The following is a 535006-nucleotide window of genomic DNA, read 5'->3' as shown; positions in this document are numbered from 1 at the left end:
TCCAAATCTTATATTAAATAAACTTTCTCAAGATTTCCGCTTATAGGAGAAGAGAGTTTCCATTTATACATTATAAAATAGTACCTTTTTTCTGATTGTTCCTTTTCTCCAGCCTCCAGAGTAAAGTGGGAGGTTTTCTTTGTTGTTCACTGTTTATTCATATGGTATATAAAATGGGCTTAGGAGTCTGGATATGCTTAAACGAGTGTAATATTGAGTTATTTTCCACCATCCATCTGATTATAAACCATTCAGGAAAAACAGGTCTTTATCCACAGTTTAAAATGTAATCAGTCATGGGTTGTACTAATTCAGTATTATTGCAGTGTCTGCAGAATCAGCATTGATTTTAACATTTCTGAAACAGTGGCCAATGGCTAGATGACCATTTCCTCAGTATCCACTGTGAGAATATTGCTGTAATATGTTGCAAATTTTACATATTTATTTTCTTTTTTAACATTACCTAAAACAAAGTCTTTGTTGTTTTTATTTTAATCAGTAAATTTACCAAAGAACTGTTTGCACTGTATAATGAATGCTTTTCAGTTAAAATAAAATGGGTCACATTTCCAAGTAAATTCCAAGTGATTTCTTCTCGATACATGTATTGTTTAGATCATTTGCTGAAGATTTCAGTGTGTAGGCTTTTATCAAAGATTCATATTACTTATGCAGCATTGTCATGATCAAGACTCCATTTCTGAGAACTAAACAATGAGCTAATGTATCATGTAGATTCAGTAGGTTCTTTAATATTATGACACATAAAATTTAAGTATCTATTCACTGTTTTCGTCTAGGTGATGGGAAAAAAATACACATAGACTCAGAAAGGATATTTAAAAATACATTTATTTTTTGGCACAAGTATGTATTTGAAAACTCTTAGTGCTGAACATTTTTTCCCGTTTTTATGGGAATGTCATAATACTTACATACAGCCTGTTCTTACACAGTTTCTTCACTTCCTCACATCTTCAAATAGATCCAGTCATGACTTGCCTTCCAATGCACTTGATTCTACATTCACTCTTTATTCACATCATTTCACAAATGGATATCCAGGTTCATGCAATCTTAGCTCAGAATGAGTCTCCTCTGCAATGAGATCCTCTCATTTACCTCATCTTGTTTCTCCATCATAGGATATGAATTGCTGCTGAGTTACTCTCGTCCTTTGGTGAGGTGTTAGGATCCCTAGGGCACTGGGTCTGTTCCTTTGTTAGATCCACCTGAGATTCATCTGTTTCTTCACGACTTCATACAGTAAAGCATTTGGTGATACAGTATCATTGCAGTTAACATCATTCTAAGTTGCCTTACAGTGAAATGAGAGAAGTTGAAGATGGACTCCAAGACGCAGAGTTAAGAATCATTTTCAGGGTGCAGTTGACTGTGCTTCACTATAGTTTGATTTCGAGTATTGCAAAAGGCAAATCCAAAAAAGCAGAACTGCAGTATGTTCATTTATGTATTTTCCAGCAGGCTGCTGAAATATCCTGTTGCTCTTGAGTAGTATTCAGTCACTATCCTATAAAAATTTTAGGGCAATCACATTTTTTTTTTCTCCAAATTCAGATAAAATTAGTTTGGCAAAGTACCAGTATACATTTTTCTAGTAACTTAAATGAGTAATGCATTCTCTTTTAGCAGATGTTGTTAGTTCCTAAGCCTAATCTAATAATACTCAAATATTTAGATTTCAACAACTTTTTTTTTTTTAACCATGAGACTAAAACAGGCAGAGACTTGAAGAGAAGGTTTTGTTTCAGTAAATAACTTTGTGTTAGTCCAAACAAGACAACAGCCAGGGTTCAACACAGTTAATTGCCAAGAAGTTTGCTAACAGTTATTAAAAAAAAAAACAACAAACCACAAAGTTTAGACATTTAGAATAAAACTCTTGGGCTGTTACTGATGCACTTTGAGAAACTTTCAGTTATATTTGAAATAAACTGAGTAAATTGACTTTTTTTTTTTTTTTTGGTTGATTACAGCTAAGCATCATTTGGCCACAATGTGATTAAAGTTGTCTTTATAGGGAATGACCTCCCATGCTCAGTAACTTTGTTTTGTAAAGTAATATTTTGCTGCCATAAGGTATGTCATTATGTGATCTAAAATATTTTTCCTTATGTTTTCTTTTTAATCGCCTACTGGTTTCATGCTTTTTTCCTATAGTGTTTACCGAATCAGTAATCTTACAGTGAGATTTTTAGACATGTTGGGACTGTTCCATGGCTTTAGTTCAGAAACTGGAGTAAGGTATCAAAAGCTGGTATATTTGACTAATTTTCTCAAAACTTATGCATTATTCTGTTGTCATATTGTTAAAATAGCTTAAATGTTTGGCATATACAGGATAACACAATTATAAAATTACCAGTAGAAAGAAAGACTGTTTTCTGTCCCCTCATGGTCTCTCTCATTTACAGTGTGGGGTTCAGTGAAGTGTATTTCAGAATTCACTACACTAATTTTTGTTATGTACAAGTAAAAATGAGATCTGGTATGTGACAAAAAGCTTGTTAGATAGAGTATTTCAACAAAAAATACCAGTATGACCATATGTACATCTCATTCATGCTGAAAGTTTGTCAGACTCTCAGTGGAAGGAAACAGCGTTATCCTCATTAAAACTAATGGGGACCAAGAAATTACTAAACATGTAATAAATTACCACATACTAATACTGTCCTAATCAGCTTTGCATTATGATGTACCTAATCAGGAGATTGTACTGAGTCATGAAAAGGCAGTGTTGTCTGCTAATACCGTATTTTAAAGCAGACATCCTAGCAATATCAGACTGTTATTTTGCAATTATGCTGGCTGCTTAGTTTCATGCAATAGTTCCTTTTCTTTCCTTTTTTCACACTTAGCCTGCTGTGACATGACAAGGGAACCTCTGTACCTCCAGCATACTTTTCCTTTTGTTTTCTGCCCAACATCTTTGCTGTCCACCGGCAGTGTTATGAATGGTCCTTTCACTGTGCCTTAGCACTCCAGCCTGGTAAGAGATGGATCAGTTATGTCTGTTACAAGAAGATCTGGCCAGCTGTGTTTAGCTGAAAAGCTATGAATTGAGTATCTCTGTTTGGATTCAGAAATGGAACAGAACAGCAATTCCTGCGATAAAGGAATAAACCTAATTGTTGCATTCAGTAAACACGTCAGTGTCTGATGCCTCCCTCAGTGATACAACTTTACATTCTCACAAGTCACATGCTTTGAAAATGTTGCTGTGTTGCCAAAATAAATCCCATTACCTACTTAGATCTTTATGAGATGTTGTCTGTTGTTAACCTGGCTCGCAGCCATTCCAAGGATCAGGGCAGTAAAGTCCTTCATATCTCTTTTCTTAGAGATTAGCATGAAAAATGTACCCAGAGGGAAAAAAGGAAGAAAAAGTAATCAGGAATTGTCCTGAGAAAGGAAAAGAAACTATTGCTTTGTTTGGGGGGGAGGGGTCGGGGGGAGAAAGATTTCATCAAGTACTCTGAATTTTTTCAGGCAAAATCCAACAGTTCATCAGGAATATAGGAACTGATTAAATATACCAATGCAATACATATACTAGACTGCAATAGAGAGTCCCCAGGCACTGGGAATCAATTTGACCATTTATTTGATCAGCTACTAGAGTGGTAGTAAGGCAGGCTCCACTCTGAGGTATTGTCTCTCTTTCAATGAAGATCACTTTTTTTCTCCTCCATGCTATCCCAGCTAAAGGACTTAAATATGAACTCAAGACTACAAGCCAAAAAGTTTATTGGGGCAAATCATCAGCCTGACCCCTCAGAACAGCAGGTCCTAACCAGTGAACGAGGACTTACTTAGAGGCCTGAGTGGGATGCTTTGGGGGAGGGTTCAGAGTCAGTCACTTAGAAGTGTTAGCCAAAGGGGCATACTGGGGTTCCTGTGCTTTTCCTGTGCTTAGGTGCCAGATTCAGCACCGTCTCTTACAAATTTCCATAGTATGGGTTTCACGGTTCCAAGGAGCTCTGCAAGAAGACAAGACACCAAGCTGAGGGCTCACTCTTTCCTAAGTCACCCTTACAGTAGAAAGCCATCTTCTTGCTACACGTGAGAGGCAAATGTGACAGCTTTCATATGTAGAGAACGACCCCAGTTGCTGAAGGAATACTCAAGCTGTTTTAATCAAGGGTTGTCTCTCCCTCTGGGTGAAATTGAGTTATTTTGCAACCTATGCTTTAAAACCTCAAATGCTCTCACAGAAAAGGAAGGCTTTTTTTTTTTTTTAATTAAGCTTTGTAGAAGAGGCCTTCTTGAATGCAATGCAGCAGACTGGAGACATTGTAGGAGCAGAATAAATGTTTTCTTTCAGCTGAACTGGCTTGGCATGGTTGCATACAGCCTTACTTGTTGCCAGGCTATTCTCTTATATTGAGAGCATTTAAAGATTGCCATGGGATTATTTGGATTTTTTTATATCAACAATCAGTTCAGGCAATAACAGATGATAGCTGCCTTGAGGTCAGAAAATGACAGCTAGTTTCTGATGCAGGCAAACGTTAATGTGGATTTTAAACCCTTCCTTTTATGTTCTTTTTTTTCTGTGGTGGAATGCTGCTGTTACCCCCCATCTCACCTCACAAGCAGCTAATATTTTTCATTTGAACTTCAGATGTATTCAGGAAACACGTCACCTTAACTTTTTTGAGATCAAGGATTTTGCACGTTGGGAATGATAAAAAAGGGGCATAGCTCCTACCTGTTGCTTTAGGTTGCCCAGGGAAGTCACTGCAGTCTTGTATAGCATCTGCACAGCATGTTAAACTGAATTCATGTGGTGTTTCTTACATACAAACACACTTGTGTTTGAATAGTGTCTTAAAAAGACATGCAGTCTTGATGGAAAATTTTAAAACATTACATCTGCGTCACCATAATGTAAATTATAATAGTGGGTTACTTACTCTCACAAAGAATTTCAGTCTACAACAGTTTATGTGTGTATGCACAAGTATTGAGCTACTGTACTGCTCATCCTGATCATTAGTTTCACTTTTATTTGCAAAATAGATCATTGTTTCTTTTTTTAAAAACTACAAGGTTTTATGGGTGTACATGCACAGTTTAAGATGACTTTTACTTGCTAAATCACACCAAAAATTCATATTCAGCCAAATCCTAAAGCTGCTTTTAGCTATTTTATAGCACCCAATTTTATGAGTAGGAGTCACATTTTTTGTTCCCCCATGCATGATTTTGCATTTAACTGTGTTACACTGATTGGATAAAGTCAGTCTAGAAAGCAATCCAGATTTATCTGCAATTATTTTAATTTTCATTAGTCATTTAGTTAAGATTTCAATTTATTTACTCTGGTATAGAATTTCTGATGCAGCTACAGGTGAATCCCTCTCTTACGTTCCTTGTAGCAAAAATCAGCCAAGTATGACTGATCACACTTGAGAGAGCAAGAAAGTAAAGGAAAAATAAAGGCTGAGCTGCTGCTTCTTGACTGTGGTGAGAAGTTGTTCACAAAAAGAAAAAGGCTGGTGGCAGTCACTGTTGTTTTTTCCCCATCTGCTGCTGCTTGCTTCACTCTTGTTACACTATTTAAAAGTACGACAGCTTTGAGAGAGAGGAAAGTCAGGATTTACACTGTAGTAACATGTTTTGTAGGTTGCGTGTTCCTAGTGGTAATCTTGTCTCTCCTTTCCCTTTCAGGCCACAAGCTTGTCTGCATTGCAGCCTGTAGTTCTGTCTTTAATTTAAATTAAATTAAAATAAGAATAGCCCACACTTAAGAAAGAGCAGAAAAATATGGTTGGGGAAAATGTTTATATTAGAAGTTTAAAGAGCTTGGGCTACATTAAGCTATAGCTGTGGTCAGGAATTTTGCATATTTTAGTGTTGGATTTGCACCACTGGAAAATAAAATGCCTTGTTGGCCTACTGAACAGCCATGGTTTGCAGATGTGAGAACTTTCCAGTGCCAGTGAACTCCACCACAGCTCTGGAAAATTATTCAGACGCAGATGAAGACCTGAGTTCATTCAAGCCTTGGTGTCTCTGTTGAGACTAACGCTGCAAGTAAGTACAGGTCTTGGTGAGTTTTCTGATAATTACTTGTTTGCAAGGGGGCAGAAAGGAGTAACTCTGTTCTGTGCAGAATTACTCGTAATGGTTTTGCTTCTCCATTAGAAACACTGCAAGCCATCTTACCTGTCTTCTAGCAGCAGTCAGATTAGCAGTAGTATATGACTGTGGGCACCTTAAAACCCATAATATTTATTATCTGGAATACTGGAATATTTATACACAGAAAAGTTGCTTGCATGGGGGTTTTTTTATTAATTACTATTTTAAATTGTCAAAATAAAAGGGATATTTTGGAACAGAAAAAGAAAATGCAAATACCACAACAATCACACATTTATTCTGTAAACCAAACATTGAGTGGTTGACTGCTTATTACTCCAGTACAAACTAGAGTGTTTGTCCCAGACTTTACAGAAAATGGTATGGTGTCACTTTCACAGACTCTTGGAAAGCAAACAAGACAGTAGTACTAAGTCTGGTCTAAAGAAAGCTGACAGCAATGACTGTGGCAGCTCATTTCAGCTGTTTTAAAATCATGTTCTTTAATTTTCTTGTGGGATTATGGAAAATTTAAGCACGATTTAAGATTTTAATAAGGCATGTTCTTGCAAAATTGCTGGAGAAACTGCTTCCCTAAATGGACCATTATTTTTCTGTTTTGCCTTCCTAAGCAAAACCTACCTAAAGCCAGGTAGCTTTTTTTCATTCTGAAATCCCATGAAAACCTATTAACAGGAGATAAAAGACAGGACTGGAATCTTCTCTCCGCTAAGCAGATGTGGTAATGTCATTGACAGTGAGTGGTCAGTCCTGGGAAGGACCCTCTTTGGGCCGGAATTTCACCCCAAATAATATAATATTCCTGTAGTTCTGAATTTTGTGTGTGTCCTGGTTTCAGCTGGGGCAGAGTTAAATTTTCTTCGTAGTAGCTGGCATAGTGCTGTGTTTTGGATTTAGTAGGAGAATAATGTTGATAACACACTGATGGTTTAGTTGCTGCCGAGTAGTGTTTATACTGGTCAAGGACTTTTCAGCTTCCCATGCTCTGCCAGGTGCACAAGAAACTGGGAGGGGGCACAGCCAGGCCAGCTGACCCAAACTGCCCAAAGGGCCATTCCATACCATATGACGTCATGCTCAGTATATATACTGGGGGGGGTTGGCCAGGGGGCAGCGATCGCTGCTCGGGAACTGGCTGGGCATCGGTCAGCGGGTGGTGAGCAATTGCATTGTGCATCACTTGCTTTGTATATTATTATTACTATTATTATTATATTATTAGTAGTATTACTACTATTTTACTTTATTTCAATTATTAAACTGTTCTTTTCTCAACCCAGGAGTTTTCTCACTCTTCCAATTCTCTCCCCCATCCCACCGGGGCAGGGGGAGTGAGCGAGCGGCTGCGTGGTGCTTAGTTGCTGGCTGGGGTTAAACCACGACAGTGTGTTAAGAGGGAGAAGGAATTTGGTGTCTAAGATACAAGATCAGGAGATCAGTTTCAATAATGTCAGTCTACTACAGGTCAGTACGACAGCACTGAACAATTTATTCTTGCTTGTTTACACATGTGCCCAGTACAACAGAACTGAATAAACAGAAAAGTTACAGTTGCAGTTCCTGAAGACAGAAGTGTCCCAAGGAACATTTATAACCAATTTACTTACAAGCCTTTCCTAGTTAGATTGCTAGGGATATTATGGGACTACAGTTTAAGGACAGGATTTCACTAAAGGAATTTCTTTTACAGGAGACCATCAGGTTTGTCATTTTATAATAAAAGCCTTGGTGACATTATTCTAGAATTTTTTTTTTTTTCCTAGGCCATTTTTATTATACAAGGTCCATCGCTGTGAGTGCCTAGCTACAAATGAAATTGAAGTCCGTATAAAAACCAACTTGTGTTTTTGGCCAGATTTCAGGAAATCATTCACTCTTTAGAGAATATCTGTAACTCTCCCAGCAGATATAGTGAATTCTCCTAGGCAGGTTGCCAGGCTGTCAGGATGATGGCTGCTATCTCAGATCTCAGTTAGCACATTTTGGTCTTCAGTGAAGATTCCCAAAGCTTGTTACATCAGTCTTGGCACAGCACACCAAAGAAGCATGAACACGATCATGACTTACATGAAGACATTTCTTTCTCAGGCCCTGAATAAAATCTCTGGCAATCCGGCAGAAAAACTATACTTCCCTTTTGTCTTGTAAACTTGAGAGCCAATTAGTTAAAATATCTCTATGGAATATATGAACTTCCAGCTGTAGGCAGGAAGGAAACTTCCACTGAATATGGTATTACTTTATTACACATATTTTCTTTTGATTATGAAATATTTTATATTATTATGAGTTAAAGTCTTCTGTGACAGTAGTGATTACATGTACTTACTTGTACAAGGCGTATGATATTTCTTATGCCTATCTAGTGACATCTATAAGTCCACATGCCTCTCTCTTACATGACAGTGGTGACCCTGCACCTAAAAAACAGATCCAAAGTCCTGTCCAAAGTATTCAGTCAAAGGGAGTGGAAAAACAACATTTATGGTACCACGGGGACTGGTTTCATAAGAGAGGTTAAAAGAGCTTTTGCCAAATGACCATCATGAAGTGACCAAATAAGACAACAATGCACAGTTATGTTGGAGGAAATATTTGGAAAAATGGAAGGAAGGGGTTATCTGAGGTGGTTTAAATAGAATGCAGTTTTGGAGGAGAAAATGGCTTACTGAGCATTGAACAACTCTATTCAATTCCTCAAAGTGTGGAATAACACCTGAAGTAAACTGAAGAGATTCATCTGTTCAGTTCATGGTAAATTTTCCACAAAATTAAGTGCTGGGAGCACAAAAATTATAATAAATTGCTTATTTGCAAGAATTGCAGCATATCTAAACACATCATACCTGGTTTTATTTTTATGCTGATGTATTTATCAGTATCTAGAAAGTTCCATTCTTTGTGAAAGGAATACCATGGTGTAAGAACTACCTGCAGTATTGGAAATGAGGTTTTTTTAGGTGATAAGTTGCTATTACTGTGTTACTAAATTGTATACTCCTTTGCCAATGATATTAACATGACAGTATTATCCCGATTAGGAGTTTATTCCCAGTATCTGATATTAACTTAAGTATTTTTTACATATTGATCCATGTTTTAGTTGCTTTTCAGTAACTGGCTTTTTTATTTTCTATTACAATTCTGTTTCTCTGACCTGAAAGCAGCACGGACCTGTGTACTGAGAAGTGGAAATGTGCTGTTTGGGAGTACTCTACAGTCTGTGTATGATATCCTGTATTTTATGTGTTTTGTATAAATGATGTAACTAAAATCAAACTTTTTGGAAGTAAATGTTGGAGGTAGAATTAATTGTCCAAACTAGAACAAGAAAGAGAGAAAATGATTTTCAACTCTTCCAATCAAGCTGTGAGTTAGCCCAAGCTGTTAAATGGAATTTAGGGGGAGGTTTTGCTGTTAAACACATCAAAATGGGTTGTGTTTTGAATGAGTAAATTAAAAGGGTTTGGCTGCAACATGTTTGTAGAGATTGTTTATCAGAAGTGCTCTAAAGAAACCATCTGGACTGCTGGATGGTTAGAAAGGATGCATGGCTAACGGAGCTGCTGGCCCTCCTGTCTCTAGAGTTGCTGGATTCTACATTGATACTATTTGTCATCTCAATCCTAAAAAAATATTCTGGATCAAGCAAGAAAGAGGGAAAAAACATCTCTTAACCATTGTCTGGCTGAATCTCGAACAGTTAATTGAAAGCAGGATGGCCTTGAAGATAAGGAACAGGATGGTTTTCTTCTTGGATTAGCTTTCAGCGTGCTTGGGCAATTAATTTAATCTCTCAATATTTATGTCTCCCATCTGTAAAAAAACATAATAATGCAGGCCGCTGTAAAGTCTTTTAAAATCTACTGAAGTTCACTGGTAGTCTTTTGTGTCTCAGAGAAAGCTTACTGTTGTTCCTTCTTCTGTGCTATTTCCCTTTCCTATTCATTTTTCATTTTTACTGTCTTTGCCTTTATTTCGAATAGGAATTTGGTTGACCAAATGAAGACAAATCTACCATTTACAACACCTCCATGAACTTTTAACCAGAAGGGGAAGCTGAGTCTTAGATGATCTGATTATTATAGAAGTTTTCCAGGTCTGAGAGTGGCTGATAATCCCATTGTGATGCCTGTCATTTCCCACCAGCTGCTCTGCAGGGGAGATTAAGGGTTGGAAGTGACGTTCTCTGTCCTTTCTCCCTTCCTTTCATGTACACGGAATTAGGCATATGGAGAATTAGTAACAGCGAGACCATGCTTATGCATATCTAATTTCTGTCAGATAGCCTATACCCTTAAAAATAAATCCTCAAATCACTTGAACCTCAGATTACTCACCCAAAATTAAAATGAAGAAAAAATGTCAATTACAGTTTGAAAATATCATAGCACATCCCAGAATTTCACTGAACTGCAGTGAACTTAAAATCCTCATTGTCAGACAAGACATACACAAGCATATTGGCACTGCTAGCAGATAGAATTAAGTTTTCATCACTTTAACTTTCTGAGATGTTGGATGAGTCTTTAAGCCCATATTTCATCAGAATTTCTATTCTTTCAGACAACCTTAGGCCTGAATTTGTCTGGAAAACATTGAATTCACAGCCTGCTGTAATCCTTCCCTTCCTTAGGTTTTCCCAGGCAGACATGGGATCAGATGAGGTATGCTTCCACTTTCTCAACACACTAGAGCTTCCGCAGCCATGCAATGTCCAGTCTTCCTCAGTGGGGAGTTTATTTCTTCCAAGTTCCGCATCAGAGGCATTTTGATAAGGTTGTAGAGATGCTCCCTTTCGTAAATGTACCTGATGAAGAGCAGGATTCTGCTGCTGAATTCAGATTCTTCTGACTGAAGATACCTATATCTTTATAGGCATGAATTACAGTTTCATTCCCATCCCCCAAAAGAGGTTAAGAGCTTTAATTCCATTTAAGAGGTTCCATTAGAGATTTCCCTATGAACAGTTGAGCAGAGATAAAACTAAGCAGGGCATTTCCTAGATACGCTCTTACTCTCTGTCAGTCTTCAAATTCCTTACCTCATTTGCCTGGGTGGTTTTACTAACATTCATATGATAATCATGAGTGATCTTGTTACACTATGGCAAACTTTCTCAATGACCATTAACTGCTTGATGTTGTAACATCAAAAGTAAATTTATATTAATATATAACCCTAACAGGAAGAACAACTGTCTAGTCATCAAGATGCTGTTAACAGAAAATACTGTGTACAATACTAGACACAGAATAAATACAGTATTTTTCAAATAAGTGGAAATCTGTCTAAAAATGTCTGCTTTATAAGAAATACCACTAAAATTATGGTCAGAGAAAGATGTGAGATAAAATCCTCCTAGCATGAAAAGTGAAATACCACACAGGTTGTCCTTTATTTACAGCTCTGGACCTTCAGTCTGCTTTTTCCACGTTTCTATGAAATAATCCAAGTTTTCTACTTTTCAGGGATGTTTACAGGGTCCACAAGAAAGAGTTGCCTTAGTGCTGGGCAAGACCAATTCTGTGCGAAGGACAAGCATAGATATTTTATTACAGTTCAGTAAAAACATTAATACTATTTTTACTATGATATAAGAATAGCAACATCAAGAATCTTACAATGACATCACTTTGGGCATCTCAGGAATTTGTTTTTACATAGAGGTTTAGCACTACCCTCTTGTTCTTCTAGCATTTTCTTCACATTTGAATTTTGATCATAAAGATCACGTTTCTCATAGCCTCATGCTTTTCTAATGGTGAAACACATTGCATGACTGGGTTTCCACAGTTCACATTTCCGTGTTACAGAACAGCATTTTATAAGACATCCCCAAATGAAAACCAGCATTAGTGTCCTAATTTGCATTAGCTGTGTCATAGTTCCCACTGTCCTTCCCTAACTGCAGCATTGGCAATTCTTTTTACAATACTGCTGTCATTTTGCAAAAATATAACCCCCTCATAGAAATACAGGTTTACTCTATTAACACAGGGTAATAATTTCTGTAGATAAGTATTGAAACCAGCAGTAGGACCTTGCAAAAGCAATGTGTGTCCCTTTCACTGAGGAACATGACGTCTTTGACAATTACCAGACCTTTGCATGTAGACAGCAGGTCTAAATCTGCTGTTTAAAAAGAGGGAAGAGGAAGAGGAGCACGAGGAAGAGGGTTATCAGGTTAAGGGATGTATTCTTTCAAGCAACTAATTTGTATATTGGAATACAAATTACACTGATATCACAAGATTTTCCTGCCTTTTCCAATGTAGCAACTTTTCTGGTTTTCATCACTCCATTAGCTGCTAAATGTAAAAATCGTGCTATTATTTGATTTTATATGGTAGTATGAATATCCAGTATCCACGCTTTGAGGAACTCTATAACATCACTCAACACTGAACTAAGTAGTGCTTAAAAACACTAGATGCTATAATACAAACAGTATCTTTACAGATTAAAGGTAATAGTGAAATTTCCTTTCCTGTGAGTTGATCAGGCAAATCTGACTAAACAAATGACAAACTGATTTACTCGTATCTGTAGAAATCTTGAACCTAGGTTGGCTTTGCATTCTGTAAAAGTAAAAGAAAAGCTAAAAATACGCTATTGATGATATATAGTATATAAACCATACTCATCGTATCAGGTGTTTGATAACAGTATTCACAGAATCATAGAATTGTTTAGGTCAGAAAAGACCTTTAAGATCATCCAGTCCAACCATTGACCTAACACTACCCAGTCCACCACTAAACCAATTAAGGGTAGAGTAGTAATTTCATGTTTACTGGCTTGGTGACTGGATTATTTTATAAAGTAAAAATGAGGAATCATTAAGGTTGGAAAAGATCTCTAAGATCATCAGTCCAACCATCAAGCCAACACCCCCATGCCCACTAAACCATGTCCCAAAGTGCCATGTCTACCTGTTTTTTGAACACTTTCCAGGGATGGTGACTCCACCACCTCTCTGGGCAGCCTGTTCTAATGCTTGACTACTCTTTCCATGAAGAAATTTTTCCTAATATCCAACCTAAACCTCCCCTGGTGCAGCTTGAGCCCATTTCCTCTCATCCTATCATTTGTTACTTGGGAGAAGAGACCAACACCCACCTCACTACAGTCTCCGTTCAGGTAATTGTAGAGAGTGATAAGGTCTCCCCTCAGCCTCCTCCAGGCTAAACAATCCCAGTTCCCTCAGCCGTTCCTCATAAGACCTGTGCTCCAGACCCTTCACCACCTTTGAATGGTTGAGACTGGAAAGGACCTCTTCTCTAACCCTGCCCAAGCAGGGCTGCCTAGAGCCAGTTGCTCAGGACCGTGTTCAGGAGGCTTTTGAACGTCTCAAAGGAGGGAGACTACACAACTTATCTGGGAAACCTCTCCCAGTGCTCAGTCACCTTCACAGTAAAACAGTGTCTCCTGATGTTGAGAGGGAACCTCCTGTGTTTCAGTTTGTGCCCATTGGCTCTGGTCCTGTCCCTGGGCACCGCTGAAAAGAGCCTGGCTCTGTCCTCTTTGCAACCTCCCTTCAGGTGTTTATATATGTTGATGAGATCCCCCCTGAGCTTTCTCTTCTCTAGGCTGAACAGTCCTGGTTCTCTCAGCCTTTCCTTATAGGAGAGATGCTCCAGTCCCTTAATGCTGGCTTATGGTCAACTTGGTGTCTACCAGGACCCTCAAGTCCTCTTCTGTCTTGCTGCTTTCCGGCTGGGTGGCCCCCAGCATGTACTGGAGCCTGGGATTATTCCTTCCAGGTGTGGGACTTTGCATTTCTCCTTGTTGAATATGAGGTTCCTGTTGGCCCATTTCTCCAGCCTGTCGAGGTTGCTCTGGATGACAGTGTAACTTCCTGGTGTATCAGCCATTCCTTCCATTTTTGTGTCACCTGCAAACTTGCTGAGGGTACACTCTGCCCCATCATCCAGATCATTAATGACATTAAACATTAGACCCATCTATGGTCTATCTATGTTTATTTATGCCCAAAGTGATTGGTCACAGGGTACTGTGACCTTTTGGCCTGCGGGTAAATAAGAGGTCCAAATTGCAAGTGTGAAAGTTCTAGGAATCTGCAGAAGTCAGCACACCAGCTAGCTAATAATATGAAACTACTCAAAGGTAACTGTCTTAAAATGGAAGAACTTCCTTAAATAAATATTTATCTTTAGGATAATCAGGTCCTGCAAAAACATCTGAAATCTAAGTGTTGGATATTAAACTTAATATAATGTATAATGAGAGTTAAGAAAATGAAAATGGTATGTATGAAAACGAATATGCTGAACAGTGAGCAACCTACACTAACCCAAAGGGACACCCTGAGAATAAGGTTATGTATTAAATATCACCCCTGTCTGGACTTTATATTCCATTTGCCATGGAGTCCAAAGCACCATTCCTTGTTCCAAGGAACAGCACTGAGTATACACTTTATCCATCCTTTTAAAACAATCACTTATGTGAATTCACATTTTGTTCCTATATAACTGAGAAAAGGCACGTTACTGCTAATTTTCAGCTACTTGCTAACACCTAATTTAAAACTCTACTGAGAGTTTATTTTTTTAGTGCTTTTACAGCAATCTGATGACTTGTAAAGTGGCAGAGGAGTACTTGAGAGGCTGAGAACTAGGTGTTGTCTAATATTAAATGTTTGTGGAATGAAGGCAGAGAAAATTCACAGCAGTAGTGGTATTGTCACTGTAGTGACTTGAGAACAAGATTATCCCAAAGCCAGCCTGCTCTAAATGCAAGAACAGCTGATTGTAAGCCAGGGGAGTGATGCTGACATGCAGCTGACTCCAAGGGATCAGGATAATGAAGCTCTGTATGACAGTAAATAAAACAATGTCAGGCTCCATACCTGCAAACTTGAGTGTTTTGTTAGAAAGAACTTGCACACTTTCAGCCCATTCCAACTAACACTCAAAAAAATTAGCAGAATCTGAAAGTTAGACATCTGAAAACCAATGGACTAGATGATGCCTGGGATAACTGGCAATTATGTGAGCTGCTTAAAGAACTGTAGTTCTATGTAATTCCTACATTAGCTGGCAACCCCTCTTTGGATCTAGTGCTGCTGTCAATTCTCTGATGTACCCTTCAGTTTGCCTTCTCTACTGTGCTGCCACCTTGGTTGCTTGTTCTTTTTCCCCTTCTTGCATCCTTAACTCCTCACCTTAATCCTTCTACTCCCATTAGTCTTTTATCCAAGTCTGCTCATCTCACTCCCACTTTGGCTGCACTAAGTTGGGCTTAGTTGGAAGAATCAAGCATGTCAACAAGCCCCCACAGAGCAATTTTGAGTCTAACATAAGCAGACATTTCCTGTAAACTTGATACCTGGATTATTTCCATGATACAAGGATGACAAATGGCTCACTAAATAATAGACTTCATAAATACATTATCATTTCAATGAAACGTTTCATAGCATTTCTGAAAACGCAATAAGAAGTGAACCGTAGTGCAATTCTCTGTTGAGCTTCACAGCCAGACCTAGTCCTAGGTCCATGTAAGATGCTGAAAAACAAATTGGGACATGATATCATCACCAGATGTTGGATACATAACTTGATGTATTTCTTGTGGTTAGTGGGCGGAAGAGCTGATTGAACCATTATTCCCCTTTGTGTAAAAGCAGTGATACATCTGTTAGAAATAGCACTAGGACCTTGGGATTTTCAAATGCAGCAATGCAGTTTTGCAGATGTAGCTAATTATACATTGTTAGATAATGAAGATTTAGATTTTGCGGTGTGAGGGGAGAGGAATGTATTCCATATTTTATTGGAAGTGTTATATTTAGTGTTATTTAGTGTTATAACTAAATGTCTTTATATTCTAGTTCACTTTTCAGAGGGCAGGCTTGAAAAAGAAACATTTTATTCAGTTAATTTTTTTAAGAAGGGCCAACTACTTCTCTCACATTAATCCCTTTACACAGCACTTGCCACGTAAATGTCACGATACTTCAAAGTTGAGATGAACTCACTGTGGTAAAGGGTTGGTCTTACACAATGGCCAACGCACAAAAACAATGCAAGAATTTTGTTAGTGATGCATAAAAATTTGTTGCAAAATCATATTTTAATCATTGCCATTCAATCTCTAAGATGCAGAGACAAAAGAAAACTTCAGCTAAACTTGATATTCTTTTGATGATTGATGTAGATTGTTTTCTTTGAAATTTCATAGTTCCAAAGAAATACAAAAAATAACTTCAGTGGAAGATATAGGGCTAAAATCTAGTTCTTTGGAAATCCCAGTGTATATGTCTTGGAGCTGAGCTGTAGCATGTAAAGGAGAGGTAGATTCAGGGTTGTAAAGCCTGCAAACAAAGTTGGTCACAGAGTTGTCTCTTTTCGAACTTTATCCACCCAAACATATAATTTTTAGGCCAGCAGCGTAGGATGTTTGGTGACGCAACTGGTTCTTACATTTGCTGCTGAAATTTGTTTATCTTGGACAAACTCTTGTCTCTGACAAGTGTTTTTTGCTGTATATATTGTCTCCTCCCTACTGCCAGCAGTAGTTAAGAAACACCTTACCTCATTTACCTAACAGTGATGATGTTTCAGGTCAAGTTGTGAAAACAATTCAGGCAATACCTTGTATATCTTAATGTGGGAAAGCTCTGGTCAGCCTGTGAAGACATTTTAAAACACTTTTTTAAAGTAAAAAGTTTCTCCTTGACCGCCTGAGAAATCCTAAAGTCAACTAGACAAAAATATTTGTTTTTTCAATTTTCATCAACAAAAGACAAGGCAAAGATCAGTCATTCACTCAAACAGCTCTTCTCACCTGATTGCTAATCTGATATTCTGTGGATATAATGCAGAAACTTGGTTGTTCATAGCTTATCAATGCAAAAGGCAAAGGTAAGTCAGCCAGCAGGCTCATCCCTGGCAGTCCTCAATTCCATAGATTGGGATAGTTTGCTTGGATGATAAAGAACATTATGGCTGTGCATGTCCAGCCTCAGTCCTCCTGGGTAGTGTCCATGGGAGGCCTTGTGGCTGAAAGCTCTTTTTTTTTAACCATAAACATGAAAATTTACTCCAAAACAGAGGAATAAGAGGAATCTGAGACAAGAAATGAGGCAGGTGTTTGATATGTGCTATAGCATGGGCAAAGCTGAGGGACACTATAGAGGTGCTTTGAAGGCTTGAACTAAATATCCACGTTCTGTACATTGGTCTGCAACAACCCATGGCCTCTGCATATAGGAAAATGCATTATACACAGTCATTAAGAAATGACAGCTATATAAGAGAAGCTCCATCTTGAGCCAACTTTGGCATTTCTTGTTATGGATGCCACCACCCTCTGAGGCCTTGTGACCATATGTGAGCAGAGCAGCAAATCAAGCCCTGTGAGCCTTCTGCAGCTTAGCAGGATTTCCTCAGGTGTTCCTGATCCCTGTCTGAGGCTCCACTCCAACTACAAAGTCACTGTCGGTAGATGAAGTCCACTCAGTCCGCTCACAGGCTCAGGGTTGCAGGACACAGGGTTACTTTTTCAACTTAAAAACAGACAGATGTCTGTCTTTCAAAGGAAGGAATGGGGCTTGCGAAGTATTTTGCCACATTTCATTATATTGAGGGGAAGCAAAGGAGGACTTCAGCAAATGATATGGCTAGTGATATTTGTGTATGAGAAGTAGCTTGCCTGTTAATTTCAAGGACATTTGCGACAACCTGAACATCCATCTGTCTGTATAAAAAAACCCTTCCCAGGGTTGCCCTTTGAACTTGTCCACTTTTTTTGCAGAAGTCTTTTGCTCTCAACCTCAAGTGTGTCTTTTCCCCAGTAAAATAATTTAAGAACTTAAAACAACCTCCTGAATTTCCTCTAACTCCTGCTAGAGCTGTCTAGTTTACACTGAATTGCACACAGGTTTGAGGTTTTGCTGTCTTCAATTTCAGGTTTGCAGGACAGGTCTGAAAAATACATACTCAAATCCTTCATGTTCCCCCGAAACAGGACACTGGGCAAGCTACTGTGTGTTAGTTTTAAGCCTTGCAAGTCCCCTGATATTTCTCTTTCCTTGAAAGAAAGCAGCAATTATATGTTTAGTCATTTGTTTTGCAGTTGAAAAAAAATCAGAAATATTTTCTCTCTTATTAACCAGACCAGTTTGTGGACACCAGGGAGTCCTTATAAACCAGCTTTTCTCAATATTTTACTTTCTTCCAGGTGGCTGAGGAAAATAATGCATCTGTTCCAAATCTCAGCAGACCCACACATTACAGACGTCAATGGAACCCTAAAACAAACATGTTGTGTAAAGCTGGAAATGTTTCAAGAGTTCCCACAATTAGGAATTCATCTGATATTCACTTGAGAAACATAACAGCTTGGAACAAATTATCTTTTCTAAACTAGCTAGCTGTACCTAGATTTTCCTCTGTGTGTATGTGTGTGCAAAGGGGTAAGAAGGCAGCTCGGTAGACAGATGGGTTGAAGTGTGTCCTGTGCTGAGCCAAAAAGGGACAGAGATGGTTCCTGGCAGTCCAAGATCTGTGACTGGGAATGAGGTAATAAGTTACCAGTCCCAGGTTTAACTCTTCTCCGGTGGTTTGAGTTGTAGTATCCATTGATTTAAATTGTCAGTAAAAGATACATGACGAGAGATCATGTTCTCAATAACTCAAAGCAGATCCCTTCTGCCAGAATTAACTCCCTTGCTTACTTTATTGAAGCTATTTATACATTATTTCATCAGGAAAATCCCCCTTGTGACACACTTCACATTTTCAAGGAGGTCCTGGGAAATTGTTATGACCTCATGGTGGATATTTTAGCTTGTTTCTACCTGGGACATAGCCAATACCATTCATATTTTCTGTGACAGGGCATTTTATAAAAGTTTTTTTTGAAGAATTTTCAGCAACATTTTATTCCCATTTAAACAGCTGTTTCATTATGGTAACCTCATTTTCATATGTTAGTTTTTCTTATTTGTACATCTCTATAGATGGCAATGTTTCAGCATTTTTATCTCTGCAGAAGTGTCTGTACTTTTAATTGCTTTGGTATTATTTTGAGCCACAATACAGTAAAAATGATCGTGTTAAATAATTGTGCTGTATTAACTTAGTATTTAAAAATTTCACCCCTTGTCAAAGATCCAAAACAATACCATTGCTTATCAGTATAATTACAAAAGCCGGTTTTAAGTAGTTTAAATAATACCTTTCTGAACATGAGGAAAACGGTCTGTGAGGGATAGGACCTGAGGGAAATGACAAGATGCATGAGAAAACAGAGAAAATGGGAAAGAAAGAAAGAGAAACAGAGGTTTTACTGTGTAGTAGGGCTTACATTGTTGATACAGCTAAGGCATTTTATGACTTCTTTTTAAAGGTGACTGTCTAAATTATTTTAAGTCCCATAGCTTGAACCGGTGCCAGCCTGTCTTTTATTAGACTGTTTCTTGTTTTTAACTTATCCCTATTTCAAATTTCTGGTTTTTTGTAACCTATTTTCAGTCTTTTTGTATTTCTTTTCCCTTATTTATATTCTGCATTAGTTCCCCTCCTATTTTTGGCAAGGAAGTGTCTGGCAGGGGAGAGCAAGATCTTCAACCTGCCTTTGTACAAATTCCTTAAGGCTCTCCCTCAGCACATGCAGGAGTGAAAAACAGCCCTTCACTTGGATACCTGAGTTGGGTGCCCAGCCCAGGATGTTATCAATATTTGCAGTCCTCATATTGATTAGCAGTGAGCTGTCATAATCCGAAGACTTTGATCTTTCTCTTCTTTTGTTGTGCTCTCCCAACAGTTTGTTGGAAGTGATAAAGTCCAGCATAACTGGAGAAAGAGTACAACTTTGTGAGCCCAGCACTTTTTTACTGTCTGGTTAATTATGTGTTCATGTGATTGATGTGATACTATTCCTTCCCCCATGACCCCGTAGACCTAGGGACTTTCACTGATTTTATAAGGTACACTAACAAACAACATGCTATTTGGGATGCCCTCAAGAACCTGCTAAGAGTAGCAAGAGATCAGTTTTGATAAAGGGAAAAGGAGATAGAAGAGTGACAAGAGTGCATATGTCCTTGCTTTGAAGCTTTGTCAAAACTGGATCTTCCATCCGTCTTCTTCCCGATGCTAATAACAGTGTTCTTTCATGGCCATGACCTTTCTGAGGCTTGTGTTCTCCAATGAGAGAGAAGGAGTGTTGGCAAGTAAATAAATGTAGTAAAATTAAACGTGGGGGATTTGGGTTCTCTGCTTCAGGATAGGAGTGACAATAACAAAAATGACTAAAAATTGCTGCCTCATGTGATATTAGAGGTGAAAAATACATTTTCTGGATTTGGAGAGCAAATTGGTCCATGCTGTTAATATTCCCTACAAGTAGAGTTCTTTACCAGATAGACATGAGCATGTCCTGGATATGTCCTCTTTTTTGCCTGAAAGTTTTATCTGAATGGAATTTGAGGATTATGGGGATCTGTGAAGGTGATTTGTCTTATGTTAGCCACTAACTATAGCTACTACAATGGAGGCTAGTAGTGCATTATGTGTATTGGGACTGCTGTATTAACTGTATTGTGCATATGGTTCACTGATAGCTCATCTTTTGGATGGACCAGACTTATTGCAAATGTACACTTCTGCTCAGAGAGGTCAATCTGTGCATCACATATAGAGTGGGCTCCATGTGTCCTGGATCTGTGTCCAGCTCATTCTGTTTGTGTTGTGGAGCACATGTGCATGTATTTCTGCCTAGGAGATACCGGTCAAAAACGGGCTAGACAACAGTTTACCTTACCTAGGGCAGGAGGAAGGGAATTTGCAACCTGTCTGGTCTCAGAAGCTTTGGTAGTTCAGTTACATCTGTTGCTGAAATTCTGGAACAGGTATACAGGTAGAAAGAATATATTTTCTCTATTTAACAAACTAAATGTGTTGGAATCTTTGGTCCTCCTTTTCAAGTAATGGGAGAGACATATTTCAAGGGGCAACGGCTGCTGAGAATGATGAGGTGAAGAATTTCTAAATTTGTATTTAGAGTAAGTGTTTCCTAGATCAGAGGCATAACATGAAGGGTCCCTTTCAGTGGCAGTCATAGCTCTGGTGAGCTGCAGGAGAGAGCTCTTTGACCTTTAGAGTGAGATGCAAGAAAATACTTTTAAGCAATCATGTATTTGGGAGAAAAGACTATTTTGCTAGTTTGAGCATTATGGGATGCTCAATTAGTTATTTAGACAGTGATTAAAATCAAGTATAGTATTTATCTGTCTATGAACTGTTCATTATTACAGTTGTTAATATATTGTTGCATGCTAGTGATATTTTTATATGTTTTGGTGTATAGATATATGTTTTTAGAAACTGTATTTAGCATACATGATTTTGAATGTTTGGTACAGATATGATGTTCAATTGTACAATCATGTTATGAACTTCAATTACTATGGCAGGTGTTCATCTTCCCCAGCTAGTTCCTCCAATTCTCTGCTGAAAATTCATGCTCCAGATCCTCTTCCTTTCCCCTGTGTTCCTTGGGAACATTTCCTTCCTGCTCTCCGAGACCTCTACAGCAGAAACACCATGATTCTCTGTCTTCAGTATACCAGGCTGATCTTTTATACATTCAATTATGAGCAATTCATATTTTTCACTTGTGAAGATTCACATAAGATATTTCTGTGACAAGAAATTCAGCTTAGTGAGCTCTCATGGGAATGCTGCAGATATATTATGGTAACGGTAAATAGGTATTTCTGCCCTGGAGTAAGGAAATCCCATTCATGCCTGGCAGAGGCTTGGATGCACCTCTGAAAATGATTGATGTTGGTCACTGAGCAAAATGATGAGATGGTCATGGGAGAAAGTGAGAATTTCAGAAACGAAGGAACAGCAGCAGAGCCACCTACAGAGCTTAGGAAGTATTTGGAGAACTGCTACTATGTGGTAATTTTATTGTGATCATTGTATTACTTAGAGCCATGGGACTTTGTTCAGAGGATATCCAATTAAGAACCCTGAAGGAGGAGAGATTAGTCTGTGGAAGCCTTGGCAGGAGCAGGGAAATATTAATTACAGGCTGAAAATTACCTCTGTACCTCAAGCCCCATCATAAAACCAAAGAGCCTTGGGCCAGTTCTTTATTTTTCATCCCCTTTGTGACACTAGGATCTCTGTTTGCATACTTAAGGTTATAATCACAGTGTACGTTATTGCTAAGAGGCTGCAAAGATCATGCCTTTTCTTTGCTGTAGTCAGGAAGAGTCTGTTTTTCTCATAGCATTTTTTTCCACTTGTCCTCAGAACAACTTAGTGCTCCAGTGGTTACCATAGGGACTAGAAAGACATTCAGCATATTCTTCCACAATGTTTTTGCAGGCTGCTCTATGAGCCTGCACAATTCCAGTAGCGTGACACCATGTTATCTTTATTTATTTAAGACTTTATCTCCTCTCTTAAGGAAAAATGTATTCTGAATTCTAGACAAGTTCACAAGAAGTGACAAGTCGCACTGGCCATCTCATTAGCTCATTTTTTTTTCCATTTCTTCATTCTCTCTTTTTAAAGAAACTTAAATAAAAAAAAAAAAAAAGAAAAGGAAAAAAAAAAGAAAAGAAGTCACTTCAGCCCTTTTTAAAATCTCTGGATGCAAAAGCAGAGACTGCCCTTAAGCTAACAGAATTATAATTACTTTTGTCTTGCCCTCTTAGACCTACAAGACATATAGATGTAATCAAGATTAGAGAAAGTTAACACAAAGGCCATTTCATTTGTGTTCTGGGAGTAATAAAACAAGAATCCTTCCTTGTTATTAGTCATTAGATCAAAGCGGCATTATGGAGGAATGTTGTGTTTATGTTCTAAACTTGGATTTCACTCAGCAAATGGCTTTAGGCCCAAGCTTTGGTGATTAAATTAGGTACTTAAAGTCTGATTAAGCACTTTAATGAAAAAAAATTAAAAAAATACTTGACCCATGGTTCACATTTATTTCTGCCCTATTTTACTGCAAAAAAATTAGTTTCTTCAAAAGTACCCTGGTGGAATATGGTCCTGTTTATTTTTCAGTGCACCTAATCATTTACATGTCAAGTGATTTTTGATGTTTCAGTGCTAGGGCAAAGATGCAAGGCTCTTTAAGCTGTCCTCTGCTTGGCCTACAAAATTTCAGGCATCTAAAACCACTCAGCAGTTTAGAGACTCTTACCCTAGCTTTAAAACAGTGCCCTCTTTAAGTGGAAGCTTCTTGTAAAATTGTTCTGTGCCTCAACCAGTAAAACCTCTATCCCTAGCACTGGTATATGTTCTTAAATGTTTTCCTTACATTTGCTAGGCTTTGGTATTGTAATAAATGGTATTCTTATCCTGTTGGAATTAAAGGGAAATTGAAAAAGCTCCAGAAAGAGTCTAGTCCAAACTTTCCCCTTTCTCTGAAGTTCACCTTCTTATGTGAATAACTGTATGTCTCAAACTAGAGATTCTCTGACGCTGACCTTCCCTGGGTGTTCTTTGTAAAGCTGACCCTGTTTTCTTCTGCTGTGAAGGCACTTAAAGGATGTTTGTCAGATGGTCAGGCCAAGAGAGAAGAAATAAGGCTTCATTTTTGGGCATGGGTCAGGACACTACAGTAGACGCAGCAGAAATCTACTACAAAAAATTTCCCCTAAGAAAGAAACAATTCAGGTATGCTTACAAAAGACATGTGGTTGTCTACTGTGCCCTGAATGTCCAGCTTTCCCTGTGAAGTCTCCAAGCTAATGAATGCTAGCTCTGCGCTGCATACCCAAGCTACCATAGCCTTTCCTGCTTCTCTTCTCCATTTGAGTCTTACAACATATTTTGCCCCTGGATTGGAATATGCAGCTTGTGTTTTTGTGGAAAACTTCACATCTTCAATATTTGCTGGACACTCAGCAGGAACTAAGTTGTGTGCTTAATCTGATAAGCCTTCACATCCCTGACTCTGTGAGCTGTTCGCACTATGAGGTTACGTGAGTATTCATGCATACTTGGATGTGATGGGCTTCTAAAAATATCGCACTCCAGTGTACATGCACACTGACAGCAGAAATGCCAGACATTCCTCACTGCTCAAGGCTTTTCTATTGAATATGTGTGCATACGAAAAAGAAACCAGTTCGAGGAATGACACCGCCTCCCAGTAAGGCAGTACTCTAAGAATTCTTTTAGCAGAGTTTCTTTGCTAATTGTTCATAGATTCGTTGTTTCAAATAACCAGCAGCTGTAGCCCAGAGTACTGTAGATCTTCTCCTGCCCTTGGCTATTCAGTCAGCTTGACTAACTGTGAAAAAAATCAAAGGAGTGACTGAGGGAGGGCTGCAGTCAAAGGAAATTTGCTATTGAAACAAAAGTGAATCTGCTTCCCTGCCAGACTTTCCATGGACAAAAGGGTATTTGTTTTCCCTTTGGTACCCACAGTGGCATGGCTTTCATTAGAAAGTTAGCAGGCCAAGGTTACAGCTGTACAGGATTGCCAGCCAGCTTTTGCAGCCAAATGGTCTAAAGCAATCCATGAGAGCACAGCTGTCTCATAGTACAATGAGGTGAGGAACACATGATGAATAGCTAAGTCTGTGTCTGTGGGTGAAGTGGGGAAGGAGAAGAGATCACCGAGGCTATTGCAGAATGCAAGTAATACAAATTATTCTCAGAATTTGCTGTCAGTTAAATGAGCTACGCATCTGATAGTGCCTGAAAGAACAGATGGATTGAAACTAGGATGTCACATCCAACTCATCTTATCTGTGGCCAAGAAGGGCAGGGAAACATTTGAATTCCCAGCTTCAACATCACTCCTATGCTTATGGTTTCCAGTAAGATCCCAAAGCTGGAAGAGCCTGTTTCCCATTTCAGATGCAGCCAGATTCTCAAAAAACAACAATTCTCAGGAGATTTCATGAGATTTTTGCCAAAACCACATAACTGTTAAAAAAGATTTTGGCACAGTTGGTTCTGCCACGAACCCAAACTGTAATTCTGGTAAGCTTAAACCTTCAAGCTTAAGCCAAGACAAAAAATCTTTCCTTCAGCCCATATTTACTAGCAAATATATCTGATGTTTTGTTATTGGTAGAATTGTCTATATTTGGATTCAATAGTAGTAAACAAATCATTGCATTTATGGAATTTTATCTGTCATCCTTAGGACTTGAAAGTGCTATGTGGAATCAATTATTTTTAAATACAGATATCCTTAAAATGAGTCAGGTGTGTGTTAAATCAATAGTATGTTATTTCTTCTTCCTTTGAAACTTTCCAGGGCCCTGAGAGCACCAACAGACCTTACTGGCCCTGCCCAGCCTCCACTGGGCCTCCCCCATCCCTGTTTGTATGCCCAGGACCCCATTTCAGCTCAGCCTGGGGCTCTCTGTCCCTGTTCAAACTATTTTGCAACCGTGTCTGTTTGCAGCCATTTCCCTGTCCCCATCTCTTTTTGCTCCTGATGGGATGCCTGTCATCGGCTGTGGACCTGGATCTGGGGCTGTTGATGGACCCTGCTATTGGCTCGCAGGTCTGCGTGCTGTGCTCAGCCCCTGTGGGATGGTGTGCTCTTGGCGAGGGCACGGCTTGTGCGGCATCCCCTTCCACTCCTATGCCCTTAGGCAGCAGCTGGCCCTTGCTGCTCCCTGACATCAGGTTTTGATCAATGGATTATTCTTTTTATTTTTTTAAATAGAAGTACCTTTTGTGTACAACTCTGCAGCACTATTTAAACCTCAGCTGGTAGTTACAGTCTGATTCTGCCTTTAAAGAACCAGAGGGATGGTCAAGCTTCCTCATTAAATGGTTTGTGTAGCTTGCCTCTGTTTCTGACTCAGGCAGCTCTTCATGTGGTATAAACTCTCTTCATACAAATGGAAGCTGATACCCAGTATAGGGGAAAAAAGGTTACAAGATTGGACAGTCCTCAGTGTTTGGCAGTAGCTCCACATTTCCAGAGACCCTTCTCCTGCCAAAAGTCTAGCTCATGAGGGTGAGCTAAGCAGTAGTGATGGATGAACTGGCTGCATGGAACCTGCTCCTGATGCACATGCATGGGAGAAATAAATCATAGTGGCCAAAAGTCTTTAGTAGGGATCAGCACCAGAAAGTCTTTGTGTCTTTCTCTCCTCCTCATTTTCTTCATTACTTTTAAAGACAGAAAAGATTAAGTCATGCCAAGTTTTGTCCCCTCAGCCCTATGTAGATTACCCAATCTTAATTCCTTCAACCTTTCTTTATGGGCCATATTTTTGTCATTCTTGTTGCTTGTCTGGACTGGCTCACATTCTTCTTGATCTGCACTGCCCAAAAATGGACACAGTAATCCCCCTGAGTCATACCACTGACAAGTAGAACGAAAGACTTACTTCACATGTTTTGCAGACAAAACTATTGTTTATCTATCCCAGCATGGTATGTTCTGGGTTTTTTTGTAGCAGCCTAACGTTGAATCATTTTCAACTTCTGACTCACTGTAGTTCAGTGACCCTTTTCTGTAGCACCAGAGATCATAATTATTCATCCTGTCATTATACAGCTGATTGCTCTTACTTATGTGCAGAACTTGACATTCATTCTTGCTGAACTGCATTGTATTCTTCCCCAGATGATTTCTCTAAAATTGCTCAATGATTCTGCTGTAAGCCTATTTTTAGAACCACTCTTGTTAGTGGAAGGTGGCTAAAGCCACTGTCACTGATGCCTCATTACCACAGGTAATGTTTGCAGTGCCACTTCTGTCTCTTTGTGTTAGGGTAGCCCAGATGCTGATGGCACTAAAGACACCTCCATTTAGGTGCTTGGGGGTAGATATCTACAGGCATTTTAAGGGCTTAAACTTCCCCTGCAGGCAATGAAAATATGGCTCAGTGTAATTTCTGAGTATTTGAGGATTAGTTACTTAACCAGCCCATCAGCACAGTGGTTCCTGAGTAGCATCTGAGATGCCCTTAGGCTGACCCACACATTCACAGCAGAATGACAAAGGGTGTACAGGAACTTGGGGATATCTGTGCCCTACCAGATAGCAGCACAGTGTCAGACAGGAGATTCTAGGACCTTTCAAAAGGCACTGGATCCCTCTGATAAACTGAATCAACCCCTATGCATTTAATGGAGGTGGAACCAAAGTGCTCTTCAGGCTCCATTGGTGGCACACATTAAAATTCCATACACTGTAATTGGAACTTAGTCTGTAATGCTGATAGATACTTATGTGTCCTCATTGCAAATTTAAGACCTTAATATATCCTCAGGAGGAGGAACTGCATTGCTGAATGAGGAATGCTGTTTTCATCCTCACATAAGTGCAATGTAAAGGATTTTCACACGATTCCTCCCTTCTCTGAAAAGACAAAATGGGATACCAAGATTACAGAGGAAAAGGTTGGGATTTCACCAAAATCCTAGGACATGCTGTCTTAAGTGATGGACTTTCTCCTTGTTATGGAGAAAAATAAAAATCCATAATGAATGGTAACTTGAATTTTCTTGTGAGCAGCATTTAAAGGTGCAAGATGATTGCACATATTTGGTGAAGGATATACAATCTCAGCTTTGCCAAGTGAGTTACTTGCCAAAGACTAAATAATGACTGGGAATTTTTCTTCAGGTGGAATCATCTTTTATAATCTAAGATTAATGAGGTCTTCACTTGGTAGAGTACTCCAAGAATGTCCAGTGTTCCCTAATATTAAACATTTTAACACATTCTGAACTGAATTTGTTGAACTCTGTCAACATCTCTTTCATGCTTTTTCCCCCCCCCCCAATAAATGTTTTATGATATGAAAAGGAAGCAAAAAAAATCGTATTTTCTTTCAACATATGGGAATAGGACTATTGTACTCTTAGATTTTAGTCCTTGGGATTATTTTTCATTCTAAATGAGAAAAACATTTGTAATCCATTTCTGGATCATTAATATCTCAAAAAAACCTTACAATATTTCAGTTTCAGGGACGATGACTATAAGCTCCATATTTTTCTGGGTATTTCTTTCAGGACATCTCTTTCATGTAATTATTTGCTCATCCAGTTCTTCAGACTCATTATCAAGTATCTTAATCCTCATCACTAACTTCAGAATGTCCCCAGAATGGACAGCAGTGTCTAGGTGTCTGGCATGTGCAAAGTTCATATAAAGAGATTAACTTTAAGCTTAGCTGATCACTCTGTATTTGCTTTTGTATCAGTCTGTCCAAAAATAAATTAATTTCACCTGTCCTCAAACCTTTTTGTCACACTCCTTAAAACTGAAGGAAAAATCATTTTTCCAAGGCAAAGCATGGAGTTCACAGAGTTTTGTTCCGGGTCAGTAAGAGTTCATCTTCCATAAGAAATCTTGGAGGCTATTTGGGGGGAGGTGAAGTGGCTGGCCATGCCTGGTCCAAGGGTAGAACCTGTGTTGCAAAGAGGAAGCGATGGGTGACAGTGGTCAGAGACTGCCTTCTGTGGGGAAAGGCAGCACCTATCTGCTGACCAGACCCGCTGTCTTGGGAGTTTCACTGCTTGCCAGGGGCCTGGATCCAGAATGTTGTAGAAAAATGCTGAGGTTTATCTGGCACTAAAATGACTTTTCACTACAGTGGCTGTTGTTTCATTTGATTTTTAGCAAGGCCTTAATGCAATCTCACCTATCATTCCTATAAATTTGTTGTTGTATGGACTGAATGGATGGACCTTTTTGGTCTCAAAGGACAGCGGTTTGCAATCTAATTCGTGGCTGATTACCAGTTGTGTTCCTGTGGGGCTGATTGTGGGGTCAGTGCTGTTTACAATCTTCATCAACAATGTGGGCAGTAGGACAGAGATACCCTCATAAAATTGAGGCAAGCAGTCAATATGCGATATATTAACCCTGCCATCAACAGTGACCTTAACAAACTGAAGCCATGGGCCAACAGATACGTCATGAAGTTCAGTAAAGACAAATGCGAAGTCCTGCTCCTGGGACAGAACAGCCCCGAGCAATGGTATAGACTGGGGAGTGACTAGGAAGAGAGCAACTCTGCTAGAAAGGACTTGGGTGTCCTGCGGTATAGCAAGTTACACAAGTCATCTGTGCATGCTTGCAATGCAGGGCCACCACATGCTGGGCTGCATTATCTAGAGTGTAGTTAGCAAGTCAAAGGAAGTGAATATCCCCTCTACCTTGCATTCTTTAAAATTATATGTGGAGTATTGGGTCAAGTTTGGGGCCTTTCTGTGCAGAAGAAATATTAACAAACTGGACCAAGTCCAGCAGACATCAACTGAGATAGGTAGTGGTCTGGCACATAAAGTATAAGAAAAGTCTAAGAAGAAAGATGGGCTTCTTCATCCCAGTGAAGAGAAGGGGAGACATCTAACTGTTATCTTCAGCCACCTAAGGAGAAGAAGACAGATTTTAAATCTTCTTAGATATGGTCAGTGAAAGGGAAATTCTAGCTGGATATAAGATTCTCATTGTGACAATGGTTAAGCACTGGAGGAGGTTGCCCAGAAAGGCTGCAGGATCTTCATCCTTGAGACAGTCAACACTCAGCTTGGCAAGGTCCTAAGCAACCAGACCTGGTTTGGCAGCTGGCCCTGGTTTGAGGAGGGGGTTGGACTAGACAGCCTCCAGAGATACCTACAAACCAAAATGATTTGATTCTAAACAACTTGCAAACCAAAGCAATGCTAGATTTTCATTTCTTTAATATTGCTTTCACATCACTTTTAATTAGGGGATGGAGGGACAGAAGAAAAAACAGAAGGGTAGGAAGCACCAGTAACTGAAGATATTTGCTTTTTTTAATTGAGAAAAAAACCCCCAAAGTCCATGGCAACAACTGGCATTCACTTAATTCAAACACCCTTAATTAAAATTAATAGCATTTTTTTATCAAGCCTCTTTATCAAGTTTATAGTGTATTATTTCTTATATGACACTTCATTACTGTCAACCATGACCCGAGAAACTTGACAGATGAAGAAAGAACAGCAGTTCACTGGCAGAACTGGGAACTAAATGCGTTCCTCCCAGTACAATGTTCAAAGCTTTGGACAATTTTGCCTGTTTCCTGTTGGGAGAGCTCTTTTTTTAACTGCTGTCAGTTTTAATGGATATTCAAAACTAGGTAAACTCTGTGCATGTTCACACTTGGACAAAACATGGTCAGCTTGCTGGGTCATGTTAGAAAGCACTTCACTGTCAAGCATCTCTGCTGATGTAACTTCTAATTTATTTGTCTTAAATGACATTCACGTCATCTGAGTCCCCATGTTCCAGTGAATTTTTGAACAAAGAAAAAGGAAGGCATACTCAGAGTCTGTTTTTTCTCCCAAGATCCCAGCATAAAATCAAAATGTGAAGAAATAGCCACAATGGGAAAAGGTTCTTCTGTTCCAGCTGCTCTATTATGACAGCTTGAGCCCTTGAACGTTCTGTCTCTTGTTGAGCTACTCCTTTTCCTGTCTTGTTTTCTCCAGCCTGACAGCAAATTTGCTGGATCCCTATTCACTTCTGCCTTCTTTCAGACTTTTTTCACAGATTGTTTTGTAGCTTTGCTATCCTTTCTGCTCTCATTTTTGGATCATGGTGGTGTGGATACTTCTGGCAGGTCATCGTAATTAGTCATGTGCATGCATCCAATCTGCTTTGCTGTAAGACCTGTCTGAGAAAAACATACAGTAAGATTCCATTTTTCCTGGGAATTTTTACTGTTTGAGCTTCAGTGGATTCTCAGTAAGTTTTGACAGGACTAGATACCTTACTGTTTGACTATCTGCTTTTTCATTTGGCAGTCAAACAGAGAAACCCAAAAGTCAGCCACTGTTGCTTGACTTGCAAAGTGTGCATGATTTATCTGGATTTATTTTTTTCCCATGTTGGCTGAATGCATTTCTTATAATTGACTTTCTGACTTGGATGTATACATCAACTTGTTTCCCACCTTTTTTCATATCCATTCATTTGTATGAACACACATGATGAAAGATGGTAATATACAATGGGTATGAAACTGGCAAATTCACTATGTTAAAACTGTGAATAATTGTGGGAAATGTTTGTAAAGAATGCTAATAATGGTGAAAGCAACAGAAGATGTTAATTATTGTCAGAAAACTATGTGAGTGTTTCAGTCCAGCAGTGGCTGGAAGCAGATGTTTCAGCCTGGTGTAACAGGCTGCTGTGGCAGCTACTACCTATGGGGAAGTTCCTCTCCTTCAGCAGTTGGAAGCTGGTTCATACCTTAAAACCTGAGGACTTATATATCAAAGAAAAGTTCACTGAAACTTTTCTATCCTCTGCATGATTTTACTATTCATTCAAAAGTCCAATACTTTTTGGAAAACAGCTAAGCTATTTGGCTTCAGTAATGTCATGTCTGAATCTTGTCAAAAGGTATTCACTCTTCACAGGCCATAAAACATATGGGAATATCTCATGACACAGAGTAAATTCAAGTTAACAAAATTCAGGCACTGGAAACAAAATGCAGTGTTTAGGGAAGAGAGAAATTCTGCTAAAGTTGTGAGCTGGAATGAAAGGAAGATCTGGATTTCTCTGTTTAGTACACAGTAAGTGAACAGCATTGGAGCAAATGTGATGACTCAGTGTTGTTAAACAGAAGTATTAACATCAGCCCCTAAAGGAAATAGCTTGTTTTTAATCCCCAAATCCAACTCCCACTTATAGCAATAACAGCTGCAAATGAAGATCCAGGGTAATAGAAGATTGTAGGTGTGCTAAGATGACTGCGTCTTGGAAAATTGGAAAAGATAAGCAATGTGGGTAGTGTAAATTTTCTTCATTCTAACAATATCAATCATATAACCATAGAACCAGTTAAGGAGCATGGGCTCCACTAATGAAACATAGCAGAAATGTATGCATTTGTGAAGGAAAACAGCTGGTAAAATACCATACTTTGCTGAAGATTGTTTCAGATATGGAACTATGATAATTTTGGATGAGATTCATTCCACCTAAAACATCTATAGCAATAAATTAAACAGGGATGTAATCATTCCAGAAAAGCAGTTTGGATGAAGCCACCATACTTTGGAGGGGTAAAAACATTTATTATTAATGGCATGGGCTGTTTTATGCCAGGTTGCCTCAATGCTGAAGGCAGCTCCTAGACATTTTTAACTTAGTAGCATAGATGTAGTCCTAAGTTCCCTCTTCCTTCCAAGTTAGAATTTGAATTCCTAAAACTCATCTAGGTTTCAGACAGGGATCTCATCAGCCTTAACTTCAAGATATTCTAAAATTCTGTGCATCAATATTAATTAGGCACATTCTAACTTAGCTTGGAAGCTCCCAAGACACTTTTCAGGCATTTTACATTCATCTGCAAAGGGGCTGTTCTGCGGAGAGGTTTGCTTTTGTCCATGTTTCAGCTGACATCCATAGCACTTATTTCTTGTAAGACACCCAGGTGGTTAAAGCACTAATTCAGAAAGTAGGAGGCACAGGTTTCAATGCAAAGATATTGGATTCCCCTTACTAGATGGTTACTTAATTCATAAGTCGTAAGTGTGAAGGAAAATATTATTCACTTCGACTCAAGCCCACTGTGCAGTTCAGTCTACAAGCAGCTGTGTGTGAAAGAAAGACTAGGGAAGAGGTGCTTCGATGTTGTTGAGTGGCTAGTGCTAGGACAGTTTAGATTTTCAGATCTTGTTTCTTGGAAGGTGCATATGTTTTATTTTAGACTATTAACAAAACAAAACTTCCCTGCAAGCAGGCACCAGATCTCTGTCTGTTGTCACCTGGATTGCTTGAACAACAGCATAGGAAAGTGGTGCCTTCTTGATTAATCTCCCACCACAATCTCTGGCTTACGTCAGTGCTCAGGATTTTGCCTTCAAAAGAGAATGGAAGGCAAGGAACTTCCATCCAGCTACTCTATGTTTGTGAGCTTAAAGGTTTCTCTTTTGAACAAAATTGAGCCAAGAACTCAAATTTCTTCTTTTCTGCTTGAGGTCTCTGATCATTAAACTGTTAGACCAAAGATAAACATGTCCACTGTATACAGTTACATGGCATTATCAAGAAAAAGCCAAGGTTAGGCCACATCCTTGCTGTGTACTTTTAGAGACAGACATAGACTTCTAAGTTACCCAAAGTCTTAGGAGACTGATGGGCTTGGTGTATGCCACTGGAGCTGCAGAAGGTGCTTCTGCTGGGCAGAAAGACTGTCCCTTTTCTGGTTTACGGATGTTTCTCCATCCACTAAATGGGGAACTTAAGCACTGATTTTAGAGAGGCAGACTTCAGGTTCTCTAATATTTTACTTTAAATGTTATTCAGGTAGACTGTGCCATGAGTTCACAAAATGCTCATTTCATACCTATACTACTGTCATTAGATGGGAACTATCATCAGGAAAAAAGTCAGCAGCTCCCTGTCTAGACCATTCTAAGCTTGAAAGACAAAACAGAAAGCTACAGATTTCAAGGTTTTTGCATACTGTCCTTTAGAAAGCTACTAGATTTGTTTTGCAGTGCTGGGAACTAACAAAGCCGGGGGAAAGAAAAAGGAAGATTAAAATGGCTGAGAAACATTCAAGGCCCACTCTGAACTAAACCTAGTTTTTGCAAAGGAAAGGGGCATGCTATGGCTAATAAAACTGTCTAAAGGAAACTTATGTTATTAGGATCTCAAGATGAGAAGTGGACAGAAAACTGGGCCTTATAATACCAGGATGATTAAACTCAAAGCGCAGTTTGAGTATAGTCAAATAAAGTGACTTTGCTCTGGGAACAGTTAAAACTCATGGCCAAAAATGTGAGAGGACATTGGCTCAGGATCTGAGACGTTAATTCTGAAGGTGTCTTATTTGATCTGACACAGAAAGATATATATTTATTAGGAAACTATGTGCCTGGGACTATCCTCTGGCACTGAGGCCAAGTGGCATGGAAGAGAATCCATTACTGTCTTAGCCACCAAAGCAGGGTGGCCATCCCTCGAGATCAGTCCCTGGCCTTCACTAACACTTAGGCCATGCCTGGAAATTGTTTGATAGAGCAATTGTTGTCCCAGGAAAAGCAGTGCCAGGGAATGTTCTAAGAATTTAACATGTTCAAGTTCCAGTGCCCAGGAATGTTCCCTGGCACTGCTTGATTTCTTAACACAGAAGTAGCCAAAAGCCTTTTGCTTTAGACACTTAGGATGACACGTGAGACACAACAAGCAAAGGACAAGCTCTGTAGGAAATTAAAGTATTCATGGGAGAAAAATAACACAATGGGATGGAGAAGGTGATGAATGAGAGGAAATGTGAAAGTTGCAGTTAAAAATGTATTTTTTGTTGGACAAATCAGTGAAAAACCAGATACTGATTAATCTCATTTAACTTCAAAACTCTGAGACAAAGAATGGGACTATGTTTTTAGAACTATCATTCTGATGGCATTATGCCTGTCCATTCTGAAGCATTACTGTGCTTCCTTCCACATTCAAACAATGCTCACCATCTTTTTCTTCATTTTCTGTATCATTTTATGGATGTACCTTTTCTATAGGATAATAAACCTATTCAACTGTTGTGGTTTAGCCCCAGCCAGCAACTCAGCACCACACAGCTGCTCGCTCACTCCCCCTACCCCGATGGGATGGAGGAGAGAATTGGAGGAGTAAGAGTGAGAAACACTCCTGGGTTGAGATAAGAACAGTTTAATAATTGAAATAAAGTAAAATAGCAATGCTAATAGTAACAGTATAATAATGATAATAATAATAATGACATACAAAGCAAGTGATGCACAATGCGATTGCTCACCACCCGCCGATCGATACCCAGACAGTTCCCGAGCAGAGATCGCTGCCCCCTGGCCAACCCCCCCCAGTATATATACTGAGCATGACGTCATATGGTATGGAATAGCCCTTTGGTCAGTTTGGATCAACTATTCTGGCTGTGCCCCCTCCCAGTTTCTTGTGCGCCTGGCAGAGCATGGGAAGCTGAAAAGTCCTTGACTAGCATAAGCAGTACTCAGCAACAACTAAACCATCAGTGTGTTATCAACATTCTTCTCCTACTAAATCCAAAACACAGCACTGTGCCTGCTACTAGGAAGAAAATTAACTCTATCCCAGCCGAAACCAGGACAGCAACCTTAATTCTTATGTACTGAAGTGTTCTTTCTCATTGTCCTTATTCTTGTTGGGGATTAATTTTTTGTATTCTTTTCCTCCTTCCCATTTTCCAACTTCTAATTTATATTTTTAGTATCAGTTTTCCCAATTTTCTAGACATTGCTCTTGTTTTATAGCTGTCTTCTCATTTAGTTTGTTGGGGTTTTTTTAGCCAGATTTCTTTCTGGATTATAGGATTATGACTTTCTGGGCATGGAGAAAAATGTCCATAATTGATTCCCAATGGCCATATGATTTTTCAGCTTAAATTCTTTCTGCTGGCTGACTTGACTCATAATTCTTTTCAGCTTTGGGAAATGTCTCCTTTCAAAACATCAACTGCATATATTACTATGTACTTTATTGTACTTGATGTAGCAAGCATAATCAAACTTATTTTTTGTACTTACACTACCATTAATTTTTACTTATACAACTAATTGCTCTTTAACTCTCACAATGCAATTTCACTTTCTTGGATATACACTCCCACTGAATGAGAGAACTACTGTGTAACACATGCTGAAATTTCAAGGATATTTAAGCACTGTTAGCATCACATTTTTGCATTTCATTTGTATTGATTTCTCTGTATAATAGATTTCTTTTCCTGATTCATTGGGCCAAAGTTCACAGAGCTGCTCATCCTATTCTATAGAGTAAGTTGGAGATTTTCAAAACACAGCAAGTAATATTCCATCTTGTACTCTATCTTCTAAAGCATTGATCCTTAAATCTTTAAGATTATTTTTGGTGAAAAGGGTTACTTTGCCAAACAATGACTCCCATATAGATCATATACTACTGATTTAATTTAAGATTCTCATCATTGATTAGATTCATTTCATTGAATGAATGATTTAATTTCATACCCAAGACATCTCTTCCAGCTCCAGATAGGGAAGAAAACAGAACCTAGATCACAGTTGGTGTTCCACTGATATTTACCATGACAACGAGTTTAGAAAGAGAATTTCTCCTGTTTCCAGTTTGCATATTTAGGGAAGCTGAGTAAGTCTGTTTAATTATCTGGGCTTCCTTATTGTGTGGTTTAGAGCTCAGCTGTGTTCTCATTAGGTCAACCCTCTGTTGACTTCATGGCAGTTGTATTGCACCTATAATTTTTCATTTGGCTTTTCAATTTTATTTTTCCTACTCCCCTATATTTTTATTTATGAGCACTGTTGTTAAGTGCTATTGATGTGAAAATATTCACATCTATTTTTTTCTCTGTTTTGTCATCTATATTCTAAAAGATGTGTGAAAACAGAGATGAAGGGAGCTATTTTTGTACCCATAAGTGATGTTTGACAACACAGAGAGGAATCTGAATGGAACTCATGCACAATTTGACATTTACTTTTTTTTGGCAGCCTGTTGCAATAAGTAATAGGAAGATGAGTGTGACTACATGCACTGTCCATTACCATAGTTATCACCTAAGTTCAGATAACATAGATGTTCCATAGTTTAGGGTAGTGATCACAGGCTATATGAAATTTGAAACTGTTTCTAGGGAAGAAAGTAAAGCCTTATCTGGGAAATTTCTCTGCCAAATGAGGGGAAGTAGAAAAGCAAGAGCTTTTTTGAAAGCTCCATCACTTGAGCTGGAAGAGAATAGGAAACTCCATCTCATTCCTTGGGTGGGGAAACAAGGGTTGTGTAGAAAAAATCAATAGGTTCTATTGTTTCTTTTAGCTCTGTGGAGCAATCCTCAAAACTTTGTCCATTTTAATTGCATTCTTATCTTGATTAAAAATGGTATTGCCCACAGTTTTAGTTACATTTTTTATTCTTTTCCTAGAGGACTAAAAGGATTATTGCTTTTACAGAGTAAATATCAGATCCTGCCCTGTAAATAGCAAGATGCTGAAAGAATGCAAAAATCACAGGTGTTTCTGACTCATTTTAGCTTGCAGTAAGAAAATATCATAAGCAAACAATTTGGAAGTGCTCCACATTCAAGAACAGGAGTGGTGTTGGCCAGAAAATTATTTAGATACTTAGAAAAATCAGAACAAGCACCCAAAAGGAACTATAAACTAATTGTGAGCTGTATTCATAGCCAGACCAGGAGAAAGAAAGCTAATAGATTCATTCTCTTAATATATAAAACTGGCTGTGCCCTGGAAAGTCTCAGACTGCAATCTGTAATTTGCTCCATAATGGCTGCTGAATTGCTAGCTCCTGTTCACATGTTAATTCTTTGCAAATGTTTTTTGGTGCAAAGACCCAAGATGTTCGGTCTCAAAAAAGGCTCAGGCTTCAAAGCACAGTTCGTCTTTCCCTCTCACACATATTCCAATAAGATTTTTTTTTTTTTTAACTAAACAATGGGAAATACCTTTCTCACTGTGAGATTTACTGCTCCTTACAAATATCTGACAGTTAACCTTGGCAGCCATTTTATTGCAGAAGGATGCAAGAAAAATTTGCGAAAGTTCTGGGACTCTGCTCATCTGGCAGCTAAAGGATTCCAGCAAAGCCATGCTTGGCCTCAGGCTGAGAGTATGGAAGTTTTAATTGTCCATGTGAATACCCTAAACCAAACAGGAGCCTGAATATTGAGGGGCATTTGCCAGTATATCTGCCTGAGAGAATATATATGAAAGCTTAGCTGTTCTTGTGAATGTTTTGCACTATTTTAGTTGTCAAGAATGTATTGTTGTCATTTGGATTCATTGAATAATTACACTGTATGGTTATTAAGACAAACCAGACAGCCTTCCCCATTCATTATTTTTCCCAAAATTCTAAGTAATTGTTGTGATTTAGTCTCATGAGCATGACATCATATGGTATGGAACATCCCTTTGGTCAGTTTGGGTCAGCTGTCCTGGCTGTGCCCCCTCCCAGCTTCTTGTGCACCTGGCAGAGCATGGGAAGCTGAAAAGTCCTTGACTAGCATAAGCAGTACTTAGCAACAACTAAACCATCAGTGTGTTATCAGCACTCTTCTCCTACTAAATCCAAAACACAGCACTATGACTGCTACTAGGAAGAAAATTAACTCCATCCCAGCAAAAACCAGGACAGTCATATAATGTAACAGTATGATTTCTTGTTGATTCCTGACATAATTTCTAATGATTTGCAACAAATTTACAAACTGATTCACACTGATGTTACTGGGAGTATTTGCATTCACCACAATAGGCTGTGAATCAGGCATGCACTGGTAAATATAAAATTCTCAAGAGATCTTTTTGGAAATTTTTAAAAACATACAAAACAATTTCAAAGCTGGGAAATCATAATGTGTGGCAATAAACTTTTTAATAACATAAAGATGCAATAGGAGTCACCCAGTGATAATTCCACAGAATTCAAAGGGCAATGACTTTTAAAATTCTCTTTTAATAGGATTTTTAATGTCCTAAGTTTTTTTTTTCTTTTCATTTCATAAAGCACTTGTTTTCCATCTTTTGTTCAGGACCTATATTTTAGACAAACTTACTATGGTGCTATCATAATGCTGTCCAGCCATCAATGCCTGTATATCCACAAACATTTGTGGCCTAGAAAACATTCCTCCAGAAGATAGTCTCTCTCCAGTCAAGAAGAGGTCTCTGCACCTTGCATGGGTAAAATGCTGTTCTGTGAAGAATAGCAGCTGTGTGCATAGTAGCAACATAAGTAGGAATATAAACTTGGAGAATCACCAGGTAAAGCTTCATAATTCCATCTAATGTGAACCTTAGCATAACCCCCACTGGGCACCAGATGGTTTTGCTTGTGCAAACAGCACTCAGGAATGTCCCACTTGTGTGAAGTGATGGCTTTCCCATCTCTGTGATGCATCTGATCCAGTGAAAGGAGAATACACTGAAAAATCCAGTTCTGTGTTCTGGGGCACTAGAACTGTAGAACCAAAGAACATTGCAAATGGGTTCTTATGTCAATATTTGCAGTGAGGTAAAGTTTGTACCTGCTGGAGATCTGGACCATATATTTTCAATATTGTACTTCTGCTACTTTTTGTGACTTTGGGCTTTAAAATGCATTCTCTATATCTAGGTCTAGCAGAGCATGACTTTAAGGAAAGTTGAAGGATAAGGGGATACATTAATTGTAAGAATTACTTCCCAGGGCAGACTTTTAATCTTGGCAGAGAATCACAGGTTTGATTTAGGAGTAAAGCTGAAATGAGCCTGACGGTGGGCCAATACTAACCAGCCAATTTTGACTACTCCTACCCTCAGGATTTTTGCATAGTTGCATTTCTGTTACATTGCTATAAATCAACATGTGAACACAGTAAATAGTTAATTAGAAAAAAAACCCTGTGATCTGTGAAAAGGATTGGCTCTTTTTTTTTTTTTCCCCCACATATCGAAGAAACAGCATTTAAGAACAATTGTCCCATAAAAACAGGTAGGAAAACCTATATAAAAATCATTTATGGGGGTATTGTATGAAGTCAAATTAAAAATTGGTGAAACTGAACAACTAGCAGCAGAGATTTACTGATAATGCAACAGCTTAAAGAACTGTGGAACAAAGATACCTGCATATTTCCAGATGCATGACCATCTGCTATTTTTCTTCTTACCAGTTTGATTTCAGATTTGAAACTTCTAGCTGAATTGCTGCAACTGAGATTTTAAATTTAGCACATTTTAGAGCCACAGGAGACATGTTATTATTTACTTTAGCAAAATTACACTAGTGTTATTTACAATAACAGACATTTCTGCTTAAATGGGAAGATGGCCAGTATCTTAGAGATATCAGAAGAGTAACTCTGTGTGAAGCAAGCACTTCCTCTGGCATTATACAATATTTGTATGATGGATGAACAGCTAAAATATTCTGGGATCAACTTTAGATATGTTCTATTCACATTCACATCAGAAATAATCTCACAGAAATTATACATAGATGGAGTCAGTATCAATGCCTTGAATGTAATGCTAGCCCAGAAGTTCTTTTCTTTTTATGTCCAATTGCTAAAACAGAGTTTAAACCTAATGAAAAGGGCTTACATTTCTGCTGGTACACAGAGTAAAATTTTTGTGCACACTTTTTGGCAAGAAATGTCTTTTTTTTTCAATAAAGATTGCCATGGATAATACCTTTCAAATGTATTCCAAATATTTGCTGCCAGAATGGCTTGACTCCAAAAGTTTTGCAAGTAGATGTTTTTGAATGTTGCCCAGAATTAATTCTGAAGTCTTCTGTTAGTAATAAGATTCAGTGCAGAGAAAGCCATCAAAAGTTTTAGCACGTTGCCTCCTGTATGCCTTGCTTTATTAGAGGATGATGTATTTCTAGATCTTCAGTCAGCAAGAATCAATCTAGTACAACCATGAGGATTTTTGCCAGCTCTGATCTAGTGTCTAGTCAATCCTTGGCCTGTCCACTAAAACAACAGATAAGTTTCCAAGTTGGACCAACTAGCTTTATTTGTATGCCTCCGCTTTGATATGAGAAATGCAGATCCAAAATGTATTGTTTGGTGTGCCAGGTAAAGAATCTTCCCTACCATTAAATTAATTTCATTGTCCCCTTCTCTTACACTTATACTTGTTTTTTTTCACCCAATTGATACAACTCAAAATAGCAATCGCTGCCACTGTTTGTTCTGGATCTTGACCCAGCTTCTGTAGAAGTCAAGGGCAAATTCCTACTGGCTGCTGAGACAAAAGATCCATCATCAAAAGCAAAGGAAAACTTGGAGTACTAGTTCTTCACAGGGACATGCAGGAGAAGATGATCACACAGCAACAGTAGTCATTATGCAGAAGGGAATTTTTCTGGGGATGAAGCAGTCAGAATGTTTATCAGAGCTTTTGTCATGTTATGTTCTGGAGTTAGCATGTTTTTCCATTGCAAAAGAACTTTTATTAACTGGCTTCTTGCCAGGTAGGATTTTTGTTTCCATACTGCCTTGCAAATTTCTCCAAAAAACATTTGTTACTCCAAACTGTGCCTGAATATTTATCTCTTTTTCCAGTACATCTTAAAAAATTCTTTGCATTTACTAACATGTACAAAACCCAACTAACAAAAATAAAACAGAAAAGGAATTTGGGTCTGATCTTTCAAAGCTTTTTCCCACCAACTTTGATGGTATTCCCAGGAGAATTAAGTATGCCTAATTAAATGCATTTCAGCATTGGCCTCCTCAGTTGAGGCTAAGTTTGGGTACTGATGGAGAGACTTTTTGGGTAAGGCCCTTAATTTAGATCTCAAGAGCTGGGTGGCACACAGCTCGTGTGTCTTAAAGTATAAAACTATTCTGCCATTATCAGAAAATTTTGCCTGTTGGAGAGAGACTTGGCCAACAAATGAAGGAAATACCCAGAAGAGTGACCCCAACACCTGTGGTGGTTTAACCCCAGCTGGCAACTAAGCACCACACAGACACTCGCTCACTCCCCCTCCCCCATGGGATGGGGGAGAGAATCAGAAGGTAAAAGTGAGAAAACTCATGGGTTGAGATAAAGACAGTTTAATAGGTAAAGCAAAAGCCATGCATGCAAGCAAAACAAAAGAAGGAACCCATTCACCACTTCCCATTGGCAGGCAGGTGTTCAGCCATCTCCAGGAAAGCAGGGCTCCATCACACATAACAGTTACTTGGGAAGACAAACACCATCACTCTGAATGTTGTCATCCCCCACTTCTTTCTTCTTCCCCCAGCTTTATATGCTGAGCGCGACGTCATATGGTGTGGAATATCCCTTTGGTCAGTTGGGGTCAGCTGTCCTGGCTGTGTCCCCTCCCAGCTCCTTGTGCACCCCCAGCCTACTCGCTGGTGGGGTGGGGTGAGAAGCAGAAAAGGCCTTGACTCTACACTAACTAAAACATCCCAGTGTTATCAGCACTGTTTTTATCACAAATCCAAAGCATAGCCTCATACTAGTTACTATAAAGAACATTAACTCCAGCCCAGCCAAAACCAGCATATTCTCCACCCCTTATTCCATACCATTTACATCATGCTCACATCTCACACTAATACATCCCAATTACACACCACCCCCCTTCCCATCCTTTGATACAATACATGAGATATCATTCCCCTAGTCTATGGGCCACCTGTGTAAAGTGTCTTTAAAATGTCCATAAATGTCCATGAAATGTCCACTGAGTTCATTTAGTCCATGACTTTGGGCTCTATTTGTTATGGTGGTCACTCAAAACAGGAGAGGTGGTGTGTTGTGTGGAGTTACTGGGCATCAAAGCCAGATCAGGTCAGGTCACTGCTGCACTTGCACTGCTGCTTGTAAGGCTTGTCCTCCACTGGTTCAGGTGGTTCCTGCTATAGTAATTCCTATAACGTGTAACTCAAATCATGGGTTACAACATTTTAAAGGTATTTCCATTACAATCTCCACCCTGCTCCCTTTGGGCCATGTTATAGGGTTTAACATGGCAACGAACTCTTCCCCTTGCTCCTAGCCTGACTAGCAACAAGGGTTCCTGCTATAGTAATTCCCATAACGTACAACTCAAATCCCAGATTACAACAATTTAAAGGTCTTTCCATTACAATCTCCACCCCTGGTCTTTATTTCAGAAGTAAACCTGCTCCAACATGGCCTTATCCATGGCTGCAGTCCCTCCAGGGGAGTACCTGCTCTGTCATGGGCTTATCTGTGGCCACACTCTTTGAGGTGCTCCAGCATGACCTCATGCACAGCCACTGATGCTTCAGGGTGTACCTGCTGCAGCATGGACTTATCTACAGCCACAGATGCTTCGAGGCGTACCTTCTCCAGCATACACTTATGATTTGGCCACAATCCCTTCAGAGGTATGCCTGCTGTGCCACAGACATAACCATGGCTGCAGACACCTCGAGGTGTACCTGCTCTGGCAAGGGTTTAGCCATGGCCACAGACGCTTCAGGGTGTCCTGCTCCCACGTGGACTCATCCATGGAGTTCCAGCCTGTCCAATACAGCAGCACAGAAACAGCAGCAATGCCCTGCCCATCTGTGAGCCTAGGTGCATCCCCATTGCTATTATCAAGATCTTCCCAGGCACAGCAGAGTAAGATGATAAGCAGTACAGCAAGCAGCAAAAGCAAAAGGCAGCCACTAATGAGTACTAGACTCTCATATACAGTAAGGCAAGCAAGCCCCATGGCAAGCACAGAAGCCTGTCCATTAATAGCTAAACAGCAATAACAGCTATAAATTTGATGTAGCACATTCCAATCAAATCTGTCATTATCTTGAACCCTTCAAGCCCCATGCTGGGTGTGGAAAATGTGCTGGTTTTGGCTGGGCTAGAGTTCATGTTCTTTATAGTAACTAGTATGAGGCTATGCTTTGGATTTGTGATAAAAACAGTGCTGATAACACTGGGATGTTTTAGTTAGTGCTGAGCAGTGCTTACACAGAGTCAAGGCCTTTTCTGCTTCTCACCCCACCCCACCAGCGAGTAGGCTGGGGGTGCACAAGGAGCTGGGAGGGGACACAGCCAGGACAGCTGACCCCAACTGACCAAAGGGATATTCCACACCATATGACGTCGCGCTCAGCATATAAAGCTGGGGGAAGAAGAAAGAAGTGGGGGATGACAACATTCAGAGTGATGGTGTTTGTCTTCCCAAGTAACTGTTATGTGTGATGGAGCCCTGCTTTCCTGGAGATGGCTGAACACCTGCCTGCCAATGGGAAGTGGTGAATGGGTTCCTTCTTTTGTTTTGCTTGCATGCATGGCTTTTGCTTTACCTATTAAACTGTCTTTATCTCAACCCATGAGTTTTCTCACTTTTACCTTCTGATTCTCTCCCCCATCCCATGGGGGAGGGGGAGTGAGCGAGTGTCTGTGTGGTGCTCAGTTGCTGGCTGGGGTTAAACGATGACAATGCCTTTTCAAAGGCTGAAGATGGGGAGAGGGAAAGTTTAAGGGGAAAAGTTTGCATGTTTCCATACTTGCTGTTTAAACAGAAGTACTCAGTTCCTTATTCACCTTTTCCAGCCTGTCTTCCATGATCTCATATTTGTGCTTCTTCACCTACCACATATTTTACTTCTTCTCTGAGGCTGCTGTGGACAGCATCACAGTTCTTGACAGTCTGCTGGTATAGGATAATATTTGTATTATCAGTGTTGCTAAAGGATTTGGAAAGATTTGTCCTACGATACCAGTGCTGGCTACTCGGTCATACAGACAGTATAAACTGGTGGTCAGTCCCACCAGTGTAAAGACTCTAGCACTTAGTACATCGTAACTGGTGAGTGGGTGTTGGCTGCCTTTGCTGTAGTTGGAAGCTGTGGCATGTAAGGTGCTATGCTATTCTAGGGTACACAAGACATTAAAATATGACTAAGACTCTATGAAACAGAAAGATATCAGATTCCCTATGGTTAAGAATACACACAGGATGGTTATTTTTGAATGGTTATTATCTTAGCTGGCAACATTTGGATTTCTGTTTTTCTCTATGTTCTTTGGCTTTGTGGAATGCATGTTTGTTCTCCACATATTCTTACAGCCACGCATTTCTAGTCAGTCGTGGGCCTCGCAGGTTTATCACATAATGATTATTCCCTGTTCTTTGTGGACAGATGTTTGTTTCTGGTATAGAATTTTGCCACCTTCTCTAGTAATTTATTTTCTTCTTTTGCTCTGGTTATCAAATAAAGGTAATTCTTGCATTTCGTGCTGTGGAACTGCTCCTTATTACAGAGCTCTTCTCTAAAAAATGTTTTTTCCTCATTCTCTTGCAACCTTTCTCTCAATAATTGATGTGCCTCCATTTACTTCAACAGATTCAGCTGGCTAAAAGGTGTTGTAGTAAGATTTTTCTTGAAGCTATATGTAGTCTTTCCACAGCCACTCAGAAACTAGTAACAGATATACCACAAATTCTCATTTGGACTTTGCTGGTTTAGGATTACACAATTCTTTAAGATGCGTTTTGCTCTTGTTTCAGCTTAATCTCAGTAGTTATTATTTTTTTCAGTTTATCTCCCTTTTGCTTTTGGCCTCCATAAAGACACGCATGTATATAACAGACATGAACATATCCCTGTTTCTTTAGCATAGTCCATCATACCAAACGCAGAATTTTGCTATCTTCTTTTTTCTCAGAGGAGGATAAATTTTTATGAATTCATAGAATTTGGAGCAGAAAAGAGCCTGGTAGGCAATGCTTATGGGAAGCGCGTTTGGACTGATTTGGAAGAATGAGCTTAAGGTGATTTTGTAGCAGTTCTTTACTGCTCAATGGCATAACATGCATCTCCTCTAATTCTATCTATAAATGAAGTGACTCTTAAATTAAGATTTTTGATGTCGTATTAACATTTCTTCGTATGGTGGGAGATGCTGTAACGTTTTCATTAACAGAAAAGAATGCTATTATTTAGTCCTGATTTTGCTGTTTTCATTTATCCATTTATCCTTACAGTAATTTTGTTTGAGTCAAAAAAGTTTCAGTTTTTTCAAAATTTATCCTGGGAAGATGATATGACATAGCATCCTGTAGGAAAAAGTTGATAACTGTCTGACACATAAAGGATTTGCTTATAATCACTTTGTAATCATTCTGGACCATATGCTTAAAAAGGTAACCAATCTGTTATTTCTATTAGGAATAACGCAGACAAAAGAGGATGTGAAGCTATTTGGGTGTTTTTTTTCTGAAACCACTAGTTCTCATGAATGTGGGAGACATTCTGTGGGTTGATTTGCGTATAATTTGTCAGAAACAGTCTCATGGTTTGAGGGATAATCTCATTTCACATGGTGCAGGGGGCAGGGCAATTTTTAAGTGCAGTCAGTAAAATGACATTAACTACAGTGAATACACATACGCAAACAAACACAAAGTCCTGTGTGAACTGATCCTCAGCTTCCTGTGGGAATAACATCTTCAATGGATTATATTTGAGCCCACTGAGAATCAGTTAGGATGACAGCTGAGCTGGAAGCTATGCAAGAATACTGGCTGCTGTCTGGTTTCATATATGTTAGTGATACCAATACTTAGCCTGTTGTCTCGGGTTAAAGACAGTAAAATTGATATGAAGGATGGCTGTAAAAGGAGCCTGATGTGTAATTCTTCCAAGTGGTTGTAACAATGTTGTCAAGATGCTTCCTGAAAGGTGTTTTCTATTTATAGCTCAAGGTGGTTTTTATTCAGTTGTTAGTATTGGTTATTTTCATGCCTTATGCTTGGTGCATTTCTTGATAACAAGGTAACTTCTTAAAAGTAAAAATTCTTAAAATGTAGGAATTACATGCACAGAGCGGAATTAGCAAGTCATAGAATCATAGAATCATTTAGGTTGGAAAAGACATTTAAGATCATCTAGTCCAACCGTTAACCTAACATTACTAAGTCCACACTAAGTCAATTAAGGGTAGACTAGACTAAACCATGTCCCAAAGTGCCACGTCTGCCCACACTTCTAGAGATGGTGACTCCACCACCTCTCTGGGCAGCCTGTTCCAATGCTTGACTACTCTTTCCATGAAGAAATTTTTCCTAATAGCCAACCTAAACCTCCCCTGGTGCAGCTTGAGCCCATTTCCTCTCATCCTATCACTAACTACATGGGAGAAGAGACCAACACCCACCTCACTACAACCTCCTTTCATGTAGTTGTAGAGAGGGATAAGGTCTCCCTTCAGCCTCCGCTTCTCTAGACTAAACAATCCCGGTTCCCTCAGCTGCTCCTCATAACCTGTGATCCAATGCTTTTAAGATCACTTAGAAGTGATTTATTGATGTGAAAATTATAGCGGTGATATAACTTACATTTCAAGAAGCAAGAAAAAGTTTCAGGTAGGAATAAGAAGGCTTTTGTACACATTGATAAGGTTTCCCTAAGTCTTCTCTTCTCTAGGCTGAACAGTCCCAGCTCCCTCAGCCTTTCCTCATATGTCAGGTGCTTATCATCTTCATGGTCCTTTGCTGGATTTGCTCCAGTATGTCCGCGTCTCTCTTGTCCTGGGGGGCTCAGAGCTGTACCCATCACTGCAGATGGGTCTCACCAGTGCTGAACAGAGGGGAAGAATCACCTTCCTCAACCTGCTGGGAACGCTCTGCTTAAAGCAGCCCAGGAGGCTGTTGGCCTTTGTGTGATGGCCCTTTGCTAGCTCATGGTCAACTTCATATCACCAGGACCCCCAGGGCCTTCTCTGCTTTCCAGCTGGTTGCCCCCAGTTTGTGCTGTTCCAGCCAGAGAGCACATGAAGTAGTCTTGGTCTCAATGTCCCTCAGAGCAGCTGGTTTCACACATAGCTCAAGGCATAATGGCTTTTCTACTTAGTCAGCCAAGCTGGGTGTATAAAACTGACTGTTGTGAATATCATTCTCTTCAGTCCATGGAGTATTTTTAACTATCTTGTCATACCCTTATAAAATGAGTAAGAAGTTATGAGTAGCAGCTTCTGTCTGAATAGTTAGAAATTAACCTGGAAAGGAATCTAAAGAGCAGAAACATGACAGAGGTGCTAAAGTGGAGCAGCTCTATAGGAGCTCTAATGTGCATCCTCACTCCCTTTCTTTCACTGAAATTACACAAGTTTTTGGATTATTATTACTGTTTTTAACTTGCCAAAGTGTCATTTAATATTTAATTAAAAATAAATAAATTAATAAATGCTTGTTTTCAAAGCTAATTCCTAGGAATTATCTTCTTTCAACTTAATTCTAGCTGAGGCTTAATGGTGGGACAAAGCTTTGCAGACTAAAGGTATCACCTATCCTTGTCTGAATGTGGATTCCTCTTTCCAGACCGCCAGTCTGCCAATGCTAAACAAGTCCTCCAGTGCTGATCTGGAATGAGTATTTTTCTTGTATTTGTACAACTGCCACAGCACCTTATTTCATATTATCTGAAGAAATTCCAGGGTTTCTCTGCAATCCTAAGGTTGTTTGACCCTGGCATGTGATTTATACATGTAGTGAAGAATATGTTCAGTGTCTCCTGCCTTTATAAGGAATCATCAGAAGTCACTGCTAATGGATAGCTTGCTAATTGGGGAATGATTTCATATAATTCAATCTCAAATGAAGTTCATTAGAGTGGACTGAACAGTATGAATGTTAACAGCTCTCAATTGTAAAACAATAATTTATGCTAAAATCTCCAGGATGTGAAAGAAAACAGAGTAGCTTGGCAGTATAAAATGTTGTGTGTGAAGTAGGAGGATTTCCTGCTGACGTTATTTTTGGCTTTTTATGTTTTGTACATTGAATCAGTGGCACTTCATTCAATGTGTATTTTCCTTGAATAACCTGAGAAAGAGAGGGCCAAATGGAAAACTTTTTAATGGTCTTGTTGATTTAGTTTAGGAATAAGTTCTGTGATATACTTCATATGCTACTCAAAATCATGTTGTTTGTCATAATTTAGCAATATTTTACAATGTGCTTTTCATTCAATGCCCTTCTCATCTTGACTGAGCCTGCTTTTTATATATAGGACATACACAGTATACAGACTCTGTACATATTATACAATCTAAAGTTACCTCAAATGTAACAAAAAAAAACCACCCAAAACCCCAAAACAACCAAAAACCCAAAACAACCCTAAGCCCTTCTTTTAATTAAATACATGCTATTGGTCTGTCTGAATTCATGAAGAGATGAGACCAGACCTGTATCTGCCTTTAAAATACAAAAAATATAAAAACTATGCTATAAACAGAGCGCTGCTCAATGCAGCAACATAATCTGACTTTAGTTGGAACAATAACTTGGATTAAACTCAAGAGCAGCCCCTTTTCTTACCGTGAAAGGAAGAAGCTTCGAGACAAGCAGCACTGTAAAACTTCTGTGTGACACATTTGAAAAAAATGATTAAGGATCTTATGTAAACACTGTGTCTCAGTGTTCTGCAGAGGAAGGAGCTCTCTGCTCCCATCTTTTGGTGATCAGCAGGAAATCTGCTGGTTATATCTATGCAGTACATCTATCCAGGGCTACATCTGGACAGATGCTCCAGGTCTCCTGAGTGGATAGATCATGCACATGAAGCGATCCCTGTAACCATGAGCTCTTCTCTTCATGGGTAGATGAAGACTTGGATGCTGCCTCCAAAATCTTTGCAGTGTGTAGTTTTAAAAGTCACTGGTAAGTGGCACTGCAAGAATGTAAAGGGAAATAGGGGTTCCTTCTTCAGGTACAGTTCCTTCTCAATGGAAAGAAATGCTACAGCCTCCACTGTAGAAACATGGCTGCATTAGCAGAGGTGGCCTTTTGCCAGGATGCCCTGAGGGCTGCATGATCCCAGTGGCTACCCACTCCCATGGGAATCATGGTATAGGAACAACAGGTGCTCCCTTAGACGCTGACAGCTGGCCAACATGGCCTGTGCACTTGGAGATAGGGTTTTGTATTGACATCAAAATGTTAGCAAGGCTTGCCAGGTAAAGAAAAGTGAAGTAATGTAACAAAGCGGCACTTACCTCTTGGGTTATCACACCAAACAGAGAACTGATTTGGAAAATATCTATTAAAATCACTAAGTGTATCATGGTTATGTTTTCTCAAGTAGATCCTGCACATGCTTCTTTCCTCGGTCAGATGTTCCTTGATTTGTGTTCATATTCAGTGGTTGTGAGAGAGCGACAACTATCTATTCAGGATGTAATGGTAAGTTATCAAACCAGTAAACAATGGTTTTCAGTGCAGGCGTAAGATGATGATAGTTGTCTATTTTAAGGGGATTGCAAATTGTTTGAGTCCAGACCTTGCTGTCAATGATCTCTGGCAGGAAGGTCACACTTACGAAATGAAAGTGCTTTCAGATCTCAGCTAGTTACTGGTTTAGTAGAAGAAAAAGCAACATACAGCAGCCTGAGAATATGACGTATGACACCTATGTGATACGTAAAATGAGACAACTCAAGATTTGAGGATGTCACAGATATAGTTTCTCTGCCAGCTTCCTACCTTACCCCCCAATGCTGCCCAACAGCTTCCCCACAAATTATTCACTCTCTGTGCAGGGACGGAGGGCTGTGGAGCAGCGGGTGCTGATCCTCCACAGCTCTTGCTGATTTCCTGTCACCTTGCCTGCCCATTGGCACAAAAGGAACTGAGAGAAACAAAAATCTAGTTCAACTTCATCTGGGTTCTGCATTTCTTTATGGATTACAGACAAAATTCTAAAAAACTGGCAATCTTAGCTTCTTTTTGCAGTCAACTGAACAATGAGATTTTAGAGAATTTTTGATCATTTTATCCGCAAGATACCATAAATTCTCAATCTACCTTAAGGAACAAGCTGAAATTTTCTCATTATATTTGTTCTCACTTAGATAACCTAGGTGAAATTATTGAAGATGTCTATCTGTTTCTTACACTCCCTTTAATATGAAACAAGTACAATGGTTCTGGACTGCTTACCAGTCCCTTCACCCAAATAAGGCAGAAACTGGTAGGTAGGGTCATAAAGAGGAAACAGAAACTTACATCACAAGAATACTTGCAACACATACAGTAACAGTCAATAGTTAGTACTGCCACATTTTTAAAGTTCATCTCATCTTCTTCACAGCAGGTAACTCAGGTTATTTGGGCCAGATCTGCTATACATGAAGTGCATTAGTTTTGTTTACATTACATGTGTGCAGGTTGTGATTCGTTATTTACCAGAAATGCTGGAGCTGTAGACCTAAGTGTTGAATGCCACAGATCTAAGTGTCTTCCAAACACTAATCCATTCTGTTTCTTAAAGATGATGTAGGACATTATTCACTCAAAATGGAAAGGAAATTTCTTACAAATGCTACAGGGTACCATAGACATAACATTTATTTTGGGGTTGAAATTGTTGTAACTCACTTTACGCTTTCCTGCAACACACACCAATGTAATATCTGAGTAGTATATGTGGAGAAAAAATCCCCCAAATCAGTAAACACTACTTTCTACTTGATGTCTCATCCATAGCCACTGCACAACTGGAAAAAATTTCTGTAGGCAGATACTTTGGTCTTCAGACAAGGAACTGGACAAAATATTTCTCCACAGTTTATCGACTTGGCTTGTGTGAAGAAATAGTCTTCGTTCTACTTTTTCTCTCAGAGCATCATTCCTAAACTCTATGTCACTCTCTCAGATTCTATCTTCCTGTCCCTGGATATAACATTACTACTACCTGAAGGAAAGAAACAAAACAAGCTCTAACCCCAACGGACTGCAGTGAAACTGGGGCAAGGGAAAGCGGAATCAGGCCCGGAGTATTTAAAGTGCAGCTGTGACGGAAATGAGGAAGGAAAGAGAAATGTGGGAGGGTAAGTAACAAAACCAGAGAAGTGTATGGAAACTCCTGAATTTTCTCAGGGGCATTCTCCACCCCACAACACAGCATGTTGGTTAACTTTTTAAATCTCCAACAGAATTATACAAAATCTTTCTCTGTCTCTCCCATTGTACCCAGTATAGGTTTCACCTATGTGCCACTGACCTCTTTGCAAGGGTCTCAGTGCATCATTGGAGCTAGTAAATGTAGATATCTGCAATTTACGGTAAAACAGCTTTAACCCATAGCTAAGATATCTGGCAGGAGATTTGATTCTTCTAGTTAGTTAAGCCTGAGGCAAACTGCTGTTTTCCTGGGCTAAACTTTCTTTCAGAAAAAGAGACTTTGCAATTGGCCTAATATTCTGAACTCTCAGGCAGGGAACTTGCTGTTGGTTTAGGTTCTCACAGGATGTTTCTCAGCAAGCAAGTGTATTTATAGTAAATACAGGAAGATGCAAAATTAGATTTAATTTGCCTTGTTGGTAAGTGGGACAAAATATATAAGCATTACAATTAAAGTCTTCAAAAGCTGCCCAACTGTAATAAGCTTCATTTTTAAAGCAGACAGCTTCCACCTTCTGAAAAGCAGACTCTTTAAATTTTTCAAGTCAAGTCCCAAATACTAAGGAAAAAAAAAATAATCAGTATTCAGAGCTGAGATATGGGTGTAAGAATTTAAAAGGAGCTAGCTATAGCCTCCAACAAAGTCACAAACAAAAGTCCTCAATTTTACCCATATTCAAGTTGCTTACATATTTGTAGTCACATCTCAAAGGAATTTTAATGGCAATTCTGGTTTAAAACATGTGGTGACTGGTAAATAAAAAAAGACAGTGTAAGTGAAATAAACAAACCCAGAAGTTTCCTTGGAGACCAATCAGTTCTGTAAAGAAATGAATTTCAGTTTATATTTAGTCACAAAACTCTTTTTCACAGGCTAGCAGCCTGAGAGCAAGTGTAGGCTGTGGGTCTAGAAACTTTGTTTGGACAATATTGTGTCCAGATGTGCTTTCTGCAAATAAATGGAGTCCAGAAACTTAGATTTTGAATTATGAACCCATTTAAGATTAGATATAAAGGCTCAAGGCCTAGTGCCTGAACCTCAGTTCCTCAGGAGGCACAACGCTAGATGAAGATTTGCTGAGGGCTGATATTCATGTTTCAGACCTTCCCAACGCTGTTCTGTGAAATAATGTGTAGAAGTACCATGTGAACATGAATGAGCAGCACAGGGAGAGAAAAGCAATACAGAGATGTTAACAGGAGTGTTGCTGTGTAGTAAGCAAACTCCTGCCTGCAAGGACAAAGATGAAGAGAAGAGCCTGCAGCAACATGCAGTAGATGCTAACAGGGTGCAGTGGGACCCTGGAGCCCACACAGGAGGTGACCTTAGTCACATGCCACTGGTAAGACCTTCTTTTCTATATTGGTTTAACCGGGCATAAAACCTCATAGTCCACTGGTAATCTACAGCTACACAGACGTTTATTTTGTAAATAGGTGTGAACTGTGTTTGAAGACATAACAATTAGCACAGCCAGTTCTTACATTTTCCCCTTACCTATTTGAAAGTAAACACTCATGAACTTCTCTTTTATCCCATCAAACAGGAATTAAAAAATAAAGTATGTTTATGTTTATAAAAATAATCATAGTGCTTAGACTTTCAAAATGAGGAAATGAGCATGTCAGGCAGAAATATATTCTCCAGGGACACTCAATACCAGCAAAAGTTGTATTCTGATTTTTCACTGAAAATTATATCCCTTTCAAAGAAAGGGCTAGCTTATTTAGTTACCTGTGCTGGCTTTCCTTGAAGATCCCCATTTGAAGTCAGGAGATCCTTAGAAAGGCTGCAATAACCTTAGCGTGAGTAGAGTGATAATGCAGGCAAAGGGAAGCTTTCAATTATTTATCAAATACAGGAAGCAACAGCTGCTCTCCCACGTCGTCTCCTTACACTGCTGCTGGAGAAACAGGGAGCAATAACTAATCACCCCTGCATGGAAGTTACTGCATTGCAGTCCTTCAGCCCCATGCAATCCTTGAGGAGTGAGCTCTGAATTACTGGAAGGTCCTCCTGTACAGGCTGTTATAACACAATCGTCAGCTTCTGTGTCTCAGCATGACTTGAGTTTTTCAGCATAAAAAAATCACTAAGATGTGGAATAACTTAACTGGTGAGTTCATTACCTGGTGAACGGTGCATTTCTCTTGCACTGCATTTTTTAAAATCGGGCTGGTTATAACAGATAGAGCATCTTTGCAAATGTGGCACTGACACAGCCTTTATTAAGGTAAGTATGTAAAGGATATATCTGAATTTACGCAGACATTGTATCTTGGTTTTGTGACAGAAATCTGTGATTCAGACTGTGTGATTGTGCCAGCACAGGAATACATGTCAAGCTTTAATCAATGTGAATGTTTAACTTCAATTCACTTCATGTGATATACATGGAAAATATGAAGTACTCTTGATATTGTTACATATAAGTGCTATTTTGGAAAGCTGCCATACCTAAAAAGAATTCATACACAGAAAAAAAGAGGGTTCAAATTTCAGTTACAACAGAAAGAAAAGTCCACAAAGCAGAGGCCCTGCACTAGGTGCAGTTACATGATGAAATAGTGTAGATTACCTTACACTGGATGCTAGTTCATCAGTGCTCAGAAAGGCCCCTGGAAAGTTTTGCCTTTACTAATAGGACAGACTCTAAGGAACAGAATAATGATTAGCGGTTAGCAAACTAGACATTGCTAGGACACTGCTGAGGCACCTCTTAGGCTGATTTGCTGTGGGAACAGAGATCATTCCACAGAACAGTGCATGCACACTGCTGCCTATGGGAAGAAGAGGAACTTTGTTAAATTTCTTTGAAGGAATGTTCTTGAGCAGAGTCCTTATGAGAAATATACTGATTTATTTCCCTGGACAATGCAAAGTGTCAAAAGAAATGAAAAAGTCCAGAATATCTGGAAAAGGAAGGGAAAGAATATCGTCGGTCTTTGATAGTGTGAATAAGAAAATTGAAGAAAACTGAATTTTAAGAAAAAAAAAAGGAATCATGACTTTCACATACATTTTGAAGCATGAAATCTTTATTGTTCCTGAATGGAAATAAACATTGAAATTTCAGTACTGAACGTTTCTGGTATATGTAGTAACTACTGTTGAAAAGGAAATGTTGAAATTTTTTATTTAGCACAAATTTTTTGTATATCTAATTTGAAAAATCCATGAGACGGAGAAGGAAATCTAAGAAAAACTAGCCTGTAAGATAGATACCTCTGCCCAAGACAGGCAGCCACAGGAAAATGTAAGCTCCTAAAGAGTATCTGAGCAACAATAGCATGACAAATTGCGTAACATTTTGCCAAGCAGAGCTTTGCACCTGTCCCTGCAGAGCGCTCACTGCCAGCAGTCAAGAGGCAAAAGTGAGAGAGTGTTCTGCTCTGCTGTAGTAACAGAGAGGATGGCGGATGCAGGACAGAGCAGTGTGGCAAAAGCACCAGGATGTTATTGGTGTATATGTTATTAGAGTGTCAGCCAGAGATGCAGTATGTAACCTAGTCTGTAATCTACATAATTTGTAACTTCTCCCTCTCTCATCGCTCCTTTTCCTTCCTGTTGCCCATTAGTTAGCGATAGGATGAGAGGAAATGGGCTTAAGCTGCGCCAGGGGAGGTTTAGGTTGGAAATTAGGAAAAATTTCTTTACGGAAAGGGTGGTCAAGAATTGGAACAGGCTGCCCAGAGAGGTGGTGGAGTCACCATCCCTGGAAGTATTTAAAAAACGGGTAGACGTGGCACTTTGGGACATGGTTTAGTCTAGTCTACCCTTGATTGGCTTAGAGTAGATTTGGTAGTGTGGGTTAATGGTTGGACTGGATGATCTTAAAGGTCTTTTCCAACCTAAATGATTCTATGATTCTATGATTGAAGATATTCCATCTTTTTGTATATTTTCCGTGAGTCTGCTGACTTTCTGAAAAGCTATGCCATGGTCTGAACTTAAACACTAAAATCATTGCAAAACAAAATGGCAGGTGATAGGCATTTCAGATTTTCAAAGAACAGCCAGGACCTGCCTGGATTCCTTCTACTTCACCTTAGACATCTATAACGTGAGCATCTGTGCTCAGACTAGTCAGGCTTATTTCACTTCACCATCAATGAAGAAAAATCAACACTTTTACAGTTTGATAGGATTAACCTTGTGAATGTCTATGCTGAGGTGAATCCTGTCCTAGACATGACTCATTCTCTTCATTGCCTGCAGAAGGAACAAAGGATGACGAGCTTGGATGTAAATGTATACCTTGCAGGTACCCGAAGTTAAATGAAATGACTCTCACTGAGGTTTTCCTTTGTGAGCAGACAACTAATACATATTTTGTGCCATTTTGTTTTGCAGTGTCCCAGTGAAGGGTTAGCAGTTAAGAGGTGTTAAAAAATGTCTGCTTCAAAATACTTTCCATAGTAGCAAAGAAGGAGGATGTGTGAGAGCAGCCATAGTGCCTACAGTGAGTGCCAACTCCTTTCCCCTGAATGGTTAGCTAAGTCAGCACAAGATTTCTTCAAACTAACAAGAGCCTTATGAATACCCCTACAAATAACACAAGCTAACATTTTAGCAGGAATGACAGTGTTATATGAGTGCACATGGTTTAGGTCTCTGGTCAGCTAAATAATCCAGTAAGTAAGAGTGACCTGATGCAAAGGAAATTACAAAATCAGAATACAGAAAATTGTTGTTGTTCCTATGTAAATTAATTGACTGTAATTCAGTCTGCTAGGTATGTGTGTTTAGTCACAGCTGGGTAAAGGATATAGTCATTCAAGACCATTCAGCTCAGGTACTATTTCTAACTGCTGTTCATCTGGCAGTGCTAGACCTGGAAAACATTCACAGTTTCTCTTCTGCAGAAGTTTCTTTCTTTCACTGCATGGAATGTCATCTGCAAGCTACTTTATCTACTATTTCACTAATTTATTGAATACACCTCTAATATGTAGTTTGAAGATTCATGATTTATATAGTTTATAATAAATACTAAAAAGTAAACAGCACGGTCCCTCAGTTGCAAGGCAAAGAAAGTTAGAGGAAAAATTTAGTAGTACACTGGCAGTAGTACATTGTCAGTATGTCCCACAAGAATAATGAAAATATTTCACTCGTGCCCAGGTCTGTAAGCCCAACAGCTAAACTGAATTATTTTATTATAGATAAAATATAAAAGGCTCAAAAGAATAAAACCCAAATGTGATTTTAATGATTCCAACTTAATTTTCTCTGATGTTGCTGGTCTGAATGAACCGAGGTGTCCTGGAATCATCCTAGTGATTACAAGACAAAAGCCAAGCTTAGAGGCAGGTTGGCCAACCTTCCAGGATTCCTCCTAGCTCACATGTCAGCTAGCAGACTCTTCCACTAAAAAGGGATTAATTTTCTCCAATCTGGGATAATGCCTGGGGACTTTTTTTTAGGGCCCCCAGCTAGCCTTCTGTATGAGTATGACAAAAACTGAGAATAAATAATTTCTCATCTCACTTTACCCATTAGTATTCTTTGGACTTTTGCTCACTGTACCACATCAAGCAAAAAGACTGATCAGGCTTATTCCTTGACAGCTAGTTGCATACATAGCCTATATGGGCAAATGTCTGCTGCTTAGGCTATCTGATTCTGTGAAGATGGACCTAAGCTGATCAATGAACCCCAGATTCCCTTCTCTCAGTTCCACTTTGCTTCTGAGAAAATCTACCTCCTTGAGTTGGATTCACTGGCCATAATGAGGATGTCTGCAAGGTAAATGTTCATACTGGTCATTGAGGTGCCCTTCATCCTTGTGTGTAATTCATCTCATCCTGGAAGAGAATCCATAATGTCAGGAATGTGCTCTTATATGCTTATTTCTCTCCATTGACGATCTGTTCAGCCCTGAGGGAGAGGCTGGAGAGGGTATCTGTCTATATTTAAAGACTGATGACATGAGCATGTCATTTTAACACACTTCATATCTTCCCTGACCAGAATCAAGCAGAATGTCTGTCCAAAGCTCCTGTATATGCCCAATATTGCACCATGAAAGTTTTTAAAGTAGCATTTCTACTACTAGATGATAGAACTTTGATGGTTGCCAAAAAAACTTTAATTGTTTTAAAATGACCTCTCCTGTAACAAGGGACAACATATTCTAAAGAGATTACTTGTCAGGAATGACGGACATAAGGTAAAAAAAAAAGAATTTAATAGAAAAAAGAGTGTTATGCGCTGCCTAATAACATAATGCATGGGTTGTTATGTTGTTATTTATTTCCCTGTTTCATACACAGCAATATTTCCATGTCTTCCTAGTACACGAATGGCATGTTCCAAGATTTTTATCTAATTTTTATCTTGAAGGCAGTTGAAATTGCGTCTCCAGATGTTATTAAATAACCAAAGCATGCTGTAATCAAGCAGCCTAATTCCCTGGAAAGGAAAATAATTCTCTGTACCTTATTTACATATCTCTAATTTCTTATAAAGCTTGCAGAAGAGACTTATGACAATGATAGTTGATGCGGTTTCCCCACTTAACAACAAATAGTTCAAATTCTCTGCTGGAATTAACCCCATTCACTCCCATCAACTAGTCTCCAGGGAATCTTACAAGAACAAATTTGAGTACAAGCGAGTTTGTCACTTTGTAGCGTAAGGATTTAGCTATCCCACAGGAAGAGTATAAGAAGCTGGGTGGAAAATTGACATAACCCTTGCTTCTGTAAGCCTGAGAACACGGGGGGAAATAAATGCATCTCTTCTAAGAGAACTAGTTGTGAGTTTGCTCTCTTAAATGCTAGCAGGATACACAGGCATTTAATTGGATAATATAACCCTTGAACATTCCACATTACCGTTTTAAGGGCAGCTTCTATTATATATTCTGAAGCTGTAACTTGTAGCAATAAAAAGCAATTTAACACTTGAAACTAGTGGTCTCAAAACATTTGCAGACTTAGACACTTCCAAGTTGTGTAGCTCAAAATTAAATTCAGTTTCAAAGACCTAAAATTTAAAAGAGATATTTGGTTTCTCTAGTCCTCCTCCACCCTATTTACAGTTTTTGTCCCCATCACAGAACAGTGCAAAGCTAAGTAGAATATAAACCAGACCGTAAAATAAAAGCACATGTGAATCATTATCTAGCTGACATAGCAGCTTAGCCTGAAACCTATCATTTGTAGCTGGATACTAACAGGCAAAATGCTGTTTAGAGCACAGTAGGGGCAGTGACATTAGAAAATTTTTATGCCTTAGAGCTCTGAATGTACACATCCAGCTTAAAGATTTCTTTCACTGTTCTGTGTGGACATGTATTCTCAAATCTTGACCTCTACAATAACACAGAAGAAAGGAGAGGAAAACAAAGGAAAAAAAGTCCTGCAAAAAATCCTTGTTCTTTATTTCTCAAGGGGGCACAGGGCAGTTTCTCTAGCCTAACACTGGATATGAAATGTGAGAAGTTCCTCTCCTCTTTTTTCCTATGCATCATTAAAGGCCAAATCTAGTTAGCCTTTTGTCAAAATTTGTTCCCTTGAGCCCCTCACAAGTTAGTTGTGTGATATCCTATTTCAAGAATTTCCCATTTGTTCAAATGAGGCCTCATTAATGCTAGATGAAGTCCTGCAATAACTTCAAAACTCCATAGACATGTTCTGGGACTTAGTTTACCCCGTTTTGTTGCTGCAAAATAACATGCAGATGGTTTATTAGGCACAATCACTCCCAGTTCACTTCCCTGACCTATGTCCTATGACATTAGCATTAGACATTATAAACCTCAAGTGCATTAACATTTGAGAGTTTTCAATGTAGCAGTCATATCGTCTTAGTGAAAGACATTCATTAAAATCAGCTCACACTCACAACAAGTAAACTTTCTCATTAATGTTCCTTAAAGGTCAGGGAGATGATGAAGGAAAAATTCTGTAGTAATAATTAATAGTAATGGTGTACATTTATAAAGCACTTTTATTCTCTATTCCAAAGTATATTAAAAACATGTTGAATAAAAGTGTACTTGGTATGGCTTGTGGCAGAAAAACATAAATATCACAGAAACTGAATTTTGAGTAATTTGCCAGACTATGAAATGTATCAACATTTTAACTAATATTTTTAAAGTCCCCACTAAAATATTATTATGACTGCTTCTCCTAAACATGCCAAAAAAGCCCAAGCATCAAGTCAGGCTTAAGTTAATATGACACTAATCAAAATGGTGACTCAGAAATGTTGTAAAAAATAGTGATTTTTTGACATAAGCATGGTGCAAGTTATTAAGAAGCCATTTTCTTTTTCTTTTTCTTGCAAGTGTTTCCAGAATTCTGTCACTGGAAATATTCTGTTTGGCCCCAGAGAATAAATGAGTCTTCTCATTCACCTCTTAACCTTGACAGCTAATAAACAGGGTTTCTCAATGAAAAGCTGCCTTATACAATTTGCCATGCTCTTAGGAGGAAACTGGATCTTTATAAAGGCACACTTCCACAAGAGACAGAGCATACACTTTTCATTCCTCTGCAAGGGCCAGTACTGTAAATGCCACACCAAGTGAAACCAACAATCTTTGACAAGTAACATCCAGCATCATGGTATGCAAGCAGCCAGATAGTGTGAAACCAGCTTAAGAACTAAAGTCTACACAAACAAATCAGCGCAGGTCTACCCAGAAGAGAGATTATCCTGGGAATCCCTTTCTTGCTGAATGGATCCACTCTTTAGTCCTACCCCACAACTGGAAAATTGCCATTGACTTCAGCACACTTTGAATAGGGTGTAATTAATATTTAGGCCTATATGCTCATGCGAGTGACAACATTGAATTCTTGGTGTACATTGTTCCTTTTAGCGCTGCAGAGCCAACAAAGGGGTCTGTGAGAGGGAGTTAGATACAAGGCAGGCTTGTGCTTTATCAGCAGATCTGTCTCCTCCACTCTGATTACAGTTTCCTTATGGCTGCTGATGATTACGGGCCAGGAAAAAAATCACAGCTGTTGTTCCAAAAAGCCCTTTTAAAACAGGGTAAATCCAGTCCTGTATCACTGGCAAGTCAATTAACACAAAATGATCTGATGCTGATTTTGCAGCCTTACTTTTTAGTGTCTATCAAACATAAAGTTCAAGAATAAGGGTCTACATTATAGGCATCCCATTTACATCCTCTGCTTCAGGAGCAGAAATAAAAGACTCCAGCTGTTTTTATACTTGTTCAAATTTGTTCAGGAACACACATTTTAGAAATGTTGATAAGGGTCCAGAACACTCCCTGACTGAGAGCATAGAAACTGATCGTTTGGTTTTGATATACACAGTCTCCATTCACAAAAGAGACCCCAAATTTGCAAATTTCTTTTTGTCGTGATTTGACTTCATGTAAAATTATTTATACTGAATATAGTATATCATTAGGCAATGTAAAGTTGAATCTTAGGGGCGTAGAAATTGCAGAAGGAGATTTGTGTGCTTGAGCAGAAAAGCAGGACTGCCTTGAAAGACAACAAAGAAGATAAGGAAGCAAAGGCTATTGCAATGCTGCCACTTACTGCCTGAACAGAAAAGAATTGCTCTGAGTAATTACCATGCGCTTTCCACTTTCCAGCGTCTGATAATTGCTTAGAGCAGAAGCATCAAGTTGTATTACATCTGGGAGATCTGTAATGTCAGGAAACCAGTATTTTCTTGCCTCTTGTACTTACCGAAAGCCTATAAGGTCTTCAGAGCAGAGATTGACTACTGCTGTGAGGTTTTATATAACATGACTGAGACTTCTGAATATCCTCCTAATCCTAATATTCTAATCCTAATAATAAAGTAGTTAAAGACTATGAAAAAGCAGAGGGTCGCAGTCACAGGGTTACTCTTGGACATGCAGCCTGGAGTCATTTACGGTAATTGGTGTTTTAGCAATGCAGGTAGACCTGGGCAGTAAAAAAGAGAAGTGGTATATAGAGGAGTTAAATGATACTTCTGAGGGAGGCTGACACGTCCTGTAGAATGACAGTAAGCTCCAAATGTCAGCGTTCTCTGCTTCTTTAAGGTCCTGAGATAACCATAGAGCTGTTCTGCAAATAAAATGACGACAACTTGGAATAACTGCAGAACATAAACTACTTACGCCTATGTCTGCCTGTGCTCTGCAGTCTTCTGGTTTTGTTTGCCCTTTCTGATGTGAAAATTTATTATTCAAAATGACATTTGAACAGCTGGTGATGTTTGGAAATTTCTGTTTTACAGATCAGAAACTGAAAAACAAGGAGACCAAGTCCTATATCAACAAAGAACCTAGCCTTCATTGAAATTCATTTAACTGATTTCAGTGTCTAAGTACTTTTGAAAATATGTGATTTAAAGACATCTGACCAAATCTCAAGGGAACTGTATTATAAGAGAATAATCTGAACATTAGCTTATGGAGTTCAAGGCTGTCATCCAAATTGCCTGATGGCTGAATCAAGAATATTTCTTTAAATGTTGGCAGTCACTTTGTATTACTTGTTAATTGAATTCAGCTATTTATTCTTGAACACGGCCCATTAAATTCTAATATTTGGGGACTTTTTAAACAATTTAGTTTAATTAAATAAATACATCTATCACTTAAGCCATGAAGACCAGACTTTATTAACAGTTAAAGTCTTCAAAAAGTAAATAGACCTAATGATGTAACAGACCTTAGGGTCTGTTTTGCCATCAGCATGTATGTGGAAGCTTAACTGGCATTTATGGTAGCTGTGCAGGCACAGAAAAGCAGGGAAAAAAACCTTTCACTTTAACAGTATCAGTAACAAAATCTATAAAGCTCTTTCACAAGGAGTATTTCAGCTTCAGAAAAATCTTCTCATACAAGCAGCCTGTTAAAAAGGCTAAAATAACAATACATACCTGACTTCTGGCAGATATATGAAAAATCTACATTTGTACTTAATTTATTCTGGAACCAAAGACCTAAATGCATATGTTTTCAGTTGTCATTTATTTTATGACTGGTTCTTTGTATTTATTGCTTTCAAATCATAATCAGGTGAGGAACATCTTGTCTGACAGAACAGTTTCCTGCATTATATATTAGTGTAAACAATGCATTTTTTTTCTGAACATGTGGGTTTAACAATGTTTTTGAAAGATTTCTCCAGCTTCCCTCCAGCTTCTCCATGCTGTGGCTCCAAAGATATAGGGAGAAGTGAGAAAATGAGAAAGATGGAGCACCTTCAGATAGCTCTGCTTGATACCCGTTACAACTTGTCTCGCTCGCTGCTCAGAGTTTTGCTTGTTTTGACAGGATCCAGTCGCTGGGTTTCATGCCCTTTTAAGCCCCATTAGTCTCTGGATGATGACTGATTGCTATTCCGAGCTTCAGGAATGCCCAGATATTAATCCCACGTCTGACAGCCTTTGCACTAGTGGGACTCCCACAGTCAGTATGACAACCTTCCCAGGCCTCTGACGTGTCACTTGGGCATGTCCCCAGTCAGGTATGACCTGGGTCTGGAGCTTAGGTTTCTAATTGCACTCCGAGGACTGAACAGCACAGTATTTGCTGTGTTTTGAGAGAAAACGATGATCTAGTAATCTAGACCCAAATTGAATGATGCCAGCATAAGAAGTAGCTAGAAGCGGTGGCTATGCCTACGTTAGCAATGTGACATATTAAGAACAGCTTCGTAGGGACGGAGTTGGTGCTAGGCACTTGGTGTCCATACTGCACATATTTGGGGCAGATTTTAGACCCTCCATCTGGTCCCATAGGTTGAATGTCTCCTAGTGGTTGGAGCATACTTTCTTGTTTGGTTTCATTCAAAACCAGCCCAGTTTGGGTGGGCTAAGACCAAAGCATGATAAAAGCGGATGACTGGGAGATCCCCTTCAAAAATGTAGTTTTGATTTGAAGTGAAATGCTAATATGATTCTTAACTATAATCCTTACCTGTGATTCTGACGTGCATCAAGGAGCTTAAATGTAATCCCAAGTTAGGTTCCAAGTAAATGCTTTTCTGTAAAAACACTCCCATGAGATCTTGCCTGGGTAGCCCAGGTCTAGTGCTGGCTGCTGGGAATTTCATGTGTAGGTCTCTCACTCTTCCTGTATTCATGGTATAAGGATGGGAGTACCTGAGCCTGCACTGTGAACTCAATGCTTCCAACCAGCAACCAAACTTCAGGTGTTGCAGCCCTGGGCAGCACAGTGTATACGCCCTTTTGTGGCTCAGGAACAACACCCACAATTTAAACAAATGTGTTTCTGTCTAAGCAGACTGCCATTAGTTTTTATTCAGAAAATCTCTTGAGATCCTAGATTTGCAATGCTCCTTTGTTTAGCATGTTTTCAACATCCTCTCCAGTACTTCTTCTTACCTTTTGTGCTCTTTTACTGAGTTCACTCATTCTTAGTGTCTAATATGCATGCTGAGATATCAATTTGTACAAATCCAGAAGTGAAATAATTAAATGCACTTAAGACTGTGCCACTGACTATTGTTAGTGAGGCCATTTTCCTCAGACTGCTCATTTTACTGTATCTCCTGGAGTCAAAAGCAACAAGAACCTTGCTTGAAAGGTGGTTTAAACCCTGGTAGGCAGCTCAGCCCCACACAGACACTCGCTCACTCCCCACCAGCAGGATGGGAGAAAGAATCAGAAGAGTAAAAGTGAAAAAAAAGTGAGTTGAGATAAGGGCAGTTTAATAGGTAAAGCAAAAACTGTGCGTAAGCAAAGCAAAATAAGGAATTCATTGACTGCTTCCCATTGGCAAGCAGGTGTTCACCCATCTCCAGGAAAGCAGGACTTCACCACACATAACAGTCCTTGGGAAGACAAATGACATAACACTGAACGTCCCTGCTTCTTCCTTCTTCTCCCCCAGCTTTTATTGCTGAACATGATGTCACATGGTATGGGATACCCCTTCGGTCAGTTGGGGTCAGCTCTCCCGGCTGTGTCCTCTCCCATTTCCTTGCGCACCCCCAGCCTACTCACTGGTGGGCCAGCATGAGGAGCATAAAAGGCCTTGACACTGTGTAAGCACTGATCAGCAACAGCTAAAACATCCCTCAACACTGTTTTCAGCACAAATCCAAAACATGGTACTGTACAAGTTACTAGGAAGAAAATTAACTCTATCCCAACCAAAACCAGCACAAAAGGTTTTCACCCATTTTTTTCTCATTTTAACATTGCCCAAAACCTTCTTTCATGTGTGTTTTCAGACTATCAATTCATGCTGCTTCTATGCATGTGATTGAAGCCTCCAGAATCACTATTTGAATATAACCTGAATAGATTCAACCGCACCCCAGGAAGAACATATTTTGAAATCTTGGAAAGCTGCATTGAAATTCTTCTTGTTTAGCTACTGCACAAGTCTGACATGGCAACAAAGCCCCAGAGCCTGCTCTGCCAACAGCCTAATTCCTTTTACTTCAAAGCCCCAACTTCCATGTGGGGTTTGAGCTTTGGTTTTTGCAGCTGTACCTCATGTTCCCCCTCTCACACCCCTCTGACAGCGTGCTGGCTGCCAGGGCCAGCAGAAGGGGGGAGCAGCACCAGAAGCTCTCCCAGGGTGAGGATGGTGAGCTGAAAGGCAGTGAAGTTTTCATTAATGCATTGACAACACCTGGCCTCTGAAGTTCTTAGCCATTCTTATACACAGTCTTCTACCTTCCTTTTTCCACTTGACTTCTTCCAGTAACCTCATTACCCTCACTGTTTTCCTCACCTCTCCACATCTGGTCAGCAACCACTCTTGTTATTGCTTTTAAAGGCTCTAAGTGATAGATTTGTGACTCCCTATATATCCTTTTCTCTGGCTAGAGTTAAAAAAATAGGCGATTGTTACCTTACTGGTGAAAAATGTCATATGGAGATCTATGTTTTATGAACAACAAGAGAAGGCATGGTGGAGGTCACGAGCAATTGGAAGAAATTGTTGTAGTTTGGATTAAGGTATTACCCCAAAGGCAGAGATAGACTGAGCCATGAGCAGTAACCTGGATGGTGATTACCTCCTGCGGCTTGCACTTTGCAATTTGGACTCCCCCAAAAAAGAGTGCACTTATGGAAAAAGATGAAGGGCTGAGACCTTTATGTGAAAGAGTATGTGTGTATAAATACATATTTAAACATGTAAAGAGATTGTTTGTAGAGGTAACTAAGGTGAGGCAGTGGATGAAGACGGCTAGGAAGCAACTTTATTCATTAGACTCATTAAGAGTGAGCTTTGAAGATTTAGAGGAAGTGGCGCCAGACTGGGATCTATAGTTTTGAAGTATGAAGGAAAATATTTCTAAAACATGTGCGCCTCTGTGGGCAATATTCAATTCCATTAGTGCATAGGGGTCCAATTGCACATATCACGCAGGTATCATGGAAGATGATATATGATGAAGGGAATGGGGGGAGTGAATAGAGAAATACACACTGAAACATATGGAAAATGTGACTGAGTAAATGCATAATTCTTTTTTGTGGCTCTTTTGTAGAGAAAATGTTATGTGAACTCCGGAGTACAACTACAGGGGGTATATTATAGACCTGAGTTTGCACTGAAATCCCAGCCTGTTTTGCAGATCATCTGGTTTCCAACTACAGACACCAGATTGCATTAGTATGTTTCTGTAATCTGTTCCATTGAAAACAGCAAAGAAACATCTCTCAGACCTCGTGCAAATAGGGACCAAATATGCAGTTTAGAAATTATCAGCAGTTCCAATATGAAATGCAACATGGATTAATTGAATAATTTTCAGAAGATACTGGTATGATTGGGATGAACTACAGGTAGAATCTTCTCTTTCTAATAAAATAGAAAATTAATTTCTTGAAATAAAACTATTGCAGTGGATTTAGCTAAGTACAAGCAAAAGAGCAAACCTGTAAAATACTTAGTGCAAGTAGAAATGGCACAGTAAATCACAGTAGCACCTGAATTGAGTGAAACTTTATGGCCTGTTCTGAAGGAAATTGAAAACAATATAACTAGGGACACCACAAGATCCAGAGTTTGAGTGTTAGATCTCATGTTGTTTTAAAAATTCAGTGACTAAAGAAAATTCCTGGTTTTGCAAGATATCAATCAGAGAGACTGAAATTGTTTCTCCTGAATTTTTTTAACATGTTTTTAGTTTCTCTGTTTAGTATTTTTTAAATTTTTTAAAATTTTTTTTTCATGGTAATGAAACTGATTTATGCTTATGTCTGCTAAAACTTTTTCTGAGATGTTACTACAACAGTTTTTTTCAATTTTTTACTGAAACAGGTTTTCAGGAAATAAATATCCCTAGAGGTAAGTGAAAGATAATAAAGGAAAATTTTACTCCTTTCAGGTACAGACTGTGGCATACATTCTCATACATTTTCTCTTCTTTCACATTATTTGCAATCATGTAACCTTACATGATCAGTAATTGCATTTGTGCAATATACCATGAATGAACAGTTGTACTTAGTAAACACAAATAGTGTTTGTGATTGATGTTTGTGATTTGGATTAGATAGACTAGGAGACTGTATATGATAAAAGATTGGTAAAAATTAAAGGGGTAACTAGAAAACACTATCAGTAAAGCAAATGTATTTTTTATGAGATACATGTCAAAGTTAAGATATGTTTTATACTACAGATCAACTTTTAAATAAGTTGTGCTCTTTAGAGATGTTAATTACAATTTCCTCCCACTTGTCTAGGTTTGACAAGCTTCAAAATACCCATTTATCATACAACAAAGCTCCTGCTCTGTTATTAACAGCATGGGAAATGTGCTTATAGGCACTTTGTCAGGCCCTGTAGTTAGAAGAGTCAGCAAAACCTACTCATTCATGTTTCTCATGAGCCTTTCCCCTCTCTTTCCCCCTCCTCTCCAACTGTCTCAAACAAAAAGCTGGCTCTGTGTTTGCAGTGTACTGTGAACAGTTTCATTGCTGGTGATTAAAAACAAAGCAAGTCAAACCTTTGTGGGAATTTATAGAGTGGCAATAAATCCAGTACATGCCATCCACATGCTTTTCAAACCTCTTCATATAACCTCTGTTTTTTTGTTCTGGCATAAAGAGCATGGACTGTGATAAGTGCAACTACTTGAAAGAAGGAAAATCCCTATGTCATATACTGTGCATCCCCATCTCCCCCCACCCCCCACCAATGCTAACTTTATAACAGGAGATTAGGGGGTGGGAGCTCACCAAAGCAACCTAAGCTCTATAAAAGCTGGAGACTATAGAAGACACAAAGCTATCTTTGCTATTGTCAGACATACCAATAAGCTAAGGAAAGGCCCAATTAAAAGAAACCAAAGCAGAAGGTAGTTACGCAGGATGGTACAGAAGAAGTAGGAATTTAATCTGTTATAAACACAGAGCCATCGTACTTACACTATTGTACCTTTGAAATAAAATAAAATTGCATGATGTCTACATCATTGCAACTGACAGCAATGTTTAGCCCGAAGTCTGGCTTAATCAGAGCAGAAGGCAAAGGAATGATGTTTGCAGTCAGTGTTGCGCTAGTGCATATCTGGGAGAAAACGTGAAAATCCATTCATGCTTCAGGACTCTCTTTCGGCATTGTAGAGGGAACTAAAATTGACTCTGTCTCATGAGTTGAGGGCTTCCTCGTTTAGAGAGACTTATAACACACACGCTTGGAGAACGACTTGGACTTGGCAGGGAGGAGAGGGAGGGAGAGGGCCTGGTCTGCGCTACGCTCTAGCAGCCATCAGCTGGCACTTCCTCAGGGACCTCCTGCCAGCTCAGACAGGCCAGGGTGAGGGGGCTGAGGGACTGTATGTGCTCTGGAGGCTAAAAAAGGTAAAAGAAACTCTGGCTTACTAGCTATTGATTATGTGTAACACTTGGTAAAGCATTTAGCAAACTATCTTCTGAGTATTTGTCATATATATTGTATGCTCAATTCTGTAACAGAACTAGTGTAACTATAAGGAGCAGAGAGAGGGTAGCTAAAGGCATCAGCCCTTCCAATTTGAGAATTTTTATAGAAGGCTTAAGTACTGAAGCTGAACACTTTTCATCAGAGAGCATAGCTGAAGTGAGAAGGCAAGCAGCAAATAGTCTTTGTTTCAGCCCTCCAAACCAGGCACCAGGGAATGGAAAATACGGACTTCGTGCCCTGGCTGACAGGCTTGATTGCCTAGCATGGCAAAAGGACTAGGTGACAGCCCATAGGATAGAACTGCATTTTTCCAGGAATTGTCCTTTCCCTTCCTCCCTGTCTTATTCATTGTGTGTCTTCTCTGTTCTGAAAGACATCAGGCAGAAGTCCTACTGATAGCAAAACTGTGAAATTTTCTTCATGAAATTTTTTTAAGTCTTGAAGTGGTTCTGGTTTGTTGTTTCTTTTTTTTTTACTTTGGAGTAAAGAAAAAATTTTAAATCTTTCCAAAGAGCCCTTCTGGCCTGTGCACATTCATTCATCAGTTCCACAACATGGCTTTCACTCTGTTCTCATTTCCTCTTCAAGCCCCACTTGGACTCAGTGATTAATTGATAGCAGTAATAAGTTGCTCTCATCGCCGCAATAGCTGTGAGAGGGAGTTAAGACTGCTTGCCAATAGGCTTCAGCAGTGCTATTTTGGAAGGAGTGAAGTAAAGTGCCAGAACACTAATACTGAACAGCACAGATAGCCGATGGGCAGAACCATTCCAATACATGCTATTTTTGATCATTCCAGCAGAAAATTAACTCTGGCTTTCACAGTTATGGGCTACTGCTGGAAATGTTGATGCTCAGAAATGAGGATCTGTGGTTCAGTTTTAAGGGAGACTGTGCTTTACATGATACCAACATGTCAGGCCTTCTCTTTTCCCAAGGAAAGCCTTTTTGCTGGTGTCCCCACCACCATGCTTGTGTCAAGCCTCTCTGCTCTCCCAGCTCCTTGGTCAGGTGTTCCCCTCACACATTCTGTTTCCGGATTTTTACTCAGTCAATCCATGTTTTTCTCTCTGAGCGTTTTACCCAGTCTAATTTCTTCCCATTCCAGCTCTCAGCTCCAATCTCCCCAGCCCCAGTTTCTCTTGTTGACTCCCACCACACTCTCCTGGTCCAGTGTGTTGGGTTTGCATGGCAAGGTTTTGGTAGTGGGCGGGCTACAGGGGTGGCTTCTGTGAGAAGCTGCTAGAAGCTTCCCCTGTGTCTGATAGAGCCAATGCCAACCGGCTCCAAGATGGACCTGCCGCTGGCCAAGGCTGAGCCCATCAGCGACAGTGGTAGCGCCTCTGGGATAGCATATTTAAGAAGGGGGGGTGGAAAAACACTGGGACACAAACTGCAGCTGGAGTGAGGAGTGAGAATATGTGAGAGGAACATCTATGCAGACACCAAGGCCACCGAAGAAGGAGGGGGAGGATGTGCTCCTGGTGCCAGAGCAGAGTTTCCCCTGCGGCCCGTGGTGAAGACCATGGTGAGGCAGCTGTGCCCCTGCAGCCCATGGGGGTCCACGGTGGAGCAGATATCCACCTGCAGCCTGGGGAGGACCCCACGCCTGAGCAGGTGGATGCCTGAAGAAGGCTGTGACCCCATGGGAAGCCTGTGCTGGAGCAGGCTCCTGGCAGGACCTGTGGACCCATGGAGAGAGGAGCCCACGCTGGAGCAGGTTTGCTGGCAGGACTTGTGACCCCGTGGGGAAGCCACGCTGGAGCAGTCTGCTCCCGAAGGACTGCTCCCCATGGAAGGGACCCATGCTGGAGCAGTCTGTGAAGAACTGCAGCCCGTGGGGAGGACCCACGTTGGAGAAGTTTGCAGAGGACTGTCTCCCATGGGAGGGACCTCACACTGGAGCAGGGGAAGAGTGTGAGGAGTCCTCCCCTGAGGACGAAGGAGCAGCAGACACAACGTGTGATGAGCTGACCGCAACCCCCATTCCCCGTCCTCCTGTGCTGCTCAGGGGGAGGAAGTAAAGAGCATGGGGAATGAAGTTGAGCCCAGGAAGAAGAGAGGGGTGAGGGGAAGGTGTTTTAAGATTTTGTTTTATTTCTCATTACCCTGCTCTGATTTGATTGGTAGTAAATTACACTGATTTACCCCAAGTGGAGTCTGTTTTGCCCATGACGGTAATTGCTAGGTGACCTCTCCCTGTCCTTATCTCGACCCACGAGCTTTTTCATTATATTTTCTCTCCCCTGTCCAGTTGAGAAGGGGAGTGATAGAGCAGCTTTGTTGGGCACTTGGCATCCAGCCAGAGTCAACCCACCACACCTAGTCAAGCTTCCTTGACTGTCCAAAAAAAGCTCTTCAATTCTCTACCACACTGCCCCACTCAGTTTCTTTTCCAGGCACAGAACTGCCTTGCAAACATCTGCTCACTCATGAGCCTTATCCCATACCCTTCCTTTTGGCCTTTCCTTTCCTGTTCTTCTCTTCAGTCTTTTCCAAAAGTCTTTATGCTTTCTGAGCTGCCTCTTCCCCCTTCCTTTGAAACCAGCTCAGAAGATCTCTAACTTTCCCATATTCCTTTTTTTCCCTTGTTTCTCCAGCACCACCTTCTCCTCCTACCTCATTTCCTCTACTTGGCTCCTCATCATTAGCCCCTACAACACTGTTGCTCCAGGAACTAGTGTTACCCATGACTAAGCCCCATTTCTGCAGCTCACACAAAGTACTGTTTAGAAAACTTCCTTTTGTATGTTCCCCTTTTTGTTGCCAGTGAGAGCAGTGTCTGGAAGCCGCAGCTGGAGTAGAAACAGAGGGGTGGTGCTGGGGAGCTTAGGAGATTTGGACTGGCTTCAAACTTCGTTCAATGAAGCATAGGGAGGCAATTAATAGGGAAGCCTGGCACAGTGCCCATCTGCCGAGTTTGCCTGTGCTATACAGCTGGCCTTACTCATTTGAACATTTTCTTTGGTTCAATTCACCACATGGCTTTACTTCACTAGGATTAGCTCTTCAGTCATTGTAGACTTATGCAGCCTTATTGAAAGTAATGTGGAGATGCTGGTTTACAGCAAATAAGGATATGATCCCTTTTTTTGAGGGGCCTCTGAATGGAACTAAAAATTGAAACAAAATTTCACTTGGTGTCATATCAAAACCCCAAGTTAGACATAATTTCAGCATAAAACCTCAAAGTGGTCTGTGTGAATATGACAAGGCTCATGAAGTTTAGGGAATCTAAATGGGCTTGATTTCAGCTCTGTACATGCAATTATCTCATGTGGTTCCCAGTGTCAGGTTTTACTGCAACAATTTTGCATTGATTTAATTGATCTCCAGCTGGAAGAAAAGGCATAAAAATGTGCACAGTGTATTCAGACTTAAGTATTTGCTCAACCTTATTCTGAGACCTGCATTTTTAGCAAACAATCTGAAATTCTCAGCTTCATAGACTTCCTGGATGTTAAAAGATAGATCTTTAGTGGGAAGTTAGGTTAAAGCCAAAAGAGGATTTAGGGATCTTGAAGTTAGGCAGTGTAGCAACTATATTTTAAGCACTTTTCCCTGGAATGCAATCCAGAATCAAGAGTTACAGTCCTCAGGGCATGGGAAGGGTTGTATAATTCAAAATGGTAGTCCCAAACCCCTGTGCACTGAGAGGAGAAGGCTAGCCAACAGAAATCGCCAAAGATGTATTATGGCAGAAATATTTCTGCTCCCTTGAGTTCAAGTGCAGACTCAAGACTCCAGGCAGGCATATTGACTAATTAAAATATGGTTTAGAGTTACCTTAATTATCTAAGAATAATTAAGAACTCTTTCTAGGTCATGTTATGAACTGGATTCCCATGATGCTCAAGCACTGATGTCAAGAATTGTAGCCAGTTCTGTGCAACCTCCAGGCATTAGTATGTTTAGGAATTTTTGCCAGACCGCAGTGATTACATGTTCTGTGCCTATGCTCGATTGGCAACAAAACTATAATGCTTTTAAAGGAAGGCTATGGAAATGGATTTTATAGGTAGAATAAAATGCCTGTCTTCTGTATAACTGCCTTATTCATTAAAACACTTACCTGGGGAAGGGGGTCACTTAGGTTTATTTACTGCCTCAGCTAAAGGAGGAATATTAGCATCAAATTCTTTCCTTGTCAAAGAGCAGCTCAGATGTGAGACTGAAGCGGGGTGGGAAGTATTGCCATTGCTCCAGTTGAGGTTTGCCAAATGGAGGAAACAATAAAAGAAGTAGCCAGAGCAGGGCAGCCTGGCTCAGTAGCTTAGTCGTTAGAAATCCTAGTGGAAGGGGAAGAGTCCTGAGCTCCTGCAGGTGAATTACTGCACCATGAAATTCAGCATTGCATGTATGGAATAAAAGATAAGTAATAGTGAGTAGTTCTTGGTGTGCAACTCCTCACACTACTTACGGCCAAAAAGGTATCAAAGAAAATCCTCAGGCAGCTAATATAAAACGTGAAGCTGAGATTTGCATATTGTCATCGTCTTAATGTGAAAGTGCACTTGGCCTGAGTACACAGCAGGCAACGTGAGTAACCCACTTTCACATATTATTAAAAAAAAGAGAAAGAAGAATCATAAGATTTGCAGATTCAGAGGCTAAAGTAAGCAGTACAGCCAGCAATCTATGATATCCCCAACACAGAAGCAAAGACCATTATAAAAGTTGGTTTAGCTATCATTTAGACAAATTACTTTCCCCATTTGCTTTTTCCCCCTTGTAAATATGATCACACATTGATTGTAGTAGAATGGAGTAATGTTCAATGGTTTCTTTTTAATTCATTTCTTTTTCCAGTAAGAAATTTCTTGTTCCTTCACTAAAACACTCTTTTCCTCCCAATTTACAAAATAAAATCTCTTAACTAGATTGTTTATTCAAAAAATGAAAAAAAAAAAATCTGCAGAGAAAATGCTTTAAAAAGTAATTATGTAGTGATTGCAAAGAGCTTTGAAAGAACATGCTATGAGCATGTTAATTATTTTCTCATCTAACCTCTCCTTAATGTGGTTCAAGGGAAAAGCAAAATCAAATCGGTTACTAAGGATTTTAACATAAAGCATCCTATTTACAAAGAATGTCTCCACTTGTGTCTTCTTAGATTAAGGCAGAATCCCCAATTTTGATGGGAGTCTCCTCTTAGTTGCCTGCAGTCAAATTATTGCTGCATTTTTTGGTTGGTTTTCTATATTTGTAAGCTGTTAGCTGAAGCAAAGCTATTCAGAGCAGGTCACTCCTCAAACTAGATAATTTCATCCTAGAAATGACTGATACGATCAGTCCATTTCATAGCTTGGAGTAAACATACTTCCTCTGAGCTGAGTTTAAATATTTTTCTCTCACATGACTGCAGATGCATCAGTAGTGTTCCCAGACCACCAGGCTTCCTGAAGAAAGCACTCAGTGCCAAAGTCTGCTTCCATTTATGTGAATGTTAAATTCTGCTATTATATGTGCCAGTGGCCAAAGAACCAGGTTGTAAAAGAGTAATTAAGAACATAATTTCCCCAGTATGAATTACATGTGTGCTTTTGAAGGCAGATTTTGGCTGTTTCACCATTGGCTTTCAAAAGTTTGATTCCCATGAAGTTGCACTCATTTTCTGTATATTAGGACTGTTTTGGGCTACGTCGAAGATTTTTGAAAGAATTTTACTATACGTAGTCTGATACTGTTCGTTCCCTTATTTTCACCAAAGTGAAAAATCTTAAAACCTAATATATTCTCTCACTTTAGATATTGCTCTGATTAAAGGAGGAATGTGATTCTTCAGAACAATAAAATATTTCAATGAATTTTTAGCAGGTTTAATGTTCTTATATAGCAAGAAAAAGAGGAGTGATCTAAAGCTGTCAATCTTTGCATCTATAAGCCACCTTTCCCTTAGTAATGACTTGCTTTTATTAGTAACAGTGCTTTGAGTGCTGGAACAACCTCCCCAGGGTTGTGGCAGAGTCCCCATCACTGGAGGTTTTCAAGATGGGATTGGACAGGGTGCTGGATAATTTCATCAAGGCTCTCTTTCCCATGAAAGATTGGACCAGATGATCTTCCAAGATCCCTTCCAAGCTGGGCTGTTCTATGATTCTATGAGATTTGTGTCTTCAGACACCACTTCTGACCTAATGTGTTCTCTTGCATAACACTGGTATACTGATCTACCTATAAAAAGCCAATTGCAACATTGTCCAATAAGCAATAAGCAACTACAGTCAAAGACAACCCTTTACTTCTCAAGTGTAAAAATGTTTCCAATTAACAATGTCTCAGCTGCTTCAATGAAGACAATTTTTGGTGGATAAGGAATACCAGCCATGCTGCGATGCTCATAGTTATTCCTTCTCTCTCTTTCCAAAATAAATTTAATATGGGACAGAGTTACTGTCTTAATGACCACAGTGATATATGGAATTCTCTGTTCCATTTCTTGGTGTGGCTGGGAGAAGCAGTTTCAGCTTGCTGGCTTCCGTCCTTGCACTTCAAGAGCACTACAACACTTAGCATTTCTTCAGTAAGGACTCGTAGCTAGGAGATACCACTCTGAAACTTACTTCATTGTTAATTTATCCAGGTATTTAGCAATTTTGAATCTTTAGTAATGAACATGGGTTTTTAATCAATTACATAAAAGAGTTTTGGCATTCCACAGACCAGCTTAACCAGCCCTCTCTGCCACATATCTAGGCATGCTGGTCATCAGCTCCCCAAAGCCCCAGTGTGAGCTGCTGAGTACACTCAGAAACTTGTTAGTTGTCTATCTAACACCTACACCTACCTATCCTACACCTCTAACCACACAGAGAAGCTGATTCCTCTGCATCTCAGTTCTTGGGTTCTTAAGACAAAATTACTCTCTAGACAGTTCTAGGTAAAGATGTCTACAAAAAGACGTTTTAATCCTAAAAGGTGAAGAGGATGGAGTCATTTAACCTTTTAACGAGATAAATGTGAGCTTAAATTGTACTGCTCATTGCATAAAATAGCATGACATTTTCTTCCTTTTGGAAATAAAACTGCTTCAGTTCTTTCTGAAGCAAAAATACTATATGGCAGAGTAATATCACCATCTTGTGGGGAAGAAATGTGTCCCAGAGTGTACAAGCATTGTCATGTCTGTGAATTTTGCTGGAGCACCTACGTTCTCAATAGGCAGAACCAAAATCAATACATAGTCAATGTTGCTGAAATTAGAAATGAATCAATTATTCTAATAGAAGGTAATTTGTATTAAAAATAACAAGGTATTGCAATGGATGGATTCATCTTCTGATGTGTGTTTAACATGTCAACTCTGTAAACTTTGCACAACCTGTGCGGCTAATTACAAGCATGATTTAAGCCCCTGATTTATAAAGATACTTAAAATTTAGAAATTTTTAATCTGTTTATGTGTGTTATAAAATAATGTTTTAATATATATATAATTAATGGATAAATATATTTAAGTGCCACTTTGCAAAGCATTTCCAGCAATTCTGCTTTCTCCAACTCTCACTTTCATAGAAAACATTGAAATTAGGCTCTTCTGAGAAGCTGGACGTCTGGCAGAGGCTGAGATATACCCAGCCTGTACTCCACCAACTGACGAACAAGACCATGATTTCTCCTCCTTAAGTACCCCTTTTTTTTTTTTTTTTTTTTTGTTTTCTATATAACTTCCAAACTCTATCAAACATAAGGCAGGGTTTGTACAGACAACGGTTTCATTCACTACAGGCCTAGCAGTCTATCCTGTACACTGAATGACGTAGCATCCTGTGGAAAAAATAGTATATGCTTATGTTATTAAAGGCTGCAGTATAAAAATTATACTTACACGAGAATTGGAAACTTAACTCTAGAATTTCCTAATACTTTTGGATAATTTTCAATGTTAGTAACAACCAATACAAAGGTTTTCATGTTTATTTCCGCAGATACTATTTTACAGAGAAAAGTGAAAACATATTCTCTTATCTGCTACTATAACATCACTGAAGTACTCTAGGTCTTCACAAAACAAAAGTTTTCTCTATTGGAAAGTATGAAACATCTTCTAAAATATAGACCAGTGAAGGGTTTTTGTACTGTTAAACAAGGAAATCCTGTTTTACTGTTAGAAGTGATTTTCCCCACCCTGTCCTGGCATCCATGTAGGAATAAAGGAGTCCATGTAGAGCAGAATACTATCAGGATGAAATACATTCAAAACATACTCTAACAGAACTCAATCTGAGCTTTAAAGAAGACATTATGGCTTTAACTTTACGTAGGTGAAATAAATTATCTTTCTTGTCCTGCACCGGAACAAAACATTGCAGAAGACCTACAGTCCTCGAAAGATAAGAGAAAGCTGACGTTTACACTGCCCACTTGACACATTTAACTTGGATGCTTCAGTGCTTAAAAAACAGATTAAAAATCAGTTAAAAACTGGTTCAGACAACCTAACCTGGTCCTAGGCTTCCTACCTGGCCATGGAGGTCTCCAGACTGTGGTTTCAGAGATCCTTGGTTGGGAATGAACCTTTCTATTACTTGAAAGTCCCTGATGGGTGAATGATTAGGTGAATGACCAATTCAGGATTCATAGCAGGCACTTCTGTCAGTTTAGTATCCAGAAACTGGTTACTTTTTTGGGAGCAGGCACTTATTTTAGAAGGAGATACGGAGAGGCGGCTTATTTCACACAGTAGTAGAGCAGTTGCCAAGAAATCAGGAAAAGGCTCTAGGTTTACACTAGCTTGAGGATGTTTTGACTACAATTTCTGCTACTCTGTAGCCAAAAAAACTGGCAGAAAAGTCAGGGCTAATTCTCTTTTGAGCTTTTTCCGTTGAACCTGGACCTTTTACAGCACAAACTGCAAACAAAGCAAGAAAACAAGCTAAAGGAATCATAACTCCTGTGAGAACGGGATTTTCCTGAGAGAGGTTCCTACTTTTCCTGCTCCTGGTGTTAGTTGTTGCCAATGACTCTTAAATGCATAAGCATCCTCTGGTTCATACAGACACATTTTCTAAAGGCGGTTTCCTGCTTAGGCAACAGATCCCTTATTTTTTCTTCTTTTCTTTTTTTTTTTTTTCCCCTGACTATGTAGACCCTCGGAGAGCCTGAACATGATCACCATATTTTCAGGTTTTTTTCCATCTAATTTGTTTCTTGTCTAACTTTCAAACATGAAGCTCTTTCAAAAAATCCAATCAGCTTCATGGCTCTGACATTCATGGCTTCCTAACAATTTTCAACAAACAGAGCTGAAGATGCACTTATTCTACCAACCACTGCCTAAGGCATTCATAGATAAAGCGGAGAATGTAGGTTTGAATGCCCATAGAGGAGAGAGGCACATGCCTGTGCTAGTTAGCAAGGACACAGGAACTTGATGGGCTCTGTGGTTAATTTTTTTTCCTGTGCATGCCTATGGCCCAGGCTGTCTTGGACTTTTCCAAATAATCCTGGGTTCAAATCAGCTGTTTGCCCTGATCAGCTGATGCATCTCCTGTTACACCCTTTGTTGCCCACATTCTCCATCAATTGTTACATCCAAATTTCAGCAACTGATTCTCAAGGGTGGGGTACCAGGCTGCACCCTGTGTGAATAAAGTGGGCTAAAGAAACACACCTTCTGTATGGAGCCAATACTTTGTTATTAGTCTAAAGTTGGCAATATTATTATTAGGCCAGTTACACTGATATTAACATTTACATTCAGGTTATCAGATTATTACAGCTCTTTCCCAATCGTGTCGCAGTTAGTACAGATATACACACATTTTCTAGTGTCTCACCCTCTCTTGTGTTAAGGTCACCTTTCTATATTTCCAGGGTCCTAAAATCAATGGCACCCATCTGTCTTGGTGTTTAAGAGAATTTAAGAGAACAGATTTGTCCAGCCCATGCCAATTTAGTGCTTGTGCACAAAGTAGTTTACTACTTTACATGCAGTGTTCCTCATGAGTGCTTTAATTGCCGGACTAGACTGCAGACTTACTCCCAGTAATCACGCATTTGTCCTTAGGAGCACACTAAGTATCTGAAAGGTAGAAGTGCTGAATCACAGAATTATTTAGGTTGGAAGAGATTACCAAAGGTCATATAATGCAACCTCCTTCTCCAAGCAACATTGCTTTCCAAGTTAGTTCTGGTTACTCGTAGCCTTGTCCAGTCAATTTCTGAAAATCTCCAGTGATGGAGGTACCACAGCCCTCTGGCAATCTGTGCTTAACCACTTTCATGGGGAGTTTCTATATGTAAATAAAAACTTGATGTTTCCCTTGCTGCAACTTATAACTGTTGCTTCTTGACCCTTTGTTGAGTACCTCTGAGAAGAGTCTGTCTCTGTTTTGCCTATAACTTTGCATTAGGCAGCAATCAGATATCCCTTTATCTCTCTTCCCTTCTGGGATTTCTTTGAAAACAGGTTTTCTTAAGGTATCTCATTTCAGGAATATAAAAATTAAGAACCTAGTTTCAAATCCCTTTTCAAACTTTTGATTGCCACTTGCAACCAATCCATTAAATCTCTTAAAAGCTCCAAACAGATGAAATAATTTATTGCAGTTGGGAAATGATTAAAAAAAAACCCCAAGCATCCAAAAGCCAACAAGCCCAAGTGCTTGAAAACTGGATGTGTGAATGGACTACACCAAACTGCCTGTGAGGGTGTTTGCCTGCAGACTGGTACTGCTGCAGAAGAAGATGACCACCAACCAGGTTAAGCAGTAATGAGGCATTTACCTGGGGAATTTTCAATCATAAAAATGGTCAGCTTGAATACAAGTGTAAAAATATTTTTCTACCTGGGAGACAGAGGTGCCAGAAAAACACATGAAGCAAAGCCTGGTGAGGCACTGCCAGGCGCTGCCCTACAGTGTCAGAGCCTTCCCACAGGTCACCGTGAGCCACCTGTGCCCAGCCTGGAGAGAGAGGGACACACATGGGGACCCGTGCCTCTGTGTGCCTACGGGACTCTGGTGGGGACTTTTGTACCACCCCACCCAACCCCCAGCAGACTGTGGGGAGCTGCAGGGGCACACACAGAGCTGGAGCACCCAGATCTCAGTGGGAGATGAAAATGTATAGTGTGCGAAGGGGGGAACCCCCAGTCTCAGGATAGGACATGCATGTGTTACCCGCATGGCTACAGAGAGGACATGCATGAGCATGTCGCTCTGTGTGTGTGTTTGTGTGTGTGTTGGGGTAGAATTAGAACTTTTGGGCATTTTTTATAAGAGAGTGTTCAGAAATTCATAGGTGTCTATTGACACTTTGTATGTGTCTAGTATTGTGGTTTATCTGTTGTATTGGTGATAATGATTCTGAATTGCTGATTGCCAGTAATTTCTGTGTCATTAACAAATCAATAAACCACTTTGATCCTGTTTGGATTCAAACCATGGGAATTGAACAGTTTTCCTTGCACTACTCTATTAATGCATGCCTTTCACCTCCTGTGGCCGGAGACCCAGAGAGTGTCCCAGCTGCAATGTTTCAGGATCAAGCTTCCTAGCACAGAGATGCTGTTCTGGGCATCAGATTCTCCAGCAGGAGAATATCTCGCTATAGCTGGACATTCCTTTACAGAGTTTCAGTTTGAGTGAATCACCATTTTCTAATGAAAAAGTCCAGCTAAAGGACTCATAATCTGCTTCATGTTTTGTTTAGTTCTGTCAGACATCAACCATAATGTCACTGCTTTTAAAAAGTAACTGGCTATGTTTTTTAGCAAACCAGTATTATATGAAATATTTTAGGCTGTAGGTCTTTTGTGTGTAAGTGGAATAAGCCAGGCAATGACTTAGACTGGTAATAAGCTGGCTGTATTGAAGTATTTTTTTCAAGACTATGCTTTTATGTATGCTCTGTACAGCATTGCTGAAGGCTCCCTAGGGATTTCTTCTTGTTGCAGATCTCATGCTTATGTCACAAGCTCGTTTTCCTCACTCTTTGTTACAGAAACAGTATCAGAATTGCAAAGTATGGAAATTAAGTGATCTGAAAGATGTAGAGCAGAAAAGAGTGGCTGTGACCTGAGGGTTTTATCAACTCTTTGTACTTACCAGGAATTACAGTGCATTTACACCTGTGCTGTGCTGAGAGTGAGCACAAAGCCTTGCACTCTGACAGCAAGCAATAAAATGTCACGTCCTTGAAACATCATGTTATTAAATGGTAATTAAATGCTAAATTTGCTTGAGTTTTCATATGCATTCTTTATAGAACTTCTTTATATAACTCAGTTTCAGGACTAATCCCCAGAGGATTTTGCTAACAGCAGTATAAATTAATTGAAAGATATCTCACTTTCTCAATAAAGTCATCCAGCTTTCTAATAGACGTTGAATAAAATTAATGGAATAACTTTGACAGTTTGTCTGACAGATGCCTTTCAAACACTGCAGCACTGCCTTGCTCTGTTATGTGGACTTCAATGATTTTATCTTCTGAGGAGATGAATATCTTATACAGTGTGGGCCATTGTCAGCATTGATCTGTTTCTTACTCAATATGAATAATTGAAAATCTTTTGTTTCTCACCCACAAACACCTTCTTTTTTTCCCATCCTGGCACAACAGACCTCTGTCAGTGTGGCAGAACAGCAACAAAAATCCAAGTCTTTTCCCTGCAGGTGAGAGTTGGACTCCCTCTTGTCAGCTCTCCATGTCTCACCACTTTTCACTCCTGCACTTCTGGCTCCATGACTATAAAAGGAGTGGAAACAACCCCAAAAGCTAACAGTTAGGTCATTTTCTTGGAAGAGTGGACTGAAACTCTGAAAGAGAAGAGTTTCATACCCAGCTGTCCTGTGATGACCACTTTTCTGTATCCTTTAAACGAGGCCATCAGTTTGGGTTGCCAGTCAATGTAGGCATTTTAAGTGAAGTCAATAAGAGAGGTAAGTACCTTAGTGTAATCTTAATTTTACTTTATAGCTCCCCAGAAGCCTTCAAAGCTATAGCTCTTTCTGTGCTGACTGCATAAAGAATTTAAGTATGTCCCTTCAGAAGAGTAGATTGTGTTTCCCCACTGGTGCTCTGTACCCAATATTCAGATCCATTTTCACCAAAATTAGGTGCCCCAGTTAGTCACATTGGCTCTGGGTTATGCTTTCTAATTTTGTATCATGAGTACATTTCATTAGCATCTCTCTTATGTGACAATGAAAGTGTGACCTTTCTGTCTGCTGAGGATGGGGAGTCTGCTAATTTGCTGATCCAAATTAAATCTTCAGGGCTTCTCTCTTGAATTGACAGGTCACAGTTTCCGAGATCTCTTCTTTTGTCCAGAATCATTGGAGTGTATCATATTGCAACTGCCTCCTGGGAATTTGCAAGCAAAATCTTTTGGTAATGTTTTTATAAAATACCTTCCCACAAAGGAATATTAAGACCACATGGCTGACAGCAAGAAGTCCAAAGTTCTGCTTAAATTTCCTGCCCAGAAGTATGTGTGAGTGTGCTATGTATAGCACATCAGAGAGTCAAACAAGTCCAGGAAGCATGAGACATACTCTACATGTACTGTACCATTTTTTCAATCTGCAGTAACTCCAACATGTCCAGGCATTTTGATGTGATACATGTTCAGTAGATCAGGATCAGATCTGTTAACACCGGACATTTTGATCATGTGATGATGGTCTGAGGTTTCACAGGGGGCATATCTGATCTACAGACATTATGGCCACAGTTCCTGCTGTGATGAGAGACGTCTAGAAATCATAGACAAACACTGAACGAATATTTTGCTCTGACAAGATTTCCAGGAATGAAAAAGGACTATCCTTGCAAAAACTCAAATTCATATTGACTCGGCCAGACTGGATAACCCCCGCTCTACACTTCCAGTCATCTGCACTTCCTCTAAACCATATTCCTCAGAATTGTACCTTCCTGGCTACATTGTCTTTTAGTGAAATTAGGCACATAGAAAAATATTGATTAAAACAGTTGACATATCTTGATACGACCTCTATTTCCTATATTTTCTATCTATATTTATGCAGTTCTCATGAAATTGTTGATGCATGATGTTTCAAAAAGGATTAAAGGATTGTAGACTAATTAATACCACTCAACATTTTTGTATAGCTATTAAATCATCCCAGCTAAACAAAATTTTCATTGTGTGATTACAGATTTGACTTATGAAGGATTTGATGGAATATGTTTAGACTAGAAGTCAGTTGATGTAGGATTTGGATAAAAATCTTAACACTATAATGTCAAGTCTACACTAAAATAATTATCTTACAGATCCTTAAAAGATACTTGTTAATGGTTAATCATTATCCAGTAGGTACATTCCAAGTGGAATTCTTCAAGAATATGTTATTGGCCTCTTACTATCCAGAAGAAAACTATTGGCAATATAAAACCTTGCTGGCATAGTTGTATATAATACAAAAAATTTCCAGAGTTAAAAATAATAGTAAAGGAAATAAGTTTTCCAGAAAAAACTTGGTTGGGCAGCCAGCTGAGCTCATTTGAATAGTATGTATTTTAATGCAGCAAATTTGAGGCTAAATTCTAGAGACTAAGGATGTTATTTACACATTGGGGAATATGTTCTGGACATCACTGACTCAGAAAGGGAATTGGCCTGATCATGGTGGATAACAAACTGGACATGAACTTACAATGTACTGCAATGCTAAACCAGCTGATATCAATCTCTAAGTCTAGGAAGTAACCAAATAAAAGACTGTAAGTACCTACACAGGAAAGTGATTTCTGAGAGTACATGGATGACTAATCTTGCAAAGGCATAAAAATGTCCAGTGACCGTCAGCTAAAACTAAACAATTTCAGAATAAAATAAGGTATAAACACTGTACTGGCAATGCAATCTATTTACACATCTTGCAAGGTAAAGTGAGCCCTCCTGTATTTGACCTCAAGTCTGGAAGTCACACCAAGCTTGGCGGTCTATCCAATGCTGTTCCTCAGCATACGTTAGGGCCCATGCAGCAAACACTGAGGGTTTTTTGTGACAATCCAGATTAATAAGAGAAAATATTATGGCAGAAATACCGTGATATACCTTCAGATACACCAAAGTAACACTTTATTATAAAGATGAGTTATTACAAGTTAGGATGAGGCAGTTATTAATCATATCTGTCTTGAAAGACAATGATGATTTACTCTTTGTTCAATTATCTAGATATTATGAAGGTGTATATAGCTATACCTGAAACTGCTGGAAGGGCATACCTTAATTTCATCATGGACCAATCTGACTAACAGCTTGTGCCCCCATCTGACTGCTGTGTTGGAGCTGCACCGTTGATCAGAGCCCAACACGAGAGTCATCTTACCCCAGCATGGACTGTGAGAACTCACTGGCATGGTGACTTCATGTGTGTCTGTTTGTGTCATAGAATCATAGAATCATAGAATGCTTTGGGTTGGAAGGGACCTTTAGAGGTCATCTAGCCCAACCCCCCTGCAGTGAGCAGGGACAGCTTTAACCAGATCAGGTTGCTCAGAGCCCCATCCAACCTGACCTTGAATGTTGCCAGGGATGGGGCCTCTACCACCTCTCTGGGCAACCTGTTCCAGTGCTTGACCACCCTCATTGTAAAAAACTTCTTTCTAATGTCTAGTCTAAATCTATTCTTCTTTAGCTTAAATCCATTATTCCTTGTCCTGTCCAAGCAAAGCTTTTTCTGACACAGCTCATCCCTTGCTTGGACCACTTAATAAATTGGGATTAGCCTGGTGTTAGCCTGGTGTTCATAGAATAGAATCATAGAATCGTTTAGGTTGGAAAAGACCTTTAAGATCATCCAGTCCAACCAGTGTTGCCTGGTGTTTCCTCCTGTGTCAATAATAGGTGAGAAATCTCAATTTTTAGCAGAAAAATTAATTTATAAGGAAATGTACGCATTGCATCAGATCATATATAACGAAGTAACATCACAATATTCATCAGGTGGGGCCACAAAACACTTTGCACCTCTCCAAGTTCCTTCTTCCACATGGTGTGAAACCCAAGGCACTGGCCATGGGATGGAGCACCAGCAACCAGCAGGTCACATAGCAAAGCAGGGGCAGGTCATGGGCTCCCAACACAGCTAAGCCTGTCATGTGTCATCAAGGAACAGCAGAAGCCCATGGCACCACCCTGAAAGTAAGATAATACACCCCTAGCTTCAGGGCACTTTGAGGTTGGAGCCATCTGCACAAGCCATGCCTGAGTATAATATTTGCAGCAGTCCTTGAAAAACTGAGCTGCTGCCACCACATTGCTGTTATTTTCAGTCATTCTCTGGCCTGTGCTAGAGAAAGCACAGTGCCATCCGTCATCCCTGATTTCCTAGCTCGTCACAACATTCAGCAAAATTTAGCAGGCTGCCCTTCGCTTGTTTTTCTACCTTAGCTGTACCCCAAGCTGTAGGACAACTGAGGCTGGTCTCTGCAGTTGTGGTGTCAGTGCTCTTTCCACGGTGCTCATAGACCCCTTCCATTTTCCCTGCCTCAGTCTCTTATCAGCAGTACCCCTGCTTATTTTTCTTTGAAACCTCTTCTCTCCATCATATCAATCTGTCTGGTTTGCCAGTAGTGGAGAAGCCACCGAGGAAAAGTAGAACTTTAGGACACATGCATGGAGAATCAACATGATCACATAAATATCTGAGAGAAAACAAACTGAATATGGTTTTCTCCCCTGAAATAAGAATCAATACATTTATTCACCACTGATTTCAAGTTCTCACAACTGATTATTTAGCATCTGAAATAAAACTGCTGAAAAACTCAAAAGGAATGTTTTGCATTATTTTTGTCTCTAAGTGCATGGCTATGACTGTAACTTTAGCAATACCTTTGTACAACCCCTGAACACACACACACACATACACACTTAGCCCCCTGCCCCAACCCCAAAACTTACTTGGTTAGGGAAGTCTGAATCCTTCTCTTGGAAGAACATCTTTGCATATTTATTTTTGCATGTTGGTCAGTAAAATGAACTTTTGGTGATAAAAATAATCATTCATCTTTGAACTAAAGTATGAAACCATTAGGAGAAAAAAATAAGGCAAAAGAGAATCACGTGGGATGTTGCCAGGGTTTCTTACCCCACATCATCTTTTTGTTTTGAGATGTGAACTATGCTGTCTGTATATTTTTCATCACCAAGGCCACTGGCAGCATTCCGAAAAGCTGATACCCTCCTCAGCAATGGCTGTTTGTTTTTCGTGTTGACAACTTTGGCTTAAATCATAGAAAATTTTATTTTTGTGGATGTCTTAATGTTTACGTCATTTCCAAAGGCCTGTTGAATCATGAATTGGCTATCTATGTCCGAAACTGTCATGCTGGTCTAATCTATGATATGGTTGCTAGTGAACATATTCTGCTGGGAAAGGCTGGAGGGAGTGATGAAATCAATAACTTCCTCAACAAAATACAATACAACACAACTGTGAGAAGCATTATGAATAATGCTATAACAGAGAAGGTGGAAGAATATTGAAACAACGAAGTGTGTACATGGACTGTGTGCATTTACTAAATCAAACCAAGAATACAGCTTTGCTATATGTTGGAGGGTTGTGTTCAAAGTCTGGAAACAATTGCCTTTGGAATTACAAGAACATGTTAAAGGGCTGCTCATATTTATGGCTGGTAATGTTTAGTCATTACAACAATGAATAGTGATGAAAAGGAGTTGCAAGCACTTGCATGATATGGGAAATTCAATTTATTTTGTTGCAAATTACACGTCATAATTCAGAACTCTCAGAAGTCAATGAACAGAATCCAGCTCATCACTCATCAAAAGGAACTGGCCTGATTTTGTAGTATGAATAGGTAGTATGTGTAGCATGAGGACCACAAGCCTATAGAGCCAATACAAAAATTGGCATGCAGGTAGATTTTTCAATGGCATGAAAGCATTTGGGCAGGGCCAGGATCCAGACAGTATTGAGAGAGATCCCATGGCTATGACTTCCAGCAACCAGTTTCCTCTGAGTTCCACATTCAATAAGAGCCACAAGTCTCATGCCTTTCTGGAGGTATTATGAGCCTAGACTTCTTATAGCTGGTGAAACAGAAAGAAAGGTATATCACAATTAAACTCTGTATGATGATTTCTTCATTAAAAATTATGACATGATTTTAAAGGTAAAAAAAACCCAATATGCAATCTGTTCCCAATGAAGAAAGGATTCTGTTCTGGAAAACAGCATCTCAGAAGGGTCTTGAGGAGAAGTAATTCAACAGAAGCTTTCAAGACACTACTGTTTCAAAAATAGCTGATGTGATCATGGGTTAAAATTTAATAGGAGAACAGTGAGTAGCAGAAGTGAAATTACTTTCTATCTATACTCAGCACATCCAGTATTTAAAAAAACATTGAAAAATTTGGAGAGGAACAAAAAGAGTCACAAAAATCAGTTGGGGACTAAAGAAAATACTTTGTGAGTATTAAAAACTCGATTTTATTTAATTTAGGAAAAAAAAGTCTGAAACATGACTTTTTTACAGAATGTTAATATCCCCATGAGGAGAAAATATGCTGCAGAGAAGGGCAACAAGAAGCAGCAAGCGAAACCTGAAGCCAGGGAACTTACATTAAAAACAAGAGACACTACCATTAACAGCTGGAGCTGACTACCCATGAAGTGATGGATACTTCCTTTCCCACTGTCTCCAAAGCATGTCTCATTCCCAGCCAGGGAGGCACAATCACATTACAAATGAAGTATTAAATGGAATTAAAGCTAAAATGACATCTCACCTCCAGTTAGAGACAGGGGAAGAACTAGGGGCAACAAACGTAGGAATACGGCAGCAACCATAGAGTGTAGAAACAGAAAGGGCAGCACCATCCCGAGATTAGGATGGACAAGTGGCTTAATCCGGTCACACACAGAGTCCTTGCTGTTCTGCTGTTTTCTTATTTGATGGTCAGCTATGAAAAGACCAGAAAACCTTGCTTGAACTTTGTTTAAGCATAAATTATGAGATTTATTATAAATCATAGGATCTAATGCAAGGGTAACTGCACAAAAATGAATGGTGTGTCAGACATGGGAAATAAGACCAGACAGCCTAATGCTTTTTAATTGTCTCAAAACTGATGTCTTTAAGTGAGTAGGCTGTGTATAATAAACTCCTCTCACTCTTAGTGTACAAAAAGCCACCATTTCTTTAGAACTGGAAGAGATATAAAGACAAAGTAGTACTCTCAGGAAGACTTTATGAGCGAGAAAAGTATTGAAACTGACTCAGCATTTGTTAAAAAACAGAAAAAGTGAAATAAATGCCACATCTAGTCACTTGAAATTATAAATTATAGACAATTTGGGAATTTTTAGATGTCTCTGTTGCCCTGCCTAGTTTACAGGAAGCGTTAGCTGGTTTCTCAGTTCATGAACCCTTGGGCTTTCTGCTAAGGTTATTGCAAAAAAGGAGCAAACTGTAGAGCAGCTGCTTTATCGTTTCAGATGCGTGTTACATTACACATACCTTCAGGAATTATTCCACTTATGAATCTGCACTAGGCCACCGGTACAGCTCTTACAGCTTCTCGTCAGCTCTGCCAATACTTTTCTGACACTCAGGAGGTAAAGTTATTAACTGTGAAGTCTGCTTGTGAGGAGCCACCATTCCAACTTATAACAGAGAATTTCCATACATAGAGCTCCTCTCTTAAGTGAAATAAGATTGTAATTTTAATTCCACCTGTTTCTTAGGTCAAACTCCTGTGCTGTCACAGCAGAAAGTACGAGGTGAATTACCTAAGACTATGCTAAATTGTCAGAAGAAAAATAATTTGCTGAAACTGCTCAGAAGAATTGGGTGCAGGTGTTTTACTGTGGGACACAAGGGAGATATTTATAAACTCCTGCCCTGGGATTTCCCATACCTCCTGTCCCCACCCCCCGCCCCCCTGTCCCACCTTTTTTTTCACCTGCAACAGTTTTTTCTTTCCAGAGTGGAATTAAAGGGCTAATAATAGTACAGAAAAAAACCCCACTTTATCTTATGCACTCCAGTGTCTTGTCTGAGCTGCACAAATGTTATCTTTTCTACCACTTAGATAGTAAGCAATAAAGAATTGCAGTTTTAGAATAAGTTTATTTTGGTCACCTAATATAATTTTAAAGTTTGGAGCATTTGGGAGGGAAAAGTAGATTCCCTGGATTCCACAGTGTAAATTGGTATAAATCAGTAACAACAACAACAACAAAATATTCTAACATTTAGGGAAATTATTTGTTATACCTTAGGTAAGATTTATAGAAAAAGAAAAATAAAGAAAAAGTTTATAAGCAATGGGCAATTTAAAAATGCCCTACTAAAATACAGACATTTTCAGCAGTGTTTGCACATTTAGCAGAAATTCTAAATTAAAATGTATACAATGAGGTATATAGTGCTGTTATATAATTACAAGGATTTTAGGGCGGGGGGGATAAATATGGTCACCCAGGCTGAAAGATATTTTGTACAATAGTGCCCTCTAGAGATAAGATATTTCCAGAAACTGGGATGGTATGGAAGAAAACCATTATTTTTCCTGTTCTCCTTCTCCTCAGAACAATGAACAAGAAAAAGCACCTGGGGATTGCGCTCATATGAAGCCGATCAGTGCCTTTAAGTAAGAACTTGGAAGTGAACTACCATGTACGTGGATGACCAGTGGACCAGGATCCAGGCACACAGTGAGGCAGCTAATTTGTCTGGCAGCAAATACCTACCTATTGTGACAAAGGGAGGAAACAGGGAGACCTGGGCTTGAACCATAATGTGTGACATAACTCGGGATTTAAATTGCAGAGCTCTGTTTCTTTACAATTAGAAAGAGTTACCACAGACTACAATATTACCAAATTAAAAATTAGGAAAGTTAGCATGTAAAATATAAACAATTGAAGCAGAATTAGAACAAGGACAAGCTCACAAAGGTTATCATCCATTAATCAGAAGATAAGCAGTTTCATTATTGCAAATAAGGTTATTGGGAAAAACATAACAAATCCACAGCCAAATGTAAATTCAAGCCTATTGTGAGATTTAACATCTGATAAAATACAAATGTTACAAGATATCTCAGTCCTTACTGTAGATGGTGCTGTAGCATAAAACATGCATTGCACCCTGACTGCTGATTTTAAACCATCTGGCTGTGACTGACATACAAGTTACTGTGCACAGGATTAATCCACATATTGTTGTGAGGTGTTATGTAAACATGTTGCGATTTATGTGTGGTTTATATATGAGCATAGATAGTAAAAAAAAAAAAAAAAAAGGTTGAATTATTTGCCGTAATACTAATATGCTGCTCTATTGTAGCATATGCTAGGCCATAGCAAGGTTTAGAAAAGGCTCTGAAATATACTTGCTGAGAAGGATAAATCCCTCTTTTTTTTTTTTTTTTTTGTTTGTTTTGGTTGCTCTGCCTGGGACATAGCAAGCTGAGATGATTTCAGCCTTGGCTTTTCTTCTGAGAGAAAATCCCTGGTATTTCCAGCCACCTTTGTTTCATACTGACTTCTTACTTCATTGGGAATCGATGTGAATTAATTGTCTCTACGCAGGGCAAATACAGAGCATTGGTAAAAATCAAGTTCAATGCAGATGGTACAAGCAATTCTTATTCCAGAGAAGTCTCAAATGACATCCAGTTGTGATGCCCTGCTTCAAGCCGAAAGATAAATGGCATTTGCAGAGGAGAAACGAGTGTCTTGCTGAGATAGCTACATGCTGCAAGCTAGAGCCGACCTCAGGGATGGGAGTGATCCCCGGCAAACAGCTGGCATGGAGGAGGACAGAGTGCTGTCCTGTCCCTGCCCATTCCCCTGCCACACCATTCCCTCTTCTCACACTCTCTTGGGGAGTTCATGTTTTTATTGCTTATTGTCTGTGTTACCTGTTTTCCATTTAAAACGCTTTGCTTGTCTCTCTTCAGCTGACAAATGCTGATGCTCATAGTGCGCCATAGGAAAAAAAAAAAAACCCGCGCCTCCATCTTCCTCCTCCTCTCCTTTGTCTCAGTAGTAACTCAAATGGTCAGATAAGCACCATCCTGGAAAGCTGCTTGTTAGCTAACTTCTGCTCCCTCTCCCATCCCTGAGGTCGGCTCTAGCTTGCAGCGTGTAGCTATCTCAGTGAGACACTCGTTTCTCCTCTGCCATAAAATGTGAGGGAAGCTCCCTGCAACGCCAGTAAGAGCAGTCTGAATGACTCCCACAAGTGGCCTGGGCCACGAGCCCCTGTACAAACCCCGAAGCTGGTTCTCCAGCTGCCATGGGTCATCCAGTCTCCCTGTGGAAGCTGCTTGCCCTCGGCAGCAAGCTCCTCCGGTTCCCAGAGGTGATGCATCACCTTGCACAAATGCAGAATGAGCAGAATGAGATTTCTGTGCCAATCCACTGCTTAGCATTTCTGCTGAGAGTGCTAAGAAAGCCCCATATTTCTGCCTTGTACACAAATATTTATCACATGGACATGAAACACTACTTTTTTTGAAAATAGCTGGAGCTGCGTCAACATACACCAATGTAGGATTAAGTCCACTGAACACAGTAATTGTAGGGTAAATGCAGCAATGAAAATTAAGCAAATCAATAAATTAATTTGCCTTGGCAAAAGCAGGTGATATTGCTTAGCTCTGCAGAAGTGAAATCAAAATGACTGAACATGAAATAGCCAAAGAGCACTCACTGGATTTTTATTCTGGATTTTGTTCAGCAGCAGAACATACTAATATAAGCAGATGATAACATGAGCTTTATGTGAGCCTTGTGTGCTCCTTTGACATAAAATATAATGTATTTACTTCAGTGGAATACTAGGACTGAGAAAAATTCAGAAAGTTCTGCTCTCATCCAGATACATGTGCCTGAATCCAGACATCCTTTCCGCATGTCACTGTGTAAGAGAAGAGCTTTGCTTTCCTACAAGCTAACTGCTATTACAGCAGTGAAGGAAGATTCAGCTCCCTGTTGCACAATGAAGCTTTGGGTGCCCTGCTGTCGAATGGAGCCTGTGGCTCTGCCTTCTGGACCTGTGTTTGGCAGTCATTTGCCTGATGAAAGACAAGTGCCTAAGAAGGTATCTGCAGAGGGCAGAGAGCAGGGAGCTAGTCTGGCCAGGAACAAGTGCGCGAGGGGTGGGTCTTCAACCACACCACAAAACCCATTCTGGCTTTTCATTTCATGCTCAGTTTCAAATGCAAATTCTCTCCAGTGTAGCAAGATTTCTGAAGTTATCAGATGGATAATGTCACTAGGTAATTTTCTTGCACTCCTTTGACTGACCCTTTTGTTTTCAGAAAGGACTCCCAGTCTTGCTTATCTTCTCCTCTTTGTGTCAGGCATCTCAGAAAAAAAAGCTCTTGCTGCACTGGAGTGCTTATAGTGCAATATCTGCTAATCGTTTTGTTGGAAGCAGCGGCTGCCTCTCCAGCCTCCTAGACTAGCCTGTAGCCCATTTTAGCAAGCTCTTCCAAATTATTGTATACTCTAGTCCACCCCTTCCAGCCACGGAGGCACCACTAGTCCTGCTGTGTGACACAGGCTGCTGCTGAAGCCAAGGAAGCAATATGCCAAAAGGGGAGATATTCAAAAAGTGTTCAAAAAACGGGTAGATGTGGCACTTGGGGACATGGTTTAGTCTAGTCTACCCTTGATTGGTTTAGAGTGGACTTGGTAGTGTAGGTTAATGGTTGGACTGGATGATCTTAAAGGTCTTTTCCAACCTAAACGATTCTATGATTCTATGAGGGAAGAGATGCAAAGAGAAATCACTAACTGTATAAGCAGCTTTTGAATGAATTTGAATGAATAGAATCCTCTGGTAAAATACCATTTGAGTCACTTATCACCAGCTTATACCTGTTGTCTAGGTTTTTTTCCCCCTACTTTTCTGTGAATTGTCAGTTACAGCTCTTAAATTATTTACTCAGGGAAAAATCCTGCCCTTAATCTTCTGGGTGATGCTGGGAGAAGCAGAGCAGGGGTAGTTGCAGGGCAGAGTGTGTGTGTCTCTGATTCTGACGCATTTTGCCTTCGTGGACACAGGGAATCAGAAGCAAAGTCTAACTGTACCTCTGTGCACTGCTTTGAGAAGGATGCTCATGCATGTGTCTCCTCTGGCTCTAATCTTTCACACGTGGACAGAAGAGGTTAAAAGCAGAGATATGATAGCCTAAAACCAGATAGTGTGAATAGGAGTGCAGTAGTATGACTGATAAGCAGTGAGAGGCCAACACTGCTGCAATGATGCCCTGAGTAAAAGTGCCAAATGACAGCAGTAATGTCAAGCTGAGCCGTGTGACTGGGCAATGCAAGGGAGTCTGGTCTGCAAAAGATGTGGGATTGAAAGAAGAGATTGGAGTAGTGAGCTGTGGTCAGCCTGTGAGCACTTTCACTGAAGAGGGCAGGTTTCGGTCTTGTCTTTGGTGCCTGGGCAGCCAGCTGTCCCCAGAGCGCCCTGCCTGCCAGTGGTGTCCCAAACAGGGCTCGTTTACCTGGTGCTCAATAAGCCAATCTTCACACGCTGAGAAGAGATGTTGTTTTATTCTCAAAGTTGCGCTAGTTTGGGTGCTAGGTGGTAATTCCACAAAGCTACCACACTTACCAAAGTTTTCTCTAACTTTTATACATTACAATTAACACACCACACCTATCTACTACATAATCATTAAATTAGCTAAACATACTTGTCTCTTACTAGTTCATATCTTCTTCCCTTAAAAGTACAATATGATTTTAACTTACTACACATGCTCAAGGAGAGTAGCTGGGTAGTCTCTAGTTTTTAATTGAGTCTGTGGTCGCAATCTCCCCCTGCCAAAATTACCTTTCCCCTACTTTCCTTCTTGGCAGATCCTTAGTAACTCTTCATGGTTTAGTAGTCAAGACAATGGTACATCACCTTGTGTCCTGTTCCTGGACAATTTGTCATTAGCAATCTATTAACCAAACAAAAGCATAGATAGGGTAGGGCTTTACAACGGACATTCTATAGCAGCATCAGCTTTGGATAACATCGGGGGACAGGCAGACTGGGTGCCAAAAGGAAGGACAAACCTTGGAGACACCTGCCAAGCACTTTTATCAAGCCTCTAATTTAAAAGCTGAGAGGTCAGCTGTGTTTTCTGCCCTCAGCTTTTTGTTTTCTGAGCCTAGTTGCTGCCTCTCACAGACCTCTCCTTCTGTGCAGTGTTTTACAGGACAGAGCTGAACAATGAACATTAAATATGCCACTTCCAGTAAGGCACTAGAATAGCAGCGACTCTGGATCATCAGAAAGTTCATTAAGATGAAAATCTGGTAGCTGAAATTGTCAGTTCTGATATCTTCTTGAAGTTATTTGACAAAACTGTTTATCATTGATGAAGTGTTTGTGTCAATAAAAAAAAAATGTCATGGTAAACATGAGCTAGTCATAAGCTATGTCTAAGGAATAATTGATTTGTCTTTTCTGCTCCTGAATTTACAGTCAGATTTCTGCTAATTTTCTTAGATCTACGTACAATAGATAACACAGGTCAAGAATAATAACATATTTAAAAGAACAACCCAACAACAAAAAGGCATTACTTTGAATGCCTACTGAAAAGGAAAGAAAACTCCCATTGGTTTCTAAGGGAATTCTTTTCCAGTTGTGTCACTGATGTGGTACCGTTATTTTTACAGTGTGTATGTCTGCTTTAGCTTTACTATAATATTTTTCCCTGACACATGTTTACCGTAGCTTGACCACTTAAATACCTTCTCAAGGTTCAATATATTGATGTAAGAAACTGATTCAATTATATATGGTTTATCTCGATGGCCAAATTTAAATAAGGAAATAGCTCAAGATATGGATAGGTGCTTAGACGATAGTTTTGAACACTGAATTCTTGGTTCTTGATGCTTTTAGCATCCCATTGAGTATGTCTGCATTATTAAGTGCAAATGCTTGTACACATCTGGCTCGTTTAAATTTCCCCTCCTCCTTTCTACTCAGCCATTCCTCTTCTAAATGATTTTGTCTTTTAGAGGTGAATTTGAGTTCCACTCATAACCTTGAATAAATGGAGGTCCCTGGTGTATTCTGTCTTCTGAACCATGGGCCAGATCCATAGCTAATGTAGGTCAAGCTAGCTGCACTGTCCTCAATGCCAGAGTAGTGCATTCGGGGATCTGACCTTTTAATGGCCACCTATTTAATGCAACTAATAAATCAAGTATAATGTAATTTCCAGCACACCAAATATAGTCCTGAGAAATGTAGCTATGTCATTTCTCCCATATGTTCAGATAAAGTCACAGTGTTTTCATTTGTATGCTTTCCTACAACTGCTGGAAAAAGCAAAGAATATCTTCTACTAGAGAAGGACACTTGAATACAAATTAGCATCATTACCATAAAAGAACTATGTAGTATTTTTAGCAGATTATTAATTAAGACAAAAATTAATAGCACACATAAAGGCTAGTTAATTTAAATAGTTCCTACCTCTGATAAGATACATTATCTACTTCATAATATAACATTGATCTTTTCTCTATATTTTTAGCCATAACAGAAATATGAGTGTTGTAATTAAACTGGATGATATGCAGTTAGCCTAAATATATCTGTCCAGAATAGTGCTACATTAGAATTTTGATGCAAAAGTTAAATTCTATTCGTTTTGCCCAGTTTGAATTTCCATTCATTAATTTCACTGTTATTTATATCTTATTGTGGGTTTTCTCTTCTTAATGTGTATTTATAAGATGTGTATTTTTATCTGAATTATATTTAAAACAGTAGTACTTGGTTTAATATGGCTCCTGGCCTCATAACTTACAATATGAAACAAAATACAAGTCTTACCAAAAAGATAACTAATGAGGTTGTATACAAGCGAAATTCAACACTAAATGTGAAAATCCCATCTTCTCAAGGACAAAGATTCACCTACTCATGCATCATTTTTATTTTTAATGGATTAGAAGGAGTAGGTACAAGTCCTCAACAATTATTTCTGCAACTTTGAAGAGCTGAGAAAGACTGAATGAATCAGCCAGCACTGCAGAGGTATTCAAATTAAGTGCAAATACAGAGTATTCAGAGGCTTGTATTTTTAGAATAAAAATTATCTGAAGCAATTCTTATTTATGTCCCTTAATTCACTAACACAATTTAAAGTCTGATTTATAAAACATATTTTTTCCACAGAGAGTTTAGATTTTTACAATTTTTTTACCAAAATGCACCATTGCACTTCCTGCATGCCAGAGTCCTTAGGATGGAGCTGTGCTGTAATAATTTTCTTTCAAATATATGTTTACAGTTTATATAGAACACCACATAGCTAAGCTGTGATCCTAAAAATTGATCAGGAAAACACTAAGTACACTAACTCAAAGTGATATTATGAATTCCTATAACTTGACAAGGCTCTGAGATACTCTACTTGCTTTCTGAAGTCCTTTATATCTTTGGACTGTCTTAGTGACTTGTATACTGGGTGACTCAGTTTTGGTGAATATTAACTTCATATGCAGCAGAAAGAGGAAAACCAAACAAGTTTTCCTCATTTGGTATTTTCAAAGATTGAGGTTAAAAGAAAAAACAATGGCAACATTTTGCTATATTTCATGCTTTTCCACTTAGACAAGCGCATCTAAATGATAAAAAAAGGAGGAATGCAAAATATTACAGGTACAAAACTCCTAGCCAGCCTAAAATGGCTGGTGTACCTATAGTAATATCAGCAGAGGTAAATGTCTGAGATAGATTTAAGCCTTTTCTGTCTTTAGGAGGTTTCTGCTCCCATAAACTTTACAGATAAGCAGTGTAATACAGGCTTTGATTCAGATACCTGAAACGTCTTTCTAATATCAAGTGCAGCCAATTATGAAGTAGGGGTCTAAGACTGAGTATAGAAGATCAGAGACTTTTTTTCCCCACTCTTTCATTTAGAGCGATGTAGTGAAATTTCAGCTGTAATGGGAAAGGTTTGAAGGAAGAAAATGTCTGTGCTGGCTTCGGGGACTTTCTCTTAGCTCCACTTGACAGATGCAGTCGTATTTTCAGGTGGAGCACAGCAACAGAGCATCTTGATTGCGTGCAGTAACAGTTCCCCTACCAGCCTGTTCAGTTAGAGTGGGTCCCATGATGTATAATGCCATCCGTGGTATATTCACTTGGTTTTCAAATGTAACAGTACTTGCAATAACATTTGCATTCATTTGCATTTCAATGTTGACGTGAAAAACACTGGAACTAGTTATAAAAGAACAAATATCTTTGGCCATTTACCATTTTATGACTAAGCAGCCTCACGAAGGGACTGCAGTGATCGACAGCTTCTGATAGTTACTTAAAAAGGTGCTTTGGTTTGGGGCAATTTATGGCCTTCTGCAGGCTATCAGAACTCCCACGAAATCACTAGGACCAGCGAAGAGGCTTGCTTTACTCACATTTGCCTCAAAACCTACAGCTCCCAGTTGTGTCTTTACGCTCACCGCAAACTGTTCTCAGCAAGAGGAGCACTGCTCCTTGCTCATCAGATGGTCTCTGACAGGTGCATTAAACATTGATTCTTATGTCTGCAACTCAACCACTAAAACACATATCACCATCTAGATTGGGAGACTACCAGCTGGGTGAGAAACTGGCTGAGTCGTCGAGCCCGTGCAGTAGTGGTCAATGTGTTATGCTCTACCTGAACACCTGAAGCAGGTGAAGCACCTCAGGATGCTATCCTGGGACCTACTCTGTATAATATCTGTATTAGTGAACAGGAGGAGGAGGCAGAATAAACCCTGATGAAGTTCATGGACAGTGAGCTGAGCCTGAGTCAGCAGTGAGCCCTGGCACCAGCGACAGCCAATAACATCCTGAGCTGTGCTAATAGGGAAGGGATTATTCTCCTTTACTCAGCACTTGTTAGACAGCTTCTGGTATACTCTGTCCAGGAGAGACTCCAGGATAAACTGGAGTGAGTTCGGCGGAGGGCACCAACATGCTCAGGGGGCTGGAGCTCTTGTCCTGAGAGGAGAGGCTGAGGGAGCTGGGCTTGTGTAGCCCGGAGCAGAGATGGTGTTGGGGGAACCTGACAGCAGCCTTGTCACACCTGCATGGAAGTTACTGAGAAGTTGGAGCCAGAGTCTCTACCAAGGTGCATGGTGGGAGGAAAAAAAAGTCAGTATGAAAAATTGGAACAGGTTGCCCAGAGAGATTTTGTAACCCCTGTCCTCACAGGTTTTACAGATCTTCCTGGCCAAAGCCTTCAGAAACCTGGTCTGAACTTTGGTGTAGACCCTGTTTTGAGCCGGAGGTTGCAGTAGAGACATTGTGAGTTCCCTTCCAGCCTGAATGATTGTTTGACCCTGTGATACTACAGAGCTGGAATTATTACAGTGGTAGGTAGGTTTTGCTTTGAAAATTAAGCAGAAATGCTCTATAGATTAACATGCCTGCCTCAACTTATTTCCAACAATGCTGACAATTTTTCTTGCATGAATTACTTTGCTTCCTTTCCCACTTGATGTGCCTTTCTTTTAGGGTCAAAGAATCTGCTTCTGTTTTTTATTCCAATATTGCTACAACTTGTGACAATATAAATCTCTATTATAACATCCTCCCTCCCCTCAGCCTCTCCCAGGTAATCTTCCTTCTTCTCCTCTCTCTTTTTTATCTTGAGCATTTTCAACTGCTGTAACATGATCAAGCTCATTCATAAAGACATCTGGCCTCTAAATCACTGTCTATCTATCATTGTTCAGTGCAATCTTTACGTGGCATGTGTTAGAAATCACTGGGGGTAGTTTGAAAGCCTCCTCATTCTTTCTGTTTTTTAGCATATCTCTAAAACTTTCACGGTTCCTTACAGACCCTTTCAGAACAGCACTCCTAATCATCAGTTTTGTTTCTGTCTAAAGTACCTGTATCTCCTTCTTAGCTCAGTATTTCTCCTTTGACGAAGGAACAGTTGTCTTTGTGCCATGCTAAGGAGAGTGGTATAAAATGATGGTGGCAATTACTTTTTCTGACTACTGTTCATTAAGCAAATATAATAATTTACGCAAATGTTTACAAATGTCTTCCATACAGCCACCCCAGGATGTTGTCCAAATCAATGGCAATTGCATACAATAAAGTATTAATAAGGTAATCATACGAAGACGTTTCTTCTACATATTACAAAACATCACACTGTTACTGAAGATTTACTACACAATGAAAACAACTCGCGTAACTCAGACAAGCAGCTGAAATACTCATATGTACTGCTGCCTGGAAATTTTGATAGAGCTGGCTGATCACAGATGCATCATCCCTAGAGCCCCTCTTTATTCTTGCTCCCCAATACCGTTGCCTGAAACTATGCAGAACAACCATCACTGCAAAAGCTCTGCAGCAAATAGCAAGCACACCTACACAGCTAAATAGAGAGCCATACAAGGATTCCGAAGATATTATATTAGAAATTCACACAGCATAGACAGGATCAATACAGACAAATTATTATGTGGCTCCATACACACCAATTAGTCTGCCAGGCATCACAAACTAATGATTTCTCACTCAAGCTGACTTCAGTGAGAAAGTTTGGTTTCCAACACTGGGCCCTGCTCCAATGTTATGTGGCTATAAGCCACGCCAGCCTAAATCTGTGTGCCTCTGCTGATTAAATATGTGCAGAAAGGGCCAAGGATGGTTCATGACAGAAAACTGGTTTATGTGTCTCATGGCAATTTAGACTTAATTTCTGCCAAGAAAATGCTTTGTAAATATCAATGACAAACTATGTTGGCTTAATAAATGAGTATTAAAAATTCCTTTACACAGTCAGTGTAAGACTTTCTGTTTGCAGTGCCTATGTGATGCAGCGAACTGGAAATTCTGCAACCACTTAAACTATCTTTCAGAAAACTATAATGGATTAATTATGAAAAGGATTATTAGAATCAACAGGTCAGCCTGTCTTACTTATTCAGGAGGACATCTCAGTCTCACTGAGACCAAGTGCAGAATTTCCAGTGGCTGCAAAGGTTTTTAAACATTAAACCTACACTTTTCAGTATACCAGGGATCTATGTACTGCAGTGTTGATATTGTCAAAGTTAGAGGGGTGGTAAGGAGGTAGGGGCAGAAAGTGAACTTGAGATGGATTTCAGCTTCAATAATATATGACATCCTGATTCATATACGAATGCAGGAGGAAGGGAAGGCACTACTCATGCAGGAAATAGAAAAAATAAGTGGAACTAACTCAGTGCAGGACAGGACTGCAATCTGAAAATGTGCTCTGACTCCTCTCCTTGTTTCAGTCTTTAAGAAAAGTTCATAGTGCTGGATAGAGTCTACCTCTTGGAAGCTAAATTTCCTGCTTCTAGGGGCTTTTCTTTTGTGAATTTTATATCCCCTCATCCCAAATCTCTGCAGCGGGGAGGTAGAAGGAAACCAGGCCAGAATAAGAAAAAGGAATTGGTTTGCTACAGAAAAAAAATTAAGACAGCGAATTCAAATAGGGATGCCAGTTTGAAGTTTGTGATACTTTGGTTGCTTGTGTTTATGCTTCACTTCCTTATTTATATGCTTGTATATTATCTTCTTTTCCACATGAACCAGCACAGCTCATTTGTGAACAGCATAGCTATGCTCTTCAACATTTTCTTGTCTTGTTCAGTTTGTGGCCCCATGCCATACTTACTGCACACCATTTAAATTCAGCTCTCAATCAGAATGATTCATTTCTTTGCAGATGTCATGCTAAGATCTTCATTTCAGGAGTCAGGTTTGGAGCAATCTATCTTGCTCTGAGTGCTGGCAATGGCGCTCAGAGCCTCAGTATTACATAGAAGAATGTTAACTGATATGGATCAAAACACCACATGGATGACTGTGAGAGAAGGATCAACCGTAAGCCTGGGCCTTATTTGTTAATATAGACATAGCCTGTATACAAAGCTAAAATGGCTCTTTATCCTGACCAGTCTTGTCCACAGTGGTCCTGGAGCTGCAACTCCTTGTTAGCTTTCATAGAATCATAGAATCGTTTAGGTTGGAAAAGACCTTTAAGATCATCCAGTCCAACCATTAACCCACACTACCAAGTCCACACTAAACCAATCAAGGGTAGACTAGACTAAACCATGTCCCCAAGTGCCACGTCTACCCGTTTTTTGAACACATCCAGAGATGGTGACTCCACCACCTATCTGGGAAGCCTCTTCCAATGCTTGACTACCCTTTCTCTGAAGAAATTTCTCCTAATATCCAGCCTAAACCTCCCCTGGCACAGCTTGAGCCCATTTCCTCTCATCCTATCGCTAACTACATGGGAGAAGAGACCAACACCCACCTCACTACAACCTCCTTTCAGGTAGTTGTAGAGAGCCAGAAGGTCTCCCCTCAGCCTCCTCTTCTCCAGACTAAACAACCCCAGTTCCCTCACCTGCTCCTCATAAGGCCTGTGCTCCAGACCCTTCACCAGCCTTGTTGCCCTTCTCTGGACACGCTCCAGCACCTCAATGTCTTTCTTGTATTGAGGGGCCCAAAACTGGACACAGTATTCCAGGTGCGACCTCACCAGTACCAAGTACAAGGGCACAATCACCTCCCTGCTCCTGCTGGCCACACTATTCCTGATACAAGCCAGGATGCTGTTGGCTTTCTTGGCCACCTGGGTACACTGCTGGCTCATGTTCAGCCGGCTGTCAACCAGCACCCCCAGGTCCTTTTCGGCCAGGCAGCTTTCCAGCCACTCTTCCCCAAGCCTGTAGCGCTGCATGGGGTTGTTGTGCCTGAAGTGCAGGACCCAGCACTTGGCCTTGTTAAACCTCATCCAGTTGGCCTCAGCCCATCAATCCAGCCTGTCCAGGTCCCTCTGCAGGGCCATCCTACCGTCCAGCAGATCGACACTCCCACCCAGTTTGGTGTCATCTGCAAACTTACTGAGGGTGCACTCAATCCCCTCATCCAGATCATCGATAAAGATATTGAACAAGACTGGCCCCAAAACAGAGCCCTGGGGAACACCGCTCATGACTGGCCGCCAACTGGACTTAACTCCATTTACCACTACTCTCTGGGCTCGGCCACCCAACCAGTTTTTTACCCAGCAAAGACTACGCCCGTCCAAGCCATGAGCTGCCAGCTTCCCAAGGAGAATATTATGGTACTTTTTCTGTTGCAGATAATACCACCTGAATTTTTAGTTTATGAAGTCTCTTTTGTGGCTGGCTTGTGTCTTTGGGAAAAGTTAACAATCTGGCTAAATTTGGGTATATTTAAAAACAAATCCTCTTAAAATATGCATCCTGCTATCATTTTCATATATGTGCTCCAAAACATGGGTACATTCAAAAAACTTTTGTCAGCATTTCTTAATTTACTTGGGAGAAGGCATGACTTTCACCTTAGTTTCCTTTTTGAAAAATACAACTCTTTTAGGTGAAAAATTGGAACAAAAATTTCAGACCCAAAACAAAGCCTACAGTGGCAACGCTTAGTTCATAACGGGGCAAAATAGTTTTGAAGCATGAACCATGCATGGCAACATGGGGGAGTCTAAGTAATGGGTGGTGGTACCAGACCAGCTTAGAATTTAAACTAGATATCTCCATAATCACGTTAACACAGGACTATAAAGTCATAGGTTGGAAGAGAGGTCTGCTGGCCATCTGCGCAACCTTCCTGCTCAAAGCAAAATTATTGCTGACAGAAGAATAGGTCTGCCAGAGCTTTGGTAGATGAGTCTTGAGGACCTCCAAGGATGGAGATCCATCACCTGTCTGGGTCACCTGTTCAAATGGTGAACTATTCCCCTAGGAAAAAAGAGTTTCCCTAAATCCAGTAAAACCTTCCAAGCTGCAGCTTGGACCCATCACTCCTTGTTGTCTGGCAAGAGAGTTTGGCTTTCTTCTCTTTGTAACTCCCCTTCAAAAAGTTGTGGCTTTGTTAGGAGATCACCTCTTTACTCTGTCTTGGTCAAACTAAACAGTTCAAACTAAACAGTTCTCCCAAAGTCTCCCTGTAGGTCAAGGGCCCTCATCTTCTTGGGAGACTTTGGCTGGATCTTCTCTAGCTTCTCCACACCCCGCTTGACATGGGGGCCCAAAACAAGACATAGCACTCCAGGTGCAGCTTCACCAGTATCAAGTAAAGAGGGATAGTAACTTTTCTCAGTTTTTCCAATGTAGCCCACTATGTGGCTTGCAATAATTGTGGTGAGGGTGCAGTGTTTGTTCATCTCTCACTAGGCGCTGACTGTACTCCCCAAGCTTATGGTCTCTCAGCAGTGCTGCTGCTCAGCCCGCTGCCCCGCAGCCTGTGCCCACGCAAGGGTGTTATTGCACCCTTGGGCATAAGACTTCACACTCCTTGATCAATGTCAGGAACTTTCTATCGGTTTAGTCCTCAAATTTATCAAGGTCCTTCTGGATTAAGCTCTGCCTTTTCTTGTGTCATCCCTAATTTGATATCATCTGCACATTTGCTGAAGGTGTACTTTGTGTGATCCTTGTCGACGATAATGAACAATGTCAGCCCTGGTATTGACACTTGGCTTGTGGGGATAATGTGAAGTAGCTGTCGATTAGTCAGTCTTTTAGCAAACTCACCAAACATATAGAAGCTTACAGGTATATCTGTAACATACCATGCAGCCTTTGGCAGAAAAAAACCCCAAAGCTGGTTCCTATGTGGCATATTCTGGAGTGCTAGCCACTGTCTCTACTTTGTGCTGTGTAGAAATACCAACTCATTTGGAGTTAAACTGAATATTTCTTTGTGGTTCTGCATTTAAACTGTAGAGTCTATAGAACATGTAATTGATTCTTCTTACTGTTAGAGACAAGAGTTCAAGACCAATTGAGTTTTTCTCCTTTCTTTTTTTTTAAAAAAAAAAATATTATAGCAAAAGTTTAATATTTTCTCTCTCTGTGCTGTAGGTGAATTTTTCACTTCAAAGTGATAAATGGAGCTTATTAGAAATTCCCCGTTATCTTATAATGCCTTACAGTAAATCTGTATTGTACCACAGTATATTGCTGTTCTGCCTTACAGTGCAGAAACAGGGCATTGTTCAACCATCCCTTTGAAAATGCAGTGTGAATTTGAAGATAGAAAGCAAGGAAAAACTCTGAAGGCACAGTTGGGGAAATCTCAGTGTTACTACTTTAAACAGGTTTTTGATTTCTATTGGCAGTGACAACAACTCAAATAGTTTGCCAATCTTTGTGACTAAATCTTTATTCAATCTGTGGTCTAGGTAGCATTACAGGCTTTTTTTTTCTGCTTTGTGCATGCTTTCATGCTTGCAACCATTCATAAGCCTTAGGAAAAATATTTTTTCATTCATTCTGTTATTTTTTCTTCTAATTGCTGCATTCACAAGAGAAAGATATATGTTTGTATACCTGTATTTACAGATTTTTTACTGTCTTCTACAGATATTAAATACAAAAACATTTAAAATACCTTTTTATTTTTTTCTCATGTCCTCTTTCAAATGAGAAATTAATGTCAAAATAATACATATTCTATTGATGCCTGAAAATCCAAAAAGAAACTCAGAAAGGAGAAGTAGCAAAAGAAATAAAGTTTTACTGGAAGGCAGTGGGACCATGTTTAAAATTAGCTCACCCAACAGCAATAAAAATGAGCTCTCATTTCTGAAAATGCAGTCAAATTTATCATAAATGTAAAAAAAATAATAGACATTTTTATAGGTAGCTCTGCGCATGGGAAAGCTAAAAAGTCACCTTCAAACCTGCATAAAAAGATAGCTGGCATCAAGACACATTGTGTTAACTATGAGTCATGTGCAGAGATCATTGTGGATATAAATATCAGCAAAAATGACAATCTGAAATATTGCTATACACTGGTGTAAATGCAATTGTCTTGTTTTAATCTGCATTTCTTAGCATATGCATCTATCTTGCTTATATGTTCTTAATTTGTTTTTTTGGACAAAGGCTGCCAAAACCAAGAATCTCTAAAGCTTCTAAATGGCTAGCATGTAAACGTGGTAATTTGGATTAATAGGGAGGAAGGAAGCTATATTTCAGGTGGATGTGCTAATGGCTGAGAATGAAGCATTTATGTGAAAAAAATGCAAATAAATGAAATTGAGGGAGTATGTCAGTTTGTGGGGTTTCCAGTTTGTTTTGTTTTGTTTTTTTAAATTTCTTTTTACTGAAGATTACTCTAGAGCTAGATAAAGAATAGAGCTGTTTACCCTTGTTTACAAAGAAATGAAGAGGACATCTTGGACCTTTCCAGAGTAAATATTATACTTCTCTTTAATTACTTCAAAACACTGGAAAAGCACATAGATTAAAATGTAACATACTTGGAATGATGATATTAATGGTCATACAGGATACTAAAAGTCTAAGGTAAGATAATATTAACTATGGAAGCTCTTTCCTAAAAGAAGTTAAAAAGTGTCTGGATACTGAATGCTCTCAAAATAATGAATTTTTTTCTGAATTTTTCCATTGTCTTCCAAGATGTTCAAAGACATTTGCAAGCTGGGAAAATTATGGTGGTCCTAAAGACAAGGAAAAGAATAAATAAATTTTGCATCTAAAGCTTTGCCTGAATTCCATACACATGTAGAAAATGTTCTGCTGATTTGGATCCCAAGTATCTAATTTTAGAGAGCGGAGGCTGATGAATGGCTGCACCAACAAAATTGTTTTATGACTCACAGCTCAGAAAAGGATATTCATACTTTAGAGTCTCATCAGACAATGGTGATGTTCGGTGCTAATCTGCTGCATGCATGCTGTTGCAGAGTGCTTTGGATGCCTTCGCCTTTGTGCTGCTCTTTGCAGGTGTGCAGCCTGCCTTCCCCCAGCAGTGAGGGGGTGCCTGTTGCCCCACCACTTGGGAAGAATCTCCCAGGGCCCTGGGGCAGGGTTTTCCCCTTCTTGAACTCACGGTTTTGCTCTCAGGCTGTTGTTCTCGTAGCCTTGCCCCGGTGAAGGCGGTAATGTGGCTGTGGCACGTTCTTATAGGAAGCAACAGTGGCAGGCAGGAGAAACACTCCATCTTTGCCACCTTTCCCCTTGACTGGGGGCTTGGGGGGACATTAGAGATCCAATAAAACACTTTCACTGAGTGTAGCAGTCAGTGAGGATGCAGCACCCTGCAGATACCAGTCAGAGGTAAGAGCATCATAAGCAGGAACCACCAGCAAAAGTTTGAGCAGCTACTAATGAAACTTGTGTTTTTTCGGCAGGAGACTGTTACGGGGCAGCCCTGGTGCACTGGAGGGGAGCCCTGGGGTGGCTGCTTGCCTGGGGACTCCCCATCACTTCTATTCCTGCTGTCCACTGAGGAGAGTTTTCCCTTTCCTTTTCTCTTTGTCTCTGTCTGTCTCTCTCCTTTTGATTTTTTTTTTTTTCCCCAAAGTAACTTTCACTGTTAGCACTGATATATGCCATGAACTATGAGCTCTGCTTGTAAATTTTTGTGCACCTCTCTCAGCACCCACTACGATGGCTTTTTCTGTAACTTGCTAATATATCCCTATATCCCTATATCACTCATCTTTTCTTGCCTTGACTTTTAAAAATTTATTTTCTGTGTCTCCTAAAGTCCATGTTCCTTAATTTATGCAGCGTATAGTTGCCATCTGCTCTTTTGTAAATGTGCTAAAAACAACAATGTCATCACCTACATCCTATCTAATACAGTTTCACTAGCTCCCTGCCTATTTTGGGGTTCTATTCAGAGAGCAGTCCGCAAGCAGACTTTTACCCCAGTCTGCATGTAGTGTTCTGCTGACTTCCCTAGTCTCCAGGGTTTATCTGTAATCTTCCTTTCTGTGGTACCTCATGTGGAAGGAAAGAATTCACTTGATGTCAAGTTCCTGGGCAAGAGCAAATTTTATTTTATTGGTATGTGTCAGGTTGTCTCTGACACTCCATCAAGTATTTTACATATTTTCAAAGCTATGTTAAAACCAAAAAAACAATAATTTGCTCAAAACTACAGAACAAAATATTAGTAAAACATGTAAGAAAGTCACAGTGCATCTGCAGGGCTTTATATAACCAATTACAAATTTTCTGCAGCATCCATTTTCTACCCCCTTACCCTGGATTTGGAAACTGGATCATTCTATGTATGCATACCAGTCTGTAAAACTGCCCACACTTTTGTTAAAGTATTGCTGGAGTTTCACTAAAAATCTTCCCTGTAAGGAAAACTTGGACCAGATGTAGGATTTCACTTCAGAAATATTTTCTATGATGTTTTGATTTTAGGGTGTGGTGGTGCAGCACCACACAGATTGTGGCCAGAATGTAAAATACTGACCAAAGCCAATCATCTCGATCCTATAAATAGCGTTCCAAAAGGGAGACCTTTTGGAGCTCTCCGGGACTGCGGCGAGCTGTGTGACCCAGTATCTCTCCCTGAGGTGCGAGGCCTCTCAGGGTAGATCTTGCAAGGATTGAAGGATTGTCCACAGACGATTTTGTGAGGACTCAAAGGCCTGATTTTGCGAGGTTCACTGACCGTCCGTTGATGAATGCCAGCACACAAAAGTGAGTAATTCATGCAACTCAGGAAAAGGGAAATTTTAATCACAGGTTAACCTTGGGGGGGGTGTGTGCAATTTGACTCACAACTGCTTGTCTGTGTATGCGAGGTTTGATTTAGAACTGTTTGTCGGTCTGTCTGTATGTGATTTGATTTAAACCCCACTTGTGTGTGCAACCCTGCTGTAAGTTTTGGGTGACCCTTGCCATTCTCAAGTCTTTAACTATGTCACTATTTTGATTGTAACAAATTTCATCAAATTGCTCTTTTAAATTGGCTGATATTTAAGTGTTGCTAAGAATTATGCAACTTAATTTTGTGATCTATCTATCCTTATTCACATAAACATTTGACCAAGTCTGAGACTAAGATTGGACCCAGCTGCACCTTGACTCCTCTCTGGAAAGGAGTTTAGAAAGCAAGGGGATCTGTTCTGAACCTCGTGACTCAACGGGAGGGTCCCCCTTATCCCCTGCATCCACGATCTTTCTGTGAATCATTCCAACTCGAGTGTAACAATTTTCCTTTGTGCACTTTTTCCATGTTGTAATAGAGTGAACCTTGCCATCTTCGAATCTTTAAGTCGCTGTTTTGATTAATTTTGTCTAATCACTTTGTTGAGTGCTATTAAAATATCACAATCAAATCCTGTCATTTGCCACAAGTAAATTCTAAACTGCTACTAAATCAAACTGTGCCACTCATTCGTGACAAATGAACATAGTCAGCAGGATCCACAAATCTGTATTCATGATGAATTGGCGTGGTTGGCAGGATGGCAAGTAGTGTCACCGATTACTTAAGGAGGCACGGTATTAAACCAAACCCTGGCTTCTCAAAAGAACGGACCCATGATAATTGGTACGATTGGGAAGCAGTAGAGAAGCAGCTAAATGCTGTGAGGCGTTCAACTAAAGATGGGGAAGATAAAGGTATAATCTGCAAAATGTTAGGAACATGCTTAGAAGCTGCATGTAGAGAAAGAGGGGAAACAACCCATAAAATGCAACATCCGCAGGATGAGCTAGAGTGACATAAAACTACCGAACTGCTGCTATCCGTAAAAATAGAACAACTGCAAAAACAACTTATGGAAGCTCAATTGAAAGAACAAAAATTAGGAGAATGTGTTGAAATGATGTTAATGCAAGCTCCGAAACCTCCCGACATAGTTCAACTGAGAGTACCCCCTGAGGACTGGGACCGTAATATTTGGAATAATTCTCTTAATAACAGCTCAGACAAGGAAGACCCTCTGTATCCTCCTGAACCTCCTCAGTTTACGGCCACACCCTTTATAAAAACTGAACTGCAAACAGGCCCCAGGGAGGGCAAGGTCCAAGTACTCACAAAACAATCCCATTTGACTGGATTCAGATGGCTGGTTTGCAAGAATGTTACAGCCCTAAGCCAGGAGAAACTGAGACTGAATACCTATGGAGAGCGTGTCTTACCGGGGGAGATAGAATTGTACTGAACACTGACCAGGCTGATGAATACTGGGGCCCTGGTGTCTTTTTGAATGCTGGTCCCGACCCCCCGAATGATCCCCATTCAATAACTAGTAGGGTGGCATACAGGGCTGGTGGAATAGATATGCTGGAGAGAGGAGAGCCTTTGTTAATACCCATTAGATCTTTGGATGAGGTATCCACAGCTATTACAAAAGCTGCCTGTATTCAGGCCATGCATGAGCGTAGTTCCCTTGATGTTCCCATCTCAGCTACTGTAGACCATGCTATGCTAAACCTGTTAATAAAGGGAGCCCCTGCCATGCTCAAAACTTATCTTATTGCAAAACAAGACAAGATCAAGGGGGACAGAGATTTTTATGTTCTGTTAGCCATAAGAGATGTTGTCAGTGATGAAGATGAACAGGAAGCAACCTATTGTCAAAGAAACCTCCCCACCTGGGCAAGATTAATGCATGACATCATAAATCAAGGATGAGAAATGGGATGGGATGATGCGTCCAGTGGAACAAAAAATGTAGGTCAAAATGTTAGACAAGTTAAGCAAACACCTCAGAGTGACTCTCGAGAACTGGGACCCATTAATCAACAATCAAGGGCCTGGGAAAAGAGAAATGAATTATGGAAACAAGCCCCGTCAATGGGTATTCCTAAAGCTGGTATTCATAGACAACCGTCTAAAGTTATTCTAAGCTTGATAGAAGCTTTTCAAAAGCGAGACCTAGCACTGTTACCTGCGACCGCCCTCCCACAACCAGCTTCTGCGGGACCTCTTAATCCTTTTTCCCCTCTGGGAAGGGAGTTAAAGAAATCCCAGAAACAGGAACCAAGAAAACAGGCAAACCCTGGATGGCTATTGGGCCTGCCTGTCCAGAAACTCGATATTAATCAATGGATAAGCGATGATGGCCCTTATACTATAATTCCTGTAGGTCCTCACCAAAAAACAACTAAATTCCTAATAGATACAGGAGCACAAATATCTGTACTTACCCCAACCAATGCAGTCACCTTAGGATTATGACCAGGCCAACCTATTAAGTTAAATTAACTGATTTATCCTGTATCATAAAAGGGGTAACCCATCCGGCCTTCCCCACCGAGACTCTTCCTTTATTTCTTTTACAGGAAACATTGAACCACACTAATGACACCATGGGAGCAACTATTATAATAGACACAGGCATCTTCACATCATTGTGTATACTCCTTTGCCCCCTCTTCGTATTAATCTGCTGGGATCCATATCAATGGCAATGACAGCAATGGTTATATGCCCCTACCCCAACTTCTCTTTTCCTATTAATCGGAGTAAGGTATAATCACCACCGCTCAAACGCAAAACCCATGGGATCATGCATTAGTAAGATATACTGGAAATATGGGAACATTGAGGGAAAGGGCAGGCTTAAACCTTTCTACTTTTGTAATGCACGGAAATGAGATACACTTAAAATTTTGTTAAGTAATACTCTTAAAGCTCAAGATATCTGTTTGGACACAGAAAAAAATATTTGCCACTTTGAAATATGTCCCAACAAGGTTCCTAAAACTGTAGTTGTATGTATTGGAAAAGGATGTATATGTATGAGAATGTTGTGTAAATCCTTGTTAATAGATTTTGTTCACAACGTAACCAACCACTCTAATCTATTGCATGTGTAACTTTTCTGTAATCATTGGTGGTGATTTCAATTTTTCTGTACCCATAACTACTCATGATGATTTGTCTCTTGGTTGCACGCTATATCGCGAGCTGCAACCAACACCTATTGGAATGAATCTGACTTTAGTCAAGCGACTCCTCCACCATCCTGATTTAATAAACCTCCTGCAACCTCCTTCTGTGCAACAAGCACAGAAAATGGGACAAAAAAATCTTCTTACAGCCCATCATGATCGGGAAGAAATACATCGAGTAATGGAAAGAGTTAAAAGAGATGGAGAACATCAATGGTGGGAAGTCCTGTTTGGATGGTCTCCAATGGCAACTGAACCTCTGAACCTGGTACTGTACCCCATCGTGATTTTATTGACTCTTGCTATAATATGCTTATTGTTAAACATTGTTTTATACATCAGAATTTGGATAATAGCTAAACAAGTTATACTATCACAAGCCCCGCCCCCATTTAATGAAGCTTTAATAGTTTTGGAGGTTGACGTGAAAAAATGTCCCTGAAATTACAATTGGAATGCGGCATTGTCTGTTTATAGGCACAGAGGCAAGAGGTGACCACACCACCACTTTGTGGCGAGATAGATCGACTTTGGTCGTGGGGTGGAATGTGGTGGTGCAGCCCGCCCCCCAGGCCACTCTGAGACCTCAGGACAAGCCTGTTGTGCTGTTGTGATTTTGTAATCTATCTCAAAAATATTAATAAATCTTAAATTGCTGCTAAACCAAAGCCGTGTAAAAAAAATTGTATTTGCGACAATGAGAAGTTACACCTTACTGGCTGGATAGCCAATACGGTGGATTGAGATGTCTTCATCTCATAGCATTTTTATGCAGCTTCCTTTTTCTGGGTAGATGAACATATTAAAAGATGGATTTAAACTGACCTGATGTGCAAACTGAATATGCCCTGTTTAAAACAAGCAAGGAAACATGCTGAACCTCTCAGATGGCCAATAAGGTGAGCAATTCAGCATGAATCAAAACACATCTTCTGGGTCATATAACTATAAAGTAAAACCTAAAGAAATTATTGAGCAAAATTTGGAAATAAAGGAAATATGTTACTTAGATAAGCTTTCAAACACTAAAAGAAATGGAAAAAATTACACAGTAACTGGAATATTCCTGTGTTAAGACCCAAAAATATAAATGCATGCTGAATGCCTATGCCATCTAGTAGTATGCTTCTCTGAATCAGTGCCTAGATATCCAGCTTCTGCCCTCATCACCTTATAATGAGCATTGAAGTTTTACATTTCTCAGCTATGGATTGCAACCCACAGGTGGATAATAAAAGACAACCCAGAAGGTTAGAAGGTTCTTTGAATTTTCATCCTTTCTAGTCTAACACACAGTTACCAGTGTAACTTTTTGGGACAGCCATAAAATTCCAAGGTTGCAGGGTCAAATAGAACAGTTAAAGTGGTAGCTATACTATATGTCTTTTTAATTTTCATTAAATTTAAAGGTGCTATGAAATGTTTAATTTGAAATAAAATGTTACCAGCCAGACGGAACACCCAATTTAAGCCTTTTTTAAAAAAGCAGAATTTTGTCAAAAACTGGGTGTAAATATATATACATACACACAGGCACTTACAGACACCTACAGCAGGTCTCTATAAATTCTTCCTCAGATGCAATCTGCTGTAACTTAGTCACAGAAAATACAATAGAAATTGTATTGGAAGCTGCAGACTTTACAGTGCGATTCAGAGGCTTAATTTGCCTTCATTTTATACATAATTATCTGTGGTTTTCCAAACCAGCAAGTTGAATGTGCACAAAGTGTTCTCTGCACTTTGGTGAAACTTCTGTGAGAGCTGAATGTCAGTGCTGGTGGCTGTCTGTATAGTTCAACTTTCAGCCTTAGCTCTTTAAAACCACTTCTGACTATTTCTTATCAGTTAAGTAGGGCAGCAGAGATGCTTTTAAAATACTCTTCTTAAAGTTCTAATCCTGAGGGGTTTTTTTTGTTTTTCATCTCCCTCCAGCTAATTGACAATTATTTTGCCAAAGAGCATGTGTACACATAGGCAAACACACACATGTGCACAGACAAGGACACACAGATCAGCTGTAACACTTTGCAGTCATTCTTCTTTTCAAAGTAATTTTATGTAAAACAAACAAACCATAGAACTACTAAACATAGCTTTCCTTATTACTGATATTCAAGTAGTTCAGATAGGGTCCTTAAATCAAAATGTCTCTCTTCTCAGTAGCTATTTGCAAAAAAAAAAAAAAAAAAAAAAAGGACAGTTTATATCCTGTTCACATATCTGTACCTACAATGGCAGAATAATTATTAAATATAAAAAAGATGGTGGCAGTGGTATTTATCTCCATGCAGTGTGAATTTAGGGCAGGGATTTAACACAATATTATTAGAGAATGCTGACAGGGCATTGTTAATTCATTATCTGTACAATTCTCCTGCAGCAGTCTGGCTATTAAACACACTGTTCAGAAGTGGGTCAAACATGCAAATTAGCTCAGTAGAGGTGTTACATTGTTCCTTTCCTCTGACTCACCTAATGGAGATATACACTGTACTCAATACTGGGCCGTCTAAAGATTTAATTCCATAAAGAGTCCACTTATTACCATCACTTTTTTTTTTTTTTGAAAGGGAGGGTAATGCAACAAGCCCTATCAGGTATCACATGCTTATGGAAAAATGATAAAAAGATACTTTTAAAATAGGTGCCACGTAAGCAATTAATTTCATATATTAATCAGAACTGAATTAAAATCATATACATGATCAAGGCTAAGAGAGCTCCTTATACTGCTAACGCAGCTTCACTGGATATGAGTGCACCATGACACAACTGCAACAGCATCAAGCCTGGTTTCCTGGTTAGTGCAATCTCCTGGGATGCGCTAGATGTATCTGTGAGTCCTTTTAAAGTCTTCTTTTCTCCAACCTGTAAGCTATTATGGGGTAAGGATCTATTTGCAAAGGGAAAGGCAGGTCCCAGCCATTTGTTCAAGAAAACCGCATCAGGGGCAGAATCTAGGTTTTGGATCTTGGGTGCAAAAATGCATTTGCCTTCAGCCAGGAACTGAGATTTCAGGGTTGCCTAGACATGCTTCATGCTTGGTATTTCTAAACTATCTAATTTTAGACAGTTGTCTCTGTGTGTGTATTCAGTGAGGGGAGCTGAATGTCATTCTGATGCGACTCATTTACTGTAGAGGAAGCCTAGCTGCTCACTTGTTGTACTGGATCTAGCCCTTGGGCTCCTATGTACTTTTATAAACATTGTATGAAGAAAATAAACCAAGTCTTTCTGTAAAAATGATCAATAGTAACTATAGCTTCACTGTGGGAATAAGCACAGGAAGTTCTGAAAGGTTGCATAAATTTCTGTTTTGTGTGAAAGGCAAATTAGGAGAACAAACTTTATTCAACAAATGACTTAACCATGAATGTCCTAGAGCTTTGCAAGAAATCAATTTTAAAACAAGGGGTTTTTTTTCTCTTTTGGACAGTACTTGAAAGAATACTGCAGATAACATACTCAGGAGAATGAGGGCAGAGGGGTGAAACAAACACATTTGATTCAGGACAGGAGAGGAAAGGTAAATCCAGGCTGTAGCTAGCATTAAGTTACTGTTCCAGCACTCTTCCTATTGTGCTTTATTAATACTACTAGTGGTTTAGGTATTGTTTCAAAAACTGGAGTTGCTGCAGAGACCAGAAAGCTGTTGAGAATGTATATATATGTCTAAATTTTTTTGTTATTTTCCTCATGGATATCAGAATAGTATCCTCATGAATATTAGGTGATTTTGTAAAGAAGTGGGACGTGTGCAAGAACGTAAGAATACAGTTCAGTGTGTGATGTATGTGAGGAATAAAGAGTAGATCTGATATTGCTGGAGGCAGGAAAGCAGTTTTGGTATCAAAAGCAGGGAAACAGCCAGACTTCCACATATTCAACAGTCTCATGTACATAGGTGAACTGGATGGTGTTGAAGGATTATATTTCACATATCCAATAAACTTTCAGCTTCCTCATCACAAATTCTGATTAACAATTTAAGTATGCCTCAGTAATACTTTTCAAAGTATTAAGCCCTTTGGTACTCCTAAATTCCCAGTTTACTGAAAATCTAATTCCTCCCTGCTGTTAAAACTGAAGAAGTTGTATTTTTTTCCTTTTCTAAAAAACAAAAAAATCTTATTTGTAGCTTTGCTACTGAAAAAGACTGCTGTAATTAGTTAAACATAGTGATGTAAATGAGTCCTGCTGCTAGTTCAGACTGGGCTAGCAGTCTCCAAAGTGTTTCCAGAGCCTGCGGGAGAAGTACTTTGTAGACATATAATTAATCATTATTCATTTTGTTAAATAAATTTCAGTCTTGCCTATTAGGTTTTTGTAGTGACAGGCTAATTAAATCACAAATTCTCTTAAACAAAAATTTCTACCTATTTAAGATGCATAAGAAATTAACTTCAGCTGCAAACTGTTTTCACAGGAGGTGTCTCAGCTTTTAAATGTCATGCAGTCTTTTATTTTAACAGGGAGAAACCTCAGGTTGAAAAGATAAAGAAGATTCCATAAAGTAACCACAAAACCCACATTTGTTCCAGAAAAATAAAATATTAATAGGGCTCTAGCACTTGCATGCATTTTGAAACTGCTTTTGCTTGGGATCCATTTTTAAGCTGGGGCTCCCCTGTTTGTCCCTCTCCTGAGCTCTGCTGCAGATGCTGCACAGCAATGCCCACGCCAGACCTTGTCCTGTGTTGATGTGGAACATCAACCCCACCCACAGGCCCATGTCCTAGCCCAACCTTGTCCCATCCCTGGTCCCCAGGGATGTGCCTGATGCTTGGGGCTGGAGTTACCCCAGTGCCTCCTGGCTGCCCTGCTCCTGGCTGGGGTGTTGGGATGGGCCCTGGCCCCCAGGCCCTGCCCTGCTGCCCCGGGGAGCCTCCACCACCCCCTGCAACCAACCTCAAGGAGCCTCCAGCCCCCACTGTGTCCTGGCATAGTTCATTAAGCTGAGTATAGATATCTGTCTTTTATATGTCTACATTTTTATATGTCTACATTCTGGGTGATGCCAAGCAGAGGGGCAGCAAAATTGTTACGATGGACTTCTAGAGGGCAGACTTTGGTCTCTTCAGGACCCTGGTTGGGAAAGTCCCTTGGGAGGCAGTCTTGAAAGGCAAAGGGGTCCAGGAAGGCTGGGCCTTCTTCAAGAAGGAAGTCTTAAGGGCGCAGGAGCGGGCCGTCCCCGTGCGCCGTAAGACCAACCTGTGGGGAAAACGACCGGCCTGGCTAAATAGGGAGCTTTTGCGGGGACTCAGGGAAAAAAGGAGAGTCTACCGCCTTTGGAAGAAGGGGCGGGCAACTCAGGAGGAGTACAGGGATCTTGTCAGGTCCTGCAGGAGAAAATTAGAAAGGCAAAAGCCCAGCTAGAACTCAATCTGGCCAATGCTGTAAAAGATAATAAAAAATGCTTTTACAAGTACATTAGCAATAAAAGGAGAGCCAAGGAGGATCTCCATCCTTTGCTAGATGCGGGGGGGAACATTGTCACCGAGGACAAGGAAAAGGCTGAGGTACTTAACGCCGCCTTTGCCTCTGTGTTCAACAGCCAGACCGGTCATCCCCAGTGTACTCAGGCCCCTGAGTTAGAGGATAGGGATGGGGAGCAGAATGGAGCCCTCATAGTCCAGGAGGAAGCAGTTAATGACCTGCTACGCCACCTGGACGTTCACAAGTCTATGGGGCCAGATGGGATCCACCCGAGAGTACTGAGGGAGCTGGCGGAGGAGCTCGCCAAGCCACTTTCCATCATCTATCAGCAGTCCTGGTTAACAGGGGAGATCCCTGATGACTGGAGGCTTGCCAACGTGACGCCCATCTACAAGAAGGGCTGGAAGGAGGACCCAGGGAACTACAGGCCTGTCAGCCTGACCTCGGTGCCGGGGAAGATTATGGAGCAGTTCATATTGAGTGAACTCAACAGGCAAGTGCAGGTCAACCAGGGGATCAGGCCCAGCCAGCATGGGTTCATGAAAGGCAGGTCCTGCTTGACCAACCTGATCTCCTTTTATGACCTGGTGACCCACCTGGTAGATGATGGAAAGGCTGTGGATGTCATTTACCTGGACTTCAGCAAAGCTTTTGACACCATCTCCCACAATATTCTCCTTGGGAAGCTGGCAGCTCATGGCTTGGACGGGCGTAGTCTTCACTGGGTAAAAAACTGGTTGGGTGGCCGAGCCCAGAGAGTAGTGGTAAATGGAGTTAAGTCCAGTTGGTGGCCGGTCACGAGCGGTGTTCCCCAGGGCTCTGTTTTGGGGCCAGTCTTGTTCAATATCTTTATCGATGATCTGGATGAGGGGATTGAGTGCACCCTCAGTAAGTTTGCAGATGACACCAAACTGGGTGGGAGTGTCGATCTGCTGGACGGTAGGATGGCCCTGCAGAGGGACCTGGACAGGCTGGATTGATGGGCTGAGGCCAACTGGATGAGGTTTAACAAGGCCAAGTGCTGGGTCCTGCACTTCAGGCACAACAACCCCATGCAGCGCTACAGGCTTGGGGAAGAGTGGCTGAAAAGCTGCCTGGCCGAAAAGGACCTGGGGGTGTTGGTAGACAGCCGGCTGAACATGAGCCAGCAGTGTGCCCAGGTGGCCAAGAAGGCCAACAACATCCTGGCTTGTATCAGGAATAGTGTGGCCAGCAGGAGCAGGGAGGTGATTGTTGCCCTGTACTTGGTACTGGTGAGGCCGCACCTGGAATACTGTGTCCAGTTTTGGGCCCCTCACTACAAGAAAGACATTGAGGTGCTGGAGCGTGTCCAGAGAAGGGCAACAAGGCTGGTGAAGGGTCTGGAGCACAGGCCTTATGAGGAGCAGGTGAGGGAACTGGGGTTGTTTATCCTGCAGAAAATGAGGCTGAGGGGAGACCTTCTGGCTCTCTACAACTACCTGAAAGGAGGTAGTAGTGAGGTGGGTGTTGGTCTCTTCTCCCATGTAGTTAGCGATAGGACGAGAGGAAATGGGCTTAAGCTGCGCCAGGGGAGGTTTAGGTTGGATATTAGGAAAAATTTCTTTACAGAAAGGGTGGTCAAGCATTGGAACAGGCTGCCCAGAGAGGTGGTGGAGTCCCCATCCCTGGAAGTGTTCAAAAAGCTGGTAGATGTGGCACTTGGGGACATGGTTTATTCTAGTCTACCCTTGATTGGCTTAGAGTAGACTTGGTAGTGTGGGTTAATGGTTGGACTGGATGATCTTAAAGGTCTTTTCTAACCTAAATGATTCTATGATTCTATGATTCTATGATTTGTGATGCTGTGAGCTTATGCAGTATTAACTTCATCCTCATGTAGACATCTAAAGTAAGTCAGAAGAAGTGTATTAGAACAGCTGTACCCAAAAAGAGCCCATTTTCCTCAGAACCCCATAAAGGGAGACTACCTTCAGCTACAGGCAGAAACCAAAAATCAAGTGGCATACATCCCATTCACCACAGTTATCTGGTATGTGGAAAAGCGACATGTAGTAAAGTATATCCTAGCTTGCAGATACATATAGACGTTTTGGTTCTAGTATGATAATAAAAATTTGGAAGAAGAGTAGATGTCACACCATTTGTGAAAAACATCATAACATCTTTTATAAGCATGGGTGATGAAACCCTTAACTTCATGTGTCATAATTTTTCTCATTTATCTTAAATGAAATTACTTGTGATTTTGATATTATGCGGTGTGCCTTCAACTGCAAGAAATCAAGGGCCATGTCTGCTGCAGAAAGATTTCTAAAGTTGCTGTGGAGAGAGGGACACACCTTATATGAGTTGCTTAAATTTTTTTTTCCTACTGTTGCCAGGCTTCTTTCACTGAAGGTATATATAATCATTTGGGTTTATGTTTAACATAAAGAGAATTGACACCAGAGTTTGCAATAATCCAAGAACAAGTGTAAAAATACCACAAGAGAAAAACACAAGAAGATCACTCTGTATAATATGCTCACTTGAATACTCCCATGGTGCTTACATCAACTAAACAGACGGGTTACCTTTATTTTAAAAGTATAATACATATCAGATTGAAACCAGATATCACAAGCTCAGAAACAGGTCAAAAAGAGCAGCACTGCTTTACATGGCAACAGTCCAAAGGCAGAATTTCTGTCCCATGAGAGAAAATGACAGAATTTTACAGTGTGAGGACTTGTTCTCATTCCATGAGGAATATCTTCATTTAATGAATTTATTTGAATAATGTCAGAGGGATATAATGGGAAAATTCATTCAGAAACAGTAAAAAATAGGTTAGAGCTGATTATGAATAGCATAATTTTAAAACATAACAATTATTTAAATTCCTTCTGGTAAAATCTTATGTAACTGACATTGTCACTTTGTCATATTTCTCAGATTTTAGTTGAAATGAAGATTCACATTTGAATTTATAGGATAGAAGTAAGCATCAGCAATTATTCACAGATACAGTCAGCAGGCTGTTTGTAGATAGCAACAGCTTGGCTATCTTACCACCAGCTCTGCCTCAAAACATCACAAATTTTTTGGGGTGGTCAACAGTCTACCCACTTGGTATTCAGACCATTTGTGGCAAATCAGAATCCCCGATATACGTTTCGACATGGCAGAGTCAAAAAGCTAAGGATATCACTAGAGCTGTTCTAGTGATAAAGCAGCTGAGAGCATTGTCTTTTTCCTAAAATTAATAATGGAAGGCAGAAAAATACTGCAAATTTGCTCACGGAATGGAAAATGGTAAAAGAAAAAAAGTTACGAATACAGATATTTTGTTTTTGTCAAAGAAGTTAGTGTTCTTTAAATACTTCCCAGCTGACATCTTGGTTACTTGTCATCTTAGTGAAAAATGTCAGAAATGCCCTGAAGCATTGTTGAATACATAAACTTTGAACCATAGCTCTAAATCTGTCCTTTCACATAAAGGATCATGGGATTTTAATGACCCAAATGGGTCAGTACCTTTGATTAATAGCTCACCTAGTGGGGCACTAACCTCAGCCCATGCTTGTTTACCTTTACTGTTATTTGGCTGTACAGAGAGTGGTAGTACCCATTATTCTTCATTTTAGGAGCTCAAAAAGGAAAGGAAAAACAAGACTCTTATTTCAGTCACGTCAACAATTATTGAAAATGTGAAACCCAGCACTTGTAATGTATACTGCTCAACCAAGCTGAACGACAGATAAATGCTGGCAAAAAATAACTGGGAAAATTGCAGTTCATTTTGAGCATTGCTGAAATCTCTCTTGCCACCTTCATGGGACTGATCCAATATTAACATTTCTTGTGTTCTTCAAAAGATAATATTCATCCTTTCCCTTGTGGCCAAATCTCATTCAGCAATAAAAGCAGCGAAGTGATAATTAATTACAATTAATATAGTAACCTCAAGAAACCATGGGTGGTAATAAAGGATAAGCACTCTACGGTTTTATGATAAAAAGGCAGAGAAAGAGCATACAGGCCATGTATATGATAAGAAAGCAAGTGCATGAAACACCCAAAAGGAGAATGGGAAGAGCATGATAATCCTGACGGAGCACTGGCTGCCTACCCCTTTTCAAGCACTGCACAGGCAGCTTGACAACATTGCTCTGCAAAGATACGGTGTCTAAAATCATAATTCTTACTCTGCACCGTGTAATAGAGCGCAAACACCACCCTGGGGGAATGGTCAGCGCACACACCTTTGGCTTTTCACTGGCCTTTCAGCATGAGTTCAGCCCTGTGATTTGGATTTGTTTCCCTTGAAGTGCTTGCCTCCGAGTTAACCCTGGGTTAACAAGGTCTGCTTGGAGGTTGGCTGTCCATGCTGTATGCAGAGACTTGGGATTCACATTTACATAGGCTTCAGCACGTGGGCTGACATGTATTCCAGAAGACCATCACAACAAATTTATTTTGCTGTGTCAAGTGCCAGAGCATCTTTTGCCTTTTTCACTCTACCACATCGTCTTTCTGATGCAAACAGAAGTATGATCAAGTACAAACAGGCACATGGTGATAAAGTGACAAAGCTTTCCTGGAGGGTGGAATTTGTGCCCCTGCAGTGATGGGTATGCAATGCATCTTCAGTTGCCATCTGTATCCTAGCAAAATTGGTTTGCTATCTTGGGAGTGGGCAGACATCCATCAGCTCGGCAGATGTGTATACTTCCAGTGCCATGTAGCACACCATGTAAAATAAAGGTGACCTTCCAACCTGGGAAGTCTGATTAACAGTTCATCTTGAATTTCAGTATTCAAGGGGTGTAATCATGTGACTGACAGACTTCTGAAGAGAGGTACAACAAGTTCGTTTGCAGCTTGTGAGCCAGGATGGGAAGAATAATAGTGAGAATGTTAATTCCTCATCAGCTTTCCACCAAAAGCCCTACCGAAGATTTAAAAAATTGATGATACTGGTAACTTAGTGTTGTCATTGTCAATGTTCTTAACTTACTGTAAATGTACAAAACTTTTCTTATGTATGCTGAAGTGCCAAAAGCAATTGCCATGAATACTGATAGAAATCATAATACAGTTTTAATATTTTTCAGTGAGATAATCTAATAGAAGGGGACATGTCAGAAAAGAATGTATTAACTGCTAAACATTGTAAAAACCATCTCCTATTCTGCTTTAATTCAAGCACTTCATTTTGCTTTTACACATCTCAGTCATTAGTGGAACAAAATTGTGGTTTGAGTTTAATACACAGTTAATTTGAGGTGCTGCACTCTTTTGCTTCAATCTACTCTCTTTACCTTCCCTTGCATACAGCTCAGTATTTATCTTAGGTTCTCAGTTACTTATTTACAAGGACTTGAGTCCATCCACAGGAAAATAAAAAATTCAGAACGTCAAAAGATTATTTTTTTAAAATACCTGAATAGCACAGAATCTAGGGCTCCCACAGCAAAATTTTCTCAAATAAAGGCAACATTTTTCTTATAGTTTTGACAAAAGTTTTTTGTTACCTCAAAGCAGCTCATTTTCTCACCCCTGCAGGGTGCGGTGCTGAAAGTACTGAGTGACTTTGCAGACTAAAGCACCTGCTGTGATGGGTCACTACTTAGGGCATTCTGTATTTTGCAGCACAGCAAAGGAAGTTTGTCCAATATTATAATTCCAGCAAGGTTTAAAGAAGCATCATTTTCAGGATTTATGTTCCTTTGACATAGCACTAAAAGCATGCAAAAAGATAAGAACATTTATCCAAAGGTTACAATCTGTCACTGTCATAAAATTCAGAACAAAAATTAAAGCCAATTAAAATTAGGAGGCCAATGAAAATGTTTCAGGTTGAATGACTGTGAAGAATCCTGAGACTAAATACTTTTGTGCTGGGGTAAAAGGCACTTTAAAAATAGGTCTTTCTAATAATACTTAGAGAGAACTACATACTGAAAAAAAGAATTAATGTAGGCTAAGATGTATACTCAGTTGAACTGTATTAAATACTAACATTTTCACGAAAATTAAATTCTGGCATACTTTTATTTTCCCTAACTATGGAGGCTGGATTTGAAAATCAGAGCTCACAGTTTCCAAGTTCCCACTGGGAAAATGCACAATAAATTAAAAAAAAAAAACTTAGAAAGACTAGTTAGATAGTGTTGTCCAGAGAGGTACAGATAACTGCTACTTCATCAGAGATGATTTAGTGTCACAAATGTTATTGCCATGGTTATTCCTCCTGATCTGTGACTGGTACCACCTGTTCCTGACCCCTGGTAATATGGTTAACACAGGTAATGCCATTTTATAAGGCAAATGGCCATTCTTTGTGACTATGCTGGTCATGTATCAGTCCCCTTTCCCCTCCTCATCAGCCCCTGAAGGTCCTGTGCACCAGGCAGATTTCTTCTCCCCCTCCCTATCAACCTCAAGGCTCCTGGGTGTCAGGCTGATTTCTTCCCTCCTTACCAGCCTTGAAGGTCCCAGGCACCTGGCCAACTGGGTTGTGATGACCCTGTCACAGAGCAGGGAAGCGCAACAGCACACAGAGCACTGTCTTTAAAATTTAGCAATTACAACTCCTAAGTGGGACTTGGACTAGAACTGCTGATGGACAGCAAAACCTGTGATCCCTGGATGGTCAGGGTTGCCTCCATCATTGTCTGTTTCCTCTGGGGACTGAGTGACTTGTATTCTTTTACCTGTTTTCGAGTCTAGATTCTGATTGTTATATTGATACAGCAAGCAAAATATTAAGATTTGACCTGGTCTGCAGAGGGTCCAGGTGATGAGGAACCATGAACTAAGCTATGCTATAAACTAAGCTATGCTATAAAATTCTGTGCTGCACTACTTATAAAATTGTGATACACTGATTCTGCTTATAAAAATCCTGTGCTACCCTGATCATAAAATTCTATGCTATGATAATCATAACATTCTGTTAAAAAAATGAAGCTTTCATTGTAACTACAACTTAGTGCCATCATCATTCTGCCAAGAATCCCCAAAAGAATCTGTCTGTCCCCGTAGTGTCAAGTTACATGATCTTATCTACAGACTTCAATAACTTAATTCTTTTAGATTACAATGGGTCAGAAGGTAACTGGGAAAACATGGTCTGAGAGGCATACCCAAGGTCTAATCCGTTAAATCCCAAATTTATATTCTGTCAGCATTACTCAGGTAGAAGTGTAAAAACAGCAACAAGTAGACAGAATCTAATTTAAAAATACATATCAAAAGAAACTGTTTCCCTTCCTTGAACTCAAAAACTTCACTGCATGTTTTCAATGCCATTTCAGTCTAATTCAGTACATTCAATGAAAATTGAAAATACGTTGAATGTTCTCTGTTGCATTCTGCAGTAAGCAAATGTAAAGCTATGCAAAATCTAATCATCATGCTCTGAAAAGAAGAAATACCTCAAAAGGTCAAAATTTGGGAACTTTATGTCTGCTACGGGTTGATTATGCAGAGAAAAAAAAACAAGAGCAGAAATGCTACACAGAAGAAAATAAATGTTTGCATATTTAGATAAATAAGATAAAAGTTTGGTTAAACTTACAAATGGTGTAGTAGTTTCCAACTCAATATTGTAAAAAAAATTATCATGATGACCCCCCAAAATGATGGAAACTAAAGAGTCTTTAGGAAGTGCTCCAGCATCTCCAACAACAAAAAGTATGCTATATATACAGCAATACACAGTAACTATACTGCCTGTATGATAATTTCAAATTTGAAAATAAAGGTGCATTGTGTTTCCTTAGAAAGATCAAAAAGCCTGAGCACTACAGGCTCACCATTATTTTGTAATTTTTCCCCATCATATTTGTTATATCCACATCTTTTATCTTCTGCCTAAACTGTAAGGTCTCTAAAGAATTAATTGAATGAGCAACTGGTGCAGATCCTGTTCTAATTGGACAGGGGCCTCTTGTCACTATCCCAATGCAGATCAGTATTAGATACAGAAATTACCTTCTCTGGATTAATCATATTTGTATAGCAGTTCGGATAACAGGTTCTGCCTTGGACTCACACAGTTAGAATGATGAGAAAAAACTCAAAGCCCAAATAGACACTGATGTTTAGTAGTGCTCTCATATTGGGCTAGTGACAAAATTTGCTGCCTTTCTAGATCACTTTTTGGCAAGAGCAGCTACTGAGCTTGCATGACCCATGTCAGAGAGCATTCTTGCTGAGGGATCATGAGGTGTGGCCAGGTCTCTGCTGCCTTTGCCCATTTCACCCATCTTTGTGGTAACACCAAAAACCAAGGAAGGAAAAGACACATTCCAGATTCAAGGGAAAGCTTGCAGCAAGGTGGTTAAAGTTTATAGGAAGTCTGAACTCAACTTGGTGTGGAATATGTAGTAAAAGCACAGATTCCTGGTAGCATGATTTGAGAGTGTAACTTCAGCTGGGTTACAGTGCAGCCATAGCCTGTCAGCTTAGGAGGAACCTTCCACCGTGCCTGGTGCACCTGGGGAAACAAAAATCACAATGGACCCTGGCCTACTACTGTGGCAAGGAAGGGGGAGAGGTGTCTCAAATACTTGAATCCTTATTCAGGTTACACTCAGTGCAGAAAGCAAACTTCTTACGGTTTCAGACTTCATTTCTTACCATGGGGCTATATAGTAATGAAATGCAATTTTAAAGCTGTTTGGCAGCTGCGTTTCTTATATACTACTTTTCTAAGACACATATTTAGAGTGAGGGAAATGAAAGGCGGGAGGATGCACGCCATCATACTGCCACTTTTGTTGACAATATTATCAGAGATTTCAAATAGTCTAGGTAATAAACATCAGTTGATTGAAAGTATTTGTGAGCACCTTTTCCCAAAACAGAGCATTTACAACACATATTCACAAGAAACCATGAAGTCCGTACCCAGAACAACAGACTACAGGGTCTCACCATCACTCTTTCTTTTTTTTTTTTTTTAACAAAATGAATCAAAATGTCTCATTTTCATTTGGATTTACACTGAAAATATTTTATGTGAAACAACATCCTTATTTCTTGGCAGCTAGATTTTATTTCAGTAGTAGAGAGGGAAGTACCTCTTAATTTTCAGTTTGTTTCCTGTTTCAGAGACCTATTATTGGAGTATTACAGTTAAACATGAAATGTCACTGCTGGCTCTCATCTTCTCTCAAGTTTTTTTGGTCTTTGGGATTAACAGTTAAGGATAATTCCTCAGTGGGAGTTGTCCTCTGATCAAGCCAACGGGAGTGAAATTGTTTGCATTTTTTTCATATATACCATACAAACTGGTCAAACTGGCTATCGAAAAGATTTATGCTCAGTTCTCAAGTTTTAACATTAAAAAGCCATCAATCAAATTTAAACATCATCTGAAGAGAAAAGCAGATGTAGTATAATCTCAAAGCTAAAAGTTGTCATGAAGGCACAAGAGGAAAGCTACTAAAGTAACAACAGTAAATGCAGTGTCACCAGCTGACCAGTTATTGGCAACAGCTGAATTAAACTGAGTGGGAGGAAAACCAAGTTTTTCTAGAGCAAGGTTTCCGGAATTTTGAGACTAACAGGCTTCAGAAAAAATGGAGAATTTACAAGTAAAATAACTTCATTTCCTAGTGAGTTGGACTTCATATCCTTAAAAAGTGAGAGAGAGACTGAAAATATATATGAATACTTATGTTGAAACAGACAGGTAATTTTTAGCACTGAGGGAAACAGTGTGGTAAAATGAATGAGTTTCTTCCCAGTTTGAAATTACATTTGCTGCAGCATGCAGTGTTGGAGGTAATATTAACCTGCTCACCACGACTACAGAAATGAAGATGAGACTCCTTCATGCTTACTTATACTGATCTTTAATTTTAAACCTATTCACTTATTCATGTTAATTCCTTTGGAGTACATTGTGACACCTTTAATGACAGAATTAAATCTCTACTCCATTTAGCAGGTAAGAGCACAATATTTTTCATTTTTTGCCCACAACATGGACAGGAGGAAGACTGATGGGACTCACACAATAGGCTCTTATCCCTTTAATGCATAGTGTATTCTTAATATAGTGTCACTCAAAGGCCCCATTAAAGTTTCAGAAATTTAACGCACTGGATAGGTGTTTCATGGATTTATCATGTAGGATTTATCATTTACTTCAAAAAGTAAAGTCCAAACTGTATTACTTCTTGAATTAGACAGAAGTTTCCCATTAGCACTTTAGATAATCCTCATGCACCAATCCTGTAGACACATGCTCGTTTGCTGGTTGAAATTATTTTACTACAGCTTTTCCAAGTTTTTAATGTATTTTATATTTGTTGTATTTTTTAAAAAAATGTGGCTAAATACATATAGATTCCTTTTTAATTTGAGATCACTTCAAAGTAAATAGGATTTATAAAAGCAAGCTTATTTCCATTGTCCTGAGGGTAGGAACACATAATTATTTAATCATGTGACACACCTCAACCTAAAAAGTTTCTGCCCACTGGCTAAGCCTTCATAAATGATTAGTTTTAGCCTACTTATCTGGGAGGCAAAGCATACACATTTTAAATATCTTCACTGTGGATTGACATGACAGTCTTTTTCTCATGGTTAGAGTATGCACAGATGGAAAGTTGGAACTTTTCTGTTCATACTTTTTTTTTTTTTAATTTCTAACACTTATACAAACCATGGACCAAAGCTGTAAGGGCTGAGCAACTTTGATTTGAGGCAACTCAATGAATTAAATTCCTGAATACAGTTACCCTATACAAGTTTCCATCTGAGTCAAAAACATTATCCAACCTTCGAAAAGAAAGCCTTGAGCCTAGTGATGAATTCCATCAATAAAAACAGGACTGAAGGTTATATAGATTTGCAGTATTGAATAGTTAGCATTACTAGAGCTCTTCAAAATTTTAAGAGCACTTTAGTTTTGAAGATTGAAATGCTCATAATAATGTGAAGTGCTCTCATAATTTTAAATCACTCTATACTGCAGATCCCCAAATTCTTATTACTGCTAAATTTCAGCTGCTCATTTATTATAATCAACATGTTGGTTTAGAAAAGTGTTGCACTGCCTTTTTTACCAAAGCTCAAAACCTCATTCTAAATATACAGTGAAATTAGCTGGGCCTTATGAATGATGTCCTTAAAAATGCAAAACCAACAGAGCAACAACCCAAGCCACCCAATGACCTTGATAAAAGCTTATTATATCAGCTGAAGTAAAAACACAGAAAAGTTCTTTTATATAAATTTGTCATACATTTTTTTAACATGGAAGTTAAACAAACTAGAACACAGTTGACTGTTGGTAGCATTCTCCTTTCACTTGTTAATACAAATATTTTTGGGAGCAATCTACTGTCAAGTAGCTAATTAACTGCTCCTTTCTCAATGGAAACCGTATGAGAAATGACAGTGAGAAATGCATACGAGCATGTCAAGAACCACAGTTTACAGAGAAACCATGTAAAACATTGCTAGAAACCTGTTCTTTTTCTCCATACCCAATCACAGAATCAAAGAATCACTGAGGTTAGAAGGGACCTTTTGAGATCAACTAGTCAAACCAGCCATGCAATGCACCCTTGTTGCAAAGAAGGCTAATGGTATCCTAGGCTGCATTAGGCAAAGTGTTGCCAGCAGGTCAAGGGAGGTGACCCTTCCTCTCTACTCAGCACTGGTGAAGCATCATCCGGAATGCTGTGTCCAGTTATGGGTTCCCCAGTACAAGAAAGATATGGAATTACTAATTTGAGTCCAGTGAAAGGCAATGAAGACAATGAAAGGACTAGAGCTTCTTTTATATGAGGAGTCCTTCAGAGACCTGGGACTGTTCCACCTGGAGAAGAGAAGGCTCAGGGAGCTCTTATCAATATGTATAAATGCCTGTTGAACTGGAATTAAGATGAGAGAGACAGACTTTTCTCAGTAGTGCCCACTGACAGGAAAAGAGGCAATGGACACAAATAAAAAACATGACACACAAAAAATACTTTTTTACTGTGAAGGTGGTCAAACATTGGAACAGTTTTCTCAGAGAGGTTTTGGAGTCTCCATTCTTGGAGATATTCAAAACCTGACTGGATACGGTCCTGGGCAACCTGCTGTAGCTGATCCTCCTTAAACAGGGAGGTTTGACTAGTTGATCTCAAAAGGTCCCTTCCATCACCTGGAGTCCTGTGTCCAGTTCTGGGCTCCTCACTGCAAGAGAGACATGGACATACGGGAGAGAGTCCAGTGAAGGGCCATGAGGATAATAAGAGTCTAGAGCATCTCTCCTATGAGGAAAGACTGAGGGAGCTGGAACTGTTTAGCCCTGAGAAGAGAAGGTTCAGGGGGGAACTTATCAATGTGTATAAATATCTGAAGGGAGGGTGCAAAAAAGACAGAGCCAGGCACTTTTCAGTGGTGTCCAGTGACCGGACAAGAGGCAATGGGCACAAACTGATACACAGGAGGTGCCATCTGAAAATCAGGAAACACTTTGTTACTGGGAGGGTGACTGAGTACTGATACAGTTTGCCCACAGAGGTTATGAAGTCTCCGTCCTTGAAGATGTTCAAAAGCCATCTGAACATGGTCCTGGGCAACTGGCTTTGTGTGGCCTTGCCTGAACAGAGGAATTGAGCAAGATGAACTCCAGAGGTCCCTTCCAACCTCAGCCATTCTGTGAACCCATTTGTAAGCACCAGGTCTCACAGAGCACCTTCTGTTGTTGTCTTCTTGATCATCTGTGTCAAGAAGCCGTCAGTGCTCTCCAGAAATCTCCTAGACTGCTTGTGCTTTAGTGTGTTGTCCTTCCACTTTATAGTGTGTTTAAAGTTCCCCATGAGATCCAGGGCTTGTGAACTTGAGGCTTCTTCCAGTTGTTTGAAGAAGGCATCACCCACTTCTTCTTCCTGATCAGGAAGTTCATAGCACACAGCCACTACAACACCAGCCATATTGCTGTACCCACTGATCTTGACTCTTAAATTCTCCACTGACTCCTGATCCATCCCAGGGCAGAGATCCATGCTATGGACCTGCTATGCCACCTGGATGCTCACAAGTCTACGGGGCCAGAGGGGTCCACCCGAGAGTACTGAGGGAGCTGGCAGAGGAGCTTGCACTAAAAAGTGCAACATGCCCCCTTGTCACTTTCCCAGCCTGTCATTTCTAAAGAGCCTGTATCCATCCATCACAACACTCCAGCCATGTGAGCTATCCCACCATGTTTTTGTGATCCCAGTGAGGTCATAGACTTGCGACTGCCCACAGACTTCTCATTCCTGCTGGTTGTTCCCCTGGAACGCATATCTGGGTTACAGTTCACATAATGATAACACTGAAACTTGGGCTTAGCTTTAATTCTTCAGTATGTATGTATGCCTCATACACCACTTTTTTAGAAGGTTTCACCTTCAAACATTGCCCCTTGCCCATGGTACTTAGCTTAGGGCCTCCCAGTGGACCAATACTAAGGTAGAGAATAGCTGTAATTACATCTTTGAATCTAAGAGGGATGATGTCTTTTAAAAGTTTTTCAGTATAAATTATAACTAATATGTAATGGCTGACAATCTGCAGTGGCTTAAAGAGTTGTTGACTGATTGTCTGACTGTTGACTGTTGATTGACCAGTCAGTTTAAAATACAGTTGTGGCAGAGATACTGTGAATCAAGTCTCATTATTTCTATAAAAGAATGCAAGGGAGACCCAGGTAATCACTTGCCAAATCTTGCCAGTCATTTGTCAATGGATGTTTTCTTCCATAGCTTTAAGCTGTAACAGGAAGCAATGTGTGTCACATAGCAGAAACTGTTAATGACTGACTCCAGAGATCCAGCAAACCAAACCTTAGCATAACACACAAGGATGGGTCCATGGAGATGAAAAACTTCTCTAACCACTGAGGTCTAAAGGAAGGTGCTAACCTTATATGCTAGATATTCAGCAGTGGCTTGGGTGGCTGTACCTGCACCTGTTTTCTTGAGTTGTCAGAAAGTCAATGAAGCTCTGAAAAGCACATTTGACTTCGTCTGGGGTAACAATTACTTGGCACAGTAGCACTGACTGTAAACACTTTCTGTTTCCTACCTTGAAATATAAAATTTACCTTACATTTGGAGCTGCTTTATGTTCATGCCAGTGCAGTGTCCACATATAATCTGTCTTTGTTGTGCTCAACACCAGTGAACTAAACTCTTCAAGCTAATCTTGAAGATTTTTGTCTCTGTATTTAGAGTGGTAAATAAATGTGACCACGTGACCACGGTTGAATGGGTAAAGGAATAAACTGTAAATAAAGATAAGAAACACCTACAAATAATTTTTTTCTATTTTTCTGATATTTTAAAAGATGAAACTCTGAGTGACTAGCACCATTCCATTTTAGTTTTATCCCAGAAAGAGTTGACCCTGAGGATTTGCATTTGCGTTTGCTATAGTGAGAGAAAGCTAGGTCCTTCTGGGAACATTTGCTGTTGAGAAGGTACTTCTGTTGGTGTGCCTGTCCAGAGGGGTGCAAAGTGTTGCTGTGTTAGTGCAGTCTCCCACTGTCCTTCATTCCCGGGCCTTTGGTGATTTCACATGGCCTCACTTAAGGTTTTGTTTGAGGGATGAGGTCTCACTTGAAGAATACACTCATGTGGTCCTGAACCACAGCTGGAAAACTGACTGGATGTGCATCATATCATTGAAGATACCTGTTTGTTTGCAAGAAAGGTTGGGGTTTTTTTCCCCCCTAGGGAATTATAATCCTGTGTTTTCATTGTGCAATTAATAATAAGGGACAGTGTAATCCCACATGTCATAACCAAGGTATTTGCTGACACAAGAAACAAGAAATGTGCCATCAGTGAGATTCAGTCTACTTATGATTGCATGGCATACAGCACTGAATAAGCAAGATCTGAGCACTCTAAAGTTTCTGTGCTTCCTTTGGGCACTTCAGTAAAGTAGATATCCATCCACCTGAGTTTGGATTGCAGGTTTTCATGAAGGTTTTGACAGATCTAGGCACTCTTTCCCCAGAACAGGTATTGCTCAACATCAGTAGGCAACTATATTCATACTCCCCACCTAAACCTTAAGACCCAATACAGCTTCCATGCATGCCAAAAAGCTGAAAAACAAGAAAATGCATAATTTATGCTTGTCCTAAAAGGGTTAACAGTTTTGGAATGTAATAGGTGGAACTTAGTTAAGATTCAGATACTGAATTTAAATACTAACTAGAAGAAACTGAGGCAGATCTGATCCCCCCTTCATATGCACTGTCAGGAAATACTTAGTGGTGTATACATGGCAGGAATGGCAAATGAAAAGCTTACATCTGTGTCTGTATTATTTATTCAATACTTTCATTTACTTTTACAGAATGTGACTGATCTTTATGCCCATAACTCTGTAGAGGATTTTTTGTATGTTAACAGCTCTTCAATAAATCTCAATTTTATGATATTTACAGCATTGTAAAACAGAACAGAGAAAATTTTAATGGACAGTAGGTTCACAAGCATTACCAATGCATGTTCTTCCATCTTCTGCCAGCTTGTAAGGATCAGTACAGAGACATTTGTAGCTGCCTTTAGTGTTAATGCATTTAGCAGAAGGAGAGCATGGTGGATTAATTTCATTTTCACATTCATTGATGTCTGCAAAATGAATACACACTGATCAATATTCATTACAAATTACAAAGAGGGATTACTACCTTCTCATACACACCTTCTACAAGTATTCATAAATGAAAGGTATTGTACAATTTCAATGACACATAGATACTGCCAAGGATCCTCTTTGTTACTGTTTAAAGCATGAAGTTGGGTTTGTTTTGTTTTTATTTGATTTTTGGGGGGTGTTTTGTTGTTGTTTTTAAGCTGGAAATGATGAAAAAAGAAAATGTTGTTTCGGTAATCCACCAAAAGCTACAAAAGGCAACTGAATTTTAAAAAATGCAGACTGTAAACTTGAGAGCTCTTCTTGCATGGGCTTATGTCCTAACACTGAGTTGCTCTATAAACTTTTTCCATAATATGCTCTATAGAGGCAGTGAAAATAAAACACTGACACAGTTCTATACACTTCTAGGCATGATTTTGAGGAGCCAGGAATTCAGGTTAGCTTTGGATACAAAATTTATAACAGTAATCTGCGATATCACTGCAAAGATGGTTGTTTCTAGATGCTATATAAATTCTGTGAAATGACAATGTCCTGACAGAATGATGAGCAGATGAACAATTATCCATCAGAAAATGTACATAAACATATTGTTCCTCAGGCTATTCAAGACCTTTCACTCTTACATTCTGGTTATGTGATGAAATGGGGGTCAGCGTGGCGTGCAGGAAAGAAAGTACTCAATGAGGGAAAGAATGGAGTCTTTTCCATATTTCTGCATCTTTCTTCTTCCTGTGTAATATTTACTTGCAGGACTTGATTCAGTTGCCTAAAGATAGGTGTCCAGCACTATTTTAGATAGCTTCCCATTAGTCCTGTATAATATTTGCCAGATTGTGCAATGTCTCTGACCCATGGTCCTGGGAAGCACTGCAAGCCCACAGGTGGGCAACTAGCTGAACCTTCAGTGTCTTCTCTTTTTGGTTATAATCCTTTCCTTTCCTTCCCTACACAATGTTTGAACTACTTCAGGCTAAGTAGCTCTTTTGATCAGTATTAGAAACTGACCCTTGTAGGAATGATTTACTGACTTAGCTTAGCATTGTCACTCAGATCACTTAGGGAATGCTGTCATTGGAAATAGGATCAAGCCTGATCCTCTCTTAAATTTTAATACAAAGCAGTAACTTTGTCAAAAGCTAGCCATCAACTGAAACAGTCAAAAGACTAATCATGCAAGGAATAACCTTACACTTCAGAACCCTTAAGAAACACTAACTCTTGTAATACATCTCTGAAGCAGGAAAATAATCTGTTGTTCAGGATGAAGATTCCTGAATAAGTATTATTCCCTTCAGGACTACATTTTGGCTTAACTCCCACTGACTTCATCGTCGTCTGGGAAGGAAAACCTGCACAGGTTTTGCCTGCACTGTAATTCAAATGTGCTATTTCAGCTTTTGTAAATCCATACTTATGCTATCTGTTAACTAGCTAACTCTTTTTTCCATCACTAAATAGTGCATGTCAGATCTTACCAGCCTACCCTACTACTCAAAGAGAGCAGTATTTTATTAAAGCAAAGTAAACAGAGTTATCTATCAAGAGTAAGATAACACTTAGTATAAAGGAAGGTATCATAGTCTAGCACTAAATGACTTCCTGAATCAATAGAAATGATTTCTGTCAAAGCCAAAGTTAGCAAGCAGGAATTAACAGCTTCTCAGATCCCTATGCTTTTGCCAGCAGGCCACTCTGTCTTTTCCAGAGCAGCATATAATTTTGAAACCATCTGCAGAAATGCTACGCTCTATCCTCCTCATCATACTGCTTGACTTATTCCTAATTTGCTGAACATTTAAAAGAATGAGAACACATTGCACAGACATACATGGAACAAAGTGCTTTCTACTGTAAAACTCAAGTAGCATCTGCGTAAGTGGGTTTTGATGGTTTTCTTTTAATAAAGGCATTGCTTATTTAATGTATGCAGCAGCTTGTTTTCCTATAGCAGATATACAGTCTTTTGTTTACATTACTGAACATATTAAAAGAAACTAGGACAAGGAATGATTCATGCATATAACTTATTTATTCATTTTGCTGCCAGAACATTAATCTATTGAAAAGATTTTATTATAATTCATTTAACAGCTTTATGTCTTTATATGGTATTTATGTGGGTGGAATTCAGTGGATAAATAGGATTTGAATAAAGGAGAGAGCTGCAAATTTCATTTGACTTTTTCCACACCAGGTATACAATTAGAATGAATAGCTTTCTGTTCTGCTGTCACAGAAATACTGATAAGCAGACTTCATTGCAGATCAGCTGCAGCACTTGCATTTGAATTAATTTACCACCATCCATAATATATTTCTAATATGGCCTTTTCAGGTTTCATTTTATCTCATGTGCTTATAAAGCTGAGCAGTTTGAGTGTGTGTGTATATATATATTTATCTAGACAAATATATACAAATAAATAAACAAAAAAATATACACACACACTACTATAAGCACACACATTTGAAATATGAACAGAGACAATTCATCCTTCATAGTTGCAAAAAGTGAAGGTCTTGTAATTAAATATTTGCCACATTCTCTTTCTTCCTATCCTATTCTATTCAACAGTAAAAATAAGGCAAAAGGAAGAAAGAAGATAAAAGAATAATTAAAATAACAGAAAAACATACCCCTGAACATGTGTGTGTAATGTCAAAAGACAATATCTTTTTACTGATTTTTCACCTGTTCTACTTTTGTACCTGCAGAAGTAATTCACTTCTGGCAAATCTTTTCACAGCTATTTTGGGGAGGGAGGTTGGAACTGAAGTGATAATTAATTTGCTTAATTTCACTTGTTCACTTCACAGTTTTTTTTTCTTTTCTGCGTGGGAAAGGACTGTTGTGGTTTAACCCGGCAGGCAGCTAAACACCACACAGCTGTTTGCTCATTCTCCCTCTCCCCAGTGGGATGGGGGAGAGAATTGGAAAAAAAAAGTAAAATTCTGTGTTGAAATAAAGACAGTTTAATAGGACAGAAAAGGAAGGGAAAATAGTAGTAGTAGTAGTAATAATAATAATAATAATAATAAAAATAATAAAAAAAAAAGTGATGCACACTGCAATTGCTCACCACCCACTGACTGATACCCAGACAGTTCCTGAGCAGCGATCGCTGCCCGCTGGCCAACTCTCCCCAGTTTATATACGGAGTACGACATCATATGGTATGGAATAACACTTTGGCCAGTTTGGATCAGCTGTCCTGGCTGTGCCCCCTCCCAGCTTCTTGTGCACCTGGCAGAGCATGGGAAGATGAAAAGTCCTTGACTAGCATACGCAGTACTTAGCAACAACTAAACCATCAGTGTGTTATCAACATTCTTCTCCTACTAAATCCAAACCACAGCACTATACCAGCTACTAGGAAGAAAATTAACTCTAGCCCAGCTGCAACCAGGACACACTTTTGCTTAACTGATTAGGATGATACATGAACTATTGGTGCTGAGCTCATTTTGTATGTAGGGCATCCATTGAAGCAATGCTAGGAAAATGACAACTGTTTGTCTTGCTGTTATGTTGAATGTTGGAAGAAGTAATGTATAATTCTGATTTGCTGCTTTTTTTCCTGCTGGTTGTTAATTGACTCATTTTTGCTTAATTAGGTAATTTTTAGTGGCATTTTCCTATCATCAACCTGATTGCTGAATCAGGATGGGTAGAGATTGAGATAGTTATTATTTCACATTATCATGTTATTGTACCTACAAACCCAGAAGTTTGACTACAAGACAGCATAGGAGGGAGTTCACTTCTATCAGCTGTGCTGGACTTCAGCTTTTAGAAAATTCAGAAACAACAACAAAAAAAATAGATACCTATACAAACGGGAGCCTCAAAGTTCCATCCTTTACTTGTGCAGGTTAATTGCTCTTCTCCTTGTAATTGAAATCCATATTGACATGAATAAGTCACTGTAGATTTTCCTAATTCTGAACAGTATACAAAATCACCATTTGCCACACTCTTTGGTGTTCCACATATTTCTTCTACAAATAAAAAGACCGTATTACAAGGTGTTAAAAAATTACCACCTTACCCTTGAAAATGGACATTATTCTTCATTACTGCTATAAATTAACTTTGGTGAAATTACTCATGTTTTAAGGTGTTCAAGAATTTAATTGTTAATTTCTGGACAAGAATTTATATGGAATACCTCAGGTTTGACTTATAATCCTTGTAAAATTAGCATTATCTTCTAACAGTATGTTCTGCAGAGTTCTTAGTTAATATTTGCTACCTGTCTGAGAACTCCTACTCCAACCGCCATAATGTCGGAATATATCACAAGCCATTCATGTTATCAGAGTGAAGCTGATAACTTCAAACACTATCATTTTTACAGAGGAAGTTGAGAAAGAAGGAGAGAAAGACTTAGATCCCATTTTGAAGTGGTAGAAATATTAAAGATCTGCAACAGACCAGTAACTCAAGACCCACCACAACTAAGGTCGGTGCTCTAACTGCTGATTACTCTCCCCTCCCATCAGAAAAGACTGGTAAAAAAAAGATTACCTTCCTGATAGAATTCTTGCCAAGCTTCTAAATTAATCCCAGGTATATTGTTACAATGCTTAAAATCCTGTGGAAATTTTCCAAGTTGAAAGGCATCTGCTGGAACTTCAGAAATCCCTGTATTGTCACAAATCACGCGGGACAACGAGTGTTTTTTGAGTTCATGCTTTTGAGCTTCTGTGAAAACATTATCATTTTCCCACCAAAATCTGGAAAGATTGATAGGAACATTTTGAAAAGATCAAATTCAAAGAGCTGATTATTTTTACTTTCACAGTACCCTGTGTAAAAGACCAAAAATAAGAGTTACAGCAAAGTGTAGGTGGATACGACAGTAATAAAAGTAAACACCATGACCTGCAGACTTACATGCCCAGCTTGAAAGTCACAAAAAGGCTAGTGTGAGTCTGACGCACTGGTCAACTCAGATCATGTGTTAAAGTCAGCTGGTTAAAACTATTAATTATTCACATTTACAGAGTTGCTTTTCATTGATGATACACAACCACAAAAAAAGTTACAATCTTGAGAGAAAAACTTGGAACTAATTTTTTTGAATTGGATGCTTAATCTTATGCACACCAGCATTCACTGAGCACTCATAACTTGTTTTAAGCATAAATTACAGGAGAATGACAGAGGCAGCCATAATAGACTTCCCCATACCATAGCTTTTGAATTCTGCTTGCCATTACTGAATGGTTGCTATGAAAACAGGTATTGCTGAATGCTCTTCTGTTTAATATGGAGTTCTTTATTTGCTAAGAAAGCTGTAGATATGCAGATTAATTATAGTAGGAAATTGTAAGACACCAATTGTGCTTTTGACCATACAAAAAGGTAAGCTAAGAGGACTGGCTGGAACAGAGAGAAGCTGCTTTTTCTATTTTGTCGGATCAGGAGTGTGGTGGCAGAACAGAAGAACCAGTTGGTGCTACAATATTTATATAATTTATGTGTGTGCATACACACATACATATGTGTTTAAAGATAAAAAGAAAGGGAAAGAAAACACTGAGGAAAAAAGATAAACATTTTGCGCATAAAAACATATCATGAATGGCAAAAAAAAAAATTTCTGGAGAGTTTAAATAGCACATCTGCATTAGTACATTAAACAGTGTTAAGCACTGCTAAGCTACTAAGATAGTTCCCTGTGGTACTCAGGCCAATTAGGATTTTCCCAAATTTCCCAAATAGGCAGGATTTGTGCTAACATGTCCTAGGATGATTAGCAGTTGAGTATGGATGTGATCACACTGTACAAATTAACCTCAAGTTTGTCAAAGGACTTGGGCATCCATAATACTGGGGGAACAAGGCTGGGGTTTCTAGAAAAGTCTGTGGGTTTTGTGTTTACATTTTTCTGATCGGAAGGGAACAGCAATGTTGACTGTGGACCCTGTGGAAACCTGGCATGTGGGCAGCATGTTAGGTTTTTTATGAGCCCCCTGAAATGGTACCATGCAGATGAGAAGTCTGATAGTCCTGTTTGTGTTCTGGGCAACATTGAGGGCTGCTAGTGTGCCCTGGGGGGGCTTTTCAGGGCAAATTGGACCCTGCTGCCAATAGGACTGTACTGGTTAAGCAAGGAAAGTGCATGTGAAATTTTGCAAAACTGACTTTATGAGCAAATAGTTACCTACAGCAGGACAATCTGGGGAGAAACCTGTCCCACTTTTTGCCTGTATTGGAGCAGGAGGCAATCTGCAGGAGCAGGGATGGAGTGAATGTCCCACACCTCAGCAGCACTGTGACAAGTGCAGGAGAGATGGAGGGGCTGGAGAGAGAAAAAAAGAAAACTGCCTTCCTCCTAACCCTTCACCTTCAAACCGTCACCAAACTTCTCAGAGCATACTGAAACCTCACTGATGGTTCCCAGGCCCCTTCCCATAACTGAAGCCATCAGAAACTTTGCTCCACTCAGTTCTTCTACACCTGTCATTTCCCCTTTCATATACATTAAAACCTATTCTACTTTTGTCACAAAATTCAGTTTTATCTACACTGCTGAGAAGGCTTGAGCACAAAATCATTTTTTAATATACCCAGCAGGTACTTGTTAATTCTAATGAAGGTTGCTCCAACAGATCTGTATCAGGTGACCAAATTTTTACCAGTGAATTTTACAGGGTTAGAGTAAAAAAAAAAAAAAAAAAAAAAAAAAAAAAAAAGAGTCACAAGTCCTCCTACGCAAAGAATGACAAAGTCAGATTCAGAATTTTTGCCCAACTACTGCAAATCCTGAGATCACAAAAACATTCAGAGACAAAAAAGAAAGTCAAGGCTGATGGAATAGAAACAATTTGTTCCAGGCGATTTGGCTGAGGTTAAGACAGTGCCTGAGTTTAGGACATTGGAAAAAGAAATCCCTTCATGTTTTGTCAGATTACCGACAAAAGATTTTAAGGCTATCAGGATGGAGTTCAATCAGTCAAAAATTCCACGTAGTCCTGATTTCTGAACTTAAATGAGTACGTTAGAAGAGATGTTTTGAAGTCCCTACTTACAGTATCTTACAATTAGGGCATCTAGTAAGCATGTAATGTTACTAGTGCAGATATAGATAATATCCAATAGTCTATCTGACAAGGCACTGCAATGAATGTTAGACTTTTCCATTCTTATATTTACTGTGTGACAATTATAACATTTTTAAGCACTTCTAACTTCTCTTAGATAGTTCTTTATCATGCTATTAATGACAATACCTTTTCACATTTAAGTTAGCTGACACAAACTTTGTGGCAGAAACTAGGGGAATTCCTTTATTATTAGAACTCTCTTTTTCTCAATTTGAAGGTAACGTTAAATCATGCTTAAGTTTAATTAATGCTAGTAGTATCATAAGGCACTGAATAATGGAAACAAGGCTGGAAGGGCCTCGATTACCCTTCCCCAGATAGGGTCAAGTATGCATGTAAGATTCAGATGACTTTCAATGACATTTTTAACATAGTTGAGTGGAATGTTTGTTGTTTATATGGTTTGTCCTAATACGATACCACCTTTATTACTAACATCACTTTTTCCTGTGAACTAATTAATTAACATTTTTTAAAGTTCAGATTTAAATTCTGCCTCTGATGCTTATTTACATAATGGTTTCTTTCCACAACAGTAACTTATGAGAGGAGCTTAAAGGTGAGTGTAAGGACCAGATGTACTTAAAACACCACTGCTAGCACGGTGTGAGCAGTTTAAAATTATTCTTCTCATGAGATTCAAAATTACTGCCACAAGTACATGACGGAAATGGAAAAAAGGTTGGTTTTATAATTGCTTCAGGAGCAGAAACAAGATATAAACTGCATCTTGAACCCCTTTGTGACCTGAAGCTACATTTCTCCTGCCTTCCTGGTGTGGAGGGTTGAACAGGCACAAGATCCTGGTGGAGGTTGTGCAGGGTTGGGTGAAGGGACGTGCTATGCTGTGTCCGATGAGGCAATTCTGGGAGCACTCTGAAGTCCCAGTTCACATAGGACTAGGTACATGGTGTTTTTACTATCCCCTCTAGGAAGCCTGAATTACAGCTCTCTGCCTGTCCCTTCTGACTTTGCTGTGGTTGCCATGGAAAATGTTGAGTTTCTTCCAGTTAAGGACCCAGTGCAGCCCTCAGGGACCAGATAGCTAAAGACTGCACAGTACTACATCTGTCCACACAGAAGTTAGCTGCCCCTGGCACAATTAAGTGCTGGTGACACCTTGTACTTCCACCAGGAGTGCAAAGTTGGGCATCTCAATACCACAGAAATAATCTTCATGTCATCTGGAATTGAAATTATATCCAGACCAAAGAAGCATAAGCAAAAGCTCACCCAACAAAACTGAAGAAGCAAAATTGAAAACTTGGGAGAGGCAGGGAACAATTTGTTTAAAGCCTGTTTAAGTATCATGTTGTCTTATGTTCTGGGAAGTATCCTCACATATCTGTAAAATCTCCATTGCTTCTGCATATTACACAAGTGATTCAACAGCATGAATAAACTCACCGATCACCATCCCTTAGTGCTTTCATTTGCTTTCCAATTATACACGCAAACAGGGGACCGGTTCTAGCCCCTGGAAGAAAGTCTTCTACGAGACCACCAAGCCAAACATCAATATTGCTAGGATTATGGTACAATTCCATGATTTTTTCAGTGACATTGTGATTGGTTATTACTGTATTCAGGTCAGTTTGAGTTTCCAGTTTTGGTAAGCCACAGAATTCTCGCCAGTCATTATAACCTGTAAATATTATGTTAAAAGGAAGATTAGACTTGACTGTTAAGCATGATACATGAAATTAATAAATTTGTAACCACTGGATTCTGACAACCTTAATCATAGTCATAGACAGTTATGCCTAAAAATAGGCCTATTATTATTGGTTAAATTGATTGGGGGAATAATGGCAGGATCTGAAACTACAGGATATGCAATTGTTACATCATTTTCATGAAGGAAAACAAAGGTTTGAAACAATTCTCCCTCCCATATTTAAGCAATGGAAACATGATAATAGATAATAGGAACATGCACTGTGTCTTGAGATTTCCAGACTAAGAATACAGGAGTTAGGTGAAGAATGGCCAAGAAGTAACCTGAATGAAGTTGGCAACTACAACACTTTACAAAGGAGAGTGTCCCAGGGCATATATCAAGCTATCTGGAAAATATATATCTTTTACATTCTTTTACATCATTGGAATTAACACCCCCATCTCCCAACAAAACTTTAATTTCTGGTCTGGGAGATCAAACCTCCATTTCTACCCTTCTGTAGCTGACAGCTTGAAATTCCAGGCTGGAGTCAGACTTCATTTCTACCGCCCAGGGCCAACAACTTGTGTATTCCTAGCTGTGGAGTTGCACAGGGGAAATGGGGAGGGTTTGTCACCCACAGACATAATGCCCTTTGACAATCAGTCAGTCCTACCTCCATGGGTGGGAAATCAGGCTCAAAACATAGAAGGGCAGCAAGGTTTGTTCCTTATTCATGCAGACAAGTGGTCTGATCAGGCAGGGGGTCAGGACAGAGTTTTAGAAATTAAAAAGAAAGAGGCCATGTCTACCACGTTGAGGGTTGCTGCCTCGGCTCTCAGAAGCTGTGACATGCTTGCAAGAGATTTTTATACAGGACTGGGAACCGACTGTATCCAGCAGTCTTCCTCTAAGCTGGTACACCCATGGCCTGATGGGCTAATGCTCATTGACTGTTAGTTTAATTTTACCCTGGACTGACTGGAGTAAGAAATCCAGTGCAAAAAACAGGCACAAATGTGTAATATATCTGAAAATGGGGTGTACACATAAATAAGCCATCTACGTCACTTCTGGAGATGTCTCAACACCTTTTCTGGTTGGTAGAACCAATGAGGTTGTGTCTAAATTGACCTCTCCCACAGGCTGGGGGCAGCCTGCCAACCCCAATCCTCTAGAGCTGGTTCCAGCAAGAACAAGCCTCACATACCTACACCAAGCACACCCAGATACACTCACTAGTACTGTCCTTCTGGGTTCCAGACTTAACATGTTATTTTAATATCTTTAATATCTTTATCAATGATCTGGATGAAGGGATTGAGTGCACCCTCAGTAAGTTTGCAGATGACACCAAACTGGGTGGGAGTGTCGATCTGCTGGAGGGTAGGATGGCCCTGCAGAGGGACCTGGACAGGCTGGATTGATGGGCCGAGGCCAACTGGATGAGGTTCAACAAGGCCAAGTGCTGGGTTCTGCACTTCGGTCACAACAATCCCATGCAATGCTACAGGCTTGGGGAAGAGTGGCTGGAAAGCTGCCTGGCCGAAAAGGACCTGGGGGTGTTGGTAGACAGCCGGCTGAACATGAGCCAGCAGTGTGCCCAGGTGGCCAAGAAGGCCAACAACATCCTGGCTTGTATCAGGAATAGTGTGGCCAGCAGGAGCAGGGAGGTGATTGTGCCCTTGTACTCAGCACTGGTGAGGTCGCACCTGGAATACTGTGTCCAGTTTTGGGCCTCTCAATACAAGAAAGACATTGAGGTGCTGGAGCGTGTCCAGAGAAGGGCAACAAGGCTGGTGAAGGATCTGGAGCACAGGCCTTATGAGGAGTGGCTGAGGGAACTGGGGTTGTTTAGCCTGGAGAAGAGGAGGCTGAGGGGAGACCTTCTGGCTCTCTACAACTACCTGAAAGGAGGTAGTAGTGAGGTGGGTGTTGATCTCTTCTCCCAAGTAGTTAGCGATAGGACAAGAGGAAATGGGCTCAAGCTGCGCCAGGGGAGATTTAGATTGGATATTAGGAAAAATTTCTTTACTGAAAGAGTGGTCAAGCATTGGAACAGGCTTCCCAGAGAGGTGGTGGAGTCACCATCCCTGGAGGTATTCAAAAAATGGGTAGATGTGACACTTTGGGACATGGTTTAGTGGGCATGGGGGTGTTGGGTTGATGGTTGGACTGATGATCTTAGAGATCTTTTCCAACCTTAATGATTCCTAGTTTTTACTTTCATTATAAAATAATCCAACCACCAAGCCAGGAAAAATGAAATTATTACTCTACCCTTAACTAGTTTAGTGGTGGACTTGGTAGTGTTAGGTTAATGGTTGGACTGGATGATCTTAAAGGTCTTTTCCAACCTAAATGATTCTATGATACTATGATTCTATGATTTTAATTTCAAATGCTGAGGAATATTTTGTTTCCATCAAAGTTAAAAATATTAGCCACTTAGTTACATTTTAAAAGATACTTAAGTTACTTTTCTGATTACTAAAGCTATTATTTAAAAGCTTACAATTACATCCCAAATACAAGCAGTTATAGTTCAGTTACTAGTTGGGAGAAAATTCAAGAAAAATCAATAGACCTGGGAGTCCGTGATCACGGCCACGCTGTAAATTTAACGACGCTAAATCAAGTGAACCATTATTGGACAACACAAACAGTTTTTCTGTTAATTCCTCATTCAGTAGTTGATCTTGCACCTGCAGTTTTGCTGAATGTGCTAGAAGACCCCTTAGTAAAGGATCCAAGCCTCCTTTAAACACAAAAATAATACAAAGTTACAGTGTATCTATAAGCTATTGTAACTTTCTTAACAAATGTGAATGCATGTATGCTTCTACATTTTCTGAACATTGACCACAGGCTTTTACATTCAAACCTATGCAAAAATGTCCTGCAGGTTGAAATAGAAGTAATAGTGCTATAAAAAAGCTCCATCTGCTTCTTCAGGTGTAAGAAAATTTGCAACCTGATAATATATTCATCCACAAAAAGAAAAGATAAAGAATATCTTCATCATCAATCATCAATCTATTGTCAATCTACCAGACTGGTTTAATCTGGAGAAAAACTTTTGACTGATTCAGAGGACTATTTATCTCAGAATAATTGTTCCAGTTCATGTTCATGTTCTGGAACCAGTTTAACAACTTAAGTCAGTGATGCAATTAAATAAATGTTCCTATTCCTAATTCAAGATAAGTAACTTTGAAAAAAATTACAATATTCTGGAAAAAAACAGTTTCAATAAAATCATACCTTCTTTAATGAGCCTCCAGGGACTAAAGAAAACTTCATGCAAATGAAGATTTGGGAGTTCTGGATCATCTAAATACTGTGCATTCAATCGCCTTACTATTGGTTGGATTGTTGCATGACCAAAACGAAAAGCAGCTGTTGAAAATACGTTAGAAACCGTAGGATTCATTGTGGGATCATAACCTGTATAAAGGCCAATATACAGATTAAAAGCATCTGTACCAATGATTTTGGGAATGTAATCTCTTAAAGTAATAATCTGAAAGAAAAGAAAAAGAAACATTTATCATTCAATGTTTTTATAGATGAATAGTAATGGTTCCCACATGCTAAATGCCTTTTTCTTCACTCATCTATCCCCAAGCATTTGGTATGGCTAAGGCCAGTATTAGCTGGTAAACAATATTGTACCTATTTTTGCAATAGAGACAAATGACTGGAGAGAATTAGTGGCACGGCTCAGTGCAGTACGACAGCCAGGCCCCTGTTAGCTCCTACCATAAATGCCAGACCAAAGCCTCCTCAGTAGAGATTACCACTGTTGCTCATTTCTAATCCATGGGCGTAATTCAGCTCACAGGATTTAAAGGTCTGATTATGATGGTGTAAATTATAATGCCCTTAAAAATGGCAATGAAAGTGTGAATTAGTATAAAACTTTCAAGAATGGTTGTTGGTATGAACAGATTTTATTTTCAGACATATATTTGTGACACAAATCCTCTTTACTGAATACTTGAAATGACCAGTTTTTAAAATACTGGTGCCCAGACTCCCTTGGTAGACATTTTATGCTAAACTCAAGACAATTTATAGACTCCTAGAAAACACATTTCAAAAAATGAAAATGCTGATAAACATCTTCTGTCAAAGGCTTTTATAATGTAATAGCATTACAGTCACATGAAAAAAGCATATGAGTAATCATGACCAAAAAGAAGGGGAAAACGATCTAATATACCAAATAAAATGAAAGTGCATTATAGGTTAAAGATTACATTGAACTCAATAAAGCATAATGGGATGGATATGAAGCATAATGAACTAAATAAAATACCTTCTAGATTCAATATAGTGTGCAATAAAATACACAGACAAATGCACTTTGTGCTTGATATAGTGCATATTGAAAAGCTAGTTGGCATAAAATGACCTTATGAAAAACTTGTATCATTATTTTAGGCAAGGCACAGAGCCAAGCAAACCCCTCCAGAATTCGTTCACTTTTCCCAGGAGGCAGAGGTAACAACCTCTTTACATTTTCAGGTTAGGTCATGCAGTGAACAAAATACTTGAAAGACAATAGGTTAGAATTCCTTTTACAGCTCCTTTAATACAACATATGAAGAAAATAAAATAATTGCTAGAAATTAATACTGACAGTGTCATTTGAGAAGTTAAATTTTTGGTACATTCACAAAGGGTTTGCAAGACAAAAGTTCTTTCTAATTTTAGATTTGGAGTTAGTTTTTACAAGCAAAGACTTTAAATAGGGCTAGGCTAGCCATGGACACAAACATCCTGATACGACTGTCATTTTTTGGCTCATTGTAAATGAAATCCCAAGCTAAGCTGTTCATAAAGGCCAGATTCCCTGAAGGAAAGGACAATTCAGATTTTTCGTTTGCTCCAGAGGCAAGATCTTAATTTCTTGTTTCCTTCATGGGAGAAGAGGGGTTGCTGTTTCAAGACATGAAAATTAAAAGGCTAAGGTAAAAAGGGGTCTTATGCCTGTCTTGAGCTAGGAGAGGCACCTGTTTGATGGAAACTTTCAATGGCTAAATAAGGCTTCATCAAGTAGAGGTGATTTTTAGACAATACAGACTAAGAAGATGTTACTAATACAGCAGAAGATGATACTGCCAGAAAGAATTTGCAGTCTGACAGAGAACCATATCTAAAGTATATCAGCATGTAGCATCTGGTCTTTGTGTAGTGTCTGAACATACCTTGCCTGAATTTGTCTGCATGGTCAAGGAGAGGCTTGCTACAAATTCTCGTAGCTGACACATATATAAGTTTTAAAGAAGGTGTAAACAGCTGACAAACATCAAAATTATTTTTGTTAAAATTCTTTTGCATGCACTCCCTGCTCTGAGAGAAAGATTTATTTCCTTTCATATTTGGCATAAATAAGCATAATACTTTCTTTCAATACAGAGTTCCTTCATCAACTGAGATTCTCCTGTGGAAAAAAAGGAATATTCTTGTCTAAAAATACATCAGTAAAATCAGAGCCAGAAAGGGTCTATATGGAAAAGAAAATGCAAACAAGTACAATGAACTGCTTTACCATTTATTACTTATTTTGCGTCTATATATGAGTAATAAGTTAACTTACAGGTGTTTGCAGCAGCATAAGGGATTTATGTGAATATAATGAGTCTGAACCTGCAAGGTACTGGCTGGTCTCAGCTCCTTGTGACATTTATGAGATTAGTGGTAATCCAAGCTCCTCTAAGGAGACATTCAGCACCTCATAGCATCAACTCCAGGCTCCATAGAAGTCTCATGAAGAAATTAATTTTAATCAATAGTGTAAATATTTCTACTGTCTCATGACAGTCATTGTTTCAATGGTATAATTCAGTGAGAAATGGTGAAAAATGGGCACTGTCTTTTACACAGAAGCCCATATGCTCGATATTTAAATGACTTCAGTAGTCTGTATGACCTGAGAGTAACAGAGGGATTGAGAGTACTTAAATGCTATTCATCATATCAAAGAAAATAAAATTCTGATTTCCTAGCAATTCAACCAATCATTTGGTAAGTATTCAGTCAAAAACAGAATCTGAGTGATTATAAGACTGTCAGAAAATGCTTTGTACAGATTTTACATCATATCATGACTCATGTGCACTGTTTATATAAAAGTAACCGAATTCTGACCTGCAAACACAATAATACTCAGTTAAACAGGCTGTTATTGTGAAAGGCAACATCCCTCTCATCCAGAAGGCAGAATTACAACAGGGTTTCCCAAGTGTCCTTTTGAACTCAGCAAGATTCCTGGCTGGGTTTGCCTCCAGCCTGGGCCACCTCCAGCAGAAGTCAGCCATACATTAGATATTTGGAAATAGGTTACATAATTTCAGATTATTCTTGAGAATTTTTTGTTCATATTAAAAGTTATTTCAAATTAGGTGCAAAAGATACAGACATTCATATTACTGCTCATAAAGTTCAGCAGAGTTTCTTTGCCAAAACCCCTCCAGCATTTTCCAAAGTAGGTGTGAACGGGGCACAATGGATGGAAAAGGAAATGAAAAAAAGGCTGGAAGAGATAATATAAAAATATGTGAACTATCATAAGAACAAGTAAGGCCAAAAATACAGCTTGTCTTTGCCATTGGCCAGAGGTAACTGCAAAGGAATAGTATTTCACTGAGATAGTGAAGAGCCAATTAAATGAAGCTCTTTCACTTGGGAAAGTGCAGAAATCATAGAGATCAACAAAACACAGCAATGATGCTTAATTCATTAAAGTGCTAAGCACATTTGGTTTGAAGTTCTCACTGTAGATATTAAAAGATTTACAGGTGATGTTGAAGTCCTAAACTTTTCTGTAAAGTGTGATAGCATGATAATACAATTTTTAATAAATAAGGAACACATTATTATAGTTCCGTTAATAGTCTGAACTATACTCTTTATAAACATGAGTTATGACAGTATGCAACACATACTCTATAATATCAATTATTTATCTGTTTAGCTTTTATAATTTAATAGAGTTTAAGCTCTGACAGGAGTTATCTAATGTCACGAAAAAAGTTTCATCCAAGTTAGCCATGTTGAACCCAATAACTGTAGTTAAGTTAAAATATGTCAGCTTCAGAAGATGCCCGCTTTCAACCTGCGCCTCGGATCATGGCAGAGAAGTAGGGATGCAAGATGTTCAGAGAACACAAGCAGATGTAGAAGGAAGTGAAAAAAACACCTACGTACAGGCTGAAAACTAAAGGTGGTTGTCAACTACAGTTGGGATCAACTGGCAGTAACACTATTAATTCAGAGATGGTTCTCTGATACTGTAATATATCAAAGAGAATTTGATTCAGATTGATCTGCAAAACTCCTGCTTCACTCTGACTAGTGCTACATCATCTGGCTTTCACAATCCAAATGGAACATCAGGGGAAACAGTCTCTGGGAGGAACAGCACATGTGCATGCAATTGCACGCTGCAAACCATGTATGTATGAAATAACGATGTTAAGACTGTAGTAGTTGCATAATTGAGTGTTTTTTCCTGGGTTTGTCTACACTTTTTGTTTAAAGGAAAACAAATTTAAACTATTTTCTTACAAATAGCTTAAAAGGAGGAATCCTAATTCTCCTTATTCTGTTTTCTCAGTTCAAAACAGGAATAAGCAAAACAAGTTGTTGGTCTCTTCTCCCATGTAGTTAGCGATAGGACGAGAGGAAATGGGCTCAAGCTGTGCCAGGGGAGGTTTAGGTTGGATATTAGGAAAAATTTCTTCACAGAAAGGGTAGTCAAGCATTGGAACAGGCTGCCCAGAGAGGTGGGGGAGTCACCATCCCTGGAAGTGTTCAAAAAGCTGGTAGATGTGGAACTCTGGGACATGGTTTAGTCTAGTCTACCCTTGATTGGTTTAGTGTGGACTTGGTAGTGTAGGTTAATGGTTGGACTGGATGATCTTAAAGGTCTTTTCCAACCTAAACAATTCTATGATTCTATGATTCTAAGTAGATAGTTTCATTTCAGTTAGTAAATGACAATGAAAAAATGTCTTTTTGCACAAAACACTAGGAAAATCAGGTTATGTATTTTTACCACTGTATACTGCAGTGTTAATACTTCAGAGTTAAGCATGTGTCATTCCCATAAAATACAAGGGGAGAGTTAACCACTGTCGTGTCTTATATAAACTGCTACTTATCAGTGAAACATGCCTACAATGCAACCAAAAAAATTTTGTCCAGGATATCAACAGGCAATTGTTATGTTGGGTAACTTTGTCAAGTTTCTATTATTAAACACTTGTCACTACAGATATTTATGCTGCCAAAAAAGCATCTAGGAGGGAAAGCATGGTCTAGAGAGAGATTTTTTTCATTCTCCCTATTCTAGAAAGAAAGGAAGGCTTTTTCTTCAATTCTCTATAATTACACACCCACAGGCAAAAATTACACTTGAAAGTATTAATTCCAAAAAGGAAGAATTTTAGAAATCTGTAGCAACTGAAACTAAATTTTAGAGTGGAAATCTCAAGGTAACTTCAGCTAGAGCTGTCATTAGTGTGCTGGTTAGCATACCACATTAATAGAGATACTCCAATTATCTGTCTTGAATGAGTGTCTCTGAACCAGCTAGATATAACTCAAACACATTTCTAATGAGCCATAGGCAAATCTCATTAGTCTGTGATACTGGTAGAGATAATGAGTAGCTCAGATTCATGCAGCATATTGCCTTGCACAAATTATTTTCTTTGAGGCCATAACATTACACATCAGAAGTATATGAACACACAGAGGCCTACTTTTGGATTTGCACTTTTCTTCTAACAAGTATTAACAACTCTTCTGACTTGTTTGTGCCATGGTTTTAATGCAAACATCACATTTACAGCAGAGGAGCTGACATGCTTAATGTAACCAAAATAAACATTAAAAAAAAAAAAAAAAAAGCCAAGATTTTCAAAAGGACTGGCTAAATACAATTAAATAAAGTATGTTACTTTTCTGAAGTTATCTGGCTTTAAGTGCAAATTGCTACATGCCAGAGAACGTGGGTAGTTTCTTAAGGGAAACATTCTGCATACTCCGCTGACCAGAAATTGTGGCAGAATAAAGGAAAAATGTTTTATCCGAATAGTGAAATTTTCCTCCCTCCTTATCCAATTCATCTTCAAAAAGTCCCTTTTTGGTACTAAAAATCTGTGTAAGAATCAGAAAGTGTATGAAAGTCTCCTAGGCTTCAGATTATTCTGGTCCTGATACTGCTTATCCAGTATTACGGATTATAACAGACAGGTTGAATCATGGTGTCGGATTAAAGGTCAATCTCTACAAATGCAAAGGACCTGATGAGGCTTGGAGGAGCAACATCAGGCGGAGTAACCTGATTAACCAAACCATTGAAAATGGACTCACAGGATCGTCCATTCCCCAAGGCCACCAGAGAGAGTGGGCAGACCCCGAGCCCAGGTGTGAAACCCACCAAGATGAGTCAACAAAAGAAACTGTCCCCCGGACATCACGTAAGCTAAAGGGGAGGTTGCTTGCATGGGTAGGAGTCATTGTGAGGTGCAGGGAGGAGAGGACTTGGGGGGACTGCATAAGAACTTTATTTGCAATGTTCTAAGGGGATTGTGGGAACATGTGAAACACTATGGGTACTCAGGGGAAAGGACTAAAGGCGGGGAAAGGGAGGGGTCAAGGTGAACTTGGTCAAGGTGCACTGGAAAAAGCATGGGGAAATAGGAGGAAACGGGTTTAAAAGAGGCTGTCCGAGTGTGAAGAGTTAGCTGATCAGTGTGCTCGTCTGAATGAGCCCTGCACTTGATCTCTTACTTTAAGCTATATTCTTCTGAAATCCTATTTCTCACTACCCCCTTTGTGGGTGTACTCTCTACTCTGAGGGTGTGTGTGATCACTAGTGCGTTTCCAGCCAGACCAGAGATGATGAGCAGCACAAGAAACTTGAGGACCTGCAAAGAGAGTGAGTAGGACCTTGAGCCTCAGGGGCTGGTGGGTCCAGGCATCATGAGCTGGACCAGCTCTGGGGCCAGCCGCTGTGCAGGCTGTCCAGGAGAACCCCACGTTGCCTGTGTGTGTACTTCACTAATGGACTTTGATCCCGAGCAGCCGCACAGAACAGGGGTCAGGCCATTCATGCTGTTCACATTCATGTGAGTGCCAGCAAAGGTGCTGCTTTTGATGTGTGCTGGTTGGTGTGGCCTGCCGTGTGTGTGTGTGTGTGTGTGTGTGTGTGTGTGTGCACCCATGTGCATGCCTGCTGGGCATAAATGTTTGGCCTTGTACTGCCTTGACCTGAGGACAGGGAGCCACAAAATCCTCCCATCTGTCAAGCTAGCACTGAAGGAATCCATCTGGGTCCTGATGCTATCCAGATTTGAATGCCTCTAACACTAGAGGCAAACAGATTATATTTTGTGCAAGGCAAATCCTGTTGAATGTTTTTGTTTTGTTTCATTTATGATAGGGTCACATGAAGGTTTGTAGGACCAGAAGCTGTCCACACAGAATACCAAAACCATGAGGAAAAAAAGAAGTTGAAGCCTGCATAGCTACTTTGGGGGCAGGGGGAGAAAAAGGTAAAACGCTGGGTAGAAATAGATTTTCCTATTCTTACGTCTAATATAAACATTCTTACAGACTTTTTTTTTTGTTTTCCCATATTTATTTTTCCTGCTATCTCCTATCAAGAGTAGCCCTTGAAGTTTATGCATTAGTGCATCATTGAGAACTTCACAGGCATTTTTACACAGGGAAGTTATTAATTTATATAATTCCTCTGAGAAAGTAAGCATTTTTAACACTATGTAAATACAGAAACATTATTTTTTAATTGTTTCCTTTACCAAAAAAACCCTGCAAAGAAATGCATCTGAAAAGGCTTCTTCAATAGACAAAGTAGATACTGGAGAAGTTTGCAGAAAGATGAAGCAGAGTAGAAACTGCCAAGAAAATTGGAGCACTGAGGGGTCTGGACAAACTAAGGACATTGCATTCAGAAAAGTGGAAAACAGAACAAACTTTGAACATGCCAAATTTGAAGCACAGAAATAGGTGGCAAAGAACAGGTAACATCATCTCCCATGCCACTCACAGAAATACATTTGAAGTTTTGTGATCGATTCTAAGACATTCACTGCAATGTGTAGATAAGCAAATAAGCAGCCAACCTGATGCAGAGCACCGACAATTTTTCGTGCTTCTTGGTAGACTGTCTCAGCGGTCCAGTGGCTGTTGATGTTTTTGAGGGCTCTGGCCAGGCGGTTGTGCTCTCTCAGCCACAGCGTGTGCATAGCTGCCAGAGAGGTGACCTCACTGGATCGGCTGTCCCCAGCCATAAAGCATTCAATCCTCTCACCTTCACTTGCATTCGGGTCCTGTGCACAAGGTGATGGGATCTGGTCTGTAAAAGGCAGGTATTCCCGATGGTTATCATAATATTTAACATTTACTCTAAGAAGGCCTTCTTTGCTTGTGAAATTCCTCAGTTTGTTTTCAACAGCAGGGGTACTGCCATAGATGGTAGAAGCATCAAGAAAAGAAGTTAATCCATTGATCTGTTGTCTTGGATTTAGTGCTGATAGATTTCCAAAGAGAGTGCCATGATCACCAGTGCCACACGCAGGAGATGAGCGGTAGAAGGGCAGGCAATCCATCCCTGCAGTTAATGTATCATTGGTGGTCACCTGCATAAAAAAACCCCGTGTATTTTCTGAGGTGAAGGTAACAGTTGTGGATGTTGAACTAAGGCTTGTGTAAATATTTCCATCTTCTGTCTCAGTTTTCAGTTGTTCAGCTCTCATCTACTAGAATGGCATTCTAAACCTGTAGAGACTTTTTTTTTTTGATTGATTTAAGCAAAAAGATGATTTAACCCTTTTCAAGCAAAGACAGAAATAAAACCCAAAACCTTTACACTGTCATAAGAGTAAGCTACTGATGTAACCCCTTTTGAGTAGATCCACACCTAAATTAGCCTGGCTTCACAATCAAAATTCATCATGAAATGTATCACAGTGAAGACATGAACATCTGGTCAAAATATGTTCTACTGAACACCAAGTGAAACAGCAGGTTTACCTGTATACATAAAAACATAATGAAGAGTTTCAATGCCTGCAGCAGCACACTGTAAAAGCTTTGTTTCAATACCTAATTTTAACCGAGTTTCCTAACTAAAAAAGGCATATGTAATTATTCACTCTGCTTTCTGCCAGTCCCCCATAATCTTTTCCCCACATTATTTTACAGCGATGGCTGTCTTACAAGTATTAAATTCTGGCCGTCTTTATAAAAAGCAAAGGCTGAACATAGCCTTTGCCAAATGAAAGACTTCCCAGTCCTTTAACAGTTTGACCCCCACACAGCCAAGAGACTGAGGTCAAATGGTGATCCAGCATTTGTATGGATGCTGGATAGTCAGCATTCATACAGTTTGAACCAACCCATCGCACAGTCAGCTATTCCAAATATAGGTAAAGGGCATGGGAGAAATATGTGGGAATTATCAAATTGGATCTTGGGGTATAGGTAAGGGTCTTAGGGGAAAATACAGCCCAAACCAGACAGCTAGAAGTTTGGCCACAGGAGAGCACCGAAAAACATGCATGAATAACTTAACAGATGTGGGGAGGGCAGCAGAGACCTTCAAGGAGGATAGAAAGGAAGAGGGAGAAAGGTTTTATTCGCATTGTAGGATATCCAAAAGGAAAGCTCAGAACATCAGTTCTATATCAAAGAGTAGAGTTCATCAGTAAACAAAAAACTACCAGGTTTCAAAAAACCTAAAACCTATCTTTGTTGTCTAATGCACATTTGGCTTTATGAACTCTGTTTTTCTAAAAGGCATTATTTCCAAATTCTAACAGCACTGTATTATGTACCATCAGCTAGCCATACCAGAGTGTCAGCTCCAAGAGTTTAAAAAAAATTAACCTCAATTAAAAATGTTATAAAAATCATGGAGTCTGAGTTTCAGGAAATATACTGCTGGGGTTTTCTTATCAATTGATTAACATAGAATAGGAACAGATAACACTTAATAAAGCTGCTGAAATATCCCAGAAAAAAATAATCTTCAAACATTTGACTAAGAGAAAATAAATGTTTTGTACAGACACCTGAGCTAACAATTTTTATTTGTATTCCATCTCCTTGCTTTTCATTTTTTTCATTCTTGGCCAGAAGACAGTGAATACTGCAGGTGTTATATAAAATTTTGTAATTTCTTCTTCATACTTCTAATAATGCAGAGACCAGTCTGTGAAGATAAAATAATTATTAAATTGGGGGTAAAAGTAACAAGGCAGCTTTGGAAAGGCATTCAAGAGCTTCATATAATAACGCCATTACCTCATTTATTATATCAAGTAAAATTTTCTTACTACTGACAACTCACGGCAGTAGGAATTTATACCAATAAAGCATTTAAGTTAAGAAAGGGTTTCATTTGGTTTTCAAGTTTTGTTTGGTAAAGAAATTCTACCAATATTTCTTTACCAGTTAGGTTTTAGCAAATCAAAGTAGGCTATTTTTGAAGGAAGTATGTAATTTCATTTCCTTCTTCTTTCTTTCACTGATTGCTGAAATCAGTAATTTCTCTGCCTTGGGTTTTCTATTTAGTATTTGTCTCTATTATTAAGTCTCTTGTTCTCATTATTAAGAGATTATAATATCTTTATAATATCATTATATTAAGTTTCTTGTCTGTTCTCATACTACAAATACCTGCCATAGCATTGTGTGTGTTTGAGTACCTCCTGCTTCTATTTATCAGGAAAGCCTAGAAGAGTTCAGGTATCCCTGGGAAAAAATGTATGAACCACCTTTAAGTTGTTAAAGAGTGAGGCTCACAAAAAACCATATCAACAGTGAGTGAAGTTCATACTGAATAATCTTTAGTTAACTGCCTCTGCAATTTCAGTTCAAACCGTTCTGTGCCCCAGTGGGGAAAAACAGCAGTAATGAACATTAAGGGACTGGCAGAACTGCATAATGCAGTCCTTTCCCTTTTCATGGGATAAGCTGTGTGCAGCCAGCAGCTGAATATGCAAATGAGAGGTTCCTTACATTATTATTCAAATGACATCAAAAATAATATGAGAAAAAAAAGAGACCCTTTTCTACTGAAATGGGTACAGAATCATGTTTTTCTCCAAAACTAATGAAGAATATCTGTATCAATTTTTTCTTTGCCTTGCATAATTATAAAGGAAAAAAACTCACAACATAACCCTCTCTGGACACACTAGTTTTCCTAGTATAGCTGCATGTTGATTTAAACTGTTATTATATATGCATGGTTGAACCTGTTTATGGTGAAATTCTTCTATGTGTAGGAAAATGAAAGGCACTAATTGTTTCAGTGTACTACAATGTCTAAACTGTCATTTCAGTTAAAGAAAAGTCTTTCTTATTGTGGATTTGTTCTGTGGGAAATGACCTTGTAAAAGGATTTTCACTGTAGACTTTAAACCTAGCTTATGGTCTATGAAAGTTGCCAATAAGGAAAACATGAATGTTTATTTGTGGACACAAGACTCAGAGGACAGGCAATGACCCCATGTGACAGTGAGCTGCTGCCTCTGAAACACAGAAGAAAAAGGCAAGGGCTCACTTCTCGGGTTGTTGAGTGCACACAGACAGATCCATTTGTAGCCGAGACAGTAACCTGTCATGTTACACGTCACCTTTTGCAAATCACCACACTTTTCTGGGGCTCTGTTTCTTTTCCACCCTTTTGTACCTGAACTAACTGTCTGAAAGCATTTCAGGATTGTATCTTACTATGTGTATGCACCATGTCTAACTTATTGTCAGCAATGTAATTAATACTGAATAAAGTCAGTAGCTGTCCTATGAAAGTCTTTCTAATGTCTCATTATGTCTCAGCCCTAACCTGTAATAATCATCTGAGGAATGACAGGTTATCTCCACAACTCTGTTCCATGTGTCAGGCTGCTGTAAAAGAAGTATAGACTAAAAAAGTATAGACTAAAACTAGTGATTTTTTCTTTCATTCTTTTATTCTTTTTTTTTTTTTTTTTTTTCCCTCACATTATGGAATTCTGAAAAGACAGAGCAAAATGTTCGGGCTCTACCAGAAGCTACAGGCTCAATGTGAGAATCGCTGGGTGAAATTTTATAGCCTTTAATATGAAAATGTCCAGAATAGAAAATCATAATGGTTCCTGCTAACCTATGAATCATTTACCTACACTTGTTATTAATATTAATGCACTACCGCAGCATTCAGTTCTTCATTGAATTGCACTGACTCAGAACATTTTCCAGACAGCTTCCCTAACCTGTGCAGTCAGGATCTCCCTTTCCCCAGTGAAACCCCCAGAGAGGGTGCGTAGCTCCAAGCACTGTTGTCCTTTTCCATGTATGGATTCTCCCTTGGGTGCAGCTGTTCTGGGAACACAGCAAGAGTGCACACTGCAGCCTCTATGTTTACACTGTTGGATAATATGCTATTGATTTCACTGTCTTTGGAAACCAGCCACAGTTTCTTCATACACAAAATGAACGTATAAAACTAAGTGTGGCTCTTTTCCAAATATTTAGTAGGTAGAGATTAGCTTTACTTAAGATTTCAGGAAGAAAATCAGTTCTAGGAGGAAATGCCATTTTGTTTCAGTGTTCAAAAAATAGTTCCTCTGCTCACACTAATAACAACAAGCCCCCTCCTTTATGTTGGTTTTTTTTTTTTAATACAGTGTCTATTCTTTGCCTTTGACAAAGCCAGTCACAGAATATTAGATATAATATAGCAAAAGAACAACAATCTTCATATCTGTCCCTCTTTAAGCTGTGAATAACAGAAGAAATAACAAAATGGAGCTGAAAGATTCATGGGACTGTGATCAAGTAATGAATCCACAAGTTGGGAAACTTCTCTAATATTTACAGGGTTGTGTCTGATTTTCTTTATATGTTCCCCCCATGGCCATTCTGAGTGTCAGACACTGAGTCCCAAAGGTAGCCATGGGTATGCCTTGACCCTGTTCCCCTGCTGGGCTCTACTGCTGAGCAGGAGCAGCTCCTAGGCTACATTCAGTGCTAGATTTAGTGCAAGTAACTTGCTTTCAAGAGCATCCTTGAAACATGCTCTGTGATGAATCTCTTGACAGCTCTGAGACAAGAAATCCAAAATATGTCCTTTGTTTAGAGCACTGAAGGATGCACTTGTGGGTATATGCTGTGGTGATGTGTGCAGCTTCTTTCTCTCTGCACTGTAATGCCCCTGCCGCAAGAATAATGTTAGCCTTGGTGTCCTTTTTAGTAAATTGCCTCCTTTTTAAGCAGATGGGATTTCTAGGCTTGAACTAGTCAGGGTTCAGTGATTAGACTTCAATGGTCCCTGTGATCCACATTTCATTCAAGTTATGGGCAACAGTATGAGTCTGTTCTCAATTTAAAAATCTATTTAGTAATAAAAAATGTGGTGGTTTTGCACTTAAAGATCAATAGTAATTGCACTGCTTCGAAGAACATGTCATAAACAGAAAGCATAAGCTTTAGAAGATTCTTGCGGTTTTATATCTACAGCAAACTGACTTTTGAAAAATGGGAGTCAATACATAGCCACCTTGTGTCATATGGTGGAGACACACTTCACCTCCGTCACACATAATGTGAAGCACTGCTGGTCAGGGACTGGACTTCTGCCCCAGCCTCTCTTGATAAGACTTTGGGAATGGGAATGTTTCTAAGGCTATTACTTAATAGCATAAACAGAGTAAATAATTTCTTGCACCAGACGGAAATTTGAGATTTTTGTCAGAACTATGAAAGAATCACTGTAATTAGGGCTGTTGTGGCCAAACCAGGTTACCCAGACACCCAAACATGCGATACTTCAAATGCTTCCTGAGAATGTGATTCTTTAAGAAGTCTGTCCTCTTACTGAATGCTCTCAAGCTATGCTTGCAAACTTTTGAAAGTCCATACCTGCTGGGTGAGGAGAAATTTACCTGCCTGTGGTAAAATTACAGGTAGTCATTAATTTCACTTAGCCTTCCCTGTGTTTCAGATTATCTCACCAAATGGAAGATGACCCATCTTTCAACACAAGACCTGATTCAGTTCCCACTACAGTTAGCAGAATATTTTCCTTTAAGTTTAATGGAAGTGGAATGAGACATTTAAGGCAAGAGGAGACTGTGGCATACTTATCAGTTACAGTTTGCTAGGGAAAAGAGTTTTCTATTCTGATCAAACTTATTCCCTACACTGGCTTCAGTGTATAGAGAAGCTGGTCAATAATCAAGCTCCAACCCGAAGGAAAGTAATTTAGGTTGCTCTGGATAGAGATGGGGGCATCAGTCCAAGGGCTATAATGGGCATCGGTCTCTCCTGTAGCATGAGATGGACAGGCTGTACTTTGAGAAACAAAAAGTGGTTTGACTTTGCTACTTAATTTTTTGAGTGAAAGAATGACTATACTTTTAAAATAATCAGACAAGAACATAAGATGCTGTATTTATACCAATTTATGTGTCTTCTAAGCCTCTAACAAGCTTTGAATTCATGTTTTCCGTCTACTCAAAGCAAAGAGGTGATGTATGTAAGTTTCAGCAACTCCCTGAAGATCATTTTATACATATGTTGAAAAGATAGCTCTCTTCAAAAGTTTGCATTAGCTGCTGGAAATATCTTTGCTTTCACTGAGTAAAGTTAAGAACCTTTCACTTTATCTGGCTGGCAATTTAAAAACAGAATTATTTATGACCACTTCCCTATTTTCCAATGGAACTCAAAACCTTGAAGCATGAGAACAATAACGTTGTGGGGGGACTAGTAAGGTTTCTCTGCAACATAAACCTGAGAGGTAGAAAAATTTGATATTTGTGCTATGTGCTTTAGCTATAGTTTGTTATTGCTACAAAACAATTTAAATATCCACCTGTTTCATTTAATAGTTGCTTTGGGTTTCAATTTTTCTATCACTGTCTGCTTTAATATTTCTGGATGATCTATCAATTTGTTTTAAAATTATTTCAATGTATGTGCATCACTAATGTGCTTTACTTTATTCACCTGTTTAGAGCCTGGCATTTCTCTTGAAGAAATTAATTTAAAATCTTACCTTTATTGGAAAACATGGATTTTGTTTTTCACATGTCATCTGGCACTCCATTCCAGTTAGGAAGGTGGTTCTGCTTGTGCTCTGGGGTGTGAATGCAATGTCATGGTCTATGTATTGTCCCCACACCATAATAATATCAGAATATAGGTTGTCTTCAGTAACAGCCTCATTAGATGCATGAATAATTTTTTTTGTCACTTCACGAACCTGGGAAGAGAACTAATTTACCTTGAGTGCCAAGTAGTATTTATTTCTCATATATGATAAAACACTAAAAAGCAGGGGGAACAGTGATAAAAGCTATCTTTTTCCCCCTTAGAATACTTTCTGTTGTAGAGTACTTTTAATGGTTTGCTTAAAAACAAAACCAAAAAAGCCCCCAAAACAACAAAAAAATCCAGCCTCTGACAGATTCTTGTTTCTGTTCAGGAGCTGAGACACCAGTGCCACAAGCAGATTCAAAGATGTTTCAGCTGAGTTTTTATATATATTTGCCAAATGAGCAGCGTATCTTTGATCTGCTCCTTTCCAAAGAATTTTGAAAACCATACATTCCTTTTAGACTGTCTAAAAGTTTTCTTTCTATTTATTCTGTTTTCTGCTCCTTTAACAAATGGATTCTGTTTGCTGGGCAACCTCAAATCACTGTGGATACACAGAGGCTCTGGGCTGCTCTGTACATAAATGGAGCAGCTTATGCAACCCAGGAGACAAGCTAGTTGCAAATACATGGTAGCTGAAAGCTCTGCTTCATTTTCACAGACAGGGAGAAGCCAAAACATATTTCTGAGGCACTTCTGTGAAAGCTGCATAGATATATAGCTGCTCTGAGGGGGAACACATGGACACATCTATGCTACCTGTCCAGCCTATAGTAATAACCAAACAAAACCATCAGAGCAAAATCAGCAGTGAGTTTGTGATGATTAGGGTATTGTTATTATCCACAGATTCCGCCTTCATTTTGCAAAACATTCCCTCACATACAGTAGCTGCCTTAGAATTCAAGCAATTGAGAGGGCAGCAAATAAAATAGAGTCACAGGGTCTGTAATAAATATAAGGGCTATATAATGAATGGATAAAGCAAGTGCAGTTAAATAGAATTGGTAAGGACAAGAGGCAACATGGGACTTGTTAGGAACATCAGGCCTTATATTGAACTAGTCAAGAGCAGAGATACATAGAGCTCATCAGGAATACAAGTTCTTATATCAGTATTTTAATAGCTTTGGTGGCCACAAAGCACAACTTTTTTTCTTGCAGTTAGTAAGATTTTCTTATCACTGTTAATTTGCACAGCTACGCCGTGTTCTAATATTGGTTTATGGTAATCGTCACACTTAATTTCTCACCTTCACATTATTTGCGTGTTGCTTTTTAAGGGATATAGTTGGATAGCTAAAAGTACAAAAAAAGACTTAAGTATGTAAATAAGGAAAAACATCTATGACACTAGTTTTATCCTATCTTACTTCAAAATAGAGCAGAGAACCTTGCTGATGGTCAGATATGATAAAATTCTGTGCAGTCACGTAGCTTTGTCTTAGTGTGTTTTACTTCACAAGCATGTACCCTAATGAATCTAGAAAAAGACAGTTTTCTACGATCTACTGGAAATTTACCTGTGTAAATGTCAGGTTTTCATCTTTAAGAGCTAAATTGTGCAGCTTAGAGACAATGCTATTTAATTAATAACATGAGTTGCAGGTGACATTAACACTAAATTCTCTTGCTTATCCTGATTAAACATACGGTGGTTAAAATAACAAGACTTTGAGTCCATTAAAAGTCATGTTTCAAAGCAAAGATGACAAACCAGAAATAGTAAATCCATTGCACACTGCACTGGGGAATTTTTCACCCAGTCCTCTGAGCAAATATTTTTTGTTCATACTTCCCTCTATAGCAACTCTGCTATTTTTTAAGTATATGAGCTGCTAAAATCTATAAATATTGCAATGCCTTCTTAGCTCAGTAACTTGGTCTATCTAAAAAATGAAGTTATGATTTGACAGCGGTACTTGTTCAGTTAAGGTATGCTAACCTAGGAGAAACAGTATACGTGTGTACACACATACACATGCTAGCACATCTATGTGCTTTATATTTATTTAGTTAACACCCACCCCTGTTTTCCCCCTTCTCCTTCCCTGAATAAAGGCACAATTTTTGAAACAAAGAATCATAAAATCACTGGAAAGTCTAGGCTGGAAGGAAACTCTAGAGACCACATGGTGCAGCTTTCTGTTGAAAGCAGGGATTAGGTTATTCAGAGCCCCATCAAGCCAGGTCTTGGGTATTTCCTATGAGGGATATTCCAGCAGTTGTCTAGGCAGCCTATTCTGACATTTAATTGTTCTTCCAACATGTTTTTTTTTTCTTGTATCAAGAAAAAATTTCCCCTGGAGCAACTGGTGATCATTGCCTTTTGCCATGTCAGTGTGCATCCTTGTGAAGACCTCCCTCTTCTCTACAACGGTCTTTTCAGCAGGGGAGGGCTGTGATTCTATCCACCCTGCACTGCCTTTTCTCTAGGCTGAGCAGTCATCGCCCCGGCCTGCTGGCTGCCCCGTGCCTGGTGCAAGCCAGGCCAGGCACGCGGCTGACTCACGCCCTGCCTGCTCTCCACCACCGTGCTTTTTGGCAGAGCTGCCCCCCCGGCAGTCAGTGCCCCCCTGCACTGCTCCTTGGGCTTACCCCAGCCCAGGTGCAGGGGACCTCTCACTATTTGGCTGACTGAACTTATGTTTTAGCAAAGCTAGCAGCTCCTTAACTGAGCTCAACAGCTTCTTTTGCTATTTGATTTACAGATACAAATGAAGGTCTGTGGTGGCGGGTATGGTTCTAGCCCAGTGTAGGTGTTTCAAGGGATCTCGTGGTGTACTTTCTAACCAAGGGTAGCTGGACTCCGTTGTATTGGACACTGGGATCCCATCCTCGAGGTTGGCTGAGTCCATCTTCATAGGCTGGTGGAAGCCACCTAGCCAAGGCTGTGTTGGATGCTCCCCATCTGGGATGTTCCCTGGGAAAAGATAAAACCAAAACCCCAAAAAACTAACAGCAGCAACAAACCCCCAAAAATCCAAAAATCCTAGGCCTCTGAATGTATTCTGAATATAAAATATTTATATATTTTAAAATACATTTATAATACATCTATATTCTGAATATAAAATAATCTGAATATAAAATAATCTGAATATAAAATAATATAAAATAATCAGCAGCCACAGAGCAACAGTACATTGCAATAAGATGTTCATGTAATGATCTTTGAAAAGGCATCAAATACTGGCCTTCATGGATGCCTACATCAGTTTGACTTGCAAGGAAAATAAAGAATTAAATTACTAATGAAAAATTACTCCCTTACTTATGTTTATAATGTAAGTTGGTTACCTCTGACATCTTTGAAATACTTGCCCTGATGGTGATTTCCTGAGAGTGTCCTCATTCCCCGTAAAGTTAGATGGCATCTTTTAAAAGATGTTTGTTTAGAGCAATAGCTAGGAAATCAAGATTTAGGAAAATATAAAGAAGCCCTAGAATAAAGGTGAAGAAAGCTTCAAAGAAAAATGGATACTAGTCATACAGAAGTAATCATTTAGCAAGACATAAGCAGAAAGGACTGAGGAAAGCGGAACGATGGCTGAAGTTGCTGAATTCAGTGGCAATGCTCCCTCTGGTTGCATCTATACTAATTACCTGGGTAGAGCTTTGGGAGGGCCTATGCACAAGCCCAAGCACCGGTATGCATTTAACTATGCTTTTAAGTTGCTAACGCTAACTGCAGTGTGTTTTTGGCTCGCACCAACTAGCATTTCTCTGAACGGCACCTGGCTGGGCACACCTTGTGATCAGTGCATGCCGGTTTGCCATCCTGCAGCCAGCCGTTTAGACAAAAGGGTAAAAGGGTGGCAAGAGTCAGGTTGTATGTAATGTGAGGGCCAGGAACTGATTCCTGGTGATTTTTATTTATTAGTATAGTCAGTGAGTCTTGGGCTTGACTCAATTAATTTTCCTTCTATCATGAACATTTCTAATACATTTTTCCTAAGAGAATATTTTAGGGTTTTTCATTTGTTTGTTCGTTTGTTTGTTTAAAGTGGCTGGTTCAATATATTTCATAATTGTTAAGTATATATACACATTAAAAAGAAGAAATAAAATTTTTGCGATGTAGTCAGTTGAGCAAAATTTTAAAGTAAGCCACAAAGAAACAGAAATATTCCCAGACAGTTAGTAGGACTACATGATATTAAAACATACATTTATATGTCTATTGGGATGCTAAAGGGAACAATTATTTTATTAATACTTCATTGATCTCTGGCACACTGAAGTGGCTCAATTTGCCAAGCTATATGGTACTGTAATACACTTAATTATCCACAATAATTCACACTTGAAGGTTGAAGTATGCTTTAATAAAGCATTCAAATTAGTTACAGTTGATTTGCCTTTATTGAAATTGCATAAAATACTGCACATAGTGTAGTGCTATTTCACTCAATTAAAAATAATGAAATGTTAATTTAACTGCTTAACCAGTGATTTTTCTCCTGATTGCTTTTATATTTTATCAGATCACTGGAATGCTGCTTCAGTAAAACCCTTCTCACATGCCTTTTTATTATTACATTAAACATGTTAATGTCTTGGAATCTTGCTTGAGTCAAAAAGGTTTTTATCCAGGGCAGCTGAAATAATGAGATTTTGGTACAATACAGCTTTAAAGAGTAGTCAAATTTGACTACTATACATTCTGTTTATGGGAAGTGGGACTTCCAATTCACTTGTGAAATACCAGAATTGCACAGTTTGGATTTTGTTTTGGATCCCTTAGAAGGAACCTGGAGTTTTAAGATGCAGTTCACTATCCAGATTTATGTCTTTTGAATGTTATTTTAATGTCGTGCCTAGTTTCAGGTAGGAAGAATGAATGCCATGTGGCAATTAAATAATTGGATTTTGTCATGTTTTACATCACTCTGAGCTACCATGGACATAACTTCTGGCAAACGTGGAAAACTTCTGAAAAATAATCCTGCCACTGAACTGAACACTTAGCTTGTATTGAAGTGAAGCAGTTATTCTACAGGAAAAATCTCAATTCCTTCTTGTAGTCAATGCATTCAGTTGGCAGTGCTCATTCTTTCCACTAGCTGAGCCATATTCATACTTCTAACTCTGACAGTAGTAGAGCTTCCGACTAAGCATCAGGTCCTTACCTGATGAAATGGTTAATGAGACAGCAATGAAATAGAAATGCTGCAGATAAAATTCCTCCTAGCTGCCGAAATACTAGGCATACAAAATGTAATCTAGTCATCTAAGCACCTGTCCATCAAGCCAGAAAGACAGACAGCTCCTGGGTGCCGTCCTGTCATCCCATTGTACCTCTCACTATTAGGAACAGCCAAAGCTGCAGCCTTGCAGTAGACATATAACTACCTCGGAAAGCTAAGATTAGGTGAGGTTAATTGCACTGTGAGATTCCATTCTTTTAGTACCTATAATTCCTTCACCTTTGAATCCCTCTTATTGCACTAAACACTAAAAACTACACAGATCAATGCTTGTTAGTTGGGATAAAAAATGGGGGAAAAACCAGCTATTTGGACGCACCTTATCTCCCTTATTGTTTATTAAAAAATAATGTAAATTTATTTTGCTTATTATCCACACGTATGCCCCCAGGCAGAAAGAAAAGTAAAATCTGTTGTTATCTGTTACTAGTAAATGTGGATAATGACATTGCTGGTAATCAGACATATGTTACGTCTAATAAGGAAGAAGGATTTTTCACGGCACAATTCTTACCATACATACCTGTTATTGCAGGCACCAGTGATGAGTCGATATTTATTAGCTAAGCAATTGTTTGGACATTTTGGTGGCCACATATAAGGCAGACATCCAGAAATGTTAGCAATCATAGTGAGCAGATCAGCTGATAAAAGATCTGGAAGGAAGAACCCAAACAAGCAATTTGCTCTGTGGCGCTATAGGTGCTACAGGAGAAAGGCATTGTTGTCAGCTACAATTACAGCACACCTCTCTTCCTAGGAAAGAGCACTTAGTGAGAATTGCTGCAGGAGGCAGTCTTGTGGACTTAGAGGAGATAAAGGGTGAAAGCGAAGAGCTGGTTTTATTGTCTGATGCATAGAGAATGAGAAGGGAGTAGTCCAGCCATAGCTGAGAACTGAGGTTGACCTGCTCCTTTTTCTCCTTTAATCTGCTCTCTGCTTCCTCCTTTCCCTGTATTGTAGTCACATTGCTTGTGACAAGGGACAAAGTCACGTTGTTGTGTAAGCTCCAGAGAGCTGGCACCCTCTGTCCCTCAGGCATGACCAGCCGGGTTAGCTCAGTTTGTTAGAGCATGGTGCTAATAACGCCAAGTTCACAGGTTCAATCGCTGCTCACTGCAGGGGGGTTGGGCTCGATGATCTCTCAAGGTCCCTCCCAACCCAAAAGCATTCTATGATTCTATGATTCTATGGTATGTAAACACATCTATGGCTGGTTGGAAGTGGAAGACACATGAAAGACGAGCACTATCCTTCCTGAACACAGCCATTCAAAATGACTGTAACCATCACATGCTGAAAGAAAATGGTAGAGGCAGCAGCTAACTCTTGCCCTTGTCTCGCCACCGGCTACCGCAGGTCACCCAGTCCCACCAGCTATCTGTTGTGCCCATCCAGCTCTGAAATAAGCTGCTTTAGTCCATTAATCAAGCCAAAAAAGTATGCTAGAAAAACAAACAAAAAAAGGTTCAAGAGCCAAATAAGGTCAAAAAATGTTTTGCTGAGCAGCTAGAACCTGTGCAAGGTAGGGGTGAGGACAGAGAGAGAATGGGCTGTTAGAAACTGGCTATGCAACCTTGTAATTATGTACTCATGCCAATTTGTGGATACAGCTGTATTTCCACATTAGTTCATGTTCAAAGTTATGCTCAGAGCCCAGTTCTCCAGTTAGCTATGCTGCCCAGGTATTGACTCACATGTTTTCTTTAAAGTCAATTTAGTTCTTTAATTCATGTAAGTCTACTCTTTGTTATGGTACATAGACTGTATAGCATCTATTCATCTTCCTTTAAAGTTTTTTCAGTTTTGAAAGTGAACAAGAATTTTGTGCACTTGTTCTACTGTTTAGAAATTCAATTTCTTTTGAAACCGCACCAGCAGAAAAATAATTGTATCTCTGTGTGTGTCTGTGTATACATAAATATATGCACACTTACACACATACACACATATAGATATATTTTTAGTTCTACAAATGTCCCATTAGCTTAGTAAGCCACATGTTTCCAAAAGTTAAAAAAAAAAAAAGAAAATAACTGTGGACCTTTATGTTTCTCTACAGCACTCTAATGCTTCCGTATCTTGAAGAATAAACTCATGTTATAATACTAAGACAGAGAATACAAATTATAATTCTCCAGTTCATGCTGCTCTAAGTGATAGAATTAAATTACAGAAAAAAAGTCAATGTTTCTGAATTTTTGAGCCTTCCAGACACCAGGCAGACATCTTGAAATTAATCTCTAATTAACAGCAACAAGCATTTTATTTTACTGAGACAATTATACACCTTTGAATTTTCTGTACTATCTCTCTTTCTTTCTTTCTCCATCTAACATAAAAAAACCCAGTTAAAACAGAAACAAAGTGGAAATAAACATGTAACAGCAATGCATTATAAAAGCAGTTTTAGAAATAAGAACGTATAAGAAAGTGTCCAGAGCAAGTGTATTTGAAAATGCCAGTGCCATAGAGTGACAGAAATTGTATTTTTTTATCTATAGACTCTAGGCCCCAGAAGCACTAAACCCAAAGTGCTGGGGAAGATAGATATTTCACTGCAAACAAGTTTGCAAACCGTGGATACGCAAGCTGATTTATAGGCAGTACAAATATACAGGCATGAGTTCACAGGATGCCAATAGCAAAGTGCTGTTCTCCTCAACTATAGGAACACAGCCCACACTCCAGCAAAGAAAAATGTAAACCAGTAACTATGTGAGCTGCTTTTAAGAACAAGAAAGAGGGCATCCTGGCCCCAGGGTGCAGACAAGATATGTACTCCTGCTGAAGGTAAAACAAAAGTGAAGCTAACCCAACTTTAATCTAAAAAACAACAGCCAAGAAATCAACAGGGTGTTTTGCCAATGTCAATACACTATATTTACCAGTTGGATGCAATGAACGTTTGTGCTTCTGGCAGACTTTTTGTTTCAGCACTTGAATTGACATTTCCATTCTTTCAGCTGCTTGGGAAATATCTTGACTCTCTTGTTCAGGAAATTTTGAGAAAGCCAGCAACAAGGTAGGAGTTGCTATTCTCCTTCCTTGGATATTTCTATAAATGAGATAAAATACAGAAGGTTTTTTAACATATAACCTTTTAGAACTTATTCATAGCTGTATTTGTCTATGTTGGATATGTTCTGAGTTTAAGGTATATTTTGATTGAAGGGTATGGTGGGCAAGCAGAGAGGAAGACCACTTTGTGACCTTGTTCTGCAGGAAAATTCTGGAAAGAAAGGGAAAGTGCCCCTCCATGGGACACACACAACAAGGTTAAGCTTGTGAGGAGCCTTCAGGATGAGACAGAAGCTGTTGGGATGGACAAAGCCTGCAGCACAAAGTGGCTGGGAAGACCTTCTGCAGGATAGTCACAATATAGGACTCCCACTGTAGACACATTTACATGAGTAGGCTTTGCTTTCATGTAACTTTTAATATCAAAGACCATCTCAATCATTGCAGGTGAATTCATGAATGCCTGACCACCTATGAGTCAAGCAACTGGCCCACAGTCATCTAGATGCCATCTGCAGTTGACGATAGAGATCATGCCTACTCTCGGAGACTGTCCAAGCACCTGCCTTGCACTGCCTAGTTATATATGGAGTTTCAGCCATTAGTTTAGTATGGCTTCATTAGACAGTTTTATGGCTATATAACTTTGAACTATATAGCTATATAACTATGGCTATAGTTTACAGCCTGGCTTTACCTCTAACTTTAAGGAGCTCAGGTTTGGTAAGATAACTTCTGTAACATAAAGTTAAACATCTAAACATAAGAAAAATCCTTTTTATTGTGAGGGTGGTCAGACACTGCAACAGGCTGCCCAGAAAGGTTGTGGAGTCTCCATCTTTGGAGATATTCAAAGCCTAAATGGACAGTGCGCTGAGCAACCTGCTCTAGCTGACCCTGCTCTGAGCACAGTGCAGGCATAGATGGTCTGCAGATCTCTCTCAACTGTTCTCTGATCCACTGCAAGATTTATTTTGTACTCAGAGTGGGCTGTCTTACCATTGTCCCTTTTTTGGCAGACGAGCCCTGAGAAAAATGCATCAGGGAGAACTTCCTTTTTAGCTGGAAGTCCCAAGTCCTAAACAGACTCCTACAGCTTAGAAAAAACCCACTGCAGTCTATTCCATTTCCAGACATGGTCATAGGTTGCAGACTTTCCTGAGGGCTTCTCTGCAGCACAGATTTATTTGGATATGAAATTTTTAAGGAAATGTTGTGCTGTCATATTCACTTAGGTTTTTTTAAAGCACAAGAAAAGTTTAAAAAGGAAAAAACTGTTTTGGTTTGGTGAAAGCAAACAGTTAAATTTTGTTTGCAAAATTAGAAACATGCTTACATAAAAAGCATTAATTAAGAAAATACAACTCCAAGGGTTTTTCTAGATGCTAAATTTGTCCTTAATTGATCCAAAAGAGCCTTAGCCTCCTCATATATTCTTTATACAGAAACCATTCCTTTCCTTTCAAGAGCAGAGCTCAAGGACTCTTGCAACTATGACAAAGAGCTATCATGCTCCTCAGCACGATGTGTTTCAGGTTTTCCATAGACAATTAGGAATTTGGCAGGGAATCTGGAGTATTAAAAGTCCTGAACTGTGTCCCAGTTAAAAAGAAAGATGATATAACTAAATGCAAGAACTCAGGTTTAATATTTTAATATCTGCATGATGGTAATATTGGTCATGCACCATTTAAAAAGAACTTATATGAACAGGCAAAAATGTCTGTACAAATGAGTTAAATAAGAACATTTGTACAAATTAGCTAGGAGTTAAGAATCAAAAAATACCCCCCCCCAAAAAAAAAACCAAAACAAAACTGAACCACTATCACCCCTAAGGGCAAGATATGTTCAATTTTGAGATATTTTCTTTTATCTAATTTCACAGATACTATAAGATTATCACAGAAGTTATTAGCTTGCCAAATCTCCTGTCCGTTCCACCCTCTGCCCTTATTCAATGTACATGTGTTAGTCCCTTCTAGTTCTTATCTACACTCCTGAAGCCGAACACTGTGTAAGTTACAAACTGTTTCAATATTTTGTATTGCAGAAATAGCACCAAAAAGCTAATGGAATGACCCATGATAGTATCATTATCAGGAACATGAAATCAGACATGAGGTGTCTTTCATACACGTTTAAAAGTCCTAGTGTGGACCACGGTGTTTGGACAGAAGGCTCTTTATGCTTGCCAGACTCTCAGTTACTGAGTCTCATTACAGATCATAATTAAAAATATAGGTATGTAAAAAACCCCACCAAACCCTAAAATAAATTCTCCAGAGTATGAGCCACACTTTCTCTTTCAGCTTCAGATATTTTCAGTCTGAGACTTCTTTCTGTCTTAGATTAATATAATTATAGAATACCTTGTTTAAAGATTTCTAGCCTGAATTAATGTCTTAGGTATTTGTCACCATTCAGGACATCTCTCAAAACAGTGACATTGTGCAGAATATAAAGTGATAAAGTTATAAAATTATAAAGAATATAATTTCTTCTTTCCTGTAATGGGTATGTATGTGGCCAGTCTGCTTTAAGACCAGACTGGCACTGACTAAACTGATCATGTTTAGTGATCATGTTTAGTGAGTTTCTGCAACTATAACTTCTTCTCTGGAACACTGAAAATTATTTTCCACTTCCCTGTGCATACGGATGATCCCATGATGGTCCCTTCTGTAGATGGTTTTTTTGAGTTAGCATAGATAGGGGCCAATAGAAAAAGCATCTTAAATTGTGGGTTTTACAATTTAGATTCTTTAAAAACATGACACAAACTAGTTCGAATGTAGTATACACTAAATAAAAATAATTTTACCAGAATGAAGATGGTGAGAAATATCTTTAATCTGCTGCTAAGGCTTGATTTTTTTAGGGTTGTCATCTATACTTTTTAATCTGTTAAGAACACTGTACCTTCAGCTAAAATATATGTTAAAATATGCTCAGAAATTTCCATCATTTCTTTCTTTAAGTAGGCTGAGAAAACCTCTTGTGTTTGTATTAGAATTGTATTTACCTTCAATCTGTTAGGGTAAATTCAAACAGGAGTCTAAAAATATGTCTTATCTAAAACTCGCTCAAACCAATTATCTAGCACCACCTGACCTACCAACATCATTCACATCTCTCTCATACATAACTAGTTCATCAGTCTTTTTGAGTTAATTACCAAGTTCTAACAAGAGAAATATATGATCATGTGCAGCTATATGCAACACGGGCCTAAGAGACTATTACTTTGCACAGCTTGCCCATTCTGGAGTTATCTTTAGTCTCTTCTACACCTTAAAACCTAGAAAAAGCAGAGACTCAACAGAATATAAAAAGAATGTACAGTCGGAATCAAGACCCCTCCCAGCAGTGCTGAGATTCACTAGTTAAAGCTAGTACAAGTTTCATAATTTGTACTGGTTGTTATAACAAGATTTACTGTAACTATAGTTTGCTCTTGCAAGCCGACCAGTACTTTCAAAGTGTATTTTATAATGCACATGGCGGTAAATTAGCAATGTATTTGCACACACCATTGGGTAAGTGTCATAACGTCACAGGTGGCGTATGGCTCCGAGAGCCCTATCCAGCCTGCCTAGATTCCCATTGGCATTGCCACTGTAATACAAACAATACATTTTAATGATGTTACCACTGTGTTCCATCTATACTATGTTAATAATAACATGAATGTTTATATTGCAATGCCAAACACGAACACCTACTCTTGAAGACTGACAAACCCAGAAGCTAATTGGAATAGCAGGCAGGTACTAGCAAACAGTCACGAGAAGCATTTGGCAAGGGGAAACAATCATGTACAGCACAGCGGACTATGAGGACCATACTGGGACCTATGTGACCTTAAAACCTGGGAAGTAATTTCTAACACAACTAAATTTCTACAACACAAACAGCAATTCAAGAATTTAAGCGATGATATTAAACAGCTGAAATGAGGAAATGTACTTGTCCGTTTTAATCACAATTCAAGGTCAAACTGAGGTCTCAGGAGAAATCCAGTTATTTTAACTCTGTTTGCAGTTCAGACACCTAGACCATGAATTCAGCAAATATGAGGTTGGACTATTGTGCATGGAACAACTAAGAGTTTTCTTATTCTAACCTGAAAAAGGAGCTGCCTTTTCAACTCAGGACTGGCTTTTCAGTCTCAAAGAGCTGTCTCTCACTGAGGTCATCTATACTGCACTGTAGTTTCCTTCAATTACTTGTAAGCCAAAGTAAAATGAGTTTTCACAGTACTGTGACCTCCATAATTCCAGAAGCTCAAATATGTAGTCGCATGCATTCCTTTCTTGTTTTTAGCCTATGCTGACCAAAGCTTTAATTCAAGTATACAGTATTCTTAAGCTTACAAAGGAAAGAAGCCTTAGTAGCTTTAAACTGACATGAAAATGCAAAAGTATTTAACTAAACACATTCACTCCTCAATATAATGATCAGATTAGACAATAGTTCAGTCCTCTGTACCTTGCAAATGGCCAGGACATATGCCTAAGAGGCAGCTGTAGAGCACATTTACAAGCCTATATTAAAACAGGAAGAAGTCTCTTAATGATATTTATAATTCTCACTGCCTCACTTAACTGGGCCACAATGAATCAGATTATATAAAAGCACACAATAGAAATACAATTTTCACTTCTGGTAATGATCATTTGTTAATTGAAAGACCAAGTATTTTATACCAGTTAACATTAGAACAAGTGATAGTCTTGAGACTTAAACTCCTAACGCAGGTGTTGGACACAGGTGTCTCTGATTCCACAAAACAGGAAAGCATGAGCCTCAGTGGCGATACGACTGCACATCTTTTGATGCTCTGCTGAAAGTGCAAGCCTTTGGCTGTTTACAGGATTAACCCCAAACTTATGCAAAAGACATAACCAGTTCTCAGTGCACTGCTACTAGCAATGCTCTGTCTACGAAAAATTCAAAGGTTAACAATAATGTCTATCAGATCAAATACTTAACAGCTTTAAATCACTGATCTAATTTTCAACTGCTACTGTTAAACAAGGAAAGAAAAAGCAAAAGAGAAGGAAGGAAAGTGAAGAGCAGGGAGGGGATGGCAGGGGAAGGGATCAGAGGGGAGTAGAAGAGAAAATGTCCTATTGTTTGCCTTTTCTGTAATATTTATATATCAATATACCTATAATTATTGCTAGAGCACCTCACATACAAGGAAAGACTGAGAGCTGTTCAGCCTAGAGAAGAAAAGGCTCAGGAGGGATCTAATCAATGTATATAAACACCTGAAGGGAGGGTGCAAAGAGGATGAAGCCAGGCTCTTTTCCGCAGTGCCTAGAGACAGGACCAGAGGCAATGGGCACTAACTGAAACACAGGAGGTTCTTTCTGAACATCAGTAAACATTTTTTTACTGGGAGGGTGATGGAGCACTGGCACAGGTTGCCCAGAGAGGTTGTGGAGTCTCCCTCTTTGGAGATACTCAAAAGCTGTGTGGACGTGTTCATGGGCAACCAGCTCTGGGTGGCCCTTGCAGGGGGGTTGGACCAGATCCCCCCCAGAGATCCCTTCCAACCTCAGCCATGCTGTGAATCTGCAATTCTTGTAAAGGCTTTTAAAGGAACCTAGTAATAGGACTTTTGAATAACAACACTCTATTTAGAGTGTATATATCCACATATACAGTATTTTGAAGGAAGCTTAACAGTCTGGAGAATCATCTGGGGTAAGCAAGTGGTCTTAGTTTTATTCCTAATAGAATTGAAATAATCATCTTTAACCGTTTATCTTTTAGCATCTTTTAACATTTATCATCTTTAAGATATTGAGCAAATATTGACCAAATAATTGCCACAGTGTCCTGTGAGAGAGTTGAACATCAGTATCTTCATTTGGTACGTGAGGCAGCTGAGCCACTGGAAGGTTGAGACCCATGTTTTTAAATTTGAATGCCTCAGGATTGTCACCAAAAGTACTAACACTATGAAATGAAACTGACATCAGTCTCTACATACTGAGCAGCCACAGTTCTTGACAGGTTCTGTCCATATAAACAGTTGTCTCTCCTAGATCTCTGCCAATTGTCTCATTTTCAAAACACAGAGAGAAGTCCTTTAGGACAGTCTAAGCAAAAGGGTGCTGATTGCACCCTGTAAAACTTAGCTGATGTGTTCCAAGTATTGGAGAGAAATTAATTCTGTCGAACATAGAAATCTAGTCAGAGCTACACAGAAAATGGTTGAATTTTTTAGGCTCATGGTTAGTCATCCTGAGGCACTTTCATCATTCCTAGAAAGAGATCATTCTCATAGCATAACTCAAGCACAAAGGAGCTTTCCCTAAGTTGTTCACTACCCACAGTTCAAGATAAACATTTTATTTCCTTTCCCTTATCCTTCCATCACATCTGTTTTAGATGGAAAAAGAAATGTGAAATTCACTTCAACAGTCCCAATTAAGGCAATAGGGTTTTGACACTGGTGCCATAGTCGTTGTTCCCATCTCACTCTGCACTGGAAAAAAACATAATTAATGTTCAAAAATACATAACATCCATAAAATTACAATTTTTTGAGCCACATGTTAATGGAATGTAGTGTGCTACTTAGATCAGAAAAACATTCCTATTTATTTTCGTATTTCTTATTTTTCTCACATTTTAAGAGAGGAACTTATGCGGTGATAATACACATGGTTATATTGGTTCTGATGATCATAAACATAATGTATCATTCTATGTTTTCTCAAAGAAACAGATTGATCTCAAACTTCTCTGTTATGAAAGCTTTTTGCTGAATAGATACTATTTTTTTTTTACCTTTTCAGTGTATAATGTGCAGCATAATCCACCAGGCTAGAGCCCTTCTGGATAGCCTCAGTAATGCAGTTATCTTCAGTTTCTTCTCAACAGGGAAAAAAATAAAAAGAAAGATGAATACATTATTCAATAACATATTTATTAAAATATTTAAATTTACAAAATATACAGGTCTGTCATACTAAGGTATGTGTAATTTTTCCTCATTAAAATGATCTCCATATTTTAGTATAGCAGCAGTTTTCTTTTTCACCTCTGCATGACAAAATATTCAGATGATTCATTTAATGTTGTCATTCAGATTTCTGTTAGGTCTGAAAATGGTTTTGAGTCTATGTTAAAAAACAAGGCTGATCTTTATAGGCCGTACAACAGTTAATTCTTTTAGAATTTAATATTGCTTGGTTTTTAATTACTTTTAGGGCCTTTACCTCTGAGAAATCTATTATGCTCAAGGTATTGTTTATCATGTGGTATTGATTCAGACTCTGATCTAAAAAAGATCCACCTGCTATACTTGAATTCCATTGTCTCTCTTCCTTTTCTACTGAGAAGTATGATTTTGGTACCAATGCAGTGTTTTCAAAAATGTGGTTCTTGCAGTTATAAACGTTATTTTGTATTGTTCCCATTAGAGCAAAGGACAGTTACTATAAAAACGAATCATATGCCGTCCATCTATTCCATTTATTTACAGTCTAGATATACTCATTTTGTATTAACTAACATACAATATAACCTCTTCATAGAATCATAGAATCATAGAACCATAGAATCATTTAGGTTGGAAAAGACCTTTAAGATCATCCAGTCCATCCATTAACCTACACTACCAAGTCTACTCTAAGCCAATCAAGGGTAGACTGGACTAAACCATGTCCCAAAGTGCCACATCTACCCGTTTTTTGAACACTTCCAGGGATGGGGACTCCACCACCTCTCTGGGCAGCCTGTTCCAATTCTTGACCACCCTTTCTGTAAAGAATATCTTCTTAGACCATGTCTTTCCAAACAATTAGTATGGAAGCTCCAAGTACAGAATGCAATATGGAAAATGAATCTGATCCCGTGTTTCACAGTGATGGTCCAAAAAATATTTCTGGTTGGAAGTAATGGCTTGGGTATTGTTTTTTTGTTTAATTTATTTTGGATGTAATTTGATTTTATTTGTGATTCTGCACTAACTTCAGGTGAAAACTTTCCTCAGGAATTATATCACCATCCCTTATGAATCATATCTACAGCTATATAATTTAAGAGAATGCAAAGATTGAAATCCTGTTTCTTCATCATCTCTGCCCTACTTTAATGTAAAATTGGTCTCTGCAGAATTCTCTTAAAATTCAATCTAGTGTCTGCTATATTACTAGTCTACAAGATCTAACTGATTTAGATTGAACAGATGGAAATAAAATAGCTCTGACGTTAAAATGGCAAAATTATATTGTTTGAACACCACTGCAGTCTGAGATGCTCTGAAATCTCCCCAGCATCCGCAGGGTGCTGGCAGAGAACGGACCCACAGGAGGCATGCACCCTCGTGGGCCAGCAGCAGGGTGCCAAGTGGGACATCCTATGGTAACTGACTAACCCAGGGTGACTAACCGTGGTGATTGGCAGTCTGAGAAAGAAATCCAGCAAGCATGCTTGTAAACATGTCATCTGACATATGAATGTCGCTAAGAAAGTAAAATCACTCCTAGTCAAAGAATGCATAATTGGTTTACATTATACATGCAAAGTATTCCATTGTGAATTTATGAAGCTGCATTTTAAAAGAAAACACCCATGGAATAATTCTCAGAGAAGTCAGATAGTGTATTTTGCACATAAAAAGATTAAGCTAAACTGCCATTGCTAAACTGTCTGCAGTGCCAGTGTATTTTCAGCTTAACAGTAATTGCCAGCAAAAGAAAATAACATGTATTTTTTCTGTTACTTACCAAAAAGGATATCTTTGCCTATCTGAAGGAAAGAAAAGAAAACAGCTGTGAAGGCTATAGCTGCTGAAATTCCCAAAATAATGAACAATTTCATCTACAAGAAAGAAGAGATAATGGTTGACAAAATACATACCTTCATCTTCTAATTATAAGCCATACTATAAATAATTTCCCGCATATGGTAAATTTTACTTTTAAATTAGATTTGTAGCCACATGTTTGACTATGTTTTTGAAATTCAAAATACTCATTTTTAGAAATAACTGTAATTCACCGTCTCTTCTTTCCTTCCTTCCCTATTACTTTTTTACCATTTTGAGAAACTTCTAGCACAAGGAGATACATCACTTTATTTTATAACATAATATGTTCTGACAATATTAGCAACACTTAGTTTGCATATTGGAAATTCAGCAATATTTTACCATTAATTTTGAACTTCTCTGTGCACTAACATGATTTGACTGTAAATTAGTCATTGCACATAAGATAGTGAAACTGGCCAAACTAATAATAACATTGATCAGACCCCTCTATACTCCTATCCATATATAATCATGGTATTAAAGCAGCACAATGAATATGTTCACATGGCAAACGTGAGCAACATTGTGCATTTCAGTGCACTGGTTTTCTGGTAGTTATTACAGAAGTACAGCTATATAAACTATCCAAGAGCTAACATTTTTCAACATGCGCTATGTTGATTGGAGATTGAAAGATTTATTTTTTTTTAATTCTGTATTCTATCAATGTAAAAAAATCAATAATTAATAAATGAACTCTAAAAATTCGGGGAAGAAATATTGCCCACAGAAACTCAATGTGAAAACACCCCTTCTTTTTACATTTCATGAGTTAATATGATGAATTTCTTCTGGAAAATGGCAAGCAAAAGTTTTATAGTCTGACCTTTTGTCTGCTGAGGAGATTATCTTCCACAGTTCTGTACTTTATCGATGGCAGTAACTGTTCTGAAATATGGAAGCGAAATACTTTCCAGGGGCCCAGCTTACGCTGTCAGCTTTATGCACTGGTACCCACTCAAGCTTTAAAAGTGCAAATGATTTCAAAATCTTTTTGGCCACAGTATGCTCCCACAAAGCAGAAACTGACGTTAACGCTTGACTTGTTTATTTTTGTCCTGCCAGGAGCTAAGAGGTACCTGTGTAGGCAGTTCTGCTTTCAGAGTTGTTTTCATGGAAATGCGAAGGACAAATGTTCAGACTAAAAAAAAAAATATTGCCACGTTATGCAGTAAAGTAAATCCTGGGTACACTTTTCACTAGTTCTCTTTCTCAATGTATTTGACAAAGAAGGCAACTTTGTGTCCTATTTTATGTGTTCTAGCATTGGTGCTTTACCAAAATGACCTTTTTAAACTCAGATGATAGCCCCCAGATTGCCCACCAACGTTCTTGCAGCACTTTCTATTTTGTCTTGTTCTCTTGGATAATTCATTTCACACTTCTGAGCCTACCTATTTTTATTTAGTTACACTTTTTCAACCTTATTGCTTCTTCTAAAGTCAGTATTTTGACCTAGAGAATGTAACTGGCTGGGTTTTTTTTCCATTTCCCATATAGGCAGAGAGATCAAAATGAGAGCTGAAATCAGGATTGAGGCGTCCCTCATTTCATCTTTGCTAGTCTTGACATGGAGATCACAAGGTGGAGCCAAAGATCAGTATTTTGATCTCTGCCATGGGTGATAAGTAAAGTAGGGGCTGGGTAGCAGGGAGCATCCTGGAGCTGGTGGCTGTGGTGTATGGTGGGGAAAGAAAACCTACAAGCATGTGAACTGACTGGAGGAAAAACTCAAGGTTATTATTATGGCAAACATCAGCTCAGGAATGTTGTCCATAATCCTGTTACCTGCAAAGATGAGTGGACATCGGTGAAAAGTAAGCAGAGAGTAAAGGGAAACAGACCTCTATTGGAAAAGTAGGTTTATGCTCATTGGTTGGGGGCTTTAAGATTGCAGACAAGAAGCCAAACTTGCATTACCTCTTCAAGTCCATTCTAAATTTCAAATCTTTTAAGGTTGTTTCCTTACTTAATTAAAGATAAAGACGACTGACTTCTTCCATGGCACAGCAAAGCACTGAGAAAAGCAGATCCATTCCAAACACCTAATAGAGTAAGGAGCTTTCACCTATGTCCTTTCATACACTTCACAAGTACCACAGGTTTCATTTCTGAGAGTGAGGGACTTTCTTTAAGTGAAAAACAGGTCTAATTTTCTTTGCAGTTTCACAGTCAAAAATCAAAGCTTCCTCATTTAGTTCAAAAAGAGCTTACCTACATCAAGGTTTGTTTAAATGAGGATCTCAACCTTTGCTCATTGGTTGCAGTTGAAGTATTTGTCAACAGTGGGCTTCAAATGGCTACATGCAGTAAATTGATGAAAAATTTGAATTGGCAGTATCTATTTTGTGTTTGCCTGATTTCAATTTAAGAGTACAAATGTTTAAATCCCCACTGACCCTCAACCACGGTTTTAGTTAGAAGGTGTGGGAAGTCTTAATTACTCTGGACTGATACAGACATGCCATCGTATTCTCATTCTTACTGGAGCTCGTTCAGAATCCTGTTGTTGAAATCTGCTGAAAGAGAATTAAGAGGGCAAAGTTTAGTGGCTCAAGAACAATCTTAAATTTTTGAATCCAAGATTCATATATTGCCTATGTGCCAGTGCAGATAATTTGGATGAATATCTTGCTAAATGTATCATCTCCTTTGTTCTGGATTTTCTGTTAGCTGCCTGTCTTCAGCCATTCTTTCTGCAGAAAGGGTGTCAGACCTTTCTGCCCAGCAGTGAAACTGCATGGATCAGTGACTGTCTAAACATGGAGTACAAGACAAGTATAAAACAGTCCTTATGCTAAACACCACTCTTAAGAAAAGCAGAAGTGAACCTTAACAGTTAACCATATTAATATTATTAAGTTTTAAATTGACTCATTCAATTTGTTATATTCCCAAGATTTGAATCTGCACATGAAGAACAGTAATGTATCTGTGTTCTTAAAAGTTAAAGACCTATAAAGTAAATCTTTGAGTTGTTGATAAAAAGATAAATTCTGTTCAAGGAAATACCCCAAAGCAATAGAATTTCAGATTATTCACACATATGAATTCCTGCAGACCTACTATCATATTCAGAAAAATTAGCCCATACTTAAAATATTATGCAATTTCAACTGATGTTTGATACAGGGAACAGACATATTTCTATAACCTCAGAACAACTCTTACATTTGCAGTGTAACAGCCTGCAGCCCTACTAGGCTCTCTGAGGCATCAGCAGTTCTTACAAGCATTGGATTAGAATGAGAGACCTCCAAGATAAATCTGTGCAGCTGCAGGAGCTATTTTTGAATAGCAGATTACACTGTTTTTTAGTATTTAGTGGAAATCCTGGACTCTAGCATGGCATGAAGGGCACTCTGTTAATATGGGTGTCTAATCAATAATAGAAAAGTTAGTCTTTGATCTCTTCTGGTGAATAGAATTCCAAGAACACTCTTTTGCAAGAGGAGAGGCAAAAAGTGTATATAACTGTACAATACTCTAACAGAAGCAATTTTGCTGAAGTTCCATCTTAACATCATAAAAACAACAGCAATTAGTCTCATTCTAGTTAGTTCAGCAAAATGTCACAAAGTCAAAAAATGCAAGAAAAGGTGAAAGAAAAGTAGTTTACAAAGAAAGATCAGTTTAGCTGGGTTTCATCAATACCATGACTTCTAGTCACTTTAAGCACTTAGTTATTTTCTAGAATTAATTCCATTTTGTTAGAACCATTTTTTGCTATTATTCTCTTTAGTTAGAGAAGACCTTGCAGAGCTCTCTGAAGCCAGAAATGCGATGGAGAGGGTGAATAGGTAATGATCATTCACTGTCTGTTCCAGTACAGAACTAAGCATCAAGTAGGTGACAGGTTGAAAACAAACAAAAGGCGGCAATTATTTAGACAACACATAGTTACACCGTGGAACAGCTTGTGTCAGGAAGCTGTCTTAAAAAAAAGTTTGTATGAGTTCATAGAAATGTTTTGACAATTTTGTGGAATAAAAATCTATCAAGGCCTATGAGATTCAAGATTTGCATCTGGAGCCCCCTGAATCATAAGTTGACTGTGGCTGGAATTTTTTGTGTTCTTTTACAGGTTTCTCTCAGCACTAAGTGTTCCTTTTTGTCAAATGGAAAATACAAAGCTAAATGGCTCTTAGGACTTATTTCTATGGTTTATGTTTAGACTTGAAGCTGGGCTTAAGTGGTATACGTAGCTGTCTTAAATTAAAGGATAAATAATAAGTGAAAAAATACATTTACATATAGTGGCCAAATAGTTCTATAGTAACTAAATAGTTCAGATATTATTTCAGTCTTTTTACAAGACAGTGAATAATAGATTGGGGGGTGGAGAGGGAGAAGTTATTTAATTTTCCTCAGGCTCTGTAATTAAATTATTGTCATATACAAAAAGCTAAAAAGATCCAGAAATAAACTGAAGTTGGCCAGTAAATAACTAAATGGCCATCTACAGTAATTGATAGCATCCAGATTAGCAGTAAGAACTATAGGCAAAGAAGGAAGAGAAGAGCTTTGAACCTTTAGTACTGCAATACGTAAGCTTGAAGAAGGAACAAACAGCTTGCTGACCTGGAAGAGTGTGATGGTCTGTGGCTGAATAAACTATATATCCTTCAGGATGACTCAGTGCCTGGTTTTCTAAATGCCATGCTTGTTCTCTAAAATAACCTCTCTGCCTTTGCACATTAGTTATGGTCTCATCCCAAAGAAGAAAAGTTGTCCCAGGCTGGTGGAATGTATCTTATATTCTTATTTTTTCTTAGGTTAATGTTTGCCTTGAGTAAGATCAATAGGATTTTGTCATTACATACTAATTTTAGTGTATGATGTTGACATCATGTTCTCAGGTAAATTATTTTTCTCAGAAACAGGTGGAATACAACATGTAAATAACTGGGATTACTGAAATTCAATGAACATTAACTGAATAAATCTATAGATTGTGACATTGTCTTGTTAAAATGTTGATTTAAACACAAATTGACATTATTTCTCATGCCAACAAGTAATATTTAAAACTCATGTTACAGGAGGTATCCCTATTTTTTTAAATGCACTGTGGTTTATTGTACTTTGTAATAAATGCAGAACAAGAAACTGTAAAGGTAACTTTAGCTGCAGAGGAGAGTCCACTCAATGTCTTGTGTCTGAATTCATGCCAACCCTGCATATCATTGTTTGAAAACTCTGCCTTAACTAAAGAGTGAATTATGATTTATGTGGAAGAATGTGGAACAGATGAACAATTTTTAAGGTCTTTCGAAGGTCTGAAATTCAGTGGGTTGAATCACAAAAACTTTTCTTTTTAAAATGAGACAGAAAATTAAACTTTCATCTTGATAAAGCACTGATTTCAGACCACACTCAAACTCTTTCAGAGAGATCATTTTAATGATAATTTTAATGGTGAGATTTCTGCCTTCTTACAATGCATGGCCTTCTTGCAGAGATCATGGAAGTATCATATAATGAAGTCTATGTCTTGGATTTAAGGATGGTGGGTAGATATATCATATGTCATGTAGCCATAAAGCTGACTAAAGTTGACTTACATGTTAACAAGCATGATCTTTTGTAACTTCACAGTAAACAGAAATTGTTTTAGGAAAATAAAACCAATGACCACCTAATGCAATTATGACAGACCAATTTTAGTATTCTGCCTGTTGTGAATGAGGGTTTCAGCATGGTTAGTGACAAATCCACAAGAGGATTTAAGATCCCAGAAGGAAAAATGGGGAGGGGCTGGTACTGAGAATGATTCATTGTCATATTCAAAGTATCCACAGATGGAGGATGTTCCTGTCCTCCTTTTGTAGTGCTTTGCAATGAATGAAATATACCATGGTGGGAACCATGATGCATGGATCTCACATCAGAAGCTCCGTAGGAACTGCACCAATGTCTTTCACTTCCTGCCTCCCAACACCAAGTTACTGTGAAAATCCAGGCAGTGGCAACATGTTTTGATTTTGTACCCATCACCTGAAAGAAAGAAAAGAGGTGATGTAGTCAAAGTGCTTAAGAAAAGGACATGGACCTATAAAAGGAGGGAAGAGAGAGTCCCTGCCTTGCAGTGAGCAGTGCAAATGCTGTACCATAAAGCACATTTTATGGTAGTTGTGTGTTCTCAGCTGTTCTTACTAACCGAGTCAGGTGTCTCAGTATGGCAGCATTGGTACTTCCCATTCTGAAGACCCTTATTGTCTGCACACTGTCCAAAACTCCTGGGTTTTTCTAGGCTGGATACCATTCCCCAAATTAGGCATTACAGCTATCAAGGTTGTGATGTGGAAGCCCCTCTGTGGGCACAAATGTTCCAATAGCTTGGAGTAGCAGCACTTGAATTCCTCCTCAAATGCAAATGTTTTCTGCTGGTTTGCTTTAGTGAATTGCCTGGTAGTTTGCATTTTTGCAAGCATGGCATTGCCTTTCCAAATGTATTATTTCATGTTTAATTAATTTTTTATTAATTCAAAGATAAATGCAATGGTAGATATCAACACAGTAAGAAATTGCTTCAGAGGTGGAAATGTCAAACAGTTTGGAGAAAGAGGTAATAAAGGGAGACAAATAAGCAGTGAAAAATTAGGCTTCTATTTAGTAAATCAAGTAATAAAAGAATCTCAAGATGGCCACCAGCTCATTAGATGGATTGTTCACTAGACACATCCTACATTATAAACACATTTTGTTAATTGAAAAACACATTTTAAATCTAATGAGATACTCTTGAACTGTTTTCATCCAAGTTCATATTCACTCAAGCAAATGCTTCTGAATTAATCTCCAAATTTCCATTAGTCTGTCACAAATCAGGAAAGTAAATGATCTGAAGAAGTTAAATGAAACATTCTTCATGAGCACCAATATTAAGAGGTCACACAGCACTACTCTCTGGGACATTTAGTGTTCAAGTGAGCCTTATGACTGAGTAATAAAAACATCTTGGCTTCTTGACGTCATATCAAGGTTCCACAAAACTTGAGCTGTTATTTTTAATGCCCTGCTGAGTTTGAAGCATTCTGTAGCTAAAGTATGTTTATCTCAGACTGAACAAACAAGAGATGTTACAGATTTCTCATTTTTGTGTTGAAACATCCAGCTGAAAAAGGCACATGAGAATTATCAAGCATGCAGCATTAAATAGTAACTAATAACAAGAACAAACCCCATCATATTTAAATGAATATTAATGAGAATCAACACTTTGTAAACAATTACGCAGAGGTTACCAAATAGCTGAAGGAACAGGGAAGAGTATGTGTGTGAATGTGTGTGTTTTTCTATGTAGAGATATATACATGAAATTAGATAGAGGTAGACACAACAAAAGAACTAATTTTTTCACTGAAGTCTTCATATCTGAATTGAGGCAAAATTAATAATAGATACTGTGGTAGACTGACAAATCCAACAAAATTATTTTAATGCAACCAAATATAAGGCAATGTCTTTGGAAATAAATGGTGCAGATAATATACATATGATGAGAGAATCTTGCAAAGCTGTGACTCAGGAAAAAAAAACTGAAAACATATAAAGGAGTCATTACTGGTAAGTTTCTCAACAAACCTTCAGGTTAATGCTCTGGCAAGAGAAACTAATGTGTGCCCTTGAGATACAAAAGGAGAATTAAAAAAGAAATAATTGAGCTGGTATCAATGTATGGAATTGATAACACTATTACAAGTTCATCATGTCCAATTCTGAGGTCTGGAGGCTGTGAGTAAGCTTTAATAATGTGAGGCTTGAAACAGTGAAGGTGCTTGATTTGGTGAGAAAATGATGAGGAGTGACATCCGATGCGGTTGAGCATTTACACTTGGGAAAAAAACCCTATAGGGATCAAGTTTTTAATTCTACAGAAAAAGGTATAACAAGATACAATACCTGTGAGCTGTACTGGAGTTAGACAATCTTGACCATGAAATAAAACATAACTTGCAAGTAGCAAAAAACCAATAAAAATTGAAAGAGGATACAATGGTATGCAGCCAGGAAGGAAGAAAAGGAAAACTCTGCACAGGGTCCTGGTCCTCTGGGCATGCCTTGGTTCAGGACTCTCACAATTTCCCTGAGTACCAGTGACTGGTACTGTGGTACCAGCTCTGTGCAAGAAGGAACGCAAATGCAAGAATTGACAGAAAGAACACCGAATTTGTGCCTCCCCCTGTGTTCTCATCACTCCTCCAGCAGACTGGTAGCTAACACCTACCCACTGCCCTTCCTGTCCTCCCCAGTCCACGCTCCTGCATGACTTCCTGGCCCTGCTGCACTGCGGGCAGCAAGGAGCTCTGGCTGGGCAGCCTCCCATCGATGGCCACCCAGCTGGCTCATTTTTTAACCACCAACTTAGTGCAGGGTATATAATTGTATGTAGGCAGTTAATTAGGGGCGGTCTGGGATGAGGTCTTGCCTGGCAGATCAGCTGGTATCTGCTCGTGTGTATATTGCTGTAAACTACCTGGACCATACATAATTTTTGCATATTGCTATGGGTACCACAGTTAGAAAATATCTGTCTTTCCTAACAATGTACCCCTTATTTCTTCAGTTATGCAGTTGATCCCTGATGGACAAGGTAGCCCTTTCTTGGCTGACAGAAAAACAAATCTGTGTGCTAGTAAGATCAATGGTATCTGACAGCAGAATTTTTTGCCTTCTGAGACCACCACAGTTCCCATCAGAAATAATGAAAAAAACACTTGGGGGAAATGTCCTTTGGCGGGAAGCAACTTTGGTAGATGCTTTTTGGTAACACGCTGGCAACATGTGTCCCCCAAAAGAGCCCTAACATTATGGTTTCATTGCACTACTGAATGCACTCAAAATACATATCTATGTTACTGTAATATAAGTGCTATAAGTCCATGCCATGTTTTATGCTATGTAATTTTGCAGCATTCTGATATCCAGCTTTCTTTCTAGTTTTCAGTAATATTATTAAGGATCAAATAACTTCTTCTCATCCAAAAGGCACACACAGAGACATGGGTGCCTTTCTCTGGTACAAAGTACCAATGCCGTATGGTAGAGCTTGTATACAAACACTGAAGTCCCTGGAACGGAAAGCTGCTTCTGAAGAGTAAATTAAATGCACGTGATTCTCTATAGCTTTCATCCATACTATTGGAAATCTATTCAAATCAAGATGAGTGTAGCTAAACTGCCTGAAACAAACACTGCCTGGCCCATGCTAATTCCTCAGCCATGTCTAGGGGCTGTTCAGCAGACTGTTGGCTGGCCCAGGGCAAAAATCATATCAGAGACAATTTTCACAATTTTACCATAGGGATAATAATAACTCAGATCCTGAACATTTCCCGATATAGTTTAATTTACGAGTATTGAAGTAACAAAAGGGTCTTCACTAGAGAAACAGCTGCGGAAAAAAAAGGGTGCTCTGTAATCAATTTTTCAAGGTGATTGAATGTGGCCAACATGGAATACAGAAGTATCTCAGACTCTTCACTGTGTGATGGAGTATACCCAATAACATGCCCAGGCTCTCCTGGTGGCCACTCTGTAAGACAAAATGAACCTCCTAGAGCTCTAACAGGAGGACACGATTAATCAATTTGGTGTGGGTATTCATCCATAAATAAGGACACATTATACAAGAGGACCAGTAGAAGCTTTGGGATGTGACAAATATGATGTAATACCTTTGAAGAACCATGAATAAGAAATCACTCCTCTACCCGAAGAAATTATTAAGCAGAGTCTGAAGTCGTGTGTATAACTCATACAGATGTGTTTATAATCTTCATATATCATTTAAAACCAAATGATATTATGACAGCAGGTAGCTTTTCTTAATATACATAAATCTGGGAATGATGTCCATATTCTCTTCCCCCTGAGGCACAGAGAAGTTTAGATCCTCAACTTCTTTTCAGTTGTTGCCTAACTGCGATAGCACCTAAGTACCTGAATTTGCATTAATAAAAAGTCATCACATTTGTGTGGCTGTGCAACAGCGTAACTATCCAGCAGTGTAACGCAGTGCCCAAACAGCCTGTGATCTGGGGGAGGCAATGCTCATTCTTACAGGTTGTTTCTTCTTGAGTCTGTCTGTCCCCTGTTGTCAACTATTTGGGCACAGGGGAGAGCTATTCACGCACAGGGAAAAGCAGTGGGGAGGAAAGGAAGATGCTGATGAATGCAGATTTGTATTTCCTAGAGATTTGGCCACCAGAGCAGTGTGCCTTCACTGCTCAGAATTAACTGTCACCTCCTGAGATCTCATCTGAGACAAAGAAAAACAGCTTCATTTGCCAAGGCAGTGAATATATCTGCCTTATCAGAAAGGTGACTTTTTTCATAGAATCATAGAATCGTTTAGGTTGGAAAAGACCTTTAAGATCATCCAGTCCAACCATTAACCTAACACTACCAAGTCCACACTAAACCAATTAAGGGTAGAGTAGCAATTTCATGTTTCCTGGCTTGGTGGCTGTATTATTTTATAATGAAAGTAAAAACTAGGAATCATTAAGGTTTGAAAGGACCTCTAAGATCATCAGTCCAACCATCAACCCAACACCACCATGCCCACTAAACCATGTCCCAAAGTGCCACGTCTACCCATTTTTTGAACACTTCCAGGGATGGTGACTCCACCACCTCTCTGGGAAGCCTGTTCCAATGCTTGACTACCCTTTCCATGAAGAAATTTTTCCTAATAGCCAACCTAAACCTCCCCTGGTGCAGCTTGAGCCCATTTCCTCTCATCCTATCACTAACTACATGGAAGAAGAGACCAACACCCACCTCACTACAACCTCCTTTCAGGTAGTTGTAGAGAGCGATAAGGTCTCCCCTCAGCCTCCTCTTCTCCAGACTAAACAACCCCAGTTCCCTCAGCCGTTCCTCATAAAGCCTGTGCTCCAGACCCTTCACCAGCCTTGTTGCCCTTCTCTGAACACGCTCCAGCACCTCAATGTCTTTCTTGTATTGAGGGGCCCAAAACTGGACACAGTATTCAGTGTGTGGCCTCATCATGCAGTGTGCAGCCTCACCGTTCAAGGTTCCATAAAAGATGTTAAATACTCCACTGCTGTATCAACATTAGCTTAATATGAGCAAAGTTCTTGTGGCACAGGAAGCACATCTTGGGTAATGTGATGTACTTTCACTGTCAAAGAGATTAGCACAGGCCAGGAAAGGCATATGCAAGCAGGTTAGATTGAGGTAGAAGGTGGCAGAAAGAGCAGGTGTATCTTTTAGAGGGACAACATGCAAAATGTGGGAACAATAATGGGCAGGAAAAGGCATAACTTTCCCAGAATTCTGCCTGCGCCGGTCGCAGTAATTATATGGCAGGACAAAGCTGCCAGCAGCAATGTTTGTTTTCTGTGCAACAGCCAGGCGGTAGTATACATAATTAGCAAGCAGATGGCTAGAGCCCCACGGGGACCATAGTTTGTGATGACTTTTGCACTCCACTGCTTGTGCCATAACATTCTTTTTAAAACAGTGCATGTGCCAGGTCTGGGTAATGGTTTAACAGATGCTTCATCTTGGTTTCAGGACAGCAGATGCAGGAAAGTTTCTCTGAGAGCCAGGAAAGAGACATTCATGAAGCTACGGATGTTCCAGTATGTACAATTTTGTACAGGTGTACATATGCTCCTTTAGCCCTGAGAATGCCAGGAACATATAGATTCAATCTGGGAGTTCAAGGGGGAAGAAGGTGTGGAAGACAGAGGGCTCATCTCCTCCCTTGAGAGCCCAGTACTTTATGGCTCATCTTATACTGACAGGTATGCTCATTTTTTTGAGAATTTGGATCCAAGATCTGGAAGCCAGATGATGTTTTAGAAGATGCTGGAAGGTTGAACAGGCATGGGCACAAAGTGCCTTAGTTACATGGGCCGTCTTACAGAAATGTAAATGGTCCTCCATTAAAAGTATTATTAGTAACATCCTATGTGTAATAGCATTTTTTTCATATTTCAGAGTATCTTGTATTGATCAACTACAATAGCTCTCAAGAATAAAAAGCTTGCTCAGAGAATGAAATGGGTAAGAATGAATTGGCAAAGGACAGTTAGTCAAGAGGCTTTTTGCATGCTGAGATGCAATACTTGTGTAAAAATAAAGTTGTGGCCTCTCATTTAAATATGCTTCATGTGTCAGCATTAACCTGACCTGCATGTGTAAGCCATTGCATTCAGGCAGCTCAGCTGTCTCTGCACCCTTTACAGACTGCTCTGACTCTGCTTTTCCTTACTAGTTTCTGTTCAAACCCCCAATTACTTTCTCCTCTTTTCTTTTCAGCTGTATTTTACCTTGAGCTCATTTATCACCTGAAGTTTCACTTTTTCTCCATGATCCCCACAATGGCCAAAGCTTTGAGGTATAACTGTCTCACCCTTTCCTTAAAGTGAGTATACCTAAGCTCTGAAAATAGATAAGATTTAAATATTCTGGGCAAGACATGACAATACTAAGGACCTCCGCCTTTGAGGTCCTTCCTTCCAGCCTTGATCATTTTTCTAGCAATTTTCAATAATTTTATGGCTGTAACAAACTATCAACTCATCTGCATCACTAGGAAATGTCTTGTCTTACAACCCCACTTGACCCAGCTCTATTCAGTGTTTTTTCATCCTGCTTCCTGCCCCCTGCCTCACTGCACACTTCTGTATGCTCGGTGTTAACATCTGAAAGGGAACGTCACTCTGATTCTCGGTCAAAGGCACAGGCATTTGCCACTTTTCCAGACCAAGACACCCTCCCTCCATCCCTTCTCTCACTTACCTTTACCTCTCTCACTGTCTTCATGCAGGTCCCTCTTGCTGATCCCACATTTCTATTTCCAGTCTTCCAACCCTTTCCCATGCCCCTACCCTCCATTTGCTGCTCCTTTCTCCATCCCCCTCTCTCTATTTTCCTTCATATTCTTTGTTCCTCACCCTACTTCTTCTGTCCTGGATCTCTTTTAACTGTCACTTAACCATTCTCCTGATTTCCATCATAATCTTCTATGTAACAGGGACGGTCTTACATGCTTTAACAACCATGAACAAGTAATACTTCATGCTAGTTAGACAAAGATCCTTTAAGTAAAATCCTTTGCTTTTGTAGTGCTCCCTACCAAACTGTCAGGCTGGTGTAGGTCTGCAGAAGGGACCTGGGGCTGCTGCTGAGTTGGGAACTACCCACTCTGAGAGCACAAGAAAAGACTGTTCTGCAAATGTGAGCTTGTTGCAGCTTCTTAGGTAAGAAAGAGTGGGCTCTTACACTGGCTAACTCTGTGCTGGGTAGACAAATAAGTATTTCACGCAATGGGAGTTTCACAGATGGCACAGATACTGAACAAGTAGTCTTAAGCTCTTCTTGCTCTACTTTTGACACCATTAAGTTCCCCTTCGGATGCACAAAAGCTGCACCTGAATCATTAAACAAGGCTGCATATACACAATAAAGCCCAGCTCTCAGAAGAAAGAAAAGGCAGACAGCCTCATCTCTTTGAGTACTTAAAAATTAACCTACCCATTTCTCTGCCAGGTGCAACGCTACCAGTCCTGAGTTCATGGGCTGCTGTGAAGACTGAGTATGACCTAGTTTAATAAAAGTAAACTGTGAAGAACAAGTCCCTTTTTTAGAAAATGTCAGGAAATTTACAGCTAATAGCAACCAGCATTAAAAATCATAGAACAAAAGAAATGTTGTTACTTTAAAATTAGCCACTGTCTAAACATTTTTTCTGCAATTGAAAAAACTCCATTTTTTCCCAATCAGCAGGAATTTTCTTCTCTTTTGAGCTAGGTACTGCAGAAAATAATTCAGCTCTGTCATTCCAAGCATGAAGTAGAACAAACCATCTGAAATAGTTAACATAATTTAGTGCAAAGCAATTACATCTATTGCCATAAGAAGCACAATTTACTACCACAGGGAAGTGAAAAAGTCCAATATGTCACAGTAAAATGCAATTTAAGCTGCACATAAATGAGACCTTCCTCACATCTCTGCTTTTTTGTCTTTGGAAAGGGGACCAGAGCTCAGGATTACACCCCCCCAGACAAGTGCCCTGCCTGCTGGGTTACAGAGGTTTGCGCCTTAATCTGTGCTTACTTTCTCTCCTCAGCAAACCTGCTTCCTCCTCCCCTCAGTAGTAGCACAACCTCAGCAGGAGGTGAAAAAGTGCTGCCATGCACAGCAGCCTCTTGAGATGAAGAAGGCAGCTTCAACACTGCACCCAAGGGCTCCGGCACTTGCCAAGGCAAAGAGGAGTAGTTGCTTAAAGAGCACGCAGACCCCCTGGTTATCTGTCCTGCCCCTCCTGTCCTCCCTGCACTGCTGCTGCTCGAGGGCTGGCGTACTAAACCAGCCCCCTTCAGGGACTGCTGGAGTTAAAATGCCACACCGTGACCTAGGATGCAGGCACATACTCTTCTCTGCTGCTTCTTCTCAGGGGGTAGCCCTGAGCAGAGAAGGGGGACAGGCAGGAACGATACCACCTAGAAACCTAGCTGCTCTAGGAGCTCGCTTGTTAAAAGAGCATTTCCCCCCCTGGGTCTAGTGCTATAGCCAACAGGCAGTTAAACAGTGGGGTCACTCTGCTTCTCCGCACCTGGAAGTATGTATTTTAATAGAAATCGCAGATGCTGTGCCTTTTTGTGAAGAGATTGGTCTGACTGCACTCTAAAAATGCACGATGCCACCAAGCCTTTCCCTGGACCCAGCAGCTTTCCTCCTGATTGTTTGCCCTCTGCCTACATGAAAAGCATATCAGCATACATCGAAATTTGGGCTATTAAGGACATTTAAAGATTTACGGTGCTCAGATATGGTGACAGACAGAGGACTTTTTCTGCTGCTGCTTTTTCAAGCTCTGCTTTCAGTTTAGTTGCCTAAGTCTCACTCTGGATACACTTTTGTGATACTAAGATACTTCTTGATTCAAAGACTAAGAGATGGGGTGACTGAAATGTGTTAACTACTTACAGATTTTGATTACACTGTATTGACATTACCTAAGAAAGAAAGCTCAGCTCCATTACTAGCACATACTGTTTTTCTTTCACGTTTAAAGTTGAGATTTTTTCTTCGTTCAGAATACATTCTCTTCTTCTTGAAATACTGTTACTTCCTTTAGGAAGAATTTCTTTCTAAAATTAACAGTCCCTACAGGTGGATGATTCCACTATTAACAATATGAATAACACCTATATGGTGGTAGATGTGTATTCTTCTTAGACGTTAGACATACTAGAAGACTTAAAAAAAAAAAAAAAATTGTTTACAAAACTTTTCTGAAGACCCTTTCTCCAAACATCTGCCCAGTAGAGTTGACAGTGATCCTAATGTGTCACATTTTTCCTCTGTTAGCAAAGCAAGGAACAAGTATAGAAGAAATCTCAAATTACAAATCTGAATTATTCCCAGTTTTGAAGGCTATGGACATTTTGCTGTTTAGCACATTTCAGTTCAGGATTTTGGCGCTGATCTCTCACTGAAACAAATGTATATTGTGGTTGTTATGTCTCCCAGTAAATCTCAACTGGCTGCATTTAAACCATGGGAAGTGGGAGTGCTTCTAATTCCTTATTCCAGATTATAGACAAAGGCCAGACCCTGACTCTGTCTTGTCCTGTCTAAGACTGAAAGCACTGGTTCTGTATCCCTCTCTCCATACCTTGATTTCCATGGCCAAAACTGGTCTTCATGGCTGAAGGAAGCTGCTGTGGCCAGGTGCCCTCGCTGGCTGATCATGAGAAGGACTGCAGACTGCATCATGGCTCACACCTAGGCTTCGTCATAGGAACTAGACCAAGCCAGCGATGATTTATTAAATGAAAGGTGAAATGTGACTCAGTCCTTTACTGATCCAATTGCAAAACTTTCTTTTTAAAAAGTAAGAAGCCCACCAAATCACTGATGATAAAATAAAAACTTCAAACAGCTGCTAACAAATCCCTTATATTTATTTCATAAATGAGAAAAAAACACCGATGAGCAACAAATTATTTATTCAAAACATCTATACAAAATAACACTCTTGGAGATAAACACTTTCACATTTTTTAAAGTGCATCTCTTCATTGCTACAGTATTTGATTTACTAATTTACACTGTACATTCATAATTTATAAAAAAAATATTTGGTGAATTTTTTTCCAGTTGGATGTTAATAACAGTGACAAGGAGCACATATTCCATTATAGAAATCACTTTTGAAGTGTGTACATATACAAACTATTCATATCCAGATGTAAAGACAACACTGTGACAATAGCAAGAGTATCACTAAAAAGTGGAATTACAGTATACTGTACGATAATAGGTTCTCTTGTTATAAAAGGTTATTTAAAAGTGCAAAATATATACACTCTGCCTTTATATTACTTCCTAGTTTAAGCTTTACTACTTATTAAATCCCTTTCTGACTTCCTGAACTGAACAGATAAAATTACAATAATTTTATACTATGTAAACCTACAATCATGCACATGTTGCAAGGCTGCATTTCCAATAAAGAAAAGAACAAAAGCAAAGCTACACACACAAAAAATACTGCATTTCAGATGCCTTTTTTTTAATTTGCCAACTGAAAGACATAAAATGTGTAACAAAATATATAATGAATACCATTTAGATGTGAAACATTATGAGTATGAAAAAATATTGTTAATTTTTCTTTGTTTGTTAATTATGGGATTACCTGTAATCCCATTTCCCTATTATAAGTTGATCACATTTATGGCAACATTTTGTTGCACAATATTTTGGTCCTCAATACAACCTTCCACTAAAAGGGAAAGAAACCTGCAGTAAGCAAAACCTCATAGAAAATCACCAAACATTTAATTGCCACATGGTGTCCTGGTTTCGGCTGGGACAGAGCTAATTTTCTTCCTAGCAGCAGGCATAGTGCTGTGTTTTGGATTTAGTAGGAGAAGAATGTTGATAACATGCTGATGTTTTTAGTTGTTGCTGAGTACTGCTTATGCTAGTCAAGGACTTTTTCAGCTTCCCATGCTCTGCCAGGTGCACAAGAAACTGGGAGGGGGCACAGCCAGAAGAGTTGATCCAAACTGACCAAAGGGCTATTCCATACCATATGACGTCATGCTCAGTATATAAACTGGCGGGGGGTGGCCAGGGAGCAGCGATCGCTGCTCGGGAACTGTCTGGGTATCGGTCGGCGGGTGGTGAGCAATTGCATTGTGCATCACTTGCTTCATGTATCATTATTATTATTATCATTATTATACTGTTACTATTAGCATTACTATTTTACTTTATTTCAATTCTTAAACTGTTCTTATCTCAACCCAGGAGTGTTTCTCACTCTTACTCCTCCGATTCTCTCTCCCATCGCATCGGGGTAGGGGGAGTGAGCGAGCGGCTGCGTGGTGCTTAGTTGCTGGCTGGGGCTAAACCACGACACATGGCCAAGATGAACAACATTCAAACAGTCTCAGTTTTGATATCTATTTAGGTTTGGCTCTATTACGAATTGCTGAACTAATGCATTTTTAGGACAGAGCTAGTGGACTGTCAGGAAACATTTAATAAGATATAATTATTGGCTGCAATAGAATATACTAATTCAAATGTTTTTCCTCTTAAAAAAGAACTTCTGGGTTTATGTTGTGTAAAGCTTTGAAACTGAAAATCTTGTGCTAATTACCTGGTGTAGCTCACTTTGATTTCTTTTTTCTGTGCCAGAGATTTCACTATATTTGATCTTTCAAAATTTATGTCAATTACTGAAGAAAAGATGATCTTTCCCTTTCAACAAAGAAAGATTTACAGGATAAAAATAAGAACAAATGGCAATTAGAGGGGAAAACCTGAGTGTTAATGTCACCACTGATGATTTAATCCTAGAATCCCTGAGTTCTTAGGGAATTCCACCAACATTTGCTGACTTTCAAAGGCATGTCTGGAAGTGGTTTAAAATATTTCCTATAAAGTGTCCACTGGATATTCACATATCTTTTTCTTCTTTTGGTGAGAAAAAGAAGACATTAAAAAGAATATCTGAAATACACACTTCTCCCAATGAACAACAGCATGCAGCAATGAGCAATGAGCAATGCTGTATTGTGGGTCGCTGATCAGAATGTGAACCAGCTCTAGACCTCATTGTTGGTGACATTAATAGACAGGAGAAAAGCACTAATTTCATTAAAAACCTCCACACTTCATGTCCATAATGTATTTTTGCAAGTTTTCACCAAGAAGCGGCAACTGTCTTTTACTTTGCAAACAAGATCACACGATGGAGGGGAGGAGAAGCAATGGTTGCATATTTCAAAATGATCATTTTGGGATGGAAATTCCCACAGCTGTAGTGTGTGGCTCTGTCACTAATGGTGTTTGCCACTCACAGTGGACAAATTTGCTGTGGTATTTGAGACAGAAATTCCTGGAAATGTTGATATAAAAGTACATGCAGGAATGCTATTAATACAAATTTCAAGGACACATAAGAACTACTTTTTTCAAATACATAGAAGTCAGTTAGTTTCCCGTGTTTTTACTTACCACTTTCACAAAGAATAATATTTTGTCTCCTTTTTTTTTTTTTTTTTTTGAAACCTGAGCACATTTGGGGAACTTTAAATCCCTTTAATTTGAAATCATAAGTGATTTATGGAATGTTATCTTTGCCAATTTAAGCTATTAGTCATGTTTCTGTTGAAACAGGACTAGTATTAGACTAATGTACTATGAAAGATGCCAAAATACTTGACTTAAAATTAAACCCACCAATCTTCTTGCATAATATTTCATCAATTTTCTTAGATTTTTCAGTGGATATAAAGGGAAATACAGATTTGAACATCCAACATCATAAGTTGTTATTCCTGTTTTTATAATAATGGCTTATGTAACAAATACTCAACCTTTTTAATGTAACTGAATAAAGATAAGGTAATAAGCATAAATAATCAATAATATATATACATCAGATGGTATCATGTCAAAGTAAAATTTTCAAATAACTGACTTTTTTATGTTAATACAGTGAGCTATTAGAAAGGACAAAAAGGGGCTAAACTCCTATCTCCCTCTGTCTTTGAGAGATTTAATTACTCTAAAATATGGGCAGGAAATATGACATTTTTGGATAAGTTGTTTGACAGAACAGAATGTTTGGTTTCCAGGGGGAATGAACAGAGGCATTAGACCAGATATGAAAAAAACCCAACAACCCAAAGGTGCTGATATAGGTGAATAAATACAGTCAATAGCAGAAATATGACTGGTGAACAGGCACCTGCTGCAGACTGAGCGAACACAAAGGAATGAGATGAGAAAACTTTCAGTGACCAGCAGTGAACCGACTTCTTAGAGAATGGAATTTCATCCTCTGAGAGAATGTTAATAATGTCCCCCAAAAGGGATGGATGACATTATAATCTGGGGAGCAGGGTATATATAAATTTACATGCTTCAAGAAGAAATAAAGTACTTGCATTTGCAAAATCACTCATTAGAAGAAAAAGAAAACAATCAAACAAACAAACAAGATTTTACATTCTCTGAAAGGACCAGTGTTACTTAATAATTGAGCAGTATTGCTCCTCATGCTGTGTAAGGAATTGTTGTGTAATTCTCTTTTCGTGCTCTTCACATGTTTGTAATTATGTACGCTGCCTACTCTTGTTTGCATAACAGCTTCTTAGGACACACTCAACATATTCCCAAGCACCTGGCTGCATGCTGTTTCAGTGAAGCTCGCTAGTTTGCATTTTCTTCTGTTCACATCCCATGTTTTTCATTTGAGAGAGTGCTTTTACAGGTTAAATATAATTTTCTTTCCCACCATTGAATTCATATTTAAAATTACTTTTACATATCAATGGTCTAGCTGACTGTTTATGGAGTAGAGTATGCAGTCTTGCTCTTTATTACAAACATTGCACACAGCTATGGCATAAAGAAATTGATTCAACAGAAATAAGTCACCCCATGTATAAGAGGAGGTCAAAAGTACTCATATATGCTTTGGCAAAGCTTTGTGGTCTACAGACAAGAGCTTGTGAATGCAGTTACATCTCATTTACAAGATGGTTTTACTGAAGTTTTGTCTTTCTGACTGTAATCACATGTTGTATCGTGAATACTGTTTTCTCACAGAAAAATTAAGTATGCAAATATTAAATGTTTGAAACTAAATGGCAAGGCATTCCAGATGAAGAACACTTGGGTCTCATTATGAACTGCAAATTAGCCCATTTTTGCCTGTACATGGTGAACAAGAGACAACTGCACAAATTTTAGGCAGTGAATTAACCCAAGATGTTTCACTCCGGAAGTCTTCTGCATTAGGCACCATTTTCGAAGAGGAGAAAACAGTGGTAGGTGCTTTCATCATAGTGGTGTTGAACAAACTGAGGAAGCACAGCTAAAATCATGGAATAATACGGAACCAAGATGACTAGGGACAAAGAGAAAGAAGAGAATCAGACACCTCTCATTTTCAGTACTTCCTGACAGCTAATTAGTTTCTGTCCTGATTTGCAGTATGGGAATTTTTAACCAGAAGAGGGTATTTCTCCATGCCTGGCTGGTCAGCCTGAAAGCTCTGCTATTATTAAAACAGAAGAACCTGGAAACAGCTTTATAATCTAGGGCCTGTTTTCTGAAATGAAGCATCGTAGTAGGAAAACTGACAGGTTGAGAATTCCCCAAGTGCTGGATCCCAGAGCCTCAAGTCTCTCCTGTCTGAGCTTAGGCAGATGGATTGCTGGATGGGAGAAATTGCCAGATGCACAACAGTTGTGCTGGGATGCACGGAAATCTACTTTGTTAATTCATCCCAGTAAGCACACTTCCAAATTCGGCTTATAATTCATGTTAGGGTATCAGAAAAAGTTTTGTTTGTGGAAGCAGATCAGTTCAACGAGGAAAAAAAGCCAACAACAAAAGTTAAGTATAGACAAGCAAAAAAAGTAAGAGAGAAAATCAAATTAATATATGCTTCCTTCCCAAGATTCATCCTCCTTTTTCTTCTAACAGTTGAGAATCATACCTTTGTTTCAGAGATTTAAATACAGTTCCTGGTCTCCCTTCCTTTCTCATCTCTCACTACCTCTCCAGTAGTACTGTCATATGTCACTGACTGACTCAAAGTTTTACTGAATACCTTCAGGATTTAGATGCTACAGAAAAATATATCAGAGAAAGGGTCTCTCCTCCAGAAGGTCTGTGCTTTTATCCTTCTTCTATTGTCAACAATGTTTCTGCCCCTTGGCAATCTTGTTTGTGCTACACAAAGCCACTGAATAAGTCATTGTGCCTTTTCCACTTTAAATGATCTGTTAATCAAATAATTTTCTGTTCAGCTCAAGCTCAGCCTTCCACTTACATTTGTGCAGGGACAATCGAATTTGCCCTTTATAGCTATTACAGTGACATCAAGTTTCCTATTCCTCACTGAATTTTGCCAGAATGGTATTTACTGAAGTGAATCATTTTATGACGGAGAACAAGGGACCAGCAGTTTGCTGAACACCTTTCACTGCTGGGTGATGGAATGACTCTGTGCATGTAGAAGATGGGCTGAGGCCATGCTTGCTTGCTAGCACCTTGCTGATGTAAACTGCTTGTAATCCTGTTCAACTAAAGGAGGCTTGGGGGGCGTAAAGATTTAGGAACTCTGTGCTAAATGAAAGGGTATTTTTCCCCTTAAAGAGAGCTTTTCAGAATATTTGCACTATTTTGTTTCATTTTTTAATTCAAGGAAGGAAAACATTTTTCTTCTGGGTCTAAACATAAAATTGTTCCTCATGCTGAAACAAAAATCTGACAGAAAATGCATATAAGAAATAGTGAATATTTGCTTTCTGACACGGCATAGGGAGTGTGCAGGATGTGGGCACTCCAGCACTAAGAGTGGTAATGGCTTTGGATAAGGCCACAAAGGAGTGAGGCGTGCATTTAAAGAGAGAAACATTAAGCAATGATGCAACTGAACAGGCAGCTGCTCTGAATGACCTTTCACATTAAAAAATGCTACAGTATTACAATTTAAAGTCTGACTTTCCTACTCTGCATAAGTATGTTGCCATGAATACAAAATAAATGACTTAGTTTGATATGATTAGAAATTATTAGAATTTAAAAAATAAAAAAAATAGCTTTTAATGGACTACTTAAGTGCATCAGGAGGGCTTATTTTCCGACTCTTCTTCTACTCATAATGTAACTACTTCTGCTTGCTCTTCTCACACCAAGAATATTTTGCAGAAATTTTTCTATATTCTTAATTTTGTTTTAAACCCACCACTGAAGCACACTTCTAGTGGGGTTAATCTATTTGACCTGAAAAGTCAAAGGATAGATTCACAGATAAACCGCCATAGGTAAGCAAGCCATTACAGCTTAATGACTTCCACTCATGAGCTGAGGCATAGTAATCATCTATATGCACGCTCCCAGCCTGTTGCAGATATTAAATGAAACATGCTCAGTAAACAACTGTGAAGGTCTAGGAATTCAGAACGTCTGTAGTGAGTGGATGGTTGCATATTTAGCAAGTTTAATTAGTAGGTCCATTTGGGGGAATCTAAATAATCACTCACATGTAATAATAGAACAGCTAGATCTTTTTCCCGCTGCAAGATCTGTTCATAGCAAGGGGGGGAGCTGGTTATGGGTCTCTGTCTCCCAAGCTGCCTCTTGGACATTTAACAGCATGGAGTCTGCTCTCCAACGTTGTCACTAACTACAGTTCACAGAGGAACTACAATTTTATTGATGCTTTACCCTGGTTCCTAGCTATGTAACCTTTTTCTGGGTGTTTTAAATACATCATCTTCTTGTTTTTTGTTAGCTGGAGGTTGTTCTCTTTTGGGAAATCCTACAGGCAGTCTCCAAACAGATTGCAAATAGCACACAGTGAATGGCGTTGGGTTATACTGTCAGGTGCTAGAGTTCAGCTTTCAGAAATCTTGTATGCAGTGCTTTAAAATGATGGGGACAAGAGGTCTGTCTACACAATAGATTTTTTTAAGAGTTACATCAGCCTGGGAAACTCTTTCCTAAGTATTTGATACTGGTCCCTGGCTTTTCTAGGTGATGCAAATCTTAGACACACAATGGTAGTTCCTATGTCCATATGGCTTTGATAACATCTTAATATAACAAAACCATGTCTGATACTGAGATATTCTCTCTTCCTTATGCTATAAAAATGTTCCTAGTTTTTGCAATATTTAATAAAATGCCCATTCCCTCATTTTCACTTTTATTTGGAGTTCAAACTAATTAAAGTACATCTGCATGCAGTTCTGGCAATTTCCAAATTGTAGTGTCGAAGAGTAGTCAACACTGACCTGCCCTATGTAAATACTTGTGGGTTTTTTTCATACAATTTGAACTCATAAGATTTGATTTTGGAGGGGACATTTTCATGCCACAGAGACATAATTTGTCCAATTTATCTTCTAAAAAATGCTGGGTGTGCTTTGAATGTCAAATTAAAAAAAGGAATGTGGGAAAAATAAGAGCCTGCCACTAAAAATTCCAGATTTTTTATTAAAAAAAAAAGAAGAGAAACAAAAATAACATTAATGAAACAAATTGTTTGAGACAAATATAGGGATTTCTGTTCAGGCAGCTGAATTTTTTCAGACCAAGAGATGAGAATGTAACTATGAAAGAACAAAGGTTGATTGATTTTTTTTGAAAGGGCTGTGACAAATGAACACAACATATAATCTTTCTGAAAAATGACCTTGAAAAAAATGTGAAGTGGCATGAAAAATCTGTATATTGCAGATAAAGATACACCAACAAAATTGAAGCAATCGAATAGCAAGCATTAAGGAAATACGGGACACACTATTACACACAGTTTAACATACATGCACTTTCAGCCAGAATACTTTTGCAAGCACTGTTGGAAAAGTTGTGCAGTTGTGGATGGTAGAGAAAATACTGTGCTTATTAAAAAGAATATTGAAAATAATTTTTTAAAAGTAACACCTATACCTTGCCTACTTGCCTGTGGTGTTAGGAAACAAAATATCAGTCATGTCAAACTAGGAGAACATTTCCTTTGAAGGCAAGGGAGCTAAGCAATTCTGAGTGCAAGGAACCACTTGATGATGGTTGGCAAAGCTATTTAGATAGAAAAAAAAACCCAGGAAACTTACATGCCTCACCTAGATTAAGTAAAATCATAAGAAAGCATGCCATATAAATGGATTTACTAATGATGAAAAGGCATCTCTTTTTGAGGGATGTATACTAATTAGCAAGAGAAAAGATGTACCTCACTGCTGTGCTTACTGGAATATACCAGACAAGAATGAGGTACGGTGCAAGTTTTTCCAAGGGGAAAATCAGTAAAAGATCTTAATGATTAAAGCAGAGAAACCTTGTTTACATCCTTTTCATATGAGCATTCAATAACTATGGTTTGTGGGGTAATTTCCTGATTGTAATTGCAGATCTTTCTCCACAGGATATAAAAACAGTGTGTGAGAAACTTATTAAGAGATTAAAAGGAAATACAAAAAATATTGAGGGAATAGAAATGGTTAATGTAGGAACAAAAGGCATTAGAAGTACTTGGCTTTATAGAATTAGGATGAAAAAGATTGTAATAAAACAAAAGAACATTTAAGAGTATTTTGAGATCTTAGTAAAGCTCTAAAAACCCAGAGTGCAAAACAAAGCAACAAGCAAATAAACTCACGGAGCTTAAACTCAGGACTTGGAAGAAGTTAACTCTGTGTAAGTTAAAATGACTGTGAACTCAGAATAGGACACTGTCATAACAGCATTCTCACCTACTGTATGGGGCGAGTTAATTGAAACGCCTCGGCGTCTTGATCCAAAGGAAGGTGAAGGGCAAATTAAACACGAGTTTTGTTATGAATCTAATTCCTTTTCCCTTCACCCTACTATGAATATCCTGGTCATGGGGAGAAATAAATCTGTACTAATGCTAAAAATGCTGATAAAACCATCATTGCCTGCCACAAAGGATTGAAGCCCAGAAATTTTTTTGACATTCAACCCTGAAGCTGTTTTTATATTACCATGTTTCCTGCTTCTCTCTGACTGTATACATTTCCCCATTTGAGTTCTGTGAAAGCACTAGCGTATCTCGAACACCAAGATGCAATGTGTGCTAGTAAGTGCTGGGGTTTTTGTGGAAGCCACTTTGCTTTTAGTAGAAGGCACATGGGGAAAAATGTTACCTTTGCTCTGAAAATTCTTCATACTATTGAATATAGCTAGAGTACAAGACAAATGCAAATCGTAGCACTTCTCCAAGTCTTGGTGTGAAACATTTAAGGAACAGGGTTTTTTTCCAGTTTTATCCAGCAATACAATAATCTGACTAAACACATTGGTTCAGTAAAGCGTTTCTACTTTAAAACACGGGGAAAGTTTTATCCCTAAAGCCAATTAAATATTCATATTAACTCAGCTGGGGAATATTTGTCCAGCTGCTGTGCAAAAAGAAAACAGTGAGCTGATTATGTTCTCTGCTTATGGATGTTGTAGGGCAGTAATTTAGCTTCGTTCTGAATATTAATTGAACAAAGTGCTTAAAGGCACAGTAGAATGTCTCTAATATTTTTTTTTTTTAATGAGTAGCTTGATGTTCCAAGAGTCAGTGTATCCCCTGGGACATAGAACCTGTCTACAAATTAATACCATTTCTACTGCCTCATTTTAGAAATATTTTCTACTAAGCAGTAGGGTAGTAACTGCTAGCTAGAAAAATAGGCGAAGGCTTTTTCTTCCCCCCTCTGACCATTTAAGGGGATGACAAACTTCTGATTTACACTCTATTCACTTCAGGATTGTTTTATTTATTCTCATAATCCTCCAACACCGCTCATGATTGCTACTTTTTATTGTATTAGTATATAAATCTGACACTAATGCTATCTATAGGAAACTGACCTGTCAAAAAACTATACTGTAGCATAGCAAAATCTAGGCTAGTTGATGGAGAAAGATGTCTGCCTTTTCAGAACGTGATTCAATCCGCTAGCATCTATTGCAGGAGAGAGTAAAGTACTCCAGTCTCTTTCCACTGATCACAGAGTTGAGACCAGTTGATTAACACAGACTGTACACCTAATTTCTACAATAATTCCTTAATAAGCATCAAGTATGATGTTCCCATCATATTTCAGGATTTAGAGACATGTAAACACCTGGCAGCTACCTAGCCTAGAAATATAACAGAAATAACGTTCCAAGAATAATTTGTAACCAAGAAAGAAAAATACAGTTCTTACATTTAAGTTCCTTCCCTCCTTGGTTGCCTGGCAATCCTGCAGATCTATGCAGCTCAGACCCTTCTGCCACTCACAGCTCTCGATGTAGCATAGACTTGCACAACAGATCATGTTTTTGCACTGAAAAAAAGAGTCTGCCATACATCTAGACTAGAGGTCTGAATACCTGCATAACTGCAACTCGTACAGGGCACCATGGCAGCCTTTCCAAATACAAGATTACAGCTTTCAGTCCAAATAGTTTGAGTTTGATTCCCTACTGAAAAGTCAGCAGTTTCTTCTGTAGAAATGAATCCTTTTACTGACAATGTTGGCAGCTGTGCATCAAGGGAATTTTAGAAAAGAAAAGAGCATTTCTTCCCCTGTGAATTATTTAAAATTGTATATCTTTTTGTCATTTTTCAGGTTAAGTCCTGTTTAAGTCACCAGGATTTACAATAGCAGTGGATTTTGGCTCAAGTCCATGGAATTTAATAACTTCAAATTCAATGAAAAGATTTTACTTGCAGAGTTTTTCTGGTTGAACCAGATTAAAATACATCTTCAATTTCATCTTGCACGCAACAGAAATCCCTTTTGTACTTCCTAATAAATTAACTACAAGGTCTTTTACTTCACACAAGATAATCTCTTCTTTATATGGTTCAACACAAAAGTACCTAAACATTTTTGAAGTATAGGTTAAGAAACAAAATACATGCTTACACACTATATTTTACATTATTTTCTTTGAAATATTTTCCTGTTCAGCAGCTGTAACTCAACAAATAGCAATTTAAAGTAAGAGAACTACACTGAAAGAAGAATTTCTCTATGAAATGCCAAGACTGATAGGTACTTTTAGCTTGCATGCCTAAGTAAAGGAGGCTTTTAAGATTGCACAGTTTGTCTGTCTGTCCGTCCCTCCCCTGCTTCCATTTTTGCAGTGCTTTGGTCCATTTCCCATGCATTGGAAAGAGGGACAGAAATCACCACTGACTTATTTTAGCCTCTCATGAAAGCATGGAGGAAAGGGTTTCCTTTCTAGTGTTTATCCTCTTTGCCCTCAGAAGCTTACTGGAAGACACAGGCAAACTATATTAAACCAAAAACCAACCAGAGCTTTCAAGAAAAAGCAGAAAAATTGCATTGTCACTACACATACCCCACTCTGAAAACTGTGATAGAGGAGATATTCAGGTGGGTGGGGAGGTGTTATAAAATACTGACAGTATTTTAGTAGAAGCATTTATGGAAAACTATTTAAAAAGACATTCAGGCATTTTTAAATACTGCTTATGCCACTACAAAGATCAGACTACACATTAAAGGTTTTGTGGAAGGCATGGCTTGTCTGAAGTTACTTACGAATTAATGTACTTCAGATATAAGACAGGATTTTAGATTTATGGTTGCAAAGTTTGTCAGAGCTTAGCCCTCCCCCCAAAAAAAATTCTTATTTAAGCTTCAGGCCTACTGACTCAAGGGTGGAAATCACTTTGAAATACTTTTACTAAGATCCTAGTGTGAAAAGAATTAAGTCAGATTTCCAGAACTTGAGCTTTGGATCAGCACAGCCTCAATATTATAATTCTATGCTTTATGATTATAAGCAAAAATAAAATTAAATAATATGGGTCAACTACAGTAGGTGAGGCCCTGCCCCCACTGAAGTCAGTGAGACTCTCTGGCAACATCTAAATTTATAACTAAAACTGTCAGGCCTGTTTTCAATCCCTGAGGCCATCTGGTGGGGTCTGGCCACATCCCCTCTATTGAACGCTGTGGTATTTTAAACAGGATAGCACAACCAAGCCACTCACTGGGAACAGACCTGAGCTGACTCTAGGTCGACTGCACAGAATTTCTTCTATAGATTTTAATCACTGTAGAGCAAAGAATGCCAGAAACTATTTTAACAAATCAACAATATGATTCAAGTCTAGTGCCCAAGCCCATGCCGTACCACTCCTTAATTTATATGCCACTGATGACCCTTGCTCTGATTTATATCAGTGGTACTACTCATTTGCTCAAAATAATGTTTGCAAATGGGATTATATTTAGTCTTTTAACCAAGCTTACGGTTTAAATTAAAAACATAAAGATAATCTGGACATATAGAAATTATCCTGGTTTTCCTCTGTTTCTAGTCATGAGTGGCTATCTTGATTTTGTGATGGTGCACAATCTCCTAACTCTATGTTTGTATGCTTCTTTCCTCAGCCTGTTGTTTATGGCTCTGCTGCAGCAAATGCCTCTCTTCTCCTATCCCTTGTTCAATTCAGGTACCACTTTGTCTCCCTAGGAAAAAAAATCAAGGAAAACTATTCACAAATGAATAATGAGGTAGTAAGACTAAAGCTTAATATACCACAAGTACGTTACAAAGCATACTAAAATTTGTTTTCTGTTTTGATTAGCAATTAAGTATTTGATGTTCCAGCTGCCCAGTCACCATAAAACAACTGTCCTCTAGCTCAGTGTGCAGTTCCTGAGGAGTGACTGTGGGAGGTATCTACCCACCAGCAGATCTATTTTGTGAATCCTATTTTGAGGTCTTCAGTGAGGTGAAAAGTGGTGCAAATACTCAAGACCTTTGATGGGGAAAAATAAATGCATGTTAGATGACACATGCTCTGAAGGCAATGATAAAATAATATGCTTTACTGACAATGAAAAAATGTAATAAATAAACATAAACAACCAAACAAGTTGGAAGCACAACACTTTCACATATGAGGTATATGTTACCCTGTTAAGAAAATTATGAGGAAATGCAAGGTGCTATGGAAGTCCTATACAACCTACATAACAGCTGAGTAACTAGCAGTCTGTTAGTTTTTCCCAGGCTCTGGCAACTTCCTCAGAAGGCTGACCTTTAGTCCCTGCCTTGAGATTGTTGCAGAATGTGAAAGGAAGGAAAAAGCAAGCGAGCTAACAAGGATGTTCAGGTTCCTCATTAAAAATACGTTTGCAAAATAATTTCTAAAATACAACCTTAAAATTCACAGTGTGAATTTATAAGAATTTTTTCTCTAATATTCCTTGAGATTGATTTGGACATATCAGAAGAAAACTACTGTCTTGCAAAAATGGTAGAGAACACAGCTCACCAAAAGACTAAAAGAATTTAGAAATTCCATGAAACAAATAACAAAATTACTTCAAATCAGTATAAGCAACTTCATATAAAAATTCTGAAAGTGGCTAATGAAAATATTCAATAACCAGCTGCTCTTGCAAAAAAAAAAAAAGAAAATTAATACTGCTCATTTGAATTGCAGAACTTTTTGGTAGAAATGAAAGATTATTTAATAAACTAAGCTTAATTTCTTTTAAGTTTTCATTTACAGTATTTGGAGAGATATGCTGTGTTTTTAATCACTTGATACTGAAAACATTAAGTCTAGAGGCCTGACTGTAGTATCAGGTCTGTACTAGCTGGTACAGTTTTCTGCTGTTCCATGTTAGTGTTGAACTTTGTATATGAGAAAATAGCAGAAAACCAAAATTGAAGTAATGTCACCATTCTTCATCCTACAGACACTCTGTCATTTATAATAGTTCATGCTAATAACGGAGAATTGATTGTAAGAAAGCTACTCTAATTTTAATGCTATAATTTGTGAATGTTAAAATCTCAATAAATACAAAGAGCTGAAAATAAAATAGAAAGCTGAAAGTTAAATGAAACGTTTTGAATAAAAGCATGTTTGAGAAAGAGAATTTTTTGATTTTTTTTAAACAATGTAATATAAAATTGAGATGATATTTGTTAAAAAATACCACAATGGCTATAAATATTTATTTACAATTAGTAAAAATATTTCTCATCTTTGTTACATATTGTTTTAACAGGAGTTAGCACTCCTACCATGCCTCCTTGCAAACATTAAACCTGTAAACAACACTGGAATTGCAAACAGAGTCCCTACTGTTTAAATGAATTTCTCTGTGGATAACACCTGGCAACAGGTAATCCTTATGGTAGGATCAAATCACCTACTTTAGGCACTATTTTTGTGCCTAAGCTTTAGGTGGACAGATAAGCGTCTGTTTAAAGTAAGTGCCTGAGGCCCCATTGCAGTCTGCCAAGACAGCTAACTACCTTAAGACCTGAGAGGGGGAACTTCTGTGACTAAATTTAAGCACTGAAGTTATGTAAAAACACTCGTCACCTGAGAGCTTTTAAAGGCACCTACCTCTTTTCCTTAGGATACAGTAACTTTAGGCTTTTACTTTAGCAGGACACTTTACTAGAGTCCTAAAATTTAGGGAGGACTTTGATGAATTGGCTCCATATCCATTGTGTCTATTTAGGATATTCCTCTTGCTTGGTTTTTTGATTGTTTTATTTTCTTGAAAAAAAAATTGCCTGATGCTGCCTCAAAACTGCACTTGAGAACAACCGAGACTTACGGAAACCTGCAATATTTGGTATTGCTTACAGGGAATATGCCCTAAGATTAAAATGTCTTCATTTTATACAATTTTTCAATGGCAGGAAGTATCATCTGTGCATATAAGAAGATGATTTCAAAAGGAAGGTTAGGAATATGTCAAAAGTAGAACCATATTATTTCCTTAGCAAGGACAAAACTCACTTCGCTTGTGTATAAGTCAGGGTTAGAGCTGTAGGAAAAAAAAAGTAGATGGCCCAGAAACATCTTTATGTTTTGTTATGTTCACCCTATACTGGGAGCATCCTCCTCCAGACAAAACAGTTATTAAAGAAGCTGTTCTCAATCATACAGAGCATCACATCAAAGGATAGTGTCAAGGCAATCTATGAATGAATAAATGAATGATTCATGGAAGCTTTATTAATAGATAAGAAAACCCTATGGCAAGTTTACTAAAACTGAGTGCGTATAGCTTTAGAGCTTTAGCGGACTCTAAAGCTCTTCAGTTATCTACCACAATATTTAAATACATACTTAACATTACCTTGTGCATACACTGGGGCTACTTAATATGCTTAGTCAAGTGTGTGCTTAAGTCTTTTCCTTGATCTGAAATAGAGTACTTAGTGTTTTGCCAGAGCTAAACTCTCAGGCCTCGAAAGAACGGGACCACAGAACTATTATTTTTCAAACATATCAAAGCAAGATAAAAGTCCAATTCCTATGGCCGTTGTCTTCAATAATTAGTTCTCTTCTACAGTGAAGGCTGTAGAAATTGTGTGCACAGCACTTTTCAAAACAGGCTTAGAGGCCAAATTTTGGACACACACTTTTCAAATGTTATTCCACATTTCTGTGTACTATGGGGGAGTATGTATGACCACAAGAGCAGAAATGAAAATGACATCACAAATGTTTTTGAATGAATATTCACTCAGAATTTTATATTAATGCTGAAGATGACAAACTGATTCAGTTTGACTTAATAGTTGTTAACTAATAGATTCAAAATGTTTAACAAATTGTGAAAACTCTTAACATTACAGATAACACAACTATAGACTTCTTATAAAATCACAAATTTGCAATATTGTGCATGAAATAACTACTTTCTTTAAGAAAATAATTTATTTTCCATAGTCACAACATATAATCTGATATCAGTTACTGTACATATATTTTCTTGCAATGCTCTGACTGTCTATGAATACTGGATCCACAGATGCCACTTTTGCTGCTATAAAGGAGTGAATACAGTGTAAAACTGCTGTGAGATCCTGAAATTCAAGTTCCTGAAAGAGGAAGTAAGAGAAAAAAAGAAGAGAAAATGTGAATTCACATTCAGTTTTATAAATATTTTACAAAAATACAGAACAGACTCGACAGCAAACAATAATTGACTTTAAATGAAAATTTGAATCTTTGTAGGAAAATGTAAAGTTAAAAGTTTTAAGAATAAAAGATGTATATCCATACCTCGTCCACTGGCAGTACCGCATGACAATTTAGTTTTCACTCTGTGCTGCTTTATTGCTTACATTTTACTCAGCTTGGACAATGAAAGCATTCAACTTGCAAGAACATTCAAATATCGCAACATATTTTAAAATATTTGATAAGTTAAGGATGTTTGGGGATGATGTGGTGTCAAGTCACAGCTGGGGAGGGTGAGAATCATCGAATCGTTTAGGTTGGAAAAGACTTTTAAGATCATCCAGTCCAACCACTAACCTACACTACCATGTCCACACTAAACCAATTAAGGGTAGACTAGACTAAACCATGTCCCAGAGTGCCACGTCTACCCGTTTTTTGAACACCTCCAGGGATGGGGACTCCACCACCTCTCTGGGAAGCCTGTTCCAATGCTTGACCACCCTTTCCATGAAGAAATTTTTCCTAATATCCAACCTAAACCTCCCCTGGCGCAGCTTGAGCCCATTTCCTCTTGTCCTATCGCTAACTACTTGGGAGAAGAGACCAACACCCACCTCACTACAACCTCCTTTCAGGTAGTTGTAGAGAGCAATAAGGTCTCCCCTCAGCCTCCTCTTCTCCAGGCTAAACAACCCCAGTTCCCTCAGCCACTCCTCAGAAGGCCTGTGCTCCAGATCCTTCACCAGCTTCATTGCCCTTCTCTGGACACGCTCCAGCATCTCAATATCTTTCTTGTATTGAGGGGCCCAAAACTGGGCACAGTATTCCAGGTGTGGCCTCACCAGTGTCAAGTACGGGGGACAATCACCTCCCTGCTCCTGCTGGCCACACCATTCCTGATACAAGCCAGGATGCTGTTGGCCTTCTTGGCCACCTGGGCACACTGCTGGCTCATGTTCAGCCGGCTGTCTACCAACACCCCCAGGTCCTTTTCAGCCAGGCAGCTTTCCAGCCACTCTTCCCCAAGCCTGTAGCGCTGCATGGGGTTGTTGTGACGGAAATGCAGGACCCGACACTTGGCCTTGTTAAACCTCATACAGTTGGCCTCGGATCATCGGTCCAGCCTGTCCAGGTCCCTCTGCAGGGCCATCCTACCCTCCAGCAGATCGACACTCCCACCCAGTTTGGTGTCATCTGCAAACTTACTGAGGGTGCGCTCAATCCCCTCATACAGATCATCAATAAAGATATTAAACAAGGCTGGCCCCAAAACAGAGCCCTGGGGAACACCGCTCATGACCGGCTGCCAACTGGACTTAACTCCATTCACCACTACTCTCTGGGGTTGACCATCCAACCAGTTTTTTACCCAGCAAAGACTACGCCCATCCAAGCCATGAGCTGCCAGCTTCCCAAGGAGAATATTATGGGAGACTGTGTCAAAGGCTTTGCTGAAGTCCAGGTAAATGACATCCACAGCCTTTCCATCATCTACCAGGCGGGTCACCAGGTCATAAAAGGAGATCAGGTTGGTCAAGCAGGACCTGCCTTTCATGAACCCATGCTGGCTGGGCCTGATCCCCTGGTCCATCTGCACTTGCCTGTTGAGTTCACTCAATATGAACCGCTCCATAACCTTCCCCGGCACCGAGGTCAGGCTGACAGGCCTGTAGTTCCCCGGGTCCCCCTTCCGGCCCTTCTTGTAGATGGGCGTCACATTGGCAAGTGAGGAGGACACATACTTTGGCAGCTTCTGAAGGAGAGTCAGATAAGCAAGGTGGGAGGGCAGAGGCAGGGCGGAAGCTACGGTAAGGTCACACCACAGCCTGTGTATAGAAATATGGCTGGGTTTGAAATTCATATGCCCTAATTCACAAAGAAAGGCAGAGTTACTCCTAACCAGTTCTCACATTCCCTTGACTTGCTATAACATATTTCATCTTCTGTGCACAAGTTAAATTTCTTTTTCCCAATCTCCCCAGACAGAAATGGAGTTGTATTCTGACACAATGACAACAAATATAATAAACATGTTCAATTTACATGATACTACTCTTTGTAAAGTAGCTGGTTCTTGAAATGCAGCTGGTAAATATATTGTGGGGACATTTGGGACAGTTTTTTGTTTGGAGAGAAGACATTTGTTTTCAACAACGTGTTGGCTACATAGTAGTTTATCAAGGCACACTCCGTACGCTTGCCTTTAAAAAAAAAGCAAAGCACTGGACTTCTGCTTTTCCTATCACAGTATTTTATGGTATCCTCTCAACAAAATTGCCTCAAACAGAATATTTGGAATTCAAGGTTACTGTTCTGGAAAAGGTTACCATCACACCATTTTGCTATTAAAGGCCATGTATTTACTAGGCAGGAGCTATTTTACTACTAATGAATGTATTAAATTGTTCACTAGTATTTGTGGGGCATGATTTTGTGACCCTGTATTGGGCATAACCGGGAAATTTTTGTTAGTGAGGGCAGCTGCATGGGTGGCCTCTGTGAGAGGAGGCCGGGGCTGCCCCGTGCCGGACACAGCCGGTTCCAGCCGGTTCCAGCCGGCTCCAACCGGCCCAGCGCAGGGCACGGCTGAGCCTGCAGCCACCGTGGCGGTGCCTCAGGGAAGGCATATTTAAGAAAGGGCAGTAAATTCAAAAAGAAAGGAAAGAAGGCCAACGCAGTAGGAGGTGCTCCATGGCAGAGCAGGTAACACCCCCAAGGGGACCACAACCAATGGAGGAGCCACACTGGAGCAGAGGAAATGAGTAAGAAGCAAGGAGCGGTAAAGGAAAAGAGAAACAAGGAGTGTCAGAAAGAAACTGTTACACCCTGACAATATTGAGGGCTCTACTTCATGTTGATGAGATTCTACTGATTTTTTTTTAAATTGTGCAGTTTCTTTACAACCTCAGGCATGTATATTTTACTGTATCAGGGTTTTTATTTCCCAATAAGCAAATTTATTATTCCCAGAAAAATGTAATTTTGTGTTACTGTCTATTCTCTCCAGCATAAGGTGACAATAAGCAATATTACTGGACAATAAGAGTAATAGAATGATATTCAACAAGCTCTGAAGATATGCTCCTCCCATGGTGTAAACAGGCCTTACAAATGCCTTTATCCTCTATGAAACACACACAAAAACTACAGGGAAAGACCTTAGACACAGTAGCCTTGGAACAGAGAAAGTTTTGGCAGCAAGCTGTCCACCTTACAGTGCTTGCGCAGTGCGCACAGAAGCCTAAGAGAACAATGCTTTCAGCCCCTAGGTCCTGCAAAGAATATGTAAGCAAAGATTTTTAGATGTGTATAATAATTTGTCTTGGGCGGGTCATCATCAGACAAACAAATTTTATCTCCTTCCAGAACCTGGAAACACAAGAATTTTTGAATTAAACGGTTTTAAGAATGTGTTAACATAAATTAAATAACTCTCCCGTCCCTTCAAAAATTCTTCTCTGAAATTACTGACTGATTTTCCTACAACTTTCCAAGAAAAAATAGCTGAATTCAGAAACAATGCATAGCCATTTTTGATGCCAACAGTTGAAGTAAGAAGCAATTTAAAACAGATTATTATAATTGATATCTAATAAAAATTACACACTGACACTTCCAAGACTGTAAAAGAAGAGCAAACACAAACCACACCTAATTAAAAAATAGGGGCATAAACCAATATAACCAATAAGCAGAATGTGCTTTTTATTATTATTATTCATACTTAGTTAAATAAGGAGAAAATAAGGTAACATTGACAAAGAGGCAAAACTCTCACAAACTTCTGCTTTTGCGCACTTGCTTGTCAACAAATTAAGAAATAATTATCCTAAAAGAAGAAAAATCTCTTGAGAACTTGTATCAGACTAAGCACTTAGATAACTGTTAATAACTGGCATTTGGTTGCTGAAGTAATCATTTGGGCCTCATATTCAAAATTAGATCTTGTTGTGAAAGAAAAATGAAGCGTGAATGTTGGTTAAAATCCTTTGAGAAATTTAAGCCCATGTAATCTTTATTCTGATTTTTTCATGCATAACCCCCTGCTTTTTCTATTTGGATTGATAGTTATGGAGCAAGTATGGGAATAAGTTTCTTAAAATATATTTTATTGTGAATAGAAGTCTGTTGTAAATATTAATATAAAATTAAAATAAAAACTTTCAGAAAAAAACCAGCACCATTATTTAACTCTTGTTATCCAGGTTTTATAAAACTAAAATTAAGTATACGCTCATGATTATTAATGAAATACAGTTCTGGGCTCAAGTCAAAGGCCAAATCTCCTGAATTACCATCTTTAAACCAAAGAAATTCTAAAATATAAAACAACTCACATTAATCTTGGATTTGCCCCAAAATCAACTGAAATCATCCAACAATTTCAGCTCAGGTTCTGATATTCAACACACTGACCGAATGCAGCCAAACAAACTGAGGAAAGCCCTTCACAAAGCTTTCTATTTCTCTACTCTGGTTTTATGCACTTCTAATCTATAAATGTTTATCAAGACAAGCAATCAGAGGTAACCTAACACAGATTGTAGGCAAGATTTCCAACTGCTCTAACAACATTATGTGAAGAGTTTTGGGATAAGAAAAGAGCAAAGACAGGAATGTCTCATGACTGGGAGTCAGTCCTTCCCAATGCCCCTTCTGCAGAGTGCCCTTTGTTTCTGTCAGAGTTCAGAATTCAAACTGCAGTAGTCCCTCTTGTGTATCTGAGAGACATTGCCTAATCTGTTGTGAATAACCTTTTGAATACTAATAACATGCTCTTATTTCTATAAAAGATAATCTACATACACTTGAAAGAGGAGCAGTATTGCTAAACCTATGTTTTATGTGAAGACAACACTGTATTTTCTCCAGTTAATACTGCAGGTCCCTCAGTCAGGAGGATTATTTTCAAGAGTGGTGCTAGTTTTGAAAGTTGTTATAGAGCTGGGTAGCCAAATAGGTGGCATGTAAACACTCCTCATGCAGTTCACCAGCTGGTTCGCTTCCCTCATGCTCTCTCATGTCTTCACTATTTTATGTTAGGTTATCTGTGGCAGGGGGGAGCGATCATTTGGGATCATAAAAGAGAGGCAGAGCTCTGGAGGTGTCCTCTTGCAGGGTTCAGTTAGATGTGGTCAGCTATGGTGGTATCAGAGAGGGGGGGTTCACCTGAGGCCTCATGCTCAGGAAACTCGAGAAATGCAGCTGCTGACAGTAGTATTTGATGCGGGAGACCAGAAATGGGGGTGAGGCTGCAGTGCTTTGCGTTTGATGTCTGCGCTGGCTGCCTTCACAATCCTGAAGCTGGCTAGTCAGGTGCAGATGTTGGGAAATAGTCACGTATATCCAAAGCAGAAGTTGGGGGACAGATTTGTGCAGGCCCATCATAGAGGTTGCTCAGAGAACTGGTGTGCTGATGGCGGATAAGACTTGCATGCAGATTATAACAGGGAAAGGGGAAGAGGACTGGGGGTTCAGAAATACAGATTTGGTAAAAGATAGGGATGGCTTTCTGGTGTGGGTAAATGTAGATGTTGAATAGTCAGAGGATATGCAAATAATATGTCTCTTAGCAAGAGACCATCTGGAATATGGTTTTTAGGGTGAAATTTGGCCTCTTCAAGTTTAGAATGCAATGTGAATTTTTCCTAAAAAATAACACCAATGTCACTTCTTTCAAACAAATGTATTGCTCCAGTAATTTATTTTCCTTTTTTTTTTGTTTTGAGTAACATTTCTCTCCGTACCCAGCCAGGCAGATAACTGAGTAACTGATCATTTTATTTGCTCTGTATTATCTAACACCACTCTTCTGCTTGCTTGCCTGATCTGTGATTGCTGTTTTTTCTTTAATTAAGATTGTCAGTTTATTTTAGGTGTATTTAGAAGAATCTGTGCATGTCTAATATTTCAATAACCAAAGCTATTTCATTTTACTATATGTATCCTAATAAGTGGATTAAGTACAACAAAGGCACTAGAAGGAAGACAGCAAGAGAAGAACATAAAAGATTGCATTAAAGCAGTGGGAGGACAAGACTGCAAAACTGCCTGCTGGTATTGAGAATATAAAAAATGTGCTCACTGCACTGACCTTGATCACTGTATGTGCACAGCCAAGTAAGAAAAATATATGTTCTTGTTTCATCCACCCACCTATGAGAGTTGGATTTATTACATATCATAAAGAGCTTGACAGGCCTGTTGCATCATTACCACGCACACACTTAATTTTATTGATTACTTCCGAGAGCTGTTGAATCACTATTTGAACAAGACATGAGCCTGTATCACATAAAAGGCAGATAATGGAGACACTGACAGACAGTGTTATTGTGCCCTGTGCATTTCGTGACTTCTTTAAGGACACTGGTAAGCCTCAGTGTTTATTAGGTGTTGACAAGAGCACAACTATTACTACTCTATTCTTCAGCATATTATTTCAATCAGATTGAAATTATAAACAAAACTTTTAGAAAAAAAGAATAGATAAAGATATCTAGGTTTTAGCTCCAGTCCACATGGAAGTCAAAACATGAGAGGAAATTCTAAATTCAGTTCTATAGCTCAGCAAGTACACCAGGGCTTGGTTGCCATATCATGGTTGAGAAGAACAAATATATTAGTATTGCACAGCTTGTTAAGACTGTTATAAACATGCAAAGATAAATTATCATAGCATCATAAAATCATTTAGGTTGGTAAAGACCTTCAAGATCATCAAGTTCAACCATTCACCTAACACTGCCAAGTCCACCACTAAACCATGTCCCTAAGCACCACGTCTACATGTCTTTTAAATACCTCCAGGGGTGGGGACTCAACTACTTCCCTGGGCAGCCTGTTCTAGTGTGTGACAACCCTTTCAGTGAAGATATTTTTTCCTAGTATCCAATCTAAACCTCCCCTGGTGCAACTTGAGGCTGTTTTGTTCTATCACTTGTTACTTGGGAGGAGACCAACACCCACCTCACTACAACCACCTTTCAGGTAGTTGTAGAGAGTGATAAGGTCTCCCCTCAGCCTCCCTTTCTCCAGGCTAAACAATCCCAGTTCCCTCAGCTGTTCCTCATATGACTCGTTCTCTAGACCCTTCACCAGCTTCGTTGCCCTTCTTTGGACATGCTCCAGCAACTCAATGTCTTTCTTGAAGTGAGGGGCCCAAAACTGAACACAGTAGTCCAGGTGTGGCCTCACCAGTGCTGAGTACAGAGGGACGATCTCTTTCCTAGTCACGCTGGCCACACTATTTCTGATACTATTTCAGTTATGGTATGAAAGCTTCTTCAGCTATAAACTTTTATTTGGCCTCCTCTTTGTGACTGTCATTTGCACAAAGAGAAGAAGGATAAGCTAAAATGGTGCTCCTACCCTGCAAGCCTAAGAACCAGATCTTTGATGCCAACATTCAGTGCCAGATGAATTACAACTCTATCTATCAAGTGTACTTAAGACTTTTAACAGTGTTCTACAGGGATCTGGAAGAGTCAGATGGCTTTTTGCTTTCAGCTTGAGCGATTCCAAATGCCACTGTCTACTGCTAAATCTGGAACACTTTCAAATGTTGCATTGGCAACTTTGCTAATGCACAAGAAACCCATCTGAAAAGTTGTTCTGGAGATGCTTGTCTAGGAGCAGCCAACTAAATTCACCCATTCCAGCAAATATTAAAATACATTTCCAACAGCAATCAGACTGTCCAATACTGTCACACAGGCAAAATCGTAACTCTTATCTACCATCATCTTGCAAATGTTTTCAAGCTCTCAAGATGTTCAGTAGTAAACTGCCAGACTTCAGCAACAAAAGACTCATGCTAATAAAAATACAGAAGGGCTTGAGTCCCAGATTACGTTTTATTGATGCTACAGATTAATGTTGCTGTAAGGAGAGAGCTTTGCTTGCACTGTCCTTAATTTGCTGTATCTCTCAACAGTACTAATATGTAATAAATATCCTCTCAGATGAATACAGTAAATCTAAAGAAAGAAATATGGTTGCTGACCTGTCCTTGATCACTCTCCTGAAGCTCTCCTGTTTTAAACAGAATAGGACTTGCTGCAAAACTGCTGCAGAGTCTAATTGAAAAATCAGATCACATTGTGCCACTGTGAAACTACAGAAGAGTTGAGGCTTGAAGTCAGTGAAGAAAGAATACTGAATGCACTCAGATAAATATGCAGGGCTCTTAAGTTATGTGTGTAACAGACAAGAAATGTATGAGACCAGCAACATTTACTTGAAGCTTCAATATGGCTCACAATAGTCTAGTGACATATGACTTCTTTTCTTTCTTTCTTCAATTAAATATTTGAGACCAAGTTAGTAAAAGAGCAAATGTAGTGAAGAAAGATAAATAAACTCTCTTTCCATTCTTAGGGTGAATGAATTATTGAAATACAATTCCATCTTTTGTTTTCCATATAGTATAAAAGGAATAAAAAAAATAAGATGAGAAGAAAAGGGAAATGCTCAGTTAAAATATGCTTGGAAAATAAAAAGTCTTGTCTTCCAGGTAGCTACAGTTTAGCTAAGGGAGATAAATCATCAATACAATCCTGGAAGTATTAATCTTAAATTTTATTTTTTTTTAAAGAAACCTTGAAAATTCAGGGTACATGTCATATAGGCTAAGAATAACTATTATTAAGATTAGTTGTAATTCCCCAGTACTGAACCCTGTGTTCAGGTACATAAGCTGAACTTTGTCAAATATAAATGTTTTGGCTGATATTTACCATACCAGGTTTCCGCAACAGATTACTTTTCAAAAGAAAATTTTAGCCAAAATGGTTTACTCATTCCTGAGACTCTGAAATTTGGCAGGAAGATTAGTTTTGCATCAGGGGCTTGCTTTTTACTATTCCTGTGAAATCTGCTCATATTTGTTCATTGGAAAATTTACTTGGCAAATTGGTACTATATAAAGATATAATTTTCACTGAGCATGCTCCAGCTTCAGACTTCCACCAGGTAGGAAATTAAAGAGGTGTGAATCTAGATCAGGCAAATTTGGCTATGTTATATTCTTCCATTTTGCAAGCAAATGATGGAATCTACTTTTAGAATTTCTTTTTCAATCACTGTTAACTTTTTTAATGGTAACTTAACTTAGTTACTATTTACCAAAATTATTTAAGAGAACATCATGTGGGACTATGTTTAAGCTTTAATAAAGTCAAGAAAGATCACATTTATTGTTTCCTCCAGAGTAGTTAGCCTGTCATAAAATGGCAATGAGGTAATTTTGCTATAGTGTCTTCTCAAAAATCCATCTTGATAGTTTCCTATCACTTTATTATTCTTCTATAATTAAAAATTATTTGTTTTAATAATCTTAGAGTTTATTTAATAGTCTTGTTATTTTTCTACTATCAAAGTTAGGCTCACTTGTCTGTAAGTCTCTATGTCTCCCCTTGATCCCCTTTTTTTAAAAAACAACCCCCCCCAAAAAGCTGCTATGTTTTCTCTCTCTGTAATCTTACCCATCTACCTGGACTTCTCAAACATAACTTTCACTAGTTCCTAAATACTGCAAAAACTAACATTTAAAAATATTTCAAGCACCTTCCTTCCATATTCTGGTTTGTATTTATAACCCCGTGATCTTACTCATAATTTGGGATGTAATTTCATTTTTTTTGATAACTGGAGCAAACAAAAAGGCATGTAACCTATCCTTTTCCTTCACTATTTGCTCAGTTTCCACAGTAAACTATGAATTATTACTTGCCTTCATGCCTTCAGCTCTCTCCTACCACTATTTAGAGATTTTTTTCTTCTTGTTTTCATGTCTTTTTTTTTTTAGTTGTAACTGTTAAGAAAAGACAAAAGCAAGTATCTTTTTGCATATGAACTTTTCATTGTGTAAGAGGTGCATGTGTAGTCAACATGCTCCTTCTGGCTGAAGAGCACACAGGTTTAAAAGCCCCCCACCAAGGGGACATGAAAAGGCATCTCCACCTCAGAGAATTCCAAACTGCTAATCCAAGGAAGAGTTGACCATACAAACTCCACATTAATGCTACAATCCAGGAATACTTCATAATCAACCACTCTCCTCCCCCTTTCAAAATAGTCGCAGAGCTACTCCTTCATATAGATCCATGTAGCAATTTTAGAACTTTTAAATTACTCTTATAAAAAAATAAGTCTGATTTCCTACAGAAATGATGAAGTCACATATGTATGCATGTGTGCAATTTTTGCCCTATTTGCTGAAGAGGTGGAAAGAGCTGAATTTCTAGAAGTGAGGCACAAGGCGTTGGCAAGGATTGGGAGGTCGTGTTACCACCCAGCAGGGAAGTGAAGGCAGGGAGAGCATTGTCCTTTCCTGCCTTGACCAACAGCTGGGGCAGGGGTCCCTTGGCCACCAATTACACATGGGTTATCTAACCAGGTAAGATACACATAAGCCAGCTGCAACAGCTTTTTCCCTATTGTCAGGCTGGATAAAAATATGCTGGGACTTGGCAGTAATATGAGTGCATTACAATGACTTTTGGCAGATTTCAAGGAGTCAAAGTGGAGTTATTACTGGAAGTACTAAAGGCAGGGAAGTACTGAAGTGGGAGACTACGAGGGGAACTTGTAGGGAATATGAAGGACCTCAAGGAGAAGGAATTGACAGGAATCTAGGCCTTATTATCTCCTTCAAACAGAAAACTTTTAAAATGGAAAAATGTATTGTTCTTCACCTAAAACTGAAGTGCACAGGAAGAAGCACTTGGCTTAAAATTTATAGAAGGAGAAAAAACATTATCTCTAACTAGTCAACAAGATGCAAAAATAGAATTCCCAAATGTGGGGTTTTTTTTCCCAAGAATTTATAAGCATATAAAATAGACATAATCCGGAAAATTCTTTTGCAACCTTAACTCTACTGTTTACTGGCAAGTGAACATAAGTCATCTGTACCAAGCTTTATTTCACATGTAGTGGCTCATTTACTCAGGAAAAATGAAACTTCTATTATTTGATGGCATTTTCTGTTTCTTGTTATTGGCTGCATTTCACCGTACAGCACCATCTGGCTCTATGAAATCTCTTTCAGTACAATAAGCTGAGGCAGATACTGTACTATACTATGGGTATTAGTGTTGATTATTTCCTGACTAGTCTGTAATTTCGAAGTCTAAGAAATAAAACCATTTGGGTGGTGGGCATATACCTGAATATATATATGTACCACTTATCTGAAGTGGAGAGGCTGCACAGCTGCAGACCAGTCCCATTAAATGTGAAATCCTACTGGATACACTGCACTGCGCAGAGGCAGTGGTAAAAGGTACAGTCACCGAAATCCTGACAAATCCTCAGCTACTTGGCATCAGCCTTTCCACTGGCCTTTAATGAGCTTTTCCTGGGTTCTTCCAACATTTACAACACATATGTACATTTAGGTATATACATACTTAGAATTCTGTATGAACTGATCACGTATCGTCTTCCATCTGATAATTTCAAAGTACCTCACAAATATTCATGAAAATTTTGCCAATTACAAGGTGTTTTCATTAGAGCTATGCAAAAGAATAATTTCAATGTTTTAACAAATCTGTCTCATGGACAAAATTTGATGTAAAATTATTATTATTGTTACTTTTATTACTATCTTACAGATAACAAAATTTTCATAAAAATGCTAAAATTTACAATTTTTCTGTCTAAAGAGTAAAATACAGGTAAAACCAATTAAAAACAACTGAAGTGAGCACAGAAATAAAATAAAATTTAAAAAAATCAGATTGTTTACCACAACAGAAAGAAGAATGATCCAGTATTGCAAACAATGAAATTGGAGCCCTTCGCCACACACGTGGATTATCTAATGATTTAATACACAGATTAAGAGATTCAGACTATGGTTTTCGCACCAGTACAATCTTCCTTTCTGACCTGGAACAAGTTACGTGAGCTCTCTGCAACAGATGGTCACATATAAAATGATGATAGTAGTCCTTTTCTGTCTCCAGGGAGTACTGTGAGAAATGAAGTGGAAATGACCTGCTACTATAGTCAAGTTATTACAGTATTGTACTTTTTGTAACAGATATTATAATATCTTTTACAGTAGAGCCAACAGACAACTCAGGTTAAGTTTGCTGATGAAATACTGAATAATACTGATGAAATACTACATCACTTCCATTTATAGTGGAGTTTCTAGAGAACAGGAAAAAAGAGATAAACTGTGATGTGGAGTTCACCATATGCATGTGCTGCAGAAAAGGGAATTTTTGATGCCTTTATAGTAATTCTATTTTATTTTTTACTAAACTGAAAAAGAGGATGTTGCTTACCTTTGTCTCAATTTGTTTGGTATCTAGATTCTGAAAAAGCAGCTTTACTCTTGTTTTCCCATCATCTGAAGAGCCTTTGAGCTGAGAGAATTTAAACCTCCACAGCACGTTCTAAAGAGAAAGAAATTTGATTAAGGACGCTGTTACACAGTCTTACCTAGAACTATAGACTGATGATCAATGTTTATGTATTAAGACAAAGCATTAGGGCAGTAAACATAGTGCATGATAACAGGCTGGTTGCAGAGCAAATAAAATTAATACCTCTGTATCATATGTGAAAACAAAAGATGCGATATTAATATTCACTAATTAAACAATTATTTAGAATTCTCTGAAATGTAAATATTTCAGTTGCCTACATGATATCAAAATCCATGGCAAAAGCTTAATTCCAGAAAGATCCATGAGGATATTTGTATCAGTTTCATTATGAACATAATTCCATACCATATCTCGATCTTTCATATTTCAGCTGGCTCATCTGCATACCGTAGATAATAATGTCTTACACAGATTTTGCAAAGCTGAATTTACTGATGTGTGTATCATGGTTTGAAATCCTTAGCTAAAAAAAGCTATGGAAATGCAAAAATGTTATTATTGAATGTAGTGTCACAAACCACAAAAATATGTTCTACATTACATAGTTGTTTGCAAAATATATAAGAATTCTAGGCTTCTTGGTCTCCTACAGGTTTATGCATGGCATCTTACTACTGTTGGCAAATCCTAAATTGACAGGTATGTTTTAATTGTTATGGAGATATTTTTTAAAAAAAAATATTGGGAAATTATTTTTGAAACCAATGCCATTTTCTGTATTTATTTGAATGTTTCTATTGATTGCCTGAAAATGTGTAAGTTTAAAAAAACCACAAGGTAAAAACTTGCATCTGGACTTCCTCCTGATATTTGCTTAATGCCTATAATCTTAATGCAAATTCTATGCACATGTTGAAATGTGATTCAGTCCCTGGACACTGCTGAGGAAACACAATTTAAATACTTTGAAGGCTATTTCAAAAGTTTGCTATGTCCCCTTTTTCAATATACCTCACTGCAGAATATTTTTTTCATGTAGACCAGTGCTACCAGTGGTCTTCAGAACCCTAGTCATAGTTTGAAAGGGAATGCCCTATAAACAAAAAAAGGTTTACAGAAGGCACAAAAAGCCTGATTCCATCTCCTGGTTCCCTGCAGACATAAATGTCATTGACTTTTTAGGCAAACATAACAGATGAAGAAAAACCAAACTATGCTACAGCATTGTGATGGTGCTTAAACTTTACATTCATGAACAGATTTTAACTGGGTCCAGAGGGCCTAATTAGACCACCTGAAAAGTATTCAAAGCTTAAATGAGTTTGGATCTAAATAGGATAGGTGAATGTTCGCTATATAATAAACTGCTAGAGTGGAGATGAAACAAGAACTTAGGAACAATTTAGCAATAATAGGCATTGCTGGAGTCATCATCTCTCTCAACAGTTGACACTGAGTGGAAAAGAAGTAGATGGCTCTGGAAGATGGAAGAAAACGCACTCTTTGGGATCCCTTTATCTTGGATGAGCAGCTGGAGGCATAGGATGGGGAAGATGAACCAACCAAGCCAAGATAAAAAGAATCTCTGTGATAGATATAAAGCAGCTGCAGGGCACAAGAGTATCTTTGTCATGGGCCCAAAATGGTAAAAGCTGAATGAGTTAAGCCCGTGAATGACCCTGGAACAGAACATGTAGGAAATGAAGTAATTTTTTCAAATAAGTTTAAGAATCCACCAAAACTGTTCTAGAAAAGTTTTCTAAAAGAACTTAAACACCTTGTGTTGGGTTTCTGTGGCAAGGTTTTGGTAGTGGGGGGCTTACAGGGGTGGCTTCTGTGAGAAGCTGCTAGAAGCTTCCCCTATGTCTGACAGAGCCAATGCCAGCCAGCTCCAACACAGACCCGCCACTGGCCAAGGCTGACCCCATCAGTGACGGTGAAAGTGCCTCTGCGATAACATATTTAAGAAGGAGGGGAAAAAAAAAAAACCCAAACCATGGGGGAACAGCAGCCAGAGAACATGTGAGAGAAACAACCTTGCAGACACCCAGGTCAGTGAAGAAGGAGGGGAAGGAGGAGCTCCAGGCGCTGGAGCAGGGATTCCCCTGCAGCCCCTGGTGAAGACCATGGTGAGCCAGGCTGTGCCCCTGCAGCCCATGGAAGCCCATGGTGGAGCAGGTGGATGTGCCCAAAAGAGGTTGTGACCCCGTGGGAAGCCTGGGATGGAGCAGGCTCCTGGCAGGACCTGCGGACCCATGGAGAGAGAGAGGAGCCCAGGCTGGAGCCGGTTTGCTGGCAGGACTTGTGACCCCATGGGGGATCCATGCTGGAGCACTCTGCTCCTGAAGGGCTGCATCCCGTGGAATGGACCCACACTGGAGCAGTTCATGAAGAACTGCAGCCTGTGGGAAGGACTCATGTTGGAGAAGTTCATGGAGGACTGTCTCCCGTGGGAGGGAACCCACACTGGAGCAGGGGAAGAGTGTGAGGAGTCCTCCCCTGAGGAGGAAGGAGCGGCAGACACAACATGTGATGAGCTGACCACAACCCCCATTCCCCATCCCCCTGCGCCGCTCAGGGGGTGGAGGTAGAGAAAATGGGGAGTGAAGTTGAGCCCAGGAAGAAGGGAGGGGTGGGAGGAAGGTGTTTTAAGGTTTGGTTGTATTTCTCATTACCCTACTCTGGTTTGATTGGTAATAAATTAAACTACCCCAAATCGAGTCTGTTTTGCCCTTGATGGTAATTGTTCAGTGATCTCCTCCTGCCCTTATCTGGACCCATGAGCTGTGCATCGTATTTTTCTCCCCCCTCTTGAGCTGAGGAGGGGGAGTGACAGAGCTGCTTTGGTGGGCACCTGGCGTCCAGCTAGGGCCAACCCACCACACTCCTAAGCAAAAGTTCTTGCCCTTTTTATCTTGCCATTTGTAATAAGAAGGCCCTTTTTATATTATTTTCCAGACTGTAAAAAAGAACATTTTTTAATGAGTACATGAGCTAGTTGCCCAAAATTTGAGATCCAGGCTTAGAGTCGTAGAGCAGACGGGGGACTGGCCTTTATTTTAATAAGCCTGTATGAACACCTGCTGTGGTGTAAGAGCATTCAGTGCATCAATAGGTGAAATTAATTTGAAATTCATTATGTCTAAGAAAAAATAAATTTTTCAGCAAAATTGCTGTGTCCCTAATGAACTGTTAATTGCTTGACCACTTCAACAATCTATTCAGTGTTGGTAGGAAATATTCTGAAAAAGCAATGAGTATGGGGCAACACAGTCAACTTCAGCTGACAATTATGGGAAGTAAGATGAACTGTGGAAGCCACCCATTACTGCCTCACTCGAGCTTGAGGGTGCAGAGGACATCTCCATCTCTCACACAGATGAACAATAAATGTACCTGAGCTCTCCAGAACTTTTACAGTTTAACAACAGAATCAGTCTATCTGGTGGTATTCTGTATTTCTCCTTAGGAAAGCAACAAAGGTTGATCTAAATCCTCCTCATCATCAATACTGAAGGTAGGCACTGCGGCTCAAAGTCCTACCAATAGAGAAGTTTCTAATTTTAAAGGTGGGAGTACACCCAATCAATCTTCACATTTAAAAGAAACATTTTCTGTAGTCCAAACTAATGAGATTACTTTCTATAGTTAATTTGTGGCTACATGCAAAATGGGTACAATTGTGTAAAAAGCAAAATTTCGGAATGCAGTATCACCTCAGGCAGAGAAAGGTATGCAAACATATTTCCTGAAACTTTATGCTAACTCATAGGATATCACACTTAATGCAATTAGTCTAAATTTTCAAATAACAATGATCTTGGTCATTATTTCTCTGCACAAAGGTTTCAATAAACTTGTGCATTTTGACCCAAACCCCCAAAATACCAACACACAAAAACTAGATCCTGTGTAAATATTTCAAAATGCACTATGTTTCCTCTTAACTCAGGATGACTGACTGAATTTCTTTAATATCTATTTAAAAATTCCTTTCAGTTTGGAGTTAAGACCACATGTCAGAGGACAGACCTACTGTACAGCTCTATTAATGCAGAAACATTTTTTTGTAAGTATGTTTACTTCTACTGGCAAACAAATGTGTAAATCCATTTAGAATAATTTAAATTAAAGTATCACTAAATTATATATAAAATACTAGAATTATAGACAGGGCTTGGAAGTTTCCATGTATCATAAACCATCCCCTGTAGCACTTTATATATAACCAGTGTTTTGCAAGATAAGTGAATTTTATCTTGCAGATTTTAACTTTGAAATGCATTTGCCCTTGTTCTGTCTATTTTAGACATGGCCTAAATTTCTTATGATGGAAGAATAAGTAATCATATTTTATATCTGTAGCTTCAAAACAAATAGAATGAGGTGACACTTCATTTTTTCATGACTAGTAATCTTTTAAAAATCTTCAAGTTTCTTCATTATAAGAAACCAAGTTCTTGGCTAAATACAACCTTCCTTTGCTTTTATTGCTTGAAAAGGAAATTACTTTTTTTATATCTTTCTCCAAAATTTATCTTTACACGCTATGTCACAAATAATTGTCCCTTTCAAGTCCCAAACTAACTACATTTCAGTAGTGCTATATAAATAAAAAGTACAGTACCTTTGAGGAAGAAATACTCGACATCCACATAAAAAATTACCGTTACTGATCAACATAAAAAACTAAAGTTACTGATAACTTCAATAACAGTAAAATAAGACACAGTTATGTTTTCTTTTCTTTTTCCTCTTACCTTTGTTTTACTGTCAAAACAGGTAAATCCCAGAGCAAAGTCGACTGTGAAACACAGGGTATCCCCTTGCCAACTGCACATATATGTTTTAGACTGGAAAAAAAAAAAGTATGATTTTGGAGAGAACAACCATTATTGTCATTTATCCTACAAAAAAAATATTTTATGCAGATTTTTGTGTGGGAAGACACTCAGCTGGCAACACTGGTACTGCTTTATATCATTAAGTTTTAAAATTGTCAGAAACTTCTGACTGTAAGTCAGTATCAGGTCTGTCAGCTAGACATTAACTGGAGGTCTTCTGTGTTTCAAGTCACTCTTCTACAAAGTAAATACCATATTCTTGGAAACCATCTGTTACAAAATGCAACACAGAACAAACACAGTCAAATCTGACTATTTCAAACTTTTGGAAAACTGCTTAGACCTGACTTATTAATGACTGCTGACATCATTTCTAGGAAATGTGCAGGTAACAGTGCCTTAATGTTTAGTCATTGCAATCTAATTATGAAAAAGCTATCTGTCTACTTGACCTCTCCATCTGATTTAAACTTTGTAGACAGTCTTTTTTATTTTGCAACATTTTTTCAATTGTAAACTTGGGAGACATGCTAGTACAGCACTATGTTAGCTAATTTTAATGTAATTTAATAATAAGAGCTAATAACTATCACTCATTAATTAGCACTGATAGTTGCTAGACAGTGCTATATATACCCCAATTCTCTGATCACCTTTCAGGTTAGAAAGAAAAAATCTGTTTTATTAACAAAACCCAGAAGTCCTGTTTAAACTTCTGAATAAGCTTTACAGTAAAAAGTCAATTAACATTCTTCTTTACATGTGTTTTTAAGGCTAGCTAACTTGGTTTATGACGGATTCTGAAAGCACATGAAAAAGCTTCTGCTGCTGTTGTAATATGAAACAGCTTGATGACATTCACTATTCACAGTTAATGGCAAAAAGCCCACTGCCTTCAGCATGAGTAGAGATCAGATCCTGCCTCCAGCCTTTCCTTGCCTCACTTTACCAGCCATTTTTAGAATTATACCCTTGTGCCTTATGAAATCTTTGATGTTTTTTCTTTCCAGGAAGCATTACTTTGCTTCCACTGATATTTCAAACTGCAATGTTGCCTCACACTTAGACATTTGTTTACATGGAATTTTTGTATCTGGGTAGTTTATTTAAATTCCAAAAAATGGTTTTAACACAAGAATGGCCTAGAGGAGATTGAAAGCATTAATAAACTTCTTTAAGTTGAAAACTGTCCTTTAATTGTTTTTTAAAGGTTTTTACTATCATCTAAAACTTCTGCATTTAGTAATTGTAAAGGTTTCCTCATTCCACTATTAATAAAAATATTTAGAGTTACACTAAAATAAGCATTTCTGAGTTACAGATATGATGTTTTATAAAGGATACTGAAAAGATACTGGGAATGAAATTAATTTATTAGTACAGATTAGTATTATAATCAGTTCAGCAATGACAGAGATGTATATTATTTTTGCTCATTGGTGTTCAAAGATCATATTTGGCATTTAAAAAGATTTCAGTGATTGATATTCAATTAGAACGACATTTAAATATCCCTACATTTAATTTAGTAATTATAAGGTGGCATTAAGCACCAGTCATAACTTATTCTCCATTATTTTTCAATTAAAATGCTTATACTAGCTGAGTTCTGACTCAGCAAAGCAATTTTTAAAACATATTAAATTACATTCCTCCAATGGGTAAGCATCTAATTGCTCAGCCACAAATGGTGAATACTAAACCGAACTATGCACAAATAATTAGCTTGAAGTATTTTACAAATATTCAATATTTGCAAATAATGGAACTGGTTTAGAAATTATTCACAGACAAATACTAGAGACAAACAGAATACGCTGTATTTTCACTGTGATATGCATTACAAATAGGTATATAAGGTTTATATTTACAAAATACACTAATAGCATGTTCTTTACAATAGAACTGGTTTGCATTTTGCTGTATAAATTTAAAAGCCTGTTTATGGCATTTCCCCAATGACTTTGGACAGGTTCTCAGATGGCTCTGTGATAAGGACCCTCATCTTCACTCATTAACACTAGCACGGAGCACTGTACCTTTTCATTCTTGCCTTTGGAATAAGCTTCCTGTAAACTTGCAATTGTGTGATCACCCTTGGTTACCTACAACAATTGTTTACGTGGAAGTTTAACATAAGAAATCTAGGCTTAGCTGCCTTTTAGTTAATTTTGCAGAAAATAAAATAGCACTGCATATTAGCCAGCTTCAGAAGTCACAGCATAAGCAACAGAGAGGAAAAGAATAGGTTATTTAAAAAAACCTTCCTTACTGACTGGAAATGAGATTTTTCTGGGCTTAGGTCTAATGCTAGCTTATCACAAAAGAGTTGTGGATTGTAAGCAGAGATAGATGAGAATCGACAAGGTTATCAACATTAAGATATGCATTAAAATATTTTCCAGTCATACAACTATACCCTAATAGGCACATTAATTTACATAGCTCATACACATATGAAAATTCAAAACATTAGCAAATGTGGTATAGTGACAATCTTTGGCTTGCTCTGCTCCAGACAATATGTAAAAGTTTTTCCAGCTCTCAGCTTGGTGATTCTGAACATTATGGGGATGTACACTAGGAGTTTAAGCCTGATGAGATTCTTTAGTCAAAGTGTAAGAATTTAGCTATTAAAAGGAAGGCCTCATGCCTAAACTGCAACAACTAAGAAAATTGTAGTATACATCCTAGATCAATTAGTTAATGTTTTCTAAGCAATGGTGAAATGATCTGTAGAATAATTATCTGTAATAAAAGTCAATTACAAAACTGTTATCTATGTAATTGTTCAGGTATCAGTATCTCAATATATATACCTTTGACTCATGAAAAGGTCATTAAGTTGATAATATCACTGTCCAAAGAATGGAAAAACGGTGTTTCTGACTCATTCATAGAAGGAATTTTTTAGACCTCCTGTCCCTATTCAGAAGCATGGCACTGGTCTATCTTTGGTACTGGTATCTGTCCTCTCAGACCTTGAAAGGACTTAATAGTTACAATGACTACACATATACACTCACTATCTTTCCCATGGACATAGAGATCTCCCAGAAATAATTCACCTTTGATCTATCCTCATTTAGCAGACTGTCTCAGGATGCTGGAGCTCCTGCCCTCCTGATGGCAGGTTCCACTGGAGCTATTCTGCAGAACCAATGGGTGTTCCAGCTGCTTCTTTGGGCAGACTTGTGGTGGCCAGCATGACACTATCATGCTAGCACTGCACTGTAAATGTAGGCAGTATCATGCAATACTAATATCACTATGCACTAATTAGCATTATCTCACATACTGGCAATACCAGTCTTGAGTGGTCCTGAGCACCTGTGCTCTCTGCCTATCTTGTCAATGCCTCCACACTGGGTCCCCTTCACCAGAGTAGCTCATGTGAGAGTGAGCAAGCCTCTTTGCTCCAAAAGCAGAAGGGGAAGGTAAAAGCAGGCCACAGCATTTCCTTCTTGCTAATGAAATTCCTGCCTCTCTTCAGCAAATCACTGATACAAAGCCAAACTCTTGTCTGTGCACGAACTGCAGGGAACTGAGATTCCTGGAGGGGAGTAAGGAGGTTGGGTAGGGCAGAGAGTTAGGAAAAAGAAACTCCTAGAAGCTAAATGGTGGGAAAAGAGGGCCTGCATCTACAGCAGGAGGTGTCGATGAGAGTGTGTAAGTACCCTTCTACTGCAGCCTTCAGAATTAAGTCCCTACATTTACCCTAGGGCAAGATTTCAGCCCTCTAACAAGGTCACATCAGTTGGTCAGTAGTTTGTCTCTCATTGCCATCTACAAAACACTTGACACTTCCATCCCAGCATGATCCTACAGTTAACTAATGTTGTGAGGCTTGGGGAACTTGGTACTTTTTTTTGTTGTTGTTGCTATCCACATCAATTAATATCTTCCATGACTATGCACACATCTTGGAATCCACAGAAGGTAATTAGCATTGAAGGCTTGGGTTAATTACCTCTTAACGGAAAAAACAGAAAGACTTCTTTTATGCTTATCTTCCATCAGTTTTTACAACAGGGAGAGGACAAGGGACAGGTTGCTTCAGTACTCTAAAACAAAGACCGATGTAGGATTCTGTCTAACAACAAGAACAGACTTTACAAATATGCTCAATGACAGCCCAATTAATTTCAAACCCAGCTTTTATGATCATCAGTTACAATGACTCTTTCCCTCAGAAGGAAGGAATGTGTTTGTGAACAGATCTGCTAACTTAACGAGAAGGGCTTTAAACGTGGTTCACGGATGTTAGCACCCAAGTCAAGAGGTGAGTGAATGCTAAAATGAGAATGAATACACAGGAAAAGACTACAGGAGGGACTCTCTTATTTCCACTCAGAGAGGAGGGCATAAGTATACCTCAAATATCTGTACAGTGAGAGACAGAGCCCGGGCAACAAACAGAAAGGGGGACCACTTCATGTCTAGTCACTGCCCTACAACATGGCTGGAAGCACAAATACTTGGTTGGTAATAGGCACTGTTGCACCCCAGACACAGGCTGCTTAGGAAGGAGAGGCAAGGAAGAAAAAGACGACCCCTGCTCTCCTTGAGTTGCCTTCTATGTGCAGGGGTCCTTGGCTACACAGAGCTGTAGTATGAAGCCGGAAGGAAGTGAGCATGCCTGACAGATCAGAGGCCGCCTGATTTCAGCACAGACATGTGGTTCTCCCGGGTTAGGCTGAAGCCATTATGCAAGTTTGATTGCTTCAGGGACTGCACAGTCCAAACGTTTCTAAATAAATCTGGACGTGAAATAGATTTTTGAGGTTACTGGAATATGAGCTTATTGAAATGCTTTAGCTGGGGGGGCCTAAATTTGCATAAGTTCTGTCATAGGTGTCCAATGTAGTATCTCTGGATTTTTTTTTTTTAATAGATACAATCTTAATGTTACTCTAATGTGGGATTGTATTCTTTCCAAGAAATAGAGGTTCCACTTGTTTATGTTTTTCAGTAAATTCTTTAAAATCATGTTTACTAATAATGCCTGTCAGTTGAGATGTTACATTCTGAGACCATTAACAAAGATTCATAGTAAAAAAAAAAAAAAAAAAAATTATATAATTTTTAAAGAATCAAGGTGGTCAGTTACCAACCTTTTCAGTTAGTATTCATTTTCCTAAGATTTCCTTTATTTCCTTGGCAAATAAAGTTTCTAAGGAACAAATGAGATTCAGTGATGTTGGTCAGGTAAGGGCAACACAGAAAAATGACATACTGTATATTCCTTTTAATGGAGTTTACTTTTATAACTCTAGTGCTGTTGTTCTTAATACCTCATCAAGCTTACAGTTTCAAAAATTCAGCTGATGCCTGGCTACACTGTGGTTAATTATTGTCTTGCATGAAGAAAAACCTCACTTTTGCTTTAACTACAGCATTCGTATGCAATATATTCATTCATTTTGGACTCAGCTATGTTTTGTTGAGCAGGAATTCTAGTGCTTTTGATCATCCAAAATACAGAAATAAATACTGGTCTCCTATTCCAAATGAATACAAATTTGGCACATACATGATTTTGCTTGTTTATTTTCCAAAAAGCAATTGGAAAGTAGACAATACCATTACACTTTACTGCTTAAACCACACATTCCCCCTGCTACTCTGTCAACTGCTTTTTATATGTATACATACATTTGCTCTAAGATGGGCTGTAAAGGTTTATTACACGTAAGTGGGAACACAGACACTATTTCCCACTATACTCATGTTACAGAATTCAACACATACTTTCTTAAAATGGAAACACAGGCACTATTTCTCACTATACTCATGTTATAGAATTCAACACATACTTTCTAAAAATAAGTGATAAAAATAGCCAGACAGCAAAGCATTTGGGAAAGAATCATATCCATGTGTACAGTACACATATTGCACACTGTATTCATATTATTCACTTATTCACTTAAAATACGTGCTAGGACTCTGTGTGGAAATAATATGCTGTCACTATACTAAATGCTAAAATCTTAATAAAACTTTGACTTTGCTTAGAACAAGGGAGTATTTCTATTAAAATTAAATTAACATTATTTTATTAATCTAATTAATATATTTTTAGAATATTGTTTTCCAGAGACAAGTAATCTTCTTTACATGTAAAATAACACAACTGATGAGAACACAGTTTTATTTGTTCAGTAAAACCAGTACCTACTTCATATATTATAAAACAGCCATCATCATCTGGTTCTGGTCTTTTTCCTTTTTTATAGTTAATTACCAATGAATATAGATACAAGCCACTAACAGCAGTGCATGCATTTAACATGTTTAATTTAGTGATGACCCCCAAATCTATTAAAGTTAATGACAAAGGTCTTTTGAGCTATTCAAGATTGGTCTGCTGTTATTTAATGTAAAAAAAAAAATACAGCTTAGCCATATGCAGATTAAAATTAAGTGAGTAAAAATCTCAAACAGAACAACTAGAAATACCCTAAACTGAGCACTTTTGCCTATTAAAGGAGTTAACTTTTCAACAAAGTTCATGATCTCATAAAGACTTAAGAAAGTGAATTGTATACATATGAGGACGAGAGTGGAATTCTAATGGGCTAAATGTATATGAAGTGATTTGCTTGTCATATGCTATTAAACTGGAGATTAACATAATAATTGAATTTAATTGTAAGAGTTTTCCCTAGAAAACAATTACTGGTCAACATTTCAATCATATTAACAGAAGACTCCAGGGCTGCCAATTTGAACTCATAAAATTTTAATATCGTCTAAATATCACTGATAAAAAGGTTTCTTCTTATTTCTGAGACCAAATCCCACCTCATATTACATTTAATTTTTTTTTTAGTCTTTCTGTCAGTGTGGGCATCTGTAAAAAATGGGAGGAAGTTTGTAGGACTTGTCAGAGGAACTTAAATGCCTGAAACCGAGAAGGACCTAAATAATGTGCTCTTTTAGTATGCATTAGAAATAAAATAATGCACAACAGCATTTAAAATACAGGGAGGGTAAGGGTAAAAAATTATACCAACAGTAGACAGTTTGGAACACAGATTCTTGCATTAAGACTTTATATAGCAGCTTTTTACAGGCTATTAAATCATACAGGAGTGACAGGAGTAAGGTTTCTTAATGCATCCAACGTATTTACCAAAACCTAGGGTTTGGTAAAAGCCTTAATATGGGACAGGCTATGTCAAGAATAAGCTTTTTTGCAAATTCCGCTTTTAGGATAAAAAACCTCTGAGTCAGATGTGGCAATGATGACAAGAGCAACCAGAGCTGTTATGGTTGTACTGAGAAATATATCTCAGCCCACATACAGAGAGTGTACTAGGAGGCATACAAAATTAAACTCCTTAATTCTGAAGACAGCCTGCAAAATCTTCTTCAACAGTCTTTTCACGTAGAATTACTTGTGCTAAACAGAAGTGCTTTTTAAACTCTTTGAAATTCCAAAATAGTTGAAGTAAAAATGCACATACTTTGGTTTTCTCATATTTTAAAATTCTGATTTATTTTAGGAGAAAATATTTTGTATTATAAACCACCATTTTTTAAAGCAAAACTTTCAGAAGATGTTTATAAAGTCCATTGAAAGCATTCTCACTCTGAATCCACATTACAGATGAGAAAATGAAATGACAATGAAATCTGACATTCATGAAAAGCATGAGAGTTTTCAGAAATTTCATTCTGAACAGACTTCCAAAGCTCAGGTGTATTCCTGTTCCAGATAAGTGTGCAAAAGGATCAGTGAAATAATTTCTGTGAGAGTGATTGAATGAATATCATCTTCAATTAAAAAATGTGGCAGATCCAGTCATTTGGCCCTACCTTTAAGGAATTAAATCATGTCACAATTAAAAGGCTACAGAACTGTGATAATTATGGATAGATACAATTAAAACCACTTCATTGAAACAAAACAGGTCTGAATAAAAATCTTGTACATTCCTTCAAGATCTGTAGTTGCTGCAATTGAAGGAATTGCATCTTAATGCCCTGAAATGACTCTCTTTGGCCTGCTTGACTGGGTATTAGTATAAAAAAGTACATTCGCTTATAAAAGATGGTGCTATAATCTGATGATTTCAAGAAAACATTATAATTGTTTTTTTTAAACATTGTTGCACATCTGTGGTTCAGCATATATGTATGCAAGAGACACACTGGCACTAAAAGTAAGATTTTTTCAAAGGACTCAAATAATGGCTCATTATACTTTCACCAAACTTCAAAGAAAGCTTCTATTGATTTCAGTAGAAGCAGTGCTAGCTCAGTGCTTAGTGCTTTAGAAAATAACACCTATGCTTAGTATGTTCATGTTTTAAATGCTGGCTTTCTTAGGATACTGCTATGCTTGAAACTTTTTCCTTTAGGTCATCTATAACAATCTGAGCCACACTCATAAGTACAATTCCTGCCACACAACATCTGTTCTAACTGAAATAAATATCTATCTGATCTAATCTATTTATAATTCGTAATGATCGTGACATTATAGCAGCTAACTGCAAAAGTGGTTTTCTTAGTAGAGCTCTCATTGGACAGACTGCCTTTTTAGAAAACTTCAGCATAATAATGGGGAATAAGCATTAAACCACTGTCACAGAGAGACTAGGGCTACATGCACATGCGGCCTGAAGCAAATGTTCCTCTGCAGGGAATTGTGTTCCTATAGCAAGACTGATAGGTCAACTAATTTCTCCTAAACCGTTGTAGATTCAGCTATTACTTGGCAAGACGAGCAGGTAATGCAGTTATGGATGACTATTCATGGCCACGGCATTCTCCCTGTAATATGAACCTATGGCTAATGTAAATCTGACAGCAGAAACACAACTTGCTACCTCCTCTGCTGAACAGGCAGACTATGGCCTAAATTGGTTGTAGGAAAAGGCAGTGAGAGAAATGGAGGTAAGGAGGACAAAATCAAAGGCCAGCAGCTTAGCAGTGGTCGTCCTCTAGCAGTAAAAATTCACAGTGCATTATTTAGCCTTGTCTTATGTCAAGAACAGATTGTGCTTCCTCATCTCTCTGCCTGAGCAACAGCTTCATGGTTTTGTAGCAACTCATTTTTCCATAAAGAAAAGCAAGATACAACAGTGACTTGAAGGTTTAACAGTTTCCTACCTGTGGATTGTCCCAAGTATATTTTCACATACTTGAGGCAGATTCTCAGTAGCAATCATAGTAATCAGGCTGGCACCATTCATCTTAGTGGAACTCTACCCGTTCACTTCAGCAAAGGCACTGACTTGTTTTTGATACAGTTTGTTATTATATAATAAAGTTTTTTTTCTTTTCTGGTGATCTATAAATTCTAGAATTTCGCAGTTGAAAAAGGATTTTAATTAGCAATGTCAAAAAGAGACATTACTGAGTATAGAATTCAGTTCTGAATCAATGATGTTTGGGCTGGGATTTTGTTTTTCTACCTGATTCTTATAAAGGAATCACAGGTGGAAAATAATATGGAACACCAGCTTTTGAAAATATAAAATAAAATATCAAAATTATATGGAAATATTACTCTGTAAATTTGAAATTCCATGAGAGTAACTTCTTGACAGCTTAGTAGTTTCATCGTTGAATATTCAAGTCTATAAGATCCTCTGGAAAATAATAACAAAACTAGACTCACACCACATAGTTGTTATCTAAATCTTTGGATTTATAAATAAATATAAATATATTGAGATAGATAGATAGATAGATAGATAGATAGATAGACAGACAGATATGTCTTTGGATTTACCCTTTCAACAGGAATAATTTGTAATTTTAAGAATATACTACTATTTTTAGAAATATTGGTATAGCTTCATGAAAGTCAACATTTTATATTAATCATGTTTAAAATACAGAATATGTAAACAAGATTTTGTTTAATAGCCTTGTAAATTGGTAAATAGCCTTGTAAATTTTTACATTATAATAGGTGCATTGCTTGTTTCTCACCTCGTAGCTGAACTGTTGAATTATTAATCATTTTTACAAACATTTTTACAATTAATCCGTATGGTCCTCAGCATCTTTCTTTGGGTTGGAGAATGGTTGGGTTTTTTGCATCAGTGTGAAAATGAATTAGAACCTAATAGCATTTCTAAAGATGACCAGTTAAATTGGGATTGTAATAAGCTTTCTGTACATAATGAAAACAATCTAAAACTTAATTGTGTAATTAAACTGAGTGCTTCTGGTAACAAACTGATAAGTATCTTTTAATGACGCTATAAATCTAACCTCATCTAACTGCTATTTAATATCTCACCTGAATTTAAGGAGGATATTCACTTTGCTTATTTGTTTCTTTCAGAAATTAGTTCTGAAATTAGCATATGGTGGCATTTCCATTTTTTAAGAGATTCCTATATATGTCTTTTTCATATATGCTTTTTCATCATTATGGAATATAAAATTAAGATAGCATTGCCAACTGTATTTAACATTTTTGCATTTTAAATACATTATTTGGAGCTCACAAGGATTACACTGTGATCAACCAATCCTGTTTTACTCATCGTCTCAGTTTACCATGAAGAATTAATAGAGTCATAAGCTAGAAATGACAATTACTTCTTATTCAGACTGCCTAATTTCTGCTAGATTTGTTTATTTAGGTGGACTTCTTTTGCTCAGTCTCAGAGGCTGATTAGACTACCATTTCTCAAGCATCACTTAATTCCCAAAGATGCCTAGAAACAAGGAGTGTGTTTGTTTTGACTGTGAGAGTTACCAAAGTCTTCCGAGCATCTCAGAAATGAGGTAGTCGGAAGAGTTAGGTTAGCTGTGATAGGAAGATGAGTGGAAAGATACCTAATATCTGCTCAAGTCCCAGTGGGGACACAGTCTCTAAGATATATTCTGATTACATCTAACTTGAGTTGTAGTAAGATGAATTCAACATGCCATTGGAGAAAGCCTAGAAAACACCTTTTGTGTTTAATGTTCCAGGAAGAAGATGCAAGAACTAAACTTCTTTTAGGCTGTCTGGATCCAAACATCACAAACTCTTTTCTTCAGTTTTCTCTAAATTGAAAATCTTCAATTGGACTTGTACCTTTCACGCTAAAAAATAGTTTCAGATGGGGCTAATTCCACACTTCTTTGCAGCTTGGCCACCATACAGTGGGAATGCAAGGAATACATATCACTGACCAGTGCACATCACTGTTCACATTCTCAGGGCTTGTTGAACACTCAACTTTAAGCATATATAAAGGAATGTTGCTAAAATATGCATTGAAGTTTAGTGGCAAAAAATTTGTTCAGAAGCCATTTGAATTTTTATGTAAAGGAATTTCTCCAGCTGGCTGCTAATTTTGAAATCATGAGAACTTTATTGTTATCTCCAGTGGACTGAGAATAAAAGCCCAAATACATAAATTAATTTTGGCTCTTTCTGGAGCTGCTCAAAATATGGGAACTATTTAGCCATTTAATTTGGTGAAAATGTAGGTTTTTAAAATGTCAGTGCAGTTTTGCGCCGTTCTTTCTTTTTGATCTCATCATTACAAGTGATTTTACACATTATAGAAGCAAGTAGGTGATTTGAAATATAAGCATTACTTTTCATGTTATAAACCAATTATTGCTTATAACAGGTTAGGAAGTAGTATGTATGCATACAGTCACTAAATATATTGATATTTTATACAATATAGTCAACTGAACACTTTTAAAGGGAAATTATGAGAAAATACTGCTTTCCTGGAGTGGTTATTGAAATCAGCTGGAAGCAACCTATTCACTTCTGTATGTTTTCAATTAGTTCTAGTGAATCCTTTCAGAGGATTTTTAACAGAAATACACATGTAAAATTAAGTAACAGTCCAGAACAAACAGCAAGCAGTGGTAGGAATGAGGAGATAGCATAGATTATTTCCTGAGCTGCAGAGAAGAGATGAGAGGGAAGCATTACATGGATAAGTTTTATACAGAAAACTTTAAAACCATAAATCTTTATTACAAAAACAAGAGGTGAAAACCAAAACAGTATGGATTCTGAAAGGATTTGTACAATAAACAATGTATGTTTCATGGAAAGCAACTTCATCTTTCTCATACAAGAATATTACGAATGGGTTAGAAATCAGTTAAAACTCTACCTTTAATTCACCAAGCAAGGAAACATGAAATTAATTATTACTCTACCTTTAATTGGTTTAGTGGTGGACATGATGTAGTGTTAGGTTAATGGTTGGACTGGATGATCTTAAAGGTCTTTTCCAACCTAAATGATTCTATGAGTCTATGATTCTATGATGTTACAAGGAAATTAAAAAAGATGAAGAGAGGATATCAAAAAGTCACCAGGACCAGAGACTTAATCAGAGATAGTCCATCAAGCAAAAAAGGAAAGAGATACAAAGCTGAGGAAAGGATATTGTGTAAACCACTTCTTCAAAATAATTATGTGATTTGTTTTGTTTTGTTTTAATCATCAATAACGTGGTTGTAGACTCCTCAGGCATTTCATTCACATCATCCCAAAGAACAGTGTATAGAGGGAAATGTTAAAGTCTGGAACAGAAAGATGGTGAACTAAGGATACTGCAAGATATGTTACTCTCATGTCTGTCATCTTTCATAACATGGAACACTGCTCATGTTCACAGATGAAAACGGATTGGCTGGACCAACCAGCGTTGAAAAGAAATTCATTGTTGCTTACAAAACAGAAAATGAATTGATTAATTGCATTTGTTTTAACTGTAAGGAATTGAATAATTGCATTTGTTTTAACTATTGTTTCTTTTTTAATGAATTTTAATCATGGTGTTTTAGCAGCACAATATTTGTGGAAAGAAAACTGAAATGGGAATCCTATAGAAACAAAGCTCCAGGTTTGCATGCACAATTATTCCCGATAATTAATCTTGCATTTATCCAGGAACAGACATAATCAGCAAGCAATTCTGAGCCACAATGACCCAGTCTGGCTTACATGTTCAGCATCAAGAATCTCACTATAGAGAATGGCTTGTTGTTAACTCTTAGGAAAATAAGTAAATGTTAAAAATGCATACAAAAAGATAAAACATCCACAGAAGCAGATGCATGTTAAATGAAATATAAAAAAGGAATACATGGGATATTTGCATCATACATTTATGTTCATTATAAACTGGTTTTGGATTTCCAATAATGTTCAGATGACATGGATTTAAGTGAAATACTATTACAACATTTGTGAAAAAAATTTTTTTTGTTGTTATTTTTAATGCATATTTCTCACAGGAAGAATTTGTATTATTCCAGGAACATGAATTTTACTGCTAACACTTCTCTTATCACAATACCTTCATATCCCTGTCCTCAACAAATAAATATTATATTTTTATTTCTGGGGTTTATTTGTCTGTCAAGATCAGTCACTGAGTTGCAGAACAAAATGTAAAGAAGTTCACTAGAACTACTTACCTTCAAGCACAGAAAATAATCATGCAGCAAGACTTCCTGATTATTCTGTTATGACTGAGTGGAGTCCAACTTCTGACCCATTTTAGTTTTTGCAGGAACTCATATTAAACAACTTTTTTGTCCAAGCAAAGTAAATGGTTTCATGAAACTAGGTTATTCAGCTATATGAGGATTTGAAAGAGCTTGCAGCATCTGCATCACATATGGAAGCATGAAGGGAAAACTTTCTTTCATGTTTAAAAGTTGCTAGATAAATGAGGAGAGTATGCAACCATGTCTCCTCATTATACACACCAACTGCAGGTATTTTGGTGACACTGCAGTAGATGATTTTCCCCCACATTTTTTCAGCCTCCTGAGAACTCTTCCATCTTGCGAAGCAGATTCCTCTTCTCTGTGTTCTGCCAGCCATGTAATAAGTACAAAGTTTTAAGATGCCAAAACAGCCCAACTTTTCTACAGCTGACAGTAAAATGTATTACTGTCACTCTTTCCTCTGTCTGCTACCAAATACTATTGCAATACCCTTCTCAGTCCTTCTGTGGAAGAAGACTGAAGACCCTAAAGATCCAAATCATCCTATGAAGATATTTCTTCATTAATTAACAATCATATCCAAGACTCAGGTAAGTCAAGATAATTTCCTTTGAAAAGAACAGTTTGAGGAGAGGGAAGAATACTGAGAAAGTAACTTATGAAAGACAACATTGAAAAAACATGGAATAAAATCCCATAGTACTGACAAGACTACCCTGAAGGGTCAAAGAATTACTAAGAGATCTGGAGAAAGTGCTAGCCTTTTATTTTTGAATCTGTCTACACCGTAAAAACTTAAAGAAAAAAAAAAAAGGAAAAAAATTACTTCATCTGAGCATCTTTAATTGGTCTTGCACTGTTTAGGATGTTCCAGGTGAGACAGAGAGGCTTGCTGGGATTTGTGGGAGATGATTGAACTTCTAGTTATGATTGAGAGGACCTCACTGCCTGTCTTCCTCCATTGCAATTCTGACTTTTATTACCAACAACACGGAAATACTTTTTCACAGCACTTTTTCTGCCTTTCAACTGCCTTCCTGCCCTACTTCTATTGCATTTTTATTGCCCCCATCTGTCCAAATTATGCCATCAGCAACTACAATATTTTTATAGGAAGAAAATATAGATATTTCTAGCATATGGATTTAACATGTTTGCTTGCTATAATTGTTTGTAAATAGATTCATTATATCAGGATCACTGAATTTCACAGTTTCTCAATAGACTCCTTTTTGTAAGCATTTGCAGCTTGAAATACAGCTTTAAGATAGCTGAAAGGAGAAAGATATTGTGAGGGGGATTTCTTCCTGCTTTATTGCATTCTTTCTGTCATTTACTACTGCTGCCATTTGCAGAAGAAATGTATAAAAAAACCACACAACATGGGCAGTATAAAATTCATAAGCACCTTTGAACATACAATTGCACCTTAAGATTTCTTTTCATAAACTGTGTAAGGACAGAATCTTCTCAGAAAAACAACTCTTCTTATAGAAACACCAAACATAAAAAATGTGTACAGGATGAGTTTAACAGCAACTCTGTCAAAGACAAGATCCTAATGACCATTAACGACCATGAACTTCAACAGTAAACAGAACCAAGCCATATTTAAATAAGAATGGCTGAAATGACACAGTGCAATCCAACACCTGCCATGAATCTTGCCCAATCATTTATGAATAAAATTGAATTTCCAACTGCAGTTATGGTCCTTCTCCAAAAGAAAGAATTTTTATAGACAATCTAACCTACTGGTGCCAACCTTCAATTTTCTGGATACTGAAATGCCAGTTCTTTTTCTATGGCTTGAAATAATCTATTAATGTTGAGTTGCACCTCATTCATGCTGCTCTTGATATGCTTCTGAAAAGAGGGACATTCAAAGCAGCATTTATGTTTTGAAGGAAGAAAGAAAACAGTGGAGTCAAAAGATTTTTCACTGCTGGAGGGTGACCGGTGTGCTCTGCATCCTACTGACATAGTGGTTTACAACAAACCTGAATGTATGCAACCGAGTGAGAGAAAATTACGATATGGGAACAACCATATGGAGACTTAAGTGCTATAATCAGGATTTTAATTGAATGCCTCTCCTGGAGGTTTCAGACAGGTTCAACCACATCTGGAAGAAATATTAATGTCTGCTGTGTGGTATCAGTCCAGAAGATTGTTGGATTCAAATGGTGAAAGATCATTGCATAAGCAATGAATCGTCCCTTAATTTTAAGACTGTTAGGTTGTAAAAGAACAACAAGTTTTGAGATTTAATAATAAATACTTCAGAAACTGAATCAGCTACAGAACCAGCTAATCTCCACCCTTGTTATAATGGATTTTACCTATACATTATCTGCTTTTTATATGGATAATAAATAGGATCATTGAATGGTTGGTCAAATGGTTGTATCACAATTTCTTGAAGAGTTCATGTGAGAAAATACTTTATGTATACTCAACTTGAATTATTAATCCCTCCCTGATGCCCAGCAATTTTTCAGGAAGAATCAGTTTTTTTCTGAAGAACTGCCTTCTTTCTCAGAAGTATAGGAGCAACAGCATCACCATTACAAAATCTTTTTTGTTACCTCATCAGTCTGAAGAGACAATTGGAAGGCTTCTAAGCAAGCACCTGCAAACCTCATTAGAATCCCACAGATTTTGAAATTTAGAAGAGCTGATTCAACGCCTGTGCTAGGATTCCTGCTCCTTGCAAGCTGTGCTAATGCAATGTTGTGATCCAGTGCCCTTGCTATTGTAAACATCTTTAGGAGGTCCCTGTAAACCCAAACATACCAGACTAAGCTTGCATTTGTGCTAAACTTTCTAAATATGTTTTTAACTGGAGAAGGCCTATACTTTTAAGCCATACATTCCCATACTGCTGGTCGAGTTCACTTAGGAGTATGGATCTAGATATTCAGCAAATAACTTGTTTATATAACAGTATAGAGGTTCTTTAAGTTGCAACTTAAATCAAAATCAATTTATCTTCTATGTCATTATACCACAAAATTTCTCCTCTAGAAGAAAGTATCTGCTTTAGGATAAGCACAATCATTCTTTGGACTCCGCTCACTGATTCTAATAGGAGCTTAGTCACCATAATGCTAACAGACACTCACATTTAGACACCTATACCAGGAATCTTGATCTTAAATTTAAAACCACCGAATGGGAAGTGCACCCTCAGATCTGAGAAAATAATTGACTTGAGAGAATTTTAGTAGCCAGTAGAAAGTGATAATAGGTTGTTTAATTTTCAGAATTTAAGACTATGATAAACTTTCCTCTCACTTTTATGCTGTCTTCAAACTCTTCCAATGTTAACAAAGTCATTCCCAATTTACAATTAACAATGTAAGAGCAAAACATTTTTTCTTTGAAAATGGAACCATTATGTAAAACATAACAAATTTACCTTATGTGAGTGGAAAATAAGTTTTCTGGGAGAAAATGTTCAAGGTGGGCTAAAGCATCTCCACAGAAATTGTTTTCCAGTGGTAAAAGGTATTCATGTCCAGTTTGTTATAATCATCAACTTCCAATTTTCAAACTGTCATAACACACTCACAGACTGTTATTACATAGTCATTGACAAAGAAATGTTGATGCAATGATGAAGCTTTCAGAAGCCTTTGGAGTACTAAAGTGTGCTCAGATCCTTAGTCATGGAGCACATCAATCTGATGCAATTATTAAACATACAAATTATCTAAAAATTTGTTAGGCTTATTTTACTGATGAAATGGCTCCAGGATTTAAACGATTCATTACTTACCCCTGTTCTTTGAACTTCCAAGAAAATCGCTCTTTGAAATGATTTCTCCCACACCGCCAACTCGCTGCCCAGCTCTACATTGAAATAATGACTCTTGCCATGTCCAACCATAACACTGAAACAATATGGCCTCTGGTCTTCAAGATCAAAGTCCTGATGAATACCTAAATACAAGTTTGCTTGTAGCCAGCAATCATCAGCAAGCCAGAGCTGAAAGACATGTTTCAGTATGTGATTCTTCATCTAGCAAAAACAAACAGTTAAAGCAACATTGTCTTCTGTAAGTGATGGGTACTTGGATACGTTATGTCATTATATTAGCAATTACCTTGACAAAATGTTCTGAGAATTAAGTAATAATTTCAAAGACAACTTCTCTCTTTGCTTCTTATTCACTTTACCCTGTATCACGCAATCCGAGCTACTTCTGCAGTTCCAAAATACTGTCAAAGTTACCTAAGCAATACATTCATAATTTCAAAGAAATTTGTAGCAATATATTGCTATACAGTGAAAAGGAAGGAAATGCCTGAATTGTTTGAATACAATTCAAGAGCTGTGTACCAGCTTTTAAGGATAATATAACTACTTTGTTCTAATTGGGTTCCAATATGCTAAGTACCAAGGAATGCAGTAATTTATCAAGCACCCAAGGGCTAACTGCGGAAATGACAACATAAGCTTTCAAATGTCCCCTAACGCTGCCAATGCTGCTCTGCAGCTACATGGGGAGTGAAGTGAGATCCTGCCATCAACTTCAAGACGAAGAGGAGAAACTTCACATTAGTCTTTTATAATAAAAAATATTCCTGTAACAGAATGTTTTGTAAATGAAAACAAATTCTTACAAGAAACTTCCCCAATCTTTCAAGACCTCGTTGATTAGCATAAATACATTGAAAAAGAAAAGTAAATAAAAAAAGCTACTGCTTATACATTTGAGTACTTTCACTGACTGAATTTCCAAATTACGCATTTTTTAAAATTTCTATTTATCAGATAGGGCCCTTTTTTATCTCCATTTCTCTATGATGGCATGGGGCAGAAAACAGTGAAAGAACAAAAAAAGTAATTTGCAAAGAGAATTTTGTTTCTTATTTTCTAAAGTCACCTGCAAACAGAATTTTCTTTCTCTAGCACTCCAGGTTAGGTTTAGGAGACTTGACCCTAGGCAAGCAGATCTAAGGTAAAAGCAGTTATGTTTGACTGGGCCTAGGTGGCTTTGAAAAGACCAGAAAGCAGCTTTGCAGTGGTACCCAAGTCCTAGAATCTTGTAGTCATGGTAAGCCTTATAAAGATTTAGAATTTATTTTTCCAGAACCTCTAATAGTCCATCATAGCCTATTGAGGCTATAGTTGAAACTCCATGCACATGAAAACAAACAAACAACTGGAATTTGAGCATCCAAATGTAATGTAAAATATTCTGATACATGTAAAATAAATGCTTAAATGTTCAGGGTCTTGTGTCCCTCCTGTTCTAGATGCATACACAGCTGCCCTCGCAGGACAGCAGTGAAGATCCACTTTTTAGTAATGAAAAGCAGAGGAAACAAATGCTCTGCTAGTACACCCTCCTCTGTGTACTGCTCTCATATTCACAAATACTCAGATGGGAACTGAAAAATTTGCTTGTGCTGGTGAATTACTGAGTAACATAAAGCTGGCAAATGTAACCTTATGCAATTTACTCAAGTCTAGTCTGTTAGGCTATGGATGTTTTGTGGGGGACCTCAGAAGCAGCACGTCATGCCACCAGGGTACACAGCACTTTGTTGTCAAAAATGGCCCTGCAGCTACCTGAGAACAGTCTTGAGGAAATTCAAAGTTATTTCTCAATGCTCCTTTGGACTGGTGAAAAAGAAGCTGAACAAAATACCTGCATGTCATCTGGTGTTCAGCGGCCATGGAGCGACAGGTATTACACCTACATGTGCTTCAAGACTCAATACTGCTCATTCTGGCTCATAGACTACTATATTAATATTTTTTACTTTGTGTGTGAAAATACCACGCAATAAAAGAAAAAAAAAAGTTTTTAAGACAGGTGGCTTTTAAAAATATATCTAATATTCTCACCCCTGAAAAATACAGGTTTTCAGCAACAGTTCTAGTAAATACGGAGTATGAGGCAAGGTATGGGAAGACACACATGAGATAAGAGATCACATTTTCAATCATCTGGTTGTTACCACTAAATGTCCATGAACATGCAAGTACATGATATATTGATGAATTCACGTACTTGCATATGCATGTTTGTGTATGCAAGTGTGTATTTATATGTATGTATGTATACACACACACAAATCTAAAATATAGCAAACATTTTGTTTTAAAATGCCATTTCCATATTGGATTCTTATTTTCCATGTTTAACTCTTCTGTCATAATAAACATAGATGAGAAGCTTACAATTAGGTGAGTAACAAGTGCGCCTCACCTTAAAAGCCATCTTTCATGAGAAGATACAATAGCACTCTCCACCACAGCTTTGCACTAGTTCTAACCAGCATCTGAAAATCCTTAAGAACACCCTCCCCAAATGGCAGTTTTTACAACATAAACTCTATCTTTCAGGCTGTAATGTCGAAATCCTAATATCTTAAGATTTTTTCTGTCTTTTTGGATTTGTTCAGTTTGCCTCATCATCATTTATATCAAAGAATCAACAGAAAAGAGGTTAAGGTGTTGAATTTGAGCTTTTGCACTTTAGCTAATGTATTCATGAAGACTGGCAATTAAGCATTCATTTATTAAAATGTCAAGAACATTAAAGAGTTGAATCTTGGGTATTTCATTTCACACTTTTTTTTCTTAATGAAGAAGTATCATGGAATTTGCTTTAAGGATAGATTGTCCTTGAAATTACCAGAATATTCAAGGAAGGACCGAGTTTCAAATCGGCAGTAACATGTCAAGGAGAAAAAAACAAAAACCAAACCATACTAGACTCTTTTAAAAGGGCATAATGTGTACATATTTCATTGCTGCCTGACTTATTTATCAGTAAAAAGTAAATTTTAAAAAAGATTAAGGAGAAATTATCTGGGACAGAGCCTCTGCTCTTTGCTACTGTGATGGGCAGGACCTGAAGTTCCCCACGTGTACCCAGCTGGAGACATGGTCACATTGAAATAATGCTATGCTGACAAAAATATGGCTGTACTCCTGCAGCCTGCACTCCAGAGCTGAGCTCAAGTCCCAGACTCCAGGATTGCTATTTTCCTGGCATGGCACTACCCAAGACCCTTCCCTCTCCCCACTTTTGCCAGAGAAGGGAACCTTCCTCCCCTATCCAGTGACAGCAGGCTTACAACAGAGAAAAAAAACAGGCAGTGGTGGGCTGCAAAACTGACAGCTGACATCAGCAGAAGCTCTTTTAGCAGTCTCTTAACGGAACTGACACCTCTGTAAAATGCAGATGTCAGCTCATGTTTGAGAGCTTTTTTTTCTAGATTTCTGTCAAGTTCTGTGTGCTCCTTGCTCTGTCAGTTGTAACTTTATCATGTTTTCAATTTATCTTTTTTCTTTTTTTAAATCATAATCAACAAAATTGGTGTAGGAAACGTGCCTACATTGTTGAAAGTCAGTTTGGGACAAGTAGTTTGAGCAGTCAGAACATGGAAACTCCCTGCCATCCCATTCTTTGAAGAATTTGGTCATTTAGTGCTACAGAGAACTACAGAGAACTCCCTCCTATCTGCTGAGCAGAGCAATAAAGGGGAATAGAGTGTAATTGTCAGGTCCATGATTTTTTTTTTTCTTCTTTTCACTTTTCCTTCTTTAAGTTGTCCTGAATAACTGTGTTGCTTCAGAAAAAAACAAACAAAAAAAACCCCTTAAGCAGTTCTCCTTGTGCAATGTTAAGTCAGGATCTGTACAGGTAACAGAGCAACAACCTTCCTTCTCCACAACATTAGTACGTGGTCAAAAGAGAGAAGGACAGCAGTTGGTGAGAACTAAAGCTGATTTGTGATTTTTCAGTGAAACAGCATTTTATCTGAAAAGACTGATCTCCCCTCCCCACCCTGTCCCGATAATATGTTTGGTTTTACTTTCTTAGGCAAGTAGGCTCTCATCTCGCCTTACCTCACCTGCAAAGCAGTTTTTGATTAGCTGGTAGAGAACTAAATTAATCTCTCTGATGCAACTTACCAGAAAATATCTTCTGTAAGTCAATTATTTAAACAGACTGCTAAGGTTTTGCCCAAAATCCTTGCCTGGGACAAGCTAAACAGAAAACACAACACTGTCTCTAGGCGGTGGAAAAAGTGAAGAATTCTATGGTACACAAATGCACCGTGTTGCCCTTTGTAAGGTAAAACCTACTATAATATTTGCAAATTACATATAATCTAAAAAGGACATAATTTTATACTTTTAATTACTGAAGTGAAATAAAAGTAGCTTTATATAGATCAGGAATTACAGCAAAAGCATTCTTCATCAGATTCTCTTAAAAATCTGAGCCACTAAGGAAAAAAGCAATATCCAGTTTTGTTATGCTTAGCTGTGTGTCTCACCCATACTTCATAAGACCAGCTCTAATAGTGAAAAAAGTCTTAATATGGAAGCATTTTAGTAATTGCTCACTTGGAGCTTAATCCATTTTCCATATTCTCTTATACTTGCATAGCTAATGCACTAGCCATTACAAATAGTTCTTTTTTAACAACAGAAAAACTATTTGAATGTTAGCTACTCCTAGTTAAGATTAACTTGAGCTTATCATTAACAGGAAAAGGCAAGCTTTCTTCACTAAATAATATAATTGTAATTGTTAGGAAACCTACCTTGTGAATTTTAAATAGAACCTCACAGAGGTTATAGATTTTTTCAGCTCGTACCCAGTCTAGTGTGCTTACCTATAATATCAAAAGAAAATATTAACAACACATTCTTTACTCTAAAATCGTGTACAGATGAAAAAAATTAAAAAGATTTCACCCATCAATATTCTACTGGATGCTCTAAATATAGGCATGTTACTACATTTTATATCCAGCATTTAGAAAAGACTGTCAAATAACATTCAGTTTTTACAGAAACAGCATCTACAGGAGTCTTACTATAATTAAAAAGTATTAAATAATTTCAACGATTTTTTCCCCATTATTACTACGGTATGATCAAAACCTCTTTGTAATCTCTGTGGTGAGTTACGCGAGCATATTTATTTTCCAATATGCTAACACAGAGAACCCAGAGTCTCAAACCCAGAGCCATTCAGCTTCATGTCTCAATTTAAAAAAAATCTTACAATTAACAGACCAAGATGCGCTCCTAAATTTAGGTTGGAGTTTACATACACTAGAGCACCAATATATTAATATTTATATTAAAAACTGAAAAGGACTATGTGACTGCAATATTTGAAATTAAGAAGAATGTCAACTGTATGCTTAATAATAAATACAAAAAGACATTTTTTATTTTCTTTTGATTTTGTTACTTTATCCTGTCGACATGACACACTGTTAAAATTTGACAGAATGATACTTGAAGTTTTTCCCTAAATTCTAGTTCATGATACAATGTGGTAAACTGTTTTCTTTTAAAAACAGTACTAGCCTATGTAGTTCAAGAAAAAAAAAAAGAACCTATACATAGGAAAAATACAAGGGGAATACACTTTGTCTTGATTATATATTTTAGAGCAAAATCCTAGCTCTTGGTGAATGCACAGGAATGGCTGCACAGATATATGAGGAATTTGACTAAATTGTAGCTCTGAGGCTTTAGCATGTGGAAGTAAGTGTTTTGGTGACTCTAGTAGAAACTTGGATACTTTAAAATGCTAGAGCAGATGCAGCTTTGTCCTGTTGCTGCCCCCCCTCCCAAAAGGAAGAAAGCAGAAAAATTAAATTAAATTATATAGGTAAAGCAAAATTTGGCTGTAAAACATCTGGCTTCTGTGGATGAAACTTAACTATGAAAAAACTATGAAATTCAATAACAGATTCTTTTTCTCTATATTCATAGTAGCACATAGTTCACCTATAACAATCAGTCTTGTTCCTGATGTTTTGCATGAAACATGCATAAAAACACGAGTTTTTAAAATTTATTTTTAAGTTGAATTTCCAGGTCTTCATAAATTCTAAATCATTTAAGCAAAATAGTAATAAAATGGTGAAAATCCAAAACACTAAAACACTTAGGGGCAGACTGATGTGACTTGTACTGGTTATTAAATGTTACTTCAGAGTGCTGTTGGAGGAGTAAGGTGAACTTGGTGTTAGTTTCTTTCTAGTCTTATATGCTCTTATGTCTAGTCCAATTGAAACTAATGAATATTATTATCGAGTAGACCTCACAGCTATGTGTTTCAAAGCAGTTTCAGAATTTACCTGAATTCTTTCTTCTTAGTATGGAAAGCATCCCACCTAAATTTAGACATCAGAAGTATCTAATCTTAACAACTGCCGTGGTTTAACCCCAGCAGCAACTAAGCACCACACAGCCACTTGCTCACTCCCCCCCCCAGTGGGATGGGGGAGAGAATCAGAAGAGTAAAAGTGAGAAAACTTGTGGGTTGAGATAAAGACAGTTTAGTAAGTAAAGCAAAAGCTGCGCATGCAATAATCAAATCTTAAGTTCACCATAATGGGAAAGAAGAAAAAAAAAAAAAGAAAAAAGGCAGTGCTTGCTCACAGTTTCTCTAACTTTAGATTAGATCTTTAACTTCTAGATGACTAAATTTAGATGAGATGGATCACCTGTTGCAAATGGGACTGACGACCTCTAGAACAGAAAGTTCTGTCACTACATCTTTTCAGGATATAAAGGGACTTATATTCTAGGATTCTCCATTTGACAGTTTTTATACGTTAACAATCAAATGACAAACACCACTTGAATATAATACATGTGGTAGAATATGTAAAAGCATGTTATATACTTTCTGTTTTATTATGACCAATTTCTCATCATAAATTAAAGCTCAAAACATTACATATAGCTACCTTTAAAAGTACTTAGTACTACTTTAAAGGAACTTTGTCAAATGTAAATTTATTGTTAGCTTTTTTAGAAAATTAATTTAAAGCAATTTTAGATATTATACTTGTCCTCCCATCACTTCATAAAATGGAGCAAGTTTTAGAGTCATACATTTCTAAGTTTTAGATTTCTGTTACTCTTTTCCTTCTAGTAAGGTCCATTCACCATTTTGTTTGAGATTTGCTTATTGATTATTGCTAAGAGTAAGCAATAACACACATTTAGAAACAACTGAAACTGAGGAATTATGAAGCCAATTCATAAAAAAATATTATACATTTAAACATGCTCACACAGAGCAAGTACTGCAGGTCTTTGCTTAATCCTTATTTACAGGGAAATATTTTTTACTTTGATGGCTGTTTTGAAAAGAAAATAACTAAATAATGCAGGTTTTGGCCCATTACTGTTGATCCTCAAAAGGGATCTTCATGCTTCTTGCAAAATAAGACCTAGAATAGTGGCTAGTTCATTATTTGGTCTTGAATTTCTCAAAGGGAAAGATTCTTTTCAATCTCAGTTCAAAGCAGGAGAATCCTTCATTCCTAGTAGTGGCTAGACAAGATATAAAAGCATAAGCACCAACTTAATCTGCTGTTTATGAAACTGAATTTAGTGACACAGGCTATTACCTAAAAGATGTTGAGACATGACGGAACTTTCATTTGCTCATATCATTTGTTTTGGATCCCTGAAGATTAATTTAAACTGTTGGGGTTTTTTTGCTGGTATTAATGATGCTACCATGGACAATGGTGACACTGCTGTGCCATTAAATTCACTCTGAATACTTCAATCTTCTCCACATTATCCTGTGCATCTCTTTCATCCTTCAACTCCCTGTAACCTCTTATGACTTTTTCAGCAGAGATAGTTAGTGATGATGATAACTGTCAGCACCTATATAGGCCACGATTTTCTTTTACTCTGTATGTCAGAGAAAGGCTACCATACTTAAAGCCAAGAGTGAAACAGTCTGAATATCAGAGTGTGCAAGGAAATCAGGAGAACATGAATGACATGTTGAGAGAAATTTTAAGGAGGGGAAACAAACATACTACAAAGGGGTACTAGAATCCAGAGAGACAGCTGACACTATATATAGTTTTCTCAGAACCATCATAGTATGCCTAAATTTAAAATGTTATTGTTATATACTGCATTGCTTTAAAAAAATCACAAATGATCACATACTTCTAGTCAATGAGAAAAGCTGGAAAGAATCAGAAAAGTTCACAAAAAGTGCAATAGCCTTCATTTGCTTTAAAGGATGTTTCAGTTTATTGCAGGCTTATCCGTCATCACACATTTAATAACTGGGTAATGATTAGTAACTAAGATAAATGAGATACTGAAATATATTCCTTAGGCAATAAAAAAATTTTTTGCATTATTTCCCCTTGGAATTGTTCCTGTAGGTATGCTATACATTGCAATTTCTTGGGTTTATTTTAGCATGACAAAATAATAATTTTTTAGTAAAGCATTTGACAAAAGGTTTCAAAAAAGGTATATTCAGAATGGGTCACTTAATGAGACATACTTCCATTCATATGAATTTAGTTCTGACAAAGTGTCAAAAATAGTGTCAAAATACATGAAAGTACCAATTAGCATTCAATGAGCTTTCAATTTAATTCTTGCTTGTCTAATACATGAATTTATGACCAACAGTAGCTGAATGCTATTATTATTATTATTGGAAGACCAACTCCTTAGCTAACTCAATGCATTATGTGAAGTATTGAATACCTGGTTTTGTAGATATTTGGCTATATTAATCCTTTCAGAAAGATTGTAAAATAACACATTTGTAAACTCACACATAACACTGAGCTGATTGCAGATAGAAAAATAGGAACCTGAAATTACAATTTTAAGTCCATAATGAGAGACTGAAATAAGTATGTAGAGTTACAAAAGTGCTAAGTGTTACAGAAGTACTTTTTACTTCAGCGTGAGTTTCCGTAAGCTCCTTGTGTTTTAAAAACAGGCATTATAGTGGATTCCAAAAATAAACAAACTACTAAAATCTAGTTTTACTTAGTTAGACCAAGTGATCTCAGCATCAGTTCAGGCTCATATTCCAAATATACTTAGCTTTAAATGTGTGTGTTAAACACTGATTTTTCTTTAAAAAGTTATGATTTAAAATAGAGAGAAACCAATAAAGTTAAATTCATTTTGACACAGACATGTAGTAAACAACAAACTGAAAAAGTTAATGCCTAGAAGAGAATTCTGCTATTACAGAATAGGCATGGAAGACTTTCATGCCTATTCAGAGATTAGCACTGAAGGATTGACTAGACATGAGAAATAAATATGGGGTGCATGTAAAAGAGAATCACACTTCAAAACTCACTAAAGTCAAAGGGAACATAACATACTTTATGACTTTCTAAGCACACTGAATCTGATTCTAGATATCTCAAGTACCCCCCAAAATATTAAAAAGTCTTGAATACATTTAAAGAGTAAAACTTAAGGGAAAAAAAGACCAAAGTGGCTGTAATACTTATTACCAGAATACAGAGAATGCTGCATTATCTGACAATTAAGCAGAAGCATCCAACCCACCTAGAAGTACTAAACAGGTCTAGGCAAAAGATGAAATACTTTTAGGTCAAGTGTAATTAATTTCACTGGTCTCATCACTCTTCAATGGAAAAAATGAGCCAAGTATAATTTTAAAAAATTGAAATATTAAAAAGTAAAAAAAAATATCAAGTAATGTTCTTGAGATGAACTATGATACAGCAGTATAAGAAGCCTAAAGATGTCCAAAACAACTCAAACTCGTTGCTACAAATCACACACAAAAGAGCAGTCAAAATAAACAAAACTAATAGAACAAAATAAATAAATACTTGTGTGTAGAGTTAGAAAGTTCACCAAAAGCATTCATGGTCAAGTGTATGCCCTCCAACTCATTGCCACCTCTTTCCTAATATGCTACATTGACATTATGTATAATGTAAATTACAAATACAAGTATTTAGAACTTACACAGCAGTACTCTCTAACATTCAAAGCATCGCTCGTGCTAATTACATTATGCAAGCTCTTCTTTCCTGCCATGTTTTTCAAAGGTGGAACTATTTCTGTTACTTTCACATTATTCTTGTATTTATTCCTTTTCTTAAAACTATAAGCAGCATATGCAGTGATTGCCTAGCTGCCTTCATGTAAACCACTTCACTGTTATTTAATCATGTTGAAAAAGAGGTTTGTAATTAAGGGTAACACAACAGCTCCAAAGATATGGCTACTTTAAGACTTGAATTTAAAAACCATCTTGAACTATGAAGAAGACATAAAACGTCAAACAGTAAAAACCTCCCCTACATAAAGCCCATATTCCATCAAAAGAAAACATTTCATTTTTCTGGAAATTTTCAATGACATAAAAAAAAGTTTATTCTTGAATGACAATTTTGAATAAAGTCTCTTCAATTTCTTTCCAATTTCAAGATCTGAAAATTGACAGAAATTTATTAGATGCTTTTAGAATGTACTAAAATACTGCTTGTATATTAATGTTGACACAAGAATAATTTCTATTTGTGCAATGGTGTTTTTGACGTGCAGTTTTCAGAAATGTGTCACAATTCTAATGCAGCTATGTGTAAATGAAATTTGTAAATTTCTTAAATACAGTCAGATAAGCCACTTTAGGGATGCAGAAAGACCATTCTCTGTTAATCACATGGCTCTTGATATTTACTTCTGTGGTGAATCTTCTACATTTTTGGAAACGCCATCTGAGATATTGTTGAAATGGAGTATAAATAGAATATTACTTGCCATAGTAATTTCTTTCATATTATGATAGCCACATTTTTTCCACAATTTTCTTTATTTTTGCCCATGGGTAAAACTATGTTTTCCATTCTTATGAAAGTTAGCAGCTGTATTTACATTCTTATCATCTTTTACACACAATGAAGTAGAAAAAGAATAAAAATTGTACCAGATCCATTTACAAGCAGTTGTAAAGTTATGGGTAAGGTCATTACAACTAAAAATAACTGTATGACTTGTAGGTAATCTATCCTGTGCACACTATATTGATACATTACATGGATTCAGTATGGAAATAGCAATACCATCATAGAAACATCTCTGAAATGTTAAATTCTTATCTTCTAAAGATCTGTATTTTTTGTGATAGAACAATCAATTTTTTAATGTTTCACTTAACATAGTAAAGAAAAAAGTCATTGGGAGCAGTACCATTAAATATATCTAAAACCAGTGAACCAGCTCTATGCATGGCTTTGTGTGGGGACCTGTTTCCAGCTACAGAGCTGAGACATGTGACACAGAACCAGTGTCAGGGCGCAGCATGGGTTGGTGGCTCCCTGGGTGCTGTGGGAGCTGCCCCGGGATCTGGCAGGGCCAGGTCCTCCCCAGCCAGGGACCATCCCATCACCCTGTAGTGGGCTGACCAACAGCTAAGCACCCACAGAGCTGCTTGCTAACTCCCTGTCCCCCCTGCAGGGGAGGGAATAGGAAGAGCAAAATCAAGAAAACTCATGGGTCAAAATAAAGACAGTTTAATAAGTGATGGAAAGAGGAAAAAACCAAGTGATGCAAAGGTGATCGCACCCTGCCTGCCCCAAGCAGACTGACACCCAGCCAGTCTCTAAGCAATGGCTACTTGTGAAGACCAAATCTCCATTCTTTTATTGCTGAGCATGATGTTTTATGGTACGTAATATGCCTTTCAGCCTATGTGGGTCAGCTGTCCTGGCGGCGTCTCCTCCCAACATCTTGCCCACCCTCAGGGTAAGCCGTGTGAAAAACAGAGAAACACTGTGCAAGCAAAGCTCAGCAACAGCCAAGTCACTGGTGTGTTAGCATTGTTTTAGTCACAGATACAAACCCCACTGCCATATGGGCTGCTATGAAGAAAGTTACCTTCATCCCAGCCAGGCCCAGTGCGTGCCCCCAGCCTGGAGCAGGACAGCCACGGGGACTGGGGGCAGCCCCAGCGCTGGGCACCAAGCACCTCCCTGGGGACAGGGACGGGCTGAGACTGGGCCTGGCTCCTTGGGGCCCATGGCTGCGCAGGACAGGGCTGTGGGGAGCTCCTGACTGGTTCTGCTGCTTTGCTGGGGCAGGGGCTGACGGCTATGGCAGGGCTGCACTAGGGTCCTGGGCTGTAGGAAGGGTGGGGAGAGCCCCAGGGAAGAGGGTCAGGGACAGGCAGGGCGGGAGGTGCCCTCAGGACACTGATAATCATCTTTGAAGTCTGGCTTTAGATCCAGGTTTGAATTCTCCAGGTGGGTGGTTGCTGGAAACTTCCAATTTCCTGTTTTACTTTTTTCCCCTGATATAAAACATCTGTGGAATGATTAAAAAGCAAGAAAACTGGTCAGCAGGTTTTATGATTTATAGGCTCTGTCACACTTCCTGGTATCTGATTACTGGGATGATATTAATCCATTGACCAAAAGGATCCCCTTTCTTCATTTTTCTGAAAAGCCACTGTTTCTACAAACAAATTGTGCAGAAGCACAATAGAGTGTAGTAGATACTGACAAGTAACACAGTACAAATACTACCAAACATTCATCCTCACTTGTCTGTTCTTAGTAGAGTGCTGAACATGGTAAATGAAGTAGTTTATCTCCAATTAGTACTTCACTCGGTAAGGAAAAACAAACCCAGACATAACAAACAGGTTTCCATTTACAATGAAACTCTCACAAAATATTATTTTTTTACCGGTGGAGTGCTGAAAATGTAGAAGGATGAACCCTTCAGTGCCAGAAACTTGAATTTGTAGAGCTGAGATGAATCGGTTCCTTCAAGTCTCTCATTTACCCATCCCATATGGATGACCTGTAAAAGAAAATAATTAAAAAATAAAGCTCTGTTTTTCAGTGGAGCATAAGATATACCTGAATAGGTCAAGTCTTTCCACAAGGAAGAGTGATCATATTAGAATAGGATGCATCATCCCCTTCTTCACATTTGCCTTCCTGCCATAACCATATGCTTGAAGTGTACAGTATCATGCCAGTGTGTCAGAAGTCCTTGAAGAGACTTAAACTTACAGTACAGGTTGAATCTTGTCTGAAATAATCACCATTTTAAAAGCCACCTATACATGTCTCAGCAGACTCTCACTTGAGCCAGCAAAAAACCTAGGCGTACTGAAATAGTTCAGCCAGCAGTTTATAAAAAACATGATCCTATATTATCTATAGCACTGTCAAAACTTGGACATACTGAAATTTCTGTTACATGCACCTCTAAAGAAATACATCTGAACAAATCACTAGATTTATCTGAAATCAAACAGCTTTCTGTATGCTCATGTTTGCTACTGTCAACAAAGTGTCTTTGTCACACTGATTGTCTTTCAGAGTCTATACACTTTTTTTATATACACTTTATCTCATGACAATGATTTATGTTCTCATAGAATTAAATGTCAAATTCAGTTGCTACACAACTTTGCTCTAACAGTATTACAATACATGTATTTGTATTTCAGATACATTAAAAATAAGAAGAAAAAAAAGAAGACTGCATGCTTCCTTTTTGAGGTAAATGCAAATTTATAAAGGAATAATGCCATAGTGTGGTAGTAGAATATCATGACTGTAGTTACCCAACAAAAATAACAATTACAAACATTTTAGGCTTCATTTTGCACACATTAAGAGGAACATATTGCCCTTGAAACAGGTACTCGAATCTAGAGTGATCCACCAATCTGAATACACAGCTATTGCTGATAAGCTTGCTCATTTTCAATTAAGGCTACACTTACGGAAAATACTGAGTTACACAGGGGCAGAAATGTCATAGCACTTGTGAATATACTGAGCCCACAAAGCCCAGTGGGTGTACCTGTAGTTATTACCAAGAGCGCAAAGGTGGAAAGAATGGACAGGGAGTAGCTAATAGTACAGATGCTCGCTCATACTCTTATATCATGAAAAATCTCACCTTGTTTTCTAATTTTGTTATTTAGTGTATCAATTATGTCTCTTAACAATCAACTTATTCAGAAATAAATAATAAATCAATATGTTGAGCCAGACAATCCTTCTCTATAGTATTTTACTGAGCTCTAGCGTTAACATTTTCAGGAGATCTAAGAAACAGCACAATAAATAAATAAATACAGTAGCCTTTCCAGTTCTCACTTTGCTATTGTGTAAATTGAATAACTCTCACAAAAATATTGTTTCTATAGTAGTCAGCAAAGGTTTATAAACAGGATGTTCAGACACTTCATTGCTTTAACAAAATATACTATAGCATTGTTGATAATCTACAAAAACTGTATAATATATTGAGTTTATCAGCGTGGTAATAGAATATCAAATAATACAGACAAAAAGAATAATGTGCAAATCACAGGGTACAAACAATACAATATTCTCCTTCACATTCATAAAGTCATGTTTGCTGACTTGCAAATGGACACCAGTTATTAACCTGTAACAGTATTAAAATCTTTACTAAAAAAGTAATTCACTGATTAAATTGATAAATTGATAAGCAAAGGATATAGCTCTTTATTATGTTCTTTGCTGATCATCACCATCATCACAATTTATTCTTACAGCAGCACTCACCAAATAATTTTGGAATTATCCACAATGTCAGATGGGAAAACTAAGCCATGGATAAAGTCTGCAGCTTGCCCTGGTCATTCGTCAAACATCATATATTAAAGCAAACATGACACATTCTGAGAAATATAACTATATATCTTGTTGCAAACCAAATATGTTCATTTAATATATTAAAAGAAGGAAAATATGAAGTTCTTAGTTGAAACTCAGGGCAGGGTGGCATCAGAAGACTGCAATTCCACTTGTCAAAATTGTGTTTTCACTTCAAAATACAAGATTTCCTGTGATTGACAGGAAAAAGTTGATTTTTATAGTTGACAGAAACCATAGGTTGGCCCATAAGCACTGGTCCTAAGTACCAACAGTAGTGCAAAAGACAACCATACTTCCTTTGAATAAAATTCTAAATTTAGAAAAGGTGCACTGAACTTCTCTAACTGAAGTAAGATGAGATTTATTTTTCAATGAAAATGTGCTTTATGTCAAAGTTTTCCATCTGTGAAATGGGAATAATTTCCTTTACTTATTTTATGGAATTTGTGTGAAGGCCCTATCACTGTTGTATTATCTATGGCTGCAAGATGTGATAGGAGCGCCAAATGTTATAGGCTCGATTTAATGTAGCACTTTATCTTCTGGATAATCCTCTTGAATATGTATTTAGCTACAAACACAAGACTGCATTTTCTAATTAGCTGCAGACATATTTTTTGGGCATGTGTTCTAAGTGTTTTACTGAAATGGAACTGTATTATTATTATTTTTATTTCAGTCACACCATACTGTGACCTGTGGTAGATCAGAATCAAAGGACTTGGTTTGAAGTATACCCTTCTCCACATAGCAAATGGATTTTTATAATTATTAACAGATAGAAACTCAACGTTAAGCTGTTCTGTATGCTGAAATTTCTTTCAACACCAGACAAAAAAAGAATGATACAAAATACATTCATTGGACTAGATTTTGGGGGAATGGTCTTTCTACTCACTGAATTATTACAACATTGTAATATCACTCTTGATCTATATGGATTGTGATAAGGTCATCTATTCATTCCATTTCATCAAAGTCTACACAAAACCAAACAGCAATACTTTAGTTACATTTTGAATACATTGCACTGAATATTACTCTGCTTGATTGAAATGACTAACAAAAACTACAATTCCAGGAAAAAAGAACTTCAGTCAGAAAAAAACAAATAATAGATCATCAAAAGCAAAGAGAAAGCCTTAGAACCCTTAAAAATGGAAAAGGACCCTTTTTGTTTCTAAATTTGATTATAATTCCCAAGAGATAGCGGAAACTGATTACAAGTTTTTCAATTTTCCTTTTCTTTAAAACCATTACTTAGTTTTGCATTGTCAACATAATTTGTGGAACAAGGAAACAATTATATACCTCACAGTAGAAATAAGAAAAAAATGGTCTGCTGATTTATATCTTACAAAAGAAAATAAAAACTTCTCTGGAAAAACTAGCTAGTGTATAATAGTTCAATGCAATTAAAAAAAAAACCCCAAAAGTAAAAACCCTTCCAAAAATCTTTTAAATCCCAAGATTACAGTTTGTGTGTTAGCACCATGAAACACTTACCTAAGTATTAAAGGTGCTAGTAAACCAAACGTTGCAGCATTTCCTGAACTTTCTAAAAGACACCTAAAAAATGAATGCCTACATCAATTTGTTCCTTTTTTTTTTTTTAATGAAGATGTGAAAAAATTCAATAAATAGCACATTTGTAGAACAATTTAAAATTTGGAGAAAAGAATCTCTGCAGAATACTGACTGAGGTCTCAGTACATATATACATTTAGGAAGAGAAATACAGTACAGCTAGAAGACACACTAGCTTTTTGTTTGCTCATTTGTTTTAGAATTTTTGTATATTTAGGAGAAAAGCAAGGGTTGAGTTGATTTAAATACAGATTGGTCCATCAGATATGAAAGACTGAATGAGATACTTTCTTGGGGAAGAAGCAATAGCCAGGCTAGGTAGCTGAAGAAGGATTGCTACTGGAAGTGGTGAGCTCAGTGGGCTTAGAGCTGCATTACTGTCATTTGCATGGGTTGGGGATAACAGGAGGGCAAGCTAAAAAGTAAGTACTAATGAATATGAAAGAGAAAGAGGAAAAGACAAAGCAAAAGACATTTAGGAGGAGAAAGAAATTTAGTAAGACCAAAAATAAAGATGCAGGAGAAGATACGAAATTAAAATGAAAAGAACAAAAGGAAGGACACTATACAAGTACATAAAGAGGGAAAAATCAATGAAAAAATATTTGGGAGGAAAAAATGCAAAGAAAAGAAGATTCCAATTCTATATTTGCCTATAAGGACACAAAGTCCTTAAAAAAGTAAAGAAGGAAAATAGAATAATTTCCTTTATCAGAATCAGTGTTTGATTAACTTATGCATATATTGAAAAAATAATAAAATTATGCATCTTTTTATAGAGACATTAAAAAATCTAATATATTTTTAAATTTCTTTCCACACATCTTTCTTACTGACTAGTTTATTTAATGGTCATTTAGACCACAGAAATGGAGAAAGAATAATTATTCAGGTCAACAAAAGTCTGTATGGAACAAAAGCAACCAAGTATTGGTACTCAATGACAAGCTGTTTGTGGTTCCTAAGTAGGCTACTGAGATTTTAATTCTCATGTCTCAGAATGTGGGTGGGAATATTAGTCCTGGGATAAAACCTGTTCTGTTACTTGGATTGAAAACTGCCATTTGAAGTTTTAAGGAGTGCTCAAAAGGCATAACACTACAAACTGTCCCATTCTCAGCATTGCTTTCACCATTTTGTTCCCATACTGCATAATCAATTTGAGACTGCTATTTGAAGCTGCATGGAAAATTACCCATACATCTGGAAAATTACCCATACATCATCGATGTATTATTAAGTTTCTAACACTTCCAAAAGTTCCTGTAGGAACAAAATGAGCAATGGCACTCATTATGAGGAGATAAAACAAGTCACTAACAAAATGTAATCCAATCATAGCAAACAAATGAAAGTTCTTATTTGCACTTATTGTCTTCCTACAGCAATAAAGCATCTAGATGCTTCAGTGACTGGAAACTTAACATGTGGTACATTTAATAAAGCAATCAGGACATTTTGTATATAGTACTTTTAGTTAAACAGTTATGAAAAGTAAATGATGCAAAATGCTCCAGAGGGAATTGAAGAATGAAAATCAAGTTGATCTCTGATGTATGACATGTCAGAGCAGATGAGTACACTTATGTAATTAAAGTGGGATAAGAATCTACAACAGACGCCAGCTTGGCCTGCAAGTTAAGAACCACTGTCATACCATGAAGCACAATGGAACAAAACAAAATTAAGAAAGCAAAGAGAAGTACATCTTGAGGTAGCTTAGGTAATTTTTTTTGGTCTTTTACAAAGCAAGTGGTAGACTGCATATTTTGAAAAGTACAGATACTGGGGGGGAATAAAGCAGTCCTTTCACATACATAGTGATTAACTAAAGAAAAAAAATTTCCAAAAAAAATTTGGAATCCCAGAAGTTTTGATGCATTACATTAATGGCTTCCATTGTACATCAATTACATTCAGTTATGTCCGAATGGCTACTATTCAAAACATAATGTTTTCGAGATGAAACTACAGAGGAACTTAGAAATGATGACACTCAAGTGTTTTGTGTGCTTCAGCTCAAGAATGAAATTTATTTTAAGTCCAAGCTGGGCACAGTTTGAAGGCCACAAATAGCAATATGTCCATACTAACCCAAAGGAAACTATGAAGAATGGTATGTATCTGAATTCGTGTATCTGCACAGGAATCTGCTGCCTGTGCAAAATTTGAATTATGAGTCCTTTTGGGTAGTGATAATTGTTTCTCCTCTTTGCTTGCTTGTTTTAACAAGGAGTCTGGGAAAACTGGGGCTGATACCACTCACCTTTTCTCATTATAGCCTTCTTGTTCAAGTTAAGATCCAAAACACAAAACTCACTCTTGAAGACAGGTACCAGCAAGTTGCCTTACTGGTTATGCATTCTAATATTATACTAAATCAGTAGCACTATTTTTGCAGCAGCAACTAACCAAACTAAATAAAAGTGGAAAACTCAGGTCCTTCACAATTTTTTTTGTCTTATATGTCTACTTTATTTTTTAGGAATATTACAACAATAAAGCACACCTAACAAGCTATTCTCCTCCTCACCAAATAAAGACTGAAATTGTTTCTTCTGCAGTTTTGGAAAATAAAAAAAAGAAAAATCTTGCAAACTATGGCTGTTTGCTATAGCTGTTGCAAAAGGGTCCTCAAAGAAGAAAATTCTGAAAATTCAGTCTTGGTTTCCTTCTACATGTTATCCCCCAATCAATAAAATTCTGCTTAAAAATGTGTTAACATAATTTTAATTGAAGAATAATCCAGAAGAAGGATTGATCTCATAGTAGCAATCCAGTGAAATCACATTTCTGTAATATTGAATGGAAAAGCAATGGGTTCTAAAAGCTGTGAAGAGCAGATGCCTGTGCAGAAAATTATATACTCTAAAATCTTTCTCAGAATCCACAAGGCAGAAATATACAAAGAAAAGGAGAATAAAGAAGAGTTGTTAATATTTTTTTTTTAATATTCTAACAGGTAAGGGAAGTTCAGGAAGACAGCTTAATCAGAGACCATGCTTTTTTACTGAAGACAGAATTGCCTTATGCCACCCACTGCCAGAGACACCACAGACACAGCTGACCACTGGAATATGTGGCCAGCATATTAGGGTAAGAAACACTGCTTAGATATACTTTTGTACATTTTTCCTTAAATAGGAATAGGTTTCCTTTGCCTGACACATTCTATGGAGTTCCTAGAATCCAGTGTCTTGAAGTCTTACAACTTCAAAGAGTAAGCTAATATAAACTATTTAATTAACACAAAAAAATGGGACACACAAATACCACAAACTTACTGTGAATATATTTGCTTTATAAAGCATAGTGAGATTTCATGGAAAATGCAACCACAATTTTCAGAATCCTATAATATATAGATTTGTTTCGTTGAGTTTGGCAAATCTCTTGACTTTTTTTTTTTTTTTTTTGCAGTTTGCTTGTCTTTAAAATCCGTATAGTAGTGATAGTTATTTACCTCACAGAGCTACTACATATTAGCTAAATGACTAGAGGTTAAAAAGTTTAAGTACTTGAAAGTGGTACTTCTTCCATTAGAGTAAGTTTTTCCAGTGGAAGAGCTGAGGTCCCAGAAAAACATCTCTGAAGCAGACCAAGAGGATTTCATTAGGAATTGCATAACTGACTTCCCATATAAATAAAGTTAAAAAAATTACCAAGGAAGATCTCAATTCTATCTCTATGTGGTCTCTTTATGCTTAAAGGAATTTAATCCTGCTCCCTTTCTACAGGTGTAAGTTGTAAAACTACAGTCTGCAAGAATCTAACTTTTCCAGACTAACAATTAGGAGAAAGTAATTTTATTGCTATATGATAGCAATAAAATTGTTTCGGTCACAACCCCATGCAACACTATAGGCTTGGGGAAGAGTGGCTGGAAAGCTGCCTGGCTGAAAAAGACCTGGGGTGTTGGTAGACAGCCGGCTGAACATGAGCCAGCAGTGTGCCCAGGTGGCCAAGAAGGCCAACAGCATCCTGGCTTGTCTCAGGAATAGTGTGGCCAGCAGGAGCAGGGAGGTGATTGTCCCCCGTACTTGACACTGGTGAGGCCGCACCTGGAATACTGTGTCCAGTTTTGGGCCCCTCAATACAAGAAAGACATTGAGGTGCTGGAGCGTGTTCAGAGAAGGGCAATGAAGATGGTGAAGGGTCTGGAGCACAGGCCTTATGAGGAGCGGCTGAGGGAACTGGGGTTGTTTAGCCTGGAGAAGAGGAGGCTGAGGGGAGACCTTATCGCTCTCTACAACTACCTGAAAGGAGGGTGTAGTGAGGTGGGTGTTGGTCTCTTCTCCCAAGTAGTTAGCGATAGTATGCGAGGAAATGGGCTCAAGCTGCACCAGGGGAGGTTTAGGTTGGCTATTAGGAAAAATTTCTTCACAGAAAGGGTAGTCAAGCATTGGAACAGGCTGCCCAGAGAGGTGGTGGAGTCACCATCCCTGGAAGTGTTCAAAAAACTAGTAGACGTGGCAGTTTGGGACATGGTTTAGTGGGCATGGTGGGGTTGGGTTGATGATTGGACTGATGGTCTTAGAGGTCCTTTCCAATCTTAATGATTCCTAGTTTTTACTTGCATTATAAATAACCCAGCCACCAAGTCAGGAAACATGAAATTGCTAGTCTGCCCGTAATTGGTTTAGTGGTGGACTTGGTAATGTTAGATTAATGGTTGGACTGGATGATCTTAAGGGTCTTTTCCAACCTAAACGATTCTATTTTTCTATGATATATTTTTAAAACAGTCTTCTCTGGTTTTGAGAAAATGGAAAAAAAAAAAGGGTGTCTTTTATTCTGCAGGATGAAGCCAAGTGAACAGGTTCATGGCATACCTAGGGCAGCAGCTCTGCTAGGAGGAACAATGGGAAAACCCTCCGTATTTGAAAAGTTCTTTATTTAGAATTAGGATCACATAATTATCAAAAACAGAGTGGAAAAGAGGCTTTTGAGAAATTTAGTACATTACCCTCTCCAAAATGCAGTACCCATGATACCTATTTCATTTCTAAAAAATGCTTCCTTAATGTCCTAAGTATCTCCAGTGATGGAGACTTCATAATTTCTCTCAACAATCTATTCTAACACTTTATTATCTTTACTAGTGACGAGGAAGTCTATTCCTCATGTCAATCATGAATCGCTCTTGCTGTAACCACAATTTAAGTCTTTTTTTTCCCTATCCATTAAAGATTCAAATGATTTTGGCCTTAGACTGGAAGAGTAAAAAAAAAGCTTATTCAGTTCATAAATGCAGCAAAAATCCATGAACAAGAATACGTAGCTTGTGTGGCATCATTCCTTCCTTCTTTTCATGTTATTCTCTGAGCACAAAGTTATTCCTGAATATTTCTTTCATACCTCCCTCTCTTTCTTTCTTTCCACCTGTCCACAGAAGCCATGGAAAACCTCTGGTCAATATCTTTTTGGAAACATAGTGCACAAAATCAGATGCAGTACTCTTGCCAAGACCTTAAAGGAAAAGGAACACTTAGCACATCTTGCTGTAACTCATTTAGCTACAGCCCGCAATGCTTGCCTCTTTCTCAAAAGCCACAAAGCAGACATGGCTGTTATGGCATGCAGGTAAATGGCCAGCCCTGGCATGATGTTAAACCTACAAGTTACCAATGTGAGAAACTGCTGGACGTTGCATACAATGCAAGGGCAGAAGTTGGCTGGCTATCTCAAGCCTGCAGCTGTACTAATAAAATAATAAGGGGATAAACTAGCAGGTGAAATACATGAAAAGGAAGTGAAGAATTGGTGAAGAATGCCAAAAGATAATGGAAAAGGGTTGCTGACTTACATACAGTGGTGGTGGTATCACCGATTAAAGCTGAAATAACAAAATAAGCATGTAAAACTCAGAAAAAATAAGGGCCAATGGAGAAGTAGTAAAATGTGGGTGGATTCCTTATTTGGGAGGGGGAAAATGGGGGAAAAAAGGAATACAAGGTAAATCACATGAATAGGGCTTTTGGGGGTCTGTGTTGATCAGCCCTGTGCCTGATTACCACAGGCTGATGTAATAATAAACCATAATAATAAATCATAACAATGAACCTGTTGTTTTTCTTATTATCTCTACCTGATAGGCTTCTGCAGCCAGGGGCATCTGAGATGGCCTCCCTAAGTGCTAGCAAGACAATGGAGGATGGACCAAACATTCCTAAAAGAACGTACATCCACAGATATTTTTCAAGTATTTTTCAGTAACAACTTCTCCAGTTGTTTCCCACAGCCTCTCACATATACTTGATTATTCGTGCCTATGTGCTGTACCCTAATTGGTTTCCACCCTGTTCTTCAGACTCTTTCTTCAACATGTCAAGATCATTCTTATGTCTAATACTGTATTTTAAACACTTTATGTCTGCAAAACTAGTAGGCTTACTTTTGCTAATGCAACATAAAGGAAGTATTCAAGGGAACTGGATCCAGGACAGACCTTTTCAGGACTTCTAGACGATATGTCAGTTTTGAAAGTGAACCATTCTTGTGGTTTAGCCCCAGGTCAGCCACCAAGGACCACAGAGCCACTCGCTCCCCCTCCCCCCCGGTGGGATGGGAGAAGGAATCGGAAGGGTAAAAGTAAGAAAACTCGTGGGTTAAGAACAGTTTAATACTTGAAACATCATAATAATGATGATGATGATGATGATGATGATGATGATGATGATGATGTAATGAAAAGGGGAACAATGAGAGAGAGAGAGAGAGAAACAAAACCCAGGGAAAAAACCAAGTGATGCAACCACTCACCACCTACTGACTGACGCCCAGCCAGTCCTGAGCAGCGATTGCTGCCCTCCGGCCAACTCCCCCCACAGTTTATATACTCAGTATGACGTCATGTGGTATGGAATATCCCTTTGGCCAATTTGGGTCAGCTGTCTTGGCTGTGCCCCCTCCCAGCTTCTTGTGTACCTGGCAGAGCATGGGAAGCTGAAAAAGTCCTTGACTAGTGTCAGCACTACTTAGCAACAACTGAAACATCAGTGTGTTATCAACATTTTTCTCATACTAAATCCAAACCACTACACTATACCAGCTACTAGGAAGAAAATTAACTTGATTCCAGCTGAAAGCAGGACAACCATTTGTACCTATTATTGGATTATCCAACAAAGTCTGTACAACCAAATCCATAGAATACTTGTTTAAAATATTGTAATGTCAAGAAATGTCATAAACCTTACTGGAATCAAGATACATTGCAGCAACACCTGTCACCCATCTACAAGATGTGTTATACTATCACAGGAGGAAATTAGATTGGTTGTCACTATTTATTCTTGACAAATCCTTCAGGGTGGTCATTCATTTCTTATCTTGCAGCCACATACAAATATTTTGTTTATTTATTTCAAATTTCTTTCTAGAGATTAGAAGTTAAATTGACTAGTGTCTAATTCTCCAACTTCTCTTTCTTTTTCAGCCATGATGTTTGCCTTTTCCTAATCTTTTGATATGTCACCTGGCAGACACAAATTCCCTGAAATATTGTGATAATAGCTCTGAGATTACTTTGACCAGTTTTTCAAATATTACCAGGCATTAAAAGCATACATACCACCAAAACTTCCCTTTGTACTATTATGTGAGATTTCATTGGGTTTTGCCAGTATTATTTGCAATAACCATCTTTTGCAGTTGACCTTTTTAGTGAAGGCTGACCTCTGATATGCTGAGTAGAAGACAAACATTTTCCTTTGCCTTCTTGCTATTAATGCACTTAGAGGGTAATTTTTTGTTACCTATCTATCCCTTGCTGGTTGCATCTTAATCTGTGTCCTTGCCTTCCTGGTACTATCACATCTATGTTTTTACAATCATTGTCTCTACATTTCATTTTCTGTATGATTTCCTCTGGAGGTTAATGAAGAGGTCACTGCAGAAAATCAAAACAAACAAGGGAAGAGACATCATAGGAAGTAGTGAAAAACTGTTTTACAGCATCACAAGAAAAAAATATACATAGTCTTAACTAATCTCTGATTAATATTTTCCTATGCCTACTGAGAAGAAACTGTATTGTTTTAGTGGAGGACAGGAAATTATTATATTAGTCTTAAAAACATAAAAAAACACCCAGCAAACAAAATAAAAAACCTTGCAAGTAGTTTTTCTGTACAGAGAGAGAACTGCCTAATTTACTGTTTCATAAAAAATATAGAGCAATCCAGCAGCGTGTATCTTTTTGAAAATTGAGTCCCAAATCTAACTGCCTACTGATAACATAAAATCAAGTGCTTTCAAGTCTCTAGAGCACCGTAATAAATTATATCAAGCAGAATCAAAAGATATAATATTTGGAGAATGGTGGCTGTAAACATCCTCCACACTCAATAAAATAATGAACAAACTGGCTCAATCCCCCTCTCTCCTTGTGGAGCACCAATATGCTCTAAAATTATCCAGTGCGTAGATGCTTTCGTGCAGTCCCTGCATATTTGTTAAAACCTTGTTAGTCCTTGACATGGCCTAACTAGCATGACATACCCTGGGATAATTAGAACTCTCCAAACAATTCCCAAGGACTGTCTGGGATTTAAGCATTGGTGGGAATAATTTCCAATAGGGAGTTTAAATGCAGTTACCCTGCTGTGGTGTGAGAAGAGAATTTAAAAGTGTGGAAGTAGCCAGACCATGCCAATTAGCTTCATGACCTGGTACTGTTTATTTTAACAGTACAAGTATATTAATAATAACCAAAACTACCGCTACCTTTCCTACTACCTCTTTCTAACTTTGTATCATAGACACAGGGCAAAGTCCGAACTCTTTGTTTGACATCTTCTTTTGGCAAAGAGACCCATAAATAGAGCTAGTTTAGATCGAGGAATCAATATCTTAGTTCTTTCCAATTTGTTTAGTTGTATGCCCATGGAATTCATCATGTTCTGGAGATCCAGTCTCCAGCAAAACCCATCAGGGGCAATATGAAAGAAAAGAAAGAAAGCCAAGTTTAGCAAAGTAATTTTTTATGTTCTTGACCCTGAATCCCAGTTTGTTAATGACCTATGAAAACCAGAATCTGAATGAAATCTATCCTGATCCAACCTCATCCCTTTATGAAACATTAAGTTGGACTCTAAAGGCAATGAAGAAAACTCACTGCAGGCAACACAATAATGAAATTCTAAGGACCTGTTTAATTCTTCAGGAATGTCCATACTCAAAAGCAAAGATAAATTTGCAGCTATCACTAATTTTACTTCAAGGCAGCTCTTCAAGTGACATTCAATCTCTTCAGCTTATCCTTTCTCTAAATTTTAAATCAATTGCATTAACAAGAGCTATTCAGGTTTGTACAAACATTATGTAACTGACATTAATAGGCTCCATTAATCTAGGGCAGATCAAGTCCTCTTCTATTTTCAATTATCATTGCCAAGTTTTATTTTATTCCTTTGTGATATATATATATGAGTTTCTCATTGATGCTTTTAAAGCAAATTTTCATAGGATATTTTGAAGTCTAAATTTTTCACATTTGCTCCTTTAATATTTTTATGTTTGCTAGTTTTATTTACTTGTCCCACGCTAAATTTTCAGCTCCTGAAATTAAGGTCCTAATTGTATCTTCCCTTCCTTTCATATGTGGAATGGAAAAAGTGGGACAGATTTGTACCGCCTAACTTTAGGCACCTACTTCAGATAATGCACTAAGAGGCTACTCTTCTTAGGACCCCAGCATAGTCAAGACAGAAAAAGAGGCTCCTATAAAGGATGATTTAAAGTATTGATATCAAGTTCCACATTTGAACAACTCTCTGGAACAGAATAGTTTTCTGCACTGACCATCTAGGCAGTTTATGTAGACTTGCCCATTTATTTAGGAAATCAAATTAGGTAGTTAAGGATAGGTTGTATGACTGTCTCCAGTATTTTTTTAAAAACTGAGGAAGAATATGTCTTCCTTTTTTCAACTAAACCCGTTATGTGTGCCCAAACTGATATGAATAAATGTTAAATAGTTACTAAAGTACTTGTAGTAGAGAGTTAATCCAAAAAAAGCTATCCAAATTCAATACCTTTTCCTCTGGCATTCATAATCACCTGTTTTTCATATCAGTTCAATTAATAATTAAAAGCCATGACAGAGAGAGTAATTAAATGCTCCCCCCTTATACAGAATAAGTATTTATTTTGGTTTTGGGGGTAACTTGATTATCTACTATATGTAGAATTAAAGTCAGTAGTGGGTTTTGAGGTGTATTTTTTTTCAAAGTACTGACCCAAATATAAGAAAACAGTTTCCTGTGTAAGAAAATGTCAGTGGTCAAATATTTTTAATAACTTCTAGAAGAGTCTATAAATGTCCAAGTACATTTTACAAATAAGATGATGAAATGGTGACATATGAAAGAATATACAAGCTGTCAAACTAATATTTGATCCCGATATGAAGAAATTTTTGACTCAGTCTTTGACTTCTGTAATAAAATTCCATAATAAATTTCTGCAGTAAAACAGTATAAAAGACACCTTGCCTAATTTTCACTTTTATAATCTACAAACCCAGCACTTTTGGAAACAGCAGGGATTGGGCTCTTTGTTCCTGAGTAATGATTCAATGCCAGACTGATACAATGAAAGGAATTCAGAGTACTTCCAAGAATTACTGAATTAGTCTGGAAAATGCTACTATTATATTTTACAAAGTAAATTAAAAAACTGTTTGCAATGTTACAAGAAGTAAGAATACTTCCCAATGCAGTCAATTCATCTGGGTCTTCAGGACGTTTGGCTAGTTGGAGCAGAAGAAATATCTCATCAGGCTCCTGAGCTCCAAAAGTCCCAGACAAACAGTCATGGCAAATGTAGCCTACACAGCATGACACATGCAAAACAGATTGGATTTGTAATACAGTCCTTGGCTATCTGTGCACCATATGCGATGTAAATACAGAGTTAACTTGCCAGACTCACTGCTGCAATATTGCATGCAAACTTACACTACGCTTTCCAAGACCTAGTTGTGAGTTCCATTGTCCCCCTCTCATTTATTTCATGGCTCCATCTAATCCACTTTTTAGGTTTACAGTGGAGGATTCTACTCATTAGTGTGGATCAGCAAGAATCTGCTGTATTAAGTAGGTCATTTCAGAACTTCAAACCATAGAAGACTTGGCTTTAGAATTTTAAAACTGACTGAAGGTGTGTATGTAAGCTCTACAAACTTTGCAACCTAACACAATGACAAGAGTTTTAAAAAATTGGATAATATAATTAAAATCTTACCTGGTCTGAGGGAGAACAGCATTTATTTGCCATTTTCATCTATGAAAGAGAGATGGAAGAATACACAGAGTTATTAATGTGCTGAAGAGTTTCTGTGATGTGAATTAGTGACTTAGTTATTGAATATGTATTAATACTTCCAAATTATAAGAAATTAAATCATTCAGTGCATAAATACTAGATTTTTACTATTACACTAAATTTACAAAGCCAAGGACTCAAAAGACGGGAAGCCTTTTATCAGAGTTTTCACTAAATCCTTCATAAAGACTTGCATTTATGAATTTAACTTTGCCACTCTGAGTGAAAATATTGTACTGCACTGTAGACATCTCACTTAGGTCTCAGTTAAACAATTGCTTAAGCAGATCTACAAGTGAGGCATGTGATTAAGTGCTTGTGAAATGAAGGCCATAGAGCGTAAGATGTGTTTAAAGATGAAGGGAATATTGTTTAGGCTTTCCTTTCAGTTTACTCTTCAGGATAAAGTTAAATATCTTTCTTTTTCCTCTTGGTTCAGATAATGAAGAGTTTTGTTGATTTTGGTCTTTCTTTGGCAATCATAGTTTGCATAGATGAGTGGTGGACAAACCCTGACAGATATTCCCTTCTTTAAAGTGCAGTATTAGTAAGTGTAGTAATGATATGGAATCTAGACAGAAAAAGAGTAAATGACTGGAAAGACAGACTCCCCTATATGCAAGGATATAAGCTGCAAAGTGTCCTACAGTTGATTAGTAGTTCCACAGGATCTTGCTGTCAAAAAGCCTGTTTTATAACAAATGAAAGCTTATGATAGAAGACCAAAGCTATAGCTATGCACAGGGAAAACTACAATTGCCACAGGAAAAGAGCAGAAGAAATCCAGAGCTATTGCTTGTATCCTGGCCATACCAGATTTGTAAGATCAAATCTGTGGATAATCTTTGGAAGCAGAGCGTGTCTGCAGCCATGTAGCTCAGTAAATATGGTAATGCCATTGCCTGTTGTGGTGGGTTGACTCTGGCTAGCAGTTGAGCACCCACAGAGCCACTCACTACTCCCTTCTCTCTCCCAGCAGAACAGGTGAGAGAATAGAAAGAGCAATAGCAAGAAAACTAATGGGTCAAGATAAAGAGAGATTAATAAGTGAAGGAAACAGGAAAAAAACAAGTGATATAAAGGCACCCACTACCTCCCACAAGCAGACTGATGCCCAACCAGTCTCCAAGCAACAGTCACCTTGGAAGATAAACCCCCACCTTCTTTGTCTGTTACATCATTTCTATTGCTGAGCACAACGTTAGATGATATGGAATATCTCTTTGGCCAATTTGGGTCAGCTGTCCCAGCTGTGTCCCTTCCCAATTCCTTGCCTATCGCTTGCTGGGGGGGGGTGGGGTGTATCAGAGTGAGAAAAAGTCAAAGCCTTGACGTCACGCAAGCACTGTTCAGCAACAGCCAGAACACTGGTGTGTTATCAACACTGTTTTAGCCACAAATACAAAACACAGCACCGTATGGCTGCTATGAAGAAAGTTACCTCCATCCCAGCCAGACCCAGTACACCTGTAAGAGGCCAACAAGCTTTGTGTTATGCTAAAGACACAGGTCTTGGGATGTGTCAGGGCTTGTCTGGACTTGTCTTGGACTGTCTGGAGCTGTATTACAGCTTGTTTAGCCATAACATAAACATCTAATGACCATGAGACTTTTGCCTACTTGGTTTTAGCAAAGTACAGCTGCGGGATGTAATGCTATATACATACACAAAAGTATATATATATAAAAAGTATATGAAGTGTATACACACACACACACACACTTGTAGCTAATAGATGGCAATAACAAGTCATTATTCTGCACAGTGAATAATCTGTGACTATAAATAAAATGACTCTAGGACAAAACGCGATGTGGAGGAGTACAGGATGACAGCAGGAGCCTTGACTGTACGGACACAGGGTGATACCAAGGCTCAGGGCTGTAGGAGCTCACTAGTCAGTCCTCACCCATCATAGGCCATCAGGGCTCCTTCTCCCCTACATGCTCTTTTGCAGCCCATTTGAACTGAATTGTGTGGACAAACAGTGCAGGTGTGCTGGTGGGTCAGACAGCTGGGAGTGACTGAGTCTCTGGGGGCGAGGTGGCCAGACCTGCTGGGAGCCTGGGGCACCTGCCAGGCCTGGCTGTGACCTTGGGTAGAGTGCCAGGAGAGCCTGCCAGCCCCTTGGCGGGGCCCTGCCATGCTCCCCATCACCTCCCTGCCACCCCAGAGGAGGAACAGGGACCACCACAACTGAGGTGGGTCACAGCCTGCGGGTGCAGGCACCTGAACCCATAGCATAGATGAGGACCGATGATGAAGATGGAGCTGACATGCAGCTGCCAAGCAGAGGTGGGGGCCCCCAGCAAGGTTCCTTGCAGCTCTTGCACATAGCTCTGCCTGCAGCAGCCTGACCCCAGGCTGCATGGCTGCACTGTGCCAGAGGTGGCCTGGAGCACCCTAGGAGGGGGGAGAGGTGGCAGAGCTTCTTGGTGCTTTCAGGGCTCCGTCAGTAACAAACCAGCGAGAACTCAAGAACCCCATTTTGTAACTTGGATAAAACAAATTGGTGACATGGCCAGTGTTGCAGAAGGAAGTAGACCTCACCAGTCTGATTCAGTAATAGGCTTAACCCTGAGCAGTCGTGCAGGACATAATGAAAAGGCACCTGGAATATTTTGTCGGTAAGAATGCCATCACACCCTGCCCATATTCAGCTCCAACTTTTCTCCAGTGCTTCAGAGACAAATACATACACAAAGTAACTATAGAGAAGCCATGTTATACACACAGAAAATATTATTTTCCTGCAGCTGGCCAAAGACATACTGAATAATAAGATTACTATAGCATAAAACAATGCAAATAAACAGGGCTAGCAGGGATCCTGTCTCCTTTCACCCTCCTTTTTCGTTCAGTCAAACTACTTAAGCTCCCTATATGATAGGAAGACATTTTGTTATCCTAATTTTTATTTTACTGTGTTCAGATGTGCCTGGAAACATATGTGTGAGACTGGCCATGCAGTTTTTCTGCAGAGTGAGGGTAGAGTACTGTGAAGAGCATCCTTATAACCAGTCCAGCTTCCCATTGGTAAGGGCAATAGCGAAGAATGCTTTGGACTCCACAGCTATCTACTGCACAGCCTTAGCTCATTCCCTATTCAAAGCAGGGACAGCTGCAGCCCTGATGTAACTGTGGGGAAAGGAAAGATCTCTTTCTGCATCACATTATGTCCCTATGTCACGGGGCTGAGAAGAGAGAAGTATGCACTCCCCACTTCACCTGGCACCACATTTTCTCTACATGCCTCTACAGCTGCTGCAGAGGAATACAAATGGGATGTGCTACACCTTGCAGGCAGTGCATGAGCTTTCAGCACTGCAGTACAGTAATGGGAGCTGGAGACAGCAGGGGAACTAAAATGAAAAACCTGGATCCGAAGACTGCAGGCAACTTGGAAAAGGAACTATTAAGCAATTGTAATTCCTATACTCTGTTCTAAATTAATACATACAGAGCAGGAACAGAATGGGGATGAAATGATTCAGAACAATATACCTAAATCTAAATACCCCCCAAGGCTGGGATTTATCACACTTAACTTTGGCAAGCCAAAAAAGGAAACAGTTACACATCTAATATACCTATATTCTCTTTCCAGACAGCAGAGACAGAGAAGGATCTTGACAGGCACCTGTTTGTTTTTTTTTTTCCTGGCTATTAGAGGATCCTATGTGACTGCTTGTTGCTTGGCTAAATTTAAGTGATGTGATTCCTACCCTTACTGACTTCCCTTTACAACCTCAACGGTTTGAACTCTGGTATTATTCAATGGAAATTTTTGAGTTTAAAACAAAAAAAAAGCAGCAGCAAAGAAATACTATCATGTGTTTTCACCCTGGGAATAGAATTGTTTGTATAATCACTGAGGCAGTCAAATTTGTATACTGCTTCCTACACACAAGGATTTTGTTTCCATCTACAGCAGGGACAGGTATCCTGGGAAGAGTATAGGGAAGCTGCCCAGTTGTGTAGCGATGGGGTCAGGAAGGCCAAGGCACGGCTGGAGCTGAATTTGGCAAGGGATGTAAAGAATAACAAGAAGGGCTTCTACAGGTATGTCAACTGGAAAAGGAGGGTTAAAGAAAGCATAACCCCCCAATGAACAAGAATGTTGACCTAGTATCAACAGACGAGGAGAAGGCTGAGGTACTCAACAACTTCTTTGCCTCAGTCTTCACCAGCAACCTCTCTCCTCGACCCTCCCGAGTCACTGGAGCATAAGATGGGGACCAGGGAGGGTAAAGACCCTCCTACTGTAAGAGAAGATCATGTTTGAGATCACCTGAGGAACCTGAATGGACATAAGTCTATGGGACCTGATGAGATGCATTCCAGTGTCCTGAGGGAATTGGCTGATGTAGTCGCCAAGCCACTCTCTGTGATATTTGAAAAGTCATGGCAGTCAGGTGAAGTCCCTGCTGACTGGAAGAAGGGGAATGTTGTGCCCATTTTTAAAAAGGGAAGAAAGGAGGACCCTGGGAACTACCGACCTGTCAGCCTCACCTCTGTGCCTGGGAAGATCATGGAGCAGATCCTCCCAGAAGCTTGCTCAAGCACATGGAGGACAGGGAGGTGATTTGAGACAGCCAGCATGGATTCACCAAGGGAAAGTCCTGCCTAACCAACCTGGTGGCTTTCTATGAAGGAGTGACTGCCTCAGTGGACAAGGGAAGAGCAAAGGATGTCATCTGTTTGGACTTCTGTAAAGCCTTCGACAGAGTCCCCCACACCATCCTTCTCTGTAAATTGGGGAGATACGGATTTGATGGGTGGACGGTTTGGTGGTTGGATGGTTGCATCCAGAGGGTCATGGTCAATGGTTCAATGTCCACATGGAGACCGGTGACAAGTGGTGTCCCTTAGGGGTCCATTCTGGGACCAGTGCTGTTTAAAATCTTCATCAATGACATAGACAGTGGGATCGAGTGCACCCTCAGCAAGTTGGGAGATGACACCAAGCTGAGTGGTGCAGTTGACACACCAGGAGGACCTGTCAAGCTGGAGAGGTAGGCCTCTGTGAACCTCATGAGGTTCAACAAGGCCAACTGCAAGGTCCTGCACCTGGGACGGGGCAACCCCCGATATCAATACCGGCTGGGGGATGAAGGGATTGAGAGCAGCCCTGCGGAGAAGGACTTGGGGGTACTGGTGGATGAAAAGCTAGCCATGAGCTAACAATGTGTGCATGCAGCCCAGAAAGCCAACTGAATCCTGGGCTGCATCAAAAGAAGCGTGGCCAGCAGGTCAAGGGAGGTGATTCTGCCCCTCTGCTCTGCTCTGGTGAGACCCCACCTGGAGTACTGTGCCCAGCTCTGGAGCCCTCAGCACAAGAAAGACATGGACCTGTTGGAGCGGGTCCAGAGGAGGGCCACAGAAATGATCCGAGGGCTGGAGCACCTCTCCTATGAGGCCAGGCTGAGAGAGTTGGGGTTGTTCAGCCTGGAGAAGAGAAGGCTGCGAGGAGACCTTATTGCGGCCTTAAAGGGGGGCTATAGGAAAGATGGGGAGAATCTTTTTAGCAAGGCCTGTTGTGACAGGACAGGGAATAATGGATTTAAACTAAAGAAGAATAAATTTAGACTAGACATTAGAAAGAAATTTTTTACAATGAGGGTGGTCAAGCACTGGAAGAGGTTGCCCAGAGAGGTAGTGGAGGCCCCATCCCTAGAAACATTCAAGGTCAGGTTGGCTGGTGCTCTGAGCAACGTGATCCAGTTAAAGCTGTCCCTGCTCACTGCAGGGGGGTTGGGCTAGATGACCTCTAAAGGTCCCTTCCAACCCAAAGCATTCTATGATTCTATGATTCTACATGTACCTCACATTCTCCTGTGTAAAGAAAGCAAGACCTTCTCAATCCTTTCTTTTTTTATATGCATGTTTAAAGCTCATATTTCATAAATCTCTCCCTATTCAATCAGAAATTTCACTCCACTGTGACATAGAGTAACACTTCAATATACATGTACATGAAGGCATAAAAGAAATGGTTTACACATTATGACATACACAATTAAAAAAGCTGTCAAAGGCACAAATATGATCTGGATTAATAACCCTGTTTTGAAGCCAAATTTTAAGTTTCCACCATTCTCCACTGAAACTGCTGGAATGACTGATAAAAATAATAAATAATGTTTAAAGTGGAATAACTGCATTTTAACTTGTTCTCTTACCTGCTCATGAAGTACTCATTTATTCATTTATGTTTTAAATAACATCATTAGAGTATACTGGGGGGAAAAAAAAAATCTTGAGAAAGTTATAAATGTAAGAAACAAGTCTCTATAATGTAAATGAACTGGTTGCATTACCTGTAGGTGTTTCTACTGATTATGACTACATTAATAACACCAAGTTCACAGGTTCAATCCCTGCTTACTGCAGGGGGGTTGGGCTCGATGATCTCTCAAGGTCCCTTCCAACCTAAAGCATTCTATGATTCTATGATTCTAATGTTCAATGTTAAGTTTCAAAGGAAATAATGAAGATCCATGAGAAAAGCTGCACATATTTAATAGCTGTCTATCTGAATGGTGCAAAACAAAGAGGGAAATATAAATTATTCCAAAGAACTGTCTCCTAAAAAAAAATCTCCAGCACAGCATTGCCACTTCAGCCTACAAAGAATCCTCTAGCTGTACAAATTAAGAACAGGAGCAGTGAGAAGCACATGCAGATCAACTTGTTTCCTGTGCTTCTTGTTTCATCATGGCAGCTTTGCTGCCAGTTTCTGTTCCCTCTCTCCCCTCAAGTTTCTTCAGCTGTACCTCCTTCTGTGAGAAAAGAGGTGTATGAAGAAATAAATGTGAGGTGCTGATTCATCTCTATTTTCTTCTGCCAAAGGTAAATGTGAAGAGCTCTGAGAACATTGAGAAGATTGGGGATTGAATCACAAAGGAAGATGATAGGGAAGTTTCACACTGGTAGAAAAGTATGTGAACAACAAGAACATGAACAGAGTGATGAATAATTTGGGGCAAGGGTCCTTAGAAAAAAAGTAATCCATACTGCTTGTAAAGCTGACAGTTACTAGGAGATTTTCCAAGCTAAGTATACAAGGCATATATCAGTAAGGAGGGCTGAAAAGATATCCTTACATCCTTCTCCATGTTGCAGTATTCCCTGTGCTCCTCTGACTTATAAGAACTAACTGTCTCCAGGCTAGTACTGGAATTATTATTTCTCATCTACCAAGTAACACTGTCTAGATATGCTAACATCCAGGGGTAGCATCCTTATGCAGTGACGACTTCTCACATCTTCACTACTGAAAGATGACTCCTCCTTTACACTTGATCCCCAGAGAGCTTGCCTTTGCATAGAAGTTAGGTGTTTCAGTACTTCAAAAGAGTACTCTGACATTAGCAGAAGTGTCACATTGTGGCAGAGCTATTTTTGTACTGCCTACATTAGGATTGTCTTCTGGCATCAGCAGGAGATCTGACAAAGAGCTGCCAGTTGCTGAACGAGACTGTATTAGGGTAAAATAACAAATAAAGTATATTAGGGTAAAGTGATACCTCAGACTGAAAAGAAACCCCGCCACCTCCAGGCCCCAGGGACCAACCTCAGTGGCCTGCAACAGACTCCTCACATGGCGCTGGCGCCGGGGCCCAAAGGATGCCAAAGCCCTCTCCTCCCCTCTCCCTTGGGGCTCTGTGCAGAGGAGATGGCACCTTCCCACGCGCCTGGGGTAGGGCCAAGGGATGGGGAAGAAGGGCCCATGCAACTCCTGGCAATCAGCAATTCTTTTACGGAGTGCTGGGAGACCTTGTGCAGGCCGGCTGCACCTCCCTTTCCCGCTGGTGGGATGTCTGGATGCTTCGCCCCCTCTCAGCCACTGTCTGGCACAGGGGGCTGCACCACTTGCAGGAAGGCGGGTCGGTGTGGGTCACTGAGGACCCCTGACCCTCCTGGAACACCATTGTCACCATCCTGTCCAGGGGAGCCCAGGTACACGAGGGGAGGTGGAGGGCAGTCCCTGTGCCCAAGGGGCAGCAGAAGGGCACAGGGGAGCGATCCCCAGGAAAGGGGCCCTCAGCCCCCCTCCTCTTTCTCACACATGAGGACATCTTTTAAGCCACAGGCACCCCCACTCACAGAACAGCCATATTGGGCCACATGCATTGCCATCACAGTGGCCTCCTGATGTCATGAGCTACCTCACTGCCGTTTGTTCCGGACCCTATAAATACAGGGACACTGGCAGCTGGCCCACAATTCGCTGAGCTTTGAGGTCCTTGGATTCCAAGAACGATTGGAAGAAAGGGGTCCCACAGCAGCAAGACGAGTGGCTGCCCACGTTTGCGTGGGAAGGAAGAGAGGCGGCTGCAGGAGAGGCAGAGGAAGAGGAGGCAGCATCAGAGCGGGGGCACCACCAGCCACCTGGTAGTGATGGCCATCGCTCATGTGGCTGATGGTGGGGAGCCCATGGAGGTGGATCCACGGGAAGACCGAGAAGAATTGATGGAAGTGGATCCACCTCCAGCATGGCTCCCCTGGCACCACTACACCACGCCAGAACTCCCCTCCATGACGCCATCCACACGGCATTGCAGGAGCACCTGGCCAGTGCCCTACCACCGGCCCAGCCTCTGCACCTGGCATTAGCTGGGAGGCCCAGCCTCTGTACCTGGCTGTCCTGCAGGCTCAGCCATTCCAACTCCCAGCATCAACAAATTATTTTGTTGATTGCCCCAGGTGGTGTGAGCCCTTTCTTTCCCATTCCCCACCCTCTCCCCCACCCCTCCTGAAGGGGTGCCATCTCTTCTGCTCTGAGCCCCAAGAAAAGGGGATGAGACAACCTGGCTTCTGCCAGGCTGCTGCGCCAGGGTGACAGTTGTCATCCCTCAGAGGGCCACTGAGATCCCCAGGGCCTGGAGGTGGGGTTTCTTCAGTCTGAGGATGAGAAGGTTGCCTGATGGGTGGTTGAAGATGAAGCCAGACCCTCTGCAGCAGTGCACAAAGAATAGCAACAGATCAAGCAAAGAAGTTAGAGAGACAGCTGTTCCTGTGGAGAAGCAGAAGACTGCAGTTCTGCCAGAAAGAAGTGCTGGCCTTCAGCATGAAGGTCTCTTCTAGCTGTTCATGACAAGTTCTCTTCAAGGTTGGGCAATAAACATTTTAAAAAAGCCCAAAACTATAAACCAAGAAAATAACAGTAAAAATTGTTTCCTCCTCTCTTATTTGGTACTTTGGTGACTGCATCTGGACTCCTCTGTCCCCTCCTGGTCTCCCCAGTCCAGAAAAGACACTGATATGTGCGGTGTGGGCCCAGCCTTCAAGATGGTGAGGGGCCAGGGGCACACAGCACACAAGGGCAAGCTGAGGGAAATGCCTCGAGTCAGGAGGGTGGTGAGACACTGGAGCAGGTTGCCCAGAGAAGTTCTGGATGTCCCCATGCCTAGAAGTGTTCAAGGTCAGGTTGGCTGGGGCTTTGAGCAACCTGATCTAGTGAAAGATACCCGTCAGCCGCACCTCTGTGCCTGGGAGGATCATGGAACATATCCTCCTAGAAGCTATGTTAAGGCACATGGAGAACAGGGAGGTGATTCAAGACAGCCAGCATGGCTTCACCAAGAGCTAGCTCTGCCTGACCAACCTAGTGGCCTTCTATGATGGAGTGACAATGTTAGTGGACAAGAAAAGAGCTACAGATGTCACCTATCTGGACTTCTGTAAGGCCTTTGACACGGTCCCCCACAACATCCTTCTCTCTAAATTGGAGACATATGGATTTAATGGGTTGACTGTTTGGTGGATGAGGAATTGGTTGGATGGTTGCATCCAGAGAGTTGTGGTTAATGTCTCAATGTCCGGATGGAGATCAGTGACAAGTGGTGTCCCTCAGAGGTCTGTATTGGGAACAGTACTGTTTAATATCTTCATCAATGACATAGACAGTGGGATCAAGTGCACCTTCAGCAAATTTGCAGATGACACCAAGCTGAGTGGTGTGGCTGACACACCTGAGGGACAGGATGCCATTCAGAGGGACCTGGACAAGCTCAAGGAGTGGACCCATGTGAACCTCCATGAGGTTCAACAAGGTCAAGTACAAGGTCCCGCACCTAGGTTGGGGCAACTCCCGATATCAATACAGGCTGGGGGATGAAGGGATTCAGAGCAGCCCTGCGGAGAAGGACTTGAGGGTACTGGTGGATGAAAAGCTGGACATGAGCCAACAATGTGCGCTTGCAGCCCAGAAAGCCAAGTGTATCCTGGGCTGCATCGAAAGAAGTGTGGCCAGCAGGTCGAGGGAGGAGATTCTGCCTCTCGACTCTGGTGAGACCCCACATGGAGTACTGCATCCAGCTCTGGAGCCCTCAGCACAGGAAGGACATGGACCTGTTGGAGTGGGTCCAGAAGAGGGCCACCAAAATGATCCGAGGGCTGGAGCACCTCTCCTACAAGGGCAGGCTGAGAGAGTTGGGGTTGTTCAGCCTGGAGAAGAGAGGGCTGCAGGAAGACCTTATTGTGGTCTTTCAGTACTTAAAGGGGGGCTATAGGAAAGATGGGGACAATCTTTTTAGCAAGGCCTGTTGTGACAGGACAAGGCATAATGGTTTTAAACTAAAGGAGGGTAGATTTGGACTGGATGTAAGGAAGAAATTTTTTACAATGAGGGTGGTGAAGCACTGGAACAGGTTGCCCAGAGAGGTAGTGGAGGCCCCATCCCTGGCAACATTCAAGGTCAGGTTGGACGGGACTCTGAGTAAGCTGCTTTAGTTGAAGATGTCCCTGCTCATTGCAGGGGTGTTGGACTAGATGACGTTTAAAGGTCCCTTCCAACCCAAAGCATTCTATGATTCTATGACACATGAAAGATAGGGTGCACTGTAAGAAAATAATTAATCTGTATCAGGAGCTCTTTAAGAACTAAAATGCTAAAAGAAATTATTCAAAATGGTATGCAAACATGTACAGCAAAGGATGTATATAAGAGCAGCATGAATACGCACAGATGAGAGAAGAATGACTAAGGTGCAGGAAGAGTTGCTAAAGTCAAGAAACAAATATCAGCACAAAGAAAATCTAAAAATGTGTGGAAGTAAAAAGTGAACAATGGAAAGTATTGCTTAAATACTTAGTAATAGGTCGGGGAAGAATGCTGACATTCTTTATGCCAACAGTATCAGCAAGAAGGTCCATTGTGACCACATACCTAGCAATTAATTTATGTACAGCAATGATGGCATAGGACAGAATAGGAAATGAATAGTTTAAATATTTGGAGAAGCAATTGAACTTACAGTCAGCAAGGACTCAAGAAATTAACCCTTATCTTCAGGTACTCCTGGAGAATGGGGGAGAAACAGGAAAAAGCTCTGAGGAATTACAGGTCCATTCCCTAATGTCAGTTACAGAAGTATGATAAGAAAAGAATCACTTTGTGAAATGATAGTATTAAGGCAATAAAAAGCATTCAAAATGGATTTTCAAGAAGCCTAATCCAAAGGCCTTGCCCTAAGCACTGTGGTTGTCAAACAGTCTGTGTTCTCTGGCTGCCCAGAGGCAGGAGCGCTCTCCAGCCTTCTTTTGCTGTACACTTTAGTTGCACTCCAGCCTCACAGTCCCGGTCTTAAAAAATGGTTTTCAATAAAAGGGGTTCTCACTGACTATTATATCTCCTTTTCTGATGATCAGTAATTAAAATTATGCTCTGGCCAGACCTTTCCAGTTGTACCACAGGCTGCACACCTGACAAAACCTGTAAAGTATTAAGTCCAAGCAAAAAGCTTACTTGCTTATCATATGATCTGTATAGAGTTTACTCTGTATCTCACCAAGAACAGAAAACATGTGAATTTATCATGGATGTTGTTCCTCAGACCTTTCCACGGAACAGCCACCTATATGAACACCAGATGGACTACTTTATTTACAAAATTCATGATTGTGATAGATAATGGAGAAAACCAATGCAAGTATATAACAAAATATGGCTGCAGACAGGTCAACAGTCACACAACACAGTGACGATACTATGCCAGGACACATGCTACTGTACATAGTGCATTTGAAAAAAAAAGACTAGAGCCCTATGACTAACAAGACATGCTTGCATTTATAGCCACCTTTTATTGTCTTATTCACCTATATCCTTGGAGTGGCTTTTATTCAGTGGATTTCTTTAGAAAGCAAAAGAATTGGGCTTAGTAACTATGAACTGGAATTGCTTTAAAAATATTACCATACACTTCTTTTTGCTGTTCACACAGAAGGAATTGTGAAATTTCATGAATAATTTACATTGCTTTCTTAGAATTATCAAATAATAATACCCTGTAAATGATGTAAATTACTAAAGAGAGAATAGAGAATATTTATAAAGAATGCATCATAAGCAAAAATGTTTGATTTTGGCAGACATTGCTTAAGCAATTGAATATTTAAAAAGATTAATGTAATAAATGAACTATTGTGATCAAATGTGATTCTAAGTAACTTTTGAAGGCCAGAAAAATAAATTCAATTTATAATCTGTTTTGACCAAAGATTTATGTTGAAATCCAATACAAATTCTACACAATATAATCTGAAGAACTAAGTAACAATTAACTTAGAGTACAACGTATAAATTAAAGACATGCTACTAAATCATAATTTATAAAAGAAGTTACAGTCTGAACACATGTAAAGAAAAAAAGATTAAAAGCTTGCACAGGCAATTCTTCCAGGGACAGCTGTGCTCTTATGGTTTCATCACTGATTTCTACCATCTCATAAAAGACTGAAATATATTTTCAGTGTTGTACGTTATTGAGTTCCCTATTTAACTTTATGATTCATTCCAGAATCTTCAATAGTTTTCAGCTGTTCTTTCTTGGAATAATAATGTGCTGTCCAAATAATAATTTTATGTTTCTCCAGGGATTATTTAATACTTCTGCTTGCAATAGCAAATGCTACTTGTGAATTTACAGGAATAACTTAAAACAGAATAAGCACCTTTATACTTCTAGGGAGAAAGATGGACTAATATGACCTTAAATAAATCAACTCCTAGACAACTCAGAGAGGTAAAAATACTGTCTCCCAATAAGCCTCTACAAGTCACACTTCACTAGCTACAGAATTTCCAAATGCTTACTTCAAAATCAACTAATACTAATTTCAAGCACGTTTTAATTACAAAAATGTAAAAATTAAATATTTGGTCATATCTAAAGCTCTGTGAAAGGACCAGAAAGGATAAATATTTTGCCTTTAAGTCTTTAGAACAACAATGCAATCTGATGTTCTACTACTCTCTGTTCTATAATAACACTGCAAGTCCTGAAAACTTGATACTTTTGATTGTCCAGACAACCTCTCCCTGCTCTTTCTCCTTTTCCTCCCCATACACATGTTTTTTATATATTGTATCTTAGATGTGAATTATTTTCTACCCTTGGAAAATTAGAAATATTTTTACAATAGCATAGACAAGAAAATATGCAGAAAGTAACATACATTTTGAAGTGTCAAATCACTGATGTTAGTTGATATTGCTCTCAGCCAGTCAGCACTCTCCTGGGCTGTATAAAACTGAAGTATCCCAGTACTAACTCCATCAAGTGCCAGCACTTCAAATGCATTAGATCTGCAGTAAGAAGAAATACATCCGTAAAGGAAGATATGTCAATTTTCTGAAACTGCCCAATATTTCTCAGTGTTCAAGTGATTTTTACACCTTTTGACAATTTTTGAGTCTTACAAAAAACTTTACAAATCAAAAAAAGGCAACAAAAAGAAGGATAATAATGGACAGTACCAGGAGCAACACATACAATAAGTACTTTCTCTGTACCAGCATATATATGTGCTAATAATTTACTTCCCTTGAGTATACATATTATGTTCATAATTTCTGAAGTTAAGGTAGTATATTCAGGAAGTATGCATTAGATCTTTTTGAACAAAAATAAACAATTTTTTAAACCAAAATGACTATTTTCTCGATTGCATTTTGGTTTCATTTACTAGGAATGTATTAAGTTGCAAAGAACTGCCTTCCCTAGCTTTAATTTCTTGTATTCCTGTACTTTTCTACATAGTATTCTAAGCAATGTTTCCTTTAAGCTCTTTTATGACATAGGAATCTGAAAAATGTACTTAGAAGTTTCTTTAAATAATTTTTGAATGTAGGGCCCTTTATCAAAACAGCATCTAATGTGCAATTGCATTTTATTAAATTTTTATGCATCTTTTATGTGTTTATAGCAACTTTATTATGCAAATGCCAATGCTTTCCTTACCATCTGCAGTAAGTTAAGCAGTGTGTATGTACCTCTGAAATCCCCCGCGTTTGGATGCTGAGGGGATATGCTTTTTTAACTATGAGATTTTTCAGTAAGAACAACAAAAGTTCATTAAGGAGTGGCATGGAAGAACACTGGTCTAAACTTAAAACATGTGACATGCAATAGTTTCAGCAACTAGACTTCAGAAAGCTATATAGATTAAGTGCCCATGAGTGTCATGAGAATTAGATTTTAGTCATATACTATTGTGAAAGACAATTATAATTATCTGAGTGATTGTGCATATGTTTGTATATAATTTGGAGAATATCACTGCTACCTTCTACATTTACAAATTAGATATTTATACTTATATGCTATATTGCTTTCTTTTCGTTATAAACCTAGAAGAAAGCAAACTACTTAAGCAAGAATACTGCTCTATAAAGTTACTGGGTTTTCCTGGGATTCTTTGATCTAAGGTGAAGTCCTCTGCTGCTTAATTTATGAAATATATCTACATGCATTCAAAATGACACATAGAGGTTAATAGGCAGTTATTCATTCATGACTTACTGAAAAAGTTATTAACCTAACATTTGTCATTTGTAGGCAGTTTGATGGTGAACATGAATACCGAACTCTATATACTTGCTAAAAAAGGTCATATAAAACACCCATCACACACCATATTAACAAGACAAAGTATCTTAATAGGTATATATACATTAACTGATATGCTTTACTGTTAAAAGACTTGTAAAGCATTGTATTTGCTATTCACAAAAATAATATTCTTGGTCTGAAGACTTGTATATATATCACTTGATTCCCTTGTTTTCCTTTCATGATTGAATTATCATTGTAACTACTAAAACCTGATGGCAATGGCAAAATTCTGTGTTACTTTCATTTCGGTAAATCTGTTTCACCTCTTCAGAAAGAAAGAAAAGGTCAAAATAAATCCTTTTATTGTCTTCAAGTAAACTGAGTGAAATAATCACCTCTCAAGCATACTGTTCCTTTTACCTAAGGCTCTGATGGAGATCCCAACAGTGCTGTAATGGAATGACTTACAGTATGATCTCTTCAACATCCCACTGAGACAGTGAAGATCTGTCATCCCCTATGAATTGATACACAGTGGAGCATGGAAACAGACTTAATGTGGTGCCATGAAGAGAAGCCATTCACAATGCCTAACTTAGATATCAAATTCAAATATCAAAGCTAAGATGCTAGAATCCTTACACAGACAGAGAGGACAACCCAGAGCATTTAACAGAGCCAAGAAATAGTACATGCTCTCCACTGAATCCACAGGGTGCCTGGATACTAACACAGCCTCAGTAGATGCATAAAGGCATGCAGTGTGAATGCCTTATCCAGGTGGCAGAAAGTTACACAAGTGGCTGATGAAAGATCACAGAAGGGAACTCCTCAGCTAACAACTAATGAAACCAACACAGGCAACCAAGACTAAAAAAGCAAGTTTTATTACAAAAATTAACCAATCTTTTATAATTTGAAACATGGTGCTCGCAATAGGGTAGATTACACTAAAACTCCTGTTCATCAGTTATAAAAGATAGTTACCAAGATTCAAACAAATGCATCTAGAGATCTGAACACTTCACCGACAGGATATTTGCACAGAATCAAATAGGGTGTGAGGGATCCTTCAAGTCCTCTACTCCAGCCTCCTCACTATCTGGTTTAAAATACAAATTGCTTTTCTACAGGAAGACCTAAACCAGATACAGTATTTTAGATGCAGGTATTTCAGATGCGGTCTCAGGAATGCAAAGCAGGGAGAACAATCACTTCCCTTGACCTGCTGACTACATTATTACTAATGCAGCCCCCATGTGTGGTTACTCTTCATCACTGAAAGTGCGTACAGCTGACTTATGCTCATTGTGGTCTCCGCCAAGGTCCCCAAGCCCTTTCCTGCAGAGCTGTTCCCTTGCCCCTGGAGACTGACACCAGGACATCCTTCCCCAGGAGCTCTGTCTGGTTCAAGGCTTCTGATGTGCCGGAGCTGGTCACACTGCCTGGCACAGGGGACTGAGACCTTTGGGGCACCACTGTCCCCACTGTGCTGACTCAGGCAGAAGCTAGTTTTACCAGGAAGTAGTTCAGTTCATTAAATGAAATAAGAAAAGAGCGAGCCAGGGTTTTTCAAAGTTAATGGATGCCAGCCACGAAGTCTGTGCTAATAATACAGTGATTTGGCTCTCAATCTTACCCAACTTTACAATAATTATTTCTCGCCTTCAGTTACAACAGTATCCCTTCCCTCTACAGATCTTGTAATATATTGTTACATGTATCACACTGTGGTCTGAAAAAGCATAGTGTACATAAGGCTACAAGTAAAAATGTATATCCAAACTAAAAAACAAAAGCTTAACAAAATGAATGCTGAGGCTTTTGTTTTTGTTTTAAGTGAAACAATCAATGCAAGCATCAAGACAGCACTGGAATTCAAGAGAAAGTGAATTCTAGAGCCTTAAATACCATGGGGCATGGTTTAGTGGGTGTGGTGGTGTTGGGTTGATGGTTGGACTGATGATCTTAGAGGTCCTTTCCAATCTTAATGATTCCTAGTTTTTACTTGCATTAAAAAATAACCCAGCCACCAAGCCAGGAAACATGAAATTGCTACTCTGCCCGTAATTGGTTTAGTGGTGGACTTGGTAATGTTAGGTTAATGGTTGGACTGGATGATCTTAAGGGTCTTTTCCAACCTAAACGTTTCTGTGATTCTATGATTCTATGTCTTTCTCCATTTCCTCAAAACACAGAAAAGAAAAAAATAGAGAGGCACAACTAAACACCTATTCCTGTTAGGTGACAAGGATGAGCTTTCCATTTAATACCAAATAGTAAGTTTGAGAGGTCTCAAGATGTTTTGAAGTCATCTCATCGCCACAAAATAAGATCACATGTCTTGGCTTATTTTTTTTCTCTGAGGCTGCAAGCCTATTTTAAAACACAGCTAGAGGAAATTCCCATCTACTCCTGCTGTTACTGTACTGACTACTGCAAATAGAACCAGAAATGAATGTTTGCTTTTCCTAAATTCTAGAAATTTGGGCCAAATTACCCTGACATTTCTTATTATTTTCAGATTTGTCTCCCAACCTGTAACTTTGTTTTCTGCAAGCATTTCCACTATGGAGCATGAGGCACTGATTTCTATACTCAGCCTCTTTCTATCTCACTTTCATGGTGAAATGATGAATGGACCTGCATTCCTGGTCTCTTTTGGGTTTTGTTTACTGCATTAATTTCTTTTAGTAAAATAAACACTGTCTTTGTGAGAATGGCAGTCAGAATATCAGATGGGCATTGGTAGACTTACGTTCTCTTCCTGACATTGACACTTTAAAACAATTAATATTAATTAATATTAATAAAGTATATTTTGCCATATGAGCAATTAGCTACTATAGAAGTGTTAAAGTCAAAGACTTTTCTAAGAGAAAATGCATTTTCAGTCCCAGCTCAACAGGCAAGTGCAGGTCAACCAGGGGATCAGGCCCAGCCAGCATGGGTTCATGAAAGGCAGGTCCTGCTTGACCAACCTGATCTCCTTTTATGACCTGGTGACCTGCCTGGTGGATGAAGGAAAGGCTGTGGATGTCATCTACCTGGACTTCAGCAAAGCCTTTGACACTGTCTCCCTCAGCATTCTCCCAAGGAAGCTGGTGGCTCATGGCTTGGATGGGCATAGTCTTCGCTGGGTAAAAAACTGGTTGGGTGGCCGAGCCCAGAGAGAGTGGTGAATGGATTTAAGTCCAGTTGGCCGCCGGTCACGAGCGGTGTTCCCCAGTGCTCTGTTTTGGGGCCAGTCTTGTGTAATATCTTTATCAACGATCTGGATGAGGGGATTGAGTGTGCCCTCAGTAAGTTTGCAGATGACACCAAACTGGGTGGGAGTGTTGATCTGCTGGAGGGTAGGATGGCCCTGCAGAGGGACCTGGACAGGCTGGACCGATGGGCCGAGGCCAACTGGATGAGGTCCAACAAGGCCAAGTGCCGGGTCCTGCACTTGGGTCACAACAACCCCATGCAATGCTAGAGGCTTGGGGAAGAGTGGCTGGAAAGCTGCCTGGCCAAAAAGGACCTGGGGGTGTTGGTTAGACAGCCGGCTGAACATGAGCCAGCAGTGTGCCCAGGTGGCCAAGAAGGCCAACAGCATCCTGGCTTGTCTCAGGAATAGTGTGGCCAGCAGGAGCAGGGAGGTGATTGTCCCCCGTACTTGACACTGGTGAGGCCGCACCTGGAATACTGTGTCCAGTTTTGGGCCCCTCAATACAAGAAAGACATTGAGGTGCTGGAGCGTGTTCAGAGAAGGGCAATGAAGCTGGTGAAGGGTCTGGAGCACAGGCCTTATGAGGAGCGGCTGAGGGAACTGGGGTTGTTTAGCCTGGAGAAGAGGAGGCTGAGGGGAGATCTTATCGCTCTCTACAACTACCTGAAAGGAGGTTGTAGTGAGGTGGGTGTTGGTCTCTTCTCCCATGTAGTTAGTGATAGGACAAGAGGAAATGGGCTCAAGCTGCGCCAGGGGAAGTTTAGGCTGGAAATTAGGAGAAATTTCTTTACGGAAAGGGTGGTCAAGCATTGGAACAGGCTGCCCAGAGAGGTGGTGGAGTCACCATCCCTGGACGTGTTCAAAAAGCTGGTAGATGTGGCACTTGGGGACATGGTTTAGTCTAGTCTACCCTTGATTGGTTTAGTGTGGACTTGGTAGTGTAGGTTAATGGTTGGACTGGATGAACTTAAAGGTCTTTTCCAACCTAAACAATTCTATGATTCTATGAGAAAAGCTGAATTTTTACTTTATTGAAGGCTAAGAATTTCAGCAAAATATATTTTAACATTTTCAGTATCTGTGGCATGTGAAACCATCTTTCCATTAGACTTATCTCAATGTTTTATTGTATTTCCTTAATAAAAACCTAGATGCTTGTCTGACACCAGCTTTTTTACCTGAAGTTTACTATCATGCTGATACAGACAGGTAGATTTGATCAGGTTTGCATTTTCCCAGGTCCTAAATCAGTCTTCCTTCCTGTCTGTATGATTTTTTGATGTGTGCCTTGAGTATTTATTTCTTTTCTCACAGCATTTTCTTATGTTTTGTTTATAGTACTATATGGCCCCCATGCTAGAATTTCTATTTAGCCTGAAGTTTTGTGGACTATGGGTGGATCTGAATGGAAATTCCCCAAAAAGAATTATCTGAATTACTTAATCTCTTTGAAATTCTGTGTTAAAAATAATGGGATTTTGTGTTGTAAATGACATATAGCCACATACCTTAAAAAATGTTAAAATTTGCTTATATAATTGGGACTGTTAACATGAACTATGTAGCTAAAAAGATATCAAAGTACTAAACATAAACTTGGATTGCATTTCATGTTTGGGGTTTTTTTGTGAACATTTTGCTTCCAGTATTGTAACTTTGGTTTACTTTGTATTAAACTTGGAGTAATGAAGTAAGGTAACTGAACTAACACAGACATTATGCTTCTACAGATATTTTCTTAACTGATGTGGCAGTAGAAGCAGTTGTATTCCATAAGTTTTGTAATAACTTGTGCAGAAGAAAAGGATAGTGGAAGAAGGGACAGTTTTAGCATTCATGAGACCTCTTATGCTGTTCCTCATGAAGTCACAAGAATAGTTACACTGGCACTGCTGAGGAGAAAGAACAAGGGTAATATCGCCAGCTGAAAGAGAAAAGAGAGTAGGATGCAGGTGTGAGGTATTTGGTTTTTTTGCAGACAGAGAAATCTGAGGAATTACAGTCTCAGCACGCTTTATTTGTATGGAAGAGAGAGGTGGAGGAGTCTTGCAGGGTAATAGGAGCAGCTTGAATGACTGAAAGCGATATGCAGTATCGGTGTACTACTGTCTTCTCTTGAATGCAGAATGTGTAGTAGGACCAGTCACTGTGGTGGGATGGAGAACGGAGTGTATATATACTTATTAATATGTGTTTTATAATTCCAGCACAATTATCGGTTAGTGGTAATTCAGTGAGATGGATTTCACCCCAGTCAGGCATATAAAGTTTTGTTGCCTAAGTATATGGATGACAGGCAGCAGACACAAGCTGGAACATGGCAAATTTCAATTCATCATTAGATTTTTGGTTTGGTTTTTTTCCCCACAAAGGTGATCAAATACTGGCACAGGTTGCCCAGCGAAGCTGTGGAATCTCCACCCTGGGAAGTGTTCAGGAATTGACAAGAGATGGCCCTGAGCAATATGATCTCATTAGACACACTTCGAGCAGGGAGCCAGGCTAGGTGACTTCCAGGATCCCTTCTGGCCTGAATTATTCAATGATTCTGTAAGTGAGTCATGCTAAACTCAGGAACTATTTTGTTTTATCATAAACAAGTGCACAAGATAGGTGAGCTGGATCATTCTCTGGAGATGCTTACTTCTCTCCCTTGACTCCAAGGTGAGTCCAGGGACTTAGCACATTCATAGGTGAATGACTATTAGATGTCTATAAGTCAGGTGAGATGAACCTCATCCATTAAGCTCCAGTCCCACAAAGATTTTAAGCATGTGAATGTTCCCACAGAATTTAGGTGGAATGTCATTTTGCCTTAAGTTATTGACATGCAGATGTCTTTTTAGATTCAGAGCATAAGTCACATGTTAATTCTACTCAGGAAGTATAAGAAAATATTAGAAAATATAAATTAGCAAGGAAGATCAGTTTCACCATCTTACTGAATGCATTGGCAAAATAATTCAGCTGTATTTTTAAAAAGTCTTAATGCAAGTAGTTACAATTTATTTTAATCACTAGGATAATAAAGATGCGTGTTATTTTCTAATTGCTCCTTAAGCACAATGAAAGTGTGCGGGAGAGGTTAAAATTTTAAATAAAAAATCACCCAATTGTATTTCACAGTATCCCTTGTAGGAAGACTGGATTTATCTTAAATGATGTCTTCAGAGCTATTTGATATGTCAATGGCTTCAGTCTCCACTATAATACATAAATGTCTCTAGGAATTTTGACACACATAAGATGGCTAACAAAATCAATATTTGGATAATAATGATTGGACTACCTGCCACTGTAATGTCAGTTCAGGTTCAGGTTCAAGCTCTGTAAGTCTTTTGACATGAGGAGAGTCTATAGCTCATGACAAGAAATCTCTGTCGTGACTACAGAGATCAAGAGTGTCATATTTAAATTACATACAAAAGATTACTTCTTCAAGATGTTCAGTTCTCCATGTGATTTAAATATGCAGTTTATACTGTCTATGAAGTTCAGACATGTTTGTTAGGGAAAAATAGATGTCCATGTGCTTGACTTACACTTAGCAATGTGGTGGATTCCTTTGAAATCTAAATACCCTCTGCTTTCAGAAGAAAGAGCAATATAGCTTGATATTTTTATTATTATTATTATTATTATTATTATTACTACTGATAACACAATGCAAATCAGTTTTTTTTTCCATAACACTCATCTGAAAATATGTATTTCTTGAAGAAATAGGTGTTTTGTAAAATAACAGTGATAAAGCTAAGTAATGATCATCACAGACTTCAACATATTCAGCTCGCTCCAGAATTTTCTTTTTTGGTGTCAAAGTTAGTGGGAAGCAAGCAGGTCTGCTGCTGAAACCCAAGGCTATTTATCCTGAGGCATTTATTGAAGACATCCAGGGGTAGAGCCTTGCTGGGCTAATCCTGGTGGATTAGAATTTAGTATTTTGTCAGCAAGCAGAAGAAAAGACAAAGTAAGTCTCAACTTCTCCAGAAACAAACAAACAAAAAGTAATAATTCTTTGAACTCAGTGGTAATATTAATGTGAACAATTCCCTGAGAGTAATAATCTGTTTATCTTTTAGGGGGGACAGGATTTATTTTGCCTTTTCTTCTGCTTGCTGGCAATATGCCAAGGTGTGATACACCATTCTATCTTCTAAGGGATGCTATTTGCTAGAATAAACAAGAGTGAAGAGGTGTCACATCAATTTTCCAGAGCAACATATCATCTTTGGGGGAAAACAGAAATGGTTCCTGAGTACACGCATCCTGAAAAAAATTGAAGTGCTTCATTTTTGCCTGTGCACTTAGTTGCAGTACAGATTTTAAAACTAGAAGCTAAATATTGTGAGGATGAAGATTCAAAAAATAAACCAGCTCACTCACCTTATGTTGGCTTCACGCTACTGAACAGAATTAAAAGGATGTATTTAAGCATGTGAATATATTGCCCTAGAGCACAAAGAAACAGGAATTTCCTTAGTTTTCATGTCACTGATTTTTGATACACTTTCAGACTGCAAGTATATTGCACCCAGAAGTATGTCTAATTTCTGGCCAAAACATTTTACGTCACTTCCCACATAAGAAAGAGGTACTAAAGCAGACCTAATCTCTAAGAATCGATATTCAGTGCTGATCTTTCATTCTGTGTGGCATAGCTCCTGTCTATCTTCTTTTTCCTGCCTATACCTTGATTTTAATCTGATTTAGCAGCTTATTCTAGCCAAGGGTAAGTCAGTCTCTTACTGTGGAGAGATCTGCAGAATGCCTGGTCACTTCTCGGGTATCTTTCTGTTTACATTCTGTTGAGCAGATCTTATTCTGTAGCCTGCATTTACCTGATCCTGTGCAACTGATTTCCAGAATGTCTTGCTGCTTGAGCAGAATTGTGACAAACGTACTGGAAACATTTCTTTTAGTGATGCTTTTAAAGAAAACCACACAGACCAGTCTTTAGGCAGTCCTTAAAAAACTACATAGCACAATTTTAAAAAAAAATTCACTGATTCCATGGCTTATTCTTTTTACATGTCACCTGAACAATGTAGTAAAAAGCAAAAAATTGTCCTGTGCCTCATATTCCTAAAGACATCATAAAGTACTTTCTGGAGTGCTCCAAAGCTCAACAAATTCAGTACAAAGGTTACAGAATGGAATTCCATACAGGCAGATGCTAAGCTAGTTTTAGTACTTTGTAACTATAGTCAAAAAATCGATATGCATGATAGAAATCATAAAACATTGCCCACAGCAAAAGACATCAATTTTATTACAAGTCTATCGGGTCTAAAAGCCATTGAAAATGAATGTCGCTTTCTAACTCTATGCAGAATGGAAAAAAAAAAAAAAAAAAGTTGAAATTCCTTAAGTGCAAAGGAAACCTCAGTTGCCAAGCCCTAAAATACTACAGCTAAAAACAGGAACAGCCAGTGACAGTACAATACCTTTTCAGAAAAGAGAAAAATTCCAATAGAAAATGTTATGTTTTAATTTGAATAACCAGAATTGTACATAGATTCTGGATGGGGCCTTAGCAGTGTTTTTATAATGTTTTTAATGCTTCTTACTTCTGGAAAGTGTTTCTCCTGCTGTACTCTAAATTACCTATTTCTCCTTTGTAAATCTGCAGGACAGCAGTGTTTCAGAGCTATTCTTTGCCTAACTACTGTACCCAGTCTTTGCCTTCCTCTGCTGCCATCTACCAAAAGGCTCCATTAGGCTCCCATGAAAAACTATTTCATAGGGTTTTTCTGTTGTAGTAACAATCTTTAATGTTATCCCACTGCACTTTGTACTATTGTGTTGCATCCCATTTCCAACAGTTCCGTCCTTTCATAACATATCATGCTCCTCTTCTGTACTGATGATGCTGATTCTGTCATCAATGATTTTAGTGTACCAATGATTTTAATTAGTGTACTGTTTTTTGCATCATCAGTCAAATAGCCCTTAAGACACTCTATTAATAATTTCCCTCCAAACCTATAATTTTTCATTTTACCTTTTATTAGATGTTAATCTCTCTGCCACTGACTCCCATCCTATTGCTCCAAATCAGTTTGATTGTTAGCTTTCAAGTCCATACTCATTCTTCTTACCTTCATGTTCAACATAATTGTTACTGAAAACTGTGAGCAAATATTCATTCTTTTTTTGTAACTCAGAGATTGTATTTAATTACTATACCTTTCTCAAAATATTTTATTCCATTTCCTACTTTCCAATTCATTAAAGGCATTCTGTTAACTTACTGAGATGTTAAAATGGAAAATAGAATCCTTCAGAAAGATTCTGTTAAAAAACAGTGAGCCAATTTAAAAAAAAAATTAAAAAATTACAAAATACTCTGTAGTAATTGCAAAGGCCAGAATACCAAGAAATAGAAAATAATACCTAAATGTAATTAAGTTGTTTTGTAATTGGGATCATAGCTACATGGGCTCGTAGCTACTGGGCCTGAATTACTTCCAGTCCACTCATTTCTTCAATTTAATTTCCATCTTCCAAATAAGCAATTTTTTTTTCAGTCTCTGAACTCATAATGTTCAAGAGGTTATAGCTACTGTATCTTCACCTAAAGCTCCAGTCAACAAAGTAAATAAAATTATGATATAGTACTTTCAGTATCTGCTGTAAGGACTGAAAATACTTATCTACACATTTTTCCAAATAAGGATTTAGACATTCTGTAGGAAAAATGAAACACTATAATGAATGAACTATGTTCTCCGACTTCTATAAGACTACCTATCTTTACTTTCCTGTCTTAAAACCAAAAACACTCCAAACTATGCCATGAACTACAAATTCCTTTGCATGAGAAAGACTTACTGATCTCATTATTTCTCTGTTAAACGTACATCACATTTAATGACCAGCTCTACCCTCAACAGTCAAAAACTGTTTCCATTACCAGCTAGCAATTAAGAGTATTCACAGGAACAGAGTTCTCACTGTATATATTACCTTACCTCTTACAGAGAAAAATTACATTGATGGATGGTGAGATGTGTAGAATGATAGAAGCAGTGGTGCTATATTATAAAGGCCAGTGAATAAAAAAGTTATTGAATGAATAAGTAATCAAAAAGACTAATCAGCATGCTGCATAGAAATATTCAGATAGACTCCAATCATACCAACAATATGAAATACACTAATTAAAGGTGATTTCAGTAGTTAATACAATGTTTCTCTTCCACGTTCATACCTTCTGAAGACATAACTGGAAAGATCCTGCATTGAGAAGAGGAAGAACATCTACTACAATTCTTATCTTTCCTTTAAAATATTCTGGGGGATATTTTTGCTTTTTTTTGTGATATGGATGAACACAGTTCATAGTCCCACTCTGCAGTATTTTCATTCATTCCTCTTCATGTATAAGGAAGGAAAAAATCTATCCCATTCTCTCTTGTTTCTGTTAGTATCTATGGTGTTGACAAAATCTAAAATATATGAAAAATATACTCGTGTCATTAAGTTACTGGTCTTAAGACTTCCTGGGAAAAATAAAATGAAAAGTCAAGTGAAATGAAAAGTCAAAGGTAACTCCTTTCTCTTATAATGAAAAAAGAATAACAATGAAACAGATACAGGTGTTCCTGGCCATCTCATGACACAAGAGCTAAATTATGCCCTTTCTTGCCCAAGTTACTGGAAAACTCAAATGAAGTACTGAGGTTAAACTGCACAGTTTAACCACAAACAAAGTAATATAGCCTAACCTGATTAGACCAGATTTGATCTAAACCACATTAAAAGTATACCACATTCTAACAGACAACTCCAGCTACATAACATGTTTCTACCTGAGAAATGGTCAAAAATATTGAGCAATATGCTGACATGCATTGTCATACTCTATATTTTTAAAAATAAAGGCAACAAAACGGTGTCCTTCAGTAACATCAGACTCTGTTCGACCTTATGACAATCTTTTTGTTGTTCCTAAGGTTATCTGAAAGTTGGAGATTATTTGCACCACCAGAAAAGAATGCTGAAAATACGAAACAATCTTGAATATGATGGAGAAAAAAGTGAATGAGGTCAGAGGGGCCATCCAGACTGGCTGACAGCAGCTTACTACATGAGAACAGCAAGAGTAGTTGGACATACAGATACTATACATAGAATATAAAATACTATATATTAAAACAATCAGTCTGTGATTGATTTTAGTAACAAAAGTATGCTAAGTCTGTTGTAGTCAACTGCAAGAATTTCACAGGTGAAAAGGCTGTTTTTCTTTCAGGGAAAAGCAACTATTGAAGAAAGCAGAGAGGGCATTACCTGTGAGTGGACAGACAACAAAATAATCATACAAGCTTCAATATCCTTTCCCAAGCCATAACATTTTGCATAGTTACAAGGGAATGTCAAAAGCCAAAGGGATATAGATAGTTTTGATGGAAAGAACGATACAGAGCTCTCAATTTAATTCAGGTAGGGAGTAGGGGAAAAGGCCTTTCATACAGTCTATCTAGCTGAAGAGAAGGCATACAGCTGTGTATGTGACACTACAGAAGACAGTTCCACTACTTCAACATAGACTTAAAAAGTAATCTGGCTGTTCTGGTGCCAGTGCACCTTCTCAAGACCAAGTGAGATAACCTGGAGGATAATATATAATGAAGCATTACAACAAAACAAAGTTATGACAAAGAACATGAGGGACACAAAAAGATACAAGGATGACATATAGACTCATGGACTCATTTAATGCTGAAAAAGCAGGCATGCTGCTACCAATGTACGCAGATAGGCTCCAAGACGGTAAGGCCAATGAAGTAATATTTGGGTCATTTAAGCAAGCTTTGGGTCAACAGAACCTCGGTCTTATGGGTGACTTGAACTACCCAGACATTTGTTGGAAGAACAATACAGCAGCTCACATGTCATCCATCAAGTTCCTGGGCTGTGTAGAGGACTGCTTCCTCATACAAATGTTAGATGTGCCAACCAGGAATGAGGCACTGCTGGACTTGCTACTCACAAACCAAGAAAACCTGCTTTGTAATACCTCGCTAGGTGATAGCCTTGGCTGCAGTGATCACAATATTGTGGAGTCTGGGATCCTTCTGAGCATGCTGAAGGTTAGTACTAAGACAAAGCTTTTAGATTTTAGAAGAGCAAACTTCAGCTCGCTCAGAGCTCAGCTGGGAGGGATTCCATGGGAAGCTTTCATGGGGATCAAGGAGCCAGTGAGTGCTGGGGGTTTTTCAAGAACGCTCTCCAAGAAGCACAAAACCAGTTCATCACCTTTAAAGGTAAGGGAAGCAGGCAGAGCAAGAGACCCCATTGGCTTAACTGCAAGCTTCTGCATCTGCTCAAAACCAAAAGAGAAGCATACCAGAGATGAAAAGTGAACAAATACCTGTTGAGAACTACAAGGGCATTGCCAGGGCGTGCAGAGATGCAGTTAGAAAAGCAAAAGCTGAGCTCAAGTTGAAATTGGCCAGAGATGTCATAAACGACAAGAAAGAGTTCTTCAGGTACATAAACAACAAGCAGAAACAGAAGAAAAATATTGGCCTGCTGTTAAATGGGACAGGTGAAGCAGTCACCAAAACCACTGAAAAGGCAGAAGTTCTCAATGTTTTCTCCATCTCCGTCTTTACCAGCACAGTTGGGCCCCAAACCTTGGGAACAAAAATCCAGGTTGATGCAAACACAGACCTACCATCAGTGAAGGAAGAGTTGGTATGTGAGCTATTACAGGAGCTTGACCCCTACAGGTCGATGGGCCCTGACAATATCCATCTGAGGGTGTTAAGAGAGCTGGCTGATGTCATTGCAAGGCTGCTTTTCATAATCTTTGAGAAGTCGTGGAGATTGGGGCACATCCCAGAAGACTGGAAGAAGGCTAATGTCACCCTCATCTACAAGAAGGGCTTAAAGGAGGATCCAGGAAATTATAGGCCCATTGGTCTTATTTCAGTCCCTGGGAAAGTTATGGAATGAATCTTCCCGGGGCCTATCGCAAGTCAAATGAAGCATGTGATTGGGAAAAGCCAGCACAGATTCACCAAAGGCAAATCATGCTTGACAAACCTGATCTCCTTCTGTGACAAAGTAACCTGCTCAGTTGATGTGGGGCAAGCAGTGGACATTGTCTACCTGGACTTCTCCAAGGCTTTCGATACAGTTTCCCACAGCCGCCTCCTAGAGAAACTGATGTGTTACCATCTAGACAAGTGGTCCATGCAGTGGGTGGGGAACTGGCTGACAGGACACACCCAGAGGGTGGTGGTAAATAGCTCTTTTTCAAACTGTCAACCTGTCACAAGTGGGGTACCCAGGGATCAATATTGGGCCCAACGCTGTTTAATAACTTCAAAGTGACCTGGATGATGGGATCAAGGGTACTCTGATGAAGTCTGCTGATGATACCAAACTGAGTGGGGAAGTGGACACTTCGGAAGGGAGAGCCACCCTGCAGGAAGACCTGGATAGGCTGGAAGAGTGGGCTAACAAGAACCTTATAAAGTTCAACAAAGAAAAATGCAAGGTCTTGAACCCGGGAAAACATAATCCAGAAGTGCAGCACAAGCTGGGTTCTACCTGGCTGGGGAGCAGCTGTGTGGAAAGGAACCTGGGGGTCCTGGTGGACAAGCTCAATATGAGTGAAGAGTGTGCTGCTGTGGCAAAGAAATCCAGCAGGACACTGGGTTGCATCAACAAAGGCATCACCAGCAGAGATTAAGAAGTCATTATCCCACTCTACTCAGCACTTCTCAGGCCACACCTGGAATATTGTGTTCAGTTTTGCGCCCGCTATACAAAAAAGATATGGACAGGCTGGAGAGGGTCCAGAGAACGGCCAGAAAAATGATCAAAGGACTGGGAAGCCTACCATATGAGGAAAGGCTGAGATAATTGGGTTTGTTCAGCCTTGAGAAAAGAAGGCTTAGGGGAGACCTTATCACCATGTTCCAGCATTTAAAGGGTGGCTACAAAGAAGATGGAGACTCCCTTTTTACAAGAAGTCACATGGAAAAGACAAGGCATATTGGGTACAAGTTATTCCTGGGGAGATTCCAAATGGACACATGAGGAAAATTTTGCACAATGAGAACAATCAGCCATTGGAATAATCTCCCCAGGAAAGTGGTGGATTCTGCAACATTGGACACTTTTAAGATTCAGCTCAACCAGGTGCTGTGCCATCTTGTCTAGACTGTGCTTTTGCCAAGAAAGATTGGACCAGATGATCCTTGAGGTCCCTCCAACCTGGTCTTCTATGATTCGACAATTCAAGTAAATATTCAGACAATGGCAAAATTACCAAATTAGTCAGCAGGATCCATGATGCATTCAGGGGAATTGTCATGGACTCATTCAAATGCCTTTAGACTGATGGCTGAAATGTGAAAGGGAGCAGAGATGTGTAGATATGGTTGAAAGGAGGATTATTATCTAGACTGATGTCACCATTTATACTTGTAATTGCTTGTAGGTTTTATTTCATGCAAAGCAGACATTTGATTTCAGAGAGCAATTACTGAAGATGAATGTTGGAATTTATGCTTATATGAACATGAAGAAATGTAAAAGAAAGGATACAAGTGGGAAAACAGCAAGAATATGTACATGTATTTCAGAGGAGAGGATAAGATAAGAGCAGTCTGGTATCCCTCAGGCAAAAATAAACACCTTTAGTAAGAACATGGGAAGCACCTCATCCGCAGTTAATCTCAAGGTGGTATTCCTTTAATGCTCATACAGATATTCTTGTTGGTTTACCAAAACAAGCAAGGAGCATTTAGTAGAACTAAAGTATCATGGGATGGTGATAGGCTTTATGGAACAATTTCAGCTTCCTTTAGAATGTTTACAACAAAAAGGAAAAAAAAAACCCAGTAATAAAGTAGTGCTGTGTATTCTAAATATATATGGGAGTGAGATGCATTATAAGAGAATATGTCTCTCCAAGACTGAAACTGAAAGCACTAAACTCCTCAATCCTTACAAGAAAAATATATATGTGATGGGTTGATCCTGGGCCAGCAGCTAAGCATCCACACTGCCACTCACGCTCCTACCCCTCTCCAGAGAGAACATGAAGAGCAAGAAAACTGGTGGGTTGAAATAAAGATAGTTTAATAAGCAAAGGGAAGAGGGAAAAAAAACCCCAACAAACCAACCCACAACAAAACAAGTAATGCAAGGGCAACCCCTCACCATCTCCAACAAGCAGAATGATGCCCAGCCAGTCTCCAAGCAATGGCTAGTTCCCCCCAAACACCCTCTTCTCAGTTTTTATTGCTGAGCATAACGCTACATGGCATGGAATACCCCTTAGGTCAATTTGGGTCAGCTGCCCAGGTTGTGTCCCCTTCCAACTTCTTGCCTACCCCTGGCCTACTCGTTGAGTGGGAGCAGAGCAGGAAAAAGAGAAAGCCTTGATGTTGTAAAAGTACTGCTCAAAACCAAACAACCAAAACACTGTTGTGTTATTAACATTGTTTTAGTCACAAAGCAAAACACAGCACCTTATGGGCTGCTATGAAGAAAATGAACTCCATCTCAGCCAGACTGGTGTTTTACTTCAAAGAATTCTCAAAATGCACATGCTGCTGTTTTGGGAACTGGAATCCCTTGGGATTGCTCCATCTAATGCATACAGTGCACAGAAGAGGAGTGGAACTGCTTCAGAATATCAGGGTGGTAACTGAACTCAGAGGTTTAAACATTCTATCTTCTTCCACTTATCCTTTAAATTTAAGAACACTGATGATAAGTTGACGATGAGTTGATGTCTAAATGTGCACACAGAGATTTGCTCACTTTATTCATGGGAGAACTTCTAAGCTTTGAATGGTTGGAGGCCTGTGATAGACTGCGAAGAGTTGGACCACGTGAACTGGTCAGTTGAAGTAGGAAGGAAGACAGTGGTGGAGGAAGTGATAAGAGACTAAATAAAATGGAAGTAAGAGTTCAGACACAAAGACTGTGGAAGAACCTAAAACTTTTCTGGACAATTTATTATTATTCACTCATGACACTTTAACACAAAGTCTGGGAGAGCAGTTACCAACTGATTTAGGAGACTAATTGCTCTAAGTTAAAAGCAGCATAACTGTTCTACTAGAAAAATAATGTTTTTCAGGTCATTTTCAGGAAGAAGGTAACAAATCCGGCACACATCAAGAAAGGTATACACATGAATTTCTGGTACCTCCTAGTAGCAAGTGACCTGCACACTTGATGCTTCAATAGAGATTCCAATTCTCTCATTAACAAGAATTAGAAGCAAACAAATATAGGGCAACCCATAAAGAAAATGAAAAATAACAGCAGTGAATAAACTCCTGTTCTCACACATATGGAGAACTGTGGACTACTTAGACCACAACTACTGGTAGATTTGTGGCAGTCCTACTGCACAGAATGGTTTGCAGAAAAAAGCTGATGCATGCTGTGATGTGTTAAACCTTTTTTTTTTCTTTTATCGTTCCTGAAGTCCAGGACAATCATCTCTGACATCCTATTCCACAGCACTTTATGAACCATTACTTAGGTCTCTGAGATGCAAAAAGATTCTATGATCAAAAATACGGTATTTTGTACCATCTACTTTGCCAAAATCTCTTACTAACATGAGTTTCTATATGACAATGATATGCAGCATAGTCATGATGATTGTACACTATGTTATCGTTTGTAAAGTAAAAGGAGAGTTAATTGACAATATTAGAATTTAGAAATATTGAAGTATTCTATTAGAAATATGGAATGAAATGTATTACCTTAAAAATTAATTGAAGTAACACCAAGCTTAACCTCTGTACTAGCTGCTGATGGTAACTGAATTCCCAAGATACAACAGATTATAGAAATGTATTTGTAGGAGCTATATTTACTGTCCTTTTTCGCTTTATCTTTGGTAATCGCCATTAATCTCAAGAGAAGATGGACTGCACAGTTTTTAATAAGAAGTCTTTCATATCTCCACTCAAAGAATTCTTATATAGGCAACACTCCACAGCAAAATATTAGGTACAGCTAGCTAACCCAGTGCTTCCCCTTTTAGATTACAAACCTTAATTTATCTGTTCCAGCTTTGTACCTTGAGATTCGAGCCATTGACAGAGGAACTGATAAGGTGTCTAGCCAGCGCTTCTCGTATTTTGGTTCATTAGCTATGGGTGAAGAAGGTGATGATGGAGCCTGTACAGAATAAATGACAATCAGTAAGTGCAGTTTATCGGACAATGTAGTGAAAAAAACCATGAATATGCATCTCTGGCTCTGCTTGTCTCAGAAGTGAATAATCATAGCAATAAAACTATTTAAGAAACTTAGGGTTTAGTGGAGAAATAAAAAGAAGCATTCACATAGGAATGCTAGATATCTTGACATTATGCTTGTGACTTAATTTCAGTATTGCCTTAACGTTAAAGATATTTATATTTTTGTTAATATTTATAACCGCCAATAAAAGGGAAATAATTTTTAGTCACAAATGTCCTGAATTTTCTCTAAATGCAACATAAAATACATTTTTGGTTTAAATTAATTTGGTCCGTGCAACTTTTCAATGTCTCAAACAATCACCAGAGAAAAAGACACAAATAATATTCTAATGTATAGACTACATTACAGAATACTGGTTTCTTTTTGTGCATTGTGACTTTTATCTATAATGTTATTTAATAGTAGATTTAAAATTCTGATTTCTGTGTTAGCACTATCCATATACAGACTGATGAATTTGGAAATTTCCTCTTTGAAGTTTTCCTTCAAATGCTTCTACTAGAAAGGCAAGTTTGTTGATACTATCTAAGCAGTAAAAGATATCCAGATCTCAGAATAGTGAAAATATGTAATTTTACAATCATTTCATGTAACTATGGCATAGAAAGGAAAATAACTTAAATCAAATGCGTGCAAATGCAGATTAAGTTTGGGGAATTAGCTTGGATATATAGCTATTGATAAAAGGGTCTACTCAAACCTAAACTAGAGCTTATATGCAGACTGTTCAGCCTGCTCATACATGCAGTATCTTATGTATTGCAACTGAATAGTGCATGAAGGCACCAAGAATAAAACATAATAAAAAGAAAACATTTAAGAGATTTTAAAAGTTGTCACAGAACCATTAGCACTAAAATATTCAGGAAACTGCAGAGATATACATCTTAGTCCATATATAATTGCAGAATATGCAGTTTGTTCCTTGTGAAATAATATCCAGAGGTTTACATCATTCTACCAATGACTGAAAGTACAGAACTATACCCAAATTGTCAGAAAAAAGATGGTAACTGGTTTTGTTTGCAAATTATTTCAAAATAGTGTTTACAGGCAAAAATCACTTAAATTAGAAACAGATTAAAAAATGCTGGAAACCACTGCTCAGTGTACCAACCCAGATTTATGAGCATGATTATAAACTTAAAAAAATGCTTATTAAATAAACAATAGAACGAGCTAGGAGTTTCTTACAGAATGCATAAAAGTGTTAAATTGAAAAGTTTTTATTGGTACTTATATCTCTGCACTACCATGACGGCTGAGCATTCCATTCTTTTATAAAGATGGCAGTACTATTTACAGAGAGGCAGCTGAGAAGGATTCACAGACATAGATATTTAAATCAAAGTTAGGTGTGCTGTCTCTGAACCAAAACTATTTGTCGCAGGTTGTACAGAGAACTTTGTGGTAGAGAGGGGAGTTGAAAGCTGGTTGGTTTTGTACAAGCTGTAAATATGCACTGAGTAGTACTTACAAAAGCAAATAAACCACAGAATGACCCAACTTCAGCTCTGTCATGCCCAGATGTTCAAAAGCCATAAAACTTACTCAATATAAAGAGCATTCTGGGAATTGTTATATTTCTATTTCTTTTTCTTGCTTGTAAGGATTTAGGGTTATTATTTTTTTCCCCTAAAGTGCTTTCTTAAAGTCAGCAAGGGCTGATCTTTCTATTTACTTCTTTAAATAAAATCAAAATAGTGAGTGTTACATTCCAACAGGATGACTTACAGTTAGCAACTGAGGGACACTTTTCTAGTGAAAGAAAAACTTGTAATGAAATTGCCAGAGTTGGTAGCACTAAATAATCTTTTAGACTGCAATCTCTTTGTGGAAAGGAATGTTATTTAGAGTATTTGCAATCCCTAGAACAATCCAGCTTTCATTTCATTGAGAACTCCTGGTGTTGTTGCAGTATGAATATTTCATAATCAAGTCTGTAGACTAATTCTATTTCATAGAATTAGCCACAAAAGGCTAAGGTGTCTCCAAAGCTTAGTATACATTTAATAATATCATAGTGAAGAATCTGATGCATATTTTACAGTTCTGTACAAATTAAAATAATTGATGGAATCACATGCAATCTGAAGTTGAAAATGATCAACATAATCTAACATGCCTGTCTGGAAACTGAAATGTCTAAGAATAAAGCAGAAGGCAGCTTACTACAGTCAAACATAAATGCTTGAATATGATCACTGAATTTAAATCCAAGAATCAGAAAATAAAAGGAACATAAAAATTCCCAAAGCACCTTCACCTATTGTTCCCATGCTCTCAACTCTCAAGATACAGAAAACACCTAGACAATTTAAACATAAAAACTTGTCTTTTTCTTGTGAACTATTAGCTGTCTTCTTTTAGCAGACTGTTGAACAATATTCTGTAATATTCTAGGCAATTTAAGAGAATTTGGCAGCAAAAAATTAATGAGAGGGTCAGTCCGGCAATTTAACTTTTCCATTCGGTCCCTTACACTTCAAACAAATCCTTTAGTAGGATACCAGTGTAAAGAAAAAATAGCTCAATGTAAGTAAAGATGAGAATTTTAGAAAATCCACATTGCAGCTATTCATTAGATTAAAGAATTGAAGGGGAAAAAATAGCCATAACCACTTGGTCAAAATCTATTAACCCCAAAGTTATGATACTACGGTATAGAAATATTCCTGCCAACATGCTAAACTGCTACAACTGGTCTAAACTCCTAAAGAAAATGTGGCTTCTCCAGACAATTTAGAAGTTCTGATATTTGAAAAACACACTAGAAAGAATAATTTATTTCCCCCCCCCCCCCCAGTTCTGGACTACTTATACCTGCAGAAACCCTACTGCATGATCTGAATGTTAATGACCAAGAACAGGCAAATTATACAAAGGGGTCAAACTCATCCAGGTTTCAAATGTCTGTTTCTTACTAAGCCATATTCTACTAACCAGTTTATGGTAAAGCAGAAAGTTGGACTGACACCTCTTTATCTTCTTAAGGACAAAAGAGGGCATACGTATGGCCATAACACCACTGCATAGAAACAAAATACTATCATAGGACCAGGAGTTCATTTTGTTCAGTTTGCCCTAAATGTATTAACACTTCAATCTGAGACAGATCCTTTGATGTATCCCCTTCTAAACACATGGATAAAAATAACAAACTGGGGAAGAAGCAAGTCAGCACATCTGCAAACAGACGTCATGCCTCACAAATCTTTTAGGGTTGACCAAAACTGTTAATTAATATGCGAGAACCAGTTGCTAAGGTGTACTTGGGTTTCCAAAAGCCTTTTGCCCCTCACAAAAGTTTCTTAACTAATTTGCTGGGAAATAAGGCAAACTCCTCACACAAATTAATAATTAGCTAAAGTATAGCAAGCAAAACACAGCAGTTAAGAACAAATTTTCACTGCGGCACTATTAGTGGACTCCCACAGTTACATATGCTGTTCAGCATAATGATTAATGATCTGGACAAGATGGTGAACACCAGGCTGACCAAGTTTACTATGCACAACAAGTAACGAAGAACGATAAAAAGAAAACCAAACTGCAAACAGCTGCAGAGGCAGCTCGTGATACTGAATGACTGAGAGATAAAAGGACTGCTAAAAATACTAAAAATACTGCTAAAAAAAAGTAGATAAAAGTATAGTAATGCACATGAGGAAAGACAATATTATCTTTCCCCATATTGTAATGGGATATGAACAGGTGATTAACATTCAAAAATAAGATCTTGCTGTTGTGGGAAAAGCAGATGTTGAAAGGAATGTAATGGTTTTCATGCAAATAACGATTAAATAAACAAAGATTCATTAGACTGGAAAAGAAGCAGCTGAGCGAATTGTACGACAAAGGTATATAAAAACATAAATAACAGAGAAAGGGATTAGGAAACAGCAGTTCACTTGCTCTTTTCATACAAGAAGCAGGGGTATTGATTAGAGGTAAAATATAGTAGAATAAAAACAAGGAAAGAATGTATTTCTCCATATAACAAACTCTGGCTCAGGAAGCACCCATGCCAGAAATCATTGGAGGTGCAGGAAATATACCCTATAAATAATTTTACATATTTCCTCTGTTCTTCTATTCTCCTGAGGGCATCTGCTGGGGACAAGCTATTTGGTTAGATGTTCCTTTGGTCTGACCCAGTGTACTGAGCTGGCTGACCTTCAAGCCTTCTGTCTACTAAACAGCTGCTGCTGCTCATGTTGAAAACTCTCCACACCATTCCTCCAAAGCACTAAAAAAAATTGGCTGTTTAGAGATCATCTGTGCAATCACAGTTTTTATCCTCTGGTTCATTTTACACCTTTGGCTTTCTGCTGAGACCGCCAACAATGTTGCCAATTAATGCCAATTTGTTTGTAACACCTGTCCATTAGGAAATGGATTGAACACAAAAATATCATTCTTGACAGAACACTGAACAAGGATCAGGTTGTAATGACAGATAATCACTACCCACCTGGGACAGCTGTGTGCTGTTGACCTGGAGGAGGATCTGCTTCTGTACCTCATTAGCAATCATTGACCTATGAAGGACGATGTAGGCAAGTGCTTTGTTGCTTTTTTAAACAACTATGTATCAAGTCATTATGGGCAACCAAGAAGTCTTCCCGTAAGTAGAATGAGTCCAGAAAGTCCTCCACTAAGTGAGAGACCTAATCAGACATGTCTCTATAATTAAGTTTCCACTAAGAACATAGGAAGGAAGGCAAAAGATCACAGCTGGCTGGGATTGTCAATTTTTCATCTTTTTGTGACATATGATTTGCAGAGCTTGGGAAACTCAGTTATTTTACCTTACTTTTTTTCAGACTGTAATTGATTCTAAATCTCTGCAGGAAAAATGTCATGTCCTCAGAAGGAAGTGTTTCTGAATCCTCCCTAGTAATTTAATTTGCAATTTCTGCTAGGGCCGCACCTTGAAAGCAGTCACAGTGATATTTTAGGTTGACATATAGCTCTTTGATTAAACATGGGCTTCAGGCAGGTTGAAGCTGGGTTAATTCACTTTTGGAGTCAGAAATACTCAGGGTCATATTATTCAGCATGCTTAAGCTTGCTTTTAAATATACTTTTCATCTCATATTACAAATACTATCTAGTCTGCAGAAAGGCAAGTCTTGCAAAGTCTTCATAGTGAATGTAGATGAAGGAGTATACCTGGAGCAGCTATGTGTCTATTGCAAACATTCTTATAACACAATTAGGCAAAAAGGCAACAATAATTGGTACAATCTATTCTTAAAAGACTAAACTCATAAGCATCAATGATTTCTTCCTGTGAAACAAGCTACTTTTTTTCTTTGCTACCACAATGCCTTGCTGTTGTTACCAGCATTGAGAAAGAAAGAAAGGACAGGAGAACTTACAAATATCTGAGCTTTCAATTGTAAATGTAACCAGTGCAAATGATTTCACAAAAGACTTGTGTTCTATAAGAGTTTGATTTTCTGTCAAAAATCCTTAATTTTGCAGTTATTTGCTAAATACCGTGTTTGAGGGTTTCAAAACACTGGCAAGACATACACTTGTAAACTTAACGTTCAATGAATTTATTTTAATTTATATGAATTAATAAATTTGTTATTTTGGTGAAGACTGAAAGGTAAAACAATCTAAAAAGAAATAAAATGTTAGCAAATGTGACGCACATCTACAGGAAGGGCCAGAGGGAGGATCTGGGGAACTACAGGCCTGTCAGTCTGACCTCGGTGGTGGGGAAGGTTATGGAGCAGATCATCTTGAGGGTCATCACGTGGCACATACAGGACAACCAGGTGATCAGGCCCAGTCAGTATGGGTTTATGAAAAGCAGGTCCTGCTTGACTAACCTGATATCTTTCTACAACAAGATGACCTGCTTAGTGGATGAGGGAAAGGCTGTGGATCTTGTCTACCAAGACTTCAGTAAAGCCTTTGACACCATTTCCCACAGCATTCTCCTGGAGAAACTGGCTGCTTATGGCTTGGACGGGTATATTCTTCACTGGCTAGAAAACTGGCTGGGTGACCGGGCCAAAAGAGTTGTGGTGAATGGAGTTAAATCCAATTGGCAACTGGTCACAAGCGGTGTTCCCCAGGGCTCAGTAGTAGGGCCAGTTCTGGTTAATATCTTTATCAGCGATCTGGTTGAGGGGATCAAGTGCACCCTCAGTAAGTTTGCAGACAACACCAAGTTGGGCAGGAGTGTTGATCTGCTGGAGGGTAGGATGGCCCTGCAGAGGGACCTGGACAGGCTGGACTGATGGGCTGAGGCCAATTGTATGAGGTTCAACAAGGCCAAGTGCTGGGTCCTGCACTTGGGTCACAACAACCCCATGCAGCGCTACAGGCTTGGGGAAGAGTGGCTGGAAAGCTGCCTGGCCAAAAAGGACCTGGGGGTGCTGGTTGACAGCCGGCTGAACATGAGCCAGCAGTGTGCCCAGGTGGCCAAGAAGGCCAACAGCATCCTGGCTTGTATCAGGACTAGTGTGGCCAGCAGGAGCAGTGAAGTGATCATGTCCCTGTACTGGGCACTGGTGAGGCTGCACCTGGAATACTGTGTCCTGTTTTGGACTCCTTGCTACAAGAAAGACATTCACTCACTCGAATGTGTCCAGAAAAGCGCAACGAAGCTGGTGAAGGGTCTGGAGCACAAGTCTTATGAGGAGCGGCTGAGGGAACTGGCGTTGTTTGGCCTAGAGAAGAGGAAGCTGAGGGGAGACCTTATGGCTCTCTACAACTACCTGAAAGGAGGTTGTAGTGAGGTGGGTGTTGGTCTCTTCTCCTGAGTAACAAGCGATACGATGAGAGGAAATGGCCTCAAGTTGCACCAGGGGAGGTTTAGATTGGATATTAGGAAAAATTTCTTTACGGAAAGGGTAGTCAAGCGTTGGAACAGGCTGCCCAGGGAAGTGGTTGCGTCCCCATCCCTGGAGGTATTTAAAAGACGTGTAGATGTGGTGCTTAGGGACATGGTTTAGTGGTAGACTTGGCAGTGCTAGGTTAATGGTTGGACTTCATGACCTTAGTGGTCTTTTCCAACCTAAATGATTCTATGATTCTATGAAATAAGAATCAAGTGTGATACCCATTAGGAAAAAATATAACTTCTTCCTGATCATTTGGAAGTTACCCATTTTTTGCTTTAAAGGATTTATTATTTCAAAGTGTATCATTAAAGTCTTGAGATTGTTCCGTAAACTGGTATTTCTACCAAGCACATGTATATGTAAAAGGCATGACTAATTCTAGATTACTGTCTTTGCTGATACTCATTTAAAAAGAGATGATTATGATGATGCTATTATTTATTTCTCGAGGTATTTTTACTATTTCTGCTTTAGTGAGCATTGCTGAGAATTTCTGAGAACAATATAAGATATTTTTCTTTAAAGTATGTATAAGAAAATTCTAGCAACAATAACACATTTGATACATATATATTGAAATATCTTCCTAGTTTAGTTAGAACAACTCTGAGGTTGAAATCATAGAATCATAGAATATATCCAGTTGGAAGGGTCCTAAAAGGATCATCGAGTCCAACTCCCTGCTCATCGCAGGACTACTTAAAACTAGATCATATGACTAAGAGGATCGTCTAGATGGTCCTTGAACTCTGAACTGGCTTGGCATAGCTTCATTTTCTTAAGCTACAATTTAAAACATCGGCCAATAAGTTTCAATGGATTTTGGTAAAAGCTTCTAGATTCATAAATACTAACTGTCTTACACCAAAAATGGTGCACACTGGAGTGCATCTTGTCAAAACTCCATTACTAAAAATATTACAGCACACTCAGAAGCAAGCCCTTAATATAATATGCTTTTCAAAGCAGGCAGATTTGTCTTACACTTATTTTGGAGGAAGAAAATTAGAGTGCAACAGCACCAGCAACCATTCCACTCACAGTGAATTGGATGAGCTCTCTCTATCGTTTTCAGTCAGGTCTGTGACTGAAATGTATGTATATTTTTATATATAGGTAGGATTAGTTTTCAGTGAATCAATGAAGTGATCTGACCAATGTATGGCTGAGCATTTGCTAATACTTATTCCAGGGACAGACAGGAAACAGAGGCTGCAGACTGGTTGGAGAAGAAAACAAGACCGAGCCATTTAGCAGTAAAAAGAGTCTTACATTAGCTCACTTTAATCGCAGAACAACACAATTAACAAGTGTTCATCCAGTAGAGACATGAGTGAAACTCTTGTGATTCCCAGCTAAAGAAACACATTATTGAGATATCTACTGTAAACAGGAGTCAATTAGAGCATTTGATTTGTCTCAGAATTCACAGGGATTTAATGATGATATCAAAATACCTGTGCATTCCTTTGATGCAGCATCAATTCAGGAGGGGGTCTGTGTTTATGTTTTAATGGAATTCTTGGATGCAGGTGCACAATTCTGTGACAGCTTTAAGAAGACAGTAATTATCTGGTAAAGTATGCATCACCAAATCATTTAATAGATAAAGGCTTCTATACAGGAAACAAGCTCTTCCAGACGAAGCAACAATTTGGACAAGTAATTTGATGTCTTTAAAATTCAGTGAAAGCAGCAACTTTTAATTATACAGCTCTATTCTACATTATTTTAATTGACAGCCGTTGTTTAATTAAATGGGATGAAGGTGAAACAGCATGTGAAACAAAGATACTACCCCTCCCTTTCTATCACAGAAAAGAAACACTGTTTTCATTCTAATGCTGCATCACATGCATGCTTTTGAAATTTAATGTCTGCTCTTGAAGACATTTAATGCTTTTCAATTAATGGATGGTTTTGCAGACACTGAGCACCTATATGTGGTGTTTACATGGAGAGTCTGTATAGCAGTACGTGTTAGGGACTTACACTGCCCTACTCACTGCAGTAGCTATGCATTTAAATCAATTGAATTACTATTCTACCAGTGAGGAACAAATTAAAAACCTTTCAATTATATAAGTTTCTCTAGAACTGATTTACAATGGAAATATTAATGAATATTTCATTACAGCTGTGCTGCTAGGTGCTATTACATTTTTTTTTAATGAAACAATAAGGTACGAGCTTGACTAAGATATTTTTAGAGAATACATATGGACTATTTGACAGAATCTTGCACCTTTTTCTCTAATTTGTTTCCCTTGGGCTAGTATGTAATTGGTTCCTGAGTAACCTCAACAACCTTGCCTGGAACACCTTTCCAGATATATTCTTCCTTTGGGGGGTAGGGGACAGGGGACAGAGTAGTTTATATGTTAAATCTCAGCACAAAAAGCAGGAAGTAGTTATGACTCTTCTCAAACTATAACAGCAGTCAGAAATCAAAACCCAACATTAAAGGTATACAAAGAAAAGAATAGAACAAAATATAAAGTTGAGATTATTATGGCGTTACACTATAAATGCAAGCGTACCCAAACTTCAGCTGTTACAGACAGCTTTTGGCAGCCTTTCATATCCCCAACTGGGGCCTGCTGTCCTTGCTTAGAAAAATTAGCTCAAGGTTAGGGAAATTCTTTGAACTCCACACAGTCTGCACATCCCTCAGGATAAATCTGAGGCTTGACTCTTGCTTGTATCACTAACTAGGAGCTCAGTAAGTGTCAATTTGTTGCAGGAACTTGTGAAATGACACTGGATGCAACTTTGTGGGAGAACTTGTTGCCTCAATATTATCATTTTTCACTATAAGCCGTTTATAGCATGTACCTGAACGGGTGGACTTCATCTATGCTAACACCAAATCTAGAAACAGGTCATCACTATATGCCTGCCTGTTTCCATGCTGATCATTACCAGGGCCTGGTATTTGGAACAGTAATCGAACACTAACTGAGGCAACAGTAGATGGATCTTTCTAGTATCAAAAAAAAAAAAAAAAAAAGCAAGCTTGCTTTCATTTCTTTTAACACTTCAGCTTCCTCATTTAGTCTTCAATCTCATGAATGCTACCACATGTATTTCCCTCTAACCAAGGACTTCTGATACTCCCTGCTAATACACGACAGATGTCTGCTCTTTCTGTTCATCATGTTGGCAACAGGTGAGAAATGGTCATAATTTCGTTTACTCATACCAGAAAGTTTCAAATTTCTAACTTCTCATTATAATCTAGCTCTGACCTGAAGTGGTCCATTTTGCACCTTTGTTGTCATAGGCAGGAGAACAGATAATAAGAGAAAAAAGAGAGATGATTTTGTCCAAGGATCAAATGCAAATTTAATCCCTCCACAGCTCTCATTCTACACTCCTGAGTATCATAGGCCAAACAGAAGAAAATCATTCATTAATAAATAACACTGCTCCCCAAAACTCCTTTGTCTATCTGTGCAAATGAAAGGTAGTTGATACACTCAGTGCAACCTACAGAGCAATACAACTCTCCCTAAAGCAGATTCCTGGTGACTAGTCAGATGAATTGCTCCTTATGATCCATCAAGTAAGAAAAGGGACTCAAACTATTTTAATTGCAAATGTAATTTAAAAAAAAAAAAAAGGAAATGCATAAGGATAAAGAAAATGACCCAATTTCTATCAGAAATTACAAAAAAAGAAAAATTGGACTTTATCTCCTCAGCCATTTTCCTTTTGCTGCCGCTGCAAACTAAAATGAACAAACTCATAAGAACTGTAAGAAACAATGCATTCACATGAAAGGGCTGTGTGTGGGAGAAATATGTCTAATTAAAAAATGAAACCAGATACCTAACAAATGCAAGTTACTGTTTCCTACTTGGCATATTAATTCCATTGTGATCCTGCTGCACTTTTTTCTGAAAGATAAATAACAAAGCCATAATCTTTTATCTGACCTTTCTTGGTCTTTGACTTTCCAGTGGAAACAGACTTAGATTTAGGCCTGCCCCACTTAAAAAACTGAAGCCTTCTTTGACAGTGTGTGAATATCAGATAATTTTCAGTGTTTTAAGGGAATACTTTTAAAACTAGTATTAGATGTCATAAAGCAGCAAATATTGTTCAGTGTTCATTTATTTAGCAGCGAGTAAGACCTTCTTTGTATTTTCAGTGCCATATTTCTTTTCACCAGCTTTTGTTAAGGCTCTAAATTAAAAAAAGAATCCTAAAACCTAAGTATTTGACTTAAACTTTACTAGGAAATTAAACAAGTGTTTAATTTCTGTGCAGAAGAAATGACCAACATGATCAATCAGATGTTAAATACTGGAAGAAATAAGTCTGCTGAAAGGATTAGCATTGACAGTGGGGATCAATACAACTAAAAGATAAAGACTTTTAAAGATACCTTTATTCACTTCATTAATGTCATAGTGAAAGTCACAATCAACTCTAATCAGAATTAGAAAAACATGGTACTTCTGAACAGGTAAATCTAAATTAAACTATTTCAATACTCAATATCAAAAGCATTTCCTTAACAATTCTATAGTAGTGGAGTAGGAACGTGTTATTTAATAGGCTTTTCCCAGCTCCCACTACTATGATTTCTGAGACGTGTAATCAGAAACAAAAAATCTGGAATATTTTTTCCTGTAGGTGGAAAGGGGACAGTCACTTCATATTTTATTAACTGAGAAAAAGGAGCATACTTAATTGCAGTGTGTTTATCTCATGTCATAAAGGTCCTCAGCACAGCAGCAGTCCAAAATATTTAAGTGTAGCTAGCTGTGTTCATCTATTTTAAGTTGCTCTTCAGCAAATAATTGGAAGACATGGTGATGATTACTTTCATGAGAGTAACCAGCACGGTACCTCTAAGTGAGCTATTTTTTGTATTTATTACATTAATTACATTTTATGCATGTACATTACCAAATGATACACTGTGAATTGGAAGACAATTTAGAGTTAAATTGCTTTCATATTCAGTGAGAAAATCATGGATTTTCAGATCAAGAGTTGGCAGGGTCTATCAGTATCACTTGCTAAACCATTCTCATAGAAAAGGTATTGATCTGAAATCCTGAAACTTTTCTTCTTTAAAGTGAGCTACAGCCTGATAAAAATGAAGAATAAAATAAAACTTAAGAATGATCAATAGTGTGTTTATACTGAATTGGAAGACACTACAGGAACATTAAAAAAATTGAAGCTTTCAGATGGAAGGCATCAATTCAATGGTGTGGTCACACACTCCACTGAAGTATCCATCAGATTAGCTTCTACTCTCAGTAAGAGGGTGTCCACTCCCCTTTCTTAGATCCTCTTCCCTTTTTGCCTTTACATGCTTGGGATTAACTCATATCATTCTCTCTGGAACCAGGACTACTATAGACATTAAAGATTTAGCATCCTACTGGTCCCACCAAGAGCTGAGCATCTGTATTTTTTCTTTTTCAAAAACTGTACTAGGTGATGAAGCAGGCAATGTCTTTTTTAAAGCAAAACTTTTTAATTTAACAGAGGAAACAAAGCCACCAAGCAAGAAATATTTTAAAGCAATTTAGAAAATTTTAAGTGCCTGTTTAGTTTCATTTAATCAACTAAACTTACACTATCAAAATTAAATTAGAGTTCTTAAATTACATGAACACACAGAAAATCACGATTTACTCCGGTCTCTCTTCACTTATTAGAACATCACTTTTAGACAATTCAGGGAAGCTGGATTTTCAAACAAATGAAAACCTACTACATTCTCTCTTTGCATTGTAACTATCATATCACATTCAATGGTGTCTTAAACAGGAATTTTTCACCCCCAATTTCTCCAGAGAGCTGGCCTGGACATCTAGGATATTACGATATCTAGGAGAATATCTCTACAGTATTTTCTTCCTTGTTTTGTAGTTAGAATCCTTCAGGTAAACAACCTGTAATCACTAGCCCAGAGACCACCTTCTCTGAACATTCTATGTTCCCTTCTGAAACTTCCCATTGTGTTTAATAAACCACTTATAAGATACAGATGAATGTATCTACCACTACCACTCTCTATAGTATTTGTCACAGTGCCCAAGCGCAAAATAATCAGGTGTGAAGAGAGCACTTCAGCTCATTGCTCTGTGTTCCAGAGAACCTTGTTGAAGTGCTATACTGCAAACTGCTCTGATATTATAGGGAGGATGTATATAAATCCTGAAGATGATATCACATCACATATAACAGATGCTTCACAGCAGAGGTGATAAAGGCATATCTAACATAGGTGAGCTAGCACCGGAACTAAAAATGGTATAATCATATTAGGGAGAAGCAGCTTGATGTTAACATGGCTAAACTACTGTCTATATGATATAAGATAGTATTACCCCAACATATTCTATTGTGTCATGTGAATGTTACAGCCTGAATACAGCATTAGCTCAAGTCTCTCTATATTGTTGTTTCTCAGAACAGGCATGCTGAATGACAGCTCGTAAAACTGGCATAACAGTAATTCCTTACCTCTCATTCCTGTCCTTTCCTTTACATTGTGTGCTTTTTGGAGCAGCATTTCCACTCAAATATACGTGCATTGTCTAATATGGCATGGATCTGGCTGTGGTTAGGAAGGTACATAAAAATGCAACATAAACTTACAAGATGCAATATTCAAAGTGAGTCAGATCTCCCCTACCAAGGTGACATTAAAAAAGGGATTTAAATACCTTAGCCTTACTGGGCAATACCATTCTAGGAAATGTCAGTTCTGCTCTTCCTTTACCGTAAAAATGAAAATATCTAATTAAAAAAGTAGAAGCACTCACTAGCTGGTAGTTGAAGCACATTTATAACCACTTTTGAGGATCTGATCGCAGCTCAGTTACACTCACAGCTTAATTTGAGAAAAGTTTGACCACACATCTCCAGGGGACCATCTCAAAAGCCAGTCATTCCTGCTCAGAACACTTGGAACCTTGCTTTTGTATTTCACAATAAGAACCTGGCAATTTTTCATTTTGTTTCCTATGAAGGGAGATCATGCCTTTTTAACTAGCCTAGATATAAGGTAGATTGTTTTGCTTTATTTCACTTCTAGGTCATAGTGTCTGGTGCATACATAACTCCTCATGTGACTTTATGTCAAGCTTCAGCAAAATTAAGTGCTGTGTAAAAACAAGCTAGTACTTTAGTATTCCCCTTTTTTTACTTTCTGTTTTTCCACTTATATTTCAAGCTTATGCACAGTCTTTTGTGTGCTACATTGGAAACTAATTTTAAATTACTCTGTTATAAGTCTACAAAACTCCAGCCGTGTATTTATGTTTTTATAATGTGTAGAATACAAAGTGTGCAATTCCCACAGGACAGTCATAATGATTATTGAAAGTTGTTATGGCACACTCATTCTAGCACTTAATAGGCATTAATTTACTAAAACATGCTAATGCAATCACAGGCAATCATCTGACCATAGCCCTCTTCTAATACAAGCTCTTTCAGAAAGGACTTTGTCTGCAGAGTACCTGGTAGACAGGCATTGCAGAATGCTGGACCCTGAAGACAGACTGGCGTTCTTTAGTAAGACAACAATACAAAGTAAATAAAGGTAATAATTATCTGGATCATTAAAAACAAAGAAACACAAAACCTTCTGTATCTATGCTCAGTTTGGACCCCAAACACTAAGGTACATTTATCAGCGCAGAAAACCATATTTCTATTTTTTCTATTTATTTATTTATCATATGTATATATTTATGTTATCTTTTTTTTTTTTTTTATCAGATGAAAACAAGCCTTAAGGATTAGTTTAGAGAGACAGCGCTCAAAAAAGTGCAAAGCTTGGGAGAAGTACAGTAAGCAGCAGACACTGACATCTTTGGCTGAGTAGGAAAGAAAAGGAAAAACAGAGGAGAGGAGAAGCCTTCACTCCATTCACTGGGCATTCCTTCTGTAAAATTTAATATCCAACTGAAAGGCTACAGCTGCAATTTGTTAGGAGCTAAACAAGTTTTGAGCAAGAAGGCCCATGTCCTTGAACACCTAGAATTTACAACTTCAATCTTCATTTTTAAAAGAGCAACATTGACACCAAGACATCCTACCTTCTTTGGCTTTGGTGACTAGTATTTTTCCTGGAGAAAGGAATTCCCCCCCCCCCAATGCTGCAATTCAATCATAGCTGTTCACCGCATAAAAAAGAACTGAATATCCTCTGGATTAAAGAAACAGACCTTTTTTTTTTTTTCCCTTAAGTCTCCCTTACCATTTTCTTTCTTTCTTTTTTTCTCACTTTCTTTCCTATCATGAAAGTTTGCTTCAATAATTCAACTTTACATTATTTTCTGAATTCCATACACATTGCAGCATCTCCAGCTGGACTAAGTTCAGTAGTACAATACTACAATTCAACAAAGCATGACAAAAGTTTACATGAATTCATGCCTAAATGATGATTAAATCTTACTGTGCTCACTCCTACAAGCTTCTCAGTTGCCTCAGAGTAAGAACCTAGCAGCCCAGGGCCCCATGTTGTCTACTTTGTAAGTACAGAATTTTACAGTATAGGCACTTAAAAATCAATCAATCAAATAAACAAACAAACAAGCAAACAAACAACAGCAATAAAAAAATTAGGGTAGTCTTACAGTCCTACACTAGCATTTTGAAGCTCAGAATGGGAAAAGAACTCACATAGCTTACACCATGTTTTTATTATTCATTTGCTTACAGTGTTAGTTGAGTTTCCATTTAAATGTAAGCCACTGTCAAAGAGAGGTGATGAAGCCCCACTGCTGTGATCACTGGATGGTCCAGGAGAACCTGGAAATCAGATAATGAAAAACAATTTCTTATGTTAAAAATATATGTATATATCAGGCAATGTCTATTCAAGCTGTAAAACACAGGAAGAATTTTTAATATAAATCACCAAACCAAGCCAGAAGTACTACTTGCATTTTAGAATGACAGCCAATAAAATGTCCATATGCTATGCTTTATGTTTAGAAAGAAAAAAGGTAGCTAGATGTCATTTTATAGAGGCTGTGCTCATGGGAACTACTTGTATGCCTAACTGTCTGCAGGTTTAAGCCTTTTTTCACTGACAGTGAGATATTGAAAACCAACTAAGAAATTCAGTTACACAAATGCTGTAAATTTAATGAATAAATTTCCTATTGAGTGTTGAAAGTCTCACCTTAGAGTATAACCATGGACTGTATTTATAAACAAAGATAATAAGAAACTCTCAGGCAAGTACTAACTGTACACATACATACACTTTATTAATGGATATATCTTTTTCTTAAAATGCCAATTATTTTCAAGAATGATGCACCTTCTCAAACAGAGAAATGAAAAGCAAACAGTTATCGTGCAATGTTGATACTATGTTAATATGTTAAAATTACACAGTTATATTCTTCAAGATATCTGTTTCTTTAGTAGTTATGCATCATGATCCTGCTTTAGTAGTTAAAGTGACTCCAGGAAAGCTTAACACTTTTGTAATATACCACAACGGAAATAGCACAAAGTCACATCAGTGTGTAATTTTTGCTTAAATGTAAAATGTTAACATATAGCACCAATAATATACAATTACTGTCAGACAGCACTTGGCATTATCAGTGAAGAACATAAAATCAATTTCACAGCATTATATTCATAATCACTGAAAACTCATTTTTCCATCTGAAGAAGTCACCTGAAATTGCCTGTAAATCATTTCACATTAATAGGTCTGTCAAGTCTAACATCACAAAAGTCAAAAAGTCATTATGAGTCATATATTTTTGTATGTATCTATTCCACATATCTGGAAGACTTAGCAAAATGGAACTTTGTTCAACAAAAGCTCATTTTCTCCATAACAAATCTCTGTCAGTTCAGTGCTGAGGTCTCAGAATTATACCCTGAATTCTGAAGTTTCAGCATGTTTTCATTTGGAGTCATTTCTGTACAGCGTTGAATGATGTCAGCAGAAGGAACTGTTAAGCTTTCCTTGTACGGGTCTAACCCAAGCACTGACTTCAGTAGCTAGCTGCAACGTTTTGTAGCTACTATATACATACAGTAGACCACAAAATTCTGTGTTCAGACTCATAGATGACCACAGTGACTTGCTGGAACAGAAGATAATTTCTAAGTTTTTTTAATAAAAATAATGAAATAAAAAAGTTGAAATAAAAAATTAAATAATCCACTGAAGAGTCTGCCTGTTGGGGAATCCCACTGTCTCTGGCAGTAGACAACTATGACAGGTCCATGAGTCAATCACATTCTTAAAGTGGAATCATCCCACCACTTCAGCAGTCTGAGCACATCAGAAGACATGAATTTAGGTATTTTCAAATCTCTAAATCCAGGTTTTACCATAATACAAAATACATTAGAATAATTTATTTTTTTTTAAGTAGAAAAAATTGACATCCATTGCATGGGAAAGCTAAGAATAAAAGGTTAAGGAACAAATTTCCCTCCTCCCACAGTATCCCTGCAGATTTGCTTTTCAGTTCAGCAGCTTTCTTTGGTTTTCTGAGTCACAACAAACTATTCAGCCTCTCTCAGGCTATGCCACCTCCACTACTTGATTGTAAGTAAGGTCACAAGTCTATTAGCCTGCTCCCTGCCTATTCTGCCTCACCCACTCATGCACTACTCCTTCATGGCCTTGTTCAGCATTTTAGAAGCTCCCACTGTATGTGCTCAACTGCTTTCATGGAAGGTGTAGTGCTCTTGTCTCTCCAAGAAGCTCTGTTTGCCTCACCACATGGCAGCCCTAGAGCAACCAGGCAGTCTTTCCTCCCTGTTCTTAGAACAAAAAACACAGTATGTACACACACATGATATACATGATACAAAATACACTAACACAAAGTGGATCTTGTACTATCTGCTACTGTAGCCCTTGCCCAAGTAGATGAGACTCCAAATCAAGTGTTAGGTACCAGTCCAAACTCTGGACCATTAGTTTGAGAAAGACTATCAAAACAAAGTGTTTATGTAAAATAGAACCATAGAACTCATAGAATCATAGAATCGTTTAGGTTGGAAAAGACCTTTAAGATCATCCAGTCCAACCATTAACCTACACTACCAAGTCTACTCTAAGCCAATTAAGGGTAGACTAGACTAAACTATGTCCCCAAGTGCCACATCTACCCGTTTTTCAAACACTTCCAGGGATGGGGACTCCACCACCTCTCTGGACAGCCTGTTCCAATGCTTGACCACCCTTTCCGTAAAGAAATTTCTCCTAATTTCCAGCCTAAACCTCCCCTGGCGCAGCTTGAGCCCATTTCCTCTTGTCCTATTGCTAACTACTTGGGAGAAGAGACCAACACCCACCTCGCTACAACCTCCTTTCAGGTAGTTGTAGAGAGGGATAAGGTCTCCCCTCAGCCTCCTCTTCTCTAAGCTAAACAACGCCAGTTCCCTCAGCCGCTCCTCATAAGGCCTGTCCTCCAGACCCTTCACCAGCCTTGTTGCCCTTCTCTGAACACGCTCCAGCACCTCAATGTCTTTCTTGTAGTGAGGGGCCCAAAACGGGACGCAGTATTCCAGGTGCGGCCTCACCAGTGCCCAGTACAGGGGCACAATCACCTCCCTGCTCCTGCTGGCCACACTAGTCCTGATACAAGCTAGGATGCTGTTGGTCTTCTTGGCCACCTGGGTACACTGCTGGCTCATGTTCAGCTGGCTGTCGACCAACACCCCCAGGTCCTTTTCCGCCAGGCAGCTTTCCAGCCACTCTTCCCCAAGCCTGTAGCGCTGCATGGGGTTGTTGTGACCCAAGTGCAGGACCCGGCACTTGGCCTTGTTGAACCTCATACAGTTGGCCTCAGCCCATCGATCCAGCCTGTCCAGGTCCCTCTGCACGGCCATCCTACCCTCCCTCGAGTTTGATGGAACTCGATTCCTATTACAGGGCAGAGGCATTTCCCAGTTTCATATCCACAACACTTACGAAATAGGTATTGTATTTGGTTTGTATGTGGCCTGCACTCAGGGTCCATCAGAAACGGATGCTAACAGCTGTGGCCTCTAATCTGAGCATAACCAGAGCATGTATGTATCAAGCAGAAAAGTAACTAACTGCAGCAAACTCACTCCTACGGATGTATTTACTGGTCTAATGATGTACTTGGAGGAAGCTGGTGCTCGTGTTGCTTCAGGCCACTATTCTAGCACAATGCCACATTGGCCAACATCATGAGATGCAGGAATACCTCAAACATTGTAACTCTTCCTCTTATGCACCTGAAATAATGCTTCCACCAGTGACTGATGTATTCATCTACATGAAAACATCAAGCTTATGCCTGATGGATATGAAAACCTAGGACATGTGAAGAAATCAAGTAAGCAGTCACACAGGCTAAGAATTGTAGGCTATAAAAATATTCTGGAAAAAAGCAAGCAAGAGAACTGACCTTTTTTTTTTTTCCCCTTAAGTCTCCCTTACCATTTTCTTTCTTTCTTTTTTTCTCACTTTCTTTCCTATCATGAAAGTTTGCTTCAATAATTCAACTTTACATTATTTTCTGAATTCCATACACATTGCGGCATATCCAGCTGGACTAAGTTCAGTAGTACAATACTACAATAGTTTTCTAGACCTAGAAGGGTCTCCATTAAAGTTCTGGTAGAGTCCCATCAACAGGTGGTTGTTTATTTCCATCAGTGAACTACATTGAATCTCTAAATAACAAACAAAATCCCCAAAATGCAGGACAGCAGATCAATGTACAGCAAGTAGTCAGCAAGACTTTATCCTTTACATCAATTTGTCTTATGATCAACATTGCTGAATGATACTGGAGACCTCTTGTATATAAATAAAATATCTTTTATCTAACTTGTTAATTATGTCATAGACAAGCTCCAATATACAAAAAGCCCATTCCAGAACAACCACAAAATTAAAATCAAAGGAAACACTCCTAGTGATTTTTAATTACACTGCAAGCTTGCAACTTCAGAATATTCTGATAATTTGGTATAACTATCAAAAAGAAAAATTCTGAAGAGAGCCTGTTTTAGCATAAAATGTCCTGAAGAGTCTTCCCAACAGCAGTGAATCTTATCTAAAAGGGTCCTACAAGCTCTGCTCAAGTCTCGGCTGGGTAATGAGCTCCAGAGAATCCTTCATGACAATACCCAAGAGCTGATGCCATAATTATTCTGTAACAGGCTAACAAATAACCCTCATAGCCACTAATAACTTCCTGATCCAGCTCCAAAAACGCAAAATTCCTTCCTTTGGTTTCCAGAAACAGAAATCTATCCTCTCTTTAGCTGATAGTGACCTGAGAGCAAACCACAGGCCATGGGATGAGGAATCATCCTAGCCATGGAGCCAGACAACCCAATGAAGCAGACAGTTAATGACCCTTCTGGCCCATGCTAACTTCTAATCCAGGCCTTTTTTTTTGAGAAGGAAGTATGTGCCCTATGCAAAAGCATTCTGCAATATTTTGTAAAATTGCTGATCAAATTCCTGTGGCAGAAAATATTTGCTGGCATAATTTAAATTACTATTATGGACAGTCTCATAATAGTCTAGTAAGGGCCAAGAGTCCCAGGCAGCTGTGAAAGAGACAATGGTCAATACTGGCATACCACCCTGAGTCACGGCCTCCTCCACACAGAGAAACAAGCAGTCCTTGTCTCATCCTTAAGTGCCAGTTAGTCAGTATCCATATCTAAACCCATGCCAAATCCTGTATTTGTCATTCACAATCCATGAAAGAGTGACGCAAGCAGAAAAAAGTGGGGAGAACTGTAAGCAGATATTTCCCTGTTGTGACATACTGTGCTTTTGCGAGCCATGGCATGGGATAGTGTAGGGAAGGAAGAGGTATGAGAAGGAAACAGAGGAGGCAGATGCTACCTACTCCTGATGATGTACTTATAAGAAATAGTAATAATACTGTTAATAGGAAGAAACAGTATGGTTGCATTCAAAGTGAACACACCATAGTACTAAAACTGCCAGCATAGCAGCTGGTCTGACTGAATGCTTGAAGGTAGGGGACCATGTGTTTGAGTCTTCTGGGGTGCTAGGAAAGGCCAAGATACTTCAGATTTATGCATGTGTGCACTTAAATCTAGCCTGCAGTGTGAGTTGGGAAGTCCTTTATTGCATAGTAGAATTGCTACTTAGCTTGTTATATGTGTCATTGATGCTTCATGACTGGAATTCCCTTTTGTCCATGGGCTTGTGAAAAGCTCTTCTTGAAATGGGGTGCTTTGTCCCACCACTGCTATTCTCCTTAACTTCAGTGTATGACCCTAAACTGGACCTATTTTCCATAATTTTCTACACTTTATTTGCTTATTTCCTCACGACAAGAATGAGTATGTCAAGTCACTTACCAAAGATCATCTCACTCATTGAGCTTGGTTTCAGCCTGTATTGGATGGCTGCACAGAACATCCTGGAGACAAGCAGGTGACCTCTGTGCTGAGGTGCAGGTTCAGTTCAGAAGGGTCATTTCTGAAGTTCCTCAGCTGTCTGATCATACTTAGCAAGTTATTTTGCTGAGCATGTACTGTAGGACTGAAGGCATGGGATCATACATAGGACTGGGCAGGGTAGTATAATGCTTGCCAAAGATTTCCTCATGCTCTGTGTAAAGGAGGCAAGTTTAATAAGCTGCCCAAAATGAGCAGTTTGTACCCAATATGTCTCTTTCATTTAAGAAGCATTGCTTCTCTGTTGTGCTTGTTGATAGTCTGTGATAGCTTATCTAAAACGGCAGTCATCTATTCCAAACAGGTTTTCTTTGAACAACAGTAATCAGGGGCAGACTCCAAATGGTGCTACCTGGCCATAGTCCATGAAACAGGCCCTTTGAAAGAGAATGGAGGTTTTTGCAAGGTGGAAGTTCCTGGTTCAGGTATTCATGGAGGCTATTTACCTACACAAGTTTTGCGCGCACCTCTGGACACACGGAGATAGAAGATGTTCTGGTCTCCCTGTTAATCACTGCTTTCTCTTTCCAGAAACAGCACTTTATGGAAGCAGTGCCATGATCTCAGCTTCTCAGACAGGAATGGCTGAAGTGCCTCCTAGTGAGAAAGGCAACGCAGGAGTCAGCTGCGTTTCTCTTCTCTCCCATGGTGTACCAAGAGGGCACCAATATTCCTGGACCTGCATGAACTCCTTGTGAAGGTGGCAGCTGTCTCACATAGAGTGTGCTACTGGGTGTAAGTGGCAAGGTTTTGGGAGGTGGCATGGCTCAAGGGTGGGAGATGGTCAGGGGCTTCCCTGTGCTGGACACAGCTGGTTCCAGCCAGCTCCAATGGACCCACTGCAAGGCACAGCTGAGCTCCTCAGCCAAGCTGGTAGCACCTCTGGGAAACTATTTAAGAAAGGGAAAAATGCTGAACAGCAGAGAGAAGTGAGGATAAAAGTGTGAGAAAAAATCATACGAGCCTCAAGGTCAGTGAAGAAGGAGAGGGAGTAGGTGCTCCAGGCATCAGAGCAGAGATTCCCCTGCAGTCCATGGAGAGACCGCGGCAAAGCAGGTGTTTCCCTGCAGCCTATGGAGGACCCCATGCTGCAGCAGGTTGATGTGCCCTGAAGGAAGCTGCAGCCTGTGAGGGACACATGCTGGAGCAGATTTTTCCTGAAGAACTTCAGCCCATGGAAAGGGTCATGCTAAAGCAGTTTGTAAAGGACTGCAGCTGGTGGGAAGGACCCACATTGGAGCAGGGTAAAAGTGTGAAAAGGAAGAAGGCAGAGAGGAACACTGTGTACTGATCCCAACCCCTCATTTGCCATCCCCCTGCACCATTTGCAGGGGAGGTACAGAGTCAGGAATGAAGCTGAGCCTGGGAAAAGGGGGGAGGGGAAGGTGGTGTTTCAATTTGTTTGTCTTTGTTTCTCACTGCCTGAATCTATTTTAATATGCAATACATTTAATTAAATTTCCCCAAGTTGAGTCTATTTTACCCATGACCGTAATTAATAAGTGATCTCCCTGTCTCTATCTTGACCCAAGAGCTTTTTCATTCTATTTTCCTCATATTTTCTGTTAGAGGAGGGGGAGTGAGAGAGCGGCTGGGTGGGAGTTTGCGTCTTAGCCAAGGTTAACCAACCACAAATGATGGAGTCCAAGTATGTATGTGATGTCAGTCAACAAGATGAGACAAAACTGCTAGTAGGATTGTCATAACCACAAATGAATATGATCTACAACACAGAAAGTACTGGTAAGACCCTGCTAGCTTGCCAAAGTCATATCTAAGCTTGGACACAGTTATCCAAGGCATTATACATATTAGTCTACAGTTGTCTGATGACCTAGGATTAGACAAGCTGAAGTTTCATTATAAGGAACACTGACCAGACAAAGATCTCCAAGATTTCTTCGAATTTAGATTCCATTTTCAAATGGAAATGATACGCAGTAAGAACTGAAATAATGGTTTTAGCACGAAATGTATAGTAGAGGCCTGTCAAGTTTGGTTTTAATAGGTGTAAGAATCTAGATGAAACAACAGACACTCTTCTAACAACAAGAGCTAGACCTATGAGACCTATGATTCTGCTGAAATCAAGAAAAAACAAGTACATAATTGAGCCAACTTACCTAAATCCCCAAAATGAGACACATTTTAAATCTGTTTTGCTTAATTTGGAAAGAGAATCATATGTAAGATAAACTGCTGCAAAATTATTTGGTCTGATTAAGTTAGCTGATATGCTATGTACACTTTTCTACTTGCAACATGGATTTCAAGTGAGTATCTTAAATTTGTATCTTATATTTGCTAAGCAGAAGAACCAAAAATTTCCCTCATCTGCATTGTTCATAAACAATTTACTATCGCTACTCTTAAACTACTCAGTTGTCACATTGTAATTCTACTCTCTGACAAAAATGATCAAAATATCAAAGTAATTTATGAAATATGCACAATTAATGTTATCAATTTGTTTGGTAAGTGTCCTGAAAATACCTTTCAGTGTGAGTATGATTCAAATGTTTGTAAACACTATTTCATTGTATTCAGGCAAAGCTTCTACAGAAAAACTATCAGATATCACCCATGATTGTACTGCATTTTAATGAGGTTTTCAGTTTTATTTTGAATAAACTATACAGAAGCAGTCATGCAGTATGCATTAGATTCTTATATGTTAAACAATAAAGTACACACACAATTTTCTATTTCTTCCTGTAAAACACTGAAGTATTGAACTCCTATTTCTGTCACTGTCATCTTATTATGAGAATACTGCAAAGAGGAAAACAAATTAGTCCTATCCATTAATTTCCTCTTACCTAATGGGAGCTTTAAAAATGATGGAGCTTCCCTGAGGTACTGAACAGTGATGGTAACTTCATCGCCAGCATTTCGCAGTAGGTGTACCTGTCAGTGTGACAAATAACAACTACTTTAAACCAAAGAACCACCAGTCATGGAAAGCACATTACTTAACAATGAAATCAACATTTCTGTTGATCCATACGAAACTCACTATGAACATTTCTGACTGGGAATGAAGAATATCTTGAGGGTTAATCCACACCAACAGCGGATAAGAGTAGGCAAAACCAATGGAGTTACCTGAATAAGTAACTTGGTGGGCAACCTGATTTTATATACCAGCTGAACACAACTTCTACAAACAAATTAATTTTATAAAACTGGCATAGGGTAGTAGGGAAATATGTCTCTATGTAGATATAATACATTAATTGTGTGTGTGCACATAAACAGACACATAAATATATATTAATACATTATACATATCTAGATCTTAAGTATTTGGTTTGATTAATTTAGGTGATACATTAAGCACATTTCTTTGTTTCAAATATAGTTTTGATTTTTGTGACTATCTTCATTATCTGTATCTAACCACAAGGGAACACATATACACACACTTATGTGTATAGACACATGTATTAAAACATCAGAAGTTAATTAAAGGCATAGCATAGCATCCTACTGTGTAAGGAGCTTTTTTAAATGCAGAACTTCAAATAACATCTTTGATGGAACTCGATTCCTATTACAGGGCAGAGGCATTTCCCAGTTTCATATCCACGACACTTACGAAATAGGTATTGTATTTGGTTTGTATGTGGCCTGCACTCAGGGTCCGTCAGAAACGGATGCTAACAGCTGTGGCCTCTAATCTGAGCATAACCAGAGCATGTATGTATCAAGCAGAAAAGTAACTAACTGCAGCAAACTCACTCCTACGGATGTATTTACTGGTCTAATGATGTACTTGGAGGAAGCTGGTGCTCGTGTTGCTTCAGGCCACTATTCTAGCACAATGCCACATTGGCCAACATCATGAGATGCAGGAATACCTCAAACATTGTAACTCTTCCTCTTATGCACCTGAAATAATGCTTCCACCAGTGACTGATGTATTCATCTACATGAAAACATCAAGCTTATGCCTGATGGATATGAAAACCTAGGACATGTGAAGAAATCAAGTAAGCAGTCACACAGGCTAAGAATTGTAGGCTATAAAAATATTCTGGAAAAAAGCAAGCAAGAGAACTGACCATAAAACCGCCAACACTAACACTGAAGAAAACATTGTCTGGACAGGGACATGTTCTGATCTGGTTGATTAAGTAAGCAGGCATATGAATCACCCATATAAAGTACTGCTGCTGAAAGCTTACTGTTTGCTGTACCTGTAAAATACATGTATTTAATAAAGAGTTACAGTGTCTGCCTCCATCTTCCCCACCCATCTTTCAGTCCATCAAACAATGACTTCCATTGCTAACAAACAACCTGCAGTAGCACTAGTGACCACAGATCAGTCCCTGGGAGGGAATGATAATGTTTTGCCCTCATTAAGTTAGGAAATCCAGCTCTGCAGGGGAGAAGCAAGAGCTCAGTAAGGTCAGAGAAAGCACATAACAGGCAGTCTGATCAGATTAGAGAGCTTGAGGAATACAGGTCCAGAAGCAAAGGGGTAGGGGATGCATAAGAGAAAGAGATTTAAAAAAAAAAAAAAAAAAGTGCCTGGCAGCTTAAGCAAGTTTCCCAGAAAGGACCTGCATTTTCTTTCAAGTTCTTCCTTCCTGATGGACAGAATCCTCCCTTCCCCAGGGCTCCATTTCTCTGCTATTCTTGTTCTCTATTCAAGCATTTTTACTTTTTTTTCCCAGGCTCAATCCACATTTAAACGATTTACTACAAAAAATACAGCAGCTAGTGCTACCTACTCACCCCCAGTACTCTGATATGAGGTGTTCTACTCAAGTCAAAGATTTTGTGGACAATTGACTATAAGAGAACCTGAGATCTCATTGTGGAAAAAAACATTGTGGAAAAAACTGTTATAATCATCAATTTCTGACTAAACCCTCTCAGGATGATCACAGTAGGAATAACCAGGAACTAAAGCACAGCAAAATTAGAATGCTTCTTTAAGGTCATACAAGAGTGTGTCAGGACAGCAAAGCAAACTGATGTGTCTTGAGTTCTAATGTATAAGAACAACTATGTCTCCTGAAATCCTCTGCCCCTTATTTCCTGCAACATTTGAGACATTATTTCTTACTTACAAAGGACTGAAGATGATTGGTACCTCTGCTACTCCTACCCTACTGTTACAAAGATAGTTCTTCCCTTTACCTGCACCTTTATCTGCAGACTATTATACATATAAAATATATATGACATATATAACAGTCTATTTGATCTATATAAAGGCCTATTTTATATATATTAAAATAGACTAATATATATACACACATATATAAAACTTTTAGTCAAGATTCAGCTAGTAGATTATTCTTAAATACTTCTGAAATTCTGCAGTAACTGGATGCTTTGTTTTAAATTTTGCACCTGATTTAAAGATTCTGTATTTCTACATTATCTTTAATCGTAAGTTCTAGATTATCTTTAAGTGAGGTAAAGCTCAATAGTTTAAATTTAATTAAACTGAATTTAACTAGAATCGAATGAGAACATTAAAATAGAATATTTGTTTTGTGGATTTAGACCAGCTACTTTGCAGAAAATGCTCAGAAACTCATGAAACCTATATTAACTCACATAAAATTTCCTCCAAAGTAATGATTTAACATTAGGGTATTTATATAGATCTATCATCACATAACACTTGGATGCACCAGCAAGATTCAAAATCAATATTCCTGAATATAGTTCTGTTTTGGAATACATCTATGATGAGTTGAATGGAGCTAAAAAAACCCACTTTTTATAGACCTTCACTATCATTCTGCCATATATAGCTGAGCTACATATATATACACATATATATATATGCACACACACACACAGGTTATGCTTGCTTTGTTCAAAAGCTGAAACAGACTCTTATAACAGTCATATTGGAGCAGATGTGAAAACATAGTTCAGACATACGTACAAAAATTTGTATGCTTTTTATATACATGTGTATCTCTATACTAACTGATCTAGAAATGAAAAAAATGATAAAAATAAATGAAACTGTCAGCACATCCTTGTATACGTTTAAATTAGACTGCAGACACTTTTCAGTCTCCAGTTGATGAATTTTTCTTCCCAAACTTCATTAATATCTGCATTGGGCCTTGAAATGAATTGATGTTCTCCTTCCAGCCCAGGCACACCACCCAGTGACTTCGCACTGTTTATGCTACACTACATTGCAACGGAGCTTTCACAACTACACCAAATGCTTTTAAGTGTGATCCAAAATGTTTATAAAAGACAGTAAATAATTTTTTTGCCACATTTGTACTGACAGAACCACTGAATTCGGGAATAATTGACCAACAAAGCTTAATTGGAAGTATTTTCTAAGAGTGTATATATAGAGTTAGCAATAATTAATTACTTTATTCTCTTTGAGAAAAAAGTAGTTAATTACAAAATTACACGTAAGCACTTGAAAGAGCAGATGTGCTTCACTTTGTAATCTTGCACATAATCAGGCAGTATTATTATAATTAAAAAAAATAATAAGTCATTTAAAATCCTGACACCTACATGAAAGTTGATTTGGTCCCAGAAGTGCCCATTTGGCCTGATCCCTGAAAAAAACTCCAAGCTCAGGCCAAGTACGTCTGGCTGCAAAAAATTCAACAAGTAAATACCCTGCAGGCAGCCGCACTGACATCTGTAGCATCCAGGGGGTAACAAATGCCCTGATCTGAAATTAGGAGGGTAACGCGCGTTCCGTGTACGGGGTGCGGGTGCCCCGGTTTGTTAGTGAGGGGCTGCAGGGCGGCCGCCGTGAGGGGAGGCCGGGGCTGCCCCGTGCCGGACACAGCCGGTTCCAGCCGGTTCCAGCCGGTTCCAGCCGGCTCCAACGGGCCCAGTGCAGGGCACAGCTCAGGGCAGGGTGGGCCGGGAGGGCAGGAGGTAGAGGAGTCGGGAATGAAGGAGTGAAGTTGAGTTTTGGCAAAGGAGTGGGGGGAAGCTGCCGGTTCAACTTTTTTGTCTCTTTCTCACCACCCAAATCTATTTTAATTGGCAATAGAATGAATTAATTTTCCCCAAGTCGAGTCTGTTTTGCCCATGATGGTAATTGGTGAGTGATCTCCCTGCCTGTATCTTGACCCACCAGCTTTTTAATCCTGTTTTCTCCCCTTCTCCTGTTGAGGAGGAGGAGTAAGAGAGCAGCTGGGCGGGCATTTGGCTGCTGGCTAAGTTCAAGACAGTTTTACAAAAAAAAAGAAAAAAAAAAAAAAAAAAAGAAGTGCAGCAATGCTATCCACATAGTCTAGGTTCAGTGAATCCAGCCTGGGTGCAGCAATGCCAAAAAGGTGATATGGTAGGAAAAGGACACCCAATGTATTCCCTTCCAAAGAAAAAATGTCAGAAAGTCAGTAACAGGGTAGGAGGAGGTCAGAGTTGGCAAAAAATACAAGATCCTGTCACCGAATGCTGCTGTATCTTGTGATGCCATTTTACTTGTCATTGTGGTAAATATATTAGTAACGCTGACTTTAGCTTACAATCGGTGTAACAGCATCAGTATTGTGTGAATTCCAATAGATAATTTCAAACCCAACAAATTTAAGATATAGTCACAATGCTGTACTGAAATATGTAATTGGGAGAAATATAAACCAAATAAAATTAATACTGAGAACTCACTTTCTTATTTACAATTGGCTTTTTAGAAAAGCCACAAATGTGAACCACTTCAATTCTTTGACTTTGGAACAACAAGGAAGAATTTTAACTTCCTAACAGATATAAACATTTTGAAAAAGCCTTTCAAACACAGCATAAGAACTATGTTTCCTCTTAATTAAGCAAAGAATGTTCACACACAAACATTTATATTTGTCAAGAGATGAGAGGAGACAGCATGACAGACATACTGCCTAATGTACTTTTGGAAGATCTTAGTCAAATATTACGAAGATACTTTCAAGCCAAAAACTGTATGAAACAACAAAACAGAGGATTAAAAACTGCTGCAGAGCATGAGATTTGATTTTTAATTCAAATGATGTTTTGAAAAGGAAAGAACTCTAATATTAATGCTTTGGTTTAAAATTGTCAAGCAGTGATACCTTAAAACATACTGTATCATACTCTTCTAGAGCTATTTCATATTCTTAGGCAGTGTCTGAAGAGGTGGTAGTATTGAACCACACACATACTAACGAAAAAAAAATCAATTTCAGTGCTCACAAGAAGGTATTAACAGTACAGAAGGTCACTAAATAATGCACTGCTCTGTGGTGCTGAAGCTTTTGCACAAGTCCAGTAAGTCCAAAAAGACAAATCCAGTAGCTTTAGAGTAACATTCACTGTTGCACTGTTGCCTTACTGTAGTGTTAATATAAAAGGAGAATTGTGAAAGTGGGTTGGTTTGTTTGATTGTTTTTTTAAATAGTTGATTAAGTACATTTACTGCAGCTAACTCTGTGTGTGTATGCACTTACTTGTGTGATCATATGTATGAAGGAGGAAAGGGCATCAAAGGAAATGCTTGTTTTTCATGCTGGCTCTAATTTGCAGATTTTGCATATCTCTAAGTGCATTCATCAAGTGAGGGCTTATTATGCTTCTCTTTTTCACATGCATTTCTCATGAATAGATCGGAGAGAATGTTAAAAATATAAATAGAAGTTTCTAGATCTCACTTAGCTAACCACAGTCCAGAGCATGCAGAGAAAAATATGACTCGTATTTTAAGAAAACCAGATAACCTTTGTTGCTTCATTTTTACTGTCAACACCCATTTTAGGGAAATCCTATACACTAACTCAGGCAGGCAGGTAAGTCAATGGCACAATTCATAGCTGATATGCATTCTTTTTAAATTCTGGTGCCTTGCCTTTACTGTGGCTTGCTCTAAACCTTCAAACATACCTGATCATTAATATTCACACTGCTCAGAGATTTAGACAGGGTTTTGGCTCTTCGAATCAGGTTCTATCTTATTATAGATCAGAACTGTAACAGCAATTAAAATTGAAAAGGAGCATGTCTTTGATGAATGAATTCCCCCATATGGCCCTTTAGCTAAGATCTAGTCCAAGACCAGAAGTCCCATTGTTTAACTTTGGCCATTTAAAAGATTCAACTCTAAAGTAGTTGTCAATATTTTTTCTAGGAATCAGTAAAGATCTTAGGATAAAAAGAAATCATCACCCCTAGGTGTCTATCTCTAAATAAGGAGAGTCTAGATGATAACCTTACCCTTCAAACATCTGAAGTTAGATGAAATGAATCCTATCTCACATCTATAGATGAAAATTTAAGATTAAACACCTAACTCAGACTAAAAGTCTGAAGCAAAAATTCTGAAGGAAGTGAATCTCCTGGTGAATGTCTGGCCTTGAAGTACACACATTTCACAAATAAACCACTTGAAATTCACATGATGTGCAAGTCTTGGGCTTGACAAGTACCTGGGTGGAAGATTATGTACAAGCCTGTAACGCAGCAGGCAAACAACCAAGAAGTTCTAGTAAAACATCTGAAGATAATAAGATCATAACATATAATAGTAAAAAACCCAATGAAATCTAGAGAACTAAAAGCTTTTAAAAAATTCTTAAACCCTCAGAATGAAAAAGGAACTATAGTATTTAAAATGCCTCCTAGACTAAAGCATGTTTGGAAGTTTTTTTGGAAACTTGGCAGTTTCAGCTCAACCCATATGAGTAGAACTGAAAAATCTGATATTGTGCTTTTATGTCTATGAGTAGGCAAGGAAGGTGCATGAAAAACAGAGACCTCACAGCACAAGCAGTGTTTAAAATGACAGCGGAAGCGAAGTGGCTTTAAAAAAAAGTTCATACAATTAAAATTGGATTGCAAATGGTATTGGAAAAGCATGAAGCAGAATTAAGTTAGTTCAAGAAATAATGATTTCTTGGCACTTGTCTCATTTCCATTGGTCAGTTATGAAGTGGTTTCCAATAAATACTTCTGATTATCTTCCTTAGCTCTGCAGTATTCAATGAGCACTCTCTCTTCTTTAATGCTTAATTGGCTACTCCAAAACAAGCATTTGTGTCCGAACAATTTATACAAATATGCTTGGAAAATGCCAGTCAATTTATTAATTCTGCAATGACTTGCAACACTCTTAGAGTCCTTCCATTTTCACTTAGGTATTTTATCCTATAATTAGAACTAAAATTATTTTTACAGAAATCTATCATAGATATCCTGCATAATTATATACCATAACTCAAATAACTTTTCTTTATACTTCTTTACTTTACCAGTACTATCCTTTGACATTTGTGTTTGTGCCTGAAGAGATTTGTAGCTTTCATAGTCATTGAGCAAATCACAGAATGAGTTATACAACTTCGTATAATATTGCTAATGAGTCAACCCACCCCTTTTTTGAAAATCTGTCCATGTCATACACGTTAGTAGCATCTTGTGGTTTTATTTCCACAGATTATGATGAATAATTAGCTTAAATTATTAGATTTCTATATGGCTACTGGAAGATAATCCACACATATATATATTTAAAGAAGAGAATCTATTTAAAAGAACAACATACTTCTATTTCACTCTGGCCTCTTCCTATTATGACGTGAAAGATTCAGGGCATTAGTTTTGTGACAGATCCTTACTGTCATGTTCGGTAATCTGTCTTTATAAGTGGATCAACTTCTCTTTCTTTTCTGCAAACTGAGCCTTAGAATATGGTAATTAACAATTTCAGAAAGCCATCAGTAGCCTGCAGAATATATGCACATGACCAAACATACAGATACACATAAGAAAAGCTATAAAGTAGGTAATCACTGTCATGACTGATTCATTACTGGTCTCTTACCTCTGTTGTTTATTCTACAATTTTTATCTGATTATTAGATGAATGCTTATATTACTATCATTTTGAGAAATTTTATTTTACCTGTCATTTGCAAATATATAATATGGTCTCTATTTTAATGAACTACATTTAAAAACATGAGACAAAGCATGGGAGCAAAGTAATGAGGTAAAAAAAATATTTTTATTAATTAGTTTCTGTCCAGAATGCTGTCACTGCTACAACATACCAATGATAAAGACACAGTACTGCACTGTTACTGATACCACCCATAGATAAAAGTGGTGTATTCATCCCTCTACTGAAATGTAAAGCCCTCAAGCGACAAAAAAAAGACAGAGCTCACCAGCATCAAACATGTATGGACACTTCAAAATTTTCTAATTACCCAGAAAAATACAGAGAATAATGTTGAATTTACCAAGGATGCTATTAATGATCACTTCCAAAGTGAAATAAATTACACTCAGAAGGATGGCATGACTGCAGACACAGGAAAGTTAACTGCAAGGTTATAGTTAGAAAGGGAAAGACGGCCCTTACTGGGAATGTTTTTCAATAGGCTGATAAATATATGTGTTATATTATTATGAGTGAGTAATACAGATTATTAAATTAAGAGTCCCATGCAATGGTCGTAGTTAAAAACAGCACTTGCATACCACTGAACTGGGCTTGCTATGCAATTACTGATCAGAGGGAGAAGAGATTGGATAATCTTGCTGAAGTGATCAATTTCATTGAATAAAATATAGAGATTTTATACTTCAAAAGAAACTACAGGAAGACAGAAAAGGAAGATCTTGGGTAGGCAGGCAGCAATTCTTCACTTGGGCTGCATGTGTATTTTGTCAGATATATTACTGTGACAGATGTCAGTGAGTAGGTGAAACATTTAGACTGTGATGAACAGATTTCCAGGACACCATGAGCTCTGCACCCAAATCATACTGCTGCTCCGCTCCTCGCTATAATCTAGGAGCCTTCTCATGACATTCTTGTGCTTCAGCAGGAACTGGGGTTCACAGCAAGCTTTCACCACAGCTCATAAGGCACAACTCCCTCTATGGCTATAGGTATATTACCAAGCATAATACAACTGCACTATACACTAAGAGAAGCCATGAAGTTTTTTGTTTGTCAAAGAATCAGATATACATTCAAATGCAGAAAAGCTATTAACTGGAGACAAAACACACACAAAAGTAAGGTAGAAGAGGTACTGGTGCTTTTCCCATTTCTCCTTGTGCTTGATTTTTTTTTTTCCTCCTATTATATTCACATGGATTTGCTACCATTCACATCTTGCCAATCAGTCCCTTTGGCTGTGTGAGTATCTGAGAAGTCCCTATCATGGTGGATATGTAACAGCAATTGGTATGTATGTCCCAGACTGGGCACTGAAACCGTAGAGAATCTGCATCTTCCAATTAAAAAACAAAACATAATATTCTCTCAGAAACCAAGTCCTACTTATTACTTTAAAAACGTCCCCTCCCCATTACCTACTTATCAAGAAAATGCAGCTTATGGGAATTTTCACAGATTTAAATTAAACTGCACTTTCTCTTAGTTCACTCAATTAGCACTTTTCTCTTATTTCTACCTAGTAATACAGTAAAAGATGTTTTTAACCACAAAGCTTCGTTATTAATTTAAACAAATAACACTGCTCCTGCATGATATAATTACCAGGAATTATAGAATCATAGAATCGTTTAGGTTGGAAAAGACCTTTAAGATCATCCAGTCCAACCATTAACCTAACACTACCATAGACAAAAAAGGAAATTATTTAAAAGTTTTTTTCATTATTTTGTACACTATTTTTTCTAACAAATTACTTTAGACTGTGTTTCACTTCAAAACAATGCTTACACAAATATCTGGGATATGAAAGATATGATACATTTTGTGCATTGGAGAATACATTCTGAGCCAAAACAGCTGTTGCCTGAAGAACGGAAGTTTAAATAAATTTGCTTAAGGCTAACTATTACCTGAAGCATGAAGACCCATCCCTGAGAAAGTGACTTTGCCATTCTTCAAAAAATTCAAAGAATATTAGAACATTACAGGGACTTCTCTGGAAATTCACGTCAGTTATCAATATGCTATAATTGAAAAGAGTTTAAAGCCACAGAACTAATAATTTTAGAATAAGCAGTATGTTTTATTGCTCATCTACTGTTACACATTACTTTTAAAAAGAATGAATTGTCTTGGGTATCAAAAAATCACAACAGACAGAAATGGCCAAATTACCAGAAAACAAACATACAATTCTTAGATCGAAACTTTATTAAATCATTAGTGACATATATGGTATGTCAGCAACACATACTATAGTATCAATATGCCACTTCCAGTTCAAATACACATACACATATCTGACTGAGCATGATTGGAAACATGTATGTTTCAGGGGAATCAGAATCTGTAGAAATACAAACATTTTGTCCTGGTTTCGGCTGGGATAGAGTTAATTTTCTTCCTAACAGCAGGCATAGTGCTGTGTTTTGGATTTAGTAGGAGAAGAATGTTGATAACAGGCTGATGTTTTTAGTTGTTGCTGAGTACTGCTTATGCTAGTCAAGGACTTTTTCAGCTTCCCATGCTCTGCCAGGCGCACAAGAAACTGGGAGGGGGCACAGCCAGAATAGTTGATCCAAACTGACCAAAGGGCTATTCCATACCATATGACGTCATGCTCAGTATATAAACTGGGGGGGTTGGCCGGGGAGGGGCGATCGCTGCTCGGGAACTGTCTGGGTATCGGTCGGCGGGTGGTGAGCAATTGCATTGTGCATCACTTGCTTCGTGTATCATTATTATTATTATCATTATTATACTGTTACTATTAGCATTACTATTTTACTTTATTTCAATTATTAAACTGTTCTTATCTCAGCCCAGGAGTGTTTCTCACTCTTACTCCTCCAATTCTCTCCCCCATCCCATCGGGGTAGGGGGAGTGAGCGAGCGGCTGCGTGGTGCTTAGTTGCTGGCTGGGGCTAAACCACGACAGTCCTTTTTGGCGCCCAACGTGGGGCTCGAGATAACAACAGATTAATCAGAGTGTATTAAGGAGTCTGTTAACAGTTGCCGGTCACGATATTAGTTCTTCTGATCTGCACCATGTTCTTTTTTTTGCAGCACGCGTTAAAGCTTGCTGTCAGTTTGTGTAGTGTGCTATGCTCTGCAGTGATTCATGATCTTTTGCTTGGGAGGCTCCTTATCAAAGCCCTGACCTTGAGCATTCTTTGGTATTTGGGTTTCATACAGAAGTCACTACTGTACTTCGGGTACTACCTCATAGAGAGAGTTAGCAATTATACTTCTTACTCTGAGAGGCTTGTTGTGGAGGAAATACAGAATGGCACCTTTGCTGCTTTCTTCTATGATGTTTCCTCCTTCATTACAACAACTTTCCTGTATCTTGAACACCCCTGGGCAGTTAAGATACTTCTATTGATAATTCTTGGGAATGTTGTTTCCATTTTGATAAAGGTCAGTAAGCAGTTTAAAAATACCATCCAGAGATCTACCCCAAGGCTGGATAGTTATGAGTGGCAGGGTGTGTGGGAACGTATGCGCAAGTACCTAGGGCAGTGGGGACCTCCAGTGTTTTGGAACTTCACCCCTGAACAAGTGCAGAATCCTGAAGAATTAGTAAAGTATTTGGAAGAAGTATGTTGTCACCCTGGTAGCTCCAGAGAGACACAAATCATTGCAACATGCTGGGGACTGGCCCATGCCTATCGAGCCGTGGTCAACGCTAATCAGTACCCTCAAAAGAAAGAGAAGGTCTCTGGATCTGATGACAAAACAACAAGCACTGTGGCTACTCAAACCCCCACTACAGGCCCTGCGGCTACTCCAACCCCCACTACAGGCCTTGCAGCTACTCAAACCCCTGCCCCAGGCACTGTGGCTACTCCAGTCACAGCCATGAGCACTGCGGCTACTCAAACCCCAGTGACAGACACTGCGGCTAAACCAGAGAACCAACCTGCGCCGGTATCAGTTGCCCCTATACAGAAGAAAAAATACACGAGGAAATCAGTTCGTTTAGTAAGGGATGAAGATGAACCAGGGCCATCACGAGAACCAGAGGAGGAAGAACCCATAAATGAGATGGTGACCACCCGATCCCTATCCCTGAGTGAGCTGCGAGATATGCGAAAAGATTTTGGTCGTCATCCAGGCGAGCACATCATCACCTGGCTGCTCCGATGCTGGGATAACGGGGCCAGTAGCCTGGATTTAGAGGGTAGGGAAGCCAAGCAGCTGGGATCCCTTTCCAGGGAAGGGGGCATTGACAAAGCAATTGGAAAAGGGGCAAAACCGCTCAGCCTCTGGAGGCGACTTCTGTCAAGCGTGAAGGAAAGGTATCCCTTCAAGGAGGATGTTTTATACCGCCCAAGCAAATGGACCACCGTAGAGAAAGGTATCCAGTACCTGAGGGAATTAGGCGTGCTGGAGGTGATTTACAGTGACCTGAATGATGAGCGGTTAACCAAAGACCCAGATGAAGTCAGGTGCACACAATCCATGTGGCGGAAGGTGGTACGGAGCGCACCAGCATCGTATTCCAACTCGTTGGCAATACTAGCCTGGAAAGACGACAAGGCACCAACGGTGGATGAAGTGGCTAGACAACTCCGGGACTACGAAGAAAAGCTCTCTTCCTCCCTACGGGCCTGTGTCTCGGTTGTGGAAAAACTGTCTGAAAAAATATGCCAAGAGTTCCAACAACTCAGAGAGGATCTGTCCTACTCCCCACCTGCACGGACCAGTGTCTCAGCCATTAGGAGTCAACGTCCCTATGCTCAAGAGAGAGGATATAGAGGATACACACCACGGGGCACCCTGTGGTTTTACCTGCGTGATTATGGAGAGGACATGAGAAAGTGGGATGGAAAACCCACCTCAACCTTGGAGGCACGGGTGCGTGAATTGCAAGGAAAAACTATTAGAAAAGGCGGTTCTCCCAGGAAAATTGCAGCTCCAGTTTCCAGTGAGCAGTTCCCGAGACAGAGTAAGAGGGCTAATTTTACTTCCGACCTTGATCAGGGAACTTTTGATTCACATTTACAGGAAGTGAACAACGAATACTGTGACCAGTGTTAGAGGGGCCCTGCCTCCAGCCAGGTGGAGGAAAGGGACAACCGGGTTTACTGGACTGTGTGGATTCGATGGCCTGGAACGTCAGACCCACAGGAGTATAAGGCTCTAGTGGACACTGGTGCACAGTGCACGCTAATGCCATCAAACTATAGAGGGGCAGAACCCATTTGTATTTCTGGAGTGACAGGGGGATCCCAACAGCTAACTGTACTGGAAGCTGAAGTGAGCCTAACTGGGAATGAGTGGCAAAAGCACCCCATTGTGACTGGCCCAGACGCTCCGTGCATCCTTGGCATAGACTACCTCAGGAGAGGGTATTTCAAGGACCCAAAAGGGTACCGGTGGGCTTTTGGTATAGCTGCTTTGGAGACAGAGGAAATTAAACAGTTGTCCACCTTGCCCGGTCTCTCAGAGGACCCTTCGATTGTAGGGTTGCTGAAGGTTGAGGAACAACAGGTGCCGATTGCTACCACAACTGTGCACAGGCGGCAATATCGCACCAACCGAGACTCCCTGATTCCCATCCATAACCTGATTCGTCGACTGGAGAGCCAGGGAGTGATCAGCAAGACTCGCTCACCCTTTAACAGTCCCATATGGCCAGTGCGAAAGTCTAATGGGGAGTGGAGACTAACAGTGGACTATCGTGGCCTGAACGAAGTTACACCGCCGCTGAGTGCTGCCGTGCCAGACATGCTAGAACTTCAATATGAACTGGAGTCAAAGGCAGCTAAGTGGTATGCCACAATTGATATTGCTAATGCATTTTTCTCCATCCCTTTGGCAGCAGAGTGCAGACCCCAGTTTGCTTTTACCTGGAGGGGTGTTCAGTACACCTGGAAACGACTGCCCCAGGGGTGGAAGCACAGCCCCACCATTTGCCATGGACTGATCCAGACAGCACTGGAACAGGGTGAAGCTCCAGAACATCTGCAGTACATTGATGACATCATTGTGTGGGGCAATACAGCAGAAGAAGTTTTTGAGAAGGGAAAGAAAATAGTCCAAATCCTTCTGAAGGCTGGTTTTGCCATAAAACAGAGTAAGGTCAAGGGGCCTGCACAGGAGATCCAGTTTTTAGGAATAAAATGGCAAGATGGACGTCGTCAGATCCCAATGGATGTGATCAACAAAATAACAGCTATGTCCCCACCAACTAGCAAAAAGGAAACACAAGCTTTCTTAGGCGTTGTGGGGTCTTGGAGAATGCATATTCCAAATTACAGCCAGATCGTAAGCCCTCTCTATCAAGTGACCCGGAAGAAGAACGAATTCAAATGGGGCCCTGAGCAACAACAAGCCTTTGAACAAATTAAACGTGAGATAGTTCATGCAGTAGCCCTTGGGCCAGTCCGGGCAGGGCAGGATATTAAAAATGTGCTCTACACCGCAGCCGGGGAGAATGGCCCTACCTGGAGCCTCTGGCAGAAAGCACCAGGGGAGACTCGAGGTCGACCCCTAGGGTTTTGGAGTCGGGGATACAGAGGATCCGAAGCCCGCTACACTCCAACTGAGAAAGAGATACTGGCAGCATATGAAGGGGTTCGAGCTGCTTCAGAAGTGGTTGGTACTGAAGCACAGCTCCTGCTGGCACCCCGACTGCCGGTGTTGGGCTGGATGTTCAAAGGGAGGGTCCCCTCTACACATCATGCAACTGATGCTACATGGAGTAAGTGGGTTGCATTGATCACACAACAGGCTCGAATAGGAAACCCCAGTCGCCCAGGAATCCTGGAAGTGATCATGGACTGGCCAGAAGGAAAAAACATTAGAATATCACCAGAGGAGGAGGTGACACGTGCTGAAGAGGCCCCACTGTATAATAAATTGCCAGAAAATGAAAAGCAATATGCCCTGTTCACTGATGGGTCCTGTCGTCTCGTGGGAAAGCATCGGAGGTGGAAAGCTGCTGTATGGAGTCCTATACGACAAGTCGCAGAAACTGCTGAAGGAGAAGGGGAGTCGAGTCAGTTTGCAGAGGTGAAAGCCATCCAGCTGGCTTTAGATATTGCTGAAAGAGAAAAGTGGCCAGTCCTTTATCTCTATACTGACTCATGGATGGTGGCAAATGCCCTGTGGGGGTGGCTGCAGCAATGGAAGCAGAGCAACTGGCAGCGCAGAGGCAAACCAATCTGGGCTGCCGCATTGTGGCAAGATATTGCTGCCCGGGTAGAGAACCTGGTTGTAAAAGTTCGTCATGTAGATGCTCATGTACCTAAGAGTCGGGCCACTGAAGAACATCAAAACAACCAGCAAGTAGATCAGGCTGCTAAGATTGAAGTGGCTCAGGTGGATTTGGACTGGCAACATAAGGGTGAATTATTTATAGCTCGGTGGGCCCATGACGCCTCAGGCCATCAAGGAAGGGATGCAACGTATAAATGGGCTCGTGATCGAGGGGTGGACTTAACTATGGACAGTATTGCACAGGTTATTCATGAGTGTGAAACATGCGCTGCAATCAAGCAAGCCAAGCAGTTCAAGCCCCTTGGGTATAGTGAACGATGGCTAAAATATAAATATGGGGAGGCCTGGCAGATTGATTACATCACGCTCCCACAGACCCGCCAGGGCAAGCGCTATGTGCTCACCATGGTGGAAGCAACCACTGGATGGCTGGAAACATATCCCGTGCCCCATGCCACCGCCCGGAACACCATCCTGGGCCTTGAAAAGCAAGTCCTGTGGCGACATGGCACCCCAGAAAGAATTGAGTCAGACAACGGGACTCATTTCCGAAACAACCTCATAGACACCTGGGCCAAAGAGCACGGCATTGAGTGGGTGTATCACATCCCTTATCATGCACCAGCCTCCGGGAAAATTGAGCGATACAATGGATTGTTAAAGACTACCCTGAGAGCAATGGGTGGTGGGACGTTTAAACATTGGGATACGCATTTAGCAAAAGCCACCTGGTTAGTCAACACCAGGGGATCTGCCAATCGAGCTGGCCCTGCCCAATCAAAACTTTTACGTACTGTAGAAGGAGATAAAGTTCCTGTAGTGCACATGAAAAATATGCTGGGGAAGACAGTCTGGGTTACTTCCCCCTCTGGCAAAGGCAAACCCATTCGTGGGATTGCTTTTGCTCAAGGACCTGGGTGCACTTGGTGGGTGATGCGAAAGGATGGGGAAGCCCAATGTGTACCTCAAGGGAATTTGATTTTGGGTGAAAATAGCCAATGAACTGAATTGTATGATATTAATTGCTTTATAATACTGTATGTTATCTCTTAACTATATGTTATCTCTTAACTGCATGTTAATATAATAATATAGTAGGTTAATATTAAGTATATAATACTATATATTATGATTGCTATATGCCGCATCAATGGTATTGCAGTAAGAATTGCCCAGCCTAAGGAAAATGAACTTTGATGAAACCATGTTGGAATGAGAACTGACTTCAGCATGCAACAGTCCAACACTGCACACCACCTGTCCTGCTCTGAAAGACTGTGATGACAGATGGAACCCAAAGTCATGGGCTAAATGAACTCAATGGACATTTTAGAGGGATGGGCCATAGACGAAGGGAATGATATCTGTGTGTATATCAAGATAGGGAAAGGGGTGGTGATTAATTGGAACACATTGGAAAGGGGAGGGCCTGTGCATGACGTAGATGGTATAGAATAAGGGGTGGATACTGTCCTGGTTTCGGCTGGGATAGAGTTAATTTTCTTCCTAACAGCAGGCATAGTGCTGTGTTTTGGATTTAGTAGGAGAAGAATGTTGATAACAGGCTGATGTTTTTAGTTGTTGCTGAGTACTGCTTATGCTAGTCAAGGACTTTTTCAGCTTCCCATGCTCTGCCAGGCGCACAAGAAACTGGGAGGGGGCACAGCCAGAATAGTTGATCCAAACTGACCAAAGGGCTATTCCATACCATATGACGTCATGCTCAGTATATAAACTGGGGGGGTTGGCCGGGGAGGGGCGATCGCTGCTCGGGAACTGTCTGGGTATCGGTCGGCGGGTGGTGAGCAATTGCATTGTGCATCACTTGCTTCGTGTATCATTATTATTATTATCATTATTATACTGTTACTATTAGCATTACTATTTTACTTTATTTCAATTATTAAACTGTTCTTATCTCAGCCCAGGAGTGTTTCTCACTCTTACTCCTCCAATTCTCTCCCCCATCCCATCGGGGTAGGGGGAGTGAGCGAGCGGCTGCGTGGTGCTTAGTTGCTGGCTGGGGCTAAACCACGACACATTTCTATCCCAAATGCAGGCCTTTTCAAGCAAACAAACTGGAGCAGTCTAACCCTGCAGGTTCATATTCTTCAAATATATTTGAAAATATTTCTAGATAATAGTTAAGTAGCTGTGTTTAAACAAACTCCAATTGGCACAGATTGAGCTAAAAAGACTAAATGAACATTTTCATGTAGCTGTTACTGTTCCAATTTTCTTTGTCAGTGTTTGCTTGTATGCATAACATACTTGCAGAGTTCTCAGAAAAGGATTTTATCTGACTAGAAGTGCCTCTGAGGAGAGAGATACCAGTCAGAAAACTTCTGCCATTGTCCACTGGCAATGGTATGAAATGATGATGATGAAGGTAATTTCAGTTGAATGACAGACAATATTTAATGAAGGCTGTCTTGTGCTACCGAGTGCAAAAGCTAAACAAGAAGCTTTTGAAGTTATCAAACCCAGGAGGTCATAGGCTGCATTCTCTGATTTAGAAATTGTTGACAATTTGGGCACTGCTTCCTTTTCTTACAACACTTTGCCACAATGATCCTTTTGTACTAAGTCTTCCTAGTCTAATAGACATTTCACAGACATCCAGAGTTAATACAGGACTAAGTGTAAGAAGAACCAAGAACCGCTTTTGGTGTCTACACATTCACTGCTGAAGTACAAGATAGAAGTCCTAGACCTATGGACTGATCAGCTCAACAGACTGCCCTTCACTTTGGATCAAGCATAGAATTTATTTGTAATCATCCATATGCTCACCGTTTCAGGCTTAAAGAACTGGGGCACCTAGAAAATAAAAAACATTCCTCTCTTACACTGAAATTCTTCTTACACCATGTAGAAGAAGATAATAGGATAACAGGAATACCTATGGACAAAATTCAGCATTATTTCATAGTAATAGTACCCCTGTATGTCAGTCTTTAATGCTTTTGTTTCCACAACTCCCCAAGCACAAAAGCGCTACTATCACCACAAACCAGCAGATCATCTGCAATATTCAGTACACATCAGAAAGAAATGTCTGTTAGGCAAAGTCCCATACCTGAACCTTCTGCACACTATGTCAGGACCCCAGCCCATAATTCCTTGCAATTGTGCTACTGTACAGGCCAATATTTACTTAGCACACATCACCAAAAAGTACATTCCTTTATTCAATACTAAACACTTCCTGTACTGGAAAAAATAATTCTAATTGATGAGGGGAACATCATGCAAATCACATTGACATGTTACAGTCTTTTGAAGAATTAGTTTCTCTTTCCCCAGAGTACTGATTGCAGCTAGAACTATATTTGTTTAAATACAGGGCTATACTTTTTTCTATTAGACTTTTTGCTGTCTAATACCGTATTAGACAAAAAACAACAACAGTAAAAAACATTTTGATTTCCTGATCCAGTTCTTTAATAGTTTTGATGCAATGTGCTAGCTTATTTGCCATCTGAGGTGTAGGAATACACTCCTACTCTATGAGTAAGTGTTTTGTCTGCTATCTATAATAAGGAACAAGAGCAGGTGCCATTATCCAGCCTCAATTCAGTGGATAAACAAATGTGGCTGAAATATTACTGACAGCTATAAGGCCTGTTCACTTGTTCAGACCAAACTCCCACTAAGTCAGTGACTTTTTGAAGACAAACAATATGTACAGCTCAAACAGTGACCTCAGAGGAGTTTGTTAATCTTCCTTGTGATCAGAAATACAACTTTATTAATGAGCTAATGTTATGTGAGTGTAAGTAAGTCCTCTATATAACTTATATTTTCCTTACCATTTCAGGAAAATTAAAAAATGCATAACATAACAACTGAGTTTCACTTATGTAAATAGCGTAAGTCTAATCTTTTACAAACACATTTATTTAATTAATCTATTCAATATCATTAGGGTGTACACTAATTCTTTATTAGCTTGCAGCTTGGTCCTCTTAATAACATTGAGTTAGAGTATATAGCACTCTGTAGCTCTTTATACCCTGATGAAATACTGAGGGTCACCCAATATAAGGAATTGAATTCGTCAAAAGCACAAAACATTCTTTAGATAGGCAAAGGTGGGGGAGGGAGAAATGAGAAAGAGAGGATACCACTTTAGAGAAGCTAGCTCAGCCAGAGTGGAAACCCAGCAGAGTGACCAAAAATGAAGACATAGACTAGTTTGTGCACAGGATGTAAGGATCAAAGGAAGCAAGAGTGGACAGGTCTTCCTAGCAATTGTCAGGGATAACAAGGGACATCATACAGTACTGTTCCTGAATCTATCAAGTCCTGTTTCAAAAATAGGTAATTTCTTTTCCTACCAGCTCTTTCAAAGACCCTCCAGATTCATCCATGGATAGTTTACACCCTTTTGTTCTTATTCCAATGTTGTTCTCCTTTAGCTTAAATATTTGGTCTCCCTCTGTGGTGTTCAGTTTTATACAGGTGGGAGGAGGAGATGGAAGAGCGAGCCCCTTTATTTATGACTAAAGAGGCTAGTAGAAGTTGTTATAAACCCTTTATAGGTTTTTCAACATTTGCAAATTAAATAAAAAATTAAAAGGGTTAAAAGAGACACAGAATTTTTAAAATCTTAACTCCTTTTACCCTTAGGAAGTACTGCTTAAAATTGTAGCTGTCCAGCTGCACTCTCTGTGTGCTTTATCTAAGAAGTGCTACATTTTGTATCTATAGCTTAACAAAGACTTCAATTCTTCCTATAACTCCTTGTGCCAGGTAGCTGAATTCTTCCATCAGTTTTAATTATAGTAATTCTGCTTTTGCGCTCAAAGATTATGCACAACATAAATGCTGATAATGCCAGAGTACTTGCTGCTTCTCTAAACCAGGGAATTAAGTGATTGTGGAATAGATGGGGGTAAAATAGTAGTACTGAAATCTGAACTACTTAATTGTGGATGTTTTCTTAACATGTTTAGAGCTTGAAAGAAAGTTGATTTCCATAAGTACATTACAGAAATTATGTAATATTTTTAAGTATACATTTAACACAGGTACCATAATGTGTTACTCCATTTTTTTAAATCTTTCTCTGAAATTTTGCTATCCTTTACAAAAGCACAGTAAAGGTGCAAAAGGGTGCACATTTAAATGATGAAAATACGTTTTAAAACATGTGAGTTTTATCATTTGCATGTAAAAGACACTGGAGACCAAAAGTATACTATAACTTGCTCCTTAATGAGGAATGCTGCCAGATGCATTCAGTGATGAAATAATTGCATTTCTTAGAGCATCTGGAAACAGTGAATTGTACATCCCACAAAATTTTAAAATTATGCTACAATTTGCTGATTTTATGTCGCTTTATTTTTATGCAGTGCTAGGATTACAGAATACTTATGGCAAATTAGCACCTGGAGAAATGAAATTAAACCCAGATCTTTTTCATCTAAGCAAGGTGAAAAACACTTTTTAATTATTTGCCTCACTGTCATGATAACAGGGTTGCTGTTCTACTATGACCAAATCTCCAAGAAAATAGCTTAGAAAAAATCTATAGGGTAACTCAAAGAATAGGAAAACCATGAACAGCAGAACTTCCTCCTGCACTCTAATGTCACAAATTAGCATTCTTGCTATTAGTGTTTATTTTTTTCTCTCTTTCTGTTACTGTCCACCTACATAGCAGCAGCAGCAAATTTTCTAAAACCCATGGTAACTAAGGAAAGCACCTACGTTAAACTCATTAATAAATGCTCCCCAATAAAAGAGTTCATTCACTTCTTTCAGTTTCTGCTTCAGCTCTTTGATGCATGCAGCTGTTCTGCATATAGAATAACAGGTATTTGCTGTCCACATAATAGATGACTAATGCATTCTTTTGGTACTGACTGAGGCAAAGATAAAGGAACTCTTTGAGAACTACCAAGATGAAGTTAAGAAAGTAAAATCTTCAGAAGCTTGATATGGGTTTCTTTTTTTGGTCTCTCTAGTCCTAAAAATATATTAAAATGCTTTAACTAAACAGAAACATTGTTTCATGGTTAAAGAGTTTCTTTGTGAAAACTTATTTATAGAAATGTTGCAGTTTCTTGTACAGCTGTATCTGAAAACTGCATTGTGTTTGAAAGTGACTTACAAATCTACATGCCTGCTTGGGCTGATCCCAAATGTAAATCTAATAATGGGAAAAGCAAGCGGTCAGATTCTGAGGCTATCTGAGCAAGCTCCCTCTCAATAATATTTAGGACTGATGGATTCTACCCATGTTGTTTCTGTTCATATGTCTGTGTGTAACTGGAGATAGCCTCTTAGCCTGGAGCACACTGAAACCTTATGCTAGTCAGGATACGACCCCTTTATTCCATTCCCCAAATTGCCCATTTAAAGAAATAATGGTAACAGCAACCTATTGGGAAGACAATATGCCTAATCACAAACTAAATAAATCTTTTTTCATACACAGAAACTAGTCATAGAAAAGTTGATAGGTAAAAACCTCTACATTTCTTTTCCAATATCCAATGACAATGTAGGTCAGTGTTGGAAATCAGCTAGAGTAAGAAGAGTACAACACGCTAAAGGTTTTGGCTTTGGTCTTTTCAAATACCTTTTTATTTAAATTTTTTTTTTTTTTTGAGGAAACAACTGTGAAACTACCTAAGAAGAACATTCAGCAAATGCTTAAACTACCTTCAAAAGATTAACAACACTTCACATAAAAATACTTTGGAAAAAATAACAGGAGACTCAGTGGGTACCCATATGGATGGATCCCCTTAAGTTATTTCACGGCATAGCCCTGCCAGGTTGTTCTAGAGAAATCTCCATCATTTTACCCTTCAAAGTCCTGAGGGATACGGGTCAGGCAAAGAGTAAAGTCAGGACCCTGAATTTTAGGAAAGCAAAACTCCAGCTCTTCAAGGAGTTAGTCAATAGGACCCCCTGGGAAACTGCCCTCAGGGACAAGGGAGCAGAACAGAGCTGGCAGGTCTTTAAGGATGCTTTCCATAAAGAGCAAGAGCTTTCAATCCCCAGCTGTAAGAAATCAGGAAAGGAAGGCAAGAGACTGTTATGGATGAGTTGAGACCTGCTGGTCAAACTAAAGGGCAAGAAGGAAAGGCACAGGCAGTGGAAGCAGGGACAGGCGTCCTGGGGAGAGTATAGGGACACTGCCCGGTTGTGTAGGGTCACAGTCAGGAAGGCCAAGGGGCAGCTGGAGCTGAACATGGCAAGGGATGCAAAGAATAAGAAAGGATTCTACAGGTATGTCAGAAAAGGAAGGTCAAAGAAAGTGTATCCCACCCTGATGGGCAAGACTGTTAAACTGGTAACAACAGACAAGGAGAAGGCTGAGGTACTCAACAACTTCTTTGCCTCAGTCTTCACTGGTGACCTCACTTCCCACACCTCTTGAGAGGATGGACCGCAAGACGGGGACTGGGGAAGCAAAGCTGCTCCCACTGTGAGGGAAGATCAGGTTTGTGACCACCTGAGGAACCTGAACATACATAAGTCTATGGGACCTGACGAGATGCATTCCAGTGTCCTGAGGGAATCGGCTGATGTAGTTGCCAAGCCACTCTCTGTGATATTTGAAGAGTCATGGCAGTCAGGTGAAGTTCCTGCTGACTGGAAAAAGGGGTACATTGCGCCCATTTTTAAAAAGGGTAGGAAGGAAGACCCTGGGAACTACCGCCCTGTCAGCCTCACCTCTGTGCCTGGGAATATCATGGAACAGATCCTCCTAGAAGCTATGCTAAGGCTCATAGAGAACAGGGAGATGATTTGAGACCGCCAGCATGGCTTCATCAACGCCCTTTACCAAGGGCAAATCCTGCCTGACAAACCTAATGGACTTCTACTATGGAGTGACTACATCAGTGGACAAGGGAAGAGCTATGGATGTCATCTATCCGGACTTCTGTAAGGCCTTTGACATGGTCCCCCACAACATCCTTCTCTCTAAATTGCAGAGATATGGATTTGACGGGTGGACTGTTCGGAGGATGAAGAATTGGTTGGATGGTCGCATCCAGAGGGTAGTGGTCAACGGTTCGACGTCCAGATGGAGACCAGTAACAAGTGGAGTCCCTCAGGGGTCCGTACTGGGACCGGTGTTCTTTAATATCTTCCTCAATGACACAGACAGCAGGACCAAGTGCACCTTCAGCAAGTTTGCAGATGACACCAAGCTGAGTGGTGCGGTTGACACACCAGAGGGACCTGGACAAGCTGGAGAGGTGGGCCTGAGTGAACCTCATGAGGTTCAACAAGGCCAAGTGCAAGGTCCTGCACCTGGGACAGGGCAACCCCTGGTATCAATACAGGCTGGGGGATGAAAGGATGGAGATCAGCCCTGTGGAGAAGGACTTGGGGGTACTGGTAGATGAAAAGCTGGACATGAGCTGGCAATGTGCACCTGCAGCCCAGAAGCCCAACCATAGCCTGGGCTGCATCAAAAGAAGCGGAGCCAGCAGGTCGAGGGAGGTGATTCTGCCCCTCTGCTCTGCTCTGGTGAGACCTCACCTGGAGTACTGCGTCCAGCTCTGGAGCCCTCAGCACAGGAATGACATGGACCTGTTGGAGCGGGTCCAGAGGAGGGCCACCAAAATGATCCGAGGGCTGGAGCACTTTTCCTATGAGGCCAGGCTGAGAGACTTGGGGTTGTTCAGCCTGGAGAAGAGAAGGCTGCAGGAAGACCTTACTGCAGCCTTTCAGTACTTAAAGGGGGCCTACAGGAAAGATGGGGACAGACTTTTTAGCAGGGCCTGTTGCAATAGGACAAGGGGTAATGGTTTTAACTGAAAAGATTAAGATTGGACATAAGGAAGAAATTCTTTACAATGAGGGTGGTGAAACAGTGGAACCGTTTGCCCAGAGAGGTGGTAGATGCCCCATCCCTGGAAACCTTCAAGTTCAGGTTGGACGGGGCTCTGTGCAACCTGATCTTGTTGAAGATGTCCCTGCTCACTGCAGGGGGGTTGGCCTAGATGACCTTAAAGTTACATTTGAACTAATCATAGAATCATAAACCAGCCCAGGTTGGGAAGGACCTCAAAAGATCATCTGGCCCAACCTTTCATGGGAAAGGAAGCCTAGACGAGATTATCTAGCACCCTGTCCAATCAAATCTTGAAAAGTTTTGGTGATGAAAAACCATCATGTCATCTATGTTTTACTTATGGTGGATACAAATAGGTGCTTCTAGTGCATTTCATCATACGGCAGTGCTCACCTTGGGGACTCACTAAAATCTTTCTGAATCTTATTTCCCTCTTCCATTAAGTACAGAGAGAGAAGCACCCAGCCCGCACCACAAAATGCCAGACAAGGAAGGGATTTCCCTGGGCTTCCCTCAAATGCTGTTGCAGAGAACACTGTGGACAAGAGGGCTGTTCACAGAAGGTGGTACGTAGAAGAAAGATGATCCAGACAACCTGTCTATCCTGCCATCTGTACAGGAGATCACCTTCTACTGTATGGCCACTGAATCACTGAGTCCTACGGTCAGTCTTCACAGCTCTCCCTTATCCTTCACCTGCTCAAGCGGGTCCAGAGGAGGGCCACAAAGATGATCAGGGGGCTGGAGCACCTCCCCTGTGAGGAAAGGCTGAGACAGTCGGGGTTGTTTAGCCCAGAGAAGAGAAGGCTCCAAGGAGACCTTATAGCAGCCTTCCAGTACTTAAAGAGGGTCTACAGGAAAAATGGGGAGGGACTCTTTATCAGGGAGTGTAGTGATAGGACAAGGGGTAGCAGTTTTAAATGGAAAGAGGGTAGATTTAGATTAGATATTAGGAAGAAATCCTTTACTGTGAGGGTGTTGAGACACTGGAACAGGTTGCCCAGAGAAGTTGTGGATGGCTCCTCCCTGGAAGTGTTCAAGGTCAGGATGGATGAGGCTTTGCGTAACCTGATCTAGTGGAAGGTGTTCCTGCCCATGGCAAGGGGGTTGGAACAAGGTGATCTTTAAGATCCTTTCCAACCCAAATGGTTCTATGTTTCTGTGATTCCATGATCCTTACCAACCTGAAAAAAAATCTGTTGAATCAGCAAACTGTCACCTCATGTTTCATTTTGTTTCACAGTTTATTGTGAATATCTTGAAAACCAAAGTCCCAGCCAAGTGGATACCAAGTGGTATCCCTTCACTGTAAATTTCATCCAAATTACTCTTCGCGTCTGCTTCCCCCTCTCCCCTCAGGAGAACTGACTGTTCCTTTTGTGCTGTACAGGGTGATAACCTGGTTAGCCACCAAGGAAACAAAATTAATTTTCCTCTCAGATGAGCAATACAGAAACTGTATTAATCTGCAAATTAACATTGTCTGTATTCAGAGTCTCTCCACATCAATATACTATTTCTAAAAATAAACTTACTTTTCAATGAAAATAAATTATTTTCAATTTTCCACAGTCTCTTGTATTAGCTACTGTAAAAGCAGGATTTTCCTCAGTCCTGATTTTGAGTTATTTATATTTCTATCCATACCCTTAGTGAGAACTAAGGTGTGATAGTAGCAGCTTGAAGAGTTGGGGAGAAAAGCAAATTCTAGTGATTAGAAGTGAAAAACAGGAAAGACCAGTTTGTTGTGAAATTGTTTCTGACAGACCAGCTAGTTGTTTGGCTTGCAGAGAAGTAATCACCTTTTAACCTTGCTGGAAGTTCAAGGGTCAAGAAACATAACTACATATTTGGTACAATCAGGATCAGCTATCTACGTAAGCATCTCCAGAGTGCCAGTTGTGAAGATGGTAGGTAGCAGACAGAACAAACTGGCCTCCTTTCCTAAAATTCCCAGATCTTGTAGCCTTCTCTCACATATATTTACCCCAGTGGGTCTTAAGTCTTTAACACCTGTGAGCCAAACCGACAAACAATTACACATAATCTTCCATTTAGTGAAATGCAGGTTATCTGAGTTTGTGCCTATTCAGGGCACCTCCTCACATGCTAAAAGGGTGAACCAGCAGATATTTTAAAATGGTAGAAATTAAGAACAAAAGGGGAAAAAGCCTAAACACTATGGAATCCAGACATGCCATTGTGAAACAAAACATAATTAAAAACCCAAAGACAATTCTTGAAAATATTTGTTAGCGCTTCAATTAAACAAAAATAAATTAATCAAAACAGCAAAAGACAAACAAACAGGAAAAAACCAACACCCCAACACCAAAAAAACCCAAGAAGCATGTACTTGATTCTGCCCCTTCATGGCTTATCACTATGGCTGGCACTAGTGAAGTAATTCAATATTTCTACCGTTACCACCAGCACCCCTTTTAGTAGTCTGTGGTCCAGCAGCTAAGCACCCATGCAGCTACCCACTCACTCCCCCCACCAGCAGGATAAGGGAGAGAATGGGAAGAACAAGAGCAACAAAACCTTCGAGACAAAGACAGTTTAATAAGTGAAGCAAAGACAGAGGTAAAAACAAAACAAGTGATGCGAAGGCAATCACTCACTACCTCCTCGAAGTCGACTGATGTCCAGCCAGTCTCTGAGCAATGGCTGCTTCCCCGAGAAACTCTCCCCGCAATTTTTACTGCTGATCATGATGTTATATGGCATGGAAAATCCCTTTGGTCAGTTCAGGTCCGCTGTCCTGGCTGTGTCCCCTTCCAACTTCTTGCCCACCCCCAGCCTACTCATTGAGAGGGGGAAGAGTGGGAAAAAGAGAAAGCCTTGATGGTGTGCAAGCACTGCTCAGCAATAACAAAAACACTGGTGTGTTATCAACATTGGTTTAGTCACAAAACAAAATACAGCACCATACTGGCTGCTATGAAGAAAATTAACTCCATCCCAGCCAGATCCAGTACATAGTCCCTTGGATCACACAGTACAATTCGTAATCTTGAGTCAGGTATTTACAAAAGAGGTCTTCACCACCCAGAATGCAAGCAGCAAGAAGTGTGTTCAAACTATATTGGAGGATGACGTTTCAGAAGTCCCATCCTGAAGTAGATGACAGAATATGTAAGAGGTCATGGTGCCAGATGAAAATAAAGCGAGTCAAAAGAATTACTCAATAACCTTTGACAGGCTCCCATTGATTAGATACTTTGTATGATGTTAACAACATTAAGTGTGAAATGCAACCCAGCGTGAATAGAGACTACCCAAGTCTCATTGCTGAATGTCTTTTGAACAGAATTGCTGGAGTGCCTCTCACCTCACCAGACTGACACACTTAGAAAATAGGGCACTCTTTACAGAGGTAGAAGATGCAGGTACAATTTCCTAAAAGTCAGATGAGGCTCCATCCTTAACCTCCTGCTTTCTGGACAAGTACCCTTAATCACTAAGCTGATATATTAACAGCTTAATACATTGTAACACTACCTTCTTCAGTGGTGTTTCTAGGTGCCCAAGCCTACTGCGCTGTATGTAAAACTCAAAGCTGAGGGTTTAAGTGGTCTCCCAGCCCTAAATGGAACTTAGGGCTGGGATTTCCTATTTTGCATACCTTAAAAACCTTACATATGAAAGAAGCCCTTTTTTCAAATGAACAACATTGCAGTTCTGGATCTGTGCCATACCAGAAGTTTAAACACATCCACTCTCATCAAACAAAAAGACATAGTGATCCATGGACCCTCAAGAATGTAAGCTGAAGGCTTCCCTTTTTTAAAATTAAATGCATCGCTCAGATTTACTCCTAATTTCAATATAAATTTCACTTCAGAAGTTTATGTGCCATGTTTGTGTGTAAGTGCACAGACTATGGGTCTCTATAATCCAACAAAAATGGGATGAGAAATATTAACCTCCTGACAGGTAGCAGACAAGCACATCACGCAGGGGGGTTGGGCTAGATGATCTCTCAAGGTCCCTTCCAACCCAAAGCATTCTATGATTCTATGATTGACATGTTCCATCTACAAATAGCAGCTACTGACAAAACTGATTCCTGCAAGCTGAAAGCTTAGGGACATTAAATGAACCCTTCTTTTTGAAGCATTTCTTTTCAGTTGCAAACCCACCATATTCAAATAAGGAGATTTTTATTTTGGATGAGAAATCTCAACCATTATTTCATAAAAATGCATTGACATAATTTTGATGAAAGTAAGAAATAAAATATCCTCCATTCTCTTAGGAACTTTGGCAACAGCCTACCTCATCTCAAATCTCATAGAATCATCCCCTTCCTCTACCACCTGACCCATTTATCTAACCCCACTCTGATTATGATAGTGGGTTGTGGTGGTAGAAAAGTCTCTTTGCAGATCTATCTCCTGGCCCATTGAGACCTCTCTTCCTTCTGGAGCTTCCTTCAGCCATACGGCCTACAGTTGTTCCATGAAATTTTGTTTAATGTTTCCATTGAATTCCCATGTACAGGGCAAAGAGTAGCATTATGTGTTTCTCCGTCATTCCTCACCACTGCAGCACAGCTGTGTTACATCGACAGTTTTGGAGCACTTCTGGGTACTGAAAAACAATCCTTAAGTAATTAAAAATTAAATTAATTTAAAAACAAGCCTTAATGGTAACTTACCATTTTGTGGGGAATAACTTTCAGGAAGTTTAGAGTTTTGTATGTGCAGTAACAATACAAGCAGCAGGAGGGCAGTTCACCAGTACACAATAGACCTGACTCTGTGCTTTACTGAGGTTGTCTGTAATTACTCTAGAGATTCAGCCTGATGGTATTAATCAACACCAAGAAAGGGACTGCAAGATCATGCAGCTGCACTTTATCTTGACCTAGAGAGATCACCTCCAAGTAATAAAAGCAAGTTTAGTTCCTTTGCCCATGTAATTTCTGCCTTGCTGATAAGGCTGTCAAAGCCCATGTCATTTATGGTTGCTACAGATGCTATTCTGAGATACAGTTGTCACTGAATCGACTGATAACTGCCAATAAACAGGCAACAGAGGGTAACAATTTTTATCTATATTGCCTTGTACTGCAGACTGGAAAAGCACTGCACATGGAGTGAATGTGAACTGGCTTTATCTGCATACAGTCAGTCCGATAAATGAAATAAACTAGTTAAAAACTAATCACTATTTGATAAACTATTTTGTTTCAGGTTAGACCAAACATTGTGGTAAACTGTATTTCAAAACCGCATGAAATAACTGGAAGAGTAAAAGAGAAAAAAAATAAGCATGTTATTGACTGCTCCTTTTCTTTAAGTCAGTGAGAAAGGCAGGTGCCCGCTACATTTTCAAATGAAATCCAATATAATTTTCATAATTATAAGGCTAGGTAAGAATCCTTAGAAAAAGCCTTGAAGCTGCTAAACCTTAGACCATCCATTACCAAATCAGCATTCACCACTGCAGCAGAAGCAGTGGTCTATCAAGGCTATATGGTATAGAATTGTTGGAAGTGCTGTATAGAAGGATGGGGCTGAGGTATCAGTGGTTTAGGTGAGAGCAGGCAGCACAGGGAACAGATGCTATGAAACATGTTATTGCTAGCAGCCATTTCGATACGCTCACTCAAGAGCGGGTGATTTGTTTCAGTGGCTTCCAAAATTGACAGGTTCCCAGCAGTCCCCCACCCTTGTGCTTTTCAATGCATTAGTCTGAGTGTTGCTGTGGTAGTGATTCCCCAACTGGGGTAGAGTATGAAGGGGAGGAGAAAGTGCAAGAAATGCTGCCAGAACATTGGTCTAAGATATTCATCTTAGGCCCACTGGAGAACATGTGATGGTAAAAATATTTTGGAAATTCAGCCAGCAACTTCTGGCTTACCTCTTGTCTAAACTCTGATAGGTAATATAGAGTAACTGTTGATACATGCCTTTTTATTTGAGGTTTGGGTGCAAGCAGCTAAGCACTGAAAATGCTACGGAAGCAGCATTCTTTAGAAGAAGAAAGTAGTTCCCTTTTTTACTTTTTTCCCAAGAGAAGTCCTTGCCATCTTAATTCTATAAAGTAATGTAAAAAACATTTAAATAATTTTCCTGTTAAGCAAATACGAAACTCACTGGAAGACCTTGTTCCGTTTCTTGAACGTTACTATGAAAATGAATGCACCAATGAGAGTCAGCATATTATGCTATAATCACCATAATTCCGTTCTTCAGTCTCAAGACTCCTCTAAACTGAACATCACCAGATTCAAAAGCTATGCAGAAACTGCGACTACATTCCACAGTGCGCTGTACAATCCTGGGCAAGGGGCCTTTTCAGTGTGTCACAGCAATCCACACACGCTGGTTTTCCCATGAAAACCAAGATACAGAGATGTATGCCTTAAACTCCTCTCAGCTTGAAGTTGAGATCTTTGTACATTTTCTGTATTCTTCGCTTTCTTGCATGTAGGTATGGTCTTATTAGGTACAAGACTTTTTTATTATGGTTTTTTATTATCTATAGCCTTATAACCTCTGGAGTACTAGCTAGGAAACAGGGTGTGTCCAATATGTGCACTCAGGCTTGAAGACAGGAAGTGCATCTTAGTTCTATGGATACCATCAAAAAGAGCCAATGTTTAACCATACTTCTTGCTTCCTAATAAACTTCCACAGCATCTGATAAATAGCATCTTAAAATGACTTACAGAATAAGATGAAATTTAAAAACATGTAACACCGCTGCTTTCTCGATTCCTTCCATTCTTGTCCCAGCATTTAGAAACAGTTTAACATTGTATACTATTGTTATTATTGTCTATACTTTCACAGCACTTGCAAATTCTTAACATGAAACAGGAGCACTGTGCAGTGCACGACAGCCCTCAACAATAATTTATATGGTACATAAATATAAATAGGGCGCAACTGAAATTGTTACATCATTTCACCACAATAACTGCATTCCTTTACACATTTCCCATCAGGAACCCCCATGTTCTCACACAAGTGCACATTTAGAAAGAGGTAGCAAAACATTAATTAGATTTTCTATTTTCAGTGCATGGAGGGGTAAGACCTACAAAAGTTGAGTCCCTTTCAATTGCACTGAAGGCAATGGGAATCAAAGTTTTAAAATACCTGAGCAGGATCATGACGCTCACCCCATGTATTCTTATTTTAAGTGCTGTTTTTACAGTAGGTTAAATCAGATTCTTTACTAAACTAATTCAACCCTTGTTCCTGCAATGCTAAGAAGGTGAGAATTTTATTACCATTTAAATGTACTACCACAGCAGGTGAACCCTTTAGGAGCACCTTCAATCCCAGTGGATCAGGCACTATACCAAAGGCATTATCCATAAAGACTATATGTGCGCATACACATATATATGTTATATATACATATGTCATATATACATATACATTTATATATATAAAAAATATATATATAAAAGACTAACTGTGATCACCCAAAGGACATTTCGGTACCTCCAGTAGTATCATAAAAAAGGTAATGTAGTAATGTATGTTTTTCATATTTTCACCATTCATTCTTAAGTAGTAAAGGCCTTTTAATTTTTAGTTTGCATTCTATTGAATTTTCATGGCAAGCAGCCCAGTATACAGTTTACAGGGGAAAAAAAAAAGAAAATATCACATGTTCATTGATAAAACTGATTCAGTTCATATTCTGGGAAGAGCAGTTGCACTCCAGTGAACAGAACAGGGGTAACCTACCAGGATTTTTCTTTTTCACCTTATTTTGTGCTTTGAAATACTTATTTTATCTAAGGGATGTAAAAACTATAATAAACAATGATGGAGAACTACTTTTGGAATAGTACCTTTGTGCCACAAGTGCATATATCTTACTATGAGGAAGAGTCACAGTAAGAGTGCAGAAACTATAACAAATGCTAACAGGCAAAATTAAGTGTTTAATAATCACATATATGACAAACCTGACAGCACTGTCTTTAATGTAAAAAAAGAGTAAATTCATATGAAGTAAGGCTAAAGACAGAAGAGTATGGACACAGGATATTCTGTACACTATTAAAAAATCAAAGTGGAATGACTTACCACTTCTTCATGGGTAGCATTTTCTATATTTATACCATTAACCTAAAAACAGATACAATAGGGAGAAAATGATTTGCAATGTGTAAGTTAGTTATGAAACAAACATAAAGGCAAGCATGAAACAAATGTTTGTGGAAAAAGTGAATGTTTACTGACCTGTATTATTGCATCTCCTATAAATAACATTCCTGTTTGGTCAGCTGTGGGATTACAGAAGGAGTACATTTTAATTGAAAGTAGTACTGAAAAAGAGTGCTATATTCTCTTCCAGTGATTGGTTTAGCACACTGTTTGTAACCTTCATTTGAAACTGATTCGGTTGTGAAAATACCAGTGGCATAGCAATCAGTATTCATCCTATAAAGGTAATAGATTCCTAGCAATTTTAAACAAATTAAGAGAGTTACTTTCCATGCACAAAGAACTTATTTAATATGGAATACAAATGTCATTTCTCACTAATGAAGGATTTCATTAAATTATGTGGAAAGTGTGATTCACACTTTTCATTATTCTGCCACAAAAGGGAAATAGGAATTTCTGACACTACTTAGCAATTCCTTTCCCCCTGAACAAATTTACAGGGACGCTATAATTAAAGAGATTGTGCCTAGAATTTGATACAACTCTTTAACATGAAGTTTGAGTTAGCTTTGTTCCTGAGAATAACAAAATACATTATTCCAGTCTGTAATTTGCATGTTTCCTGCCTTACAGAGTTAATGGAATAATGTAATGAAACTGCAAACAATTCTGCACAAACAATCACATTTTTGAGGTGTATTCTCTAACTTTTAATTTTTTTACTTTTTAGTGGAATTTGAGGATGTTTATCTCTTGGAATGTATTACTTAATTGAAAGTAAAGCTTTGATCCTGCAAAGACTCATATGATTAAATATGGCATATTAGTCTTATATATGATTTATAGGGTCACAGCTTGAGGCTTTGAAGAATGCAATAAATGTTAACAAAGACAGTATTTTGAGAGATGGAAATAGAGGAAAAAAAGAAAGAAAAAACTGCATAGAGTATTCTCACCATTTCTGTAATATAGCTGTTGCCATTACAAATGTACCTTTGGTACAAAATAGCTTTTTTATATTAAATTTATCTTTTAAATAGATTTTTCATAACTCTTTGGCAGATAAAAGATAACAGTTCATTAGTCATACTTTTATCAGCACTTAGGAAAGATTTCACTATTTATTTTAAATACCATGCTGCAAGTTGTATTGAAGGTCTTTACCCCACTTCTTATCCTGCTTTGTATTTAAAAATATGCACACAATTTGTAACAGCTGGTATAGAAAAGAGACATCTCCATACACAAATGCAACCAAATTAAAGCAGTTCAAAACCATCACGAAGCAATGTAAAGTAGCCTATATTTGGTATATATATTGCTAGAGGTGCTGAACATTAGCTTGGGCATCTCAATACTAAACTTCTGTTCAAGATGTTAGTAATACATACACCAATAGTGAAAAACATGTGACTCATTTTTAATTCAATGCTTATGTTAGGGCCATTGGGCTGCTTTCGGAAACTGGGAGCATACTTGAATTGGAGATAGAAGGAAGAGGGTGTGTTTGAAATTCCAGTTGCGAGGAAGTGTAAAAGGATAAAGTCAAAAGGTGTATGCCTTGCCCACTGTGTGCAATTGACTCAGAACTGAGTGGCAAAATTTCAAGTATGTCTGTATTAGCAAGTGATGAGGCAGAAGAGAGAGAGATCAGGAATCAAAGCAGTTGGTGCTGAGGCTCCTTACGCCCACACTGTATGGGTTTCAGGGATTTTAATTCAGATCAGTTAGACTGGTTTCCCAGTCTTAATGCTCCCAGGTGATGCGAAGCTGCCCAAGGAAAGCTAGTGCACAGCTTTCTGTGTTCTGTGGGCCCCTAACAGCCCGTCCTAAGGCACACAAGTGCCACAGAGTGATGCACTCCTGCTGTCAGTAATAGCTGCGACAGGCCACAATACCAATAAGCAGACCTTGCTTACAAGTAATGCAACAGTCCCTGCAACTTGAATCAATGCAGATCCTGGACATCAGTTGAATGAGGTGTAACACACGGAGAGCTGGTTCTCAACCTGCTTCAGGAGGACACCCCTAACAAGTCAAGCCTGGGATACTATTCTGTCTGTGTGTGGGTTGCAGTAGGACTCACAGTCCAACTCACTAAAGCAAGATAGATGTGTTTGTTTATACTTCAACAAGTACCAGTCAGTTGATCTGCAGGCCACAGATGTGATGAGGATGGCAGACGTGGGCAGCAGGCAGCATTGTTTTCCCGAGGCCCTGTTTTGTTGGCTCTTCTGGGAGGCCAAAGCAGCTGTCACCATTGGGAAGATCAGTTGGAAACAGCAATATTGAAAATGCAGCACAATAAAAGAAAGAGGGGTGGGCATGTGAGAGATGAGTTTGGAAAGAATTTCTGTAAAAGGTGAAAAAAGAAAAATGTAGGACTGGTAAGAAAGGAAAGTATACTGAGACAGAAAATGTTTGGGTGAAAGGTGAGATCCGGATGGAAGAGTGTGTCACAAAGATTTTCCCGCAGGTAGGTATCACCATCCTCCTGGATGTTCAGCTATCCATGACCTACTGCCTAATGACACAACAGCACGGTTGTGTAATCTTGTCTAAGTCTTCTGAGAAAACTGCTCAGTTCTAACAAAAGTTATCATAAAATACGTAGACTAGTATCCCTGCAAAATAGGAAAGGTAGAATTCCAGACACAGGCAAAATTCTTGAGATAGGGCTATTTAACAGCTCAAGGCTTGAAGAGGAAAAGCACTGACATGAAAAGGTATAAAATCTCAAGGAAGAAAAACAGGTAGCTGGAGGATGGTAACTCAGCAGCACCGAAGACAAATCCCTTCCAGGGAGCAATGGAGGCTGAACCTTTCCCACCTGACTGTTGACTGTCAGGTCAGCAAAGACTCATTGGTCATTCCACAGGGGTGATAAGTACTGCAATATCGCCAGCTACCTACTGTGTCTGTTAGCCAGTAAATTTTATAGTTTAAGAGCACAAAGCAATTATATCCTGCTTGCAGAATCTCTACACGCAATCAAAACTGTCCAGATAAGTAAATGAGACAAAGAGCATTATGTGGTTGATACAAAATACTCTATGAACTGCAACAAAGCACAGAAAATGGGGATAATCAGGGCATTGGCTCCAAAAGTGCATTACGCTGCAAACTAACCCAATAATGTAGACACCTCCATGGGTGCTGCCATCACAGCCAGTGATGGTACCCTGGCAAACTACGCTTGCAAGTCTGTGAGGAAACACTTCAGCTTTAGCCAATTGTCTATAATTTAAAATCAATCATGATTTATAACAAAAATATTTTCTACAAATCAAATTGTAGAGGACATGTCATTACAATGCAGAAGTTACAATATAGTTTACAAGTATGTTAGAAATAAAGTGATTGGAAAAACTCCTTGAAAAGAGACAAAAAGGCAGTCATTTCTCTAAGGTGTATTTTAAACCTGATGACAAGACATCTACTGATATGTTCATTAAGTCATATGTTCTCTACATGACAAAAATGTTAACTTTAAGCAAAATGTTCCAGGCTATGTGGGACTTTTTCTTCCACTAGTAACATCCTCATATACAAAGGTGTCTATGAAAGGCTGCTTTGCAATTATCAGGCATTATGTGTAAAATGAATCAGTACTAAAACCAAAACACTTGAGAAAGAGCTTTGGGATACCAAGGAGCATATAACCTTATTCAGAGAAACAGTAAATATAACTTTTTTAGAATCCAGTATGCCTCTTGAAGTATTACTTGGAATAATATTTTAGTAGCAGTGAATTGAACGTGGCCAAAAAAAGGACTTTGAAAAGAAAATAAGCACAACATAGTGATAAGCAGAAATGTACCAGGATGTAAAAGAAAACGAAGTATGTGCTACAACAATTAGTGCTATATTACCTTTACATCTTAATTATCTTTAAAAAGGTTTAATATTGATTAAATGTTGTACATTGATTAAATTCACAAGTGATACTGAAGTAGGAGGAAACCACCAGGGAAAGCCAAAGGGGCTTTTGTTGAAGAAATAATACGAAAATAACTACTAAAAAAAAAAAAATCTTATTTTTGAGAATATTAGACTTGAAAAACTTTCCCAAAAGCAAATGACCCATCATTCTAGTAATTAAAAAAAAAAAAAAATCAGACAGAGCCATGAACTATGAAAAATTATTTCGCACTCAGTGAGAAGGGAAAAGAACCAGTAATTCTTTCTAGCTTTGCCTTGTTTCCTTTTCCTATCCATTAGGGCTGCAGAAGGGCTGCATCAAATTTTCCAAACTTTGTAAGATTGTGAAATGGTAAATTTACTGAATAGACTCTTGGGAAATTCTGACTTACCACATGTTAATTGATGCATAGCTCTATGCAGATTTGAGTCTGTAAATAATCTGATGTCCTTATATTTATCAAGATTGATCACAATACATACTTTCACTCAATTTTTGTTGAATTCCTGAATCACACAAGAAACATACCAGGTACTATGTCCTCTGACATTATTAGTGATGCAGAAAAACATGCTGCTTAAAGCACGCAATGACCTGCACTGACTTCATGGACCTCTCAATTGATAAGCTTAACTTTAAATATATGCGTATGTATTTCACTGCATAAAGAAAATCTAAAGAAATAGTTAAGAAACTAGATGAAATAAAAGACTGGAGAAATTGGTATATAGGATGCAAGAGACTTCTCAAAATTATCTAGATATATTTTTCCCTCCTCTCCCATGAACTGGACATAACTACAGTCATGACTGTAAAGATACATCTGCAATTTGCTTTATTCTTTTTTTTTTGTAAGACAAGCAGTTTGACATTTTTAGTCTATGTTTTAAAACACAACTATATCAACTCAAACATTGAAAACTACCTTGTTAGGGAAGTTTTTAAATCTGAACATACTCTCTACAGGACTTGGTTAAATTTCATTTCTTTGTTTAAATAAAATAAACCCCAAATCTTTCCAAATTTCTATTTTTCACTATGAGGTTCCTTAGTTTAGTTTTGTTCTTCTTTCTATGTGCCCAGTTTATCATGTAAAGAAAAGCTGTTAAGTCACTCAATAATACAATGCGTTTCATGAAATACCCATGCCATTATTCTAATGTGCCAGGTTCCCCATGGTGAATTAAGTGGCAGATGGGGAACTGGGACTTCTCTCTCCACTTTTTCTCAGTGCCTACAGAGCAAGCAAAAAGAGACCATTTCATGTTCCTAAAAGTACTGTGTCTACCCATCAAGAAGTCACTTCCAGATCTAAGCATACGTAAGCCTGAAGCACTGAAGATTACATACTGTAAGAATCAATTCAATGTGAGAGATGCACAGGATGAGAGAGGTGAGACAGGTACAGGACACAGGAGTAGGCAAAGACTGGATGTAGCAGGGAGCACAGGTTTGGAGAGATAATAATAAGCCTTACATGAATTAAGGAGTAGGATATTCAGCAGTGCCACGGAAATTGCCATTGATCCTCCTCAATACCCTGATCATGAATGCCTTAATGGCAGAATGAATCTCTTGCTGACTCACAGAAGATCAGTGAATAAAAATGCTACTCTGGGAATAGCTTATGGGACTGTGGAAAAGCTGAGGCCATCCTGCAGAACAGTATTTTAGCTGGCGCTTTGCATAGCTGCATAGAACACAGCATTGTATCTGCAAAGTTAACACAAGATAAAACTGGTTTGGCCTGGGAAGTCAGAATTGTTTTCTCTTCAGCTTGGACTATAAGAAGAACAACATGAACTATAACAGTGCACAGGCACCACAAGTGCCACCAGGCAAGACTCTACTCTTCATCCAAGTGTCTGAGCAAGAACTGATTGCTCTGGACATAGTATTCCTTACAGTTTGGCATATGGCAACATGTGCATGCAACTGATACCAAGAATTGTCTAGGACAGCGTACATGCTAGCAACTGTAAATTTCTTCCGATTTTGTTCCATAAAAGAAGTACTAACAAAGCCAGTCTTTTTCTGTTCTATCCACTGCACCAGGTAGGGTCCTGTAGACAATGTAAAGCTGCATTTTTCTTGTAACACTGGAATGGTTGGCAAAGTCACAAGCAGGGATCCTAGCTGGAAAGCTGATGTGTGCGAAAGGTGGGGATAGAGACTGAACAGGTACATTGGTCAAAAGACAACTACTTTTGCTGCTGCTCTTAGAAGCGCTAATATGGGAAAATTTGGGAAACCATGATTTATAGCAAGAAATTGGCACTCCTGTGTTCAAAAGTGAAAATTATTATTTTGTTCCATATAAAAACCATGCAGTTATTAGGATGGGAAAATCAGGGGGAGCATACCAAAAAATTTAAATCCTTTACAGAAATGAACACAATTAATTAAATGTGATTTCTTGCTGCTCTGTGGTGACAGTAAAGCTGAGAGCAAAAATCTGGACTTTGTATTTTAATTAGGAATTGCCTAATTTTACTTTCTGCTTCCCTTCTCTTCCCCACTGGGGCATAATTCAAAATAGTTTTATAGCTCTTATTTATTTATACACTGTCCCAAGATTATTGCAGTACTAAGAAGCTACACAGACAGAAGTTAAAGGTATAGATGCAACTAGAGAACAAACATACGAATCTGTAAAATCAAGAGACATTACCTGACACAATATTGCTAAGCAAAAGAGGAAAAAAATGTATCTAAACACTGTAAGTTCTGATCTTACACTGCTATAAAATCAATCTGGGTATTAACCTTTTACTGTATCATGATATGTAGTTGCATCAGATTCCAAAAAACTAGAAACTAGACAGGATTAGGTTAGCTGAATACTTGGATAAGAAACCCATAAAATAACTGTTGCTGCAAAAAGTGATGTTTTCTGAGTAAGTTTTGCTCAAGACATGAATTCATTGTTAAACTAATGCCTTAGCGAGAGTGTAAGCAAACGTATACTTCCAGAAGACACTATGCTATTTGAGATGCAACTGGAATAGGTTATGAGGGATTTGAGATGATTTATCACTTTTTACAGTGATAGAAATGTTTGTCTCAATAGTTTGGGTATACACAAGTACTGCTGTTATTATCAAAAGGACATTGAGAAGGATCTGGGGGTCCTGGTGGACAACTTGCTGGCCATGAGTCAACAATGTGCTCTCACAAACAGCATCCTGCTCTGCATAAGGAGGAGTGTTGGCAGTAGGTGGAGGGAGGTGATCTTTCCCCTCTACTCAGCGCTGGCGAGACACACTTGGAGTGCTATGTCCAGTTCTGGGCTTCCCAGCACAAGAAAGATGTGGTCTTACAGGAGCAAGTCCAGTGAAGAGCCACAGAAATGAAGGGACCAGAGCACCTTTCTTGTGAGGAGAGGCTGAGAGCACTGGGACTGTTGAGCATGGAGAAGGGAAGGGTCAGGAGGATCTTCTCCATGTGTATAATCATAGAATCATAGAATCGTTTAGGTTGGAAAAGACCTTTAAGATCATCCAGTCCAACCATTAACCTACACTACCAAGTCCACACTAAAACAATCAAGGGTAGACTAGACTAAACCATGTCCCCAAGTGCCACATCTACTCGTTTTTTGAACACTTCCAGGGATGGGGACTCCACCACCTCTCTGGGCAGCCTGTTCAAATTCTTGACCACCCTTTCCGTAAAGAAATTTTTCCTAATTTCCAACCTAAACCTCCCCTGGCACAGCTTGAGCCCATTTCCTTGCATCCTATCACTAACTGCTTGAGAGAAGAGACCCACACGCACCTCACTACAACTTTCTTTCAGGTAGTTGTAGAGAGCAATAAGGTCTCCCCTCAGCCTCCTCTTCTCTAAGCTAAACAACCCCAGTTCCCTCAGCCGCTCCTCATAAGGCCTGTGCTCCAGACCCTTCACCAGCTTCCTTGCCCTTCTCTGAACACACTCCAGCAACTCAACGTCCTTCTTGTATTGAGGGGCCCAAAACTGGACACAGTATTCCAGGTGCGGCCTCACCAGCGCCAAATACAGGGGCACAATCACCTCCCTGCTCCTGCTGGCCACACCATTCCTGATACAAGCCAGGATGCTGTTGGCCTTCTTGGCCACCTGGGCACACTGCTGGCTCATGTTCAGCCGGCTGTCGACCAACACCCCCAGGTCCTTTTCAGCCAGGCAGCTTTCCAGCCACTCTTCCCCAAGCCTGTAGCGCTGCATGGCATTGTTGTGCCCAACGTGCAGGACCCGGCACTTGGCCTTGTTAAACCTCATCCAGTTGGCCTCAGCCCATCAATCCAGCCTGTCCAGGTCCCTCTGCAGGGCCATCCTACCCTCCAGCAGATCGACACTCCCACCCAGTTTGGTCTCATCTGCAAACTTACTGAGGGTGCACTCAATCCCCTCATCCAGATCATTGATAAAGAAACAAGGCTGGCCCCAAAACAGAGCCCTGGGGAACACTGCTCATGACCGGCTGCCAACTGGACTTAACTCCATTTACCACTACTCTCTGGGCTTGGCCACCCAACCAGTTTTTTACCCAGTGAAGACTACGCCCGTCCAAGCCATGAACTGCCAGCTTCCCAAGGAGAATATTATGGGAGACGGTGTCAAAAGCTTTGCTAAAGTCCAGGTAAATGACATCCACAGCCTTTCCGTCATCTACCAGGTCTATAAAGACCTGTCAGGAGGGGATGAAGAAGAGGGAACCAGACTCTTCCCAGTGGTGCCCACTGACAGGACAAGAAGCAATGGGCACTAGCTAAACCACATGAAATTCATTCCATCTGAAGACAAAAAACCACTTTTTTATGGTGAGGGTGACCAAGCACTGGCACAGGTTGTGCAGAGAGGTTATGTAGCCTCTATCCTTGAACATACTCAGAAGACATCTGAACGCGGCCCTGGGCAACTGGCTTTGGGTGGCCCTGCCTGAGCAGAGGGGTTGGGCCAGATGACCTCCAGAGGTCTCTCCCGACCCCAACAATTCTGTGACTTGCAAGGTGCATACAGGAATATATTTAATATGCTTATATATTTTAGCATATTTGTTCAAAATACCACTAATTTGAAATAACATTAACCACAGGAATGGTTATCATGATGAATTCTTACTAGAGAAAAATACTTCCAGTTTTACATGCATTTAGTAAATCAGTTCTTCATCATTTGATTTTGCCTTTATAGAAAAATATCAATTCTCAAAGTAAGGAAATAAAATACTCATGCATCTTACATGGACAGAATTCAGAAATAAGTAGCAATAATTAAGAAGCAAAAGCAATAGTTAGAACTATGAATTATTTATATATTGTTTTTAAAAAGAGTTCTACTAGCCAAGCATAGCTAACACTCCTAACTGACTCTTAACACTGACTCAGAGTCAGTGAAAAGCTATTTAAAATTGCAAAAATGTGGTATTTCTAGGAATACCGTTGGTAGTGTTAGAAGCTCTAGGTACTCTATGTGTATAATCAGTCTAAACTTGATAATATTTCCAGAATTATTACAGTATTTGTCAGGAAAAATAGTTGTGTGCATTTTAAAATTAATTAATCCCTAGGTGAATAAATTGACAAAGCAATGTAGTACAATGTAAAGGAAGATGAATCTGATCATACAATTGCAATATTCTGAGGCATAAGGTTAGCTCTAATAGACATATGATTAATATGAAAATTACATATATATGACATATGATTAATATGTAATAAATTATAATCTGGCATCTTCAATCTTTTCTTCCAAAATGTGTAATGAAGTTTCCATTAAATTCTATTACAGTATGCCAAAAAGTTTTAAGTGCTGTAGAGGTGATAACTAGAAAACAAACTTTGAGGCTAAGGGGGGGATGCCAAAAGCAGCAGAAATACATACTTTAAATCAGTTACAAGAAATGAAGAGATATAGTTCCTAAAATAGCCTAAAAAGTCTTTAGTTCAGAAACCACTAAGGGAAAGATAAGACAGTGAAAAGACCGAAAATAGAACTTCTCTGAAATTGCCAAAAGATGGTATTAAATTTCTCCTATTATTCCATGTGACATTGTCTCCAAGCAGAAGGGTCATTACATTTACTCTTTCCATCAAATATTCTGTATGATTCTTGACTGCTTCAGCCCCAAAATAATCTGAATGAGTTTTACTCTGATTTTAACTGTATCTTTCAATGCAATGGGAATCTTTGTTACAGTTAAAAGGTGTTTTCTGTCTAGCTGCTTGCTTCTCCAGTTTCTGTACCAAAGCACTGTGGTAAAAGCAAGCTCCAAATCCAAAGTCCAAAACACCATCCATCTTCAGACAGACTTCAGGCAGTTCACTCCTGAACATATTATCTGAATGAAAACATACTATACAGTTCTCCAATTTCTCTGCACAGAATAATTACAATTAACCTTTTTCTTCAACCTGGACTGTAGTGGTAACAAATTCAAATAGTAACTTTAAGTGCTATTTCATTAGATTTCTGCAGTTCATAAGGAAACTACGTTGTCAATCAGAGGTAGGTGAATGGAAGAAAGAACAGAAACTGTACACGTCAGTGGCATCCTAAGGCCACAGTTTATTCACTCAACTGCTATCTGGAACAGATGACAACTAAAATATAATGTATTTTTCATACCTTTCTCTATTTAGTTTAGAGTACAAGAACGACAACCATAATATTATAGGTCCACTGAAATGACAAATAATGTTTTTCAGATTTTATATCTACGGTTCTGTTTCACAAACTGCAAAATGCACCTTCCAAAGAGAATATTCATCATAAAAGCCTATAAAACTGAAACACAATTTCCAGAAACATTTTATATTTTAACATAGCTGTTAAGCAAAACTAATTATCTCTTATTGGAAGTTGATTTTCTTCATAAGCATGAAGAAGAATTTGATCATTAATACACTGTTTGAATACAATTTCTTTATACAATTAACAGAAAAGCATTATTCAATATCAAGAACCTAATGCACACATTTTTAGACACATACACACACACACATATATATGCATACATATATAAAGCCTCATTTTGGGAAAGTACATAAGCAACTGCCTAAATCTAGAGCTGGACAGCTAATGCACTGTTTCTGTTTTTTAGCCAAACCAAAGGAATGAAAACAAATTTCAAATTGACTGAAAATGGGAATGCTTTGGTTTTCTCTGTAAAAATGCGTTCTGGATTCATCAAACACCTATTAGAAAAAGTAACACAAATTCTACAACAAAGCAAAATTTCTAAATGAGATTTACAAATATTTTATCCCAAATTTTCTTCTGTCCAGGAATTATTTATGAATAATTTTAATGCATAAAAATATGCATTTCACTGTAACAATGAAAACATTATCATCTTAAAAACTTTTACTAGATCTGATTTTAAGTATATGCCTGTTTAAATAAACACTTAAAATAACTCTTTGCATCCTTCTACCCAAAGAATTCTTTAGATTTAGGTCAATAATTTAAGTATCTTGCTTCAGCATTTAACCCTCAGAACAAATCCCAGGAGTATAAATTGTTCTAGAACCTCAGCTCAAGAATTCATCTACCTATATGCTTCTCACTAAATATATACAATGACTGCTATTTGTGTCAATGGACCTTAAGTATGTTCTTAACTACTAGGTTGAATAAAAATACTTTCCTGAATTGTGTGTGGGATCAAAGTACCTTCCTTTTACCTGTTGACTGATCTTTAACAGCTCATTAAGATGTCCTTTCTATTGAGAGGTACTGCCTTTTGCAGCCTGCCTAGTCTCAAGGAGGCAACAATAAAAAAAGAAATCCAAAATGCTAAGAATGTTCTTCGATGCCTTCTGAAAATAAATTTAGAGCTGGAGGCATAGGTCCAAGAGAGAGAACAGTGAGTAGATATTATCTTCAGATATCAGTAGCTTCCCAGTAATAACGAAAAATACCACTGGCAAAGATGATTAAAAATTAATGATAGAAAATATGAATAATCCTAAGAAAATACTGAAGAAATCTGTAAGTGATATTAGGAAACAGTGTACAAATATTAAATAGCATCCAGCTTTGAATATCTTATGTTCAAATGAGGTCTTTCTTATGTTCAAAGATGGCCTTGTGTTCAGTCTTCACCTCCATTAGCATAAGGCATAACAAAATTTTTTTTGATCCATTCTGACTTCCTTATAAATGCATATACCTCCATTTGGGCTTAACTCATCCTTAATCTTGACCTTGCTGGCTCAGTGGAATGAATCTCCAAGGCTGATGAAGCCAAAGTGAGTACAGATGTAGGGATGAAGAACATCAGCTATGAATGCAACCATGCTGTGCAGCTCAACTGTAATCTCACATCATCCCCACTGACTTGTTCAGACTAGGCTTGGCTACCCTAGTTGTACCACCCTTGTGGATGACCAGAGTCAACACAGAAAAAAACACCTATGGGGGAGGTATCCTATATGCTTCCATACTAAACCATATTTGTTTGGCATATAAGTGTAAGTGAAACTGTTAAAAGCCCTCATCAAACTAACACCATGTCCTCCAAACAGATGGTCCTGAATGCAGGCAGCCAGGATGTGATATTGGACACAGTCTGTATTTGCAGAGCACATGCTTTTAAGCCAAGAATGTTCCAGTGGCTGATCGTCCTGAGTTCATTCCAATCCTGCCAGGGTATACAGCATCCCCAGTCAGAAATGGAATAAACACATAGAAGATTTTTCAATACAGCAGGATGTCAGTTATAAGTCACTTTTCATCACAGAAGATGGGAAAATGCTTCCAAATTAAGGTTTTAACCAATTTTAGCTCTCAAAACAGGACCATTTTTTGAAGCTGGCAAAATGCAAACTATCCCTATTCTACCAGGTTTTATTTAATTGTATTTAACTATTTTCATCACACTTCAGTGAGATGAACCCGCTGTTCTCTTTCACCGTTGCTGCTTGTCTGACTCCACATTATATGAGATATGAGCAGAGCTCACAGCAATAGCCAGATTATTACAGCAGGTCTCATGAAAATGGAAAGTTGCATGAAGGCAACAAAATGTGATTGCTAACTTGATAATTCTGCAACACAAAGCAGAAATTTCACTGTTTGATGTTTATACAATTAAAATTTCCAATACAGTATGCAGTAAGTCACCTGTACGTATGATGAGGTTAGATTTCAAAGTCCATTTGTTTTTACAGTCTCCACCCTTTAGATTCCGCAAGTTCATAAAGACTTTAGTAATTAAGAATGGGAATAACAGATAACAAAAAGAAAGATGTAAACACATGAAAGCTCATGCACTTTATATTGCATATAAGGATTCTTTAAAGTGTTCTTTAATGGATCTGACAAAATATCTTACGGATTCACTGTACAACAACTAAGCCTGAATGATCTGATTCCTTTCAAAGTTCAGGATATTCAGTTACATGTCTCTGAGAACAGGACTCTACATCTATTTGACTGTAAACCTACTGCAGTCTTTACCATAAATAAATTGGTAACATTAATTATAATGCATACATAAAAATAAAACACACCTAGAAGCTATTAGCCAATCGCCAACTATCGTACATTGATTTACTCTATCTTAAGCCAGTTTCAAAAGGAAAGGACAGGAAAAGCAATACTATATTACATAACATTAAAAAAAAAAAACGAGAGAAAGCATGAATCAGTCTTGGAAAATCTTACTGGAAAGCTTCAACATCAATAGTATCTTTTTATCATCTGGGAGATTATTAGTAATGTTGCTAATATGCTGAGGCAACCGGATGATTTTATACATGGTAGGAGAAAAAAATCCTTGCTTTGGTAGTGAAATAATTACCTATGGGATTAAAATTACTCTATAGCTAATTATATCACTTTACTTTTGAATTTATAAATCATAGAATCATAGAATGGTTTGGGTTAGAAGGCACCTTAAAGATCATCTAGTTCCAACCCGCCTGCAATGGGCAGGGACACCTTCTACTAGACCAGGTTGCTCAATGTGTTTGCATTTACTTGTTCTCATCTGTCTGGCACAGGACTTTTGTCCCTCTGAAATTAACTTTAGCAAAAGCTTTGGTGGTATGAAAGAAATGTAACCTTTGTTAGAATCAAAGACATAATCCACAGGAAAATGTAGAAGGCCTAAACTCGGTGATGAGTCATTTGCATTAGCAAAGCTTGCTCTTACTTAGTACTACTGAGGAGGGCATGTGCTCAGGAAAAACTCAGGACATTCTTTACTGTGATTTGTAATACATTGGTCATTAGTCTCCCAGCACTGAATGACCGCTTAATCTTGTCTTTCAGAAATGTAAAGCTGTGCTCTTGAGTTGAGTTTCTGTGCACACTTCAGTGAACTTGTTCAGGAAAGTCTTATTGAATACAATGATCTAGGATAACTTAATTTGAAAGTATAAACACAGTGATCACAGTGATAGGTCTCTAAGCCAGTCAAAACTGTAAGAATAGTATTTATTACCACTGTTTCTATAGAAGTGCTTGTGTTGAATAATGAAATCAAATACAACATAAATGTTCACCCTATCTCAACAACTGAAATGCGAATGCCTTCAACTGCTGCTTAGGACAATACCAACAAATCTCTTCTCCTATATTTGAAAAGTTTAAAGAGTACAAAGATGGCTGGCTAATTACATTATTTAGGATAGCACAAAGGTTGTACATATATAAAAAAGAAGCAACTGCTTTATTCTATTATACTACTAGCTTTGGAACTATAAAATAGCACTGTGTCCAAACAAAGTAAGGTTGGAAATATGATTTTGCAGTGTTGTCATGTAATGGGCATTGAATTTCACAAAAAGTATCACAAGTTATCAGACATTTTAGGAAATCAGTAATTTAGTCAGTAAGGAGAATTTTACTCACATAAGTTTAGATATTTTATTCAAGGACCCAAAATATTAAAATCCGTCATAGTAAAATTCCTGATAAGAAATCCCTTTTTTATCAGGTAACCAATGTATTTTCAAATGTTACTGCATGATGCAACTTTATTTTTTTTTTTTCAATTCAGTATATTTCCTTGAGCAGCAGCTGATCTCACTGCTTAACTCAAAGCCACCTTTGAAGCTAGCCTATCAGTTTCACTGTCATCAGTACTTTGTATAATGAAGGTGCATTGCTGATTTATTCACATTATGAACATACAGATGTTCAGTCCAAAATTTAGTTTGAGATAAATCTGTATGAGTCTCATCTCTCCCTCATGCTTAACATTTCCTCTCATTATAACCAACACAAATATTTTTCCAGATATCCTTTTATACAAATATAAATATATTTAAGTATGCATATATGTGCATTCATATATATATATACACACACACACAGGGAGAAAGAATGCACATATTTTTAGAACACTTGTTATTTTCCGTTAAATAATGTTACGAGATTGTTTCCTCTAACATTAAGCACTAGAATCTTAAAACAGAAATATTCCCCCAAGGTCATCTTTGAGTTAAATTTGGACATATTCTCTTCACTACTATTAACTACCAATTAAATATGATACTATCAAAGTAATGCTGTGAATAGCCTCTGTTATTATCTTTTTCCTATGCTGAATAACAGCAAGGCTTTGAGATTTTTGAGATAATATCAGAGAAAGAGAAAGAAAAAGACTTGCAGTATAAGAAGTTTCTGGACTTCCAAAACTTTTCGCAAAATCTTTTGATGCTTTTTAGAAATAGTCATTTTCCAGAAGAAACAAAAAACACCACACTGTTTTCTTCTGCACAGACATTCAGTAATCAGAATTGAGTGCAGGAAGCAACCTGCCATAAAAGGCATTTATATCACATACCTCTGATCTTTAGCATCTGCAGGGCTAAATCCATCGCAGAATCACTCAGGCTGGAAGGGGCCTCAGGAGTTCACCTGACCCAACCCCAACACAGGCTGAAAGCAGGGCTGAGATTCTCTTCTTCATGCCAGTGGCACAACTGATACTATATAGACTACTTTCTTCATACCTTGTCAGGTGTGTCAGTGTCTTCATGCCATTCACTGATTCAACCAGGAAAATTGCATATGGGCTTACTGTGATACAGCACTGCCTCTGGTTATAACTGCTACTCCTTGGACAAAAGGTTACAAGATCCTAGAACAAGTATCTTCCGAGGAGAGATTTTCAGATTTGAGGTAAACAGCTAACCCCATAAAATTGTTGTTGCACTTGTTACTCTTGTCACAAACAAATGCAGTTCATGAAAAACAACCTACAAAGTACAAAACTCTGCATATAAGTATTTTATATAGAAAGTCACTACTAACCTTTATTAGAAGTACTACATCCTAAGAGAGCAGGAGATAGCTTTCCTTGTTGGTGATTAATTTCCTGAATTCCTTTCCCTAGACTGGAATGCTTATATTCATTTTATTATTATGTAGTATTTATTTTCTTAGTATGGTTTATTATACTGTGTATTCAAGGAGCCTATTATTGTTCCATACACAATAACACAATTGATATAAAAACACCTTCTCTTCCTCACTGCAGAAACAGTATCATAAAAAGAACTATCATACTGAAACATATACAAGTACTGTACACAGGAAACTTGAAGTAGTCTTTCTGACAGGATACTGGCATAGCTAATCCATTCAATATTCACTAGGTATCAGCTGAAAATGGGTTACCAAGTTTGAACATTACATTTCAAGCAAAATAAGGACCCACTGAAGAAAATGCAGAGGAGAAAAACAAGCACAGTCTGCAATCTCTGTTTGTGACTAGGCACAGTCAGTCACACCATAGAGCAGTGAATTACTGTGTGGGGAAAAAAACATGTCTGGTTTATATTTTTTTATCCTCTGGGTTATTAAAGTTAAGTATGCCAATAGATTTCCTATGTCATAGTTTTGTTTTCACAAGTAACTTTAAATATTTTGTTTACAACACAACTGTCTTACTGCAGTTAAAAAATATGTTTTCTGAAACTATTACTTACCAGTAAAATTTCAAGTACAGGTCCTAAAAGCTTGAAAAGATTACAGATTTTAAATTCAACACAATGACACATTGACCGTTTGGACATTTACAGAAAGGCTTAAAGATAGCGTGAGGCTGAAAGCCTGAACATACATATGTTTTAATTCTCAGTTTAAAGAACATTTAATTTAAAAAAAAAACCCACATATACTACAGTACGGTATAAGTAAATAGCATAAGTATATGTTACCTGCTTGGTCTTTAAATATTTTTGATATGACGACAGGCACTTTGTGCTCAGCACCACCCTGTAAAAGATGCATATTAACTGTGAGATCTCAGTTAAGACTGAAGTGAACTAGTCGTACTGAAAAGTTAAAGAAGAAACAAGAAGTTATCCATACCTTTATGCTTAAGCCCAAGCCACCAACTGGTTGTCTATGAAGTGTAACAGTTCTGTGCTTTAAAAAATTGTAGAAAAAATAAATTTAGGTGAAAACACAATATCTGAATAAGCATAGCATATGTTTCTAAACTGGTTTTCACTTTTAAAAAACTAATTCTCAAAGGTACCCTAGAATCTGAGTGATCAAGTTCAGTTCTGAAGTATCATTCAACACTGATTTATAGACACATTTAATTCCTTACCATGGAGAGCAGAATTTGTGTATTGTCCTGGCTTTGGCTGGGATAGAGTTAATTTTCTTCCTAGCACCTGGCATAGTGCTGTGGTTTGGATTTAGGATGAGAATAATGGTGATAACACACTGATGGTTTAGTTGTTGCTAGGTACTGTTGACACAAGTCAAGGACTTTTCAGCTTCCCATGCGCTGCCAGGTGCACAAGAAGCTGGGAGGGGGCACAGCCAGAATAGTTGATCCAAACTGGCCAAAGGGCTATTCCATACCATATGATGTCATGCTCAGTATATAAACTGGCGGGAGCTGGCTGGGGGGCAGCGAATGCCACTTGGGAACTAGCTGGGTATCGGTCAGCGGGTGGTGAGCAATTGCATTGTGCATCACTTATTTTGTATACTATTATTATTTTACCTTCCTTTTCTGTCCTATTGAACTGTCTTTATTTCAGCCCATGAATTTTACTTTTTATTTCCCCAATTCTCTCCCCCATCCCACTGGGGAGGGGGAGGGTGAGCAAACAGCTGTGTGGTGTTTAGCTGCCTGCTGGGTTAAACCACAACACGTATGAATTGTGCATGCAGACTTTTAGCATGTTTTTCTATCACTGAAGTGATATTCTTCCTAAGCAGAAATTTTTACATGCTTTTGCTTTGTTTTGACAAATGTTTTAATGACAAAACTGTATAAAGAGCTGATATGTGCATTTTCATAGTTGATTTACCTTCTTTAACTGCTATCATGTATGCACATATTTATCCTCATTTTTCAATCACAAATACCAATGTTTTCTAATCCGTATCTTCAGACCTATACCCTTTTTTTTTGCAGCATATGCCAAAAGACTTTCAGTGATAGTCTGCTTTAAATGGTTATTTTCTTGCATTTCATGTTTAAGTGCATAAAGAATATAGACATTTATCAATATTTTTCTACAGCGACCTATCACATGTTTAATAGTATGCTGCATCTGACATTTCATTAATGTGTAAATCTTGGTGCCTGACAACATAATAATAGCACTTCATCTGTTGACAATAAGTATAGAGTTGAGGGAAACTTTTGCAACATACTGAACAGTACTGCATAGAATGCCATCTTCCACTACCTAGAAATTCCTGAACATGTAAGATTTTTTTTTTTTTCTGTACATCAGAAATTACATATGAGATACTCCTAGATGTATACCTCCTGACTGGGTATTTTATAGTCTCACTAATTTAGGTTTGATTTCAATAGTCAAGCCCATAATCTTATATTAACAAGCTATTTTTAGCTTTTTTTCTAACACTCACCTTACTAGACATATGTTGATATTGACTCAGGGGAAAGGGGAATACAATAAATCATAAATTTCAGCCTTATTTTAGGAGGGTAAAATTAATGCATATGGTAAAAATAAGTTAAGAATACCTTCATACATTTTCATAATTTCTCTCCTCTTTTCCCATGAACGTTATACTACCAGTCTCTGCTAAAAATGGAAAACTATTATATTATGACACATGGTACCTGATTTATATCAAAAGCTTTATATGATTCAATTTCAGATTATATAATTCAGCTTTATTGAAATCTGTGCTAATTCAAATTGTTTCATAGGTTCTCTTCTTCATTTTGAACTGCATCAAAACTTTTGATCAAAATTATCATATGCACTGGGAAAGTTCAGATCCAATCTGAATTAGAATATGTTTCTACCTTTAAATTCAGTGACTCATTCCCAAGAGCCATTTTCTAAGACATAAATCCTCTCTGCTTATTTAATTCGTGTTTCTCTCCACCTATACTTATACCCTGTAAACAAATTATCCAAATATATCCCATCACGTAGGGATGATGGAATAAATATTTTGACAGTTTAGATTGCTTTAGCATTATTGGACAACAAATACAAATACATTACATGAATAGCTTTAGCTATTTTATAAAACACAAGCAAGGTATTATTTATTGGCAACTTATACATTCAACTAACGTTTATTTTTATATGGTCGAGAGGTACATTTCAAATGATAATACGGATGATATAATTGAGTTTGTAGCCCTATGAAGCAATCTATTTGCATAACATATTGTAATAATCTTGATATTTATATTTTCATAGTTCATAGTGTTGCTTAATACAGAGCTTCAAAAATTCCTGTTAAAGGACACTTTGAAAGAAGGTATTAAACATGTACCTAAACGTTTCCTATGCAACAGCTTTTTTAATTAGAGCTACATTTAAAAAATGCAAAACATTCCTACTTTTAAAGATGTTCAAATTGCAAAATAAATGCCAAAAGCTGAGCACAATCAAGTGTCACAAACTTATTTCAATCCTATGATCATATATCATTTGCTATGACTAGCAGTCATACAAGACCAAACATCACATTTCATTTTCTACAGATAATTTTTGTTATTGATTTTGAATTTTAAAAGATTGAACAGTGTACAATTCCAGAAGAAAGGTAATACTGGGTCAATACTGAAAACATATAAATAGAGCCATGGATCTTCACTATATTACAATGCTTTAAGGTCAGATGATTGTAAATTTGGCAACAAACTATCCATTCCATTATGGAATAACAGTAAAACCAGTTCATAAGGATTTAAAGACGAATAATTTTAAAGGGGAAAAGTGTTACGAAAAATAGCTTTTCAAATGTCATGATTACTTGCTATGAAATTTCCAGTCTTGATGACAGAGTACCAGTGTTGTAATAACCCTTATAAGGCAGTGATCTGACACTCCACAAAAACGTGATTAAAAACATAAACCTACTCAAAATAATATGGTGTTTTTTAAGCACATGTAAATTGGCTAGCTAAAAGATTCCAAATCAAAATGTAATTAAGATAAAGCTACTATTTAGTGGATACACTTCTTGTGGGATATTGGCAGTACCTGGGTTATTTAAAAAAAAAAAATCAGTGATCTAAAAAAAAAATCTGAATTATTTGCAATAGTGTTTGTAAGGGACACCAGTTGTGATAAGGTAATGATGAACATGACAGGTGCTAAGCATACAGCAATTCAAAGTCAAGGTCTTTTAAGGTCATCTTTGTAACAAGGAAAAGAGCTCAAACAAATAGAGAAAAGCACTCTATCTGGCAAAAGGTGGTCTTGCAAACAACCAAACACAGGAGTCATGCTGAGTATGAGAAAAAAGTACGTTCTCGCACAATGCCACAGCCAAAATCACTAGTGTAATCCTACATCATCAGGAGACTATTAAGAAGGGGCAGAAGGACTATAAATTATTTCCATATCTGGCAGTGATCCACATGCTTTAAATAATACAGCTAGTTCTGATACGCTCATTTTGAAAATGTTGCAAATAAATTGGAGAGGTAGCAGTCCAGAGCCACAGGAATGCCAAACAGTTTGAGAGATTTGTGTAGTAGTGAAACAGATGCCAGGAGTGAAATATATTTAGCTTTTTTTAAGCAACTTTCAGGGACAATCAAGCAGTTTTAAAGTATCTTCCTTGGCAGAAGATGACCAAATGTTACAGACAGATACAGTGAAAATTTCAATGACTTGAAGTGGGAAACAGACACATTCAGACTATACACACAAGACAAGTTTTTAAACTTTTGGAGTATGACACACCATAACTGTGTTTTTTTAAAAACTTTTTTTAATAGTAATATGGCCTTGAGACCTTACAGTGTACAGATATTTATTTTTTAATCTTTATGAACATGATCTGTCATGTTATTTCACTATCACAAATTTAATGTAGTGCTAAATGTAGTATTACTAAGATACTCATGGACGGGTTTTTTATGCTAGTAAGCAGTACAATATTTAGGTACATCCTTAATTTCACAACCTGCCAAAAGTATTCTCATTCTACAGAGCAAGAATGAAGGCACACAAAAAATTAGGGACAATTAATTCTGTTTTAGTCATATGAAATGCCTAAATGCTTTTTCTAAGTATTTGTATGAAATTTTTCTGTTCAAAGTACCTTGTTGACCAGCTTCAGCCTTAGCTTTGAACGTTCACCATTTTAACACATCATAATTTCACATTAGAAGATAACATGCACCTAATTCCTGATCAGCAGTGTTAATTTGGTGTTAGTTTATGTGCATGACACATCTAGGATTATATTGTAGCTCTGTTTCAGGGCAAAGATCATTCACCACTAGATAATGAGACTATCCTTTTCTTCCTGTAACCCCTCAACTCATCCCCTGCATATCTTCCAACATAAAAGACAACACAAAGCTAAGATTCAAGAGACAATAGCCTGTGTATTTCCAAATTTCTAATATTTGACCTTGCAACTTTGTTTTAAAGGAGGAAATTAAAAAAACAATTTTTTTTGGGAAAAAACACAAATTCACATGGTTCACTATAGGCATTTCCATTTAGTCCTTCATTTGGACCTTTAAATTCATAATATAGACGCTCACTACTTGACCCCCCACAAAAAAAATCTGTGGGTAATTTAAAGGAGAGTCAACATTAGATACCTGCTGAAAGTAAGACACTATTGAATTCAATTTCAGATTTTGTAGAGAAATGTGCTAAACAGTAATTATTCTCTTTTATTTGATCTCTTTTCTCTGTCCCCTCTAACTTATCCTGTTGTGGTCCCATTCTCTTCTCAGGACCTTTCTTTGCTTTCATTCTTCCCCATCTCGTAACTCAAAATTCTGGAAGGTATTTTTCACTTCTCCTTCAAACCAAAGAACAGACTATTTGTCTTACAATTCCAGCCTCACAAGCCATGCCTATGCTAAAATAAAGCAGGCTGGAGGATTTTCTTCAGCAAAGCAATGCAGTAAAACTCCCATCCACACTACTAAATTTTCTTTCCTTGAAAACATTATGACGATCATCCAAACTGCTGAACTGGGACACTACATGACACATGCCATCTCCTGATTTGGTCTGAGGCATTGTTTAAGAGAGTTATAACTGACGTTGGCAAAAAGACAGAGAATACACCAACCCGCAGTACAGACAATTTAGCACAACTCAAAACGTAGCCAGGGAGCACGCTCACATACAGTATAGACAACTGTGGCCAATACTGAATATTCGCTATGGCTGTGTTTTATTTTCTAGCAGAGATGAAGTCACATAGACCTGTGTGTGATGGACCTTGCAATAAATAAAAAAAAAAAGGACACCAATATACACTAACTACATGCACAGATTTAAATTAAAGTATTTCTAATTATCCCTACAAGTACTGATTGGTAGCATTGGTAGTGATGTACAATAAAAACATACATGTAAAATAACATACATCTTCGTATTAAATAAAATCTAAATTCTGATAGAAAAGCATGCAACATTCTGACAGCTATCACCAAGTGAGACAAAGTCCTTGGTCCAAGGAACATTAAAATAATTTCTCTTAATGTACTCTAAATGATGATGCTGCTATAGCTGGCACTATAGATATAATTCTAATAGTGTCACACTAATAAATCCTTTTATAAAATACATAATAAATATACTGGTACAAACACATTCTTATAATTGTGAGTCAAAAGTTTAGCCAAACTCAGGTTTCAAGAAAGTAAATCCAACTAACAACCCTATCTGCCAAAGCAGAATTTGTTGTTTGTGCACTTGAGTGACTACTGGTAACACAGGTCCTGAATGTGGACTACTTTACTGGTAATTCTGTCTGCTTGCCTCTGCTTTTTCCTTCAGGCTGTCAGCTGTGCAGAGTTGGAAGGAAAAGAGTAACGATGATATTTTATCAAAAATCTTTTGTATTAAAACCTAATCTTTTATACAAATGTGGATTAAATACCCAGCCGACAGGTTTCAGCATGGTTAAGACGACCTCTGTCGATTAGAGTCAATACTTGCCCTAGTCTTGAGTATAGCATGTGGGATTTAGTTAAAATTTTTACAGCTGAGAAGGTACTCTGTAATAGCAACTGCTATGTACTTTACATTCAACATTTATGTAACTGTGATCCCAAGAAGGGGACTATGCAAAAGTGAGGAATCTTGTGGAAAGGAAAAACAAAGGGGGCAGCTAAGAAAATTAAAACATTATAGGCAGTGTGAAGAATACTGAAGGGTACCACACTGGAAGCACGGAGCCAATGAATGCCACTTATTAGAAGTGCTTAATTAAGAGAAAAACGAAAACTGCATGGCTAAAGAGGAGGTTAAGAGAGGTTATTACATGTAAAGACTGATGGATATCATATTCAAATGAAGACAAGAAAAAGGAACATAACCAAATATAATTGGAAAACAGAATTAGGCAGTAACAGTAGAGAGAGTTCCAACAACTGCCAAAGGAATCAAAATTAATAATAAATCTTCAAATCTATCAGGAGCAGGAGGTCTGCCAAAGAAACCACAGGGCCGATTTATGATCAAGATATAAAAGGCATACTCGGAGAAAATAAGGCTACTGAAGGGAAGATAAATGAACACTTTTCATTAGTGTGAAAGAAACTAGAGACATTCCTCCAACGTTCTTTGTAGGACAAAGGATGTATGGAACTGTCTGAATTTGAAATCACTTTAGAAGCAAATTGACTAAATAGCAATAGCAAATCACCAGGGTCAGACAGCATTCACCCTAGTCTTAAAGGAACTCAGGGATGGATCAAACAGGAACACTGGAGTGATACTTTTCAATAAAGACTTGATACATGAAGACTACAACATTGAAAATAAAATCCCATTTTTTTATAAAAGGTTCCAGTTAAGGCTTCGGAAACTTAAGGCCTGCATGAAACAAATTAGAACAAACTATAGGGGAAAAAAACCTTCTAGACAGTGAGAGAAGCTATAACAAAGAACAGAAATGGCAGACACTTTGATGAACTTGATCTATCTTGGAAGAGACTGTGTATTTTTTAAAGGAGAATTATGGAAACATAGGAACCATAAGGGAACAGTCTTGCACAGATATACTGCTAATTAAAATTACTTAGAAAATAAATAGAAAACAAGGGGATGGATTAAATGCATAACTCTCACAATGAAGGAAAGTCACGAGTGAAGTTCCACTGCTGCCTATGTGGCAACCTGCATTATTTAAAATACTCATGAAGAGTTTAAAAAAAAAGGTAGAGGCAGTAAGATTAACTTTGCTGCTTACTGAGACAGGAAGAATAAGTGAACTGAAAATGTTTGCAGAACATCTTACAAAATAGTAACCAGGCAACAAACCAGCATACAAAATACAATAGCAGAACAAAGCTAGTCAGAGAGATTATTTTTCCCATGTACACTGTTTATATAAGGAATTAGGATCAATTCTGAACCAGTCATTGCTATTAATGACTAACACCTTGGGGTTAAAGTAGATGGTTCCATGACATCATCAGTGCAGTGTTCAGCAGTGGTCAAAAAGACAAATCAAATTTTTGGAAGTCCTAGCAAAGGAACAGAGACAAAAAACATCATTATAGCACTGTAGAAATCCAAGGTTCACCTCACCTTGAAAACTGTATACCATTTTGGTCCATTCATACCTGAAACTGTTAGAAAAGGTTCAGAAAAAGCCAACAAGGATGATGAAGCACAAAACCAATCAGGTTCCAAACAAGGAATAACAGAATAGGCTATAACTCTTCATCCAGGAAAAGAGACAGACTGGGGATCAGGAGGCTCTTACAATACAACAAGTTGCACGGAGGACAGTGAATGGGAATCAGTTTTTATAGCCTTTACCAGTACAAATACTAGGAGGCACCAAATGACACTATTAGGATCTAGGATCAGAACAAACAAAAACAGGTGATTCTTTGTGCAACGTGTAGTAGATTCTAGAGTCTGGTGAAAAAAAATTCTGCATGTTGAAAGTCTACATGTGTTCAAGCGGATATTGGACAACTATAGCAAAAATAAATCTGTTAAGAGCTAATACAAAACTGTACTTTGCTCAAGAAGGCACTGAAGAATTTGGGGTAGGGAAAGTGTTAAGAAAAGCATCACATATTCTTGCTCTGCTTGGCTTTTCTGGGGAAACAATGGCTGCTGCTGGGAAAAGGACAGTGGGCTCAGTAGATTTTAGGTCTGACACAATTCTGAACTTACAGAATCATAGAATCGTTTAGGTTGGAAAAGACCTTTAAGATCATCAAGTCCAACCATTAACCCAACACTACCAACTCCACCACTAAACCATGTCCCTAAGCACCACATTTACACGTCTTTCAAATACCTCCAGGGATAGGGACTCCACCACTTCCATGGGCAGCCTGTTCCAATGATTGACCACCCTTTCCGTAAAGAAATTTTTCCTAACATCCAATCTAAACCACCCCTGGCACAGCTTGAGCCCATTTCCTCTTGTCCTATTGCTTGTAACTTGGGAGAAGAGACCAACACCCACCTCACTACAACCTCCTTTCACATAGTTGTAGAGAGCGATGAGGTCTCCCCTCAGCCTCCTTGCCTCCAAGCTAAACAACCCCAGTTCCCTCAGCCGCTCCTCATAAGGCCTGTGCTCCAGACCCTTCACCAGCTTCCTTGCCCTTCTCTGAACACGCTCCAGCACCTCAATGTCTTTCTTGTATTGAGGGGCCCAAAACTAGACACAGTATCCAAGGTGTGGCCTCACCAGCGCTGAGTACAGGGGCACAATCACCTCCCTGCTCCTGCTGGCCACACTAGTCCTGACACAAGCCAGGATGCTGTTGGCCTTCTTGGCCACCTGGGCACACTGCTGGCTCATGTTCAGCTGGCTGTTGACCAACACCCCCAGGTCCTCTTCTGCCAGGCAGCTTTCCTTCCTACGCAACAACAAAATTTCATGACTACAAAATTTGGACAGAAACCCACAGTAGCTTTGCAAGCAACTATGAAAGAAAATTATACTCCAGAACTTCTTGCCAAAAGTGAATTGCAATATTTGTGGGGAAAAAAACCTATCTTTTTGTGACATTAATGATAATGTCATGCACACATGCAGCTGAAAACCCAGTGTTTGTCTCAGTCAAACATACCAACAACTTATTTCACTTTTTACTTGTCTGCAGGCTATATATAATTTTTCTTTTCAGACTAATTTATTTATGGTTTGAGGCTAAAGTGAGGCAGACATCTGTATCAGTCTTAAAAAAAAAAACCAAACCCCCCAAAAAATACAGAGCTACAGATGACTGTATGATGGCTGTGTAATTTTATTTCATTATAGGCAAGGAAAACTCTTTAGAAAGTGTTAGTAATTATCAATCTGAACAGGAAAGCTGAAATTAATACTTTTTTTTGCTTTTTAACTAGCATTTTGTTTTGCTAATGATATCCTTTAATAGTATCTACAGTTTATTAAAACTCTTCATTCTGAAGGCTTCCAAAGTACTCAATGTGTATGCTATAACCATCACTTATTCCAGTTGTGCTACAAAGCAGAAGTAATTATGTACCTCCCACAGCACAGCACACAGTAGGCCTGTTTTGCTTTGTTTTCTATCTCTGGGAGATTAGAGGAAGAATAAGTACTCTGCATGAAACTTCAGGATACATTTAAATAGACGGAATATAATTATTAAAACTGTAATTGTCCAGGATACCAACATGAAATATTCTATCTTTCTGAGACCTTTTATTGCTGCAAGTTGTCAAGGATTTTATTATCTGTTTCTCAAAGCGATACTGGCTCTGTAATACCTACCTGCTATGTTTAAGAATTGGGGTAACAATTTGGCCATGACATTCTCTAGCATCTAAGTTTTAGGAAACAAATGCGTTGACCAGCGTCAAACGTACCAGCACTGGAAAGAGAAGGCAGATTTACCTGCTAAGTGTTTGTCAGGAAGTTTGATCTGCTCGTATGTTAAGCATTTCTTTGAGCAGGTAGGCTGGCTGTCATGTTTGGACTTAGTCTGTGGTGGAAGAATACATATTTTGGAAATGTATTTTTTCTTTGAACAACAAATTGTAAACCTGAGAAGGCCATTAAAATTTTCACTTAAGTAATGCTTTAACTATTAAAGGACATTCATATTGCCTAAATGCACACGTCCGAGTAAAACTTTTGTCTTGTTCTGATGCATGAAAACACTGGAGCACATATAGGTGTTGACTGAACAAGCTTGCATATGTTCAAAGACAACCAAACTGCATTTAAGAAAGCAGCCGACTCTTTGTGAAAGACTAAGATTTACAGCCACAGAGCTGCTAGCTAGGTACAAAATCAAAAGCTATTTTTAGGGATGAAATTCGCATAGCTGCAACATTGGAATGATAGAATTTAAATTTGGGTTAGAAGCAATATTTAGGTGTGATCAATCTGTTTTCCTCCCCACCACTATCACCCTCATGGAATAACGTTTACTCTGCAGGAGGGCCAGAGCATGACCAGTGGGTTTGTATCTCATCAAAGCATATAGCTTGGAGACAGGGGCTTCATTTCAAAACAGTATCATGTTCTGCACACTGGGGCAAACAACTGCAGTGCAGAACAAGCTGTTAAAGATGTGAATAAGCAGAAAAGTTTTTGCCCCACCTTCAGATGCCGATAGCCATTGTCCACAGACGAAAACAGTGCAGGTAATATATTCTTAAATTCAGCCTCTATCTTTTGCTTACATGTAGTTCCAAAAGGTGTTAGAAATACAGGGAAAGACAATTCCAGAAGAGCTCTGGACTGAAATAGCACATATAACTATACAGATGAGGGGAGGAGGGCCTTACAAGGTCTCAGTCATCAATACTGCAATAAAGACCTGTGAGGCAGGAACTCTCAAGGACTCCAAGAATGATGCCAAGCAAGAATATATTGAAAAACAGATACAATATAAATTTTAAAACATATAAGACACAGACATCATACAAAAGAACACTATGCCAACAACAGTACAGAGAAGAGACTGCTTGGTAACACGAGGTGTAATGCTGCTTATAACAGCTACTAAGAATTATATAGCTGAAAAAAAATCCTGTAGTTTTAACAGTTCTCTACATTACATTTGAAAGTATCATTCATTTTGAAATTATATGGTCAAATACCCATCTTTTAGGCATCAGATAGCTCTTGACATAGAAAACTTTCTAGATTCGTTTAAAACACAATGACTTAAAAAAAATGTTTATCTCTGGAAAGGTCTTTTATGTCTTGATATTTGTTCATATGAAGTGACTGGAGATTAATGGGCAATATGAGAAGGCAATTACAGTCCTTATTTTTGGTACTGTTTTTTAGCGGGATTTTATATCCACCTGTCAATGCCTACCCATTATGTCCATATTACCAGGCTGTTAACACCGAGGACTGGCACTTGTGGTAAAGGATCTTTCATTAGGAAAAATATTTATATATATATATATATATATATATATATATCTGTATCTATCTCTTAATGAAGAATGTACTAAAGGGATTTCACAAGGAGATTCTGCTTGAAGCACTCCACACCCATTGTTATAAATGGATATATTTGGAAAAAGATTCTATATGTACCATATTTCCCTTTTCTGTGGCAGTCTACATGAAAATATTATTGAGTGCATATATTATTTCCAAACATCAAACTGAAGCACATGGTAGAAAATGCTGGAACACTTGAAATAGCCCATCTTCTTCAGATTTTGTTGAAAATATTCTAAGAAACAAACCCATTCACAATGGCTAGAATAGGTTGGAAGACAAAGATTGCCAACACTTTGATTTATTTTTATTCTTTTTCCTTGCACTTAATCAGTGTAAGACCACTGTGCTGACTCCAGCAGTACCCTGCTGGGCTGGCCCGTCCCCCTGCCATGGGGCACGTAGATCATGTGGAGAACCACGGCACTGGCTTCTCTCCTGGACAGGCATCTCTCCCATTTGGATGCCGAGTGACTTGTCAGCATTAAATATAGCCATGACTAAACATGCCTTGGTACCTGAGCCATCTAGTCCCCACGCTCAAACCACAATAGACTATGGATGGAGTTGATGGACCAAAAGATGGGGACCAGGGGTGTAAAGCCCCTCCCACGGTTAGGGAAGATCAGGTTCAAGACCACCTGAGAAACCTGAATGTACAAAAGTCTATGGGACCTGATGAGATGCATCCCAGAGTCCTGAGGGAATTGGCTGATGTAGTTGCCAAGCCACTCTCCATGATATTTGAAAAGTCATGGCAGTCAGGTGAAGTCCCTGCTGACTAGAAGAAGGGAAACGTTGTGCCCATTTTTAAAAAGGGAAGAAAGGAGGACCCTGGGAACTATTGACCTGTCAGCCTCACCTCTGTGCCTGGGAAGATCATGGAGCAGGTCCTCCTAGAAGCTTGCTCAAGCACATGGAGGACAGGGAGGTGATTTGAGACAGCCAACATGGATTCACCAAGGGCAAGTCCTGCCTGACCAACCTGGTGGCTTTCTATGAAGGAGTAACTGTATCCGTGGACAAGGGAAAAGCAATGGATGTCATCTGTTTGGACTTCTGTAAAGCGTTCGACACAGTCCCCCACAACACCCTTCTCTCTAAATTGGGGAGATATGGGTTTGATGGGTGGACTGTTTGATGGATAAGGAATTGGTTGGATGGTTGCATCCAGAGGGTCGTGGTCAATGGCTCGATGTCCACATGGAGACCAGTGACAAGTGGAGTCCCTCAGGGGTCCGTACTGGGACCGGTGCTGTTTAATCCCTTTATCAATGACATAGTAGGATTGAATGCACCCTCAGCAAGCTGGGAGACGACACCAAGCTGAGTGGTGCGGTTGACACACCAGAAGGATGAGATGTCCTCCAAAGGGACCTGGACAAGCTGGAGACGTGGGCCTGTGTGAACCTCCTGAGGTTCAACAAGGCCAAGTGCAAGGTCCTGCACCTGGGACGGGGCAACCCCTGATATCAGTCCAGGCTGGGGGATGAAGGGATTGAGGGCAGCCCTGCAGAGAAGGACTTGGGGGTACTGGTAGATGAAAAGCTGGACATGAGCCGGCAATGTGCGCTTGCAGCCCAGAAAGCCAACCACATCCTGGGCTGCATCAAAAAATGCGTGGCCAGCAGGTCGAGGGAGGTGATTCTGCCCCTCTGCTCTGCTCTGGTGAGACCCCACCTGGAGTACTGCGTCCAGCTGTGGGGCCCTCAGCACAAGAAGGACATGGACCTGTTGGAGCGGGTCCAGAGGAGGGCCACCAAAATGATCCGAGGGCTGGAGCACCTCTCCTATGAGGCCAGGCTGAGAGAGTTGGGGTTGTTCAGCCTGGAGAAGAGAAGGCTGCGAGGAGACCTTATTGCAGCCTTTCAGTACTTAAAGGGGGCCTACAGGAAAGATGGGGACAATCTTTTTAGCAAGGCCTGTTGTGACAGGACAAGGAATGATGGATTTAAACTAAAGAAGAATAGATTTAGACTAGACATAAGAAAGAAATTTTTTACGATGAGGGTGGTGAAGCACTGGAAGAGGTTGCCCAGAGAGGTAGTGGAGGCCCCATCCCTAGAAACCTTCAAGGTCAGGTTGGCTGGTGCTCTGAGCAACGTGATCCAGTTAAAGCTGTCCCTGCTCACTGCAGGGGGGTTGGGCTAGATGACCTCTAAAGGTCCCTTCCAACCCAAAGCATTCTATGGTTCTATGGTTCTATTACATTAACAGATAACAGACTATTCCTTAAGCAAGGTAAGTGGCTAAACAGGAAAACAGGAGAATGTGAGCAAAGAAATCATTCATTGCTGCATTGTTCAGAGTAGTCAGAGTACTTTTTTTATTAGATAAACAAACTTTATTCCCACTACTACAGTTCCATCTGTCATTTATGGGAAAGAGTAGTCTCAAAAAGCCTACTTACTCATTGAAAGTAAGATGTCAAATTTACTACAGGTACTACATGGCAGGTTGACAATAGAAAATAAAACCCAGTCTTAGGCAACGATGGCAGTAACAGCAGAGCTTGCTACCCAGGCCCTTGGGAAACATGCAGGGGAGAGGAAGAAGCAGAACACAAAAGTGCAATATGAAGTTAAAAAGAGAAGCCTGCAACCTGTCCTGCGTGGACGCAAGGGAAGAAACAGTCTGATACCAGAAGGGGTAATATGATAAAGATAGGTAGTTAACATACCATCCATGTCTTATCTTCCTTTTCTTCAGAAACTCTTGAAGCTATGACAAGGAAGTTATGAGATCAAAAATCATTGAAGAAACAGATCTTGTGAGAATGTGAGACACAGCAAAATGTATCATAAAATGCAGACATCCTGCTGGTTGTTACATATCCAAAAAGCACAAAAGAGGATGCGGTGGAGAACAAGGATATATGAAATCCTTCAGGAAGTTTTCTCCTCAAGATGGGGAGTTCCCATGATGAGCGTTTTCTCAGCTCACACCCCCCACCTCTCCAGTCCCACAGCTTTCTCAGCAAATTGTTCTGCATGTGTTTAAAGTTCCACCAAGTACAGAGATTTCCAATTCTGGTCACACAACCCTCACTTCTCACTGATCAGCAGCGCACTTCCACCTTCCCAGTGGCTGCATGTTGCAGTCCACCTTTTTCCTGACTCTCTTCCTAGAAATATGGATTTTAAACTACAGTAGGGGCCTGCTCTTGCCAAACTTATTTCCAGATGGAATTCAGAAGAAACACCATACTGAAGTGAGAGAGTGTACGCAGCAGCCCTAATGAGAGATGGTGCTGGATTATGATTAATCACCCAGTCTAACAATATAGGCATCTATGTGATAGTGCTAAAACCATGTAGCCTTATGCTGATATGTAAAGACCATATGACATATCATGCAGCATGTCAGAGGAACTGCAGTGCCATCACCTAGGACTGGGACACAGAGATTCCCTCTTCCAGTACATGGCAGTCCAGGGTCAAAGAACACTTAAGAAGTCAGAAAGCACTGTTTTGATTGCTTCCTTACTCACTATTGTTACTACGTACATATGTCCCACAGCCTTTATTAAAAATAGCGAGTATACACAAATCTTAAGAAATCAGCAGAGCATGAAGAAAATGTAAAGGTCACAGAGTTAGCCACTTTGGTCAGACGGAATGTGCCGCACCTGTGCATTTCCACAAGTCATTAATACTGCCCTCTCAGGAACCATAACCACCAGAATCTTATAATTAACCAGGTAAACAATCAAAGAATGCATTGCAAAATAACGTAACAGCTTTTCCGTAAAACTATATTGGGGTTGGGGTGTCAATCAAAGAACTTTATTACAAGTAAGATTTGCTCTACTGTTGGCTATAACATGTCTGGACTTCAGGAAAAGCTTTTTGCTCAAAAGGTGCCTTTAGTTCCAAGTCTGTATAATTTTTAATAGACTGGTTTATATTCTTAGAAATAGTTGCATTGCTTAAAAAGACAGTGTAACTCGGAAAGTGGAATGAATTATGGAGACAAGGAAATGTAAGTCAAGAAACCTCAAGAAAGGGAGGGAAAGACACAAATTAGTCCTCCATGGCATCATGTGATGCCTCATTCTCCACTTCCATGACAAAGCGGCAAGCTGTAATAAGGAACACATAGACAGAAAGGAAAAGATTATTTTGTGAAAAGACAGTTTTGAAACTTATCTCCTTACATTGCACAGGAGCCAAAAGGAACAGGAAGAATGAAGCTATAAAAATTGACTGAGACATGCCAGTCACTGTTGAGTTTTGTATAAAGACAAAGCAGATCTTTTCACATGCTAGTGAAGATCTGGGACAGCTGCATAGAATCCTTACTAAATATCATATAATAAGATATTTTTATTGGTTCATCTTACTATAACTGTTTCCACTACTGTAGATCAAAGGTTTTTTTTTTTTGGGGGGGGGGGGTGTTTTGGGGGTTGTTTTTTTTTTTAAATAGAGTAAAATGAAGTCACTCATTTTATTTTCAAAGCCTGCCAACCTAAAGGAGAATTATACAAAAGACAGAACCAGATTGTTCTCATGGATGCACCAAAAAAAAGATGAGAGGCAACTCTCACAGCTTGCAGCAAAGGAAATTCCAATTGAGCATAACAATGTGAAATAACTTCACAGTGAAAGCAGTTAAGCATTAGAAGAGGCTGCCCAGAGAGGTGGTAGTATCTCCATCCTTGGAGGTATTCTAAATGTGAATGGACAAAGCTCTCAGCAACTTGCCCAAACTTGGAAGCTATTCCTGCTTTGAGCAGTGGGTTGCATTAGATGACCTCGAGAGGTCCCTTTTAATCTAAATTATTCCATGATTTATCCTAGTAAAGATGACTGTGACAGACCTCACTGCAGTTTATTCCCCAGGGTGTGGTGATCATATTAAATATGTCTGAATGAAACACATTCAGTCTTGATACGAGTTCACAAGAATCCTCAGGAACTCATCCACTGAGTTGTAGGATGCTTAATTTGGGACAGGAGTTTTCTTTGGTGCTATGAGAGAACCCAGGACTCAGACTGTTCTCAGACTGACAATACAGATTATGTCTATGCAGACCGTCTACAGATACGGATTTCCAGAGTTACGAACAACATATATAAGAGCCTGTGGCAAGATATGATTATACTTCTTTCTTTTCCCATTAAAAATAAGCTGATTTCTTTCAAGTAAAAAAGCATCCTATAACAATGAATTATAGCTAAATCCTGCCAGAACACAGCTGTTCTTTATTTGTGTACTTTCATTTGCATTCACTTTGCGCAACATTTCACATGTTGGCTGGTGTGAAGACAAAGATGAACGGGAGAGGTTGCACCTATCAATATCCCACATACCGTAACTGGAAAGTCTTATGCTACCATCGCAGTCAGATATTTTGCCCCTAACTGTTGAACATTTTAAACACAAGCTCCCACAATATATACAGTTCAAATTTACCAATCCTGACACTCTGTCATGGCTCTGTGTATAACAGATTAATTGCCATTTTAATAAAGGACACATACAGTTATACATATGCCTCATTTACCATGTAGTAACACCAACGTTGTGCTGCCTTTCTTTTCTGTCTTGCTGGTATGAATGCTTACCCTCAGCTGGACTCTTCCCATGTCTCAGGAAGAAATTATTTTTCAGGGATATCCATAGTGTCCTTTGCATTCTTCTGTTCTGTTACATTTGTTAGCCTTTTTACTTACTCTTTTTATCCTTAATAATATAATGGGTTTTTTTGTCATGCTGATGAATACTCATATGCATTATTTATTTTGTGGTACAAACTTTTAACCGTTTTCAAAGTGACAGCAACACAAGCTTATGATCTTTCATAATAAAGATCCTAAGGAATTACTTGATAGCTATCTTCTAAATATCTAGGTCAGTTTTCATAGAATCATAGAATCGTTTAGGTTGGAAAAGACCTTCAAGATCATCCAGTCCAACCATCAACCCACACTACCAAGTCCACACTAAACCAATCAAGGGTAGACTAGACTAAACCATGTCCCCAAGTGCCACATCTACGCGCTTTTTGAACACTTCCAGGGATGGTGACTCCACCACCTCTCTGGGCAGCCTGTTCCAATGCTTGACTACCCTTTCCGTGAAGAAATTTTTCCTACTATCCAACCAAAACCTCCCCTGGCGCAGCTAGAGCCCATTTCCAGAGCATGGAAAACAAATCACAAATGGTTAAATAATGTATTTTCTCCATACAAGTGATCTTAGTTTCAAAAGGAAGAGTTTTTCTTCAATCACGCCCTTGAAGTTTCCAAAAAGATAGAAAATGATAATTATTAGCTTTTTTTAAAAGTAATTTTGGACCAAAATACCATACCAGTGATGGCAGAACAGGCACTGAGCAAACAGTAATCATAGAATCATAGAAATGTTTAGGTTGGAAAAGACCTTTAAGATCATCAAGTTCAACCATTAATATTAGTAGTTATCTAGACAGAAAATTCCTTGGGTTAAAAAAAAATTAACTTTTAGACTTCAGTGCAGACGTTCCCTAGAGGTTTGCTAAAATAACATTCTTCTCTGTCCTTATTAGCATCTGAGTTATAAAGTTAAAGTTATAAAGAGTTATAAAGAAAAAGTCATAGCAGTCTCATCAGGGATTTAAACAGTACTTTCAGGCACTGTGTATTTTTTGAATCAACAAAACAACTAATCTTGCTATTTTTCTTCCTTATTCACCTACCTTGCTTCATTCTGATAAAGTCCAGCTAAGACACGGCTTGTGAAGCTGGACAATTGGGTACCCAGGATGCAAAGGTTTTTGTTATTCTAATTCTATTAGACTCACATAATCCTCTGAGGAGTCTTCTTCCAATCAAGATGCATTAGAAATCTATTTGCCTGACCACTGACCAAGTCAGAGACAATTCAGCTCTGTGAGGACTGATTTTGATAAAAAGCCAGATGCATTTCTTTTCTTTTTCTTACTTTGCAAGTGGAATTAGCAGGAAAAAAAGATACAGAAATATAATACAAAGTAAAAGACAAAAAAAACTTGCTTATGAAAAGAGGAGAGGCATAAAACTGTGGGCTGACAACAGAAGGATGATAGCAATATACATGGAAGAAAAACAAAGAATATTAAGGGAGTGAGGTGCTGTATGTAAGAAATTAATTTTAGCATGCAGAATGACAAAAAGTTAAAGCAAAATCATCCCTTAATGAAGCATGAAGTATAACAATGACTGCCTCCCTGTTTCTCCTTTAACTGAAAATGGATCTCTCCCTGTCTGTCATACAATTAATTCCCTTCTGTGAGTATTGTTAAACTTTAAATCTGGGGGAAAAAACTCTTGTGTTAAAAATACTTAGAAGGTAGTGAAAAATGTTTATTCATTTTCAATACACCATTTCTGTCAATACCTTCATGCCTGGCTTCTGTGAGAGTGCACCAATTCTGATGCACCCATGCATTCTCCTTTTTCCTACAAATCTGAACCCCCCCAAACATAATACTATATCATGAAGACTTGCTTAGAACACTTGGATTTGCCAAATCTGAAGTTCTGAAATACATCTTGGTGGAAAGACCACATGTTTAATCACATAAATGTAAATTATGTAAGTATTACACACAGTTATATATAAACTATTTTTAATAAATGTAATAGTATATCATAAAACACTGGAAAATATTGTTTCCCACAATGGTTCCATTTCCAGAAGGATTATTACAGATACTTAAAAGCCACCTTGTCTACTGTGAAAAATGTGAAATCTAAGGAAAAGAAACAGTTGCCTCTACATTATTTCATCTATACACATCTTGAATTTCACAAACCATGCTCTTCTCTCTCGTTACTCTACATCCAAGTCCAAGACAGCAAGAACTAGTGAAATGGGCTGAACTGCCATTAAATTATAGAAAGCCAGCTCTACAATTTCTCATCAAAGGTGAAGCTTTCTGAGTGCTTAAAAGTAGCACCTAAATGAATGGCAGATGGCAAAATATGAAACGAGTAGATTTAGATGATGGTAGTAAAAGGCATTCTAAAGTGAGAGCCTTTTATCCTTGGGAATAATCTCTATTGCTGAAAGTCCAACCCACAGTAGCACTAGCGATCACTGATGTCTTTGCCAGTCCTCACTGTAGCATTCAGAACTGGAGGGGACTAGCAGCAGTATTCACGCACAGCTGCAAATCCTGTCCTCTGTATTCCTCAGGATCAATGAACCTGTCAGCAAAAGGGAGGCTGGAAGGAAATGCATCCCATGAATGCTGTCCCACAAAAGTGGCTGGAGAACAAAGTATTACCACAAGTAGACACACAAGTATCTTTTTCAATATTTTTCCATTCACATGTCCCACTTAAGAAGTTACTCTAAAAACAAAAGATTTTTTCCCCCCTCCTACATGTTTGAGGTGACTATAGAATGAAGGCAAATGAGTTATTTCTATTTCTGTTGCAAATGAACTAGTTTTTGTTGCAAATGAACTAGATGAATGGCCATGTGTACAATAAAAATTAACTATAAATACCTGAGAAAGAAGTATAGAACGAAGGAGAATAAATCAGTAAGACAATGTGATTATTTATGACTGCTATAGAATTGAGTTTCAGGTTATAATTCTCTATTAATATTTTGAATCAGAAAGCAGAGGGATGAAAATTGTTTTCTTGAACCACTTGAAAAGGAAACCATTTATCTCTTTGGAATTTATCTTGTGTAGCTGTAAATGTAAAATTTCAGAATTACCAAAAACAGTGCTAGAGAACTACCAGCTATTTCAGCTTATTTTCAAATTCTGGTTTTGAGCTCCTATATCCTAGCTATTTATATACTGTAAAAAAGACAGTGTTCATCTTCATGTTGCACTCAGTTGGCCTTTATATTAAATGCTAATGTTCCACAAGTTTTTATTTGGTTCAAACTATAATATTGAAAAAGCAAATACTGCCATGAAGCCACAGTTCAGTTTTAGTAGAGGAGTCACTCCTCTCCAGGCTGACCCACTGTATAATCATTACTGGTCATGAAATACAACCAAGGAACTTCAGCTCATTTTGTATGCAGTGGCTGCATATCCCAGTTCTGCCTCTTATGCAGGGACTCTTTCCAGAATTTCTTTCAAAATCCAGCTCCTCAAGTATTACCAGAGCTTGTCTTCCTGTCCTGTCTTCTACCAGGAAATACTGTTTAGGGTACCCATAAAATGTAGGAGCAAAATGCATCAAAATCAACCCAAATCTTGATATTAAAAGGAAGAGGCAGACCTAGTGGGTAGTTTGTTTTTTTTTTTTTGTACTGCTTTAGTTTTGGGTTTGGGGGGTGACAGGGGTTGTTTTTTTGGGTAGGGTGTTTTGGTTTTGTCTGTTGTTTTCTTCTTTTTTTTCCCTTGAATGATCAGAGTGATGATCAATCTATATACATATTTGATACAACATTTTCTCAGATGCAGCCAGCCTGTGCTGATTCAATCAAGAAGTGATCTGGGACTAGGTAGGATAGAATTTTGATTCTTTTTCTATGAAAGTTTATACACAAGGCATTTAACTACCATTGAGTCCAGAGCAATCATGTATACTTACATGCACGGATACCATATATTGCAGTAACATGATATTTTACTATGACTCTTGCAACCACAATTAGCATACAACTTATCAGCACTACCAGCAGTGTCTGCGGTTAAAAGCTACAGTTTCTCATGCTTCTCAGTGAAGTAGAAAGTATATGCAAGATGATTTTTCACTGAGGCTTATATTTCTTTCAGCAAACCAACCAGAAATGGACATGCCTTTCACTTCACTGAGTGGCCTCCCACTAGTTGCCAACCGATGCAACCTTTTTGAGTGTTTTTAAGAGAAGTCATGTTCCACAGAGTTCCATGGACAAGTTTTGAAAAGAATACATAATGTTTCTCACTACTAAAAGCTATTTTTAATTTTTTTTTTGTGTGTGATATTAAACAATTTATATAAATATTTACTATGGCAGGAATGAAACATGTTTTTGTGTTATATAGGCAGACTCTCTCTCTGACATACTCGCATATGTATATACAGATAGCGACTATATACTTTTTTGGCTCCTAATTCTTAGCAGAGTATCACAAACTTACTTGATGTCCCCTAGTGCCAGATTTTATGTTTACATGACATATGCAATACAGCAAGCAGAGAGAAAGGCTCCCCCTTGGCCTCCTTTGAGGAGGCTGCCATGAATTGTTCACTCTAGCACATACCAGCACAGTTCATTAAATTTATTTTACTCAGTAAAATCTGGGATACCTAGACTTATATTTAAGAGGAACACTGTTTATATGAGGAAATAAAATACACTATTTGGGGACGTCCATAACCTACACACCACTGCTGTACTGCTTATCCAAAATGCTACCAGTTTTCCTAGCGACATTATTAAATGGTGATACAGAAGATTCCTCTACAGCTTAGGGGCACCACATGTTTTGAAAAAGTAGCATAACTGAATTTTGGGGAAAAAAAGCACTACATACATGCTGGCACTGATTAAGCCCCATCTGTGCCTGAAAGAGAATTAAAGAGAAATAAGTGTCTGTCAAGTGTTCTCTCAGCCAGCTCTATGCCCTTGAACAGACATCCTGTCAATACTTCATACACAAATGAAGAAAACTCTGGTGTACTAGTTTCCTTGTAAAATGCTTTCAATAGGAAATACTTCTTCTTTTTCCTTCATTTAATAGCCTAACTATTTGGTGGAAGAATGCTATAATCTCAGTATTCACAGACATTTTCTCTCCTGTTAAGGTTACATACGTCAGAATAAAGGACATATAGCACTGGCCAAAAAAAAAGTTTTTATATGCAAGAATGTAAGTATGCACAAAAACACCAACAACTGATCACTACTTCTATTTCTATTACCCAATAAAATCACTTGCACTCCAATACCATAAACTGATCTCTGCAGAAGACATTAAAGTGCATAGTTGAAAGCACAGAGATATAGAAGCACTTACATTTGCACTGTGATCACTTCCACTAACACAGACGACATCTTGTTTTTGAATTGTTAGTACCTCTTTTGTAAGCTTCAGTCGGATGTCATAAGCATTTTCAGATACTTCATCACACAACAATGCAATACCAGTTTTAGTCTGTGAAAGCAAGGCACAGAAACAAAAGTTTCAGAATATGAACATTTCATAATGATAAATAACAACCTCTATCCCATTCAAGACATAAAATGCATATAAATGGGATTGTTCAGCCTGGAGAAGAGAAGGCTGTGAGGAGACCTTATTGCAGCCTTTCGGTACTTACAGGGGGCCTACAGGAAGGACGGGGACAATTTTTTTAGCAAGCCCCATTGTGACAAGACAAGGAGTAATGGTTTTAAACTAAAGAATAATAGATTTAGACTAGACATAAGAAAGAGATTTTTCACAATGAGGGTGGTGAAGCACTGGAAGAGGTTGCCCAGAGAGGTAGTGGAGGCCCCATCCCTGGCAACATTCAAGGTCAGGTTGGATGGGGCTCTGAGCAACCTGATCTGGTTAAAGCTGTCCCTGCTCACTGCAGGGGGGTTGGGCTTAATGACCTCTAAAGGTCCCTTCCAACCCAAACCATTCTACAATTCTATGATTCTATGATAAATGAGCGTCATTTACAGAAAGTGGAAAACTGGTCTGCTTTTCAGTCTTCCAATGGATTAGACATAAGAAGCCTCTTCTGTACTGTAAAATACGGGGTAAATGGTCTTTGAAGTAGACATTAATATGTAAAAAAAAAAAAAAAAATTCTCTGTTGTACTGTTCCACAAAGGAGTGTTGCCACTGAATGACGTCCTATTTCTTCTTAATTGTACATACAACTTATTATGAAACTGTATTAGAAACAGATAGGTATATATAAATGTATGTGAACACATTTTCCAGTTTCAGTAAGAAGTGGGGAAGTTCAGTGTTGTTCCTGACTTAGAGACATTCCTTCCACTGTGTCAGAAAAAGACCCATTTCCTTCATAAATGTTGCCTTAAAGATATAGAGTTCTATTACAGTAGAAAACTATGTTTTCACATTGTAAAACACACAAATAAATACAGGTGTTAGAGAATTTCTATTTGTTTAGGTCAAGATAGACATACGTTTCTGAAGTTACAGCATCACTGGACTAATAACTAGTAAACTCTACAGGACAGTCAAGCATTTGGTATAAACAATGTTTTCTCCATGAGTAGTAGAGAAGAAATTCTATTTTAATTTTTGGTTTATTTACTTACGTGCAAATTTCCCACTAATATTCTGTCAGATATTTCCTTAAACAAAAACTGTGGAATTAGGACTGCTTACAGCTATTTGTTAAAATAAGCAGACTAATGCAATTTCAGAGCTTTACAGTCATTGCACAGAAGAGAAAAAGCAAAACACCTGTTCTGAAATGGATGATCACATTTAAAAGTAATATTTGTTTATTAATTTATAATGCATATAACAGCATCACCACAACACTGCATTCTCCTCTATGCAAGTTAAGAATAATCAAGCATAATTTAAGGGTCAGCTGCAGCATTTGTTTTTAAAAGATGATTTATAATCAAGTTGTTCATCGATGTTTTGTTAAATAGTAGACTATGTAAAGAACAGAGTAATGGAATTAAAGAAGAAACATATCCTGTGCACTGAATTAATGCTTGAGGGATTTTAAAATAAAATTAAACATGGAACATTATCTTCATAATAATATTTTTATTTCCATAAAATTAGGGGGAAAGGTCTGTGGTGATTGTCAATAAAACCTTTTGGTCTTTAAAGGCAGGATCAGTTTAAGCTTAAGGCACTTAAATTTAGATGTGGTGTACCTCTACACAGCAACTGAGACAAAGTGTCCCTTATAGTAGAAATGGAAAATGCAGCCTGGAGAGCAATTCAATTTACCCTGAAGTATACACACAGCAGTTGCTCAGCTGAATTGCTCATGGGATTCTGCTGTTCCTGGGCTCAAAGCAGGTATCCCCACACAGGACACTGCTGCCACTTAAGACGCTTCAGGATATCTAAGATCTCCACACACGTAAGGCTGACACAGGCTTTTCATGACATCCAGGTCCTTCTCTAGCTGGAGGCGAGACCAGATTTCCATGATTATAATGGGATACAGGCATCGGCCATGCCAGCAGACATCCACATGTAGGTATCTTCAGCTTGAAATGGATCTCACCAAAGATTTACAGTGCAGAAATCCACATCTAGGACAGCCGTTTAGATTCTGTCAAGCCAGTGGTGAGGAACAGACACTTCTGAGGCATAATTTACCTGATCTCTTTTATACATTCATCTAGAAGGGAACAAGTTGCATCACAGCCCTCTACTTTGACTTAAAAAATAAATATAAATAACAACTCAGACACAAGTTTCTAATTGATGGCAGATAAATCTTGTCCTTAGTGTTTGCTGGGAATGCCTAAAGGAAGCAAAGTTCAGTGAGGGTGTAAAGCCTTAATCTTTCCCACCTGTTTGGAAACCAACACTTCTTCATTTTCCTAAGGTTTTGAAATTTTTAAAATTTCCAGCATGTGTGGATGTTTTATCAATATAATTTTGTGAATGACAACACATGAAAAATATGCCAAGATCATCTGCTTAAACCCCATGCTGCATAACAGCAAATATTTTCAAACAGTAGAACTGCCTTGAAAAACCACTGTCCCTGCATTTTGCTGCTGTTCAGAGGTTGTGCATCGCTATCCCACCTGGACTGGCAACCACTGTTATTTTTGCTGATGTACCAGAGCATGCTTTACAGAAACACTGAGAGAACAGAGCTCTAGAGAGCTCTTTATACAGCCTAAACCCAGAACATTTCTCTGGTAATCATTACATATGTTTAGAAGTAACAGAATGAAAAAACCCTGAACTTTCATTTATAATGGATGATCAAGTAATGAATGAAATATGTAGAGTGACCGATTAAATAGCTTAGCATTTTCCATCACGCTACTTAAACTGAAAGTCTCACTGAAGCTCATCTATTCCTATTAAAATCCAATACCTACCTCACACTCCGTCTAACTCCTGACGTGATCCAAGATGACGTACAGCAATACCTTATTTGCTTTCAGAATCAATAACATTAATCTAGATTTCTCTCAGCTTTTCAAGTCGGCTTTTTTTTAGACCATTATAAATGGCTTTGAATCAGATGTAACTCTAGTGGGCAAATCCCAGGCCAGACAAAGTGCTTCTTCAAACAAGGATCTTCTAACGAGAACTTGCACATGTATATCCAGCATTTTAGCTATGATATGTTAGTCTTGATTTCTCATTTTAAAACTGTCTATACAGTAGCCGTTCTAATAACTGGTATCAGAAAGTGAGAACTGAAAAGTGGAAATAACTCCCCAAAATTATGTAGTAATGTCAGACATCATATGTCAAATTTACATGTGTTTTGTAATAAAAAACATGCGGAAAGTGCATAGGGAGTTGCATCTCAATAGGATTTAAGTGTTTACAATGATAGGCAGGGGAATAAAATTTAAACTCACATGGGCAGATGAGGAAATTAAATGTTGATGATTTCCGTACCCCTGACAGTTTTCTCGACACTGGCCTCAGGAAGAGGGGTGTGTGGTGCGCATGCGTACATCCAATGTACGTGGTGGGACGAAGAGAAAAGGAGATCAGTAGCACAAGCATCACAGTAGCTGTGACTTTTAAGAAAGCTTAGTCACTGCTCTTTTTGAAAGAAAAAAACACTGAAACCTGCTTTCTCAAGCAAGCTCAAAAACTGTCAATACCACAGAGAAGAAAATCTCACTCTCTAGAGGGAGCTAGAATTGCAGATGAATCCTTTTATCAGGATTATTGTTGACTACTCAAGGCAGGTCCCTAGCCGGTGTACTTGCTTTAGAGTGCTCCCCATTCAGCATAATGCTTTGGGACCCTATTCAAAATACCATAACTCTTTCAGTGCACTGTACCTGCAGCCTAAAGCTCACAGCTGCAAATTCTGCTTCAAAGTAGGCATCTCTAAGCCAAACTTCAGTCTTACTGGCATAAAATTCTTGTCTTCACTGCTCTAAGTTTTATTTTGAAAAAGCTTGCAAAAAAATGAGGCATAGTTTGAAAGCAGTGTTGAGGTGTACTAGGTTTCCTATAGAAACTATTTACTTGTTTATGTCCATTTCTTTCTCAAATGCATTAGAACAATATTTGTCAGGATTTTCATGCTAGTAACTGTTTGAAGAGAGACAGAAAATGTTCAAGACTCTTACACAGATGATCAGAAAATTCAGATGAGATTCATAATAAAATCATATAATATATTCGTATGCATTCAGAGCAGATTTCAGAGTACATGCAGTGCAGTGGTATTTTGATTTAAACTGTGAAGTTCTCAGTAACTCCAGACTTCTCTTATTCCCTCTGCTTAAGTGTGTTTTAGCAACTGTGGTCACTAGTGTTGCCAACTAAATGGAGTATTAGTGTGTTAGACCCTTATAAAAATGGATCATCTGCAGTTTCCCCTACTTTATCTAAAAAATCCTCTGCATTGAGTTACATTGGTCCTCCAGCAGAAATCACCATTTGCGGATCTTCATCCTTAATAAATATATCTATAGCTTCAATGGCATGGCAGTTCAATTTTTAACTGCTAAAATGCACTTATAAATGACCTTTCTTCATTTGTAAATAAAATTCTTTAAGCACTATATTTGAACTTTTTTTTTTTCCCAACTGAAATGCCACATTATATTTCCAGACAAATATTTTCTCAGCAAAATTTACACCTCAGAGGTCTAGTGATAAAATTCTGTAATCCAATTTATTTTTCTTTTTTTTTTTTTGAAGGAAACAACCGTGTTGAAATTATGTATCTGTGGTATACTGATGATTGGAACACTTGCTGAGGAGACGAGAATTGGAGTCACTGATTTTTCTCCTACATCACTTCAGATTGGGCAGAAAGAGAACTTCAGGCAGTCCCACATAGCCAGTGCTCTGACCACTAAGTTACAGCAGGCTCACATAACTGGTTTGATATGTTTTCTACACCACATCTCCTATTGTGATCAAAACACAAAGACATTTTCTCAGAGGACAGAATTCAAATTTACAATAGCCTTGACTAACATAAAAAAAAAGATTTTAAAAATGGGATGAAGTGTAACAGAAAAAAAAAAAAAGTTCAAGGTGCTATACTCTAGGAAGAACAGTCACTTGCATGGAAGAAGAAAAGCTTTTCTCCACAATTTCTTAAGGAAAGGAAACAGGTCGGTAGCAGTGAGGACTGACAGCAAAATATTGGCATCAGTATCTTGTTGTTACAATAAAGACAAACAGATATTTTGACTGCTCTCCTTCAGATTCTTTCCTACTGATTTGCTTTTTTTCACTCTCACAAGACAGTGCCCACGAGTAAACACAGTTCTTCAGCTGGGTAGTACAGAAGGTTCCTTAAACACTGATGAATGTGAGGGAGGAATAATTTCGTGCCCATGAAGTAATCCATCACCAGTGTTGCATTTAATACATCCCTACATATTGTTTCCTTTTATACAGTATTATGTCAGCGTTGATTCATGGCTACACTACATAGAAGAGGTAATGAACTGAAAAGGGTCATGAGAAATACAAAAAAAAAATTAAAAGTGATCAGAGATCTGGAAAGTAGGACCTATAAGTAATTCTGTACAAGTGCGGGTTGTTTAGTTTAAAGACACAATACAAGTGACATAATAACAGTTTTAAGTACTTCAAAATCTATTGCAAAGACAAATGGAACAATCAGATAACAAAATTAATTCAGAAATCTCTTCCTTTTAATATACTGCAGCTACAAGGAAACTGAAGTCCTTGAACAGATTGCTGGGACAGATTATGGACATCCATCACTAAGGGATTCTGAGAGAAAACTGAACAAACATCTGCCCAAATGGTACTAATCCTCTCACAGGGCAAAATCTGTGAAAAGAAAAGACAATTTCATAGAATCATAGAATCATAGAATGCTTTGGGTTGGAAAGGACCTTTAGAGGTCATCTAGCCCAACCCCCCTGCAGTGAGCAGGGACAGCTTTAACTGGATCAGGTTGCTCAGAGCCCCAGCCAACCTGACCTTGAATATTGCCACGGATGGGGCCTCCACTACCTCTCTGGGCAACCTGGTCCAGTGCTTCACCACCCTCATTGTAAAAAATTTCCTTCTCATGTCTAGTCTAAATCTATTCTTTAGTTTAAATCCATTATTCCTTGTCCTGTCACAACAGGCCTTATTAAAAAGATTCTCCCCATCTTTCCTGTAGGCCCCCTTTAAAGTACTGAAAGGCCACAATAAGGTCTCCTCACAGCCTTCTCTTCTCCAGGCTGAACAACCCCAACTCTCTCAGCCTGGCCTCATAGGAGAGGTGCTCCAGCCCTCGGATCATTTTGGTGGCCCTCTTCTGGACCCGCTCCAACAGGTCCATGTCCTTCTTGTGCTGAGGGCCCCACAGCTGGACGCAGTACTCCAGGTGAGGTCTCACCAGAGCAGAGCAGAGGGGCAGAATCACCTCCCTCGACCTGCTGGCCACACTTCTTTTGATGCAGCCCAGGATTCGGTTGGCTTTCTGGGCTGCAAGCGCACATTGTTGGCTCATGTCCAGCTTTTCATCCACCAGTACCCTCAAGTCCTTCTCCGCAGGGCTGCTCTGAATCCCTTCATCCCCCAGCCTGGACTGATATCGGGGGTTGCCCCGTCCCAGGTGCAGGACCTTGCACTTGGCCTTGTTGAACCTCAGGAGGTTCACACAGGCCCACGTCTCCAGCTTGTCCAGGTCCCTTTGGAGGACATCTCGTCCTCCTGGTGTGTCAGCTGCACCACTCAGCTTGGTGTCGTCTGCCAACTTGCTGAGGGTGCACTCGATCCCACTGTCTATGTCATTGAGGAAGACGTTAAATAGTACCGGTCCCAGTATGGACCCCTGAGGGACTCCACTTGTCACTGGTCTCCATGTGGACATCGAGCCATTGACCACGACCCTCTGGATGCAACCATCCAGCCAATTCCTTATCCACCGAACAGTCCACCCATCAAACCCATATCTCCCCAATTTAGAGAGAAGGATGTTGTGGGGGACCATGTCAAATGCTTTACAGAAGTCCAAGTAGATGACATCCATTGCTTGGTGAAACCATGCTGGCTGTCTCAAATCACCTCCCTGTCCTCCATGTGCTTGAGCATAGCTTCTAGGAGGATCTGCTCCATGATCTCCCCATGCACAGAGGTGAGGCTGACAGGGCGGTAGTTCCCAGGGTCCTCCTTTCTTCCCTTTTTAAAAATAGGCACAACATTCCCTTTTTTCCAGTCAATTTCTTTCAGATCTATTTGTCTCTGATGCTAATATTCAGAATTACGTGACTTCTTGCATATGACTGTACCTCTGCATCCAGGAGAAAGCCTGATTGGCTTTAGAAGGACACCTGCACTGAACAACTTGCAACTGCCATAGGAGAGATGAAAAATAACTATTAAGACCTGAAGTTTATCATTTAGGGCCTTAACAATGAATGAGTGACATTTACAATAAAATTTGTTAACAATCATAATGTTTATAGCACTTAATCTGCAGGAGGACTGTACCCTAAGAAGAACTGTACCTTTGTTTTTCATGACAAGAAGATAGCTGCAGGCTTAAGGGGCCTTGAGTGAGAACACAAATACAGGCTTTTCAATGGACCAACATAGGACAAATGGATAAGGGCAGCAGATACATAGTGAGAGCAGTTAACACAGCTGTGGAATGCAGAAAATTAATGATTCCATTAGCACCATAAGCACACAAAGAACCATTCAGTAAAACTAAAAGCAGATACAAGACAGGGATTAATTATAATTTGCTGAAATTAATTCTGCAGAGCTCCCTTACAGAATATGTTTTTCCTGTAAATACACATGGAGTTTTTCTTTTTCTCAGCTTTAGCATACTACAGCTTTTGCACCCACTGACACTGTTTCACAACTGCTGAGACAAAAATCCTTAACCTTAACACTCTTTCCTTTAAGAAATTCTGACTATAATGATAATGAAGCCCTTAAACAGACTATTTGGATAGGTTACAGTTACCCAGTACTAGGAGGGAGAGGAGTTGTATGAACAAGTCAGAAGAATCATCTGTAAAAATGTTATGGAGGACAAAATGGTATGGATTTGTCCCATATCTCAGAATAGTTCAAGACTCCTGTAGATCAGGAGAGAAAACAATATTTTACCATCACAGGTAGGAAGGGACCTTGAGAGGTTTGAAACCCAATCTCAAAGCAAGGCAACTATGCGATCAGCCCAGGCCAAAAGCCCCTAAGGATGGAGGCTGCTCAACCCTGCTGGACAAAACAGCTCCACTGCTTGACTGTCTTCATGAGGAAAAGCTTTTCCTTGTATCCAATTTCAAGTTCTGCTTGTCATCTCCTGCCCACCCATGCACCACTGCAAAAAGCCTGGCTCCATCTTCTTGATATCCTCCTTGATTACATGGAATGGCTGCCTTTAGGTGCTGCTGAAGCCTTCTCTAGGCTGAACAAGCCGAGCTCCCTCACAGGGCAAGTGCTCCCAGCCTCAATCAGCTTGGTGGCTCCGCAATGATCTTCCTCCAGGTTACCAATGTCTTTTTTGTATTGGGGGAACCAAAACTGCATGCAGTATTCAAGATACAGTCTAGTGAGTGCTGAGCAGAGAGGAATAATCCTTCTCTTGATCTCCTCGTTGTGCTCCTCCTAATTCAGCCCAGGATGGTGTTGACTCCTCTGCTTCCAGGGCTCACTGCTGGCTCATGTTCAACACTCTGCCCGCCAGGACCCTCAGGGCCTCTTCAGAAGAGCTGCTCCCCAGACAGGCAGGCCCCAGCCTGTATCATTGCCAGGGGCTCTTCCTTCCCAGGTGCAGGACTTGGCATTTGACTTTGTTGAATTTAATGAGTTTAGTTCATTAATTTCTTGAATTTCCTGGCAGTCCATTTCTTAGCCTGCCTAGGTCTCTGTCAGTGGTGTACTGACTGCACCCTCCAATTTGGTGTCATCGGCAAACTTGATAATCAAGCTCTCCGTGACCTCCTCCAGGTCACCGATAAAGATGTTAAAAAGGACGGGTCACAGGATAGACGATAGAAGAACACCACTTGCCACAGGAATCCAGGTAGAGGACAACCCATTAACCCACTGCCCTCAGCCTGAGCATCCAAGCAGTTGTCCACCCACCCATGTAGACTGAGGCTATAGCAATAGAGTAGCAAATAGGTATATTTGTTTCCTTATGTCAAAATAATAATAAAACCAATAATAATGTTACGAACAAAACTGACAGTTTTTTGTTTGTTTTGACACATGAATGCATAAAGAACATGGTAATCTAACTAAAAAAAAAAGATCAGGAAAAATATCATTATCATTGCTTATAGTCGTTACATTCACTACAGGTAAAAATGCCAGAGGATGACACAGAAATTATTTGGATGAGAACAGTGCTTTGGATCAGACACCTTTCTGCTCTAAAGTACTACTGCCCACCAGTACCACGACCATCCACTTTCCATGTACAGAAGGATGCAGCAATGCCATTACATCCATCAGGCCCAGCAGTGTTGCCATTGCATCCATTAGGCCCAGCAGTCCGGCTTACCCCATCTCAGAGCCCAAGGGCCAGGACTATGATGGACACACCTACAGTCGTGGCAGGGGCCACAACCCCCATTTCACACCCTCCACATGCATGCAGACACATAGCCCAACAGCAGCAGCTTCCACCTCCCTTTCAAACAAGAAGAACCACAGTGGGGACCGCAGCACCAACATCTTGCTGCACCGTTGCAGCTGATGAAACCTGTGACTGCCCCAGCAGTCCAACCCTTCAGCTTTCATCCATGTCTGAATGGAATTAAAGTACGTTGAAGGGAAATACTTCAAATTAAAGTAAAACCAAGTTAAGGCTGAACTTCATTCCAGTTGAAAATCAACTGCCAATGTTGATTTTTATCAGTGGATTATTTTCAATATGGGAAGATCAACAAAAAAAACCCCTTTTAATCTAGAATAATATACAGCCAAACAGACTTAATAGCTGCCTAACTTTTAAGATGTACTTGGAACATATGCATCTTCTTTCAGCTCCTGTTTAAAACAAGCAAACCCTCAAGCCAAACTCACCAAAAAGAAAAAAACCCAGCTGCATTGTAGCCTTAATGAGTAAGCAGCTAGCAAGACTACTTATCTTTGTCTTACTATTTTTTTAAATACTCTTGAGCATTTCAAGACTGACATTAGGTTGTGCATTTTTGTTAGAGCTGTAACTCCATTTCATAGTTTCATAGTGTTCACGATTGCTGTTCTCAGTAAAGAAGATCACAAATTCCTGATAACCCATTTTAAAAGGGTGATTCACATTCACAACAAATCCAGTGGAATATATCTGATGGATGGACATCACTGATTCCAGGGTAGGTCAATTAAGACTGAAGAGACTGAATTACAATATATTGCACATTTTCAATGCAGTATATCTTAAGAGTCAGCATCAGAAATAAAGATGGTCAGGAACAGATACCTAAGAAGCATTTGAGTGCATTTTTCCCAAAAGCACAGATTATATTTGAAATAAGCACCTTGGAAATTAGTGTTTTCATAAAGATTCTTCTTCATTGTTTTATGTCTGCATTTATTAATGACAATATTATGGAATGACATTTCACTACATACAGTTGTAAAAGGTGTATTAGCATTACAAGTTTTTAGAAGATTTTAACTGCAGCATGACAATATCACTTCCTAGCAATTCAGAACAGAGTTTTTCCTAAATTTTTAAGTGGCATAAAGAAATCTACAAGCAAGATTAACTCAAGGTAACAGAAGTTTGAAAAGATGCTCTCAAAATACAAAATTTAAGAGTCTACTTTGTTGCTTACATCACAGCCTGTCCACCAAAAGCTCTTTTAAAAATAGCCTTAGGGATAGATTTTTGGGATTTTCTGTTAATGACATTAGCCTTGCAAGAAAAGTGATTAACAGTTGGCTCTCAATCTGTGTGATCTTAATCATTAGAAAGTAAGCAGTAATGCCTTGCTTAATTACTGCAAGCTCAATGTGTCATGAGCTAATTAGATATGATTGATTATTGCCATCCTCATGCACTTCTCAAAACAACAGACACAAATATTTGAATCCTGTAACGCATGTTTGGAAAATGAACTTTCAGAGTGTCATGTTGAATAAAAATTGCCTGCTTAAAAATTCTAATCAATGCTAAATAATAGTGCCACATAGTTAATATGTTAATATGTTAGAATAGTTACTATGTTAGAATACAGATTCTATCCTGGAAAACAGCCAAGGCACAAACTATTATAAAAATTGCCTAGTTTTATTTTGATTTAGATGGTATCTCCAAGTAAATTGCTTGCTTATTACTACACCTCCTTTTTCAGGCAACTGGACAGGAGCACAGAATTAAACAGCCTAAGAATATAAAGATGATCGTATGCTTACAGCAGGGTTATACCAGTTAAACAAGAAAGGATAAATTTCACACTTCAAGCTAAACCACTTAGCAATAGACGAAAAAGACCACAAGAACATTCTCTTTGGAGATTATTTAAGGAACAGCTAAGAGATCGTCAAAATTAATGTGACCATTTCTATTACTGGTACTATGCAGCTTACCCTGGTAGGACTTCAGCTGATTAATAAATGTTCCTGTTGATATATCAAAAGGCAAATGAAGAACTGGGAGTCTAATTACAAAAAAAAAAAAAAAACCACCCATTTTCTTAATCTTGAATAACCAAGTATGGCCAACATAAAGGAATCGTGTTTTTTGTAATGGAATAGCAGGTTTTGATTCATCCCACTCTTGCTATCCTTCCCCTTTACACTGAAAGAGCTCCACCACATTCACTCTTTTTCAAGCTTTTCCATAAATTTTTTTTTTCTATTCTATTAAACTGTGTTGTGTTGTTCTGCCAAAACCAACTAACCACAGCCATATCTAAGTGCTTAATTTCTGAATAAGGTGGGTGTAAATATTTCTAGCTTCTTTCTAAATTTAAAGTGGCAAAATTAAATTATATGGTTTCATCACCCTAATATGAATTCTGCAATGGCAAAGAAATCCATGTTGCCATTATAGTAAGAACTTCTCATACTGTATTGATTTCTAGTGCTACTGAACATAGCAAGATTTAGGCAAAGATTAATGACAGGAATACAGTAGGATTTAGGATAGAGTTCCTAAGCATTAAAGTAAGGTGGGGGGGGGGTGGAAAAAAGAAAACAAAAAACCCACAACTTTTACTTACATCTGTAGTTATTGTTTTTACAGGTCAGTTGCTCAGATAAACACAGAGGTTAGAAGTGAAAATCCTTTTCGCCATGCATTTGGCTGCTAGCTTAGAAAGAAATGACACAGTCCAGTTTCATGCTTTATCCAAAGACTTAATGGCATGTTTGAAGTTTAACCTCTGTTAAACTCTTCTTCTAGTTTTGGCTGCACTTCTCAAACGTAGCTGTGATAATCAGTAACTTTTTAATACTTTCTATATTTAACAAACAGAACATTCCTGAAGTACATCAAACTGGCTGAAATACTGAATATGGGGGATAACTTATCAATAAAAACCATTTTAATTACTGAAACTAATAAAGAAAAACAGAATTTCAAGGCATTATAGAGGAGAAAAGCATAAGATACATAACAAGATAAAAATAAAAGTGGATTAAATTTATGAGCCTCTACAAAAGGTAGTGGAATTGGCAGAGAATGGCCAAGTAAGACAGGAGCCAGGCAGGATAATGCTAAGTTTCTAATTAGAGCAGCAGCTAGACAGACATTATTAAAAGGTGGAGAAGAGTCTAATTTATAAACTGATTGCATGTCACACCATGAAGAAACATGAAACAGTCTGTTTACACCTACATTTCAAAAAAAATGTGCTGTAGCAAAAGTACATTACTGATAAACACCTACAGTTACATTCTGTTCTTAAGGGAGGTTTCTTAGGAATAATGTCAACAGAAAAAATCCAAAAGGCATACTTGCATATACAATTTGTATGTAGTTGACTAGTATGTTATGAACTTTACAATGAATGGACTTTTTCAAATGGATATACAAGATTTCAACCAAATTAGTTTCTGAGCTTGCTGGGATTTCTCCACTGTACTTATTAAATTTATTAAATCATCGTATCAGTTAGTGGTAAGCACACAAAGATGGCCTAGTCTCAACTGAATCTTCTGCAACAAGAAAGCCTTTAAATAAGCAACTATTACATTAAACCACTGTTAAATGTAAGTCACTTCCATAACCTTTTAGAATCAAGCCTGAACTAAAAAGTAGTTGTCCTGGTTTCGGCTGGGATAGAGCTAATTTTCTTCCTAGTAGCAGGCATAGTGCTGTGTTTTGGATTTAGTAGGAGAAGAATGTTGATAACACACTGATGTTTTAGTTGTTGCTGAGTACTGCTTATGCTAGTCAAGGACTTTTCAGCTTCCCATGCTCTGCCAGGTGCACAAGAAACTGGGAGGGGGCACAGCCAGGACAGCTGACCAAAGGGCTATTCCATACCACATGACGTCATGCTCAGTATATAAACTGGGGGGGGGGGGGGGGGGGGGGATGGCCAGGGAGCAGCAATCGCTGCTCGGGAACTGTCTGGGTATCGGTCGGCAGGTGGTGAGCAATTGCATTGTGCATCACTTGCTTTGTAATTATTACTTTTATTATCATTATTGTATTGTTATTATCATCATTACTATTTTACTTTATTTCAATTATTAAACTGTTCTTATCTCAGCCCAGGAGTGTTTCTCACTCTTACTCCTCCAATTCTCTCCCCCATCCCACCGGGGTAGGGGGAGTGAGCGAGCAGCTGCGTGGTGCTTAGTTGGTGGCTGGGACTAAACCACAACAGTCCTTTTTGGTGCCCAACGTGGGGCACGAAGGGTTTGAGATAATAACAGATTAACCAGAGTGTATTAAGGAATCTGTTAACAGTTGCCGGTCATGATATTAGTTCATCTGATCTGTACCATGTTCTTTTCTTTGCTGTACATGTTAAAGCTTGGTGTTGGTTTGTGCAGTGTGCTGTGCTCTGCAGTGATTAATGATGTTTTGCCTGGGAGGTTCCTTATGAAAATTGTTTTGTATCTGGGTTTCATACACAAGTCATTACTGTACTTCGGGTACCACCTCATGGAGAGACTTAGCAATTATACCTTTTCCTCGGAGAGGTTTGTTGTGGAGGAAATACAGAATGGCACCTTCACTACCTTCTTCTGTAATGCTTCCTCCCTCATTACAAAAACTTTTCAGTATTTTGAACATGTCTGGGCAGTTAAGACACTTCTATTGATACTTCTTGGGAATATTGTTTTGGTTTTGACAAAGGTTAGTAAGCAATTTAAGAATATCGTCCAGAGATCTGCCCCAAGGCTGGAGAGTTATGAGTGGCAGGGTGTGTGGGATCGTATGGGCAAGTACCTAGGGCAGTGTTTTGGAACTTCACCCCTGAACAAGTGCACAATCCTGAAGAATTAGTAAAGTATTTGAAAAAAGTATGTTGTCACACTGTCAACTCCAAAGAGACACAAATCATTGCAACATGCTGGGGACTGGCCCATGCCCATCGAGCCCTGTTCAACACTATTCAGAACCCTCAAGGGAAAGAGAAGGTCTCTGCATCTGATGACAAAACAACAGGCACTGTGGCCACTCCAACCACAGCCACAGGCACCACTGCAGATACTCCAACCCCGGTGACAGGCACTGCGGCTACTCCAACACCCACCACAGGTACTGCAACCACTCCAACCCCGGTGACAGAAACCGTGGCTAAAACAGAGAACCAACCCGCACCGGTATCAGTTGCCCCTATGCAGAAGAAAAAATACACTAGGAAATCTGCTTGTTTAGTAAGGGATGAAGATGAACCAGGGCCTTCATGAGAACCAGAGGAGGAAGAACCCATAAATGAGATGGTGACCACCCGATCCCTATCCCTGAGTGAGCTGCGAGATATGCGAAAAGATTTCAGTCATCATCCAGGCGGGCACATCATCACCTGGCTGCTCCGATGCTGGGATAATGGGGCCAGTAGCCTGGATTTAGAGGGTAAGGAAGCCAAGCAGCTGGGATCCCTTTCTAGGGAAGGGGTCATTGACAAAGCAATTGGAAAAGGGGCAAAAACTCTCAGCCTCTGGAAGCGACTTCTGTGAAGCATGAAGGAAATGTATCCCTTCAAAGAGGATGTTATACACCACCCAGGCAAATGGACCACCATAGAGAAGGGTATCCAGTACCTGAGGGAATTAGGCGTGTTGGAGGTGATTTATAGTGACCTGAACGATGAGCAGTTACCCAAACATCCAGATGAAGTCAGGTGCTCACAACCCATGTGGCGGAAGGTGGTACAGAACGCGCCAGCATCGTATTCCAACTCGTTGGCAATACTGGCCTGGACAGATGACGAGGCACCAACGGTAGATGAAGTGGCTAGACAACTCCGGGAATATGAAGAAAGTATCTCTTCCTCTCTACGGGCCTGTGTCTCAGCTGTGGAAAAACTGTCTGAAAAAATATGCCGAGAGTTCCAACAACTCAGAGTGGATCTGTCCTACTCCCCACCCGTACGAGCCAGTATCTCAGCCATTAGGGTCAACGTCCTTATGCTCAAGAGAGAGGACATAGAGGATACACACCACGGGGCACCCTGTGGTTTTACGTGCATGATCACAGAGAGCACATGAGGAAGTTGGATGGAAAATCCACTTCGACCCTAGAGGCACGGGTGCATGAGTTGCAAGGAAAAACTATTACAAAAGGCAGTTCTCCCAGGAAAATTGCAGCTCCAGTCTCCAGTGAACAGTTCCCCAGACAGAGTAAGAGGGCTAATTTTACTTCCAATCTTAATCAAGGGACTTTTCATTCATATTTACAAGTGAACAATGAATACTATGACCAGTGTTAGAGGGGCCCTGCCTCCAGCCAGGTGGAGGAAAGGGACAACAGGGTTTACTGGACTGTGTGGATTCGATGGCCTGGCACATCAGCCCCACAGGAGTGTAAGGCTTTAGTGGACACTAGTGCACAGTGTACCCCGATACCATCAAACTATATAGGGGCAGAACCCATTTGTGTTTCTGGAGTGATGGGGGATCCCAAACAGCTAACTACTGGAGGCCGAAGTGAGTCTAACTGGGAATGAATGGGAGAAGCACCCCATTGTGACTGGCCCAGACGCTCCGTGCATCCTTGGCATAGATTACCTCAGGAGAGGGTATTTCAAGGACCCAAAAGGGTACCGGTGGGCTTTTGGTATAACTGCCTTGGAGACGGAGGAAATTAAACAGCTCTCCACCTTGCCCAGTCTCTCGGAGGACCCTTCTATTGTGGGGTTGCTGAAGGTTGAGGAACAACAGGTGTTGATCGTTACCACAACTGTGCACAGGCGGCAATATCGCACCAACCGAGACTCCCTGATTCCCATCCATAACCTGATTTGTCAACTGGAGAGCCAAGGAGTGATCAGCAAGACTTGCTCACCCTTTAACAGTCCCATATGGCCAGTGCGAAAGTCTAATGGGGAGTGCTGCCATGCCAGACATGCTAGAACTTCAATACGAACTGGAGTCAAAGGCGGCCAAGTGGTATGCCACAATTGATATCGCTAATGCATTTTTCTCCATCCCTTTGGCAGTAGAGTGCAGGCCCCAGTTTGCTTTTACCTGGAGGGGTGTTCAGTACACCTGGAAACGACTGCCCCAGGGGTGGAAGCACAGCCCCACCATTTGCCATGGACTGATCCAGACAGCACTGGAACAGGGTGAAGCTCCAGAACATCTGCAGTACATTGATGACATCATCGTGTGGGGCAATACAGCAGAAGTTTTTGAGAAGGGAAAGAAAATAGTCCAAATCCTTCTGAAAGCTGATTTTGCCATCAAACAAAGTAAGGTCAAGGGACCTGCACAGGAGATCCAATTTTTAGGAATAAAATGGCAAGATGGACGTCGTCAGATCCCAATGGATGTGATCAACAAAATAACAGCTATGTCCCCACCAACTAGCAAAAAGGAAACACAAGCTTTCTTAGGCATTGTGGGTTTTTGGAGAATGCATATTCCAAATTACAGTCTGATCATAAGCCCTCTCTATCAAGTGACCCGGAAGAAGAATGATTTCAAATGGGGCCCTGAGCAAGAACAAGCCTTTGAGCAAATTAAACGTGAGATAGTTCATGCAGTAGCCCTTGGGCCAGTCCAGGCAGGGCAGGATATTAAAAATGTGCTCTACACTGCAGCCGGGGAGAATGGCCCTACCTGGAGCCTCTGGCAGAAAGCACCAGGGGAGACTCGAGGTCGACCCCTAGGGTTTTGGAGTCGGGGATACAGAGGATCCAAAGCCCGCTATACTCCAACTGGGAAAGAGATATTGGCAGCATATGAAGGGGTTCGAGCTGCTTCGGAAGTGGTTGGTACTGAAGCACAGCTCCTGCTGGCACCCCGACTGCTGGTGCTGGGCTGGATGTTCAAAGGGAGGGTCCCCTCTACACATCATGCAGCTGATGTTAAGTGGAGTAAGTGGGTTGTGCTGATCACACAACGGGCTCGAATAGGAAACCCCAGTCACCCAGGAATCTTGGAAGTGATCATGGACTGGCCAGAAGGTAAAAACATTAGAATATCACCAGAGGAGGAGGTGATACGTGCTGAAGAGCCCCCACTGTATAATAAACAACAACCCCATGCAACGCTACAGGCTTGGGGAAGAGTGGCTGGAAAGCTGCCTGGCCGAAAAGGACCTGGGGGTGTTGGTCGACAGCCGGCTGAACATGAGCCAGCAGTGTGCCCAGGTGGCCAAGAAGGCTAACAGCATCCTGGCTTGTGTCAGGAATAGTGTGGCCAGCAGGAGCAGGGAGGTGATTGTGCCCCTGTACTTGGCGCTGGTGAGGCCACACCTGGAATACTGTGTCTAGTTTTGGGCCCCTCACTACAAGAAAGACATTGAGGTGCTGGAGCGTGTTCAGAGAAGGGCAATGAAGCTGGTGAAGGGTCTGGAGCACAGGCCTTATGAGGAGCGGCTGAGGGAACTGGGGTTGTTTAGCCTGGAGAAGAGGAGGCTGAGGGGAGACCTTATCGCCCTCTACAACTACCTGACAGGAGGGTGTAGTGAGGTGGGTGTTGGTCTCTTCTCCCACGTATTTAGCGATAGGACGAGAGGAAATGGGCTCAAGCTGCGCCAGGGGAGGTTTAGGTTGGAAATTAGGAAAAATTTCTTCACGGAAAGGGTAGTCAAGCATTGGAACAGGCTGCCCAGAGAGGTGGTGGAGTCACCATCCCTGGAAGTGTTCAAAAAACGGGTAGATGTGGCACTCTGGGACATGGTTTAGTCTAGTCTACCCTTGATTGGTTTAGTGTGGACTTGGTAGTGTAGGTTAATGGTTGGACTGGATGATCTTAAAGGTCTTTTCCAACCTAAACGATTCTATGATTCTATGAAATTGCCAGAAAATGAGAAGCAGTATGCCCTCTTCACTGATGGGTCCTGTTGTCTTGTGGGAAAGCATTGGAGGTGGAAAGCTGCTGTATGGAGTCCTATACGACAAGTCGCAGAAACTGCTGAAGGAGAAGGGGAGTCGAGTCAGTTTGCAGAGGTGAAAGCCATCCAGCTGGCTTCAGATATTGCTGAACGAGAAAAGTAGCCAGTCCTTCATCTCTATACTGATGGATGGTGGCAAATGCCCTGGGGGGGTGGTTACAGCAATGGAAGCAGAGCAACTGGCAGCGCAGAGGCAAACCCATGTGGGCTGCCGCATTGTGGCAAGATATTGCTGCCCGGGTAGAGAACCTGGTTGTAAAAGTACATCATGTAGATGCTCACGTACCCAAGAGTCGGGCCACTGAAGAACATCAAAACAACCAGCAGGTGGATCAGGCTGCTAAGATTGAAGTGGCTCAGGTGGATGTTATGGTTGCTATATGCCACATCAATGATATTAAAGTAAGAATTGCTCAGCTTGATGAAAATGAACTTTGATGAAACCATGTTGGAATGAGAACTGGCTTCAGCATGCAACAATCCAACACTGCACACCACCTCTCCTGCTCTGAAAGACTGTGATGATGGATGGAACCCGAAGTCATGAACTAAATGAACTCAATGGACATTTTAGAGGGATGGCCCATAGACGAAGGAAATGACATCTGTGTGTATAAATCAAGATAGGGAAACCGGTGGTGATTAATTAGAATGCATTGGAAAGGGGTAGGACCTGTGCATGACGTAGATGGTATAGAATAAGGGGTGGATACTGTCCTGGTTTCGGCTGGGATAGAGTTAATTTTCTTCCTAGCAGCTGGCATAGTGCTATGTTATGGATTTAGTATGAGAATAATGCTGATAACACACTGATGGTTTAGTTGTTGCTAAGTACTGCTTATGCTAGCCAAGGACTTGAGAATCAACTATAAATAAATAGATAGATGTTCACAAAATGCAGAAGCTGGAAAAATACCTCCAAATATCAGAGATGGAAAATAAAACTCAACTCCAACTAGGAGAAAAGTACTAAAGCTTACTGCTGGGGACAAAAACTAAAAAAAATTAAGAAATAACCAGATTCAAGATCTTAAACAGATATCCTTCAGAAACTGGAAGCTTATAAAGAAAACACCAGAAAAGAAACAGAAATCTGTGAATAACTGAAGGTTTTCTGGAATACCCAGTAATTGAAGAAAAATTGTAGGTAATCTAAGTATTGAAAATTAAGTGATTTCTCTGAATTAGATTTCTTCAGACAAAGATTTCTTAAGATGAAGAATATGTATTCTGAACATATTTATTTATTGCCCTCAAAGGCAATAAAAATACGTAATCAGAGGTGGCAATTGGAGATATATGTTCATCTCTACTTTAAAAACAATAAATGGTCTGGAATGAATAAATATTTGTCTAGAGCTCAGAGAAAATCCTGTTTTTAAAGCATACACAGACTAGTCTCATTAGCATCAAGACAAACAAGAAGATTAGTGCTAAAAAAAAAGTATTCTGGAACGGGTGCTACGTCTTATTTTGGCAGCTGCATATAAAACATTTCATATCTTGCTCAGCTTCAAGAATTTGCTGATTGACAACCAGTGCAGCCAACTGATTGTGAAACACAGGCACTGTAACCATTTGGCTTCTGCCTATGGAGGTACATTTCCACATCTGGACATATGTACCAAAACACAAAAATAAAACTGGTAGGGAGCAATCAAGCACTAAACAACTAATGCTGAGTACAAAAGCATTTCAAGGTAAGCTGCTTGACAAAGGAGTTGGACATTTCAAGGGTTTTGACAAAATTTTGACAGAAAAGCTATGTTTCAGAGTGATGAACTTGCAGCAGAATTTGCTTTTTATCCATAACCATCCCTCCAGTGTCATCTGTCCCTTGCTACTCTTAGTCACAGGGCACTGGACTGGAACAATATTTGGTTGACACCACATGGAAAACCGTTACTCCCATAGGCTGGGGGTAAAGATGATCTGTATCATCTATTGCAGACCAATGCTAAGATTGCTGAAATAGCTCTGACTGGATTCATAAGTCAGCATGGCACAGTGAAGGACTGGGCAGTCACTCTGCTGGGCCTGCAAGCAAGATAGCATGAAGAAAGCAGACAACAGATGGAGAGGTATATCAGCTTCACTAAACACACGCTGAAACAGCAGCAAGTTAGGAAAAGAGCGCTCCTGCACAAAGTAAAGCAGGAATAAGTCCTTAGCAGGGGAGAGCATTAAACAGAAGCCAGCCAGGCCAAGTGGCACCAGAATTTTTAACTCAAGGATTTTAGGAAATCTTAAGTTAACCTTGCTGTCAGAGAAAGGCATTCACCAGAACAGCATGAGCAGGACAGGGGAGCAAAGTCATATTATTGAGAAATGCCAGGGAGAAAAGGAAGGGACTGAGGGGATTTATTTTAAGTTCAGAACATGGAAGCAAAGAACTAAAACAGAGTCAGAAACAGACAAAAAACTACAGTTAGATGGAGAGAAAGCAGCTATTTTAATTGTTCCTTTCCTGACAAAATCAGCAGCATCGTGAAGTGATACCAGTATTGTAGCGGAACTACTAGATTATCCTAATCATATTGCACAGCAGAAATGCCAAGGGAGATAACGTCCATGTGTGCACAAGTATTTTGGTGAGGGTACAGTGTGAATACAAAATCCTGTGTCGTGTGTATTTGAAACATATTTATGAAAGGCCTGTGTTAGAAAAAGGTATATGATCTTAAACACACAATCAACAGTTTCACATTTTTATGTAAGTATAAAAGTCAGATTTGCAGGGTGAGAGACAAGATTGTTCGTGAAGGAAAGCAGGAGAGTAGAGCTATGGATGCGGAAAGACTGGGGAATGGTTCTTGGCATAACAGCATTGTTAGAGAAGAGGAAGAGAAGACTTAAGAACAGAAAAACAGTAAGAGGAATTAACAGTAATCACAGGGGAAAATATAAAAACAAAAGAAAAGGAATATTGGGGAAAAATGAAAAAAGGCAATTTTAAAAACCACATGCTTAAGAGAAAGAGTAGCTGCCCACCAATAAACATGTAAATCTTTTGCAGGAATGATCACCATAGGTTACTAATCCATAAAAGAATTTGACATATTAACTCTGCTCAGAATATTAAAAATCTGTGTGGAAAATAGAAACAGAATTTACAAAAGCTGTACCTAGCAAAAGTGCTATCCAAAACAATTGAAAGCACAGCTAAATAACAAGCCCATAAAACACAGCTGGTGATAAACAGGATCCTGCTGGGGGTTTACCATTGCTTATCCCACCGTCAGAAGGGTCACGGGGATGACCATTTGACCAGCCGGGTTATCTCAGTTGGTTAGAGCATGGTGCTAATAACGCCAAGTTCACAGGTTCAATCCCTGCTTACTGCAGGGGGGGTTGGGCTCGATGATCTCTCAAGGTCCCTTCCAACCCAAAGCATTCTATGATTCTATGATTAATGTAAAGTGTGCCACTGCTTTCTACTACTTCCTTCTTGACACGTGCCAGCATGCAGATGGATGAGCCACCATAAGGATAACTGCTGATCGATTATTTAGCCCTATTGACCCCTGCCACAACTATACTATTTACATGTGTGTGTTATATCCCTTTTGCATACTGTCATGCTTTCTATTACCCCTACTCTGCACAGTGGAAAAACGATGTACTTTTCTATACAAATGTTAAGAGGTGAAACAGACATAACTATTCCTACAGCTGAAACCTTACTGTGTTTTTTTTGCAATGCCTTTGCACATAAAGCACCACATGTAAGGATTTTCTGGTTTGCATATAAGGATTTTTTGATTAGAAGGGGCAGTACAGGGCACCTCCCCTGTTCCTCCTTAGGTTTTCTTCATTTCATAAATGTCAAATGCTTACTTTAGCCTTTGTTACCCTCCTTTGATTTCTGTGCTACAGGGATACACATCTTCTGTATTCAGATGATTTGCACTGATGTTAATGGGCCATTAAAAATCCTGGGAGTAATCTTAAATAATCTCTCCCCTTTCCTTGTACCTGAAACTAAGCTATTGTTTTCCTCTTATAAAAGAGAAACAGCATTCTAGCACAAATGCTCAAAAAAAAATCCTAGGGATTTAATTTTAGTCCCAATGAAGTTGAAGTCAATTGAAAATTCTCAGTCAAGTCAGGGTTTCATTGTAAAAATAATTAGTTTAAATTTTGTCACAAATGTTGACAGCTTTTCAAGTTGTAACATTCATAGCATAGTTATTACCATAACTATAAAAATTCATGCAGGAGGACATCTTTCAGGATTCTGCAGAGTTTTTTAGATTAAATCCATCTGAACCACTTTGTCAGCTGATATCAAGACTCCACAAACTATGCTGGTTTTCATACCTCATTAACAATTCCTTCAAGTTCCTGAACAAGTAAAGGGTACATTATCAACTTAAAACATATGCAACTTGATAATTTAGAAATGAAAATTATATTAAAAAAAAATCTAAGTTGTATCATTTTAAATTTGACTATTTTCAAGACAATCTCAGAATATCAAGGGCTAAATTAAATACTAACTATTTCAGGTTGGAACAATCAAAATATTTGTTAAAAAACAATCACACAAAAAAGTAGCTCTAGTAATTGTGTAAAAAAAGGTGAAAACTGAAGGTAAAAATGAAAATATACCATTATATACAGTACAGGAACCTTTTAAAAAGTTATAGTTGAGATATAGAATAGATTTCTGTGGAGATGTTCTAAACAAAGTTATGAAAGAGAGACAAGGGGGGGGAAAAAAAAAAAAAGCACTAAGCATACTGAGTAATCTACTTTAAGATATGCAGAAAATCCATGCTAGTAGCCCACTTCATTGCTTGTTTTCCTGCTTGTGCTACTTCTTTTGAGAATGATCAATTAATACAACAAATGCATTGTGGATATTTTTTTTTTTTTCTGAAATCTGATTATCAGAGCATGGAAATACTAATCACGTTCATTTTTCTGCTCTCACAAGTGTTTTTTTTTGGTTTGAGACTGTAAACTTAATTAAAAAAAACTTACAGGAAAACATTAGAGCAGAAACACAGAAGGGTTAAGGTTGGGAGGGGCTTCTGGATGATCATCTAGTCCAACCCCCTGCTCAAATCATAGACAACTACAGCACGTTGCTCAGGATCATGAGCAGTCAGGTTTTGAGTATTTCCAAGGATGGAGACTCCAGCACCTATCTGTGACCTGTTCCAGTGTTTGACCACCCTCATTATAAAAAAAAAAAAAAATTATCCTCTTTCAACAGAATTTCCTGTATTCCAATTTGTGCCCATTGCCTCTTTCAGTGGGCACTACTGAGAACAGTCTGGCTCAGTCTTCATTGCCCCCTGCCAGTCAGGAATTTATCCACGTTGGTAAGACTCCCCTGAGCCTTCTCTTCTTCAGGCTAAACAGTCACAGCTCTCTCAGACTCTCCTCACATGTCAGATGCTCCACTTCTTAATCTCTGTGGCCCTTTGCTGGACTTACTCCAGCATGTCCGTTATCTCTCTTGTAACAGGGAGCCCAGAACTGGACACAGGACTCCAGATGCTGCCTTACTACGCAGTGATGAGTGGAGACAAAGGATCACCTCCCTTGATGTGCTGGCAATGTTCTGCCTAATGCAGTTCAGAAGGTTGTTTGCCTTCTTAGCCGCAAGGCTGCATTGCTGGCTCATGTTCAACTTGCTGTCCACTAGGATCCCCAGGTCCTTTTCTGTAAAGTTGCTTTCCATCCAGTCAGGCTCTATTGGTGCCTGCAGTTATTTCTCCCCAGGTGCAGGACCTTGCATTTCCCTTTCTTGAACTTCATGTCAGCCCATTCTCCAGCCAGTGCACGTCCCTCTGAAAAGCAGCACAGCCACCTGGTGTTATCAGCCACTCCTCCCAGTTTTGCATCATCTGCAAACTTGCCAAGGGTTTTCTCTGTCCCATCACCCAGGTCATTAATGAAGATGCTAAACAGCACTGTGCCCATTATTGATTCCCTCAGTACACCACTAGTGACCAGTCTCAAGCTGGACTTCATGCCACCCACCATAACTCTTTGAGTCTGGCCATTCAGCCAGTTTTCAATCCACCTCTCCATTCACCTAGTCCATACTTCATCAATTTGTCTATAGGAATATGATGGGAGACAGTGTCAGAAGCCTTGCTATAGTCACGATAAAAAACATCTACTCTTAACCTCCTATCCACCAAGGCTATGAGGTTGGTCAGGTGAAGTTTCCCCTTCATAAATCAATACTGAGTACTCCCAATCACCTTCTTGTCCATCATATGTTTGGAAATGGATTCCAGATGAATTTGCTCTATCACCTTTCCAAGGACCTTTCCAAGGATCCAAGTTTCTTGCCCTTCTTGAAGACAGGCTTTCCTCCAGCCTGCAAGAGCCTCTCCCAATTGCCATGACCTTTCAAAAATTATAAAGAGAGGCCTTGCAATAACATCAGCCAGCTCACTCAGCACTGGTTAATACAACCCATGAGGTCCCATGCACTTGTGTATGTCTGGTTTGTTTAAGTGTTCCATAACCTGATCCTCTTCCACTGAGGGAAAGTCTTCCTTGCTCCAGATTTTCCCACTGGTGTTGGGCACCTGGGACTGCAAAAGCATTAAAGACCATTAAAGGTGAAGAAGGCATTGAGTACCTCAGCTTTTTCCATGTCCTTCATCAGATTCTTTGTCCCACTCAGCAGCATCCTTTTGCTGCTAATGTGTCTCTAGAATCCTTTCTTGTTGCCTTTCAAATCCCCATCAGATTCAGCTCCAGGTGGGTTTTGGCTTTCATAACCCAATTCCTACATGACCATACAGTCTCTCTACACTCCTCCCAGGTAATCTGTCCTTGCTTCCACCTCTTGTATATTTCCTTTTTGTATTTGAGTTCAGTGAGAAGCTCCTTGTCCATCTATGCAGGCCTCCTGCTGCCTTTGCTTGTCGGTATGGACTATTCTTGAGCTTGGAAGAGGTGAACCTTGAAAATCAATGAGGGGTGTCTCCTGGACCCCTCTTCTCTCCAGGACTGTATGTATCCCATGGGATTATTTCAAGCTGATCCCTGAACAGGCCAAAGTCTGCTTGCCAGAACCCTGAAGTCAGGATCTTGCTTTTTGCCTTTTTCTCTTCTCTGAGAAGCTTGAACTCCCATCATCATGTGGTTAAGTAAGAGAAGATAAAGTGACTGAGAGTATCATCATCTGATATGGAGATGCTACAAATGTTTCTTAAAACTGTCTTAAAACTTAAAGATAAATGCCGATTCTCATCCAGAAACAGGCAATTGATAAAGAATTAACAGAAGCTCTTGCATTTGGAAGAACTATGATCTTCTAACATTTTTAAGTTTAAATTTAAACTTAAAGCCATTTCTATTATTCACTGCTATGGCTGAAGAGGTAAATCAAGTGAAATGATGCAACTGAACTAATAACTCCAAACTAATCTATTAATCTGAAACAGCCACATGAAATGCTGTGAAAAAATATTTATTCTCTTAGAGGTTTACTGGTCTAATTTAAAGAATAGTCTACAACATAACAGCGGTATAGAGATCATGCAAATATATGGGCAGTAGAGTGGATAATAAGGTATAATGTTCTAAGGTCTGATCTCTTACTTAAAAAGCCTTCCCCCAAAGTTTGTCTGTGAAAATTGTGTTTTCCACTCTGATCAAAATTCAAGGATCTTATGGGGATAGGTCTTCCTACATAGGAGCAAGTCAGTCATATAAAGTCAAACTGAGAGAATGTTACAATTATGGATGCAAATATATGACTTGAGAGATCATCTTATCCTATCATTCACATCATTATGGAAGAGAAACTAGACATACTGAAGTCCTGGCTACAAAAAGAAAAAGAGGAAAAAATGTCTGCATAGAATTAATTCCTTTCCCTGATGAAGCTTCAAAGCAGTTCCTAACCAGTTTGGTTACACCATAATTTTGAAATACCAGTATCTACAAAGTCAAAATAAGCACCAACTCTTGCCATTCTCCTTCAGGAAATAAGCAATGAACATATTGATATGAGTAGTCCTACTGTTTCAATAAAAGAGACTATAACATTTCCAATACATGCATATATCTACACACACACACACACATATATCCATTTTTTTTCCACACAAAAATATACATATATGAGATATATACAGGGTAAAGTAGCTAAGCTTTGTATGATCTTGTTAGGAGAGTGAAAAAAGATTAGCTCTTATAAGATAATGAACTGCACAGACCAGTTTACCCTGTTGAAAATTTTGCCCACTAACAGCACCATACTGCTATGACTACACTAGGTCAGTCACTTCAGCTTTTCCTCTAAGGACCCTTGTCTAACTGCATACGAGGACAGGAATTCCCATGTTTGAAATCAGTCCTGCGGACTCCTGTGGATTTTTTTAAGTGTTATGTTTCAGTTTTCATGTTCTTACACGAAGACAATACATACATTGTTTTAAATAATTTTGAAATTCCTCAAAAATATGCAAAATATGGTATAGCTGTAAAAATATTTGTTTTCAATTTTATTTCTAAAAGCCACTTACTTCTAAGTTCATAAATTGCCTGCCAGTCTGTAAGAGAAAGGCAGGTCTTCCTCCATGTTATACTACTGTATAATTGTGCAGAATTCTTGCTTTCTTCCAAGGGTCATAAAATTGTCTCCCATTATACAAAAGATAATGGATATGATGGCTAATTGGCCCTCTCTGAAATGGCTCAGTCTATGGTCCTATGAGCTGAAGGATAAACCAACTGGCAAAACAGGAGTCTGAAGAGTCTTTTTTTCATTAAGTAATAGTTAGGACTGACAGGTAAAACAAAGGATACGGCAGTCAAGAATAATCTATTACTCACTTAAGAGTAGATTGGACCCAACAGTTAAATCCTAAAAGATCTTGGTGGAGTCTTGGTTTGTGCTAAGTAGCCTAATGCCTATTTCCCTACTTTGTCAGCAGGAAGAGAACACTGGAGACTAGACACAGATTTTTCATATAAAGTACGCAATTAAGTAAGCGAATAAAAGAGGACTTTCGGGAGTCAGGTAATAGAAACCTGTTCAAGATAACTTAGAGTAAAATTCTGAAATAAACTTTCAAGGAGACTCAGATTGCCTAGTTGCTCTGACACACTAGCAAAAACTGGCAAGTCTATTCTCAGTTTTTCAACCAAGTGTCTCTATATAAAGTATGAGCACAGAATGTACGGAAACAAGCCCTGCGGCATAAGGGTATTCTCTCACCCATTAAAAATCAGGTTTTGGAAACTCTGGCTTCAGGGAGAGCTTAGAACAGCTTATTTACTGTTAGGCAGCAGCTTTAAAATAGCTGATGGATAAATCTGCAGATTCCCAGGCTACAAAGAGGCACCAAAATGGCATTCAAAGTGTCAGTGGCATCTACTTGATGAACTATTTTCCCTTTTGACAGACATTTATTTACATTTTTTTAAAAAGGGATTTCAGCATAAACGAGTATTTGATTAAAGGTAGTAACTGTGGTAAGAGTTAATTATTAAAAAGATCTAGGAACATTTTCATAGGTATGTATCTTATGAAATGCTGTTCTTAGTTAAAGAAGATGGTATTTAATTGTCGTTACAAAGTTAATTTTTCGTTTTCCATTATATGTGTTCAACATATCTTAGGACTGGAACATTTAATGGTTTGTGAACAGTTTCAGTACCTTGGACAGTCAAAAGCAATATGAACAAAACTTTTAAAGTTATGGAGGTAGAAAAGGGATTAGTAATCATCCTGCTAAGTGGATTTACTGATTGTACATTGTACACAGTAACTGGAACCTTAATTATGGACCAAAATGCCTTTTTCTGTCTGTACAGAAGGTACTAAGATAACATAGCCCAGATTTATCACATCAAATTCTAGGTACTTTTCTGAAATCCCTAAGATAAGAACATATTTATACTAACCTCCCTGAGATTTCAGTGAACAAACACAGTGATCTCCAAAGGACTCAGCGATTAACCACCCTCTGAAGGTGTCTCATTCAGCTAAAGACAGATCACAAACCAGTAACCCAACAGAGAAATGCTGTAATAGAATTTTGGGTACATACTTCCTAAACATTAAAGAGTTGAACTTTAGGGAAGCTCTTTTCTTAAATGAGCCCATTCAAAAATAAAACTTCAGAAAATATCATTTGAAAATATACAGTTGAGAAGAAAACTGAAGTTGGCATTATGATCTGATGACAGGCAAGAGCCAGCCTCATTACCAAGCAAGAGGAAACAGGTATGACAGCAACAGTCACTGAACAAAGAGAAAAGTGGTCTGTGTTTGACATGGTACAAAAAGGCAGAAAGAGAAAAGAATAAAAAGGGAAGAAGAAAGCAATGGCATTACACAGCCTATTCATAAATCACAGGACTCCTTAGCTCAACCACTTTGTGTCCTCTTCACATAGCATCCATCCAACTTGGGTCTGTCACAGCTGAACATTCCTAATTGGGAAAATTAGGTAAAGAGGACAACAAATGGTTGGCAGATCACCAGCCTAACAAGGGCAGATGTGAGAGGTCACAAGAATGAAAAAGGTCAAAAGAATGAAAAAAGACCAACATAAGTAAGATTAAAGTCTATCTTGTCAAAGCAGCTATTAAAGATAAACTAAAAAATCTAACAAATGGGAAAAATATTAGAAATTAGCTGAAATCAGACTGTATAAATTACAAAAATCTGAGACAGAAAAATAAAACCATAATGAAAATAGGCTTTAAAAATTATGACAGTAGCCATCAGATAGCAATACAGTACAACTTATGACACCTCAGGTCACTGTTGTTAATGATTAACAAATCATGGAATAGCAGAAAAATTCCAAATGACTATAAAAAACACAGTGTCACCCTTAGTTAAGCAAGTAGGATACCCCAGGTAACTACAAACTGGTTAGCAGATATTATATACAGGTAAAATAATCACTGTCTTCTGATATTAACACATTGGAAAACAAAAAATGTCAGTCACCAAGGTTAAAGGAAAAACAGCTTCTCAAAAAAACCTTTATTTCTTAGAGAAGTTCACAAGTTAGCTTGATGGAAGTGAGTGCATAATGGAATTTACTTACCCTATATATGCTGGTATACTTGAAAATCTGCAGTGGCCTAGTGAAGCAAGTGGTTCCACAGGCAGCAAAACTGATGTTAATTGTTTTACATGGATTTCCACACAATATCCTCATAAACAATCTTTTCTATGTTCCCAGTTTACACTGCTCTCCCTTCCCACTATACTGCAGCATTCCTTGGGTCCCACTCCTTCCTTTGGTCTGGGCAAGTGGCTGGACAAGAGTATATGCACCAGGGTGTCCATGAGAGTAAGTGCCACCCAGCCACACCATCAGGCATATCAGTCATGTAAAGGCACTTTACTTTCCCTAGTAAAGTAACTAATTTAGCTTTCTCTAACAAGTTACATTTCTAAATATTCTGTATTTGTTTGAAATTAACTATTAAACAGTCATGAAGGGAAACCAAAGGAAAGGTGGAAGGTGGATTAAGGGACAATTAGATCAATGGACTGAAAATTGGCGAGTTCACACACGCCTAATATTTAGGTTAAAAATAACGGCTACCAAAATAGCTTGGAAGAAACAAAACCATAATTTATTGAATGATTAATAAATAAAAATCTTCCTTGGGGAATTATAATTGAATAGCATGATTTTTAATAAGTTTTGAGAATATATATCCAAGAACATGTATAGCACAATCGAGAAGCTACTGTGGGAAGAAGCAAGGTATAGTGGTTGTACAACTCAACATTAACATCCAATGCAACACACTTTAAAGAAATCTTTTATATAAAGAGTGACAGCAGACAACTACAGAGTATCTCTGCATAACACCTGTAAAGCCCAAAACACTCCATTAATTTATGGTGTTATGTATTAAAAAATTAAAATAAGAAAAAACAGGAAAAAGCTACAAAAATTTAATTCCTTCAAGAACTCAAGAATGAGAAAAACATGAGAAACTTCTGGTGTTTAATCTTAGTCTATCAATAAAAAAAAGTTTAGAGATCTTGACTATTTAGCATAAGTATCTTTAAAAGTGAGAGGAATAGCAAGACCAATGGCTGGCATTTAAAAGTAAGTTAAAGAATGTTTGACAGTAACATAACTGAAATGTACAGACAGATTTTTCTTCCAGGGATTGTCTTGTACCCAATGACAAAACAAGTACTGAGTTTAACACAGAGGTAAGTGGGTAAAGTTAAATGCTATGATATATGCGAGATCAGACTTAGTGACTGATTGTCCTTTATACCTAAATGCTATGAAATTCCAAAAGTAACTAGTCTCTTCTGTGTTAATTTTCTACTAGTAGTTTTAATCCAGAAAAACTTCAGAAAAAACATCACTACGCACTATTTCATAGTTATCTCTTTCCTTATAATTCTTAGAATTTATACTGGAGAGAAGGGCAAGGAAGATATTACTTTAAGTAAGGTTTAATATCAACTTTGCATTTAGAATTGCACTTATGATAAAAAGACCACTGTTAATTCTATGCTTAATGACATGGTCAAATGAGCTTGACTCAGTTTTTTTTAATAGTATTATCTATAAAATACTATTTTAACACACTACCAAAGTTGTGATTCAGACAGATAGGATGAAACAGTGGTTATATAGATTATTCATAGGAGTACATAAACTACACCACTATAATGTACAGTTGTGCAGATTTATGGTGGCTCCTTGTAAGCAGAATTTAATACAAAGTATTTCACTTTGATGCCACAGTGTTTCTCTAATAACATTCTTAAGTCACTACAAAGACTTTTTTTTTAAAGCCATACTCCCTCAAGTGTAACTCATTCTTTCAGCTTCCTACGTATAAAGCATCTTGCAGATTTCTTTATAAAGCTATCACATCATCAATGTCAGTGTGTTCCAGGACTCTCTAACCTCACCCTGGCTACAGGAAATATGTAAATATACATATGGGCTGCCTTCATATGTATCTTAAATACATACTGCAATGCCATTCAAGACTCAATGATCAGTAACCACTAAAAATTTCAATTTAATAAACTTGAGAGATGGTATTTCAGAAAACTATTCAGATATTTTTCCACTTTTTCTTTGACTTTATATATAAATACACTCTTGCTCCTAAAATTCTTGGAACATCAGAGGTTCAGCAATCCAAGTTCAAAGTCCCAGTAAGCCATACTCTCATCAAGAGGCCGAGATAAGTAGCTAGGGCTTAACTTCCAAAATGGATGTCTCTTAGTTTTTCAGTATTTAAGTGAAAATTCTGTGGGTCCTCCTGATGCTCACCTAAAAAATGTCAAATGCCTAATTTCATGACCAGAATTCTTCCAGAATCTGCTAATTTTTTTTTTCCATTTGCATCTTCTACTTTGCAAAGCTCTGCAAATTCTTCTCTTCATCTAGCTATGATGAAGAGATTGAAACTGAATCAAGAAATGAAAGGTGCAGTTAAAAAAAAAAAAAAAAAAGATGGTTTCTCCAAGAAAGAGACACTACAAAAGTTCATAAATCTGTGGAAGAATGATGATGAAAGTGATTTCAGCATTAATGCAAAAAAATAATAATTTATACAGCAATCACTGTGCAACTGAAAGCACCAGGCACAAACAGGTGCAATAAAGAGCAGCAAAAGTATATTAAAAGAAGAAACTTGATTACAATTCATAATAAACCTATGCATGTTTATATTGCATCAAAGGACAAGATTTTTCCAATTTTGTATACAAGATTAAAAATATTAGGGAAGACTGAATTTCATATGAAGCCCTCAAAAACTGTTTCATGAAGCTTGGTGTTTGCAATAAAAAGAAGCCAGATTTTATTTATTCCTATCTAACTTGGAAATAAAGACTAAATTTTGCCATCAAATTTTCAAATTGAGTACATCTCCAATTTGGAGGACATTCCTCACCAGCAGGAATAAAATAATAAAAGTCAAACCTTGACAAGGTTGACAAGTGTCATCTTCAGTAACAGGTATTTGAAATATATATTACTTGGACAAGGTGTTGAAAATGTAAGCTGCATTTTAAGAAACTAAATCTGAAATAAAGATGGAATTTTTATTTTAAGTGATAGGTAAAGTGCAGTACTGCAGCCAAAATACATATTCAGGGAGTGAAGAAAAGTGGCACCTGAATGGAGCAGACACATACTTCCTAAAACACCTGCCTATTCACTATTATTTAAAAGACAGATGGGAAATTAAATATGGCCGTACCATACTATTTAACATTGTTGAGATCTCTTAGCAAAGTAGTAGTTTCCCTTAAATACAAATAAACTTTTACTGAAGATCTTGCATTAGGAAGAAGAAAAAAGTAAAAGCACTGCTTTGTCAAAGAATCTAAGTGTTACTATGATTTATATATGCATATTTTTACAAAGTACGAAAAGGAGCTGGAAAAAATGTCTTCATGGGTATTATGTTTCTATAGAACAGCCAGAATATGGCAAAAGTTGCTCAAAAATCACATCGAATAGCTAGTCCTGTACATTTCGTAGAGGTTATGTTCCCCCTGAAAGGTCATTATAGTGAATATGGACTCAGGAACCCTGCAACTGAGCAGGACAATAAAATGAAAAAAAAATGAGTTAGGCACTTGGATGGATTGTGTCCACTGCTTATCTTAACAGGGCAGACAAAATATGTCAAAGTAGGAGGAGGACTGATGTTTATTTCAATTACAAAAACAGTATTATCCTATGACTGCAGGAAAAAGGAAACTACTTTAACTAATAATTTTCTAATCCACATATAAAACACTGACATTTCCCACTCCTGATCTCCAGGATGCCCTTGTGCAGATGGCAAGCATCCATATCTGAAGCCTAAACCAACAATTTTCTGTGAAAGTACAGAAGTCAAGGAACAACCCCCTTTCTCATTCCCCAGATCCCCTGAAAACCTTTGTGCAGTTCTGATTTATCTGCGCTTCAGTTGGCTGCTGGCTGCTATTCCAGTCACTAGTCTTAAAAAACAGGGCTTTTCTCGTTGGCTCAGAGATCCTTTAAGTGCAGGAGGAGCAAAGTCAGGTAAGCCAAGGCGATGCATCACCATTCCCTTACAGCTTTTGAAGTCTGTCCGAGGACAGAAGGCAAAGGAACCTGGGTTTATCTGCAGATGCTCCCAGATCACATCCATTAGCTTCACAGGGCTTCAAACTCTGAAAAGTTTTAGTGAAAGTCTTTTTCATTGACAAACATCAGAGTCAAGCATAATCTGAAATGTATCACTGGTCAGGAAAAAGAGCTAAGTGCTTTGGACTTAATTCTATCATTTCTCTTTTTACACCTACCTGGTATTTTTATTCCTGTGATATTTGCTGGATAACCAAGTAAGTTACAACAAATACATTAAGAAAAGACAGATCAGATAAACCGAGCTGCTACCAAAAGAAATAATAAGTTGTTTTCTGCATTGAAGGCATTTAGTCTGGAAGAATTTGCATTATAGCTTAATTTAAAACTCTTTTTTTCCAAGAAGTAGCTTGTCATACTTAAAATGAAGCATTAAAAAAGACAGAAGAGTGTGCATTGAGGCAGTTTGCAGTTCTGCTTTACCTTTACGCACACAAACAAAAATAGTAACAATGTGACTTAACATCTCAGTATGAGAGCAATTAGAGATTAATAATAACACGGTCAAGAAAGAACTCTTGGTACATGATACAGTGGAACATAATTGGATTTCATATTTCTGTCACTTGATCAATTTGTAAAAGATCACACTGAATCAAAAAGCCATCCACAAAAATATAATGAAGACATTGCAGCAGGGAAAAGAGAAGCAATACTTCATTGACACTGTAACAGCACTCTTCATTGATCTTTCTCCTTCCAAAACGAAACACTTGGATTCCCCTGTTCTATACCCATGCACGGTGACAGCTGCCCATATTTGCACAATCATTTGCACTTTGTTTAAAAGCTATGTTCGAAAGTTGTAATGGAGTTACTCACTGAGTATATTACTATGAGCTAGTTGTCACCTTGTTTGGGCACATGACGTTGTCACCTCAACCTTCTGTGCTCATTTTACTGCCTTTTTATACTGCAAGTCCCCAGTGTGGGAGGAAACCAAAGAATTTCTTACCCATTAAGATTTTTCATGGATCAACGTTAACTAGCTTTATGGTATTTATTTGTATAATCCAACTTTCAATTGAAAACACTTTAATGGGCGAGATGCTTCCATGATCCCCCATCTGACCAGACCTTTCCAAACCAGGTAGTTTGGAAACTCCTGCTGCAAGCACTACAGCCGGAGCTTCCCCTTCAGCGCTGTACTGCAGCGGGACGCCGCTCTACTCGAGGGACCGCGGCAGTGCCACAACACTGGGCTTCACAGCCCTGCCCAAAACAGTCCTCCACTGTGCCACTGTAAAAAACGTCCAGCATACTCCCCTAAAACAGGACAATGTGTGTCCGATAAAACTGCACTACCATGATAGCACGAATAGATGGTATTATCTACCTGATTGTTTTAAAATTAACTTCTAGAATGGAAACGAATTGTTTTGTCACACATATGGAAAAACTCACCTATATTACTCCAATACACTGATCTTGAGTACCTCCATTACTAAATTAACGAACAGATTCAAATAATAAGAAAACTGTTTTCATAGAAGTAAGGATTTTTTAGCAATATAAAAAGAAATTATAATAAAAAGTTAGGTATACACTGAAAAGAGGATAGTGTACTACTTTGTAAAATGTACTAAATCCGACCAAACCATTCTTCTATTAAATACATCACGAAGGATCTAAAAGACCATATCAAATATTTGATATAAGCCTATAATGAAAAAAACCCTCCAGTCTGCAATACGGAGCTATATGTTATATCACAATACAATAGAAAGACTGAAAAACAGATACCAGCAGACTCTTTATACCTTTTTTTTTTAACTGTCAATACTAGTATTTTCTATGGTCCAACATGATAAAGTGTAATTAATGCTGCATTCTTCAAATTAAAGTGAGAAACACTAATTATATTAGACTGTATCACAAACTTTGCATTTTCAAAGTGTTTTACCATCTAAGGTTAAAAACCTAGCACTGGCAATAATACTACACAAATACAGTAATACAATGCTGCACACACAGAAAATACAGTATAGTGTGATCACTGTATGCCCTGCCAAAAAGTCAGATCATTCTGCACGTGCGTATGTGCGTTTTACAGTAATGCCTGAAAAAGTTCAAGGTTTTACTGTGTTACAGTTCACACAAATGCATACATAACAGTTTCTGTTCTGGAAAACATACTACTGCAACATCATTAAAGTTGGAAGAAAGAAAAATAACAAACAGTAACTAACTAATAAATTGCTAGTTTTCTGTCACAAGCTTCAAGAATATCTCGTAAATTATACTACCCTTTCCAAACACATCACCGTTTTCATTACTAGAATAAGGACATGAGAAGTCTTTACTTCAGTCATCCATATTAACAAATTAAAAGCTACTGAATCGGAAAGCATAATTTAAATATACTGAAGTCCTACCAGAACAATAGGGTGAAAATGGCCACAGAGAGCCTGAGAAGTAACAGAGAAAGTTCAGCCACAGCCTTTAAAAGTCTCGTTCCTCAGGAACAAAGGATCAGACATTACAACCCACTCTGCTACTACCACATTAGGTATCCTCTTCAACTCTACTGCTTTTTATTTCAATAGAAAAAAGTTACCTTAAAATTGTCCCCTCCCAGGCATGACCTGAGAGCTGCTGTTCTCAGCAGGTGAAAGCATGAGAAAGTCTAGATAGGAGTCCACAGTTCAGTGGCTCCTCCACAGCAGTTCGCACAACATTTTGTGGTATACTATTATCCTCAAGTAAACAGAGATACATTATGAAAAGAGATAAGCCACTGTACATTCATCATAGTGCAGAATGAGGATGAGGCAGAGTTATTGTGGAATGAATCATCCATTTTAAATTCACATACTGTTTGCACCTTCAAGATAGAAAAAAAAGTATATTCAACTGTAAACAGCTGGTTGTATAATAACAGCTAATACTCCAGCAGGAAATAATACTGAAAACAGTATTTCTAAGTTTACAGGTACATAGCAGAAACAACCAATGATCCTGGTCCCAAATATATTTAAGCTTTTTATCATTCCAGCTCTAACCACCCTTTGCAAAAGCAGCAATGCCATAAAAGGCACTATTTTAAAATAATTTATGAACAAAACAGCTCTTTGTTTATACCTGACCACAAACAATAATTAACAGACCTGTTTTTGACATTGGTGTGAACGCAGGTCTATGCTCTTTGTGAAGCCCCTCTCCCATAACACATGTTCATACAGCCTCCAAAAGCCTACATAACCGAGACAGAAATGCATTATTCAGCATTTGATGGGTTCGCCAGCAAGTTATCTAATTTAGACCTAATCATGTGAGGCTCCATCACCCCAGTTAGCATCAGTGAGAATGCGATTGACAGAAGAGAATGAGAGCAGCTGCAGAGCACCCCAACAGACGGGAAATCAGCACATTTCAAGGTTGAGAGAGGAGCTCGAGACTGGATGGGAGCATCTCCTACACATATTGAAGTTGTAAAGAGGTTCTGCACCACTAATTTATATAAAGCATGTATAACTGTAAAGCTTTAAGAATTACTTTTGGTTGCACAATACAGTATAAAACTTGCAGAGGTTCTTCTGAATAAGCATGGTGTATCTCTACTCTCCCTGTCCATACTCAAATGGACTAAGAACTAGTTTTAAACCTTATTTCTGGTAACTGACTATTGCAGAGCCTCGTAAAGAAAAACGGCATAATACAAACATGAAGTTTCACTTCAAAGAACAATCTTAAAATGCCTTGTGTTTCACTAGTCAACCAACACGCCTTCACAATCCTTGAAGGAAATAACGTGCAGAAATTTTGTTGAGTGTACCCTGAGGGCTAAGGATCCTGTATGTGGCAAGCAGTTTAGCTGTTTAAATTTACAGAAATATTAGACTTTTTAAACTTCTATCTTTCACTTTTGCTGTGAAATATTGGCACCACTATTTGGCAGTGGTATGGCAGTATCCTCACTGAGTCACAACATTGCTTTTAGTACGTACATTGTTAGAGTTAAGATTTTGCCATTGGGGAGGGAGCTGTTTGGTTTTAGGTTTTATTGGCTATAAACAGACGAGTTTGTTTTGCTGCTCATTTTATAAAACAAGACTTAATAAGTACCTATTAAGTTGTTGCCTGCCTCCCCCAGGTCAGGCTCTGATTTTAAGTAAGTTTCAAACCCCTAACACATACGAATCAAAATTAAAGGTATTGTAAAGGTAAATATGTAAAGGCTTGTAAAGACCCAGACAAAATTCCATGTAAAAAAAAAAAAAAATTTAAATGTTGGTTAACGATGGAACTGTCTGACACAACAGATGCCTGTTCTGGCATTTCTGAATGAACCAGCAAGTACTTAAAATTTTACAAGATCACCCAGTGTTAATATACATATCTATATTTATTTACATATTTATGTGCATATCCATGCATACTCCCAACAGAATCTCTTTCCTGAAGAAGTCAAAGTGAATTAACGAAAAACTGTAGACCAGAATGTGATCTTTCATGTACATGCTACACATGCTTAAGTGTAGCAGACCTCTTTGCCTTTTGAGATTCAGAACATGTTTAACTCAAACAAAGATACAGCAGAGAAGTTAAATAGAAACTCTGGGGGAATGTATGTTTAAGCAAGCTAAATCTTCTGGAAGTTGTGAACAGGTGCTATGCCAAAAGCATCAAATCAAGAAAGCACTGGTCTTTTTGTGGTCTGTTCTCCTGTTTTCCTTCCCAACTGCCCTGATTCGAGGTGAAGTGGTTCTGTCCTGTTCTCATTTTACGCTTTATTTTGCTTATTCTATTTAACAGCAGCAAAACAAGCTTGACAAGCTGCTAGGGGTGAACTGCAGCCATGCCTGGTCATGGCTCCTCTTGGTTGCCTTGTCTTGCATTCCTAGCTTCCTTTATTTCTACTACTACTCAGTTTCATACTCCTATGCTGCAGAATTCCTTTTTCTGAGTTACACTGGTCAGATTTTCTACCTATTTTCTTCAGTCTATCATCTTCCTTAGCTCTTTCTTGTTTGCCTTCCCCCCACTCCCACCCCTACTTTTGCTGTTTCACAGAGGGTACTGTCCATTGAAGCATTAGCTATTAGCTTTATCTGAAAACGGCAATCAATAAAATCCTGACTTTTCATATTTACTAGGAAACATGGAACAGGACTGGTGTGGGCGACTTTTTGAAGGGATTTTAAGGGAATTCTAGTAGAAGATTGTATCTGAAAAATAAGCTTGCTAAAGTCCATGTCACAAATCTCCCCCACCTCCTATTTGTTTAAGTGTGACTTAGTTTATGGTGCACTACTAATTTCTACACCAGCAATTAAACAACAGGAAACTACTTTGGTGCCAGTATACCTCAGTATACCTCTATATTCTAGCACACCTCCTATTACATTCACAATCTTTTATCATTCACGATCATGCAGGAGAAGGAGTTTGCCACATAAATTAAAATAATTTCTCTCTAGTTGCCTTTGCCAAATGTAAAAAAAATCTTTGGTGGGTCTAGGAGGAAATTAACTAAAATTCAAGGGAGAAACACTGGAGTTGCAGTACAGATGACTGCTTAAAGGGATTGTATTAAGTCATCTATACCTGGAATGCTTTTGGAATCATGGTTCATGATGGGCTGCACTTGTACACAGTCTTGCTGCTAGACGGCTTCTACATTATAACTGTTTTTTCCAATTTTGTGACTTTTCTGCCCTCTTCTTTTGACAACAGGAGAAAATCAACCATAAAACAAACACAGAAATTAGGAACTGATAGTATGGGACCACATACCAAAGTGAAACTATTACCACAATAATTAAGAAAACAAGAATTAAAAAGTAGAACTTTCTATACAGAAAATAGCCACTGCCTGAGAAATAGCAGTGGCCTCTGCCTTTTCCAGTTTAGCACATTATTGGCTATGTAACTGCCTACTCAGTCAACATTAGTCTTTCTGCATAAAAACAGTATTAGGCCCAGATCCCTATTTCCCTACTGGGGTATTTAACTTGGTGAAAGTAGTAAGATTAAGGTAGTAACTAGTTAGATTAAGGTAGTAACTAGTTGGCAAGGCACCTAACAAATTTATTTCTATAATTACAAGAACTGCAAAGTTTTCACAAAATGTTTACCCGTAGGCTTCGCAGAGTATGAAATACAACGGATTGTATTTCTATACTCTGATGATCTCAGTGGTGCTTCTTATTTAAGAAGAGACTGTAAAGAGGTAATTAAGTAGGACATATGATTTGGAAAGTCTTTTTTTTTTTTTTTTTTTTTTTAAATTTAGGGGTGTATGTTGGATCTCCCAAAGAACTCACTAGATTTTCTTATTCCCTCACGAAAATGTGACTCAATAATATATATAGCTAGTACTTTCTGCAAAATTGTGCCATTTACTAAAAAAAGCCTGTCAAATTTTCCATTTAGAAAAGAGGAAAGAGCTGTTTTGACAGGTTTATGCTGTAATGTCTGACTAACTTTCATGGCAGATAGTGGCACTATGGAATGATTCAAGTTGTGTTCTCAAGAGCTGTAAGAGGTTTAAAGAGTTTTTTTGTTGTTTTTAAGTAAAGAACATTCTTTCTTCTCAAATACTTTTGGTAACTTTTTAATATTTTAAAATACCATTTCACGAAGAGACAGTCTCTTTCTTTGTGGAAATTGACTTTTTACTTCATTGCTCTGGGGGAGACTCAGCACATGAATTCAGCAAAGGCCACCACAATGGGCCCTGTGGGGAGAGGCTGAGGGAGCTGGGGTTGTGTGACCTGGAGCAGAGGCAACTTCAGTGGGACCTAACAGTAGCCCCCCAGTGCCTATGGGTAGATTAGTGACCAAAGCGAGCCAGGCTCTTCAGTGGTACACAGCTGAAGGACAAGAAGAAATGGGCATAAATAGGAATAAGACAGGACACAAAGCAACACTCTTCCCCCTGAGAATGGTACAGCAGTGGAGCAGGCTCCCCACAGATGTTGTGGGGTCTCCATCCTCAGAGGTTTTTAAGAATTGACTGAAAAAAGACCTTAGAAATCTGGTCAGATATCAGAGCTGACCCTGCTTCAAGCAGCAGGTTGGACTAGACCCTTTCCTGAGATACCTTCAACTTGAACTACCCTATCAACCTACAAAAATTGAGATAGCATTCTTCCAGATGCTTCTGTGAAAATATGCTAAAAAACCCAGCCAAAGCCAGCAGAAAACTGTTTAATATTCAAGTGACCTGCAAAGTTTGTTGTGTATTTTATGATATTCTGGTGTCTAAGAGTTATTTTATTTACACATCCTGAAACTAACTGACTAGTAATTTAATATCTTTGGCATATAAAATTTTGGTATTTTTCTCAGAAAATACATCAGTCAAGCACAACCTCACTGCACTGAGCTCTTCACAAGGCAGCAGACAACTAGAGGCATCCTTATATTTAATTTTCATCTGCAGCTTTTCTGCAACTGAGCGCTAAAGATGAGAGCAACTGTCCAGTTACCTACAACCTGATACCAAGTAGGTCCAGGCAGCGTAACAGCACTGGTACTTCACACTAGTCATGTCATGGTGGGAGCTGATGAGCATGCAGAAACCACTACAAAAGCAAAGCACTGCTTCATTATCCTCTGCCATGTTATGCATGGGCAACCCTTCATATCACTGCAATCATTGTCGGTAAGCCCTGTCCACCCCCTGATTGCTATCGCCTCTAAAGAGTGAAGTTCAAAGCATGTTACTCACTTTCTTCTTTAACCCAAGTCTCAGTGGCCTCACTGGATCTGTGGCAGGTGATGAAAATACACAGCTACTTAAAAAATGAAGCTGCTAAAAGCTATTCAGACTGCCTTCAGACTACAGCACTTCAGAGAAGCACAGTTAAACTTACCAGAGCAAAAGGTGGTCTAAGCTATTTTTCAGCGCCTTCAAAAAAATCCTGAACCAGTACCTACTCCTTTGCAATTAGTCCCACCCTTTTGAAAGAAGTTTTCCACTAAGTTCTACCACTTTATCTTCCACAATTCCTGTAAGAAGCAAGCACAAACCACTATTCAGCAGCAAGTAGGTATCTGTGATCCATTTCTTTGTTGAAACTCAGACTACCCTGATTCACCATGCGATGTGCTCATTCTAATAGTGGTATGAACAGCTCACGCCAGCAACTACAGCTGCTTTTAGTGTCTGAAAAGCCTCTCTGAAGAGCTATTTTTACCCAAGCCCAGCAGCTAGTGTATAGAGAACTATTGCCTCCTGCCTCAGATGTTTTGCTGAGCAAAAAGGCAACATAAGACTTAGTCACCTCATGGGATGGCCACTCGTCACCTTAAGAATTGTTGGAGCTCATCTTGTACCTATTCTATTTGGAATTAGTCTATCCAAAACACATGATTAAAACAGCACAGTATGTGATTTATACAAATATCCTGATTTATACAAATACCCTGCAATTGCTAATATAAACTCCTTCTCCACCTCTGCTTTTGCAATTTCTGAGTTTCAATCTTATAGCAATGTATGTATAGATATCTTTTTTCCCCTTAAAATTCATTAATGACCTTGCACTTTTTAGCATTAAACTTCACCCTATTTCATTCTGTGACACTTAGTCATCAAGGATGTTCATGTTACTCTTATTTTCCCATATACAGATTTAATACCATCTAACTTTGAATCATCAGTAACTTTCTTGATTTCACTGGCAGATTCCAAAGTTCTCCTTCTTAGGTCATTAATGAAAACATTAATTTCAAGATAAATACTACAAATACTTTTCCCTAAGTAGAGTACTCAAACTTTCAGCCCTCTGGTGTCTTCTGCACAGCAGGTCTTAGAAACTCTACAATTCTTCTGAATTACAAATTCAATTACAAACTTTTTCACCCTAATTTTTCCACCTAGCATATTATCAAAAGCACTCTTGTAGAACTGATACAAAAGTTCCACAACTCAACCCATACAAGTGCTTTCACAGGAGGTAGGTTAACCTACATAATACCAACCAACATCTTATAGTAGACCGCAAAAAAAAAAAAATCTACTTCTTTGACAAGGCACCTGGCACTACATTAGACAATATCAAATCCAATTACAAAATAAACTATTTTCTATTTTAAGAAAACCTCTGAACTAGATTTTCCTGGGTAGATCACAAAAAGTTTCCTAACAATTTGAAATTATCTGTTTCCCTCTTGTTAACCATCACAGCTTTGGGATCTTGATCTCACAATTTTCACAGCCAAAGAAACAGACGCCAAAGAAATTCTGTAGAATCCCTGGAGTCCACTGACTCAGAATCCATTTGTAAGCTGATGGCTTATCATAGAATCACAGAATCATTTAGGTTGGAAAAGATCCTTAAGATCATCAAGTCCAACTGTTAACCTAGCACTGCCAAGTCCACCACTAAACCATGTCCCTAAGCACATCTACATGTCTTTCTTTTAAATACCTCCAGGGATGGGGACGCAACCACTTCCCTGGGCAGCCTGTTCCAATGCTTGACCACCCTTTCCGTAAAGAAATTTTTCCTAATATCCAATCTAAATCTCCTCTGGTGCAACTTGAGCCCATTTCCTCTCATCATATCGCTTGTTACTTAGAAGAGACCAACACCCACCCCATGACAACCTCCTGTCAGGTAGTTGTAGAGAGCAATATGGTCTTCCCCGAGCCTCCTTTTCTCCAGGCTAAACAACCCCAGTTCCCTCAGCTGCTCCTCATAAGACTTGTTCTCTAGACCCTTCACCAGCTTCGTTCCCCTTCTTTGGACATGCTCCAGCACCTCAATGTCTTGTAGCAAGGAGTCCAAAACTGGACACAGTAGTCAAGGTGCAGCCTCACCAGTGTCGAGTACAGGGGCACAATCACTTCCCTAGTTCTGCTGGCCACACTATTCCTGATACAAGCCAGGATGCTGTTGGCCTTCTTGGCCACCTGGGCACACTGCTGGCTCATGTTCAGCCAGCTGTCGACCAACACCCCCAGGTCCTTTTCAGCCAGGCAGCTTTCCAGCCACTCTTCCCCAAGCCTATAGTGTTGCATGGGGTTGTTGTGACCCAAGTGCAGGACCCAGCACTTGGCCTTATTGAATCTCATACAGTTGGCCTTGGCCCATCGATCCAGCCTGTCCAGATCCCTCTGTAGAGCCTTCCTTCCCTCAAGAATATCAACAGTCCCACCCAACTTGGTGTTGTCTGTGAACTTACTGAGAGGGTGCACTCAATCCCCTCATCCAGATCATTGATAAAGGTGTTAAACAGAACTGGCCCCAGTACTGAGCCCTGGGGAACACCACTTGTGACCCACCAGCAAGTGGATTTAACTCCATTTACCGCAAGCCTTTGGGCCCGGCCATACTTCTGCTCCGACTGTATTCACTGTCTTTGCCAGTCAGATAACCAACCCAGCAAAGCTTTTAGAATAGAACAACAAAAAAAATACATTCACTCCATATACATGGACTGAAATGTACCTAAGTACATTAACCTATGAACAGAAGACACAGATAAACAAGGTGCTTTCACTGTACGTAAAGACAATTTGCTACAGTTAAGCAGACTGCAAGCCTTCATCTGAGTGGGAGAAGAACAGGGCCAGCAGCTGAGATAGTTCACTGCACACGTTTTTCTGATGAGAAAGCAAGCTTGGTTCTTGGCTTGCTAACGATGCACACTTATGCCACAGAGACCACTATGGAGATAAAGCCTTCTTCAAAGATTATTGTTAGAGGTACCTGACTGAAGTCTCCCACAAACAACTTTCTAGTAAGACAGGGTCAGTCTCATTTCACCTTTATTTTGAATACTGAGAATTCTAATACTAAGAATTGTTTGTTTCACTTCTGAAGCTGAGTCAGGGAAGCATCTCTTGGGCTTCAGCTGTCACAGGGCAAAGAATCTAAGCCAGAATCAGTGACGTCTTTTTTTTTACCTACTTCTAACCTGTTGATTATAAGTCAGAAAATGTTCCTTTACAAGCAGTCCATCATTTCAACATTCATTTAATCAAATTTAAAGATATTTGAATGATCACAGAATCATAGAATGCTTTGGGTTGGAAGGCACCTTTAGAGGCCACCTAGCCCAACCCCCCCGCAGTAAGCAGGGACAGCTTTAACTGGATCATGTTGCTCAGAGCCCCAGCCAACCTGACCTTGAAGGTTTCTAGGGATGAAGCCTCCACTACCTCTCTGGGCAACCACTTCCAGTGCTACACCATCCTCATTGTAAAAAATTTCATCATTATATCCAGTCTAAATCTATTCTTCTTTAGTTTAAATCCATTATTCCTTGTCCTGTCACAACAGGCCTTGCTATAAAGATTGTCCCCATCCTTCCTATAGGCCCCCTTTAAGTACCGGAAGGCTGCAATAAGGTCCCCCCGCAGCCTTCTCTTCTCCAGGCTGAACAACCCCAACTCTCTCAGCCTGGTCTTGTAGGAGCGGTGCTCCAGTCCTTGGATCATTTTGGTGGCCCTCCTCTGGACCCACTCCAACAGGTCCATGTCCTTCTTGTGCTGAGGGCTCCAGAGCTGGGCACAGTACTCCAGGTGAGGTCTCACCAGAGCAGAGTAGAGGGGCAGAATCACCTCCCTCGACCTGCTGGCCATGCATCTTTTGATGTAGCCCAGGATACGGTTGGCTTTCTGGGCTGCAAGCACACATTGTTGGCTCAAGTCCAGCTTTTCATCTACCAGTACCCCCAAGTCCTTCTCCACAGGGCTGCTCTCAATCCCTTCATCCCCTAGCCTGTATTGATACTGGGGGTTCCCCGACCCAGGTGCAGGACCTTGCACTTGGCCTTGTTGAATTTCATGAGGTTCACACAGGCCCACGTCTCCAGCTTGTCCAGGTCCCTTTGGATAACATCCCTTCCCTGTAGCAGATCAACTGCACCGCTCAGCTTGGTGTCAGCCACAAACTTGCTGAGGGTGCACTCAATCCCACTGTCTATGTCATTGATGAAGATATTAAATAGTATTGGTCCCAGTACAGACCCCTGAGGGACTCCACTTGTCACCGGTCTCCATGTGGACATCAAGCCATTGACCACGACCCTCTGGATGCGACCATCCAGCCAATTCCTTATCCACTGAACATCCACCCATCAAACCCATATCTCTCCAATTTAGAGAGAAGGATGTTGTGGGGGACTGTGTTTTGGCGTATCTTCCAGGAGGATCTGTTCCATGATCTTCCTGTGCACAGAGGTGAGGCTGACAGGGCGGTAGTTCCCAGGGTCCTCCTTTCTTCCCTTTTTAAAAATGGGCACATTTCCCTTCTTCCAATCAGCAGGGACTTCACCTGACTGCCATGACTTTTCAAATATCATGGAGAGTGGCTTGGCAACTACATCAGCCAATTCCCTCAGGACTCTGGGGTGCATCTCATCAGGTCCCATAGACTTGTGTACATTCAGGTTTCTCAGGTGGTCTTGAACCTGATCTTCCCTAACCGTGGGAGGGGCTTTACACCCCTGGTCCCCATCTTGTGCTCCATCGACTCGGGAGGGGTGAGGAGAGAGGTTGCCGGTAAAGTCTGAGGCAAAAAAGTTGTTGAGTACCTGTGCTTTCTCCTTGTCTGGTGATACTAGGTTGCCACTCTTGTTCATCGGGGGGTACGCTTTCTTTAACCTTCCTTTTCTGGTTGACATATCTGTAGAAGCGCTTCTTGTTATTCTTTACCTCCCTTGCTAAATTCAGCTCCAGCTGCGCCTTGGCCTTCCTGACCTCCTCCTTACACGACCGGGCAGCTTCCCTGTACTCCTCCCAGGACACCTGTCCCTGCTTCCACTGCCTGCGCAGTTCCCTCTTACTCTTTAGTTTGACCAGCAGGTCTCGACTCAGCCATGCTGGTCTCTTCCCTTCCTTGCCTGATTTCTTACACTTGGGGACTGATAGCTCTTGTGCTCTATGGAAGGTGTCCTTAAAGACAGCTCTGTTCCATTCCCCTGTCCCTGAGGAGCGTTTTCCGTGATGAAGAGAGTTGACCAAAAAAACCCCGAACCAAAACCGTTTCTTTTCTTTATGATAGAAAAGACTCAATACATGCAATACTGTTCAACTACATTCTAAAAATCATGGCTGTTACAATTTGCCCTCAAATTCTATATAAGAATTTAAATCTATTGTAGCACTTTGCATAAGTAACAACTAAAAATATGCCCTGAAGAATGTTAAGAAACAAAATGATTATGTCGTTATATCAAACCCCAACACTCTAATTTTATTTTTTCTGATTGCTAGTCTCCACTTGCTCCAATTTAACTCAATGCTAAGCTCCCTGTGTATTTTCACACTGAAGCAAAAATGCAGTGTGTTAGAGGGAAAATACACCTTCACCAGTGCTATTAGCAGAAATCTCTTTGGGACCAGCTAGAAATTTCAGTGCATCAATTCAACTTGTCCTTATTCTTTCTGTTTTTCCTCTTAATCCATTCTACAAAAGTGTCATTGTCTATCTGTGGCAACTCTACAGCTGTCAAGGAATTATTTTCACTGTTTATTTCACAGAATCATAGAATGGTTTGGGTTGAAAGGGACCTTCAAAGATCATCTAGTACTCCAGGCAGGGTATCACAAGAGCAGAGTAGAGGGAGGAGAATCACCTCTCTCGACCTGCTGGCCACACATCTTTTAATGCAGACCAGGATATGATTAGCTTTCTGGGCTGTGAGTGCACACTGCCAGCTCACATCCAGTTCTTCATCCACCAGTGTCCCCAACTCCTTCTCTGCAGGGCTGCTCTCAATCCATTCATCCCCCAGTCTGTACTGATACTGAGGATTGCCCCAACCCAGGGACAGAACCTTGCACTTGGCCTTGTTGAACCTCATGAGGTTTGCATAGGCCAACTCCTCAAGCCAGTCAAGGTCCCTTTGGATAACATCCCTTCCCTGTAGCAGATCAACTGCACCACTCAGCTTGGTGTCAGCCACAAACTTGCTGAGAGTGCACTCAATCCCACTGTCTATGTCATTGATGAAGATATTAAATAGTATTGGTCCCAGTACAGACCCCTGAGGGACTCCACTTGTCACCGGTCTCCATGTGGACATCAAGCCATTGACCACGACCCTCTGGATGCGACCATCCAGCCAATTCCTTATCCACTGAACATCCACCCATCAAACCCATATCTCTCCAATTTAGAGAGAAGGATGTTGTGGAGCGACCGTATCAAAGGCCTTGCTGAAGTCCCAGTAGGTGACATCTGCTGCTCTTCCCTTGTCCACTGATGCAGTCACTCCATTGTAGAAGGCCACTATATTAGTCAGGCATGATTTGCTCTTGGCAAAGCCATACTGGCTGTCTCGAATCACCTACCTGTCTTCCATATGTTTTGGCATATCTTCCAGGAGGATCTGTTCCATGATCTTCCCAGGCACAGAGGTGAGGCTGACAGATCAGTAGTTCCCAGGGTCTTCCTTTTTACCCTTTTTAAAAATTGGTGCAATGTTTCCCTTTTTCCAGTCACCGGGGACTTCACCTGACTGCCATGACTTTTCAAATACAATGGAAAGTGGTTTAGCAACTACATCTGCCAACTCCCTTGGGATCCTGGGATGCATCTCATCAGGTCCCATGTACTTGTGTATTTTCAGGTTCCTCAGGTGGTCTCAAACATGATCTTCATGTACGATGGCATGGACTTTGATCCTCTGAGTCCCTGCCTTGAGGTTCAGGGACTTGACAAATGTAGAGAGTGACTATCAGTAAAAAATGAGGCAAAAAAAAATTGTTGTGCCTTCATGCTGGTTGCCACTAGTTCTCCCACCCTATTTATCAGGGGGGGTACATTTTCTGCATTCTTCCTTTTCTGACCAATGTACCTGTAGAAGCCTTTTTTAAGAGGTGGTGAATCACTGAGCTTAAAAAAAAAAAAAAAAAAAAAATCAACTCTCTCCTCTACTCCATCTTCTGCATGTAGAACAGTTCTTCCCATACAGTTCTTCAATGCAGTAATGGCACAAAATTTAACAAGTCCAAATGCTGGATTCTGCACCTGGGATGGACTAATGCTGGACACAAGTACAAACCGGGAGAGGAGTGGCTGGAGAGCAGCCCTGAAAAAAAGGGATCTGGGGTTGCTGGTTGACAGCAGGCTCAATATGAGTCAGCAGTGTGTCCTGGCAGCCAAGAGGGCAAACTGTATTCTGGGGTGCATCAAACACATTATAACCAGCCAGTCAAAAGAGGTGATTATCTCACTGTATTCAGCATTGATGCAGCCTCATCTTGAGTACTGTGTGCAGTTCTGGGCCCCACAATTTAAGAAGGATGTGAAGATACCCAAACTCATCCAGACCAGGGCAACAAATCTGGTGAAAGGGTGGGAAGGAATGTCCTGTGAGGAGTGGCTAAGGATTTTGCGCTTGTCTAGTTTGGAGAGGAGGAGGCTGAGAGGCGACCTCATTGCTCTCTACAGCTTCCTGAGGAGGGAAAGTGGAGAGGGAGCTGCTGATCTTCCTGGTATTCAGTGACAGGATGCATGGGAATGGTTCAAAGCTGCATCAGGGGAGATTCAGACTGGACATTAGGATCATTTCTTTACTGAGAATCATAGAATCATAGAATGCTTTGGGTTGGAAGGGACCTTTAGAGGTCATCTAGCCCAACCCCCCTGCAGTGAGCAGGGACAGCTTTAACTAGATCAGGTTGCTCAGAGCCCCAGCCAACCTGACCTTGAAGGTTTCCAGGGATGGGGCCTCCACTACCTCTCTGGACAACCTCTTCCAGTGCTTCACCACCCTCATCGTAAAAAATTTGTTTCTTATGTCTAGTCTAAATCTATTCTTCTTTAGTTTAAATCCGTTATTCCTTGTCCTGTCACAACAGGCCTTATTAAAAAGATTGTCCCCATCTTTCCTGTAGGCTCCCTTTAAGTATTGGAAGGTTGCAATAAGGTCTCCTCGCAGCCTTCTCTTCTCCAGGCTGAACAAACCCAACTCTTTCAGCCTGGCCTCATAGGAGAGGTGTTCCAGCCCTCAGATCATTTTTGTGGCCCTCTTCTGGACCCGCTCCAGCAGGTCCAACACTGGAACAGGCTTCCTAGAGAGGTGGTCGATGCCCCAAGCCTGTCAGTGTTTAAGAGGCATTTGGACAATGCCCTTAACATGCTTTAACTTTTGGTCAGTGCTGAAGTGGTCAGCCAGTTGGAATAGATGATCGTTGTAGGTCTCTTCCAACTGGAAGCGTTCTGTTCTATTCTAATTTAATTTTTGCCATACTCCTGAAAAAGAAGCATCACTTCTATGTGTGAATTATTCACTACAGCAACAGACAGCTCACCACAGTCCAGGTCTTCAACTGTGTTCTGAAGTGTGTGCTTATAGTGGGATTAGAAGAGACACAACCACTGCTCAAAGGACTGGCTGGTTAAAAGAACAGGAAGAATGGGGTAATTATTTATGATATTCTATAAACCCTTGTGAATACTGAGCATGCATAGCACATGTTTTCTTGCCACACCTCCCGTAGCTCACAGAAAGAATAGTTTGTTGGGTATGATTAGATTGTAGTTCTCACAAACCAGGAAGAGAGAAGTGGATTTACACATTTTCAGACTACCTCTCCATTTCTCTCTTTTAACATCTTATCTTCTTTCCTGGCAAGAAATATTTTGGCCTTATATCCTACTCAGAACAACTTGAGTGCTCTTCTAATGAATTCAAAGCATTGATTTAAAAACTAGGTCAGACTTCCAGACCACAGGACGTTCTACCAAACTCCCACCGTAACAACACATTCAGAAGCGTCCCATTGTTACTGAAGAGAAGTAAGTAAAGGGGAAGAAAAACAGAGTCCCAGAAGCAGCAATTGGTGGTATTTCACAAATTTCATATTTTTCCCAGCCAGCTTCATTTGAAGACTTCTATAATAATTCCTGAATTGAGAAGTGAAAATTTTTCCAGGTTTTATCATACATGTACAAGGAACAAAGTCTGTGTGGCTAAAAAGGGAGGAGGAAGTTTCCTAATCTCATAAATCTAACTTATGATTTTTACTAAACATTTGAAGATTTTCTTTATTCCAGATGATTTCCAGAGGGGATAATGTTGATATTCCCAAATATCAAACCCAGTAATTCCAGTATCATTATAAAAATTGCAATACAAAAGATGAATGACTTGTTAAAATAATGTTATGAACAGAACTTGTTTTGCAACTGTAACTATAATGCTATTTCAAATGGCACCTGAAAAAAGGAGAATATGATCCAGAGTCTGAACTTCTAAGTGTGACACAAATTTTTAACTTACACTAACATGAAAATCAGAAAACAGATAATTAAGAAAAATTCAATGGCATTGTCAAAGTTTTTGAAGAGCCTACAGATGGTAGCCTAATGCTTGTTTCACATTGCATACAAATAGATAATGTAGTTGAACATAACATAAAACTTGCAGTTGAAAGACTTCATGAATAGCTTCCATGTGTGAATCTCAAATATTTATTAAAATAATTTCCTCAGTGCATTAATTGAAATTATTAATGGTAAAAAAGTGGCTGCAATACTTTAAGTCATCTTTCCCTTCGTAGGATATTTCATTATTTTAAAGTTATGACAAGGTTAGAAAATAGGTGATATATAACATCTGATTGCAGAAGAATTTTAAATGGTTGGCCCAGTATTAAATACATTTTCCTTAATAAAATCAGCAAAACAATTTGTTAGCTATTCAATATATTGAATGAAACATTACTCTAAAAATAGGAACTTCCTTTTATAATAGTCTCAAATCCACTTTTCTCTAAGCAAAATGATTTTTACTCCCCCAGCCCACCTGATTCTCATTTCTCTAAAAATCAGTCTTTGACTTCAGACTTGTGCACTATGTATATATACACACACCTATACACACACACACACACTACTGAAGGCAGTAACCACTGCTACAAACAAGTAGTTCATAAACCTGAGATCATTTTTCCTGCATCAGCTCAATATGAATAAAAAAATACAAAACACAAGCAAAACACTAACAAGAAATTATGGGTATCACAAGGTATCACCATAAACTCAAATTATAAAGTAGAGGATCATCACAAAGGCACTTTTGTGTTCTGCACAGTAATTCATATACTTCACCTACTGACCATTATAAAGCCTTATCAAAGAAACTCAAAACTCAAACAAAAAAGCACCTGATAGTCAAAAAAGTAGTACACTGCTCTTTTCTTCACAAATTCTTACACAAAACAAAGCCATTACACTCTAATTAGCTTTCTCCGCATAACACAGACCATACTATTTAATTCCAAAATACATTCAAATGCATGTAGTTCTGTTTGAAAAGCAGCCTTTTATGAAAATCACCAACTTCTCTGAGCAATTTTTGAAGCATAAGATATGAAGACAACTAAGTTCTTCAATTTAAAAACACTAAAAGTCATAACAAATCAAAGTGGGTTAGTCATCATTGACCCCTTTCATACAAAGAGGTATAAAGAAACCACTTGCAACTTATTTCTCATTTAAAATCATTTACCTTCAGCATCTAACAATCTTTTTGGCTAGGAAATCCAACATTTAAACATAGTAATATTTTCTAGTCAGAAATGGACAGCTGATTAAGTTGATTGGAGCTAATAATTTCCCCTTGTAAGAGAACTGCAGTGGAACAGAAAAGAAAAATCATTGCAATTAATGTGAAAGTAAATCACTAAAATAAATTAACTGCTATACTAGTCATTGAGAAACTATGTTGAAAGATTCTGCTCTTTGACCACAAATTCAGTGTGTCTGTTGTCTTTATAGGGTCACTTCTTAATTCAAGTCATAGCTTGGTCCTGAGGTGTGTACTGGTTCAGGAGTTCACAGCAATACTGCATTTCCATTCATTTTTCTGTGAGAAGTTGACTAGACAAGTGTATACCTCCACATACCTCATATAGATCTGCTCCTTTTCCAAGTTTTCAACCTCTTTCCCTGAAGCCGATATCTTGCAAATTGCCCCAGTCTTCTCATCTTTGCAAAACAGCATTATGTTAACTTTCTATCCCCATTCACATCCCTTTGGAAAGAAGAGTAGGCCTTGCACAAAGCAGAATAAGTTGAAATATTATGCCTACGAGTACGTTGTCACCCACATTTAACTGAACCTTAGTAGCTTTTTTAATTAATTACTTCTTAATACATACCCTTCAAGCAGTCTAATCAAGTAATTTGTTGCTCTTTATTGGTAAGGCAGATTAAGGGGATTAATATTCTGTATTAATATTTGTAATTCTTGTGAGCCCGGACCTCTTATTCCACGCTACTGAGGGGAGCCAGTGGAAAACACAGATCAATACAAGATGCAGCTGAGGGCACTACAAATGTAGTACACTTCAGATGCCTGGCTCCATTTAATATCTGTTTATGAAGTTTGCCTCTAAAGTAGACAGTATAATAGGAACCATGGCAACTGCTCAACTATGGCAAAAGAGGCAAGAACATGAACTATAAATATTCAAATTGCATGCAGCTTATAATTTTACTTTTAAATATATGAAGAACAGAGAACTATTTAACTTCATACAATGTATGTTTTCCTGTAATTTCCACTAATGCTAAAGCCTCAAAGTTTTCAAATGCTTCTGAGGCAGACACAAGAGCCAAAGCACCAATGAAGCAAAGTGACAGTGAACTTATGAAAGCCTTAACCATGAGACTTACTAAACATGTTTTATAAATTAGGTTCTTATCCTAGAAACACTACACATAGCACAGCCTAGGACACCCCAATCAATAATTAGCTAAGAAGCCAGAGCTTCTCCCCACCAGCAGAAGGCAGCATTTCAGCCCAAAGATGCCACTCTCCTCCACCCTGGTCACTTGCTGTAGAAGCGGAAATCTTCCTCTGAATTTGAACTAACTGTATTTACCTGGCCTCCTCCAGTTTCTTGATGTCCTAGAAATAACAAACTTCCTTAAAACTAGTCTTTTGACTGTATTAGAAATTGCATCTCAAAACACCCGACTGTGGCTCTAAAACAGATTTAATGTATCTAAAGCATTCTACTTCCAATTGCATATTCTGACTCCTTCTTTCACACTAACACTACTGCTTTGTCATCAGACTGATGAAAGAACACTTGTAAGTTTTTCTAGGTTTAACTTTCAACCAGACGAATGCCCTGGACTGGGTCACCAAGAAGTTGTACAACTTGACTGCAATAGTGATCTCTGAAAATAGGGATTAGCTTCATTGAATGAGATGTGATAGTCTCAGAATCTAGATTGAAGTTAAAAGACAAAAAAACCACAATTTGATGAAACAATTGAAGTTGTTTCAAGAAATAAAAATTAAAGAAAAATTACATGAGTTTATGCAGGTCAGGAAAGCATCCCGTATCCTAGTATCTGCACCTGCTAACACAACCAGTACAAAATGAGACTCGTTTTCCCACTGCAGGATGAGATGGCAGATCAGCTATTTTTACAGATAGCAATTCATCTTCCACAGGTACAGAGGATGACTAGTTTAACTTTAGAAAAAGAACATTTAGATGCTTAAATTAGGATTACAAACAAATGTATTTGGAGGAAAACAAGGCATTAGTTTTCCCTGTTTAATCCCACATGATTTTCCCAAAGGACACTGAATAGAAAACAGGTACCTCTATTTCACACTTGGTGTGAAGGATTTTTAATTCAAGAGGTAGCATCATGTTCAAATGAAACAATAAGAAACTTCTCAAAACACAGAGAACTATTTTTAATGGATTATTTTCTTATGTTGTTAGTAATTGGCTATGCAAAGGAATTCTATCTTGAAACCTTTGTTCTTTAAGTCTTCTAGGACTTAAAAATAAATATTTTTTTGGCATTGTTTTGAAGGAGTACTGGCCAAAATGTAACAATGGTCTTTCCCTGTTTTTAAAATCAAAATGCTCAGTATCAATAACATTTCTTACTTCTATTATTTATCTCCAAGTCGTGCTGTCTAAGTAAATAAACTGATACAATTCCACAGATCGTTTACAGGACTCATGCAAATAATTCTTCAACATAATGAAGGATTGCAAGCAATTCTCATTATTACTCACTATCAGACATGCAACATTTCTTCACTAGATATACACTTTCAGCAGGAATGGCTTACTATAAAAAACCTATTTTAAAGTACAAACACTCTGCCCTAAGAAGCTTTCTGCTTAAGTATATTTACACAGAGATTCTAACAGACAAAAGAAACATCACAGTATATACACTGATTTATCATCTAAATCCTGTCCAGTAATTAGACGTATGCATTAGTGTTTTATACAAACACCTGTGAGATAACTCAGTAAAAACATTGTCAAAACACATACCTCTGAATATGTAAGTTTTATTTAAGAAAGATGAGAGTATTTTTACTATCCCAAATTCAGCACAGATTCAGTCCTGCAGTCTTAAATCACCATATGCAGTTAGACCTGTAAACAAATATGCACTGAAAGATAATCCATCACTTAATTCTTCACCTAAGAAGCCTCAGATATTTCAACACTAAAATTTTGCTCAATATTTAAGTTCAGTTATAAAGGACCAATAAAATCGAAGCAGATGACCACAATCACCTTACCTTGTCAACCTGCTTATAACCTTTACTTTGATTTACAGTACATTTAATACAAAATATCCTGAGTCATGTTGTTTCTAAGTACTCTTACCTGTTTCTTATTTTTCCCTGAACATTCCTACTCCATCTTATGGATTTCCTTATGTGAATTATCAAACTCAGCTTTCACTCACATTATCATAATAACCTACAACACAGTTCTTGAACATTACTATAAGGATATTCACCTGCTATGATTTAATCACTAATAATCCCCATTATACATCAGCCATATTACGTTCCCAGGAGTCACACAGTAAATCAATACATGATATACTTCTAAATTACTAGTCTATAGTACAGGAACTTTAATGGCTGGCAGTTTGGCAGAGTATCAGGTATCTTCTACTTGTGAATGCAAATCGAACTTCTGTTAAAGGAAGCTAGTAGTTCATGTTAAGGACTGTGCTTCTGAATCAACATAAATGACTATTCTAATGCTACAGAAGTGATAAAAGAAATGGCCCTTATTACAAGAACACCATCATAATTGATGAAGCACTTATTCTTCCAGACCTAGTGTTCCCTCTAATTACACTCAAGACAATTAGGAACTTTCTATAAACACAACGGGTTATTCTTCTGCTCATTGGCCAAGATGGCCAGACAGCAGCCAACCCTGGTTGAGGAGGGCATGTGGCTACTTTACTGAAGTCCTGTCCTCAAAACTTTTCAGCACACTGGAAACTGTTCTTTGCTAACGAAATTATACTGCTTGCACAATGAAGCTGGACTCTCTCTTGCTGGCACAGACTACAGATAATAGCAACACACATATACCTATCTGCTAAAAGTAACTTTATAAAATCATTGGCCTGTGTTCACAGAGTAAGTGGTTTGGAGAGCTCGATTTGAACTTGTGTCACCTGTCAATTTTATTGATATCTTTTTCTCAACAGTGCACTCTAATGGAGGCCAATATGCAAACTCCCTCCTGGCTCCATCTTTGATAACAGCGTTCTGAACAAGGAAGAAGAATCACATATGGAGCAGACAGTAAACAAAACTCACACCTTAGTTCAATACTGTAACCTGCTGAAGTAGCCAAAGAGTTAATTAGAAAAGGCATTAAGCAAAAAAATATTTTTTTCCAATACGTTACTTTCACAGTACCTATTCATCATCAAGGCAGACAAAGCCAGTAAGATCAAGGCGTAAAAACACACTTTAGAGGCAAATCTGATTGCTTTTATTCTAATGATTCCTTCCTTGTACTCATGTAGGTAAAAGCTTGTTTCCTATCGAGTTTATTCAATTCTCTGCCTACGTGTGCCTTATCCTCCTGTTACATACTCCAGTGAGACTCCAATACTTAAGGAAGATGAACTGGGCAGTGGCTGGAAAGTTGGGCAATGCTGATGGACATCTATTTCTACTTAGTGTAACAGAACATTGCTTTCTCAGTCTTGCAATGGGTCTTTATGCATCCCTTTAATTTACTAAAGCCATAATCCTGGAGAATACTTTTCTCCAGAGCAGTATAAGGCTTATACTTTCTCCCCTGGTAAATTTAAGAGGGGGTGAGGTAAAAAAAAAAAAAAAAAAAAAAAAAAAGGAGGCAATTGCATTCAGATCATTTATATCCATATTTCTATACATATCTATCTATACATATATTTACACATGCACACAAATACATATGTATGTCTGCATATATATATGACAGTGTTAATAAGCAGAAGGGCTGAGGTTTTTCTAGTTATATTTGCTCAGTCAGTATAGTGTAAACTAAGTACCACGGCAAGAAATTTGAAAAGAATATCCAACTCTGTGAACCGCCTATACTCCACCTGCACTTTCCCAAGGCTAGATAGCTGATAATTAACAGCTTTTTTGACATGCAAGCTTGCATTATTATGGGATGTTTCAGTTATAAAAAATAATTACAAGCCACACAAATTATGTTACCCCACGAATAATCTTTTATACTCTTCTTTGCTCGCACAGACAGAGCTTAGTTGTTATGGGTAATCATGCAAGTTTATTTCCTTCATAAAGATTTGGAGAGATGTTACGTAAAGCGCCTATATTACCTTTGGAAGGAATGTAATGGGCGAGGATGACATCTTACTCTGACCTCACTGATCATGCTAGGAGACAGTACAATTTATAAAAGCAGTAATTAAAGGACAGGGTAAACACAAAACATGATAAAACACATTGTCATTATAACAAAAACTACCTTATACAACTTCATTTGATACCTACTCTGTCATTCTAGATGAGAAGTATTTGATAGATCTAACCTGCCTAGAAGTCAGAAAAACAAAAAAAAAAAAATAGAAAGCAGGAGACAAGTAAAGAAAATAATGACACACTGCACTGAAGGGAAGAGGTATGGAACTAGAGGGAGGCTACTTGGGGAATTTCCCAGAGGATACTCTTCTGTCCAAACATACGTCATACTGCATTTATAATTTATTATAAGGGTCTGTTGAAAGAAAACTGATAATTGCACAAGGGTAGGAGATACTTTCAGTAGAAGAAAGGCTTAAAATATGAAGAGCAAGAACTATATTTCCTTAAGGAAATAGTTAAGATTTGGTAGTATGGTTAAGGCTATGAATGTCAAGACTAAAACCAGTAAGATCTCCGTGGCTGGAAGAGAAGGAATGCTGCACAGAGTTGCTCTGAACCATCAATGTAGCACAAACACAGCACAGACAAATGTCACAAAATTTCAACTGGAGCACAACAAAGATTCAAAATTGAAATACTGTGCTTACTTCTAGTCACTTTTGTTCAAGGAGGACTGAATTAAGAACATTACACAGAAATAGTTTGTTTTGCACAGCAAGAAGAGGGGAGAGGAAAAGAAGAGGGGAGAGGAAAAAAATAGGGTTGCTGCCAAACACGGATCAGGTTGAGGGAACATGGCAGGCAGTAAGAGCTAGTCAAGCTGAAGGCAGCATTTTCATCAGAACAAGTGATACAAAAAAGCAAAATTAAGCAGCCAACCCTATTTCTAAACAAACTTATCAAAACTGTTCAACACATAAGTAGCAGCAATAGAAGAGTACCCAATGACTAGGAAGTTTCCTTCTGTTTGATGTTCCTACCTGTTCAAACACAAACTGCAATTGTTAACTTCCTTGCAGTGTTTATAAGGCCTGGCAGGGAAGTGACCTGCCTCTAGTACACAGAAGTGTCTCACCAATTCCACTAGCTGTCTGGCAGCTGGGCAGAGCAGTGTGCAGGGACTGAGGCCTTTGATGGATTCATGTGAGCTTTTATTCTAACAAAACTTGTTTTCAGAGTTCTTCAGTTTCACCAGCGTTTTCCTCATATGAATGAGAACTGATTTCAAATGAACAAAAACATGCATTCCTACTTCCACCATCTTCTCTGACCTAAATACAACCACAGTGTAAACATTCTTAAAAAGTCACTATTTAACTGGAAGAAGCAACATCTGTTAATGGAAGTTTCTTTTTTTTTGACAAAAAACATTTGATAGCAACATTTTAATGAACTAGTATACATGGACATTGAACAGACTCATAGAATGCTTTGGGTCGGAAGGGACCTTTAGAGGTCATCTAGCCCAACCCCCCTGCAGTGAGCAGGGACAGCTTTAACTGGATCACGTTGCTCAGAGCACCAGCCAACCTGACCTTGAATGTTGCCACGGATGGGGCCTCCACTACCTCTCTGGGCAACCTCTTCCAGTGCTTCACCACCCTCATTGTAAAAAATTTCTTCCTTATATCCAGCCTAAATCTACTCTCCTTTAGGTTAAATCCATTATTCCTTGTCCTGTCACAACAGGCCTTATTAAAAAGATTGTCCCCATCTTTCCTGTAGGCCCCCTTTAAGTATTGGAAGGTCGCAATAAGGTCTCCTCGCAGCCTTCTCTTCTCCAGGCTGAACAACCCCAACTCTCTCAGCCTGGCCTCGTAGGAGAGGTGCTCCAGCCCTCGGATCATTTTTGTGGCCCTCCTCTGGACCCATAGATGTAACAGTAGGCACCACTGAATACACCAATTTTTAAAAAGAAGAAAACATTATACAGAATAGTTGGAAACTATTTAGTAAGGATTTATAAATCAAGTATAATTTATTAGCCTTTATTTTGAGCTTAAAAGAAGAAAAATAGAAAATTTAAATACATATTCATGGATGCTAGATTGATAAAATAAAATATAAACTTCAAGCTTCATTCCTGGATTCTTCAAGTATTTCCTAATCATCAATATTTAAGTTTAGTTAACAAAATATCACCAGCTTGCTTTGAATATTGCTTCAATTTTCTACTTTCTATATGTTATAGTACTTTAAAACATCTAATATTATACTACTATCAATGCTTCTTATGTAAATATACTCCCAACAGCCAGGTATTTCATCTCCGCATTCAAACTAAGAAAAGCACAAACTTACAGTAAAGTCCAGGAAATGAAACAAAAAACCCACCTAACTGCAAGAAAACTAGGGTTTTTTTTCAAAAACAAAGAAGGCTTTTAGAGCAAAGCAACATCATTAAAATTTCTAAATTGATTTTTTTCCCTACTTCAGTATATTAAAAGCACACAGTCGCACCATTAAACTCGGAAAGATGAAATTAGGATTCACCACTTATAACTAGAAAGAATAAAGCTCATTGTTCTATGAAAAATAGTTTTATATTTCTCTTTTACTTGGAGACATGCTACTGAATTGATATGAAACAATAAAAACAAAAAATAAAGTTGTTTTTTGAAAGTTTTATTTTTTTCTTGCTGTGGTTTCCACACTGGAAATTATAGGACTGCATGCCTGAAGCCATTTTAGAATGCTAAAAAAGAACTTAGGAGAAAATAATGAAGTAGCTGCTGTACAAACTGTGATTTAAAGGGTCAACAAGCTTTTTTCATAACTACTAAACTTGAAAGGACAGCAGACATTTACTCCATTTCTTTCTCCAATAAAATCTATACTTCTACTCTTTTTTTGGGGAAAAAAAAAGTATTTTATTTGTGCGAGTTATTGCCAATCAGAACAGTGCATTAAAGCGACATTAAAGTCAACAACCCTTAGGAAATTTTAGATGTTATTTTTGAAAATGAAAGCTTAACTGACAAGAAAATAAAGCTGAAACGGACTACAGGCTAAATGTACTATGAAAGACTGATACATTTTTAACTATATCAAACCATGTACTGCCATTTTTCATTTAAGACAGAAGAAAATTAGCACTAACTGCCTCTCACATGGTGAAGAAAGAATCCACTACTACTGAAATTCTCCCAGAGAGCTTCTGTTCTCTTTGTACTTCAGCGGCATTTCTTAAATCTTGACAAGCATCTGGAGGACTTAGGGAGTTAGCATCAAGTGGCTCACAGACAGCAATTTTTGCCCACTTTTCCAAGCAGCAACGTGCTCAGACATATCTCAGACACAGGGTAGCACAAGTTAAAAAGATGTAGGAAACAGCTGAGAAAGCACATAAGAGAACAAGGTACTGCAGGATGGGATCAGGAGAGGGTGTTAGGCTTGTTAAGGAAAAAGAAAAACTAGACAGAGCTCAAAATGTGGTTATCTAGGTAGACACATAATGCACAACTCTACCCCACCACAATAATCACAGTAAAGTTAAGGTTGGAAGAGACCTCCGAAGTCTGCCTGGTTCAGCCTACTCACAGCAGGATAAACTAGAGCAGGCTGCACTCTACCATGTCCAGACAGCTTTTGAATATCTCCAAGGATGGAGACTCCACAACCTCTCTGAGTGACCTGTTCCAAGGTTTGACCAACCTCACAGTAAAATATTTCTTGCATTTAAACAGAATATACTGTCATCCAATTTGTGCCCATTGCCTGTCAGTGGGCACCACTGCAGAGAGCCTGGCTCTGCCTTCTTTAAGCCCTGACCAGTGATGGGACACATGGAAATGGAATTAAATTGTGTCAGAGGAAGTTCAGATTGGATGTTAGAAGAAGGTTCTTCACTGATACTCACCAGAATAGGCTCCCCAGGGAAGCGGTCACAGCACCAAGCCTGTCAGAGTTCAAGGAGCATCTGGACAACGCTCTCAGCCACATGATTTAGTTTTAGATAGTCCTGCATAGAGCAACGAGTTGGACTTGATGATCCTTATGGGTCCCTTCCAACTTCAGATATTATATGATTCTATGATTCATCAGGTATTTATACACATTGCTAAGAACCCCCCCAAGACTACTCTAGGCTGAACAGTCCCAGCTCTCTCAGCCTTTCCTCATGCTTTCTTCATATGAGAGATGCTCCAGTCCTTTCAGCCTCTCTGTGGCCCTTTTTTAGACTCTCTCTAGTATGTCCATGTCTCTAGTACTGGGGAGCCCGGAACAGGACTCCAGATGCAGCCTCATCAGTGCTGAACAGAGGGGAAGGATTACCTCCCTCAACCTGCTGGCAACACTGCTCCTAATGCAGCCAACGATGCCACTGTTGTGCAGCAACTTTTTCCCCTTCTTAAATATGTTATCACAGAGGTGCTACCACCGTTGCTGATGGGCTCAGCCTTGGCCAGCAGTGGGTCCGTTTTGGAGCCGGGTGGCATTGGCTCTATTGGACACAGGGGAAGCTTCTAGCAGCTTCTCATCGAAGCTACCCTTGTAGCCCCCCTGCTACAAAAACCTTGCTATGCAAACCCAATACACCACTCCTAACCCCTCATCCACTGAGACGGTCATCGCTATGAGGTTGGTAAGGCCAGACCAACCCAAGGACAGAGCCTTCATAAATGAATGCTGAGTATGCCCAATCACCTTACTGTCCATCATATGTTTGGTAATGGTTCCAGGGTTTTTCACTCCATCACCTTTCCAGGCAGGGATGTGAACTTGACTGTTCTGTAGTTCCCCAGATTCACCTGCTTGCCCTTCCTGGAGATAGGGGTGACATTTGCTTTCTTCCAGTTCACAAGGACCCCTACTAGACCTGACCTTTCAAAGAAAATGAGTGGCTCCATAATGACACTGGCCAGCTCCCTCATGGGAACTAGTGGGTACATCCCACCAGGTCCCATGTACTTGTGTATGTCCAGTTTGTTTAAGTTTTCCCCTAACCTGATCCTCCTCAGGCAAGGGAAAATTCTCCTTGCTCCAGACTTGCCCTCTTGTCTCAGGGACCTGGGATTCCTGAAGATTAGTCTTACCAGGGAAGACCAATGTGAAGATGGCATTGAGTACATTAGCCCTTGCTATGTCCTGCATCATCAGCTTCCCCACCCCATTCCGCAGTGGGCCCACATTCTCCCTAGTCTCCCTTTGGCTGCTGCTGAAGAAATTCTTTACAGTGAGGGTGATAAAACACTGCAACAGGCTGCCCAGAGAGGTAGTAGATGCCCCATCCCTGGAAACATTCAAGGTCACGTTGGATGGGGCTCTGAGCACCCTGATCTAGTTGAAGATGTTCCTGCTCATTGCAGGGAGGGTTGGACTATATGACCTTTAAAGGTCCCTTTCAACCCAAACTGTTCTATGATACCATGATTCTATGTAGCTGTAGAAGTCCTTCCTTTTGCCCTTCACAACCTTTGTTGGACTCAACTCCAAATGGGCTTTGGCTTTCCTAACCCAGTCCCTACATATTCATTGTTTCTACACTCCTCTCAGGACACCTGTCCCTACTCCCAACTTTTGTACACTTCCTTTTTATGTTTGATTTTAGTGAGAAGCTCCTCTGCCAGTGGCCACCTGACATCTTTGCTTGATTTTCTGTTTGTGAGGACAGACCATTCTTGAGCCTGGAGAGGGTGATCCCTGAAAAGCAACCACCTCTCCTGGATCCCTGTTCTTTCCAGAGACTGCATCCCATGGGATGAACCATCCCATGCTGATCCCTGACCTCAGCAGCAGGTCCCTGAGCAGGCCAAAGGATCCTGTCTTCAGGAAAGCAGACCAGATCCTTCTTCATTACCTTACTTTATTACTTTCTTACCATAAACCCAGATCCTTCTTCATTACCTTACCACTTCTCACCTTTATTTCACCATCTGTCATTCTACTCAAGATAAGAGATGGTTTGGAAAAATACATGATTGCTTTGCCAACTTCTCAAGCAGCATGAAGAAAACTCTTAAAGTCTTCCTGCCTTCTCAGCAAGAGATGATTAATTTTATTGTCCCTCCCTTACCAGTCACCAGTCTTCACTAACCCAGTAAAAATTTTACTATCTTTCAGATCTCTTCCAGATTTCAAACTAGATACTGATTTCCAGAACCCCTTGGGCAGAACAGGAAGAAGTGACAGAAAGTGGAATATCAAGTGGAGAGATAAGGAATGGTAGAGAATTTTTCTTGTGAAAAATTGTTGCAAAACATTGTCCAATTAAAAGCATTAGAACAATTTTGCAAAATGGAAAATTTTCCTGTAGCATCGAAGTGTTACCTTCTTCAGATACAGTTGCTCTACCTTTTAGAACTTCTCTTTTGAAATTCTGTACCATAGTAATTCAAATGCTTCAAATTTCAACTCCCATTTGTTTCTGGGAAAATTAAAATTCACTCACTAAAGCATACTATTGACAAATGTTTATTTACAAATTAAAGCCTTCTCACTCTAAAAAAAACCCAAACACAGAAAAGAACTCTGAATTAAAAGGACATGTTGTGCAACTTGAACATAAAAACTCTGAATATTTTTGTCTGCATAGAACACAATACTACCAGACACTAAGTGTAAAAATCTTTGCTAACTTGAAATAAGAAATAAATTCACATTATTCTTTTAACAAGACAAGAGATGGAAGTAAATTTCTAAGTACTATGGTCAGACTGATTATCAAAAAATCTATGTTTTAATATTACTTGTGTTATTTATATGATTGCAACAGGTATTTAACAGACTCAGTACATGAAAAGAAGGATAAAATTTTCCTCCTCTGCTCAGCCATAAGTAGATAAATTTGTAGGCATGCATGCGCATATATATATATATACGCACACATTTTAAATATTCACAGCACCTTTGTTTTTGACATATGAATATGCATAATCAAATGACAGAGATGCTGGCAGAGGGATGTGTAAATGAAATAGCTGCTCCAAGATATGGAAGGAAATAGTATGCAGAGGTATAAATACACCAAAATTGCTATGCTTTCATTGGCAACTGCTGTCTACTGAGCCTACATCACTTCTTTCTACAAGACAAAAAGCCTTAGTGCATTAAGCTAACAAACCATGCAAACAACCATTAAAAGTTTCCCTTGCTAGGATATTTTGGAGAGAAAAGGGGAAGTACCCCAAAATCCAAATTGTGGCTTCATATAACCTCAGCTTAATTTCTTGTAAGATATTAAAATCCCTAAAAAGAAAAAAAATAAAAAAAGAGAAAATAAAACATAACAAATCTAAATGAAGTACAATATATAATAGGCAGTAATTGTAATAGAAAAGAGAAATATTTTGCCTGGCAATTTCAAAAAACAGTCAGTTAGGTAAATTTATTTAATGCAATTAGTTAGACAACCCATATGCCTTCTTATATTGTTTGCATTGATATCTTTATTGAATATAACAGTTTTCTTAAAAAGTAAAGTGTTTTCAACTATACTTCACTCCAAAATAATTTAACTAAACTTTACATATATACTGCCTCAAAACCTTTAACACCTAAGTTGTCATTTAAATAAACTTTTAATTTATACTGTAATAATTCCACTACAATTCCAATAAAATGAAAAGTGTATTTTTCTTTACATTGATTTTCTCTACCAAAAATATGAAAGCAACAGATATGAAACTACCATACATGAATGACTGCCTTGTAAGAAGTCCCTAGATCAGTTCTGAACAGAAATTAATAAAATTAGTTTTTCCAAAAAATGTATTAGGTTCTATACTTACTTGTTCATGAAGTCATAGCTACTGAGCTGGGAATGAACTGGTGCACCATCTCCGATTTTGGGCTTCTTCTGAAATTAATGCATGTGAAAACAGTCCCGACTACATAATCTGAAGTGTTGTATTACACAAATACAGAAACAGTACTTCTGAATACCAAACTTAAACTCATCCTCTGGCCCCTATTTGCTGGGTATCTATACCATAAGGCACCCAACAAACTACAGTCTTATGCTGGAATCTCTCTTCAACTTCTAATGACAAAATTCAGTGCATCCATACCACGAGTCCTGTGCGTAGTTCCAGTCTCTATCTCAGGGAAGACACAGCAGAGTTAAAAGCGTAGGGTGAAGGGAGAGGAGCAGCTGCCCTTCAAAGAATTAAGGATTTTGGAACTCTCAAAAGTGAAAGTCTGGGGAGAATACAAGCAGGGTGTATAAGATGATGAAAGCAGTGGGTAAGGTGAATACAACAGTTCTTTTCACCACACCCTGAGCAATAGCAGAACTCAGCATCAACTAGATCAGTTTTAAAACAAACAAAAATACCTCATTTAGACACCAAGTAGTGAACTTGAGGAACCTCCAGGCAGACAGCGTTACCAGGTTGAAAACAGAAATTAGGTAAGTTAAACAGCTTCCAAAGTTAGAATATGGAACAGCATCCTGTATTGCCACTGCCAGAAACAGACTGGTGGGCTAAGACACTGCTCTGACCCCAGTAAGGAGCTGCTTCTGTTTCTATTCTTAACTTCCATTTCCTTATCTTAGTTTGAAGCATACCTATATGTACTGCAAATCTTGAGCACACAAAAATCAGTTTTCCATCCTTGACCTCTGGCTTTCTTTGTATGGAGAGTGCTAGAAAGGCCCTACAGGATTCATTTCATTACAATATTTACGAAGTGAGCAGCCCTACATGAAGGACTTCATCCTACTATGCAGCCCACAGTAAAAAGACTTGCAGCTTATATGCATCAATCTTGCCTGAGCCTAAAAACACAACCACAGTACTGTAGAGATGTTCTTCATGACCTCTAGACAAATTATTTTCTAGCTTGCATTTAGATGCAACTAACTGCAATTGTCAGTGTTATGCCAACTCACAGTAATCCTCCTCATTCTCCTCCAAATGATTTTCACAGGGGTCATACAACCAACTGTGTGGCGACTCTGTGCACCAGAGGCTAAAGCCTGAAGCAGTAGGAAACAGATCTGTTTTTACACACATTCATATTATCAATTGTTTAGGTTACCTCACACCAAAATCTATGTATCAAATCTTGATCCTCAATCTGTTCTCCAGGCTGTCTTGTCAGATTACTTTTTAGTCTCAGGAAAGTGTTCTCTCTAAGGGTTTCATCTTAGGGAATTATTGCAATAGAAGACAGGAAGAGTCTGATTCTTGTCCAAACCTCTGCAAAGATGAAGGCTTGAGAAAGCTCATGTAGTCACTACATTCTTAATTCCTTCAAAAACCTAAGCTTATGACATCCAAAAGCCTCCTGATAGTGGGAAATAGCAGAAAGTACCAGTTTCTTTGCTGCGGGTTGAACAGAATTCAATGGTGATGGGATCAGCACAACACAGATAAGTGTAAATAAAGTAAATTTTACTTTTGCAAAAAAGTAAAATATTTGGAAGAAATGATAAAAATTATTTCCCGTGTGCCAAAGTATTCACTATGGAAAATGGCTCCATTAAAAACATTTTACTTCATATTGATTATTATTCTGGAAAAGCCAAGTACAACTCTGAGAGGTGACTAAACTAAAAAGTAATCCAAAGACTCCTTGGGGGGGGGGGGGGGGGGGGGGGCAGGGAGGGGAGGGAACACAAACCCACACATAAAAAAGCAACCCAAAACCAAACCCACAAACAAAAAAGCAACTAATAACACAAGAGAAATACAAATATTCAAAACTGTCCTCAGCAGTGAAGAGTATTCTTCAAGCCATTATTAGTATGCTAGATAAAATCTGTGAGGTATACAGTTTTCTGCAACAGTCCCTTCATGAAGGAAATATCTCTGCAGACTGAAGACGACTTTATACAGGAAAGGTTTCTGAACTTTTGCATGACAACATCAGAAAAAGAACAGAGTCAATAAGAAAGACACTTATTAAAGACAGTTAATGCTAATGTATTATTGTTTTAGTACTGCTGTGTGACAGAGCCAATGTGTAAGAATTCACTACCTTTCAACGGTCCATCCCTTCTCTAAAATTCATTTTTACTATTTCAGTTTCTGCTTAGGGGATACAGTGTAATGCCAAATTCTCTTTTTCAGCTAGAGGTAATATGATTACTTAGATTTTTGTTCATATTTGTAGTCCATTCAGCAAAGTCTCCACAGTAACTCCAGGTTATGGCAATGAAGTCATTAGGAAGATTGGTTATTTCTTTTTTTTCTCAGATACTCAGATTTCTGAGAATGTTCAGAGCACAAACTACTTTCCTTCCTCAGCAAATATTGCAGCTATGGAGGATACTGTTTCACATCCCTACTTGTTCCATGGAAACAATAAAGATGTTACGCAATCATTTTATTGCCCCCAAAGTTTGCGTTGACAAGTTGCATACTATGTGCCCCATATATTATGTGTATTATCCTCCTAAAAGAATATTTATGGTATCATTAACTCAGAATAACATACCAAATCCATTATTCTTTTCTGATTACTGTAAAGCACACTTATGTGCACATAATAAATGTAGCTATAAGATACTTATGGTACAAGGAGTTTTACTTGTACTAGCTAGCATTCAATCTGTATTACCAAGAAGTGATATCGTATTACCCCACTGAGCTAACAGCTATGATAAAGGCCAGCAGGAATGAAGCAGAGGTCAAACCTGAAGATGAAGCAAAAAAAGTAAGCAGAAAAGTGTTTGTTAAGCTCCAATCAGTTATTAATGCAAGACTGCACACGGTTCCTGAGGTTCTTCTTCAGATATCCATTCTGGCTCAATACTGTAATTTCATAATGAATACACAAAAGACCATACTAGAGTGTCCATAAGGAAGATCCTTGTATCACACCCCATAACAAATATTTGACTTCATAAACAATGCTAATCATACCATGTAGAAATTGCCTCCAATGATTTCCATCCCTCTTGCAAGTGAGCTGTTAGCAAGCAAACCACTGCCCCATGATCCATCTTCACTTGAAACTTGTGTGATTCTACCTCTTTTCTAGTCCTTACCACGCATAATCAACCAAAAATATTCAGAAATTAGTAAAATTGCAAACAAGTTACAAAAATCCTACATGTCATTCATGGTATCAAACATCCTATAGTCACTAACATTACAACAACAATACGCCACATAACTGTTGAAAAACATACGGAACATAGGCAGGAGTACATATATGCTATCCTTCAACTACAGAATGCTACAAGACAAAACCTCAGTAGTCTCACAGGAACACAAACTACTTTTTTTTTTTTTTCTTTTTTTTCCCAAATACATAGCCTGCATTGAATGCAAAGCAAGTAACTATGATGCTATTAAGGCATACAATTTCATCTATATAACCTCTGTCCTAAACCAGCAGCTTTCAGTGAACTACCACTTTTTTTTTAAATAGCTGATAACCATTTTGTCTCCTTTTCTTTTTTTCAAATTCCTTCCCTCCTTACTGTATTTTCCATTTCTCCCCCATGCACTGACAAGCTCTTACTGTCTCCACTGCACACCTTTTCTATGTCGTCAACCACCCGTTACGTATTTTCTCACTGTATAGTCCTTCTGGACAACTTAGTCCAGATTCACCTGCCTTATAGCAGAATTATCACAAACACTTGCACTGTTCTTAATATCTTTAGGTAGCAAGAAAGAAGATGCTGGCAAATTAAGACCACCCTGGCCAGTCATCTGGAATTACATAAACCCATGGCTACTATAAATATATACCTATAATTCAACGAGTTTAGTGAAAGCAATTACACTTCACAATATTAAGGTCAATTATTTATCAAAACATTTTCTAGTACTCCAGCATTTTATTTTTGAGAAAATCAGACTATGACTATATCTAACTTGAAATCTCTTTGGACCACATACTAGTGCACAAAATAAACCTACTTTTTAGTCAGTTACTATATGGTGGAAAACACATGATGCAAATTTTAAAATGATTGGTCATACAGTTAAAGGTAACTATACATAACTGCTGCATAAACTATTTGGGATTCTCAAATACATTGGACTTTTGCAAGGACTTGGCCCAAAATATACCTTTAAGAAAAGCTGAAACATCTGAGGGAGCTGGCAGAGGAGCTTGCCAAGCCACTTTCCATCATCTATCAACAGTCCTGGTTAACAGGGGAGGTCCCTGATGACTGGAGGCTTGCCAATGTGACGCCCATCTACAAGAAGGGCCGGAAGGAGGACCCGGGGAACTACAGGCCTGTCAGCCTGACCTCGGTGCCGGGGAAGATTATGGAGAGGTTCATCTTGAGCGAACTCCACAGGCAAGTGCAGATGGACCAGGGGATCAGGCCCAGCCAGCATGGGTTCATGAAAGGCAGGTCCTGCTTGACCAACCTGATCTCCTTCTATGACCTGGTGACCCGCCTGGTAGATGATGGAAAGGCTGTGGATGTCATCTACCTCGACTTTAGCAAAGCTTTTGACACCGTCTCGCATAATATCCTCCTCGGGAAGCTGGCAGCTCACGGCTTAGACAGGCATACTCTTCGCTGGGTAAAAAACTGGTTGGATGGCCGAGCCCAGAGAGTAGTGATAAATGGTGTTAAGTCCAGTTGGCGGCCGGTCACGAGTGGTGTTCCCCAGGGCTCTGTTTTAGGGCCAGTCTTGTTCAATATCTTTATCAATGATCTGGATGAGGGGATCGAGTGCACCCTCAGTAAGTTTGCAGACGACACCAAATTGGGTGGGAGTGTCGATCTGCTCGAGGGTAGGATGGCCCTGCAGAGGGACCTGGACAGACTGGATCGATGGGCCGTGGCCAACTGTATGAGGTTCAACAAGGCCAAGTGCCGGGTCCTGCACTTGGGTCACAACAACCCCATGCAACGCTACAGGCTTGGGGAGGAGTGGCTGGAAAGCTGCCTGGCCGAAAAGGACCTGGGGGTGTTAGTAGATAGCTGGCTGAACATGAGCCAGCAGTGTGCCCAGGTGGCCAAGAAGGCCAACAGCATCCTGGCTTGTATCAGGAATGCTGTGGCCAGCAGGAGCAGGGAGGTGATTGTCCCCCTGTACTCGGCGCTGGTGAGGCCGCACCTGGAATACTGTGTCCAGTTTTGGGCCCCTCACTACAAGAAAGACATTGAGGTGCTGGAGCGTGTTCAGAGGCGGGCAACGAAGCTGGTGAAGGGTCTGGAGAACAAGTCTTAATGAGGAGCGGCTGAGGGAACTGGGGTTGTTTAGCCTGGAAAAGAGGAGGCTGAGGGGAGACCTTATCGCTCTCTACAACTACCTGAAAGGAGGTTGTAGTGAGGTGGGGGTTGGTCTCTTCTCCCAAGTAGCTAGCGATAAGACAAGAGGAAATGGGCTTAAGCTGCGCCAGGGGAGGTTTAGGCTGGAAATTAGGAAAAATTTCTTTACGGAAAGGGTGGTCAAGCATTGGAACAGGCTGCCCAGAGAGGTGGTGGAGTCACCATCCCTGGAAGTGTTCAAAAAGCGGGTAGATGTGGCACTCTGGGACATGGTTTAGTCTAGTCTACCCTTGATTGGTTTAGTGTGGACTTGGTAGTGTAGGTTAATGGTTGGACTGGATGATCTTAAAGGTCTTTTCCAACCTAGATGATTCTATGATTCTATTCTATGATTCTATGATTTTCCCATCAAATTTCTTTCATCATAAATGCCTTCTCATTTGCTAAGAATATTTTGTTTCTCAGTCTTTCAAAGAGGTGCTTAAAGAAATCTGCGGAAAAAAAAGGGGGAACTAGATGCAGTATCATAAGAACTTCATTAACAAGTCTTGCCGTAAGCTTTAGCTAATAGAGAGGTAGCAGTTCTAATTTATGAATACTTACTGAAATTATGACTATACCATTCATAAATTAATTAAATATTTGTAATGTTACCACACAATGCAGATGAAGGCAAAACAGGTAGATTATCAGCAAAAAAACATTTCGGAAAAGCATGGTACCGTTGTGCCCTATACAAATGCAAGATGGTGAAAAAGTAACATGAATACGTACTCATTTTAAAGCACTCTTTCTAAGCACTACAGTGGGACATTGTTAGGCATACAGGACTTCAAGATTTAATTAGAACTTGTTTGGTGGCAAAGGCAAGGTAAGAATCCAAACCAATTCTCCCATCCCCCAATTTGCAGCCTCTTCAGTTACTTCAATACAATTCTTTATGGGGCCAGGCTGTAAATTAGATCCATGAAAAGAACTGGTCAGCAAGAACTCAATTTCACCTTGCTGCAAAGAAAACAGAATAAGAAACTACACTTTCATGCTCAGATTTGCCTTAATTTTTATGTCTGGGCATATACCAACAGAGTCCTGCTGATAGTTAAGCCAAGACTGAGCTGCTGCCTTGCAATTTTGCTCAAGTATCTCACAGCACAGCCACCTTTCCTACTCTTCTCTTCCTCCAGATAGAAAACAATTAACTACAACCAACCCAAACAGAGGAAAACTTAGATCATGAAGTGCTGTAGATGAGAAAACAAAACATCTTTTTCTTCTTTGGTCTGCAATTCCACATACCATTTAACTTTAATGGTACACTTTACTATGTTTTCTATCTCGGATGCTTTTTTTTTTCTTTTTTGAATTCCTAAACGCAATTTTACTTTGTTCCAAAGAGTTAATTCGCTCTGTGATCAGTAATTGAACACTGGTGAATTGTTTATAGCCCTGGCATCTGTGTATCATCCTCTGTGCTCGCAATTTAATTCGCTTGCTGTCACTCCACGCGTCTGCTCCTCTAAGCTACATCTTTCTACTATGGTCACAGACAGTTCATCCTACATCCAGTAGCAACTTAGTCTTACTATATTATTAGTCACAGAAGTGTATGAAATTCTATGGAAAAAAATGGCTTTTTACTACACAATCCTACAAAACTAAACTAAAACCAAAACAGATAAGGAAACAATTTCCTGGTCATTATGCAATTGCTATTACAGTTGAACAAGCTGTAACAGAGCCCCAGACAACTCTAAGAAAAGTTCAGACAAAGTATGCCTGACAAGCCCCTGTCAAGAAGCCAAGTGAAGTAAGACAAGCTTGTAGCCTGTCATTGACAATGAAAATCTTTCTTGTGATACAGGCATGAGTTTGCTAGCCAAGCAGGTTCCTGGTTTGGAACCAGCAGCTGTGGGGCTGCGAACGGCTGGTCCGCAGGCAGTGCAAACACAGACAATAACACCATAGATCTTCGGCAATCCTGCTTGGCCAAAACCAGTCCTATCTGCTTTTAACACTGAAGTACAGTTATGTGTCCCATAGCTGTACTAAACTGGATGTGTACCAACCCCTGGGCACTGGGTGCACATATACTTTTTCAGCCAATTAAACCAAAATGTTCAAAGTTAGGCAGCTATTTTGCCTGCAACACAAACCCCAGAGCAACTACTTCCAACTTGAATCTCCAGTAGCAGCCAGAGTAAGGACTTACAAATTAGGTTCTCTTTTTGGTTTTAATGCTTAAAATAGGAATACTTCTATAATCAATAGTCCCTTCCTGTGCCCTTTGTACCCCGTCTGTCTTCTGGATTGATTCACCTTTTAGCCAGGTATCTATTTGACTGTGAGCAAACTAGCCGCATCAAGTCTGACAAAATATTTCTTGCCAAACAGACAAAACATCACATTTCCTTAGTAATGGTACTAATTCATTCCCCATTCATATTGGAAAGGGCTGGCAACAGAAGAGACTTCTGGAAAAAAGAAATTAGTTATGGGAGATGAACATTTCTATTTTTTCTTTGAAATAAAGTAATGTAAGAACACCCCTTTTTTGCCTTCAACAACTTACGTAGGAAAGATTATTAAAATATATATTTTGCAGCCAGCAGTAGACAAAGAGAATGGCAAATTTCAAGTGAAGACAGACACCTACATATTATTCTAAATCCAGAAGTATCCAGAACTTAAATTTCCCCACACTCTCTGCTGAATACCAATAGAGTTTGCTGTATGAATTTTGGCCTTTTTCTTTTTTTTTTTAAATCATTCCATTAAAGGAGCAATGTACTCTTAAAAGAAAAAAAAAAAAAAGTACTCATTTGAACTAGGAACAAGGGAATCAACAGAAACCTAGTTCTACACATAGCAAATCTGCCTTATTAATTCACTGACAGATTGGTCTGCAAGGAATGCAAAACCATCTGTTTCAAAGAGATTATTGGAGCCCCCACAGTCCAGAAGGAAGCAGTTAACGACCTGCTATGCCACCTGGACGCTCACAAGTCTATGGGGCCAGATGGGATCCACCCGAGAGTACTGAGGGAGCTGGCGGAGGAGCTCACCAAGCCACTTTCCATCATCTATCAGCAGTCCTGCTTAACAGGGAGGTCCCTGATGACTGGAGGCTTGCCAGTGTGACGCCCATCTACAAGAAGGGCCGGAAGGAGGACCCAGGAAACTACAGGCCTGTCAGCCTGACCTCGGTGCCGGGGAAGATTATGGAGAGGTTCATATTGAGTGAACTCAACAGGCAAGTGCAGATCAACCAGGGGATCAAGCCCAGCCAGCATGGGTTCATGAAAGGCAGGTCCTGCTTGACCAACCTGATCTCCTTCTATGACCTGGTGACCCACCTGGTAGATGATGGAAAGGCTGTGGATGTCATTTACCTGGACTTTAGCAAAACCTTTCACACCGTCTCCCATAATATTCTCCTTGGGAAGCTGGCAGCTCATGGCTTGGATGGGCGTAGTCTTTGCTGGGTAAAAAACTGGTTGAGTGGCCGAGCCCAGAGAGTTGTGTCAAATTGAGTTAAGTCCAGTTGGCGGCCAGTTATGAGCGGTGTTCCCCAGGGCTCTGTTTTGGGGCCAGTCTTGTTCAATATCAATGATCTGGATGAGGGGATTGAGTGCACCCTCAGTAAGTTTGCAGATGACACCAAACTGGGTGGGAGTGTCGATCTGCTGGAGGGTAGGATGGCCCTGCAGAGGGACCTGGACAGGCTGGATCGATGGGCTGAGGCCAACTGTATGAGATTCAATAAGGCCAAGTGCTGGGTCCTGCCCTTGGGTCACAACAACCCCATGCAACACTATAGGCTTAGGGAAGAGTGGCTGGAAAGCTGCCTGGCTGAAAAAGACCTGGGGGTGTTGGTAGACAGCTGGCTGAACATGAGCCAGCAGTGTGCTCAGGTGGCCAAGAAGGCCAACAGCATCCTGGCTTGTGTCAGGAATAGTGTGGCCAGCAGGAGCAGGGAGGTGATTGTCCCCCTGTACTCAGCACTGGTGAGGCCGCACCTGGAATACTGTGTCCAGTTTTGGGCCCCTCACTACAAGAAAGACATTGAGGTGCTGGAGCGTGTTCAGAGGCGGGCAACGAAGCTGGTGAAGGGTCTGGAGCACAGGCCTTATGAGGAGCGGCTGAGGGAACTGGGGTTGTTTAGCCTGGAGAAGAGGAGGCTGAGGGGAGACCTTATCGCTCTCCACAACTACCTGACAGGAGGGTGTAGTGAGGTGGGGGTTGGGCTCTTCTCCCATGTAGTTAGTGATAGGATGAGATGAAATGGGCTCAAGCTGCACCAGGGGAGGTTTAGGTTGGCTATTAGGAAAAATTTCTTCACAGAAAGGGTAGTCAAGCATTGGAACAGGCTGCCCAGAGAGGTGGTGGAGTCACCATCCCTGGAAGTGTTCAAAAAGCGGGTAGATGTGGCACTCTGGGACATGGTTTAGTCTAGTCTACCCTTGATTGGTTTAGTGTGGACTTGGTAGTGTAGGTTAATGGTTGGACTGGATGATCTTAAAGGTCTTTTCCAACCTAAACAATTCTATGATTCTATTGTTCCGAATCATTTAAATATCCACACTCCATTTTTGAAGCAGTTACGTTTTGTCTTCAAAGAATAGCAAAGTAACAAAAATATCTGGATCTACATACATGATTATTTTTTAAAACTATTCAAAAGAGCCAGCTAATACACTTACAAAACTAAAACATATGTGTGTTTATAAACTTACAGTTTAAGCGATCAATTACTAGGTCAGTAATCATACACATGAGCAGCTGCTAAATGGATCATATTCCCACATGAAAATACTGTTCAAGAAAACATTTTTTAAAGGCTGCTCTTAATACAGCAGGTTTTCATGAGGAGAATAACATTTAAGTAATTTAATTTTATCTGTTAGAACCATGCAACTTGCCAAGGATTAAGTTCTTCAGCATAAAATGAAATGTATTTTACTGAATGCCTGAAGCCTTTCTATATTTATCTGTTATTCGGAGGAGTTAGTAGTCAGTGGTAGGCACCATTGCATATGTGAGACAAAAGTGGGCTCTGAGAAGGTGCGTGGTCCATGAATTTGGATGAGAAAAGGCAGAATGTCTGAATGAATTTACATTCTTCTGAGCAAATTGTTTTCAGTATTAGAAATCTATTCCTCCAGATGATCAGATGACCTATCCTTCTCCTATAGCACAGAAGACAGCCTTCCTGCTTCCAGTTCCTATGCCCAACATTACAATAATCTCCAAGAAAAAAAAAAAAGGCACTTTGGGCAATGTATGTTACTCCATAGGAAAGCAAAAGCACTTTTTCTCACAGGTATCACCCTTCCCAGACTTCAAATCATTGAGAAACTATATCCTCCCAAAACAAGCATCTTCCCAGTAGTTTTTAAAAATAAATGGTAAATGGGTGGCAGACAGTCTTAGTTTTGTGATGTCTGTGTACAAGTACTGCATGCCAGTAGACATGGATTCCACAAAAGCACATATAGAAAGTTCCTCAGATTTCAAGAATAATTAAAACTTGCTGTTCCCCAAAACCAATTTCCTATTAAGAGATTTTTTTTTTTCACCCAACTAGATTTACTGTTTCATCTTGTTTTCTATTCTAATTCAGGGATTTTGCTGATGTAAGCAGGAGACATAATTTGACTGCACTGCCCATACACCATCCAACCATAAAATAAACATGAGTCTCTCCCTGATGTCTTCTCTTTACCTGTCTTCCCTTTATGTCTGCGTGCTACTTGTTAGGTAAATGGATTCTTCAGTGCTTGCAGTTTTCTACACAAGTGAAGGATGTTTTGCTCAAAATATGAATTGCCAGTGACCAAGAGACCAAGAGAGTTATATTTAAGAACGGTGTTTATTTCCCTCTCTCCCCCCATATAATTGTATAGTGTTTCCATGGGTCGACTTTCACAATCTAAAAGCCCAGTATTGCCTTACCTGTACATTCCTGCTACTGCTTGGGCATTAGCAACCAAGGGAAAGTCAGACCAGGTCACTAGTAGATCGAAAATAAACAGTTAAAAAGCCTATTTTCCACTGGAAACATTGTATGCCTCTGAAGGTGGGGCCTGATATGGGAGGACCTAGGAACACAGAGCTCAGGAGAATGACCATGCTGTGCCCGCTCCTTCCCGTGGGAACCCACTGAGCAGTAGGCTGAACTGGATGACCACATGGTTGGCGCCTGTATCTTCAGAATTAAGATACAGGATCATGTCAACAATAAAGACCTTTGGAGGTCTCCTGTCCAACCTCGAGCTTTAAGTGGGAGTATCTCCAGCATGAATTCACCAATTCAGCTGTTGCTTTGTCTAGCTAAGTCTTGAAAAATCTTCCTGGAAAGAGGTTTTATAGGCTTTAAGCAACCTGCTCTAGTGCTGCACTACCCCATCCTCCAGAGGGAATTTTTTCCCCAACACTCAACCAAAACAACCCAAGCTATAATTTGTGCCCTCCTTAGAGTACCTGGCAGTACTAAGGTGATTTTGGCTCCATGAACTTTGTAATAGCTGCTTAAATACTTCTAGCAGTTACTAGATCACCCTTTTGCTTTGCCTTTGCTGCTGTTTTAAAGTACAAAAGCAACACAACCAACATTTTCCAGGAACTTGAATTTAGACCCTTCAGAACCTTAACTGCGTATCAGCCTGCTACAGAGCCTGGGAACATACAAGTTGTTTATAAAGATTTGGAAACTTTTACACTGAGTCTAGTAGCCAGAGTCATCAAAAAAATGAAGGTATGTATCTCTCACAGTAAGGCTGCACAGTCTTGGAAGAGATCCGTGCTAGAGCCATTTGAAAACATGAGGACCAACAGCGCAGTAACTGGAGGCTTTACATGAATCATGACAGCAGATGGTTATACATACTGAACAGTTGAGCTGATTAGACACCGAGTAAATTACTGTAACAATTTTCTCCAGCCACACAGGCTGTGACTCCATTGGTGAGCTCTCTCTCCACCCCGGAGAAGCTTTTGCTGATTTCCGCTACCTTGCAAAGAGTCTCTCCTGAGATCCTCTGCAAAGATGCAGCTCTTCACTGCTGCTAGAGTAAGGTTGCACCTAACAGAAAGCCTTCAGGCAGTCTTTTCCACTAGAGTCACTGGTAGCTTTTCTAAAGTAAAAGGATAAATACATAAATAAAAGAATTGTTTGAAATAAACAGACTTGACATTGAAAATGGAACTATAAACTTTGTAGAAAAGCTTACTGAAGAGCATAAAGCACACAGTTTAACTAGTAGTTGTAGCAGATGTACCTAAAGCAGAGCTGTATTTCTTTTTTGGGAGGGAGAGGACACTTCTGCCAAGGCATAAACAAAAGACTCGGCACGTGTTATGCTGGCACATATTTCAGGGTCTCTGTCACAAAGCGAGGTAGAATTAATTACTGTAATATAATTAACGCTCTATAAACTCAGTGCAAATGATCATTACTGCTGAAAACACTTTTCAATTAAAGATAAAAATTCCAAATCTAAGCTGACTTTATGTAATTCAAATTAATATGGGATCAACTATGTAGCATGTATAAACAAGCTTGGGAAAAGAATTTTTCTTAAGTTTTATTTGGCAGTGATTCTCTTTTTCCTGAGAAAGTTATTTACATGGCAAAGAACCGTTTGTAACTAAGTCTAGAGACACCATGAAACGGGAAATCTGTACAGCACAGACTCCAATATTTGCTATTCTAGGACATTTTGCCACTCCTAGTTGGAGCGAGGTTACCCTACAGCCATCTCTTCTATGGTAAGAAACTTTCTGAAGGAGTTGGGAATAAAGGTTAGCTGGCAATTAGTTCTATTTGTTCTCACCTTCTGCATCCCCACCAGGCAACTCCCCTGTTGCATCTGTATGCATTTATTAAATTAGTATTCTTTCACATCCTTCTTGCTGAACAGAAGTTTTTAAATTACAGAAATAGAACTGAAATTCACAAGAAGAAATAAGATTCAGGTATTCTACCGAAACTAATCCCAATTCATTTGTAAAGAACAAAATAGATTAAAAGTTGACAATGATCATAATACATGATTTATAGTATATAATTAGAAGTACAGTAAAGATTATTTTTGTTCTTTTGTATTAGTTTATTTTTACTGACTTTAGCGGAAGGTAGAAATAAGAAAGTCTGGGTCATTAACATCACAAGATATGACATCTCTGAGAAAAAGTAGAGACACATGAAATGACTTTTATGGTGTCCTGGTTTCGGCTGGGATAGAGTTAATTTTCTTCCTAGTAGCAGGCATAGTGCTGTGGTTTGGATTTAGTAGGAGAAGAATGCTGATAACACACTGATGGTTCAGTTGTTGCTGAGTACTGCTCATGCTAGTCAAGGACTTTTCAGCTTCCCGTGCTCTGCCAGGTGCACAAGACGCTGGGAGGGGGCACAGCCAGAATAGTGGATCCAAACTGACCAAAGGGCTATTCCATACCATATGACGTCATGCTCAGTATATATACTGGGGGGGGTTGGCCAGGGGGCAGCGATCTGGGTATCAGTCAGTGGGTGGTGAGCAATTGCATTGTGCATCACTTGCTTTGTATGTCATTATTATTATTATTATTTTATTGTTACTATTATCATTACTATTTTACTTTATTTCAATTATTAAACTGTTCTTATCTCAACCCAGGCGTGTTTCTCACTCTTACTCCTCCAATTCTCTCCCCCATCCCATCGGGGCAGGGGGAGTGAGCGAGCGGCTGCGTGGTGCTTAGTTGCTGGCTGGGGCTAAACCACGACATATGGGTAAACGTAAATTGGATAAATCCTCAAACACATTATTAATTTGAATTCACTGCCTGGATCTTGTTGCCAAATAGAACAATACTCATGTTATAAATGAGATCTGAGAGCATCATAAGGGACACTTGCATACTGTTTACATCTGAAACTTTAAACTGTATAGGCAAAATAATTGCCGTAGAGAAGATGTGCTACCCTTCCCCTCTAGGAAGAACTATTTCAAGGTTCTGTTTTGCATTTTCTGGTTTAGTAGTAAGTTTTACATAAAGCCTACATAGATCAACAACACCAATTATTGTATTAATCATGGTAATTAACTGACACAGTTATTCAGTCAAAACCTCTCTAACCAAACATCACTTTTCCTTAAGATTGCAAAAATGCATAAGCAGCATATTCTGGGTACTTGAATTTAGCTATTTTAGATTCTTAAATACATTCAGCCATCTACGGAATTCAGAATATAGGAGTTGTTTATATTGAGTTAAGGATATATGAGATTCAAATACCGCTATTTCCTAAATAGCATAATTCTCTTATGACTTCTATTACACTGTATGCTCTGTGGAAGCAAACAATTAACTCAAGTCCAAGAGACATTACTGCTTCTCCAGAAAAATGAGGTAACCCCAGGACCAAAGCATTCTGGCATAAATGCAGAATCCCCTATGAGCACCAAGGAAGTCACTCAAAAGAGTCAAACCAAGACAAACGGGGCAGACCTTTTTCCCCTACTGCTGTGCTGTGGGATGCTACGGTGAAGATTAAGATTGGAGTAAAAGCATGCAAGTATTTTCTGTTTGAACCCAATAATCCTCTACCCGTTAATGTAATCCTCTAAACTTTTTGGACCATTAAACTGTCCCAGAGGGAAAGGCTGGTGTCAAGTAGCCAGGAGCACACTCAGGGTGGGGTACAACTTTTCCATAATTGTTTTCTTCTGAAAACGAATGCACCAGCATTTCCAACTGGCTTCTTAGATTTCTGGCTATTAAATTAAGAATTTTAATGTGATCAGAAACACATCACCCTTGTGTATCAACAAAAATCTGCTTAGCACAGAAATAGGCCTTTAGCAGTCTGCAAATGTTTTCAATAAACAATATGACTAAAGATCAATTCAGAACCTACTGGGAAAATAAATGTGATTTTAAGAGTGTAATCAAATTCTTCAGTCGGATACAACAGTTGTCAGAAGCCAATAATGCAAATTTGCATTGCTCTCATGTACCCTCTCATATCACAACTCTTCCATTCAGGAACACAAACAATGTAATGATGGGAAAATTCTATTTCTGTTATACTATTAAGATTTGTTATACTCATTGGGGGTATCATACAAACCATAAAGCAGGTTAAATATAAATACAACAGTACTGACATCTCCCTAAGCATAAAGAGTAAAACCTGTCAGGGTTCTCCCCACTATTCCCATAGAAAGTTAACAGACACAATGGGATAAAATCTAAATGAATTTGATGGAGCCACAATCGTCCTTTGTCACTAAGGCCAAATGGCAGGGAACAGCTCAGGTCCAGCCTACGGATCTATTTTACTCCCACAGAAGAGGAGGAGAAAACACTTCTTGCCTATTGGGAACAGTCTCTGTCCCAGTGAACTCCCTCCCCATGCACAGGATGACAGATGGAGAAAGCCACGTGGCCCACACCAAAACCAAGCCCAAGACCCCTCCAGCAACCTGTGAGAGCAGAGGGCTGACCTGTCTGCCCAGAATCATCCCCTGGGCCAGCTCACCTTCCTGCACCAGATCTCATCAACGGAGCAGAGAGGTGACATGTTGGCAGAAACAGCACGGCATTCAAACACTTTAGTTGGCATTTATAACCAACTTCCATGATTTACACAATTTTCCTTTACCACAGTAATAGCTTGTTTTCTATTTGTCAACCCATATGTCTTTTCTACCATATCATATAACCCAAATGCAACTGAGGAAGGGAATCTTAAAAATGGCTAGTTTAGTTTTGTGTATATCCTAATAAAGGAAATCATACCTTGATCTTACTACAATAAAAAGATAGAAAATAGAGAGATTTTTTTTCTTTCCTTCTGCAGAAATCCTTCACAAATTAGAATTTATGGAAAAAAGCTTTTAACTCAAAATGGTTAGAAATTTGAATGTTTAGCCTTTCCCCAGCAAAAAAATTTTCCGCTTTCCCCCCTTCTCTTCTGCTTTAAAAAACCTTCAAAACTGTAATATTAATAATTAACAATTTCTTAATTTCATTTACAGCTTTTCCCCCCAAAAAAGGTACACAAAATCTCAAACTATAAGAAATGACGAGAATTTAAATATTTGCTTACATTTACCAAGTAAGTCTTCCTAAGTGACCTCAACACCTACAATTAATCTGTAAGGCAAATTCAATAACCTTCAAACCATTACAACTGAACATAAGAAGAGTAGAGGAATACAGACAAATTCAAATGCCTGTGTGTATGTTCTGCCTCATATTCATCAAGTGCATTCACAAAAAGGTGGTGGTATGTAATAAGAAGAGGGACACAAAGAGATGTCAATAATCATGTATTCTGATATGAAACCACATGATACAGAACACATCCAAACATCAGTGGACAGGGAGAGGGCTATGGATGTTGTCTGTCTGGACTTCTGTAAGGTTTTTGACATGGTCCCCCATAACATCCTTCTCTCTAAATTGGAGAGATATGGATATGATGGATGGACTGTTAGGTGGACAAGGAATTGGCTGGATGGTCACATCCAGAGGGTAGCTGTCAATGGCTCAATGTCCAGATGGAGATCAGTGAGAAGTGGTGTCCCTTAGGGGTCCGTACTGGGACCAGTACTATTTAATATCTTTATCAATGACATAGACAGTGGGATTGAGTGCACACTCAGCAAGTTTGCAGACAAGACCAAGCTGAGTGGTGCAGTTGACACACCTGAGGGATGGGATGCCACTGCAAGGGACTTGGGCAAGCTCGAGAAGTGGGCCTATGTGAACCTCACGAGATTCAACACGGTCAAGTGCAGGGTCCTGCACCTGGGTCAGGGCAACCCCCCCATATCAATGCAGTCTGGGGGATGAAAGGTTGGAGAGCAGCCCTGCAGAGAAGGACTTGGGGGTACTGGTGGCTGAAAACCTGGACATGAGCCAGCAATGTGCACTTGCAGCCCAGAAAGCCAACTGTATCCTGGGCTGCATCAAAAGAAGCGTGGCCAGCAGGTCAAGGGAGGTGATTCTGCCCCTCTACTCTGCTCTGGCGAGACCTCATCTGGGGTACTGCATCCAGCTATGGAGCCCTCAGCACAAGAAGGACATGGATCTGTGGGAGCGGGTCCAGAGGAAGGCCACAAAAATGATCAGAGGGATGGAACACTGCTCCTATCAGGCTGAGAGAATTGAGGCTATTCAGCCTGGAGAAGAGAAGGCTGTGGGGAGACCTTACTCTATCACTCCCCTCCTCAGCTGGACAGAGGAGAGAAAACATAACAAAAGGCTCATTGGTCCAGATAAGGACATGGAGAGATCACTCAGCAATTGCTATCACGGGTGAAACAGACTCAACTTGGGGAAAAACAGTTTAATTTATTACCAGTCAAATCAGGGTAGAGAAATAAAACCCAAATCTTAAAACACCTTCCCCCCACCTCTCACTTCTTCCTCAGCTCAACTTCACTCCCCATTTTCTCTACCTCTTCCCCCCGAGCGGTGCAGGGGGACAGGGAATAGGGGTTGCGGTCAGCTCATCACACATTATGGGCCACAGTTCTTCACAAACTGCTCTAGTGTGGGTCCCTTCCACGGGGTGCAGTCCTTCAGGAGCAGACTGCTCCAGCGTGGGTCCCCCATGGGGTCACAAGTCCTGCCAGCAAACCTGCTCCAGTCTGGGCCTCTCTTTCTCCATGGGCCCACAGGTGCTGCCAGGAGCCTGCTCCAGCGTGGGCTTCCCATGGGGTTACAGCCTCCGTCGGGCACCACCACCTGCTCAGGCGTGGGGTCCTCCCTGAGCTGCAGGTGAATATCTGCTCCACAGTGGACCTCCATGGGCTGCAGGGTCACAGCCTGCCTCACCATGGTCTTCACCAGGGGCTGCAGGGGAATCTCTGCTCCAGCACCTGGAGCACCTCCTCCCCCTCCTTCTTCACTGACCTTGGTGTCTGCAGGGTCTCACATATTCTCATTTTCCTCTCTGGCTGTAGTTGTGCAGGGTTTGGTTTTTTTTTTTTCCCCCTTCTTAAATATGTTATCACAGAGGTGCTACCACCTTTGCTGATGGGCTCGGCCTTGGCCAGTGGCCAGCCTGTCTTCGAGCCAGCTGGCATTGGCTCTATTGAACATAGAGGAAGCTTCTAGAAACTTCTCACAGAAGCCACCCCTGTAGCTTCCCCGCTACCAAACCTTGGCATGCAAACCCAATATGAGGGGGCTTATAAGAAAGATGGTGACAGACTTTTTAATAGTGCCTGTAGCAATAGGACAAGGGACAATGGTTTTATACTAAAAGAGGTCAGACTCAGAGTCAATATAAGGAAGAAATTTTTTTTATACTGAGGGTGGTGAAACACTGCAGCCAGTTTCCCAGAGAGGTGGTAGATGCCCCACTCCTGGAAACATTCAAGGTCAGGTTGGATGGGGCTCTGAGCAACCTGATCTAGTTGAAGATGCCCCTGCTCATTGCAGGGGGTTGGACTAGATGACCTCTAAAGGTCCCTTCCAACCCAAACTATTCTATGATTCTAAGATTTATAAACAGCTACCAAATCTGGAAAAATGAGTCAGCCCTGTCTAATACGGCTCTTCTTTTTATCCTCTCTTGGTCTCTTCCTCCTTTCTTCAACTGGAAACAGAAAAGCACTGACACTATTGAGACCAGTCTGCCTTCTGAACTCTTAGTGCAAGATCTCTTTGTTTTTCCATACCCATCATTCACCAGCAGAACACCTTCCCCCATAGAACATGAGCTCAGTCAAAATTAAATCATATATGCTCCTATTTTTCTGTGTTTGCTTCTTTATCTTTTTTCACTCAGAAATATTAAAAAGCATGTTCCATCCACAGTTACACTCTAACTGAATTAGACTTTGGCATTAGACAGACACTGGGGAAAGATCAAAGCAAATACCAAGACTAGGTCTATCCCTTAATTAAACAGAAATCCTCTCAAACTTTCACTTTCCCCATCACATGCAAAAACTCTTCCTTTGTCAAAGAAAGTCCCAAATGTTAACCTAAGCCAGCTGCCTACAGGCAAGTGCCATTCTCCACAAAAACATGGCAAAAAGTTCTCATTTATTCCTAGGGTTTGACTTCACTGACAGAAAAGCAACAAACTCTATTGTGTGAATTCAATCTTTTGTTCCAGCTTAGTTGCTTTTCCAGGTCTCTGCAGGATTGCTCCTTTCACACCCTAGGCCCTCCCATCTCTGCTAAAATCTACATGTGATCATTACCTTAATAAATCACCAAAACATTCATATTTTCCTAGCAAAAGCTATGATTCCTTAAGGAATGCCAACCAAATGTTAGGTTATCTCTGTAGTAGTAAACTAAACCCTTCCAAGGGCATCTGTCTGACCAGGACACCAAAGGGCATGGTGTGGCAACAGCTGTTTCTCCAAAACCTCTCAGTCTCCACAAAGGAAGAGGCTCACCCAAACTGCCAAGTGTAGACAGCCCTTGGCCAATGCCAACTCCTAAACTCAAACTCTCTCCAGTCTAAGCCCCAGCACTGATAAATTTAGTAGTATAATGTAGACTGTCACTGCACTATTGTATTGATAAGCAAATATAGGATGTTAGTAAAATATACTTCTGCATTAAGGTCAGTTTTCATAACCATAGACACACATACATGCATATATATCTTCAAACTGAAAATAAAGAGGTTAACATGTCCAAGAGATCTAGATTAAGACTCAAAGCTTCACAATTTTTATTATAAACAAACTTTCAGAACATTCTGAATCTATTACCTTTTGGGTGGAAATTGTTCAATGTTTTGATTTGTCTAGAGGAAAGCTGTTTAGAAAACATGACAGGTGTTAGAAGAGCTTTACCTGTATTTCCATGGTACTTCAAATTGTTTTCTTACTTTCATAAGCAAATTTGAGTATTATAACATTTGAGACAAACACCGAAATCCGATCTTTCAAAAAATTGCCATATGTCTCCCCTCAGAAATGATCTAGGGTTTTCTAAAACAGATCTTACAACATCTGATTTTGTAGATGCATATGTTTCAAAAGTATGTTTGAGGCAAGAGAAGATTTTATGAAGATGTTTAGATATGCTAACCTCACTTTGGAATGAGTTCAGTGGTTGCCTCAAAATTCCTCACAGTTATTAAGACACAAATTAGATGATGCCAGGTACCAAAATGTAGCATCAGCATGTGCTAAGTAAGACACCTGACAGCATCGGGAATTAAACAAGAATGCTCCTACATTACAAAATCTGTGATCAATGTCTGAGAATCACCAGTATTGTAGAGCCATAAGGTAAATCAGACAAACCGTCATAAGAAGCAAGTAGCATTTAACTGCCTTAAAAGAATACAATCCTTTTCTGAGAAACTGACTTAAAAAGGTGTTGTCATTCAACTAAGAGTCAGGCTTCATTTGAGAAATTTCACTGTCTATTTTTGGCAGTGTAGGTTAATGGTTGGACCGGATGATCTTAAAGGTCTTTTCCAACCTAAACGATTCTATGATTCTATGATTTTAGCAACACATAAAAACCTAGCTCAGAAAAGATTTCCATACAAAATTTTTTCACCTCAAGAAATAACCAGAAACAATGCTAATCCTTTATGTGTCTATGTCTCATACTAAGGCAGATCCACACACTATCTACAGTAGCATCCTTACTCTGAAAGTTAACCAAATATCTCAGAGGAAGATGCAAGAAAATTTAAGAAGAGATAATCCTTATAGACCACTGCCTACTAAAAGTGCTGCAGTAGAGATCACTGGATAGAGCTTCATCACCTTTAGAAGAATTTATTGTTAACTGAGTCTATGTATTTCTATTATCTTTTAAAATATAAGGTATAAGGCCCAAACTGGTCTGGTCAGGGGCAACAATGAAAAGAATTAGCTGTGCAGAATTACAAGCAATTATATTAACTGAAAAGAAGTGAAATTTGTCATGCAGATCCTGAGTCCCAAGCTTGAAGTAAGAAATAATCTTTTCCACTAGTAACAGAAAATTAATGTGGAACTCCTCTTGCAGTATGCAAGAAATCATATCATTTTCTATAAATTCTCTTTGCTTACCAAGTGCAACTCTCAAAGAGTTTAGGACTACTTACTTCCATATACTGAAACCTGTTAGATCATGTTCATTACTTGAGACACTTTTGATAAAACAGCACTAAGTCTTTTTGAACCCCTTCTTTGAAAGTAACAAATATGACTTGACATTATTTTTATCCATGTTCCTCAATCAGACTGTAGGATCTCAAAGGCCAAGTGAAGCCCTAGGGTGCTGTCTTCACAATTTTACTCTAGAAACACGCAATAGAAAAACATTCAGTAACTAACTTCTACAGAGATCTAGTTTTCCACATCTCACATTTTGTATGTGCTCATCTCAGAAATTACAGGGTAAAAGAACCACACATTAACATTGAACTGCATGACATGGTGTCACAGAAGATCTTCTAACACAACGTGTAGCAGAGCACCTACCACATGCTCTTCAATCCCATTAAATGACCTCTGTTATCTGTGCTTCTAATGCTTGCAAGTAGTCTCTGTATCTAAACACAAAATGGTAAGAAAAAAAGTGATATTGAAACTACTTTTCACTTTTCAGGTTGTATGAGGCATTGGCAGAGAAGGCAGTACATTTTTACATGTTCTTTGTTCCCTTTGAGAAAAGGCACGTACAGAAAGACACATTTCTTCAAGAGGCACCAAAATGTCAGAAGGGAAAAAGCTACAATAATACCATTACCTTAATGAAGAGTAAACCAAAACATACTAAAAAAAATTGAATTCCAAATAGTTTAAAAATAATGTTCTGTGCTCCACACACTGTAATAGCCTGCAATAACATCTTCCATAATTTTTCATTGTAATTGGTAGTAGTAAGAGCAGAACTTAGTTTCCAACAGAATTCAAAAGCTCTAGGACTTTCAACTTCTTCCACAAAAAACAGAAGCTGTTGTCATGTAATGAAAGGAATATGCTGTTCATCTTACTAACTGGTTATTCAGAAACACATAAATGTTTGAAGTGAAGACAAGATTCTTCTCTCCTATAAGGCATACTTTCTCTTTTTCAGTGTCAAAGTAATTTGTGGCAGGACAGCTACCTGTGAATTGCATTGGTGCTACCAAAACAAGAGAATTCACAGTATAGATCAGACATTTAACAAACAAAGTAAACCTTTGTCAAAAATAGTGTTATTTTTCCCAGTGTCTAGCATAATGGATTAAATCAATTTAAAAAGTCTAAAATGAATGAAATCTCTGTATAAATACAACTTAGTAAAATCTCTAGAGAGATATGCAATTTATGATTAGACCAGAGTATGCCACACAGACTCTTCGAGGTTTTTTTTTTCTTTTTACTGACTTTTAGTAAGCTTTTAGTCTAAGCATCCAGGAGGTGGAAGCAGGGACCGGTGATCTAGGAGGAATAGAGAGACACTGTCCAAGTGTGCAGAGAAGGGTTTAGGAAAGCCAAAGCCCATCTGAAGCTGAATCCAGTGAGTGGTGTGAAGAGCAACAAGAAGGGCTTCTACAGAGCACCTGACATTAAGAGATACTGAGACAACTGGGACTGTCCAGCCCAGAAAGAAAAGGCTCAGGGGAACCTTATCAACATATATAAATACTGATGGGGGCAGTAGGGATGACAGACCCAGACAGATCCAGAACAGACAAGAGGCAACAAGCACAAGTTGAAATACTGAAATAGCAGCAGCAAAAGGAAGATTAGGCAAGTATCATGGTTAAACCTCAGCCAGTAACAAAGAACCATGCAGCCACTCGCTCACTCCCCCCACCCCGATGGCACGGGGGAGAGAATTGGAAGAGTAAGAGTGAGTAAACTCCTGGGCTGAGATAAGAACAGTTTAATAATTGAAATAAAATAAAGTAAAATAGTAGTAGTAATAATAACAATATAATAATAATAGTAATAATAATATACAAAGCAAGTGATGCACAATGCAATTGCTCACCACCTGACAACCAATGCCCAGCCAGTTCCTGAGTAGTAATCACTGCCCCCAGCCAGCTCCCTCCAGTTTCTATACTGAGCATGATGCCATATGGTATGGAATATCCCTGTGGTCAGTTTGGATCAACTATTCTGGCTGTGCCCCCTCCCAGCGTCTTGTGCACCTGGCAGAGCATGGGAAGCTGAAAAGTCCTTAACTAGTGTCAGCACCACTTAGCAACAACTAAACCATCAGCATGTTATCAACATTATTCTCCTACTAAATCCAAAACACAGCACTATGCCAGCTACTAGGAAGAAAATTAACTCTGTCCCAACCAAAACCAGGACAGCAAGAACACTGATAAGCGGACTGCAAGGTGGACTGAAAAACAACTGAACTGCTGAGCTGAAAGGGTGGTGATGAGCAGCATGATGACCAGCTGGAGGCCAGTCACTAGTGGAACACCCAGGAGATAGATACTGGGACCAGTACTGTTTAATATTGTAATTTATGACCTGGCAATGGGACAGAGCACACCCTCAGCAAGTTTGCAGGCTACATGAAACAAGCAGGAAGGATGATACACAAGATGTTTGTGTGCCATTCAGACAAACCTTGAGAGGCTGGAGAAATAGGTCAACAGGAATTTCATTAAGTCCAAAGGAAAGTGCAAAGTTCTGCACTTGGGAAGGAATATGCAGGCTTGGTGCAATTGGTGCTGGAAAGCAATTTTGCAGAAAAAGATCTGGGGGTCTTGGTAGACACCATGTTGAGCATCATCAAGGACCATGAGTGTCCCGGTTTTGGCTGGCATAGAGTTAACTTTCTTCCTAGTAGCAGGCATAGTGCTGTGTTTTGGATTTAGCACAAGAATAATGTTGATAACACACTGATGTTTTAGTTGTTGCTGAGTACTGCTTATGTTAGTCAAAGACTTTTTCAGCTTCCCATGCTCTGCCAGGTGCACAAGAAGCTGGGAGGGGGCACAGCCAGGACAGCTGACCCAAACTGGCCAAAGGGCTATTCCATACCGTATGGCGTCATGCTCAGGATATAAGCTGTGGGGAGTGTGACCGCTGCTCAGGAACTGTCTGGGCATCGGTTGCGGTTGGTGAGCAATTGCATTGTGCATCATTTGTTTTGTGTATTATTGTTAATATTTTCCCTTCCTTTTCTGTCCTATTGAACTGTCTTTACCTCAACCCACGAATTTTACTTTCCCCCCAATTCTCTCCCTCATCCCCCTGTGGGGAGGGGAGTGAGTGAACAACTGTGTGGTATTTAGCTGCCTGCCAGGTTAAACCACAACGAGCCAGCAATATGCCAGTGTGGTAAAGGTGGCTGGCAGCAGCCTGGGCTGCATGAGGAAGTTTGTCCCCAGCAGGTCAAGTGAGGTGATGCTTTCCCTCCCCTCAGCACTGGTGAGACATCTGGAGTGGTGGCTCTAGTGTGGTGCTGCCCATACAAGTATAACATGGACATACTGGAGCAAGTGCAGGGAACTGCACAAGGAGACACAGACAGCTGGGACCATCCAGCCCAGAGAAGAGAAGGCTCCAGGGAGATCTTATCAATGTATATAAATACCTGAAGGAGACAGTAAGGAAGACTGACCCAGACAGATCCAAAATAGGCAAGAGTCAATGAGCACAAAATGAGATACAGAAAACTCCATTTAAACATCAAAGAACTTATTTTACTGACAGGGTGGTTGAACACTGGAACAGATTGCCCTGGCAGGCTGTGGAGTCTCCACAGTGGGAGATACTCAAAACACAGCCAGAAAGAGCCCTGAACAACCTGCTGTAGTTGATCCTGTTTTGAGCAGATGGGTTCAACGAGATGATCTTCAGAGGCCCCTTCCAACCTGAACAGTTCTATGATCCTTGTCATTATGTACATGTTTATTCTGTCTGTTACCACTTAATTATGCCCAAGCTAGAATCAGTAGTTTCTTTGCATCTGGAAGCATGCTTTTTAATATAGTACCTACAGTATTTTGAGGTGGAACACATACTTCCTATATTCACTACGAGTATTTAATTCATCTTTTATATAAATTATTAATTTAAAATATTTTCCTGGGACTTGCACTCTAACCCTTTCTGAAAAAATCATGATGCCAGAAATGAACTCTACAGTTACTGCTTTTGAAATCCTCTGTTATATTGACCTTAAAAGATGTTGGAGTGTTATATCTGCAGGGAGAGTTTGCTCTTTTGCATATAACCATTTTTAAATGCAAATCTTCTGGAACAATAAGGACTAGATTTATAAACCAATGAAGTGAATAAATGTCTAGTTTATAAATTTCTTATCAGGCATTACTACTCTAGTTATTTCCTCATTGTTTATAACTATCATATCCTTCTCATGTTGAACAGTATTAACCTTACACACTATTAAAGATCCATAATGTGAGTTGCAAAGAACAAGTCCACAGCAAACCCCTCCCCAAACAATTCTTACAGATTTGGTTGGAATTCAAGAAATATATGCATGCAATCTAATAAAAGCAAGCATGTTTAAAGTGACAAAAATTCAGTATGTTACAGAAGGCCTGTCATTTTAATGGACAAGTCTTTAGTATCAAGCAATGACAAGAGGCTGAAACAATCTGAATCAGATACATACTAAAAGTGCTGACAAATTCTAAGAAAAACCTACGACTTTTCTCAAATCATATCCATTCTAACAAATGAACCAGGGCCAGGATATGGGCAGAAGTCACCCATACTAATTAAATGTCAGCTTACTCCTTGGTACAGTTTGGGCTGCGCTAACTAGCATTCCTCAGCAAATGCCCCAGCACAGGTCAGGAGCCAGCACTGACGAAAGACTGTGTCTAACAGGCAGTACGTGCAGAGCAGAAAACAAACCAGTTGCTTCTAAGTGCGCTGTCACTTGTCCTTAGGTAGCATCCTCACAGCATTCCCTCTCCACCTATTCCTCCCTACTCTTTTTTGGTCGGAACTTAGTCTCACTTGCACCTCATAACCCTATAAAATTCAGCCACACAGTTGCATCAACCCCAAGCATGACACAGGAAATATTAAATGTACTATCTTTAATTTTTAATAGAAATTGTAAGTTAAAACTAACCATTTAACAAATTGCAGAGATATTTACCCTTTTTCCCAAATTTTTATGAAGTAAATGCGACTTCAAAAGAAAAAAAAAACCCTATGAAATACCAGGAACACTGCCCTTCTATAGGCAGTAATGGAAGTAAATTGGAATTATAATCTCTACTATGGTGTTTAGCTCACTACATATTTATATTTTAGCATTTACATTAAATTCTAACAAACATTATGCTCCTTAATTATAAAAAGGCCTTGTTAGATAACAATCACATCAGAGAATATAAGATCTCATTGTAACATATTAAGAAAGTATATCATGCTTAAACCTTATAAAAATTAACATAATGCTTTTACCGAACAATTTTAAAACATCAGCTTGAACAATTTACTCTGAAAAGACATAGCATGACCCAAAGCTAAAAAAACCAAACAAAACCAACACAGAACACTAGCAAAAACAGAATCCACTTGCATTTTTAATGGCTCCCAAAATTTTCTTCAAAAACCTAGACCCTATTAATTAATATATGCCAAATGTTCTAAAGTCACTATAGATCTGGACTGCTTAACATTTTACATACTCGATTAGCAAATACATTCCTCAGAACAGCAACTAAGAATCAAGCTAGAAGAATGCATTGGCATATGTTGGCTTCATTTGCAATTAATGTTTTACTGAGGACAACTCCAACCCCTATTTTCCATTTCATTTAAGAGCAGTTTGTAAGCAAGGATTACTTTTCAGTTCTCAGAGAAAGTGATATGGGCATATTTTGACAAGAAAGAAATTCAGCTTGCCAAATAGCTGTGCAAAAATTTATGCGCAGTCTGCCTTTGCCAATTAAGACCTTGATTCTGTTATCCTTCAGTCTGACTCTATGGACATTTTCAGGCAGTCCTTACAAAATATTTATTAACATATTTTAATTAAGCCCATACATTTCTTTTAGAGTTGTTTAGTTCAAAGGAACTAAGAATTCCATTCCTGTACCCTGAACCATACAAAATACATTACAAATTCCCTCATCAGACTTAGACTTCCAAAAGTCCCTTCCAATTATTAAAAAAAAATTACAGTGGAATTTGCAATCTGAAGCAAAATATATAGAAGTCTTCCTTGTCTGCATACTATCTGGGCAAGACAGCACAACATATGGCACAGGCATTATGTTTTCAAGATTAAAGAAAATTAATGAAACAGATGATGCCTGCTGAAAAACAATGACTATAATGAAGCATCCATTAAAACAAGATATATGCAAACTTTTTAATTTACTGTAATGCCACTCCTAATTAGCACCAAATGTTTATGTATATTACAGATGCCTGGAAAGAGTTGTCATTCTAACACATTATTCTCCCATCACTATGATACACCACCTAACTGTAGGCTGTTATCTAATTCTATAGGACTCCTCCCTTTCCATTATTATCTGCTATATCTTCCTTAATTTTCAGCTCTGAGAAGGGAATGGCACTTTAAAGGCCTCTCTAGCATCTTAAACCTTCACTATAAATCCAGAAGATAGAAAAGCCTTATCATATTGCTGCAGGGATTATGAAACCCAGAAATATGTTATTTTTGTTCCTAGTCCCAGCCTCAGAAAATAATTTGCAAGCACATTCATAAGGACTTCTAAGACTATCCTACAAATACCTTTAGTCTATGTGATCTTAAAGAAAAGAGTGTGTTACCCAGAGAAGTAATTAGTCAAGAAACAAGCTACGTTCAGTGTAGTTTTATTGTGAGGGGCTGCCTAAAGTACAAGAAAATATGCAGACCTCAAGGGAAAACACTCCCTCAGGCACACTTACACTTGTCTTGTGTGGCTGGCCAGGCTGGGCCAAGAGACCTGGAGAATGATCCGACAGTCAGAGCTGATCACCTTGGAGCAATGCCACCCTTTCCAGGCGCTCCTCCCAGTCCGTCCTGGCCCTAGTTTCAGTTTGCTCCATCATCCATCCCCACTTCCCTGCATTGCCAGCAGCTGCTACATCTCCTCACAAGAAGGCCTGAGCCCCCAGCCTGAAGGAAAACCCAGTCTACTACCCACAGCTGAAAAAGTTAGCCCTTCCTTATTCAGACCTTATATATTTATCTTGCTCAACCCTTTTTCTCAGCTGGAATGAGCAACAGCTGACATTAAAGTAACAACTCACACCGTCAGCAGCCCTCTTTCTTTACGGACATGCCATCAAAGACAGGAGAGCTGGGCAGGATTATGGCATTAGAAAGGTGCCTGATCATATCCACCCCTGTCCTGGGAGGAAGCAAGTGTTTTTAACCAGTGACAAGCATGCCCCCAGGACATGTTACAGAGAAGTTTGCCGTGTGAAAAAGGACAGCGTTTGGCTTCTCAGCCGGCTGACTGCTGTGCACCACTGCCCGGCCCTCATGTTCCGTCTGTTCAGCAAGCAGGAATTCGCAAAGTACTTTGCAAGGTGAAGAAGAGCACAGTCAGCTCTCATTCAAAGCAGGAGTGACATTGCAGAAGTCTGTGGTCCATGCATTCTTTATCTACTCTGCTGGCTGCTGCACCAAGTATGGCTTCAGTCCAAAAACTGTGTCTAGACTCATGAATTAAATGTGCCAGGACTGTTCTCTGGCCTGGAGCCCTGCTGACGCAGCCTGTGTCCTTACTATTAAGCTCTCGTTCTCTGTCCCGATTACAGGGGCCTCACCCAAACTCCTCTGGCTCTTGCTAATCTGTGACTCCACCTGAGGAGGGTTTGGCTCAACACTAGTTGGTTTGGGTCAAACACTGCTAGGCTTCATGCTGACAACATCCCAGTGCGGACTATCAAGGTGCAGCGCCCTGGAATAGTTATCACTATAGCAAGATGCTGTACCTTTCTACCCAAGCAAGGAGAAAGGCAGGTATTATTTGGCAAGATATCAAGACGCTGCCTCTGCATACACTACTATACTAAACAAAGCAAAAGCCTAACTGGACCTTACTTGAAAAAGTTGCTAACTTACAGTTTTACCCTTGACTGTCATTCTGTTTGCTGCTTTTTTATAGCACCTTTATTACTGAGTCAGTGTTAAAAATAAAAGTAAATACATAAAAAGGCAGCACTTTTCAAGGCCATATATAAGGTTTGACACACAGAGGGTGTCGTGGTTTAGCCCCAGCCAGCAACTCAGCACCACGCAGCCGCTCACTCACTCCCCCTACCCCGATGGGATGGGGGAGAGAATCGGAGGAGTAAGAGTGAGAAACACTCCTGGGTTGAGATAAGAACAGTTTAATAATTGAAATAAAGTAAAATAATAATAATAACAATATAATAATAATAGTAATAATAATATACAAAGCAAGTGATGCACAATGCAATTGCTCACCACCCGCCGACCAATACCCAGACAGTTCCCGAGCAGCGATCGCTGCTCCCCGGCCAACCCCCCCCACTTTATATACTGAGCATGACATCATATGGTATGGAATAGCCCTTTGGTCAGTTTGGATCCACTATTCTGGCTGTGCCCCCTCCCAGTTTCTTGTGCACCTGGCAGAGCATGGGAAGCTGAAAAGTCCTTGACTAGCATAAGCAGTACTCAGCAACAACTAAAACATCAGCGTGTTAGCAACGTTCTTCTCCTATTAAATCCAAAACACAGCACTGTGCCTGCTACTAGGAAGAAAATTAACTCTATCCCAGCTGAAACCAGGACAGAGGGCTTTGGAAAGAAGGATACTCCACATCCAGGTATGGTGGCCTCACCAGCTGAACAACGTTGTTCTCTGGTCCCAACCCCCTGCACTGAGAGCACATAAACTGTAGAAGGATGAAACAAGACCCTCACTGTGCCATGGATGTGGCACCAGAGTCCACCCATGTGTAAGACCCATCAAGCAGCTTGCAGTCTCCTGCATCTAGAAAACATCCAGATGACAAAATGCTGGGGTTTTCTGGGACAGCCCAGGAAATAGGCTTTTGTCTTTCCTTTAAAAGGTCAGAGTCTGCACTGACCTGACGGTGCTGAGTCTCCGCACTTCTAAGGGTTTGGATTTGTCTTGACCTGAGCTTATTTGAGCTTGTTTTAGCTGTGCTTACCATCGTCGGGCATTCAGGTGATTATTGCTCCACTTGTCCACGTTAACTTGGAATCGCCATTACTGCCAGGGTCTAACAAACTTGACAGAGTCAGCCTTGCCAGTGTCCGGTCCCTGGGCAGGGTAATGGGTGAACATGGGTCAGGGACCATTCCCAGGAGGCAGCTGGGGAAGGGAGAGTTTACCAGCCCAGCCATGGCCCCAGGGGCCAGGGGTGCTCCAGGCACCGGTTTAGATGAAAACTGACAACAGTGCAGATGTGCAGCCTAACTATTCCCATGAACTTGTCCTGCTCTTCCTGCATGCACAGCTCCTTGCACAGGAGCATTTAAAATATAGTATCAGATGAATCCAAAAAGGAGTGACTTGCCCCTAACTCCAGCTCTGGACTTTGAGGGAATGTTGTCCCTGGGTCCTGGCCTGCTTTGGAGTTGCAATGGTGTCCTCCCCTCAGCCCCCAAATGTCTGTGCTGTGTAATCTCCAGTCTTCTGCCTAATATAACAGCATCACTGAGAACTTCACCATGAACTGCAGGGTTGAGAAGCACCTGGTTTCACCACCCTACCTTTAATAAATCTCAAATGCAAACAATACACTTCTCTGTGAAAATCCTTTTTCCTAAAATGTGTTTAGTTGGCATATTTATTTTTCAGTCGTTTCTGTAACTCAGTCCTGGTTTGCACACTAACAACAGTTTCATAGAACTAAGTTTAGTTGTAAAGAATTATGGAATACATATTTGCTTTTCTACTTAAACCTTAGAGTCACATGGATAATGAGTATAAAAAAAAAAAACAGGTAGGTACGCTGAATGAGTGGGAAGACAAACTAGATTTCAGACTAAATATTCAGTCTATCTCAAGTTAAGAGTGTAAGACCAAGACAGCCCGTATTTATCCAAAGAGTGGCCATAGTTTCATGTTACATCCACAGAGCTGAGTCTCACAGCAGCAACCAACCTCATATATTCTGGCAACGTAAACTTTGTTCGTGTTTTGTGCAGAACAGTAATTAGTTGCAGTACTGGAAAATTTTGATTTGGAAATACAGTCCCTACATGAAAACAGAGTCGATGAATTAAACAGTCAGGGGTAGGCCAGACAGACATTGTAATGCGTTAGAATCTTTTCATGACAGCAACAAATACCAAATCTCAAAGGGACACATGAAAAAACTATTTTTGGCAAACAGGCAACAGAAATCAAAGTTCAAAACAGAAAAGTTACACCATGATGTAACAATAAATCTTGTCTTTAGTAATAAAACTGAACAAATTTGGAAATAAAAATCTAACATAACTTAAATCTGATTTTAAATACCTTTTAATTTTTTTATTTTTTTAATGAATTTCAGAATAAATTATTTGATAACAACTGAAATACCATCTGCATCTCTTTTCCTAAAAATGTTACATAAAGAAGTAAATCAAGTTTTTAGAAGACAACAGTAAGAAGTAATGGGGTTACAAAACAGTTCAATTCTTGCTGGGACATTAGAACTTTTTTCCTGAAACTATGTGATTTAAGAGAGAGAATTTATGTTGCTATTACAGTGGGTATATGACTTTCTAGCACCATCAAGCTATAAGTAACAATGGCTTATTCTGTACCACACTCAGTTAAAATTTGTTCTCTTCTTCAAATTTAATTTTGTCTTATTGCAAGTAGAAATTTTTCTGATGATGATGTTTTCCATATGCATTTGTCGAAACACCTGATCTCAGTTCAGGATCTTAGATGTCGTTGTAAAATACATCACAATCTGGTTTTTGAGCTAAGAGTTATTTCAGCACTCCAGGCACAGATACTGTCACAAGTACAGACATAGAAATGGTTTGATGATCTTGAATGAGTTGCATTGGTTTGGAATAACCAAAACTGGAGAACAATTCCAGCATATCATAAAGAATAATTTAATCATATTTTAGCTAGAAATAATAAAAAAGTTGTAGTCATTATTACAGAGTATTCTTTTAAAGACCAAAATCATAGTGACTAGTTGTTTTAAAAAACCAAAACACTAGTACAAAAGAAAATAATACACCTAATGACAGTCTTACATGCTGACACATTCTACAGACTAAAACACATCATGAAAGCAACTTTGGCCATACCTTCATCAATACCCAAGCAGATGTGCATTCTTCATCCCTTTTAAAACCAACAGTATATCATACCAATGTGCTAACTCAACAAAAAATGCATCCGTCTGACACAGACAAGGTATTTGGATGTTTACAGGAAAACAGCTTACAGTTGTATTGGGATGTAAGGCGAGAAGACAAATTAAATACCTGAATAACTCTCTCTTTTTTTTTTTGCATTTTGTTTTTCTTATTTTTTTCAGTTTTAAAATCAGCTCAGAAAAAGACTTTGTATCTAATTCTGCTATATAGAGAAAAAAAATTCACTGAGCTGCAGTGAAAACAAAGCCCACTTAAAGCTCCGCAGGATAAGGTATTACTGCAAACTTGCTCATAAGCAAACTCTGCTGAGTATCTTCAGAAAGATCAGAAAACAGTTAAAACTCTACATGCCAGTCAAGTAGGATTTGTTTGTTTTTAATGACTGGTGTGTTGGAATATATCCCAGGGAATCAATTTAATTTCATAATTATGGAGAGTAACATAAGTGCTTAACTGAGATTTCCAAAACACACATTTTAAGCATCCAAGGCCTGATATTGAATGTAGGCCCCTTAAAAACAGGTATTTGGTATTCTAGCCAAGAATGGTGCCTTGGAATGAGCAGAAGTCAATGCTGAGGCTCTCAGTGGAACAGGAGAGAGGCACTTGAGCTAGCTTGGCCCTCAGAGTATTAGAGTGGCTCCAGAATGGCTGAAGTACTACATTTCTCAGTCAGGATAATTGGTTGAGGGACACTAATGCATCTGTATTGCTTTGGGGCCTAAAATACCTGATTCAGCTAGACCAGGTATCTCTTCAGCAAACCGCCTTCCCTTACATCAAAAAATCTTCAGAAGTGGAGTCAAGACCAGCTTTGCTCAGCTACACTAAAACGTGTTGGTGGTTTTTAACATTTACAAATAAATTCCACCCCTAACGCCTGATCATTTTCAGCCTTCATGATTCTTTTTCCTACCTTCAATCACACGGAGTCTTGACCCCAAAAGAAATCAGAAGAAAGCCTTCAGTCTGTAACATATTGAACACACAGTTCTGAATTGGCGGAAATAAGAATCTTAACCTTAAATACATGGACGTGCAAGATGTGCTCAAATAGATTCAGACTAAGAATTATTTAGAAAAAATATTTTTTCTCCTGGAAGCAGCCATCACACAAATGGTACACATTTTTCTACTTAACAAGTGATAGCTCTATCTCTCCCCAGTCACTTTTCTTATCTACTTTCCCTATCATTTTTCTTTCTGTCTACCATGCTCATCTTCATATTTTTATCAGACATCCAGACAAAAATTCAAATAACCACTTTCCTCAAAATTAGTGATAACAATCTTATCCACTGAATTACTGACTTTTCACCTACTGACAAGGTTTTCTCCATCCTTCTGTGTGTAGAGTAATTGTGTGTTTATAATCAACTTTGCAGTGTATTTTTAATAATTTGTTCAAACAAACCAATTCAAACTAGCAAAAATATTTTCACTTACCACAGTTGGCTCAAATCATGCACATTCTGTATTTGGTTAGAACTGCCATACTGAATAAGGACTTCGTCCAGTCATTACAAAATGATGCACCTGTTCGTGGTGCAGTCATCCTCTTTGTTTCCAATTTTATATATGACTGGGATTATTTTTGAGAATTCTGGGAATCAGTATTCACCATTCTATTGATTTTGTGTGGTATATAATTTGATACTTTTGCATATTTAAGTTCCCATTTAGAATTTCTTTTTAAATGCATATTATTCTTCTTGCATATGGTCTTCATATCCTTTATACACATAAATAAGGGATCTATGCAATGCAAGAGAATAAAAATTCTTTGCTTGGAAAGGAAGAGTACAGCATAACAGCTTAACACCTTTTTCATAACATTCTGCTTATTCTCTCTATGTATTTATATCTATACTATTATTCTCTGTACATTCTCTATCTCTTATTAGCCATGGCTTCCTTTTAGGTACTATAATACACTGTTAAATGTACCCCATTAAGTACTCAGCCTTACTTCACAGCCAAGAATAGCTGAAGGAATAGTACACTGCTGTATCTCATTCAGTTTATTACATTTAGAAATCCTAGACTATTAATAGACTAATTATGCTCTTCTCTCTGCATGTTTGACTGTTTTCAGAAGAGAAATGCAAATGAAAACAAAATTTATATGTTAAATAAGACATTTTTCATTAGGATTGCTTGAAAAGACTGGACACAGAATAAGAGTCTCAAGCTTAGGCATACAACGAAATTTTCACCTGAGATAAAAATTGTGGGAGAAAATAACAAACAGACTTTCTTACTGAGAACATATTTTACATAAAAAGCTAAAAACTATGTCAATCAAAACCACTGTTATTACTTTGGGCAATATCATTCAACAACTGACACAAAATATTTCTAAATTTCAATTATCTCATTCTTTCAAAGTCACACTGAAATTACATTTTAAACACAGACAGACAATCCTCAGAGATTCAGATTCAAATACCAAGAACAGATCAAGAATGTATTTTCCTTGTGGTCATGTTCAGTGTCACTTTGAGGCTGCTCTCTCAGCTACTTCAATACTACATACATTCACAACTGTCCCACATGACACTGAAAGTAAAAAGGCAACATATAGGTTTGCCCACCTCCGCTGCAACCCTCTTAACACAAAGGTTTTCCCATGCTGAAAGAAAAACAAAAAGTGGTTTTCTTATTCTGGTTTTCAAAAAAACCCCTGTATACCTGAACCTCTGAACATACACAGAATATCTGTAAGAGCAAGGGTAGCTGAATTTCACCCTAACCTGTCTGTTCAGGTAGCAGGCTTACAAGTAGGTACATAACAGGTATGCTCTTTCTTATACCACTTGCCTTTGTGATTAGCTGCTCTTTAAAAATATCAGAGCTTTGAAAACTGGTATTTTTGGAAGGTTCCTTACAGTGTGAAAGTTGTGAAATAAAATATAAAGAACTACCATCTTGTCAAACATTTGCCATTATCCTCCTTCTTGCAGAGAAGGGTAAGACTTTATAGGAGGCCCCAGGGATATGAACAATACTTGAAAACATACAAAAATAGCATGCTAGTTTCTGTCTTTTCCTCTTGTATCTGAACCACGATAATTATATACTATGACTATTGCAGCCCTCTTTCTTTTGAGGTTCTTGGCACCCAAATTCCTTCCCCCAAGCATGTTAGAAACGCTGTTTAAAGGTTCTTGTTTTCCTTTCATTCTGACTTCCAAGTAACATTAAAGCTTTCCAAACTCCTTTTTCATTGGAGAAGTTTAAACATTTTGTCCTTATTCTTTGCAGTCCTAATTTTTTTTTTTTCTCCACAAACTTAGCCACTCAGACTTCTGTGCAGACTCCCTCTCTGATCTGCTCTGCCAGAGCACCAGCAGTAAGACACTGTTTGTCCAACGGCACAAAGTGGTCTCCATACATTTTCCTATACTATTCACAATGTACGAGAAGGTCTTTCTGAGCACAGCTGCTCTCCTCTGTCGATGACCAAGAATATTTGACTAGTTTTACATTACTGAAATCACTTTGTGGATATTAAATCAAGCATGAGACCCTGAGATAGTCTGAAACACTGTCATCCCTGTAAGAATTTAAAAGGGCCACTGCAATAAGGCCAAGCAATTCTTATGACATGTGGAAGAGAAACCATCATTCTTGTTTAGAGGAAAAAGAAAAAAAAACATGCAGCAGTGTGACAAACCACACCTTAACTCTCTACTTAAACTACAGCTGAATATAGCAAGGAAAAGTCTTACTGTGGATAAGGTAAGCAGCAAGTACAGTCATAAATTGCTCTGGCCCTACTTTTGGTCATACTGAGATGTACCATCAAGAGGTTTACTGTGAGGGTGGTCAAGCACTGGAAGAGGTTAACCAGAAAATCTGTGGAGCGTCCAGCCTTGCAGATATTCAAGACCTGACTGGACATGGCCCTGAGTAGCCTTGTCCGACTGAGTCTGCTCTGAACAAGAGCTTGGACTAGAGGATCTCCAGAAGTGCCTTCCCACTCCAGTGGTTCTGTGAGTCTAAGAACCGACACAACCTCAACCACAGCCTGCCTGAAAGACCTCACTGAGATGTCTCCCCCTTGACTCCAATGGGCTTCAGTTCAAATGTCTACAATAAGCTCCTGAGACACCTTTTTTCTTTCTACACCACTTCTAATTCCTTAGACTTTACAGCATCCTTTTCTCCTTTGTCTTCTTAAAAGGTTTCATTTACAGGCCACTAACATTAAAAAATAACTACTTCCATGATTATATTACCAGCAATTTTCCTTTCCATACTAGAATTTAAGTTCTAATCTGCAAATATATAATTTAATACCGAAGATCAGATGTTTATGTGTTTTGCATATAAAGAAACTATATGTAAAAATTTTAAAAGGTAACAAGGCAAAATTCAAACAAAAATACTGCTGAATAAGCAACATGAAGATGCTGCTGTATAACTCAAGTAATACAAGCAAATAAATAGCTAGGAATAAGCATTCATTATGTATCTGGATGCAAAGTCTTTTAATCAGAAGTCACTCTAACTCAAACTTAAGCGTGGAGTTCCCAGAAATCTGACCTACTTTCATTTTTAGAACAATTTATTTGTGTACTGTGCATACATTTCAATAACTGATACTTTAAATTTCCCAGTGCAATCTAAAATAGCTGCAGATTGACTTAAAAATTCTGAAAAATTGTAGAGTAATATGTGAGAATTTACTACTTGGTTTTAATTTTCTAAGATTATATTCTGCAGTTGCATATAGGTGATGATCTATCTTACAAAAGATTGAAAAGTCAGTAACAGAAGACCTAAAAGCAGAGCACTGTTGTGAAATCTTTTCTTAGAAAGAATGAAGATGTTGAATTTTGTGTCTGAATTATAGAGTGGGCACATGACAAATGCAAATTAGCAAGTTTCTGTCACATGCATATATTTTTATCATTTAACAAACTAAGCAGAGACCATGTGCTTTTTCCCCAACACTGAAGAGAGATGGTTTCCCTGGCTGCATTTTATTTCTTGCTGAATTTTAGACATGCTAAACTGGCATTGTAAAAAGTAAAACTACAAATAAAATTTGAGCACATCAGTTGCTCGATTTCATATTGAGCATATTAGTTCAGTATAATATAGAAAACAATCCCAAACAATTGTATTTAGAGAATCTGATAAAGTCACAAGGGTCTTTATATGTAATGCGTAATGATATATTAATGCTTTCATAGAGGTCTCTGGAGATTTCATAGCAGTATACATTAATGAATTCTTCCTGAAATTTGATACACAAAAATGCACTGAAAGGTTTAATGCTCCAGTGGATCTGATGCACATTCAGAGTAGCCTATGTTTCCTATGGGAAACCTCCATGTCTAGCCAGATGGCAAACGTTCCTCCCTTTTCACCAAGTCAGAAGCCATTCTGAGAACATGTGTATATACCTATGCTTTCTGAAAATCTAAACTCAATGGTTATTGGAGTCATCGGGAAGATTTATACTGATGTTATGCTGGCTTTAGACCAAATCTGCAATGTCAAGTTTGTTAAGCTTCAGCAGTTTCAGATACCTAATCCTAATGTTAAAAATAATGATTTGTGAACATTAAACATTTGGTGTTCCATCTTGTTTTTCCCTTTGTAGATCATGATGTAGTAAGACAACCACTGGTCAACAGGAACCAGGCAAAATAATAAGCATATATTACATGTGTTAAAAAAAAAAAAAAAAAAAAAGAAAAGAAAAGAAGAAGGAGAAAGTGCTAATTTTAGTAATATTCATTCTTTTAAGCTGCCAGGTAGAAATGTAAAATTTTTCAAAGATTTAATCTAACTCTACAAAAGGCAGAGCAGAATGTGCTGCAAGGCTATGTTCTAATGAACTTAAAATTAATATAAAAGGAGCATTTTCTTTTAAAACAGACTGAATAATAAAATATTCATCCCACATTGCATTGGGTTTGCGTGGCAAGGTTTTGGGAGCAGGGGGGCTATAGGGGTGGCTTCTGTGAGAAGCTTCTAGAAGCTTCCTCTATGCCTGATAGAACCAATGCCAGCCGGCTCCAAGACAGACCCACTGCTGGCCAAGGCTGAGCCCATCAGCAACGGTGGTAGCACCTCTGTGATAACATATTTAAGAAGGGGGAAAAAAAAAAAACCTGCTCAACTGCAGCCAGAGAGGGGAGTGAGAATATGTGAGACCCTGAAGACACCAAGGTCAGTGAAGAAAGAGGGGCAGAAGGTGCTCCAGGTGCCGGAGCAAGGATTCCCCTGCAGCCCCTGGTGCAGACCATGGTGAGGCAGCCGTGCCCCTGCAGCCCATGGGGGTCCACGGTGGAGCAGATATCCACCTGCAGCCCGGGGAGGACCCCACACCGGAGCAGGTGGATGCCCAAAGGAGGCTGTGACCCTGTGGAAAGCCCATGCTGGCGCAGGCTCCTGGCAGGACCTATGGACGCATGAAGAGAGAAGAGCCCACACTGGAGCAGGTTTGCTGGCAGGACTATGACCCCATGGGGGACCCACGCTGGAGCAGTCTGCTCCTGAAGGACTGCACCCCGTGGAAGGGGCCCACGCTGGAGCAGTTTGTGAAGAACTGCAGCCTGTGGGAAGGACCCACCTTGGAGAAGTTCATGGAGGACTGTCTCCCGTGGGAGGGAACCCACACTGCAGCAGGGGAGGAGTGTGAGGAGTCCTCCCCTGAGGAGGAAGGAGCGGCAGAGACAGCATGTGATGAGCTGACCACAACCCCCATTCCCCATCCCCCTGCGCCACTCAGGGGGAGGAGGTAGAGAAAATGGGGAGTGAAGTTGAGCCAAGGAAGAAGTGAGAGGTGGGGGGAAGGTGTTTTAAGATTTGGGTTTTATTTCTCATTACTCTACCCTGATTTGACTGGCAATAAATTAAACTGATTTTCCCCAAGCTGAGTCTGTTTTGCCTGTGATGGTAATTGCTGAGTGATCTCTCCCTGTCCTTATCTCAACCCATGAGCTCTTTGTTGTATTTTCTCTCCCGCATCCAGCTGAGGAGGGAAGCGATAGAGCAGCTTTGGTGGGCACTTAGCATCCAGCCAGGGTCAACCCACCACAGACATTCACCAAGGAAAAGCATTTTGCACCCTTTAATTTTTTTGAAGTACAACGCAGCACAACCAAACTGCCATTCTGAAATCAAATTCAGTGCTAAGAGCACGTTAGCAAAAAAATGTTTTTCTCATAAAACTGTAGTCTTAAAAAAATGAAAGCATTTAAGTTGCAGAATGTTGCTAAACGTGTTTTCCTTTTCTTCTATAAATGTTTAATAGAAACTGCATAAGTGAAACTAAACTCTCCTCTTTAGACACCATTTAATGTAAGTGCTTTTGGAGTTGTCTAAACTGAAAGAAAACCAACCCAAAAACCTGCCTCGTGTGAAAAAAGATACTCCTGAAATTTCTTTTCATTAGAGACATTGAGTTGTCAAAGTTATACATCAGTCACACAGAACAGAATAAACACAAATCCCTCCACACCTTCTCTTCTAGATCAAAGTTTAATATTTTCATGAAGTTTCATGTGACTTAACACAGGAGCTAACTTGGCTAATTTTAATTCACCATTAAAGAAAGAAAAATTGACAACAGCCCTCCCTTAACTGACAAAGGCTTTCCTTTCCAGGAAGAAAAAGGAACAAAACTGACAAGAAGTGACAGAACACAGTTGTTTGTCATGTCATTCTCCTAACAGAGCTGGTCTGAAAAAAAAAAAAATCTTTTTCTGTTTTTTTTGAGAAAAAGCTTAGTTTTTAAAAGCTTGCAAGAAACTTTAAAACCTACTTGCTGTCATGAACTAAAGTAGGTTTAGAAACAGAAAACTTGTGAAATATAAAAGCACTGGTTTCTACACCAAAAATGTCATGAGAAGTTATTCCTAACATTCAGATCATGTAGTAAGGCAGTATTTTGGTGTGCATTAATTAAAGAAATTCTCTGGAAAACAGCCAACAGCTGGAATAAAATACAGGACTTAATAATAGCTTTTTGACTTGGGCTTAATACCTCCGTTTACAAACTTGAAAGACCAAAAATCCAACCCTTGGAAGCGATTATGAGAAAGTGGGAGTATCTGCACTAATTTTGCAGGATTGTCCCCACAGGTGTGCTAACAGGGATGAACAGAAGTTATCATCATTAGGAGGAACAATACTAACCCCAGTGAAACCAAGATCTCTCACAGGTAGCAACTCACAGATGTATCAGCTCTTCTTTGTAACACATTAACTCTCCGTGTATTTTTCTTTTTTCCCTTTTTAGCTCTTTAGTAGCCATCCAGGACCTCTGTCAATTAGGAACTGAGAATGATTTCATACACTGCCTTCCTTCCATCTCTGTAAGAACTGTGTTGATGGAAGACTGGAAGAGCAATGAATTAGGCTATGCATCTATTTTGTCAAAAGCAAATTGTCATCAAATTATCCCAAAATATTTCTTTACGAAAAACATTAATAGCATGAATATCTTTTCTTCTATAAAACATGCATTTGCCTGTTTTATCACTATTAAACAATACAAAAATGCTGTTTATTACAAGCATCTAGAGTATAACTCATAAACCTTTGAGATGCATATTAACTACACAAGTTTCACTAAGATTTTATTGCTCTGTTCTCCCAAAAAGTATTGTGATGTTCTCTTTCAAAAACTTATTTAAATATAAAAGGAAGTCTCTTTCAAGCATTCTTCACTACAGAGATTTTGGTATGTATTTCTAAATGAAACAGAGTGCTTTTTTATTAAAATAAACCAGAATATTTTCATAACTAATTTACTTGTAGTCATAATATGGCCTTAAAGGATTGCCAGAAGTATTGTACTTAATCATAACACATTAGTCTTTCATTGGATTAGCAAGAAAAGCCTGAGTGACAGCCACAATAAAATAGCATTACAGAAATTGAAACACTCATATTTTTCATCTTCTTGGAAAAGTAAGACTGACCCATCAAAAATTAATTTAAATTTTTCTATTTTAAGCTGATTAAGACTCGTACCTAGAACACTCAGTTATTCTTCTGTCTATGCAACATCAGAAGGACAGTTCACTAATCAAAAGATTTCTGATTAAAAAGACAAAAGAGATAGAAAAATCAGTAAGAAAGATACTGTCTTCCTGAATATGTGAAGAAAGTACAAACGCATTACACATCAGCAATCCCTCATGTAAGATACTTTATAAACCCCTTTCACACGACATCTAATTGTTTTACAGTCTTGAAAGCATTACACACAACAGGCTTGTAAGGCAGAGTGCTGTTTGCTGGCTGTGTAGATACCTAGACAAGCACGGAAAGGCTGGGCATCACTGCCAGCTGCTGAGCAGTCAGACGTGAGCTTTCTCTGCCTTGCACCAGAAGGACCTACCACAAGCAAGTTCCAAGGACAAAATGGTACAGATGTAGTTAACCTCAGAGTCATTCCCAAATTTCAAAATAACCCTGGTTTCAGCACAAGCACTAACACAGCTCTATGTTAAAATTTACCTTTGTTAAAAAAAAAAAAAAAGGCAACTGTGCTGAATAAAGCCATTACCTCACAGTTCTCTGAAGTACCCAGGCTATACCTTCACCAAGCAGACAACATTCTCACTTCCTTATAAGTAGAAAGACTCATGAACCTTGCACAACTATTTGATTTTTAAAGCTGCTTTGCATGATTTTCAGACACATGAGATTGGTAAGCAGCTGATTGAGACAACTGTTCAGTGTGAGAAACTGAATGTGCATTATCCCAAATAATTTGACAGAAATTATATGCAATGAATACTGGAATTTTCAACTGTACAAGAGACACTGACTTGCACGTTTTGATTCTCCTTTTACAAAAATCAGTTCACTCAATTCCACTTAAATCAAGATGGCACAGATTTCTTGTGCAACTTTTCCCACTGCTCATCTCTTTTCATCAGATATTCATGGCTACTGTATCTCAGTCACATGTTCTGATAAGACATACAAAATCTTTGAGAGGAGGGCACCAACGGTTAACCATACAAATCTTTTTCTGATGTCTGTAACAGCAGCTAAAAATTTATTCTCCACATTAATCTTGATCACAAGTTCCACAGGGCTATAAATCCAATTTTACAAGTAGAGATTTCTTAAGCAAAAGATATGATGTTTAATGTTTATCCTGTCTTTAATTTTCTTTGAAAAAGATTCTTTCAAAGTCTTTCATGTTAATATCACTGTACAGAGGCTAATCCTAAAGGATGAGACATTTTTATTCCAAATCCCTATTTTCACTCACTTTTCTTTCTTTTTTTTTTCTCTAAACAAGCAGCTGTCTGCACAAAATCATCTCTGGAACCAGAAAGGAAAGAGGAGTAGGATGACAACAGAAATGATAAAAGCACTAATAGAACCTACTGATGAGGTAAAATCTATGGTTACCACCAGTTAGGGCCTTCCAGGAAGATGCTAACAGCCTTGGGGACTGGTATAAAAGGTAGGCTACACAATTCATTAAGACACAGTGCAGGGCCATACAGCAGGGACAAACAAAGAATTTCTTCTTCACAAGAAAGTAATATTATGAGAGTGGAAGCTATAAACCCCAAATATCATTCTGTAATATCACACAAGGATGAAAGCGAGATGAGTAAACACCGGTAAAATGTCATCTGCATGTCAAATTTTGGCCATATTAAAGAAAAATGAAGCCAGATTAGAACAGATACAGAAGCTGGGTAGGAGGAAGATCAGAGGAATGGACAGTGTTTCACACAAATCTGAAAAGACTTGGCTTTCTAGCCTAGGAAATTAAAAACAAGTGTATTGGTCATTCTCCAGAAATACACAAGACAGACATGCGCCATTTCTGGTGACTTTTGTATCTCCTAAAACCCACTATCAGCACAAGACTAATAGGCATAAAATCATTTTGGACTAAAAATACTAATATTTCTAATCAAAAAATGATACAAGAACTTTCCAGAAAAAGTATGGGAGATACGGAGAAGCAAATCCCCACCTGCAGTATGGTGTTTGATCATAAGGGTATTGCAGCTTACCTAAAGTTAAAGGAATTCAGCTACAGTAAGCTCATTTGTCTTATTTATTCATCAACAGCAGTTGTATAAAATATCAGATATCCACACTATATGACCTTAAAATGTAACTGATGTCCAAATAACAGTTAAAGTAACCAAATACGTTTAGTAAATTATGGCACTTTAACATAATAAATATGGCTTGCTTAAACATTTCAAACACGGGCTTTTATGTAACATTTTTTCTTAAGCAGTATATTTCTTTGATTCAGACATCTGCTTACTAATACTTCTAAGAATAAAAAATAGTGCTGATTTTGTTTCTTAATACTTTCCATGGTCTTAGACATACGAGTAAAAGTTCGTATCTTTCCTTAATCAACTGTCTTTTCCAATGTAACAGTGGTACCTAGGACATGGCGTTTCCATTGCCAACTGCTTTTCCAATACCAGAGACATGAAGTGAAAATTTTATGTATTTTAATGGAGATGGAAGAGATGTCATTTTCTGCTGAGCATTCTTGCAATAGCACAGCCTTACATGTGGTTGTCTGATCTGCACAGTTACATGAAGCACTGCAAAAGTCTTCCAAATCTGCAGTATATCCAAACAAGGGCAACTGAGACAGCCAAAGAGAGGATGTGCAAAATCAGTGGTGTAGCTAATTGGTTTAGACACAGGATGACCTGAGAAAAACTGATGTATGAGTTTCTCTTCTGAAGGCATTGGCATGAGTTAGTGTGCACAGAACTATGACAATTCCTATCTGTTTGAAGCTTCATTTCAACATGGTTGCATGGTATTTTACATATACAAGCTTTAGCTGTCGAAATTTTCTCATTGACCATATCTTAGTCTGTAATCTTCACACAGTGGATATCCCATTTCTGAACATGTACTATGGCTGAAAAAGCAACTTGCTGTTGATGCAATAAATATTAAATAAAAAAAAGTTTCATCAACTATTTACTTTCACAACTAACTGCTTAAGTGCTTATTAGTTCAGCATTAATTGTATTTGTACTTTTAGTGAGGAACACATTTCTATAACAGTGATCACATAAGAGGCTGAAGAAAATAAATATTCTCTCCAAAGCTGTAACAACCTTTTTTGCACTATCTCACAGTAGAAGAAACTAGACATTGAACTTTCCTACCATTCTGCTTTTTCCTTCTTGAACTTCAAGCAACTATCAGTCTGCCCCTCTGAAAATCAAACAAAATACCATCTGTACTCATGAGCTAACAGTGCATATGAATGTAACAGTGCATATCTCAGCATAGTCCATGCCTACTAATCAGTGTTCCAGTGAAAGATGCAAGAAAAATGCAAAACCAAAATGCATCACTTTATAAGCCTCTCCCATTACAGAAAGTGTAGATGTTCCTGGCAGCGAGTTAAAAAAAAAAACATTGTCTGTCCTGGCCATCACCCTGGGCTTCTTGTGCAGCTGCTTGCTCTTGCTGCCTCTGTTGCACACAGGCTGAAGCCCGGCAAGCTCAGCACTCTGCTGCACCAACTCTGTGCTAGTAAGAAAACCATACCCAAATGATACTGCCTTAAACATGCTGCATACATGTCGGTGGCAGGCCATTTCATGACACACAAGTTGCAGTAAACAAAACAGTTCCTGGCGTCCACCCCACACATGTCTGAATTTGGGTCATTTCACAGCATCACAGTATCACAACAATTATGTTTTTCATAGCATTAATACAAATTACTGCTATACCAGTATTCATGATGTTTTCTCAAAGTAATGTGAATTGATGTGAATTAACAGGTATTTCAGGGTTTCAGACAGGTAAAGACTTTTCTGGAGACATCTACAGCTTATGTCCTTTTTGCATCTTACTGTCTATGCATACAAGAAGACCTAGAGAACATAGGCTGTTCACGCAGCCATGAGCAGGACCTCCCTGTGATGGTGGCAATGAACCTCTATATCTCACAGAAGCATCCTCAGACACCTCATGCAACCACAGTCTAAGGACATTTCTTAAACAACAGGCAAAAAATCTGCAGCCGTACATGGTCAAGGTGAGAGAGAACACTGAGGATAGTCCTCATAGCACATGAGGAGTTGTACAAGGACAGGAGGAAATAGCTGGCCAGGGAAGTTTTCAGTAAGCACTGGTAACAGAGGAATATCTGACAGTGAAAAAGAAGCCGCTCACTGCATATCACCTTAAGTCAGATATAATTTTGTTGAAATTAGGATTACATGACTGAGACACAAAGGAATAAAGTGTCATAATTGTGTCTCAAGACATTTAAATAGAAAGTACATGTAGGGATTACATAAATGGACTTTGGACTTGATGGTCTTAAAGGTCTTTTCCAACCTAAACGATTCTATGATTCTATGACTCTAAATGTTGCTTTAACAGATGTTATCATTTTCATAAAAATTACTCTCTTTTCTTTGTCTTTACCTCCCCCCCCAAGAGTACAGTTCCAAAATGACTATGTGAGTATCAACCCACTCCTATTCCATGACATGAATAATAAAGTTAATCTATGGATATACGTTTACTCAATTTAATCAAGTCAAACTCAGTTATGTGCATTATGAAATTAAAACAGCTCCTGGGAAACACAGCTTAAAAAAATGCCCTGCTTCTTTCAGATAGCCTACAGCATATGCAATTACCCAGCAACTCACTAGGGATAGAAAACAAACAGAAAAAGGTTAAATCTTGCTTCAGTTGCCTGACTGTATTCCTAAGAAATTATTTTTACTTATCAACCTTTACTTTGTCTCTTGCAGTAGTTGTTACCTAATTGTGTTAGAAAAACTTGCAACTATTCTGCAAATAAGTACAAAAATAAGCACTGCAACCATCCTTTAAGATACTTCTAATTTTGTGTTAACTACTATGTTGGGCATATGTTAAGGAGTCTCGCTCCGAAGACACTGACTCAGCTTTAATTGTTTATGTAGGGTTTTAGTAACACACTTTGAAGCTAGACAGCAACTCTTTGATCTTTAAAAGCTTAAATGAGAAACTCAAGACTCCAACCTACAGTTAATCTGAATTAAGACTCAAAATGAAGGACTGAATCACAGTTCAAATGAATCAGGCATTTTAGGATGACACTGGCTAACTGATTAGTCCCCAAAATATGTCATTCTAGAGGAGAAATAAATCCTAAGAAACATTTATGCTGTAGATTTTTTTTTTTTGGTAACTTTCTGATATAAAGACCTCATTCTGTAACATACTCAAAGGGAAGCAATTTCAATTCTTCCTAGAGTCAATAGACACTATAAAGTATTCAACTATTCACATGACAGAAGAACTTAAAAACTCCAGCTTTGCTTTTACAACACAGCTAAAAGAAGGCAGTATTTCAAAATTGCACCGGCGCATTTCACATCAGTGTAGAAAATTCCACAATCAAATGAGGAGACCACATCTACTGCCTTATACTGAACAACAGGAAAAAGATAAAAGCATTCATCTGAGTTGAACCTTAAGAAAGATAGTAGGATCCTATGATAAAAAAGGTCAATAGTTTGGAAGAAAGGAGGATAGGGGTCTACACAAATACGCAGCTCAGAATGCTTTCTCAGTCTTGAATCGCCTTCACTGGAGGAGTATTGCAGGACTTCTCTCAGATGCATTTAATATACCTGCACCTATTTAACAATATTCCTTGCCGTGTAGTCTTTTTTACATGCAACATGTGGGACAGTAATCCTGAAATCCTCAACTTAGTGTCATCACAGAGCTACCAGTCGACACTTATTTGTGCTACAGATGCCTTACATGCTCAGCACTGGCTGTAGTCTTCAGCTTTTAATCATACCGTGACTGCAGAGCCATGCCTAAAGTGTACCCTTCAGAAATGAGATATAATCCCTTTATTTGTCACTTATTGCAAAAGTCCTGAGGCATAGCCTCAAGTTTCCTACTTTCTTCTCTTTATTTTAATGTTAAAGCCTTATGAGCCTGACAAGAGGAAGATAGAAAAACACTTTGGTTGAGTATTCAACCAAGTTTCATTGACCACAGGAGGTTATGAGAAACACTTGTATGCTAAACATAAAATAAAGTTGTATTATCAATTACAGGAAATGTTATTCATACTTACATATAACTGATTTCAAAATATTAATTAGCTTTAAAATGAGGACTGTATAGCTCCTCCACACAGAATAAAACAACTCTTTTAATATCCAGTGAGACTTTTTTGGGATCTCTACACTGCTAGCTGACAGTCAGGCATTGCAATCACATGGAGTAGTTGTGGCCTCAGATTCAAGATTTCCACACTACATCTGTTACGCTGCTAAGGAACATCTGTCAATCCAGTGCAAACGTGGATGCTCTTTGGATCACAAGGCAGACTTAAAAGAGAAATCTGAAAAGCACATACAACCATGTACTGTAGTCAATGTTCATCTCAGTGGGAGGGTAGTTAGTAATACATTGTCACTGACATTACTATGTTTCAGAATGAATTTCCTGCTAAAAATAGTAAGATGACATATTATAGCACTGTCCTCAGTTGCGATGCTAACTTTGGGCTCCCATGAAAATCAAACACTACCCTGTATACCCTGTAACCTTTCTCATCTGCACTTGTCATCTCCCTGATGAACTTGTGAATTTTCCATTCAAAGTGTTATTGTATACAGAAACAAATTGAAATGATCAAAACAGATATGCCGTCGTATTTGCAAATTTCAATGAATACCAATTTCCATTATTTAAATGAGAAAAAAAACATACAAGTTGCTTTCTCCTGCTTTTTGGTCAAGTTTCCTCCAGAACACAGGAGATTTGCAATCAGAAATATCATTTCTCTATGGAAACACAAAGATGAAATATTCCTCATTTGACTCCTTATCTCCAACTACTGTTGTCACTTTATCAGACCCTTTACTGGACAGCACAGGCACATTAGAAAGAAAATGCTGACAGTAGAGTTGACAACTATTTTATAATGTACCATTACAGATTTGAAAGAAAATCAGAATCAATTAATTTCATTTGTTCTTAATGACAGAACAAGAGGCAACACTTCAAGCTGCAGTAGAGTACATTAGCATCCCTACCAGAGGGAAAAATTACAGTCACCAGATCATTAAACAAACTGCCAAGCGAAGTTACAGACTCATTATCATTTGAAACATGACATCTATCAGAAGAGCCAGGAATAATAAATCTGTCTTGCCAAAATGGTAATGGGTTGTCCATAAGTTCCAGAAGAAACACATTCCAAAATTGAAATGGTTTGATTAGATTACAAAAATTACTTGCTATTACAATCCGCATTATTTTGTTTAGTCGGTAGTAATGAAGAAGTACTATAGCAAACAGCCTCCTGAAAGATCACTTGACAGTGTATTTAAGGAAGCTTTTCATTATAAACCTTCACTTCTGTTACTGTTTTTTGAAATTCCTAACTTCAATGTTTTTTGGGGCAGAAAATAACATCCCTTCCATTGTATTTTTTGTATACATTTTCTATACATGTAAACAAAATCAACACCACTTTCTTGCCATTTATCCCACTCTATACCTTATCTGAGGAAAACCAGGAGCTGGTACAGGACTAACCGCAGCCTCGGGCAACCACTGAAGCACTGACGGCCGGCCAGCTGCCACAGCCAGCTCCTGCACGGCGGGCACTTGGTGTTGGGGAGCAGCTGGAGGAACGGGTGCTCCTGAGGGGGAGGCAAGCCGGCAGGGTCCTGGCAACAGACCGCTGAGCGTCAGGCAAAGGTGCAAGCCAAGGCCAAGCCAGGAAACCCAAACAACAAGCTGGGAGGAAAGCTGGTGCCAGCCAGTGCCAGCGTGGCTCAGGTGGGGATGAAGGGTGCCGGGCCAAGCTCAGATGGGGCTCCTGGGCCTTGGGCAGGGACACTGCAGCCCAGTGGTAACCTCAGGGTTTGGACGCTTGACTCCTACCACCAAAATGTGTTTCTTCTGGTTTTGAAGGCATGAGGGCTTTGTGAAATGCCATACTGTAACTTAGATTTTACATTCTGCTCTTTCTCTCAGCCATTAAGTAAGTTCTATTTACAATGGCCTGCTAATCATGAATATTAAACTATTTCAGTACAACAGGGTTAACCTCTGTCAGCACGGCACAGCCATTACAGTACAGAGATAGATTGTGCTTTAAAATGAGCATCTCTGCAGACTTCTGGCATGCTGGGAGGAGGTTTCCTGCATGCTTTAGTGATTTAAGTAAATGACACAGAAGTCAAGAAGAAATAAAGTTAGAACTGTGAAAATATTAAATTGCATAGCATGCATACATTAATTTCAAGGGAAAGAAATTAGCAAGGGTAGTAACTAGTAGTACAGCAGTGACAGGCACCGCACTGCCTACTTTGCAAGCACTGCCTTTGAGCAAGTTTCCACGGTTTAGGAGAAGGTAATTGAGGCCTGGTATTTAACCCTAAAACTCATCAATTTTATTGCAGAGAACTCAGACCACACATTAAATGGCTTCAACACCAGTCCTCTCCCAAACAGAAAAGTGATTGGCAGGTTGGCAAAGAATTGATCTCGGTCCAGCAGATCAGCCGGGTCAGTTTCAAGGACAGCCCAGAGTAACATTTTGAAAAGACCATGAAAAGGAAATATGTCAAAAAAATTAAAAGATACAATCTTTTGCATAGAAAACTGCTAGCTGTAAAATAACAACCAAAGTTACAAGGATTGACAATTTAGCAAGGTTTTTTTTTCTTCTTAGATATTAAAGTTAATTAAAATTGGTGAAGTCATGGAGTCATTCGTGACCTATCCTAAATGTAATATGATCTCGTCTGAAAAGCATGAAATTACTCTGCCTATATCTATTACCTCAATTCTTGATAACTATTATAGTCATTCAATAATCCAATTACTACAAATTACACTGCAGAAGTACGTCCACGCAATAGTCAAAATGGAAAAGACTGTGATACTGTCTGTACAACATTAATGGACTAAAAGAAACTTTTTAGGTAAAACAAACTGAAGAAAACAAAACTTGCTTTGACTTCCCACAATATATATACCTGAAAGTGTTTAATTTGCTGCAGAATAGGACCCTATATGAACATTATATACTATATACACTTACCATTTTCAAATGCAAAAGTCAAAATGCATATTGAATCTAATATGGAATGCTGAAATCAGCTCTTAATGTAGTTTGGAAGGTGCTAAGTCTGACATTGGTAAATAGGCACTCTTGGATGCTGGCCAGACAAACTTCCTGGAATGCAGGAACAACATACTCATTTGGGTAAAATTCCATTTTTTGGTGCCCAACACAGAACGACTTCATCTTCCTTTCAAAAGGAGATAATAACACAGTGTCCCTCCGATGTGGTATTTCTGGACTAATGGCCATTTTACTGGGTGGCTTTCCCATGTTTTGACTGGGGATTAGACCTCCTCCTGTCCTAATTAATTTTATTTCCAGCATCTTCAAAGGAGCAAAAGCCTTAACATAACATGAATTTTTTTTTTCCATTGAGAAAAATCAAACATCATTACACTAATTAGTACATTACCTGAAAAGAAAGTACTGGATACTAATTCTGTAAGTCCATCCAAGTTATCTTACTTATATTTCACTTCTTGGAAGCATCACACAGACTAATCGAATCACAGCATGACTGAGGGTGGAAGGGACCCTCTGGAGGTGTCTAGTGCAGCCTCCTGCTCAAAGCAGGATCAGCTATGACAGGTAGAGTTTGACCCATAACCACTATCCCCAGAGTCCAGCTCTTCAGTTTGTTTCTCACCCACATGGTTGTTCACCCATCCAGACCATAATGTACCTGCATCCTTGATACAAAAATATTGTGGAAGACAGTTTCAAAAGCCTTACTAAAGTACAGTAAACAACATCTGCTGCTCTCCCCTTGTACACAAATCCCATCATGTTATCACAGAAGGCAATCAGGTGGCCAAGCATGATCTACCCTTGCTAAGTCCACACTGACTGTTCACAATCACCTTCTTCTCCTTCATGCGCCCATGAAATCTCCTCACGCATTCCAAGAGGACTCACTCCACCATGTTGCGTAGACCCAAAGTGAGGCTGCCAGCCTGTATTTTCCCATATCATCCTTTAGGCCTGTTTTTAAGATGGGTGCAATATCTGCCTTTCTCTACTCATCCGGAAGCTCCCCTGATGTCTATGATCTTTCAAAGACGATAGAGAGTGGCCTTGGCAAGGACATCAGCCAGTGTTCTCAGCACCCTTGGATGCAGTCCATCGGATCCCATGGAGTTCTTGCAAAGAAACTCTGCCTTGACCCTCATCCACTACTGGTAGTTCTCCTCCTTAGACTATCCTGAAAAGCAGAGGCCTGGGACACCTGATAGCCGAAGGCTGAGGCAAAGAAAGCATCAAGTAGAATCACAGAATCATAGAATCATTTAGGTTGGAAAAGACCTTTAAGATCATCAAGTCCAACCATAAACCTAGTACTGCCAAGTCCACCACTAAACCATGTCCCTAAGTGACACATCTACATGTCTTTTAAATACCTCCAGGATGGTGACTCAACCACTTTCCTAGGCAGCCTGTTCCAATGCTTGACTACCCTTTTGGTGAAGAATTTTTTCCTAATATCCAAGCTAAACCTCACCTGGCACAACTTGAGGCCGTTTCCTCTCATCCTAACTTGAGGCCTATTTCTTTTGTCCCAAAGTACCTCCGCTTTGTGTCCAATTTCACCTGCCCCATTCAGCAACAGTCTCACATTTCCCTTGTTCAGCCTTTTATTACTCATATAGTGATAGAAGCTCTTCTTGCTGCTCTCAGTGTCCTTTGCAAGCCTTAACTCCAGCTAAGCTTTCACTGTCCTGACACCATTCCCACACAATCAGGCAATGTTTCTAAATTCCTCCTTTGTAGTCCATCTTTGCTGCATTTTTGCACTGAAGCTTAGTCATGAGTTCCCTGTTTAACAAAGCTCTTATCCTGCCACGTCTACTTGATATCCTGAGTATTGCGACAGACATTCTTGCTCATGGAGGAGGTTTCTAGTCTGTCACTCCACTCTGGCTGCAGAGATGGTTGGACCTCATTAGCTACAGATTTCATTACAAAAGTAATCTCATGCAGCAAAATAATTCACAGCAAGAGAGAATATAATTCTTTTTATTTATTAGTATGATGATACACTAAGATCTTACATCACTTAGATCCAGAAGTTTCCTTGATCAAGAAAACAAAAGTCATGGCCAAATCTGTATTTAATATACTCTGAAAAATGTCTGTAATTGAGGATCCCTTTATTCTCCTTCATAAAATAATTCTAATAGTCAAAAAACTCTGGAGAAGAAGAGAGAGAGTTAACAACCTTTCATAATCCTCAAAATTGTACTCTTCTACAGATTTTCTCCTTTAGAGGAGAAGACAGTGAGTGGTAAAATAAATAATTCAACTTTTGACAGGTGGCCTTCATCTACTTGTGTTTCTTAATTTCCTTCTTTTTAGAAGTAATTATTAGAACTACAGTTGCAATGAATGAAAATCACCTTCACCATGAAACTGCATAGGAACAGACTGCTCAGATGACTTTGTGCATCTCTGACAACAGGGATTCCACCAAATATAAACTTGAACCTTGGATCTGGGAATCATGATCTCACATACTAGCTAAATATTTCAGGTATCTTGAAGAGACAGACCCTCCCAGCTCCAACTGAAACTTAGCTCCGGCTTGGCAAACTAGAAAAACATGAAATATACACACGTACGTACATGTGGGTGTAAAGTGGCATGCTATATACCTTCCTGAAAGATTTCTGATTCCTGAATCATAAATTCCCCAGTTTATTTTGCTGCAGAAAAATTAAGCAGCAATTTAACCAGAATAATTCTCCCACACAATTCATGAAATAAACTGAACAGCAATTAATAATCCTGTTCCTTCCACATACACCAAGCAAGTGAGTAGTAGTAGTAGATCTGTGGCCTTGGTTGGTGTGTATGGCTCTGACTACTCTTTATAGAACATCCTATACAGAAATCACACAAGTAGCTCCAACTCAAACATTTAAACTGGTTATCACTGCTATAAAAAACAATTAATGTTCAAGCAAGTATTTAAACTTTGTCATGATCAATTCAGTTGTGAACCTGTTAATAATATGCAGAATATGGTGATTATCCACAGAATAGTGTTCACTTTGCAATCATATAAAGGGATTCTGCTATCGAAAAGGCTGTAAATCTGAATGCTAAACAACACATTCAAGCACACAAAACCATTTTAACAGAAAGAAGCAACTACAAAAACATTGGAACCTTTTTTTTTTTTTTCATAAAAGAAATTGGAGGATTAGGGAAAATCATAAGCCGAACATAAGTCAATCATCTGTTTCATGCTCCAGGATGTGTAATTATTACTACTTCATGAGATACATCTACAGCAATCCTGCTCGATTCAGCATATTGACTAGGCCACAGTTGGGAGTCCCATAAACAATTTTTACACACACATAGGGGCCAACTGAAAAAAGTCAACAGCAAATAAAATGCATGCTTCAAAGAGTCAGGGGATTGATGCTGCTTATACTACAGAAGATAATATTGACAGTCTTCAGATACACAGAAAGCTGCTGCAAAAAACAAATACCCTACTGCAAAGACCAAATGAAGTAACAGCGGACTTCAACTGCAGAAAAAAAAAAAAAAAAAGGAGTAAAGCCAAAGGAGTGAAGAAATGCAGATTAATCAACTTAATCAACTTGGGTCTCCAAGTGCCAGGGAGCAGCGAGAGTGGGCTGCTCCACCAGGGAAGGCAAGCAGGGAGCTCAGGGTGGTCGTGAGGCAGGCAGGGGCAGAGTCCTTACCCACCAGGAGTGCTGTCCCACAGTATGCAAGCAGGAAAAGTAGAGCACAGTGCCAGCCAAAGTACACTCTCAAACCTGACAGAATAGTGAGAATAGCTGAGGGGAGACCTTACCGCTCTCTACAGCTACCTGAAAGGAGGTTGCAGTGACGTGGGTGTTGGGCTCTTCTCCCAAGCAGTTAGCAATAGGACAAGAGGAAATGGGCTCAAGCTGCACCAGGGGAGGTTTAGGTTGGAAATTAGGAAAAATGTCTTCACAGAAAGGGTAGTCAAGCATTGGAACAGGCTGCCCAGAGAGGTGGTGGAGTCACCATCTCTGGAAGTGTTCAAAAAACAGGTAGACGTAGCACTCTGGGACATGGTTTAGTGGGTATGGTGGGGTTGGGTTAATGATTGGACTGATGATCTTAGAGGTCCTTTTCAATCTTAATGATTCCTAAGTTTTTACTTTCATTAAAAATAATCCAGCAACCAAGCCAGGAAACACGAAATTGCTACTCTACCCTTAACTGGTTTAGTGGTGGACTTGATAAGTGTTAGGTTAATGGTTGGACTGGATGATCTTAAAGGTCTTTTCCAGCCTAAATTCTATGATTCTATAACGTTGATAAACAGGCACAGGTAATGCATGAAGAAGAGACATGTATATTCTCCTTAAACTTGATCAAATCAGAAAAGTTTTTTCTCCTGCCATTTGGTTGATCTGTAATGACAAAACTTTGTGTTGTATACTCACTTCTCTTGACTACCACTATAATCAAATTGTTGGCAGACTAACAGTCAAGATACTAGCACGACCTGGCAACCTGCAACAAAACCGAGAATAACCGGGAATTAAGTTATTAGGGCACTGGGAACAGCAGTCACATTTATATATTCCTTTTTCTAGGCAGAAAAAGCCCTATGTTACTGCTAGCCAAACTAGCAAATGTTATGGGTGTTCTCTCTTGTTCAAGGATGCTTTAAACGAGAATTAAACCGCCTGAAATATTCTTTTCAAAACATTTTTTTTTAACTCTAATCTCCCCCCAATCTTTACTTTATTTCCTAACTTCTCCTGATGAATTAATAGGAAGAATAATTTCCCCTAGTAAAAAAGAGGGTGTTTTGCATGCCTCAAAAATTACCCATGTCTACTGCCTAGAATATTCTTCACTAATCTGCTCTGCCTCACTTCTTAAAAGACCTGAGTAATGATGAGTACTCTGCAGTCCATGAAGAGGAAGAGCAAAACCAGTAGCAGAAGTTCTTTCCTCTACAGAATTCCTCAGTTGGTGTAACTAAGGGAATGTGCAAATTGAGGGAATATTTTCCATCTTACTTCTGGGAATAATACTCCAAATCACACCCTCTCAAATGTAAGAAAATTGGGGAGGAGTAGTAAGAAGGAGGAAGAGAAGGAGCTGTCCACATTTATTCTTTCTACCTGATCTACAGTGCTACACATTACACTAGAGCCTAAATATTCTAAGGAAAGTGGCGGTTTAGTGGGGGAAGGCAAGGAAGAGACAGGTGCTCTCCTCATTTGTACACTACTGGAGAGAGAGAGAGGGAGAGGGAGGAGGAGAGGAAGAGAGAGCGCAGTTAAAAAGAAGGCTGCATCTTTTAATCACATTTGGAATATAAAAACATAGAATCAAATTTATTGAGCCTATAGCCAGACAGACTAGTAATGCATTACAAGAGAAGTAGATCTGCAGAGCAAAACTGCTTTTGTCAAGGACGCCACACTCTTACCATGGGCATTTTGGGGAGGCTTTATTTTGGACTTGCTATAGCATGGTCCCACAGACTGAACCCTCATTAGTGGCTGCAATTAATCAGGTGCATCTATGAAACACGTTTCAGTTTAGTTCCACCTGAAAGACATTCAGCTTGGATGCTTCTGTATCAGCACTTTAGTTCACACTAGAAGTAGATTTTTGAAGCAAATCTCCCCCAGTCATTCCCACTTCTCATGCTGTGGTCTGCATTGTAGCATGGTCTCAGAGCACATGAGCTGGAGGTTATGCTCCAGGGGCACACCTAGAGAGTCCAACCACTAATGGGCATTCAGTCTACAGGATCAGGCTAGAGCTAATCTGAAATAAAACCTAGAGGTTCAGTCCCTCTGTTCTACTCCAGAAATCTACTCATATTCAGATGCACTACTTACCAACATACAATGTACCTTCAGTGCACTCCAAACCACTTTACAACACAGACTACACAGCAATAAATACAGATGATAATGAGATTCACCTGAAAACCACAGCCCTAGTCCGCAGTAAAATACTAATGCACATGTCCTACAATGACATAAAGACTCACTGGAATGGAGTATTTTCTATCATTATGCTTTGTTCTGCAAGCCACAGAGTATAGAAATAATTGTTTGTTTTGAAAAAAAGAAGTCATTTACTCAGCTCACCGGTGGTAAATTCCCCTGAATAAAAGGGTCAGCAAGTCTCAAACACTTCTGAGCATATCAGGTTAGTATCACTGACAAACAGGACAGCTACAGCGAAGAGGACAAGTCTAAGTGGTAGCGTCTGTACTAGCAAATAAAGCAGTGGAGGACCTGGAGGTCAGCTGGCACAGCTCGTATCAGTGAACCTAAGCACTTTTGTCCTCCCTGAAGATGTGAACCACAATCCTGCTGCCCACAGGAATGGTCCCAAGTCACAGTCTGGATATTGTTTGGAAGATTGCTAATTAGCCTAGGACAAAATTATGCTAAGGAAAATGCTAACAATTTAACAGTATGATCAAATGCATTTTAGTGCTTGGAGCTATGCCATGGCCTTCTTGGTGTAGTTGGTAGCCAGTAATTCCAACCTACAGAAAGTAAAAGATACCAAAACCTATCTTCAGAAGGGTACAATGTGAATGGATTATTATTCTGCTTCTACAGCAGTTACTTGACCACATCCAATGAAACTCCCAGACCTCGAGGTATGGCTGCAACTCTAAATCATAGGTTACCCTGTACCACCAGTGGAGAGATTGGAAGACTTTTAAGTCTTGAAAAACTAAGACAAGTTGTTATGTTCCAGTTAACTGAAACAGTCATAAAAAGTGTCTGTAAAGCTCATTAGTAAAAGCACCTTAATTTCACATAAGAACATGAAATTAGATCCACAAGATATTTGATCTGTAAATATCAAGCAAGCTGATGAGAGACTGTTTAGATTGCAATTTACAATTAGCATATCTAAATTTTTATTCTGTACAATAATGTTCAAGATGACAATTTTCCATTCTATTTAAGAAAGAAACTACTCTTTAGTATTTCTTGCAGATTATATATACAGAACACAGGCTACTCCTTGCATTGTTCTTTTAAGTCACATCCCATTAAATCTAAGATAGAGAATTAGCTCTCAGTGAGCAGAAGCCCTCTTAATGAAACATCAACACCACAAATAAAAGCAGAACTCCTAGTCAGACAAGTCAGGTACAGAGAAACACTATCCTTAGCCCTAAATAATGTTCCCTCATCTTTCATTTTGGAGAATGTTTTGATTACTTAATTTAAACAGAAAAGATCCCTTCTCCCTAGGGACAAGAGTTTTTCAATTTATATTGATAATATTCTCTTGACTGGCATCTGTTTGCCAAAGTTTCACAGAAATGCTTGAAAAATAATGATGCTCTACAAAACAATCTGGTTTTTACCATTTATAAATTCTATCCAAAAGGAATTTATAGAACTGCATTATGTTCATCTCACACCTTAGTGTCATAAACCATGGCAACAGGTTGGTGCGTTTGTTTTACTTTTATTTATCTTACTCCTGCTAGATATGCTGGGCTAAGTCATAACTTTCATAAGGCAGCAGAGTCTGGAGCTAATTTTCAAAATATAAAAATATTTTTATAGTTCTCCCAGAGCAGACAGCCCTAATACCAATTGCTTAAAAAATACACATGAAGCACTCTTCACACTTTTTTTGTGGCACTTGGCCATGAATCACATATTAGACTAACAGAGGGGAAATTTTATAAATTTTAAAAGATGAAGTCTTCATTTTATGCTATAACTTGATGAAGCAAGATGTTTTTGTGGAACAGAATTAGATTGACCCTGGTCAGATTAAAATGACACTGGAATTATGAGAATTACAGAGTCAACTCAAGCAGGTTTACTACATTTAATTATATTTAACTATGAAAACTACAGCCAATAGACATTATGTTAACCTTAGTGACATTCATGAAAGTCTGTCAAACTGCTGAAAGCTGAAAAGAAGAAATAGAGAGAGCAGAGACCAATCTATGGACTTTCCCTACTACACACAGATAAAAGTCACCCAGAAAAAACAACCCAGTGCTCCCTGAGGTCTAGGTAACACCTGTCTGCCTACTCATTCCTTTCACATCCATTTTCTTTAATAACTACCCTATAATGTTCCTGTTCTTTTTTTTAAAAAAAAAAAAACCTCCTGTCTTCATTTTTGTTTACTTCTTGTCCACTGGTGTGATAAACTGAAATGAAGCATCTACAAAGAGTACATGTTCAGCTAATGAGAAAGCCTGAAAATTTTCTTTTTTTAGGGGTAAAGCAAGGATTACAAAGAAGGAGCAGAAATGAGTGGAGTACATGAGCACAATAGTACATAAGCACAATAGTACATAAGCACAATTACTCACACAATAAACTAAAAAATGAAGAGGTGACAAAAACCAAACTGAGTCAGATTGTTAATTGTGGTCTGTTTGGGTTTTTTCCTGACTTGGAGTCAGTAAAAGATTACCCATTCTTTCCTCTTGCCTGACAACTGAAAGAAATATTCTTGAGGGTATTAAGTCCCTCAAGATAATTAAGTATTAAGACAGCTCCAACTGCTACAAGTTTGCTCTTGGCAAGAATTACAAATCTAATTTTTGTTTTCTTACTCTAAAGGTTCAATCACAGGTAGTAAAAGTCAGGAGAAGGAAGCATTCTTCCAAGCTACAATTTATATTGTCATAAACTACAGAAAGCTCTTTGTGGTTGTGTATGCAAATCAGATCTAAATAATTTCAGTTCATTAATTCTCACCAGTAGATTGCTGTGGTAGCATTTTGACAATTCAGACTTCAGACTTGCTTCCTGGACCATCTACTTTTAGGAATACCCACATATTCCTAAGCTAGATATGCTTAAAGCAGACTGCTTTCTTGTTGGATTCAGTATGTTCTCTGAAAAGATCACATTGCTTTTGAAAGTCCTTTGAGACCAACGCATCCTGCTACATCTCCAACCTTGATTGCTTAAACTGAGCTGTGACGGTGCCATGCTTTTGTTAATCTCCCATTTAACAAAAAAACCCACAGCTGTTAAGACTTCTGGAAGTCTAATTTCAATGAGGAAATTCATTTTTTGGAAATGGAAGGTACACTGGATAGATTTAAGCCTCATCTTCTGAAACTTTGTAAGTAAAAAGGATGATACATATCGAATTTCACTTGATTGGGAGCAAAGATGTATAACTGTAAACAGTGAATAAATTGGCCCATAAGCAATATCTGACATCCTTTATGTAACACTTTAGTAATTCAACCTTAATCTGGTGTCAGTTAGTAATTTTGGCTACAGTAGATTTCAGTAATTTTCCAATGTAAAATGAGCGTGAAGTTTGTCTTAAGCATACCAAGGAAACTGGAGGTTTGTGTGGGGTTAGACACAGTAGGTTGAAGTGTGTGGATTACCTAAAGGTTATCTGAGGACTGAGAAGGTCTTCATTTAGTGTTTGATAACCTTGGAGGATATATAATTTCTATAGACAGTAAGAATAAAAATTTATTGCCTTATGAATTTAAATGGTACTAACCATAACCTATTCTGTGATTATCACTTGGAAGAAATATCATATAGCTAGTCCATGTATAATAAAGTTCTTGTCAGAAAATAGTGTCTTTTCTTCCCCTCTACTTTTAACAAATTATGAGTACAGGCACATACAGGTATGCACACTTGTTCCAGTAGAATCAAAGATTCCTTTAATGATCACAAAACCCTGCATAACAGACTTGGAGATTTTAGTACAGTAAAGTTACTCCTCAAAGCACACTAACAAGTCTAATCCTTTTATGTAATGTCATTTTTCTCTTATTATTTAAAAAAGACTATTCTGTTTAGCACATCCAGCATATGCACCATATGATGCACCAGATGCCTTAGTAATTAATTCATCTTTTAAATGAAAAGTACAATAAATAGTTGCATAAAACAGTGTGTTGATGCAACTGATAACTACACTGACAATTCAAAACTAGAAAAGGAAAAGATTTTATAAAAAGCAATAGCTACATCACAAAACAAGACTGTCAGACTGAACTGGCAACATATGCTTACTTGTGCTTCAACTGTATTCTGAAAATGAGCACACAGCACAGATTACTGTATATCCTTATATTACCATTCCACCAGGGCTCGTGAAGGGTGGCAAAAGAACATCTAAGTGCTACATTTACAAAAATGCAGCGTAACACAGCAGGACGTCTTGAAAAAAATATAGGAAAGGACACATCATATAAAATTAGATCGTAATGCCTGCTTGAAGAGAGTAGAATATTTTATTAGTGTAGAAGAAACTTTCATTTTATTAACACAACAACACCTATGAGTAATTCCTTAAGCCTTTCTAAAAACATGACTTAATTCTGTTAGATGGGATTTGTATGGAAAGATATGTGCCTATGAATTTCCTTGCAGTATCTACAACTTAGTTGCAGCCAGTGAAACGAATGAAAAATCTCTTTGCCTGTTGATTGAACAGCCTTTGCTGGAGAAGAAGATGGCAACACATGCTTGTGACAGTTTTCAAATATGCATGCATCCTCCTGATAGTCAATATGAGATCAATTCTTCTGTCACTTTCCTCCAATAACCTTAGTAGTTTTACATACACCTAGAGCAAAAAGACAGCTTCTATAGAGGAAACAAAATAAACATTAATTACTGTCTCCCATATCATTTAGCACTGTTTTGAATGTGTATGCTTGTTGTTCTGTATTTTTCATGTTACATATTAGCTATTACATAAGCTACGTAATATATCCGTATTCATGGTGATGGTTAAACATACTACTCCTTACTTACACAAGCAGCAGAAGCAAGTATGTTTGTGCTCATAAGTTAAATGAATGCGTATTCTCCAAAGAAGTCTGCATCCATTATTGGATAGGATAGTACATGATTTACTGAAGAAAAAAAAGAAACAAACAAAAAAACCCCACGAAAATCTAATTGAAATACGGAAGAAAACTTTAAAACTGAAAAACATTCTCTGCATAATGTTTGGGGAAGTTTCATCGCATATTCAGAAAATGTAAAGTACTGAAAGACAATTTACTTAATACAAATTTACAAAAAAACCAGCTTAACTAAAACCTCTTTCCTTCAGTTTCTCCACTGGTAAAGTAGGAACAATAATGCTCACCCACTTCACAGTGTACTCTGAAACTTAGTATACTACTATTTACAGTTTAGCCAGTGTACAGACAGATGTTAACAACTGTTAGTATGAACCACAGTAACAGCACTGCGGAAGCTCTGTCCACCAGCATGCATAGTGCAGCCAACGCACTGTTTTTCCACTGGCTATATGAAAATAGCTCATCATAAAACACAGCCCCATTTGAACCCCTTCCATTTGTTGTTAGGCCTCCTACAAAACTGGGCATAAAAGGGGATTTCCCATTAAAACGTTCAACCATCAAAATTCCATTTTCTGGCAAGGAAGAATCATCAAGAGCTGACGATAAAGATTTGACACCGAACGGCTTTGATTCTATCTCTGTCTGGGTGAGACTGCTTCTGTGGTCCTCAACAAATGAATGAACCCCTCTCTGCTTCATGTCTCCGTAAGTAAAGTGTGGAAGTCAGTACTGCTTTAGATCAAGGACGTGCTACGAGACTCGGCCGCTCAGACTCTGGGAAGTATGCTTATAGTGTGGATGATGACCACCTATGAAAAAAGGTGCTACTCCAGATGCAGTTTGCACAGCAGATCGCATTACATAGAACTTGCCTTTCAGGGGAAAAGTTTCTCCTCATTTTTTATTCATCTGGTGACTTAGAAGTCTCATATAAACTCTGCAAAGGTAAAAATCCCAAAACAACAGGTATAAAACCATTGTGCAAGCTTGGCATGGTAGAGGGAAGCATTATAAGGCTAATGGTTTTATGGTATCATACAATATGAGCATGTACTGTGCCTCTTTAAATACAGTACAAAGCAACTGACATTTTGCATTGATTTTCCTGCCCAGAACTTCTCTAAATACTTCACAAGGAGATGATAAATGAGATAATATTGATTAGATTGTGCTAAAGGGTTCCAGCTCTTCAAGGTTATATCCTTTAGAGAGTTTGTAAATCTCATTACAGAAATCTGCCTGCTGATATACATAAATAAAGAGTGGCAGAAGGCTTCCAGCACGACAGCTCTCGCTGAAGTCACACTGTTCTTCAGACCTAAAGCTCAGACAAGCAGGTACAGGAGTTCAAAATGGTAGAATCAGCCTGCCTTTTTTGAAGAAAACAGACAAAAAAAAGTTTAGATAATATCTGTATTTAATGAGTGTTACTGACAAAGGGCGTCTGGAATGAAGCACAATCTTGGGCCTCCGTTGGATTTAACTGTCAGCTTCATCAGTAATATGAAGGATGAGCAAATCCACTAAATTGTTCCAAGCACTTTACTTTTACATAAAAACATGCAGTTTTTACAGTAAATGAATCTTAACTTCAGATGAAAGTCAGTGTCAGCCTTTCTCTGCTTTTGGTGGGGGGGGGGGGGGAAAGGTACATGAAACAGCACACAAAAAAAGCAAGTACAATAATCTGCTAAATTCCTCTCGATTTATGCATTCATTCTTAACTAATGGAGGAAAAGAAGACACACTTTTACTAGCCATCTGCTTTTTAAAAGCTTTCATCACTTAGGATTTGTCTCTGAGACATCGGGGCGGGGGGGGGGGGGGGGGCAGCAGGGAGAGAGTGATACTGAAAAGGACGAGGGATCCTTCCGTCCTGGTGGACAGAAAGCTGTACAGTCACCAGTGCATGCTGCCAGCCACGAAGGCTAACAGCCTTAGCAACAACAGAGACATGATCCATGTAATCATTTCCCTTTACTTGGTACTCACTAGACTGCATCCAGTTTTGGGCCCCACAATACAAGAAACACATTGAGAAATGGGAGCGAGTCCAATCAATGCCCACCAAAATGATCAGGGGCCTGGAGCACCTCCCCTGTGAGGAGAGGCTGAGTAAGCTGGGCTTGCTTGAACCTAAAGAAGTGGCTTTTGGGGTGAGCTAACAGCAGCCTCCCACCTCACTGTGAAAAAAACCCAGCAGGGAGCAGGTTGTTCACAGAGGTTGTGCAGTCTCCATCCTTGGAGGTTTTAAAGATGCAATGGGAAAAGACCTGAGCAACTCAGTCTGAATTCAACATAGTCACTGCTTTCAGGGGAAGGTTAGGCTCGCAGACCTCACAAGGTCCCTTTCAAACTGAATGAGACTGATTTGTGTTTGCTGTCTCTATTATCATGATGCCACTGACAAGCAATATTAGGTGTCGGTGTTGTAGAACACGGTCATGCCCTGTTCCTTCTGCTGAGCTCTGCTACCATTTCTATTCTTGGCTGTCTCTGCACTCCCGAGTGAAAGTGATTCTATTTATATTAATCTCATATAATGCTTAAAACATCAGAAAAACATTGCTTACAACATGAAGCACAGACCTGAGGTGTAAGATGAATACCAACACTGTTCTTTTTCTGAGATCAGACATTGTTTTTCGGAGCAGCAGGTGGGCACAAGTCTTATTTCCATTAAGATGTTAAAACCATAAGCTTGAATGTTTTTTATCAGTTTGATAACTTTTAATGGAGATATGTACAGGTAGAAACACAACTCAGATTTGGGTTGTGACAGTAGGGAAGCCAAGTGAAGAAACATTAAACATTTGGATACTCTGGTATTTAGGAAGTGCTTGGCAAATTTCTTTAATAGGACCTTGAAACTATTAATTTCATGGATTTTTAGGGGAAAAAATATCTTCCCAAATTAGTGTGAGTCAACAAAATTTACACTGAAAAGTAATTATTGGGCTCCACACAACAGAATGCATGGACACCCCCTCCCTGTCATGAAGCTCCACCATCTGTTTTCTTGTGTTTTCCATCCCCAATCAGAAGACAAATTCTGTGCACTTCATGACAAAAGTTTCTAAAATCAGCTTTTGCCCAGCAAGGAATTCTAATAGAAAACAAGTGTGTGGGAGGAAAAGCTGCAATTAATAAGTATATTCTATTGATTTGTATTGTGGCGTAGACAGATCTTGGAAATAATCTTGAAACCCATGCCACCTTAGTGCTGATATAACTTTTAATAAAAAACTTTGAAGCTTCTTACAGTCACATACAGTATGACTGAATGCAGTCCAAGCCTACCAAAATACTGGTGTGGAATATTAATGGTGGTCACCTATTTTAGGAAAATGGCAAGATTAAACACTGACCCCAAAAAGATAGATAGGGAAAAGGCAAGACACCGATATTTGTGGTAACATGACATCTAGTGTTCACTTTCAGGAAGCTTCTGTATTGGTGGGTGCCAAATTTTGAAAAAATATGAAAGCCCCAGGACTTGCTCTCCAAAAAAAAAAAGCAAATATTTATATTATCATCTCTATCCAACTATCTAAATGACATAGATATAGTGAAAAAAAAAGAGGAGGCAAGGAACAGAAAATCTGCATGTGCTGCATTTCCTCCTCTTACCAAGTTCACAATTTGGGTAACTGCAGAAAAGGGTACTATCCAAAAAAGTTCCACATCATCTTTTCCTTTGGGCTTCTGCTGAAAAAAAAAAAAGTCGTCGTCTACAAAAAGTCTGGCCTTTTTGTGGTTGTGTATGGAAGTTACTAGAAAACTGGGTCTACTACATATAACACGCATAACAGAAGTTTAAGAGAATAGTCCCTATTCTAAAAGAAACCAACAAAACAACCAACTAGTGACAAGATTTTTTTATACACAGCAATGAGCTATACACTTTTATTTCTTCATTTAAAATCCTGGCATATCAACACTATGAGTGACAGTAAGGCTATCATTCCCTTTCATGCTTCCAGCAACACAATGAAAACCACAGTATCTAATGCATACTAGATCAATGAGACCATAAAATCCACGTAAAATCACGGCACAGGCACACTGACATAGTGGGTAACAATTCCTAAGGGAGCTGGCCTCTTGAGTATTTCTAATGGCAAAGAGGGGGAAGAATTATGTGAGAAATCAGAACAAAAAGTTCACTACAGATAGAGGAAACATACGCTGCTTTCTGAAATCAGCTCAATATCTGCCTGATCCCAAATGAAACAAGTATCAGAAATTACACTAAGAAGAGACTGGCAAAACATTAGAGACAAGGTCTGACTGAAAATTCAGTTCTGTAGAACAGAACATCAACAACCGCACTTCAAGAAGCTTATAGATACATTGCAAGAAACATTCTTAAAAGATATTGTCAGAGACCTTAAAAATACAAGCATACAAAACACATTAGTATTGTGTTTCAAATCTAGCATGCTGTCTTTAATTTAAAAGTATGCTGAGTTACTTTCCAAGGAGTAGTATTTAATTGTCATCCTTCAGAAGAAAAAAAAAATACATGTAGCTTTAAGTATTAAGACTGCCTAGCTACCACAATCCCAAACAACGAATTGGACTTAGCATGCAATATTTAGTAGCTAAATGGTAACTAGTGTTATCCTATTTCCGAGAAAAATGTGCACAGATGCAGTCAATACACCGATATGAAAATACACATTTTTCTTTTAGCAAGGTAAACAGACCTCGATTCCAATACTGTTAAATAACTCAAGAAGATGCAAGTCAAGCACTTATCACACTGTTAATTACAAAAGAAGTCCTTATTTTTTAAGACATTTTGACCATACCTCTCTGCAGAGGTGGCACCTCTGAGAAGCCAGGCAGTTATGAACTCACCTAAGTAAGTATCTGCCATAAGATGTCCCTGTTGAACTTAGAATCTATACAGCTTTTTTTTTTAAGACTATATATACATGCCTTCTTTCAAACATACACGTCTATTTAAAATACTCTGGGAAGTGAGGCTAAGTTGTTCTGTGTTTATTGGAAACAGACTGCTTGCCAAAGCTTTAGATTCATGGCACTATTTCCTATTTAGGGTCCAGGTAAACTATATAGTCACAAGCCTTTAGTTCCTACCACTCTTGTCCAAAAGGTCAGTTCACCATTCATTCAGCACCTAGATCAGCCCCAGGCAGAAGTCCCATGAGTATCAGCAGGAACAGCATGTCCTATCGGCCTTAAACGTATACATTTAACACAACTACAAGAATACCAGTCATAAATCTCACCTAATGACAGTGATTATCCCTTACCTTTAACGCTGAAATATTCTGAAACAACCTACTCAGCTGTTAACATTTTAGGTAATTGCTGCACAGATTATTTTTGCAGTTCAGGAACAGGTCTTACAAATTAAGAGCTGTGGCACACCTTTAAAACACAGAGGATTCTACAGTAGGTTTAATTCAATTACTTCCTTTTGAATTACAGAAATTCTCAAAACCCAAAGGTTAAATGTTTGCATCTCTTCACACACAGCCAAAGAAGAGATGCAAATACACAGCGCATACAGTGCAAAAGCCGGCTAGGACAACAGTTTGTTTCCACAGATTTCCGTGCAGTTGTCGCACATGCTTATGATGTCAGGTACCCTCTACCCTTTGCTCCTACACTTGCATCTTCCAAATATTTACTCTCAGTCTTACGATTACAGAGGCTCGAAGCAGTTATGAATTCGTTGCGAGGGGGAGCACATCTTTAAGTCACCCTTCATGCATGCAGCTGAGAGGAGACGCCTTCTAAACAACGCTCTGGATAAAACAGGGGGAAGGTAACACAGGTTTTCCTTTAAAAATGTTAAGGCTGTGGTGACAGAAATAGCTTGAAGGGCAGGGGAAAAAAAAAAAAAAAGAAAAAAAAGGCTGTTTATTTTAGCACTAGTAAACTATTTTATATAAATGCAATGAATAACTTTTTGGACAGCGACTGAAAAACACCACGATTAGACTGCAACCAAACAACTTTACATGCTAAAAAGAGCGGCACATGAAACCACAGAGTCTGTAATGATTTTAAAAGGTACACAGGACATACCTACTGCATTTTATATATATCAGGGACAGCTGAGAACCGCCGTCAGAGGGCATCATTCATAAATGATTTTCCAAATACGTTGCCGTGAAGTAGCAAGTTATTTTCCAACTCCCTCACGGGCTTCTCTTAAAAGTGTGTGAGGTGCTAAATACATCGGAGTGGCTAATTTCATTTTTTTTTGTCAGCACAGGCTTGCAGCTGTGTTACAAACCGAGCGATTCCACGCCGTCCACGGGAAACTCGACCCTCACGCTGTCACAGCGGCTTGAAAATCGCGATTTTGTAGCCAGCTACAACCCCCCCACACACAACGCGGGGGACAAATCCCACCCGACCGCGCTCGGCCCGCCGGTGCCCGCCCGGCTCCTCACGCCCTGAGGGGAGGGCGCGAAGCCGCGGCAAGGCGGGCACCGCGCCTCGGCAGCTGCCGCCTCGTCCCTCCGAGAGCCCCTCGGCGTCGTGTGGGGCCGCGGCCGTGGCGGGATGGCGGGGGGAGAGCGACGGGACGGAGTCCCGTCGCTCTCCCCCCGCCATCCCGCCACGGCGGCCCGGGCCTGCACCGCCCCGCGTCCCGCTCCCCTCACGCAGGCGCCTCCCTCCCGCCCTCCGGGCAGCGCCGCCGGCGGGACCCTCCCCACCCTCCGCCCCGCCGCGGGAGTTGCCACCGGGACGGGCTGAGGGGGAAAGCGGCTACTTGCCCAGCTGGGGACGAGGAGGCTGCCGGGGCGTTCGAGCGGTGCTGGAGGAGGCTGTTTCCCCGCCACGCTCATCTCCTCCCATGCAGCTGCCGTAGTCCTCTCAGACGGGCGGCTCGGCGGGACGCGGCGCCTCAGGCACCGACTCCCAAACGCCCGCCCCTACCGGCAGCGCCGGCGTCCCGGCTCCGTGGGGCAGGCAGGCGGCCCGGGCGGGCTGGCGGCACCGGCTGGGTGGGCGGGGGGTGGGACGTGGAGGGGCTCGCCCGGAGGCTCGGAGCCAGGAGGGGAGAGGAGGGCGGCGGAGCCGCGCTGGCTATTTAACTTCGCTCTTCTCCGGGGGGAAGGCGCCGCCGCTCTCGCTCCCCTCCCCTCTGCGGCCGCATCTCGACAGCCGGGCTCTGGGTGCTGCTACGAGCGCTGCCGCGCTCCTCCCCGGCACGGCTCGGCTCGGCTCGGCCCGCCCGCGCCCCACCGGCGCCGCTTCCCCGCGGGGCGGCGGCCCGAGGCGAGGGCGGGTTGGAGCTGCGGCCTCCCGCAGCCTGCCCCCGGGGAGGGCCGTCGGGCAGGTGAGGTTCAGCCCGGGGAAGGTGTGAGGGGGGCTGGTGCGGGGGCTGCTGGACACCAAGCGGCTGGTCCCCCCGCCCGCCTTGCCTGGGGACCCTCCCGGGCAATCGCGCCTGGCGTCGGGGTCGTCGGCCACAGCCACCCGCAGCCTCCGCCACGGTAAAGCGCACGGCCCTCACTGATCTCCGAATCAAAACCAGGAGCGGTCTGACATCCCTCGAGCATTGGTGGTACCCTTGACATCGGATAACACAGCGCAATCCATCTTTCGGCGGGAAGAGTCCCCACCTCTGAACACTGCCGTCAAATTTTGCTCTTCAGTTGATCTTCGGCCTTCAGCCAAGTTCCTAACCACGGCCCGTGGCCTGGGCCATCAGTTTCGGGGCAACTTCTTGTAGGTTTGCGGTGGCAATGCTGAGGCTGATCCTAAGGAGAAGAGGTTCAACCTGGTCCTTGACATACCACTCTATCAGTAGACATATTTTTCTTCTCTGAGGGGAGAGAGGGAAAAGCTCTTAACCTTTCCTACCAGTTTATTTAAGATCAGTGTTTCACACACATACCCTTCTGCTTTCTTACCTAAGTGTAATTTGAAAAAACACCTCTGTTCCCTTTTGAAGCCTCCGCCTTGCCATGCAAGGATGAGAAGCTATCACACGCAAATATATAACAAGCAAAAAGGGTGAGTGGAGCTGGCCAGACTTTTTCTAAAGTTAGTTTTAAAGATTTTTCTCTACCTAATTTTACTATTTTTTTTGCAAAAGCTTTTGTAAAAGCAGCACAAGACTTAAGCAGGAAAGAAACGTGCATCATCTACTTGGAGGTAACTCTATACAAAACACTGCCTGCCACTGCTGTATTTTGCCCTAGCATGAACTCCTCTCTCCCCAGGTCTCCCTGTCCAAAAATACCTGACTTCTCCATAAAACCACCTTACCACGAGCAAATGCTGCTTGCCATCTCTGTGTACTGATTCCTCTTTGCAGGTACCAGAGCCCCGCAGAAGATGAGGAGAGGTGGACAAGAGGGCAGTTTGCTCTGCGGGGTCATGGGGTTTGGGTTGTTCTCCAGGCTGCTCGGGGCCCTCCATCTATGCCTGAGTTGTTTTCTTTGCTGTGCCCGGAGGCTTGGGAGTTTGCCATGCAGCAAGGAGTCAGTGCCATTCTCCTAAAGAGGTAGAGCTCGCGCTCAAGCCCACCTGCCCCAATCCATCCTGTGCGTAAAAAAGCCATTTATCTCATTCCATGCCTATAGAAAAGTGTGTGACAACACGCTGGCAGTGCGAAATGTTAGAGGAGGTGAGTCTGGGCCACAGCCTAACGTGACCATACGATCTTACGTGCACGCAGGGTGTGCTGGCACTGTGAGAGGTGCGAGTCTTTCTGCTTAAGGTTAAAGACAATCAAGGAAAGCGAAGCCAGGCAGTTGAGCTGCAGCCTGTTTGGAGGTGGGTTGCCCCAGGCTTGAAGGGCTGGGAGTTGCAAAAACCAGCAAATAAAAGCAGCTGTCCTGATGGATATTTGCTAGTATTACAAACTTGTTATCACATCCAGCTTTTCTTCTCATGGTTGTTCTTCATGCTCTTCTTTCATAAATATGGTACCTAAGTGGGGATTAAAAACTGGAGATGAAAGTGTAAATACAAAATAAATGGCATAGCAGTATGATAATGTACAGGGAACATACATGGGAAATGACTTACAGAGATAAGTAGAATAGAAAGTCCTTACTTTTCAGAATGTTTCTATTTATCTACAAGCTGTACTTTTTAAACTTAAAAATCTTTGTCAATTGGATATATTAAGCCTTGCACATAAGATATAACTTCCTGAGAAGCTTATCTTAACATTGACAATTACATAAATTATGGAATTCACTGAAAACTGGATAACATCAGACAGCTAAGGAACTACTAATGCTTAGTTCTTTTTGGCTTTAATAAGTACACTTCACAAAACTATATTCCTCTATGGTGTTGCTGTACTGAAAGTAAGTGGGTACATATGATTTGGGGGAAGATTAGGGAAAAATAAATTCATTATTTTGTATGTGATTTGAGCTAAGCCAATTTGTGATAGTCTCATCTAATAAATGTCTTTATTTTCAAGGGACACTCAGGTTTAATAGCTTAAGAAGCCTATGAGCTTTTTAGGAGTTGATGCCTCGTTCAGTTTGTTACTAGTGAAAAGCATTTTTCCCTTTCCTCTGTTTGTAATTTTTCAGTTTCACTGCATCCCTGATTCTGCAGAAGGTTTTGCTTTTGCCATTCCTGAAATATAACAAATGGAAGCTAGCTCTCAAGCAGCTATTTTAGTGATGACAGTTTTTATTTTTCTGGATTACATTAAATCCTATAATTTGGAATAAGGCAATTATTTTAAAATTTCTAGCCCTTGAGTGTTCATAAAATATACAAAATATCAAGAAAGTAATCATACAAAGAGACAGTAAGTCAAGAGAATTCTGAATGCTTTCAATAATACATCATGATTTTAAGTCAAACTCATGATTTTGAGGTGTTACGCTAGATAATGCCCAAAAAGTTTCATCAAGATCTGACTTAGCTGACAATAGGAAAATTGCAAATTGTGTGAAAGACTTGAATAAAATCAGTATTCATGAAAACAGACACGAACTGCTGAATTTGGAAGATATCATATTACAGACCTGTCTTTATTTCCTTCTGTTTTCATACATATGCTTGCATTTGTACTTACAAATACACACCCAGAGATGACACTTAGCTTAAAGAATGGAAACAGAAGAGTATTGTCACTAAAACAATAAATAATTTATTTTACTAAGCCAAGCAGATGTCAAGGTTAAAGGCTTTTTAAAGAGAAGTGGATGAAAGAGTATAATTAGATTTTCCAGCCAATGTAGGTATGTCTTATGCAGACATTACAAACGTTTCTCTGTCTATACAAAAACATTTACACAGCTATTCAAGTCAGGTTGTTGCCTTAATATAAACTCCAAAATTTGCAGATGTTCCAGTTTTAGTTTTTATACGTTAATATTTTCTGTATTCATCAGGAAAAAGGCCCTTTTGTATAACTTAATTGCTTTGTGAACTTCATTGTACTTAATATTTTACTGCCAAAAATAAATGCTCCTTCATTTAATTTTGTGTTGTGGGAAGAGATCAAAGCTACGGGGAAGTAGAGCATACTTTTCTGAGGAATACAAGTTAGAAGTTTCTGAGTGGAAATCACATGTGAGGCAAGGTAAAAATGCCACGTCCCAAGGAAACTGCTGCCTGTCTTGATGAGGATGCTGCTATTTAGCCATCCCCCAATTTAGGAAGACACTA

The 535006-nt window shown here is 39.0% G+C and overlaps 2 protein-coding genes across 2 annotated transcripts; both read right to left on the bottom strand.

The window, feature by feature from the left end:
* Nucleotides 1-122137: 122137 nt before the first annotated feature.
* On the bottom strand, nucleotides 122138-175279 carry TPO (thyroid peroxidase). The gene is made up of 16 exons (XM_075707739.1): nucleotides 175274-175279; nucleotides 175141-175162; nucleotides 173198-173279; nucleotides 166258-166427; nucleotides 163893-164025; nucleotides 160953-161082; nucleotides 158059-158265; nucleotides 151136-151651; nucleotides 143238-143496; nucleotides 142561-142731; nucleotides 139721-139958; nucleotides 135729-135937; nucleotides 135029-135199; nucleotides 131038-131169; nucleotides 123108-123208; nucleotides 122138-122260 (listed from the first exon to the last, which is right to left on the bottom strand). The coding sequence occupies exons 1-16, from the start codon at nucleotides 175277-175279 to the stop codon at nucleotides 122138-122140; spliced, it is 2670 nt and encodes an 889-aa protein (XP_075563854.1).
* A 31744-nt stretch (nucleotides 175280-207023) lies between these two features.
* On the bottom strand, nucleotides 207024-531201 carry SNTG2 (syntrophin gamma 2). The gene is made up of 17 exons (XM_075707925.1): nucleotides 531130-531201; nucleotides 397712-397849; nucleotides 375232-375288; nucleotides 375078-375135; nucleotides 358071-358114; nucleotides 357915-357956; nucleotides 325732-325819; nucleotides 317163-317254; nucleotides 301381-301508; nucleotides 282744-282873; nucleotides 269198-269236; nucleotides 254403-254519; nucleotides 246461-246532; nucleotides 241665-241907; nucleotides 224348-224440; nucleotides 219543-219653; nucleotides 207024-207155 (listed from the first exon to the last, which is right to left on the bottom strand). Exons 1-17 carry the CDS (start codon nucleotides 531199-531201, stop codon nucleotides 207024-207026), a joined length of 1656 nt encoding a protein of 551 aa, XP_075564040.1.
* Nucleotides 531202-535006: the final 3805 nt, after the last annotated feature.

The sequence above is a fragment of the Pelecanus crispus genome, chromosome 3 (assembly GCF_030463565.1).
Source record: "Pelecanus crispus isolate bPelCri1 chromosome 3, bPelCri1.pri, whole genome shotgun sequence".
Taxonomy (NCBI): Eukaryota; Metazoa; Chordata; class Aves; order Pelecaniformes; family Pelecanidae; genus Pelecanus; species Pelecanus crispus.
The sequence above is the reverse complement of the archived record's forward strand: the minus strand, read 5'-3'. Positions and strand labels throughout refer to the sequence as shown.

Bases quoted from the DNA above. Each gene is read 5' to 3' on its own strand.
- TPO (XM_075707739.1), bottom strand. The intron at 164,026-166,257 runs GTAAATATAGTG...TCTTCCTTCCAG, and splicing joins ACGTTCATTGCATCCAACTG to ATCTTTTATCAGCTGATCTG. The intron at 131,170-135,028 runs GTATCTATTTTT...TTCATTTTGCAG, and splicing joins TGAGGCTCCCGTTTGTATAG to ACATCAATGAATGTGAAAAT.
- SNTG2 (XM_075707925.1), bottom strand. From the start codon at position 531,201: ATGAGCGTGGCGGGGAAACAGCCTCCTCCAGCACCGCTCGAACGCCCC. The intron at 246,533-254,402 runs GTAAAAAAATAA...TTGATATTATAG, and splicing joins ACATTTTCAGCACTCCACCG to GTAAGCACACTAGACTGGGT. The intron at 241,908-246,460 runs GTAGGTTTCCTA...TGTTTTTGCTAG, and splicing joins TTCTATTTAAAATTCACAAG to ATGAAGAATCACATACTGAA.